A 530,776-nucleotide genomic window follows, 5' to 3' on the forward strand; every position below is an offset into this window, starting at 1 on the left:
AGATGGTGAGGAGAAGGTGATGGATGTGGCAAAATAAACATAAGCCTGTTAATTACTTCTTAAACTGTTGAGCACAGGGTTGACCAGTAGCCGCTGAAATGCAGTTAGAGCTGTGGAAAATCATCCTTTATCTTCTCCCCGTAGCATAAGCACAGATACTTAAGGATCTCTGACATTATTTAACCCTCTAAATTTATCACATATTTATGTGAAGAAGAGTTTAATACATTTTTCTACCTATAACGTTGTACTGTTGTAATGAGATTTATAATAAGAAATATATATTTGGTCTTCATCCCCATTTCTGGCTTGGGAATTCCCAAGCGGTGAGAGTGATGAAGTTGCCTTATTATGCTAATGACGCAACTTTTGGGAAGCACTCAAGTGTGAGGGCTGGTTGCCATTGGAGCCAACCATGTGATTAGAGGGTTGGAACTTTCAGTCCCACCTCCTGACCTCTGGGGTGGAGAGAGGGGGCGGGAGTCTAAACCAGTTAACCAATGGCCAAAGAGTTAATCAATCATGACTGTGTAATCAAGCCTCAATAAAAACCAGGTTGGTGAACACACCGGCAGTGTTGAGAGAATGGTGTGCCTGGAGAGCACATGGAAGCTCCTTGCTCCTTTCTGGGTAACTGGCCTTAGGCATCTCTTCTATCTGGATGTTCGTCTGTATCCTTTCCCATATTCATTCATTCATTCATTCATTTATTTTTTAGAGAGAGAGAGAGCAAGAGCACACGACCAGAGAAGGGGAGAGGGACGGAGAGAGAGAGGGAGAGAAAGAATCTCAAGCAGGCTCTACAATCAGCATGGAGACTGCTACAGGGTTTGTCTCACTGAACACATGAGATCATGACCTGAGCTGAAATCAAGAGTCCAACACTCAACTGACTGAGCCACCCTGGCACCCCTCCCATATGCTTTTATAAATAAGGTAAGTAAAATGTTCTTTTTAGTGCCGTGAGCTGCTCTAGCAAATTAAACCCAAGGAGAGAGTTGTCAAAAGTTCTAATCTACAGCTGGTGGGTCAAAAGCACAGGTGACAACCGGTCTTGCCTTTTGGCATCTCAGGTAGGGGTGGGGCAGTCAGTGTCGATTGAGTTAAATTGTAGGGCACCCCGCCGGTGTGAAGATTTGCTTGATATGGGGGGAAAATCTGCTACACATTTCATGGTCACAAGTGTCAGAAATGAAGTGTTTTGTGTGAATAGTAAAGGAGACACACGGGAAGAAAAACCTAAGAGAAAGATTTGTAGGAGGGAAAGACTGGGATCCCCCACCCCCACACTGTATGCGAGAACTGTCGGTTTTTCTTTTCAAACATGTTAACAAGAAATAATTGTAACAGTGACTATTTATTGAGAGATTACGTGTCCAGTGTGGTCTTAAATACTTTTTGTGCATGGTTTTAATTCCTCTATAACCCCGGTAGTAGGTATTTTATTGCTCCTGTTTCATAGTCGAGAAAACTGGGCCATAGCCAAACACACATACCTAATAAGTGACAGAAGCAGAGCTTGTAATTGCATAGCCCAAGAATTGAAACTTTATGTTCTTTGCCCTCCCTACTCCAGTAGCAAACTGTGGTATGCTCACTTTTAAAGAAAATATTGGAAACCTGTTTTTCTTTTGAGGAAGTGAGTTAATCTGTGACATTTTGCTTTCTTCCATGGGGTTAGAATGGAATTTGATATCGAATCAAGAGCTGAGAGGCCCCATTCTATGCTGATAACTCTGCCTTCAAAGCAACACTCCCTGAATGGTCTTCACCAAATCAGTGGTTAATGAACTATCATGGAATTTAGATGACCTATTACCTGCCACCCCCACCCCGCCTACTCTAAGGGGAGAAGAAAGTTTACAGCAAACGAAAAAGGAAGGCAGAGGCAGGGGGGCTGCGCGGTGTCCCCTGTCCCCCACACAGAGGACAGAATAGACACTGCTGGTACCAGTTCCTGTTGACTGGTCTTCCTAGTTTATGAAGCAGATCTCCTGTGAGGTTAAATAGCAACTGTGGCTGCCATCACGGATCCCACTAAATCTTCTTCTGTCCTTTCTGTTCTGTAACTCAACAAATTGTAAACATTGCTCTAGCAAGTGCCAAACAAGGGAGCAATGAGTACGGAGCAGGCAACTCAGGTCAGCTGGGGACACACCGATTGCTGTGCCTAATGACAAATATCGGAAAGCCCAATTAGGCCCCAGAAAGTTCCCCTGAGCAATCCCTGATACACTGTTGACTTTTTGTGAGGCCTTAGCAATGCTGAGCACCTGCAAAGGGCTCATTAGCTACAGGAAATATCTTTTGCTGTTCAGCTGCCCCTCCAGCTCAGAAACATGAAACTCTTGGCAGGTAGAGCCTGCCAGCGGCTCAGGGAAATTTATTCTTTGGTTTCCATTCACGGGCCTAAGCAACCTCTTCAGTCACCTGAAAAATCCCCAATAAGATGCCCCCAGATGCCCCCATATATAACAGCATGGCCATCCACACTACTTATTGTTGTAGAGTTCCAAACACTGTAAATAAAGCACTTCGGAGAATTAGTCTCTCTGGTACAGAATTCTAAGGGTCAATTCTAGCCACCGCTCCGGAGAGCTCATACTGTCTTTTTTGTAACATCTAAAAATAACCTCTCACACTTATTATTACTATTTGTCTTAGTATGTTTGATTTGCCCTGTGGCGACCTTTTTGGATACATTTTTCCTGGACATATAAATTAATTTCATTTATATCTAAGTGACTTCAGAGAAAACTTGAAGGCAATTTTTTTTTCCAAGGCAAATTTTTAATTGGTTGCTCCTTCCTTCATTCAGTAAGTCCTTATTTACTATGCTTTATGCATCTGCACTTTAGATCCTGGGAATACGACCGCAAATAAGACCCCAGATCTCTTCCCTCATGGCAAAAGGGGAGACCTTCCTAAATAAATTAAATGAATAAAATAAATAACACCAATGGTAAAGGTTCTGTTGAGATGACTACATCAGGGAAGCACAATAGGAACTAGGGTGTAGGGATGGTATTATTGTATTGAGCCAACTAGGCAGGGAAGAGCTCACTAAGGTGACACTTGAGTAAAGACTTCAAAGTGGCAAGAAAATGAGGCCGCTCTGAGCAGGAAAGAGGGAGTGTGGTTTTATATAGACAGATTCCGTTCGGTCCTTGTATTGCAAAGGGAGCAACAATTCTGTGTTGATGGGTTGTATTTATGACTAAAACTTATCGCGATGGACTACATTTCCATGTTCCTCTCAAATTCACATGGTGAAGCTCTAATTCCAGTGTGATGGTACATGGGGATGTGGGCCTTTGAGAGGCAATCCGCTGGTGAGCACAGAGCCCTCAGAAATGGAACTGGTACCCTTATAAGAGGATGTTAAAGAGCTCCCTCGTGCTCTACCCTTGCCATGAGGATACAACAAGAATTTAGCAGTCTGCAACCTGGAAGAGTGCTCCCAACAGGAACTGACCATGTGGGCATCCTCCCTTCGATCTCCAGCTTCCAGAACTGTAAGAAATAAACTTCTATTGTTCATAAGCCACCCAAACTATGGTAATTTGTTAGAGCCTCCCAAATGGATGAAGACACTTAGAAAATTAACTAATGAGTTTGGGAGGATAAAACATTGTGAAGAAATCTCAAAAGACTTGGTCTAAAATGGCTATGTTTATACAAACAGATTTGACGGTTTTATTTCAGTGTTGAATGCAGGCCAAACAAAAGTGTATTTTGTCAAATAACGGTCTTAACTACATTTCATTTTGAAGCAGTTATGTTTATAGCAAGGAACAACAGAAAAAGGCTCTGACAGAGAAAGAGTGAGAGTATTAGGCTGTTACCAGTGAAATTCAGGAAAAAATCTTTCTTCAGGAGCACATTAATCTGGCTTGATCTTCCAGCTTCTGTTTGTCAGTCAGATAAATCTAACAATTTGAAAGTATTTCCTTCAGCAAGGCTGATATGATCTACATCTCTGAATCTTCTCTTAATGACCAAGGATATCCCTAAATGGTTTTTGTGTGTGAAAGCAAAAGTTCTGGTCATCTCCTCCCTATATTGATAACCACAGTGGGGAATCCTTTATTGTCTATGCAATTATTACCATATTTGCCAACATGAGAAACCATAAGGAAGAAAATAAGAGAGCAAGCCTGCTGTAATTCCAGTGGTTTTGTTTAGTGATGACCCTGTCAAAGTTCCAAGAAGAAAAGTATCCATGTCTGTCTTGTGTCAGAGAAGGAGACCCACTCTGCTCTGGGTTTGCTGTGGGCACAACCCACCCTCGAATTCCTTGTAGGTCAGTCCAGCTTCTGAGCTCAACAAGTGTTCAGAAAAATTTTCAATGTGGGTGCAGTGATTCACTTAGTTTGAAGAGTTAAAAAGTTGATTCTGTTATTTTGAGTAAGAGACTGCACAGAGTACAGGAAAGAAAAAAAGAAAAAGAAAAAGAAAAAAAAACAACAACAAAAACCCCAAAGAAATGGGATCAAGGGTCTGTGGCAACGCACAGAAGGTTCCAGATAGGGCTCTGCACTCAGGTCAGGTCTGATGTGTAAGCTCTGCCCTTGCAGAGGCTTCTGTGCATGTAAGGCCAGGAAAGGCTAAGATCCACTAGGCATTTAAAATTTGTCATTTAAATATTGTCACCTTCCAGCTGAGAACCACGTTTTCATTTTCCTAGTTCTTTTTAAACATACTCGGTATCTGTTGCTGATTTGGGACTATAATACTGAAATGGCTCTCTCTTTGTAGAGACCTCAGGAAGCTGCCAGGGTTTTTCAGGGTCTTCATAGTCTTTAGCAGTGGTTTTAACTTTTTGGGTTTTTGTGGGAGTTTTTTGTTTTGTTGGTTTCTTGGGGAGGTAAGTTTGTTCGCTTTTAATCTGAACTGCATTATGCCATTTGTCAGCTAAATGCGTACTCCATCTAGTGTGTTGTTCTTAATGATTCTCTGTGGCATCCTTTCCATTTCTCACTCCCTGATCACCAGACGTTAATAACCGAACTCTAAACAAACGAGCCACTATTTCCAAGGGACCATTTCTGCCAGTATTAGATTTTTTTTTTTGGTATTGTGTGATGTTGTTGCCTAGGAGGCTTTTATTTCCAGTAACCGCTGTTTTTGTTTCTTAATTTCATGGATGGTTAAGAAAAAAAGAAGAAGAAGAAGAAGAAGAAGAAGAAAGCAGTTTTGGAATATGTATAGAAAAATTATCCTTAAAAACTCCAGTTACCATAGCATATAATTTGCTATAAAATTCTTACTGTGAAACCCAGAAAAGCAACCTTTAAATGGAAGTGATTACTATAAGCTTTATATTAAAACACCTGTGAGGGGAGATTTTAGAAGCTAAATCCTGTATCCTAGAGTCCATTTAAGTTCAGTGGGTGAACTAACCAAAACCAATTTCCGCCTGTGGAAAATAATTTTACCCCACTGTTTACCCACTTGAAGAAGTCTCTAACAATGGACAAAGACATTTAACCAATGGGCTGATATTTGGTTGAACCCTATGAAACAGCCCCTTTTTCCCCCATCAAAAATGGGATATCAGCAATTTCAGAGGGTCTGATTTAATAGACTCAAAGTGCTAGAAGAAGTTCAAAAATCCAGCAATCCAGTTCTATACCAAGACCTGGAGAAGTAGGGGAGAAAAGCTCTATAAGGATAGAAGAGACCAACGAGGCAAGCGGGGACCAATTCTCCAAGCTGGGGGCTCTGTTGCCATAGTTCAAAATTTAATGCTGTCTGTTTTGGTGGAACATTTACAATGAGTTAGTCATTAATCTCTCTGTATTATCTATGTATGCCGTCTAGAGATCCCTCATAGATTGACAGCATCATGTATTTTCTTCATTTTTATGTGTCAGGGAATTGTTTCCCAGGATTAACCATCCATGAATTCCCAAGCTGCGCAAGATTCAAGACTCTTCTCATCTGATCCTAAAATTTCTGCTCTGAAACTTTTTTCTACTCTGACTTTTTTTCCTTGTGACTAGAAAGCCAGAGAAAGCCTAGATGCTGGAGTTTTGGGGGGACTCTCTTCCTTATATTATCAAGAGGAGAATCTATACCCAAAAGCCAATTCTGCAGTATTTCCCTTTTGCAGGCTTCTCTTTCGCTCTCTTTTTTTTTTTTTTTAAAGATTTTATTTATTTATTTGACAGAGAGATCACAAGTAGATGGAGAGGCAGGCAGAGAGAGAGAGAGAGAGAGGGAAGCAGGCTCCCTGCTGAGCAGAGAGCCCGATGTGGGACTCGATCCCAGGACCCTGAGATCATGACCTGAGCCGAAGGCAGCGGCTTAACCCACTGAGCCACCCAGGCGCCCATCTTTCGCTCTCTTTTTATATCAGAGATTTAAACCACCAGGTGTCGCAGTCTTGCAGATTTCAAAAGATCCTTTCTTTTCTTGCTATACTTCAAAGATGAGAGTGTTTTATTTACAGTTGGAGTGTGAGTTATAAATGCTGTCTTTTACTTTTCTGCCAAGGATGCATCAGAGGTAGAAAATAGCTCAGCTGCAAGAGCTATGCATGGATAGGAACGGGGCAGGAGGATGCTAGGGAAACAAGAGGGTTTTCTTTCCCCTTCCTTAGTGAGAGTGGAGAAATGTCTTTGTGTTTCATCCTACAGTCCTGATGCACTAAGCATATTTTGGAAGATGGTGAATAGTGAACCTTCCCTATTGCCCTATTTCCTTTCCCCAAATCTGTCTGATTTATATTTAAAAAATAAAAACACAGGTGTATTCTAAGAGATGACATGTAAAAACAAGGAAGGAAAAAGGTGTTTTTAAAAAGTAAGGCCTTGGACAAATCTACATATGTGGTTTACAAGTGTTACTTTAGTTGGGGGGGAGTTAGATCCAGAATCTTTAGGACCTGTGACAATGCCTTTAACATCCTTCACCCCCCAAAAGTACACCACACGTGCTTCCTTCATATTTGTAAGCTTGCCTTTTACCTTGGACATTTCGTATGTGGGAGCTTCCACTGGTATGTGTTTGTTTAAATTTCTCTGCTCCATCAATCTTAGAACTAATATGGTGAAACTGCTGCAGTGCAGGGTTGAGACATGGGGACCTGGCTGGGTAGACAGTGGGAGTTCCACTATGGGACTGACACCACTAGCGATACTAAGAAACTTCTTAGAAGCTTGTGGGAGAAACTAGCTCTACTTTTCCAGGAGGTGAGTTATTGATTCATTCATTATACCGTTTGTTTCTTCATTGCCTACTTTAAGTCAGGCATTTTGCCAAGAGTTGAGGATACACAGATGGTTTGGGCATAATTTTTACCCTTAATGAGCAATGACAATGGGTTCAGCCAAATAAACTGTCAATGACCCAGCACTGTTGGAGGGCTAGAGCATGGCTAGGGGAGCCTAGCACATGCTAGGCTACACTGAAGGGAGTCCGATAAAGTGTCTGCAGAAGTGATAGGGCTGTTCATACTGAAACCTTAACCCTAGTGGGATTTTTCGGCCTACCGTATAAAGATTTATTTAGGGAACAATGCTTGAGGGTCTCTAATTGAGTACTTTCCTTCATGTACAGTATTTTGGTGGTCCATAAAATAAATGCATCTTCCCCAAATGACACCAGACCAATGTGAAGAGAGGTGATAAGCTGATGGACAACAGAAAAAGAGACCTGGGTAGATTTCTTTATGTCCTATGTACGTGGTCAACCATGAAGAGGATAGCTCTTTGTAAGAACTGTTGGTAGTCAGAAGAATTATATGTACCAAAGACAAAGTTTAAGTAACTTGTCTAAGAATTAATCGTCATCTCTACTGCTAAGGAAGAGAATCCATCAGTCCCTTATTCTGTTTTTTTCAGTGGCTAATGAACAACATAAAACACCCTTTCTGTAGAGCAAGTTGGCTATAAGAAGTGCTTAGAATGTAATTATCAACAGCCAGCAACTAGGGTTAGTTAAATATCTGCGGATGTGGGGTTATCTCCACGAATGCTCTAAATCCTTTTAAATAAAATTGGCCCCTACCTTTTTAGTTTGTCTGTTAAGGCGGGATCCGGGGACTAGCTGCATTAGAATCCTATGGTGGCTTGTTACAGATGCAGATATGTGGGTTTCTCTTCCAGATCTATTGATTCAGAATTTCTTTAGGTAAGGACTTGAACATGAATTTTAAAAAGTAACTTTTTCAGTGATTTTTATGTGTGCCATAGTTCAAGAAGGCTTATAACAGAGTGCAATGTGGAATAGATCTACATACAAAGTAAATATATGAGAGATAAAAGAAGTACATTTAATGAATGGATAGAAAGAGAGGGAATAATATTCATGATACTGCAGTCCTGAAAACAACTGAAATACAATCTATATTGAGCAAAAAGGCATGAAGTCAACGAGTTCAGAGTTTTTTCTTGGACCTGCTAAAATTACAAAGAAGAGAAACTTTCAGCTGGACTTCAAAAGAGGCAGCTTAAAAACTCACTCCTTGCCCGATTTGTCAAGTAATAACATAGTCCTTCCATGTGGCCTGCAACTCCTAGACATATTGCGTATATGAATCACAAGAGGCTCACAGGTACCAAGGACAAAGACGTGGGGGGTGATCTGTGAAGAGTTAAAGCACGCACGCATGCACGCCCCTTTCCTCTAGCCTGCCTTTCCAAAAGGAGCACAGAGTGTTCTGTATGCTCCAGGCCTCCCAGCGTTAGAGTCCTTTTTGCTACTAAATGCAAACCACAGGTGCTAACTGCTGACAAGTCACAGATCCCGGAGCTTTAGGTGAAACTTTCTGGTGGGTGTAATCGGCATTTATGCTCTGTGCCTCTTACTAGCCGTAAGTTCAAGGACTGCTTCCTTGCACTAATGGCACCTTGGCAAAAATATAAATTTGAAATCAGAGTCTGTTTTATTCCATGATACTAGCCAGAATCTGGGGTGAGGGGTATCCTATCACAACCAAAAATAATTGTACAAATTTTATCAGCTTTACCATCCACTTTCTGAATTTTTAAAGTCTGGATTAATGGACTTGAACATTCAGGATCTCCCCTTTCCTCGACCACTCATTGCAAATGCTGATTTCTCCCTCTTGGCTTAGCCCCCCCCCTTTTTAAAAAGATTTTTATTTATTTATTAAGATTTTTATTTTATTTTATTTATTTTTATTTATTTATTTATTTATTTTTAAGATACTTATTTATTTGTATCGAGCCCCACATCGGGCTCTCTGCTCTGCAGGGAGCCTGCTTCCTCCTCTCTCTCTGCCTGCCTCTCTGCCTACTTGTGATCTCTGTCTGTCAAATAAATAAAAATTTAAAAAAAAAAAGATTTTTATTTATTTATTTGAACAGACATCACAAGTAGACAGAGAGGCAAGCTGAGAGAGGGGGAAGCACGTTCCCTGCTGAGCAGAGATCCTCCTCTGGGGCTTGATCCCAGGACCCTGAGATCATGACCTGAGCCGAAGGCAGAGGCTTAACCCACTGAGCCACCGAGGCCCCCCAACCCCCTCCCTCTTTACCGGGTTTAAGCACCACATATTCCTAGCGATCTCTGCTAAACTAATAATTCCAGATTATGATCCATGTTAGCAACAGTTAACTTAGATAATTAGAAGAAAGCATAGAAGGCTCAAAAGTCTGCATTGAGTACTTAGGTTTTCTTGTTGTATAGGAAGAAAGAAAGAGTGACAGGTAAAGGGAAATATTGGGAAGAAAATCACACAAACATCAAAAAGCAAGATAATGCTAACAGGAGACATCAGGTGATAGTAATATTTTATAAAGGTTAGTCTTTGAGGGGGAGACACTTTTACCTATTATTTACAATAACATCACTTCTCTTCCATCTTGTTATGGATTGTATTGTGTCCTCCCAAAAGATGTTAAGTCCTAACCTCCAGTATCTGTGAATGTGAACTTATTTGGAAATGATGATCAAAGTAAGATGAGGTCATTAGGGTAGACCCTAGCCAATATGACTGATGTCCTTATAAAAAGAAGAAATTTAGCACAGAAAAAAACAAGGATGGAGGGAAAACCATGCGAAGACTCAGGGAGGAAACCATCTGCAACGAAGGAATGCCTGAGGTTACCGGAAATGGTGGGGGAAGGGAGAGGCAGGAAACAGATTCTTTCTTATAGATGAAGGAACCAGCCCTTTCAATACTTTGTTGACTTCTAGCTTCTAGAACTTTGAAACAATGTCCTTTTGTTGGTTAAGTCACCCAGTTCATGGTGCTTTGCTATGGCAGTCCCAGGAAATACATAAACTTCTTAAAAAATAGTTAAGAATTAAAATGAACAAATTAGAATGCCATCGAGATATAGAACTTTGTTCTGTGGGATGTGAGAATTTTCTAAGCAATTTTCTAGTTCGGTAAATGATAGAAATTGAGAGTGGGCAAATCCTTGAGACCAGACTTTTCTGTGAGCCTTGGTTCCTTTCATTGGAGGATGGTATACTTATTGCTCCTGGGGTATTGTTTCTTACAGGCCTTCTCAGCTCACGGAACAAGAAAATGTATGTGTGTATAATAACCCACACATATATTACAAACATATGTAGCCATCTGTATCTACAGTGGACTAAATAGGAGTTCATACTGATCTCTCCAACTGGAATCCGTTACATGGATCATTCTATTCCCTGTCTCTTATTTATCTTAACCTCCCATTCAAACCATCCATTTCCATGTATGTGTTTGCTTTCAGTGTTTGTGTATAGTGGTATCAAAATTATAAATCCGTACACCCAGAGGAAGCAACTTTCTCAATTAGAGTAGATAATCTTTTGCTTTTAGTCTGACAGATTCCACTCTTTTCTACATAGTAACCCAGGTGAGCACATTTTCCCTCACCCTCTTCAGTGAACTTATTTCACCCATGGGTAATACAGTTAGATTGTATTGTCACATTCTGTGTGCTGTCCTTGGATCCCCCCAATTTCCTGTACACTATTTTAGAAAATTGTATAAAGATTCACTGTTCATACTGCAAAATTTGGTGGGTTTTGACAAATTCGTAGTGTCACGTATTCACCACTGCAATATCACATGGGATTTTTTCACAGCCTTGAAAAAATGACTTGTGTCATTTTGAATGGGAACATTGAATATCCAACGTGTCCCCCACTCCTAAATCTCTGCCACCACTAATTTTTTTTAAACCATCACTGGAATTTAATCTTTCCCAGGATCGCCTCTAACTGGAATCATAGAGTATCTACCTTTTCAGACTGGTTTCTTTCACTTATCAATATGGATTTAAGATTCACACAAGGCTTTTTGTAACTTGATAGCTTTCTTGTATTAATTGCTGAAAAAATATTCCATTGTGCAGATGTACCAGTTAGTTTGCCCATTCCCCTTTTGAAGGGCTTGGTTGCTTCTGGTTTGAGGTCTGAATAAAGTTGCTATAAACATTCTACTACAGATTTTTGAGCAGACCTACATTTTCACTCATTTGGGTAAATGTACAGAGGAGTAAGATTACCGGATTGTATGGTAAATCTGTGTTTAGCTTTGAAAGAAGTTGTCAAATTGGCTTCTAAAGTGGCGGTACCATTTTACATTCTCACCAGCAATGAATGAGAGTTTCTGTTGCTTCATATCCTTGCCAGCACTTTGTGTTATCAAATGTTTTGGATTTCAACCAATCTAATGAGTATGCAGTGCTGTTCTATTGCTGTTTTAATTGGCAATTTCCTAATGACATATAATGTTAAGCATTTTTCTGTATTTAGGCATTTGTATATAGCCTTTGTTGAGTTGTCCATTCAGATTTTTTTCACCTGTTTTTAAAATGTGTTTGTTTTCTTGTCAACTGTTAAGAGTTTTTTTGTATGTTTGGGATCCAAGTCTTTTATCAAACATGTATTTTGCAAATTTTTTTTTTTTTTTTTTTTTTTTTTTGGTCTCACATGTCTTTTCATCATTCTCTTAACAATATCTTCTTCCACAGGAAGGAAGTTCAACATAACATTTTTTTTCTTCCATGAATTACTCTTTTGGTGTTGTATCTAAAAAATTCCCACCAAACCCAAAGTTATATAGATTTTCTTCTTCTATAATTTTATATTTCAAAGAAGCTATAGAAGAACTACTATAGCTTACCATTTAGTATTTAGGTTTGTGATGTATTTTGAGTTAACCTTTGTGAAAAGTATAAGGTCTATTGTTCTTGCTTCATTTGAGTATCTAATTGTTTAGCATCATTTGTTGAAAAAATTAGTCATTCTGCATTGAATTGCATTTGCTCCTTTGTCAGAGATCTGTTGACTATATTTCTTTCTTTTTTTTTTTTTTAGATTTTTTATTTATTTATTTGACAGAGAGAGATCACAAGTAGATGGAGAGGCAGGCAGAGAGAGAGAGAGGGAAGCAGGATCTCCGCCAAGCAGAGAACCCGACGCGGGACCCGATCCCAGGACCCTGAGATCACAACCCGAGCCGAAGGCAGCAGCCCAACCCACTGAGCCACCCAGGCGCCCCTGTTGACTATATTTCTTTGGGTGTATTTTTTGGCTTTCTAGTTCGGTTCAATGATTGGTATGTCTGTTCTTTCACTAATACCACACTGGTACTGATTACTTGGTTACTGGAGTTTTAGAGTATGCACTGAAATTGGATAGTGTAAGTCTTCCAGCTTTGTTTTTCTTTTCCAATATTGTGTTAGCTATGCTAAGTCTTTTGTTTTTTCATATAAGCTATGGAATCATTTTGTCAGTTGTCTACAAAACCGCCTGATTTTGATTGGGATTGCATTGAAGTTATAGAACAAGTTAGGAAGAAAAGACTATCTTAACAATATTGAGTCTCCCAATCAATGACCATACAATATTTCTCCGATAATTTATATCTTTATTTCTTTCATCGCAGTTTGTAGTTTTCTGCATATAGATTCCGCATATATTTTGTTAGTATGTCGTTTTTTAGTGCTATTATAAACAGTATTTTTATTGAAGTATAGCTGATACACAATGTTAACATTAGTTTCATGTGTACAACATAGTGATTCAACGAGTCTCTCTCTCTCTCTCTATATATATATATTGCTATGCTCACCACAAGTATAGCTACCATCACCATAGAGTGCTATCACAATACCATTGACTATATTCCCTGTTCCCTTTTATCCCTGTAAATGATTCATTCTATAACTGTAAGCCTTTATCTCGTACTCCCCTTCTTTCATTTTGCCCATTCCCTTATTCTCCTTTCTTTTTGGCAACCACCAGTTTGTTCTCTGTATTTATGGGTCTCTTCTGTTTTTTGTTTGTTTTTACATTTGTTTTGTTTTTTTAGATTCTACATATTTGTGAAATCATATGGTATTTATCTTTCTCTGACTTTTATCACTTAGCTTAATACCCTCCATGTTGTCACAAATGGCAAGATCTTATTCCTTTTTATGGCTGAGTAGTATTCCATTGTGTGTGTGTGTGTGTGTGTGTGTGTGGGTGTGTGTGTGCGTGTGTGTGTGTGTTTATAGACACATTTTTATCACTTCATCTATTGATGAACATGTGGGTCACTTTCATGTGTTGGCTTTTATAAGTATGCTTCAATAAACATAGGGGTGCATATATCTTTTGAAATTAGTGTTTTTGGTTTTTTTGGATAAATAGGTAGTAGTGGAATTACTGAATATTATGAGTATTTCTCCTTTTAATTTTTTGAGGAAGCCTCCATACTGTTTTTCACAGTTGTTGTACCAATTTACATTCCCACCAACAGAGTATGAGGGTCTCTTTTTTTCCACATTCTCACTAACACTTGTTATTTCTAGTTTTTTTGATTCTAGCCATTCTGACAGATCATCATCATGGTTTTTATTTGCATTTCCCAGAGCATCTTTCCATGTGTCTGTTTACCATCCATTATGTCTCCTTTAGAAAAAGATCTATTCAGATCCTCTGTCCATTTTTTAATTGAAGTATCCATGTTAGGGCTTTTGTTTTTGTTTTTCTGTGTGCGTGTTGAGTTGTATAGTTTCTTTGTATATTTTGGATATTAACCCTTTATTAGATATATCATTTGTAAATATTTTCTCCCATACAGTTGCCTTTTTGTTTTGTTGATAGTTTCTTTGTTGTGCAAAAGCTTTTTATTTTGATAGTCTTGATAGTTTATTTTTGCTTTTCTTTCCCTTGTCTGAGGAGATATATCCATAAATACTTAGACTAGTGCCCAAGAGATTATTATCTATATTTTCTTTTAGGAGTTTCATGGTTGCAGGTCTCAAATTTAGGTCTCTACTCCATTTTGAGTTTATTTTTGTGAATAGTGTCAGAAAGTGGCCCAGTTTCATTCTTTTGCATGTAGCTGTCCAGTTTTCCCAACACCATTTATTGGTGTCTTTTCCCTATTGTATATTTTTGCCTCCTTTGTCATAGATTAATTGACCATATAAGCATAAGTTTATTTCTGGGTTCTCCTTTCTGTGCCATTAATCTGTGTGTCTATTCTGGGGCCAGTACCATATACTGTTTTGATTACTACAACTTTGTAATAGATCTTGAAATCTGGGTTTGTGATACCCTTGGCTTTGTTCTTTTCCAAGATTGATTTGGTTATTCAGGGCCTTTTGTTGTTCCAAACAAATTTTGGTATTATTCTAGTTTATTGTGAAAAATGCTCTTGGTATTTGATAGGAATTACCTTGAATCTCTAGATTGCTTTGGATGGTATGGACATATTAATGACACTAATTCTTCCAATCCATGAGCATGAAATATCTTTTCATTTGTTTGTGTCATCTTCAATTTCTTTCATCAGTATTTTATAGTTCTCAGATTACAAGTCTTTCACTGTCTTGGTTAAGTTTATTCCCTTGACACAATTGTAAATGGAATTGTTTTCTTAATTTCTCTTTATGTTATGTTGTTATTATTGTATAGGAAAGCAACTAATTTCTCTGTATTAATATTGTGTCAACTTCCACTGAATTCATTTATCAATTCTAACAGTTTTTTTGGTGGATTCTTTAGGGTTTTCTATGAATAGGATTATGTCATCTTCAGATAGTGACAGTTTAACTTCTTCCTTAACAATTCCTTACCAAAAGGGATGTCTTTTATTTCTTGTCTGATTGCTGTCACTAGGACTTATAGTACTATGTTGAATAAAAGTGGTGAGAGTGGAATCCTTGTCTTCCTGACCTCAGAGGAAAAGCTCTGGGTTTTTTTTTTCATTGAGTATGATGTTAGATGTGGGTTTTTCACATATGGTCTCTATTATATGGAGGTATGTTACCTCTAATCCCACTTTTTAACATATATGGATGTTGAATTTTGTCAAATGCTTTATCTGCATCTATTGAGAAGACCATATGATTTTTATCCTTTGCTTTATTAATGTGGTGTATCATGTTGATTGATTTGCAAATATTGAACCACCCTTGCATCCCCACAATAAATCCCACTTGATTGTGGGACTGAGCTTCTTAATGTATTGTTAAATGTGGTTAGATGAATTCACTTGTGAGTTTATTTGGTCCTGGACTTTTTTTGGGAGTTTCTTTTTTTTTTTTTTTTTTTTTAAAGATTTTATTTATTTATTTGACAGACAGAGATCACAAGGAGGCAGAGAGAGAGAAGGAGGAAGCAGGCACCCTGTGGAGCAGAGAGCCTGATGCGGGGCTCGATTCCAGGACCCTGGGATCATGACCTGAGCCGAAGGCAGAGGCTTTAACCCACTGAGCCACCCAGGCATCCCATTTTTTGGGAGTTTCTTGATTAGCAGTTTAACTTCTTTGTTAGTACTTGGTCTCTTCAGACTTGCTTCCTGATTCAGTTTTGGAAGGTTTTATGTTTCTAGGAATTTATCGATTTCTCCAGGTTGTCTGATTTCATGGCATAGAAATTCCATAGTAGTCTCTTTAAAGTCTTTATGTTTCTGTGGTGTTGGCTGTTTTTTCTCTTTCATTTCTAATTTTATTTCTTTGGGTCCTATCTCATTTTTTCTGAGTCTGGTTAAAGATTTATCAATTTTATTTATCTTTTCAAAGAGCCAGCTCTTGGTTTTACTAATCTTTTCTATTTTTAAAAAAAAATTTTATTCGCTAGTTCATGTATTTCTGCTCTGATCCTTATTATTTCCTTCTACTGGTGTCACTATAAATTTCCCTCTTCAAACTGCTTTTGCTGCATCCCAGAGATTTTGGACTATTATGTTTTCATTTTAATTTGTTTCCTTATTTTTAAAAAATTCCTCTTTGATTTCTTCACTGACCCATTGTTTTTTTTAGCAGCATGTTGTTTTAGCTTCACATGCTTGTATTTTGTCTAGTTTTTTCCCTTGTGACTGACTTCTAGTTTCATACTATTGTGGTTGAAAAAGATGTGTGCTGTGATAGACATTTTAAATTTATTGAGACTTATTTTGTGGCCTAATATGTGATCTATCCTCAAAAATGTATGTGTGCACTTGAAAAGAATGTGTACTGTGTTATTTTTGGGTGGAATGTTCCATATATATTTGTTAAATCTGTCTGGTCTAATGTGTCATTCAAAGATACTGTTTCCTTATTTACTTTCTGCCTAGGATGACTTGTCCTACTGATGTAAGGGGGATATTAAAAGTCCCCTTTTATTATTGTACTACTGTCAATGTCTCTCATTATGTTTATCAATATTGGCTTTACTTATTTAGGTGCTCCAATGTTGGGTACAGTTGAGTACATAGGTATTAATGATTGTTATATCCCCTTGTTGGATTGACCCCTTTATTACTACTTAATACTACTCTTTGTCTCTGGTTATAAACTTTGATTTAGAGTATATTTTATCTAATTATTACCCTCCCTCCCACCTCTGACTTCAATTTGCTTAGAATCTTTTTCCCAGTCTCTTACTTTCAATCTGTATATGTCTTTATGTCTGAAAGGAGACCCTTCCCTCCACACTTTATTATATATTGCTGTATTTTACATCTTTTTATTCATAATTATCTTCTAATTATGGTCTTTTCAATTACAAAAATCTCTTTAGGATTTCTATAAGGCTGGTTTAGGGGTGATGAACTCCTTTAACTTTTGGTGTCTTGGAAACTCCATCTAGTCCTTCAATTCTTAATGATAACCTTACCATGTACAGTACTCTTGGTTGTAGGGTTTTTTTCTTTCAGCATTTTGAATATATCATGCCTCTTTCTTCTGGTCTGCAAAATTTCTGTTAAAAAAAACCCAGCTGTTTGCCTTTACTTCTCTCTTGATGCTTTTAAAACTCTATCTTTAAGTTTTGGTATTTTAATTATAATGTGTTGTGTGGACCTTATTGGATTTGTCTTGATTGAAATTCTGTGCTTCTTAAACCTGAATGTTTCCTTCTTCAGGTTAGGGAAGTTTTCAGCTATTACTTCTTCAAATAAGTTTTCTGCCCCTTTCTCTCCCTCTTCTGGAATCCCTAGAATTTGAATGTTTGCTTATTTGATGTCCATGGATCCTTTAACTTATCCTTGTTTGTTTGTTTTATTTTTTTTCTTTTTTTCTGTTCAGCTTGAGCACTTTCCATCACCCTGTCTTCCAGATCGCTGATACATTCTTCTGTATCCGCTAATACACTGATGATTCCCTCTAGTGTATTTTTCATTTCAGTTATTGTAATCCTCATTTATGTTTGGTTCTTTTTTTACATTTGCTATCTTTGGTCAAGTTCTCACTGAGTTCTTCTACCTTCCATCTAGTCCAGGGAGCATATTTATGACCATTAATTTAAAGTCTTTATTGGGTATATTGCTTATCTCTGCCTTATTTAGTTTTTTTTTCCTGTGATTTTGTCTTGTTCCTTCATTTGGAGAATTCCTCTGCTTCCTCATTTTGCTTGACTTTCTGTATTTGTTTCTATAAATTAGGCAGAACAGCTACGTATCCTAAAGTTGAAAGAATGGTCTTGTGTGTGATCATCCCCTTTATAGACTGGTGACTTTAACTGGCTGGAACTGTGGCTGGATGGGCTTGGGGTCCTGGAATACTCCATGCTGGAGCTGCCCCAGTGGGATATAGAGCCTGGGGGAGTCCCAGGCTCTTCATATAGAGGGTGCTCTGGCTGGGCAACTGAAAATGAAGTGATTGCAAGCCAGGGGATCCCAGAGCTTTCTTCACAGGGGTGTCCTGGGAGTTCTATTCAGGGGCAATCTGGCAGGGCCGCTGGGGCTGGGACACGTTCTGGGCTGGGAGATTGTGGGCACCACTTAGTGGTGACCTGGTGGGGCATCTGGAACTAAGGTAGGCATGGGCCTGGGGTTCACAGAGTTCTCTGCACAGGGGGTGCCCTGGCAGGATCACTGGAGCTGAAGCAAGAGTGAGGTGAGGAGTCATGGGGTACTTTTGTCTGGGGTACCTCAGCAAGCTGTCTGAAGTCAAAGTGTATGGGCTTGGAGTGTTCAGGGTGCTCTGTACCTGTGTCACCTTGGCAAAATGGCTAGAACTGTAGTGAGTGCTGACCAGGTGTTTCCTGGTGTGCCCACACTGGGGTTGCTTTAGTGGGACAGCTGGGGCCTGGGGCTAACTGAAGTGGTAGGTTAGCTTGGGGACCCAGACTTTTCTCCTGTTCATGTTGTCAAGGTGAAGAGGGATCTTAATCCATGGTGTTTGCTAGCTCCTCCAACCCAAGAGCATTCCAGCACCTCCCCTGCCATTTGGCAGAGTTCTAGGATTAGATCCTTTATCACATAGTTGCTCTTTTAAACTGTGAGATATATATATATATATATATATATATATATATATATCTGTGATATATATATTTTTATTTTATTTTATTTTATTTTATTTTATTTTATTTTATTTTTTATTTTCATACATCTGGGGCTGGTGTGGCCTAAGGGGCTTGGACTTGCTGAGGCAACATGCTAGCTATGACATCCAGACCCTGCTCCTGTCTGCACAATCAGGATGGGCGTGGAACATAAACCATGGCCCTTGCCAGCCTCTCTAACCTGGAGAGATTTCTGCTAGCTTCCCTGCCACTGGGGGAGTTCTAAGCCTGGATCTAATAAATATCACATTTTTAAACCACAGCTTTTTTTTTTCTGTGCCCCAGGGCAGAAAAATCTGTCCATGGTCCCTCAATATTATCCGTCTGCACTGCAGTTCACAGTGTTGGTGAGTGGGAGATCCCTTTGTCACTGTCGCTGTCTGTCTTGCCATTCTATATGTGGTTGCTCTATCTTTTACTGTGCAGAAGCTGTTCAGTTAGCCCTCAGTTCTCCTTCTGGAGGTATTGCTCTATAAATAGGCACAGATGTGGTGTGTCGATGGAGGGAGGAGGTAAATTCAAGGTCTTCCTGTGTCACCATCTTGGAACAAAACTCATCTAAACAGTATTTTTATTTTTAATTGAACATTGAATTGTTCATTCTTGGTATATAGACAAGCAATTGAACTTCTTATATTAACTTTGTATTCTGTAACCTTGTTATATTCAGTTACTCATTCCAGGAGTTTCTTTTCATTTGGAACTTTTGACATAGCAATCTGTAATGACATTTTGTCATCTGCAAACAAATGCAGTTTTATTTCTTCCTTTCCAATCTGTACACTTTTTATTTTCTTATTGTGCTAGCTCAGACTTCTGGTAATATAGGAGGTACAAAAGAGGACATCTTTGTGTTGTGCCTAATTTTGAGGAGAGAGATGTTCAGTTTTTTACTATTAAGTTATTTGCAGTTATTTACTATTAAGTTAGCTGTTGGTATTTTGTAGATGTCAAGAAGGGCCACTTTTTTAAAAAGTCCCAGCTTTATTGAGGTATGGTAAATAAAAGTTGTATGCATGTAAATTGTACAATATGATGTTTTGACATATACACACATCATGAAATGATTACCATAAGCTAATTAACATATCTACCACCTCACATAGTTATCCCCCCACCTTTGTGGTGAGAACACTTTAGATTTACTCTTAGAAAATTTCAAGTATACAATATGTTATTGTTCACAGTAGTCATCAGGCTGTACATTAGGTCTCCAGAACTTAAAGTTTATTGCATCTGACCAACATTTCCCCTTTCCTTCTACTCCCCAACTCTTGCCAACCACAGTTATACTCTGTCACTACGAATGACCTTTTTTCCTAGATTCCAAATATAAGTGATATCAGCAATGTTTATCTTTCTGTGTCTGGCTTGTTTTACTTGGCATAATTGCTTCTAAATTCCTTCATGTTTTCACAAATGGCAGGATTTTTTTTTTCTTTATTAAGGCCTTATAGTAATTTCTATTGTATATGTATGTATATTCTACTCATATATTGTATATATTGTATATATTCTATTACACACACACACACACACACTACATTTTCTTGACTCATTCATCCGGGGATGGACTTAAATTGTTACCATATGTTGGCTTCTGTGAATAATGCTTCAATGAATGTGGGATGTAGATACCTGTTCAAGATAGTGATTTTATTTCCTTTCGAGATATTCCCAGACATTATATTGCAGGTTTGGACAGTAGTTATATTTTTAATCTTTTGAGGATACTCCATACTATTTTCCATAATAACTGTAAAACTTATGTTTTCACAAGTAGCACACAAGGGTTCCTTATTCTCCACATCCTCACCAACACTTGTTATCTTTTGACTTTTTGTTAGGAGACCTCTTAACAAGTGTGAGATGGTATCTCATTGTGGTTTTGATTTTAATTTCCCTGATTATTGGAGATGTTCAGCTTTTTAGTCATGTAACTGTTGGTCATTTGTATGTCTATCCAGTCTTTTGTCCATTTTTAAATGCTATTTTGCTTTCATTATTGAGTTGTTTCCTTTTGTATTTTGGATATTTACCTCTTATTGGATAGATGCTTTCCAAATATTTATTCTCATTCTGTAGGTTGCCTTTTTACTTTGTTGGTTGTTTCCTTTAATGTGCAGTACCTGTATAGTTTGATATAGTTTAACTTGTTTTACTTATTTTGCTTTTGTTGCCTGTATCTTGTTGTCAAATTAAAAAAATCATTGCTAAGACCAATGTCAAGAAAATTTCCTCTATATTTTCTAGGACTTGTACAGTTTCAGATCAGTCTTTCATTCATTTTGAGTTGATTTTTCTGTGGGGTGTAAGATAATGGTCTAGTTTTATTTGGATGTGGATATCCAGTTTTCCCAATACAGTTTATTGAAGACTGTCCCTTTTCTCTTGTGTATTCTTATATCTTTGTCAGTGATTAGTTAATTGTATATGTGTGAGTTTATTTCTGAGCTCTCTATTCTATTCCATCAGTTTGTATCTTTGTACCAAAACCATACTGTTTTGATTATTCTAGCTTTGTAATATAATTTTAAATGAGGAGGTGTGATGTCTCTAGCTTTGTTTTTCTTGCTGAAGATTGCTTTACCTATATGGGGTCTTTTGTAATGCCATATGGATTTTATGATTTTTCAAAATTTCTCTGAAAAATGTCATTGGAATTTTTATAGCTTCTGTTGGTCTGTAGATAACTTTGGATAGTGGGAACATTTTAATAATTCTTCTAATCCATGAACACAAGATGTTCTTTCATTTATTTGTGTCTTCAATTTATTTAATCAGTGTGTTACAGTTTTCAGTGTACAGATCTTTCACCTATTTGATTAAATTTATTCTTAGGTATTTTATTCTTTCTGATCTTGTAAATGAGATTGTGTTCTTCTATGTCTTCAAATAATTTGTTTTCAGTGTATATAAATGTAACTGATTTTTGCACAGACACATGTTGGAAATATTATGTGTCTGGTTTTAGAACTCTGCAACAAAATGAATATTGCAATAAAGTAAGCCAAATGAATTTTTTGCTTTCCCAGTGCATAAAAAAGATGTTTATACTATACTGTAGTTTATTAAGTGTCCAGTAACATTATGTTTATTTTTTTAAAGATTTTATTTATTTATTTGACATGCAGAGATCACAAGTAGGCAGAGCAACAGGCAGAGAGAGAGAGAGGGAGGAAGCAGGCTTCCTGCTGAGCAGAGCCTGATGTGGGGCTTGATCCCAGGACCCTGAGATCATGACCTGAGCTGAAGGCAGAGGCTTTAACCCACCGAGCCACCCACGTGCCCCAGTAACATTATATTTAAAAACCTTTATTTTAAGAATACTTTATGCTAAAAAATGCTAACCATTATCTGAGCTTACAGCAAGTTGTATCTTTTTGCTGGCGGAGGATCTTGCTCTGATGTTGATGACTGCTGAATAATCAGGGTGGTGTTTGCTGAAGGTTGGTGTGGCTGTAGTAATTTCTTAAAATAAGGTGAAAATGAAGTTTGCTGCATTGATTCACTCTTCCTTTCACTTGAACACTTAGAGGCCATTGTAGGGTTCTTAACTGGCTTAATTTCAGTATTATTGTTTCTCAAGGAATAGGGAGGCCCAAGGAGAGATAGAGGGTTGGAGAAGGCTGGTCAGTGGACTAGCAAGAACACACACAACATTGATTGATTAGGTTTGCCATCTTGTACTGCCACAGTTCATAGTGCAGCAAAACAATTATAATAGGAATATCAAAGATCACTCATCAGAGATCACTACAACAAAAATAATAATAAAAAAGTTTGAAATTTTGTAAGAATTATTGAAATGTGACATGGAGACATGAAGTGAGCAGATGCTATTGGAAAATGGCACCAATAGACTTGTTTAGCTGGGTTGCCACAAACCTTTACTTGAAAAAGAAAAGAGGGGTTGGGCGATATCTGAAAAGCACAGGGAAGGTAAGTGAAGTAAAATGTGGTTTGCCTATATATTGATTTCGTATCTTGCAGTTTGACTGAATTTGTTTATGTGTCTTAACAGGTTTTTTTAGTGGAGTCTTTAGATTTTTCTCTACATGAGTTCATGTCATCTGCAAACAGATAATTTTACTTCCTCCTTTCCAATTTAGAGGACTTCCTTTCCAATTAGAGAACTTTTATTTCTTTTTGTTACCTAATTCCTTTAGCTTGGATTTCTAGTACTCTGTTGAATAAAAGTGGTGAAAGGGGACCTGCTTGTCTTATTCCTGATCTTAGAGAAAAAGCTGTCAGCTTTTTAATGTTGAGTATAGTATTAGCTATGGGCTTGTCTAAATAGTCTTTATCATGTTGGGATACATTTCATCTCTACCTAATTTGTTGAGAGTCTTTATCACAAAGCAATGTTATATTCCATCAAAATTTTTTTCTGCATCTATTGAGAGGATTTTTTGTTTTTATCCTTTATATTGTTAATGTGATACATCACATTGATTTCCTTATGTTGATTCATTATTGCATCTGAGGAATAAAGCTCACTTAATTATGCCAATGATACTTTAATGTGTAACAAATCAGCTGAATTTGATTTGTTAGTATTTTGTTAAGAATTTTTTTTTAAAAATCTATGGTTATCAGTAATATTAGGCCTGTAATTTGCTTTTTCCTTAGTCCTTATCTGACTGTGGTGTTAAGGTAATGCTAGACTTGCAAAATTAATTTGGAAGTGTTTCTACTACTTCAGTTTTTGAATGTGTTTTAAAAAGATTGGTATTAACTCTTTAAATGCTGGTAGAATTCACCAGTGAAGTTCTCTAATCATAGACTTTTCTCTGTTTGGAGATTTTGACACTGATTCAATATCCTTACTTAATATATTTAGGTGCCCCAATACTAGGTAAAACTATATTTATAATTGTTATATCCTCTTAATGAATTGAACCCTTTATCATTGTATAATGACTGTCTTGGTCTTATTGGATTTTGAATTTGAAGTCTATTTTGTCTGATAAAATTATTGCTACCATCTCTTTTGGGTTTCCATTTGCATGAATATTTTTCCATCCCTTCACTTTCAGTCTGTGGGTGCCCTTAAAGCTGAAGTGAGTCTCTTGTAGGCAGCACATAATTAGTCGGGTCTTGTTTTTTAATCCATTCAGCTCTTCTGTCATTTGATTGGAGAATTAAATCCATTTATCTTTTTTGCATTTTATTTTATTTTTTATTTTTTTAAATTTCTTTTCAGTGTAACAGTATTCATTGTTTTTACACCACACCCAGTGCTCCATGCAATACGTGCCTTCCATAATACCCACCACCAGGCTCACCCAAGCCCCCACTCCCCTCCCCTCCAAAACCCTCAGTTTGTTTCTCAGAGTCCACAGTTTCGCATGGTTTGTCTCCCCCTCCAATTTCCCCCAATTCACTTCTCCTCTCCATCTCCCAGTGTCCTCCGTGTTATTCCTTATGCTCTGCAAGTAAGTGAAACCATATGATAATTGAATCTCTCTACTTGACTTATTTCACTCAGCATAATCTCTTCCAGTCCTGTCCATGTTGATACAAAAGTTGGTTATTCATCCTTTCTGATCGATGCATAATACTCCATTGTATATATAGGCCATATCTTTATCCATTTGTCCGTTGAAGGACATCTTGGTTCTTTCCACAGTTTTGTGACTGTGGCTATTGCTGCTATGAACACTGGGATGCAGATGGCCCTTCTTTTCACTACATCTGTATCTTTGGGGTAAATACCCAGTAATGCAATTGCAGGGTCATAGCTCTATTTTTAATTTCTTAAGAAATCTCCACACTGTTTTTCAAAGTAGCTTCACCAACTTGGATTCCCACCAACAGTGTAAGAGCGTTCCCTGTTCTCCACATCCCCTCCAGCACATGTTATTTACTGTTGTTTTTTTGTTTTTGTTTTTGTTTTTAATTTTGACCATTCTACCTGGTGTAAGGTGGTATGTCAATGTGGTTTTTTTTTAATCATTTTTTAAAATTTATTTTCAGCATAACAGTATTCATTGTTTTTGTACCACACCCAGTGCTCCATGCAATCCATGCCCTCTCTAATACCCACCACCTGGTTCCCCCAACCTCCCACCCCCCCACCTCTTCAAACCCTTCAGATTGTTTTTCAGAGTCCATAGTCTCTCATGGTTCACCTCCCCTTCCAATTTCCAACTCCCTTCTCCTAACTTGCCATGTCCTCCATGCTATTTGTTATGCTCCACAAATAAGTGAAACCTTATGATAATTGACTCTCTCTGCTTGACTTATTTCACTCAGCATAATCTCTTCCAGTCCTGTCCATGTTGATACAAAAGTTGGGTATTCATCCTTTCTGATGGAGACATCATACTCCATAGTGTATATGGACCACATTCATCCATTGAAGGGCATCTTGGTTCTTTCCACAGTTTGGCAACCGTGGCCATTGCTGCTATAAACATTGGGGTACAGATGGCCCTTCTTTTCACTACATCTTTATCTTTGGGGTAAATACACAGTAGTGCAATTGCAGGGTCATAGGGAAGTTCTATTTTTAATTTCTGGAGGAATATCCACACTGTTCTCCAAAGAGGCTGCACCAACTTGCATTCCCACCAACAGTGTAAGAGGGTTCCCCTTTCTCCACATCCCCTCCAACACATGTTGTTTCCTGTCTTGCTAATTTTGGCCATTCTAACTGGTGTAAGGTGGTATCTCAAGGTGGTTTTAATTTGAATCTCCCTGATGGCTAGTGATGATGAACATTTTTTCATGTGTCTGATAGCCATTTGTATGTCTTCATTGGAGAAGTGTCTGTTCATATCTTCTGCACATTTTTTGATAAGATTATCTGTTTTGTGTGTGTTGAGTTTGAGGAGTTCTTTATAGATCCTGGATATCAATCTTTTGTCTGTAGTGTCATTTGCAAATATCTTCTCCCATTCCGTGGGTTGCCTCTTTGTTTTCTTGACTGTTTCCTTTGCTGTGCAGAAGCTTTTGACTTTAATGAAGTCCCAAAAGTTTATTTTGGCTTTTGTTTCCTTTGCCTTTGGAGACATATCTTGAAAGAAGTGATAGCTGATATCAAAGAGATTACTGCCTATGTCCTCCTCTAGGATTTTGATGGATTCCTGTCTCACGTTGAGGTCTTTTATCCATTTTGAGTTTATCTTTGTGTACGGTGTAAGAGAATGGTCGAGTTTCATTCTTCTACATATAGCTGCCCAGTTTTCCCAGCACCATTTATTGAAGAGACTGTCTTTTTTCCACTTTTTTCCTGTTTTGTCGAAGATTAACTGACCATAGAGTTGAGGGTCCATATCTGGGCTCTCTACTCTGTTCCACTGGTCTATGTCTGTTTTTATGCCAGTACCATGCTGTCTTGGTGATCACAGCTTTGTAGTAAAGCTTGAAATCAGGTAACGTGATGCCCCCAGTTTTATTTTTGTTTATCAACATTTCCTTAGCGATTCGGGGTCTCTTCTGGGTCCATACAAATTTTTTGATTATTTGCTCCAGCTCTTTGAAGAGTACCACTGGAATTTTGATTGGAATGGCATTAAAAGTATAGATTGCTCTAGGCAGTATAGACATTTTAAAAATGTTTATTCTTCCGATCCAAGAGCGTGGAATGGTCTTCCATCTTTTTGTGTCTTCTTCAATTTCTTTCATGAGTGTTCTGTAGTTCCTTGAGTACAGATCCTTTACCTCTTTGGTTAGGTTTATTCCCAGGTATCTTATGGTTCTTGGTGCTATAGTAAATGGAATCAATTCTCTAATTTCCCTTTCTGTATTTTCATTGTTAGTGTATAAGAAAGCCACTGATTTCTGTACATTGACTTTGTATCCTGCCACGTTACTGAATTGCTGTATGAGTTCTAGTAGTTTGGGGGTGGAGTCTTTTGGGTTTTCCATATAAAGAATCATGTCATCTGTGAAGAGAGAGAGTTTGACTTCTTCATTGCCAATTTGGATACCTTTTATTTCTCTTTGTTGTCTGATTGCTGTTGCTAGGACTTCTAATACTATGTTGAACAAGAGTGGTGAGAGTGGGCATCCTTGTCGTGTTCCTGATCTCAACGGGAAGGCTGCAAGCTTTTTCCCATTGAGGATGATATTTGCTGTGGGTTTTTCATAGATTTGATGAAGTTCAGGAATGTTCCCTCTATCCCTATACTTTGATGCATTTTAATCAGGAACGGATGCTGGATTTTGTCAAATGCTTTTTCTGCATCAATTGAGAGGACCATGTGATTCTTCTCTCTTTTCTTATTAATTTGTTCTATCACATTGATTGATTTGTGAATGTTGAACCATCCTTGTAGCCCAAGAATGAATCCCACCTGGTCATGGTGGATAATCTTTTTAATGTGCTGTTAGATCCTATTTGCTAGGATCTTGTTGAGAATCTTAGCATCCATATTCATCAGTGATATTGGTCTGAAATTCTCCTTTTTGATAGGGTCTTTGCCTGGCTTGGGGATCAGGGTAATGCTGGCTTCATAGAAAGAGTCTGGAAGTTTTCCTTCTGCTTCAATTTTTTGAAATAGCTTCAGGAGAATAGGTGTTATTTCTTCTTTGAAAGTTTGGTAGAATGCCCCAGGGAATCCATCAGGTCCTGGGCTCTTGTTTTTTTGGGAGGTTTTTGATCACTGCTTCAATCTCATTACTAGATATTGTTCTATTTAGGTTGTCTATTTCTTCCTGGTTCAATTTTGGGAGTTTATAGTTTTCCAGGAATGCATCCATATCATCTAGGTTGCTTAGCTTATTGACATATAACTGTTGATAATAACTTCTGATGATTGTTTCTACTTCCTTGGTGTTAGTTGTGATCTCTCCCTTTTCATTCATAATTTTATTAATTTGGGCTTTCTCTCTTTTCTTTTGGATTAGTGTGGCCAATTGTTTATCGATCTTATTGATTCTTTCAAAAAACCAGCTTCTAGTTTCATTGATACGTTCTACTGTATCTCTGGTTTCTACCTCACTGATCTCCGCTCTAATCTTGATTATTTCCCTTCTTATGTGTGGAGTTGGTTTGATTTGTTGTTGATTCTCCAGTTCTTTAAGGTGTAGAGACAGCTGCTGTGTTCTGGATTTTTCAATTTTTTTGAGGGAGGCTTGGATGGCTATGTATTTCCTCCTTAGGACCGCCTTTGCTGTATCCCATAGGTTTTGGACCAAAGTGTCTTCTCACTGGTTTCCATGAATTGTTTCAGTTCTTCTTTGATCTCCTGGTTGATCCAAGCCTTCTTAAACAAGGTGGTCTTTAGCTTCCAGATGTTTGAGTTCCTTCTGAACTTTTCCTTGTGATTGAGTTCCAGTTTCAAAGCATTGTGATCTGAGAATATGCAGGGAATACTCTCAGTCTTTTGGTATCGGTTGAGTCCTGATTTGTGACCCAGTATGTGGTCTATTTTTTAGAAGGTTCCATGTGCACTTGAGAAGAATGAGTATTCTGTTGTTTTAGGGTGGAATGTTCTGTATATATCTATGAGGTCCATCTGGTCCAATGTGTCATTCAATGCTCTTGTTTCTTTATTGATTTTCTGCTTTGATGATCTATTTCTGAGAGAGGTGTGTTAAGATCTCCTACTATTAATGTATTCATATCAATATGACTCTTTATCTTGATTAACAGTTTTCTTATGTAATTGGCTGTTCCCATATTGGGGGCATAGATATTTATAATTGTTAGATCATCTTGGTGGATAGTCCCTTTAAGAATTATGTACTGTCCTTCTGTATCTCTGACTACAGTCTTTAGTTTAAAATCTAATTTATCTGATATGAGAATCGCTACCCCAGCCTTCTTTTGAGGCCCATTAGCATGAAAGATGCTTCTCCATCCCTTCACTTTCAGTCTGGGTGTATCTTTAGGTTCAAAATGGGTCTCTTGTAGACAACATATGGATGGGTCCTGTTGTTTTATCCAATCTGCAGCCCTGTGCCATTTTATGGGCACGTTTAGGCCATTCACATTGAGAGTGATTATTGATAGATACGTTTTTATTGACATCGTGTTAACTTTGAAGTCTTTCTTTCTGTAGATTGTCTCTATATTTCTGTTCATTGCTATTCTTAGGATTTTTCCTCTTTTATAGAACCCCCCCCCCCTTAATATTTCCTGCAGTGTTGGCTTGGTGGTTGCATAGTCTTTTAAGCCTTGCCAGTCTTGGAAGCTCTTCATCTCTCCATCCATTTTGAATGTCAGTCTTGCTGGATAAAGTATTCTTGACTGCATGTTCTTCTCATTTAGTGCCCTGAATATATCTTGCCAGCCCTTTCTGGCTTGCCAGGTCTCTGTGGACAGGTCTGACGTTATTCTGATGAGCTTTCCTCTGTAAGTAAGGAGCCTCTTTGTCCTAGCGGCTTTTAAGAGATTATTACCTACAATTATGATTCTTCAATTTGACTATCAGGTGCCTTGATGTTTTTCTGGAATCTATAATCTTGGGTGGAGACCATTCGGCCTCTAGTACATGAACGCTGGTTCCATTCACGAGATTGGGAAAATTTTCATGAAGAACTTGCTCCACTATATCTTCTAGACTTCTTTCTTTCTCCTCCTCTTCAGGGATTCCAATAATTCTGACGTTGGAACGTTTCATGGTGTCATTTATTTCCCTGATTCTGTTTTCATGGTTTCTAAGCTGTTTGTTCCAGGCTGCCTCTTGATCCTTTCTATCTGTTTGTCCTCCAGATCACTAATTCTATCTTCTGTCTCAGTTACCCTAGCTTTGAGAGAATTTAGATTAGATTGGAACTCATTGAGAGCATTGTGAATCTCAGCCCTGGTAGCTTTTAGCTCTGTCCTAACATTGTGAACATCCTGTCTGGTCACTTTCAGCTTGGCCCTAATCAATTCCGTTTGGTCATCCATGGCTTTCTCCAACCTAGCTATTGCCTGGATAATTGTTAGCCTGAATTCTCTTTCTGACATATTGTCTATGTTAATAGCCGTTAGCTCTGTTGCAGAAGGTCCATCCTCTGTATTTTTCTTCTGTTGGCATTCCTCCTCCTAGTCATTTTGGTGAGAGATGACTGAACAGATGTAGCTGGTTGTATCGACCGTGTGCAGTCTGGGTGCACCCTGGAACACTTCTGAGCAATCAGGATTCCCCACCCAAATGAGAGAAAAAAGAAAAGAAAAAGAAAAAAAAATAGAGAGAAAGAGAGAGACAGGAAAGAAAGGGAAGATGAAGGAGAAGGTTCAGCCCAAATGGGACCCAAGGTAAATTTATGAGGTATACCAACAAAAACAGACAAACAAAAAGACTGATAAAAGTATATAACAAGAGAAAAAAAATATGCAAATAAAGGAAGAACCTTGTCGAAAAGAAACCCAAGTGTAAGATTTATATACTATCAAGACAAACACAAAAACACAGAAACACTGGTGGAAGAAAAAGATGGGAGAGTGGTTATAATTTTCAGTGTAGGTGAGGAAGGTTGTTTTGATTCTTCCTGGATGTATCTTGATATCTTTCTTAAAGGACTCAACTTTCCTAGGCTAAAGGGGGATTAAAAATTGGTTTACCTATAGGAGTAGTATTGATTGGGGAAAGGGGATTACTTTGAAGTTTAACTCTATATGAATATTAGAAAATAAAAATTAAAAAGGAATAAACTAGACTAAACTAATCTAAAATTTAAAAAAAATTCAAAAAATAGAAATGCAAAAGAAAAACACAGATGTATGTATCAAAAAGTTCAGGTTAGAATGTTATTATGGAATTTGATGTACTGGACAGCTCGCTGTGATGGTAAATAGGTTAAAAAATTATCTATATAAAAAAATGAGCCAGAATAGTGGGAAAAAATTAAAAATAAAAGTTGTCTTATGAAGTAGTGGTGGTGGTTCTCTTGTAGTCTTTTTTTTTTTTTTTTCCTTCTCTGGTTGGTTTTCTGGGGGAAGGGACTGCCACGTGGTTTTTCAGTCTGTGATGTTCCCTGAGTTAAGTCCTCCAGTGCCCCTCAAGGGGGTGGGCTCTGAGGAAACCAGTTTTTTCAGGCTTTTGTTCTCTGGAGGTTTTTATGTTTGTTCACCTTTTTTTTTTTTTTCCTCTCGCCTTGACCGCTTTTGATGGTTTTTATAGGTTTAGAGGAAAGCAAACTGCACCCTGACCTCCCTCTCAGAGAGAAGCTTCAGTCTGTTCTTCTGTGGGTGTTGCAGAGCCCATATAAATCCCCCCTTGGCTGCTGGCAGAGCAGGTTCTGAGTCGCAGTCCCTGGGGACGCAGGATCTTCTGCTTGTACCCAAAACCAAAGCAGCAGCGGCTCTCTGGGCAGCTCCAGACCACCAGAGAGGTTCCAAGCAGTGATCGCACACTGAGATTTTCCCGCTGGCCCGGGCTGGGAGTGCCTAGTCTTTCTGGGTCTAAGAGCGCCCGGCTTGCGCGCACCTCTCTCAGGGGAGGCTGTGGGTCGCGTGTGCATCTCAGGCTCTGAGAACGGGGCGCAGGTCCGAAAGCACCAGGCTGGGCCTTCGCGCACCTCTCTCAGGGGAGAGTTTGGGGCGCGCGTCTTAGGCTCTGAAACAATGGCGCGTGTCAAAGAGCGCCGGCTGGGCCTAAGTACCTCTCTCAGGGGAGGATGAGGGGCGCGCACATCTCAGGCTCTGTAGCAGGGCTCATGCGTTCTGTGTCCAGCGTGGCTCCTATCCCCTCACAGGGGCCAGAACCCACGCAATCTTGGGCGAGCTGGTGGCTCAGGGACCAAGACCTGGTTTCTCCACCGCACTCTCTCTGGCTCAGCGCCAGGGGAGGCTGTCCTGGGACCTGGGACTTAAGCCCCTGTCCCTAGCCGCCCCGATTCCCACAATTTCTCCCCGCGATCTTTTGCTCTTTTGGAGTGCTTTCAACCAGTCTCCAAGTTAAAGCTGGTCCCCAGACGCAGGGCACTCTTGCTTGTATTAGGGGTATTACTTTCCAACCAGTCACCTCTGGTGGCTCCCTCCCCCTTTTGTTTATCTTCAGATACCAGTCCGCCTTTCCCACTCTGCTTTACCTGCCCACTGGTGTCTTCTGTCCCTGTAGAGATCCAGATGTGTGTAATTCTGATCTCAGGCTGATTTCATGGGTGATCGAGTTCTTTGGTAGGTAATCAGCTCACTTTAGGGTTCAGGTTGAAAAGGCACCTCCTTCTACTTCCCCGCCATCTTGTCCCCCCTGTCAATGTGGTTTTGCCTGTTAGCCATTTGTATGTCTTCTTTGGAGAAGTGTCTGTTCATGTCTTCTGCTCATTTTTTGACATGATTATCTGTTTTGTATGTGTTGAGTTTGAGGAGCTCTTTATAAATCTTGGATATCAGCCCTTTGTTTGTAGTGTCATTTGCGAATATCTTCTCCCATTCCGTGGGTTGCCTCTTTGTTTTGTTGACTGTTTCCTTTGCTGAGCAGAAGATTTTGATCTTGATGAAGTCCCAAAAGTTCATTTTCACTTTTGTCTCCTTTGCCTTTGGAGGCCTATCTTGAAAGAATAGGTGTGGCCGATGTCGAGGAGGTTACTGCCTATGTTCTCCTCTAGGATTCTGATGGATTCCTGCCTCACATTGAGGTCGTTTATCCATTTCAAGTTTATCTTTGTGTATGGTGTAAGAGAATGGTCAAATTTCATTCTTTTAGACATAGCTGTCCAATTTTCCCAGCACCATTTGTGGACGAGACTGTCTTTTTTCCACTGTATATTTTTTCCTGCCTTGTTGAAGATTATTTGACCATAGAGTTGAGGGTCTGTATCTGGGCCCTCTACTCTGTTCCACTGGTATATGTGTCTGTTTTAGTGCCAGTACCATGCTGTCTTGGTGATCACTGTTTTGTAGTAAAGCTTGAAATCTGGCAACGTGATTCCCCAGTTTTGTTTTCCTTTTTCAACATTTCCTTAGCAATTCCGGGCCTCTTTTGGTTTCATACAAATTTTAGGATTGTTTGTTCCAGCTCTTTGAAAAATGCTGATGGAATTTTGATTGGGATGGCATTGAAAGTGTAGATGGTTCTGCAGTTCTTAGAACTGCTTTTGGTGCATATCATAAGTTCTGTTATGCTTTATTTCCATTTCCTTTGTCTCAAGCTTTATTTCCCCTTTAATCTTTTAAAAAATCTATTGTTCAAGAATTGCTTAATTTCCATGTGTTCATAATTTTTTTCCTTTTTCTCTTGTTGATTTCTAGTTTCATGCCATTGTAGTCAAAGAAGATACTTTGTATGATTTCAATCATTTTGAATTTGCTGAAAATTGTTTTGTGACCTAACATGTGGTCTATCCAGAAAATGCTTTTTGTGCTCTTGAGAAGAATGTATATTCTGTTTCTAGGATAGGATGTTTTATATGTATTTATTAGGTCCATTTGGTCTATAACGTTATTTAAGTCTCTGTTTCCTTATTGATTGTCTGGATGATCTGATCTATCCATTGTTGAGAGTGAGGTATTAAAATCCCCAGTTGTCATTGTAATACCGTTTATTTCTCCTTTTAGTTCTGTTAGTTTTTGTTTTGTATATTTAGGTGCCCTAATGTTAGGCACATAAAAACTTATAATTGTTATTCTTCTTGATGTTTTGAGCCCTTTGTCATTATATAATGACCTACTTTGTCTTTTTTGGGGGGGGCCATTTTTAGTGTAAAGTCTATTATGCCTGATATAAATATAGCACCCCCTGCTGTTTTGTTTTATTTGTGTTTTTTTTTTTTTGTTTTTTTTTTTTTTTTTTTGTTTCCACTTGCATGAAATGTTTTTTCCAACCTCTTCTCAATCTACATGTTTCTTTAAGGCTAAAGTGAGTATCTTGTACACAGCATGCTATTGGATCTTGTTTTTTATCCATTTAGCCATTCTGTGACTTTTTTTTTAAAGATTTTATTTATTTATTTCACAGAGATCACAAGTAGTTAGAGAGGCAGGCAGAGAGAGAGAGAGGGAAGCAGGCTCCCTGCTGAGCAGAGAGCCCAATGTAGGGCTCCATCCCAGGACCCTGAGATCATGACCTGAGCCTAAGTCAGAGGCCTAACCCACGGAGCCACCCAGGTGCCCCTCTGTGTCTTTTGATTGGAGAATTGAATCCTTTTACATTTCAAGTAATTATTTTTTTTAAAGATTTTATTTATTTATTTGACAGAGAGATATCACAAGTAGACAGAGAGGCAGGTAGAGAGAGGGAGGGAAGCAGGCTCCCTGCTGAGCAGAGAGCCCGATGTGGGACTCGATCCCAGGACCCTGAGATCACGACCTGAGCTGAAGGCAGCGGCTTAACCCACTGAGCCACCCAGGCACCCATCAAGTAATTATTGATAAGAACTTACAATTGCCATTTTCTTAATTGTTTTCTGATTGTTTTGTACTTCCTTTGTTCCTTGTTTTTTAATCCTCCTGTCTTTTTTGCACTTGTGTTTTGATGTTGTTGGTTTGCAACACACTTAGGGGCTTCTGTGATATAATCTGAAACTGTTCCCCCCACAAAGAGGACAGGGAGAGACCAAGAAATAGGTAGACCACTTTTAGGTTGATAGATGGCAGGGTTTTTTTCTTTTTAAAGATTTTATTTATTTATTTGACAGACAGCTCCCTACTGAGCAGGGAACCTGATGTTGGACTTGCTCCCAGGACCCAAGAATCATGACCTGATTTGAAGGCAGACACTTAACTGACTGAGCTACCCAGGCTCCCAAATAGATGGAATTTTTAATAAGAAAAGGTAACTTACATTTGAGGCTTGTCTGGGGTGTCAGCAAGACAAATGGATCCCTGCTGCTACCTACCAAATCTTAAAACTTTAAAAAGAGGCCTTAACTTGTTTCAGTCATTACATTGGGAAGATGTTCACAACCCCCTATCATAATCTCAAGACGCTGTCTTCGGAAGTCTCTGGGAAGAGGAAAGGTAAGTGGAACCCATATTCAAAGGACAAGAAAGGGGAGTGAGGAGCATTCTAGTGTCTGCATCCAGCTCATAGGTCAATCAGTGGTCATGTCTTTTTGATGATAGTTACAAACAGATGTCTCTGGGTATCAGTATTCATTGACTTCTTTATCATGTTTGTTTAATTATCACAAGATTTTACTTTTTGGTACCACGAGGCTTACACAAAATGCCATAAGCCTTTAATATCCTATTTTAAACTAATAATAATTTAACTTCCATAGAATTCACCTAGTGATATTAAACTCCCTCAGCTTTTGTTTGTTCGGGAAAGAAAATCTATATCCCTTCTTTATTTCTAAAGGACTTCTTTGTTGTGTATAGAATTGTTTGTGGACAGTTATTTTCTTTCAGTATTTTGGGTATGACATCCCGTTCTCTACTGACCTGAAGGGTTTCTGTTGAGAAATCTGCTTATATTGTAATGGGGTTACCTTGTATGTAACTTCCATTTTTCTTGATGCTCTTAAAATTCTTTATCTTTGGTTTCTGTCAATTTATTTATTTTCTTAAATATATTTTTAAAGTAATCTCTACCCCCAATATGGGGCTTGAACTCATGACCCCAAAATCAAGTCACATGCTGATTCTCAGCTCTCTCAGCTGAGCCAGCCAGGGATTTCTTACTTCTGTCAGTTTATAATATGTCTTGGTATAGACCTTTTCAGATTCAACCTATTTTGGATTCAATCTTTTCAGATTCATCCTCATGGATCTAGATGTCCATTTCTCTCTCCAGAGATTTGGAAAGTTTTCAACTACTATTGCTTTAAAAATTCCTTTCTCTTTCTCTTCTTCTGGAATTATGCAAGTAGTGTTTCTTTTCATTGTGTCTCGTAATTCCTGTAGGCTTTCTTCACTCTTCTTTATTCTTTTTTCTTTTTGTTCTTCTGCCTGGATAATTTCCAATTATACCTTCCAGGTTACTGGCTTCTTTTTTCTGCATGGTCATCCTATTTTGAAACTACTGAATTCTTCAGTTATTGTATTTTTCAGCTGTAGAATTTCTGGGTGGTTTTAGTTTGATTTTTTTTTTTTTGATGGTTATTTCCTTGTCAATCTCCTCATTTTATTTGTGCATTATTTTCCTAATTTTATTTAGTTGTATGTGCTCCTATAGTTCACTAAGCTTACAGAAGAGGATTATTCTGAATTCTTTGTTGACAGTTCATAGATCTCTATTTCTTTAGTGTCAGTTATTGGAGCTTTATTAGTGTCATTTAGTGGAGTCTTATTTGACTGATTTTTAATTATACTTTATTCCTTATGTCAGTATCTATTCATTTGAGTCATCAGGCTCCCCTTAAAGATTTTATGAGTTTGCTTTGGCAGAGGAAGTTTCTCACCAGTCAACTCAGTTTGGATTTCTGAGTGTATCTGCTGGTAACATCCTTACACAGGTGGGGCCTGTCATTATGGTATGTTTTTGAGTGAGGTTACCATCTGAGTTCTGAGGACAGGGATGGGTATTGTGCCACTGGCTGAGAAGAGTTGGATATGACTATTGACTTGGTTTCCTATCCAAGTGAAGCTGTATGGTGGGCTCCATGGTTGCCTGGGTTCTCTAGTCAGGCTTACTAGATAGTCAGGACTAGATCCTATGTTCAGTAGTAGTTGGGGTTATGAATTAGCTTCCCTGCCCAAGCAGGGTAACAGGCTATGGCTCATAGCCTGTACAACTTGTTGTTTGGAAGCCTGAATGAGGCCTAAGTATGTACTGAATTATTTGAATAGGAGAGGCCACAGGTTTTGCTCTGCAACTGGGAAAAGACATGAACTGTACTTTCTTTTCAAGTTCCACTGTGCATAGGACTTTTGAATGAGCTATGTAGTTTCCCACAGTCTCTTGTTAGTTTCCCTGGTCAGACAAGCTAAAGACCTTATCCAGTAATAATCAGGGCTACAAATTAGGTTCTCTACTCTCATGCCATGGGAAAAACAGCTCTAAAATTGTTAAAGCTCTTTGTTGTCTTAAATTGAGCAGACCTGGGGCACCTGGTTGGCTCAGTGGGTTAAGCCGCTGCCTTCGGCTCAGGTCATGATCTCAGGGTCCTAGGATCGAGTCCCTCATCGGGCTCTCTGCTCAGCGGGGGGCCTGCTTCCCTCTCTCTCTCTCTCTGCCTGCCTCTCTGTCTACTTGTGATCTCTCTCTGTCAAATAAACAAGTAAAATCTTAAAAAAAAAAAATTGAGCAGACCTCCTCCCAAGTTCCCTGGCTGAATAGTGTCACTGGCTTTAATTTGCAAACTATAGGCTCTGTTTTTCTTGGCTAAAGCAACACTAACCCCACAACTTTCAGGGTTTTTTAATAGTATTTCTGTTCAGATGGGGCCAGAAGACACTCTCCACTGCTGCTTGGCCCCACATTTTCACCCCAGCACAAGACTGCTCCTTTTAATGGAATGATGCTCTGTAGCTTCTCTGAGACGTTACAAGTGGCATGGTGTCACCACCTAAGTCTTCGGCTCAACTTGATTATTGGGCCCGGAATATGTGATCTCGTAATGCCAACCTGTTCCTTTTTTAAAATCAAAAGAACAGTACCTGCTTTCTCTAACCACCTCTCTCCCAACCCTCTCACCCCATTTTTGAATGGTGTTTTATCCTTTGGAAAGAATAAGGCTGTGATGTAGCAATTATTGTCTGTGTCTCCTGTGTGTCTGTTCTTGTCACAAATGTGGGGCTATGTTTCAGCCCCTTTTTCTAGGCTGGAAGAGAAGGGGATGCTCTAGCTACTCTCAATTTTCCAAACAGGTTGTCCAGTTGTGAAGGGCCTTAGTCTTATCACTAAATTAATCCCCCTACCCACGTGTGGCACAGAAGACTCCACACCCGGTACTGACTTTGTTCTGGGGGCAATAAGCTCTGTATACCTCTTGACTCAGTGCAAGTAGGCTGCATAGCTCCTAGGAGTTGTTACCAGCCCTCTGGTCAGATACTGGAAACACTCCGTAGTGGGTGGGGATGTGACTCAGCATGTAGTCTGGGCATAGGAAAATTGGGATCTAGGGCTGGCAAAACTCCTTTTGGGAATCTGATTTAGGCAGTTCTATGCTGTGCCAAGTTCCCTGGTCACAATGTACCCCCAATTTTGTTATGCAGATGGGCAAAACTGTTGGTTGGGATTACTACCTGGGTACAACAATATAAACTCTGTCTGCTAAGATATACCTGTTGTTTGTTGCTCTATTCTCCATCACAGTCAGATTTATGGTGACTAGGCCTCACACATTCTTCTGGAATTCCTGAAGAATGTGTAGGTTTGCAGAGTAAGGATTCCCACAAAATGACTCACGATGCTGGGGGAGGCTTTATTCCCCAAAGTTCTCCATTCCCACTGGAGGGTTTAGAGACTCAGGAGAGACCTTTTCACATGGTGCTGTGCTGTCCTGGGAAAGGGGTGATGTGAGAGAAACATAGGATTTCTCTTATTCTTCTAATGCAATTTTTATTGGTCTCTAAGATGCAGGGGGTGCTTTAGACTTAATCCTTGTATTCTAGAATTCTCTCCATAGTGTCTTGTTCTTGAATAGATGTTAGCTGTTGTTCCTATGAGGGGGAGCAATGTTTGGTATCACCTATGCTGCCATTTTGATGACACTTCCCCATGTTTTTGATATCATAATTTATTTCTTTTCATATTGTGTATTTAACAATTGTTGCTATAGTTATTTTTAATACTTTTGTCTTATACTTTGATACCTGCTCAAATTATCTTAGAGTTAAGTGATTCACACACTGCCATGGCAGTATTAAAATATTCTAAATATTTACCAGTTTTCTACTTTCATCTACTTTATGTTTTTAACCAACATCATTTTTCTTCAGCTTAAAGAACTTCCTTTAGGGTTTCTTACAAGGCAGGTCTTGTGGTGATGAAATCCCTCAGCTTTTGTTTGCCTAAGAAGATTAACTCTTCTTCATTTGGGAAGGACAACTTTGCCAGGTAAGATATTCTTGGTTGGCTTTTTTTTTTTTCTTTTCAGCACTTTGAATATATCATCTCACTGTCTCCTGGCCTGCAAGTTTTCTTCTGAGAAATCAACTGATAGACTTTTGAGGTTCATTGTATGTGAAGAGTTTCTTTTCTCCTGTTCTCTTTGTTTTTGACTTTTGACAATTTTATTATAATGTGTTCTGGTGAAGTCCTCTTTTGATTCAGTTTGGGGACCTATAAGTTTCATATACTTGCATGTACATATCTCTTCCTAAATGTAAGGTGTTATTCAGCCTTTCTGTTGTTGTTGTTGTTGTTAATTATGCTTTCTATCCCTTTCTCTTTCTCTTCTACTTCTTGGAGTTCCATAATCTGTTTTGTTGAATAGTGTTGCATAAATCTCATAGGTTTTCTTCATTCTTTTTTATTCTTTTTTCATTTTTTTCCCTCTAAGTTGGTAATTTAAAATTAATTATCTTAAAATTCTTAGGGTTTTTTCCCCTCTGTTTGATCAGATCTTCTGTTGACACTCTCCATGACACTTTTCACTCCAGTCATTCTACTCTTCAGCTCCAGAATTTATGTTTGGTTCTTTAAAAAAAAATTTTTTTTCTATCTTTTTGTTGAACTTCTTGTTTTGTTCATGTGAACTTTTCCTCATTTTTTTATCTGCACTATCTATAGGTTGCTGAGCTTCCTTTAAAACAATTATCTTGAAATCTTCATCCAGCCTTCCATAGATATCCCTTTCTTTAAAGATTGTTATTGGAAAATTATTCTGTCCTTTAGTGGTGTCATTTTTGCCTTGGTCTTTGCATTAATGTCTGCACATTTGATTGAGCATTCACCTCTTCCAACCATGGACTGGTTTTTGTAGGGGAAGAACTTCACCCACCAGTGAGTGTGAGGTCACTGGTGCAATGGTTCTGACTCTGGGTAGGGAAGAGCACCATAGTTTCCATGCAGCTACCTCATTGAGACCAGGATTCTGGGAATCAGGTTCTCTTGATGCAGAGCTCTTGCTCTGGTGTCCTAGGCATAGGTACTTGTGGAGTGGCTGCTGAGTCACTATCTGAAGCATGAATATATGTAGAGTAGCTGCAGTTTGGGACCTGGGCATAATGTAACAGGAGGGAGAGGTGGCAAGGGTCCTGGGATGACATAACAGTGGCTCCTTCTTCGGGGAAAGGGGATACACAGAAATGTCTCTCTCTCCAGTGGTCTGCTGCCATGATAGCTATTAGTTACCTCAGTGGCAAAAGCTGTGTATGTATTCCATGGAGCAGGCTAATGGGGTCCATGCTAATGAACACTATGGAGCCCTCTGCTGTAAAAGCTGTGGGGAGTTGGCAAATGTCAGCTTTTGTAAGGGTCAATGTGGACCATGGTGGCACCTGACAAATGGCTGATACAGGTATTTTCTACCCTTCTTTGTTCTCAACCATTTCCGGATATCTCAGTTATGCTGGTCTCTCCAGAAATCCTTTGCATTGTTATTCTGTCTCTCTCTCTCTTTTTTTTCCTCTGCTGTAGTGCTACAGATTCTCCTTGGACTGTTGAGCTCTCCCAAGGCTGTTTTCATGCATGCATTTTCAGTTGTACAATTATTGGGTTTTGTTGGGAAACAAAGACTCATATCTTACCCTACTATCTTGCTGACTTCACTCAAGGAAGGCTATTTTTTTCTGTTCCTAGTTTGCTGAGTTATTACCAAGAAGGGGTGTTGAATTTTGTCATTTTTTTTAATGTAACTGATACGATCATAGGATTATTCTATTTCTTTACCTATTAAAGTGATGGATTACATTAATTAATTTTTACATATTGAACCAGACTTGCAAATTTGAAATAAATTGCTCTTGTTCATGATATGTGATTTTTTTAAGTACTGTTGTATTTAATTTTTTTAGAGGATTTTTACATCTAAATTTATGAGGAGTATTGGTCTATAGTTTTTCCTTCTTATAGTGTCTTTATCTCGTTTTTATAATTATGGTTATACTAGCCTCGTGTGTGTACTCTGCTTGTATTTTCACAAAGAGATTATGAAGATTTTGTATTTTTTTTCTTCCTTTAATGTTTGATAGGATTTACCAGTGAAACCATCTGGGCCTGGTACTTTCTTTTTTGGGGGTAGGTTTATAGTTATTTATTTAATTACTTTAGCAGATATAGACCTATTCAAATGACCTTGTGTGAGTTTTGATAGTTTATGCCTTTCAAAGGATTGATCCATTTGGTTTATCAAATTTGTGAGCATGGAGCTTTTTATAGTTTTTCTTTATTATCTTTTTGATGTCCAAGGCATCAGTATTAATGACCCTACTTTCATTCATGATATTGATAATTTGTATCTTTTCTTTTCTTTACTTAGTGAATAACTTTGTAAATCTCTGAATTTGTAAAATTTGCTCCCATCCAAGAAATCATTACTCACCTTATCATCAAAATTTCTCTTATTTTTAAAATAAACTTCCTCAGTGTATATATTGGAATGACTCCCTCCTGATGAGATGCACAATTCTTCAGATACCACTTTGCCCCAGGGCAGGAAGCATTCACCAGAGATGGATTCTAAACTCACATTTTAAAATTCACAGCAGGTTAAAATTCCACCTAACTGAAGAAGAATCACAGATAAATAACCTCAAGGCCCTTAGTAAAGTTGTTAGAACACATTATTTTGAGCCTATACTTCATGAGGTCATATGTTAGCAGTCTTACTTCTTGGCATATTAAATCATAGTGTAAGAAATGTTACCATGCATTGTCTCAAAAAGTTTGCAAATATGTATAAAAAATTACTAGTCTACAATTTGGTACAAATTCAACAATATTTGAATTAAATTTTACCCTCACTCCATTCTCAGTTTCCTTGTCAAGTTCATCATACCCACATGCAAAGAAAGCAGTAATTTTCAAGAGACAACACTGTACCACTGCCTCATTCTCCTTGGATTTCTCTAGATGTCAGTAATTATTTTACTTAAGGGAGTGGTCATCTCCCGACATAGAGAAATAGATGAATATTTATTTAGTTTGATTTGGATTAATTAGGAGATATGATTTAAACTCTCAAACTACATAGAAGATAGATCATATAAAATATAAAATCATCATAGGACAATGCCACTAAATTCACAGATGTATGATTTATTTTTAAAACACAAGTAATACAGTCATTAAATAGGTCTGGAATCAGAAAGAAACTGAATCATAGTTCTACGGTCACTAACTGTAGTCTTAGACTATAAGAGTTACATAATTCTCTCTAAACCTCAATTTTACCTTAAGTAGATTGGGGGTAATAATTACTAGTTGATATAGAAATAATAGATGCTTTTTAGAAAAGTGCCTGGTGTAAGTGTCTATAAATATTAATGATGATAATGATGATCAGTTGAATAATTCAAAGAACAGGAAGTACATTTGCCTACCTTACTTCAGGGTGACCCTTTAAAAAAACATTTGTGTTGAGATCTAATTGACATATTATAAAATCACCAGTTTAAAGTGTATTGGTTTTAAGACACAATTTTAAATTGTATCAGTGGTTTTAGTGTATTTAGAGAGTTGTGCATTATCACCATCTAAGTTGAGAATGTTTTCATCATCCCCAAAAGCCATCCCATATCCATTAGCAATCATTTCCCACTCCAGCTCCACCCTAAGTCCTAAGCTACTGCTAACCTTCTTTCTGTCTTATATAGAGTTACCTATTGTAGATATTTATATAAAAGACATGTTACCATATGTGGTCTCTTATAACTGGCTTTTTCCCCCCACTCAACATTGTTTTTAAGATTTATCCAAGCTGTGGCATCTATCAGCACTTCATCATTTTTTTTTTTTAACTCCCAATAGTCCATTGGATGGATGCACATTGTATTTATTCTCTCATTAGTTGATAGCTCTTTGGGTTTTTCCACTTTCTGGCTATTATAAATAACGCTGCTCTAAATATTCATATATTATAAATGTTTGTGTGGATGTAGAAGTGGTGATTATTTTAAAAAGATTTATTTACTTATTTTAGAGAAAGCATGTGAGCTAGGAGGAGAGGCACAGGGAGAGAATCTCAAGCAGACTCCCTACTGAGCACAGAACCTGACTCAGGGCTCTGTCTCACAACCCTGAGATCATGACCTGAACTGAAATCAAGAGTTGAATGCTTAACCAACTAAGTCACCCAGGTGACCCACAAGTGGTGATTTTTAAGAAGAAATTTGAAAATTTCCTTTGGTAAATAAGAAGAAACCCTGCCCAGACCCCCTCCAAAGAAAGTACGCTGCCCATTTTATGGTGTGTGTGAATGTCAGACAACCTGAACTGTCTGCTCCTTCATAGTCTGCCTCAGCTACAAAGAATCACCTCACTCAAGTTCATGCCCTTCCTAAGGCAGCCCATATAGAGTAACTGATTGGAAAATGAATATAAAGACCAGCTATTTCAATTTGATATGGGACACTCTGATGGGTCCACTTGCTCAAGTTTCCACTGTGTCTGGCCAAGGTGTGTTGGCACTCCATTGTAGTTTGACTTCTTCCTATGTTCAGACTTGCTTCCTTCCCTTTTCTTCAAAGATCTTGATCCTTAATAAGTATCTTGTGCCACTAACTCCATCTCATCATTGCCTTCCTGGTAATTCAACCTGGAACATGTCTGAATGGAAATGATGTTGGGAAAGAATTAATGATAATGATTACATGATGATGATAATCATAAGTCCTTCCTATCTCCAATCCATTGATTCTAGGATTGCTTTGAAATCATAAGACCAAGATATCCAGAATGGTGGCATTTTGTGGCCCTTGGTAAAAAGTAGATATAAGAGATTTCAGAGAAAGAGGTTCCCACATATCTAACGTCAGGGTGACTGAAAGCCCAAAACGAACAAGTGAGCAAAACCATAAACTCTGGAAAGTTCAAAGGATAAATTTGTGAATGGACTGACTTTTTTTTTTTTTTTTTGCCTTTTTAAAAAATTTTTATTTTTTATAAACATATATTTTTATCCCCAGGGGTACAGGTCTGTAAATTGCCAGGTTCACATTTCACAGCACTCACCATAGCACATAGCCTCCCCAATGTCCATAACCCCACCCCCCTTCCCAACCCCCCTCCCCCCATCAACCCTCAGTTTGTTTTGTGAGATTAAGAGTCACTTATGCTTTGTCTCCCTCCCAATCCCTTGTTTCATTTACTCTTCTCCTACCCCCTCAACCCCCCATGTTGCATCTCCTCTCCCTCATATCAGGGAGATCATATGATAGTTGTCTTTCTCCGATTGACTTATTTTGCTAAGCATGATACCCTCCAGTTCCATCCACATTGTCGCAAATGGCAAGATTTCATTTCTTTTGATGGCTGCATAGTATTCCATTGTGTATATACACCACATCTTCTTTATCCATTCACTGTTGATGGACATCTAGGTTCTTTCCATAGTTTGGCTATTGTAGACATTGCTGCTATAAACATTCGGGTGCACGTGCCCCTTCAGATCACTACGTTTGTATCTTTAGGGTAAATACCCAGCAGTGCAATTGCTGGGTCATAGGGTAGTTCTATTTTCAACATTTTGAGGAACCTCCATGCTGTTTTCCAGAGTGGTTGCACCAGCTTGCATTCCCACCAAGAGTGTAGGAGGGTTCCCCTTTCTCCGCATCCTCGCCAGCATCTGTCATTTCCAGACTTGTTAATTTTAGCCATTCTGACTGGTGTGAGGTGATATCTCATGGTGGTTTTGATTTGTATATCCCTGATGCCGAGTGATATGGAGCACTTTTTCATGTGTCTGTTGGCCATCTGGATGTCTTCTTTGCAGAAATGTCTGTTCATGTCCTCTGCCCATTCTTGATTGGATTATTTGTTCTTTGGGTGTTGAGTTTGCTAAGTTCTTTATAGATTTTGGACACTAGCCCTTTACCTGATATGTCATTTGCAAATATCTTCTCCCATTCTGTCAGTTGTCTTTTGGTTTTGTTAACTGTTTCCTTTGCTGTGCAAAAGCTTTAGATCTTGATAAAATCCCAATAGTTCATTTTTCCCCTTGCTTCCCTTGCCTTTGGCAATGTTCCTAGGAAGATGTTGCTGCGGCTGACGTCAAAGAGGTTGCTGCCTGTGTTCTCCTCGAGGATTTTGATGGATTCCTTTCTCACATTGAGGTCCTTCATCCATTTTGAGTCTATTTTCGTGTGTGGTGTAAGGAAATGATCCAATTTCATTTTTCTGCATGTGGCTGTCCAATTTTCCCAACACCATTTATTGAAGAGGCTGTCTTTGTTCCATTGGACATTCTTTCCTGCTTTGTCGAAGATGAGTTGACCATAGAGTTGAGGGTCCATTTCTGGGCTCTCTATTCTGTTCCATTGATCTATGTGTCTGTTTTTGTGCCAGTACCATGCTGTCTTGATGATGACAGCTTTGTAATAGAGCTTGAAGTCCGGAATTGTGATGCCACCAACTTTGGCTTTCTTTTTCAATATTCCTTTGGCTATTCGAGGTCTTTTCTGGTTCCATATAAATTTTAGGATTATTTGTTCCATTTCTTTGAAAAAAAATGGATGGGACTTTGATAGGAATTGCATTAAATGTGTAGATTGCTTTAGATAGCATAGACATTTTCACAATATTTATTCTTCCAATCCAGGAGCATGGAACACTTTTCCATTTCTTTGTGTCTTCCTCCATTTCTTTCATGAGTACTTTATGGTTTTCTGTGTATAGATTCTTAGTCTCTTTGGTTAGGTTTATTCCTAGGTATCTTATAGTTTTGGGTGCAATTGTAAATGGGATGGACTCCTTAATTTCGCTTTCTTCTGTCTTGTTGTTGGTGTAGAGAAATGCAACTGATTTCTGTGCATTGATTTTATATCCTGACACTTGACTGAATTCCTGTACAAGTTCTAGCAGTTTTGGAGTGGAGTCTTTTGGGTTTTCCACATATAGTATCATATCATCTGCAAAGAGTGATAGTTTGACTTCTTCTTTGTCGATTTGGATGCCTTTAATTTCCTTTTGTTGTCTGATTGCTGAGGCTAGGCCTTCTAGTATTATGTTGAATAGCAGTGGTGATAACAGACATCCCTGCCGTGTTCCTGACCTTAGCGGAAAAGCTTTCAGTTTTCTCCATTGAGAATGATATTTGCGGTGGGTTTTTCATGGATGGCTTTGATAATATTGAGGTATGTGCCCTCTATCCCTACCCTTTGAAGAGTTTTGATCACGAAGGGATGCTGTACTTTGTCAAATGCTTTTTCGGCATCTATGGAGAGTATCATATGGTTCTTGTTCTTTCTTTTATTAATGTGTTGTATCACATTGATTGATTTGCGGATGTTGAACGAAACTTGCAGCCCTGGAATAAATCCCACTTGGTCGTGGTGAATAATCCTTTTAATGTACTGTTGAATCCTATTGGCTAGTATTTTGGTGAGAATTTTTGCATCTGTGTTCATCAAGGATATTGGTCTGTAGTTCTCTTTTTTGATGGGATCCTTGTCTGGTTTTGGGATCAAGGTGATGCTGGCCTCATAAAATGAGTTTGGAAGTTTTCCTTCTATTTCTATTTTTTGGAACAGTTTCAGGAGAATAGGAATTAGTTCTTCTGTAAATGTTTGGTAGAATTCCCCCGGGAAGCCGTCTGGCCCTGGGCTTTTGTTTGTTTGGAGATTTTTGATGACTGTTTCAATCTCCTTACTGGTTATGGGTCTGTTCAGGCTTTCTATTTCTTCCTGGTTCAGTTGTGGTAGTTTATATGTCTCTAGGAATGCAACCATTTCTTCCAGATTGTCAAATTTGTTGGCGTAGAGTTGCTCATAGTATGTTCTTATAATTGTCTGTATTTCTTTGGTGTTCATTGTGATCTCTCCTCTTTCATTCATGATTTTATTTATTTGGGTCCTTTCTCTTTTCTTTTTGATAAGTCTGGCCAGGGGTGTATCAATCTTATTAATTCTTTCAAAGAACCAGCTCCTAGTTTCGTTGATTTGTTCTATTGTTTTTTTGGTTTCTATTTCATTGATTTCTGCTCTGATCTTTATGATTTCTCTTTTCCTGCTGGGTTTAGGGTTTCTTTCTTGTTCTTTCTCCAGCTCCTTTAGGTGTAGGGTTAGGTTGTGTACCTGAGACCTTTCTTGTTTCTTGAGAAAGGCTTGTACCGCTATATATTTTCCTCTCAGGACTGTCTTTGTTGTGTCCCACAGATTCTGAACCATTGTGTTTTCATTATCATTTGTTTCCATGAATTTTTTCAGTTCTTCTTTAATTTCCTGGTTGACCCATTCATTCTTTAGAAGGATGCTGTTTAGTCTCCATGGATTTGGGTTCTTTCCAAATTTCCTCTTGATTGAGTTCTAGCTTCAGAGCATTTTGGTCTGAAAATATGCAGGGAATGATCCCAATCTTTTGATACCAGTTGAGATCTGATTTAGGACCGAGGATGTGATCTATTCCATGTTCCATGTGCACTAGAGAAGAATGTGTATTCTGTTACTTTGGGATGGAATGTTCTGAATATATCTGTGATGTCCATTTGGTCCAGTGTGTCATTTAAGGCCTTTATTTCCTTGTGGATCTTTTGCTTGGATGATCTGTCCATTTCAGTGAGGGGAGTGTTAAAATCCCCTACTATTATTGTATTCTTGTTGATGTGTTTCTTTGATTTTGTTATTAATTGGCTTATATAGTTGGCTGCTCCCACGTTAGGGGCATAGATATTTAAAATTGTTAGATCTTCTTGTTGGACAGTTCCTTTGAGTATGATATAGTGTCCTTCCTCATCTCTTATTATAGTCTTTGGTTTAAAATCTAATTGATCTGCTATAAGGATTGCCACTCCTGCTTTCTTCTGATGTCCATTAGCATGGTGAATTCTTTTCCACCCCCTCACTTTAAATCTGGAGGTATCTTCGGGTTTAAAATGAGTTTCTTGTAGGCAACATATAGATGGGTTTTGTTTTTTTATCCATTCTGATACCCTGTGTCTTTTTTTTGGGGCATTTAGCCCATTAACATTCAGGGTAAGTATTGAGAGATATGAATTTAGTGCCATTGTATTGCCTGTAAGGTGACTGTTATTGTATATTATTTCTGTTCCTTTCTGATCTACTACTTTTAGGGTCTCTCTTTGCTTAGAGGACCCCTTTCAATATTTCCTGTAGAGCTGGTTTGTTGTTTGCAAATTCTTTCAGTTTTTGTTTGTCCTGGAAGCTTTTAATCTCTCCTTCTATTTTCAATGATAGCCTAGCTGGATATAGTTCTTGGCTGCATGTTTTTCTCGTTTAGTGCTCTGAATATATCATGCCAGCTCTTTCTGGCCTGCCAGGTCTCTGTGGATAAGTCTGCTGCCAATCTAATATTTTTACCATTGTATGTTACAGACTTCTTTTCCCAGGCTGCTTTCAGGATTTTCTCTTTGTCACTAAGACTTGTAAATTTTACTATTAGGTGACGGGGTGTGGACCTATTCTTATTGATTTTGAGGGGGTTTCTCTGAACCTCCTGGATTTTGATGCTTGTTCCCTTTGCCATATTGGGGAAATTCTCTCCAATAATTCTCTCCAATATACCTTCTGCTCTCCTCTCTCTTTCTTCTTCTTGTGAAATCCCAATTATTCTAATGTTGTTTCGTCTTATGGTGTCACTTATCTCTCGAATTCTCCCCTCATGGTCCAGTAGCTGTTTGTCCCTCTTTTGCTCAGCTTCTTTATTCTCTGTCATTTGGTCTTCTATATCGCTAATTCTTTCTTCTGCCTCATTTATCCTAGCAGTGAGAGCCTCCATTTTTGATTACACCTCATTAATAGCTTTTTTTATTTCAACTTGGTTAGATTTTAGTTCTTTTATTTCTCCAGAAAGGGCTTTTATATCTCGTGATAGGGTTTCTCTAATATCTTCCATGCCTTTTTCGAGCCTGGCTAGAACCTTGAGAATCGTCATTCTGAACTCTAAATCTGACATATTACCCATGTCTGTATTGATTAGGTCCTTCGCCTTTGGTACTGCCTCTTGTTCTTTTTTTTTGTGGTGAATTTTTCCGCCTTGTCATTTTATCCAGATAAGAGTATATGAAGGAGCAAGTAAAATACTAAAAGGGTGGCAACAACCCCAGGAAAATATGCTTTAGCCAAATCAGAAGAGATCCCAAATTGAGAGGGGGGAGAAAGGGGATAAAAAGGTTCAGGAAAAAAAAAAAAGAAAGGAAGAAATAATTAAAAAAAGAAAACCAATAAAGAAAAAATATAAAAAGGAAAAAATATATATATATATATATTAGATAATCTAGTTAAAAAACGTTAAAAAAGAAAAGGGTAAAAGTTAAAAAATTTAGCAGAAGAAGAGAAAAAAAAATTGAGAAAGAAAAAAAATTAAATTAACTGCACAGCTAAAGAATCACGGGGAGAAAGCCATGAGTTCCGTGCTTTGCTTTCTCCTCCTCTGGAATTCCGTTGCTCTCCTTCGTATTGAACCTGCACTCCTTGGTGGGTGAACTTGGTCCTGGCTTGGTTTCTTGTTGGTCTTCTGGGGGAGGGGCCTGTTGTAGTGATTCTCAAGTGTCTTTGCCCCAGGCGGAGTTGCACCACCCTTACCAGGGGCCAGGCTGAGTAATCTGCTCAGGTTTGCTTTCGGGAGCTTTTGTTCCCTGAGCGCTTTTCGTAGAGTTCTGGAGACAGGAATGAAGATGGTGGCCTCCCAGTCTCCAGCCCAAAGGAGCCGATAGCTCGGGGCCCCACTCCTCAGTGCGCCTCAGAGAACAGCGCCCAATTACTCTCGTCACCCTGGCCTCCAGCCGTGCTCCAAGCTGACCGAGCCTGCGACCAGTTCAAGGTAACCCCGAGCTTAGAGCTCACTCCTCGGCTCTGTCTCTGTAGCCGGCTTCCCCGTTCTAATACCTGTAAGCTCTGCGACACTCAGACACCCCCGATCCTTCTGTGACCCTGCGGGACCCGAGGCCATGCTGACCCCGTGTTGGCTTCACCCCGTTTAAGCCTTTGGAGTGGTGTCCCTCAGCAGAACAGACTTTTAAAAGTCCTGATTTTGTGCTCTGTTGCTCCGCCACTTGCCGGGAGCCGGCCCCTCCCCCCGCGGTCTATCTTCCCGTCGCTTTGGATTCACTTCTCCAACAGTCCTACCTTTCAGAAAGTGGTTGACTTTCTGTTTCTAGAATTGCTGTTCTTCTTCTCTTCGATCTCCTGTTGGATTTGTAGGTGTTTGCAATCTTTAGATAAGCTATCTAGCTGATCTCCCGCTACCTGAAGTAGTCTCAGCCTGTTACTTCTCCACCATCTTGACTCCTCCCGAATGGACTGACTTTTGCTCAAACATTTGCTATCCTATGGAGAGATCCTTGACAAAGTAAAAATTCAATACTACTTGATTCCTCAAACCTTCTAATCATTATTCTGTTGATCCAGACTACCCTAACTAGATATTTGCTCAAAAGAAAAAGATATAAAGGTGATCTTAGATTATCTGTACTGTTTCACTTAGGTCTTATAGTTCAATTTATAAAGAAACAAAATTAAAATTTTGGATAATCAGTTATTAATCTGACACTTGAATGTGTCTCAATGATGAAAAGAGATTCCTTTCCTTGATCTTTAAGCATGCTTCCATCTAAGATTGAGTATGAAACAAAGTTCATATCCATGATTTAGTCAGAACATCTGTTCTCTGATGGCCTTATTTAAGGCAACCTTAAAAAGGGAAAAAAAGAGAGGGAGGGGTGAGAAAAGGAAGAGAGAAGGAGAGGAAACACTAATGAGCAATTATGTGTCTGAATTTCCTAGTTAAGGTAGATTTCCCAGGGAACTCAGAAAGAGGTTTGCTAGTAGTCCTTAACATGAATAAAGGACACTGAGATGTTAGTAGATCTTAAGTACCACAGACTTTTAAAGATGATTTTGTAGTCTCTTCAAGTATGTTGCCATCAATCTTGCCTTCCTAATATGCACTCTATAATTGACGACTGTCATGTTCTTTTCTTTTTTTTTTTTTTTTTTTTTTTTTTAAAGATTTCATTTATTTATTTGACAGATCACAAGTAGATGGAGAGGCAGGCAGAGAGAGAGAGAGAGAGAGGGAAGCAGGCTCCCTGCTGAGCAGAGAGCCCGATGCGGGACTCGATCCAGGACCCTGAGATCATGACCTGAGCCGAAGGCAGCGGCTTAACCCACTGAGCCACCCAGGCGCCCTGTCATGTTCTTTTCTGTGGAAAACACGTATCCATCCAACCCAAGCACAATCAGACTGTGTTAGGAAATGTGAAATTCAATTGACTAGCACATTTCAGACCAAGTTTAGTCACTGGCTCTTTATTTCCTCCACTTGTTTAGTTTACAATTCACATTTGGCTGTTTCCTTAGAAATCTCACTTTGTTAGTGGTCTGTGGAGCCTGGATCTATTTTGTTTTCTTTCTTGAACTTATTCTAGTGCTTTGTTCTGAGAAATCATGATCACTTTTTCTCAAAGCACCTGAGAGTAACTTGCTATAATCCATCCACAGTTGCATCTTTGACCTTTGGAGGTTTCTTAAATTGCTATCCAATTACAAGTGTAGCTGTATATTTCAGCTCCCAGTGCCATCCTGCATGGAATCTTTCGCTCAGTTTTGTTGTCTTCTTACTAAATTCTTCTATGTTGTAATGTTTTTAATAATAGATTGTATTCACTTGTATTCTTTAAAAGATCCCTCAAGGTCTTCATAACATATTGACAAATTATTCATCTTTACTTTCATCCTAATGAAGAATTATTCTGCTGTCATTTCAACCCACAAGATGCACTCTTTAGAACCAGAATCTTAGCAAGGGTCTCCACATAAGAATGCTGGCACCATTATTGTATTAAAGATTGTGAAATTTTAGAGTGTCATCTTTCCAGGAAAAAAATGGTGCTTAGATTCCATGTAAGGAAATTTATTTGTGCTGTAGTCTGCCTATATATGTAGGAAAGAAAATGAGGGAAAATTCTAGTTTGAACTCTGTATTTTGTGTGTGTGTGTGTGTGTGTGTGTGTGTGTGTGTGTAAACCTGTGAAAATGTAATCAGAGTCCTTACTTCAACAGTAAATTTGAATTGAACAGCTGAACCGTCTTCATGGCCCTTCTCTTAACAAAACATATTTACAGGTCCAAAAACCACATGGTTGTTTCAGAATGTTCTCAACCACTGAACTGGCTCCTCTCCACACAAAGCCATTTCTGGGGTTTCTATTTCCTGTCCACTCAAGCCTCCCTTTTAGCAGCAGGAGGGCACAGTCTCTCCTCTGGCTCCAGCTGTCTTCTGAAGAGGCATATTCAGTCAGGAACTCTTCACCATCACAACCCTATTTGTATTTCAGGACTAAGTGGAAGATGGTTTTGGCTTTCCATGAACTGTACATACTTTGATATTTTCTTCTGAAAACAAGGTGCTTCTCACTCTTTGAAGAACATGTACATTTAAAGGATTAGTGTAGTTTTCCAATTTTTTTAATCCAATTTTTATTTTTTTGTTCATGTTCTTCTCTCCCATAGCAAAATTGGCCTTTGGAATTACTTGCTGGAATACTCACTGGCTGGCTGCATAATTTAATTCATTTGGTTAACTATTTTTTGTTTTGTTTTGTTTTAAATCTGGTTGTTAGCAGACAGAAGGGCTACACCATGTTAATGAGGCCAAAAGTAATGACTCAGCCTGTCCAGAAGTGCTGATTTACCCTCATGGGATTGAGAGAAGAAACCTCTTTAACCAAGATGAGATGATCAGCCTTGCTGCCATGGTGATAGAATGCGTGTTTCAGAGGTAGTCAGAACTGGATGGCACTCAGAATTCCCCTGGGGAGAAAGACACCAGTGCCAGAAACTCCATTCTGCTCCCAGGCGATTTCAGGAACCAATTGCTTACCATGATGACGGTTCTTAATTATGAGTCACAGCAGTATTAGGTCAGGCATGTCTGGAGAGCTGTTGTTTTAGCTTTACCCTTCTTAAATTTTGCCCGAGTAAAGTTCATTACAGTGTTATTTTCTGGACACTTATTTTTTTTAAACGACTTATTAATAAAGTCGTTTTTAAAAATTTTTTTGTTAACAAAGTCGTTAACAAAATTTTGTTGAGAAAACAGCATCCACAAACTCAAAACTGTTTGGTTTTATTTTGTGTTTGTATTTTTATTGGATTATAGTTGACATACAATGTTACATTAGTTTCAAGTGTATGACATAGTGATTTGACAACTTTATCTATTACGCTATGCTCATCACCAATGTAGCTACTCTCTGTCACTGTACAACACTATTACAATACAATTTACTCTGTCCCCTATGCTGCATCTTTCATTCCTGTGGCTTAGTTATCCCATGACTTGATGCTGGCTCTCCATTCCCATTCCTCTTCCATTTTTCCCATCCCCTCACCCAACTTCCCTCTGGCAACCACCAATTTGTTCTTTGTTTTTATGTACCTGTTTCTGCTTTGTTTGTTTGTTTTGTTTTTTTGATTCCCACATAAATGAAATCATATGGTACTTCTCTCTGACTTACTTCACTTAGCATGACACACACACTTGAGGTCCACTCATGTTGCTGCAAATGGCAATAATTTTTTTTCCATGGTGGTATAATAATTGATTATTTGTATGTATTTGTGTGCATGTATATACACACCATGACTTCTTTATCTATCCTTCTGACAATAGGCACTTATGTTGCTTCCATATCTTGCCTGTTATAAATAATGCTGCTGTAAACATAGGGGTGCATGTATCTTTTCATGTTAGTGTTTTCGTTTTCTTTGGGTAAATACCCTGTAGTGAAATTACTGGACCATATAGTAATTCTATTTTTAATTTTTTGAAGACTCCATACAGTTTTCCACAGTGGCTGCACCAATTTACATTCCCACCAACAGTGTATAAGGGCTCCTTTTCCTCCACATCCTTGCCAACACTTGTTATTTCTTGTCTTTTTGATTCTAGTTATTCTGACAGATGTCATTGTGGTTTTGATTTGCATCTCCCTGATGATGAGTGATGTTAATCATCTTTCCATATGTCTATTTACCATCTGTATGTCTCCTTTGGAAAAATGTCTATTTAGGTCCTCTGTCCATTTTATTTCTGCCCATTTTTTAATTGAATTGTCTGATGTGTGTATGTGTGTGTGTGTGCGTTGAGTTGTATAGTTTCATTGTATATTTTGGATATTAACTCCTTATTGGATATATTATTTGCAAATATCTTCTCCCATTCAAAAGTATAGCCCTAGGGACACCTGGGTGGCTCAGTGGGTTAGGTCTCTGCCTTCAGCTTGGGCCGTGATCCCAGGGTCCTGGGATCTAGCCCTGCATCGGGCTCTCTGCTCGGCGGGGAGCCTGCCTTCCCCTCTCTCTCTGCCTGCCTCTCTGCCTACCTGTGATCTTTGTCAGATAAATAAATAAAATCTTTAAAAAAAAAAAGTATAGCCTACAAAGAGTAGGTTAACTTTTCATTTTGTTGATGGTTTCCTTTGCTGTATAAAAGCTTTTTGTTTTGATGTAGTCCCTATAGTTACTCTTGCTTTTCTTTCCCTTGCCTGAGAAGACATATCTAGAAAAATGTTGGTATGGCTGATGTCAAAGTGATTACTGCCTATGTCTTCCTCTAGGAATTTTTTGGCTTCAGGTATACATTCAGGTCTTTCATCCATTTTGAATTTGTTTTATATGGTGTTAGGAAGTGGTCCAGTGTCATTCTCTTACTATCTAGTTTCCCCCTCACCATTAATTACAGGAACTGTCTTTTCCTGCTTGTATATTTTTGCCTTCATCATAGATTAATTGAGCACAAAGCATGGGTTTATTTCTGGGCTCTCTATTCTTTTTTCCATTGATGTGTCTGTTTTTGAGCCAGTACCACACTGTTTTAACTACTATAGCTTTGTATTATAACTTGAAATCTGGGATTGTAATACCTCCAGCTTTGCCTTTCCTTAATATTTCTTTGGCTATTCAGGGTCTTTTGTTGTTCCATATAAATTTTAGTATTAATTGTTCTAGTTCGGAAAAATGCTGTTGGTATTTTGATAGAGATTGCATTAAATCTGTAGATTGCTTTGAGTAGTATGGACATTTTAATGATATTCCAACTTACATACATGGAATGTCTTTCCATTTGTTTGTGTTTAATTTCTTTCATCAATGTTTTATAGGTTTCAGAATATAGATCTTTCCCTTTAGGTTAAGTTTATTCCTAGATATTTTATTATTTTTGGTGCAATTATAAATGGGATTGTTATCTTAATTTCTTTTTCTGCTACTTCATTATGAGAATATAGAAGTGCAAAAATTTTTTGTATATTAATTTTGTACCTGGCAATCTTAATGAATTTATTTATCAGATCTAATAATTTTTTGGTAGAGTCCATAGGGTTTTCTATATATAGTATCCTGTCATCTGAAAATAGTGACAGTTTTACTTCTGTCTTACCAATTTGGATGTCTTTTCTTTCTTTTTATTGTTTAATTGCTGTGGCTATGACTTCTAGTACTATGTTGAATAAAAGTGGCAAGGTGGACATTCTTTTCTTGTTCCTGATGTTGGAGGAAAAGCACTCAGTTTCCCCTCTTAGGATGATATTTGTTGTGGGGTTTTCATAAAGCCTTTATTATGTCAAGGTATGTTCCTTTTAAAAATTTTGGTGAGAGTTCTTATCATGAATAAATATTATATTTTGTCAAATTCTATTTCTGCATCTATTGAGATAGTCATGTGGTTTTAATTCTTTTTCTTGTTTGATGTGTCACAGTGATATTGGACAACCCTTGCATTCCTGAAATAAATCCTATCTCTTTGAATGATTTTTTAAAAAAAATATTATTGAATTCTCTTTGCTAGTATTTTGCTGAAGATTTTTGTATCTATATTCATTGGAGAAATTGGCCTTCAGTTTTCTTTTTCTTTTTTCTTTCTTTTAGTGTCTTTGATTTTTGTATCAGAGTAATGATGGCTTCATGTAATGTGTTTAGAAACTTTCCTTCCTCTTCTATTTTTTTGGAATAGTTTCAGGAGATAGATATTAACTCTTTTTTATTTTATTTTGTATTTTTTAAATTTATTTATTTGTGAGTGTGTGTGTGTGTGTGTGTGTGTGTGTGTGTGTGTAAGAGAGAGAGTGTATGCATTAACAAGGGGTGGAGCAGAGGAAGAGAAGAGAGAGAGAATCCCAAGAAGATTGTGCCAAGCCCAGAGCCTGTGGTAGCGCTCGATCCCATGATCCCAAGACCATAACCTGAGCTGAAACTAAGAGATGTTTAACCCACTGAGCCATCCACGCACCCCTTAACTCTTCTTTTAATGTTTGGTAGAATTTACCTGTTAATCTATCTGCTCCTGGACTTTTGTTTGTTGGAGGTTTTTAAATTACCAGTTCAGTGTTGTTAACAGTAATTGGATTGTTCAGATTCTCTAGTTCTTCCTGATTCAGTTTTGAAAGATTGTATGTTTCTAGGAATTTGTTCATTTCTTCTAGGTTGTGCAATTTGTTAATGTATAATTCTTCATATTAGGCTCTTAGAATCCATTATATCTCTATGGTGTTAGTTGCTACTTCTTTCATTTTTGATTTAAATATTTGGGTACTCTTTTTTTTCTTGATGAGTATGGTGAAAAGTTTACCATTCTTTTTTTATCCCTTCAAAGAACTAAGTCTTGGTTTAATTGGTATTTTCTATTGCTGGTCTCTATTTCATTTATTTCTGCTTTGATCTTTATTATTTCCTTCCTTCTACTAACTTTGGGTTTTGATTGTTCTTTTTCTAATAACTTTAGGTATAAGGTTAGATTGTTTGAGATTTTTTTTCTTGTTCTTTGAAGTAGGCCTGTATCACCATAAATTTCTGTTTTAGAACTGCTTTTGCTACATCCCAAAGATTTTGAATCATTGTGTTTTTATTTTCATGTGTCTCCATGTATTTTTTTATTTCCTCCTTGGTATTTTTCATTTGCCTATTGGTTATTTAGTAGCATTTTGTTTGGTCTCCACCTGTTTTTGTTTTTTCTAGATTTTTCGTTGAATTGATTTCTAGTTTCATACCATTGTTGTCAGAAAAGATGGTCAATATTATTTCAATCTTCTTATATTTATTGATACTCTGTGGCCTAATATGTGATCTATCCTGGAGAATGTTCCATGTGCACTTGAAAAGAATGTGTATTCTGTTGTCTTTAGATGGAATGTTCTTTATATATCTGTTAAGTCCATCTGGTCTAATGCATCATTCAAAGATACTGTTTATTTATTAATTATCTGCCTGAATGATATATCCATTGATACAGGTAGTGTGTTAAAGTCTCCTACTATTATTATACTACCGTTAGTCTCTCCCTTTATGTGCTAATATTGGCTTTATGCATTAAGGTGCTCCACTGTTGGGTATATAAATACTTCATGTGTTATATCCTTTTGTTGGATTGACCCCTTTATCATTATGCAACGTCCTTCTTTGTCTCTTGTTTTAAAGTCCATTTTATTTGATATAAATATTACATCTCTGGACTTTTTTGGGGGGTTTCCATTGGCATGGAATATATTTTTCCATCCTTTCACTTTCAATCTGTTCATATCTTTAGTCTGAAGTGAGTCTCTTGCAGGCAGCATATAGATGGGTCTTGTTTTTTTATCCATTTTATCACCATGTCTTTTGATTAGAGCATTTAAACCATTTAAATTTGAAATAATTCAGTGTGTACTTACTGTCATTTTGTTAATTGTTTTTTGGTTGTTTTTGTAGTTCTTTGTTCCTTTCTTCTCTTGCTATCTTTCCCTGTGATTGAGAACTTTATTTAGTGTTATGCTTGGCTTTCTTTCTCTTTATTTACATATTAATTTTGTATCTCTTAAAAGTTTTGGGTTTGTAGTTAGTTACCATGAGATTCATATATAACGTGGTGAATATATATAGAAGTATATAATAAGATGACAGTCATTTAGGTTTGAGCACATTCTAAAAGGACTTCATTTTTATTACCCCCTCCACATTTTGTGTATATCTTGTCATACTTACATCTTTTAGTTTTGTTAATCCACTTAACTGATTTTTAAAATATAATTGCATTTGTCTTTTAACCTTAATATTAGCCTTACAAGTGATTGCTCTACTACCTTTGCTGTACATTTTTATTCATGAAATTTTTTCCTTTCATAATTTTCTTCTAATTATGGATTTCTCTTTTCCATTAAAGAAGCCGCTTTAACATTTCTTTTAAGGCTGGTTTAGTGGTGATAAACTACTTGAATTTTTGTTTGCCTGGAAAACTCTTTATCTCTCTTTCAGTTTTGAATAAACTTGTGAGGTTGAGTATTTTTGGTTGTGGGTTTTTTTCCTTTGAGTAATATATAACATGTATAACCTTCTGACCTGCAAAGTTTTTGCTGAAAAATCAGCTGATTGCCTTATGGATCTTCCCTTGTACTTGATGAGTTGTTTTGCTCTTGCTGCTTTTAAATTCTTTCTTTATCTTTAAGCTTTGACATTTTAATTATCATATGTTGTGGTGTGGACCTCCTTGGGTTCATCTTGTTTGGAGATGACTGTGCTTCCTGAACCTGGATGTTTTTCCTTCCCCAGGTTAGGAGAATTTTCAGCTATATTTTCTTCAAATAAATTTTCTGCCCCCTTTATCTCTTTTTTCACCTTCTGATACTCCTATAATCTTAATATTTGCTTGTTTGATGTCATCCAAGGGATCCCTTAATCTGTCCTTTTTAATTTCTTTTTTTTTTTTTTTTTTTCTGTTCAGCTTGGGCCACTTTCCATTACCCTGTCTTCCAGATGGCTGATTCATTCTTCTGTATCCACTATCTGTTGATTCCTTCACATGTGTTTTTCATTTCACTTGTTGTATTCTTCAAATATGATTCCTCTTAAAAATACTTTTTCTTTTCAGAAATGTCTGTTCATGTCCTCTGCCCATTTCTTGATTGGAAAACATCCAGATGGCCAACAGACACATGAAGAAGTGCTTCACATTACTTGGCATCAGGAAAATACAAATCAAAACCACAATGAGATACCACCTCACACCAGTCAGAATGGCTAAAGTTAAGAAGTAAGGAAATGACAGATGCTGGTGAGGATGTGGAGAAAGGGGAACCCTCCTACACTGTTGGTAGGAATGCAAGCTGGTGAATCCATTCTGGAAAACAGTGTGGAGGTTCCTCAAAAAGTTGAAAATAGAGTTACCTTACAACCTAGGAATCGCACTTCTGGGTATTTATTCTAAAGATACAAATGTAGTGATACGAAGGGACACATGCACCCGAATGTTTATAGCAGCAATGTCCACAATAGCCAAACTATGGAAAGAACTAGATGTCCATCAACAGATGAATGGATAAAGATGTGGTATATATATATAATGGAATACTATGCAGTCATCAAAAGAAATGAAATCTTGCCATTTGCCACGATGTGGATGGAACTAGAGGGTATTATGCTTAGTGAAATAAGTCAATCAGAGAAAGACAATTATCATATGATCTCCCTGACATGAGGAAGTTGAGAGGCAACATGGGGGTTTGGGAGTGGGATCTTGGGAAACAAGATGGGATCGGGAGGGAGACAAACCATAAGAGACTCTTAATCTCACAAAATAAACTGGAGGAGGAGGGTAGGGAGAGGGTGTTTGGGTTATGGACATTGGGGAAGGTGTGTGCTATAGTGAGTGCTGTAAAGTGTGTAAACTTGGAGATTAACAGACCTGTACCCCTGGGCTAATAATATGTGTTAATAAAAAAATTATAAAAAAACATTTTTCTTTATTTTAATTCCAAAAAATTAACATACAGTGTTATATTAGTTTCAGGTGTGCAATATATACTTATCAAAATTTCTATACATCACCCTGTACTCATCATGACAGGCTTGCCTCCTTAGTATCCATTGCCCATTTCACCCATCCCCTTACCCACTTCCCTAATAAACATCAGTTCTTTATAGTTACTTGATTTCTTTTCTCTCTCTTTTCTTTTCTGTTTCTTGATTTCTTTCTCTCTCTTTTCCTTTGTGCTTTGTTCATTTGTTTTGTGTCTTAAAAATTCTACATATGAGTGACATCATATGGGATTTGTCTTTCTCTGACCTATTTTCCTTAGCATTATACTCTCTAGCTCCATTCATGTCTTGCAAATGACAAGATTTTATTTTTTTTCTTGACTGAATAACATTCAACTATATCTATATATCTGTATATAGATATACACAACACCTCTTCTCCATCCCTTCATTTATTGATGGACATGGGCTACTTCCATAATTAGACTATTGTAAATAATGCTGCTATAAATGGGTGCATGTATCCTTTTGAATTAGTGTTTTTATATTTTTGGGTATATACCGTATAGTGCAATTAATGCATTGTAGGGTAGTTCTATTTTTAACTTTTTGAGGAACTCCATATTGTTTTCCACAGTGGCTACCCCAGTTTGCTTTCCCAACAGTGTATGAGGGATCATTCTTCTCCACATCTTCACCAACACTTGTTGTTTCTTGTGGTTTTTATTTTAGCTATTCTGATAGGTGTGAAGTGATAATCTCATTTTAGATTTGATTTGCAATTTCATGATGGTGAGTGATGTTGAAAATGTTTTCATGTGTCTGTTGGCCATCTGTATGTCTTCATTGAAAAATGTCTGCTCATGTTTTCTTCCCATTTTTTAATTAGATTGTTTGCTTTCTGGGTGTTAAGTTTTATAAATTCTCTATATATTTTGGATACTAACCCTTTACCAGATATGTCATTTGCAAATATCTTCTCCCTTTCTAGGTTGCCTTTTGATTTGTTGATTGTTTCCTTTGCTATGCAAAAACATTTTATTTTAATGTAATCTCAGTAGTTTATTTTTGCTTTTATTTCCCTTACCTCAGGAGATATCTAGAAAGAAGTTGCTGCAGAATATTTTAAAGAGGTTATTGCCTATGCTCTCTTCTAAGATTTTTGTGGCTTTAGGTCTCACATTTGAGTTTTTAATCCATTTTTTTTAAAAGATTTTTTTAAAGTAATCTCTATACCTAACATGAGGCTCAAACTAACAATCCCAAGATCACTAATCAGATGATCCACTAACTGAGCCATCCAGGTGCCCTGGTTTTTAATCCATTTTGAATTTGTTTTTGTAAATGGTGTAAGAAAGTGGTTCAGTTTCATTTTTTTGGATATTGCTATCTAGTTTTCCCAGCACCATTTGTTGAAGAGATAGTCTTTTTCCCATTGGATCTTTTTTCCTGCTTTTTGAAGGTTAACTGTGTGATTATAGGTCCATTTCTGTGTTTTCTTTCTATTCTGTTCTGTTGATCTGTGTGTCTATTTTTGTGCAGGTACAATACTCTTTTGATTAGTACAGCTCTGTAATATTACTTCAAGTCTGGAAATGTGATACCTCTGATGTCCTTTTTTTTTTCTTTTTTTTTTTTTTTTCCAGTGTTGTTTGGCTAATTGGGGTCTTTTGTGGTTCCATGAAAATTTTAAGATTTTTTTGTTCTAGCTCTGTGAAAAATGCTGTTAGTGTTTTGATAGGAATTGCATTAAATGTATAGATTGCTTTGGGTAGTATAGACATTTTAATAATATTTGTTCTTACAATCCATGAACATGGAATGTTTTTCTATTTCTTTATGTCATTTTCAATTTCTTTCATTACTGTCTTATAGTTTTCAGAGTGCAGGTCTTTCACCTCTTTGGTTAGGTTTATTTCCAACTATCTTATTTTTAATGTTGCAATTGTGAATGGGAATGATTCCGTAATTCCTCTTTCTACTTCTTCATTATTGGCGTATAGAAATGTAGCAGATTTCTGTGTGTTGATTTTGTATCCTGCAACTTTACTGAACTCATTTATCAGTTCTGGCAGTTTTTTGGTGGAGTCTATATAGAGTATCATGTCATCTGCAAATAGTAAAAGTTTTACTTCTTCCTTGCTGATGTGCATACCTTGTATTTCTTTTTGCTTCTGATTTCTGTGACTCAGACTTCTGAGACTATGTTGAATAAAAGGGGTGAGAATGGATATTCCTGCCTTGTTTCTGATCATAGAGGAAAAGCTCTCAGTACTCTCTCCCCACCCTGTTAGGATGATATTAGTTGCAGGTTTTTCATATATGGTCTTTCTTATGTAGAAGTATGTTCCCTCTAAACCTACGTTGTTGAGGTTTTTTTTTTTTTTAATCATGAATAGATGTTGTACTTTGTCAAGTGTTTTTGCTTGAAATGATCATATGGTTCTTATCCTTTTATTAAGGATGCATTTTGTTGACTGATTTGCAAATATTGAACCACCCTTATAGCCTAGCATTAAATTCCATTTGATCGTGGGGAATGATTTTTTTAATATATTGTTGGATTTGGTTTGCTAGTATTTTCTTGAGGATTTTTGCATCTCTGTTCATCAGAGACATTGGCATGTAGTTCTTTTTTTTTGTGTGGTGGCTTTATCTGGTTTTGGAATCAGAGTGATACTGGACTCAATGAATTTGGAAGTTTTCCTTTTATTTTTTCAAGTAGTTTGAGGAGACTAGGTATTAACTCTTCTTAACTGTTTGGTAGAATTCACCTGTGAAACCATCTGGTCCTGGACTTTTGTTTGTTAGGAAGTTTTTGCTTACTGAGTCAATTCCTTTGCTGTTTTTTTGTCTTAAAACAAACTTTCTATTTCTTCCTGTTTAGTTTTGGCAATTTATATGTTTCTAGGAATTTACCAGTTTCTTGTAGGTTGTCCAACTTGTTGGCATATAGTTTTTAATAAAATTCTCTTGCAATTGTTTGTATTTCTGTGGTGTTGGTTATTATTTCTCCTTCCCATTTGTGGTTTTATTTATTTGAGTTCTTTGTCTTTTCTTTTTAACAAGTTTGACAGGAAAGTATCAATTTCATTACTTTTTTCAAAGAACCAGCTCCTGGTTTCAATGATCCATTCTACTGTTTGTTTGTTTAGTTTCTATAATATTTATTTCTTATTTAATATTTATTGTTTCCTTCCTTCTCCTTTAGGCTTCTTTGCTGTTCTTTTTCTAGCTCTTTTAGGTATAAATGTAGGATGTTTATTTGAAAATTTTTTTTTCTTGAGGTAGGCCTGTTTTGCTATAAACTTAGAACCATTTTTGCTGCATCCTAAAGTTTTTAAAATGTTTTGTTTTCATTTTCATTTGTTTCCATGTACTTTTTGATTTCTTTGTTGATTTCTTAGTTGGCCCATTCATTTTTTGGTGACGTGTTATATAACCTTCATGCATTTGTGGTCTTTCCAAGTCTTTTTATTGTGATTGTTTTCTAGTTTCATAATGATGTGGTTAGAAAAGATGCATGGTATGATTTCAATCTTTTTTAATTTGCTGAGACTTGTTTTGTAGCCTAATATATGACCTTTTCTGGAGAATGTTTTGTGTGCATTTAAAACAGAATACACATTCTTTTCAGGATGGAAAGTTCTGAACCTATCTGTCAAAACCATTTGGTCCAATGTGCTATTCAAAGCCACTGGGTTTTTTCTTGTTGCTGTTGTCATTGATTTTCTGTTTGAATGATTTGACTGTTGATGTAAGTGGGATGTTAAAGTCCCCTACTATTATTGTATTACTATAGATTAGTTCCTTTATGTTTGTTAGTCACTATTTTATGTATTGGGTCGTCCCATGTTGGGTGTGTAAAGATTTATAATTGTCATATTTTCTAGTTGGATTGTCCTCTTTATTACATAGCGTTCTCCTTTTTTTTCCCTAAACAGTCTTTATTTTAAAGTCTATTTCGTCTGATAGAAGTATTGCTACCCTGGCTTTTTGTTGACACTCTTTTGCATGATAAATGTTTCTCCATCATTTCACTTTCATTCTGCAGGCATCTCTAGGTCTGGAAATGAGTCTCTTGTAGGCAGAATACAAATGGGTCTTGTTTTGTGTACACTCTGTCACCCTGTCTTTTGATTGGAGCATTTAGCCCATTTACATTTAAAATAGTTATTGATAGGTATCTATTTATTGCCATTTTGTGACTTGTTTTGTTATTGTTTTTGTATGTTTTCTCTGGTCCTTTCTTCACTTTCTCTCTTTTATATTTTTTTGATTTTCTTTAGTGTGATGTACTTGGACTCCTTGCTCTTTATTTTTTGCATATCTATTGCTTTTTTAAATTTTGGTAACCATTTGGTTTATATATATCATTTTTCTGTATATGGCAGTTCTATATTAAGCTGACGGTTTCTTAACTTTGAGCTCATTCTCTACTCCTTTCTCTACCTCATAGCAGATATTTGGTATCATATTTTACATCCTTTATTTTGTGCTTCTCTTGACTGAGTTTTGCAAATATACTTAATTTTGTTTTGCTTTGGGTTTCCTATTCTTACTCTTATGGTTTGTTGTTGTTTTTCCCTACTCAGAGTTTCCTTAACATTTCTTCTAGGGGTGATTTAGTGGTCATGAATTATTTTAACTTTTGTTTGTCTAGGAAACTCTTTACCTCTCCTTCTATTCTGAGTGATAGAGTATTCTTTGTTTCAGATATTTCCCTTTCAGCATTTTGAATATATCATACCACTTTCTTCTGGCCTGCAGTTTCTGCTGAAAAAGCAGCTGATAGCTTTATGGGGTTTCCTTTGTATGTAATAGTCTTTTTTCTCTTGCAATCTTAAAATTCTTTACCATCTTTTTTCTTCTTTTTTTCCATTTTCATTACTATGTATTTTAGTGTGGACCTCCTTTGGTTGATATCATAGGGGGATCTCTGTGCCCCTGATTCTCCATTTCTCTCCCCAGATTTGAGACATTTTCAGCTATTATTTCTTCAAATACATGTTATGCCACCATTTTTCTTCTCCTTCTGGGATCCTTATGGTGTGAATATTGTTACACCTGATGGTGTCACTGAGTTCTCCAAGTCTATTCTCATTATGCAGTGTTTGTTTGTCTCTCATATGTCCAGCTTGATTTCTTTTCATAACTCTATCCTCCAGGTAACTGAGGTTCCTTGCTTCCTGAAGCCTATTGTTCCATCTATTGTATTTCTCACTTCCTTTATTGTGTTCTTCAACTCTGATATGTTATTTTTTATCTCTTTATAAAGGGTCTCACTGACGTCCTCTACCCTTTGCTGAAGTCTCATGAGTATCTTTATGATTATTTCTTTAAATTCTCTATTATGCATATTACTTATTTCTGTTTCACTTAGATCCCCTACTGTGATTTTTGTCCCGTTTTTTTAATTTGGAACATATTCCTCTATTTCCTCATTTTATCTACCTCTATGTGTCTATTTCTGTATGTTAGGAAAGTTAGTACATCTTCTGTCTTGAAAGTAGTGGCTTTATGAAGAAGAGTTCTGTAGTGCCCTGTTCACCAGAACCTGACACTTCAGGGTAGTCTCCTGTATGTGTTGCTGTGTCCTACTGTTGTGTTTGAGTCACTTTTTCTATCAGTCCAAACATCTGCATTGACTCTCTACCTCTGGTGGTGTGTGCTTGATCTCTGAGGTATTAGTGAGACATAGGCATGCTGGCTCTGAGGATGCTTGACCAAAGGAGGGCTGGAGGATGGGGTGGCAATGTTGGCAAAATTTGTACTGAGCCACCAGTCCTGGCTAGTTGAAACAAGGTAGCTGCCAGGGGTGTGGTGCACAGTGGAGGCAGTTGGGGATGTGGTACTCAGTGGAGGTGGTAACCAGGTGTGCAGTGGTTGAGTGGGGGCATGTGTGATGTTACCAAAATTTGCACTAAGCTCCTAGTCCTATGCTGGATCCTGAAAGTGTGGTGGGTGCTGGGTGCATTGCTTGTGGAAGCAGTGGCCAGGGACGTGGTACTTGGTGGCTGGGCATGGTGTGGCAGATGTTAAGAAAATTTATGTTGAGCCCAGAGTTGAGGCTAGCATTCTTGGAGTAGGTGAGTCCTCAGGAGAGCTTCTGGGTGGGAGGCACTGTCAGCAGGTTAGGTAACAACTATCTGTATAATGCTGTCTCCTGCAGCTGGCTCTGTGTTTATGTTGGAGGCAGGGGAGGCAAATGGTGCCTGCCAGCTTCTTTATTCCCAGAGAAGTCCCCCAACACACTTGAAGTCTATATAAACAGATCTCTGTCTTGTTTGCACCGGTCATGCAAACTGTCACTTCTATGTTGATTGTCTGCTGGCTATGGTCTCTTTAAGGGCAGGGACCCAACTATCACCTGCCTTTCTGTCTCACACAATACTGAGTCAGCTGACTTTTAGGGCTTCAGACTCCAAGTCCATCTTGTTATATAAACTCCCAGCATTCAGGTCCTCTGGTTTAAAAGGCCAGAAGTTATGGAGACTTATCTTCTACATGTGGGCCTTATTTTATTTTCCTCTCTGTGCCAGCTGTTCCCTCTATCTTGGAGAAAGCTTCCCACCACCCTTCCTGCCCTTTTTAAACTCTCCAGTGCAGATTCTTCTGTACATTTAGTTGTGGAGTTTGTTCTGCTAGTCTTTGGATTGGTCTCTGGTTATTTACTCAGATGTGAGTGATGTCTAAGTTGTAAACTTGGAATCAAGTGTCTTCCTCTTCCAAAGCTCCCACCTAAAATCTTCTCTATCTCTTTGTTGAAGTTTTCACTGAATTCTTCCACCTTTCTCTTCAGTCCAGTGAGAATCTTTATGATTAATTTACTTTATGCTCTTTATTATGCATATTGCTTGTTTCATTTCATTTAGTTCTTTTTCTGTGATTTTGTCCTGTTATTTTGTTTAAAGCATATTCCTCTTCTCTCATTTTGTTTAACTTCCCTTGTTTCTATGAATTAGATGGAACAACTTCTCTTGAAGTTGAAGAAGTGGTCTTGTGTAAGGGCCTTCGCTGTACAGACTGTGTATGCCTGGTGACTTTGGCTTGTGGCTGAATATGTGACTGCTATAGGCTATGGATTCTGTGGTATTCTGTGTTTATGCTGCGCTGGTGGAATGGCCAGAGCTGAAGTGGGCATAGGGTGGAGAGGTCTTGGAGTTCTCCACACACAGACAACATTGCCAGGACTGCTGAAGCTGAAATCAATGCTACCTAAACTCTCTGTATAGAATATATCTTAGTAGGACAGCTGATGTTGAAGTGGTTGTAAGCAGAAAAGACCAGGTTCATTCTGCTTGAAGTCCACCTCATTGGGCAGCTGGAGCTGAGGTGGGCATGAGCCAGAATTTCTGTGAAGCTCTGTGCTGACATTGCTCTCACAAGTCATCTGAAGCTGAAGTGGTGTGGGCCTGGAGCGTTTTGAGGTTCTTTGTTCCTCCGTCATTTTGGCAGGTGGCTGGAGCTGTAGTGAGTACTGACAACGGATATCCCGGTGTGTGCCATGTTGGGGCCATTTTGGTGAGATGTCTTGGGCTGGTGTAGGCTACAGGCCTAGAGCTCACTGAGGTGATAGGCCAATTAGAGCACACATACTGCTCCTGACCATCTTATCAAGGTGGAGGGGGAACATAAACTGTTGTACTTACTAGGTCCTCTGACCTGGAGAGAGTTCCAGTATCTTTCTCTTTGTTTGGTGGAATTATAGGGCAGAATCTTTTATATTCTGGTAGCTCTTTTAAACCACAGCTTTTTTTTTTTTCTTTTTTCTGTTCCCCTTGGCAGATGAATTTGCTCATGATCTCTCAGTGTATCCACCCTCACTATAGTTCACACCATCAGTGGTGGCCATTCCTGTGTCAACATGTCTCCATCTCTCTTGACTTTGGTTTTTCCATGTGATCTCTCCATCTTTTGTTGTGCAGAAACTGTTCAGTCAGTCCTCAGTTTTTTCTCAGGAGCAACTGTTTGTAGATAGGTGTAGATTTGGTGTGTTCGTGTGTCCATGGAGGAGGTTATTTCTACATTGTTGTCTTGAACTGAAATCCTCTTCAAACCCAAATCGGGAAAAGCACCTGCATTACCCTCCACCTTTGTTGTATCACCAAACCATGAGAAACTAAAGGCTATATGAGAGCTTTCACTATCATCATCATCATCATCATCACCATTAAATGGATATTAGTTGAGTCCTATGTGCCAAGACCCACTAGTAATCGTTTATGTTTTAGAGACATTCACATCTGGTTATTAAGATGTACATCTTTTTTTTTTTTTAAGATTTATTTATTTGATTGAGAGGGACAGAGAGACAATGAGCAGGTGAGGGAGGAACAGAGGAGGAAGGAAAGGGACAAGCAGACTCTGCTGAGTGCAGAGCCTGACTCAAGGCTCAATCCCAGGACCTGATCCATGACCTGAGCCAAAACCAAGAGTTGCTTGGATGCTTAACTGACTCAGCCACCCAGGTGCCCCAAGATGCACTTCATTAAAAAATTCTTTTTCTTTATCTGAAAAGATTTCATTTTAATTATAAGAGGGCATTCTAAGGTGGTGCTGATAGCTGACAGCTGAATTCCCTGGTAAAATTTTTCCTCATCCAGAACCTTCCTGTGATCCACACAAATGGGATCCTCGTTCCACCACTTTTGGTTGTTGACTTGTAGACCAACTCAATTGATCCTCTGAATATGAATTTCTTTACCATAAAATGGGATAAAAATTACTGATAGTATCTTTTCTGCCTATTTCATGGGATTGTTGTAAGTATAAGGAAGACAAAAATGAACGACTCAGAGTTAGTAACAGGCTCTTATATGAGCAAACAGGTCACACATTAAAAAAAAAAAATGAATTTTAGGCCAGAGCCAGAGTTAATACTCATTTGTAGGTTCTGCACAAAAATACATATTTTTGTATATTGAAAATTGAATCAGCGTATTTAAAAATAATATTCGTTATAAGTCCCTTCAATCTAGAATTGAGCCGATATGTTTAGTAATTAATATAGATACAAAGAATAAGTGTATCTTCAACATTCTCAAAAAAGATATAGAGAGCACTTGGAAAACTTGGAAAGCATCAAGAAAAGGGAATTATCAGTATTACCAATATTCAGACACATTTACTAAAAATTTAACGGAAAAATGTCATGAATATTCTTCCTTGATTCTTCTATTTCTATAGGAAGTTGTCACAAAAATGTCATGATTCCATACATTTGTGTTTGCATTGCCTGTGAGTGTGTGTGTGTGTATGTGTGTGTATTTAGGCATCTAGCCTTTTTCCATTTGTGTTTTGCCTTCTAAAGTTCCAAAATGCATTGCTTTCAGTGCCATATGGAGGGGAAAAAAATGGAGAATGCACACCTGTTTCACAGAGTCTAGGTTTGAAAGTGACATGCATCATTTGCACTAACATCATCTTCACATTTCTGGGAACTAGTCACAGGGCTTTACCTAGTCATACAGGAAGCCAGGAAATGTGGTCCCTACCTGGGTAGCTATTTTCCAGTGACAAACGTACAAAAGAAGGGAAACACAAGATTCTGGTGATCAAATATCTCTTACATGGCGCATTCTTCTGGGCAGCCAATATCCACATAACAACTTGCCTCTAAACACAGAATACACCTACCTCCTCCCAAAAGAACCCAAAAGATACCTCCTACCTCAACCACTTTATCTCAGAATCCTAGATCTCTAGATAAAGAGCAGTCCTCTGTATGAGGTTTGGGTGTGACTTCTCATGGTTTGGCAACATTTGGGTTAATATGCATCCATTGGCTCCCATACGTGATAGAGCAGGAACGGGATAGGTAGAATAGGGATAATTGAGACTATGTCAGTGTGATTTAGATATATACTGTGAACCACCACTATGTTGCTTGTTCTAGGAAAACTTAGACCTGAAAATACATGGCTGCAAATCAAGAAATAACTACCTGGTTTGCTTTAGGAAATTCCCACTTAACTGTTTTTTCCCCCTTCAGATACAATGGTTCATTCATCTGGGCTCTATTATCACTAATAGCTTACTTATCAAAGCTTTGCCTCAAGCCTTCTTTTCACTTACACTTACAAATCCTAAAATAATATGCCAAATACTTTTCCTTGTCTCAAATTTTTCCTCACATTGAATGACTTACCTTAAATTATTTGATCCCAGACTCTGAAACCTATTAACTATGCTACTTCTGACTTCTCCCTGTTGAGACACTGCTAAACCTCCATGGATGTGGTAAATTCTCACACTGTGGTAAGTTACAAAAAAAATTTTTGTTTTAACAGACTATTCATGACATTGGGGATTCAACACTTGAGGGGGGAAATGGGAGTCACATAGCGATCACTGGTCCCTGGCAACACTGAAATCATGTGAATTTGTAACATTGTGAAGTTTCCCTGTCTTAATCAGGGCATGGCTGGTGATGGTCTTTGATTAGATACTGAACTCTCTAGTAGGGATTCCGTTGGTAGGAAAGGCCACATCTGAAGTGGGCAATAAAGAATGTCTTTTGGTTCTGCTGAGCATTCTGTTTGTGAAAGTTTTGTGGCTTTGGGATAATGCTTAATATTCAACAGCATTTTTGTTCAGGATTGAGGATTCTTCAGCAATACAATTCCCTCTCAAGTAGAATTCTGTTGTATTTGTTTCTGGGCAGTTCTACATGCCAGAACTTAGAGTTTTATCCCAGTCCTCATTCTTAGGCCTGCTTTATGCCTTGACTGTCTTGCCCATGCCTTTGTCTTAACAGTGCCTATTTAACAGCTAAAAACATCCTTATTTTGATTTTTGTTCTCAGACTGAATTTTCTTTGACTGAAAAAATAAAAGGCTTCTGATGTTAAAATCCTTTTAAAATATTATCTATTAATGTTTAAGTTCTAGAATTATGCAGATTTTTTAATTGTAAGAAACCCCAGAGAGTTGGATTCTCTCTGTTCCCTTTCAATGTTTGTTTGCAAACTGGTCAATTCTTGTCTGAGCTCGTTTTTCTTCTGAGAGCCTGCTAAGAACAGTCAGTAACAAGCTGACATAAGCAACATTCTAATTTCGAGCTACCAGCTTGGCAGCGAAATTGTTTCAAGTCTGTTGCCACTGCATAACACGACATTCCATCTTTCCTACGTCTTACATCGATTTGTCTCATTCACTGAATGATGGCACATGGTTTAGGTTTCTGTTAGGACAGCATTCTAGTTGTACCAATTTTTAAGATCAAAATAAATAGGCCTTAAAATCAGTACCTTAGGGGCGCCTGGGTGGCTCAGTTGTTAAGCGTCTGCCTTTGGCTCAGGTCATGATCCCAGGGTCCTGGGATCGAGCCCCGCATTGGGCTCTCTGCTCAGCAGGAAGCCTGCTTCTCCCTCTTCCACTCCCCCTGCTAGTGTTCCCCCTCTCACTGTGTCTCTCTCTGTCAAATAAATAAAATCTTAAAAAAAAAAAATCAGTTCCTTAAAAAAAAAAGTGTATAGGTAGGTCATCACACAGATGTGTGTCATGTAGGTGTTTCTGATCAGCAGAATACCTTCCATGTGAAGATTTAGGGGCCTTTCGTATTTTGGCTCTCTACTCTCCTGCTCTCCTTGCCACCCAGAGACTCAGAATCCTCATTCAGCCAGAGGATGGGGAAAAAGGAGAGAGTTTACAATGCACACCTAGTTTCTGAGGTCTTTGGCCTTAGAAGCAACACATGTCTCTGTTCCCATTCTATTGATAAGAAGTAATCACAAGGCTGCTGGTTGCAAGATGATTGAGAAATGTAGTCCATCGCTAGGCAGCAGTTTCCAGTAACACTATTGTACACGAAGAAGAAAGATTTGTGGTGACAAATTAGTCAACTTCCATACTTTTTTTTTAGAGAAAATTTTCTTTTGATTTGGAGACCAGAATATTAAGTTTCTATGTTCATAACTCTACTAAATGCCTGGTTTTTAATTCATCCAGTAACTCATCCCCTCTTCTTCACATGCACTGTGACATGCTCAGGAGTCTCCATCATTCACCTGGATTACTGCATTAAATGCCTCGTTGAACACTGTATTCGTGTCCTGTTACAGCTGAAACAAATTACCACAAATTCAGTGGCTTAACACAACTCATATTTACTATCTTACAATTCTGAGACTTGGAACCCTCCCTGGGCTAAAATCAGTGTACACCTTCTGGATACTGTCTGAAAGGTTCTGCTTCCTTGCCTTTCCTAGCTCCTAGAGGCCACTTGCATTCCTTGGCATGTAACCCCTCCTTCCATTTTCAAGGTCAGTAGTGTAGTATAGCATCTTCAGATCTCTCCTTTCTCTGTCTCTGATGTTTTCTTCTGTAATCTTCTCTAACCTTCCTTTCTTTTTTTCCCCTTATAAGGACTCTTGTGATTATGCTAGGCCAATCTAGATAATCCAGGATAAGCTTCCCATCTCAAGATCCTTAACTTATTCACATCTGCACAATCCCTTTTGCCATGTAAATCGACCTATTTCCAGATTCCCTGGGTTAGTCTATGGACATCTTTACAGGTTATTTTTCCTACCACAGAATCCACATCTCTAATCTGACACACTTCAGTATACGCTCCACACTGCTGCCACAATAATCTCCTTAAATACAGAACTAACCAAATCATTATTATGTAACTCTTCTCCCCTCCAAACAATAGTATATTTCATTACTAATCTGGTAAACTTAAAAAATCATTTCTCAAAACAACCTAATGCATGAAGAATCAAATGAGATCACACAATTAAAGAATAGGTATATAGGATTTAGAAGCGTGAGCACTTTTAATTTCCCAGTCAACTTTGTTGTGTTCTATAACATACATAATTTTTTTTTTTAAGTAGGCTCCATGCCCAGCATGGAACCCAATGTGGAGCTTAAACCCATGACCAGGAGATCAGGACCTAAGCTGAGATATGGAGGCAGAGGCTTAACTGACTAAGCCACCCAGATGCCCCATGTGATTTTTTAAATTGAGGTATAATTGACATATAGCATATATTTGTTCCAGGTATACAACATAATGAATTAATACTTGTCTATAATTTAGAAATGATCAGCATAGGTATAGTTAATATCTGGTCCCATAGTTATAATTTTTTTCCTGTTACAAGAACTTCTAAGATTTATTTGCTTAGCAACTTTTAAATATTCAATGCAGTATTAATATAGTTTTAACTATAGGTACCTTGCTCTATACTACGTCTTCATAATTATTTACTTTATAACTACAAGTTTGTACCTTTTGACCCATTTTACCCAATTTGTCAACTCCACCCTCCCACCTGTCAACTACTAGTCTGTTCTCTATATCTATGAACTTGTTTTTTTTTTTTGTTTGTTTGTTTTTGTTATAGATTTCACATATAAGTGAGATCATATGTTATTTGTATTTCTCTGATTTATTTCACTAAGCATAATGCTGTCAAGGTCCATCCATGTGGTTACAAATAGCAAGATTTCCTTCTTTTATTATGGCTAAATAATATTTGTGTGTGTGTGTGTGTGTGTGTGTGTGTGTGTGTGTGTGTGTATTGCCACATCTTCTTTAGCCATGCATCCATTGATGAATACTTATATTCCTCCCATATATTGGCCATTGTTAATAATGCTGCAATGAATATGGCAGTACATATATCTTCTCAGTACATATATCTAGTGCTTTCATTTCCTTTGGTTAACTACCCAAAAGTGGAATTAGTAGATCATATAGTGGTTCCATTTTTTATTTTTTGACGATAGCCATTCTAGCAGGTGTGAGGTGATATCTCATTATGGTTTAATTTGTATTTTCTTGATAATTAGTGATGTGAGCATCTTTTCAAGTACCTGTTGGCCATCTATATGTCTTCTTTGGAAAAATGTCTGTTTAGATTTTCTGCCCATTTTTAAATTGGATTGTTCTTTTGCTCTTGAGTTGTATGAATTCTTTATATGTTGGATGTTAACTCCTTATTAGGTATATAGCTTGCAAATATTTTCTCCTATTCTGTAGGTGGCCTTTTTATTTTGTTGGGTTTGTTTGTTTGTTTGTTTTTGATTTGGGGTTTTTTGCTGTGCAGAAGCCTTTTAGTTTGATATAGTTTCACTTGGTTTTGTTTTTGTTGCCTTTGCTTTCCATGTAAAATCCAAAAATCATTTCCAAGACCAATGTCAGGGAACTTATCACTTATGTTTTCTTTTGGGAGTTTTAATGGTTTCAGAACTTACATTCAAGTCTTTAATCCATTTTTAGTTAATTTTTGTATATGATAGAATATAGTAGTCCAGCTTTTACTCTTTTGCATGTGGCTATCCAGTTTTCTCAACCCCGTTATTGATGAGACTGTCCTATCTCCATCATGTATTCTTGGCATCTTTGTCATACATTGACCATATATATGTGTTGGTTTATTTCTGGGCTGTCTATTCTGTTCTATTTATTTATGTGTCTGTTTTTATGTCAAAATTATACTGTTTTAATTATCAGGCCTCTAGCTTTGTTCTTCTTTCTCAAGATTGCTTTGACTACTTGAGGTCTTTTGTGGTTTCATACAAATTTTAGGCTTGTTTTATTTCTTTGAAAAATGCCACTGGGCAAAATAGAAATTGTATTGAATCTCTAGATTACTTATGGATATTTTAACAATATCCTTTCAATCCATGAGCATAGTATATATTTCCATTTATTTGTGTCTGTAGATTCTTTAATGAATGACTTACAGTTGCTATGTACAGGTCTTTCAACTCCTTGGTTACAATTATTCTTAGGTATAATATTCTTTTTGATGAAATTATAAATCAGATTGTATTCTTAATTTACCTTTTTGATAGTTCATTATATGTGTATAGAAATATAATAGATTTTGTATATAATTTTGTAGCTACTGCTTTATTGAATTTGTGTATTTTAACAGTTTTTTTTTTTGGTGGAATCTTAAGGGCTTTCTATATATTGTGTTATGTTATCTGCAAATAATGACAGTTTTACTTTTTCCTTTCTAATTTTGATGTCTTTTGTTTTCTTGCCTAATTGCCTTGTGTGCGACTTCCAGCTCTGTGTTGAAAACAAGTAGTAAGAGTGGGCATCTTTGTCTTATTCCTGGTCTTTGAGGAAGAGCTTTCAGATTTTCACCATTGAGTGTAATGTTAGCTTTGGGTTTGTCATATATGGCCTTTATTATTTTAAGATACATTCCTTCTATACCTACTTCATTGAGTTTTAATTCTAAATAGTTGTTGTATTTTGTCAAATGCTTTTCCTGCATCTATTGAGATGATCATCTGATTTTTGTCCTTCATTTTGTTAATGTATCACCTTCATTTTCCCTGTGTTGAACCATCCTTGCACCACAGGAATAAATCCCACTTGATCATGTTATATGAGCCTTTTATTTATTATTATTATTTTTAAAAGATTTTATTTATTTATTTGACACAGAGAGAGAGATCACAAGTAGGCAAAGAGGCAGGCAGAGAGGCAGGTGGGAAGCAGGCTCCCCACTGAGCAGAGAGCCCAATGCAGGGCTCAATCCCAGGACCCTGAGATCATGACCTGAGCCAAAGGCAGAGGCTTAACCCACTGAGCCACCCAGGTGCCCCTATACGATCCTTTTAATGTATTGTTTAATTTGGCTTGCTAATATTTTGTTGAGAATATTTGCATCTCTGTTCTTCAGGGATGTAGGCCTGTAATTTTCTTTTCTTCTGATGTCCTTGTCTGTTTTGTTGTTGGTGGTGGTGGTGGCGGTTTTTTTCTTTTCTTTTTTTTTTCTTTCTTTTTTTTTTTTTTTTTTTTTTTTTGGTAGAAAGGTGACTGTGACAGGGGAAAAATATGGCACCAAGCTGACATAGGTATGTAAACACAAACCCTAGTGGATTCTCAGAACTTCTGCTAATCCAGCTACATTTCCCTAGCCTGCTCACTCTTGTCCTCCCTTCCCCAACAGTATTTCCTACCTTCTTTCCTCCTCAAAAGCCCAATATCTCTTTTACATCTTCACATTAAGCTGAGAATTTTGCTTCCTATGTAATATGAAACAGTAGGACCAAGGAGAAGAAAATTTCATACTCCCTTCCAATAACCTACTATCTTATCTGTAGTGAATTACCATCCTCTACTTTCCCTCCTATTGTATAAAAGGTCTATCAGTGTTCCCATCTAAGACAACCCAACCTCTGAGCCACTGGGTCTCATTTCCTCTCCGACATTGCTCCTACAGTTGTTCCTTTTCCCTCCAGTGTCATATAATCCACAGTTTCAGAAGCTCATAAACCCTAAATACAAGAAACAGAAAATACACCAAGGCATCTCACGATCAAATTACGGATATATTTTTCATCAAATTTGGTGAATTTGGGCAATAATTTCTTCAAATATTTTTTCATTTCTTCCTATTTCTGTCCTCTTATAAAGATTTCAATTTTGCATGTATTAGGCTACTTGAAGTTGCCCACAGTACACTGATACAGCAGTCATGCTTTTTCGGTTTTTCCTCTCCATGCTTCATTTTGCCTGATTTCAATTGTTAGTCTTTAACTTCACTGTTTTTTGTTTTTTTTTTTTGGTGGGTTTAATGTGCAAATAATTCCATCTATTCTATTTTAATCTCAGATATTGTAGTTTTCATATTTAGACGTTTTTAAAACTTTTTCTACATATATTAGAATTTTTCTCAACACACTCAAATTGTTTCTTTCCCTTCTTGAACACAAAAAATATATGATAAATTTTAATGCCCTTGTCTACTAATGTTCCATTTGCATTCTCTCTAGATCTGTTTCTTCTATTAATCCATCTACTCGACTTAACAAGCCTACTAAGCAATGCTTAGACCCCTTATTTTATAGGCTGGAAATTTTCTTCAGGCAGTTAACTGGAGTAAACAGTTTAGGGATCACCTTGTTTCTTCCTGTCTTTCAGAGATCATTGTCCTATGGAACTTAATATCCAGTGCCTGAAGACCCTTTTTCATATATTTCTTTTGTTTTTTCTTAAATTGTTTCAGCAGTAGGGTAAATCCAGTCCCTGATACTCCATCTTGGCAGACCTAGAGCAATTTGGATGTTTGGCTCTTCTCCCTTCCTTCCCCATCCTGCAAATATCATATTCATACAGTTGATTACTATGTTTGGCTGCTCTTTTTCTTCCTGTTTCTGTCCAAATTTATTTTCCAGCTTATCCTGCTGATCAATGATAACCTGTAATTTGTTCTCATCCTAGTTTTAATTAACTCTCTATTTAATATCTCTACTTATATCCATCAATAAATGTATTGAGGGAGAGTGGACTCCAAATGGTTTCTTGGTGCTTAAGCCTCCAGAACATTACTACATGTTTGATTAGTTACTCTATGCTTTTTTTCCTACTTCCTCTAGGCCAGAAGTTCTCAGTGTGACCCAAAAACATATGAGGGGTCCCTGTGACATTTTTAAGGATTATATGAGGTCAAAACTATTTTCATAATAATACTAAAGTTTTAACTACCCGTTTTCTTTTTCTCTCATGATTGCACAATGGAATTTTCTAGAGGCTGAGTGATGCATGGTGACGTCATTGCTCTAAGAGCTAATGGATGATGTGCTTGTGTGTTATCATGCTTTAAAGCCTTCTTGGTTTTAGTTCATCATGTGGTAAATGTCAATAAATAGAACCCACATAAATAATAGCTTCATCAAGATGTCAATTATTTTTAAGAGTATAAAATGTCCTATGACTAAATTGTTTGAGAAACATTGTTTCAGGTTTCATAAATACACCATTTTTCATTCCATTTTTAAAATTGGCAATAACCATTCCTTGGGATTTCTTACTCATAAAATGGATATTAGATTAGATGCTATCTACAAGATGTCCATTTATCTGTTCTCAAAAATGAGACAGATTTTTTTCTTTTTGTATTACTGCTAATATTGGTATAATGATTAATTTCCTATGTCAACTTGACTGGGCCAAGTGGTACCTAGATATTTTAGCAACATTCTTCTGGGTGTGTCTGTGAGAATTTTCTGGATGAGATTAAAATTTGAATTGATAGACTGAGTACAGCAGATTGTCCTAATGTGTGTAGGCCTTATCCAATCAGTTGACAGCCTGTGTAGAACAAAAAGGCTGACCCTTCCTCTTGTAAGAGGAAACTCTTCCTGCCTGTTTTTGAGCTGGGGAGTTCATTTGGTCTTTTCCTGCTTTTGGAGTTGAATTGAAACATTAGCTCTTCTTGAGTCTCAAGCTTGCCGGCTTTCAGACTGGACCCATGCAATTGGCTCCTCTGGGTCCCCAGCTTGCTGACTACAGATCTTGGGAATTGTCAGCCTCCATAGTAATGTGAACCAATTCCTTATTATAGTCTCTATTTATGTATATAGAAAACCTTGACTAATATATAACCAATAGAACAAAAATAGTAAGAGAAAGTTACAGTAGATCTTGGATCCTTTTGAGTTCTCATAGTCATTTCCCCCAGTCTATAGTTCCCAAACTGATAATCCAGACAAATTCCACCAGAACTTCCTAAGCTTGTTTAGGGAACTTGCCAGCCCAAAAAATAATTAAGAGCAACCTAAATGATATCTAGGAAAATGTCAATTTTGAAGCCCAAGATGGGGTGAAAAAAAAAAAAAAAAAACGAAAAACAAAAATAGGACACTAATCAGCAAGGTCCATGTACCAAACATCTAGAGGAGAATGTAATCAAGTGGAAAGAACAAGTTGAGAACAGCATTTCAAAACTAAAACAATGAATAGCAACAGTGTTCTGAAATTTCCCTCCTATGTGGTATCTTGTCCTTCTAATGTGGTGACCAGAGTCTAGCATGGTAGCTTGAAGGAGCTGTGGTTGTTTGGACAGTGGAGAATATAGTGGACATGCAATGAGGAAACCTGGTAAAATTTGCCAGTGAATGAGTTTGGATATTTAATTTAATCTCTGTGATAATTTCTGCCATATACATCTGCTTTATCATTGTTTTTGTGAGGCTAAGGTTGAATGCATGACTCAATATTTTCTTCTCTGATAGTTTCCCCAAGGAAATAATCAAATAGCAAAAATTAGGTATATAGATGCTCATTGCTTATTGTTAATACCATAAAAATAAGAACATATGTGTTCAATGGTAGGTAATTGATTAAATAAACGGCATGTCAGTTAAATAGATTCGTATGAGGCCACTAAAAGTAATGCTATAGGGCATAGTTTTGAAATAAAATCTGTTATTATATTGTAGTAAATGAGAAAAGCAAGTTATATAAGAATATATAGCATGATCTTTTTGTTATATGTATGTAATTAGAGCACCAAGCATCCCTATTTCTTTTCTGCAGATGAAGAATGATAAGGAAAAAAGATCCTTAGCATTTCAAAGACTCCCTCTTGAAATAATAAAAGCAATAAGGTTCTTTAATTTTTCTAGTTAGCTTGAAGAGGAAGTAGGAAAGAAATCAAACATGTGAGGAATGAGAAGGTACATTAATCATGAGGTAGCTGGTGAAGTATTTTGTTTCTGTGTCCTGGAAGAATTAATATTTGTTTTTGGGAGGGTGAGTGTATTCCTGCCTTTAACAGATTTTTTTTTTTTTTTTTTTTAATGAGTGAATGTGGAGCACAGAGATGAGATTAACTCAAAAGAGAAACTTGAGGTTTTGTGCTGCTGGGATTCTGGAACTTCAAAATTCCCTTTCTTGCATTCTTTCCTTCCTGTCTGGTGGCATCATACCATCAGAATAGAAATCACACAATACAATACAAGGCCCAGATGCTTCTCTAGCCTCAATGTCTCAGATCCTCTAATGGCTACTAGGGGATGAATAATGACTGTAATTTCTCCCAAAAGTACGGTATGTTTACTTGGGTAAGTTAAAGAAGGAGTTTTGTGTCTTCAGCATGAATCAGAGGGCAGTGGCACCAGGTTAAGAATGAGATAGAAACCCACAGCTGCCATCTGGCAAGGGGCTCTCTCCTTTTGGGAAGATTTTTATCACCATGGCTCTAACCTAGTAGACACTTAGTGGATGCTTCTGTTCTTGTTTCCTGCATATAAGGAAATTTTGTTTTCTTTTCTTCCCTACTCACCATTTCTAATTGCCAGCTTATATCCGTGTTTGTCATCCTAAAGTGCTTCATTTTCTACATCTCTTCATATGTTGATGTGTGTGTATATTAATCTTTCATCTTTTTGCAGACGGAGTCTCAAGATGAACTTGCTCTTTTTTTTTTTTATGAACAGAAAGAGGGGAATGCATGTGTATGAACTCAGTTGTCACTTTAAAGTCCTCCTCTTGGGGGAAGCTGAGTGACTTCAGTCAGTTGAGTGTCCAACTCTTGATTTTGGTTCAGGTCATGATCTCAGGGTCCTGAGATCCAGCCCTGTCTCAGGCTCTGCACTGGGTACAGAGCCTGCTTAAGAATTTCTCTCTCCTTCTATCCACCCTCTTCACATACCTATCCCCTCTCTTTCAAATCATTCTCTTAGTCCCATGACCTCGAGGAAGTCCCTTCCTTATAGTTTGAATAATAGAGAATCTAGTTATTTTGTTTGGGGTGAAAGAGCGATCATGAAAATATTTTAAAAGCAAATATGAGAGGAAGGTTAATTCTGAGAATTAAGACTTTTTTTTTTTAAACAAAGACTGGTAATTAACCAACCTCATCTTCAGTAGAAGATGTCTCTGAGTCACCTATATTTGTAACAAGAGTACTGACAAAAAGGAGCATTGTACACATAAAACCACTTAATCACAAATCAGTTAGCTAAACACTTCTTCCCACACAGCAGGAAACTGTTGCTTCAGACCATGCAGGGACAGGTTCTATAGATGAACTGCTTGTTATTTTGTTCCCTTTGCAAACAGGCAGTATCAAGTGGGTGGACGGTGAGGAAAATCACTGATGTTTACTTAGTTGTTACAATATCCCCCCCACCACCACCATTTTCCTACTTTATTTAAAGTAACAAACAAAAAAAAGAGAGGCAGAACTGAAGAACATTGGTCACTAAATGTAGTTTTGGGCACCAAGTGGTCTTCACTTTGTATTAAAAAACTTTTTCATTGAAGATAGGACAGAGCAAAGATGGTATCTGGAGGGGGCAGGATGTAATTGTGGCTTAATAGGTCCTGCTTGGGACCAGAGTTCCAGGAAGAAATCCAAACCCAGTGAAAAGACTAAACTTCCCTCCTCCCAAAGACTTCTGTGCTGAAAGCACTCTCCAGTGCTTTGAGCTGACTGGGCAAATCAGGAACACACACATGAGAAAATGCATCAGTGGAGATTTGGGGTTTGGAGAAGAGAGTTCATTTCCTCACGTTTTTCAACTCCTCTCATGACATGGCATTGAAGAGCAGCTTTAAAAAGGACAGTAAAAACAAAGATTTATCTGACTTCCTTGAGGTACTTATTATACTGGACAATGTTGGTTCTCAAATCCGTTCTTTAAAAAAAGCAGTATAATCCAGTCTCAGTCTAGATATCCATCCTTTGCTGAACATTCATAATCTAAAGAAGAGTAGTCCACTCATAGCTCTGGTCTAGGTCCTTAAATCAGGCTGAGCTGAACAGGATGTGGCTGCTGAGCCACTTCTGGGCCAACTGGGCTACCAGGAAGTGTTTCTTTGCTGGGGGCTGGGGAGTAGAGGAGAGAGAGCATGAGTCCTTCCACTGAATGCTGGCCTGTCTGGTGGTAACACTAGGAACCAAGTCATGTATTTCGGGACCATTATTAGGTCTCTTAACCTGGACTATAAAGTTTATACTCTAGAAAGGGCAAGCTAAAAAATGGGTAGAACCTGGTTCCTTTTTTATGTTGTTGAGTTACTGAAATAAACAACACTGGAGCTAACTCATCTATATCTTGTTCTGTAAAAAAAAAAAAAAAATGTTTATTTTCCTTATTATTTAAGATGTCTGGAATTAAGTTTTCTGTTCCTTGCAGTCTAAAAAAGTACCAAATTTGTGCATTAATGCTAAACGTTTTTTCTAGTAGTTTTTTTTTTTTTTCCAAGTAATTATGTAGGCAATGCAAAACCCCAGGGATTACTCTGAGGGAACTTCTAAATGGGCAGGGAGCCTCAGGTTTTCTAACTGTAAGAGAAGAGAGCAATTCATTATTTGTTCAATTACAAATATTTATTCAGCAGCTGCTATGTTCTAGACACTGTTCTAAGAGCTGGTAATGTATCAGTGAACAAGAGACAAAAATCCCTGGACGCAGACTATATTTTTTACTGGTGGAGAGGACCGATAAGTAAAATGAAGAAAACAAGATGTTAAACAGTAAGTGCTAAGGAAAAAAAGTCCGGTAAGGAGAATACAAAGTGTCCAGTAAGGGAGTTAAGTTTGAAGTCTTGGATGAGGTGGTCAATGAAAGCTTTACTGAAAATGTCACTTAATTCAGTAAAGGAATAAATAAGAAAGCAAAGGAGATAGCTACTAAGATCTTGAGAAAGAGTATTCCAGGCGCAGTAAATAGGAAGTGTAAAGGCCCTGAGGTAGGACCATTCCTAGCATGTTTATAGAAAAGTGAGTGAGAAGGGTAGAGGGAATCCTTACCCAGTTTAACCTCAGAGGTCACCCAAAGGACCTTGATTTTTACTCTGAGTGATAAGGGAAATTATTGGATGGTTTTGTGCAGAGAAGCGACATGTTTTGGCTTGTATTTTAGCAAGCTCATTCTAGTGGCTGCATTAAGAGTAAAGAGAGACAAGAACAGAAGCTGAGAGACTAGTGAGGGGGATATTCCAGTAGTTTAGAGGACACGATGGTGATCTGGCCTAGGGATGCAGCAGAAGTCATTGTGAGAAGCAGTCATATTCAGGTTACAGTTTGGAGGGAAAAGTGACAGGACTTCAAATAGAGCAGAATTAGAAAAGAAACTAGGATGTCTAACCTGATCAAAGGAATAACTTAGTTGGTAAATACTTGAGATATGGGAAGGAAGGAGGGGAGCTGGTTTTGGTAGACTCTCAAGAGCTCAGTTCTGGGGGCTGCGGAGTAGACTTTGAGATGCTGGTTAGATAGACACTAGATTTCAAATAGGCAGTTGGATCTCGATGTATAGAATTTAGGGCCTTCAGGGTGGACATGTGTACTTGAGAATCATTAATATAATCTAAAGCCACTGAAGTTGGATTAACTATCCTGGGAGCAAGTGAAGACCCCCCCCCCCCCCCCGCAAAAAAAAGTTCCAAGATTAAAAGGCAAGTTGATGAAAAGAGAGCAGTTAGAGATTAGAAAGGGGCATCTAGAATGATAGGAAGAAAATCAGGCAAGTGTATTGTCTGAAAGACAAGAGAAAAACGTGTTTCAAGACTGAGATGGTGAACAGCTTGAGAGATCAAGTAAAATGAGGACTGAAAGTTGATCCTTGGAATTAACAGGGTGGTCACTGAAGACTGAGAAAAACTGTTTGGTTAAGCAGTAAAGGCAACTGGAGTGGGTTTAAGAGGAACTGGGAGGAGAGGAACTGCCAACAGCAAGTGCAGGCAGCCCTTTTAAGGAGTGTGTCTACACAGGGAAGAAGCAGGCATTGGTGGGGATGGAGGAAATGATTTATAATGACGGTAAGTGGGGAGAGTTGCTAGAGCGATACCTATGAGTGGGTGCCACGGGATGGGTGTGGCCTTCGGCAGGCGCACGAGCTATTTACCCATAGCAACTGGAGAGAAGGCAGAGAGAAAGATGCTGAGACTGCTTCATCACTTGCAGTGAAATTGGAAGCAGGGCCCTCTTGCTGAGGATGGGGAAGGACGGGTTGGAGGTAGGAAGCAGAAAGGAAAGTCTGAGCTAGTTGGTGGGAGAGTGGGAGAAAATGGACTAGGGATATAGGAATCCTGGGCAGCCACAAGGATCTGCGAGGGGTGTGAATGGCCATGAATGTGAAGAACACCTGTCAGCAGAGTTGGGGCTTGGCTTCAGCCGCATTCAGCAGCAGGAATATGAGCATGGCCCACACAGATGGGTGGGTGTCACCACGATTGCGGGATTCCAGGGGAGTAAGAAAGAAGCAAAAGAGTTATTAAGTTCAGACCACATTATGTGTTAGTATCTGAGTCTGGGTTTTGGCCTTATGGTAAATTGCCACCCCTGAGCCCCAAAGCAGTTTCTAAACATCTAGTTATAGATAGAACACTGCTAGGACTTATATAAACAGCTCACAGTTATCCTGCACTGCCTATGTGAACCTGGCAGTAAAAGTTTCCTGGTGGTTCTTGGCCATTCAAGACTTGGAGAAAGGGATAAATTATTTTACATGAAAATAGCAGCTGCTCTTCCTTTAAAACATCAAGTAGTAACTCAGAAAAATTGTGTGCTTTGGGTTTATTTTTGTGGATCCCAATTTTCTTGTTTAAAATGAAATCAAAGTAATTCTGGGTACTTTAGCTGGAGAGACCTATGAGGAAGACAGCTGCCTAAGTAGTAGGGTTTAGGAAGACTGGGACCACTCCTTCCAAACCAAATGCCCGTGCCTCTGCTGAAGCCAAGGTGCCCACAGAAGTGCTCTGTGATGTGCAGAAAGGGGTTAACCTTCGGCACCTGCAGAAGCTGGTGGCAAACTCAGAGGAGCAGAGCATCTGGGGGTTGGGAGAGGCAGGGCACTCAGTCGCCTCTAAAAAGGGGCATTGGCTTTTCTGTTACCACTGATGAGCACAGGACCAGTGGGGCAAAATCCTGCAATTTTTCAAATTAACCCAGAAATCATAACTTTTGCATGGAATCTCCAATTCTCAAAGGTTGGCAACATTTTTTCAAAAAGCATTTTTATGGGCAAACCAGAAAATTTTTGTCTTGTGTTGTAAAGCAGTAAGTGCCTTTAAAAATATAAATCCCTTTGGGGTAATAGTAATACTTAATTTCATCCATTTTTCCTACTAGAATCTAGTGGAGAACATTTCAGCCTCTTTTTGAGAATTGGTTTTGTTAGATAGCAAAGTAGGAATACTGTGGCTGCTTCAGCCAAGGTGGCTTATCATGGCTTATTGTTCAGATCTGGATACCCCGTCTAATATGCTGATGTTCATTATAATCTTTTTATATATTCTCACTTCTTAAAACCAGACAAAAGATACCACAAAAACAGTTGAACTGTAGATATCAAGAATTTTATTTAAGGAAATCACTCAAGTGTTGGGCCATCTATGTTTACCCTTACATTATATATGATTACTTATACAAGGATTCAGAATTTCAGTTACTTAAGAGTAGGATTCCTTGAGAGTTTTCCTAGAATATATTGATTTATTTCATGCCATTTCTCTGCTTTCGGCTAGATGACTACCTTATTCAGTATTTCTCCTCTTCCCGTGGAGATATTTGAAATGAGTATCAGCAATATAAACCTACATAAAGAAAGCAGCCCATAAAACAAGAGTGTTCCACTCCCCTGAGCAAGGAACAATGGGAGTATTGGTATCAGTGATTATGACAGTTACAGTAGCTACCATTTAATATTATCTACCAAATATTACTCTAGGTACTTTGTACCCATCATCTCTACTCCTCACAATACCCCTAGAAAATTGGTATGTTTGTTCTTATTTTACAAATACAGAAACTAAAGTTCAGAAAGAAGAGGCACCATGCTCAGAGTGTCAAAGACAACAGCAACAGAGCCGAACATTAAACCCAGGAGTGTCCGATTGTATCCTGACATTCCCATTCACGGTTTGGCCAACAGTCCAAAACTATTAACGGTTTCTCCCTTCCTGGCCCTCTTGGAGTTTAGAGATATAAAGATGAACCCACCGTTCTTACCTCTAGAGCCATTATACTCCATCCAGTAGAGGAGACACAAAGATATATTTTCAAAACTGCATGGCTGGCAGGAGAATTAGATCCAAATTACACCATATGGAGAGGATGAGCAAGCTTAGAGCAGGGTGTAGGAAAGTTTAATCAAATGGATGATTTTCTAAATTGGATTTTTAGGAATGAGTAAGAATTAGGTTGAAGAAGTAGTAAGGGAAAGAATAAAAGCATAAATAGATGCATGATGCTTGCAGTAAATTGAAAGATGTTGTACTTCTGTACATTCAAGTTTAAGTTGAGGAGTAGCAGGAGACAAGGTGCTTGCCTGTATACTGAAGATAACACTGAAGAGTTATACGGTCAGATTTAGATTATACCCTAGCAGCCACTGAAGGATGGACTGGAGGACATATTTAGAAATTTTAGGACTCTTGTTTTTAACTATTTTGTTCTCAGAAAAATTTTCCCAGCAGAGTTTGTTATTTTGTGCATATAGTAAACTGCCTTTATCTTTACATCAAAGGTAAACTGTTATGAACTAATGAGACCATAGCAGGACACGTTGCTGTTGGCACTAGCCAGCATCATGCATGTATATAGTACCTATTCTCAAGAAAAAAAGATGGACACAGTATCAGCAGAAATCACAAATTTATTAACTCTTAAATATATCAATCAGTCATTTACCATTATGGCAAGAAATATATACAGTGTCCCATGGTAAACTGCAGTGTTTCAAAATGATAGAAGATAATAAATGTGTAATTCAGTTGTGGTGGAGAGAACAAATCACAATTTCCTCACATCTTAGTGCGGAAGACAAACTTGATCTACGGTAATACTTCAACACCACATGCTAAGTTAAAAGTGTAAAAAAAGAAAACCACTCTATACCTATTATTTTTAAAATACATGTATGCCACGTATAGCCGGTTCACAAAAAGGTAAAAGAAATCAAAAAGGGAAAAACGAGGCCATTACTTTTCACAGATCTCATTGGCAGGTTAACATGGCTCAATACATTTACTGTATATATTTATTTTAAATATATATTTTTAAATCGTGTAATTATCAGAAAAGCTTCAATCCATCTACCATACATCCACTAGCAACAATATCTAAGGTGATTAGTTAACACAGAAAGGTGAAATGAGAGAAAGAGGGAGGGTTGTTTAGTTTTTTGCTTCTGCTTTAAAAATAGGATTCTGAAGATTGTGAATTACTATTATTAAAATAACGCTGATGAAGATACCATGCACTATAAAGCATTTCAGGGAAGAAAAACAGCCTTCTAGGAGTTGAATAAACAAAGGAGAAATGAGAAGCACAAAGAAAATCTGGGCATTTCCCTTTTCTTTTTAAACTGGAAAATCTGAACTCCTCAGAGGGAGATAATGTTACTGACACAAGAGAGAAGCTAAGAAAGCACAAGCCACAGGGATCAAGTTCTAAACACTTATGAGAATGGAAATCACTCGCTGGCCTCTCTGACTTTAGAAAACTAGCCCTGCTGGTGGAGCAGGAGGGGCCCGTCCCCACCAGGCAGAACTAAGTGTGTGTACAGGAAACCCTGATGCACTACAACCTGGTATTCGTGCCAGTCGCCCCAGATGGTGGGACACTAGGAACCTCACTGTTTTTACCTGAAATTTAAGCAATTCTAATACCGCTGACCTAGGATCCCTATGTCCAAACTAGAGCCGAAGTAGAATAAGAAGTCTTTAAAATCTTGACATTTTTGTGGGTCTGGAAGATGATCAAAAGTGCTAGTTTAGTTACCCCCATGATGCAAATTTCACTTTCCTTTCTGTCTTGTAGTGTGTGAGAAAAGACAGAAGAGGATGGAGAAAAAGCAAACAGCAACGAGTAAGAGCAAATGGAGAAAAGAGAGCACATATTTGAGAAAGGAACATGAAACTCAGTGAATTCACCAAAAGTGTAAATATATCTTAAAGCGATCACTCATAAATTATGTGAATTTTTCCAGTTTACAGTTTGACCAAAAACAACATGACTTTAGATGGTAGCAAACCAACTGATTCTCATTTCCACATTCATGAGTGATTTTACCCACATATTAACCTACTTTGTTAGACAGCAATTTCAACCAGGATCACACCACAAAACCGAAGGGGTATATATATATATATATATATATTTTTTTTTTTTTTTTTGCTTTTTGTTAAATAAGCCCAAAACTGATTAACAGCAAAGAGTTTTAAAAATTTACATTTCTCTTACAAACTGTCATTCAGAGAATAATTTTGAAGTCTGTTGTATCTTGGCATAAACAGAAACTTGATGAGTAGGTTGTACTTGGAATATTGTGGAATTTTTTTTTTTTTTTGTCTGACCTCCCCCTATTGTTTGCCAACAGTAATTGAAATTTGCATGGAACATCCCCATAGTGCAAGTGTAAACAATGAATAGGAAGGAATATATGACAAGATGGTGCATCACATATGCATTACACGTAGGACCTTCACAACTTCATGCACTCAGACACATGCATGAAGAGGAGGAGAGGACGGCCCAGGGTTACCATCCAGGTGCCTTGAGAACAGAGAATGCAGAAGTGGCACTGTTGATATTTAGCTGAAAGAAAGGGGGGGGGAGCGAGAAATAAGTTATATTGTTTTACAAAATATTGTCAAATTGTTTTGCCAAAGATGTGACCAGGCTATAGTTTTGTAACTCAGCTAAATAGATCAAAAATACAACTGTATAAAAGATCTTTGCTTGTGATCATTAAAAGATGAAATACACAATCTTAAACAGAGACAATATTAAAATAGGAAACAATATTAGTTATCTATCAACTTGTCCACACAGAGCTAAGCTGAAAATAGAAACAGGAACCCAGGCTTCAATCACATTATTGAACTTAAATATGCATTGTAAGCATTCATGTTTACTAAACATATCATTTTGTTGAAAGAGTGAGAAGTTTAAATGCATTCTTAGCTTTTGTCATTTTTCTTAGACTCCTTGGGAAGTTAAACCTGGAAGTCCATTTAATGAGGAATACAGCCTCAAAAGTAGGGAAAACATATTATTATTTAATTGGAGGTCTCTTTCGGTTTTTTAATCCAACAGCAGGGAGCACTATTTCTTAAAAGCTCTGACAAGGTTCAGTGCTTTGAGTGGAGGAGATATTCACAATATTAGCATACATATCTGAATCTTAATCCAAGTTAAGAAACAAATCTTAAAAAACAACACAGGCATGAATTTACAGTCAACTTTCAATTACCCTCTGGAATTACCCACTATATAAGTTTTAAATTTCGGCTTGACTTCCTCTTGTGGCCTGTCTTCATAGTCAAATCCCATTATAGTTAGGCATAGCAAATTAATTTATATATTAACCTTAGCCCAGTGTGTAACACAAATGACTACCTCTAGAAAAACAGAGACCAAAAAAATCCTAGAGCTTGACTTATATTAGGTCTGGATAATTGAGAGTTGTCTGAATTGACCCAGTCTGGACTTCTGATGAGGAACTCCAGGATATCCGAAAATGCCAAGATCCATATGCTGAAGGGAGGCTCTTCTCAGCACTTAATACCTTTAAAACAAGGGTTATGCTCTAAAACGAGGCTGAACATTAGACTCAAGAGCTCATGCAAAAATCCTTTAAGTTTTCAAAGACCTTTTATATTTTCCATCAAATATAATGCAAAAGAAAATATCCGTAAAGGCAAGAAAAAACAGCCATGCAGCTTTTTAGTCATTAGCTCCATTCACAACGTATCATGGAGCAGGATGTTACTTACAAGACCCATATGTGAATGGTTTTCAGGCCTTAGATGTTTGGCCACAAAGAGGTGCTTCCTGAGAAGTTTTCTTTCCCATTTGGAATACAGGATGGCCTATTAAGAGAAGCCCCATTTAAGCCACCTGGCATAAAATGAAGTTTTCTTAAATAGGCTCTATCCCATAAACACTTCAGGGAATTGCAGAAAAACCTAATCCTATAGTACTGTATGAATGTAATCCCTTCCATATTAACTGGCAGTTAGTGCTGTACCTCTTTGGGGTAAAAAACACACAAACATGGGTGTCTTCGTTATTATATTCCTTTTGTCATTCTCTTAATATGCTGGAATTCATTCTAAAAATAATAGCTATCTTTTTTCCCTTCATCTACTTTTTACAAATCCAACAGTGATATCTAATTATTAAGGCTATAGAGAAGGCCTTTGAAAACCACTGTGGTATGTTATTAAACTAAGAAATTTTGATAGATTCTTTGGAGTTGAATGGCTGTTTGTATAAATTTGACTTTCCCATCCCACTCCCCGCCAACCCCCCAAATATTACAGGTGATTCTGGTGAGAGAATTTGGAATGAGATCAGCAGTGCGCTGAACCTGAGTCTAAATTCCCCTTCTTGTTTTCATCTCATCCCTTCACTTATGCACCTTTATTTCCCTTTAATATTCCCCTTTACTCCAGTTGGAGCCAGTCTTCCTTACCTATACTCCTCTACCATATGAAACTAACATCCTGACATGGTCATATCTTTCTGATATTCCTTGATTCTCTACCATTTATTTGTTCCAGGTCTCCAAATGCCACTCGGAATGCTGGACAAGGTCTTAAGTGATATCTTCTACACAAGGTATACTTCCAAACTTATTAACAATTTGCTACATTGGTCATTCATTCCATTCTCCTCTGAAATTATGAACCTCATAAATTTTCTCTGGTATCAGTGATAACTTGCTTTCTAAAGTAAAATTTAAGTTTTTTTCTAAACTAGAATATAACTTTTACCTTGTGTTTTATCTGGTACAAGTTAAACACCTAGGAGATGTACAATAAGTATTCATCCAATTACTGACTGAAAGAGCAGACATAACGTCTGAGGTAAAGCGGCATAGGGAGGAAGACCCTGAGGTACCTGCTACTTGTAATTTAAATGTTATGTTTATAAATTTCTTCTAATATCCGTAACTGAGCCCAGTAGATAATCTATAAGGTTCCTGACACTATATTGGCCACTTTAGAAACTCTTCACCTTCCTCTGCCAATTGTGATTGATGAAGTCGGTTTGCCTCATTACATGATTTAACAAAAAGAAACCCACTTGCTAGGGTATCCTCCAGTTTCTACTGTGTGTGTTTCAACACAAAAACAGCTGGTCTGATCTATCTACAGTTACAATCTGTTTTTCCTTGAGCATTCCCACCTATGTAACTGACTGCTAGCATTAAATAACATATATCATGTTATTAACAATGGAATAAGTAAAAAAACGCTGACCATGGGTATATTAACAAAGAAGCTGACAGCCTGGAAATATTTACTTGATGGGTACTGTTGGCGACCCAGAGCGATGAAAATGAACATTCTGCCACTTTCCATCCCGGCGATGCCACACACGAGTCTCTTCTGACTGCATTGTCTTTGGCATTCCGCTGCCATCCATGTACTGTGTGAGCCTAATGTATGCTATGCAGGCAGCATCATCACCTACCAGGTGTACATGGGGGTTCAGGATAATTGTGTGGATTGGTTTATTGCTTTTGGACAAAGCTGAAAGAGAATAACATGAAAAATAGTTTCTGCATAAAGTAAATCAAAACCGGTAACTTCACCTGGGGCTAATGTACACAACGCTATTCATTCATTCATTCATTCATTCATTCAACTGTGAATTGTTTGCACTAATTGAGTCCCTGGCAAAGTATAAAGGAAAAGAGAAAAGGCAAAAGTAGATAGTCATTATTTTCTGTGTTTCCCTTTATAGCGAATTTAAATGTCACTTTGGAGACTTTGGTGGGAGATGTATTTATTTACAATGGGAAGTGGTTAGAAACAGAAGCCATGATACAAAAACAGAGGGAGAAGGCCTGGCCCCGATGCAGGGAGCAGGTGACAGGATATCCTATGGTCTTGTTCGTTTTTGTTAGTTGGTGAAGTACATGGAACAAGGGGAATATAACAAGTATAAAATATGCAGATAACAGTTTCCAAAACAAAACAAGAAAAAACTGGCCATAGGATGAATTTATTTTCCTATTTCATCCTGTGACTCCTTTACTTCATAAAGTCTATTCCATAATAGTCCAGTGTTGGTCATCCACTGAAAATCCAAAATTTGGTTATTGGTCATCTAGCCTGGTTCTGATTCTTTAGTTCAATCTTTGATTAGGCAGCCCTCTGCAGGTTCTAGCCTTAGGTGTTTTGACAATAGCTACACATTCCAATTTTTCAGTGATCAAGAGATGTGAAGATTTAGTGCAAATGATGATTGATGTCATTCTTTTAGATCACTACCACAGCCTAAACTGTTGTTACCTGCTGTCCAAACCAGCTTCCTATTCTCAGAAGAGATCTGAGTAAACTACTCAGTGCCACAATCATATACAGAAGAATACCTCACTACGAAGAATATGTATTTATGGTAAGTAATGATACATAGTTTGTGTGGAAGTAAGTTAAATATTTAATGGGTTAATTATTCTTTTACTAGAGATGAGATGGTGTCAATGGAGAACCAACTGAAAGAAACATTATGAGGATGAGAAAATTTACTGAAGCTTTGTAAGGCCGATTTACCATGTAATTCTTTGTCTCGCAAATGCCCAGTGAATATTAAAAAAAAACCCATGCCAAGGCAGACATTCGTTCTAATGCTTATAATTACTAGAACTGAGCTTGATTATCCTAATCATTAATACACTTAATTTACCAAGATATCACTGAAAAGAGGTGAATTCATTCTTTCCATCATGCAAACGAAACACAATACCTAGTCTTTAGGCATAAGGAAAAGAGGATAAAAGGAATTTCTAGGTTACTTCTTTTTTGATGACCTCAAGGATTTCTGCAGGAGTTTCTTTTGTGTGGCTATTTGCTCTGAGACCACTAAAATTCTTTTAATGGCAACTGAAATATTTACCTGATCCCTCATTTTCATGTATATTTTACTTTGAAAATGAGCGCTAAATATACTTGAAAGCATTCCTTTATGTCAAATATTCTGACATGCTGTGGTGTCTTTTATTTTTTCATATATACACAATGTTCTATGAAAACTTACTTTTTTGGTGATTCATTTTACAGCTTATACATTTACTGGGACTTATATGGGGTATATTCAATCAACATTACCTTTTATAAATCAGATAGTTTTCAAAACACCAAAGCTTTTAAGCTTGTCATTTTTTAGAAATTTCAAATACAGAAAATTTTATGATATAAAATGCTGGACTAAGGTGAAAATTCTCACTGTAGAATACAGCAAAGAAAACTGCAAATCTGGGAGAAATTCAAAGAGAAGTTGGAAAAGGCATGTTATTAAATTTAGAATAAATATACCATTTTCAAAGTAGAATCGGTGGAAGTCCATCCCTTCCACTAAATTACCCAAAGCTTCAGGTTCAAAAGCAGTAAGGCCGGGGTCACAGATTTTCCTGTAGGGACAAATAAACAACAACAACAAAAACCAAAAATATAATTAAAATAACCAATACATGAGTTAATACCTTTTGTTTCCCACATATCCACTCTTATTTATCAAACTGTGAAGGAGTCTCTTTAAAAAAACACTAACAATATAAAATTTCTTTCACAGGCCTGGTAAAAAGGCAGAGAACTCTGATGGGGAAAGATAACATAGCAAGTTACAGGAGATGATAATCTATACTACTTTAGGAATCTCTCTTTTTTAAAAATTTCTGCTTTCTCATATTTACAAGGTGAATTTTCTAGTCTTTCTCCAGTTTTTCTCTTAGTTTTTAAATACTAAGTCCAATACACTCTTCAAGTCATACAAAACCAACTTTGTCTCTGACATTAAATAATTTGGAACAAATTAACCTTCTACATTCCTGTCAAGTATCCATATTATTGAAGGCATGTGTCACATCCTTTACTTCCTGGAAAAGCTGTATTCAAAGTTTATTGAACTTTTAAAATAAAATTAATAAAATGTACAAATTAGTTTTCTTTTTAATCCTAGAAATGTAATTCAATAAAGAGATTCAACATTTTTAAACTTTCTTTGGAGAAATTCATTCAACAAAGAATTGTTAAACACCTACTAAGTAGCAGATATTTTTTGAAACAATTACAATGCAACAATTAAGACTGAAATAGAAATAAATACAAAGTGCTTAAAAACCAGATTACTTACATATGGGACAGAGAAGATTTAAGAGAAAAAAAATGTGAGCTGGGCTTTCAGGAATATGTAGGAATTGTCCGAGTGTGTGGTAGGTGGTAGGAAGAAGGAGGGTAGCAATGACAATAGCATAGTAGTGTGAGCATGTCTGGGGAATAATGGTTAGTCGTTTGATCTGGTGAGCACTGGGTATGCATGTAAGTCCATGGAAACAAAGGGGGAAACAGTTCCTTGGGCTTGTGGTGATCAAGGTAGGCTTCTCAGAGGAAGTGACAGAATATCTGGATTTGACAAATTAGTGGAAGTTTACAAAGTAGATAAGAGGATTTGGGACTATTTGGGGGCTACATCTAAAACATTCCCCTTTGGGGAGGTAAAACATTTTAACTGTTCAACAGAAATACAAGTTTCAAAAGGCCAGCTCACTATGGTTCTTTGCAATATTGTTCATAGAATGTGGAACTGATATTAAGGAAAACTTTAGAAGTAGAAAATACTTTAAAAATCGAACAACAAACCAGTGATTATCCTTTGTGTTAAAAAAAAAAAAAAAGCCTTAAAGGCAGGGGTAGCAGGTGTAGCGGGAAGGCATTTTACATTTTGCCTTAGACTTGCTGGTGGGCAGGTACTACCAAGCTCAAAGTCAAATATATATAATCTCTAAGAAGCAAATGGGAAGAGCACTGTTTCTATGGTAATGGAATTTATTCTGCCAGGGTCTACTACTTCCTCTATAAATATGATTTTTGGTTGTCAACATCGGTGAATCAAAATTTTTTACTACTATATATTGGCACTAAAATCATCTGAGAATCACTGTGCCATGATCGATCTCTTTACCTAACCATCAAAAGAGTCAACAGATCTGAAAACCTGTTAATCTGTTCTTTCTCTCTCTTATGTATGTATGCATTTATCGCCTGTCATAGGCTTTGGATTAATAAAGGATTCACAAAGCTGCCCCTTGATGTATGTGTGTGGCACACATGCTCTGAACAGGTATTCTAAGGACTTCACCAATGTATTCTATCATCCAGAAAGCTCCCAAGTGGAAGGTCCTGTTGGATTATCAGCAACATCAGGCCAGATTACAGGCCTCCATAGGCAAACTGATGCAATTCCAAGGGATTGCATTATTTAAAACACCTTACATTGAACTATTGGAGAAGATAGGAAATATCCCAGTTTTGCCTGGCTACCACCCCCACCAAAACACACTTTTTACTATTCCACAGGAGAATGCTAGTACCAAAAATATATATATATTTTTAAAGAGTATTTTCATGTTTAGAGAATCCTATTGGTCTAACAAAGTTATCAGCAAAAAAGGATAAAAGAGCAGGTTCTATGGCACGGACTTCTCAACTGTTTAAAAGGGAACTCTGGTCTCTGACATAGTTTTCTTTCAAACTTCATATTGTACTATTTCATTTCAGGTATTTATTTTAAATCATGCTAAATAGTTGATACAAATACATATGTATATGCATGTGTTTGCATCTATATGCACATATACAATTTATAAGTAGCAATCTTGGATTTAATTCTTACCCTCAATTACTCTTTTCCATTATTTTATATTTGACTCTTTGTAACTGATGAAAAAAGAAATACCTTACATAAAATTGGGGAAAAAAAGAAAAAAAAACTTCACACATAATTGCATTTCCCAAGGCAATGTTCTTTTATCCTTTTTAAAACCAATTGGGCATATCTCATTCCATTTTTAATGCTTTTTTAAAATTGTAGCTGGAATAATTAATGGACATCATGACTATATCATAAGCATTTTGCCAGAGTGCCAGAAACTGCAAAAACATCTACTGTACCAAATGCACCACATATTACTTACTGGTTACCTTAATGTTGGACAGATGCTTCCAATTTTTCACTATTATGAATGCTGCTTCAAAAAATGTTTGTTTATAATTTTTATCCATGCTTTACATTAAAAATCCACACCATGTTACATTTTTGTTATAAGTAAAATTAGAGGGCTAAAACAATTTGAAACTTCATAAATGCTTTCTGGCATATATGAGCTACATATATCCCCCCAACTCCTGCCACCACAACTAACCTAAAGGTTTGTTTCTATTTATACCCCATCCAGGAAAGTCACCACAGTCCTGCAGGATCTGCACCCCGTTGGTTGTCAGCAGTTCTTATCCCTGCGGAACTGATGGGCAGAAAATGCTCTTGCCTTGAAATTTGCAAATTTTGGCTTTTTAAAATTATTATTTTGGCTTTTTTTTTAAGTATACAAGTTTTATCTATTTGGGTTGCCTAATCATTTTATCTTCTCATTTGTGATTATTTCCTTTGCTTTTAAACTTAGAAAAATTATTCCAATCAGAGATCAAATTCAATCTCTTTTTTGCATTTAACTCTTTCATTCAAGAGGAGCTCACTTGCATGGAGTAAGGGGAAGGCTTAGACTGATTTTTTAATCTTCACCCAAATAGCTAGCTTATTGACCCACATACTTTGTGAAATAAGCCTTCATGCCCTATTTATCTGAATGCTTTATTTTTATTTGGAGTAATTTCCTTTACACACTCTATGATCCAGTAGTTCATAAACTAAGCATTTGGACCTTCCTTCAAATAAATTGTTACCTAAGAAACAAACTCCTAAAAGAGATGGAGATAGAGTTGAGGTATACTGGCTGAAGAGGAAGAAGGCTGCCTGACGTTGCCTCCTGATCTCTCTCTGTCCCAGAACCTCAACAGAGTGTGAGGCAAAACATTTCTGAAAACAAAATGCCTTTTTTTGTGCTTTTCTCTCTCCTAGTTTTGCTCTCATGGATGCTCTGCCTGGAATGCCTTCCCCACACAGAGGTGCTGGTGATTACAAGTCTGTAAATTGCCAGAGAAAGCCCCAGTCCTGCTATGAGAAGTTCTTGTCTTTCCTCTCTCGATCCTACATCTATTTCTCCTCTGGGGACACTTAATTTATACCTTGAAATAAAACTACTGCTAACATCAACCTGGGGTTAAATATACATGAATTCTGGTACACTGAAGAATGCATTCACATAGAAAATATTTTGTCATATGCACGAAAGCAAAGTCAAAGTAAGTGTGCCTCTACTCACGTGTAAGCTTCAAAGTCTCCATTGTTGATGGCTTCAATCAGTTGTTCAGTGACTTTGATAATTTCTTGCTTTCGTGCTAAAGGCAAAGATAGAGCATTTTATGTGGCTTTTGTCCTTTATTCTCACAAAACTCTAACAATATTGCTATTTTCCTTCAATGGGGTTTTACTGTTGAAGACATAGCCTTCCCTGAACCGTGGTGTTATTCTCTCTGTGATCTTGCTGCTCACAGTGCAGAGACCATATCATCTACTTCTTCAGAGAAACTGATGGACACACACATTCTCAGGTTCTACTCCAGACCTACAGATTCAGAATCTGTATTTTTAACAGGACCCTCAGGCGCCTGAAGTTCAAGACTATTTTTTTTTTTAATAAGTTCTCATTACCTTTATCAACTTGAGTTTGTAAATGTTTTTTCTCTTGAGTATTAACAAATGTTTATCTTCAGAGCATAGATGATCTTTTACAATGAGACACTTTGTATATTTTTTACACTTCAGCCCAATCAACTCTACAAAAGGGGGTGCCAACACTGTAACTGCCATCATATTTAGACAAACGGCCTTCAGTAAATTGTAAACTAGAAAACAAACATATGAATCACTATGTGGATGTAGGCAGATAATTAGATAGAAGCTGCCCCACAGAGCTGTCACTCCAACACCAAACACGCTTTGTTTCTATTTCTAGCCCACAATTGGTAAAATTATTAATAGTTGGCTTGGCTCAAATCCCACCTATTCCTGTAATTTCCTCTGATTATATCTGCAAGTGTTCTTTGCCTTTTTTGAATGCCTATAGTGTATCACTCATTTGGTAATTAAGCATATGCTATATACCATGACACCTTTAGTTAAATTACTGGTTTTAAATTCTTTTTAAACTTTATTCACTGTGTAACTACCTTTCTGTTAAATTAAAAGCTCCCCGTGTGGGGAGGTGGTGGTGGGGATGTTATTATTATTATTATTATTTTTTGGTATCCTTTAAGTTTTATTCCAATGTCTTTTTTTTTTTTTTTAAGATTTTATTTATTTGACAGACAGAGATCCAAGTAGGCAGAGAGGCAGGCAGGGGGTGGGGGAGGAAGCAGGCTCCCTGCTGAGCAGGGATGTGGGGCTCGATCCCAGGACCCTGGGATCATGACCTGAGCCGAAGGCAGAGGCTTTAACCCACTGAGCCACCCAGGCGCCTCTATTCCAATGTCTTTAATAAACGAGATGCTCAATAAGTTTGTGAATTTGATCAACTGCTATTAATGATAATCTTTTGACTTCAGAATACTATTCTGTTACTAATGAAATTCATGAAATTTTTAAAAATTAAATTTCCCTGAGTTTTGCTTTAAGAACAATGTGAAATTTCCTTAAATCACTGGAAATAAACTGGGAGAGTCACAAAAAGTTATATCCATTCTATCTTAGTGAAGTTGCTATTCATCATAGAAAAAGCTTGGTTTTAGTTTGTTATTGATTAAAGGCAACCAGTATGTATTTTCAATGAAACAGATCTTCATTAAACAGGTTTTAACCATAAAATTAAATGTTCACATTATCCAGGTTATGATATTCCTTATTTAAAATAAATATCCAGTAAACCAAACTTGACTTCATTTATACTATATGAGACTAAACTATAAAATATGATTTGTCCATAAAATGGTTGCCAATAATGTCAAGGTTGATAGTATCTAAAAATCACTATATAGACTAGATTTGACATTTAGTTACATAATTAGCTTTCATTTATATTAGGGGGGAAAAAGAACATAAGGTTTTTTAGCTCCTGCACACATTTAAAACATTTTTTGCCTTTGTTCATTTGATTTATGAATATAATATATCCAAGCATCCAAAATATACTGACACAAGTAGTAGTAGCAGGGAATAATTCTGTAAGAGAGATGCTGCCAATGGCACATTTTAGCTTAATTTAGTTCGGCAATAAGTGATTCATCTGTCTCTGGCCTCAACAGTATGAATATTTGGCAAAAATGCATGACAGCTGACCCGATGCTGGAATATAAAGGATGTTGGTGAGATGGTGCTCAGGAAATGAGATTAAGAAAGTGTGACTACCAAAACTTCCTCCTCAATATTAAATCCTAATTTAAAACTACTAAATTTCTCAGTTTGCTAAGTAAAAAACCACAGGTTAGAAAACCATGTCAATTTTTAAAAACAAGAAGGGGGAAAACAAACATAAGATCAGTGCCCTTTGTAGAGCTTCATTAGGCAAACACAGTTTATTGAGTTTGAAAAGTTCAAGGTCACTTTCTGAAATTTCCAAAAGTCTCTGCATTCCCTGATAAGCAAAATATGGAATTAAAATATCAAGTATATGTATGGCCATCTCTCACCCTCTGAATCACTGTGGAAATACTTACTAGCTCTTTAATAGTTTACATGCTAAACTGGCTTTACATGCTAATACTGGCTTAATTTTGGCCTACATAATCAAAGCAACACAAATTCCCTTCTCTCTTAGTTCTTAGGCTCAGAAACAATGGTCCTTTAACTGGCAGTAGAGCATGTGGGAATTAGTGAGAATGCTTCTGTGCTGCACCATCATAAAAACAACATGACTATCTTGGCTTCCTGGAGGAGCCTGGAACTCAGGAATCTTGAGAGTGCTTATTTCCCTGGGGCAAAGGAGCTTGAATGAGTCACAGGCAGCACATGACAGCTGACTCTTTAAAGGAAAGCAGAAGTCTGGAAATGAATCATTTGTACACAGTAGTCTATTGTGGTTGAGACTATTGCCACAGTGACCTACAGGAAGAGTGAGGTTTTGGTGCTAGTTAGCTCTACTTTTCAGCAGTGAGGGTAAAGGACAATCACTGTCCTAGGTGACTGGATGTCTAAGATCTGCAGGAAGAGGCCCCTATCATCTGGCCTTCCGTCTTTGAAAAGATTAAGTAATGACCACTCCAGAAGTCAAAGTGGGGACAGCTTGTGATGTGTCACTAATTAACCCTTAAGATGAAGGAAGAGTGTACCAATACAGCATCCTCTGAATACCAAAAGTTTTTCCATCCTTAGCCAGCACTTTAATCACAGAGAACTGATTACCCAGGGGTTTTATTTACAGAATGGAGGCACTCAAGCCTTGACCCACAAGTCCCAAAATAGTTTCTGGGGACTTCCAGGTGTCTAGGGGAACGGCAGGAGAGAAAAGTAAGTGGGAGAGACGCTCCAGATCCTGAATATAATTGCTTCCATGCAACTACGCAAAAGAACTAGGAATATTTTCATGTTCAAATTCCTATCTTTTTGGCTCTTTCATTGTTCTAAAGAGGCCTGGAAGAGTAAGATAAGAGTTTGAATGGTCCCAGTATTAAAAACCAACCAACCAAACAAGAAGCCCTGGGAACTGAGAATGATTACATAATAAAAATGATAGATTTCAATATTTCTCAAACATTAGCAGATCTTATCTGATCAGATCAACAATATCAGATCTGATCAACAATGATCTGAGATATGCAAACATTACCTGTTTAACGGGTAAACAAGCAGATTATAGGCACTGCCCAAAGGCACAGTGTTTGCTGATTACTCCTTCCCTCCTTCCTGAAATACTCACTTTCTTCCTGCTTTTCTTACTAATTATGTGGTCACATGATCTCACTCTCATCTGCTATGTTATCTTTCTTTACCTGGACTTCATATGTTTTAATTCCTTTTAAAGGTTTGATTTGAGGCCCTCCTCTCCACAGACACTGTTATCCCTATGATCCTGTCCACACCAGTGTTTTATATTTCCATTTATGGTCCAATGACTCCTGCCTTGTTGCTTCTTTTTTTCTAGTCCTTTCCTTCAGATCTGTGTGTCAATGCCTATTTTGGAATCTTCACCTGGATATTTCAAATGCTTCTTTAACTCAGCATACCCTAAACTGAGCTTATGAACTCCTACTCCCCCACAAATCTAGTTGCTTTTCCAGGGATCTCCCTCTTGGTAAAATGGCAACATCATCATCCAGTTGTGCAAACCAGAAAAAACCCTGAGATTCGTCTTTGACTCCCACACCCCACCCACACTAATTTTTCAAGTTCTGCTGATTTTATTTTTTAAAATGTCTTACATATTAGTTTACTTCGTTCTTTCTTCACTACCACTCTGGTAGAAGCACCCACCACTTCTTGTCCAGAATAAATATCTGGAGACTTATGAAATCTTCAATAATCTAGACTCTTCCCATCTCACCAGACCCATTCAAAGGCTCTTTTACTTTATCCTCTCCAATCTATCCATATAGCCTACTCTCAGAAATTCAAAATGGCCATGCTTCCTTCTTTTGTCAGCTCTTCATATATGTTATCCTCTCTTCTTGGAAAACTGTCCCCTATTTCTGCTTCCACTTTAATCAAATCTCAACTATTATTTCTTCAAAAAAAGCCTTTCCTAACCCTCATTTTAGGAGAGGTCTTGATCTCTATGTTTTAAATTCACACATATCCTACAACTGCTGTTTAAAATCATTTAGTACACATGTATTTACATATTTATTTGTGTATATTTGATTACATTTTCTCTATTTGTAAGCTCCATGGGGACAGATACCTTACCACTGCAACCCAATATCTAGCATAGTACATGTTTAATAAATATTTGAATGAATAGTGGTCCAGAACAAACTCAAGCACTTTCTGACTCCCAATCCAGTGGCCTTTCCAACATACACATTTTTTAGTGAGGGTCAGATAGCCTTTAAAAAATATATAATTGATAAATGGAAACAATTCAGATATAAAGAAGCATGTCTTGTTGCCTACTGATGATGAAAGAAAAGTCTTCAACTTGTCTAAAACTAAACATCAAATTTCCTTCTCTGATTTCCTCACTTTTGCTAATGAGATCACAATTTTAACCAGTCTTGTCCTCATATTCTGTCCTCCACAAGTCATAATTTTTCATTATCAGCTATGATGATGTTTCCCAACATATATCCTCAGCCTGTTCATCTTTTTGCTTGTCCTTGGCAATCTTACTTATTCTCTGCCTTTGACCACATAATGAAGACTGCCAAATCTCTATCACTAACCTTAAACCTTTCTAGGCTCCAAGTTCGTATTTCTAACTGCACTGTAACATCTCCGGTTATCCTGGCATTTCAGACCTAGTAGGGGTGCCCAAGATTGACCTCAAGTATCTCCCTTGCACAATCCACTGCTTCTCTTGTATCATTCATCTTGGATAATGAGGACATTATCTACTCAGTTGCCCAAACCAAAAGCCCTGACACTTACTTTTTTTTCAATTCTTCAGATAGCTGATCACCAGTCCTCTTCACTCAACCAAATCTTTCTCAGATCCATTTCTTCCTCTTTAGGCTAATGGCCACTATTCAGATTCAGGCTTTTAGTTGTTCCTAACCCCTCCTGCTCCAAGGTCACATCCCACACCCTCCCACCATCCACCCCTCACTGTTGCAAAATCATCTCTACAGAATAGACCTAACCATGCCTCTCCTCCACCGTCTAGAGGCCAAGCCCAAGCTTCTTTGTTCTTGAAAGGTCTCCCTACTTTATTTTTCTAGCTTTGACTCTTGACACTTCTTTTCCCCCAGGAGTCCCACAGAACTTATTCTACAACTTCACCAAAGGCTTCACTCTTTCTCAGCTGGTCCTGGCTCTTGATAATGCTGTGCCTTTCCTCTCCTGAAACCCTCCCTCCTCTGTCTGAAAATCTTCTGCTCCAAAATTATCTCTTATAGCCTTTCCTTAGGCTCCATTTGCAGCTTTTTGGTTGTATTGTGGTCCTCCTAAAGCATCACCACAGGATGTTCATATTTCTGCCCAGGACTTGACCGTTTTTTAGCTTCAGTGCCTAGCACTGAGTAAATGTCTATAAATGCATGCACATATGAATAAATACACAGATAAGGCCTATAAAATATTATGTACATTTTGAAACATTAGATAAATGCCAAGTATATAGGTGATGATGATGATGTCTGATAGCAGTCTGAATGTGAGGGTGCTAAATGAAAAAGCGCTCATGCATCTTGCATATCTCAGAATCAGCAGAGGCCATGGTATTTTAGATGCCAGAGTAATCTGTATAGGCCCAGTAAAAGAAACTAGGCATGTCTAGTCAATGTTTAAACTTGTAATTTCTTTTCAAGGGAACTGAGTACAGAGAAAGGTTCTAGTTATTCAAGCTTGAGCTTTTCAGTAGTTATGGATTTTGGATTAACCAATTTGCTGAAATTAAACTACTTGATAATAAACCTTATTCAGAAGGCTATCTGGCCTACTATGGACTTAGACTAGGAAATGAACTGAATTTATTGATGCAAATTGATCTCTACTAAAATGTTAGCAGAGTATCACACACTGAAATCTTTTAGAGAACTGTGCCTAAAGGTTAATAACTTATTCAATGATCAAAAGTTGCACAATTAAAATTATAGCCTTTTGAGGTATATTAGCTTACTAGCAATTCTCACTTAAAAAAAAAAAAAGATTTATTTCATTATTTGAGAGAGAGAGAGATCAAGGGTGGGGGCAGGCAGAGAGAGAATCTCAAGCAGATTCTGAGCATGGAGCCCTGCATAGGGCTCCATCTCTTTACCCTGAGATCATGTCCTGAACTGAAACCAGGAGTTAGATGCTTAAACTGACTGAGCCACCCAGGTGCTCCACTCATCTACTTTTTGCCAACAGGTACAGTTCTATTTAATTTAACTTCTTTCTACATTTCTCAGAGGTATTGGGCAGAGACTTAAAGGACGGGGAGGTTAAGTGACTTGCTCAAGTCATCCAGCGAAGTCAGAAGCTGTGCCAGGGCTGGAGCTTTATTTGGCTGAGATATCTGTTTAACTCACTAATCTATGTTCCTTTCCAGCCCACAGTGCCTAATTCAATATTTTGAAATCATAAACTTAAACGAACCACCTAAGTGACTTTGAACTTACTCTGGCAAGGTGACTGACTACTGAATTACTGGGCCAAGGTTGTAATTAATTATTATACCAGTTTCACAAAACAAATTGCCCCATGTTTTTACTGTCTTTTTCCATGCTGCCATTAGCAAAAATAACTCTTAGGAATAGTTATTATCTTAGGCAAATCTACAAATTAGGATTATTTTCATGCTCTCGATAGTTTTATAGAAAAAGGTGCCCATCAACTCTGCTGTCTGGCATTTCCTATGCAATTAACAGCCTGTTTCTTAGTGATTTCATTTTTATTTCACTAGTTTGATGTATTAACATTTAGGAGAGTAATTTCCATTATTTTGGCTTTTAAAATCAAGCCCATAGAAAATTTTAGAGTTGACTGGTTTAATCTATAATATTTTATTCAAATTAAAACCTGGAAATTACCAAATTTCTATTCAAGAATTGTTGTAAAGCTCACTTATCCAGAAGCCACCTGTTCAGTAAGTCAACAACTCACCTCTTTAATCACTAGAGGCCCTCAAAATTTAAAAAAAAAAATTCACATCATCTTTGTACTTCGTTCTATAAAAACAGAACAAAGTTTCAAAGTTTCAAAGCATAAAATGTTAATTGGGGGAATAAATACTATTAGTCTTAGTCCTGTTAAGTTGTTATTACCTGACAATAAATGATTAGCAAATATTTAAAAACAGAAAACTCTAGCATTGGGGTCATTTAGTATAAGTGAAAATAGGATTACATTTTTAAAAAAGTTTGTGAGGATATCATTGGGTTATAAAGTATGGTGAGGTCATTCCTAAAATGACTCTAGATCTAAAAAAGAAATAACATATTTACTATTTTTTTAAAAAGTTAAGGGATGTGTATTTAGTTTTTCATTAAAAATGGCTTAAGTAAAAGTTTTAGAGTTTAAAAAACTATACATGGTTATATAGAATATTTGCTTATATGAAAGAATTCAGTCTAGCCACATTAAAAGCAACTGAATAACTGTTCAATCCTCAGCTAACTTAAGCTAGAAATAGCACAACATTGTGAAGACCATTGAGTATTTTAGTATTTTTTTTAAAGGTTTTGTTTATTTGAGAGAGGGAGTGAGAGGGAGGGAGAGCACAGAGTGAGAGGGAGAAGCAGACTCCCCGCTAAGCAAGGAGCCGGATGGATGTGGGACTCATCCCAGGACCCTAAGATCATAACCTAAGCCGAAGGCAGATGCTTAATGGACTGAGCCACCCAGGCACCCTGAGTATTTTAGTATTAAGATGTGTATGATTCAGATAGGTGTGATAGTACTTACAGTTAAGAGATGATGACATGGAAGAAAAAGATTTTAAGAAACCAGTTCAAAGATTCACATCAGCTGCTTGAGGATTAAAACTGTAGTCTCCTCAATAATGTACATTCACCTTGTGGGCATTATGTTAAGTGAAATAAGTCATATAGAGAATGATAAATACAGTATGTTTTCACTTATATATGGGATCTACCAATCAGACAAACAACAAACTTATAGAAAAAGAAATCAGATTTCTGGTTACCAGAGGCAATACCAGAATAGGGAAAGGGGGAATTGAAGGAAAGTGGTCAAAAGGTACAAACTTCCACTTATAAGGTAAATAAGTCCTAGGGATGTAATGAATAACATGATGACTACAGTTAACACTGTTGGATGGTATATGTGAAAGTTGTTAAGGAAGTTGATCCCAAGTGTTCTCATTAGAAGAAAAAAAATTTTAACATTTCTCTACCCTTTTTTTTTTTTTCTATCTATTTTAGATGTTGAACTAAACTTATTATGGTAATCATTTCACAATATATGTAAGTCAAATCATTACACTGTATACCTTAAACTTATATAGTGCTATATATCAATTATATCTTTAAAAAAACTTGTAGTTTCCTGGCATTCAAGTTTATACTGAATGATAAAAGAAATACTAAGCTTTCTCAAGGAGTATCTCTTTCATTGCAGAACTAAGGTGACAAAGTTATTTTCTCAAAAGCAAATAGTAAGACTTGGAAAAGAGACAATGAGACTTAGAATTTTTAAGTATTTGGAAAGTTGTTTTTGTTTTTTTGATAAGAAGGAAATTCAACTTTCCCTAAACCCCCAAATTATAATGAGTCCAATTAACCACTTCAATCAATTTTACATAGTATCAGCCAAAAGAAAAGCATGTGTCTTTCAGGTCAAGGTAATTGTCAAAGTATTAATGCTTTGTCCTTCAGTATGAATAGCCAGAAGTAAAAAAAAAGAAAAAAAAAATACTGTGAAGGGTTAAAAGACTGTGCAGTGATGAGAATAGGCTCCCCCCCGTTTCTATTGTTGTTGTTTAGCTTGATATTTTATTTTTAATAACTTATTCCGTTACTATATAAAAAGTATATAATTTGTATTTAGCAAAGAAATAGAATTCAATATATTCTTGGGTAAGTTTATTGATAACTACACTTTCCTGAATAATTCAACTGGTAGATTTGTGAGTGCTCCCTTGGATCAAGAATGCAAGAAAAGCTTAAGAGCATGTCCTCTATACTACAAAACCATTTTAAATCTTTGTTTTGCAAAAACCAAAAATAAAAAGCAAGCAAGCAAACAAACAAAACCCTACCATAATTAACTGAAGTGTGATATCCTTGGATTTGCTTTTAGAGAAAGAATTAGGCTAACTATAGTAATAAGAGTATAGTAAGAGTATACAATATCATTCTACCTCCACATTTATTGAGCCCCAGCTGACCTAAAGTCTTTTCTCCTTGTCTCCAGGTTCACACAAGCTTAGTCATATTTCAATACTTCTCACAGCAGTGTTATCTCAGTAAGACTGAAGTTAAAGCAGTTTTTTTTCTCACCTACCACTATATGGATATTTTAACTCTAAGAATGTCATTTCACATTTTTGTGTTAAGTACTTCTGCTTGTCCCATTTTGAACCATTCCCTTTGATGAAACTGCTAAGATAACACAACAGATCTTACTACCACCCAAAAATATGCAGCACCATCTCCTGTAATTGTAATTCTACACTTTCTAGCTAATTCTCATTTTCAACAGCTGCAAAAATAGTAGCTTGTGCTTTCATTACAAAGTCTATCATTATCCAATCCATAGCTTCCAGAATCAATAAATGAGAACTGAAAGGGCAGATGAGGTCCAATGAAGTGGGAAGAGAGGCCAATTCACAAAACATATCATAGAATCCAGTTGCACTCATACATTATTCAAGAGTACTAGAGCATGTATAATCAATAGTAAATTAGGGAAGTACTGGAACAATCTTATAAGACAAATAATATAAATAAGCTTTTTTTTAAGTTGGGAAATTATGGAACTTGGTACGTCAGTTATATAATACAGTTGTTTATGACATTGTAGGTACAAAGACCAAAGTTCAATGTAATATTTATGTACCTATATGCTTAACTTTGATGACCATTGTTGCCTTTTGAGATGCCAGACCACTGGATTGAAAAGGCATTGTTCCAGTCAGTCTGGATATAAATTTACAATGGTTTGTCACAACTTGGAAACTTACTTAGATTTAGAGGAAAATTGTTTACACATACCTCCCACTTTTCTCTCTCTCTCTCACACACACACACACACACTTCCTCTCACAAAATGATGTAAATTCCTATAACTCTTCTGTTGTCCCCATGCATCTGACAGGTCACACTGGTAAGACTCGTAGGACCAAGAGTCATTTCTGTGACTAGTTACTACATTTTTCAAAGCTTAATTTGGAAAGGTAAAAATATCCTATCAGACCAGAAGTTTTTAAGTGAGTTCTCAGAGCAAATGCTTTTTATTCAAGTGATACCTCACATTGGCACTATATTAAAAGTTCAGCTCTAGGATATCCTATGCTAAATTCAGCTTAGGAAATTAATGTAAAAGTACTTGTTGGACTATCTTGGCCAAATTTTATAAACCCAGTAAAGTTATTCTTGGTTTAACCAATGTGACCACAGTAATAATTAAATTTATGAACCATACATTTCAGAACATATTACTGTCATCCCCATTTATTCTAGGAAGTATTATAAATGTAAATTATAATAAATTAACAAATTATTACAAAATGTAACTCAGAGTGCATACAGTATTTTTGAGTAGGGAATAATATTGCTTTGCCTTTTTCCACTGAATTCAAATGATGAACATTCATCAAAGACACCATTCAGGTTATCTGATGAGTAACTAACAGTCCACACTTAGAAAATACAAGTCTATATTATGTTAACTGAGATTAAGACAATAATAAGAACCTTCCATAGAGAATAATTTTGAGCTAAAAAGGAGATACTGACTTGGGAGTTCAGCAGGGCAGACCACAGGAAACATCTTTAAAAATTATCTCTTGCACTTCTATGGGCAGATTACACAAAACAAAAGGGTGAGAAGTGAGGTATAACTTAAATAACACTAATAAGGAAATTCTTCAATAACTCACAACACTGCTCATGTTAGAAAATTCTAATATAGACTCTAAGGATACCAACTCTGGTAAAGATCCTCAGACATTTATCTCAAATAGTTTTCTGTTGTTTTATCTTCCATAACAAGTAAACACATTTCATTTTTATTAGCTCTTTAGTTAAATGATACTATTATAAAATCCCATCTTACACTACCCTTCTTTCTACTTGTATAGGTTATGAATGAAGAGCTTCTATTTCTTGAATAAAGATTTAAAAATACACAATCCCATATACTCACACTTTTTCTGTACTGGTAAAATACCTCTAAAAAATTATGGTAGTCTCTTTTAAATAGGCTACCTTTTCTGTCATAAAAGACCATTAACCTTTTCAGAGGTACGTCTCTACCGTTCAGGAATATCTTTACATTTTTGTTCACCTTAATTTTGTATAATGTGATACAATACTTCACTAGAATACTAGAAGTCTGAGTAAAGTAGGCTAGGTATGAAATAAAAATATTCTCTACTCAAAACAGATACCACCACCACAAATTACTTTCCCCAACTGAAAATATGCCCTAGTTCAAATTATAAACGAATGAGAATTTGGAGCAGCATTTTTTCTTCTTTTCTCACATTTTAAATTTGAAAACATATAATAGCAATGGGTTTTCTATTATTCAAACTTCCTAAAAGTTTGAGTAATAGAATCCAAAATTCTCTCCCTAACATTTGTCATCTGTGTTTTGCTATATGGACATATACTAAATAACCACATGTAGTGATGTTAAAGAAATCGGTAATCCTGTGTAATAAATTATTTAACGAACAAATAGGTCTTTCACACTTGATTTGCTAACTTCTATGAAGATGGTTAGTGGCCCTTTGAGGAAACACTGAACTAGAAAATTACAATCTCCAAGAGGGATATTTTATGTTATGGTTCTTAAGACATTTTGCTTGAGAAGTGTGTAAATAATTTTGCATATATATGCTTCTTTTTAATTAAGTGTTTTACTTTTGTGGAAAACAGTCAGTCTACATATTTTTAACCCTCAACAAGAATAATCAAAATAGCCAAAAGTGAGCTAATTTTTCAAAACACTTATAAACATTCAAGGACAAAAGATAAGTTTAGATGAGGGAAGACTGAATCATTACTTAAAGTATTTATGTTTAATTAGAAACAAAGTATGTTTCTGAACTCAAATTTTTAATGTAAAAACCTCATAAATAATTTATGAATTTATTGAATGTCTACCATATGGTACCAGAGAAGGAAAAAAGCAGTGAATTAAAATAATCTAACTTTAAATTCATCAGTTAAAAGAATACTGTTACTTTAATAAAAGCTCTAAAAAACATGAACTTCTATTTTAAGGCAAAAAAATGAAATTTTCTGTACTTGGGCAACTCTTATGTTTATGTATGTAAGTTGGCTGGATTATATATATGGATCTTAACACTTAGAGATATTTAGCCACTTATCTGAAATAAATGGCTTAGAAAGTAGAAACATTGATGCTAAAATAAAAAAAAAACCAGGTCCCTTTAAATTTATAGTTTCTTTTAATTGAACCTTTGTGCTTATATCATCTAATATTAGGAAAGAATGGCCAGAAATAATATAATTTGACTAAGCAACTTTCATGGGCCAGGCATTTAATGAACATTATCAACATGACCATGCTTTATTATTATTATTATTGCATATGACACTGTCACTTTTGAAGGTAAAAAAATGGTTAAGAAGTGAGATACTATTAACCTCAGAGAGGTTTACATGAGCAATTGGATCACATAGCCCATCAGGGATGGGCTGGGATTCAAACCTAGTATTTTTAACATCAAAGCACATGCTCCACCCAAACAGGGAAGAGGATTCTATGTGGGTTACTTTTTAAATTTGCAATTTTATATTTTTAGCTCCTAAGTATGGAGGGGAGGGGGAGAGGACATGTGCATAAAAACCTATAAAGGTAAAAAGTTGTGATGAGATCATAATTTTAGAGAATTTTTATCATTTTACTGGCTGGTAGGAAATGGCATGGTTGATATCTACCATATTTCCTTCCTCCATCAATTAAGTATTTGTTATTCCTATTATTACCAAACACTGGTCTAGATATGGCAGATACAGCAGTGGACAAAATAAAAATCTCTGCTCTGAAGAAATCTACATTCTAGTAGAGGAACAGAGAGACATCAAACAAGTAAATAAATATTTCACATAGTGTAAAGCACTAGGTAAAAAGCAAAGCAGAGAAGGAGAATGGAATTGCTGGATTTGAAGGGACAATTTAATTAGGGTCATCAATGTTTAAGATGGTAACATTTAATCAGAGACATAAAAAGATAAGAAGCAGTAAGCATCATGGAATGTGTATCAGGCAAGGAACAGAAAGTGCAAAGGCTCTAAGGCAGGAACCTGCTTGATACGGTTTCAGGAACTGTGTTCTTGAGGTATGTAACACAAGATGAGGCCAGATGGTAATGGGTGGCATGGCTGGTGGAAGTTCTTGTCATAGAGGGACTTTTAATTCTGAAAAGGCTTTGGTACACTATATTGTACACCCGAAACTAATGTAACACTGTATGTTAACTATATTGGAATAAATGTAAAAAATAAAAAATAACAAAATGGCTTTGGCAGTCACTGGAGAATACAGAGTGGAAACATTATGCAATCTATTTTAAAAGTGTTACTCTGACTACAGCGTTGTGAATCCACTATAATCAGGTAACGCTAAAGCACGGAGAGTGGCTAAGGAAGTCATGTCAATGATATGGGCAACAAAAATGATAGTATCTTGGACCAGGGTGGTAGAAGTGGAGGTTGGTGAGTAGTTGTCAAATGGGGGAAAATGTGCGTATTTTAAAAGGAGAAACATTAGGATTTGCTGATTGATTGATAGACTGGATGTAGGGTGTAAGCAAAACTGAGGAGACAAAGCTCTAAGATGATGACCCAGGAGTATTAAAGGATATAGAATATACCATAGGTATATCAAGTTCAGTTTTCATAGATGCATTTGAACACGGATACACGAAAAAAGTTGAAGATATGAAATACTGGAATAATGCAATTAGATCAAAACATTGCAGACTTGCACGGATAGTATGATGTAGGTGAGGAGAAATAAAGAGGAATGTTTTCTGGAGGTGTCAGTAAGCACTGACATTTTAAAAGCATGACTTAATCTATAACATGAAACAGTCTTATAAAGAATTTTTATGTTTCTTTTTAAAGAACACACAACTGAATAGTTTGGGAATATTCAAACCTAAGTATAGGTTTTTAATTTTCTGTTCTAATCTAAAGAGATCAAATGAACCAACCAAAGATATTTGCATAGTGCAAACTGTTTCCTTTGGGTACTGAAATATATATAAAATGAAGTATACACTTTACATATAATTAGTAGTATAACATGGCTTTAGCAGAGACACTTATTTTACCACAGTTAAACAAATCATAGCAATCCCAATAACTAAATCAGTCCTTTTGTACCAACCATGATGCTTATTTTCATATAATGGATTGGCAAATTCTGCTAAACAACACTGGCCAAGAGAACAATGTTACATTACATATCAAAAAAAGGAAAGGAAAGGAAAGGAAAGGAAAGGAAAGGAAAGGAAAGGAAAGGAAGAAAGAAAGAGAAAGAAAAAGAAAGAAAGAAAGAAAGAAAGAAAGAAAGAAAGAAAGAAAGAAAGAGGCAGGAAGGAAGGAAAAAGAAAGGAAATAGACTAATTCACTAAGTTTTAAGTACAAACATTTTATTCATGTATCCTGGAAGAAATTTTCTTTAACAAAGAACAAAATTGTAATGCAAAAATAGCCATTTACTGGGGAAATGTACCAGCAGGTATAATTTCATTAAAGAGGGTACTTTAAGACTGATAACTCCTTGAGGAAAAAGGTAAGCCTTATTAGCCTCAGCCTAGTCTACCATATCCAGCACACAATGAGTGTTCAATAATTCTTTCTAAAAATCAAAATTGGATCAAACATTTCAAGTAGAGGTCTCTTTGTTAGAAATTACATATGCTACATATGTATACATATGTTACATATGATCCAGCCCTGTCTTGGGCTAGGTACTCAGCTGGGAGTGGGCTTGAAGATTCTCTCCCTCCGAGCCTCCCTCAACTCACAGGTGCCGATGGGCACCTGCACATACATGCACACACTCTCTCAAATAAATCTTTAAAATAAAAAAGGAATTACATGTATTACATGCATCTGAAATTTTCTGTGATGCTCACACATGACTCTGTGCCCTTATATAATTAACATTATTCCTTGTTTTAGAATTATCTGAATACCAGCCAGAAACAAAGAAGGCATATTATCATGCAGAATCATCTCTGTCTTTTCTAGCCTTATTCACGAGGGCCAGAAATGTGGCTAGTGCCTACTTAGTAAACTTACATTAGAGGTGCCCACAGAATATTCATTGACTATTTGAATTGAATAATAAAAATACCACTATTCCAAATGCAAAAAAAAAACAAAAAAAACCCTTTACTTCTACATAATCTCTTCCATCAAGATCCTTCATTCAGTAATGCCTTCTCTGTTTCTTCTTGTAATGTCTTAGTTCTCTACCTAACATGGTCTGAAATTGAATGATCTGCAATCAGGTAAAATAGTAAAAATGCCCAGGAGTCAGATTTATTTGACTACTTTACACCTAATGCCTCCTGCGCAAATCAAAGGGATCTGAGCAGAAGTACATACCACCATCACCACCAACAACAAAGGTCATTTTACTGATTCACTAATGTATAAGAAGAATCACTAAATATTACAGACATAATTTCACATAATTTCTAGATATAGTTATTGATAAAAATAATACAAACTCAGCAAAGGAGATAGTATTTTATTAAAGCATTTTAATCTAATAAATTTCAGAATTATATAATTCATAGCTAATAAAAACATAGTTGTAATTTAACTTCTGCATGGAAATATATGAAGTAAAATAATTTTATATAGTAGATATTTTATATTTTATATATATATATATTTGTAGATATTTTGAAAACATGAAATATAGCCTCATAATAATTCCTACTGGGATGTATTTAAAGTACTAATTTTACAGTCCATTAGTGCCATGATAACATTTTGAATATACAGTTTGGTAGACGAAATTTTTTTCCATTGTAATAATATTCCACAAAACTGCAGCAATTTATTCCTGTATTCAACTTTGAATTAAATGTCTTTTTATAATTGCTTTGGATAATTTATATTATAACTATATTTATTATATATTACTTTATAATGTATAATTGTTCACACATTAAAAACTATAAGACTTCATAACAATCTTAGTAGTACTGCATTAAAGTAGGGTAGATAAAAGCCTTACAACTCTGTATTACTGATTTTAGTATCTAAATTCTGTAACCAGGAAGGCTGAGGCAAAAAGTTATACAACTTGCTCTAAGTAAGTTAGATAAAAGAACTATAAACAAGAGTGTAAACTCTGGATTCCAATTATATCCTTGCTAATATTTTTTATGTCATTAAAAAAAGTAATGAAATTACAATCTAAAAAGGTAAAGGTGGGGTGCCTGGGTGGCTCAGTAGGTTAAAAAGGTAAAGGAGACAGAGAAAGTAATAAAATATGTTAAAACTTGCACATAACTTTAAATTTAGTTGCTTATTCAATTGGACCATTTTTATTAGGTAACAGGAACTAGAGATACATGGAGAAAAAGTTTTACACTCAATATATATGCAACTATAGTATAATGTAAATTAAATCTTGTTGACTACAAAATTTTTGATTATATAAATTGTAAGTCTCATTACCTCTTTTAACTTCCACATAAATATCTAAGAATGTATCTGTTAGATTTTTAAACTCTGAATTATTAAAATGAATTCAAAGTTATAAAAATGGTAGTTTAATCATGATTAGGAAATTAATCAATGAAGAAATCATATTAAGAAATGAAAATGAAAGCAAAATGGTCCAAAACCTTTGGGACACAGAAAAAGTGGTTCTAAGAGGGAAGTTTATAGCAATACAGGACAACCTCAAGAAGCAAGAAAAATCTCAAATAAACAACCTAATATTACACCTAAAGAAGCTAGAAAAAGAACAACTAAAACCTGAAACCAGCAGAATAAAGGAAATAATAAAGATTACAACAGAAATAAAAGATATAGAAACTAAAAAAACAGAGAAACAGATCAATGAAAGCAAGACCTGGTTCTTTGAGAAGAGGAACAAAAGCCAGACTCATCAAAAAGAGAGAGAGAGGGGCGCCTGGGTGGCTCAGTGGTTGAAGCCTCTGCCTTCAGCTCAGGTCATGATCCCAGTGTCCTGGGATCGAGCCCCGCATCGGGCTCTCTGCTCAGCAGGGAGCCTGCTTCCTCCTCTCTCTCTCTGCCTACTTGTGATCTCTGTCAAATAGATAAATAAAAATCTTAAAAAAAAAAAAAAGAGAGAGAGAGGACTCAAAATAAGCAAAATCACCAATGAAAGAAGAGATAACAACCAACACCAATGCAATACAAACAACTATAAGAGAGTATTATGAAAAACTACATGCCAACAAATTAGACAACCAAGAAGAAATGGATACATGCCTAGAAACATTTGACCTCCCAAAGCTAAAGCAGGAAGAAACAGAAAATCTGAAAAGACCAATTATCAGCAAGGAAATTGAATCAGCAATCAAAGAACTCCCAACGAACAAAAATCTAGGACCAGATGGCTTCATAGGTGAATTCTACTAAACATAAAATAGGAGTTAACACCTATTATACTCAAACTATTCCAAAAGTAGAGAAGGAAAATTCCCAAATTAATTCTATGTAGCCTGTATCACCCTGAGATCAAAACTAGATAAAGATACCACAAAAGAAAGATAAAGACACCACAAAAAAAAGAAGAAAAGAAAAGAAAAGATATAAGAAAGAAAAGGAAAAAAAAAACAAAAGGGAGAAAAGAAAAGAAAAGAAAAGGAAAAAAAAAAAAAGGAAGGGCATCTGGGTGGCTCAGTTGGTTAAGCGTCTGCCTTTGGCTCAGGTCATGATCTCCGGGTCCTGGGATCGAGTCCCACATCAGGCTCCCTGCTGAGGAGGAGGAGCCTGCTTCCCCCTCCCGCTTCCCCAGCTTGTGCTCTCTTTCTATATATCTCTCTCTGACAAATAAATAAAATCTTTGGAAAAAAAAAAAAAAAAGAGAAAGAGAGGAAGTACAAGCCAATGTGTGTGATGAACATAGGTGCAAAAATCCTCAACAAAATACTAGCAAACTGAGTCCAACAATACATTAAAATAATCATTAACCACAATCAAATGAGATATATTCCTGGGATGCAAGGGTGGTGGTTCAACACTTGCAAATCAATCAATGTGATATGCCACATCGATAAGAAAAAGGATTAAAAGCATATTTCAGGATTAAAACAATCTTTTCAATAAATGCAGATAAAGCATTTTACAAAGTACAACATCCATTCATGATAAAAACCCTCAACAAATAGGTTTAAAGAGAACACACCTCAACATAAGAAAGAGCATATATGGAAAACCCACACTGAACATCGTACTTAATGGGGAAAAACAGAGCTTCTCCCTTAAGGTCAGGAACAAGACAAGGATGACCACTTCATACTTTTATTCAACATTGTGCTGGAAGTCCTAGCCACAGTGATTAGACAACAAAAAGAAAGAAAAGGCATGCACATTGGTAAGAAAGAAGTAAAACTTTCACTATCTGTAGATGACATGATATTACACACAGAAAACCTTAAAGACTCCACCAAAAAACTAACAGAACCGATCAACGAATTCAGTAAAGTTGCAGGATCAAATTCAACCTACAGAAATCTGTTGCATTTCTATACACTAACAATGAAGCCGCAGAAAGAAAAATTAATAAAACAATCCCATTTACAATTGCACCAAAAATAAGATACCAATGAATAAACCTAACCAGAGAGGTGAAAAACCTATGTTTTGAAAATTATAAAACACTGATGAAAGAAACTGAAGGTAACACAAAGAAATAGAAAGATATTCCATGCTCAGGGATTGGAAGAACAAGTATTGTTGAAATGTCTATACTGCCCAAAGCAATCTACAGATTTAATGCAGTGCCTATCAAAATACCAACAGCATTTTCCACAAAACTGTAACAAAAACCCCCCAAATTTATATTGAACTACAAAAGACCCCAAGTAGCCCAAGCAATTTTGGAAAAGAAAAACAAAGCTAGAGGCATCCCAAATACAGACTTCAAGTTATATTATAAAGCTGTAGTAATCAAAACAGTTTGGTACTAGCACAAAAATAGACACATAGGTCAATGGAACAGAATAGAAAACCTGGAAATGAACCCTATAATTACATGGTTAATTAATCTTTTACAAAGCAGGAAAGAATATCCACTGAGAAAAATATAGTCTTTTCAATAAACAGTGTTGGGAAAACTGGGCAGCAACATGCAAAAGAATGAAACTGGATCATTTTCTTATACCAAACACAAAAATAAACTCAAAATGTATTAAAGACCTAAATTCCGAGTTGAGAGCACAGGTAGCAATTTTCTGACATCAGCTATAGCAACAATTTTCTAGATATGTCTCCTGAGGCAAGGGAAATAAAAGCAAACAAAACAAAACAAAAACTATTAGTACTATATCAAAATAAAACACTTCTGCACAGTGAAGGAAACAATAAAAAAAAACTAAACAACAACCTACAGAACGGGAGAAGATATTTGCAAATGACATATCTGGTAAAGGATTAGTATCCAAAATATATAAAGAACTTATACAACTCAATACCCCAAAAGCAAATAATCCAAATAAAAATGGGCAGAATACATGAACAGACATTCCTCTGGAGAAGACAGAAGGCCAACAGACACCTGAGAAGATGCTCAACATCACTTATCACCAGGGAAATGGAAATCAAAACTGCAATGAGATATCATCTCGTACCTATCAGAATGGTTAAAATTAAAAAAAAAAAAGGCACAAGGAACAAGTATTGACAAGGATGTGGAGAGAAAGGAAACCTCATGCACTGTTGGTGGGAATGTAAACTGGTGCAGACACCATAGAAAACAGTATGGAGGTTCCTCAAAAAGTTAAAAATAGAACTACCTCAAGATCCAGTAATCACACTACTGGGTATTTATTAAGAATACAAAAACACTAATTCAAAGGGATGCATGCACCCCTATGTTTACTGCAGCATTATTCAGAAGAGCCAAATAATGGAAGTGGTCTAAGTGTTCATCAATAGATGAATAGATAGAGAAGATGTGGTGAATGTATATATACATACAAACACAGACAAAGGAATATTATTCAGCTATAAAAAAGAATGAAATTTGCCATTTGCAATGACATGTATGGAGCTGGAGAATATAATGCTAAGCGAAGTAAGTCAGAGAAAGACAAATGCCACATGATTTCACTCATATGTGTGATTTAAGAAACAAAACAAATGAGCAAAGGAACAAATAGGGGTGGGGGGAAAGAAAGAAGAAACAGAGTCTTAACTATAGAGAACAAACTGATGGTTACCAGAGAGGAGGTGGGTGGGGGAGAGGTGACATAGGTAATGGGGATTAAGGAGGGCATTTGTGTTGAGCACCGGGTGATGTATGGAATTGTTAAATCACTGTAGCGTACACCTGAAACTAATAAAACACTATATGTTAACTATACTGGAATAAAAATAAAATAAAATTTTTAAAAATACCAAAAAAAAAAAAAATCCCAAATAAGGAGAAAGTAAAAATAAAATTTAAATAGGAGTTCATCTGTTTTCAAAAAATATATAAAAAAATAAAGCAATTAGCAAATATTTTTATGCTTCAGTTTTGAAAGCCAACTGCTAATTCAATTAACAAGTTCTGCCTTGATCTAGGTCCTTGATCTTGGTCATTTTAAATATAAGTATTGGTAAAGTATGTTAGAACAAATTACATTTTTTTTTATGAGAGAACCAAACCTGACCAAAATACAATACATTAATAGGTTTTCTATGTCACAAGTCTTTGTCAGTAAATATACTAAACCTATAGCCTAGTCTCAATATAAACATTATGAAAAGCATGTTTTATAAATACTAAGATTTTTACCTAATAATAAAAAAGATTGGGAAACTGATGGGAGGAGTTTTAGAGTATACGTGATTTAGAATTTACGAAGTATTTAATAAAATAATGCTCCATTATTCTCTAAAAGTATATAGAATTTTGCAGACTTGCTAAAAAAGAAACTTTGAACTGAGAAAATTTATTAATATAGGATGAACCCACGTCGTCTTAATGATAAAATGAGTAGCTACATGTTTCTGTCAGTTGGTTTTGTTCATTTTGATTTAGGACTTTGTTTTAAGTGAGAGTGGCGGCTGTTTTGACCCTGTATTTTGTCAGCCTGGCCAAAGAAGCCAGAGGCTATCACTGACAAATTTAAGATTTGTCAAACCTAGTAGGAGGCAAAGAATAAATGGAAAAACCTGAGTATGGAGGTAAAATAAAGGAATGTAAAAAAGAAAAATAAAGAGAAATGAAGTTATTTGATATTGGTGGTAGAGCAGAATAAATTCTGCCTCAGTTCTATAAGTTATGGATCCTGATTTAAAAGTTAAAAGATTAACAGGCAGATACATACATGCAGACATGAATTTTTCTAAATAAACCTTTTTAAAAATCAAAATTTGATTAGAAATCTGAAAGAAGTTATTATGCACTGCACTACAGGTCTTCTAAGACAGTTTTAATCTAATGGAATGACATAATTATCAAAGGTTCTTAAATAAAATAACCAGAAGTTTCTTGATATGCAGATTCTCTTGAAGAGAGAAAGGTGTGCAGGACAAATGCTGAGTTACAAACCACAAAGGGATCTGAAGAAGACTGGTAATATGTGATCATCTGCCTTAGGGAATTCTACCCAGCTGTGAAGGTTTTCATTGAACATAGAATGTAAGAATAGTTGAATCTGAGTATTTAGTCATCACACTGTCCACTAATGTACAGATTCACAAAGATATACACAAAAAGCTCATTAACCACATGATTCTGCAGATGAGCCAAGGCCTTTCTATCCAGATGTCATCAAAACAGCCCCATTGAAATGCTAAGGGTGTCAACCCTTGCCCTTAATTGGGTCTTTTGCAAACAATGCAACCTCATTATCATCATCTATTTGTCAGCAAAAGGAAAAGAGGATAAACCAGAATGAAGTCCCCAGACACAGTCCTGCTCAAAGGAACACATTTCTGCTTGTTGCACAGAGCTCCACTGTAAGGAAAAATGAAATGCAGCAAGAGATCCAAGCAGCTACTCAATGGTGTAACAGTGATGACATAAGGGCACAGAGGAGCCCAACTTCGATAGGTGTTGCACAACTCTGGAAGTCTAGGGAAGAGCTGCAGAAGGACCAAACTGATGCGGACCCAATCAGGAAGAAGTAGCTGACTCTGGGCAATGGCGCTGGCAGGTTATGAGGTGGACAGACATTGTGGCATACAGCGACAGGCCCTGCAAACTGTGGCTACAGCCACAAACCAAAGGACAGTCTTCAAATGTATACAGCGCTGAGAGGACCATTGCTATGTATCATTAGCTTCAAGGACACCCGTACTCATAGAGAGCTGCACTGTTAAGTGTTGCCATCTAAAAGTAACTGTTTTACTAGAAATGTACTCAAAATGGAATGACTATTTCAACAATTTTAGACCTAAAAATCTGTATTTTGGAAACACCAGTGAATTCTAATAGGAAAACTTTTGTTTGTTTTTGGGTGCGTAAAGCTGTTTTTACTGCACAGTGCTTCTATGGTCATGGCTATGCCTCATTACGACTCCCATTTATTTTTAAGCCATTACGGTCTTTCCATTACACGGAGTTTCCTGCTGAGTTACAGACATAGAGTTAGAGATAATATTTGGTTTTTGAATATAGGACAAAATTAAGAAATGGCTCAAGAGGTCCACACTAGGAAGTCCACGTTGGCTTGGAAAGAGAAAAGAGTGAACTTAAGAAGCTTTTTAAAAAGAAAAATTGTAAAACAATCCCTTAGGATGACTGTGAGCTCAGGAAGGGAAATGTGGTTATAACTAAATGCTAAAGTTTTTTTAAAAAATGAAAAAGGACTTTTAAAAATAAAACACATTTATCTTGGGTCTCAGTTTTTAAAGTCAATTTTGTTGATATTTATTGAATTAGCTGAGAGAAATAGCATAAATAATAGCATAAAAGCTTCATGTAAAGTGTACAGAAGAACATCTTGACTCTTGAGTTGATGAAAACTCTTGAATAAGACTAGTCATCAAGAAAAGATGTGGAGCTCAAACAGTTAGCCATTCAATAAATATCTGCTGAATGAAAAAACTGAGGTAGCCTACATACAGTTCAAGAATAACACATAGATTGGGGCCTTATGAAAACTAAAGGCCTTTCTGAATGGAAACTAACAGGGAGAGCTCAAAGAAAATGAGTCTTCTACAAATTCTGGCTCTCTAGGTGCTCCAGGTTCCCTGAATGTGAAGGATTACTCATCTACTATGACTAATACTTTCTTCCTCCTTAAGAGTGGTTGGCCTACCTTTTTTGCCCCTGAAAAGGCCAACACAAGGTATTCTGTTGATTTTCATTTCTTCCCTTGTCTAGATCACCCTGATGTATTAATATCCCCCCTGCTGTGTTTCTTTACAGTAGAGAGTGTGTAGAACTGTCATTGCCAGGTTGGTCCTTGGGGATCAGACAGAATGTGTACTACATTGGCATGGAAGCATGTACGATGGGAGCATGTACTACGGTATTCCAGGGATCATACGCTACCATGAAACAACAGAAGTCTAGGTGTAGGTGTTATGTGGGACAGCCAGCAGGAATGGAAGGAGCAGATGACTGAATGCAGGAGCATGCTAGGGGAATATGCATTTAAGAATATATCCCGAAGTCTGGTGTTTCACCCTGATAACAAAGTAGTATACAGAAGGGAAAGGATTGGAAAGTATATATGGAAGAAAGACAGGAAATTTTGTACGTAGGATATGGCTTTGTAGAGATGCTGTGGCTTTGGTCAGGTTATATAACTGATGTCTTTTTGAGTTCCTAGAGCTTAGATAACAGGTAATTTGGCTTCTAACAGAGCAAGTCAAAAAACACTCTCTACCAAGCTACCCAGAGCTATATATAGCAAACTCTGAGGTAAAGAGAAAAGAGCACAGTCAAACAAATGCAGAAATTAATTAGGGTCTTTCTGATGGACTGGGTCCTGGTTAATGAAGAGATTCCTATATAAGCACATCACCAGCACAATAAATACATTAAAAATATTTATGACAGTTTTTTTAAAATGACAGTTTTATTTAATGCTTGTCTTGGAGTCAAAACAATGGCCTGAGTGATTTTTTAAAGTGTCTTCTAGTCTGACAGGTTTCTGACATCATTCAATATTAAAAAAGGTCAGCCACCAAAGAGCTGTGTGGGTCTTAAAGAACACAAATGATGCCTAATGTGTTATATCTGTGATTCTGTGGCCACATTCACGCAAAGAAAATTAAGCAAAAACTTCAATAACTTATTCACTGAGTTCAAAGAAATAAAAACACTTTGGGGTCAGCAATCAACTGGACATTTCTTTCCATCTCAATATTATGCTTTAATTTTGCTAATATTTGGTGTGTGTAGCCTATAATCATAAAGACAAATACTGTCTCAATTTGTGGAACCCCAGAGGCAAAGGAAACCAGTATCATTGTTGCGATATGGAGAGAACTGTTTTCTGAGAGGTGCTAATACAATTTTATTTCATCAAAAAAGATTATAAACTATAAGGTAGGGCTGACAGGGATTGTTTATATGTTGATATTTACATGCATTAATAGCGATCATCCTAAACCAAAACTTAGTAAAGAGTCAAATTCAGGTGAGAAAGACCACTTATTAAAACGCTGCTTTTGATCACCAAGGAATATGTTTATTAGGACTAATTACACATCGTGAGGTCTTGCTATTCTAATACTATTCAGCTGTTTAAAGATTCAGTCTTTCTAGTGGATAATATACAGGTTTATTTCCCCTGATTCTTGCTTAAGAGAAGAATGTATAAAGTCATATAAACATTTTGCTTGGCTGAAAGAGCTAATGAATCCAAAATACTTATAAAGATGATGCTTTCTGAATCACTGAGAAAGCTAAATGGCATATCTGCTTATTTGGTTAAAAAATCTCTTTATCTAATGTGACTGGCATCAATGATTCATAAAATTACTTCTGTTCAAATTTTAGCTCTGGGGCAAGAGCGAGATGAATAGACCTACTAAATAAAATCCTTGACACAGCTATCCACCTTTCCACTCTAAGAGAAAAAAAAATGACTATCTCTAGCAGAGTTAGGTCAGTGCACTAAATTATAAATAGAGAACACACTTTAATATAATAGAGTCAGCTCTTCTATTCAACCAAGGAGGAAAAAGTCAGCATAGGTGACTGGTAACTTGCAGTCTATATGCATTTTTATTTCCTAAATTTCTTATCTGTCTCCTTGACCTGAGAGTTTCCAGGTTCTTTATTCTATAACATGAATATAGTTTTCCAAAACTGTGTCTTACTAATGTCACTACAAAATGAAAGCCCATGTTGACACTATTAAGTAAATAATCTTTCCAAATAATGTTTATCGATGAATCATTTCTCTGAATTTGTTTTATGCTTATTTTCCTTTAATACATCTTTAATACTTTTTAAAAAGATTTTATTTATTTATTTAACACAGAGAAAGAGAGAGACACAAGCAAGGGGAGAAGGAGAGGGAGAAGCAGGCTTCCCGCTGAGCACGGAGCAGGATGCGGGGCTCTATCCCCGGACCCTGGGATCATGACCTGAGCTGAAGGCAGACGTTTAATGACTAAGCCACCCAGGCGCCCCCATCTTTAATACTTTTTAAACATCCTATTCTTACCATTTTTTTTTTTTGGAATGGCTTCTCAACAAATGTCCAGTAGAAATTGTAGTTACATACACAGAATTATGAAAATGAGAACACAAAACTGTGAAAGCAACTGAAGCAAAATTAACCCTTCTAAAATAGCCAGCAGACCAAAAAGAAGTCAAAGTATGTTTAAAGGTACGTGCAGAGGCAGTGAGATGTCCATAGAAATGCTGGCAATGACTCATTTATATTTCTAAAAGAACCTGGGCAACTCAAGTGAACGGAGGTCAAGAATATATTAAGAAAGTGCACAAAACCTAGGATAAAAAGGATGCCAAATGTTCAAACTCACTGAGACCATTAAAGGTTTTAAACAATGGTCCTTTCCATACTCTGTTCTTGAACACAAGCTGTTTTCTAGACATAGATAAACATTTTATATTACCTTCTGATACATTTACAATTTGATATTATGTCCCCAGACTGTCATTACTAGTTTAAAATTACAATGTACCCAAATGTCATATGTTTGTGTATATTTCAAAACAGAGAAAAAATATAATGTGAAAAAATTGACAAAATCTATATATATAATCAAAATAATGTGTACGTATGAAAAGAAAAGTACTTTTGTTTTTTAGAAGAGGCCTAGTTCCCAAACTTGTTATTTGAAACAACTATTTTTCTGATTTATATGGAACTCTAATTAGGATTTTCCACTTCTGATTTAATCATACCTTTCACATCTTCATCCTCAATTGTTGTATTTGAACTCTCAGTTGACTCCTGTCGAGAAGAAAACATGTGTTAAGTTGCAAACAATGGAAAACTTCACTTTTTTTCTTCTTAAAATTGGCAAGTGATATACATATCATGCAAAATTCATCAGCAAGCTGTGTACATATATTGACATGCAGATGGACAAGTACATTATGTGGTTTTAACAGAAATAAAATGCCAAATGCTGCAAACACTTCAAAAAGGGAGTGCTCTGGTGGCCTACTCTGAAGTATGATAAATGTAGGTTATTTGTAGAAGCAGCCAAAGTATGCAACTTATTTTAAGAGCTGTGTAAGGTCATATTTGGTTACAGCGCCCCATAGGGTGTGCTTTTTCTATATATTTATCAGAATTGAATATATTAGCCTAATGAATTTGACCCTAAAATAGAACAATTTCTCTTACCAATTAATTAATGAGTAAATAACCCCATCTTTGTATAAGGAACTATATCAAGCACTGAATTCACAGCCTATTTGTCTTATTCTTGTGTAGAGACAGAAAGCATTTCGTTTTATCAATACGATCAGGAAGCTAGGGGTACTAAGCTGAATTATGCTGAAATTTCCTTTTTTTTTTTTTAGATTTTATTTATTTATTTGAGAGAGAGAGTGAGAGAGTGCATGAGAGGGGAGAAAGTCAGAGACAGAAGCAGACTCGCCATGGAGCTGGGAGCCTCATACAGGACTGGATCCCGGGACTCTGGGTTCATGACCTGAGCCAAAGGCAGTCACTCAACCAACTGAGCCACCCAGGTGCCCTGAAACTGCTTTTAACAAGAATTTCCATGTTTGTGATCAGCGCAATGGAATTATATGAATAATTTACTTTCAAGGAGAATTAGATTTTTTTCATCCATTTCTTAATTAGAAACTGGCTGTTATCAATAAGAAACCTGCTCCCATAATGGAAAGACAAAGCTATTTCTTTGTAAAACTAAAATGAAGTTGAAGATTAATAAGCACACTTAAAAGGATACTGTAACTGCCAGTATTAAGGTACAGTTTCTTAAAATGGTTTGATAAATTTTTTCCACTAATAATGTGCTAACAAAATTTTTTCTAGCAAAGAAATTTAGTAGTATTCATAAGAAAAACACAATTATCTACTTGAAATGATTAAAGGCTAGAGATGAAAGAAGTTGGAAACAAACTTCCAATCCAGAGCTATGTGCTCAGTGATGAAAAACAGATTTTGGAAAATGATGCAGATACCAATCAGTGTCCTTGTAGAGATTCAATAATCAAAAAAGCAATCAATTTATATAAATATTATATATAATATTTAAGCCAAAGGGACAGACTAATTAAATGTGTATCCAGAAGCTCTCCATATACACAAAACAAAAGCAAATAGTCTTCATGCGTTTCTTAATGTGACCTAGTGTTCAAATTTAAACTCAAGATGAAGGTAAGCCCATGCACTGTAAAAGTAAACGAATTCATGTAAGCAAGAAATATCATGCAGCAACTCTTACAAATGATATAGCTAGAACTATTGAAGTATCCACTCCAGCTGTTATGCTTGGTCTTTCATTTGCTTATGATATTTAAAAAAAATTTTTCTCCTATATGATGCTCGTGAGTCCTATAAGTCTTTCAGGGACTTAAAATATTTTGTATTATGACCATAAAATACATCTCATATTAAAGAATACTTGATTTTTTTTTACTTTAATGATTTTAATATTGATCAACTAACTGTTAAACCAGAGGAAATGTGTTCTCTAAGACTTAAATATTGTTGATAAGAGTAAGGAGAAATTAGACCTGTGACTATATTTAGTATTTGAGAAAAATCAATGAAATATTTTTTCCTTCCCTTAGAGATACAATAATATATGAGAGTTAGTAAACTGGAAACATGGAATATGTTCAGAAAATGTCTCCTTTTGTCCTATAGACATGTACACAAGTACTATTATTTAGTTAACATGCTACACAATCTACAACAGACAGAAAACATTACAGTCTTCTTTCAGCCTAAGTGGTTAAATATCTGTTACTGAAATGCATATAACTCAACAAAAACAAACATTTCATAAGAATTGAAACTCCCTGATTATCCTCAATTTCATGCCAAACAACAAAAACAACACCAACAGGGAATTAACAGAAAAAGCACTATGACAACAGAATAAATAAAACTCAAAAGCAACATTAAATTTAAACAAACACTTATGAACTCAAGTTGATTTTTTTGAAGACACTGAAATGAGATAGCAAGAAATTCTAAAATTTCATGCAGAATATAATTAAAGTACAATGCACAAACAGGCATGGAGAAGGGAAAAAAAAAAAAAAAAGACCAGATGCAATTGCTTAAGATACACAGTCATCTTGATATAAAGACTTTGCTTAACCCGACTTTTATTGGCTAATGGTTCCATTCATTTATTTTTCAAGATGTCATTCATTTTTGTTTTGAAAGAAATATGTGTAAAATTCTAGATAAATGAGGTCCCCCCCCAAAAAAGTGTGGTAGAAAAAGGGTAAGAATTTTCTTTCCCGTATTTAGATAATGAATTTTGCTTTGGATATTTGATGAAATGTGTCATCTTGTTAAAGCAAGATGATGTTGATTCTTTCTGAATACCTTGTTTCCATCAGGGTTGTGGATTACAGTAGTTTGGGGCTCCTGAGTGAGAACAAAATAGAGAAAGAAACAGTTCGCATTGGTAAGTACATTCTTACTAGTGTGAGGGACAGAGCAGAGTGAGCCAGCTGACAAAACTAAATAGTGACAAGAGCTTAAGCGATGTTAACTACTGTCAGAGGTAGCAGCTGACAAGATCACTGATGAAAGATCTCCCTGATGAGCCCATGAGATAGGATACCTCAGTACACAGCAGCAGCATGCAAAAGACCTTATTCGTGATCGGTACACAGACAAGGCTTTGAAGTTTGGAGACCTAAAGAGGCACTCACTGTTTCACAAAGTTCTGAAACAGAACTTTCCTTTTTTCTTTAGTGAGTAGGCTGTTAACGTGTGTCCTAATAGAAAACGGACCAAGAACATTGGAGATTAGAACTCTTTAAAATGATCTTGAATCCTTTCTGAGGACTTTTTTCAGGTGCATCTGTGAGAATGGATTATGATGTCATCACTATAGTTAGTAATGTATAGTTAACACACAGATAAATACTCTGAAAACCTAGAACATTGTGCCTTGCTTAAAAAAAAAAAAAAGGCTATCCTAAAGAATGTATTTCCAAAGTCCATTAGCAATTCTATGGAATATTGAAAAGGTTCATTTAAAGGATTCTAGGAGTAATCATATAATCACTATAATCTGAGACATACTGCTATTAAATGCCACGCTAATTTATACCTAAAAAATAAATTTCAGCTTTATGGACTACATATACAGATTTGCTTGTAAAGTCATGCTTTACTAAGAAGAAAATATTATTCCTTTCTGCTTTCTATCAGAGAATTGAAGAAACATTCCCAAGTGGAAAATAACACTCAAATGACTGATGTTTAAAAAGATTCAGTGTCCATATATTATTGGCATGCTTGGCACTTTCATTGCATGATGTCTTGGTAACTGAGAGTTACTGCAGCCCACTGAAAATTTTTCCCACTATAAGCACTCTTCTGTCCTCTAGGATCTCCTCTTCACCATGGTTTATGCCATAACAAAGAACACATTTACGGCTTCTTTTCTTCCTTTCCCTGGCGAGAGGTGTGATTGACATTGTTTTTTACTCATAGATAACACTGTCTTGATATGTCCTTTTTCCTTCAAGTGTTTTTAAACTGAACCTTCTGGTTAACCCAAGTGAAATAATCTTACTATTTTTTATTCATTAAAAATAACAGTACAGAGGATAGTAAAAAAATCAGAACTATTTCAGAAAACCTTTATCAAAATATGTAATAGTTTGAACAAACCATTATGGAACTCAGAGTACTGAATGCCAGTATTCAAATCTTGACTTTTAACATAACGCTATCTCAAAGTATTAAAATGATTTAGTTGTAAATAGTGTGAATTGATTAAAAGGGGCAAAACTCGTTTCCACTGATCATTCAAAGCTCTCTGCTATACACTTCATTCTTTGGATTAAAGTGAAACAGTGATCATTTAAAACACAGCAAACAAGAAGCTCAGAATTACCCAATGCCTCTTTATCTCAAAAAGTGAGGTCTTACAAAGCCCTGCTGTCTTTTAGTAAGAGGGAACGGGAACTCTGAATAAGGTCTACATTACTGTTGTCTAGCAATAATCCCCTTAGCTCTCCTTGATGTCAATATTTCTATCATGAAAGGAGGAAACCGTTTTTTGCATCATCTAGAGCTACCATCAGAAGAAGAGCTAAGAGCAACCAAAGCGCATTCTACTGTATTCTAAAGCAGCATGCAACAGTTTCAACTACAGAGACCACAGCTATCAGAATAATGTTCGACAATGAAATGAGATCATCTCATGTTAGAAACACACTGCTTGGCAACTACCTTAACAACAACAACAAAAAAGAAACAAAATGAACTTTTCTCATTATCTGTGTAAGCAAAACAAAACCCAACAAAATAAAGTACTTATATAATATATGTATCTATAGAGTGAAAGCAAATGAGAGAAACAACAAAAACAATAAAGATTAAGAAGGGTTACAAAGAGTCCAGGTATACCAGCGCCGGGGTAGGAATATTTTCTTTGGGGCTGGTTACCACGTTGGCTTTGTTGTTTATCTGTAGGTATGCAGAAAATAGAAACAGAGATGCCTTAAACCCCTTCGTAGCTAATGTCTCTATATTGCAGAACGTCTATGTGGAGATATAGACTTGAAAATAAAGAGCCACTGAGGATGAACGTGAAAGACACTGTGATGTCTGACAAGAATAATAATCAATTCTATAGTCATACAGGCTAGGACCATGTCTCTGACAGTGGAATGATAAAACAGACTTGGGTGCTTTGGCTGTGGCACATTAGCCACCGAAGAACTGCTTCAGTGGAGCTCGAATCAAGTTTAGAGTATGAAATAAATATAAACATTTTCATACTCTTCAAGGTGGATTCTGTTCCCAGCTTCCAATTGTTCTCTGTTATGAACACTTTTTTTTTTTTTTCATTTTATTCTTGATCCTGAAGTCAAACATAGACTGTCTTTCTCTGAGAAGCCATCATCACTTTGCTTAGTAGGCATCCAATTCAAACCTCTATCTTCTGATGAGATGCAGGCTTTATATTTTTTAAATGGTACGTCTGGGCCTCTTTAAAAAAACACATCTCCAATTATAAATGGGCAAACTGAATTCTTTACTATATTCTGAATGTCAGAAGACCTTTTTCACAATTGTTTGAGAGGAAAACACTGTGTTTCTTGACAAAGTGTTACTCCTTTGCTTTTCTTTCAAAGTGCTACTATTGAAGATCGTGTTTGGTAATATCACTCTTTTGCTTTAACATATTGGGGTTGACCTTAAAGAAAGATCATCTCACAACGGAAGCCACATTGTGGAAGCAGCTCAGGTGTCGATAAGTATTATAATGGGTGCACAGAGAAAAATCAAGGTAGACAAGCGACAACTTGAAATCACAACTGAGTTTGGGCACTAAAGGATCAAAAACTAAACAGTAATAGTCAACATTCTTTTAAACTCATGTATGATAACTTACATTATGGTTACCAAACAGAAGTATAAATTAACATTCATTCTCTTATACTACATTATCTACTACTATTTTCTTTACATATTATTATCTAAAGGAACACATCCCATAATTTTAGTATAAATGTTCTTAAGGGTCTCAAAGAGAAAAACGTACTGTATAAAACAGATGAATACCAAGTGAGTTTATAAGCAATTACACCAATTTAATTGGACCTTCTGGAAGTTTTTTTCTTTTGTATTTTATACCTGAAGACCATACTGAAACCACTAGTGGGAAGAACATAGAAGGTTAAAGAAATTAATTTAGGTATATAATACTTTGCTTTTCTATTTATTCACATTTGTGTGATTGTTTGGTATCAGTATTATTTATTTATTTATTTATTTATTTTTTTTAAAGATTTTATTTATTTGTCAGAGAGAGAGAGAGAGAGAGAGCGAGCACAGGCAGACAGAGTCCAGGCAGAGGCAGAGGGAGAAGCAGGCTCCCCACAGAACAAGAAGCCCGATGTGGGACTCGATCCCAGGACGCTGGGATCATGACCTGAGCCGAAGGCAGCGGCTTAACCCACTGAGCCACCGAGGCCTCCCCGGTATCAGTATTATTTAAATAAGCTATAACATTATGCTCTGTGACATGCAAGAAAAGAGAAAACTTCTGGTGCCCTTTACTGAAAAACTCTTTAAATGTTAAACCATCAATCTCTATTTTGCAGATGGCCTAAAATTTTTCTTTACGTAAAAGTGTACAGAATTTAGTATCAAATTTGTGCAATAGCCAGAAAGAAATAAGAGATAATGGAATCTATTAAGAAGAGATCAAAATTTAGTACTTATGTGAGTATGAAATACATGATAAAAAAGGAGGGATGCACACACAATTTCCTTTCAGGAAGACTGTGTGGCAAAACACAGATGACGTCTTGTCAAATGATCAGAGTACTTATAATTAAAGCACCACATGTATTTATTATGTTATATTCAGTTTATATCAGTGGATACAAAAGTAAGAGAGGAATATATTGAGATACTTTTACTTCTTTTTTTGGTGATACTTTTATTTCTGTTTTGAGAGAAGAGACTTGATAGTTTTCTAGAATGGTTGTGAAGAACTGATTTCTTTCAGTGAAAACGTCACACATGCACACCTATGCACACATACTTCTTTGCAGAAATGTGGGCACACATATAGAACACACACCCGTAGACACATTCACACACAGGTACACAGTGTATACACACTACCAAGTCAACCTTTCCAATCGAGGGCCATTCTTCCTGGATGAGCTATGCTTTATTGTCAGGCATGGCAAATAGGAGTTAAATATGAGCCTTAACCACCACTTTTAATTGTGTTTAAATGTACAAACAAACAAACAAACAAAAAGTTACAAACTTTTTAAGTTAATGTAAAGATAAACAATGATCTTTTATTACTATGGGAAGTCTTTTGAAGGTACTTGTAATTTAAATTAATTAGTTGAAAAATAATAGAATTTCTAAGTAAAAGTAGAAGTAAAAGTTTTCTAAGTAAAAGAACTTCTAAGTAAAAGACTAGGAGGACTTCTTTTTTATTAAAGAGTCAAATACTAAGTAGGAGTTAAACTATAAGCTGTCTTTTAAACATATAAAAACTTCTGTTTATGAAATATAGTTATTTCATGTTATGGAAGCTATTTTCCTTTAACAAAACTAAATCAAACCAGATATTTCAGTAATTCACTGAATTACTGTTATGAGGCATGGGTAAGATATTTTTATTTCTCAGGTGTTAAGGTTATTCAGTTTTGAGGTTAATAAATGTTTCCTCTATAAGATGCTTAACTAGGATGGGTCCATTGTAAGCTTACTTTCACACTATTTATAAACTTCATGGTAGATGCATTATAATGTACCTGACCTAAAAATAACTCCTGTTTTAGTAATCATGATCATCACTTAAAAATAATCCTAGAGTATTCCTTCACTTATCATTAAACAGGCATTAACTACGTCAGGATCTCTTCAGTGTCAAGAGAAAACTGGACCCTGGTCTTATAAAAGATCCTTTAATAGCACATGGATAAAAGTATGAACTTTTTACATATTTTAGAAATTCAATTTCAAAGATAAACAGTATTATGTGAATGTGGGTACTGTGTTTTGATAGTTAAGTGACACTGATGTGTAATGGTCCTACACTTTCTCCACTTAAACTAACTTAGGTAAATAAGATTGTTTTTATTCCTAAGTGTGAATTTTCACAGGAGGAGAAATCTGGCAGATAGAGATCCTCACCATCATCTGAACACTCGAACTGGACTTCCTTTTCTGAATTGACCAGTCAAAGAGAAAGGAAAAGAAAAAAATATGACCGGTTGAATTTTTAAAGTATCAAAGCAAGGAGCACAGAATAAATTTCTCTTTAAAGAGGAGCTATAAGTTGTCTAGAAGGAAAAAAAGCTCTGGAAATGTTTCTTTCTATATAAGGATAGTAGTAAAAATAAATATCTTGATAGGGATTGTGGCCTCTGCATCACTGAAAGGTACAGAAAAACACAAAATGAAACATTTTGAAAATTTAAAATATCACATTTTCACCAGTGTAACATTGGGAAAAAGGTACCATCAACCATCATTAATGAAACTGAAACTGAATAAACTAAGCAGAAGGAAGAGAACATTACAGGTTGAGGAAAGCAATTGGTAAAAGGCAAATGCCATCTGAATGGGAATCACAAGTGCATGGTAACCACAGCTCTGGAAATTCCCAAATCACACATAAACAGGAGGTGAAGAAATGATTGGGCATGAACATAAGATGTGATAAATGATCTTCTCTGTTATATTTTCAAAATAAACCGACCAACTAACTTTAGGTCAAGCTCAAATGTTAGAATATTAACTAATTCCCAAGAATGTTTAAGTGTTCATGAGGAAAGTACACATCTGTCATTGGAAGAGAAAGAAAAGGATTAAAGAAACAAAATACTTAGGTAATACTCCGGAAAGATAACAAACATAATACAAATACAAGGTTACATTCAATCAAAGATAAATTCCCATGAAACAAAATAGAACCAATAGAAAATAAGTTGTATTACTTTCTTTAGAAATCCTAGAAAGCCAAAAGATCCTGTTATCTTTTCTGGAAAATTTTTCTATAATTTTTCAGAATATTCACCTTGAGTATGTCTCAATACCTTATGATAGAAGATCAAGAACAATTAAGACCATTATAAAAACTGCCCAAGTAGAGAAATTTACTCATTTGACATTTAATTTCCCAGACCCTATGATTTGATTTTTTTTTCAGGTTATACATTTCAGCAGACTTCAAGAGCATAGCGTAACTCGTTGCAAAGCATTTGGTTTTCATTGATTTTTCAGGTCACTCTGATAGTTCAGGAGGTAGTAAAGCAGAGAGGATTTAGATATCCAATTTCTACAACAACTCCATATAAAAGTATTATTTTGTCAGATTATTTAATTATAATAAAATAGAAAAATATACTTTTTCTTGCCATACATATTAGTCACCTTTACATATTATTTTATACTTCAACCTGTATCCTTTATAGGAACTATAAAAAATACAAGCTGTGAAAACTCACAAATTATATTTAACATTTAAAAATGATCCAGCATCTGAAAGTCATTAATGATTTTAGGAGCACCTGTTTAAGTTTAACTTACCTTTACTCCATCTGGTTTCTTCAACAAACTCTTGGCTGCTGCAAAATGAGAGAGTAAAATCATTTCAGTGAGTTATCCACAGAAATCCATGCCAGGCAACAAGCCAGATTACTGTTTCCTTCTACCACCTTTACTGAGTTATGGCCAACATATGCCAAATTATCAAAGTCACACTGATGAGCACGAGTTTACAGGACATTGAAATACAGTATCACTTTTCTTGGTTTTGCCATCTCAAATTTAGCACTAAATTCTTATTTAGTTCATTGCATATAATTGAACACTTTGCCAGTTATGTTACTGGACTTTATTTCACTGTTGGTTGCGAAAAGGATACTGGAACTTTAACTGGACTATGCTTTTGTAATCCAGAAAGTTGCTTTCAGTCTTCAGACATTAGCTGACAGATTGTATTACATGTTCATTCATACCACAAGTATGGTGACCATGTCAGTTCTGCCACTTAAGTCCCTCTTTCTAAAGGTTTGAAATTTATTTGTGAAAATTTGCTCTGACTAAATAACACCCTTTTAAAATATATGTATTTGAAATCAGAGCTTTCATTTTTACAAAAATTGATATTAATTGTATTTAAAATAAAAGGGATATTATTGGTCAAGAGCAAATTTTTAAACAGCATAGGACCTTTAAAAAAAAAAGGCATGATGTCTTCCTTTATACCTCAAAATCAGAATATAAGGCTTTCATAAGCAAAAGCCTTTTACATCAAAAATTAAAAATCATAAAATTTGAGGTAAGATATAAAACAAAACACAATCTTCCACTAAATTAAAGAACCGCTGAAGTATATGGTCTCATATGAAACTTCAATTTCTCCAAGCACAGCTTTTAGCATTCTTTCTGTTACTGAGCTTCTTGAGTATATCAGAAGGTGAATATAAATAAAAATATACTTAATGAATGGGTACATTCATACACAGTGAACAGATTATGTAACTGCTAATGACAATTAGTACAAGTGTAGAACACTTATGAATATGCAGGACAAAGTATACACCTGTTTCCATTTAATGTTTTATATCTGTGTGTGTGTGCGTGTGTATATATAAAATATATAAATTATATATATGTATGTTTATAATTACTTAGTGTATCAGTATAGACTTTGGCATCTGAAATGGAAATACCTAGCTATAATAGAACTGCATGAACATGTAATTTCCTGACATCCATTTGATTTGGGATATTATTTTGATATCATTTTGGTATAATTTTAAATTTATTTAAAATACAAAATGTTAATTATATTTAGTCTTTAGCAACAAAGCTATTAATTTATTATTAATTGACATTGTAAGAATAGTTGCCTTAGCTATAATACCCTTTGCCTAGAGTTAAAAAGCAATATTAAGTAAATCCTGTGACAGTTAATAGGTTAGAAAGCAAACTCAGAATAGTTGAAATTGCAATAGCAAGCAAAGAGAAGACAATGATTCAGGGTAAGCAGGGATTTGGCCTGGGAGATGCAGAAATGTCCCTTTTGGTTACTATTCACCTTACCTCACAAGAAATACATTCCACATAAAGGGAGAAAAGAAAAAAAAATAAAAACAACTTTATAACCATATACTTATGGACAAATTACTATAAAGAGCATGTTTCCTAATGAAACAGAATGAATAAAATACTCAAAACTAAAATGCAGTATCAAGTACAAGATGTTGTAACTCTTGTTACAAGTTATTCAGTTGGTTTTAAAGTGATGGATTAAAAAAAAAAGTTTGCCTTTCATGTTAAGACATCAGAAACAATATAAAATTCACACATTAGTCATGAGTTTTTAGTTTACACAATGATGAAAAGGAAAATGTGATGTACACAAAAAGCTTCTATACATGAGTGTTTTATATATTTAAGAAGGCCCAATTGATGCCTAAGAGTGTATTTAAGACTTTAACAAAATACATAATATTAGAGATTTTTTCAAGTTAGTTTATCTTTAACAAAATATGTTAATCATACTATCTTTTATTAATTCACTAATTTTTGGGCCACAATGAAATATTTATTTGAATATAGTATATATTAGTTAATATTCAATGAGATGATACTGAACTCACCCATATAAATGTCAACTATATTAATCAACTGTTCATAAAACAGGTAACTTGACAAAGGCAGTAACAACATTTTATTACACCAAACAAACTGGACAAAATACATATATCTGACTAACACAGTTCCTCAATTTGTAGCATTACTCATTGTATTCTCATCTTTGTTGCTGTTTAACAGGTCACTGGAAGACTTTGGAAAGCCTCCTATAGTTTCACATTATGTATAACTAAATATAATGGGGGACAAAAGCTGACCATTTAATATAGTCAGGAACAGTAATGAAAAATAGGTTGAGAAGGTTAAAGAACACCTGATAAGGTTATGGATTATCACCTGATAGCACTATAATACCCAAGAGTTAAATATGTACAGGGAGAAATCACTGAAGAATAGCTGGATAATTTGATGTCTCAGATCTCTCTTATATAAATAGTAAGCAAAGTAAAGTGGTAGTATTTTTGGCAAATTTTTTGATAATCCTTCCATGTCTCAACAGGCACTTTACCAAATGCAGCTTTCTTGCTGTTTCAGTTCCTCCCCATACATAAGACTAATTAGCATTTACCAAAATATGATTTTTGGAAACATGGTCCTTTGTGATAATTTATTAAAGAAAGGGGTTCCAAAATTCAAGTAATTTCTGGACATATTTATGTCCATTTTAGAAAGTCACTCCTATAATAAAGAAATGGATTAGTTCTTTTATTTAAAAAATTATTTTTAGCATGGAACCATTTATTTATTTATTTAAATTTTATTTCTTTTCAGTGTTCCAGAATTTATTGTTTATGCACCACACCCCGTGCTCCATGCAATACATACCCTCCATAGTACCCACCACCAGGCTCACCCAAGCCCCCACCCCTTCTCCTCCAAAACCCTCAGTTTGTTTCTCAGAGTCCACAGTCTCTCACGGTTTGTCTCCCCCTCCAATTTCCCCCAACTCACTTCTCTACCATGGAATCATTTTGAGGAACATTTATTATCCTGTGATACTACTGTGAGGTAGGGTCCTCTGTCAATTCTTAAATTTAGATACCTTTGAAATATGCAACCATTCTAATAGTGTGCCAAGATACAACTGTACTTTTGAAAGAACTTGGGCCTAAGAGAACTGGGTTCCTCAATAATGGTCTTCTTTTAAAAATCTTGCTTATTGGGATTCCCTATGAGAATGAGACAAACAAAAAAATTTTATTTATAGCTATTAGTTGATGTAATATCAATGAACTAATTCTAGGTTTGAAATGTTGAGCTTTAAAAGGAGGAAGTACATATTTCAACTTGTGTGTACCCCAGCTAGGAGACAGGTGGGTTTCACAGGCTGCATGGCACTGACCAGGGGAGGGACTGCTTGAGAGCTCTCGTGAAGAGTGCAGTCACATGCCTAATGTCTCTGTGGAGATTGTACCCAGGCGGATTCCTAATGACAAGCACTGTGTGGAAAGAATCCATGCCATATATTTGCTATCCCTAAACAACAGTGTTTTTCTATTACTAGGTTTTTCTTTAATTCTAAGATGACTACTAAAAAAGAGAGCAGTGAATAAGGAGAATTCTTAATACATGTACCTGAAAAATTCCTTGTAGCCAGCATAGTTGTCAAGATGGCACCCTGTCAGAAAAATAAAGAATATGAAATTAATGTTACTTAAGCCAATCTTTGTCCTGATAAATAAACAGTCTTTGATAACATATCTTCTCCTAGCCTTACTTTCAGCTGGGAGATTTTTGTCTGTTTTTGGTTTTTGTTTCCTGAGAGCAGCAAATTTATATCTTACATAATGCTGGGGCTGCCCTCATGTGTGTGGCCAGATTCCATTTACCAAGTTGTACAGTTGTTTTCCTCCGAAGGAAGGAACCACAGCACACACTGCGCAGAGATCCTAACTCTTCACTGTAGACTTACTTTCAGTGTGCTATTCCATTTTCTGAAGAGCCAGAAGAAGAGGGACTACTGAAGTCTGCACATTTAAAAGTCTTGCTGAAAAGTTATTTTCTCATAGAGAATCTCATGTCTCACTCTGCCACGTCTACCTCCCCACAAAAATGTAAAATTACTTACCTTTAGCTTTCTTCTAGCATTAAATTTCTTCAAGCAGTCTACAGTCTCCTGTCTGTGCATCATGGAAGCAACAGTAGAACGTTGCTGGAAGAGGAAGAAAGGAAACTTAGGATATTTAAAACATACTAAGTATTACATTATCTCAACTTCATCAAATCTGCATTAAGGGTGCCTGAACCTATATGATGAACTTGTAATTATTTACTTGCAAAAAAAGTTCCCTAATAATGGATGACTAGTTTTGCCAAGACTATTTTTGCAACGTTTATCTATAGAAAGAATAGAAATGAGTATCAATAGTTCCCCAAATCACCTTTATTTCAATGTCTTTAATTATATTTCTATTGTATTGTCTTTCATTTACTTAGGACCATATTTACTGCCCTAACATTTGACACTTAACCCTAGAAATTTACTGAAATCTCTACATTTCTTCCAAATTTCAGTTTTCCTTAGCACATCTAAAGTATATTCAGGCTACTATGGCCATTCTTTCTTGCTAGTATAACTTTACTACAAGCTTCTAAACCTTATTTTTTCCCCACTAAAACTGTTTAATGATAAATAATTGAACTTTGTCCAATATTCTCTACTGGGATATAGTTAATCTTGGTGTCATTTCCTTGACCTTTGTTCATGAGTATTATCAATAACTGGTAGGGGAAATACTCATTCCTTGTATTATTGTAGGCAATATTCATCAATCTATGTAAATTAGATTTTGTTATCCCAAACAGCAACCATCATTACAAATTTATTTTCTTAAACACCTTGAGTGACATATTCATTCATTTTTAGTTTCATCTTGTTCTGCAAAAATTATTTTAAATCCATCAAAACAATTTTAAAGAGGAATTTATTTTTAATTTTTCTCCTAAGGTCTTTACAGAATTGTCACTTACACAGATCCATGGATGTTTCAGTGCCTCGGAGGCTGTGATACGCTTGGCAGGGTTGATAGTAAGCATTTTATTGATTAGGTCTTTGGCTTCAGGAGTCACTGTGTCCCACTCTGGTGATGGAAACTTAAAATATACAAATTTATAAAGAGTTTAAAAAATAGATACACTCAGTCAAAGAGGGAAGAACCAAGCAAACTAATCATTTCCTTAAGTAGTGAATTTCTTCATACATTTACTTTTTGTAGAAGTTAGATCTACAGATAGATAAACTGATATATAGCAGTATATATCCCCTCTGTCTCTATTTACATAAAGAAAAATAACCAATAAGGGCTAAATATCTATTCTAAATTGCATATTATACCTAGTAATACACTTTAAAATTTAGAAAAATAAACTTAAGAATCTTCTAGTCCTCTCAAGGCATCCTTATTTGGTTCGAAAATAAAATTTTATGCAATCTTATAATTATTTGCAAACATCAATAAAGCTGACAGGCTGTCACATGTATTGATGTCATCATGCTATTACACCAAAATTCAAAAGGAGGTATTACAAAAAAAAAAAAAAAAGAGGTATTACATACTTTCATAACTCATGAGCAGGAATAGTAGAGATAATAACACAGCTTCCATTACCTGTACCCAAACTGACCTACTATTTGTGGCTATTTGTAATATAGTACTGGAAGAAATCTCAGCCTGCAAGAACCTTAGCAGGACTCCATTTTAACATCTCAGAAAGGTTAATCTGCTTGATTACAAATTTCATCAAAAAACAAAGTTCTTAAAAGGAACCAGTATTCATAACTTCTCTTAGTAATCCATCTGTGCACGAATAACTATACAATAAACTATTTATTCTAAGTTTCTTCATTTAAAATTTGTGTTGATAAAAATGCAACCTTGTTTTCACATAATTTATTAGTAGAAATACTACTCTTGTTAGGTTCAGAAAAATTTACATCACATTAGTTTCTAAGCAACAGACAGAATATCAGGTCCTTTTCTTAGTTCATGAATTGCTATAGATAATCTTGGAACAAATGCCACTGTCACTGTATCATGGACTTTAGTTCACTTTTAGTAGTTATAAAATGGGTACTTTGTGACCCATTGGCAAAATGAAATAAGAAATGATAGTGACTCTTTAATACTTCAAATTTTACCAGTTTAACAACTGTCATTTTAATTCCAAATGTTATTATGGGCAGCTGTAAAAACTTGTTAATGATTAGGAGCTACTGAAGAAATATTCAAGGCCACTCCTTCATGGTGTACAGATCTTCCGACAGCAAATTGGGAGCTGGTTCAGCCTGAATAAAGGTGCACCTTTTTCTCATTTTTAAAATTTTAACAAAGTCCCTCCTTCACATTGATCAAACAGTGCATCTGCATAGCTGTATCTTCCCAGGGGGTGCCTACTTGTAGTCTGTAAAAATGATGAATGTGCTAGCTTAGGCCACATAAATCATAATTTGGTCCAATTATTAGTCTGACTAGAATGGAATGCTTCAAAATTAAAAGAATATACATTTTAAATTCTTGCATTACACACATCCATATGTAGAACATTTATTTTTTTATTGTGTTATGTTAGTCACCATACAGTACATGTCATTAGTTTTTGATGTAGTGTTCCAAGATTCATTGTTTACATATAACACCCAGTGCTCCATGCAATAAAGAAATGACATGCTGAGTTCATGTGGCCTGATACAATATAATACAGACTTTTTAAAAAACTCCTTTCACTTCCACATTGAGCTTTTTACTTGGGCACAGCAGGATAGACCAATAATGCCTACTTCTTTTAGTAACCCCACTTAATAATAAATGGAAAGCATCTCCAGACTTTGAACTCTAATTTTCAGAGGGCTGACTAAGTGAGGTATATCCAGAGGTAGTGGTAAATTATATTTACAGATATATTTGTCAAAGGAGAGAAAATTATATCAATGAACACAAAGTTAAGCCATAAAGAGAAAATTGATAAGGCCTTACTTTTTAGATTTAGGACTTAATTCATATTCATACTTTCATATATTCTTAACTGCAAATTAAATGTATTAGAACGGTGATTTTCAAACATTTTAAAATTACGAAACCCATTTTTCAAATGAAAACTTGCACAGAAGCCCATTATAGAAACAGGACAAAAAAAGTCAAGCTAACGCAATGGAACAATGTTCTATTTGATACATGGATCACTGCAAAGTACTACTGATATACTATTTAAAATTATGTGATAAACATTTGGGAATATAATTCAATTTAACAAGCAGTAATCATTTCTAAAGCAAAAATCTTTAAATTTTTCTATGTTTTAAAATGCACTCAGATCCCAAAATTTTTACAAGCAAGGTCCTCTTCCTTAGAGACTTCCAACTGTATTTCTTTCCATCCTAGGAGATAATGAACTAAAAGGAAATATAAACTGAATACATATGCTACATTCCTTACTCTTTATTTCCCTTTCCCTAGGAGAGAGAAAAAAAGTAAGAGAAACAGTTGAAAATTATAGTTAAACCTGTAATGAAAAAATCTGGTTCTTGGTCAAAAGACAAAACACACACACTCATCTACAGCCATATGAACATTTATTACATACATCATAAGCTCCAGCCTTAATCTGCTGATACAGTCTGTGTTGATCTTCATCCCAGAAGGGTGGATATCCCACCAGGAGGATATAGAGAATGACACCTGGACAGAATGAGCATATTAACATAATGTTTAATCATTCAGGCAACAATAAGTTAAATGTTGCAGATTCACAATGACTCTAAGCCACACCCATCCAAAGAGAGGAAACAAGGTATTTGGAAAACTTTCCAAAGACATTCTCTGATCTAATCTGAAGCATTCCGTGGAGGGTGAATACTCCTGTTCTTATGCTCAAGAACTCTGATAATATGTGGCAGTTTAAAACATAAACCAAAGAATTCTATGTACACTTGAAAAGAATGTGCTCTTCAGTTGCTTTTGGATGGGAAATTACATATATTTCTGTTATGTGCATCTGGCCTAATGGGTCATACTATCTAATTTCCTTATTAATTTAAGGACCAAAGAATCCTGAAGAGGCATAGCAGGTCAATACCTAAAGATGAAACTCACCTGTCATCGGAATGACATATTCTTTGTGTCCCTGAAGAAGACTTGTTTTGTGGCCTAACATATGATCTTTCCTGGAAAAGGTTACTTGTGCATTCAAGAAGAATGTGTATTCTATTGCTTTTGGATAGAATATTCTGTAATTATCTGTTAAGTTCATCCAGTCTAACGTGTTTAAGGTGAATATTTCCTTACTGATTTTCAGTCTGGATGATCTATCCATTGATGTAAATGGGGTATTAAAAACCTCTACTACTACTGTAATGCTATCTATTTCTCCCTTTAAGGTCTGTTAAAATTTATTTATTTAGATGCTCCTATATTGGGTACATAAATATATACAAATGTTATATCCTCTTGTTGGATTGACCTCTTTATCATTATGTAATGCTTATTTTTGTCTCTTATTACAGCCTTCATTTTAAAGCCTGTTTTGTCTGATACAAGGATAGTTACTCCAGCTTTCTTTAGGTTTCCATTTGCTGAAATAGTTTTTCCCATCCCTTCACTTTAAGTCTATGTGTCCTTAGATCTGAAGTGAGTCTCCTATAGGCAGTGTAAATTTATTTATTTATTTATTTTTTCCCAATCCAAACAACCACTCTACGTCTTTTGATTGGAGAATTTAGTCCATGTGCATTTAAAGTAATTATTGATAGGTATGTATTTTTGTCATTTTGTTAATTGTTTTTGTAGTTCTCTCTGTTCCTTTCTTCTCTTGCTCTCTTCTTTTGTGGTTTGATGACTTTTCTTTGTGGTATACTTATATTCCTTTCTCTCTTCCATATATATTATAGGTTTTCACCTTGTGGTTATCAGGAAGCTTAACATATAACAAGTTCTAATTATAACAGTCTACTTTTAAGTTGATAACTTAAGTTTGGTCTTATTCTAAAGCTTACATTTTTACTCTTCCCTGTCCCACACTTTTTTTTTTTTAATTTTATTTATTTATTTGACACAGAGATCACAAGTAGGCAGAGAGGCAGGCAGAGAGAGAGAGAGAGGAAACAGGCTCCCCACTGAGCAGAGAGCCAGATGCGGGGCTCAATCCCAGGACCCTGAGCTGAAGGCAGAGGCCTTAACCCACTGAGCCACCCAGGTGCCCCCCCCCCACATTTTGTTTTTGATGTCACATTTTACTTCTACATCCTTTAGCTAGTTATCACAATCATAGAATTTTTACTAATTTTGTCTTTTAACCCATATACTTTATAATTGATTAATCCACTACCTCTACCATGTATTTACCTTTCCAGTGAGATTTATTCTTCCATATGTTTTCTTGTCACCAATTAGTAACCTCTCTTTTCAGCTGAAAGAAATCCCTTTAACGTTTCTTGTAAGGCTGGTTTAGTGTGATGAACTCCTTTAGTTTTTGTTATATGGAAAAACTCATGATCTCTCCAATTTTGAATGACTTTGCTGGGTAGAATATTCTTAGTTGGAAGTTTTTTTTCCCTGTCAGCACCTTGAATGTATCATGCCACTCACTCTGGCCTGCAAAGTTTCTGCTGAAACACTTATTTTGGGGGTTCTGTGGTACACAACTATTTGTTTTGTCTTATTGCTTTTACTATTTTCTTATCTTTAACTTCTGACATTTTAATTATAATATGTCTTGATGTGGGTCTCTTTGATTTCATCTTATTTGGAAACCTTTGGGCTTTGTGGATATGAATGTCTGTTTCCTTCCCCACTTCCTTCCTTATCTTCCTTAAGGAAGTTTCTAGCCATTATTTCTTCAAACATGTTTTTTGCCTCTTTCTCTCCTCCTTGTGGGACTCCATAATGTAAATGTTGGTCTGCTTGATGTTGTCTCATAAGCCCTTTAAGTTATTTTCATTTTTTTTCCTTTTTTTTTTTTTTTTTGCTGCTGTGATTGGCTGAGTTCCACCAGCAGCTTGGATTCATGTTAACTGATCCTTCTACTTCATGCAATGTGTTGTTGAGCCTCACTAGTATGTTTTTCAGTTACTGTATTCTTTGGCTCTGTGATTTCTATTTGGTACTTTCTTTTATTTTCCATTTCCTTGCTGAAGTTCTCACTGTGTTCATCCATTATTTTCCCACATTTGATGAACATCTTCATTAGCATTACTTTGAGCTCTTTATTAGTTAAATTACTTATGGGCATTTTATTAAGGTTTTTTTTTGGTGAGGTTTTATTTTATATTTCCATTTGGAATATATGCCTCTTTTTTTTCCTTTTCATTTTACTTCAAATGAAAAGTGTTGTTCACTAGCGTAAATAAAACAACAGCCTCTCCTTGTGTAGAAGATGAACCTTGTCTTTCAACTCTGCTATCTCTCAAACCTTTATTATTATTAGAAAAGCCTACTATATTTTTATGAGCCCTCAGTAGGTGAGGATGTCCCAAGACCTGTCAGTGACTGAAAGAGAAGGAGCTCATTACCTAGATTCAGGCTGTATGGAAGCCAGACCCTCAGGTACCAGCTTTAAAAATTATGCAAATATGTCAGTCCTGTGGAACAAGCATAAGCCCCACTGACCAAGCAATTTGGTGGTCACCTGGGTGACAGTCACAAAAATTGAGGCTCCAGATGAATGTATCATTTCTTTTCTGAGAGATACTGGCAAGCTGGAACAAGGCAGAAGGAGAGTGCCAAGATGGTGTCTACAACCTACATTCCTAGAGAGTAGCTCTTAATCTACTAGATGTGTACCAACCCTGAAGCCTGCTCCTCAGGCCAAAGTTCTAAGACAAGCCAAGAGGCCCCCTTCACAGAAAGACTGGAAGGAGGTATGCCTCAATTTGCTGTCTGTGCAGTATCCTGGGGTGGCAGCCAGCCAAGAATTCTGTCTCCAACTGCCAGTCCTGTGGGACCCAGGCATGCAAGTCTTCCTGACTAGCCAGGCAATCAAGGGGCATACCCTAGGGGGCAGATGCAAAAACAGGGCAGACGTAAAAACCAGGACACCAGCTGCATGCAAAGCTTCCCTCCAGGAGACACTGGCGCTCTGGAGTGTGGCAGAAGGACAGCATGAAGATAGTGGTGCTCTCTAACATCTCTGGAAAGGATTATAGTCATTCCTTAGATGTGTGTTTAACTTGAAACCTGCTGCTCAGGCTGCACAATGGTTTTTAGTTAATAGGCCCCATTCACAGAAAGACCAAGCCCCTAGGCCTGTTGCCTCTTGTTGTGCAGTGGGGGTGGTAGCTATTTAAGAACTATCTCTCCATCAATTACTGTCCTATGGGACCCACAAGCGGAAGCCCCACTGACCAACAGAGCTGGTAATGTGGAGGTGTCGCCTGGCAGCAGGTGCCAGACATGGATATAAGCTCCTCTGGGTGATGCTGATAATTACAGTCTTATGAGATGAAGAACACAAAACTCCTTGGCCTCCAGAGCCAGCCAGTCAGAGGCATCCCCTGGGCAGCAGCCACAAAGATCAGGGCACCAGAAACATGTAAAATCTTCTTTCCTGGTGCTCTGGAGCACAGCAAAGGGAGAGCACGGACACAGCACTTGCCAGAGAATATTCCTAGGTTCCCAGATATGTGTGTTAAGTTAGATGCCTGCCCACAGGCTGATACTGTAACATAAGCAGGTCAACCTCCTTTACTTTATGTCTGGATGCAATCAGGCTGCCTCTGAGCTGGGCCCTAGGGCAGATATGTCCAAGCATCCAGGCCCACTAAGAGCTGTCTTTCAGATCATGATACCCTTGTGCATCTGGGACATGAGTCTTATTGGTTTTCAAAATTAGATGTTTTTGGTGCTCATGTCTCAGGTGCACGTCCTAAAAGTTGAAGTGCTGGCTGTGGGGTATGAACCCTTTACTCCTCAAGGAGAAGGCCTGGGTTTTGAGTTTATTCCTCATTGTTGGTCATGGAACCATGGGCAGGGTTTATCGTGAGATTGTGTCCCAGCCTCTCCTATGCACTTCAGTGTGGTTTTCTTTTGCCCAATGTACTCAGCCAGCTTTTAGTTGTTGTTGTTGTTGTTGTTATTAAAGAGGAAATTTTTCCATATGAAGCAGCAGAGTCAGGATATCCATGGGGGGAGGTGAATTTGGGATCTTCTAACCTTGCCATCTTGAACCAATCCCCTTCTACTTTTGAAAAGTTTATTGGCCTGCAGGAGGTCTTTAGTTTCTGCCACTACTCTGACCTCTACTGCTTTGTTTGTTTTGCTGTTTCCCTTAAACCATGGAAACAAAGGACAGATGGGTAAGACAGGTAAAACTTTGCCTGGCATGGCCCAAGATTCCTTTTTTTAAACCAGTCTTGATCTCTTGGATTTCTTTAGCTTTTCTTTATTAGGGAGCTCTAGCCGTACTCTTGTCCATCAGACTTGACATCTTTATATTGTAGACAGTATGGCAGCTAAAATGGCTTTTAAAAGGTGGTTTAATCACCCTAGACTATGACAGCCTGTTTCAGGAAGTTCCATTTCAAAGCAGATTCTTAAATTTGTGTGAATCACAACCAGAGTAGAACAATTTAAGTAACAATATATTTAAACATTCTTGAATAAAAAACTTACAAAGCTTTAAAATCAAAACTGAAAAGTATTTTATAGTGGAATTAAAAAGGAAAAAAGACCATGAAAAAAAAAATTTCAATATATTGCTACCTCATCTTCACAACATAAAAAATATTTTTTCTATATTTCACCACATTATAAACTTAGTGTACATTAATTGAAATTTATTTTTATATTATTTTTACTATCAGATATAACAGATGCATCTAATGATAAGGATGATGATGAGTGTCTGTGTTTGTGGTCCTAGAACACAGGTAGAAGAAAGGCTATACCTACTTAGTTTTATCCCTCAGCTATGGTTTAAGGGGGTAAAGAAGAAAATTAGCTTTGTAATGGGAATAGCCTACATTAATTTTTTATTAACATAAAATGTACTATTAGCCCCAGTGGTACAGGCCTTTGAATCGCCAGGCTTACACATTTCACAGCACTCACCACAGCATATACCCTCCCCAGTGTCCATAATCCAACAACCACCCTCCTCCTACCCCTCTCCCCCTGGCAACCCTCAGTTTGTTTTGTGAGATTAAGAGTCTCTTATGGTTTGTCTCCCTCCCGATCCCATCTTGTTTCATTTTTTCCTTCCCTACCCCCCCAAACTCCCCACTTTGCCTCTCAAATTCCTCAATCGGGAGGTCATATGAGAATTGTCTTTCTCTGATTGACTTATTTTGCTCAGCATAATACCCTCCAGTTCCATCCATGTCGTGGCAAATGGCCAGTATTCATTTGTTTTGATGGCTGCATAGTATTCCATTGTATATATATATATACACCACATCTTCTTTATCCATTCTTCTGTTGATGGACATCTAGGTTCTTTCCATAGTTTGACTACTGTGGACATTGCTGCTATGAACATTGAGGTGCATGTGTTCCTTTGGATCACTACATTTGTATCTATAGGGTAAATACCCAGTAGTGCAATTGATGGGTCATAGGGTAACTCTATTTTCAACTTTTTGAGGAACCTCCATGCTGTTTTCCAGAGCGGTTGCACCAGCTTGCATTTCCACCAACAGTGCTGGAGGGGTCCCCTTTCTCCGCAACCTCACCAGCATCTGTCATTTCCTGACTTGTTAATTTTAATTAACAAGTTAATGTTAATGTTAATGTTAATGTTAACACCATTCTGACTGGTGTGAGGTGGTATGTCATTGTGGTTTTGATTTGTATTTCCCTGATGCCGAGTGACATGGAGCACTTTTATATGTGTCTGCTGGCCATCTGGATATCTTCTCTACAGAAATGTCTGTTCATGTCCTCTGCCCATTTCTTGATTGGGTTATTTGTTCTCTGGGTGTTGAGTTTGATAAGTTCTTTATAGATGTTGGATATTAGCCCTTTATTTGGTATGTTGTTTGCAAATATCTTCTCCCATTCTGTCAGTTGTCTTTTGGATTTGTTGACTGTTTCCTTTGCTATGCAAAAGCTTTTGATCTTGATGAAGTCCCAATAGTTCATTTTTGCCCTTGCTTCCCTTGCCTTTGGTGAGGTGTCTAGGAAGAAGTTGCTGCAGCTAAGGTAGAAGAGGTTGCTACCTGTGTTCTCCTCAAGGATTTTGATGGATTCCTTTTTCACATTGAGTTCCTTCATCCATTTTTTATTCTATTTTTGTGTGTGGTGTAAGGAAACGGTCCAGTTTCATTTTTCTACATGTGGCTGTCCAGTTTTCCCAATACCATTTGTTGAAGAAGCTGTCTTTTTTCCATTGGACATTCTTTCCTGCTTTGTCAAAGAGCTGAGGGTCTATTAGTGGGCTCTCTATTCTGTTCCATCGATCTTTGTGTCTGTTTTTGTGCCAGTACCATACTGTCTTGATGATGACAGCTTTGTAATAGAGCTTGAAGTCTGGAATTGTGACGCTACCAACTTTGGCTTTCCTTTTCAACATTCCTCTGGCTATTCGAGGTCTTTTCTGGTTCCATATAAATTTTAGGATTATTTGTTCCATTTCTTTGAAAAAAAATTTTGATAGGGATTGCATTAAACATGTAGATTGCTTTCGGTAGCATAGACATTTTCACAATTATTTCTTCTTCCAATCCATGAGCATGGAACATTTTTCCATTTCTTTGTGTCTTCCTCAATTTCTTTCATGAGTACTTTATAGTTTTCTGAGTTCAGATTCTTTGCCTCTTTGGTTAGGTTTATTCCTTGGTGTCTTATGGTTTTGGGTGCAATTGTAAATGGGACTGACTCCTTAATTTCTCTTTCTTCTGTCTTATTGTTGGTGTATAGAAATTTAACTGATTTCTGTGCATTGATTTTATATCCTGACAGTTTAATGAATTCCTGTACAAGTTCTAGCAGTTTTGGAGTGGAGTCTTTTGGCTTTTCCAAATAAAGTATCCTATCATCTGCAAAGAGTGATAGTTTTGACTTCTTCTTTGCTGCTTTGGATGCCTTTAATTTCTTTTTGTTGTCTGATTGCTGAGGCTAGGCCTTCTAGTACTATGTTGAATAGCAGTAGTGATAATGGACATCCCAGCCGTGTTCCTGACCTTAGCGGAAAAGCTCTCAGTTTTTCTCCATTGAGAATGATATTCGCAATGGGTTTTTCATGGATGGCTTTGATGACATTGAGGTATGTACCCTCTATCCCTACACTTTGAAGAGTTTTGATCAGGAAAGGATGCTGTACTTTGTCAAATGTTTTTTCAGCATCTATTGAGAGTATCATATGGTTCTTGTTCTTTCTTTTATTAATGTGTTGTATCACATTGATTGATTTGTGGATGTTGAACCAACCTTGCAGCCCTGGAATAAATCCCACTTGGTTGTGGTGAATAATCCTTTTTATGTACTGTTGGATCCTACTGGCTAGTATTTTGGTGAGAATTTTCACATCTGTGTTCATCAAGGATATTGGTCTGTAATTCTACTTTTTGATGGGGTCTTTGTCTTGTTTTGGGATCAAGGTGATGCTGTCCTCATAAAATGAGTTTGGAAGTTTTCCTTCCATTTCTATTTTTTGGAACAGTTTCAGGAGAATAGGAATTAATTCTTTAAATGCTTGGTAGAATTCCCCTGGGAAGCCATCTGGCCCTGGGCTCTTGTTTGTTGGGAGATTTTTGATGACTGCTTCAATCGCCTTACTGGTTATGGGTCTGTTCAGGTTTTCTATTTCTTCCTGGTTCAGTTTTGGTAGTTTATCTGTCTCTAGGAATGCATCCATTTCTTCCAGATTTTCAAATTTGCTGGTGTATAGTTGCTCATAATATGTTCTCATAATTATATTTCTTTGGTGTTGGTTGTGATCTCTCCTCTTTCATTCATGATTTTATTTATTTGGGTCCTTTCTCTTTTCTTTTTGATAAGTCTGGCCAGGAGTTTATCAATCTTATTAATTCTTTCAAAGAACCAGCTCTTAGTTTAGTTGATTTGTCCTACTACTAGCCTACACTAATTTTTAATTAGACATTGTTCTAATAAACATCTGAGGTATGCTGTTATGTAATTATAAAACAGACTGCCATTGGAGTCATTTAGCATTCTGGTCCTAGGCTGGGTTGCAAGCGTGGCCTGCCTCTGAGGCTTTGTCCTTGTGTGTTACGTCTACAGCCCTGCTGGCCAACACTTGATACAGTCCATCTCTGTGAAGGGGAAGGCCCACTGATGACTGGTTCCTCAAGAACTGTCAGCCACTACACAGATAAATGCCCATAATTTAATTGTTTGATTGAGGAGTTTCTGCCAAAAAAAAAAAATCTACTTTTACTAAAATAATTATACAAATAGAGAAGATTTTAAAATGAGCCAGAAGCTTTAAGACAAAAACTACACAGGTATTATTAAGTAGACTGATGTTTAATTTCAGTGCCTATTTAAATAAACATTATTTTGTAAGCTTACTTTGATTTATCATTAGATTGGAGTCTTAGGTCTTCCTGAATTATATACTTTTGGAGTCCTGTTTACTGAAAGTTTAGAATAATACGAGAGTCATGCTATAATAGTAAGTTTTATTGTAGGTAACATTTTTCTTGGCAGCTACATGTGCTTTAGTGCATTACCTCATTTACTCCATGTACAATGATGTGTGGTAGATAATGTTATTGTCCCCATTTTACAGATGAGGAAATGGAGTATGAGAGTTTGTGTGATTTAACTGTTTCAGCCACAAGTAGGCTTGACAAAATTATGTCTTAAAGGTTCCTTGCAGCTACTTTTTCTTCATCTATGAAATTTAACAGGAATGGTTATTTTAAATTTTAAATTGTTTGTGTTTAATTGAGAGGCCTTGACTCTTACTGGTAAGGTTTCAATTTGGTCCTGCCTTAAATGTTTCCTGCAGCCACTTTTTCCTTTAGCTAGGTACTTTAACTTGATTATTTTAAAGTTTTTATTGTCTGAGCATCTTTGCCCCATTAGAAAGCAATTTACATTTTTTAAAATTTATAACTCTAATATTTTACCTTTTTTTAACCTTTTAATTTATATTTTACCTTTTAATTTTATTTAATTTAATATTTTACCTTTTAATTTATAACTCTAAAATTTATCTTTTTCTCCTAGGTCAGAGAAAAAAATGTAAAAAAAAAAACACCCTTTTTAAAATTTCCCTATAACTAAGGCAGTAAAATTTTAAAAGTCAATCAAAATCTTCACTTTTATTTATTTATTTATTTATTTTTGCAAGAACACTTCAGGGATGATGATGTAACCTCTAAAGGTTGGATGTTTCTCATGACATTAGTGCCTTTGATGATCGCTACCTAGTAGTTCATTAGGGGTTGCAAAATAATGATATTGTAATTCTATTATACCTTCTTTAGTCTGAGAACAACTTATCAATTAATTCATTATCCTGTCTTACAGGTCATACAGGAAAGGTAGAGTAACAGATTTTTTTTTCCCTTTTGCTAATCAGTTTTCAAAATGACACATTGCTTCCTCATTAACTAATCCCCTAATCCAAAGGTTAAGATTGCTATTGTATTTTGATTATCATCATGAATGCAGAGATTTAAATTCATTTGATGTGTTTTAATCCATTACTGTTATTTTTCTCATTTATGCTCTAATTGTCCCATCATTAGCCAGAAGAAACCTCTTCAAGTTGGGTCCTGAGTCCTGTTAATATCTAGGTAGACATCATCAAAGGTCACTAACATCATGAGAAACATCCAACCTTTGGAGGTTATATCGTTCCTGAAATGTTCTTGCCAGGAAAAAAAAAAGGCTGTGGCTTTTAACAGTTTTCTTTGTTGTAACAAGGTACACCTGTATATACTTGTGCTCCTGATCCATCCTCGCAATAAGCCACTTCTACAAGGAATCCTGGTTGCTTATAGTGGCAAACATTATGTAGAGGCCAATATCAGGTACTCTATAGGAGTGCTCTGTGGGAACTGCAGGTTTTTTCAACAAACAGAAATAGGAAGGAAAGTAAGGAGAGGGGGAGAGAGAGAGAAGCAGGAACTACAAATTAAAAGAGACCTAAGAGACGAAAATAATAACAAAACTAAGGGATAAGAGAGCAAATCCCCCCCTCCACTAGAAGATATTTGAAGGTTTTAAGTAGTTATTATATTAAATTTTGAAGTGTTGCTATCATTGTCAGTCTTTTAAAAAAACTCCTTTAGAGGTAAACATTACAGTGTGTATAGATGTATTGATATTATGTTTGGATTTGACTAAAATAATCTGGGGGATGAGGAATGAATAGGATGGTATAGATGAGATAAGATAGCCATCAGTTCATTATATTATTCTATCAACTTTTGTATGCTTCAAAATTTCCAAAACAAAAAGTTTAAAAAACTATTTTGACATAGTCAGCTTCATGTAACATTTAAAAATGGAAGTTAAAATTAGTTTTAACTGTCATATATGCATATTTGTGCTTGGGTGATGCTAGAGATACTTGATTAATAAGAGGTGAGAAGCACTGATTACTGATTAGGTAGAAAGATTACATTATCAAGAACATTCACAAATGATTTTAATAAAAGTTAGAAACATGATTAAACTTATAATCACATTAATGATTAAAGCATTCTAATGACTGCTCTGATGAAAGGAGAAAGAAAGAAGCAATGTTGAGAAACTCAGAGTTCCGTGGGAAGTTAATGGAACAATCTAACAAGACACGCACTTAATGCTCTCAGTCAATAAAGGGCATACTATGAGTGGAGTTTGGAAATGCATAATTAACTATATGAGGAATAGGTATGGGTCTCTTTTATAGTGCAATACCTTATGCAAAAAAAATCATACAATTCAAATAGGAAATGTTTAATTAACTCTGATCTACAGGGCCAATGATCAGTAGAAGAAAGATCTAGACGACCAATGTCAGTAAGATAGAAAGTTATTTTCCAGATGATGGAAACTATGCCATTTAATAGGGGTGGCAAACTGACATTTCTTTCAGCATCAGACAGAAATGAATGCCTGAGCCTGCACTGTGTATGGGGGTCAGGGGCACTGGTAACCAGGGGAGAGCACGTGTGTATTATCTGACAGGTATAGCTGCTATTTAAGGACAAAAGCACTTTGTTATTAGTTCTTTTGATTACTTTAGAGAAGCCAGAAACTGGTAGTTTTACAAAAAATCTCCTGATAATAAATTATAAATATAAATAATAAATGTCAACACTTCCCAAAGTGAAAGGCCCACTAGTCTTGCCAACCTATCTGTAAATCATCTGTTCGCTACCTCTGCTATATTGTGCAAGAATCCTAAAATATGCTGCCCTGAAGAAATCTGCAACTAGTTAGGGTAATGCTGTTCAACGTTGGTGTGCATGAGGATTACCTAGCAAGCCTGATCAAATCGAAATTCTTTGGCATCACCATAGAGAATCTTATTTAAGATTCATGAAAAGTCATGATCGTTCTGTGATAGTTACTAATTCATTATCACTCATAACTGTTCTGAGTGATATCTAATTCAGAGAGAGACATAGTTAAGACAAAGGTGAGTGTGTGTGTGTGTGTGTGTGTGTGTGTGTGTTGGCTATGTTTATGTGGGCTTACATTTATTATTTTTTGAGCTAAGGTGTAGAAGAAAGTTTTGTTAAAATCCAGTGATTCAGTGACATCTATAAAGAACATTTGCTCATTCCACTGGGGAATAATGGAAACAGCTATATATGCAAGAAAGCCATCAAAATCAATTTACTGTTGTTAATTGTACAACACACAGATATGTTCTTGCTTCATCAATGTCTATTATTTGGCCTAGTTGCTTTCAAAGACTGAGTAAAGGTCAGATTACATTCCATGTGAGGTCTCAAAAGCAAGGTAATGCTGCTAAAGTATTTGGAATTTCTTAGGTACCAATATTTGCATATTTCTAATAAAGATAATGTACAGACTTCTTTTAGCCATTATACCAACAGTGTGCTTCACTCTGCTCTATGTCAACTGCTAAAAAGACAATCTGCTGTGGTGAGCGTTCACAGCTTAATTCACAGAAGATGAGCTGCCATTCTGCTAAGTGTCTTATTCTGTATTTCTTTTGTTATCTGGGCATTGTCATTTCCTATCACACTACCCAATGTCTAGACTTGAAAAGAAGTATTCAGTAGGCAAGAGCCGGTGCTGATGAATGGCCAAAAGTTTCTCTCAAGATGTGCCATTACTTAAAACAATCTAATGATGTGTACATTACCTTGGTGGTTCTGTGAAGAAGGGTGGATTGTCTTAGAAATAAAGAGAATTTAATGTAAATACAATAAAATGGTAAAACAATATTCCAAACCCACTGCAGGGATCCAGGAATGTAACAAAAAGTAGAAGACTCTATTATGATGTTCGTGGAAGGCAGACCATTTCCCCCAAATATGTGATACTGGAATATCTAAGGCATTTCTGTAGTTACCTGTGTGATCCCAAATGCATTTCAAGGCACACAATTTTTAAAAAGTCACAATCTCTAAGGAAAATGAGAACTGTTAGGAAATATATACTCTAAATGGAGCATGGTTTGTCACAAAGGGAGTTGGCTATTTGTAGAAAATTTTGGGAAGAAAGCAAAGGTAAGAATAGAACTGAGCAAAGTGAGGGGATTCTGAGTGGCTGTCAGTTAAGCATCCAACTCTTGGCTTTGGTTCCGGTCATGATCTCAGGGTTGTGAGCCCCACATCAGGCTCAATGCAGAGTCTGCTTGAGATTCTCCCTCTCCATCTGCCTCTATCCCTGCTCTCTGTCTCTTTCCCTCTCTCTCTCTGAAATAAATAAATAAAATTTTTGGGGAAAAAAAAAGAACTTAGCAAAGTGAAAGGTGGCTCTTCCCATGGCAAAACTGAGGTTGAAATCTGGGAGATGCCTTATGGCTCTAAGTTTCTAGAGTCATCATGAGACCTGTATGTGTTTGCACATGTGCCTGCGGATATACATGTGCTATGTACTATTTCCTCACAGTTCTTAAGAATGTTCTACAGCTTAGACAATAAGGAGGGAAGAAACTCTTTGCCCATCTTTTTTCCCTCTTCCAGCCAAGAGAGTTAGAGCTTCTACCCTATAAGTTACCTCACATTTTACAGATGTGAAATCCTATTATAAAATATACCATTATTTTAAAATGTTAGCTATACAAACAATGCACTCAAACAAAAAATCCAAAAGCCAAATATACTCAAATTTACCAAAGTAATACAAAATTGAGCATAGTGTGTTTAATGAGTCTAAGGCAGTGAGCTGAAACTCTGATGATATGTCAGTTTTTAAAAATGCAACTGCCTGTACTCAGCTCAGACCCACTAAAGCAGAAAGCCCATGCAGGGGCTGGACATTTTTATATGTATATATAACTGATTCTGCTCCACAGAAGAAACCCTAATATAAAATACCAGTTTTGGAGGGTTTCTTTTAAATAATCTGTTATTCTTCAGTACGAATAAAATTGATATATTATGAAAAAATGTTTCTAATGAAAGAATTAAATGAATGGTTTATTTGGAGTATCTGAATGAATGAAATATGATTCAGGAGCTGTGAAACTGGTCCACAATAACACATTTGGAGAATCAAAGGCATGCAAGAGAAGAACTGACACGAAAAGAAAGCAATGAGAGAGGCAGACAGTTGGTATTCAGGTAACCAAGTCAAGTTCTAATATTCAACTGATGATCCAAACAATAATGCTGGATCATCTAATAAAATGTGTATCTCTCACATGGCTACATATCAGTTATCTAGGAACTTCATTTTTAAAGAAATACTTTCTTACTTTCCATTTCCCACAAGGAAGCTGAGATACCAGGCCTACTTAAAATTGGTGCCAGGTCCTACAGCAAGAGCACTGAAGAGCTGGGTGAGGGTTCTCAACCCCTGCACATACCACCTCCTGCCCCTGAAGCAGGTGGGCAGGAGGAGGAGAAAGAGGAAAAGAAGAAGGGATGAAGAAAAAGGGAGATAGGAGGAGGCTAGAGGTGACCTTTGATGAAGGCAGCAAGGAAAGCCTCTTGAGTGGCCTGCCTCAGCTACTGACCAGTCTCTACCACACGAACCCACTAGTATTCAGGGTCTAAGCACAGCACACCAGCTACACTGCCCTCAGCTGTATGTATCCTCTGGAAAACCCATCTGTGTCTGCCCGCCTCTCAGCATGCTCTTTGCTGCTTTTCAGATTCATCAGCAAAGACAGATCTGTGATGAGATCTGATCTGTTGCAAGTGAAACATGTGAGTTATTTGCCATTAGCATTTAGATTGGAGCAAGGACATTCTGTGACAGTGCTCTAACTCAAAGGCATAGAGTTCATGCTTAGAAGATCTCAGATAGGGAAGAGGAAGTCAGAGCTTGGGGCACACCTACAACCTTACCCTTTAATTTATCCAAACTTTTAGAGTAATAGCTGTTGGCATTTTAAATTTCTTTACAAACTACAAAATGTCTTTGTTTGAACCCCATACAATCAATCCCTATGAGGGTAATATTTTCCTGTTTTACAAGTGAAGAAACCAACTCTAAGATACTAGAGATAAGGTTTGTAGGTGTAAAGCAAAGACTTGAAAGCAGGTGTTGTGACTCCTCCCATAACTGCTTTCCTAGGCACGGAGGTAAGCCTAGAGGCCCAACATGCATCCAGTTTAAGATTGCTAATAAGATAAAGCTGACAAGAAATACAGGGTGGTTAGATATAGGTTAGGGATAACCCATTACTACGAAGTCGAGGTAATGAATTTATTATTATTTTTTCAGTAAAACCAAATCTAAAAAGTTACTTTCAGAATCAAAGTCTTTTCTTTTCTTTCTTTTTCTTTGTGAAACCAACTCATTGCAGGCTTACTGACAGACACCAAAGGCAACAAGGTCTCTCTGCAGCACATTAAAACCAAAACTATTTACAGACTTATAGTGATGATACAGTGTCAGGAACCTAGAGGACTAGTTTGTGTCAATAGTCCCAGTTGAAAAGTCTTTCAGAGCATCCTATAGTATCCCTTTTATTTCAGTTTTTCACCTATTTGCCGTATATGTTAACCCACAGAAATTTCGTTGAAAAACTGTGGTGGGAATCCTCCACATTATTATGTCTTGGAACCTGCACAGGATACTTATTTGATTGGAGTTGGTTGCTAAAGGCCTAAATCAGAGTTCAGTCCAAAGGACAGACCAGTGTCATTCTTTTCCAAGATCCACTTTTTTCTCTTACTTCCTGCCAAACATGTGGTGCAAACATAGCATTTGTGGTAAGGGCTGCTTGAATGAGGTGGGACAACGGCAGTGTAAATGCACAGCCGCCCCTGGGGATGCTCTGTGTCCCTGGTCTCAAAGTGCTCCCTCACCCTGGAAGCACTAATATTGTTTGGGAACTTGAGAAAAAACACAGATGCTCCTACCCTAGACCTACTCAGTCCAAAGTAGTAATCTGTGCTTTAGCCAGCCCTCCACTGTGACTTGTTGTAGGCTGAGGTTTGAGTACTACTGCTCTAAGTTGGTCACAAGAGAGCATTAACTTCATATTTGAAAAATACTCTTTGCAACTATACTGGTTATTGCAAAATTTGCACGCAAATATGATTCCTTACCGCATGCCCACATATCCACTGGCTTTCCATAAGGATCTTTACGTAAAACTTCTGGAGAAAGATATCCAGGTGTGCCAGCAAAACCTAGGGAAAACGGAAGTTAATGAGTCAAAGCTGACTGGACAAAACCAATGTGAAACGGGAAACTAAGGAAGAAAACATTTTTGAGACTTTTAAATAGGATGATTTGTTTGCCAAAATAAAATGAGGCCTAAAATAATATACAATAGTTTCTCTCTATAGCAGTATCAACACTAATCTGCTTTGTAGCTTATTAGGGAAAAAAAATGCATTTTTTCCCCAGATAAGGGGAAGGCTACTCTATATTTGTGCTATATAGTCAGCATGTATACTTAAGTCTATTTGGTTAGCAGTTCTTATTCTCACTTATTTATGCAAGATTTGAAACTAAACCTGTGAAGGGGATCAGAACACACCACCCCAAAATACGCCACCGTGGTATACTGATTATTTTTAGCTGAAGTCAACTGAGAATCAGTAGATGTATGACAGGCTTTTTAATCTCCTTTCTACCTAAAAGTAGGGCATGGATTTCTTGTGGAAAGGTGCCCTCCCTGTACAGGAAGAGGAGAACATTCCTGGGATGGGAGTTGGTGCCAAGATGGATATGTACTAACCAACCTTACTAAAATAACCTTGATCTTCCATTAGTTTCCCTATGTGTTTCCTCATTATTTCCCCCACAATTTAATATCCCGAGTCAAAACCCCTTTTTCCTTAGTCTTATCAAATCTCCACAATTTATCACTTCATTAAAATGGGATATATGTCCCTTGGTCCGGCCTTTCTTTAAGGTCTTCCTTTATTTTCTAGAAAGGCCTCTGTGTGTACGTAAAAGTTAAAATATTAACATCAAAAAAATTGTATGCTTTTCTCCTGTTCATCAGTCTTTTGTCAGTTAGACTCACAACCCTGAGCCACAGACCTAAGAGGGGAGAGAAAAAGTCCTTCCTCCCTTATACCTGACAAGAAATAGGGAGAAATTTGAAGACAGGATTAGAACTCTGCAAGAGATGATAGTTTTCATGATACCGACATAATTTTTTATGAGAAGCATTCACCTACAAAACAAAAGAACCAAAAAGATCCTAAGTAAGTATTTTTGAAAGTCAGGTAGTCTATGTGGTGGGGATGGGGCTGAGAATAACCGAAGAATTCACCAGAAGAAGAAATAAGTCCTAAATATATCAAAGAGATCTCTTTGTACTAATAAATAGTGTGTACTTATTATCACTGTCAACTAAAGAGAAGACTCAGGAACATCTGGATGAATCACTACTGAACAAGTACCAACTAGAATTTAGAGAGAGAGATGTGGTAGGAGAAATTAGATGGCAAAATAAAGTTTCATTATTATATAAATCAGTATAAATTCCAATAAGGTATGCTTAAATAACAATCAATTTAGAGCTAGAACCTAGAGTGACATTTTCCTTATTTCTGAAAATAATAGCTTTCAAATAAAAATAGGTACTTTTAAAAGGACCCGAAATAACCACCTGGAAGTTTTATTTAAAAGCACACCTAAAACCTGGAAACATTTCTTTACAAGGATATGTAATCAGGAATTCCTCCGACCACAAATCACTGAAGAAGCTCATTTTATATTTACTGGGATTCAAAGTGCCCAAGAAAGGAGCCTTTTCTTCCCATTTTCAAACTTATTAAGTACAATGTGCAGACAGATATAAAAATATGTATGTGTATATATATATAGATAGATAGATAGAAAGAAAAAATAGCATGGTTATTCCTCTGAACAAAATTACCTTGGAAAGTAAGACAAAGGATTGTGGATTTTAACCCCTAGGCCCCTTTATTACTATTCCTTTCCTTTGTTATAGCGGAAGATGGAGTGGACAGTAAGAAGGGACCCCAAGAAAAGATGCCTGTATTGTAGTTTAAAGCTTCACATGGACCATAGTGGATCTACCCCTATTCTCAAACCTTACTTAAAGGAAGCATTTACTTGACAGTTGTGAGGTGAAAGAATTCCTAATAATCATGGTGGTTCTATTACCTAAACTTTGAGGATGACATCAAGGAGTGATGTGAAGTCAGCTAATTCCAAGATAAGGATGGGCATGAGAGTTCTAAATAGCTACTGGTATGCCACACCTGCCCTCATTCCAACAGTCCCTTTCCAACTCCTCCCAGGTTGAGACACAGACAAAGGAACTCAATGAGACACCGACAAAGGAACTCAATGAGACACCAATGCCAAACTCCAGATTAAAGACCATGTTTCTAGCCTACACTTTAAGACCCTTTATTTCCTGGTTTCCCCTTCAGTCATTCAGCATGATTTCTTTCTAGTCCTGAGAATTTGACCTGATTAATCTATTTAAGGTCTCTTGAAAACAGACTGTTCATTCTTGCACTTGATGTTACTTTTTCTGTTCCTTGAAGCCTCAATTTCTATCTCTACCTTTTCTTCAACAGAGTGGGCTCTAAATTATTTCCATTTAGAGATCTCCTTAACTAACTACAATTCTCAGTGGTCCTTCCTTACTCTGAATTTTTACCACCTTTTCATATACAATCTATAATCTCCTTTCTAGAATTAGTAAACCTTAATATACGTCTTAAATATCTTAGTAGAATACATTTCCTGGCTGGGGGGGGGATGTTAATGATATTTCATCTAGAGAGAAAAGAAGCCACTGTGTGACTAAGAAATGAAAAGATAATTTTAAACTTAAATTATTACAAACCTTCTCTGGAGACTAAAATGCTAACAGAACACCACAATGTTCATTCTTATTTAATGTAATTATCATTTGAACAGTCAGTGGGGTCCTTACTCCTAAGAGTACTGAGGTATACTCTAAATGGATAAACATTAATGAACTGTGTACCGTACAATGTGTTCTCACGAACACCAAAATACTGAGGGTAAGACAGAGAAAGTCTTTTCTAGCAGGAGATTAAACTCATAAGAATCTCATTTATCATGATAAATGCTATTAACAGGGAAATTAATGAGAGCTTACCTTCTTTACAGATAATGTGTTTCTCACTCTGAAAAACCAATAGGAATATCAGAGCAGACCAAACACAAAAAACATACTTACTGTTGGAAATGTATCCACTGCCTTAAGAAAACTCAAACTTTAAAAAGAGACATAATAGTAATCAAGCAAAACAATTATTCCATAAAGGAAGATGGTGGTAGTTACCTTTTTTCCTAGTAGCAACAAAGAACTAGAAATATACTGCAAACACCACTTCTAATCCCACAGGAAAAATGGGCTGTATTTGGATATTTCTCTTTGGTCAATTTTCTAGCCATCTTAACAAGTGTAGTGACACAGGGTGTTACTCCTAGCATTTCTGGCTAGTAATCAAATAGATCAGTGCTAGGAAGACAAAAGAAATTATCATGAGAAAAAGAAAGATTTAGGCTTAAAAATGAGAAAAAAAAACAATAAATAGCTGCTATAAGCCTTGTGTAGTTTTATTTTTCTCATTTGTAGTAGACCTCTTATATGTATTGAAATAAAACTGGCTCAGGTCATAATCTCAGGGTCCTGGGATTGAGCCCCGCATCAGACTTTCTGCTTAGCAGGGAGCCTGCTCCCCCCCCCCCCCCCCCCCCCCCCCCCGTCTCTGTCTGCCTCTCTGCCTACTTGTGATCTCTCTCTCTGTTGAATAAATAAAATCTTTAAAATAAATAAATTAAAATAAAATGAAATAAAATTGAGCAAAAGCCTGAAATTCTGGCATTACATATAATGAAAGAGTTCTGCTCTTAACATTAAATTTAGTTTATAAAAATAAAACGGTTTGCCTCCCCATCACTGATAATACATTTTAAAAGACAAAATTAATCAGTCACAGATGATGGGCATTAAAGAGGGAATGTGATGTAATGAGCACTGGGTTTTACATGCAACTGATGAATCACCACATTCTACCTTTGAAACAAGTAATACATTATATGTTAACTAACTTTAATTTAGATAAAAAATAATCAAATACATGAGACTATGATGGTAGATAATATTGAATAAATATCATATCAAGTCATTCATACTAAAACATGCTTTTACTTTAAAAATCTATGATATGTCTGGTACTACAACCAAAATATATATAGTATATCACATGCTTCCTTTTCCTCAAGTTGGTTACCATGAGAATTCACTTGCATAGAATAACATGAAAATAAGCTAAAGAAAAAAAATTAAAAAAATTTGTGCATTCTCTTAAGCTTATAAACAATGTTTTTTCTATATTTTTTGAAATGCGGAATTTTCTTGGGACTTAAAATGCACCTCTTTTTAAAATTTTTTTTAAATTTTTTTATTTTTAAAGATTTTATTTATTTATTTAACAGACAGAGATCACAAGTAGGCAGAGAGGCAGGCAGAGAGAGAGGAGGAAGCAGGCTCCCTGCTGAGCAGAGCGACCTGAGCTGAAGGCAGAGGCTTTAACCCACTGAGCCACTCAAGTGCCCCACCTCTTTTTTTAAAATTAGTTTTTATTAACATATAATGTATTATTTGCCCTAGGGGTACAGGTCTGTGAATTGTCAGGCTTACATATTTCACAGCACTCACCATAGCACATACCCTCCCCAATGTCCATAACCCAACCACCCTCTCCATACTCCCCCTCCCCAGAAACCCTCAGTTTGTTTTATGAGATTAAAGGTCTCTTATGGTTTGTCTCCCTCCTGATCCCATCTTGTTCCATTTTTTCCTTCCCTACCCCCAAACTGCCCACCTTGTTTCTCAAATTCCTCATATGACAGAGATCATATGATAATTGTCTTTCTCTGATTGACTTACTTCGCTCAGCATAATACCCTCTAGTTCTATCCATGTCGTGGCAAATGGCAAGATTTCATTTCTTTTGATGGCTGCATAGTATTCCATTGTATATATATATATACCACATCTTCTTTATCCATTCTTCTGTTGATGGACATCTAGGTTATTTCCATAGTTTGGCTATTGTGGACATTGCTGCTATAAACACTCGGGTGCACATGTCCCTTCGGACCACTACATTTGTATCTTTAGGGTAAATACCCAGTAGAGCAACTGATGGGTTGTAGGGTAGCTCTATTCTCAACTTTTTGAGGAAACTCCATGCTGTTTTCCAGAGTGGTTGCACCAGCTTGCATTCCCACCAACAGTGTAGGAGGGTTCCCCTTTCTCCGCATCCTCTCCAACATCTGTGGTTTCCTGACTTGTTAATATTAGCCATTCTGATTGGTGTGAGGTAGTATCTCATTGTTGTTTTGATTTGTATTTCCCTGATGCTGAGTGATGTTGAGCACTTTTTAAAAATCACCTCTTAAAAGTTGTTATTCTAATAGGTATCTTAGCAAAAACAACAGTCATAGTATCATACTGAAGAAGAAATGGGGATTTTATTCCCAATCTGTCTTTCTTTCTCTGGAATAAGATCACTTTTAAACATAAATGATCACAATTTGAAATTTGTGTACTTTCATTTGGATGCTATTGCTTTCACTAACTTGATAATTGGTTTTTCACTCATCGATTTGAACAACAACTTTCACTGAGGAGGCAGAGAACTGTGGCATTGTGTTTCATGCCTAGGTGGTTTTGAAAACTTATTCAACACCTTTCAAAGCCCAGGCGTATTCCTATGGACTTGTAACAGCCTTGCAACGAAATGTTTATTATCACTGCTTACAAAGAAGACATGGACCTCACAGAGTTAAAGTGACTTGCCCAATATCATTATTATGATTATTATTAAGAATCAGACCCAGGACATAAGCTTGGGTATTCTAATTCAAAAACCAGAATTTTTTTCTACTGTACAAAATCCTACCATCAAGCAGCTTGTGATCTAGCACAGGAGATAAAACACAGAGCTCAAAAACAAGGGAGATTTAAGGTGGTCAATTACATCACTCTTTTATGCACTAAGCCAAGTTACTGATGTTAATTTGTAGCTTGGGTCTGATAATGAGTCTTGTCTTGTTCCTAATATCCTATCATCACCTTCTACCCAGTTCTGGCAATTACATCCCTAGCCTATGTCTCTGTTTTGGTGTCCTGCTTCATACCCTGAGTCTTGTGAAGCAAATGGGACTAGATGGGATTAGAGTCCAAACTCTGGAGCATTGATTTCCTCTAAACAGACTTCCTTAGAGTTTAGAGTCACCGACTGTTCTGTATATTATCTAGAATTTGCTTGCTCTTGCATACTCCTTAGTTCAAGCTGTCATCATACATAATTTGAACTCCTGTATTAGCCTACCTGGTCCCCTGCCTTCAGAGTAAGTATCCTTAAGCCACCCTCTGCATTGTTACCTACAACATCATTATATAACATAAACGCCATTATGTCCTTCCCTACTGAAAATTTTTCACTGGGTTCTTGAAACTTCCAGGATAAAAGCCAAATCCTTCAAAAGCACATAAAATCCTTTCCCACCTAATTAACTACCACTCATCCCAGTATACTTTATGCTTTAGCTCTATCAAACTTCTTGCTATTCCATAAATAGAAACAGTAGTTTCATGCCTTGGAGATTTTTGCATGTGCTGATCCCTCAGTCTGGCCTTCATCTCCTTGCACATTAGTCAACAAATTCTCATTCACCCACTAGGGAAGCAGAAGCACTACCCCAATCACCAAAATGTTCCCCAGACACAGAATTTCACCTTTCTCTTATGCTCCAGGGCACCTTCCTGCATGCCCTATTAAATGCTCTTACACTCCATGGGAAACAGAAGTTTCTGATACAGAAGTTTCAGTATCTTGAGGGGCATGCTTAATTTAAGCATCCCCATTAATTTTTCTGCCCACCTCTGTGACAGCCCTCCTACTTTCTATTGGACCTCAATTCCAAGTTACCATATATTCTTTATCTGTGTCAACTGTGTCCTTATACAGTATACAAAGATGCCTCTGAATCAATTTACAGTACTTATTCTAGGTCCTACCTTCTTTCAGTTTGCATTTAAGAGGAATAAGCTTATTCATATGTCAAAATATGACAAGCCAAATGCCAAGTTTGAAGACTGTAAATTCATTTGGTAGGTGAGGAGAGACTTAATGTAAACAGCGGTATTAAGCTTAGGAGGAATCGTGGACAAGGGTAACAGTCAGGTACTACAGAAATAGGATGGGAAGCAAAAAATGAGGTCCTAAATTAAGCTGCCTGCAGAAGAAAGGCTGCCTTGCCACCCACTCCCACTAATTAGCTGGGACAGATTAGAGATAATGATGAACCCTGGGGGCCCTGTTCACACCTTAGATTTAGGAAAACAAAAAAAGTCTTTGCATATAAAATGAAAAAAGTAAGCACTTCTTGAGTGCTGTTTGCTGTTGTTGTTCAGAGGAAAAGCAATTAGAAGTGAAGGGCATTTTAAAAATGATCTAACCTCAATACACTGAAAGTCAGAAAAAAAGAGGCTTGGGGAGAGGTTATATTTTGGGAGATTACATGAAAAAAAATGGGTCAGTACTGGGAAATGGCAAAAACAGAGGCATAAAAAAAGAAACAGTGAATAAAATAATCCAACAGGATAAATACTGAAACAAAACACAAGCCTGGTTAGAAATGCTCTAATTTAGAGTTAATTTCTTTCTTAATTGTAAAGAAACAGACATCTCACCAAAAAGAAATTTCAAAATTATCAAAATTTTACAGCAGAAACTGGCAGTGTGAAGAAATAGAAGATAATTAAGATGAACATACACACACACACACATATGCTATAATATTTTTAAACTTTAATTTGCTAACTACGAAGTATGTGGAAATATTCTGTATTTCCCGAGTCCCTACTATTTACACAGCAGTTTTTGGCATCAAGTAAGGTTCTCTGTGAACAATTTTCTCTCAAAAAGTCCTCTTTTAACAATGCAAACCTCCCGGGGCGCCTGGGTGGCTCAGTGGGTTAAAATAATGCAAACCTTCCTTATTAATTCTTAGTACAAGGATCCATTTTCTCACTCATGTTTTAAGAAGTCTACACATTACTGCTCTCCTATTAATATTTTCTCTTAAATTATTTTTAGATTATATACCTTCTGATGTCAGTAAAATGAAATGCTTATAAAGGTCTAATGTCTTCATTTAAGTCAGGCTGTTGTTAGAAGGAATATTTCTGTTTTACTTTGGCTGGGAAGTGGGTTATGATGAGCCAGAAAAGAATGAGCAACATAAAGTAGAAAGAAGCCCTACTCACCAAACCACGCCTGCTGGTCTCCTTGAACTTCTATGGCTAAGCCAAAGTCTGCCAGTTTCACAGCTGCTCCCTTGGATTTGCTAGCTAAAAGCAAATTCTCAGGCTTTATTTAGAAAGAAAAAAAAAAGAGAAGTGAGAACCTATTTTAAGTGACTACTCAAAACTAACAACATTTTGTAAGATTAGGAGGGGAAAAAAGTCATGCACTGTCCTCTCTCCCGGAGACTGTCATTCCTAAATCCCAGGGAAAATATGGTTAGAAAAATGCTTAAAAATTATCATGTGTGCAGGTTTCAGACAGATGCATAAATGTACTAGAGAGATACTAGGCAGAAAAGAGAATATAGTTGGGGAGAGATCAAATGAATGGAAGCACCTGTCTTGACCTGCTCACATGCTTCCAAGGGCTGCTAAGGTCCGGACTTGGCCATGGACATTGACTTAGAAGCCTAATAGAGTACAGACATTTTCAGCAGAAGGAAACTTGGCAAAATGATAACAAGAGTTGGACCAATCTACAGACATTTGGCAAATGAAACTGTGCAAATTAAATCCTAGTTGACTTCAAGAGTTTGGACCCAAATGTAGTCATTTGATTCCTCAATGTTTCCAAACAATTTCTGTACAAATTTTGGAGTCTTATTCTGAATTACATATTAAATTGCTGTCTTTAAGAATCTGTTTATTCTTAAAGGCAGAAAGAGTATACTATTTGCCAAATGTTAGAGTTAGCATTTTTTTCCCTTATAAGCCAGTTTTTTAAAACATAATTTAGATGTCTACAAAGTGTGATTCAAAGCATTCCTTATATATTTGTTCTCGTACCATGAAATACTATAACAAAGATATATTTTCATTTTCTTGGCTATTAATCATTACTCAAGGACTGATAACTCGGTGTTGGAATAAGGCTGTGTTTATACCACTGTTTCCCAACCAGGGCATCGAGACACATAGGAACTTTGAAAATAGGCATGAGGGCAAAGTCTTGAATTTCCCCCAACCACCTTTGTGGACTTTGGGAATTGAAGAGAGAAGACAGTGAAGGAAAGAAGGCTGGTTAATACATACACTGAAGTCTACCATAGCTAAGTATCTGGATGAACATACAGCTGGACTGGTACATCCACATTTGGAAGATTAGTTCAACATCTTACCTTGGGCTAAAACCTACCAAATTTAGAGGTGTGCCTCGGACTGAAAGAAGCTGGGAAACAATGGAGTTTACAAGTGCCAAAACAATTGTCTGGAAATCTAAATATTCAGGTCATTCAAATTGATTCTGTTTATGTGTTGGCAAACTAATTCAATTTTTTTTTCCATGAAATGGCTACTTTTTTCTTACTGAATTAGGCAATTCTGTTGGCTGTTTTGACCTTGTATAAACACAGCCTAAACCAATATTTAATTTATTAATTAAGCCAGCCATGCAAATTAGCAAAGACTCATAACCAGAACTTGAAAAAATTAGGTTTAGTCTATAAGAAATAAGAGTGTAGGCAAGTAAGTTTTAATCAAGTACCAGACTTCTTCAGGCTATTGCTGTTCACTGCCATCAGATTCATCACTATTATGACAATAGGTAACTGTAAGGAAAACTTTGTAATTTCTTAGGGCTGATAGGGCTTTTTAAATCACCTCAACACTAAATACATGATAATTTAATTTGGACACTGGGATGAAGATGTCTCAAGAATATGAAAGATGTCCATGCTGAAATAACCTTTCGTGAAAAACCTAACATCCAAAATGGGGACTCTGGTTATCTATTAATGTAGTACAGTACCTAACCATATCACATTATTAATATTTGACATTTTATTTTCACAACTAAAATTCATGGCCTACTACATTCATGCATTTTCTAATTTAATCACAAAGTGATTTCCAGCTATTAATTTATTAAATAAATGACTTTGAAAAACCATATCGAACTGTAAGCAATAGTTTAATTCTTTGTAACATTTACATTCAAAAGCAGTGAGATGTCAGAGATCTCTGCTAAGATACATCTGTCCTAATTTGTCAACCATAGACTCATTCAAGGAAAGAGTTTCAATTACTTTAGAAATCACAGTCATTTCAGATCTTTTAATGAAGTAGTACTGAAGTTTGCTGAGCAAATGTCAGTTCCATCAGTAAATAAACTTTTAAAATATTTAATGTGCTTTTATTCTTACCACTAGATCAAAAAGTTCTGGGCAGCGCTATATGCATTACGCCCTTAAACACCAAGTATCTGCCAATTCAGAAGAAATGGAACACCTTAGAGTTTTATCATACATGGCCTCTGAATGACTGGGGCAAATATTCATACCTAGAGATGACCTAGAAGTCCTCGCTATAGGGCCTTGTGAGTCATCCAGGGAAATAATTAATCCATCTGGACCAGTGTTTTACCTTATACCCATTAAGACTGTTCAGCTGCAGTTATGTACAGGAAAAGGCAGGGCTCTTTCAAGGTTACTGTGGAGATTTAAAAATTAATAGAACTAAAATGGCTTCATGTTTATACGTATCTTTTAAGCAAACCTAAAATACAGAATTATGGAATGCAAACTGAAAAATAAAGGTGCTTACTGACTTTACTAAAGGATTACTTTATAAAATATTTCATCACAAGATTGCTTCTAATGGCCAGCTTCAATGAAACATTAGAAATAGCATACAAATGTGATTTATATACAACTCTTTGGAATATATTCAAAATCTGAATAATCCTGTTATCACATTCTGACATTTATATGGCATCCAACTTAAATACGTGTTGTACTACAAAAGTTCACTGGCAAGTAGGTTAGTTCAAATTCTGAACACCTACAGAAAAGAAGATAATTTATGACTGTAATTCACAAAAGCTGAAATGGTAGACTCTTTCAGCTAATTAGTGGCTGCTTCCTTAAAAGGACTACCACCATTATCTGCTACTATTCAGCAATCTGATTTTCTAAAGCAAATGAGAAAGGTGAAATCAGAAACACAGGTCTTCCAATGTATAGCTGAACATGAGAGAAATGGGGAACATGATGATCTAGAAAAAAGATGCAGAGCTAGGTATATGTCCTAGGACTAACTGTTATTAACTGCGTGGACATGGGTAACTCATAGACTATTGGAGCTAATTAGTTCTTTCATCTCTCAAATGAGCATTATAAGGATATTTCTCATAACAGTATATACAAAATTATAAAATCTCACTGGATTTTATCATCAGAGCTCTGTCCTCTGTATGGAGCAATATACACATTGGTGATTAGCTGTTACACTCCAGTGCTGCTGGCCATGTCAATGTGAAGGACCCTATTTGCAGCGAATGTTCATAACTTGGGGGATGTCTATATTCCTAAATTTAATGCAATCTATTATGCTAATCTTTATATATTGAGATTATCTCTAAATTCCTATAATGCAATCACTTTTTAGGTTGGGTTTTAAATAGATTCTATTGATGTTCTCACACACAGGTTCCTTCCCCACCCAATTGCTTCCTAATGATGCAGGATTTTCCATGACATCTGGTCTTAGTGTCAACAACCATTTATAGCATATCAGCTGTAATGAGCAGCAACTGTTGGCAAGTTTTGTTCTGTGCTTCCATATGGAAGCAACAGCAACTTCTTTCATTGTGATTTGAGATTTTCTTGAATCTGTCCAAGTATCTCAAAGTACCTAGGCAGGTTGCTGGTATCACTTTTAGGACTGGAAATGACTTAGGAGATAAAATAATTCAAACCCTTCAGTCTCTAAATGAGGTAGGATCTGTACACATATGTGATTATCTAGCCAACAAAACTCAAATATTAGGAATTTTTATGTGTAGTGAAATCATGTATGTTTTATTTTTTATAGCTTTTTAATGAATATCATAAAGTTATTAGTTTAATCATTCTATATTATTTAATCTTTTCATTTCTGTAGATACTTGTTTTTAAGAATTGAAATGATCTTTTTAGATTTCTTTCCTCTACTGGACAGTATCAATTATTTCAACACGAAGTTAAGCATTCCGTGCTTTGGTGTGTTTTCAGTTACTTTTCCTTTGCCACAGAAGGTGTGAACAACACTCCTGGAGATAAACTAAGTGAAAGTGCATGAATTGGAAAGCTTGAATATCAAGCTCACTCATGCACATGGCAGAAGTTCTTTTGTGCACATGGTACAAGTGACTTTTGCTTTTATTTTTATATGGAATGGATACTTGAATTTATGTACCTAAGCACACGGAGTTCTCAGCTGATGCCATGTGTTGAAAGTCTGTGGTTACAAAGTACTATTTTCATCATCAAGCATACATGAGCAAGTTCCTAAGAATCATCTGTTTTCCTTTCCTGTTTTCTTATTTACTTCTACATTATTAGCAGATACTATCAGCACATAATTCTACACTATTAGCAAATACTTCTCTGAAAGAAGCAGACCAGTGGGACTGTGCCAATTACCTACTGTTTCTCCATGGCCTGACACACATCTGTCAGGTTCAACAAAGAAACACAAGAATGACCAATGAATTATGGAATTTATCACTTACACAGTTTGTATCTAAAACACCTAGACATACTTTATACACAAATGATAAGTTCTTTAAACTTTTATCTGAGTATACTTCTGAGAAAAGAGGAACAATTGCAATTTTATAATTATTCAAAATGTATCTACTACTAAAGAGGATTTACTGAATACATGTCATATTCCCCCAGAAAATTAATTTCTCTCCTTTCTGGTCTTTAATTTTATTTCTATATTTAATTTAGATTTAAAATCCCTTCCCCCATCTCCAAAATTATTATCCTCATTAAAATCTATTCTCTCTCTGCCCTTTCCCTCTCTTTCCTTTCTTCTTCCTCTCTCTCATATCCATCCCCTGATCTGATGATTTTTCCATTAAATAATATTGTTTTTTCAGGAGGTAGGCTAAGAAAAAAAGCACCATTCTCTGCTGAGACAATTCCCAGATGTTGATGTGTTGCTAAAAGATTGTTTTATGTATGAAGCCTTCTATCCAGATGCTGTTCATGAAGTTTGGTAACCATCTCTGATGTACCTTGAACCGAAGAAATCTTACTATTCTGTGTGAAATATACTTATATGATAAAGCAGAGCTATAAAATGGTCTCCTTTGACTTACTTCTGTTCCCTGATTCGCAGAAACTATATTCTTCAGACTGTTAAATGACAGAACACATCTCTCCATTTCTTGTGACCTCAAGAGTTGTCACTTGTTACTACCAGTTTTGTTTGACCTACCTCCTTTTTTCTGGGAGGAATAGCACTGATACATATTTTAAAATGATCTTTAATTCGTGGCCTGTATGTTCTAGCCACACAAGGTTTGTTTTGATTTTGCTCTATAATTTGTGCCCACCAACTCTGATAGTAACCTCAATAAGTGCTTAAGAAATGTTTGATGAACATTTAATCCTCTCTTTTTATACCTAAATTTTCAATTATCAGCTCACAAACACTCAAGACTAAGTTACAGTAATCTACTCTTTATAAACAATCTATTTTTGGGCACTCCAGACTGATTGTCTTGCTGTGGCCTAAATCAAATGTGCCAAATGCATTTCATTCTTCTCTGTGTCTCATTTTCCAAAGGCTGTGACCAACGCCACCTTCTAATTTGCTAAATAAGAATTTTTTTCTTTGGACGTCTATTAACAAATTATGTTGCGCACCCCCCCAACTCCACACTGTATCTTAAACATAACTTAAACATATTCCTTATTTCTAATAATACAGATCTTATACAGCTTTGGAAGATCCATAAGCAGGATCACTTTAATCATTTGATTCACTAAACTTAGACCCATTTCCCAATTCTTCATGTTGCTGGCAAAATTACTTTCCATCATTGTTTGACTTATTATTTGGCCTTTCTAAAGTTTTTGATTTATCCAACTAATGAACTGAGACATGGTAACAATTAAGTATGCAGACCCTGGAACCAAATGCTTGGGCACAATTCACAATTTACTAGCTGAGCAACCATGAATAAGTTCTCTCACTCATGGTTGTTAAGTCTCTCCTTATGCAACATGGGGAAGATCAAAGTGCCTTCCTCATAAAGCTGTTGTGAAGATTCATATGATAACACAGTACAGGGTACATGGTAACTGCTGGATAAATGGTAGCTATTATCATTTTTATTACTAACGTCCCGCCTTGATCCAAATCCTCCCAAAGACGAGAGTTATATTCCTGAACTATAGTACTATAATTATGTCACCACTACACTCCTTAATACTGCTTGGACCTGACAGTGGATTCACCTTAGATGAAAGGTCTATATATCCACTGGATACTGCCTGGTTGTGATTGATGGGCTTCCTTTATGCTAATATCCCACCACATGGAGCCTTCTCCTATTGCTTGTTTCTGGGACATCGTCCAATTTTCTGCTGTGCCTCAGCCTTGTCTCTAGGTTCTTAGAATTTTCCATCTGGTGGATTCCACCGTCTAATAAGCTCCCAAGAGTGGCAGTTATTCAAATAATGATCTTAATGATATCACTGTATTAAAGAGTGATACTTGCCCTCTTTATTCAATATTAATTAACATACACAAAAATCTATTTTATTCAGTGATGCCTTTTATATTATAAATGTGCTTTTGATTGAATTTCATTCATTCCAAAATTGAAAGCATATGCCACAAGTATTTACTAGGTATTAAGTCCTATATTAGATACCATGGAGTAAAACAGTATTCTAGGTAGGTACAGTACAGTAATAAAGCTTTAATAATGAAGAACATAACATTTCCTGTGGTGTTCTCTCAGTGATATGGACAAATTAAAGTGTGCACCAAACATATGTATTCTATATGAATTAACATATAAGTCAGGGTAGGGAAATAAAATATATGACCTAAGATTAATAAGGGCAAATTTTTGTTTAAAGCTTGGTAATAAGAAATTTTACTAATATTTTCATTTTAATATACTGGCAAATATGCTTTCACAAGCTATATACTTATCAGATAAAGTATATGTGTGGGTATAAAAGACATAAAACAAAGGCAAGGATTTAGCACATTCAGGGTGTGTGTAAAATACCTCTAATATACTCTTAGTGTGTTATGAAATGGCCTACTGAAACATGTACCAAAAACTAGACTCAACTGAAGTCTGTTCTAGTCAGCAATTTGACAGAAACCAAAAGAATTACAAAAATTATAACTAGCTCTATAAAAAGTTCACCCCTGTTCTCTCCTAAAATCAGGATAAGAATGGAGAACAAAAACACTTTTATCCCTTGCAAGAAATCTGATGGGTGATTCAGCAGGTTATTTCTTTTGGTAGTTAGCCTCCCTAAAAGTCACCTGCCTCAGTTTTTAATTAGTCGATTTAGCTCATATATCAGAAAATAGACCTTCTTCTCAGTCCACATCCTAGCCCACTGCTATCTCTGATTAAAGTTCCAGTCTTTGAAGAGCTCAGCTGAGTTTGAACACTTACAGAAGTCTAATATCATAACCCCACAAGATATATTTTAAAGGTCATGTAAGAGAATTTACATTTTTCATCCTTGGTTTTTAGAGTATACTTCTAATTATTTAACATAGAGTAAAATGTTTCAAATAACAATTTTATTAAATAGAGTATGTAATAAATATGCATGCCCATATATATTCACTTACAAAGGAAAGTAGTACTGTGAGTTCTGAGAAGTAACAAAAAGGGGCTCTCTCTTTCTACATGGCTGTAAAGAATTCTTGAGGTGATTGCCAAAGACATGAATTTTTAAAGGAACATATTGTTTTCCCTTAATCATGATGAGTACATTTGGTAAAGTGTTAGCAGATGTACACAGTCTTATCTTGGCTCTCCAAAAAAAAAAAAAAAAAAAAAAAAAGCCATTAACCATATCTTTGCTTTTGACATTTAAGGCTCTAAGACTCAAACTGAAATCAAAGGAAAATTCCAGAAACCTAAGGCAATGCTTTGCTTACAAACCACATCTTCAAATAACTTATTATGGATCCTCAGAGATATATTCTTTTAGAGCATACTAAATGAATGGAAACTACAGATTTATCATTATTAGAGAAGTCTGCACATGAGAAACCAGCCCAGGTCTTCCCACTGAACACATACAGCTGAAGACATTGCAACCTTTGTGGCACCTTTGTATATTAACGCCTGAATATGGATGAAGCTTGAAACAAAGAATGACAACTATATAGTACTCACATTTGCTACTTTGCCCACCCAGTGGTTTCATTTAAATTTTTAGGCCTTCACTATATCTCTGAAATTCCATGAGTGAAACTAGACTCTGAGAGAAGGGGACAGAAAAATGAATGAAAGAGTAGTCTCCTTCTGAACTATTTAATTTCTAAATGATCTAAACATTTCTCATCCTCAAAGGTATCAGAAACTGAGTGGAGTCTTAAAAATATTAGTCCATATATATGTTATATAAATATTATTTTATAATAAAATTTGTTTTACTTTCTTCCTTTCTGTTTTAAAAGGCACTGGTATCTTGCTACCTAGGAATGTAAATAAACAAAGAACCAGGAAGTCTCAATGCCCTCAGAATTCCTGGGACTACTATTAAGGAAAAGAGACTTCAGAGCCCCAAATGGAAGTTCTTTAATGCCAAAAACCTATTAATAACTTTGTCTCTATTCTCTTTATAATTTCCATAACTATTTACATAATATTAGGTATACACAGTATGACTCTGAAATAGTATGTTTGATCAATGTCCACAGAACAGGTTTAGAATGAAGAGGAGATCATCAGTCTTACGCAAAGTCACATTAAATGCTATATTCTTAGGAGGAAGGAAATACAGCACCCTATTTATTGATAATGGTAGGACATTATTCCTCTGGATGAAATGGAATTTATGTAAATCTCAAGTGTGGATGAGGGAGATGAAATAAGGCTGTGGTGAGGGAAAGTGTTTTCGTAATGTGTTGGAATGAGTCCACACAACTTTCTTGCTCATATTTTTGCCTTTATAGGCATAATTGCAGCTGAACAGTCATTAGGAATTGTGTGGTGGTTTATCTTCTCCAACAGCATTACTCACCTTCAGGTCCCGATGGACTACGCCCATCTGATGGCAGTGTAGCACAGCCTCCAGGATCTGCTGAATGCAATGACTGCATGCAAACACCAGGGGGCGTGTGTTAGTTCCAAGCTTACACTCACTGTCTGTACACCCTCAGAGAGACCGGGTTAAAGTGCAAAACCAGCAGACAACTGGGGTTGTGTTTTACCACCTTCAGTATTGTAACATATTGCTCAAGTAGAGTGACTACTACCTCAGAGCAATCAGGATCTTGCCAGATGTGCACGAAAATGTGGATCCACTTGATCTAGAAAAAAGCCATCTTAAAAATATTTAATTCAGTAGCTCATTTCCTAGTTATAAATTCTTATAGGAAAAGAACTGGAATGCAAATAAAATTTTTATAGCTGTTGTGGTCCACCTCCACCCCACATAAAAAACTGTTTCCCCATTCCCTCCCATTTTTCTAGTATCATTCCAAAGCTGTCACGTTAGTGGTCAAGGCACTATTAAGGTTAAATTAGGATAAGTAATGAATTTTTGATAAATCATTAACTTCTTGTGCTTTAATTTAGCTGGCAATTATTATCTCTTGCCTGAGGGTTCATCAGACTCAAATGGAGCAATGTGTAACCAGTTGTTTTGCTACAGCAACCCATGGTCTCAGAACAGAAGTGGTGTTTAAATCTACAGGCGGACATACATCACAGGCCACGTTTATCTCCAGGCAAATGCTGGACATTTCAGGAAAGCCTGCCCCCAAACCGCCTCTGGTAGTTTACTGCTTGGAAACTTGACAGGTTGTTTTCTTAATATTATCCTTCCCTTTTTGCTATGATGTATATTTAGCCTGTAGATGAGCAAACTGAAAGAGGCATCATGCATTATCATTTCATCATGTAGTCATTTTAGGGAAAAAGTGGGAAAGGCAAGGGAACCATTTTAAATACCCACCCTCTGCCCTTTCCCCAGATAAAACAAAACAAAACAAAAAAACCTCCTTTGATTCAGATTTATGGACTCCATATACTGACCTTCAGGTCCCTGTGAACTATGCCATTTAGGTGACAATGATTTACACTTTCTAGAATCTGCTGTATACAATGACTGTAAAGATACAAGGGCAGAATGGAAGGGAGAACATTTTAAAGGTACATAATCACATTGAATACAAAATAAAATGAAAGTTAAAACGAAACAAACAAACAAAAATTATATTTTCTCACAACATCTTTTTTAGCTTTACACTGTAATTTAATAATGCTGAATAAAGCTAATTCTGGTTCTAACAAAAATGACATCCAACATAGAGTTTGTGACGTGTTCAGACAAAACAATTTGAGCTGTGTTTTTTTTCCCATTGAAAATGTACAAATTAAATCACTTGTATATAGAAGTAAAAATTTTCATACTCAAGGAGAAAAACTTATAAATATTCCCATAATGTTCTGGGAAAATTCTTCAGCAATATAAAATTTATGGGTATTTCTCATACACATCTAAACTGTTTAAAATCTGAGGTCACAATTAAACATAGGTGTTGAAACAAGAGGGTACACACAGATGAAGTGGTAGGTGAAACAAGGGTTAAAAAAAATGGAGGGACACATTTATCATTTTGACTTAGAAATGGTGCTTCTTGAAGAAAACAGTAAGAGGAAAACTAATGCAAGTCTCCAATAACAGAGGGGAATTTCAAGTAAACCCATGACATAAAATAAACCCCTCTTCAGGAAAGGCATACTCTGGAGAAGGAGTAGGCACTTATGGAAAAAAATTTTTTTTAAATCCCCTGGAACACTGGTAATTGTCAGATATATTTCCATATACTCAGTGAAGGAAAACTTTCCTTACTACTATGTCAAAAAGCACAATTTATACTATTCTTATTAAAGGCTCACTGATGTCAGACAGCTAATTAAATTAGAGCGGATAAATCATTGACACCTGTAAGGTCCCATGAGCTGTCAGCTGACATAAAATAATATAGAACACACTGACACATTTGGTATAAATTTACATTTGTGCAACTCAAATGCATGTTATGTACGGAGCTACATTCATTAGCAAACATTTTAATAAGGACATTTTCAACTATTTAACGTACAAAATAATATTACTTGAAAGTAAATTCTTGAATTATAAAAAGTAATCACCATCTGATTTTTTACAATGTGAATGTAAAAAACTGATCAAGGTTATGATTATCCAGCCCTAACTCTTTATAGAATCCCACCAAAAGAGCTAGCTAAACCTTGGTTGGTTTTTGATAACAGAGCTTATTTGAGTGTTGGTAATTATTTTTTAAATACTGTGACTTTTTTCTCCTTCACTTTGTACTACATTTTAGAAATATTTCACTTTCTCTTCTCAAACCACAGATATAAGTCATTAGGCTTAATGAATAATGCAAAATAAAGTACATAATAATTCATATTAAATAAATTTCGTCATTTTTTACTGGTGAGAAGGGATTCAATTCTTCAGCTCCTGAGGACTAGTAGGGAAAGACTTCTTCTTTATATTTGTTCTTCGGAAGAGAATGTTCCTTCTGCTTCATTTTGTCTGAGACCTATCCTAAAAAATACTCACTTCTAGTGAATTTGAAAACCTAATATAAACATGCATATAAAATGATCCAACCTATAGGGTCTCCCCTATTATCTATAGGGCTCTTCAACAGTGAAAAAAGTTTCTATTTTAATTTCAAACAATACTTTTCAAACACAATAACCTGTTTAACATAACTCCAAAAAACAAAATAAATGTAACACCCTAACTTATTAACTACCTTGATTAAAATTATTACTCTCTCAGGGCAAGTGGGCAAATAGCTACTCACAAGGCTACTCTGAAGCTCCTTTTCAGGGCCCTAACATGGGAACTGGGGTGAACTGAGCAAGTGATGATTCACTCATGATAGTATAAATGAAACAGAAGTTTCTATTTGACTTTGACAATAAAAATTCCATTAAAAATTAGACTATACTCATGTACAGATAAGCTTCACAGAATGTCATAAACTGGCATAAAACCAAGAAGATTAATTAGAGATTTGCAAGTGAGCCTGTGTGTGCATATGCTATTTTTTTTTTTTTTTTTTGCATATGCTATTTTGAAGGGATGGGGAGGGAACCTGCTATCAGCTGACTATCTGCTGAGTGCAGGCTACAGTGGGATTAGCAAACTTTAGGAAGCTCTGAAAGAATTAGGGAATGGGGGCAGACAGTAAATAACTAATTTTCACAACATCTCATTTACATTGTTAATAATGAGTCAATAGCTCAAGGCCAGATCTTTCAAATTAAGTACCAACTACTGAATATGTATAAAGAAATGCCAAGGAAAACTAACATGAAAAAGTCTAACTAATGTCTAGGCAAGTAAATCAATGTCACTTCATTCCAAAAATGTTGGCTTTGTGTAGCCTAGGAAGTTTCAAATGAGAGAAAATGTATAGCCATTGTTAACCTCTGTAAAGATGATGCCAGTTAACGAGGCTAGAAAATCCTTTTGAATCCTCTGAAATATCTGATTAAATATTTTTCACATGAGGTTTCCAAAAGCCATCCTGGAATTTCCAAAGAGTTAAACAGCTAATAATGCTTTAAGGAGACCACTGGATTTTTGTAGTCTGTTTCTTTTTATGGTCTCTGATTAAACATGGGCTATTCAGTGTAGCTTTCTGTGATAATGGAAATGTTCTATATCTGCTATGTCCAATTGGTAGCCACTAGTCATTTATGGCCACTCAGCATTCAAAACATAGCTAGTACAACTGAGAAGCTAAATTTTTTATTTAATTGTAATTAACTGAAATTGAAATAGCCATGTGTTACTAATGGCTGCCATAATGGGCAGCTCAGGACCTAGAGACCAGAAAATCTGAATTTTTGGTCTCTTAACTTCACTAAAAAAGTAAATTTCTTTAGCAGAAATCTTTCCAGGTAGAGTACAGATTTTATTATTTATTTTTAAAAAGACTAACAGTAGAGGCTATTTTAGACCAGATTCTAGTTTTGTTTTCCCCAAACAATTATCCTGGAAATCCTTAAGAGAGAGAAACAGCAATTAAGAGGGACTCATCATGAGAAGTTGTCCAAGATGGTATTATAAGAGTCTCATAAATTCTAAGGGTTATGATGCATTTATAAAGAGATATACTGAACAAATGTCATTTGAATGTTAAGTCTTGTATCTTGCCCCTGGGGCAAGTCACTTACCTGGCATCGGCTTCACTGTAATACTCTCTTGCCACGATGTCTTCAAACAGTTCACCTCCAGTAACTCTGTAAAGACAAACAAGATACTGACATTAGAAAAGAAAACAAAAATATGCATCAATGAAATTATACCATATTCATGTAGATTTTTGTTTTCAGATTACTTTGAAAATTACCAAAACAAGGTGTTGTAAAACATTACAAGACTTAACAGTTCTCATAACAATTTACATTGATCTAAACATGTCCTCTTTTCTACATGTCTTTTTATTGCTAGATCCTGAGGACACAATTTTCTGTATGACATAAATATATTCAGTGATATCTCTTACACAAAATAATCTCTACGAAACTCTTCATTTAAATTCTCTAAATATTAACTAAGATCTGATGAAGTGTGTGAAACAATTTAGAAACATTTTCTGAACAATAAGAGAAGATGATCACTATTAAGCCTGCAGAGTATGTGTTTGTAGGTTTTATCTCTCTGGAAGGGCTTATTTTTTAAAATGCAATAAACATGCCTTTATGGGCTAGACGTGGCCTTTCAAAATACATACCACTTTTGGGCTGAGTGCTACCTAGACTTTCTTTGTTAAGCACCCCAATTTTCTTTATTCTCCATGCATTTGCCAGTGAACACAGACCTAGGGCTTTTGGAAATGTCCCTAGAAGGCAGCACTGATCCCTTGCCAACTAAGAAGCCACATCTATTCTCCATCTTTAAGTGAAGACTTTCCCACAACTCAGCAACTGGATTTAGTTACTCTACAAAGTACATTCAAACCAGGGATTTCAAGGCTCTCTACATAAGTAGATATAACTACCTTTGGGATCCATTTCTGCTGTTCTGGGGCTAGAATTCCCCAATCAGTAATTCTCTGGCTTAAGGTCCTCCTCACCCCAATACATGTTTTTAACATAATTTTTTTGGCAAAATTAAAAAAATATGGACGGGTACCAAGCCCTTATCTCTCAACACCAATTCCACTCTCCAGAATAAACTAATTTTAACTATTCATATCCTTTTAACTTTCTGTGTATCTTTAAACACACTGCTCCCTTGCAAACACACCAAAAACAAACAAACCAACAAACAAAAAACCACATATTTTTTTCTCACATTTTTCCACAAAAGTGAAATCATGCTAATTGTATTTTCATTTCACATTAGGTCATGGGCACCATTTCATGTCAGAACATTTTCTTTATTTAAAATAAGAAATAAAGAGATAGATATTTATGTATACGAGGACAGGGCAAACTGCCTTCCACAATGGTTGCATGTTGCAAAGGTGCCCGGTTTTTTCCAGTTTAAAAAAAAGTTAGAAAAGTTACTGCATGTTAATATTTCTTGATTTTTAGTGAAGTGAACCATTTTCTCATGCATTTATCAGCCATTTTTTTCCTCTTTTATGATATGGCTTGATTTTAAAAGGAAATCTCAGCTTTGGAGCTTAACCTTGTGATAGCTAACATTTGCTTACTATGTGCTACACAGCGTACTACTATATTAACGCAAAAATCCTTGCAATTATTGTCTGAGTTTTACCACTAACTCAGTTTACTGACAAGAACATGGACATATAAAGAGTGACTTGCCCAAGACTTCAGCGGCACAGGTGGAACATCCATTTCACAGCCCCTGCTCTCAATCCACACACAGTGTAACCATTCCAATTACACTGTCAGTCTTCTCAGAAGTTTAGAAGGCATTGGTCATTTGAAAAAGTACTGGACGGGGGCGCCTGGGTGACTCAGTTGTTAAGCATCTGCCTTTGGCTTAGGTCATGGTCCTAGGGTCCTAGGGTTCTGGATTAAGCCCCGCCCTGGGCTCCCTGCTCAGCGGAAAGCCTGCCTCCCCCTCTCCCACTCTCCCTGCTTGTGTTCCCTCTCTTGCTGTGTCTCTTTCTCTGTCAAACATATTTATTTGTAAATAAATAAAATCTTTAAAAATAAGAAATGAAAAAGTACTGGGTGAAGGTATAAAGCTTGGTGAATGTTCATTATGGAATGGCACACAAAATTACTCTTAAGATAGCTTTTCAAAAAACTTTTCATTTGCTTTAGTAAGTTCTAAATCATCAAATAATAATGTTCCAGAGATGACCAGTTATTATTTTCTTCTGTTTTCCTTTCCTAAAGGAAAAGAGGCAATACTAAAAACTTAATGTGTCTGAAAGTTTATGCAACTTTGACTCTTCTTCATGGTATTCTGGATATTTATAAAACCTATAAGACTTGAGTGATTATTTTCATTCTTTACATTTAGGGGCACCTGGGTGGCTCAGTGGGTTAAGCCTCTGCCTTCGGCTCGGGTCATGATCCCAGGGTCCTGGGATTGAGCCCAGCATCAGTCTCTCTACTCAGCGGGGAGCCTGCTTCCTCCTTTCTCTGCCGGCCTCTCCGCCTACTTGTGATCTCTCTGTCAAATAAATAAATAAGATCTTAAAAAAAAAAAAAGACTTAAGTCATTATTTTCATTCTTTACATTTAAAATGTGCCTCTAAAATTATTTAAAACTACATATGGGTTTGTTCTGAAAGCCATGGTTACAGGTACATGTACTCCCGTTTAATAGCTTAGTTTTTATCTCCAGTTAGAGTAACAATAATAATACAATCACATAATGTACCCAAGATAAATTATAATACAAAATAATTAAGTATTAGATAGAAGATACTTCCAACAAATCCATTATCATCCCTATAATAATAGTTTGTGGGATTTCTTTCTTTGAATGTGACTAAGTTGAATATGATATATATCCATATTTATCTTTGTTTTTGATCATAGGTACCTAGAGAGTCTCTATTATACACAAGTGTGGTTTGTAAAGTGTTTAACAGATACTGAATAAAAAGCTCATTGCTAAAACAAAACAAAACAAAACACCTTCTTTTTTTTTTTAAGATTTTATTTATTTATTTGACAGGCAGAGATCACAAGTAGGCAGAGAGGCAGGCAGAGAGAGAGAGAGAGAGAGAGGAGGAAGCAGGCTCCCTGCTGAGCAGAGAGCCCGATGCGGGGCTCGAGCCCAGGACCCTGGGATCATGACCTGAGCCGGAGGCAGAGGCTTTAACCCGCTGAGCCACCCAGGCACCCCAAAACACCTTCTTGCCATTAATGAAATTGCTGCTTATAGTAGCTCCCTAAGTATACTGTATATTCTGTCATGTCTTAAATCACTAGAATCACAACTTACTGCTACCACTTATTGCTACCACAGCATCTAACCCATAATATTTGCTCAATTAAGCAGTACTGAAGTAATGATTAGATGAATTAACCAAGTCAGAAGATCATGCCGTCCATTTACTCTAAGTCTGGACTTTATGTGCACTTAAAAAGGAAAAATAAACCTTAATTTGGCTCTCTATAGCAAAAGGTTTTATTTCTAGGTGTTTGTATTTAAAGACGAATATTAAAAACTCTCGTGGCCTACCATTCTGGTAATTTTCAATGAACTATCCTAGCTGTTAAAGAAATTTAAGGTGTACAGAGTTTTATGTTAAGCATCTCTGATAGCACTGTTTCTCATTTTCTAACATTCATTCTTCCCATTACTTAAAAATATCCTTGTGCAAATGAAGCCATTTTATCATTTCTGTTACATGTATAATAAATGTCTGGGAAGGAAAAAATGGAGTTCTAATAGAACATGCTGCTGTGAAGATAAACTATTACATTTTCTAACTTTCAACACACTTCTATACTAATATTATTGCTTAATGGAGCACAAAATTAAGCAGTAGTTATTACAGATTTTTAAAAAATTTTTAGTGTGCTATGTAAAATTTCATACAAAGTCAAATTAAATCAGTCTCATGAATAAACTGTTAACGAAGTAGAGACTTAGTGAGTAAATGAATGTTGGAATACTGCTATGATATGAGGCATATCAATTATATATCTGAAGCATTAATTATCATTTATGAATCTCTAGAATATTAGGGCTTCCAGGGGAAAAAAATAAGATAATCCTAGAATCATGAAAAGATGAGATTTCACATATCAAAAAGATAAATATTTTTGTTGCTGTTATTATTTATAGGGATGTTGGTTCATTTTGTGTTTTCCAGCAGAATGAATTGTTCCTTTCTTCCTAGTCTAAATATGATTTGTATCAGAAATGGCTGAAAGTAATTTCATACTGAATGAAACATTTATTTTTTTTTAAAGATTTTATTTATTTATTTGTTAGAGAGAGAGAGCATGAGCACAGGCAGACAGAGTGGCAGGCAGAGGCAGAGGGAGAAGCAGGCTCCCCGCTGAGCAAGGAGCCCGATGTGGGACTTGATCCCAGGACGCTCGGATCATGACCTGAGCCGAATGCAGCCGCTTAACCAACTGAGCCACCCAGGCATCCCTGAATGAAACATTTATAAAACTTCAGTAGGATTACAGCCTTGGCTATGAGTCTAAGCAGACAGTATAGTGCAAAACTGGGCTTGGAAGATCAAATGGTACCACATTAACCCAAGAACCAGCAATATTATAGTGATTAGAACTGCCCAAGGTGGTGGGGGGAAACCCAGGAATCTCAGGATGCAGCCAAGTTGGAAAACAGGAACCAAGGGGAAGGCCCAGCTAACTCACAATAGGAGGTAACCTTACCAAAGCAAGGCCAGGAATATCCCCTGGAAAAAGAAGCAATTCCTCCCAAACACTAAGTATAAAGCTGAAGAATAAACTCAGTGAGTTGAACCCACCAGACCTTTAATCCAAGGCTCTGAGCAGAATCTCCAGAATGTTAGGGCTTCCAACATTAGCTGGAGTCATGTTAACAAAGAATCACTACAGTCAGATTTTTGTCAAAAAACATATATGCTGCCTTGCATTTGGGTGATAGGCATGTCTTCTAGTAATCTCCTCCAAGACAGAAGCTACAACGGTGATGTGTTCATCTCTTACCTTCATGATGCCCAGCACACTGCCTTCTATGTGGTTGAACGATAACAGCAAATACCCATTGGGTGCTTACTATGTGCGAAGGCCATGTGTTGTTCTAAGTCTGTATAGGTTACAATACATGCCCATGAAGTAGATACTAGTGCTATTTCCGTTTTTCAATTAAGAAAATGCAAGTAGGGGCGCCTGGGTGGTCAGTGGGTTAAAGCCTCTGCCTTCGGCTCAGGTCATGATCCCAGGGTCCTGGGATCGAGCCCCGCATCGGGCTCTCTGCTCAGCGGGGAGCCTGCTTCCTCCTCCCTCTCTGCCTGTCTCTCTACCTACTTGTGATCTCTATCTGTCAAATGAATAAATAAAAAAATCTTAAAAAAAAAAAAAAGAAAAGAAAATGCAAGTAACGAAAATTAAAGGCTTTTCCCAAGAACACATAGCACAAGAAGGAAAAGGGGTTTGTTTTCATCTGTGCTGCCCTAATAGGACACAATCTGGAGAGCAGAGGAGCAAGTCAAGGGTCTCTAGAGAGCTCAAAGGAGCACGCAGAAAGACTGGAAAGAATACTGATGTAAAGGCATTCCATTTATATCTTTTTTTTAAGATTTACTTATTTTTTTGACAGAGAGAGAGAGAGAATGAGAGCACAAGCAGAGGGAGCAGCAGGCAGAGGAGAGGATCACGACCCGAGCTGAGGGCAGACACTTACCTAACTGAGCCACCCAGGTGCTTCTATATCTCTTTTTTAAAGTCAAACTCCTGGCCAGGGCTGGAGACTGTCACTGGTCAAAGTAAAGCTGACCAGTGTTCATCAGCAGGAGTGTTACCACCTTTTTTGGCCATGTGGGATGGTCCCTTGCATGACGAGACTGTTAGCACCAGGCCCCACACTAGGTGCCAATGGTGTTATCTTGTCAGTGTGGCAATGAGTGTGTCTATTTACACCATTTACAGTCACCCCCCTCGGGCCTTCTGAGACATCCTTGATGAGAACCTCCGAGCTAAGGGAATAAAATCTACAGAAATATAATTAAGAACTTAGGTCTTCTCAGCACCATGTTTTAACATCTATGGTCAATCAAGCTAACCACTGCTGCAAAGGACTTTAGGCAGATATCTACAATGGAACACTTCAGTATCCTTACAGGTCCTTGACATACAGAAGGACCTTAATAAATCTGCTGAGTGAATAAATGATTACATAATTAAATGGGTGAATGAAACCATAAGTATCTGTCCACAGTTCCATGGTTTAACCTGTAAGCTAGAATCTGAGGGTGAAACTTTCCTATCGTTTGTATTATTTATCTACCAATCTCTAACTAAATCCTGCTGATTCTATCTCCGAAATAGATCTTGAATTAAGACTTCTTTCTATCTTCACTACAATGTTACAAGCCCGAAGAGTCACTGTCTGTCACCTGTACCTCTCCAAAAGCTTCTTGATTGGCCGAACTTCCCCTCTGCCATCAGTTCTCCAGATAAAAGCTTTAAATATGTTTCATATTTTGTCTGATGCCTATAGGAAGCCCTTTAAATAGCTGTCCTTTGCTACTGGACATGGGCTTCAAGTATCTCCCTAATTTGTACTCTGCCTGCCTTCTGACCCTCCTTGACACTCCTTCTCCTTCCTTGACACTTCCTGCTCCAATCACAAATGGCCTTCCTCCAGTTATTCAAGCACATTAAACTCCTTCCCATCCCTAGGCCTCCTCACATGCTTATCTTTCTTCCCCGACATTCCCAACCTGTCTGCCACTATTACTTGGTGAGTAAATCCCTCTTATCCTTAAAATTTAGTTTTAATTTTATATCTTTAGACCTCCACTCATCTACATTATCTTACCCCCCAGAACCCTATGTTACTCTTCATAACACCTGTCACCATTATAATTATGTGTTTGCTTATGTACTCATTTGTTTAATGTTTGTCCCTCTACTAGCATGGTAGTTCTGGGAGGGAAGAATGTCCTCTGTGTTCACTATAAAATAACTAGAGTGGAGTCATAGTGCCTTTGACAAGCTCATTAAAATGCTTTCAAGTGAATGATTCCAGAGTTTTATATCTCAAAGAGAGGTATATGTGTGAGAATATCATATGTCAAGGCCATAATGTTGGTTAATTCCTGGTATCATATCACTTACCATTATATTTTGATAAGACGGTAAGGATTTCTCAAGCAGTTTTCCCCCAGAAATCCTTTATCTCAGTTCTGGATCTTGTAGTATCTTTCCCACAAGACAGAGTTTGTCTATGAACTAATCATGTCAGATCACAAACGCAGAATTATTTGAATTCATTATAAGCATATGTTTGGACTAGAGATTGAGAAGGGAATAAAAGCATGGTGTTTTTACAATTTTTGGAAGACAGCTAGCTATATTTCAGTTTTTAAAGAACTGACCCTATGCCTCTTGTCACTATAAATACAGAGAACATCTGTATGTCCAACTTCATTTGACATTATGCCTCTCTCATATGTTTGGATACTTTCAAAGTACATGGTCAATGATCAGTGTTTCAAGATGAATCAAGTGGTATAACCATGACATGAGCAGACTCAGATGTATCTTGCAGTCCCATTAAAGCTACAGTGGTAGGATGCCTGGGTGGCTCAGTGGTTAAGCATCTGCCTTTGGCTCTGGTCGTGATCCCAGGGTTCTGGGATTGAGCCTCACATCAGGCCCCCGGCTCAGTGGGGAGTCTGTTTCTCCCTTTCCCTCTGCTCTTCCTCTCCACTTAAGTTCCCTCTCTCTCAAATAAATAAAATCTTTTTTTAAAAAAAAGCTACAATGGTAGGTATAGGGGGGAGCTGATGCAAATTGGGGATGGAGGGATTCAAAGCACAACCCTGGTTTCATTCTTAATACCATTGTTAGTATCTTATTTAGCTAAGATCAATTTCTTTTCTTTTTAAAAAAGATTTATTTGAGAGAGAGAGAGCATGAGCACAAGACAGAGAAAGAGAGCGAGCACAGGAGCAGGGGGAGAGAGAGAAGCAGACTCTCCATTGAGCAGGGAACCCAACAAGTGGCTCAATCCCAGTACCCCAGGATCATGACCTGAGCCAAAGGCAGGCACTTCACCAACTGGCCACCTAGACACCCCTAAGATCAGTTTCTTATGTAAGTTATTTTCTAGCTGAACACCAAATATTTGATGACACCTCTGAAGTAGTGGACTATCTGAAGTTGTTCAGAAATGATTTTCTGAATGAATTCCAAATTGGATTATGGAAATTTAAAAAGGCTGCAAGTTTGCTTTAATAGAAGGTCCAAAGAGTTTCTTATTGATCATGATGTAAACAGATTTGTGGAGTCAGACAAAGAATCATAATTGAGATGATAAAACCGAGACAGGCCATTGGAACTGTTCCATTCAAAACTGATTCTAGCCAGAAGGAGAGAGGCAACTTACTGGGGGAGGCACAATTTGGGATATTAGAAGCAGGATGGTATATTCACGGGCTCTGTCCAACCTATTTCACTAAGCAGAGTGGGAAAGAGGAGTAGGATGGCATGGTTCAAAAGCCTTCAAAAGAACACTTAATTTACTCCTGTTTTTCTGCCTAATCTCTAATTGCTGAATCTATCCCGTTAGCATCATTCTGGATTTCATTTTCTCTCACCTTACTTTTACACTTGATACCTCTGTACCCTCCCTCAGTCCTAAAACTCATGCCAATTCTACATTACAATTCCTTTCTCATTCCACCTAGCTTTCATGAATGCATATGAAGAATATGAACCACTCTCATAACTCATATTCTTAAACTGTTTTTCCCTATTCAATGACCAAGAAAAAGCATGAATGAAAACAACACTGCTAACCACAGTTAAGGGCACACAGAATAAAGCAAAAGCAGAAATGAAAGGGTTATTTTTTGTTCTGTTTATATCACCAACCTCAAATGAGAAAATCAGCCATTAGGCTTATTATATAATCTGCGTGTGTGTGTGTGTGTGTGCGGTTTAACAAGATGCCTTAATCTAGGATTGTTTGATTAAACACTCAGGCAATGTATTACAAAGATGTGCATAACAAAATGAATGCATCCTGAGGGAAAGGAATAAATTGTAAAGCTATACATTAAGAAAAAAAGTTTGATGCAAATTAAAACCACAATGAGATGCCCACTCATACCCATTAGGATGGCTGACTGACAGAAAGAAAGAAAGAAAAGAAAGAAAAAGAGAAAACAAGTGTTGGTGAAGATACAGAGATTGGAACCTTTGTGCACTGTTGATGGGAATATAAAATGGTACAGCTGATGTGGAAAACAGTACAACAATTCCTGAAGAAATTAAAACTAGAATTACCATATAACCCACCAATTCTGTATTTAGATATATACTCAAAAGAACTAAAAGCAGGGTGTTGAAGAGATATTTGTACCCCCAAGTTCACAACAGCATTATTCACAACAGTTACAACATGGAAGCAATCCAAATGTTCATTAGGAGATAAAGAGATATGCAAAGTGTTGTACCTATAGATAAAGAATATTGTTCAGCCTTAAAAAGGAAGGAAATCCTGTCATATGCTACAATATGGATGAACTTTGAGGACACTATGCTAAGTGAAGTAAGCCAGTCACAAAAAGACAAATACTGTACTGTGGTACTTAGAGTGGTCAAATTTATAGAGACAGAAAGTAGAATGATAGATGCCAGGTACTCAGGGGAGAGAGGAAGGTGGAGTTATTGTTTAATGGGTATAGAGTTTCAGTGTTGCAAAATGAAGAATTTTGTAGATGGTTGGTGATGATGGTTGCACAACAATGTAAATGTACCTTAATGACACTTAACTATACTTAAAAATGGCTAAGAGAACAAACTTTATGCTAGGTGTATTTTACCACAATAAAAAATAAATCAAACCAAAATATCTGATGAAGATGATGACAATAAAGAAATAAATGGTATAATTTTAATGAAGACTACATACTGCTATTTCCTATTTCTCTCTGTGGGTTCAGAGGGCTTTAGAAAATTATCTATACCAAACTCTGGAAAGCTAATAAACAATCCTATGTTAGCCAGTTATGAAAATTAGTAATTTGTTTCATTGTTAGGCAGCATGGTCAGATAGAAATGAAATGGCCTCAACATTCTGGTTTGATATTAGCTAACTGTATGAGGTCAGGTCAGGCCAAAATTTTTCTTTGCTGTATTTTGCTTATTCAAAAATTGCAAAAAGAAAAGACAGCATTTCTCGCAATTCACACCAACCAGGTTGTAAAGGTTGTGCAATTTGTGTTTTACATAAAGGCACAAACCAAGGAGGCAAGGGAGGGCTGTAATCCAGCCTTATTCCATTCTCTGAGCAAAGTGCCCATACCAGGAGCTTTCTCTAATGGCACAGAAAATACCTAACAGGCTTACGGTGGCTCTGTTGATATTTGACAAAGTTCCAAAAGTAATTCAGTTCATGCTATCCCCTACTCACCAAGATTTGACTATTGTAACCCCAGAACCTCTTTGAAATACACACTCATTGAGACACCCAAGATGTTCTCGTCCTGGAAATACCAAATTTGAAAGTAAATGATCTTCCTGTGGTGTCTGTGAGGTATGACACATTTATAGAATCCTTTACTAAGTCCTTTACTAAGTCCGGAAGTTTTAAAATTAATATAAATTTTAAAATTAAATAGTGCTGTGCAAGCTATGTTTGAGAGACCAGCAGAATTGTTTGCCTCTCTCATGTCTTTTTTTTTTTTTTAAGATTTTATTTATTTGACAGAGAGAGATAACAAGTAGTCAGAAAGGCAGGCAGAGAAAGAGAGGGGGAAACAGACTCCCTGCTGAGCAGAGAGCCCGATGTGGGGCTTGATCCCAGGACCCTGAGATCATGACCTGAGCTGAAGGCAGAGGCTTAACCCACTGAGCCACCCAGGCGCCCCACCTCTCTCACATCTTATCATGGTACTTCTCTCTTCCAACTTGAGGCTGGTCAACTAAAGGGCAGCTTACCTCTTTGGCAGTTGATAACTTGAAATTACGTAGCTTTGCACCAGTCTTACCAAAATCCTGCTTATCACATACACTCACATTATGAGGATGGATAAATTAATATAATAATACACTCAACTCTTTTGAAGAAGATATGACAACTGATATCACAGTGCCTGTGTGTGTGAGTATATATATGTATGTGTACACACAGATAAAGTGAGAGAGCTGATATGAACCCTATATCAAAAACCAATGATGTACCAAACAGTGACTAACTGAATATAAAAAAAATAAAATAAAATAAAAAGCTGATAATCCATTCAGGTAGACAATGATGAATGGTCTGTTGAGACATGAGGCCCACCTGCCAAGCATCAGGTCTATTCTTTACATTTCCAGTCCCTATAGTCGAAGCTGGGCTCATATCCAAATACGCAAGACTCTTTTAGAAGTAAGGGATCTAGTTGAAAGAGAGTTATAGCCTGGACCCAAAGTTGGGCAAAAATAATCTTCAGTTGAAAATGTGAGACCAAAGGAGAAATACTACTTAATATACTCAGGGGATTTGCAAGGTAAATAAACCAATACATAAAAATTCCGTTCTTATAATAACCACTTAATTTTCTACATTATCCATATAAACTACTTGCATCTTAGTCAAATTTTTATTTTTTAAAGATTTTTATTTATTTATTTGACAAAGAGAGAGACAGAGAGAGAGGGAACACAAGCAGGGGGAGTGGGAGAGGGAGAAGCAGGCTTCCCGCTGAGCAGGGAGCCCCGTGAATGCTCTATCCCAGGAAGCTGGGATCATGACCTGAGCTCAAGGCAGATACTTAATGACTGAGCCATCTGAGTGCCCCATTAGTCACATTTTTAAAAGATGTTTTTACATGTTTATACCCAGTGCTATCATTTTATATATATATATATATGGCATTTATTTTACTTGTATATCATCTATTTATAAGATCTGACTTGTAAAACAACATAGCTACTTACTTAAGAAATGAAGGGAAAATTTCTAACATACATCAAACATCTTAAGATACCTGATACCCTATGCTTTAATGTATATAAAAAAAATATAAACCCTCAAACAGAAGTAAAAGCAATGCCCATTTAAAGATTTACATATATTACAGGTATTCTAAAGAAATACAAGAGAATATTTACAAGATATGTTTTAAAAAGAGTAGAACAGGGGTGCGTGGGTGGCTCAGTGAGTTAAAGCCTCTGCCTTCGGCTCAGGTCATGATCCCAGGGTCTTGAGATCGAGCCCAGCAGGGAGCCTGCTTCTCCCTCTCTCTCTGCCTGCCTCTCTGCCTGCTTGTGATCTCTGTCTGTCAAATAAATAAAATCTTTAAAAAGGGTAAAACATTTTACCCAATTAGAAATAATTTGAGTACTGCAGAGAAATAACTTATGAACTACACAACTGGAATTCAGTAAATCTATCTGAAGTACTGCTACATAAAAGCTAAACTAAAATTTTGACACCTGTGCTATCTCTTATCATTCACTAGACTTAAGTTTCAAGCAATATGGACATGATTATTTTTAATTTATCTGATATTAAAATCATTGCCACCTTAAAAATCTCTTGTATTACCACAATTTTTGCTCGTATTTTATCATGCCTATGTGATCCTCAGAGAAAAATTATAATCACTTTTAAAAAAATCTGCCATTAGCCCTCTGATGAATGTTACTAAGTGATCATCATCACCTTATAAACAACACATCATTAATATTTTTACTGATTGCTGAACAGCCTTGGAGTCCTGCTGAGGCTATGCTGAATCTTCCTGTGAATATAAGTTTTCATTGTTAGTGTCAAGACAACTGCCTCTGATTGAAAAACAAAAAAAAAAAAAAACAAAAAACAAAACAAAAAAAAAACCACTGCAGTTAAAATTTCACAAGTTAATTTGGCTGAAACACTTTTTGTGTCTCAGTAATTCATCTAAAAGTTGGCTTTAGTCATCAGAGGAATGAGCCCATATTTAGCCACAAAATGTTTAATCATGTTATAAAAGCAGCAAAGTCTGTACAAATGATGAGTGAATTTATACCCAAAGCTGAGACTTTAACATATTTCTGACAAACAGTACTCTAGAAAGAATCCTGGAATAGAGGTGACAGATGAGTCAACCTAGTAATTTGACAATACATCCCCCAAGACATCAGGTTTTCCAGGTTCTGGAACATTAGAGTTTTCTAAGATGACAGACAAGAGGAGACACTAGCATTTATCAGTCTTAAATACTCAGGAGAGCAACAGAGTCTCTGCTGCAGAGGACATACCGTTATTGTTGATCACAGTGAGTGTCTAGCTGTTTACAAAGGAAGGGCTCAAGCTACCTGTGGCTGCGAGCTATTAAATGGTTTTTGTTTTGATAACCAGGGGGAAAACAGAAGTTCCCCTACTAAGTTCTCCAGTTAGAGACACATTTGTTCTCATGGTTTTCATTCTGGTAACACAAATAACATCATGGAGAATTAAGCTTGTCACTTATACATCAGTGTCATTTATACACTAATTCCACAAACATTGAGCTGTGACTCTAGTATATATGAGGTTTGTCCATACTAACAAATATAAGGATATAGATAAGAATACACACAAACACATGAATATAAGGATATAAAATCTATTATATGGTCTTATCGAAAAAGCAGAAACCTAAATCAAAATTAAGTTTCTGTGAAATACACTTTAACAAAAGCATAGGTATGAATATAAAGAAAGGATTCTTAAGACATGGCAAATCCTAATGAACGGGGCATCTTCTCATTCACAGAGGAAGAGTTTCACCCAACACTCATCTTTTTGGTGAGATAGAAGGAAGAAAAATTAGCACAAATGCAACAACATACGTAGACTCTGTAAGAGCTCACTAATGAATAAGCAGTAAGTAACATGCACAGTGGAGCATTTTATCAACTGATGCCCAATGCCAATAAGGCCAGGAGTCCTTTCACATCTTGTCACTTACTGCAGTTTACGATGAATTCCTGCCACCTGTCCCATTTTCTAGGCTTCACAGAGGCTTCCAGACCACTGTTATCTGGATTCAGGAAATTACAATCTACAAAGACTTGCCAAGAAGAGAGGAGGAAATTTAAAAATTCGCAAATAATAAAAGAAAAGAGAGGAATGAATTATAAATTCCTTCTGGGGGTCAGAGAAACTTCACAGATGAGGTGTTGAAGAGGAACACACATAAATGAGGAAGTTAACCAGAAAGAAAAGTGGGACAGGAATGCCCAAGCAGCCTTGGGGCCTAAATGGAGAAAGGAGAGAGAAAGGGAACAAAAGGATAGAAGTGGGAATCTTAGTCTCTTCTTATTTGGTTCCAGTATTGTTTCCTTCCATTCTTCACAACAGGTACTCATGGTATACCTTACCACTATTGGAAATTCCAGAAGCTACATTCTCCCAAATGTTATCAATGTTTCACTTTCTACCAAGATTCTTTTTGGTATGGGATTATGTGATTATGCTTTCACACTGGTAAGTTAATTTCTGGTATCACAACATTTCCCCAAATATCTGAATAAAGAATCATCCAATGAGGATTAAAAAAAAAAAAACAAAAAAAAAACAAAACAAAACAACCAAACACTAGTGGTTTTTCAGAAAGATAATGCTGGATTAATTTTTATACAGGGTTATAGAAACAATGCTTCTTGAAGGGATGCCTGGGACAGTAATTTCATTAAAAAATACTAAGAATTATTCCTGGCTTTATTCCCAGACTTTTGATTTAGTAGACAATAAACAAGTAATTTAGTACTTGTTTCTAGGTTCAGCATTTATGCTCACCGGTTCTTCTCCAACCTTCAGCTTGAGTATCCTACTGCCAATGTAGTACACTTGTTATTGAATAACAGATTTCTTGTTGTGTTTGCACCTTTAGTTGGGTCACTAGAATAGTAATGAATAGTTTACTGCACAAGTGTATGCATACACTTGCAAACATACCCACTTACTTAGTAGGTATAAAAAAATGTAGCGCCATTTACTGTGTAATTTAATCTTACTTTTTATTGGCTATAAAATGTTCAATGAATTTCAAAATAAAAAAATAGCATCACAGTAAAGCTGCAGTAATTCAAATTAATTGGCTGGTCTAAAGAGCCATTTTTTTAATTGAAGTATTACAATTAACATACAATATCCTATTAGTTTCAGGTGTACATCATGGTGACTCACTATTTTCATACATTACAAAATGATCCCCACAATAAGTCTCGTTACCATCTGTCACCATACAAAGTTATTACAATATTATTAATTATATTCCCTGTGCTGTACATTATATCCACATGATTTATTTATTTTATAACTGGAAGTTTGTACCTCTTAATGAAGAGCCATATTTCTGAATTACAGAATATTTTTCTAAGGAAAGGATGCTATATTTTATTTTAAATAAAAGATAATAAACCCTTCTTTGCCTCATTCTGCCAGCGTTCCATTAAGAAATAGCTAAGAACCTTACATCAGCATGCTACATGCAAATTACTGTGTTAAGTACTTATTTTAAATCTTATACTCACTTTCTAAGCATACTGCCTATCTAGAATAGAAAGACACACTTAGATTGAGATCACTCAAATTATTATCAATTTAAAAATTATTCATTTATTCATGTATTTATGTGTTACTTATGCCACCTTCCAAAAGGGATGTGAGATACCTTATCAAATAATCTAAATTATCAAATTTCCTCACGTATGTACCCATGTTTCTTATTCAGGCTAACAAGCAAAAGAAGGAATAACAAATTTATACTTAATTGCTATCTACAAAAATCTTAGATTACCTCCATTTTTTAAAAATCACAACAGCTCAGGAAGATATAATGTACTTGAATTTAATAACTGTTTACTGAATCAAAAAGTATTTATTTGCTGCTTATTATGTGAAAGTCACTCTCTTAAGTGCTTAATGTACTGAAGCTTGGTTTCGTCACTTGGTTTAATGGAAATATTTTTCCATAGACAATTAGGTTATCAGGAATATAAAGCTTAATTTCATTCATTCCTACAGAGCTACAAACTCCTAATTCACAGTTAGTAGTAGTTTTAGCACTATTCGGTGATAAGATAATATGATCTCTAGAATGTGGATTTGGAAATTAAAAAATTATTCTTACACATAATATTCATAGGGATCATTATTGAGAGCAATTCATCCTGGCCAGAAATGTAAATGTTAAGTTAGTATAATACAAATAAGATTTAGCATGATGTCAAAATGTAAAGCATCCTCGGATACCCTGGATCTGGGTGTCTAAAGTATAATGTGTGGGTTTTCTTTCACTGACAGATTTCTTCACTTTATCTCTTATAGAAACCTCACTCTGGTTTTTCTTGTGTATTCTTCCCCTCTCCCTGCCTCCAGCCCCAGAGGAAAGAAGGTATTGGACATTCTAAACCATTGTGAGACCCTAAAAAGGAAACCCTAGGATGTTTCAATGTCTTGTATTTTCAACTCTTAAAAGGGTTGCTTGATGGATAGACTGATGGATGGTGCTATTCTGTATATCTTTAATGTTGGGGAAAGAGAAGGAAAGGTTATTCTTTAGGAGGTACTTCTTGAAAACAATGGAAGAGGGGTGGTAGAAGAATTCTATTTTAGATGACCACTCAGAGCTTGTCTATTTAATCTCATTATTCAAGTCTGGAGTATAACTGTACTCAACTCTTCACTACATACAGATCACAATAAGCAAATTCAGCATAGTATCATATATCCCCCAAATATAATCAATATCAAGATTTGTAGTTTGCTTAAATAAATTTTCACATTAAACAGTCCTTGGGTAAAGAGGGAGGAAAAGAATTTAATGAAGAATATTAGAGATTGTGGTAGTATAAAAGGAAGCCATCCTAGAATTTAAAAATTCTTTAGTGAATCTATGATACAGAGACTCCCCTTGCAGATAACTAAACTCCCACTTGGGTCTATTAAATATCTACTTTCCATTTATAAAATGTTTCCTATATTCTTTATATTGAAACTACTTTACTGCCTGGCAACCAAATTGGAATAGATTAATATAAAATAGGAAGATTAAAAAAAAGGAAAATAAGATTTTCACACATAAATGAATTCTCACCTTCTTAAGTAAAACATCACACCTACACTCTTACACTGTTAGTAGGAATGCAAACTGGTGAAGCCACTCTGGAAAACAGTACGGGGAATCCTCAGAAGTTAAAAATAGAGCTACCCTATGACCCAGCTATTGCACTACTAGGTATTTATCCAAAGGATACAAACATAGTGGTTTGAAGGGGCCCATGTACCCCAATGTTTATAGCAGTAATGACCACAATAGCCAAAAGAGCTCAGAGGTCCATCAACAAAAGAATGCAGAAAGTAGAGGTGAGAGAGAGAGAGAAAATATATTATTATATTATATATATAAGATATAATATCTTATATAATATATAATATCTTATATAATATATAAGATATATTATATGTATAATATATATTATATAATATATATAATATTATTATAAATAAGATATGTTATTACTAATACATATATATGTATATGTATGCATATACATATGCATACATACACCCACCTACAATGGAATATTACTCAGCCATCAAAAAGAATGAAATCTTGCCATTTGCAATGACGTGGGTGGAATTCAAAGGTATTATGCTAAGTCAGTCAGAGAAAGACAAACACCATACGATTTCATTCATATGTGAAACTTAAGAAACAACACCGATGAACATAGGGGAAAGGAAGGAAAAAGAAAATAAGATGAACACAAAGAGGGAGTCAAACACAAGAGAATCTTAACTCTAGGAAACTGAGGATTGCTGGAGGGGAGATAGGTGGGGGATGGGGTAACTGGGTGATGGGCATTAAGAAGAGCACTTGAAGTAATGAGCACTAGGTGTTACATGCAACTCATGAATCAATGAATTCTACCTCTGAAATATGTATATATTTCAGATATATAATATAATATTATATATAATATATATTATTTATATTATATAGATATATTTCTATATAACATATATATGTAACATATATATAACATATATGTTACATATATATGTTATATAGAAATATATCTATATAATATCCATATATGTTCATTAAACTGAATTTAAATTAAAAAATTTTTAAAAGAAAGAAAAACATCACCCCTGATTCTCTGAAAGTAAAACATTCCAATTCCTTACTCTGACATGATTTTTTCTCTGTGCCCTTTACTCTCACTACCATCCTTGGTTCTTTGACTTGAAGTATACTATGCTTAGAGTATCATTTGTTGGATAAAAATGGGACTATTAGATTCACAAAAGGAATCTAAGATTACTTAAAAATTCCTCTTTAGGAATTTGCATTTTATGATGTTTGAAAGCTGCAAAATCACTAAACTTAGGAAGCATCTGAATTAAATTAAGAAATTCAAAGCTATATAATTGGTCCTATTTAATGAAGCATTATCTCTAATAGCAGAAGTAAAGAAAACAACCTAAATGACCACCTTTACAATAATACGTTAATAATTATGATGCAACAATACAATGAGATGCTACACTAAAACTAAAATTACAATAAGGAGGATGATTTATGAACATGAAAAATATGTTTACAGTATAAGTGAAAGTATTAGAATACAAAATAATTCAGTACATGCTTATCACTGCACAAATATAAATACATATGAATTCTCATTTACCTCATTTACCTACAAAACATCCTTCTCCTTCAAAGCTTGTGCCATCTGCCATATTACCACGTATCACCCCCTCATCTCTGTTACCCTTACCATTATGTATGGTCACTTTCAACCCTCTCCTCCACATATCCTGCTATTATTTTCATTGACTTCACTGTGCATTTGGTCAACGCTTCCCACATCTATCCCTTTAGTTCCTTGAAGTAGTTCTGGGTGATGACAAGGTTAGAGGTATGGCCATTGGGAGGAGAAGCTGATATGAATTTAAAGTTTGAATAAATAAATACATATATTAGAATCTGTGACCACAGAATGTGATTTTTCCTCAAAAAGAATCCTAGCCCTTTGACTCCTCCATTTCCTCCAGGCTCCTTCCTAATCTCATTGATGTTCTCATCCAGCCAAGAGAGAGGGAATGATCACCAGAACACACATCAACATTCTCAAAACTCATTTAAGCCACTATTCATCTTATATTGGCTCTACTACTTTTGACATTGACGACTATTCTATATAATCCTTTGTTTCCACAACCCTCTGTTCTTCGGAATTTCCTCCTACTTGTCTTACTTATAGACACTTTCTTTTTATAGTCACCTCCTTAGTGTTTGATATGGAATAAGGTAATTCCCTTGTGAAAATGACACTTATTATATAAGCTGGCATGTGCATGCCAATGAATATGGAACTTGATGTCCCACCAGCATCTTAAATTCAATTAACTTTATTGTCTCCCAAGACCTGCTGCTCCTCCCATATCCCAAATCTCATTTAACAAAACAATTGTCCACAAAGCCAACCAAGCCAAAAACCTGGCTACTCATCCTTGACTAATTTTATCCACTTTTCTCCATCAATTAATAAGCTCTGTTAATTTTGTCTTTTAAATATTTCTTGATTCACAATCCTTTTTTTTTTTTTTTTTCATCCCTTCTACTGCTGTCATGGCCATATAATCTTTCAACCGGAGAAATATATTGATCACCCTCCTTCCAGTTTTATCTCCCTTCACATTGCAACCAGCATGATCTATCTAAAAAGGAAATCTGTCCATGGGAATTCCCTGCTAAAAACTTCTTCCATGCGGGCGCCTGGGTGGCTCAGTGGGTTAAAGCCTCTGCCTTCGGCTCAGGTCATGATCTCAGAGTCCTGGGATCGAGCCCCACATCGGGCTCTCTGCTCAGCAGGGAGCCTGCTTCCTCCTCTCTCTCTGCCTGCCTCTCTGCCTACTTGTAATCTCTGTCTGTCAAATAAATAAATAAATAATCTTAAAAAAAAAAAAACACACAATCATTATAAAAAAAAAAAAACAAACTTCTTCCATGGCTACCCATTCCCTATATCAAGGCTTCCCACTAGGATCATCTTACATACATGCTTTAAGTGCAGTGTCCAGGCATCAGTGACCTTTTCCCAAAAACCCAAGGTTCATTGGCCTGGAGCATATAGTTCCACATCCTTACCATGACATACACAGACTTCCATGGCCTGACTCTCACTTGTAAAGCTCTCTCACTTTTTTACTCTATACCAATTGCCTTGGACTCTAGCTATATGCATTATGTTTTCATGTATTTTAATATTATTCACTGATAATAATGCCGACATAGCCTTGATTTTTGTTTTCCTTGAGCTTATACTTTCTTCAAGAGAGAGGCCTTAGACTTCTCCAAGAAGCCTTCTCTAAAACCCACATACAACACACTGTGCTTAGTTGATTTAAATTTCATAAGACACTGAGACCATCTGCTATACACCTAAATCCCCAACTGTATTTCAAAATCAAAAATAGCAAGAACCATGCCTTATTATTTTTTTGTATCCTCTATGTCTAACACATGAGCCTATCACAATGCCTCAGACATATTAGTAGCTCAATAAACATTATTGTGAAGAAGGTGCAAATATGAAATCAGTGAAATAGGGTAGTAGAATTCTGAATAATTTTTACTAGTTTTTAAAAATTTTTAAAGTTTTCCTTTAAAGGGGCGATTTTAAACTCCTGCCCTTCCAGTCATTTGCACATTTATTCTTTTAGTAAGTATTTACCAAGTGTCAATGTATTAGAGCCCATGTAGTAGAGCCTTAAAAAAAAAAAAAAAACAAACCTAGAAAATACACAATGTATTAGAACATCATCAGGTATAAGTAAATACCCACAATCAATACATAAAGACATCAGCTGAAATGTTCAAAGCATAAATGCTTAGTTATTACCACAAATAAGTCAGTGGGAACATCAAATGAAAGCAGTTAAGACATTTAAAAAGTCTTAAAAAAAATAACATGTAACCACAGGATGTGGTCAGTCCCCAATCAGACCACAAATATCTTGCCACTAGGTCACTAGATGCAGATGAGCCTGTAATTAGAAATGTTTTCTAGCCAGTGCCACACTGCACTGGTTTGTGAATGAGAATAAATGGGGAATGGGGGTCAGTGATTAGACAGGGTTACAATCCTATAAATTTGTTCAATATACTAAATTAAAAAGGGTTCATGCAACACTTCCCCCCCCCCCCAAATGCCTGGAAGAATGCCTTTTTATAGAAATTACACAGTAAAAGAATATATGAATATGTGCATGCAAGACAAGTGCTACTGATCTTTGCATCTTTGCCATGCAAACGACAGATTCACCTTAATATGAGATCTAAATCACTTCTGGGAATGATGAAAGATGTTGAGGAAAGATAGTGAAGTAGAGGAAGATTTTCTGAATTGAATTTAGCTTCTTGCAGAACACACGAATTTAGCAGAGGCTAGTAACGATCCCACATGTATCTCTGGAAGATTTTGTTGTGCTATCTGATATTCTGAAATACCAAACAGAATTTTTACATATTTTCCTCATCATAAAATGTGTTTTAACCTGTATTAGTTATTCTGTGACAATGCCACATTTTTCTTTCAATATTATCTTGAGTTCTGACTATCAATAGGAAAGATTCAATCAGAAGAGGGACCAATGAAGGAAAGGCTCTCTCCAGGGAAAAGTCAAGTCATCATCCTATGAGCCTGAAATCATCTCTAATTCTGACCTAGATTGAGGAGCAGGAATTCCTTTTGCTTAAACCCATACTTTTCCCTAAAGCCCTGAGTGTCTAACATTCTTTATACATTGTATGTATACATACATTCTTTATACATTGAACATTAGATATAATTACTATTATTTCAATATAGTGAGTCCACTTTGACTAATATACAGCAAGCACCTAACTAATCATTACTGTACTGGATATCAAGTTTACAAACTTATAAGTTTATTAATAATAATTTGACACTTAAACCTCAAATTTATAAATAGAAAATATCCATATAGTATGTTTAGATTATCTCTAATAATTTTTTGTGGTAAAGTGATTTTTTTAAATTGTGGTAAAGGATACATAACAGAATTTATTCTTTTACTCATTTCAACTGTAAAATCAATGGCATGAAACACAATTCACAACGTGCAACCATCACCACTATCCATTTACATAAATTTTTATCACCCTAAACAGAACTCTGCACTGATTAAACAGAAACTCATTTCCTTTATGAATCCGCCTATTTTAGATACTTCACAGAAATGGAACTATACAATGTTTGTTTTTTTGTGTGTCTGGCTTACTTCACTTAGCATATTTTCAAGGTTCATCCATGTTATGGCATGTACCAAAACTTCATTCTTTTTTAAGGCTGAATAAATAGTCCACTGTATGTGTATATTTTATTCATCTGTTTATCTGTTCATGAGCATCTGGGCTGTTTCTACTTTTTGGCTATTGTGAATAATGCTAGGAACTTTGGTACATAAGCATCTGAGTCCCTGATTTAATCCTTTTGGGTATATACTGAAAAGTTAAATACTGCAATTCTGTGTTTAACTTTTTGAGGAACTGCCAAATTTTTTCCAAAATGACTGCACTACTTCCCATCCCCACCAGCAATGCACAAGTGTTCCAAATTCTCATATCCTTGATAAAGCTTGTTTTTTATAATTCCCACTCTAATGGGTATAAAGTGGTTTATCACAGTAGTTTTATTTTGTACTTTCCCTAACGATTAGCAATGCTGAGCATACTTTCATGGGCTAATTGGTCATTTGTATATGTTTAAAAAAAAGTCTATTCAAATGCTTTGCCCAATTTTGAATTGTGTTGTTTTGTTATTGAATTTTTGGAGTTTTTATATATTCTAGATTTCTGGACATTAATCCCTTATCAGATATATTATTTACAAATATCTTCCCCCATTCAGTGGGTCATCTTTTTGCTCCCTTAAAGGTGTCATTTGATACACAATTTTTTTTTTCTGCTTGCAATTAGCTATTTATTATAAGGGATACAAATGAAGGAATCAGATGAAGAGATACATAGGGCAAGGTCTGAAAGGGTCCTGAACACAGAAACTCTAGTCTACCTGCAGAGTGTGCCACTCCGTCAGCACATCAACAGATAAAAAAAAAATTTTTTTTATGAAGTCCAATTTATCTTTTTCTTTTCTGGCCTGTACTTCCAGCATCATATCCAGGAAAATATTATCAAATCCAATGTCATGAAGATTTTTTCCCGTTTTCTTCTAAGAGTTCTACAATTTAGTTCTTACATTTAGGTCTTTGATCCATTTTGAGTTAAGCTTCGTATATGGTATAAGGTGAGGGTCCAATTCCATTATTTTACAGATTATTCTGTAATGATTTTGGTATAATGGGAAAATAGCTGAGAGAGCTATCTAAGTTTGTATACATCTATAGAGATTAATTTAAAATGCACTCAAAGTTTCTTTTTATATATAGATTATAAAAAATACAACATCTCTATTACCAGAATTTTAAGCAATTCGCTTCTAAATATCTCATACAGTGTTTTGGGAGAATTTGCTCATATTTAATCCAAGCGATTATAGCACAGGACTCTCTTCACAGGGCAGAATTCACGTAATTCTATCCTCTCTAAGGGTAATATCTCTGGGCAATATTAAATTGGCTTTTACGTTGAAGTTTAGAAAAACCATTTGTAGCAACAACATATATATGTACAAATAGATTCACCTAAATTGTAAATACTTTAAATAGCACCAGTGAAGCAAACTTATTCTTGTTTTTTTTCTTTATAGTGAATATAATCTAATTTGTTAAAAATGCAGCTCTAAACAGATCAGAAAATTCTCTGCTCAGGCATATACATCTCTATTTCTTTCCCACAGCTTCACTAACTGAACCCCAGACTGCAATTCTCCACAATTTCAAAAGAGCTGAAACAACTCGCTGACATAACAAGGTATATATATCAAACCTTGTTGTGAGATGAATCACCCCTATTGCAAACTTAAAGGTATACAACTTAAGAGATCCATAAATTTCCATCCATTTTTCTATAGGGTATAAAATATTACTAAAAAATGAGGCTATAGTGTTTCATTCTTTGTAATCGAATTAATTTTAAGATAACATTATTCTTTATGAAAAGATTTTAATTATTCCAATATGAAAAAACACAAGAATAACAAGTTATTTTGAGATTTTTTAAGAAGCAATGCCCTTTATCAACTAGGACAAGGGCATCCATGTTTAGAGCAGCACAAATAAGTATAAGGAAGAAATGAGTAGAAAATGTAAAGATGAATACAACTTAGGAATAATGCAATAATAAGACTTAGAAACTCTTAGTAGCATTCAGGAAAGTATTTGCCAACCACAAGGTCCTGGTCAGACTCTGAATTAATTTTTGCTGTACCCGTTTACTATTCTTTGGGAAGTTATTAAATTTCTTTTTCCATCACTTATATAGTAACAAGATCAATAGTTGTTTTCAGTTTACATATGATAAAGCTTATACTCAGAAAAATAATTAGCCTATGTTAATAGCTCAACAATGTTACCTATTATTATAGGATAGAAAAGCATAAACTTTTGCTATGTCAACAACTGTTATGTCTTGTTTCTATTCTTTTTTTTTTTTTTAAGATTTTTATTTATTTATTTGACAGAGAGAGATCACAAGTAGACAGAGAGGCAGGCAGAGAGAGAGAGAGAGAGAGAGAGAGAGAGGGAAGCAGGCTCCCTGCCGAGCAGAGAGCCCGACACGGGACTCGATCCCAGGACCCTGAGATCATGACCCGAGCCGAAGGCAGTGGCTTAACCCACTGAGCCACCCAGGCGCCCCTCTTGTTTCTATTCTTGAAGGTAATGTAGCAAGAACAGAGATTTGCAATGAAAAGTCTATGTAGAAACTGAAAAAGAATAAATTTGTGTGAAGGAAAGAAATAAAAAAGAATATTATACACCATTCTAAATAAAAATACAGAGAACCGGGGCGCCTGGGTGGCTCAGTGGGTTAAGCCGCTGCCTTCGGCTCAGGTCATGATCTCAGGGTCCTGGGATCGAGCCCCGCATTGGGCTCTCTGCTCAGCAGGGAGCCTGCTTCCTCCTCTTTCTCTGCCTGCCTCTCTGCCTGCTTGTGATCTCTGTCTGTCAAATAAATAAATAAAATCTTTAAAAAAAAAAACACAGAGAACCATATATTATTGGAGCTTTTTACCTAAGCTATAGGTTATTCTTTCAATTGTCTTGTTTATCCAAGGACACTAAGGCACAGAGAAGTTGGTGCATCCAAAGTCACACAAATAGGCTATACATGTATAATAAGCAAATTATTCAAATTTCAAATTTCAAATATCTGCAGTCTTTTTTTTGTCAGATTAATGCGGTAAAAAAATAAAATGTAAATTTTCACACCCCCTGATTTCTATCAACAAGGAAAAATCATAAATAGATACTCAATCCATAAATGGATACACATACTTCATAGCATAAAAATTCATCTTTCTTAGGTCCCACCATCACAATATTTTTATATCTAGCACTAAACACTTGTTTCCAGATACTTTTTTCTCATTATGTTTTATTCTTTCCTTTGTAAGACCAATTAACTGCTTAAAGACAAGATGCTTTTAAGGGTTCAAAAAGCCAATATACCTGAGACTTGGTCCTTTGAAAGATTAGCCTAGCCCTCCTTCCTTTGTCTTTGGCCTGCCTTCCCTGTCCTTAATGGGAGGGGTACATACTTCTACTCACATAGCTAAGTAACTGAGATGGAGTCCTCAAGGGAGCCAATACCAAGTATGACTTCACACCCTGAGGGTATTTGCCATAATAGCTGATATTTAAAGAAAAAGGTAAGATTTATTAAGCACTTGCTTTGTTGGGGCACACTGTGACTGTCTTCTTTAATCTATTCAAACATCTTATGAATAATATTATGTCAATTTTCGAGATGAAAAACATGAGGCCTGGCAAAGATAAATTGCAGAAAATCACATAGCTAGAAAGCAGCTGATACAGGACACATATATGGATCTGAATTTATATATCATGTTCTCAACCACAATGTTTACTGCATCCTACAATGATAAGGTACCAAAAACAGCACATTTAGATTTTACCATATTTCTAGGCATGAATTTTTATCATAGACTATATTATATCTAACACTTATTTTGCATCAACTATATGGAATTATATTTGATGCTAGAAAAAATATAGAAAATAATAAAAATGAAACTGTAAACTCTAAAATGAACACATAGTACAGTAAATGGCATTTATCTTGAAAGCTTAAGCAAATGCTAAAAATTAAATGTAAATGTCTGAAAAAAGAGAAAGCAAAAAGGAATTATCAATCAAAATTCTACTATAAACAAGACTCATATAGTTTTGCTTATATTTAGGGAGGGAACTTGGTTTTAGGGCAGAGGACATGTAAAAAAGGCTCCTCAGACTTAGCTCCAGGTGATTTGCTTAGAGGGTTAGGTTAACTTTGATAACTATCAGTTCTGCATCCCTCCTCCTCACTGGGAAAGCTTCAGTGTTTCAAATGGGGCCACAGCCCAGTGACACTGTATAGACATTGGATTTTCATTCTCTGTGACCTATCCCATTCACCTCATATTTTCAAAGAAAGACATATTTATAGAAACTTCTAGGTCAGGTTACTTCAAAGTTGCCTTGGAGAAAATGCCAGTTAGACAACCGAGAAGATTTCAGATTAAAATCCTTACAGAAACAAAATATATATATATACATTTGCATGTTAGTATAAATGAACAAAGATCTCTGTTCTGAGATCTAGCCTCTGAATATCAACATAGTGTCAATGTTAAAAAGGCTTATTAGACAAAAAGTAAGTTAATTAGAAGTCTATGATTTACATTAAAATACTTTCATTCAATTTGTTCTTTTAAGTAAGGAGTTCAAAATTGCTAATAGTTCATCATCTAAGTTGACAGATAATTAGAAAACTTAATCTGTATTATTTGTATTAGTTAAAAAAAATCCTGGAGACTACAATGAAGACAGACCAAATTAAATACCATGTTTTCCCCAATAATATTCACAAAAGTAGAAACGCTAAGTGAGAAAAACAAGTTATATAATTTTTAATATTTTAATTATTACTTATGGATAGCTTTCCAATTTCTTTTTATAAAATCTATGTACAGCTGTCTGTTGATCCAGTTATCTACCTATATTAAACTTCTTCTTTGTGAGATGCTAGTTTTATAAATGTTATTAACAGAACAAAGACTGCACTAGAGAGTTGAGAATACCAATTTGGGCACAATATATTCAATTAACTAAAAAAAAAATTCTCAAAACTTCAAAAGCCCACATCAGAATTGTTTATGTGGAGAGATATGTTTATTCTGATTCCTGCAAGATTATTTTACTTCAAGACAGGTAAAAACCAGAACCATAATAACAGTCCTCAAAAAATGAAGCAACAGACTCAGTACCTGTTATTTAAAAAAAGAAAAAAATGGCTATGGTAACTTCAAGAAATGGTCCCTTCTTCCTCTCCATAGTATGGCTTAGTAAACCAGAGAATGAATTGTTTTATTATAAATGTTGGCAGGTAAAGGGAAAAGTGCCTGGAAATAACATCATTAGCTGACAAAGACTGATTGATCTTGAAATCTTATTTTTACATTGAAAGCCCTTTGAAATCATTTAGAAGATTAAAAAAATGGTAAAAGTGGACCTCTCTCATAAATAATAAAAATATTTAGTATTATTAGTAAATAGTAGCAGTTACTAATTAGTAGCAGTTATCAAGCTGGTAGATGGGATTAAACGGTCATTAAAACACACACACACACACACACACACGCATACATGCACCATCTTTTTTTTTTTTTTTTTAAGATTTTATTTATTTGACAGAGACCACAAGGAGGCAGAGAGGCAGGCAGAGAGAGAGGAGGAAGCAGGCTCCTTGCCGAGCAGAGAGCCCGATGTGGGGCTCGATCCCAGGACCTGGAGATCATGACCGGAGCCAAAGGCAGTGGCTTAACCCACTAAGCCACCCAGGCGCCCCTACACGCACCATCTTTAAGGAAGTTGATTTTATTAGCGGGAACTGATCTTTTTGATACTTACCAATTTATTCAGAAACTACAATTATGTTACTGATTTGCCTGGGCATTTTGACTTCAATTCCCTCCTTTTAGGAAAAACACAACATATGAGGGTTTGAAGGAATTACCAACCATTTCCTCAACTAAACATTTCCTCCCACTTGGCCCTACCCTGAATACTACAATAAAACACACTAGGCCCATGGAGAATTTGCAAGTGAAAAGACAGGGAAATAGCAAAGACCCTGGCTCAGCAGTATAATGAATACTGATTCCTAATATAACTTTCAGACTTTGTACAATTAAGCAAACAAAAGCTTCTGGATAACAAGTGGACAGGTTTTATAGAATTATCTCTATACATTTTCATACACCCACATTTGAACTGCTATAAATCCAGACTTACTCTTCTCTCTTACCTCAGAGAAAGACCTCTCCCTCCTTCAAAGATCAAAGGCTTCAGATATGATCTTAGTTTGTTCCTGATTTTTTTCCTTGTGAACTTTAGTCTTTAGTCCCCCCCCCCCAACTTCTTTTTCCTGGGTCTTCAATATCCCCTTCTCCATTGGCTTCTTCTGATTAGCCTAATAATGAATCTCCCGTCACAATCTGTCTACCCTCATTCTCTCTCCTAATATTAACCTCCCATCTTTTACCTAGCTCCAGCCAATGTCTCGTGGACATCCCAAAGGCATCGTGCAAAAATATATCCATTTTAGTCTACCTTCTCATATTACAATGGAGTTACTATTTACATAGCCCTACCTCAGTTAAGCTAAATTCCACTTTCTTCCTTACCACACCATCCAGTGGTTTATCACATTCTGCCAAATTCTAGCTTCAAAACATCTCTGGACTTGTGATCACCTCCTCTCCATCCTCTATCGCAAAGTTAGTGTTTTACCATGTCTCACATTAACTACCAGACTGCCTCTTATGACCAAATTCACTCCTCCCTTCCACAGATATATTCTCCATACTGCTGTTATGTTATTATTCTAAAATGTAGTATGACTATGTTAGATTTCATGAATAGCACCTGAATAAATTATAATGCTTTGGAGCCCAGAAAGGACTGCTGAGATAATTTACTGTAGCACAATACAGTGGGTTAATATTTCCAAGGACATTAATCACTAGGAGATCTAGTGTCAGAATCCAAAAATCCGAAAGTCCTGATTCCTCATCATATACATGTCAAAGCTTATTTCCAAATTTGAGTCTTGGTTTGCAAACGGAGACACTTATTTTTCACTGTCAATACTACACAATCATTAAGTGCTTTCTGAAACACACATCATGAGGAATTTGTAAAGCTAAGTATGTTCTAGAACTAAGAAAAGTTTTAACAAAAGTGTTTTACTGGACAATCCTCACTGAGGACAATATTTCTCTCTGTTGAAGCCAATAGGAAAATGTAGGACTATTTACCAACTCTCAAACTCTGTTAAATGTTAAATATGCATTCAAATATGGCTAGAAAACACTGTACACGAAAACATTAATTCAGTGGACAGCAGAAAGATGCTGTCATTCACCACTACCAGGTTTGAGAACTCCAGAAAGGTTCTTGTAAGGCTAGGACATGTCATCTTTGTAAACAGCCTATGGCGTGATAGGTGGAACAAGTTGAAGAAAAAAATAAATGGAGCATCTGTGCACTCACTTCTTCAAGTTTTAACAACCAATTAGGTTTTCCACACTAATATTTATAGCTCCACAAAACTCAGGCAATAAATGTAATTATTTTCCCCTCTGGAGAATATTTTGCTGTTAAACTACCAAAGTTAAGAGGGCATATTCTATGCACTTGTTGTTTCAAGGAACTTAAAAAGAAGGATAATTATTTATATGAAGACTGCCACCCATTCCTTATATAGAAAGAAAACAGACAGATTAATGCTATGTGCCTATATGTTAATTGTTTTCGTGAAACAAAATGTACAACAATTAGAGAAATGCCTCATTTTCCTGGCATCATTAGGAATGGGATATTTTCTTATTTTTCCAAATAAAAAAATCATTCTTTTAAGTTACAAAACTCAGTGTAACTATTTTGATGGGCACACAAAAATGTACTTTGAATACCTCTGAATTCTTAATATATAAAATGAAATGTTTTAAATGGCTCAGGAGCATGATTATGATTATAGAATTCTGTGTTCTGCACAGTTTTTGGTGCCTAAGAACTAGAGAGGTGAGCAGAAAAATCTGCTCCCACACTAAGCCCTCTCTGGTTCTGCTTTGGTTTTCCCCCTCATTTATAATGCACTTATTTCCTCCCTCAGTCAGGCAGTCAAGCTCTTTCTTCCTTTGTTCCTGCAATCACTGTATCAGCTTCCAGGGACTCTTTGGTCTCTCCTTCCCCCTCTTGAATATCCAGCTTCTAATTGTCAGCAGGTTTGGATAGATCGAAAAACCTGTTAAAACATATGAAGCTGATATATCAGCTGATGGAGGATCTGGGATTCTTTATGGAATGAAGTTCATGAGCTTTAGCAAACTTTTTTTTTTTGGATAAAAAATTTACTTATATAAAGACCTTACTTGCTTACTAAACTCCTTATAAGTGGAGATTTAAAGCATAAACTGCTTTGCTCTTTTTTTTTGAGAACACGTTAATCTCTTATAAGTATCTTCTAGTTAAAGAAGATATGCAAACATCAACTACTAAGTTCTTTTAATACTTTAATTTTTGACATTTCAAGAAAACACAGAAAATAAAAATCTATATTTGCAGCTTCCCCAAATTTAATCCTGTTTACATACTGGTGTATTTGTTTCCAATTTTCACTCCCCTGATTCTTTTTTAAAGAAAAAAAAATCAATTATTTTTAATTTTGCTCAGTACAGAGAATTAAAACAATGCAGAAAAGTGCAAAATAAAAGTGAAAAGAAGGAAAATGTATTCCAAATCCATAAACCAGAAATTGTGTGTGTGCAGGAGTGTGTGTGAAAGATAGATGATAGAAATGTGAAGAAACGTTTTAAAAAAATAGGACTCATTAACCTTAATTTGCAAAATATTAATTAAATTTGAAATAGAAGAAAAAATAAAATGAATTTTATCTTAAAAATTGTTAGCAGGCATATTTTTTAAAAGATTACTCTGAGGCTTTGAAAAAAGAGAAAGGGGAATCCTCTTACCCTGTTGGTGGGAATGCAAGTTGGTGCAGCCACTTTGGAAAACAGTGTAGAGATTCCTTAAGAAATTAAAAGTAGAGCTTCCCTATGACCCGCAATTGCATTACTGGGTATTTACCCCAAAGATACAGATGTAGTGAAAAGAAGAGCCATCTGTACCCCAATGTTCAGAGCACCAATGGCCACAGTAGCCAAACTGTGGAAAAAACCAAGATGCCCTTCAACGGACGAATGGATAAGGAAGATGTGGTCCATGTACACTATGGAGTATTATGCCTCCATCAGAAAGGGTGAATACTCAACTTTTGTATGAATATGAACGGGACTGGAAGAGATTATGCTGAGTGAAATAAGTTAGGAATTATATCAATTATCATATGGTTTCACTTTTGTGGAGCATAAGGAATAATACAGAGGACATTGAGAGATGGAGAGAAGTGAGTTGAGAGAAATCGGAGGGGGAGACAAACCATGAGAAACTGTGGACTCTGAGAAACAAACTGAGGGTTTTGGAGGGGAGTAGGGTGGGGGATTGGGTAAGCGTGGTGGTGGGTATTATGGAGGGCACGTATTGCATGGAGCACTGGGTGTGATGCATAAACAATGAATTCTGGAACACTGAAAAGAAATAAAATAAAATGAAAAAAAAAAAGAATTTTGAACAAAAGTTAAGAAACTAAGAATGCTTTTTTAACTACATGCTTTAATTTAGATGATACCAACAGACTCTCTGCTTTTAATTATAGGTAAGTGTATTAATATTCTCATGTTCAATTTTTAAAAAAAATTTTAAAAAGATTTTATTTATTTACTTAACACAGAGAGAGAATGTCTGCCAGAGCACAAGTGGGGGTGGTGGGGGGGTGGGAAAATAGCAGAGTGAGAGGGAAAAGAAGGCTCCCAACCAAGCAGGGAGGACCTCCCAGGACCCTGGTATCATGATCTGAGCCTAAGGCAGATGTTTAACTGACTGAGAAACCCAGGCGCCCCCATCATGTTCCCTTCTAATACCCCCTCCCTCACCTATTTGGTTAATTATGTTATAAATTCTAAATTGTCTGGATTTAATACATTCACATTCTGTTGGTTGTCAATGAGACCCAGAATGTTTAGTATTCATGTCATCTCAGAGAGGATTAAATGCTCATAGCCAGACCTTTTATCACAGCCCTTTTCATTCATGAATTCTTAATTTTGTTTTATTCTCTGGATTTCAATTTTCAAGTAGTTCCTCAAGCTCTCCCACCCTCAACCCCTACCCTGGGCCTGTAAGAGCCCAGTGAATTTTGTATTTTGGTAGTGTTCTTATCTTTGAGATTTTTTACACTATCTTCTCTTCAATAGCATCTTGCTGCCCAGATGCCTAAAGAATTCTCTCTTCATCCTACAAATGTATCAGTCTAACTAGGACACATTTCAGATTCATGTTCTGATTCAAAATTTCCTGGAACACATTGTACTTTTAATATACAGATTCAATTCTTTCTTCATTTTATAGAAGTTCTCTTGAGTTATATATTCTGTTCCTTATTTTGGGTTTTCTATTCAGAGATACCAATTACTCTTATGTTGAATTAGCTTAGTTCTACTCTATTTCCTAAAATTATGATATTCTCATCTCTTTCATCCACATACACTATAATTATCACAAGTCTTTTTATTATGTCACTAATTAGGTAATCAGTGGTGTTCACTTCATATTTTGTCAGTCATTTACCCGATAATGATGTTCATTTGGTCCTCAATTTGTTTCCTCAGGTATAGAATATCTCTTTTAACTTCTAGGCTTTGGGTTCTTAATTTATTGAGTGTGTTCTTAGTAAGTTGCTCTTGAGTGTGTTATAATTTTTCTTTGGGTTCTTTGGTGCACACTATTTTTTTTTCATTTAACTCTAATAGGTTTGTATAATTATTTGCATTAAGTGCTGTGTCATAGCTCCCTTCACATTCTCCCACATGTTTGGGCATCTCAGTCAAGACCTTGTATTTGCTCTGAAGGAGTATGCCTGATTTGAGTATCTCCTCACCATAAATAAGACCACATGCTTCCTCCCCATCTTCCAAGTTACTGACTAACATCTGTGATGTTTCACACTCCTACCATGTTTCTGTAGCTTGAGAGACTGACAGGGTGGAGAAAGTCACAGAGTCTGGGTCTGTGGTATGTAGTCTTTCTCAGAATACCTGGGGATCTACTCTAAAGTTGAGGTACATTCTTTGTACCAGAGTTCAACCCACCTCATTGGAGAGACACTCTGTTCCTGCTGAAAGAGATCCTTATATCTTGGATCATTTTTTCAACAATGAAATGCCCATTCAATTCTGTCATAATCTGCCCTTTTGTCCAAATTTCCCCTTTTATTATTAGTCCTAGTCCTCTGCTTCAAATACTTCTCAGTCAGAAGAACAAAAGGATAAGGGTCCACTAAGTTTGTTTCTTTAAATACTTGGGTATTTGTGAGAATTGTCAGGATTGGGTCAACTCAGTGGTACAAGTCTAGAAGTATAGAGTGTATTTAAGAACTGAACTATATTATGCCTCTCTGTTCCAATTCAGAAATCATTTGCTTTTTATACTGGAAACAAGGTTTTCAAATATATTGCTTTAATTTATGCCCCACTCCTTATTTGGTTCATATTAATTTTGGGGTTTTTGTTTGTTTTGGTGTGTTTTTTTTTTTTTTTTAAAGATTTTATTTATTTTTTGACAGAGACACAGGGAGAGAGGGAACACAACCAGGGGGAGTGGGAGAGGGAGAACAGACTTCTGGCCAAGCAGGGGGAGCCTGATGCATGACTCCAGGATCATGACCTGAGTGGAGGGCAGATGTTTAACGCCTGAGCCACCCAGGTGCCCCTTGATTTCTTTTTTTTTCAAAGTCTTAGCCAGTTTTGCTTGTGTGGTAGTGATTAGGTGGCAGGGGTGGAGGGGGAAGAGGCAAAATTTTTGATACAGTTTCAATATGACATCTTAAGCCAGAAAGATTACTAAAACCTTTTTAAAGAAAGGATTTTAATAGAGCTAAAAAAAAAGAGAGAGAGAGGATTATTTATTTATTTATTTATTTATTTATTTATTTATTTATTTATCAGGGCCAGAATTTATTTATGCCAATATTTCACAAACATAAGACATGCTAATAGTTAAGTTCCTAAAATTCTCTCTGGGGATAAAGACTAATTAATAATTGTAGCCAAACAGAGAAATTAAAAAGGTAAGATGCACCCAAATATATATATATTTTTTTCTAAATACTTGCCAAAAAAAATTCCTAAGATTTTTAACTGAGAAGTTTAGGAAGAAATAAGAGTTAAAAGCTATTTTCATGTCAACTCACATCTTCTAAAGTAGTAAAGAGCAATTTGGACAGGCTTATTCTTGCCTTTCACAGAAAGCAACATTGAACTATAGTTTGCTACCACTGTTAAATGATAATTACTATTATAAATTCTCAAAAACTGAGTTCCTTTGAAGGATGAAAAATAATTTTAACATAAAGATTAATATGGTATATTATGGTATATTGAGTACTGGTTCTATAAGACTCACCACATTTTCTAAAACCTATATATAATTATCTGTCTAGTTAGATAAGAGATTCAGATTAAAGTCCAAAAATGATCTGACGATTCCTTTGTTAGCTCTAATACTTTGATATATTCTTCATTGCAGGTAAGTGCTCAGACTGAAGGGGCTCCTAACTAGCTCATGGTGGAGCATGTGACTCCTAATCTTGGGATTGTGAATTCAAAGCCCCACACTGGACACAGAGATCGCTTAAAAAAAAAAAAAGCTCAGATTCAAGAGTAGGTCAGAGTAAGTCAGTTTGGGCTCAAATTTAGGTGTTAGAACTTACTACTGTGGAGCTCTGAGTAGTTTACTTAACTTCACTAAGGCTTATTTCCTGTAAACTGAGGATAATAATTACTTCATCAGACTTTTAGGATTAAATAATATATTCAAGGCACTGGGTGCAGCCACTAGCACTTGTTAAGCACTTAATTCAAGTTGGCTATAATTAACTTTTAAAGCTCTACTCCAATCTTTGGAAGTTTTCTTTTATCTTGTTTTATTTTTTAAAATCGATTAGTCATCAAAACTTGGGTTTAAAAGTAAAGGTAAAATGATTTCTTTACAAAAAAAGATAATTTTATGAGTAGAAGGAGCTAAAATCAATCACTATGATTCTATTTAACATTTTTGTATCTAAATAATTTTCTAGGAAGGAAGAAAAATGCCAAGTAAGGCATCAAATTCTTACTCTGATGGTACTTTATTTTAAAAAAAAGAAAGGAAGAAAGAAAGAAATTTCCAGGTGAAAACAGAGCTAACAGAAATGGCTCAGACTTCTGTAAGATTCCATTTTTCTTTCCCCCTACTAGAGCCACGTATTTTAGGAATAAAAAAGGTGATGCTATCAACAATTTGGTATTGGCCCATAATTTGGGATGAAGAACATCAAATGTCATTGGACAATTTTCCTGACCTTTACATAAGAACCAAAACTCACATTGGCTACATTAAGTAAATGATTTATGGAGGAGGAAAGTCAGAGACCCATTTCAAGTTCAGCCAAACCTCTGCAAAATTGAAAATCATTAGGGTATTACGCTCATTTCTCTTCCTATGAAGATACAAGGGCTCTTATTCAGTGCTCCACATACCCACTCAATATTTCTTCTTTGATACTAGCTTATTCTGCATTTTGGGAATTCCCTAGAACTCACTTTTCCACAGATTTGTGGAGCACATAGTTCGACTCTGGCCCCAAATCTATTAACTTACAGTTTCAGTCTGTGTCTTGGTTCCAAACCCAAGTTGACCTAGCTCCAGTTAGGTGTCCATACCTAACCCATAAATTGTGTCTAGAAGGTCAGAATCATGTGATATGCAGGGTGGCTCATTCTGGGGTGTGAGTGGGATCTGCTCTCCATGAACAGAATGAGGGTAAAGCATAAAACAAATAAAGCATTCAGGACACATGACTTCCATTTCATACAGCTATCTCTTTGACCTGCATTTATCAAGGTATAACTTGTATATAATAAAATTCACATTTTAGTGCATAGTTCTATGAGTTTTGACAAAAATATATAGTCATGCAACAACCACAGGAGACTGAGATAGAGAAGGTTTCCATCATCAACTTATATCTAAAACTTCTCAAAATTATATATTTCAAATATTCCTCTTTCCACCTTAAAGAAACAAGCTTATAAGCTACTACAGGAGCTTTCATTAAAAAAATATGTCTTTAAGAAATAACATAAAAATTGTATATATCAATACTTGGACTTGAGTGACTGAATCATATGTAAAACAGAAAACAGAGACTGTTTCTAATAGCCTACCTTTAGGCTTCCCCCCCACCTTAGGCTCTTATTTAAATAAATAAAGAAGGGACTACTCTAATCCTCTAATCTAGGACCTAATGAAACCCAAAAGAGGTCTCCAGTCTCCAGGGATTGACAGAGTGCCTCTCAGTTGACTAGTCTGTACAGTATATACAGTAGACACTTACTGTCATGAGCTTTAGACGAGGTTTGAATTTAGACCACAACTTGCTGATAAATATACACTATCCATGGCATTCCGCCAAGGGAGAGGTAGAAAAGCTTGGGAGATAATCAAAGGTCACAGCTTTATTTAACACCATCACACACTAAATAGGAAGACAGGCACTCCCTACTGGGGCAGAGACAGTCTGTCCTCCCATGATTGCTTCTCTCTTCCACAGAATCAAATCCTGCCTTTAAAAGGTGGGACTCACCTAGAAGGCTAAAACAGGTCTCATCTGTCATCAAGAGCTTTTTTTTTTTTTTTTTAATTTTATTTATTTATTTATTTGACAGGGAGAGAGAGACCACAAGTAGGCAGAGAGGCAGGCAGAGAGAGAGGGGGAAGCAGTCTCCCTGCTGAGCAGAGAGCCCCATGCGGGGCTCGATCCCAGGACCCTGAGATCACGACCAGAGCCGAAGGCAGAGGCCTAACCCACTGAGCCACCCAGGCGCCCCTCATCAAGAGCTTTTAATTTTAAATTACTGCCATGGTGATTTTGATCTTGAGCATCTCCCTGAGTCTCCATCCAGTTTGTTCAGGTATACTATTGGTTTTAAATAAGAATTTTCCAGGGCTGTGAATTTTAATCTGTACCTTTTAATGCACAGCCTGCATGGAGTACAAACAATGTAATTTAATTAAGTTTTAAAAACCTCATGTATTTCTTGAGCATCTCTCTGAGTCTCCACCCAGTTTGTTCAGGTATACCATTGGTTTTAAATAAGAATTTTCCAGGGCTGTGAATTTTAATCTGTACCTTTTAATGCACAGCTTGCATGGAGTACAAACAATGTAATTTAATTAAGTTTTAAAAACCTCATGTATTTGTTTTTCATATATTTCATGTGGGTATACTTAAATTAACATACAAAAATACTTATCTCTATTGGTATCACTCTCTGTGATGATAGAATCCACTAGGGAGAAAACAAAAACAATTGTTTCCTAGAAAAAAAGTTAGAAATCCTATTCAAATACTACTTAGAAATATGCTGTGGTAGCGTTATGGGTGCTACCTGGACTCAATACAAATAGGTATTATCATACATTATGAAATTCAACTCCTCTAAAAAATGAGGCAGCAGGTTTCCTCAGGATAAATGCTCAAAACCAACACTGTCAACACTTATGGTTTAAAATTGAAGCATTTGGGAGAAAATGAAATTTGCAGTTTTACTTGCCACAGTTAAACTTATGTAAGACAAGGGTATAAGCAAAATGTACTTAGAAAGACATAGTTCATATTACCAACTACATGTTAATTTTTTCCATGTATTATACAACATCGATTCCTACACATAGATTCATCTCACCTGAGTGTGCATTTTATTCCCATTGTAAGTAACCTCCCATTGGCTCAGTGTACGGTGCAGATAGAATGAAATGCCTGAAATGCTTTAATCAGGGGCATCATTGCTCTGATGGTACATGCTACCCATGCCTTTATAGACCTGAAAAATCTAAACCATCCTTAGATGAAGCTTAATCATTAGCAGGGATGCAGAGAAACCTCTTTCTTGTATTTGCATTATAAAATGTAATGTAAGAGTTGTGTGTGGATATCTCAAGTATTTCCAGCAATCTCTCTCCATTGTCGGCAGAAAGGAGCTCCTTATCTACAGAATGTGTGTCAAGAGTTGCTAGTCCTTCAGTACTCCCTGGAATGTGTCTTCTGGGATCTCAGGCTGTCAGCATCAGAGTACAGTAAGGCTGTACAAAAGTTTCTGGGGAACAGAATGTAAGAAATGTGGAGTGACCTGAGAATCTGGGGTATCTTGGGGTGACTACCAAAAGCAGGGGTAAAGAAGTACATAATGAATTGAGTTTAAGTGGATTCAAAGCACCAAGGCTGGGTGAGTTGTAAGATGTTGGGGTGGGGACAGGAGGGGGGTTTTCCTGGCCTCCCTCTTCACCCCTGATGATGGGGATAAAAACACAGGAGAGGAAAGTCTTTGTTGGCAGGTCTCTTCTTGACTCCAGGTGAAGAGGGTAAAAGATATCTTCAGCCAAACCAGGTTATTTAATTGTCATTCAGACAAAATACACATCACCTCTCACTTTTGCTCAAACTGATCTCTGACTACAACTCCTAATCTATGTGCAAAAGCTTAAACATACTTAAAGATCAAATATAGGTAATGTTTTTAATTCTTTGTTGGAAAAAAATCTTCTCCAAACTCCCCAAGTACTTTTTCCACATTTCTGACAGCATCTTTCTGACCTGCATTATATCTAATTCCATCAACCATCAAATCGTATTGTGAGCTATTTGATGGCAGAAACTGTGCCTTTGTCTTTGTATTCCCCATAGCACCTAGTACAATAATATCACACACTAGGTGTTCAATAAATTATTACTGACTGACCTAATGAGGTATAAATGAGGTAGACCGAATAGAAACAATTTTTTTCTTTCTATACAGAGCTCATATTCATCATCACAGGCAACACCTGTTAAGTGCTTACTCCAAGCCAAGCCTTGCTCTATAAGTTTTACATCAACCAAATCATTTGATTCTCACAGAAATCCTAGAAGTTATATGGTACGGTTACTTTTGTTTAAAAACAACTGAGGAAAATGAAGCCCTAAGAGATTAAGCAAATTGTTTAAAGTCACAGAGGAAGTAGCTGGCAGAGCTGGGGTCATAACTAAGCAAGTGAGTTTCAGGACTTAAGAGTCACCACCTTACCTTACTCTCGGGCTGATAGAATAAGAGTGGAGCTGGAGTTTTAAAAGTATTATTTCTGGGGAAAAAATGAAAGACAGTTCCTTGAGACTAGACAGGCTGAGGCATGGGTCCTCTTCTCTTTCCTCAATTACTTATTCTCTTCTTTCCCTTTCCTTTCTGTTCTTCTCTCTTTTTTCCCCTTACTTTTTCTTCTGCTTCAACTATGGTTCATTGCCTTGAAGGCCATGGAAACCCACTTGGGCTTATGCACGATGGAAAAGAGTTTATTGGCAGGCATGGGATCGCTTAGAATCAGAGATAAGCCTGAAGTAGCAGGCCCAGAAGTGAAGAACTAGGAAATCTTTCTGCCACCAGGCCATAGCAACTACTGGGGATCTTCTAGGCAACCCCCACCATGAGTCTACTCCTACCATTTTCCATATTTCAGTTACTTGGTTCAGGTTTCAAATTCTGGATGGGAGGAGACCTGACAGGTCTGGCTCAAGTCATGTGTTTCCCCTTTAGATAAGGGAGCACAGGACACTTTCTAGGACAGATCCATGGGGCTTTACATAATGGGGAAGAATAGGTGGTCCCATAGTTAAATTGTGGTGGTTACCAAAGAAGAGCAGAATAGATGCTGGGCAAAAAATTATTCATAATGCTTACTGTTATTATGTTTGTTATGTATAATTGTACTCCATGTCTATCTATTTTTGCCTAATGACCCAATAAAACCAGTAATGGGATCACTCACTATTCACAGATACCTGCTGATACTGAGACCAGAGGCTGAGTCACTCTCCTGCTGTTTATGTGCTTTCCATACTGACTTACTGTCCTTTCTCATCATCTCACTTTTAACCAAACATTAACTAGGAACTTTGCAGTTATTTTTAGTAACTGTTAGTTAAACATTATGTTTTCAATTCCTTAATCAATAGCTTCCATAACTTTTTCAAGTGAGAAGAGGTGATAAAATAAGTTAGATATTTGCTTATTTGTTCATTAAAATATCTATAGATAATATAAGAGCAGGTATTACTTGGATTTGAAACTTAGAAATTGAGTAATAAATTAAAAAATAACAAAAAGATAATGTCTTTGTATAATCAACCTAAGAGATTTCAGTTTTGAAGCTGAAACTCTAAAGTGACTTTTTTCCCCTAAGCTTCACTGAATGTCCCTCCCCAGCCTCATGTGTATATATATGTACATATACAAATATATACATATATGTATGGATGTATACATACATCCATACATATATGGATACTCTTTGTATATGATAAAACGTAACATATGCAGAATAATTCACAGGTATTCTCTAATTTTGTAAAATTTATACTACCTTATGTATCTTTATTATTTTTGACATTCTGAATCAGAGAACCACATGATGAAAGACTCATTAAGCAGAAACAGTCATCTGACTTTATCTGATAATGAGTGAACTAAATATGCAAGATTTTAAATTTCCACTAAAGATAAGTATATAGACCTTTATGTTTAAAAAATAAAAAGTATTTAGCTCCTGTTATGTAGATAACTTTTAAATATTGCCTCCAGTACTAAAGTGGATGTAATTGTGTTTATGAAGAGAATGTTACTAGCATATAGCAAGACTTGCTCCTATTCTCCTAGACTACTGACTTCTGGCCCTTGTTTCCTCTTGTTCAAAGACACTTTTCCTTTGGCTTGACTCCCATCGGCCTCTTTTTTCCTGCCTACAGTGGACCTCTGTTGTTTTTCATCTACCTGGCATTATTTGTCTTCTGAGAGCTGCACTCCTTTTTCTTTTGGTAAATTGTTTTCACCACCATCCTCATCCAGGTCCACAGGCTACTAACCACGTAATTCCCTTGGTCAAGTAATTGGTTCAGGGATGCATAATACAATGCAATTTTGGTACAATTTTCTGGTTAACTGGAAAAGGAGGTTTTCTTTGCAAGGAGACTTATTGTCATAAGAAAAATGTAAGACTAGAACTGTTGGGGGCCACCATAATGGGAGAATGTGTCTAATAATAAACTAGAAAAGAGTACATGGAGTCAACTGAAACTCAACCACTTTTGAGCACATTTGAAACCAGATCTACAACAGACTTTTCATTTATTTGAGGAAATAAACCTTTTGGCTGAAGCTATTTTAGACTTCTGTCCTTTGCAACATAAAGAGTCCTGAAAGAATACATCAACCTTTACATGCTATTGTCACCACTTCCAAGCAAAACTCAAATCTATCTCTTAGGTGATTCTATCTACCAAGTGATTCTAGCTCCATTTCTCTCAACAGAACCACCTAGGATGGGAGGTTCTGCTCAGTCTCCATTTTTCTAAATATGCTGTGATTGTGCACATTTGGATTTAATTCAAATGTGCCAACTCCTATAAATCTAGTTTATTTCTATATTCAACAAATAAGCCATCTCCAATACTACTGACTGAGGGCTGTAACTTTGAAAAGTTTATAGAAAAGCCCCCCTCTTTTCTTATGAAAATGTGATAGTTATGGTAAGAGGGGGATGAATTTGGTATTCTGTTAGCTCCATATTAAGGACATGCAGGTAAGAGTAGACCCACGGAGTAAGGGAAGGGTGCAAAAGGTAGACTGAATGAAAATACACTTGATCTTAGCCAAAAGGCCGAGAAGCGATTAGACTGAATGAAAATAACAGAATTCTGAGAACCCTACATTAACATTTGGACTAAAGGGGGAAAAGATAAAACAAATCATTCAATGTAATTACTTGGAATACCACCATTTAACTTCTGCAAGTATAGAACACTGTCTTCCATGTCAGGAAAATCTAAGTCCTAGCAGAGCCACTTATGCTGTTACCTTGGACAAAACAAGAAACTTCTCTTGCTTCAATCTCCTTATCTGTAAAGAAGAATTAAATAATACTATATGCCTCACAGAGATACTATGCAGCATAAATAAAGAACTATGTAAAAATATGCTTGTCATGGTTTGGGAAGGGAGGTTCATAATACTTAACAAATTTTTAGCTCTGATGACAGACACTCCTTTGCAAAAACCAAATGTTTTTCCAATAATATAAAGTGTCGATAAGAGCAGTTCAATAACATACATCTAAACAAATTTCCTTTGAATATGTTTTCTTTTTATTCTTGGGTTTTATTCACATAGTCAGTAACTTTGTTTCATATACATTTATACTTCTACTCAGAGGAAACCAAGTCAACATCATAGTCCCTAAAACTCTACATTGCAACACTCAAAACAAAGAATATGGTGTTTCTTTTTAATCCCTCTCTGTTTTCTTTAAGTAAAGAGATTGTCTAAATAACCAGACAACTCCAGTTTTGAGGTGGCGAACAAGAGAAATAATTAACACTGAAGTCAAAGTTATAGAAACAAGGCTTTCAGAAGTCTGAGCACATAAAGTGTTTTTCCTTCCCTAAGGTATGAGTAACCATTGCTTGCAAAGTTTTTCCAAACTCCAGGCATAAATCTTAAGGGTCTAAATACCTTAAGTCTTAAGGCACTATGCCTTATCTATTTACCATTTCACCTCTATTCAGTCCCCAGGTGTTCTCGGTTTTAAAACTGCCTGTTAGGCAAGTCCTTAGGAAATGTCCATATTATCACTAATAGCTGGGACAAGAAACCCAATGCTGACCATGTCCTGCACCCAGATCAGTGGTTTTTTTGTTCCAGTAAGAGCAAGTAGAAAGGATTTCGTATTACCCATGAAAATTCCCTAGTTGGGTCAACATAACTGGAAGGGGCTGAATAGTTTTCAAATTCCAAAATAAGAGATTAAAAAGCAAACAAAAGAGTCTTTCTTTCCTGAGGCTCCAATGACAAATATGACTGCTAAAGAAATACATTAGGCCATGTATACATTGCATGTTTCAATGTTGGCACCTTGTGGGTTTGAGAAAGAATGAGAGAAATGACTTCAATTGCCTAAATGATTAGTCATTAGCATCAGGCTTGCAGGGTATCTGAATATCCTACTTTGTTTGCTGGCTAAAAATAAGTAACCAAAATGTCCCTAAGAAAAAGTTAAGATAGATGGTAAATATCAGCTAATTAAGCATTCATAACAATAAAGAAAAATCAGCATTTAAATTTAAATACATCATAATTATCATGCTTGAGAACATTATAATCCATTTTGACCATACAGGCATAGCTACTTCACATTTCTTAAAATGTGTGTTCATAATGTCACATTTTGCTCCAAAATAAATACTTGGCTAAAGTAAATCTCCATTTTTAGTTTTGGCAATTAAAAAAAAAAATCTACTTCTATGATTCTGAGCATGCTAATTAATGAGTAATTAGGCAACTGGACCTTCAAATAGCTGGCACTGTGGCACCATATGTACCCAAAGTAACAAGTAAATAAAAGGAGACCTAAAACATTCATTTTTAAACTCTCTAAACTCTTTACAAAAATAATTGTGTATTCTTTCCAAAAGCTTCCTCATACACTGTTATGTTAAAAAAATATGTTGAATGCCTACTATTCAACATGTTTGTTGAATATTCTAGGAACTGGGGATAAGAAAGTGAACAAAAGAAAAAAAAAAAAAAGTCCCAGCATTCATGGAGCTCACATTCTAGTGGGTAATACAGATAGCTAACCACAGAAGTTAAGTTTATCCTAGATTAATAGTGATAGGTGTTGGGGGGGTAAAAAAGGCAAAGAAAGAGTTGGGAATAGTTGATGAAGAAAGAATGGCAACTTACAGATGGGTACCTGGGAAGGCCTCCTTGAGAAGGTGACTTAAGAGTCAAGCCCTGAGGTGAGCCAGGCAAGTTTCAGGCATAAGAACATTGAGGGCCAAAGAAACGGGCAGAGTAAATGCCTAGCTTGTTTCAAGCTATGAGGAAGGCAGTGTGATTGGAGCTGAGGTAGGCAGGAGGAAGGTAATAAACAATGACACAACAGAGTGCTCGGGGCAGAGGAGTGCCATGCTCTTGGATTTTGATAGGTTATTTCTGTGGATGCTGTATTGGGAGTAGATGCAGAAAGGTGGGGACAGAAACTTGGAGACTAGTCAGAATGCTTTTATGATGATCTAGGCAAGACAGGACAGCATTTGGGGCCAAGGTGATACTACAGACATGGTGGTAAGCTACCAAAATCTGAATATATTTTGAAATTAACAGTTGATCAATCAGATAGAGTATGTAAGAAAAAGAGTCAATAATTATGCCAGTGTTTTTGGCCTGAACAACTGGGATAATGGAGTTGTCATGAACTGATAAGAGCAGGTTTTGCTATAGGGAGATGAATAGGTGAGTTACAGAAATTTTAAATTTGAAACATCAATTAGACATCCAAGTGGAGATGGTGAGTAGGCAACAGAATATCCAAGTCTGGAATTCAGGCAGAGATCTGTGCTGCAATTATAAATTTGGGTGACATTAGTTTACAGATGGAATTTAAAACCATAATACTGGATGAGATACTTAGTAAGAATAAACTGAAAATATAAGACACCCAATGACCAAGACCTTGGATCACTCCTATGTTTAGATGTCTAGGAAATGAGAAAAAACTAGAGGAGATATAGAAGAGTAGAAGTAAATTACTAATATGGTAGAGCTAAATAACCTCTATGGTATTTTGAATATATGCATATTTAATGAATATCTAAAAAAAACTTCAAATGCCTTGAAGAGAGAGACAAAACCAAACTCATCATGGGCCCCAGGAACCAGCACTGTACCAACTATATAATAAATACTAAATGCATTTGTTGCATGAATACATGAATGAATACATGAATTCAGGATCCCGTAGTTGTTTTTGAGCACTTTCTTATTCCAGAAACTGAAGACGACACTGGAAAAATAAATCAGTAGAGACCTAACTGATATAGAAGAGAGCTAAACTTAGTAGTAAATTGATTTAATTTCTTGTCAAGGGCAGCACCAAGCCAGTAAACATAAATATATCAGATATGGGTAAAAATATTAGGTTCTTTAAAAGGAAGAATAAGTCTCCCTTTAAAAAAGTATTAATTAAGGGGTGCCTGGGTGGCTCAGTGGGTTAAAGCCTCTGCCTTCAGCTTGGGTCATGATCCCAGGGTCCTGGGATTGAGCCCCACATTGCTCTCTGCTCAGCAGGGAGCCTGCTTCCTCCTCTCTCTCTGCCGGCTTCTCTGCCTGCTTGTGATCTCCGTCTGTCAAATAAAGAAATAAAATCTTTAAAAAAAATTTATTAATATTTGACTCCCTACTCTCCTTTTAGCAAGATATATAAAAGTTACAGTAAAAGTTAATGGAAAATTCATGATTCAAGTTGGTAAATCTAGTATATAAAAAAAGTTTTCATAAACACATCATCACTACACTAAAAGAGCAAAGCAGAAAAATGGACAATATCATATAACATATAATTTTCTTACAAATTTTATGATAAAACTTTTTTCTTGAGGGTTTAATAAAAGTCCTGATTGACGTCAAGTTACTGATTTGGAATTCAAAACATGAAATTCAATATCATTTATGAAAAATAAGACTTCTGTTTCTTTCTCAAATATTTTTCAAAACAAAAGAAACATATTCCTTTAAAACGACTATTCTTCTCTGCCAAAATCTTGGCGAATTTATAGCCACACCAACACATACACAAAACACATAAATCACACACACATAGGAGGAGTCAAGATGGCGGAGAAGTAGCAGGCTGAGACTACTTCGGGTAGCTGGAGATCAGCTAAATAGCTTATCTAAAGATTGCAAACACCTACAAATCCAACGGGAGATTGAAGAGAAGAAGAACAGCAATTCCAGAAACAGAAAATCAACCACTTTCTGCAAGGTAGGACTGGCGGAGAAGTGAATCCAAAGCGACGGGAAGATAGACCGCGGGGGGAGGGGCCGGCTCCCGGCGAGCGGCGGAGCAACGGAGCAAAATCAGGACTTTTAAAAGTCTGTTCCGCGGAGGGACATCGCTCCAGAGGCTTAACTGGGGTGAAGCCCAGGTGGGGTAAGCGCGGCCTCAGGTCCCGCAGGGTCGCAGAAGGATCGGGGGTGTCTCAGTGTCCAGAGCTTACCGGGATTAGAACGGGGAAGCCGGCTGCAGAGACAGAGCCGAGGAGTGACTCTCAGCTCAGGGTTGCCGTGAACCGGTCGCAGGCTCGGTCAGCTCGGAGCGCAGCCGTAGGCCAGGGTGACGGTAGTCATTTGGCGCTGTTCTCTGAGGGCGCACTGAGGAGTGGGGCCCCGGGCTCTCGGCTCCTCCGGGCCGGACACCGGGAGGCCGCCATCTTCATTCCCGTCCTCTGGACTCTACGGAAAGCGCTCAGGGAACAAAAGCTCCCGAAAGCGAACCCGAGCGGATGACTCAGCGCGGCCCCGGGTAAGGGCGGTGCAACTCCGCCTGGGGCAAAGACGCTTGAGAATCATTACAACGGGCCCCTCCCCCAGAAGATCTACGGGAAACCCAGCCAGGACCAAGTTCACCTACCAAGGAGAACGGCGGAATTCCAGAGGAGAAGAAAGCAAAGCACGGAACTCATGGCTTTCTCCCCATGATTTTTTAGCCTTGCAGTTAATTTAATTTTTTTTTCTTTTTCAATTTTTTTTTCTTTTTCTCTTCTTCTGCTAAATTTTTTTAACTTTTACCGTTTTCTTTTTTTAACGTTTTTTAAATAGTTTATCTAATATATTTTTTCCACTTTTTATATTTTTTCTTTATCGGCTTTCTTTTTTTTAATAGTTTTTTTTTTTTCTTTCTTTCTGAACCCCTTTTTATCCCCTTTCTCCCCCCTCACAATTCAGGATCTCTTCTGATTTGGCTAAAGCATATTTTCCTGGGGTTGTTGCCACCCTTTTAGTATTTTACTTGCTCCTTCATAAACTCTTATCTGGACAAAATGACAAGGCGGAAAAATTCACAACAAAAAAAAGAACAAGAGGCAATACCAAAGGCTAGGGACCTAATCAATACAGACATTGGTAATATGTCAGATATAGAGTTCAGAATGATGATTCTCAAGGTTCTAGCCGGGCTTGAAAAAGGCATGGAAGATATTAAAGCAACCCTCTCGGGAAATATATAAGCCCTTTCTGGAGAAATAAAAGAACTAAAATCTAACCAAGTTGAAATAAAAAAAGCTATTAATGAGGTGCAATCAAAAATGGAGGCTCTCACTGCTAGGATAAATGAGGCAGAAGAAAGAATTAGCGATATAGAAGACCAAATGACAGAGAATAAAGAAGCTGAGCAAAAGAGGGACAAACAGCTACTGGACCACGAGGGGAGAATTCGAGAGATAAGTGACACCATAAGACGAAACAACATTAGAATAATTGGGATTCCAGAAGAAGAGGAAACAGAGAGGGGAGCAGAAGGTATATTGGAGAGAATTATTGGAGAGAATTTCCCCAATATGGCAAAGGGAACAAGCATCAAAATCCAGGAGGTTCAGAGAACCCCCCTCAAAATCAATAAGAATAGGTCTACACCCCGTCACCTAATAGTAAAATTGACAAGTCTTAGTGACAAAGAAAAGATCCTGAAAGCAGCCCGGGAAAAGAAGTCTGTAACGTACAATGGTAAAAATATTAGATTGGCAGCAGACTTATCCACAGAGACCTGGCAGGCCAGAAAGAGCTGGCATGATATATTCAGAGTACTAAATGAGAAAAACATGCAGCCAAGAATACTATATCCAGCTAGGCTATCATTGAAAATAGACGGAGAGATTAAAAGCTTCCAGGACAAACAAAAACTGAAAGAATTTGCAAATACCAAACCAGCTCTACAGGAAATATTGAAAGGGGTCCTCTAAGCAAAGAGAGACCCTCAAAGTAGTAGATCAGAAAGAAACAGAGACAATATACAATAACAGTCACCTTACAGGCAATACAATGGCACTAAATTCATATCTCTCAATACTTACCCTGAATGTGAATGGGCTAAATGCCCCAATCAAAAGACACAGGGTATCAGAATGGATAAAAAAACAAAAACCATCTATATGTTGCCTACAAGAAACTCATTTTACACCCGAAGACACCTCCAGATTTAAAGTGAGGGGGTGGAAAAGAATTTACCATGCTAATGGACATCAGAAGAAAGCAGGAGTGGCAATCCTTATATCAGATCAATTAGATTTTAAGCCAAAGATTATAATAAGAGATGAGGAAGGACACTATATCATACTCAAAGGAACTGTCCAACAAGAAGATCTAACAATTTTAAATATCTATGCCCCTAACGTGGGAGCAGCCAACTATATAAACCAATTAATAACAAAATCAAAGAAACACATCGACAAGAATACAATAATAATAGGGGATTTTAACACTCCCCTCACTGAAATGGACAGATCATCCAAGCAAAAGATCAACAAGGAAATCAAGGCCTTAAATGACACACTGGACCAGATGGACATCACAGATATATTCAGAACATTTCATCCCAAAGCAACAGAATACACATTCTTCTCTAGTGCACATGGAACATTCTCCAGAATAGATCACATTCTTGGTCCTAAATCAAGTCTCAACCGGTATCAAAAGATTGGGATCATTCCCTGCATATTTTCAGACCACAATGCTCTAAAGCTAGAACTCAATAACAAGAGGAAATTTGGAAAGAACCCAAATACATGGAGACTAAACAGCATCCTTCTAAAGAATGAATGGGTCAACCAGGAAATCAAAGAAGAATTGAAAAAATTTATGGAAACAAATGATAATGAAAACACAACGGTTCAGAATCTGTGGGACACAACAAAGGCAGTCCTGAGAGGAAAATATATAGCGGTACAAGCCTTTCTCAAGGAACAAGAAAGGTCTCAGGTACACAACCTAACCCTACACCTAAAGGAGCTGGAGAAAGAACAAGAAAGAAACCCTAAACCCAGCAGGAGAAGAGAAATCATAAAGATCAGAGCAGAAATCAATGAAATAGAAACCAAAAAAAAAAAAACAATAGAACAAATCAACGAAACTAGGAGCTGGTTCTTTGAAAGAATTAATAAGATTGATACACCCCTGGCCAGACTTATCAAAAAGAAAAGAGAGAGGACCCAAATAAATAAAATCATGAATGAAAGAGGAGAGATCACAACGAACACCAAAGAAATACAGACAATTATAAGAACATACTATGAGCAACTCTACACCAACAAATTTGACAATCTGGAAGAAATGGATGCATTCCTAGAGACATATAAACTACCACAACTGAACCAGGAAGAAATAGAAAGCCTGAACAGACCCATAACCAGTAAGGAGATTGAAACAGTCATCAAAAATCTCCAAACAAACAAAAGCCCAGGGCCAGACGGCTTCCCGGGGGAATTCTACCAAACATTTAAAGAAGAACTAATTCCTATTCTCCTGAAACTGTTCCAAAAAATAGCAATAGAAGGAAAACTTCCAAACTCATTTTATGAGGCCAGCATCACCTTGATCCCAAAACCAGACAAGGATCCCAACAAAAAAGAGAACTACAGACCAATATCCTTGATGAACACAGATGCAAAAATTCTCGCCAAAATACTAGCCAATAGGATTCAACAGTACGTTAAAAGGATTATTCACCGACCAAGTGGGATTTATTCCAGGGCTGCAAGGCTGGTTCAACATCCGCAAATCAATGTGATACAACACATTAATAAAAGAGAGAACAAGAACCATATGATACTCTACATAGATGCTGAAAAAGCATTTGACAAAGTACAGCATCCCTTCCTGATCAAAACTCTTCAAAGTGTAGGGATAGATGGCACATACCTCAATATTATCAAAGCCATCTATGAAAAACCCACTGCAAATATCATTCTCAATGGAGAAAAACTGAAAGCTTTTCCGCTAAGGTCAGGAACACGGCAGGGATGTCCGTTATCACCACTGCTATTCAACATAGTACTAGAAGTCCTAGCCTCAGCAATCAGACAACAAAAGGAAATTAAAGGCATCCAAATCGGCAAAGAAGAAGTCAAACTATCACTCTTCGCAGATGATATGATACTCTATGTGGAAAACCCAAAAGACTCCACTCCAAAACTGCTAGAACTTGTACAGGAATTCAGTAAAGTGTCAGGATATAAAATCAATGCACAGAAATCAGTTGCATTTATCTACACCAACAACAAGACAGAAGAAAGAGAAATTAAGGAGTCCATCCCATTTACAATTGCACCCAAAACTATAAGATACCTAGGAATAAACCTAACCAAAGAGACTAAGAATCTATACTCAGAAAACTATAAAGTACTCATGAAAGAAATTGAGGAAGACACAAAGAAATGGAAAAATGTTCCATGCTCCTGGATTGGAAGAATAAATATTGTGAAAATGTCTATGCTACCTAAAGTAATCTACACATTTAATGCAATTCCTATCAAAGTACCATCCATTTTTTTCAAAGAAATGGAACAAATAATCCTAAAATTTATATGGAACCAGAAAAGACCTCGAATAGCCAAAGGAATATTGAAAAAGAAAGCCAAAGTTGGTGGCATCACAATTCCGGACTTCAAGCTCTATTACAAAGCTGTCATCATCAAGACAGCATGGTACTGGCACAAAAACAGACACATAGATCAATGGAACAGAATAGAGAGCCCAGAAATGGACCCTCAACTCTATGGTCAACTCATCTTCGACAAAGCAGGAAAGAATGTTCAATGGAACAAAGACAGCCTCTTCAATAAATGGTGTTGGGAAAATTGGACAGCCACATGCAGAAAAATGAAATTGGATCATTTCCTTACACCACACACGAAAATAGACTCAAAATGGATGAAGGATCTCAATGTGAGAAAGGAATCCATCAAAATCCTTGAGGAGAACACAGGCAGCAACCTCTTCGACGTCAGCCGCAGCAACATCTTCCTAGGAACATCACCAAAGGCAAGGGAAGCAAGGGCAAAAATGAACTTTTGGGATTTTATCAAGATCAAAAGCTTTTGCACAGCAAAGGAAACAGTGAACAAAACCAAAAGACAACTGACAGAATGGGAGAAGATATTTGCAAATGACATATCAGATAAAGGGCTAGTGTCCAAAATCTATAAAGAACTTAGCAAACTCAACACCCAAAGAACAAATAATCCAATCAAGAAATGGGCAGAGGACATGAACAGACATTTCTGCAAAGAAGACATCCAGATGGCCAACAGACACATGAAAAAGTGCTCCATATCACTCGGCATCAGGGAAATACAAATCAAAACCACCATGAGATATCACCTCACACCAGTCAGAATGGCTAAAATTAACAAGTCAGGAAATGACAGATGCTGGCGAGGATGCGGAGAAAGGGGAACCCTCCTACACTGTTGGTGGGAATGCAAGCTGGTGCAACCACTCTGGAAAACAGCATGGAGGTTCCTCAAAATGTTGAAAATAGAACTACCCTATGACCCTGCAATTGCACTGCTGGGTATTTACCCTAAAGATACAAACGTAGTGATCCGAAGGGGCACATGCCCCCGAATGTTTATAGCAGCAATGTCTACAATAGCCAAACTATGGAAAGAACCTAGATGTCCATCAACAGACGAATGGATAAAGAAGATGTGGTATATATACACAATGGAATACTATGCAGCCATCAAAAGAAATGAAATCTTGCCATTTGCGACGACGTGGATGGAACTAGAGGGTATCATGCTTAGCGAAATAAGTCAATCGGAGAAAGACAACTATCATATGATCTCCCTGATATGAGGGAGAGGAGATGCAACATGGGGGGTTGAGGGGGTAGGAGAAGAGTAAATGAAACAAGATGGGACTGGGAGGGAGACAAACCATAAGTGACTCTTAATCTCACAAAACAAACTGAGGGTTGATGGGGGGAGGGGGTTGGGAGAGGGGGTGGGGTTATGGATATTGGGGAGGGTATGTGCTATGGTGAGTGTTGTGAAGTGTGTAAACCTGGCGATTCGCAGACCTGTACCCCTGGGGATAAAAATATATGTTTATAACGCTGTAAAAAAAAAAAAAAAGAAAGAAAGAAAGGATGAATCCCCAAGTTTTGTAGCAACATGGACGGGACTGGAAGAGATTATGCTGAGTGAAATAAGTCAAGCAGAGAGAGTCAATTATCATATGGTTTCACTCATTTGTGGAGCATAACAAATAGCATGGAGGACAAGGGGAGATGGAGAGGAGAAGGGAGTTGAGGGAAATTGGAAGGGGAGGTGAACCATGAGAGACTATGGACTCTGAAAAACGATCTGAGAATTTTGTTAAGGGGTGGGGGGTGGGAGGTTGGGGGCACCAGGTGGTGGGTATTGTAGAGGGCACGGATTGCATGGAGCACTGGGTGTGGTGCAAAAATAATGAATACTGTTATGCTGAAAAAAATAAAAAAATTTAAAAAAACAACAAAAAAAATCACACACACATATACACACACACGGCTTGCTGGATGTCTACAGAGACCGATGGTTAAACAGAGAGGTAAGTAGGCTGAAAGACTGAAAGATAACAGGCATAATAAAAGAAACAATGTTTAAACACTGACTCATACTGAAATTATATTATTAGTCATATATTACCTACAAAATGATTTCTAAATCATAAATCACCATTTTTAATATTTCATATATTTTAGTTTGATTTTTATAAAGCAAATCAATTAGCAAACCAGTAATTTTCACAAGTTTTATCCCGACTACTGGGAAAGAATAACTATTCAATTGGATATGTCCCCTTATCCCTTCACAAAACTGGCACACATCACACAAAAGGAGTTTATATTATGTATACATAGATCAAGAATGAATATGTGCAATTAAAGTTGATGTAAGTAATCTTAATAATTGCTTCTACTTTTCCTGAGTTACTTAAAATGTTAAATAATTCAAGTCGTTTATTCAACAAGTATTTATGAAGTGCCAATTATGTTTTAGTGCTGTTTACATCCTTGCTTTAGGGGATAAAGAGAAGTTTTCTTGTTTGTCAAGCCGCATACTTTTAGATGTTTTACTTGTTTTATTCACATAGTCAAAATTCCAAAACACTGACCTGGTAACTATTTCTGAGTCTGCTAACTGTCTAGTAACAAAAGGTCATTGTTCTAACTGTTCTCAATTGCACAGCTATCATTTAGCTAGTGAAAGCATTAAGGAGATAAAATATTCTTTTCTCTAATCAGATTATTTTAGTTATTTTAAAGATGGAATGTTCTCAAGATACAGAAGGCTTCAACAAAAGAGTTTCAAGTCCAATTAATCATCATCTCTATTACCTTTACCTCTTAAATTACTCTCAAAGCTTTCCATTTTTCTTCATTCCCATTGCACTGTTTAGTTCCAGAAACTTGTATCTCACATTAGGATGTCAATATGTTCCTCAACTTGCAGCTGGAATGATTCTTCTAAACATGTATCTTATTATATCATTTCCATTAACTCTCCTTTTAAAAAACAGGCTTTAGTTCATTTCAGGTTTTAGTTCAAGGAATGATAAACAAGGAAAAAGCTTTGAGAATTAGTTACTTCCTGCTTCTTCAGTCACATAACCTCATAGTTCCCCTGTTTATCCCTCAAAAAACTTGATGGTTCATCCACACTGAGGTACAAATGTCTAGAATTGTCTACAGTCTCTCCTGGGATACTGCATTATGTTGTTCCTCTTGGCATTGCAGGGAGGAATTAGAATCAATGATTGACTAGATTCTTCTTATCTTTTAAATCTCAGAATAGAGTTTCCTCCTCTATATTCTCACCCCTGAACTCATTAGGCACCAATCCTTCCCACAAGCTCTCCCTGTCTTAGGGCTCAGCATAGTTTACTACCCTTTCCCCCCAATCTGTCTATAAGCTCCTAGTGGGCAGGGACTATGTCTTATCCACGGTTTTATCTCTAGTATTTAGCAAAGTGCTTGGCATATAATTAGCACCCAATCAGTATTCTAGTCATTGGATGAATGTATTATAATAGCAAATCTATTTACAGAGAATGTCTAAAGTACCAAAGCTAGGGGGAGAATTAACTGCAAGCTAATAGCAGCACCTGCCAATTTGGGGTGTCTCTAGCAGAAGTGAAAAGTAAGCAGGGATCAAGTGGGACTTGGGCTTCCTGCCTATAAAGTCCAGACTGGGAGATGGAATGGATGAGAGCATTGCAGAAAATATCATCACATACTGAAGAAGTGGACTGCTAAACTTAGTCTAACTACTTTAAAATTGTAACTTTTCCAGATTCTCTTACACAGCAGAATGTCACTGACAGTCCACAGACACTACCTGTCTCTAACATGACAATACCTAAGATAGTAATGTCAGCCTTTCCCAAGGAGTATCATCTGACCCAGGAGGTGAAAGGCATTTATTTAAGAAGTTAGCACATCAATAAACATCCCTTATTTTATATATAACTAACTTCTTGAGAAAATTTTGCTTTTAAAATCTGAACAAATGGGGCACCTGGGTGGCTCAGTGGGTTAAGCCGCTGCCTTCGGCTCAGGTCATGATCCCAGAATCCTGGGATCGAGTCCCTCATAGGGCTCGCTGCTCAGCAGGAAGCCTGCTTCCCTTCCTCTCTCTCTGCCTGCCTCTCTGCCTACTTGTGATCTCTCTCTGTCAAATAAATAAATAAAATCTTTAAAAAAAAAATCTGAACAAAAGAGGTAGTAAATCTCTTTAATGACTCTGGACAGAAAAGTCCAATAGAGTGTAATTAAGTATGGTTTCAGCTGTTTCCTGAGAAATACTCAAACTACTCATTCTATCACTCTTGGTAGCCTACAGTATACGAGAAACACATAGGTCAGACTTCTAATTGTCCTAAAACAGGTCTTAAAAATTTAAATTTCTAGGGGCGCCTGGGTGGCTCAGTGGGTTAAGCCTCTGCCTTCAGCTCAGGTCATGATCCCAGGGTTCTGGGATCAAGCCCCACATTGGGCTCTCTGCTCAGCAGGGAGCCTGCTTCCCCCTTCTCTCTCTGCCTACTTGTGATCGCTCTTTCTGTCAAATAAATAAATAAAATCTTTAAGAAAAAATTTAAATTTCTAGCCTTGATTTCTGACTTCCAGCTAATAGATGACTGCCTTGTCTTTTTAATTCCCAATAATATTTAAAAACTTTTAATTGAATTTTATTAAATTTAAGATTAAAAAAACATTGTGAGGACTTCTGGTTTCTGCCTAAAATATAGGGAGCTTAGAAGTTGTCATTCCCTCCTAATAACAAATACCTGAACAAACTGAAAAATTAACAATTCTTCACAGATCTGTCAAATAAGGTCACAAGGCAGAATGATGCCCCCAGAACTAGAAAGACACAGAAAATAACAATTTAATGGAGCAGAAACCTCTGCAGGAACAAGTATGTGACAGGAAAATCTGAACTATACTTGATAAATTACTGAAGGCTCAGTGGACAAGCCTGGAAGATAAAACTCTAGGGGGACTAGTCAGGAGGTGCCCACAGATTTTTGTACATTTTCCTTCAGGAGCTCTACCAGGCCTTCACAGTGACTATCAAAGAAAAATCTCATGTTTCTAGCAATGAGAGGAGAAAAGGAACCATTCTGAAATACAGAAAAAAGGAAATACAAACAAATGAATGCCACCGATGAGCTCATTAGTAGACTGGACTTGAAGAAAGAATCTCTGAACTTGAGGAAATGACAACAGAAAGTTCAAAAAAAAATTGAAAAAGTATGGAAGATAAAAATATGAATGAAGAACAAGGAAAATAAATAGAAAACAATAAAAATATGGTAGATATTAACCCAACTACATCAATAATCACTTAAACATCAGTGAACTAAATACACCAATAGAGACTGTCAGAAAAACAAGACCCAACTACATGTTCTCAGAAACTTGCTTTAATTATAGACATATATAGATTAAGACTAAACGTATGGAGACATAAACCATGCTAACATTACTCAAAAGAACATGAGAGTAGCTTTATTAATTGCAGACAGAACAGACTTTAGAGAAATGGAAGTTATTAGGAAAAAAGATGGACACTATTTAATAATAAATGAATCATCAAGAAGATCTAATAATCCTTAATATGCATGTGTCTAACAACACAACATTAATATATGCCAGGCAGAAAATGACAGAAATAGAAGAAAAAATAGGTGAATCAAAAATAGACTGATTCAGCAAGCAGAAAATCATTAGCAACATAGCTGAACTCAAGAGCACCATAAATCAACTGGATATAATTGACATCTTTGACTACTTCATCTAACAACAGCAGAATACACATTCTTCCCAAGCTCACATGGAACAATCACCAAGATGGACTACAATATAGGTCATAAAACACCCCTTAACAAGTGTACAAGAATAAAGATCATACAATGTCTTTTGTAGACTATATGGAATTAAACTAGTAGTTAATATTGGAAATATAGCTGAAAAATCTAAAATACTTAGAGATTAAACAACACATGGGTCAAAGAAGAACTCTTGAGAGAAACTTAAAAATATTTTGAATTAAATGAAAATTAAAATACAACTTATCAAAATTTGTGGGATGCAGTACATATAGGGAAATTCATAGCACTGAATGCCTGTATTTGAAAAGAAAGATATAATATCAATAATCTGAGCTTCCATTTAAAAAAACAAGAAAAAGTAGTAAATTAAATCCAAAATAAGCAGAAGAAAAGAAATAATAAAATCAGAGAGGAAATCAATAAAACTGAAAATGGGAAATCAATAGAGAAAATCAACAAAGGCAAAAAAGCTAGTTCTTTGAAAAGATCAATGAAATGCATAAGCCTATAATCAGGCTAACTAAGAAAAAAAGAGAGAAGACACAAATTACTAGTATCAGAAATGAAAGAGAAGACATCATTACAGATACCACAGACAGTAAGAGGATAATAAAGAAATATTATAACTCAATGCCCTCATATTTGTTAACCTAGATGAAGTAGACCAATTCCTTGAAAGACACTATCTGCCAAAATCACACAAGAAGAAATAGATAATACAAATAGGCCTATCTATTACAGAAATCAGATCATTAATAACTTCCCCAAACAGAAAATAGGCTTAGATGGATTCACTGGTAAATTATACCAAACACTTAAGAAATAATACCAGCTCTTTAAATTTTCAGCCAGAAAACAGAAGTAGAGTGAATACATGTTAATAGGTCCTGTGAGGCAAGCATTACTCTACCACCAGAACATGATAAAGACACTACAAGAAAATTATAGACCAACATAGATACAAAATCCTCATCAAAATATTAACAAATTGAACCCAACAGTATATAAAAAGAATTATGTATCATTAAAAAAGGGATTTATTTCAAGTATACTAGGCTGGTTTAACATGTGAAAATCAATAAATGCTATCTATCACATCAACATAAAAACAGAAAAATCATATGATCATATTAGTTGATGCAAAAAAAAAATTTGACAAAATTCAGAACCCATTCATGGTAATAACTATCAGAAAACTAAGAACAGAAATGACCTCCCTCAACTTGATAAAGAACATCTACAAAATATCACAAGCTGACATCAATTTAATAGAAACTTGAAGCTTTCCCACTGACATCAAGAGCAAGATAAAAATGTCTCCTTTTACCAATATCATACTGGAAGTCCTAATTAATGCAATAAGACAAGAAAAAGAAATAAAAGACATACATACAAATTGGGAAGGAAGAAATACACTAGTCTTTGTTCACAGATAACATGATTGTCTATGTTAAAAACCCTGAAGAATCAACAACAAAGTTTTTGGTACTAACAAGCAAATATAGCGAATTGTAGAATACCTGGTTAACATACAAAAGTCTATCACTTTACTATATTAAGAAATGACCTATATATTGGAAATGACCAAGTGAAACTGAAATTAAAAACACTACCATTTGGGGCACTGGGTGGCTCAGTCAGTCAAGCGCCTACCTTCAACTCAGGGTCCTAGGATCAAGCCCCGCATCAGGCTCCCTGATCAGTGGAGAGCCTGCTTCTCCCTCTCCCTCTGCCCCTCCTCTTGCTCATGCTCACTCTTTCTCTCAAATAAATAAATAAAATTTTAAAGAACAAAAACACTTTACCATTTACATTTCACTTACCCAAAATGAAAAACTGAGGTATAAAACTGACAAAATATGTAAATATTTCCTATATAAGAAAAAGTATAAAGCTCTGATAAAAGATCTCAAAGAAGAACTAAATAGATGGAGAGATATTCTATGTCTATGGAGAGGAAGATTCAACATGGTCAAGATGCCAGTTCTTACCAACTTGATCTATGAATTCAACACAATGCCCCTCAAAATCTCAGCAAGTTATTTTGCGGATGTAAACAAACTGATTCTGAAATTTATACAGACAGCCAAAAAACCCAGGATAGCATACAGCACTAAAAGAGAAGAACAAAGATGGAAGACTGATACTATCTGACTTTAATACTTAATATAAAACTATGGTAATCAAGGGGCATGTGTGAGGCTCAGTCAGTTAAGCATCTGACTCTTGATTTCAGCTCAGGTCATGATCTCAGGGTTGTGCGATTAAGCCCCATGCCTACCATGGAAGCCCCATGCCTACCATGGAAGCCCCATGCCTATCATGGAGCCTCCTTAAGATTCTCTCTATCCTTCTCTCTTTGCCCCTCACACTCTCACTCTTTCTCAAAAAAAAAAAAAAAAAAAAAAAAAAAAAGAGAGAGAGAGAGAGAAAGCTACAGTGCTCAAGATAGTATGGTATTAATGAAAGGATAAACAAAGTGATCAATGGTACAAAACAGAAAGCCCAGAAATAGACCCATATATAGTTACTGATCTTTGATGAAAGAGCAAAGGCAATATAATAAGACAGACTGTTCAACAAGTGACACTGGAAACCTGGACAGCCACATGTAAAAAACAAACAAAAACCTAGACACAGACCTCTTACACCTTTCACAAAAAATCAACTCAAAATTGATCTTAGGCCAAAATGCTAAATGCAAAACTATAAAACTCCTGGAAGATACTGTAGGAGAAGATATAGGTAATCTTAGATATGGGGATGACTTTTAGATAGAACATCAAGGCCATGATTCATGAAAGAAAGAACTGATAAGGTAAACTACATTAAAACTAAAAAATTCTGCTCTGCAAAAGACACTGTCAAGAAAATGAAAAGACAAGTCACAGACTGAGAGAAAATATCTGCAAAGACATCTGAAAAAGGACTGTGATCCACAGTATACAAAGACTTCTTAAAACTCAAAAACAAGAAAATGAACAATCCGATTAAAAAATGGGCAAATGGGGCACCTGGGTGGCTCAGTGGGTTAAAGCCTCTGCCTTCAGCTCGGGTCATGATCCTAGGGTCCTGGGATAGAGCCCCACATCGGGCTGTCTGCTCAGCGGGGAGTCTGCTTCCTCCTCTCTCTCTGCCTGCCTCTCTGCCTACTTGTGATTTCTGTCTGTCAAATAAATAAATAAAATCTTAAAAAAAAAAATGGGCAAAAGACCTGAAAAGATATCTCACCAAAGACACATGGATGGAAAATAAGCATATGAAAAGATGCTCCACATCATATGTCATTAAGAAACTGCAAATTAAAACAACAATGATATACTGCTACACATCCATTAGGGTGGCCAAAGTCCAAAACACTAACAAATGCTAAATGCTAACAGGATTTGAAGCAACAGGAACTCTAATTCATTGCTGGTGGGAGTGTAAATAATACACTCACTTTGGAAGACAGTTTGGCAGGTTCTTACAGCACTAAACATACTCTTAAGATATAATCCAGCAATTATGCTCCTTGATATTACCCAAAGGAGCTGAAAACTTACGTCCACATAAAAACCTACACCTGAATATTTATAGCAGCTATATTTGAACTGCCAAAACTTGGAAGCAACCAACAGGTCCTACAGTAGATGAGGAGATAAATAAACAGTGGTTCATTTAGAGAATGGGGTATTATTCAGTGCAAAAAGAGATGAATATCAATCCATTCAAAGACCTGAAGGAAACTTAAATGCATATTGCTAAGTGAAAGAAGCTAATCTGAAAAAGGCTATATTCTGTCTGATTCTAACTATATGGCATTCTGGAAAAGGCAAAACTATGGAATCAGTAAAAAGATTAGTGGTTTCCAGGGTTTAGGGAGGAGGATGAGATGGATAGTGGAATACAGAGGATTTTTACGGGAGTAAAACTATTCTGTATAGTACTTCAGTGCTGGATACATGACATGACATTAGTCAAAACCCATTTGAAGTCCAATTCTAAGAGTAAACCCTAACGTGAACTATGGACTCTAGGCAACAATGATGTGTAAATGTAGATTCATCAGCTGTAACGAATAACAAATTGTGGTGCAGAAAGGCAATAGTGACAAGGTTGGACGTGATTAGGAATGGGCATATGTAGGATTTCTCTGTACTTCATACTCAATTTTTCTTTGAACCTAAAACTGCTCTAACAAATATACTTTATTAAAAGTAGAAAACAATTTTATAAATATTATAAAGTTTCAAAAATCCTGAATTCCTAATTTCTCCAACTTCATAAACATAAATATGGGGCTGATATAATATCAAGAAATTCAGATTTCTATTAAAGAATAAGAACTACAAAATGAACAAATGAGAAAGAAATTGGCCTTTTGGAATTTAAGACAATTGTCCCTGACAAAAATTCTAAAGAAGCCATCAGGTAGTATTCATCACAAAGAGCCTCCTTTCTCCTTTAAGTTATTAACTAATGAATATTCATGAGACAGGTTATATAGTATGTCATACAAACTGAAAGTGTCCATGAACATTAAAGAACCATGATGTGTGGGTAGAAGAGCTGAGTTTGCGACCTTGTAGCAGCACCACAGTACATGACAAAAGCTGAGTATTTACTTTGCTTTCTATTCAGAAAGAAATCAAAAGATATCCCTATAACTTTCTATTAAAAGTATAATATGTCCTGGTCATTGAAAGTGTTTTTCTGGGGGCACCTGGCTCAGTAGGTTAAACATCTGCCTTTAGCTTAGGTCATGATCTCAGGTTCCTAGGGTGGAGCCGTGTGTCAGACTCCCTGCTCCGTGGAGAATTGGCTTGCTTCTCCCTCTCCCTCTGCTCCTCCCTCCTCCCCAGCTCATGCTTGCTCACTCTCTCTCAAATAAATAAATAACACCCCCCCCCAAAAAAAACAAATAAATGTTTTTATGTAAAAAATATAACAGATGCATTACTATTTTATTAATTTTCTTAACTAATAGGACACTGAAATTATTTAGTATAACTTTGTAAAAGCTGTATTTTCCCAGTGACCCTCTATAATTCTAGAATTAGAGAGTTCCACTATAGTGGACATTACATTTATTTTTAAAATAGCCAAAATATTTTCATTCAAACACTTTCCTAAAACCAAATGAGAAAGTCAATGCAATATCTTTACAGCATTAGAGTTTCTTTGTTATTTGAAATATCCTCTACTTTAAGTAGACTGTTTCTTGTGTATAAAGTGCCATCTAAAAACAAAATTCAGAGACTCAACTTGGTTCTAAAAAGTATATTCAGAGGGCTTATACCTTATAACTTCCTTTTTTGTTCCTACCAACATCTTACTTCAGGTACTTACTATCTTCTACCTGGATGTTAGTGTAGTCAACTTCTAACAGGGTTCATACCTCTGATCTGATCTCTTTGCTTCAATTATCCATGCTCACAACAAAATATACTTTGCTATATTATAATTACTGATTCAGTTTTCTTTCTTTTGACAGGAGTTCAACCCAGAGGCCTATTCTCAAGTGCTGTTTACAGTGCACGGATAGATCAAGTAATCTTCAATCTGTGTGTTCCACATTTTGATCAGGGAGTGGAAATTATTTTTGCTATTACTTCCTATATGCACTGTTATAAATCAAATGTGACCAAATAATACTAAAATCAAATATAAGACAAATGAAATATAACAGGTTTTAAGAAGGATAAAATTTGCTGTGACTAACAGCCCAAAGATGTTCAGAAAAATCAGACTAGCCCTCTACCCCTAAAAAGATTTAATAATCATTAGAATATAAATAGAATATATATTCCTTGTGAGACATAGAATATTATCAGCATAAGAGAAGAATTTTACTAAATAACCATAAAGATGACCAAATGATGAGGGCATACACAGGTGTGTTCCCAGACTCTGTGAAACTTATTACACTATATTTGTGTGTTTTATAAAATTGCTGACCTGTGGGTTATGCAATCAAATATTCTAGAAGAATGCTATAACAGTACGAGATTGCTTTTAGTTCTTTTGAAGGGAAAAACTGTCATTCACCTTCCCTTCAATCAGTTTATCCACAGTGCCTGATAGAGAATAGTGCAGACTTAGAGTACATTTGTTGAATGAAGACACAGAGAAAGACATAATTACGTCTGCTTCAACTTTAGTTCTTCCCGTTGCATTTGCACGTATTCCTGACTAAGTGAATGTTGGCTCTTTCTCCCAAACCTCACCTACCTCTTAACAGATTCTATCATATTAGGTTTATACTACAGATTTTTTAAAGCTGTCTAATCCCCTTTCTGAACTATAAAATCTTCAAAAAGGGAATGGTGTCTTTTCTTTAAGTTTTTTAGTCTTGATATTGCCAATATAATAATCAGCTCCTCACCAGTCCAAGTGGCATAGTTTCTGAAAAGTATTTAATACCGATATAACTTCAAATTTGTAAAAATGAAAAATATACATGTCTTCCCAGTAATAACTACAAAGCAGGCAACCTGACCAAGCTTTCTGGCTGGTATAAAAATGATAAAATGAGATACAGGGAGAGAGCACATCAGATTCTCTGAGTATTCAATTTTAAAATTATCAAAATGGGACATTTATTTTAAAATGTTCAGAAACACTACCTTTTTTCCTAAAGCGTTAGGCATAATGTCTTGCATTTAGTAGGCACCCATTACATATTTGATGAACATAATTTCTTATGTGGGAACAAAAACATAAATACTTTAAAATGGGGGGTGGGGGGAGAAGTATTTCATGTTCCAAGATGTGTTTTTGCTAGGGGAAAAGAAAGTTCTTTTTAAAGATGTAATAATAGAATTTTTCTCTAATAACTTAAAAGCATAATAAATTTTCTAATATTTAAAAATGTCACCAGGAGTCCTTATTAATTCTACCAGAAATCTCAAATTAATGAGAACAGCATCCTGGCCTCACAGAATAGGAAAGGACTTGAGAGATGTCTGACAAAATTTTCACCTGGTCCCACAGCCCCATTTCATATGAGAAAAATGATTAGAGAAAATATAATGTTAAATTGTTAGCGTTGGGTAGCTCTGAGACTGAAACTTAAGTCTTTTCATCCTGGATCAGCACTTTTGCCCATAAACCTTAATCTAATCCATCTACTTTATTTCCCTATTGAGATTACAAAATTCAACCCAAGTGTTATTCTCTTATACATTTACTTAGAAAGGACTGTGATATTTCCATACTTCAATATACATTCACCCAACATGCACATAATACAAATCTTTGCTGGCATTCAGTTCCTGAAATATATATGTCACATTCAGATGACTGCCCTTGTCAAGGCTTTATTCTCAAAGAAATGGACTGAATCTGCCTTATGTGCCTAAGGCCAATGGCTCTGACTGCAGGCCTCTCCCTTAGGGATTACAATTCTAGCTCCATCATTTCCCTGGCTGGCCTTCCCCTAGATTTCAGATAAATCCACGTCTTATCTCCCTGAGCTGCTGAGGTGTGCGCGGAGTGGGGCGGCGGAGGGGGGGGGGAACCTGCGGAGTGCAAACCCAGAGCAAGGAATTTCATCATTTGCTGTGAAGAGGTCTTTGCTTTCAGGCAGGTCTTTTCCACTGATTACTGAGCCTATTTGCAAAAGTGATTACTACTGCTGTGTAGTTCGAAAAGGTGTCTAGTACCTGAATGAAAAATGTAAATTTAAAATAACAAAAAGTTTTTTTTTTTTTAAATGAACTCATTGCCTCTTCTGTTTTGGTTTTTAGAAAGGGAAAAGTATTCCATTAGAAGAAAACTCAGGGCACCTATAAAAATAGAACTTCCCATTAGATTGTGAATAGCTGACATTCCACAGGAAGTATGCACAAGTACCACACTGCCAAAACCATCATCAAAAGGACAAACACAGGAACATTCCTTCTTTAGGAATTTAAGTAGTTATTTTATCTTGGAACTGATTGGCTAAATGACTTCCAATCTTCCCATATGAGTATTTCATTGATGTATAAAATATTCATTTTTCTAAAGCCATTTATTTTTCTTTATAGAGTAAGTACCACAATTAGATAATTTAGAGGGATTACATCTGTTGTAATCTCTTTTTAGTCACTGAAAATCTATTCTTTAAACCATTGTTTTCCAACTGTCTCTAAAGCTGGGTGCTTTATTGGACTGTATTTAACTAGTTCATTAATCTCATTTACTGGCAAAGAATTCTGATGAAAACTGCTCATAACTCTTCTTTAAAACTTTAAATATTGGGGGCGCCTGGGTGGCTCAGGGGGTTAAAGCCTCTGCCTTCGGCTCAGGTCATGATCCTGGGGTCCTGGGATGGAGCCCCACATTGGGCTCTCTGCTCAGCAGGGAGCTTGCTTCCTTCTCTCTCTCTGTCTGCCCCTCTGCCTACTTGTGATCTCTGTCAAAAAAAAAAAAAAAATGAAATTGGATCATTTCCTTACACCACACACGAAAATAGACTCAAAATGGATGAAGGATCTCAATGTGAGAAAGGAATCCATCAAAATCCTCGAGGAGAACACAGGCAGCAACCTCTTCGACCTCAGCCGCAGCAACATCTTCCTAGGAACATCACCAAAGGCAAGGGAAGCAAGGGCAAAAATGAACTTTTGGGATTTTATCAAGATCAAAAGCTTTTGCACAGCAAAGGAAACAGTGAACAAAACCAAAAGACAACTGACAGAATGGGAGAAGATATTTGCAAATGACATATCGGATAAAGGGCTAGTGTCCAAAATCTATAAAGAACTTAGCAAACTCAACACCCAAAGAACAAATAATCCAATCAAGAAATGGGCAGAGGACATGAACAGACATTTCTGCAAAGAAGACATCCAGATGGCCAACAGACACATGAAAAAGTGCTCCATATCACTCGGCATCAGGGAAATACAAATCAAAACCACCATGAGATATCACCTCACACCAGTCAGAATGGCTAAAATTAACAAGTCAGGAAATGACAGATGCTGGCGAGGATGCGGAGAAAGGGGAACCCTCCTACACTGTTGGTGGGAATGCAAGCTGGTGCAACCACTCTGGAAAACAGCATGGAGGTTCCTCAAAATGTTGAAAATAGAACTACCCTATGACCCTGCAATTGCACTGCTGGGTATTTACCCTAAAGATACAAACGTAGTGATCCGAAGGGGCACATGCCCCCGAATGTTTATAGCAGCAATGTCTACAATAGCCAAACTATGGAAAGAACCTAGATGTCCATCAACAGACGAATGGATAAAGAAGATGTGGTATATATACACAATGGAATACTATGCAGCCATCAAAAGAAATGAAATCTTGCCATTTGCGACGACGTGGATGGAACTAGAGGGTATCATGCTTAGCGAAATAAGTCAATCGGAGAAAGACAACTATCATATGATCTCCCTGATATGAGGGAGAGGAGATGCAACATGGGGGGTTGAGGGGGTAGGAGAAGAGTAAATGAAACAAGATGGGATTGGGAGGGAGACAAACCATAAGTGACTCTTAATCTCACAAAACAAACTGAGGGTTGATGGGGGGAGGGGGTTGGGAGAGGGGGTGGGGTTATGGATATTGGGGAGGGTATGTGCTATGGTGAGTGTTGTGAAGTGTGTAAACCTGGCGATTCGCAGACCTGTACCCCTGGGGATAAAAATATATGTTTATAACGCTGTAAAAAAAAAAAAAAAAAAAAAGAAAGAAAGGATGAATACCCAAGTTTTGTAGCAACATGGACGGGACTGGAAGAGATTATGCTGAGTGAAATAAGTCAAGCAGAAAGAGTCAATTATCATATGGTTTCACTTATTTGAGGGAAATTGGAAGGGGAGGTGAACCATGAGAGACTATGGACTCTGAAAAACGATCTGAGAATTTTGTTAAGGGGTGGGGGGTGGGAGGTTGGGGGCACCAGGTGGTGGGTATTGTAGAGGGCACGGATTGCATGGAGCACTGGGTGTGGTGCAAAAATAATGAATACTGTTATGCTGAAAAAATAAAAAATTAAAAAAAAAAAAACTTTAAACATTGAAGAACAATTGCAAAGAGTCTGAGCTTTTCAGTCTAGCAAAAGAGGTTCAATTGTCTGATGTAGCATATTTAATGTTACTATGGTTCAAATGTGGGGATGCCTGAGGGGCTCAGTTGGTTAATTATCTGCCTTTGGCTCAGGTCATGATCCCAGGGTCCTGGGATCAAGTCCCACATCAGACTCCTTGCTCAGTGGGGAGCCTGCTTCTCTCTCTGCCTCTGTCTGCCACTCTGCCTGCTTGTGCTCTTTCTCTCTCTCTGACAAATAAATAAATAAACTCTTAAAAAAAAAAAAAGTAAACTTACACTTTGGTTTCAGACATTAATAACACAAATATCATTGTGACAATTACAATCCACTGTAACTGAAAATCTTATTTTGTATTCACATGAACTGCTTTTTTATATGTTCTGTACCAATTATTTAAAATACAATGCATACAAAAATAAACTTTATTCTGAACTCCGTGATTCTTATCATTCTCTCCATTTAATAATATAAAAAACTATACAATTTTAAATGTGAATATAACTCGGTAACTATAGAAAAGTGATATGGTATGGCCTGAGAAGAAGAGTAATGCCCTTTTATATCTGACCCAACGCTGATGTGCTTCTTAAAGCTGAAGCAGATCAGAATACACCACCCTACAATATACCACTTTGGCAAAAAGACTATTTTGAGCTAAAGTCAACTGAGAACAAACAAATACAGGAAGAGTTCTCTACCTTTCCCTTATCTGCCCAAAAGCAGGGCATAAATTTCTCTTTGAGGAAGGTATCTGTTCCATGTACCAGGAGGGAAGAGCAATTTTTATCATCTAAGACAAGAATTTGACACCTTCACTGCTTCTTTCAGTTTCACTTCTTTTCTACAAACTCTCATGCACATGTTAATAAAAACCATGTGCCTTTTATTCCGTTCATCTGCCTTTAGTCTAATTCACATGGCTTCATGCACTGAACATAAGAGGGTATAGGAAAGTATATCCTCTCTGATAGAGCCACTATCAAATCCAATTCTGAATAATGGTACTCAGGTAAATGAGCATTAGCAAAAGTGTTTTTCATTTCAGCATTTATCATAGCATGAAAAACATATCCCAGTTTATAATACTATATCCGTGATTTATATAGCCAAGGATAGCTAACAAATTAAATCTATTAAGAAATAACAACAGGTCTGAAAAAAAAATAGGGTAGATACATTTGTCTAACTAAATGCATTAAAAAAAAAAAATTCCCTGTTCTCCCAAGCCCTGCCCAGCAGTGAGGAGGAATACCCCTGGGGTGCCATGGGAGGCTAAATAGGAAACCTGGACTTCTACTTCCACCTGAAAGTAGTAAGATGGTACCTAATAACTCCTGCCAATGTGTTATCAGAGGAGGCCTGTTAACAAGATTAAAATTAGATCCTCAGTCTCATAAAATAATACCCAAAATGTCTAAGATATAATACAAAATCACTGCTTATATCAAGAACCAAGAAAATTTCTATATGAATGAGAAAAAAACAATGAACAGATGCCAACACCAACACCACCAAGATGACAATCTAGTTGGAATTATCTGACAAGGATTTTTGATCAGCCTAATAAATTGTTTCCATGAGCAATTAAAAACACAGTTGACCAGAAAAAATAGGAAGTCTCAGCAAAGACAGAGAATTTATAGAAAAACCAACAGTCTGTAGTAGAACTGAAAAAAATACAATAACTGAAATGGATGCATTCAACAGCAGAGTGAGGAAAAAATGGATCAACTTGAAGAAAACAGTATAAATTTTCTAATGTGAACAAGAGAAAAAAAGAAGATAAAAATGAACAGAGCCCCAGGAATTTATATGGCTATAACAAAGGATCTAGCATTCATGTTATCAAGTTCCGGAAGGAGAAGAGAAAGAAGGCAAGGGTAAAAAAATTTATTAAAAAAACCAATGTCTAAACATTTCCCAAGTTTGGCAGAAGACATAAACCTGTATATTCAAGCGGTTAAGTGAACACAAAATAAGATAAACTCTTAAGAAATCTAAGCCAAGACACATCATGGTCAAACTTCTAAAAACTACAGGCAATGAAAAAAAATCTTTAAAGCAGCTGGAGAGAAAGAACACCTTACTTTTAGGGGCAAAACAAAATGACAAAAGATTTTTCATCAGAAATCAGAGAATACAGAAGGAATTGATGTAACAGTAAAAGAATATACCTGTTTACTTAGAATTCTTTATCTAGAAAAAAGGAGTTAAGGGGGAAATCAAGACATTCTTAGAAAAAGGAAAGTAATTTGTTGCTAGCATATCTACTCTGAAAAAAATGGCTAAGGAAGTAAGGAAGAAAGGAAATCATTAAAAAATAAAAGGATCTTACAACATGAGAATGGAAGAAAGGATAATGGAGAAAGTAAAAATACGAGTTCTGAGAAAGGACTGAAGAGGAAGGACTAGTGTAATATGGAGTGGTGCCAAACTACAGGCATGTGAACAAGCCATGGAGAGGAGCACTACAGTGGGGCTGTGCATAATCAGAGCTTCAGTCTCCATTCTCCAGCACACACCCATCATGAACATGGTAGACACACATGGCTGCTTACCTAATATGCAAAACTCTCCTATTTTCTTGTTAACGAAGCCATGTTTTAGATCTTACCTGACCATGCACATGGTGAATCAAGAGAAGCCAGTTTCCTCCCAAGACCTACATATTAAATTTATAGTTGGTCAAAGCCAATTGTTGTAGTTCCATTCCCTCATAAATACCTGATTCAGGCAGGGGCATAAGAAGGAACTCTAAACAGGGATTCATTAAAATAAATAAATAAGTGAATAAATAAATAAATAGCAGGGATTCACTAACAGATTATCTCCTGAGGGACTGCTGAGAAAGGATAAAAACATATGCAATGGCATTAATACTATCCATTTTTCTCACTGTGAAAGTCACTAATATCTGAAAATGTGGCAGCCAACCTGAGAATAAACTCACATACTACAGAGCACAAACAAAAAGACAAAAAAAACTTGATTTCTTAACTACATCATTGAAGGGCTGAATCAACCAGATCTAACACTAACCTTCCTTTAGAGTCATACTACAAAAAATATCTTTTTCTTATCTATTTCCCATTTTCATGTAATGCTGGACAGTAGTCCAGCATATGAATTTACCATAATTATGCAACTATTTCTCTATTATTGGATCCTTAAGTTGCCTTTTTTTCTTTTCTTTTTTTCCCATTATAAAAGCTGATGCAATGAACATCTTTTGGTATAAAGTTTTATCTAAATTTAGGATATGATTTCCATGGATTACATTTCTAGAAGTGAAATTACTATGTCAAATGATATATGACCTAATCCTAGCCAGTGAGAGGAAATGAAACATTTACTGGGTAAATTTTTCACTCTTATAAAGAACAAGAGACAATCTCTTTCACTGGACATTTAGCATGTCATATATAATACCTTGAACCATACCAATTTGAGAACAAAGCCAAGTAATTAAAAGATGGACATCTGATACTGTTGTTGAACCCCTGAATTAACCAACTTCAAGGACCCTACTTTTAGTCTTTTTCCATTATTTAAATTATAGTTCACTTTCAATATTTTTTATTTGACACCCAATGTTGCATTAGTATCAAGTATACAACATAGTGATTCAACATCTCCATACATTATGCTATGCTCATAAGTTTACCTACGATGTTACCATACAACGCTATTACAATATCACTGAAAATATTCCCCTACGTCTTTTATTTCTGTGATTTATTCATTCTATAACTGGAATCCTGTATCTTCCACTCTCCTTCATACATTTTACCCTTCCTTTCCACACACCCCCCACCCTATGGCAACCATCAATTTGTTCTCTGAATCTGCTTTTTGTTTGTTTATTCACTTTTGTTTTTTACATTACACATGCAAATAAAATCACATGGTATTCGTCTTTCTCAAGACCTCATCCTTTCTTTGTTGCAGTGTAATGTTCTATTTTGTGTGTGTGTGTACATATATAAACACATCTTATTTATCTATTTATCTACTGATGGACACTTAAGTTTCTTCCATATCTTGGCTACTGTAAATAATGCTGCAATAAACACAGGTGAGCTTATTTTTTTTTTCAAATTAGGGCTGTCACATTCTTTGCATAAATACCCAAGAGTGGAATTATTAGATCTTATGTTACTTTTATTTTTAATTTTTGGAGGAACCTCCATACTGTTTTCCAGAATGGCTGCACCAATTTTTACATTCCCACCAACAGTACACATGGGTTCTTTTTTCTCTACATCCTCATAAACGTTTAATATTTCTTGTGTATTTGGTTTTAGCCATTCTGAAAGGTGAGGTGGTATGTCACTGCAGTTTTAATTTGTGTTTCCGATGATGAGTGCTACTGAGCATCTTTACATGTGACCCTTGACTATGTGGATGTCTTCTTTGGAAAAATGTCTATTCAGATCCTCTATCCATTTTTTAATTGGATTGGGTTTTCTGGGGTTGAATTGTAAAAGCTCTTTATATATTTTGGATATTAACCCATTATTGGATATGCCATTTGAAAATACCTTTTCCCATTCAGTAAGCATCATTTTTTACTTTTGCTAATGGTTTCCTTTGCTGTGCAAAAGCTTTTTATTTTGATGTAGCCTAATAGTTTATTTTTGCCTTTGCTTCCCTTGCCTTAGAGACATATCTAGAAAAACGTTGCTATGACTGATATCAAAGTTACTGGGCTTTAATCCATGTTGAGTTTATTTTTATGTATGTGTTAGGAAGTGGTCCAGTTTCATTCTTTTGCATGTAGCTGTCCAATTTTCTCAGCACCACTTATTGAAGAGACTGGCTTTTTTCCCATTGTATATTCTTGCCTCTTTTGCCATAGATTAATTGACTACATAAATATGGGTTTATTTCTGGGCTCTCTGTTTCACTGATGTATGTGTCTTTTTGTGCCAGGACCATACTGTTTAGATTACTACAGTTTTGTAGCATGTCTTGGAATTTGGGACTGTGATATCTCCACCTTTGTTCTTCTTTCTCAAGACTCTTTTGGCTGTTCAGTTTTTTGTTTTGTTTTGTTATTTTTGTATGTGTGGTTCCATACAAATTTTAGTATTATTTGTTATAGTTCTGTGAAAAATGCTGCTGGTATTTTGATAGGGATTGCACTGAAAGTATGGATAGCTTTGGGTAGTAGTGACATTTAAACAATATTAACTCTTCCAATTCAAGAGCATGGAATATCTTCCTATTTGTGTTGTTTTCAATTTCTTTCATCAGTATTTTATAGTTTTCAGAGTACAGGTCACCATCCTGATTAAGTTTATTACTAGGCATTTTATTCTTTTTGGCGCATTTGTAAATGGAACTGTTTTCTTAATTTCCCTTTTCTGCTACTTTGTTATTAGTGTATAGAAATGCTACCAATTTTTGCATATTAATTTTGTATTCTGCAACTTGACTATTACTTCTAATAGTTTTTTGGTAGAGTCTTTAGGGTTTTCTATGTATGGTATCATGTCATCTACAAATAGTGAAAGTTTTACTTCTTCCTTACCAATATGGATGCCTTTTATTTCTTTTTCTTATCTGATTACTGTGGTGAGGACTTTCAGACTATGTTGAATAAAACTGGTGAAGTGAACATCCTTGTTTCTGATCTTAAGAGAAAAATTCCCTCGTTTTTCGCTACTTAGTATGATGTTAGCTATGGTTCTTTTTATATAAGATAATAAATCATAAAAAGTCCAAAAAATTCAATGGAAAATTAGCTCATATCAGCCATTTGTATGCCCAGAGATAAAACTGAGAACTGCTTATGGTATCACAGTGAACAATTCAAACCGACTCCTGTTTCAGTTATGAAGATTAATGTAAGTTTTAAATAAACACTCCTGAACAGTCACATTTTTTCAAAAAGAATTAGAGTTAATACTATTTGAAAAACATCTAAATAAAATCTAGGGTCATTAATTTAGACTGCAAATTAGAAAAAAAAATCATTTAATTCAAAATGGTCTTCAAATAGCAAAAATAAATGAACACAAAGTATGTTGTACTTACAAATCAAACACCAAATAATGGAAGCCCTCTTCTGATATGCTGTCATGAAGTCGCACTAAAAAAAAGGCGGGGGGAGAAAAAAGTTTATATTATACATATGCCAATGATGAACATTAAACCATACTTCTACTGGGCTTCTGTCTCCTAACTAAAAGTGCTGGCAACATCTATTTTCTATGCCCTGATAACTAGTATCCTTTATAACAAGGCTTGGGTTCAGACAAACCCAAGGTTTAGATTCTGGTTCTGATTATTATTACTGTGTAGAGTTAATCTTTTTTTTTTTTTTTTGTTAAGAGAGAGAGAGGAGAGAGGGCAAGCAGGAGAGGGAGAGAGAAAGAATCTTAATTAAGCAGACTCCACAGTCAGCGCAGAGTCAGAAGGAAAGGGAGAGAGAAAGAATCTTAATTAAGCAGACTCCACACTCAATGCAGAGCCCAGTGTGGGGTTTCATCCCACAACCCTGAAATCATGACCTGAGGCGAAATCAAGAGCCAGATGCCCAACTGACTGAGCCACCCAGGTGCCCTTGTGTGAGCTTAATCAAATTAATTAACTTATAATGACAACAGTACCTATACTTTACAAAATGGTTGAGAAGGTTAAATGAGACAACAAAAGTAAAATAATCCACATGTTGCTGGTATAAATAAATATTAATGACTGTTATAATACTAAATATATCTATTCGAAGTTACCAGGTTCTAGGACTTCTGCTCTCCCTGCCCCCACCTTTTTTTGGTGGAGGTGGAGAGAGTTTCTACATAGCATTCCCTGGCCGACCTGTCAACAGAGTTTTTATTATGCTACTTCTAAACTCAAGTCACCAAAATCCATTTACCAAGTCAGCCAAAAATACATAAGTAGAACTTCTAATAAAAAAATCTACTAGTTCCTCAAATTAATACCACTTCAATTTTTCCAATGAGCTAGACTTTCACTGATAGCTATCCAAAACAAATATTTTGCTCTTCTGAATGGAAAACACTCATTATCTCCTGTAATTCTAAAGTAAACTACACATATATAACTTACATACTGTTTTTCCTGCTATTTATTTTTGCACAAGTCCCCTGCATCCCCCAATGCATCCCCATAGATGGTTAATGCTTCCTATTTATCTAAATCACCTGAAGTGGCTTGGCCTTCACTGGGAGCAACAGAGGGCAGAAAAAGCAACAAACCTGCAGGACACAACTGCTTTTGAAAAGTCACCACAAAAGGATAATGATTTCTACTACCACTGGTCCTTAGCATGTTCCCCATGCAATGACGACCACCCCATAGAAAATGTGGATTCCGAAGAACATTTAGATTGTCACACAAACTCTAATGATCTACAGAAGGAGTCTGCAGTATCCATGAAATTCTCAAGGTCACAGACTTAATGTCCATTCTTTACAATCTAGTTCCATCCCCTTCAGACACCATCCTTGGGCCGCTATTAAAATTTTTTTTGAATCTCTCTTTAGAAACCTTTCTAAGGTAAAGAACGAAAGACTTTTTGTTCCATTATACAGAATTTCTTTCTCATCATTACTACCATTCAGTTATCGTATTTCACAGGTTTTTTAATCCCTCCCAGAGACCTGACAAATGGTAGATGGTCTTTCATATAATTGCTTTGAGCACTTACTATACTATGTGCTAGGCATTCTTCCAAGTCCCCCCACCACCGCCACCAAAGCTCAATATACCTATATACACCTAAAATAAAACAATTAATATCAAACAATTCTTCCATAACTTTAATTGTGTGAAGGGTATTCTTCAGTTTGCCAATATCAAAGATGCCCACTACCTTTGTTTAAACTTACACTGCCAAAGAAAACCGAAAGTTATCTCAGTGATGCATTCTGTTCATAGTCATTCAGCACAGTAAGGAAAGTCAGGTGATAACAGGTAATTCAGTGGCTTTCTTGAATGACATAGTCTCACAGATACCTATCTCACTGAGCAGCTGTAACACAACTTGTGTTTAAATAAGCCCAATGAATGGTATGTCTACTTAAGTCAGACAGTTATTCAATGAAAGAAAGATGATTTCCATCCTATCGAAGTTAAAATGAGAGGTAAAGTCACAATGTGAGCAGGAGTAAATGATTCTTTCTTTCTTCCACTGTCTCAAAATAAAAACCTGAAGTGGAGATGGGGATCTCAGGTTTTCAGATCAAAGGGTTGTAGAGCTAAACAGAAGGGGAAATTTCAGGTACAACTGGAGAAAATATTACTTTCTGGTTCTATTTGGAATAAAATCTTCTTAGTATGATTATCACTTTCTTATTAATAATTGCACATCATCATTTAGAAGTACATTATTTTTTTAAAAAGTTAAGAGTTGCTCGGATGCAAGCCTAATGATCAATGTATATTGGTTTTGGTGAAGACTAGTTTCACAAAAGTATTTAGCCAGCAAACACATAATAATTACTTAAGGATAAACTGTTTGGCCCAAGTTCACTACTTTTGCATCACACAATTCCAAAACAACCTCCACTATTTCTAACCAGCCATTTGACCGGGTGAGATCAATTATAAGTGAGTGAGTTTGTTGATACAGCAGAAAAAACTAACATCATCTTTACTGGGGATAAATATGTACACATTTCCTTCCTTCCTTTATTCCTTCCTTCCTTACGATCTCTCTACCTCTTTCCACTCTTAAAGAACTGGAAAACAAAACTAAATGCGATCATCACAATTTTTCATTTATTAACCAAACTATATAATTTCATCTTTGCATGGATGTTCCACTTTTACAACTACTCTAAGGATGGGTTGGTTTCCTCTAGAGACTTTGAACTCTATCATTTTCAGAATTGATGATATGTTTATGTAGTCTGAAGACAATGTCTTACACACCACAGATATTACCTTTTTATCTTCAGGCCATTTCAGTCAATAAAAAGTATCCATCTTCCATCCTTTCCCTCTTTTTTTAAAAATTAAATTAAATTAAATTTTTTTAGTGTTCCAAGATTCATTGTTTATGCACCACATCCAGTGCTCCATCCAATAAGTGCCTCCCATAATACCCACCACCAGGCTCACCCAACCTCCCACTCCGCTTCCCTCCAAAACCCTCAGTTTGTTTCTCAGAGTCCATAGTCTCTCATGGTTTGTCTTTTTTTAACAGTTTGCCATGAGTTGAATCTGTGTTTACTTTCACAAAAACTCACATTAGTTTCTCTCTATAAGTAACTGTCAATTCATTTCCATGCCGAAGGAAATACAAGATATTCTGTTCACCAGAGATGTTACCCCAAGATTGCAGACATGGCCAGCCTTGAGAGGACTGTGGCTGCTCCATGTTGAAACATACTGCACTATGTTCTTGCTATGACTGCTCTTTGTATTGCCATAAACTGTACATATGTATGGGTAGACACAATTAACTTAATCACAGTCATCATTAAGAGGTTTTCAGACAGAAACAATAAAGAAGATAATGAGAAAAGCATTTGAGAACACAGGTTATGATATATCCTGGTAGTCATTCTTTTCAGAAGTTTGCTTAAAGGTAAAATAAAGTTTATGAATAAATGAGTTTTCATAAATGGCAACCATGTAACAGTTCTTATCCAGGATAAAATTTAAAATTCTAGGGCATTAAGTATTAGACTTATAAGGGGAGAAAAGGTGTTCCTGAGGCTAAAATGTTTCCAAAATTCAGTTGACCCATGGCCTAATTATTTTTCTTTCTCCCCCTCATATGTTATTCATTTGGTCATTTGCATTCAAATTATCATGGGATCACTGCTTTCTCTTCTGGTCCTACATTCCTGTATGATTTCACTGCAGTTTCTAGTTAAGTACTGGTCCCAAAAAGGGGCCAAACAGGACTAAACAGGACATTGTAATTATCTGAGAAATTAATTTTATTTAAGTGCAAAAGAAGCTTCTATTTATTTTAAAATACCTTTTCATTTAGGGGGTTAAAAGATATAATAACTAGTCTTTACTATGTAAACACAATGCAAATAAGTTTTTCAAGAGTTATTTTAGTTAATATATAAGACCTTTTCCCATCATGTTTTGCAAATGAATATGCATAGACCTGAAGAGGTGAAAGAAACTTCCAAGGTTTAACAGCTAGCAATTGGCCAGGCTAGGACTGTAAACCAGAGTTGGAGGATTCCAAAGACCTGGTTCTTGCTCAGAATACTATATAGACTCCCTAAGTACATCTGTCAATGAACTACTTCTCCTCACCCCAAGACATAGAGTACAAATTAGTTTGTCAGGATAAAATAATATTTAAAAAAGAATTAAAGAGGAAGAAATAGTTAATATTAGACTAGAGAATGAAAAGCAGTGTTAAGGGGAAAAAAAGCACTTACACAAAAAGAAAAATATTTTGAGTTCAGAAAGTTTAAAATGTGATGCTGTAGTTTGGGGGATATAGAGACAGCTAGATGATGTCTAAGATACAGAGCCAATACCAGCCACATTTGTCTTTCTATGCAGTCCCTAAATCCCTAGAAAACGGTTAAGCTCCTCTTCAAATTAGGAATGTTAGAATATCCAATGACTCAGCTATTTTACGTGATAGGACATTTAATGCACCAAAAATCCTAATTAGTGTCAAATAAATAAATAAAAAAAAAAATCTTTAAAAAAAGGGGCGCCTGGGTGGCTCAGTGGGTTGAGCCGCTGCCTTCGGCTCAGGTCATGATCCCAGGTCCTGGGTTCGAGCCCTACATCGGGCTTTCTGCTCAGCAGGGAGCCTGCTTCCCCCTCTCTCTCTGCCTGCCTCTCTGCCTACTTGTGATCTCTATCTGTCAAATAAAAAAAAAAAAAAAAATCTTTAAAAATCCTAATTAGTTAAAGAATCTGGAAAACTTGCACAATGTGTAATATACCATAAATTTAACTATTTGTTTCCAAAATTAACATTCCAATGACATGGATACTATGATAACATGGCAAGAGACAGAGGTATGTGTGTGTGCGGGTGTTAGGAAGTGGAGATGGGTATGTAAGGGAGAAAAGAGAAAGACGAGGAGAATTAAATTCTAAATAGAAGCACGTTAAAATTGCTTATTAGGTACATCTTATCTATTTTGATGACACATATTGAGAACATTTCTACCAAAAGAAAGTGAACATATTCTTTTACGAAGATTTATTATCTTTCAAAAAAAGACTAATAGCATACAAAGTCACTTGTTTCAATCGCACATACTTCCCTCCCTGTTTATTTCCTAACAACATCCTCTAAATACAATCAAGGGTGGTAAGTATAATTTTGTGAAATTATTTATACAACATATCATTTGGTTCAAATTATACTACTTCTCATTCTTCCTTTCAACTATACTCACTACCTGCTGTTCTCTACTAGAATTTATTATGGAGATGTGGCAGCCTATTACATTGGTGGTTCCAATAGACCATGTCTATCAATGTCTATTAATATTAATGTCCTTACGTAGTCCTCACGTAGTCCTCTCCCACACTGACTCTGGGTTTGGCCATGTGAGTTGCTTTGCGTGATCAGCATGTGTGATGCAAACAGAGCCTTTATAAACTCTTATACATTGGAGCTGTCCTTTTAGAAACCACATGCTATGCTAAAAAGAAGTTTGGGATAGACTTAGACAAGAGGCCACATGGAGAGAAACCCTGGAGGATGAGGGCCATGTTGACATTCCACTGCTAGCAGAGCTCACTGCTGAAGGGAAATGCAATTATCACCTCAGTTACATCATGTGGAGTAGAACGACTATCCAAATGAATCCAGTCAGTCCGCAGAGCAATTAGAAGTAGTAAACTGATATTGTTTTAAGCCACTAAGTTTGGAGTGGGAGTTGTTAACCAACAATAGATAAATGAATAAGAAAAATAATCTGAAATTTGTGACTGACCCATTATCCTCAAAGAATTCTTTTCCTATCACAAGGAACTTTTTTAGCAGAAAAAGAATGAGTTATACCTCAAAATATCAGTTATTAGAAACCTCTAAAACTAAATGGCAAGGCAATACTGCCAATGTTATCTAACTGCTAATAAAATAATTCATACAGAAAAGATTATATTGCATTCCCATAATCATTATTTGTCAGCTATGAGCAATAGTCCTGGTTATAAACGAGGTAGATTTTGCATTTTGCATTTTGAGCTTTATTATGTTACAAGGATTAAGGTAGTTGGATTTGGATTTGATTCACATATTGGGATGGAAAAAATGGCATCTTTAAGTCAGATGCTTTTTCTATTCCCATCAGTAGTTAATTATATTTCAGAGCTAGAGTAAGCACTAGCCAAGTATGGCCATGCAATGTACCATAGCCTTCTTAAAAGAGGGATGCCAACAATGATTTCATTTGTTAAATTAAAAAAAAAAAAGCACACACACGTCTCAAACATTGTAACATTCAAATGGCACTATTCTAGAGAGAAATTTGATCCCGGCCATTGCTACTGGGTCTTTTGTGACAAAGCTGATCATTTCTAGAGAGGAAAGTTTTCAAACAGACATAAAAACACTGAAAACCAAATTCAAAACCAAACTAACATTTCTAAAACACTGAAGGCAAACCTGCATGTGCATGTTTTCTAAATTTCTACTTCTTATAACATAAGTAATAGTTAATAAAGCAATACCATTTAAAATATATTTAGATTTGCATAGTTGAAAAATATACACACTCAACTTCTTTGAAATATGGATTCATGTACATTGTTCACATTTTGAGTAAAAACACAGTCAGATATAGATATATAAATATTACTTTGTTATTATTATCAAAGTCATAGTTTTGTAGCATTTATTCTTTGATTCTGTTTGTCTTAATATGATACTTTTAAAATTTAGGCATAAAATGTGGAAATTTGACTTGGCTAAGGCAAATAAATAAACTAAACCAGCACAAAAACCATGATCTGTCCTAATCTTAAACACCTGAACTCAAATTCCTAGAGTTGCACGAAGGATATGTATTTTTGACAAATACTTACCAATATGTTCTCATTAATAAATGCCAAATAAACTTTATTATTCAGTATTCAAATATTAAAATAACTTTAACATCAGAGCTACAAAAATTATTTTAATAAAATTTCAAATACTTTTCCGTCATAACAAGAAAATGTTTTAAAAATTAAACTGTATTTAGGTGCATCTGAGTGGCTCAGTCATTAAGCATCTGCCTTTGGCTCAGGTCATGATCCTAGGGTCCTGGGATTGAGCCCCACATCGGGCTCCCCTCTCATGAGGGAAGCAAGCCTCCTTCTCCCTCTCCCACTCCCTCTGCTTGTCTTCCCTCTCTCACTATGTCTCTGTCAAATAAATAAAATCTTAAAAAAAATTAAACTATATTTAAAAGCAATTCAGTGCTTATACTTAAGAAAAAGTAATTAGTAACTCATTTTTGAAAAGCAAATATAATTATTACATGAAAACTCAGTGGGGAATGTCAATCACATTAATTTTAAGACTATTTTAAAAGTACAAAAAAGTCATCGGATCCTAACGTCAGTGCTAAAAATCAAAGCACACCAATTATGCTGACCATAATCTCCATCCTTATTCCCAAATTCTCACCCCATTTGCTGGTTCCAGATTAAAAATAAGAAAGTTTAGATTAGCTTCACTATCTATAAAATCAGATTAGTAACATTCAGGGCTGACTAGAACAAATAATGATGTCTTCTAATAGGCCAGAGCTAGTCATAAACACAGATTATTCAAAGAGGATTCTGACTTGTCAAAATATATATTATTCAGAAAAATTTCAACCTGGGAAGATGACAGAACGTGAAAAAACATGACCAGTGGTTGCTAATTATATGTCTACCTGCTATAGCAATCATGTAACACCATGAATAACATGAAAGAGCAAGCAATCCTTTTGCTTGAAAGAAATAAGTCATAAAGAGCTAAATATAGAATTTAGAGATGATTAATAAAAAAAATTAATGGATCACTCATTTAATACACTTTCCTGCTCATTTTTAATAAAACCGTATATGTGAGGAGAAATTAAATTAGAGGTTTATCACTAAGCCTAGTAGTATCTAGAAATATTGTTTCCTTTAAAAATAATTTGAGATTATCTTGTTGCATATTTTAATTGCATGAATCCATTTTACTTGTTAAAATTTGTTTTGTGTTTTTTTTTTGGAAAAATGATTTCACTTCTTGGAAAAGCTAGTATTTATTTCAAGTTTCCTTCATTTAAAAAAATCTTTCCTTTTACAATTCTGCATCAAAATTATTTATGTATTTCAGTAAGTGGTTCCAGATTTTTCATTTTCTTTTTCCTTGCCTCATCTTTTAGTTATTCCACTTTCTAATACTTATATAAAGCTAATCAGTGATCACTCATGGATATTCTTAAATATTAGGAATATTTAAAGGAAAAACTATTGTTATTATATGACTTGTATATTACAGAAATCTTAAGATGGTCCACTTTCATATGTACTGTAATTATAAGGACTTAACAGAGCATTGCACTAATATCAACTTTTTTTAAAAAAATATTTTATTTATTTATTTGACAGAGAGAGATCACAAGTAGGCTCCCTGCTGAACAGAGAGGCTGATGCAGGGCTCAATCCTAGGACCCTGAGACCATGACCTGAGCTGAAGGTAGACGCTTAACCCATTGAGCCACCCAGGTGCCCTGGGCTAATACTATCTTTATGTTAAATTTATTCAAAATGTACACACCTACCTACTATGTATTAAATGTATAAGACTGTCTGGTTAAGAGGATAAAAGAATGGCCATTAGTAATTTCTCAGCTCTAAGAACCTGAACAGCATTATTATCTTTCTGATTGTGGAATCCAATGCAGGTTCAACCACTCTGCATTCCACAGTCTGGGTCAAAAAGAGAAGCCCCATCAATAATTTCACACCACACTCAGTTGGGTCCATATTTAACAGCAAGACACAAACACATTAAATGTCTTAAAGCAGTACAGTACTTAGCTACTTTTTAAGATTAAACAAGGCTTTGTGATTTATGATAAACTAAGGACATCACACAGGAAGGAGACTGCATCATGCCAAAGGACAGACAAGATAAGGATTTTTTTTTTCAAAGTGAAGATCAAGGCAGCATTTGAAACAAAAAATATTTCCTATCTAAAGTAATCATAACTTTGTGAAACTTTTGCTTGACTTTTATACATATATGTTATATGCTGGGTCATGATATAAAACCTTAATTTTTTTAAACTGTAAATCACACGAAAAATGCTTGATAAGCACTGTATTGCATAATCCTTTAAGAGGATCCTATAAGGTTTTTTCTAACTTTTTTACATTTCTACATTTCTGGATGATTACAGCAAATAAACAGTACACAAAATAAACAATACAGTTATTATCAATACAAGGTTGAATACATCCCCTAAATAAGACTTTTTCCTCAAACATTCAAAGAAATTTAAGTTTAAAACACACTTCATTTTATTTTTTATTTACTTTTAATGAATAACTAGAGGGAAAGCTTAAAATATTTATCTTGCCAAATTAAAAAGAAGGTTTTTTCAAAAATTACTGAGCAGATGAACTGTTTTTCTGACAATAGCCCTTAGAGAACAGAATGAATGGAAAACTTACTAGATCATCCTCTCCTTGCAGGTTACTACCATATTATCTTAACACTTGAAACTAAATTTTCCCTGAAGACACACATGCCCAAATGGTCTCATTTTTCAAATCCCTTTCCAAAAAATCATTCCTTGCATATAGTGTTTTACAAGTTTGATTCATCCCACAAGCAGAAAACACCTGAGTTTAAAATTCTACTGAAATGAGGGGCACCTGGGTGGCTCAGTGGGTTCTCTGCTCCGGTTTGGGGGGGGTCTCTGCTCAGCAGGGAGCTTGCTTCCCCCCCTCTCTCTGCCTGCCTCTCTGCCTACCTGTGATCTCTCTCTCTCTCTCTGTCAAATAAATAAAATCTTTAAAAAAATTCTACTAAAATGATAAGAAATTTACTAAAAAACTAGTGTCCGTATTATACTATCTCATAATGGTTTTCAATTAACTATTTTTATGCTGAAATTACTTAAAAAGATCAGTTTATTTCCTCTGTATAATATACACAAACATGAAACACATGAAAAGGAACTGTGATCTTGGGCTCACAACTGAAGAAAAACATAAAAGTTATGTGTGAATTTATTCACAAATTCAATACTGTGGGAATAATAAAGGATATTAATAAATTTAGTTAGAAGCACCATTATAGCAGTCAGCAGCAATCAGCATCAGGTACCTGGGAATATGGTTCTGGATAAGCATTCAATGAACAGTTAGTTCACCTGGGTCAGTGATTTTTAATTTATTTTTAAGTAAAGACTAAATTTCTCTTATCATGACATCAGGGAAGTTGTAATGAATGTTAGACATCTCAAATACTGGCGGCATCTGCCTGCCTCAAAGATCTCTCAAAACAAGCCCAAAGAACTTATGATCTTGCCTCTAAAACCTGCTTTACCTAGTGTCTTCCATATCTTTCCAGTTGTTCATCTGAAAGCAAATCCCTCAAAAAAAAATATATATATATATATATGTATATATACCCTGTCCCCTCACTGTCTTTACCACAGCAGCCAGAACAATCCTGTTAAAACTTAAATCTGATTATTGCTCAGAACCTTCCAATGGCTCTCCAACTGTGGCCTATAAGATCCCTCAAAGTCCACCCTCCGCCCCCCATCATCTCCCTGGCCTCTCCAACCACCACTCTTCCTCTGGCTTACTGTGCTCCAATGACACTGGACTCCTTGCTGCTTTTTGGAGAACCCCAGGCAAATTTCTGCCTCAGACCTTGCACTTGGCTGTTTCCTCTGCCTAGAACTCTTTTCCCCCAGATATGGCTCCACATCTCCTTCAAATCGTGACTCAGCTTGGTCATTTTAAATTGTTCTCAATAGAAACTACATGACATTAATTCTTCTTTTGATGGAAATTGGTTTGCCATCTTTATTTCTAAGCAAAATTTATGTCAAACCATCCTTTAATACCGAACCCAAAAACATTCACAGGAAATATGTTTCAGATTTGTTTGGTAAATATTTTTATCTCTATAATCTTGACTACAGTCTCCATTCAGATCTAAGCTTATGGCATAAATGTCTTAAGGAGCTTTATAAATGTCGTACCTAAGATTTTTAAGAAACGAAGTTCTTGTTAGAGGTGGGGAGTTCATTCTTTCAGTCACTCAGCCAGTTTACTTAGAGGCCACATGTTGGGGCTGTAACTATGAACAAGTCAGTGGTGATTCCCATCCTCACACAGTGTGCAGTCTTTGGGACAAAACCCCCTTGCTAATTTTATGATTCTGTAGTCCAGAGGATCAGACTCACAGCTTTACAAAGCATATCCTGATAGTTTAATTTTATGGTCTTCTCATTATACACCCCTATGGGAACACAGGAACACAACATGAAGAGGTGACAAACAAATCTACACAAAGCATCAGTGATAACTAAATATACTGTAAAATGTCTTCACCTGCTAGTGGCTACTGAATCAACAGTCTGTATCTACTGACCAACTGATTTCACCAAACAACATAGTCCCCTGACTTTTTTTTTCCTGGATTGACTTGCTATTGAGAAAACTGAACAAGCTGTTTAACCTGAAAGATAAATTTCCTAGTAAAAAGGAATTTCGCATCCTCTGTGGCCTACCCAAATCCATTAACCACAAGGCAGCCATCACTTCAAAATGTGAATCTGATTAGATCACACTTGCCAGCCTTAAAATTCTTTAATGACTTCCTACTGATTTAATCACATAATTTATCATCTAAAGGGGGACATTTTGAGAGTAAAAGAGGGTGATTAATTTTTACACCAGTAAATTAGGACAGCCCTTGGAAAAGGGGTTAGAGTGGTCATCCCACCCACCAGGCTCCACCTCTTCAACTTCCCTCACACTTGCCCTCCAGTTCCCTCTAGCAACAGCAGTCCTCTTTCAGACTCAAGAGACTCCGCTCCCTCATATAGCAAGCCACATCTTCACTGCTAATTCTTTGGCTTGGACTTCTCTTCCCTTCACTCCAACTTAATCCATAGCTATGCTTCAGAATTTAAGCATCACTTCATCAGGAAAGTCCCCTCTGGCCTCTCAACCAAATTCCCATAGCATCACCTGTCTCTCCCTCATAGCAAGGGACACACCTGCAATGATACCTCTGATTGTTCCATCCTTCAACTACCACTGTCCTGCCTGCTTAACTGATTCCCTTGGGTGACTGGATTTGCATGTCCCCAGAAAATACTTTCATAGCATCAGAGACCTCAGTTAAAACAATGTGCATATACCCCAAACCTGCAAATGGGAAAAAGGATGAATACATGTCTCTTGAACACCATAATGGAACACCGCCTGACTCATCCAAGGACTACCCAATTCTCTAAGATAGATCTTTGTTCTGTTTTATTATTTATTATTGATTAGGCCTTAATCAGGAATGTGTAAACTATGGTCCACAGCCCAAATTAGGGCATCAATCTATTTTTGCACAGCCAGTGAGCTAATTTTTTGTTGTTGCCATTTACATTTTTAAGGGACTGCAAAGACAAGTAAAATGAAAAACATACAACATAGGGCAGAGACTTTATATGGCCCACAAACCTAAAATATTTACTACCATACGGAAAAAGTTTGCCAATCTGTGGGTTAGAGTATCTCACTTGTACGAAACCGATAACAGAGCAAATGATTCTTGTCTGATAACAATACAAATGAGTGCTTTGTTACAGAGACATAAATAGATTCTCAAAGGTTATAGTTTTATTGCCTATAGGCAATAACTGCCTATAGCAATCACATTCCAGAATTCTTTCTGTTGTTATAAATATTTCTGTTACTCTTACAGGTTTTTAAACTGGCTTTGACACTCTGTGAGTTCTCTTATTAATTAGTAAATTTTTTGACATTTTAGATAATATATAATACTTTAACTGGTGTATACTATCACACTATATGATACACCAGAGTCTACTTAACCAGTCTCCTCTGAAAGAACATATGAATTGTTTTCGGGCTTTTGTTCTTTAGCTCCATTGCTATCACTTATCCTCAATGAGCTTCTCATTGTTTATTAAATAAATATGCAACAACATAGAAGCCAGGCTTTCAAGGCCTTCTTTGGACTAGAGGTACTAACTGATGATCTATTGCTTATACTTTATACTCCAGACAAGCAGGGCATCTTACTATTCCCTAAGGGACCAGAAAGTTTCCTTTCCTAGAAGGTTGCCTACTCTAGTCTCTACTATGGAAATCTTATCTACTCCTTAAGCTTCAATGTCAGCTGCCCATAGTCCATGGACTTAATAAGGACTTCTCTTCCTTTATTTCCTATAGTCCTTCGAGCTTCACTTCAGGAAAATTTAAAAAGGCAAAGTAAAAATTACCCATTGAAATAAAAATAAAAAACATTATCAATCTTGAATTAGTTTAATCCTTTTGGAAATAACACATTCTAAGGTTTTTGTTGATACATATCAGGTAAAGAAAATCAGAAATTATATCAAATTTCCATTCAGGCCCAAGGTGTATTATGGAAACATGGCCTGAAAGTAACTGATACAACATAAAATCAAAACTGAGTCTTTTCAATAGCCTTGTAACATGCTTGATATAATATTTTTGTAAAATGATTTTAAAAAAGGAAAGAATAAGAATGCTGCTGCCCTTAAGTGCTTTAGTCGTTAAAATGAACATTCCTGCTCACTTGATAGAAAAGCCTTGATTGTATAGAATTAAACAACTTCCTGTTCTTCATGTGCCTTCTAATGCAAACTCTCATACAAATGAGACAATATATTGTACCTTCGACAACACAGTGCTCCACAAAATCTGGTGCTGTATTTCTGGTCTCTGTATTCTCCATAATTAGTATATTCTGGCATATAAAAGAAACTAGGTAAACGCTTATTAAGGAACTAATGGACGCCGGTATTAGCATATCAGTGGGTTGGCTTAGGCTAAGCTGGTCTCCTAAAATGACTCTTGGTGAATGATAAGACCACATTTCTATAATTATAAAATAAAGTTAAACTTTGGACCATGTGGTGACCTATAATCTACATACAGGCATCCTAAGGATTGCTTTTAACTTCATACAAAAAGATCATCTTAGCTACAATAATACTTATCAAACCTTGTCTTGTCCTAGAGTTTTGTTTATGTCCTTGACAGAAGCAAAATCTTTTCTCTCCAACTAAGCACGTGGAATAATGAGGAAGGGACCACCTGCCTAGCTGGCCAGATGTCTGGTGATCAGTGAAGCAAACACAAGAGATTGCAGCCAGGTCAGATTTATCTTCTAGTTATTTATATATGCCTTGCTTAATCCACAAAGTGTTGAAGGCAGGGAGCAAGCATTCAATAAATAGTTGCTGATGATGAATTATTTTTCCAGTGATTATTTCTTGAGTTCCCCTCAGTGTACTACAGTTACTAGGAATGAAGCTGGGAACAATATATTCACAACCCTCACAAAGTTAATGTTCAAATGTGCAAAGACAGATCGACGTCAAACAAATAGACATATATATACGTAAGAGTGTGGTTAAATGCTCTGAAAAAAATATAGAGAAGAGTAAGGGGTAAGTGAGTATCAAAAGGGAGAGAGGGGGATATATGGAAAAAACTTCATTAATAAGGTAAATTTTGAGGGGAAACCAGAAGGAAATGAACAGAGCAAATCACAGAGATGGCTCAGAGAAAATGTGATAGAAAACTACAACTGATACATCTGAGAAACTGTGTTGGGAGCAGAGTCAACAAGAGAGAGGATAGCAAGGGAGGAGGTCAGAGGTGTGAGCATGCTTGTGTTGGGGCGTGGGGTGTCAGGGGTCTATAGGGCTTTAGAAGAGGCCATTAAGGGCTTTGATCTTTCCTCTGAGCTATATGGGAATTCACTACAAGCTTCGGAGGAGGGGAAGACTGTTCTGCTTGTTTTAAAAATAACACTGTAAATGGCGTGCTGAAATAAACTGTAAGGAAGCAAAGACAGAAACAAACTAATATAAAAAGCTAGGTGATGGAAAGACAATGGAATATCAGGCAAGAGTAGTGGCACTGAAAGCACACACATCATCAGATTCTGGATATATTTTGCAAGCAGAGCTGATAGGTACTGCTGATAGATGTGGAATATGAGAGAAGGAAAGGAAGAAGGTATGATTTCAAGGGTTTTGTTCTGAGTAACTGGTATATGAGACTAAGTAAAGATGGAGGAGTGGCAGGCTGGGGTGATGGAAAGAAATTAGAAACACCTAATATACATCTTACTGGAGAAATCAAGAAGGTAGCACATAAAAGCATTCACTCTTTAGTGAATGAAATCCACTCTTGGCCTCCCTGAATATAATATGAAAAGAAGGTATCAGGGGGCATCTGGGTGGTGCAGTCAGTCAAGCTCTTGGTTTTTGCTCAGGTCATGATCTCAGGGTCCTGGGATCATGAAGCCCCACACTGGGCTCCATGCTCATTGTGAAATTTGCTTGGGATTCTCTCTCCCATCTACCTCTGCCCCCCTACCTCCCATACTCTCTCTCTCAAATAAATAAGTAAATCTTAATAAAAGTAGATATCAGAACATTATTGGGTTTAAGAGCAAGAGTTCTTGGGTTAGTATTCTTAGGCTCTAATTTTGATTCTGTCACATATTAACCATGTGATCCTGGACACCTAACCTTTCCATGCCTCAGTTTCTCAGTTGTAAAATGGGGATAATAAGAGAATCACTCTAATAGCCCACTGTGAAAATTAAAGGAAATAATATATGTCAAGAGCTCAAAACAGTTCATTATACATAAAAGCACTAAATGCGATATTATTAAATTAAATGACCATAATTATTATATGAAAATAATTATTAATAAAAGTAAATTTTGGGGGCGCCTGGGTGGCTCAGTGGGTTAAGCCACTGCCTTCGGCTCAGGTCATGATCTCGGGGTCCTGGGATCGAGTCCCGCATCGGGCTCTCTGCTCAGCAGGGAGCCTGCTTCCCTCTCTCTCTCTGCCTGCCTCTCTGTCTACTTGTGATCTCTGTCTGTCAAATAAATAAATAAAATCTTTAAAAAAAAAAAAAGTAAATTTTGGTCTATTCTGGAGAAAGTTCCATGTGCACTCGAGAAGAATGAGTATTCTGTTGTTTTAGGGTGGAATGTTCTATATATATCTATGAGGTCCATCTGGTCTAATGTGTCATTCAATGTTCTTGTTTCTTTATTGATTTTCTACTTGGATGATCTGCCTATTACTGAGAGTGGTGTGATAAGATCCCCTACTATTAATGTATTCATATCAATATGACTCTTTATCTTGATTAACAGTTGTCTTATGTAGTTGGCTGCTCCCATATTGGGGGCATAAATATTTACAACTGTTGGATCTTCTTGGTGGATAGACCCTTTAAGAATGATGTAGTGTCCTTCTTTATCTCTGACTACTGTCATTAGTTTAAAATATAATTTATCTGTTATGAGAATCACTACCCCAGCTTCCTTTAGAGGCCCATTGACATGAAAGATGCTTATTCCTCCCTTCACTTTCACTCTGGATGTATCCTTAATTCCAAATGGGTCTCTTGTAGACAATATATGGACAGATCCTGTCGTTTTATCCAATCTGCAACCCTGTACCATTTTATGGGAGTGTTCAGGCCATTCACATTGACAGTGATTATTGAAAGATACGATTTTATTGACATCATGCTGCCTGTGAAGTTCTTGTATCTATAGATCATTTCTGTAAATTTCTGTTCTACGTCACTCTTGCATTCTTAATTCTTTTACAGAACCACCTTTAATATTTCTTGTAGTACCAGCTTGGTGGTCACATACTCTTTTAAAACTTGCTGGTCTTGGAAGCTCTTTATCCCTCCATCCATTTTGAATGTTAGCCTTGCTGGATAAAGTATTCTTGGCTGCATGTTCTTCCCATTTAGTGCCCTGAATATGTCTTGCCAGCCCTTTCTGGCTTGACAGGTTTCTGTGGACAGGTCTGACCTTATTCTGATGGATCTTCCTCTGTACCTAAGGAATCTCTTCCCCCTACCTGCCCTCAAAAGTTCCTCTAAAATTATGATTCATCAGTCTCACAATCCAGTGCCTCAAGATCCTTCTAGATTCGTTGATCTTGGGAGGTGTTTTTTCTACCTCTAGGATACGAACGCTGGTTCCATTCCCCAGACTGGGAAAATTTCATCCAGAATTTGTTCAACTATGGGGGTATAGCTCAGTGGTAGAGCATTTGACTGCAGAATTTGTTCAACTATATCTTCTAGTCTTCTCTCTTTCTCCACCCCTTCAGGGATGCCAATAATTCTGACATTGGAACGTATCATGGCATCATTTATTTCCCCAATTCTGTTCTCATGGTTTCTAAGCTGTTTCTTCCATGCCTCCTCCTGATCCTTTTTCTCTATCCGTTTGTCCTCTAGATCACTAATTCTATCTTCTGCCTCCAATACCCTAGCTATTAGAGTATTTAGATTAGATTGGATCTCATTGATAGCATTTTTAACTTCTTCCCAGGCACCTTTCACTTCTGCCCTTAGATATTCTATGTTGTCACTTATGGTTCTCTCCAACCTAGCCATTTCCTGGATAACTGTTACCCTGGGTCACATATCAGGGCTCAAACGATACCAAAAGATTGAGATTATTCCCTGCATATTTCTCAGACCACAGTGCTTTGAAACTGGAACTCAACCACAAGAAAAAGTATGAAAGAAATTTAAACACTTGGAAGCTACAGATCACCATGCTTAAGAATGTTTGGATCAACCAGGAAATCAAAGAAGAACGTAAACAACTCATGGAAACCAAAGAGAATGAAGAAACACTTTGGTCTAAAACCTATGGGATACGGCAAAGGCGGTCCTAAGAAGGAAATACATAGCCATCCAAACCTTCCTCAAAAAAAAAAAAAAAATGAAAAATCCAGAATACACCAGCTCTCTTTACACTTAAAGAACTGGAGAATCAACAACAAATTCAGCCAACCCCACACACAGGAAGGGAAAATATAAGATTAGAGCAGAGATCAATGAGATAGAAACTAGAGATACAGTAGAACACAGAAACAAAACTAGAAGCTTGTTTTTTTGAAAGAATCAATAAGATTGATAAACCACTGGCCAAACTAATCCAGAAGAAAAGAGAGAGGACCCAAATTAATAAAATTATGAATGAAAAGGGAGAGATCATGACTAACACCAAGGAAATAGAAAGAATCATCAGAAATTATTATCAACAGTTATATGCCAATAAGTTAAACAACCTAGACAAAATGGATACATTCCCGAAAACCTATAAACTTCCACAACTGAATCAGGAAGAAATTGACAACCTGAATATCTAGTAATGAGATAGAAGCAGTGGTCAAAAACCTCCCAAAAAACAAGAGTCCAGGACCTGATGGATTCCCTGGAGAATTCTGCCAAACATTCAAAGAAAAAATAATACCTAGTCTCCCAAAGCTGTTTCAAGAAATAGAAACAGAAGGAAAACTTCCAGACTCTTTTTACAAAGCCAGCATTACCCTGATCCCCAAACCAGGCAAAGACCCTACCAAAAAGGAGAATTTCAGACCAATATCCCTGATAAATATGGATGCCAAGATTCTCAAGAAGATCCTAGTTAATAGGATCCAACAGTACATTAAAAAGATTATCCAGTATGATCAGGTGGGATTTATCCATGGGATGCAAGGGTGGAGCAACATTCACAAATGAATCAATGTGATCGAACAAATCAATAAGAGAAGAGAGAAGAACCACATGGTCCTCTCAACTGATGCAGAAAAAGCATTTGACAAGATACAGCATCTGTTCCTGATTAAAATGCTCCAAAGTATAGGGATAGAGAGAACATTCCTCAACTTCATAAAATTTGTCTACGAAAAACCCACAGCGAATATCATCCTCAGTAGGGAAAAGCTGACCTTTGGGATCAGGAATACGACAAGGATGTCCACTCTCGCCATTGCTGTTCAACATAGTACTAGAAGTCCTAGCAACAGCAACCAGACAACAAAAAGAAATAAAAGGTATTCAAATTGGCAAAGAAGCTGTCAAACGCTCTCTCTTTGCAGACAACATGATCCTTTATATGGAAAATCCAAAAGACTCCACCCCTAAACTACTAGAATTCATACAGCAATTCAGTAATGTGGCAGGATGCAAAATCAATGTACAGAAATCAGTGGCTTTCTTATACACTAACAATGAAATTATAGAAAGGGAAATTAGAGAATTGATTCCATTTACTATAGCACCAGGAATCACAGGATACCTGGGAATAAACCTAACCAAAGAGGTAAAGGATCTGTTCTCAAGGAATTACAGAACACTCACGAAAGAAATTGAAGAAGACACAAAAAGATGGAAGAGTATTCGATGCTCATGGATTGGAAGAATAGACATCGTTAAAATGTCTATACTGCCTTGAGCAATCTATACTTTCAATGCCATCCCAATCAAAATTCCACCAGTATTTTTCAAAGAGCTGGAAAAAACAATCCTAAAATTTGTATGAAACCAGAAGAGACCCGAATTGCTAAAGAAATGTTGAAAGAGAAAAACAAAACTGGGGGCATCACATTGCCTGATTTCAAGCTTTACTACAAAGCTGTGATCACCAAGACTGCATGGTATGGGCACAAAAACAGACACATAGACCAGTGGAACAGAGTAGAGAGCCCAGATATGGACCCTCAACTCCATGGTCAAATAATCTTCAACAAAACAGGAAAAAATATACAGTGGAAAAAAGACAGTCTCTTCAATAAATGGTGCTGGGAAAACTGGACAGCTATGTGTAGAAGAATGAAACTCGACCATTCTCTTACACCAGACACAAAGAAAAACTCGAAATGGATAAAAGACCTCAATGTGAGGAAGGAATCCATCAAAATCCTAGAGGAGAACATAGGCAGTAACCTCCCCGACACTGACCACAGCAACTTCTTTCAAGATATGTCTCCAAAGGCAAAGGAAACAAAAGTGAAAATGAACTTCTGGGACTTCAGCAAGATGAAAAGCTTCTGCACAGCACAAGAAACAGTCAATAAAACAAAGAGGCAACCCACAGAATGGGAGAAGATATTTGCAAATGACACTACAGACAAAGGGCTGATTTCCAAGATCTATAAAGAACTCCTCAAACTCAACATACACAAAACAGATAATCACATCAAAAAATGGGCATAAGACATGAACAGACACTTCTTCAGAGAAGACATACAAATCGCTAACAGACACATGAAAAAATGTTCATCATTAGCCATCAGGGAGATTCAAATCAAAACCATACTGAGATGCCACCTTATACCAGTTAGAATGGCCAAAATCAACAAGACAGTAAACAACAAGTGTTGGAGAGGATGTGGGAAACCTCTCTGTTGGTGGGAATGCAAAGTGGTGCAGCCACTTTGGAAAACAGTATGGAGATTCCTTAAGAAATTAAAAATAGAGCTTCCCTATGACCCTGCAATTGCACTACTGGGTATGTGCCCCAAAGATACAGATGTAGTGAAAAGAAGGGCCATCTGTACCCCAATGTTCATAGCAGCAATGGCAATGGTTGCCAAACTGTGGAAAGAACCAAGATGCCCTTCAATGGACGAATGGCTAAAAAAGACATGGTCCATATACACAATGGAGTATTACGCCTCCATCAGAAAAGATGAATACTCAACTTTTGCATCAATATGAACGGAACTGGAAGAGATTATGCTGAGTGAAATAAGTCAGGCAGAGAGAGTCAATTATCATATGGTTTCACTTTTGTGGAGCATAAGGAATAATATGGAGGACATTGGGAGATGGAGAGAATTGAGTTGGGGGAAATCGGAGAGGGAGACAAACCATGAGAAACTGTGGACTCAGAAACAAACTGAGGGTTTTGCGGGGGGGTGGAGCATTGGGTGAGCCTGGTGGTGGGTATTATGGAGGGCACGTATTGCATGGAGCACTGGGTGTAGTCCATAAACAATGAATTTTGGAACACTGAAAAAATAAAATAAAATTTTTTTAAAAAAGTAAATTTTTTACCAAAAATTTGACCAATTTATTTGTATAAAAATATTGTGTGAAATAAAATCTTTCACACTTATTGTTGTCACTAAGCATTTATTGGAGGATGTATAACAGTTGGGTTTTCAGCAAATAGACATCCTGAGGAAGAACAGAAATACTTCACTGAATATGGAATCTTTAGTTCAGACCCTAACTACCAATAGCTTGCTCTTCAATCTTGGCAAAGTACAGAATGGATGTGGGCCTCCATTCCTCATATGTAAATTGGGGGGCTGGAGTTAGATGGGTCTTGGCTCTCTGCTTCACCTAAAACAGTGCACCAGCACCAAACTTTAAGCAACATTTCTGATAAAATTGATTATACGAATAAGGAGTAAATATTTTTCACAGGGATTGTTAATTTTTTTTAATAATAGGCTATATTCTACCTATGAATAAGGCAATAAATTATCACTTGGAAGTTATCCAGTATTTCTTTTTGATCACTCATTGCCATATTATGTTCTCTTCAAAGCTAAAGAAGTAGAGAAAAATGTCTTTCCAATAATTATGCTATTAATTCTATGTAGAAATATGTTCCCTTAAAAGCAAAAGTAAATTTGATTCCTCCAATCCAAATCATTTTTTCCCATCATTTTTTCCTTATAACAAATTTCAGACTGCTTAAAACAGTCATTTCTCATTATTTATGGTAGTTATGCTCTAAGAAGTCACAATAGATGCTGCATTAGTAAATACTGAACCAATGCTTCTGGGAAAAATACAGGGTTTAGCTGCCTGCAAACCTCCAGTCACAACATTTTGTCAATTTATCAATGCATAATTTTTCCTTATATGTGTTTCTGGTTAAAGAAACCTTATTTAAATTAATCTATATTGCTGACTCATTAATGATGAACTCACTGCCAACAGTGCTATATCCCTCATGTCTGAAGAAAGCTTTGCTACAAAACATCTAACGTGTGTTTTTCTGCAAAAGGCACATCACAACCCTTCTGAGCTTAGAAAATAAACAGGACTTTGGCACTATGCTTGGGGACCATTCTAAACAGAAAAATTACCAAGAAAAAGCACAAAAATATGGCATTAAATAGTGAAAAAGATACTTGCTTCAAGTATGAGAGCTGACGTAAGACAGCAGACTGTGACCTTGTCAGACCTTAGCTGAGAATGCCATGCACATCAGGTGATTCCAACTTTTTGCTGCTCTGCACATGTCTGTGAATGTCCAAGAATGATTACAAAAGTGCCCCAGGTACTGATGGGATTATAAATAAATTTAAGTAATCAAGTGCATTTGCAAATATGGAAGCTGCAAATAATGAGGAATATTACTCATGAAGTTTCAATTGACCATGGCTCTTAGGTCTTTAATTATATTTAACTGCTCTTTAGCACTACTATCAAGTATCAAGTATTATTAATAAACACAAATACTTAATTGTAGATGAGGAAATCAAACCTACGTGGTTAATCATTTATAAAGTAAAAATATATCAGTTATCAGCTGATCAATATGTTTTATAATCTTACCTTTTTCCAGATACAATCTTTCTAAATACTTAATACTTTATGTATAACCATAAACATTATTTAAAGAATGCCTATATATGATGACACTGTGTTAGACACTACACTAGCAAATCACACTGCAGTTTATAAACTACTATAAGATGGGCTTCCATTCAGGAAAGAAAATAAAAAAGAAAGAAAAAAGGAGTAAGAGATATAGCCTCATTAATTTTAAAAAGCCATCTTTAAAATTAAAATGAACTATGATCAACACTAATGTGAAAATTATACTTAAATATGAGCATTAAATCAGAAGTCTAGGTGACCTTTCTTCTGGATTCCTGCCATGGAACAGTAAAGTGTGAATAGAGTTCGATTTCTATCACCTTCTCTGATTCTCTCAAAGGACTTATCTTTCCTCCTACAAAGCTTCTGGGTGTTCAAATTATTCCTCATTTCAGAAAATATTTGGGGCTCTCTGGCAAGAGCAAGAGTAGAAAAGAGAGGTAATTAAAATGAAAGCAATGGTTTCTATTTGGTAAAAGTGAATTCCTTTTTTAAAAATTATTTTCATTTTTTAAGGGCAATAAAATCTTAGAAAAAGTTCAGTGTCATATTGGGAAATTTAGAATTCTTAATATCTCCTAAACAAAAAAGTTTTGAACTAGATTGAAGGTTTGCCTGAACAATCTTAAGAACTGAAAAAAAGAACAGCTATACCTGTTCCTCTTGCTTTGAGCTGCCAGTAATTCAAAGCAAAACTGCATCCAACAGGGGCACCTGGGTGGCTCAGTGGGTTAAAGCCTCTGCCTTCAGCTCAGGTCATGGTCCCAGGGTCCTGGGATCGAGCCCCGCATCGGGCTCTTTGCTCTGCAGGGAGCCTGCTTCCTCCCCTCTCTCTCTGCCTGCCTCTCTGCTTACTTGCGATCTCTCTCTCTCTCTGTCAAATAAATAAATAATCTTAAAAAAAAAACAAAACTGCATCCAACAATGTCAAGCACAGGTGAAAGAACATTTCCACAAACTTGAAAAATTACTTACTTCTAGAACTGGACAAAACAAAACCTAAGCAGTAAAACAACAACAAAAACCATAAATGAATCACATACTGGATTTAAGGAACTAACCTGTTTTATTTCAAATGTATTCTTTCAACTGCATAATTCATTAAACATACACAAAAATAATGAAGAAGAAACTACGCTAAGTGCCAGACTGAAGAGAACTAGCCAATGGGCTGAACCTCAGAAACCTTTTATAAACTGCTGATGTAACTGAATGATATGAATAAATAAGTTTGCATCAGAAATTCCTAGGGTCACAATTTCTCTGTGACCATTTGTGACATAGTTAATTTTAAAAACCAAAAATGGACTCAAAAGAATTTTAATAATTTGTTTTTTTAAGAAAAGATATATGGCATCAACTGACTAAAAGTAAGCTTTTGGTCTTTTTAACTTTCTCAGTAAGAAATGACTCTCAATAGAAATTATATTCTATATAGCATATATGTGAAAATACATACACATACATAAAACCAAAAAATGTTACACAAAATGATACTTAACCTTACTACATGTAAGGCATATTGATATCTTTTATTAAATATTTATTTCATTACATCTAAAAAATTAAAAAAAATTTATTTCATTACATCTAGCAATAATGGGTCATGCTGTATAGTTCAAACAAACACCTGACAGCAGTGTTTGTCCTATGTCTCCCAGTTCAGGGTCTCAGTGCTAGTAGTGAACTGATTTAATAGTGAAAAAGATTTCACGTCTTCTTAATTTCCTTAGATAATAATATATGCCATATAAGTTTACTCCCATCAATTGGATTATATTCTTAGTAAAACTATAAAGGATAGAAAAATAAATTCTCCATCCTGCCATTTTCCTTTAATAGTTCTCAAATCCAAATTCCCTCAGCAAGACTTATACAAAGGAAATGATGCATAGTTTGCAAAATTAAAAACCTCTTCAGTGGACATTTAGGATATTGACTAAAAAGAACAATTTAATTTAGCAGATGATGAATCAGGTCCATATTATTCATAGACCAGGCAATCTAGACATAAATCCAACACTTTACCTAGGCTCATCTTTATCTTCCTATTCACATCTAATTCAAGTCACTGTACTAAATATCCATTTGTTGGAGAGCCAAAAAATGAATGTTATTTTCAATGTGAGAAATATTTACATAGAGATGCCACTAAATCTGCCACCATTAATATCAATAATGTACAACTGCCAATGCCTCCAGGATAAATGTCAATTCTGTGTCAAGAATTGGATACTATATAACTGCTAATGCCTCAAACCAGAGCAGTATATCAGCATACTCACTAACAAAATAGAACGTCCATGCAAAACCTGATTCCTGACAATGATCAATCCCCAATTTACATATGGTAAAATTTATCAGACTGGACACTCTGAGGTAACATGATTGCATACTAGCTGCAAAGGAGGCTGAAAATTTGATTTCTGATTTCTAAGTAAGATGGGACTCAAAATGTTGTGATTTCCCAACTTTAGAAAGACTACTTAAAAGATCATAGGTTATGGCAATTCCATCACACCTAAGAGGACAGGCATGTGTGCTCAGGGTGGGGGAACAGGGCCTTGGGGACAGGGATAGGGCCAAGACTTGGCCGAAGGAGTAGTCTCAGTTTACCTGGCCGCTGTGTGCAGAACGGAAGCAAAGAGCCCAGTAGAGGAGCCAAAGTCACCTGTGGATCAGTCATAGTGGTGGTGTGGGTCAGGTTGGTGGTGATGCAGCTTAAGTGGGGAGGCATCTTAGGAAGCACAATTTGAGGATGGAGCAGCCAAGACCTGCTAATGGACTGGACTAGGCACCGGGCAGGTAAAGTGATCAGCTGGAGGTAATTGTGAGGTCAGGGCCCAAGCCACTAAATGATTTTCTCTCAGGAACTCTGGCATAGTAAGTTACAGAATAACCATAGCTTATCTCAGATGTATTGTGGGTTCAGTTCCAAACCACCATAATAAAGCAAATATTGCAATAAAGTGAGTCAAATGATTTTTGTTTCCCAGTACATATAAAAATTATGCTTGCACTAAACTGTAGTTTAAGTGTTCAACAGCATTATATCTAAAGATGTACATAACTTAATTAAAAAATGCTTTATTCCTAAAAAATGCTAACCATCATCTGAGCTTTCAGCAACTTGGAGTCACTGATCACAGATCACCATAACAAATAAAATAAAGTGAAGAGGTTTGAAATACTGTGAAAATTACCAAAGTATAACACAGAGACACAAAGTGAGCAAACACTGTTCAAAAAAGGGTACCAAGAGAATTGTTTGAAGCAGGGTTTTCACAAACCTTCAATTTGCAACAAAACAAAACAAAAAATGCAATATCTGAGAAGACCATAATGCAAAGAACAATAAAACGAATTATGTTTGTATGGTAGTAAACATTTATTATCCAATGAAATCTTATATGATGTAAATAGAGAGGTTCCTGAGCAATTGAAAACCTTCCCCAAATTCAAATCTATGAAGTGCTTATCAAGGTTCTTGTAGCTTCCCTTCATTCTTGAGGTTAAAGGTCTTCATGTTTCCCTCTGGTTTTCAAATCTTTACCTCTGCTCAACTTCAGTGTTAACACCAATGGAACCTAAAGCAGGACTCATTTCCAAATAGAGACATAACTCTTAGAGCAAAAAAGAGAATAATCTCTCATCCATTATTCTGTTCTCTGTGTTAGCATGAGCATTCCAGCTCCCTGATTTAATTTGCAATAATAAATTGATTCACACAAGGACAGGTTCTAATCATAAAAGTATAACTTCAAAAAATTTTCAGAAAACTTTTGAAAATAGTCAACCAAATGCATTTCTTCCCCACCAAAAAAAAATTTAAAAAAAAATCAAAGGAGATAGAGCTAATAGAAGTACACCTATGACTTTCAGGTCATCGACTTGCCACAGTGTAACACATGATATGGTCACTAAATGGTACCTGTCCTGCTAGATCTTGGTTTATAAGTCTATAGAGATAGGAGGCAGTCCAATATGGTGACACAAGAAGATTCTAAACTCACCTCCTACCACCTCCTGCCACGATAGCTACAGAAGAAAAAATTCCCTTTTAAAAGATCTGAAAACTAGCTACACAGCTCTTTCCATCAAACGAGAAATGGGCCACATCAAAGCAGGTAGGAGAGGCTGAGATGTAGTCTCACCATAAACCCCACCTCCCACATGTCAATGCATAATTAGGAGGAAACTCACAAATCAAAACTTCCCCCTGAGGAGTGAAGTGCTCATACTCCAAACATCAGACACCCTAGCTCTTACAACCAGCACCTGGAAGAAGAGCCTTCAAAATATCTGGCTTTGAAAACCAACAGGGTTTGGGTCTATGAGACCCAAAGGGCTGTAGCAAACTGAGAGACTCCTCTTAAAGGGCAGACTCATTTTCTCTAGGGCCCAGCACAAAGTTAGCAGTTTAAAAAGCACCCAGAAATTATGTGAAGAAAATTAATTTGCTAATTTTAAAGCATCTTCTGGTAGGGTAGGGGCCCGTTGGCATTCTTTCTGGGCACAGAGGTGCTGATAAGTGGCATTTTTTGCACTCTCCTCTCACCTTGCTAAAGCCAGTGGGAGGTGAGCACATTTTTAAACTCCTTTTCATGAAGGATTCCATATTTAGACTCCAACTGGCAGACACTGTCTTTGCATTCTTCCCCTGCCTTGCTAAAGCCAGTGGGAACCATACTTGCACCTCCCTCTGCCTTCCTACAGCCAATGGACAACATTCTTGTGGTTTATCTCTTCCTTTCACAGGTGGGCCTACCACACTCTGAATGTCAGTCCTCTGGAGGAGAGCTTTTAGACACAACTGATGGGGTTTTTTTGTTGTTTTTTGTGTGTTTTTGTTTTGTTTTATTTTTTATTATTATTATTTTTTTAACTGTGGTGCCTGATTTTTCATATCAGCAGCCTATGGAACACCCCTTGAGCACCTGGCTTGGGAGCTTGGATCTCATAATTCTATAACAACTGGAGACATTCCTTGGCAAACTACTTCCCAGGGTACTGCACAGATAGCATACTAAAACACACCGCAGTCTTTCTGAGAAAAAGGCCTATTTGAGTTCCTAGTAGCTTTGGCCTTGAGGTAAACTCCTGGTCTTATAATCTGAGGGGCTTCCAGAGGCCCTGAAAGTGCTCTCAGGAAACAGAAACCAGTACATGCTGTCTTTGTACTCTCCTTCTACCTCACTATAGCTCACTGGTAACTCCCAGGAAGGAGTTTATATGCTTGTCTAGAGCCCCAACTGTTGTAACTATTGCTTGGTGATGACTCCAGATCACCTGGTCTGGAAGCCATAATGGTTTACAATTGTTTTCTCATAGGACTATATATATTTGCATACTTTGTAAGTTGCTGCCTAAAATCCTAGCTTCTCATCAACCTGAAATTAGGTGCAGACTGAGATCTCCTCCACTGGGACACAGAGAGGTCTTGGCACAACCTCAACAACTGAGAGGTATTAAAAATAAAATAGGCTGCTAAGATAATCACAGAGGTTAAGAATCAACCAAGAGTTAAAGCAAGGTTGAACAGTAAGGTTCATACCCTACACAAGACCCCTCCTACAAGTCAGAGAGAGATAGCTTTTTCACCAAAAACATAAAACAAATGGTCATGAAAAATAAGAAACAAAAAAATATGTTGCAAATGAAAGAACAAGATAAAACCTCAGGAAAAAAACTCAATGAAATGGAGGTAAGTCGTTTATCTGATAAAACATTCAAAGTAATGGTCATAAAAACACTCATCAAATATGGGAGAAAACTGAATAAAAACAGTGATAACTTCAATAGAGAGAGAAAATATAAGAAAGTACCAAATAGAAGCTAAAGTTGAACAATAACAATAATTGTACAGAAAAACTCACTAGAGGGGTTCAGTAACAGATTACACAAATAGAAGAAAGGATCAGTTAACTTGAAGACAAGACAGTGTAACTCACTCCATGAGAGCAGTAAACAATAATAATGATGATGAAAAAGGTGAAAACAACTTAAGGGGCTTATGAAACAACATCAAGCAAATCAACATTCACATTATATGGGTCCCAGAAGGAGAAGAGAAAAAAGGGGCAGAAAACTTGTTTGAAGAAATAATGGCTGAAAATTTCCCAACCTGGGGAAGGAAACAGACATCTAGATCCAGAAAGCCCAGAGAATTCCAAATAACTTACAATCAAAGAAACCCACACTAAGGCACATTAAAACTAAAATATCAAAATTAAAGACAAAGTGAGAATTAAAAGCTGAAAGAGAATAACAACTAGTAGAGAACAAGATAACAAGTCCATCAGAAGATTTTTTTTTGCCAGAAATTTACAGGTCAGAGAAGAGTGCCATGTTATATTCCAAGTGCTCAAGCAAAAAATTCCAACCAAGAATACTCTACCCAGCAATGTTTTCATTCAGAATTGAAGGAGAGCTAGTTTTCTAAATAAGCAAAAGCTAAAGGAATTATACATCACTGCTAAACCAGCTGCTAACAAGAAATGTTAAAGGGACTTCCTTAAGAGGAAAAGAAAGAGTGCTAATTAGTAACATTAAAACATAAACTAGAAATATCACTGCTAAAGGTACATATATAGTTAAGGTAGTACACTAAACACTTATAAAGTAAATCTGAAGGTTAAAAGACAAAAGTAGTAAAAATAATAGCTACAATAATTAGTTAAAGGATATGCAAGATAAAAAGATGTAAAATGTGACACCAAAAAGATGAATTGTGGGTGAGTGGAGGAGTGAACAGAGACCTTTAGAATGCATTCAAATTTAAGTTATTATCAACTTAAAATAGACTGTTATAAATATAGACTGTTAGATATAAGCCTCATGGTCATCAAAAAATGCAAAAACTTATGGTAGGTACGCAAAAAAATGAAAAAATGAAAAAGGGATCTAAGCATACCACTGAAGAAAGTCATCAAACCACAAAGGAAAAGAGCAAGATAGGAAGAAAGACACAGACAAATATCAAAAGTGAAGGGATGAAAGAGATGTTCCATGCAAATGGAAACCAAAGAAAAACCAGGATAGTTTGTTTATATCAGACAAAATAGACCTTAAACCAAAGACTGTAATAAAAGACAAAGAAGGGCATAACAAAATGATAAAGGGGCCAATCCAACAAGAGGACATAACGTTTGTAAATATTTAAGCACCCAACATAGAAGCACCTAAATATGTAAAACAAGTATTAACAGATACAAGGGGAAATAGAGAGTAATACAACAGTAGGGGACTCTAATACCTCACTTACAACAATGGATAGATTATCCAGACAGAAAATCAGTAAGGAAACATTGTCCTTAAATGACACATTAAGCCAGATGGACTTAATAGATATATACAAAACATTTCATCCAAAAACAGCAGAATACACATTATTCTCAAGTGCACATGGAACATTCTTTCAGAGTAGATCATATGTTAGACCACAAGACAAGTCATAACAAAATTAAGACTGAAATTTTATCAAGCATGCTTTTTGACCATAATGGTTTAAACTAAAAATCAATTACAAGAACAAAGGGAAAAATCACAAACATGTGGAGATTAAACACCATGTAACTGAATAACAAATAAGTCAATGAAGAATCAAAGAAGAAAAAAAAATATATTGAGACAAATGAAAATGGAAATACAATATACCAGAATTTATGGGGTACAACAAAAATACTTCCAAGAAGAAAGTTCATAGCAACTCAGGCCTACCTCAAAAAAACAAGAAAATTTTCAAATAAACAATCTAACTTTATACCTCAAAGAAACTAGAAAGTAAGAAACAAATGAAGCCCGAAGTTAGAAGAAAGAAGGAAATAAAGATCAGAGCAGAAAAAAATACAGCACAAACTGAAAAGACAACACAGAAGATCAGTGAAATTAAGAGATGGTTCTTTGAAAAGATAAACCAAATTGACAAGATTTTGGCTAGACTCACCAAGAAAAAAAGAGACCTCAAATACATAAAATCAGAAATGAAAGAGAAGGGGAGACATTATAACTGATACCATAAAAATACAAAGGATCATTAGAGACTACTAAAAACAATCATATACCAACAAGTTATATGGGAAAACTAGAATAAATTGGACAACCTAGAATAAATTCTTAGTAATACACAATCTTTCAAGACTAAATCATGAAGAAAGAGAAAATATGAATAAACTGATTACTAGAAAGTAGAATGAATCAGTAACCAAAAAACTCCCAACAAAAGTTCAGGACCAGATAACTTCACTGATGAAGTATGCCAAAAATTCAAAGAATAAGTAACACCAATCTTTTTCAAACTCTACTTAAAAAAATAAAAAATAGTATGTTTCCAAATTAATTTTACAAGACCAGCATTACCCGATACCAAAACAAGACAAAGATCCCACAAGAAAAGAAAATTATAGGCCAATATCCCTGATGAACAGTGATGAAAAAAATCTTCAACAAAATATTAACCAAATTCAACAACACATTAAAAGGATAATACATGGACACAAAGATAAACTCAAAATGGATAAAAGACCTCAACGTAAGACAGGAATCCATCAAAATCATAGAGGAGAACATAGGCAGTAACCTCTTCGATAACAGCCACAGCAACTTCTTTCAAGATATGTCTCCAAAGGCAAAGGAAACAAAAGTGAAAATGAACTTTTGGGACTTCATCAAGATCAAAAGCTTCTGCACAGCAAAGGAAACAGTCAACAAAACAAAGAGGCAACCTACGGAATGGGAGAAGATATTTGCAAATGACAGTACAGACAAAAGGCTGAAATCCAGGATCTGTAAAGAACTTCCTAAACTCAATAGGCACAAAACAGATAATCATGTCAAAAAATGGGCAGAAGACATGAACAGACACTTCTCCAATGAAGACATACAATGGCTATCAGACACATGAAAAAATGTTCATCATCACTAGCCAGCAAGGAGATTCAAATCAAAACCACACTGAGATACCACTTTACACCAGTTAGAATGGCCAAAATTAGCAAGACAGGAAACAACATGTGTTGCAGAGGATGTGGAGAAAGGGGAACCCTCCTACACTGTTGGTGGGAATGCAAGTTGGTGCAGCCTCTTTGGAGAACAGTGTGGAGATTCCTCAAGAAATTAAAAATAGAGCTTCCCTACGACCCTGCAATTGCACTACTGGGTATTTACCCCAAAGATACAGATGTAGTGAAAAGAAGGGCCATCTGTATCCCAATGTTTATAGCAGCAATGGCCACGGTCGCCAAACTGTGGAAAGAACTAAGATGTCCTTCAACAGACGAATGGATAAGGAAGATGTGGTCCATATACACTATGGAGTATTATGCCTCCATCAGAAAGGATGAATACCCAACTTTTGTAGCAACATGGACGGGACTGGAAGAAATTATGCTGAGTGAAATAAGTCAAGCAGAGAGAGTCAATTATCATATGGTTTCACTTATTTGTGGAGCATAACAAGTAACAAGGAGGATATAGGGAGATGGAGAGGAGAAGGGAGATGAGGGAAAATGGAAGGGGAGGTCAACCATGAGAGACTATGGACTCTGAAAAACAATCTGAGGGTTTTGAAGGGGCAGGTTGTGGAGGTTGGGGGAGCCAGGTGGTGGGTATTATGGAGGGCACGTATGGCATGGAGCACTGGGTGTGGTGCATAAACAATGAATTCTGTTACGCTGATAAGAAATAATTCTGTTACGCTGAAAAGAAATTAATAAAAAAAATACTTAAAAAAAAAGGATAATACATTATAATAAAGTGGTATTTATTCCAGGGATGGAAGGATGATTCAACATTTACACAGAAATCAACATGATGCACCACATTAACAAAATGGAGAATAAAAATCATATGATTATTTCAGTCTATGCAGAAAAGTATTAGGCAAAATTCAAAATCCATTTATGATAAATCTCTCCACAAAGTGGGAATAGAAGAAACACCAATATAATTAGACTATACATGACAAACTGATACCTAATAACATACTCAATGATGAAAAGCTGAAAGTCTTTCCTCTAAGATCAGAAACAAAATAAGAATGCCCACTCTCACCACTTTTATTCAAAATAGTGCTAGAAGTCTTAGCCACAGCAATTAGGCAAGAAAAAAAATAAATAAATAAAAAGCATACAAATTGGAAAGGAAGAAGTAAAAGTATCACTATTTGCAGATGACATGATTTTATATATAGAAAACCTTAAAGATGCCACCAAAAAACTGCTAGAACTAATAAATTCAGTAAAGTAGTAGGATACAAAGTCAATATACAGAAATCTGTTGCATTTCTATATGCTAACAATAAAATATCAGAAAGAGAAATTAAGAAAACAATTTCATTTATAACTGCATTAAAAAGAATAAATACCTAGGAATAAATTTAACCAAGGAGGCGAAATACCTGTACACTGAAAACTATAAGACGTTAAAGAAACTAAAGAAACAAATAAATGGGAAGACATTTCATCTCATGGATTAAAAGAATTAGTATTGTTAAAATAGCCATACTACCCAAAGCAATCTACAGATTCAATGAAATCCCAATCAAAATTCAAATGGGATTTTTCATGGAAATAGAACAATCCTAAAATTTATATGAAACCACAGAAGACCCAGAATAACCAAAGCAATATTAAGAAAGAACAAAGGTAGAGACCTTATACTCCTTGATTTTAGTCTACATTACAAAAGTATAGTAGTTAAGAGAGTATGTTATTAGCATAAAAACAGATATATAGACCAATTTAACAGAACAGAGAGCCCAGAAATAAACCCACACATCCATGGTTCATTACTTTATGACTAATAAAGCAAAGATATAATGAGGAAAAGACAGTTTCTTCAGTAGACAGTGTTGCAAAACTGGGACAGCCACATGTGAAAGAAAGAAACTAAACTACTATCTTATACCATACACAAAAATAAATTCAAAATGGATTAAAAACTTGAATATAAGACCTGAAATCTTAAAACTCCTAGAAAAAAAACATAGGCATCAATCTCCTTGACATTGTTCTTGGTGAGGAACTTTTTGATCTGACTTCAAAAGCAAAGGGAATGAAGGCAAAAATTAACAACTAGGATTACATCAAACTGAAAAGCTTCTGTATAGCAAAGGAAATCATCCACAAAATGAAAAGACAACCTACTGAATGGGAGAAAATATTTTCAAATTATCTCATAAGTGGCTAATATCAAAAATATATTTCTAAAAATGTATATAACTGATTGGTAAAAAAAAAAAAGAAAAAAAAAAAGAAAAAAACAAACAAACCCTGATTAGAAAATTGGCAGAAGATCTGAACATTTTTCTAAAGAGATAAAAATGGCCAACAGTCGCCAAGAAAAGATGTTCAACATCACTTATCATTATGGAAATGAAAATTGAAACAAAAATGAGATATCCCTTCACACGTGTTGTAATGCTGTATTTACAAAAAGACAAAAAATAACAAGTGATATAATGAAACAAGAAGCCTTGTACATTGGTGGTGTAGTGTAAAATGGTGCAACCATAATGGAAAATAGTATGGAGGTTCCTCAAAAATTTAAAAGTAGAACTACCATATGATTTAGCAGTTCCACTTCTGGGTATTTACCTAAAGAAAATGAAAACGCTAATTCAAAAAGATATATGCATACATATACATACATGTTCATATACAAATGTAATTCTATTCAACCAAAAAAAGAATGAGATCTTTCTCTTTGCAATGACATGGATAAACAATGAGGGCATTATGCTAAGTAAAATAATAAGTTAGGCAAAGAGAAACAAATACCTTATGATCCCACTTATATGTTGAATTTAAAAAACAAATGAAATAAAATCAAGTTCATAGATATAGAGAACAGACTGGTGATTGCCAGAAGGGAGGGACTATGGGGTGGGTAAAACGGAAGAAAGGGATCAAAGATACAAACTCCCAGTTTAAGTCATGGGGATGTAACACACAGCATGGTGACTGTGGTTACAAATACTGATTGTACATTTGAACTTGCTAAGAGATTTAATATTAAAAGTCCTCCTAAGAAAAAAATTATAAAAATTAAGTCTATAGACACTGAAAAACGTTTTTAGGAATAAAGAGCAATTCAGGCCCCAAAACTTAAGTTCTTCTCAGCTTCAACTGGAAAGTGGCAAGAATGGCACAGAATCTCCAAGTACTATAGTAGCATGAAGTAATGTTCAGTGCATACATTCCTAGAATATCTATACCTAGGCATAAAAGGTCATTCATATGATAACTTGTTTCCTACAGCCATCTGTTCTAAATGGAGAAATAGTTTCTTTCTCTTCCAAAGATCAAAGTCAGGAAATCTGGCCACAGACTACATAGTAAATTGTATTGAAGACTGTATTAGGAATTTTATAAGCAAATCAATTTAAGGAAACTAAATGTAGACATTAAAAGGTATCCTATGTCAACAGTTTTCATTTATTTTAATAGTGTACATATAAAAAATTGCATTCTTTAAAGGTTATCTATTTATTCATTTGTCTCACTGACAATTTTGGAGCAGAGCAATAATGAGAAGGTAATTCCCACTGCATGTAGGTTTTATTTCCACACAAAGCCTACTTCAGCATAGTCACCACCTTTACTTATTTCTCTTCAGATGGCTACTTTGAAAGGACATGATTAAAATAGCCTAACAGAAAACGCAATCAATGTGTGGAGGGCAAAAACAGGAGCATCGACTGCAACAGGATACCAAGTCCAATACCAGCAAAGCTCCAAACAATGTCATTTATAAATCAATTAAAAGCTGCATTTACAGAAATCAGAAATTCATTCAGTTTACCAAACATAATCAAAATACACTTCCAGGGGGAGTTAATGTCACAGTATATTTGGTCATTACTGCAGCTGTCCCTTCAGCAGGATAAACAAAATAATCCCAGGCCTCCAGAGCCATCATGGAGTGAGAGAGCACAGAGGCAAGTGTGGGCTCTGGACACAGAACACCTGGAATGCAGTCCCAGCTTGGCCACTTGCTGGGTAACTGTGCAAGGTGCTTCATATCCCTTGCCTCTTTACTTCATTTGTAGAAATGAACACAATACTGTATCTAAGCTCAGAGGGTTACTATGACTATTAAAAAAGATAATGTATACAGAGCACTTAGCATCATTCCTGGCATGTGACATACATTCAATAAAATATTAGTAGATGATATAATTTTAAGAATTAGGTTAAAAATGTATAGTCACATAACAGATGGGAGGTATTGTACATGTTTTATTAGAAATATTTCTGGTGAAATTCTTTGCTTTTAAAAATAGGACAAAAAGCACAAGTAAAAAGCATAGTCTGATCTGTGGTAGAGTCCTACAAAACACTGAGAAGCCTTTGCCAGCCTTCCAGACTGCTGTTCACAAAACAACTGCCATCAAGGTTTCTCTGGACTTCTTTCCCTTCTCTGATCCTTCAAAGGTGTCCATATTTTCATTTTCAACTGGGGGGAATCAGCAGTTTGAATCATGGCTGTGTCCACAGCTGGATTCTGACATTTAGCTTACCTAACAAATTAGAAAAAGGATCTACTTTAAAGAGGGCCTGAGATTTTTCCAAGGAGAGAATTCTTTCCAAGAAATGAGAGAACTGGGCAATTAATATTGACCCAGTAATTAAATGTGAACTACAGTATTTTCTCTATCTCTTTGATAGGAAGAGAAAACTTGGTAAGTAAAATCCAAAATTTTAATGAGAGGAAAAAACCAGTAACATTGAGCACAACAGGACATTAAGTCCAATACCAGCAGTCATAGCTAGGTAATGACATTTGCAAATTAGTTACAAGCTACATTAACAAAAATGAGATACTCACTGTTTGTTTCCCTCAAAAATTCTGACACCAAGGTACAACTAGCATTATACTACTTTGTTTCTATGTATTAATTTAACAAACATTTCTTGAGCACCAATTTGTGCCAGCAAACTTTCTAGGCACTGAGGAATCAACAGCAAACAAAACAGTCTCTGAACTCACTTCCACCCATCTGGGAAGACGGCCAAGGCATTCTCCCCACATCTGTCTAGAACAAAGTTGCATTAAGTGACTGGAATGTGTAGGATCTTCTGAAGTTTAGAAGACCACTCTCTCCTCTACCCGACACATATATACCTGGTCCTGTAATTATCTTCACATAATAGTGATAGTGATGAAAAACCAAAGCAAGAAAGAAAAGAATCTGTGTCCTTATAGAAGCTTACCAACTAAGCAGTGGTAAGGGGCTCACCATTGTTTAGTGGATGGTATAACAAGCAAATATTTATATAAAGATATACTGATGGCTTACACAGTATAAGGAAGCATTTTCTGGTAGATTTTCAAAGTCTTACTTGCAAGAAAGAACTAATCAAAAACAAGGTCTTTCCTTTGATAACTACTTATATTTCCTCTTGATATGCATAAATCTAAGCCCAAAGATTTCTCAACCCAATTTAGGTTCCATGAATATTACCATAAGAGTTTGACTATTATTACAAACACAAGAGAGGAGTCCAAGATGGCAGAGGAGTAGGAAACCTTAGTTTCATCTGGTCCTAGGAATTCAGCTAGATAGCTATAAAATCATCCTGAACACAACAGATTCAACCAGAGATCTAAGAAAAAAATAGATGCAACTCTACAAATAGGAAAGCAGCCACTTTCTGAAAGGTAGGAGGTGCAGAGAAGTGAATCCAAGGTGATATACGGGAAGATAAAAGATGGGGGAGGGATCCTCTGTAAGCTGGCTACCAGAAAGTGATATAGCAGTGGAGCACAAATCAGAACTTTTAGAAGTCTGCTCTGGTGAGGGATGTCCCGACCTGAAAGGTGCTCAGGTGGTCAAGCAGAGCAGAATCCTAGGTGAGACAGACTGGTTTCAGGATACTCGGGGTCACTCTAACACTGGGGGTAACTGAGTGCAGCAGAGTTGCATTGCACTCCCAGGCACTGGAGTGAGGAAGCTGGCTGCAGTGAGCCCAGGACTCAGGTTGCCATAAACATCCAACTGTGCCATAGTCAGGTGACTGCTCTCCAATCAGGGGCCCAACAAGTGGCAGAACCAGTGAGACCCTCCTTCCTCCCCCAGAGGAGCGGCATGGGTGTGCCCCATAGGAGTTTGCTGGGTTTGGAGACTCAGAGCAGGGTCTTATGCCAGAGATAGAGTAATGTTTGGTCACAGACTGGAAGGGCACAGACTATGGACAGAGACCAGGGAGACAGGAGTAATTGTCTGCTTTTCTCTGAGGGCTCACTGAGGAGTGAGGCCCAAGCTTTTGGCTCTAGGGCCAGAGACTGGGAGGCTGCCATTATCATTCTCATCCTCTAAAGCTGCTCAGAAAGCCTTCAGGGAACAAAAGCCACATACAGCAAACTAGAACAGATTACTTAGCCTGGCCCCCTGGCAAGGGCGGTGAAATTCCACCAGGGGACAATGCACTCAAGAATCAAAACAACAGGTCCCTTACCCAGAAGATCAGGAAGAACATGCCGCCAAGACCAAGTTTACTGATCAATGAAAACTGCACAACTCTAGCACTAGGGTAATATAGCACATAGAATTCATGGTTTCTTTCTCATGATTCTTTAGTCTTTCAATTTTATTTTATTTTTTCTCTTTCTTTTATCAACCAGTTTCTTATTTTATCAACTCTTCTCTTAAATCTTTTTTACTTTTCATTTTTACAGTTACATTCTATCCTTTTACTGTATTTATTTTATTTTTGTATGTATAGAAGTTTTTTTTCTTTACAATTTTGCAATGCAGCTTCTTCTAACAGGCCAAAATACACCCAAAATCTAGAGTATAGCTTTGTTCTATTCATCTGTTTGATCACATTCTCTTTTTTGCTTGTTTTTGGTTTTTTTTTATTAAAGTCATTTTTAATTTTCATCTTACAGTTACATTCTTTCCTTTCAATGTATTTAATTTTACTTTGGTATATATGTAAGTATTTCTTTCCTTACAATTGTAAAATGTAATTTCTTTTAACAAACAAACCAAAATACACTCAGGATATAGTGAATTGTTCTCACCTGTCTGTTTATACATCTTACATTTTTGTTGTTTTTTATCTTTTAATTTTCATTTTTACAGTTACATTCTATCCTTTCATTGTATTTAATTATATTTTTGTACACATATGAGTTTTTCTTTCTTTATAATTTTGGGATCCAATTTTTTAACAAACAGACCAAAATTTAAACAGGATCCAGTGTATTGCTCTATTCTGTTCAGCTGTCTGATTATATTCTCTCTCTCTCTCTCTTTTTTTTTTTTTTTTTTTTTTTTTTTAATTTTCAGTTTCAGGGCTCTTCTGATTTGTTTAGTGTATATTTCTCTGGATTCACTGTTGCCATTTTAGTATTTTGTTCTTTTGTTCAGCTATCCTCAGGGAAGAATGACAATATGGAAAAATCACCTGGAAAAAAAAAGGGAACAAGAGGCAGTACTGACTGCCAGGGACCTAATCAGTATTCACATAAGTAAGATCTCAGAATTAGAGTTCAGAATAATGATTATAAAGATACTAGTTGGGCTTGAAAAAGCATAGAGGACCCTAGAGAATCCCTTTCTGGAGAACTAGAAGAACTAAAATCTAACCAAGTCAAATAAAAAAATCTATCAATGAGATGAAATTTAAAAATGGAGGCTCTAACTGCTAGGATAAATGAGGCAGAAGAAAGAATTAAAGATATGGAAGACAAAATCATGGGGAATAAAGAAGCTGAGAAAAAGAAATAAACAATTATTGGATCACAAGGATCCAATGTGAGATCACAAGGAGAGAATGTGAGAGATAAGTGATACCATATAGCAAAACAGTATTAGGATAACTGGGATTTCAGAAGAAGAGCAAACAGAGAGAGAGGGGCAGATTTTGGAGCAAATTATAGCATTCATTTCCCTAGTCTGGGGAAAGAAACAGGCATCCAAGTCCTGGAGGCACAGCAAATGCCCCTCAAAAATCAATAAAAATAGGTCAACCCCCAACATAATAGTGAGACTTGCAAATCTCACAGCCAAAGAGAAAATCCTGAAAGCTGCTTGGAACAAAAGGCCTATAACCTACAAGGGCAGAAACATTAGATTGGCAGCAGACCTATCCAGAGAGACAGGGCATACCAGAAAGCTCTGGCATGATATATTCAGGGTGCTAAGTGAGAAAAGTATACAACTAAGACTATTTTTATCGTAGGATGTCATTCAGAATAAAAAGAGTAATAAAAAGCTTCCAGGACAAACAGAAACTAAAAGAATTTGTGATCATCAAACCAATCCTACAAGGGATTACCAATCCTTTTAATAAAGGGATCTTTCAAGCAAGAGAGAGACCAAAAAAGAACAGACATAATATACAGAAACAGTGACTTTACAGGTAATACAATGGTATTAAATTCAATAGTTACTTGGAATATAAATGGGCCAAATGCCCCAATCAAAAGACAAAGGGTATCAGTTTGGATAAAAAAGCAAGACCCATCGATATGTTGTCTGTGGGAGACTCATTTTAGACCCAAAAACACCCCCAGATTTGAAGTGAGGGAGGGGAAAACCACTTATCATGTTAATGGACACCAAAAGAAAGCTGGGGTGGCAATCCTTGTAACAGACAAGTTAGATTTTAAACCAAAGACTATAAGAGATGAGGAATGTAATATATCATTATGATATAGCGATATCATAATTAAAGGGTCTATCCAACAAGAAGATCTAATAATTATAAATATTTATGCCTAACATGGGAGCAGCCAATAATATAAACCAATTAATAAAAAAATTAAAGAGGGGCGCCCGGGTGGCTCAGTGGGTTAAAGCCTCTGCCTTCGGCTCAGGTCATAGTCTCAAGGTCCTGGGATCGAGTCCCGCATTGGGCTCTCTGCTCAGTGGACAGCCTGATTCCTCCTCTCTCTCTGCCTGCCTCTCTGACTACTTATGATCTCGGTCTATCAAATAAATAAATACAATCTTTTAAAAAAAAAGAAAATTAAAGAAACACATTGATAGTAATACAATACTGCAATGGAAAGATCATCTAAGCAGAAGATCAGCAACTAAACAAGGGCTCCGAATGACACACTGGACCATATGGATTTCACAGATGTATGGAGAACACTCTAACCTAAAACAACAGAATACACATTCTTCTTGAGTGCACATGGAACAGTCTTCAGAATAGATCACAACCTGGGTCACAAATCAGGTCTCAATGGGTACCAAAAGACTGGGATCATTCCCTGCATATTTTTGGACTACAATGCTTTAAAACTGGAATTCAATCAGGATACTGGAAAGAATTCAAATATCTGGAGAATAGAGAGCAGCCTATTAAAGAATGAATGGGTCAACCAGAAAACTAAAGAAGAATTTTTTAAAACTCATGGAAACAAATGAAAATGAAAACAACTGCTCAAAACCTTTGGCATACAGCAAGGCAGTCCTATGTGGGGAATATACATCAATATAAGCCTTTCTCAAGAGACAAGAAAGGTCTCAAATATACAATCTAAACTTATACCTAAAGGAGCTGAAGAAAGAACAGCAAATAAAACCTAAACCCAGCAGAAGACAAATAAAAGAGATTACAGCAGAAATCAATGAAATAGAAACCAAAAGGACAGTAGAACAGATCAACAAAAACTAGGAACTGGTTCTTTGAAAGAATTAATAAGATTGAAAATCCCCTGACCAGACTTATCAAAAAGAAAAGAGAAAGAACCCGAATTAATAAAATCATGAAGAGGAGATATCACAAACAACATTGAAGAAATGCAAACCATTATAACAACGTATTAGGAGCAACTATATGCCAACAAATTAGGCAATCTGGAAGAAATGGATGTATTCCTAGAGATGTATAAACTACAAAAACTGAAATAGAAAGAAATAGTAAACCTGAACAGGCCCATAACCAGCAAGGATATTGAAGCACTAATCAAAAACCTCCCAAAAAACAAGAACCCAGGGTCATGGCTTCCCAGGGGAATTCTACGAAACAAAGAAGAATTAATACCTATTCTTCTAAAGCTGTTTCAAAAAAGAGAAATGGAAGAAAAACTTCCAAACTCTTTCTATGAGGCCATCATTACCTTGATCCCAAAACCAGACAAAGACCCCCACCAAGAAGGAAAATTATACGTCAGTATCCCTGACGAACATAGATGCGAAAACTCTCACCAAAATACTAGCCAATAGAACCCAACAGTGCATTGGAAGGATTATTCACCACAACCAAGTGGGTCTTATTCCTGGTCTTCAAGGGTCACTTAACATCTGTAAATCAATCAATGTGATATAATACATAAATAAAAGAAAGGACAAGAACCATATGATCCTTTCAATAGATGCTGAAAAAGCATTTGACAAAGCACAGCATCCTTTCTTGATTGAAACTCTTCACAGTGTAGGGATAGAGGGAACATACCTCAATACCATAAAAGCCATCTATGAATAGCCCACAACGAGTATCATTATCAATGGTGAAAAACTGAGAGCTTTTCCCCTAAGGTCAGAAACATGGCAGGGATGTCCACTATCACCACTGCTATTCAGCACAGTACTAGAAGTCCTAGCCTAAGCAATCAGACAACAAAACGAAATCAAAGGCATCTGAATTGACAAAGAAGTCAAACGTTCACTCTCTGCAGATGACATAATGCTCTATGTTGAAAACCCAAAAGACTCCACCCCAAAACTGCTAGAACTCATACAAGAATTCAGCAAAGTGGCAGGATATAAAAATCAATGCACATAAGTAAGTTGCATTTCTACAAACTAACAACAACACAGAAAAAAGAGAAATTAAGGAGTCAATCCCATTTATAATTGCACCAAAAACCATATGATACCCAGGAATAAAAATAATCAAAGAGGTAAATAATCTCTATTCAGAATACTATAGAACACTCATGAAAGAAATTGAGGAAGACATAAAGAAATGGAAAAACATTCCATGCTTATGGAATGGAAGAACAAATACTGTTAAAATGTCAATGTTACCTAGAGCAATCTACACATTAAATGCAATCCTTATCAAAATACCATCAACTTTCTTCACAGAGCTGGAACAAATAATCCTAAAATTTGTATAAAACCAGAAAAGACCCCAAACAGAGGAATTCCAAATAGAGGAATGCTGAAAAAGAAAACCAACAACTGGTGGTATCACAGTTCTGGACTTCAAGCTTTTTATAACAAAGCTGTAATAATCAAGAGAGTATGGTACTGGCACAAAAACAAGACACATAGATCAGTGGAACAGACTAAAGAACCCAAAAATGGGACTCTCAACTCTATGGTCAACTAATTTTTAACAAGGCAGGAAAGAATATCCAACAGAAAAGAGACTGTCTTCAACAATGGTGTGGGGAAAATTGGACAGCCACATGCAGAAGAATCAAACTGGATCATTTCTTTACACCATACACAAAAATAGATTCAAAATGGATGAAAGACCTAAATGTGAGATAGGAATCCATCAAAATCCTAGAGAACACAGGCAGCAACTTCTTGCTAGACACATCTCCAAAGGCAAGGGAAATAGGCAAAAGTGAACTACTGGGACTTCGTTAAGATAAAAAGCTTTTGCACAGCAAAGGAAAGAGTTGACAAAACCAAAAAATAACCCACAGCCTAGATTCACAAATGATATATCAGATAAAGGGCTAGTATCCAAAATCTATAAAGAACTTATCATACTCAACACCCAAAGAACAAATAATCCAATCAAGAAATTGGCAGAAGATATGAACAAACACATTTCTCCGAAGAAGACATATAGATGGCCAATAGACACATAAAAAAAAGCTTAACATCACTTTTCATGAGGGAAAAATAAATTAAGACCGCAATGAGATACCACCTCATACTAGTCAGAATGGTTAAAATTAACAAGTCAGGAAACAAGATGTTGTCAAGGATAAGGAGAAAGAGGAACCCTCTTAGACTGTTGGTGGGAATGTAAGCTGATGTAGCCACTCTCAAAGGTTCTTGAGGTTCCTCAAGAAGTTGAAAACAGAGCTACCTTATGATCCAGCAATTACAATACTGGGTATTTACCCCAAAGATACAAATGTGGTGATCTGAAGGGGCACCTGCACCTCAATGTTTATATAGAAGCAATGTCCACAATCGCCAAACTCTGGAATGAGCCTGGATGTCGATCCACGGATGAATGATTAAGGAAGATATGGTGAATATATATAATGGAAAACGACTCAGCCATCAAAAAAATGAAATCTTGCCACTTGCAATGACATCAATGAAACTAGAGGGTATTATGCTAAGTGAAATAAGTCGATTAGAGAAAGATAATTATGATATGATCTCAATCATATTTGGAATTTAAGAAACAAAACAGAGAATCATAGGGGAAAAGAGGAAAAAATAAAACAAGATGAAACCAGAGCAAGTAATAAACCATAAAAGACTCTTAATCACAGAAAACAAACTGAAGGTTGCTGGAGGGGAGGTAGGTGGGGAGATGGAATAAGTGGGTGATAGACATTAAGAAGAGCACGTAATGTACTAAGCACTGGTTATTATATAAGACTGATGAATCACTGACCTCTACCTCTGAAACCAATAATAAATTGTATGTTAATTAACTGAATTTAAATTAAAAAAATAGAAATATAGCAGAAAGTAAGGTCCTTTCAATATCTAAAATTTTATGATTTAGATAGGGAATTACACCACAAATAATGGACACTATGATAGGTTTTCTACATATTGAATTTCTAAACCTCATTACACAATGAGGTGGTCTTTTATTCAATTTTATAGATTTTTTCAGGAAAAATAAGGAAAAAAAAACTTGTTTCTATAAATATAAGTGTACAAAGATCCAGGACTCCAAAACAGGTCTGTTGTACTTGAAAGCCAATACTTTTAAACCAGTCTTTAAAAATATGTCAGTATGTTTCACGGGTACAGGTAAGTAAGTAAGTAAGTAAGTAAATAAATAAATAAATAAAGTATGTTACTATGTTAAGTACTTATATTTAACCCCTAAGGGAAAATAGTTTGGACATAATATGAATCAGGAAGTAGAAAAATGAGAACATAATTGTGCTTACACTTTCTAGGTCATATCTTTTTTGATTTTATAGGAACTCTACATTTATGGTTTATCTGTTAAATTTATAGTTTATCTGTAATAAGTGAGAAGGAATGTTCAGCAAATGTGATTTATGTTTTATATTCTGCTAATGCAGAGCCATACAGCCATGTCTGTTGTTAAGGCAGGTACCCATCCTGGCTGGTTTGTACTCAGGCCATACTAGTTGTTAAATTATTTTAAATATCATTCCTGGTTAATCTCAACTCCTGATTTTTCATCTCTAGCCCCAAATTCCCACTGAACTGCAGACTCGTATGCAATGATTTATTTGACATCTCCATTTGAAGATTCATTTGTCATTTTAACTTTATGTGTAATGAATCCTCTACTTTTCCAACATATCCCAACCCTGAGCCATACTCATTTCTACCTGGGGCAACTCTATCCTTAATAGTTTTTCAAAATTTATCTTTGAGTCCCCTCTGTCTGACAACCAAACCACAACATACTCAGTTTCACCTTCAAAATACATCCTGAATCTGACTGTGATGCTCCCTCTCCACTACTGTTGCTCTGACTCAAGACACCATCCCAATAACTGTCCCTAACTGGTCTACCAGGCTCTGCTTTGCCCTTCCAGGCCTCCAGAAACATAGTAGCCATGGTAATTCCCTTAAAACAGAAGTCAGATCAGTTCACTTTTCTCCTCAGAACTTTCCAAAACCTTCACATCTTAGCTTAGGCTGCCATAACAAAATACCCCAGATTTGGGTAGCTTAAGCAATGTGGTAAGCTCTAGAAACTGGGAAATTCTAGATCAAGATGTTGGCATATTTGGTTCCTGGCAAGAATTCTTTTCCTTGCTTGCAGAGGTCAGCCTTCTCAATGTGTCCTCATATGAAGGGCCCTCTAGTCTCTCTTCCTCTTCATATAAGGGCATTAGTCCCATCCTGAGGGTCCACCTCTCATGACCTCATGTTAATCTAATAACCTCACAAAGGCCCTACAAGTACCACCACACTGGAAATTAAGGATTCAACATAGGAATTTGAGGGAGACACGCACATTTAGTTCATAACACCATCTCAGTAGGAAAGAAAGTGAAGGTCTATAGCACAACCTGAAGGCCCCTGTCACCTCTCTGGTGGCGGTGTCACCAACAACTGCCTGACCCCTCACTCCATACCATACCATGCCACATGGGCCTTGTGCTGCTCTCAACCATGCCAAGCAAGCTCCCAGCTCACTAGCTTTGCAAGGCTCATTCCTCCTCAGATATTGCTGTCTGTTCTCTCACTTCCTTCTGGGTTTGGCTCCCTTATCACAATTTGTTTTTCCTAAACCCCTAACCCCAGAGTATAAGCAGAATAAGGCCCAGAAATTTTATCAGCTTTGTTCACTGCCATATCATAGGTAGCTATAAGAGTAAATAACATGACAAATATTCAACAAATATTTGCTAAATGGATGAATAAATGAGTAAGCCTGATTTTGTAAGCCAAGTATAATTCTAAACCTGTAATGATTTTCCTTCAATTTCCAAAATAGTTCTACATCCAAAATGGAGCATGTCCTCAATTTTATTTTTCCAAAATAACATAAAACATATCAAGCAGGACAAGAAAGTTGAGAGAGAATAAAGCATAAAGGGGAGTTATTTTAAATCCTATTAGCAAGTTTCATAAACTTACGAGCCCTTATCTTTCTTTCCTTGGTTTCATTCGTGTTTGGTTTCAGAAATCCTCATTCAAGAAGTTAAATGCATTCTTTTGTTTTGGTTTGGGCACATAATTAACAATCTTTAGCAGCCAACAAACAATAATCCAACTATTCAGTAGGTCCTTTGAAATCTATCATCTATAGATATACTCTGATATAAAACTTAGACACAAATAGCTATAAAATATCTATCAGGTAAGATAAAATCTGAATTTTCTTTCAGAAACTACAAAAGTGTAAGTTTTTTACCTGTAGGTTGGTTTGTAGGCCTTTAGTGTGTAGGCCCTGGCTGATTTGGCAAACAAGAGTTGAAATGTTCTTGAAATAATAATCAATTTTAAAATTTCAGACAAGGACTCTGAGTCTCTGAACTGGTTCCCTAAGGTTTTTTTTTTTGTTTTTTGTTTTTTGTTTTTTTAAAGATTTTATTTATTTATTTGACAGAGAGAGATCACAAGTAGACAGAGAGGCAGGCAGAGAGAGAGAGAGAGGGAAGCAGGCTCCCTGCTGAGCAGAGAGCCCGATGCGGGACTCGATCCCAGGACCCTGAGATCATGACCTGAGCCGAAGGCAGCGGCTTAACCCACTGAGCCACCCAGGCGCCCTGGTTCCCTAAGGTTCTACGCCCACAAGAAAGAATAGCAACCCTGTCCCTGTGTGCCCTTAACTGGATGTACAGCTTGTTATCCTCCCTCTCCCAAATCACTTCTTGGTGCCACCTGATTTGTAGCTGAAAAGCCTGACCCACCAGTCACCCGAAATTCCAAAACCTCCAAGCAGAAGGTATGAGCTAGTAGTGTCAGCAAATAATTCTGTACATTTGCATGGGCACAGTATAAAGAAATTTAGATGAAGAAAAGGGAAACCAGACTGGGAAGATGAGGCTGAAAACTACACAGCTGAACAGAAACACAGAAAACAGCTGCAATTAAACAAGTGTGTTGTGGGGAGGGGAACAGGAGGGGGACACACAGAGAGAGAAACAGAAATAAGAGAGAGTATGAGAGGAAGAGTGAGAGGTGTTTGGAGAAAGTGGCCTGAGGATGAAAGTACCAGACAAGAATCATCCACTTTCCTAAACTGTGGTTCCCACTGCAGTTATCTCCTTAGGGGGAAAGGTTAGATACTTACAAGGAGCAGGATGCAATGTTCTCTCTGTTCTGCAAGGTGTACTTTTAGGAAAACAGAGGTAGGAGGCAACTGGATCAGTTTATGGCCTTAGCAAAGACAGATTTTGAAAAATTAAGAATTTCACCCTCACTAAGTAGATACCCGCTTCTAAAAAGCAAACTCAACAGGGCTATGCTCCTATCCAGCTTTTGTTCAAGCAACTCTACAGAAGGTACTATTTAATCTGGGGCACCTGGGTGGCTCAGTCGGTTAAGCATCCAACTCCTGGTTTCGGATCAGGTCATGATTTCAGGGTCATGAGATGGAGCCCCACGTTGGGCTCTGCACTCAACACAGAGTCTGCTTGAGATTCATTCTCTCCCTGCCCCTCTCCCCACTCCTGTGCTCTCTCTCAAATAAATAAATAAATCTTTCATATGAGTGTGTATGTGTATGTGTGTGTGTATTCCCCAGATCTGCCCCCAATTTGACCTAGCCAACAGGAAAGGAATGACTCAGACAAACATAGGGATAATCCAAAGTGCCCTGTCAGGGGCAAAATGTGGTAAGGGCAGAGCTTCCCATCTGAAGTAAAAGACAACATTTTCAGCTACTTCCTCCCCTTCCCAGGTAGCTAATGACCTAGGCTCACTGTGAATCAGACAAAAATAATAAATATAAAAATTCACACTAAATTGTGAAAGCAACATAAACAGACATGATTATTGTGCGATAGGTTGTGCTGGACTTAATGGCAACTTACGTGCTAGGCCCTGAAGAGAAAATGCAAATGAGGTCCCTAAAGCCAATGAACTAAATCTGGGGGGAGTATGCATATATAAATAGGTAATATATAAGAGTAGCTGTTAGCCTGCCCAGCTCCTCTATGAAATTTTAAAAAGGCAGCCCTTGCAATCAGCCTGACTCATCCCTTCAGCTAGGCACCTTTGTACACTGAAAACCTTCCCGCAGACTACCCATTAGAGGTGTTAAGGATGGCAGAGGGTTGATGGCAGAGATAGGCCTTTAAAAAAAAGGATTAAGGAGGGCACGTATTGCATGGAGAACTGGATGTGGTGCAGAAACAATGAATTCTGTTATGCTGAAAAGAAATTAAAAAAAGAAAAAGGATTATCTATGCTTGGGGGTAGTGGGTGGGGCAGTAACTTCCCACAAAAGTAGTATAAGTAAAAAAGCATCTAGAAAAGATGGAAAACTTAGAGTCTGGGGGTAGAGGGAGGAGGAAGTGTGGTCTATATCGCTGAAGAGAAAAATTAAGGAAACTGAAATGTAAAAGATTTTTGCAAAGTTGGAATTTTAGAATTTAACTTGAGGAGATAGAGAACCATGGAAGGATTTTAAGGGAGGAGTGACAGATCTGATCTGCATTCTTAAAAGCCCCTTTGTTAGAAGCAAAGTGAAGAGTTGAGAAGAGCAAAGGTTTATTAGAACCTATCCTCGGATATGTGGATAAAGATGAGGCAACAGATTTAAAAGTCATTTAGGAACTTAAGTAAGAGGAATTGCTAAGAAATTATATAAGTCGGCAAGGGAAAGAGAGGTGGGCAGGATGGTAAGCAGGTTCCTGGCTTAGGTAAGGCTACAAGGTAAGGCAGGGAACCCAAGCAGAGGAGCAGGTTTGGGGTGGGTGTCAGTTGGGGCAGCAGTGGAAAAGGAGGTCCATTATATGCATGATATTACTATTAAGGTACCAGTATAGCACTCAAGGAAATATTCCACTAGGTATTAGGAAACACATCTGGACAGAAATTAAACCAGTAAAAAATAGGTTTGGGGGTAAATAGCATATGAATGAGATGTTCTGGGTAGATTTAAGAGACAGACAAAGGAAGAACTGAGGATGATTGAAAATAAGTTGTTAGAAACAAAGAAGAAATCTAGAGTACACAATGTGTTACCAAAGCCAAAGCAGATGACTCACACTTGCCACTACAGAGAGATCAAGTAAGACCAGAATCTAAAAGGTTTCACTGAACTTAGTAACAAGGAGGTGACTGCTAACCATGAGGAAAGCAGTTTCACTGTAACATAAGAGAAGAAGCCTGAATGCCTAAGCTGAGGAAATAGAAACAAAGTGCTTCTTTAAAAAAGCAAACAACTATTCAGTGAGAAGGAAATGGGGAAGAATTACTTAAATAACGGATTGTTTAAATAATTTTTTAAATAGAGAAGGATGATTACCCAGCAATATCCCTAGAAAGGACTCCTTTCAACTTCTATGGTTTGGGGAAAGCATTGTTCCCTCAAATCTTGTCCTTAGAGGTGCTCAAATCTGCCCAATATCCTACATAAAACATTCCACAGACAACATGAGACTCTGTCCTCTGTATATCTAATTTGGGCACTTAACTGCATGCACTTTTAAACTGTTGAGTATTTTCATGTGCAAATGGGAACTTCCTGCACAAGGGAAGTTACATGTCAACAATATTTGGTGCCATGTAGGCCATATCCGAGGGCTTTATTTAAATAAAAAGCAATGCAGCTGTACAAAGAGCTCACATAGCTTTGAGCAGAAGAGGAAGTAAGGAACAGAAGGCTTGTATAGTAGAAATGTGAACTTTGGAATCAAACAAATGTATTTGAATCTTGGTTCCACCCTTCATAAACTAAGTCACCTCAGGCAAATTAATTAATCTCTTTGAGACTGAGCTGCTTCATACATACAAGGAAGATAGCAGGTGCTCAATATCTATTGAATTGAATCAAAAAATGGAGAGGATAATATCTAAAGAGTAGTTGTTGGGGAAATTAAACATTAATATTAAATTAGTATTTAATTAAATATTAATATTAAAATAACACTAGGCATAATTATGAAAAGTATTTAGACAATGGATTTCAGTTTGCAAAATAAACATAGGGATAAGGTTAAAAATGTGAATGAGATGGGCACCGGGGTGGCTCAGTGGGTTAAAGCCTCTGCCTTTGGCTCAGGTCATGATCCCAGGGTCCTGGGATGGAGTCCCACATCGGGCTCTCTGCTCAGCAGGGAGCCTGCGCCCCCGCCCCTCTGCCCACCTCTCTGCCTACTTGTGATCTCTGTCTGTCAAATGAATAAATAAAATCTTAAAAAAAAAAAAGATTTAAAAAAATGTGAATGAGAGGGTGGGGGGGTCAGGTGAAATAGGTGATGAGGATCAAGGAGTGCACCTGTGATGAGCACTGGCTGATATACAGAACTGGTGATTCACTAATTTCTACACCTGAAACCAACACTACACTGTATGTTAAGTAGAATTAAATAAAAACTTAAAATGTAAAATAAAAGACATATAATTTTAAAATATGAACAAGAAAAAGAGAACACCCAAGCAGATTACAAAATCACTTATAAACAGATCTATAATCAAATTATATTAGGCACAGCAGGAATTTTCTATAACTCAAGGATTAGAAATTAGACAATCAAATAAATAAATCCTCAGAAGTGAAAATCTTTCTCAAAAGACCAGTTGTATTTCTTCAATCTATATCTATTCAAATATATGTCTAAAAAATATGTGACTTTGAGCGGAATGGGATAATTTTGTCTTCCACGATATTAGAAGTAAGTCAGGTAGCAAGGGCAAGTAGCATTAATGTACAGAGAAGAAAGCAGAGGATGGTGTGGAAAGTTGGAGGATGGAAGGTCAAGGCCAAAGAAAGCTATCACAGCTTCAGGTCACAAGCAGGGCTGTCTGCAAAGTTACACATGGGGGCTCATGAGCCCAGACTTCAAATGTGTAGAACAAATAGTCCCACGCCCAGAAAGAACAAGTCAAAAAACAAGAGCTATGTCAGCAGTATCAATTACCAGCAGTAGGACAGGGTCTGGGACTGTATTAATGGTCTTTTGAAACCAGGGAATTCTGATAAGTTGTCGACACAAAGTAAGAATTGTTCACCATGGCTGGCAGTTCACAGTCGACATTTATACACAAATAAGTAAATGAGAGTGGGTCAGTATTTCCCAGGGTTAGCAGCGGAAACCAGAAGTCTCGCCTTCCACTGACCATCTTGATAACCTACTGAAATGGCTCTGTGCCTAAATGTGGTTTGCTCATTTTCTCCCACCAGGGGAAATTTCTGTTTTATCTGAGGTGCCGATGTTCAAAATGGAGACAAAGGATATTGCCCTGTCTGAGGATTATCAGGCTGCCCATGAGGGCTCACATTTTGGTTAAACTGGGCAGGGTGTTTAAGGAGATCCATGTCAGCTCCAAAAGAGCAAAGAGATTTAAAGAATACAGGGATTTCCTTACGAGATACTTGTAAATGAAGATAAATACAGTATGTCCTCTTCTATACTCTTATAGGAAGGCTCCTCTATTATATCAAAATTAGTTCATACCTATTGTGGTCAGAATGGTTTTGCATTATTAACAAAGGCAAATTCTCAACTGAGGCCATTCATAAGAGGTAGACTGGTAGACTCAGGGTGTTTTGGGAAGGACAGCAGGGGGTGAGGGGGGATGATTAGATGCAAAAAGAAAAAATACCTCAACAATATCAGAATAAGCAGAAAAGATAACACCCTGAGAAAAAGTCAGGGCTCAAAGTTATTTTGGAGATAGCACATGGATATGTAAATTCAGATGTAATCTGAAACAGAAAATCAATTTTCAAGTAAAAAAAAAAAATAACTGGTAAGCTTTGAGTGATATCAGCTCAAGTTGTAAACTGAATTTGACATTTGTAAGTCAGGCATGTGTGGTAGTTGGCTGGTGAGACATAATAGGTGGGCAGCAACTATTTAGAAGCTCATTTATGAAGCGTGTGGCTGCTCTGCGCTACAACGGCAAAGTTGAAAATAAGGACAAGAGATGGCATGGCCTGCAAAACCTAAAATACTTACTCCTGGGTGCTTTACAGGAAAAGTTTGCCAATCCTTGCTGCAGAGCAAGGCCAAAAGAACTAGTGAGGACAGGACAAGCCCATTACAAAAGCAGAAGTTACACTGACAACCAACCTTCTTTCTTTACTCAAAAGTTTGGCAATTTTGTCTAAACAATAGGCATTGGCTTTGAAGTGTGGAACAGTCAAACTAAGGAATATCCCATAAATGTCTAAGAATGAGGTTCACTAACCAAATCTGTAGATGATATGGCAAAAGAAAAAAAATTGGTGACATTTATTGATAGTATAGTTCTGTTTCCTGGGTATCATTAAAATGCTCCCTAAGGTGGGCAAGCAGCTGACAGTTTTAGGTATGGGCCAGATAAAAGTGACAGTGACCCTGACACTCAACAAAGATGAGTCAGATTTGCCAGGTTGTGTGGGAAACCCCAAGTGGGGTCTGGGCCAAGATTCCAGTCAGTAGGATGGGAATTTAGACTAAGTGATAAGGGTTGTTCAGGAAGACCACGCAGTTAAAAAGAGGTATGCTAATTCATATGGTTTGTTGATCTTCCAAACCAGGTAGAAGCTCTGTTTGCTCTCCTGTTTTTGTAGTCTGTTTAAGTATGGGCTTACCCTAGCCCACTGATACTCATTTTAACAAGAGGAAAACCAAAGTTCTATAGACAAACCCTCTGCTTGAATAAAAACAGCTGTGTCATAAGCTAAAATGTATATGTTTTTTTCCAATTACATTAATAGAAGAGTTTGTTCCCCTTCAGATTATCTACATGTAGTAAAAATATGCTTATTGTTTAACATGTATTGTTTAATGGCTGCAACATTTATTTATTGAGCACAGACTCAGTGAAACACTATTTTAGGTACAGGGGATAGAGTTAATAAGCAAAGCCCCTGCCTTCATTGGGGTTTACAGAGCTAATGAGTATAAAATCAATCAACAAGTAAATATTCAGTATCATGATAAAGGCTACAAAGAAAAAAATAAAGGAAGGAAGATAGGGAGTATGGGTGGGTGGTAGGTGGTGGGCAGGTTGGGGAGGAAGGCTGCGTTTTTATGCAGAGGGCTCAGGGAAAGCCTCCTGGATGAAGTAACAGTTGAGCAGTAGCCTGAAGGAAGGGAGCCAGCATCCTTGTTGGGGAGGGGGAGCAGTGCCCTCAGAAGGAACACAGGGTACAGATCAGGAACCTCTCCCTCCCCCGAGCCCGTAGGGGCTGGGGCAGAGCAAGTGAGAAGGAGAGAAGAAGAGTTAAGATCAGGAAGGGAAAGGGGCAGGTGAGCCTTGTCTAAGACCTCAGACCACTGTGAGGGCTCTAGGACTTGTCCCCTGAGTAAAATAGAAAGACACTAACCAGCTTCTGAGCTGAGGAGAGACATGGTCAGACTCACAGTGACCAGAAGAATCCTGTTAAAACTAAGTGGAATTTGCCACTTCACTAAACATTAAAATGTTCCCAAATTAATAACAAGTAACTACAATATAAACATGCCCCTTCACTTACTGTCTCAAAAAATAACATTTTCTAGTTTTTGGAAAAACCTTGGGAGAGTTACATTTTTTCTTTTCATTTTATTGAGAGATGCTTTGCAACTGCTACATTGACATGTCACTGATTTGGATTAACTGAGAAGACCTGCCCAAATTACTTAAAAGATTAAATGATCTATTTTATTTAAATAAATTTTATTATCTTTAGGATGGAAGGAAGAAATCAGGCTTGCCAAAATTGCCTAGTAAAATATGTTTTAAAAACAGATTTCTTTTGGGGGGGGGGGGGTGGAAGGAGGAAAAGGAGAGCAAGAGAATCTTAAGCAGGCTCCACGCCCAGCATTGAGGCCAATGTGGGACTCCATCTTACCACCCTGAGATCATGACCTGAGCCAAAATCAAAAGTCAGATGCTCAACTGACTGAGCCATACAGGCATTCCAATAAACAGATTTTTAAAGGATTTTAATTAGCATATGTCAGCACCAGTCTATGCTAGGTTAACTTCTGCTTACAATGCAATTTCTATGCTTTGCTTTAATTAGATATTTCTAAACTATGTCAAAAGTAGTTTATTCTCTATACTAGATACATATCCAAAATGTTACATTATTCATTTTCTTTTTTTAAAGATTTTATTTATTTATCTGACAGAGAGAGACACAGTGAGAGAGGGAACAGAAGCAGGGGGAGCGGGAGAGGAAGAAGGCTTCCCCTGGAGCAGGGAGCCGATGGGGGGCTGGATCCCAGGACTCCAGGATCATGACCTGAGCTGAAGGCAGACACTTAACGACTGAGCCACCCAGGTGCACTAGATTATTCATTTTCTTAACAAATTCTTTGGATGGGGGGGTATGTTAGTAATCTAGAAGTATAAATAGGCATAAATAAATATAAGACTAGTTTAGTTCAGTTTCTGCCCAGATTTTTTTTTTTTTAGATTTTATTTATTTACTTGAAAGAGGGAGCGGGAACAACAGAAAGAGAGAGAGAACACAAATCGGGGGAGAACAGAGAGAGATGCAGGCTCCCCGCTGAGCAGGGAGCCCAATTTGGGGCTTGATCCTAGGACCCCGGGATCATGACCTGAGCTGATGGACACTTAACCAACTGAGCCACCCAGGTGCCTCAGTCCAACAGTTTAAATACCAAGTGAGCTAGATGGTATTTCTCCCTTCTACAATCAGGCTACCTCCCCAACCCAAAATGCACACTTTAATAAGATAGGAGTGGAAGTGGAGAGAAACTTGTAAATCTTTTTACGTGAATTACAAGGTCATTAAGACTAACGTGAGAATCACATTTAGGATAAAGAGATCACTGAACTATATTTCCTCAAAATGAGGTTTGTTCCATTTTAATTTGGAATCTATGGAGAATGGTTCATATTTGGGCTCTACTAGTCTATGAAATATTTCAAACTACATGAAAAATTTGGTGTTAATATGCAATTTTGTGGATAAGAAGAATCTTTGGTGTTAAAATGCAATTTTGTGGATAAGAAGAATCTATGTTCAGATAAAAAAATTTATCTGAACAAGGTTCAAGATCCAAAAAGAATAAAATCAAAATGATTCATAATGAAGATAAAATTATTTCCCAGAGAATTACTTCTCTTTTTATGATTCTTGGGAAATACTCTCCTCATTTTACTTCAATATTAATTTAAATAGTTTACTAGTTTACTCCTCACTTTAAATTAAAAAAAAAAAACTTTAAAAATATAAATATCCTTTTTCAATGATTAGGAAGAAACACCAATATTCTAATCTGTGACTTCATTTCATTTTTGGCTGACATTTAAACTCGTTCTTTATTTTTCTACTCTTTGGTTAAAAGGGAATATTCTAGAAATCTCTGTTCACAGGATAGTCTATATAAGTGTCATTGCTTACTTGTCCTTCATTTAAGGGGACATATTGACTATTTTCTTCTTAATATATATAAGAAAATTGCCTGGGTCCAGAGCTAAACCAAGTAGTCTAGCTCTTTGCTGTATTGTTGTTATTGTTGTTGTTACCTTAAATCAGGCCTTCCCAATCTCAGCACTATTAATATTTTGGACCAAATAATTCACTCTTGTGAGGTGCTATCTTATCCATTATAGGATATTAGTGGCATCTGTGGCCTCTCTTGGACTGATGCCAGATGGACACCTCCAGTTCAAATGACCTAAACACATAGTGCCAAAATATCCCTAGGAAGAGGAAAGAGTAAATGCTACAAAATCTCCCAAGGTTGAAAACCTACCTTAAATCAATGGTTCTTTGGCTTTTGGGGGTGGGGGAAGGGGAGTGGCCTTATCTCATTTTATGAATGTATTCTTGTCCATATTATGTATGTATTCTTAGAAAGTGACCAGAAGATGTAATTTAATTTTAAAGGGAGGATTTATAAAAGGAATATCAAAAGAAAAGGTCACTGGAATAACCTACAGATATGAGAATACAAATCTGAGACATTTGAAAACCATATTTTCTCAGAGTTCTTCTCTTGTCAAGTTCCAGCAAATAAGTTTAAATATGTATCTGGTACTACCAGTTTCTAAATGAGACATTGGGGGGATGGCAACTGGAAGAAAAAATATGATCTTCAATATAGTAATTTTATTATAGCTTCAACAAAAATTAAGCCTGTTAAGCAAACATAATCTTGGTCCTTTCCTTATAGACATAAGAGCAAAAACTGATATAAGCCTATCTAAAATCAACACATTTAAAATATTATTGCTAAAATGAAACTTAAATTATTATTTTTATACTATTTTGTCCCCAAATGTAACTTCCTTTTTTCATCCAAAATAAAATTTTATATATTTTATGTTTGTTTTAAAGCACATTCAGATTAAAAATAATCTAAGAATATTACTATTGTTATTGTTCTTAAAAAATCATTTTCATGCTCCTCATAACTAGGTATTAGTGATCACCTATCTTTGACCCTCTTCATAATACAATGCTGGGTGCATTTATCCACTTTCACTCTCCTACATGTAAATGTCTCCAAAATACATATTCACACTCTCTCTATGCAGTATCCCACACATAAGTCAAATAGGCTATATCCTAATTAAAGTAATTATCAAGTTACTAAGTCATTTAAAAGATATATGTTTCACTAAAGCACAAGAGATCCATGAAAAGTGAGCCCTACTCTAGTTGATAGAATGTGGGGGAACATTCTAGAAATGTTCAGCCACAGTTAGGCAATAAAGTTGGTACAGTAACTATCTTATTTATTCAAAAGATACTGTGAGCATCCAACTTGACAATCTTTATTTCCTGCATGGAAAAAAAAAAAAAAAAAAAAGGATCCAAAACCAAAATCTAGCTACATTCTCTTCGCCTAGGAGGGATGGTCATAACCATTGCCAACCACTTCCATCCTGAAGAGGAATGCCCAAATGGGGAAAAGCTAAGAGTTTTTAGCAAAAAGTAAATGATCAGGGTCTTATGGATGTTGTTCGCTATTTCTATTGTTCCTTCTTTGTCCCTCTTTGTCCCTGGCCCACCTTATAAGGTACTTCCCAATCTTTAAAAAATATTTTCATTAGGGTGCCTGGGGGGCACAGTTGGGTAAGCCTCCAACCCTTGGTTTCAGGTCAGGTCGTGATCTCAGGGTTGTGAGATTGAGCCCCAGGTTAGAGTCTACTTGGGATTCTCTCTCCCTCTCCCTCTGTCCCTCCTGCTTGTGTTCTCCTCAATTAAATAAATAAATCTTTTTTAAAAAATTAATGTCAGCATGTTCTTAAATCAACTAAGTTTCTAATTTCTCCCAACTACCTTCTCCTACTTTGTTCCTTACTCTTAATAAAATCAATATCTCTCCAGTCACCCAAATTGAAAACCTCTGAGAAACCACTTTCTAGCTTATTCATTTATCACAATTTAACTACTGCCCAAGATCTCATAATTCTACCCTCACAATATGTCTAGTATCTTTTTTTTTTTCAAAGATTTTATTTATTTGACAGAGAGATCACAAGTAGAAAGAGAGAGAGGAGGAAGCAGGCTCCCCGCCTGGCAGAGAGCCTGATGCAGGACTCGATCCCAGGACCCTGAGACCATGCATGACCTGAGCTAAAGGCAGAGGCCCAACCCACTGAGCCACCCAGGCAGCCCCATATGTCTAGTATCTTTACCTTTCTTGCCATCTCTGTTCCCATTATCATGGTTCAGGAATTCATCATTTGCCTTATATTTAAATTAATTGCCTCAATATATAATCATGGTTCAGGAATTCATCATTTGCCTTATATATAAATTAATTATATATAAAAACTTTCAAATACTCTTTTAACACAAATTTCTCCTGACTCCAGAAAGTCATGTGTATTACTGCAAAAACTGTTTTCCTAAGAAACCAATAAAATCATATGAGTCAAATAAATAAGTCTTTAATAATTCCTCATTTCTAAAGATTAGAGATCAAACACTTCAGCACAGAAAAGTCAAAAGACTCTGTTATAATTCAAGATTTATAGCCAGCAAATCCAGTTACTCCAGTCATTCTGATTTTCTATCATTCTTCAAATGTAACATGAACTTTCAAAACTGATTTTTTCCTTTTGTTGTTTTGTCTTTCTTTCACCACTATTGAGTACAATACCTACTTCTTTATGGCAAAAATTCTTTTCATTATCCAATTTATTTCAATTAAAATTCTCAGTTTATTCCTTAGTGCTCTCATGGCACCTTGGTAATAGCATCATTAAAGTACATAACCACATTATACTTTAGTTATACACAGAACTATCTGCCCTCCAAAATCATGAACTTGTGATCAAGGACTATGGCTTATTCATCCTTGTAACGATCTTTCAGTATTTTAACTCCAATAGAGTTAGCAGTATTCAACTCAGTGCTTAATACTAATCACTGGGAATAGAAGTCAACATGCAGATTATATATACTTTCATTTTGCTCATCTTTTTTTCATTTTACCTTTACCCAGGCTGGTATTATTCTTTAATTCTGAAATCAAATGTGGATTTAAAAAAAAGACTAATCCAATGGATTGTTTTAAGAAACTGGAAGAAAAAATAATAGGTAGAAAGAAACTAAATCGGTATATTTTCTTTATTATATTTTTCATAAGCTTTTAAGAAATATTTTCAGAGCTGGGGCACCTGGGTGGCTCAGTCAGTTTAGCAACTGCCTTCAGCTCAGTTCATGATCCCAGAGTCTGGGATTGAGCCCTACATTAGGCTCCATGCTCAGGGGGGAGCCTGCTTCTCCCTCTTCCTTTGCTCCTCCCCACCAGTCATGCTTGCTCTCTCTCTCTAATAAATAAATAAAATCTTTAAAAAATTTTTCAGATCTAATTAAAATATAACACTAGGCTTCGCCACTTTAATTTGAAAGTGAGAGCTCTGCTCTTAGTGAAAAAACAGATTAACAATTAAAGCATAGTTGTGTATGTTTTTTAACAAATATCCAATGTAAACTCATCTATATATGCAAAAATACTGATACCAAAGGAAATCACAATTCAGGATATACTTATGGGAGGGAAGTTTTTACACAATTTGTTTCCAATTTTCATAAGTCAATTCTGAGCAGAACAAATGAAAGACAAGATTTCCTACACTTCAAAATAATAGACTCATAAAAATTATTGCCATCTACTTCAGTGATTAACATTGTAGGCTACAGAAATTTTTCTTATACTAAGCCTTTGGTTGAACTATCTATAAAATAAATTCATGACTAAAAGCTGAAAGTAATATTTAAAGAATAAACTGCAAAAACTACTGAACTTCAATAGTGTGAACAAAATCTTACCAAATAACTTCTATTATTTTAAAGGAAATATATTATAAATTTCTACAGAAGTACAAAATGTGAAAAAATAAGGAAGAATTCAAGTCATATAACTGTATGTACCTAATTTCTTCAACATAAGCCATTAGCTTTTTAAAATAAATAATCATCAAAATGAATCTATCAAACAATAATCTGACATAATCATTACTCTATGGCAAGCTCATTAGATCTGGGGAAGTTTTTGTGAAGCAGATGCAAATCAAATACAAAGAGCAAACACTTCTACCTGTGGAACATTTTAAGAGAGAATGAATTCTTATTTTCAAATTTATAAGTAATAGGAATATAGAGTTACCTCCCCTAAAGTGGCAACTTTAAAACATGGTTTACATTACAAATGCTAGAAATGAATGCTATAACTGGACTCTAAATTATACTTTCAAAAGTTATCTCAAAACTCTAAATTAGTATTCCCTCTGTATTCTATTAAAATACGTTACAAGCAAAACTAAATAAATAAAATAAGCTATAAGCAATGATTGCTTAAAACACCTGCCTCCCCCCATATACATAACATACAACTCCAAGGGCTTATCTGATTTTAGAAATCTACCATCTCACAAGTGTTATATCCTGATCTTTTTTCTACAATTTAAAGAATAGCTTTTTTAAAAATTTGTCATATGTTACACATCAATTACTGTTATTGGCTTGTTTCCTTAACCTTCATTGTTTTCTGACAAATATTTGTCATTCATTTTCCCATCAATAAGAAGAGAGTAAAAAGTAGTCTTTCATGGCAAGTAAATAATTAATTCAGGGCCAGATACAACCACTTAAAAGGTTTCGCACAAAGACGCTGAAAATTATTGTCATTAAAATATAATTAGTTCTAGGGCGCCTGGGTGGCTCAGTGGGTTAAGCTGCTGCCTTCGGCTCAGGTCATGATCTCAGGGTCCTGGGATCGAGTCCTACATCGGGCTCTCTGCTCAGCAGGGAGCCTGCTTCCCTCTCTCTCTCTGCCTGCCTCTCTGTCTACCTGTTATCTCTGTCAAATAAATAAATAAAATCTTTAAAATATATATATATATATAATTAGTTCTATAATATCTGTATTTTCCTTAAGTGTTTCAATAATCTTATGTTATTTCCCCTTAGAGTAAGGACTAGAAATAAACAGTAAAATTACATAATATCTCTAGGAAAACAGTCTGCTGTTATTACAACCAATCTTCATAAAATCTGGATGTTCTTCACTTATTAAATAAGTGTGACTAATTCAGAGTTCTACAACCAAAGGCAACACAGTGTGGTGTTGAAGATTATGGATGGTGATACCAGGCTGTGCAGGCTGGAATCTCAACTCTACTACTTACTAGCTGTCTGATCTTAGTTGACTCTGTAACCTGTTTGGGCTTTCTATTCCTTGTCTGCAAAATGGAGACAAGAATGGCACTTGTTTGTTTTGAAGATTAAAAGTCTGGATGCATGGAAAACATTTAGATTAGTATCTGATAACACAGTTAACAGCTCTGCTATTAATTGTAGTGACAAAGTTCACTAGAATTCCAACCTAATTTTTTTCTTTTATTCAGCTCTTTTTCAAATCTTAACACAATAGCTTATTATATCTAAGTTTATTTTTATTGTCAAAACCATCAAAAGAAAGGGAGAGAGCAATGATTTTTAAGTGATGAAGAGATTCCTCAGCTCCTTTCAGCATTTCCAGGCAACATGAGCTTTTCTTACCCAGGGTGAGGTAAGGGAGTAGAGAGTAGATTCTGTATAGCCCCAGCCACACAAGCAAGTAAAGAAACAAAAAGGTGCTAGTAATGTTGGGAATTATTTTTTTCTTTCAAAGTTTCAGTTTAGGGGACAATTCTGAGCCCAAGAAACTATTATAAGCTTCTAATACTCTGGTAAAAGATTCTACCCTGAACATAGTGAAGACAGGACAAGATAGAAATAATAGGTTTAGTAAAATAAAACAGAGGATATATTTGAGTATTATGCATTGACAGATCAAAATGCTCTATCCAGTAAGTCCAAATCACAAACTGTCCTTCATTTGTAATAGGAGAATCATTTTTTCTCCACAGTTTCATATGAAATCCAACGATTCTAATATAACTCAGGGAAGTGGCTATTTCACTGATATATGGAAAAATAATTTATTTACAAAGGAGTCAATAAAAATGGATTCATATCCAAACTCATCAATTAAAAGAGAATTTAAAATGTTATCTTGTATCAATAATTTTTATATACATATTTTATCTACTAAATAGTCTGTTTACTTAAGGTGATGATGAATTTAACTTTCGACCAGGAATTATGAAGGGTACATCACTGGGACCATATTAAATGAATAAAAGAAAAAAAAAGAAAAAGCTACAGTAGACAATGAGAAATTTTGAGAATAATTATTTGCTGGGAAAAAATATCTCTGTGCTGCTTCTCACATTTGTTAAGAAAGGGTAATCAATTCTGCAGACAGTAAGATATTCTGAGAAGTAATTTAGCCTTCACACCAAATAATCAAGATAAAGAGGTGAGATTTAATCAAACAAAAGTTGAACATAAAACAAGAGTACCTTGCTTTTTCACTACTGAATTATGTTAAATACCCTTTTATCTAATGTTGAAAATTCAGTAGAGCAAGTTGTTTAGCAACAAAAATTACTTATTCTTGTATAATTACAAACTTATGAATATTAGGCATAATTGTCAATAATGGGGGAGGTCACAAAGAAAAACTTTAAGTATCATTTTCTTGCAATGTTGTTCAATTTTTCATAACACTGAAAAAGACTTGAGTGTCATTTGAAATCATTAACTTTGTTCTCTCAGCATATCAATTAACATTTACTCTGCACTAACTCTGTTCTCCTTTCCCATAGGACTCTTTCAAATGATTCAAAACTGAAATATTGTAGCAATAGACATAAAAGGCAATTTAATCATTTGATAACTAACTACTGGGAATATTTAAGATAAGTTTTTACTGAATTTAAGCTTGTCTATATAATATGATTAGAGCGGTTTCTTATAAATTCTAGCAACCTGGAAGAGGACTGCACATAGAGTAGAACAAAAAGGTAAAATGTTAAAAGCAAAAAAACAAACAAAAATCACTGAATTTTGTCTTGTGAAAATTAGAGGTATGATATTTAACTCATAGATTATTTGCAAAAAATAGGGAGATCTAAGATTGAGGTTAAAATATTAATTTTATGGTATGACACCAGGCCTCCTAAGGTCAGGGAAAAGGAAAAACACTGCATGCAAAACAAGTTGTGCATTTTTAATCCCCCTGGAGATCAGCATGTGACCCTGGGCATTACCTTCCTACTTAAACCTCCAAAATTCCATCTGCAGAATCTAGGCTGGATTTAGGTAATTCCTAAGGGTTCTTCCAGTTTCACATTTTAGGAAAAGGAAATTATGTATATCCTAGATGCCATAAATTATGTCCCTCCTGGACATGGAAAACCTGCTTATATAGTAAGTAAAGGCTTTATATATTTTCTAATCTCTACCTGTCAGCATATGGAACTTTATGTATTGTTATAAATGTCAAACCATAAAACCTGTTAGGTATATTTTTATGGAACATGTGGCTCTGTATCAGAATATACAGGTTTTACTTATCCCAAAGTTTTCTTTTCTTCTATTAGTATTGGAAGTTTTTAACTTACTGTGGTTTTTTTTCCTATTTTGGGGGAGGGTTGATTTGAAGCAAAAACAACTTCAAAATTCTCCTCAAAAGGGAAAATGATTACCAATGCCTTTTCAATCTTGCTGCTGCACAGTTTCCCTTCAACATGAGTACCTCTTTATACATCATTAAAGAACTGTGACTTTGGATAAGTCATATAGGTACAGAAAATTTTAGTTTCCTCAATTATAAGAAAAATGTGAGAGTTTGTACTAGATGACTATAAGATCTTTGTTACTGCAATATTGTGATTCTCTGATTATATATATATGTATATATATGGATATATGAATATATAGGACTATATATGTATGTATATATGAATGATACATAAAAGTTTCTGAAATGTTTTTCCACTGTTGAGTATATATCTCTCAGGAAAAAGCTACTAGACATTAAGAAATGATCAATTAGTCAGTATATGGTATAAGTAATGCCCCTTAATAATTTACCCAACTGTTTATTTACATTAAGTATCTTCCAAAGTTTATTAACTCCTCACCAAAAAGATGAACTACCTAGTTCTCCCTAATAATTCTAAGAAAATAAAATGGCAAATATTTTCTCTGCTTTACAAAGAGAGCAACTAGACATTAATAAGCAAATGGAATATGCTTCAGCAGTTCACTGGACAGATCCAGTGTCGGAAGCAGAATAAAGTGGAGTTCACTTAGTCTATAGACTTTTCCATTAATACCATGTCTTTATCTATTATGCCTTACAACAATATATGAGTGTGTTTATGTGTTTTGGTGTAGTGACTGAGAGAGCTGGTAGGAAGGTGATAATCATTAAGATATTATGATGTGATCTCAGAATGGTTAACTCATTGTACTAGAAGCCTAGGGCACTAGAGCAGACTAGATCCTTTTTATTAAAGGCACATAGCCCTTCCTTTAGCTCTCTAGCTACTGGGATTCACTGAGCCATATCACTCACTAAAAGGCTTACCACCTTACAAAGGAGATATTGATCTTCTACAAATATAAATGTTCCCTTACACTTTCAAAAACTGTCTTGCTCTTTCTGAAGTCTACACAAAGTGTAAATTCAGGTCTTTAGAGAATGGGATAGCCTAGCCACAAAATTTATCATCCCACCAACTGAAAAGTTGTTTCAAATATTGATCTCCTTACAAATAAAGAATAAGTGGTTATCTTCTCCCTTGGAACCTCAGATGAATCAGATCAAAGTTCCTGATATTTTCTCTTTTCCTTTCCTGGCCCACTTCTTTTCAGATTTATACAGTTGCATTAAATGAGCGTTTTGCCTGATCTCCCTAGTTTCTCTTGTTTTGAGTTATTTGGATTTTGCCATAGGTTTAAAAAATTCCTCAGTGGGGCGCCTGGGTGGCTCAGTGGGTTAAGCCGCTGCCTTCGGCTCAGGTCATGATCTCGGGGTCCTGGGATCGAGCCCCGCATCGGGCTCTCTGCTCAGCAGGGAGCCTGCTTCCTCCTCTCTCTCTGACTGCCTCTCTGCCTGCTTGTGATCTCTCTCTGTCAAATAAATAAATAAAATCTTTAAAAAAAAAAAATTCCTCAGTAATAATGCTTATCAAAAATCAAGCACAAAAACAGTGGAAATATAAAATAATTTTGAGAACAATTTGGCTATTACCTCAAGTACTTTATTTCACTGCCTTAAAGTTATTTTCCTTCACTTACTGGATATGCTAACATATAGCTCAAATTATTTGATTTATCACATATCTGTTTATAACTCAAGAGAAAATAATCCCATTTTATTAAAATAAAGGATAAACATAATGATAAAAAATAAGTTGATTAATAGAAGCTTGAGGTAAGATCTTTTTGCCAAATTGCTTCAACACCTCAAGATAAGGTTAACTATAATCTTTCTCATTTGGGGCTCAAACAAAATAGTCTGTCTAGCTCCTCTGAAGACAGAGCAAAGATGGAGCTGCTTAGGAAATTGCCTGCACTCCCAAATTTGTTGAGCCAAAAAGTGCATGGTACTTTCCATGGACTATGAGGAGCACACAGAAAAGAGGTCAGTCTGGATCTATTTAAATTCTTACCGAAAAGATGGAGCCAAGGGTGATAAACACTGGATTCTAATGAAACTAATGGGGCACTATTATCTCTGATTGTGCTCATGTGACTACAATCCATTTTACACACACCAGGCAGAACAAATCAGATGATGCAGTCTTGCTTATCATTCTTCTACTGGCTTCCCACTGCACTTAGAATAAAACCTAAATGCTCTAACCTGATTTCCAATGCCCTATGTGATCACGCATCTACCTATCCTTTTGACCCATCTCAGGTCACTCTCTCTCGTTCACTCATGGTAGGCTACACGCCAATCTTCTGACTCTTTCTCTAACAGGAGAAATCTACTCTGCCTGAAACCCTTTTTCCCTGAGCTTTTCCTTGATGGATTCTTATCTTTTAGATATCAATTTAAATATGATGCCTGCAGACATATCTTGCCTGACAAGCCACTCAATGTAGTGACAAAGACTATCCCCAAAATTAGGCAGGCTCCTTTGAGCCCTCTTTTTGACTAGGCCTTTTCTTGGGCCCTATACTCAACCTGCCTAAGTTAGTCTTAGCAAAGAATCCTACAAAGTCATCCTTCCATCTTTGATATGTGATCACCCTTGACATCTGATCAAGTTCTTCATCCCTCACCCTTGATGTCTGACTGAACCTCTGGCCTTCCTTTAACAAGAATCTCGTCAGTAGTTTAGTAAGTTCAGGAAGAATCCCCCTACGTTTGATATCTCCTCTCAACAATTTTCAATTCTCATTCTGCTCCCTGGCTATAAATCCCCAGTTGTCTTTGCTGTATTTGGAATTGAGCTCAGCTCTTCCTCCTAATACAATAATGTTGAATAAAATCTGTCTATTGACTTAAACAGGTATCTGATTCTGATTCTCTTTGATAGTAGTCACCCAATCCCCTGGTGTCAATTTATGCTATTTTACTTCTCTGCAGAGAACTAACCTCTATGACATTATAATGATGGTCATTTGTTTATGGCCTATCTCCTCACACTAGGGTATGACCTTTGGGTAAGCAGAGATATTATTTCTCTTGATTACTACTTCATCACCAGCGTGTTGAGCCTAGAACATGGCCAGCAATAACCACGATACTAAATAAATTTTATTAAGATAATTTTTAAAATTATGTTTTCATGGTTTACCTAAATGGGTATGAAAATATGTAGAAGAGAATACTGAAAGTTATAACATAAGATTTATCAACAAAAGGTAGAAATGAATATAACAAATATTAAAAGTCATTTCCTTTGGTTTCATCTTCAAACATCACTGTATTTTCCAAACTTTCCACTGTGTTTTACTTTGAAAATTAGAAAAACATTAAAAAAACACTAAAGAAAAAAAAAGTGGTTTATGAATTACCAATTTTCATTGGCTTATGTGTTTCTCCAAGAGAAACCTTTTACTTGCAAGTTCCCAGATTATTGATTCTGTGCGAAGAGAAAGGCACATTTAAAAAAAAAAAAAAAGTAACAAGCAAAAGTTTCACCAGAGGAAAAACTGTCCAAAGTAGTATTTCCTTCCTTCAAGTTTTAAAACCTGGCAGATTTTAAGATAACCTACCACATAACAGAATGGAGGAAAGGGAAGAAGAAGTAAGAGTCTCATACTGGATATCACTTTATCTATTTAAGGAGAATCAAGACCAAATGCTGTTTTTCCGAGTAAACTGAACCAGTTTACTGAACCAGCGAGTGACTCGTGTGAAGCTGTTAACCAAGTGTGACAAACAGGAGCAGCAGCACTCTGCTTACTGCACTGTTCGACCCTGCTCTCCAGGATAATCAGATATCCATCATGGCACCTATCTTTAAACCATTCCTTTGTTTACTGCTGCTTATTATTTTTTGACAACTACTATTGGTGTTTAATCATTTCTCTTCATATGAGTAAATACAACATTGCCAAAGTGCATAACATGAAGATTAATTAAGATAATCAATTAAGGTAAGGTAGAATGAAAAATAATTCATCCGCATTTCTCCAATTAGAAAAAAAGTTTTGGTGGAATCAACTAGGCAAACTCTTGCCTCAGGGTTTTTACACAGGCTGTTTGTTTCCTCTATCTGTTGATGCTCCCCGCCCCAGGAAGCCAAATGACTTGTTTCCTCCTGTTCTTTTTTAGGTCTTTATTCCAATTTCATTCTCAATTAAGTCATCCCTACCAAACTATCTGAAATCATAATCCCCCAACAAAACCAATTTCCACTCCCTGTTTGTTCTCCCCCTCAGTACTTATGACAATATAACATCCTATACTTTGCTTACTGTCTGTCTATCCCAAAAATGCAATCTATGTGAGGGCAGGTATAATGGTCTGCTGTATTCCTATTGTATTCCCAGAAAATGACCTTGCTGAGTGAATGAATAATATGAGTAATTTGCCACTGTTATAAGTTTTGAGTGTGTCTTAGTTTAATCTATTGATTCCCATCTTGCAGTACAGAATCACTACAAAATATCTCTTGTGATTAGAAATGGATCTTGGAATTCAGGACCTGAAATTTCTATAGATACTTTGTACTCCCAAAATCTTGAAAGATGGAAGAAAATCTCAAGTGAAGTGACCAAAAAGCCACGGCATTGGAGGCTATGGACCACTGAAAAAAATTATATGTAGTGTCAGAGTGTGTTAATGATGCTGTCTATGTCAAAAATCTTCAGAAATTTCCCCAGTATACAACTTCCCCTTTGTTAGTAAGGTTATTCTGCATGGGGTTTCAAAATGAAAACTGTTCTTGTTTTAGTTTGAGTGTCTTTAGAATGTCTGACTTTGGTCTCCTAGAGGAAATGAGGACAACCAGTTTTATTTTCTCCAAAAGCAGAGTTTCACAGAAAGACCTTGATTAAAAACAAAACAAAAAACAACTCTTCTTCACAAGAATAACAAAGTGAACCAAACAAAAATTCCATTTTATCTTAAACCTGAGCAAGAACAGTGCTCTTTGAACCATAGTGGGTCATACTGTATAATTTCTTATTAGCCAATATTATGGACTGAATATTGTCTCTCCAAAATTGTGTCTCAACCTTGGGATCTCAGAAAGTGACTGCATTTGAAGTCTTTGAAAGGGCATTTAGGTTAAAATGAGGTCATTGGGGTGGACCCCAATACAATATGATGGTGCTGTTATAAGAAGAAAAATTTACAACAGAGACAAGACCACATGAAGACATAGGGAGAAGACATCTATCTTCTATCAACCCAAGGAGAAGAGTCTCAGAAGAAACAAACCCTAACACCTTGATCTCAGACTTCTTGCTTACAGAATTATGAGAAAATAAATTTCTTTGTTAAAGCCATCTAATCTGTTACACTTTGTTATGACAGCCCTTGCAAAATAAGATAGCCAACCAAGAAATGCCAAAGACTATCAGGTAAAACACTGAAAAAGAGGTAGATTTACATTTCAGAGTTGTTCTCTCTCCAATCAGAAGGTTCATATTAGACAGCTGCTGCTTTGTTAATGCTCCAGATTTACTTGGTAGTGTCCATTCATTCACTTAAGAACCTAAGAAACATGCAGGATGCTAGAAACTTCAAGTCAGGAATAGAAATTTAATGGTCCCATTCACAAAAACAGAAGAACTATAAACTTTCTCAGTGAATGATTTTGAAATTCTACTGCATTATCACTCCTTCTCTCACAACTTCTACATGACAAATAATTTGGCTGACAATAAAACTCACAGAACTGGGGCAGTGACATTGATCTAAAATAATCAACACCACTAACACAGAATCATGTTCTTATTCTTTTCGTTGTTTTTCTTTGTATTCTTTTTCTTTCCTTTGTTTCTTCTATTTTTCTTATATTCATCAGTTTTTTTATTTTGAACATTATCTTGCTATTTCATAATTCATGGGGGATAACAGAGTAAAATAATTTTACTAGTTTCTGGAGGAAAATCAATAACTATACGAAAAACTACTTGCAGGATAGGTAAAAAGTAACTTAGCTGACTAAAATAATGACATAAATTCTGTCTCTCCAAACTTCAGCAGCAGCAGCTGAACAATCCTTGAAGACACATAAAAGCACTACTCAATAATATTTTATACTATTTTTAAAGTATTAGTACATTAACTGTTACCTTTTGAAAAACATTTCAAAAACGCTTAAAGAATCAAATGTAACCAAAACCAAAAATTAGGAACTTATTTCTTAAAAGTTGCAAACAGTCTATATCACTAAAGTAATATTACTAAAGCACAGTTGTGGTTAAAAAATACATAACATAAACATTAACATTTAAAATACATTGAAAAGATTTCCTTACCAATATTGGGGTGCTTCAGAAGACGGCAGATTCTAGCTTCTCTTTCCAGTTTCTGATGATCTGTTTAAAAAAACAAATCACAAGTCTTAGGAAAGAAGGTTAAAAGACAATAAAATAGCATACTGAAATGACATAAAACCTTTACATTTATGTATCTTTTGATCTTTTAAAAAGTGATAATTTATCATATTAACAGTTATAGTTATCTGTAAAAGAGAAAAAGTTGAAAAGAATAAAGCCACACTTGTTTTTTTAAAAAAAGTGATAATTTGCAATTAGGTGAACATAATATAGTTTAAAAATCTAATTTCCTTTCTTTTTCATTAGCTTGATGCTTGATAGACTGAGATACAGAATAGAGCTGAATTTAGACAGGGCTGAGAAAACAGGGAAAATGTCACAAAGTAGTAGTATTCTTTCTTTACCTTAAGTATATATTATTATAACAACTTAAATAACCCAATATACACATACACATTTAATCAGAGAATGCCTATCTGGAATTTGAAATACCAAGGAAATCGTGCTAAGTATGGTTCCAGTCTGTCCCCAATGAAGAAGTATTTCCTGTCCAGTCATATTTTCTATCAACTATTCTTCATACAATCGTTGGTCCAACTTCCCAGGTTTATTTATTTTTTTTTAAGATTTTATTTATTTATTTGACAGAGATCACAAGTAGACAGAGAGGCAGGCAGAGAGAGAGGAAAGAAGGGAAGCAGGCTCCCTGCTGAGCAGAGAGCCTGACGTGGGGCCCAATCCCAGGACTCTTGAGATCATGACCTGAGCCGAAGGCAGAGGCCTTAAACCACTGAGCCACCCAGGCACCCCCTTCCCAGGTTTATTATGCTCTTTATTATATCAGAGACTTCCAAAAATCCCAAACTGCTTGCTCATCTTTACCCTTCTATGTTTCCCTAATCATTTCTTTGAAGGGGCATGACCACTGTAAACTTGCAGTTTATGAACTATCTGATACTCTTCTTTGGTTTCTTTGTGGTGGTTCTTATGCATATATTTAGAACCAAAATCACTGGCCAAAGCATAATAATAAATGACAAAAAGAAGCAATAAAGAGCAGGAACACACATTGCCAATAAAGACAGCACTGCAGAATGGTCAATAGTTAAGAGCCTTATATAGACACCTGACTTACACCTTAAAACAGTCCTCTGAGGATATTATATCCCTATTTTAAATATTATATCCCTATTTTAAAATTATAAATATTATATCCCTGTTTTATATATATTATATATAATAATTATTATATCCCTATTTTAATATTACTAATCCCTATTTTATTAGGCAATATTATATCCCTATTTTAAAATTATAAAAACTAAGGCATAAAGAGGTTAACTTACTAGTGGCATCTACCAAATCAGCTCTCATTAACTAGAGTCATAAAATAGCCTTAAAAGGAGGAGAGGAACCCTTACCTAACTACCCACACAGTCTATACCAATGGTTCTCCAACTTTGTGGTCTCAGAACCTCTTAACACTCTTAAAAATTATCAAGGACCCCAAAGAGTTTTATTCATATGGATTAGATCTATTCATGCTTACTCTATGAGAAACAAAACTTAAAAAAAAAAAAGTTAAATATATATTAATTCATTTAAAAAAATAATGAACCCATTACATTAACATAAGTTACTGCATTTAATTTTTAAACTTTTTATTTGGAAGTAACTGAAACTTACAGAAAATATGAAGAACAGTACTAAAAACACTTATATAACAGATTACTCAGATACATCTATTATTAACATTTTACCCATTTAAAAAATCACTTATATTCTATGTATGTATATATGTCTGTGTATGTGTATACGTATTCACATATTTAACACCAAATACATACATATATGTAGGTATACACACACACACACACACACGTTTATATTTATACCTAATTTTTTTCTGAACAATTTGAAGGTAAGTTACAAAGATGAAGGCCCCTTTTGCCCCTAAAATTTCAGAACCAAAGGTATATTTAAGGTATATTACCTTAAAATTGTGATACTCTTAAAATCATTGTAGAGTTATCAACTTCAACAAATGCCACATCAATACAGTATTTTACCAGCCATATGTTAATTTTGTATATTTAACCCAAAGATGCCCTTTATAGGGTTTTTGCCCTCTAATGCAGATCCAGCCTAGGGTCAGATGTAGCATTTAGTTGTCATCTCTCCTTAGTTTCCTTTAGTCTGGAGTATTCCCATAGTTTTTGTCTTCTATGACCTGACAGTTTTGAAGAATACCACGTCTATCTTTTAAAAAGAATGATTCTCGGGGTGCCTGGGTGGCTCAGTGGGTTAAGCCTCTGCCTTTGGCTCAGGTCATGATCTCAGGGTCCTGGGACCAGAGCCCCGCATTGGGCTCTCTGCTTGTCAGGGAGCCTGCTTACCCCTCTCTGCCTGCCTCTCTGCCTACTTGTGATCTCTCTCTCTCTCTCTCTCTGTCAAATAAATAAATAAAATCTTTAAAAAAAAAGAATGATTCTCATTTGGTATTGTCAGATGTTTGCTCATGATTTGATTTAGGCTATGCATTCTCAGCTAGAACACTATCCTCCTCCGGCTGTCACATATGGAAGTACACACTGTCCGACTGCTTCTCAAAAATGGTAACTTTGATTGCCAGGTCAATGTGCTGTTGAATTTCTCTGCTAAATATTCTCTTTTAATTTTTCCTTTGTCACTAATAAAAATGTGGTGAGACTTTTTATGGCCAAGAAAACACCCTGGTCTTCATCAAAATTCCCCTATAGATTGTGCATTCTGTGATGATTCCTGCATGAACCAGTCTTTACTATGATAGTAGCAAAATGTTGATTTTCTAACTCCAGCACAATAACATTTTCATGGAAAAATACTGTTATTTAAAAAAAAAAAGTCAATGACATTATAATAAGAATGTATAAGGATGGGGCGCCTGGGTGGCTCAGTGGGTTAAAGCCTCGGCCTTCGGCTCAGGTCGTGATCCCAGGGTCCTGGGATCGAGCCCCGCATTGGGCTCTCTGCTCAGCAGGGAGCCTGCTTCCCTTCCTCTCTCTGCCTGCCTCTCTGCCTACCTGTGATCTCTGTCAAATAAATAAATAAAATCTTAAAAAAAAGAAAAAAAAAAGAATGTATAAGGACAATTAGTAGCTCACTTAGGGTAAGCACAGCATGTTTACCCAATCATTATGCTGTACACCTGAAACTACTATAACATTGTGTCAATTACACTTAAAAAATGATTTTGAAATGAAAAAATAAGAAAGAGTAACAAGGTTTTACATCTTTGCCAAATCTCTTTGATGTCTGGCTTAACAGAAGACATCTGTATTCTCCATGTTTGCCTCTATATTCAATCTACTGTACTAGGTTGTTTTGGTTGAAGTATACCAATAGAATCTGACCTTAGGTATGTAGTTGGAAGAGAGTACGTCACAGCCTTTTCAAATAATGGTGTATATTGTTCTCAAAAATCATCCCAAAACTAAACAAGTGATAGTTTTTTAAAGGTTAATTGCCCTGTGAAATCTGAAACATTATCAATGCACTTTATGAACCATATCAATAGTCACAAACTTTAATGTTTAAATCAAATTAATTTCCAACATGAATATAATAAACTTTCTAATGTAATAAAATTTTACTCTGCTACATTAAAATTCATTACTCTTTATTTTTTTTTAAAGATTTTATTTATTTATTTGACAGACAGAGATCACAGGCAGGCAGAGAGGCAGGCAGAGAGAGGAAGGGAAGCAGGCTCCCTGCTGAGCAGAGAGCCCAATATGGGGCTCGATCCCAGGACCCTGAGATCATGACCTGAGCCGAAGGCAGAAGCTTTAACCCGCTGAGCCACCCAGGCGCCCCTCATTACTCTTTATTGTACTTCTTTTACACCCAGGCATAATTTTATAACATGATGTACCATTTGGAAAACACTGGTTTAGTATGTTATATGGTTCTTCCAAACATGGACACATTTCATTATGTACTATTATAAAAACAGTATCACCACTAACATCACCAGAACAATCTTTAAATTTGGGAATTCCTCATGTTCTTATGGATAAATTCAAATTTTCCAAAAGTCTAATTTTTTTTTGAAAGCCTGACCTGTGTTATTGCCAATAAATGCAGTCAGTTGTTTTGCATTAAGCAACAGTCTCATTTTGTTCATTTTGAGAAAATGTCTCAACCTCAGTCTGAATAATCATAGCTAGTTTTTCAGTTGTAATTTCAAGTAAAAATGGTATCCCATGAAAGAGTACCTAGTTCAGCTTCCAACTCAAACAACTTCAAGGTATTTTTCCTTGAGACAACCACTACACATCAGTATGGAGCAAAAGTGCTTTACACATTCTTCTCATTTAATCATGTAGAATGTTGCAAAGATATACAATCAAAGGTCAAGATTTAATGATGGTAATAATTTTAACTGTTTCATCATGTGAAATCCTCAGTGAAGAAAGGTTTATTTAGTCTGTAAGTGCATGGAGCTGAAAAATACAGATGAATAGAATAGTTTGATGTCACTGCCTTCATTCATGCAATTACATTCACTATTTCTTTTGTATCATCAGTATAAATGTCAAAACACATACACACTCACACAAAGCATATAGTATCTTAGATTTACTATGAAAGTAGTTTTGAACTTATAGATTCTCTAAGAGGGTTTCAAGGGACTCCTGGATCTACTACACCTTTGAGAACCACTGGTATATTCTACAAAAAAAACCCTGTGTCATATAACTTTTTTTTTTTTTTTTAGCAATTTCAAAAAATATTCTAAACATGTATAGTGTTATTGTTTTAAGTAATCTCTATACTCAGTGAGGGTATATGGTGTTATTAATAACTCAAATAGAGATAGTGTTTTAAAGAATCAGCACAGCATTCTATTGGATCTAACAGTGTATCCATTATATCTGTATTATGAAATATAAAGACAGGTATTCTCCGGCCTTACCATTGCCTAAAACTAGAAGTGCCTCAAGTAAATGTAAAAAGTAAATTCTTCAAATGCCCTATCTCTTTAACAGGTTCTCATTCTTAAGGTAAGCTACTTCTAGAATATTCTCATTTAGAAATATACAAGTAGGGGTGCCTGGGTGGCTCAGTTGGCTAAACATCTGCCTTAAGCTCAGGTCATGATCCCCAAGTCCTAGGATCAAGCCCCATGTCAGGCTCTCCGCTCAGTGACGAGCCTTTTTCTCCCCCTCTCTCTGCCTGATGCTCCCCCGACTTGTGCTATCAAATAAATAAATAAAATCTTTAAAAAAAAAAAAAAAGAAATACACAAGTAAACACAAAAGGTTAAATCCAATTTGAAACAGCATCTAATACTACCTTAAATCCTGCAAAGTATCCTATGTAAAATATATGCTTATAGAAATTATAATTTTGTTGTGGAGACAGGGATATGCAAATACATATGCTATATCATGTGATATGTATTATGTATATATTATTATTTAATATTTATATACATCACCAGAGAACTATATATTAAAGAAAAACAAGATGACAAAAGATCTTTACCAACGGTATGTGGTAATAGAGTTTTAGCTATAAAGATAAACATAATTACAGAATTTTATATAGCTTATTCTTATGGGTTGAACTGTGTCTTGTAAAATTCATATGTTGAGCTTCTAACTCTTACTACCTCAGAATGAGTGTGTATGTGGACCCAGGGTCTTTAAAGGGGTAATTAAGTTAAAATGAGGTCATTAGGGTAAGCCCTACATTAACATAACTGGTGTTCTTGTAAAAAGAGGCATTTAGAACAGACACACCTTGAGGGAAGATCACATGAAGACAGAGGGAGAAGACATCTATAAGCAAGGAGAGAGCCCTCAGGAGAAAACCAACTTGTTGAAACTCTGATCTTGGACTTCTTGCCTCCAGAATTTGCTAAGATAAATTTCTGTTATTTAACCCCTCATATGTGTTACTTTGTTACGGCAGCCCTAGCTGATAAATACACCAAAGTACTAGTTTTACATTGCTATATAACAAATAGCCACAAATACAGAAGCTTAAAATAACACTCATTTATAATCTCACAGTTTCTGTGAGTCAGGAACCTGGGCATAATTTAACTGAGCCCTTTGCTTTAGGATTTCTCAAAAGGCTGCAATGAATATATCAGCTAGGGTTGGGGTCTCATCTACAGACTAGAGAAGGATCTGTTTCCAAGCCCGCATGGTTGGTGCAGCTACTATAGAACCAGATTGATTTATCATTTAATATTTATTAAAATATTCAAACTTCAGTAGTTTGACTTTTTTCTTCCCTTGAAGCTCAAGTCCACACTGTTACATGAATAAAAATACAACCCTTCAGGCTATAATTTGTCAGGTCTGAAAAGATACATGCTGTTAGCAATATGGCTAAAGATCTACCCTACAAACAATGCCATAAAGAAAATATATCATCATTCAGTTTTGTTTTGTTTTCAAGATTATTTATTTATTTATTTGACAGACAGAGATCACAAGTAGGCAGAGAGGCAGGCAGAGAGAGAGGAAGGGAAGCAGGCTCCCTGCTGAGCAGAGATCCTGATGTGGGGCTCAATCCCAGGATGCTGGGATCATGACCTGAGCTAAAGACAGAGGCTTTAACCCACTGAGCCACCCAGGTGCCCCTATTATCATTCAGTTTGACATGGAATCAGTAGGTAACAGTATTTACTCAGGACAAAGACCTCAGCATTTTAAAAGTTTCTAAGAATTTTGAGATAATGTAGTCACTTCTTCTCAGCTTTAAGATTCTTTTTAGATACTTTTTAACCTTAATGAGGTATTTATTTCAAATAAGGTCCTAAATGTGAGTTCAAGCCTAATGAAGTTAATCCTTCACTCCTGTTCCAAATCAAATTTTAATCTTTATGGAAAATAACTCCGGTCACAAATGAAAATTAAAGGGCTAGCCCTTAATCACTTCCACATAGCAACAGGAGTATCACTAAAGCTACATAAAGCAACAACTTCTTTACCCAGCCAACATCAGCCAATGAAATGCCATCAAGTAAATTTCAAAGGTAACTACCTCCCCTACCCCAAATGACAACTTAAAACATTAACCTCTTGGGGGTAAATCTATTGCTTTCTTAAATAAATGACATACAAAATAATTTAAACTTTTTGACACCCTTGGGTCATTATTACGATCATTATTACTCTCCTATAATTCAGTGAAGCCCTCATAGGCTACAGAGGTGTCAAAGCCCACAGGATACTGCCCTGTGTTCAGTCTGCCCCACACCCCTCAATATGGAATCACCTTGTCAGCACAGGCAATGCAAAGGGATGGTTTGGGCAGGGAGAGGTGGGTAGCTATCATAATTGGTCACTTACCCCCTTTCCCTCCACACACACACACGTGAGTATAAACATGAAACCTAAGGAAGACATGGATTTGCCACACCCAAGAGGGTTGAATTCTTCCAGATGCCCCTCCTCACAGACAGATTACCACCCATAAAATTATCTTATATTGCATTTATGCAGGAGTCACCCCTCACGCCCAGAATGTTTACAATCCAATTCCATCATTAATGTTTGTTCTGCTGACCTGGCTTGCCAGCTTAAGCTGCTACCTTCCCTGCTCCTACCTCCTTGGTTGATCCTTGCACCAGTATGAGATCAATGCCTTAGATCTATCAGTTTTTGAGGGCAGGTTAATCCTGCTTTTCTGGCTTCTCCACTACAACCAACCCAACTCGATTCTTAACTTTGTCATATTTGTTTGGTTTCTAAGAAACGACACTCTCAAGCAAGTCACAGCCCTGCTCGCCATCTAGAACCACACCTGCCTGGCTATCCATTTTCAGAAGAGGGACAATTAAACAAAATGGACCTAAACTACTTTAAGTTTTATATTGTCGCATCTGTTTATTATACCTTTTCTATTTCTTCACATGTTTTTCACTATCTGCTCTTAACTGCTGTATCTTAAGTACATAAAACGATTTCAGGTACACATAACAGGCATTAAATAAATCTTTGTTGAATGAATAAATGAATTAATGACAACTGCCTTTTCCTTGTTTCATAACTGCTTTGAACTAAGGACAGATGAAAACGAGGATATGAGAATATAAAATAATTACAAATAATCTAGCAGTGAAAACCTGAAGAGACCTTTTCTGAAAAAAAGGTACAATCTTTAGCACAGGAATTCTAAAGCACTATAATGTGACTATTCAGAGGCCTTATTCCTAAAGATTTTTTGAATTACATTCTGAATACATTTTTCTTGTTAGAGAAATTACTTCAAGCTAAATGAGGCATTCCTTTGGTAGGAATATAGATTCTGTCCATTTAAGTAGGTCAGATTTAAAACCACACTGTAAATTAGAAAGAGCTATTTAAAGGGGTCACTTCATTACAAAGCCTGAGTATGATGTATATGGATTTAAAGCTATTATATTCATTTAACAAAGGTTTTTTTAAAATTCGTAACTAAATATTATCTTTCATTTTATCCTTTTATTTTAAACTAGTTTAATCCATATCATAAATTTAATTTTTTTTTAACTATCTGACCTAGATTCTATTATTTCTGACATTAGGTACTCATCACTTCCCACTACTTTCTGTTGCCCACTAATATCCTGGGTAAATCAGTAAGATTCTATAATTATATAGGATAATGTTTTTCCTTTCATGGTAAAGTAGAATTAGATATATGTGCTAAAAGTTCATATATCTGAACTTAGGAGTGAGACCTTTTGAATAGCTTTTTCTTTTTTTCCCCTGTGTGGGAAGCTCATGCAAATTTTAAATTCTGAATTACGATGTCAGTCAAACCTTCATTCTATATGAACCACAAGCCACGGTTTAGGATTTCTACAGAAAACCCTTTTTCCCTGACCTTTTTAAACATCCATCACATGGGAGATAAACCAGGCCTCTACTTCATTTTACCTTCTTTCTGAAGTTTCACCTGTGGAGGAAGATGGAATTGTCCACAGGGGCCAGAAAAATAAAAGGCTCATCATGAAAGCTCCTGATATTGCAGAACTAGACACAGAGACAACCCAGAGGGATGGAAAGACCTCAGGTTTCAGAGTAGAACACCCAAGAGCTGCTATCTGGTTCTACCACTTACAACTAGCTGGGTATCAAAGTTCCTTGACTTCTCAAAAGAGTCATCTATAAAACGAGCATAAAATATCTAACACCAGGCAGCATATCTGGGACAAAGTGGCACTCAATAAATTATGGTATCACCATCATTATTTCTATTATTACTAGAAACCTGTAACTCTAAAAAAACAAAATTCTTAACAGATGTTATTAGTTCCATCAAACATTAATCATTTTATATGTACTTTAATATACCATGAAAATAACTTATCCATAAAATCATATGATTATGCTATTTAGGCATTCATTGTTAATTGAAACAGTGGGATAACCACTGAGATCTATGGTCAAAAAGAGACAAATATAGTAAAATATGAACAAAAACTCATAGTTATTCAGCATTACAGTATAATCTAAATATCTCAAAAACAAGAATACAGGAAAAAAATGTGCATGTAAAATTTTTAAACAAATTAAACTGACTAGTTTTATATCCAAACTATATATTTTTATTCATTCATTTCACACATCCAAAATGAATGATGTCTGGCAAATAATTTATCGTATCATATTATTTCAGAAAAAGCTATTGGATAATATATTTAGCCTATTTTCTAGGAATGTAAAGGAATAAACAGTGAAATTTGATGGTACCACTCTTAAGCTGTCCTGTAGGAGAAATGTTTTTCTTCTTCCACTACAATGACATTCTATTTTTTTTTTTTTTAAGATTTTATTTATTTGAGAGAGAGAGTGTGAGTGAATGAGCTGGGGGGAGGGGCAAAGGGAGAGGAAGAAGCAGACTCCCCATTGAGCAGGGAGCATGATCCAGGGCTAGATCCCAGGACCCTGAGATCATGACCTGAGCCAAAGGCAGCCACTTATCTGACTGAGCCGCCCAAGTGCCCCACAACAATGACATTCAGTCAGATACATGACATTATATCTTATGAAAACAATGCTTTACACAAAATTATGAAATGCAAGACAAAATATTTTATAAGGCTTTTGTTGAGTAGCAATTTAAGCAAGCACACAATATGTACAGGCCTCTTAGAACTACAAATAGTGAGCATTAATTTATGTAAAATACTTTCATATAAATGTTTAATATATGATTATACAGAATATATAGAATATCTAGATACCTACCAAGAATGTAACAAGGGATGGGAATACTCTGTTCTGACAAACCAGAAATCTTAGGAGAATCTCCTAGTAAGCCTCTCATTAGTTCTAGGTGATATGCTAAAAGAATCTGAATTGAGCTTTTTCCTCTGAGAGGAAGAGGGAGTGTAACTGTATAGAATTTAGGCACAGGGCAGAGAATGCTGTAAAGATTCTTGCTAGAGTGTAGATATCCTCCAGATGATTAAGGGACGAGATGGATAGGAAACCCTGCTTACACCCCTTTAGTACTAGGTGACATCAGCCAGCTTTCCTCTTAGGTTCAAAGCCTCTCATAGGAGGTGCCTCTGCCTGCCTGTGTGACTCTCATTTTAACATGGTGGCATCACTCATTACATGTTTTAAGGCAAGGAACTTGTACTGTGAGGATCACCAAAGGATTTTGTCAGGAGAAACAAATCAGGAAGCAAAAGACCAGGAGAGTGGTATCCGGAAAAGACAGATAGCTAGGACAAGTCTCTGCAGCAAGTCACAGTCAAGGCATGTTCACAGGAGGAGAGCAAACTTCCCTACATGGCATTTAGAATACAAGGTGTCAGACTGAGAATTCACACAGAACAGATAGATGATTCAGTAATATGATTTTAAGCTGTTTTGGCTCAAGTGACTGTTAACATCATAAAAAACAAACTTTTCTTTTTTTTTTTTTTTTTTAAGTAGGCTCCATGCCCAATGTGGGGCTTGAACTCCTGACTCTGAGATCAAGAATCCCATGTTTTACTGACTGAGCCAACAAAACTCCAAAATAAACCTTTATATAAACAAATTATGAGGATATTCATTGATGCATATTAAGAATTACAGATATTTAAATTTATATCTTTATTTTAATTGTATATTAATAATTCATATGGCATTTTTAAGAAGATTTTATTTATTTATTTGACAGAGAGAGATCACAAGTAGGCAGAGAGGCAGGCAGAGAGAGAGAGAGGAGGAAGCAGGCTCCCTGCCAAGCAGACAGCCCGATGGAGGACTTGATCCCAAGACCCTGAGATCGTGACCCGAGCCGAAGGCAGAGGCTTTAACCCACTGAGCCTCATATGGCATTTTAAAAATTATTCTGATCATATTCCTGTAGAAGGGTAATGAGATGAATTTTATATCTTATTTTGTCTTCAGTTTCTAGAATTTGGTCTATATAGTACTCTCCCCTCAGTGTAATTTCACTTATGCTTTTAGAAGAATTTAGCTGCACAATTCCATTCTCATGTTTAGGCATAACAGAGATAAGTCACTTGAGACATTCTGTATTTAAATCTTTTAAACTTACTACCTAGAGACCACAGGGACCCAGAATGGAAAGAAGGCATACTGAAGATAAATACAATCCACGTTTTACCATTCTTTCCACTGGTCCAGATGACTTTTATAGGCAGTTGCATAGTAACACAAGAGAGCATTTATTTTAGGGATTTCACAAAAAATAAATTTTTCTTACTGTGGTGAACATATTTTGCTGTTCTTAAATATGTTTTTTTACTAATCAAATACACACAACTTATTCAAAACGAAAAGGAGAAAACATAGTTTTCACAGGATGTTTTTCTTTATGTAGTTCAATATTAATACATTAAAAACAAAGACAAAAAATAACTTTGGATAACAATTTAAAGATTTTTTAAATTTATTTATTTATTTGAGAGAGAGGAAGAGAGACAATGAGTGAGCAGGAGCAGGATGTGGGGTTTGGGGGAGCGGTAAGCAGAGGGAGAGGGACAAGCAGACTCTATGAGGAATGCAGAGCCCTATGCGGGTCTTGATCCCATGACCCTGAGATCATGACCTGAGCAGAAATCAAGAGTCAGATGTTCAACTGACTGAGCCACCCAGGCGCCCCTGGATAACAATTTAGAAGAATGAAGGAAAGAAAGGAGATACATGGACTTTCATCATTTCTTTAAGCATCTGGAACATTCAGTTATTCACTTTTCTGTTCATGAGTTTCCCTCATGAAGAGGTAACTGTGAAGCTAAGAAATCTTAAACTTCAAGCCCCTAACAGGATCTTAGCTATATGATCATATGTTCTCATAAAACTTGCAAAACAAGGTGTTTCAAGACAATCAATTTTGATCACTCTTTCCTTCCACTACCTCTTCCCTTCAATCATATCTCCCCTTATATTTAGTGATACTATAGTGGCCAAAAACATTTTTGAGATCTAGCCAAGGGGAAGCTAAGTGGAGGATACAATTTAGTTTGGATATAATGAAACATATTTAAACCTGGTTCACAGCCACTTTTGGGTATAGCTGTGTTATGACTGGTCATCCCAAAGGAAGAATGCTTCCTGGAATACACCCACCTCACAGCCTGTGGTGGGATGAGAGGGCAAGGGCACCGCAGTACATGAACTTGCACTACAAATCATCCCACTAGTGTGGGTGTACAGAGGAGAAAGAGCAACTTTTTGCTAATTTTCCAAATTTCATTTTGCCTTGCAATATATGTCAGCTTCTCAAAATTCATAATTTCTTATGACTATTTTCATTCTAAATATATATTTCCTTTTGAGTTTCATCTTGTGTTTGTAATTTTGTTTTCTTTCTTTAGGGAGAATCTCCTAAACTGCATAAACTGCAATCTCTGGATCCATACTCACTATTATAGTTACAAAAAAAGTAGAAGAAGGTAACATTGTTCAAATTCTGAACATAAAAAAACACACACAATAAAGTTCTTCACAAAACTTATATTAATTTTAAGTAAATAGATATTCATTTATATTGTTAAACTATTCATTAAAAAGCTATACATAACTTATATTACATTAGTCATGAGTGACCAACCATAGCAAAAATATCACCAAGTTGAAAATCAGGGAGAAAAAGAATGACTTCCAGTGTAAGATCTGCAAGGAATTAAGGATAAAAAGCAAATCTTATAAAAGTGAAGAACTATAATTCATACATACTCTCTCCCCTGAGAATGTTACATATTTGAGATGATTTATGCTTATATTTAGGGGAAAAAATACCTAGATCAGACATGGTATTTAAACATATCCATTATGAATGTACTTACTAAGCATTTTTATTAAGCAGGCATAAGGACATGGATTGATGTTTTGGAAGATAAAGTAATTTATTATAGTCTAACTACTCATGAACTAATAATTAAATCAGAAATCACAGATTTAATAACAATAATAATAATACCCTTCAAATTGGAGATGGAAAGTGAAACTATCATTTACTGAACTATACTCCCCAAGTTGAAAAATTCAATACACCTCATCTTGTCTCTACATATTTAATCATACATTTCTATTTTACCCATATTTTGTGGATGCTTTTATTTCCTATAGACACTCAAAAAGACACACACACAATAGGAAGTTTAATGTAGCTACCTAAATTAAAAAAAAAACTACTAAAACAAGATATTAAAATAAAATAATTTCATTTTTAATTGAAATTCTGAAGGTTAAAAATTAAACATTGTCAGATACAAGATGCTAAAACCATATATTCAGGACTTGTTAAGTGGTAAGTTGAAGCCATACTGCCATTTTGAGCCCTTTTCTCACTTCCAGCTGTACAAGAGCAGACAATGAGAACATGAGGGAGGACTGTTCTGCGTAGAGTCCTCAGAACACTCTACATCCCCTTTTACCCCACGCTGGAAAGCTTACTCTAGAGTACTAAATTGAGGGAAGAAAGGTGTGTCTGAGAGAAATATTTGAAAAGATTCATCTCCAACAGTTTGAGAAAAACAAGAATGGCTTCCTATTTAAATTGGACTCTACAGGCATGAAATTTTGTCTGGCTAGTGGGATAGATTGTCTTACAATGGACAGTCCCCATGAGAACATGGACAGCCAATGTGACCCAAAAGTGGAGAAGAATGGCAGAAGCCCAGAAGCTGGAAAGGCAGCTAAAAACATGGCCATCCAGATAGGGGAAATATGGCCATCATTAGCAAAATGGTCACCAGTGGTCCCTAAGAGGAACTGCCCAAAAACCCACAAAAATGTCCCATGAGATCAGTAATCACGCATTTCTCAGACAGTAGCAGTCTGGATTAGAACTGTACCAGTGAAATCAAATAAGCACATCTCCTTATAGCTCCTTATAGCTCCTAAAGGGCCACACATAGCAACCAGGGAGTGGGAGAGGAAGTGAGGTGACAAAGTGTTGGGTACTATACCTTTCTCTGGTCCCTGGAGTCTCTCAAGTATGAAACAGACCTGACTTGGCAGAGGAGAGAAGTTTCAAATGATATTACACTGGCCAGAACTTTTTAATTCTGCAATGAGACTGTTTTTGTGACTCAAAGGAAGTACCAAAGTTCTGAGATCTGACCAAGACTTCTTCCAGGGCAGGAGTGAATAGGTTACATGGATTTCTGGGAGCTGAGGAGAGGGTGATCTCAGTGGGGTGCACATGATCTGTTTACAGGACTTTCATATAACAGAGGTTACAAATATTTTCTTTAACGAAGTCTAAAACCATCTAGAATTTGGATTTGCTGAATATTGTTATTTCTTTCACATTGCATTCTTCTGCTTTCAGAGTTCCCATATCCAATTACATTAGAATACCTGCGAAATATGTTTGTGCACTTTACAATCACCTAAAAACTTTCTAGATAACTTACAGTTTAGAGTATATAATCTTATTCCATCAGATCTTGAAGTTATAATGTGTCTAAAATGCAGGACAGAATTCCCTGAACTTAAGAGAGTGTCATTCTTTTTTTTTTTTTTTAAAGATTTTATTTATTTGTCAGAGAGAGAGGGAGAGCGAGCGAGCACAGGCAGACAGAATGGCAGGCAGAGGCAGAGGGAGAAGCAGGCTCCCTGCTGAGCAAGGAGCCCGATGCGGGACTCGATCCCAGGACGCTGGGACCATGACCTGAGCCGAAGGCAGCTGCTAACCAACTGAGCCACCCAGGCGTCCCAAGAGTGTCATTCTTAATTCAACATTCTAGATGTCCCCCTTCATCATTCATTGGTAATGAATATTTATCTTTTACCCAGAATATTCTATCTCAAGTAAGTGCTGTATCATTTAGAAGACATATTTGCCATTGGCATGGCATTACAGACTGGGCCAGCTCTAAAGCAAAAGCTTTTTGTAACCCCACTTGGCTAGATGCTTATCGTTTATAAGGAGGCCTATTAAATGTCACCCAAACTGAAGTTGGTTCTTTCTAAACTCTAAAGAGGAAGATGCTTGCCTCTCTGTGGAAAATTTTAAAGCCATCAGAAAAAAAAAAAAATCTGTCCTGGACTGACACATGAAATTAACTTCTATTCCCATTATAAGGAACAGACCCACGGCCCAGATGCTAAATGTCTACTGTCTGTAGAGTGACACTGAAAAAAAAATCTGATTTATGTCAATCCACAGGTATTATGAGAGTCAAAACAAGACTCCCTAACAGCTGGAAAGAGGGCAAGGGAACCCCTGGGAGTTCAACACTTTTTTGTATCACAGCTGAAAGAAATCAATGGCTACTTCTCCCCTCACCCAGGGAATAAAATGCCATTGGCACGAGGGAGAAACCCATACCATTTGCTCCTTAAAACATGAGACTGTAGGAAGTCTGCCAAGTGACCTGGAAATATGGGACTGTGACCAGAGGTCTTTGAAGAGAGCATCCTGCACTAGCTTTTCACAGCAGAATCAAATATGCAGCTATATCCCCCTGTGTATATTCCATCCTTAACAAGTCATCTATCTCCTACATAATAAATCTTTTTTCCTTTTCACAGTCTTATTCCTGACTTATTTGCCCCCATTCCTATTTACCTTCTCTCACCCTAATATTATTTTTAAAAATCTTGTTGTAAAAATGATAGATTTCAACTAGGAAATGTAGGCATATATGTGACACATTTCAGTTAAAATAAATATTACTTAAAACACCACTATCCAGATATACCGTTATTTACATCTTGATCCATGTCCTGCCAGTTTTTTTTTTTTTTTTTGCATTTTCATAACACACTACTTTGGACTGTAAAATCACAGTTTATATACTTTTGTAAACTACCTGAATCTCTAAAGCAATTGCTTAGTAAAGACAGACTTCTGGATGGATGGCTAAACAACTGAATGATAAAAGCTTACAAACTGGAATTTGGGGAGGCAGGAAGATCCTTCCCAGATGAAACATACCCTAATCATACCAGAGGCCCCTCCATGCAATTTCTGTCAAAAGGATGTGACTAATTTGCTCCTCAAAATATTTGCATAAATGGTAAAGTTCCCATGGAATCAGAGGGAAAATAATTATTCTAGTTAAAAAGTTCACTTTTTGGGAGAAAAAACACGAGACTAATATGTAAATAGTGGACATGCAAACACAATTATAGTCACAGAGGTAAAAAGTCATGTAAAATTGATAAAATTTGCAGGCTTGTATGAAAATAAAAACAACAAAATATTCCATCTAAAATAGTTGCACTGTCTACTTCATTCATAATTTATTATGCTTTATTCATCAACATCTACCATTTGTCTTTGGGTAAGCCAAGATCTACACAGGCTCTACAAAAGTGATTAAGACACAATTCCTATCATCTCGGAATTTGTAACCCAAACACGGAGACTCCGTTAGCTCTGATTTTTATGTCCATATACTGGCCAAAATACAAGGAAAATATGGAAAAGAGATCATTCAAGATCCAGGCTATCTCTATCACACAAACCATTCAAATCTTGGGAAATTTTTATTTGGTTTTAGTGGGTCTTCTTCCCCTATCTGTTCCCTGTACCCCAACCATTCACTCTACTTTGTTTATTAAAGATGTAGTACCTAGCCAGTTTTCATCTGCTGCCTGCCAACATGTTAGGCTACTTCAACAAAGGGATAACTCATTCACACAGGGCTTCTCAGTTCCTTGACCCCTTCGTCTCCAGTGATCTGGAGATTACTTTTGGCCCATTTCAGTTACTTCTCTTGTAGTCATTCCTTGAAACTTGGTCATTCTCCTCCAGAGTCAGGAAGTTAAAAACCCCAACCACCAACTGTTCATTTTCCAAACAGTGTGCTCAAAGCCCTCTAGGTAACTTTTTCACCATCAGGACCACCAATCCACTGACACATCCACTTCTCCCAATCCATAAGTCCTCTCCATTATTCACTTTCCTCCCCATCCCTGTGCACTCTCACCTCCAGCCATATGGCTCCCTCAAATGTGCCATGAGTTCTCCACCTCAGAACCTTTGAGCATGCTATCACCATCGCCGGAATACTCACTCCTTTACTTGCTTAATTTATACCTATTCATTTTTCATATTCTAAAACAAGTTTTTCTCTTCAAGGAAGCCATTTCTAACAGGCTCAAATACTATATTATTGGCTCTCATACATAGTACAAATCCCACTTCATTGTTAATTGCCACATTTGTGATTTTTTTTTTAATTCGGTTGTAGGATCTAAAAAAAAAATTATTATCTCAATAAACTGTAAGGTTTGGACAGCAAGATCTACTGATTTTTTTTGTTCATCATTTTATATTTTATACCTAAGACAATGTCTGACACATAGTAAAGAAACAATAAATACATATTAGTGAATAGGTAAATAAACAGGGAAAATGTGGTACAAATAAGAAAGCAGGAGTGAAAAAAGAATGGAGACTACTCTTGATATAACTTGGTTTACTTCCTTCTTCAGTGGCCACAGGTATATGAGGATAATCTGGTTAATCAATTGAGAGGCTTCTGTAAGAATCAGACAAGACAAAAAGCATCCGAATAAGAAGGCCCTGTGTCAGCATTGGCCACTGGATGAGAAGTGAGCATAGATTCTAAAAAATTCAGTGCTTATTGGGTTGACAAAGATGGGATTACTCATTATATTATCAGAAAGGTAAAAATCAAGTTTATATTATATATATCGTTATATAACATAATATGATAAAGTCTGAACCTTAAGTGAAGTAATCGCTCAAGTAAAAACAGCCCCATGTATACAGTAAAAAAAAGCTGATTTTCCTGGTGGCCAAGTAAGTACAAACCTAAAGGGGATAGCATACCAATGTTATGTAGGAAATCTGCATAAATACACCTAGAAGAATACCTAGTAGCACCTTGACTCAAGTCTCAAAGATCAACCAAAGCCATTTTGTTTTTTTAAAATAGCTGTGAAATAAATTGCCATGAAACTAAAGATTTTTTATTAATTTATTTTTGACAGCAAAGATTTTAAAAGCTAGAGTAAAATTTCAAACAAACAGACTATTTTATACCTTGACCGTTCTGGTCAGATGAAAATCAGGTTACCTGAGGGTTAAATGAAAGAAAATCTTTGTGTATGAATTGTCATTAGAAGTCTTTGTAAGCTATGTTAACTCAAATCCCCTGTTTAATAAAGAATAGTCCTATGAAGAAGCTACTTTTATGTGACAGGCTGAGCCCCACAATAGGAAGAACTCAAGCAAAGGAGCAGCTGGATAAGGGTACTTTTCAGCAGGTGGGACCCCACTGTACATCAGTCTCCTTGGTTGTAAGATGTGAAATCATAGCACCATAGGACACTTGCAAGACTCCAAAGCCTTCTAGGCATCTACACCCCCTCATGACATAGTGGGGTAGACTGAGAAGTTTTCACTTCAGTGATTCTATATTTGATTCTGGAATCCTTAAAATCTAGGTGGACGTGAAGTACATTTAACCCAAAGGCATTTTCCCCATCTGGGATTCTAAAAAAATATGTTTATTTAGGTAAAAAAAAAAACATGAACAAGCAATGGGATTATATATGCCATAAGTATGTTGTGCAATGATCTTTCACAAAATGCACACACCCATATCAGCACCCAGATGAAGAAAAAGAACATGACCAGCTCCCAGAACCCTTCCCAGCCCCAATCTCTCACACCCGAGTAGGCACTATCTTGACTCCTAACAGTATAGTTTAGCTTGTGCCTGTACTTAACAAGAAAGAAATAATACAATGTGTACTTTGCCTTGGTTTTATTTTATCCCTGGAACACATTCCACTCACACAGTACTGCTCTGGGAGTACAGTGTACCAATATCATTAAGAGATGAAAATCTGTTAAAATGAATGCATGGGTAGATGGAAAAAAAATAGTATGAAACATTGTTACTGCTAAAGAGCTAAGTAAACTTACAAAGGCTTATACTAACTGACATATTTACTCAATGACCCCAACATAAACCAAAAAAATGGGTAAAATCAAAAGTAGTTTAAGGTTTAGTAACACCCACATGCCAGAACTTAGTCTCTTATTCTCTTTATTAACATGTGTTATTTTTCAAATGCTTGCTTCTCCCAAGCCCCTTTACTTCTCTTTAACTATTCTCTAGATGCCAGCCATACAAACCAGTCTCTGCTCTTCTGGGTTGAAATAAAATCAACAATAACATGTAAAAAGAAAAGAGAAAAATACTAAGTTATATCCCTAAATCATGGATAAAGAAAAATCAAATGTTCAAAAAGTCACATAATTGAGTTTGTAGAACTGTCATTTCAAAATCTCTATGCCAAATCTCTAAATGCAAATTCAAAATCAAAGCACAAACAAGGAAACATCAGCCCTCCATTACAATATAAAATTTAATTTTTTGGAAACACTCAGCATACATTATTTGTAAGGATACAGCTCATAGTAGCTGTCAAATTTACTAGTATTTTAGAACAAAGACAACCAAATCCAAACCATAAGAAAGGAATAAAGGAAAAAAGAAAGAAGAAAGGGAAGGATGGCTTCTGTTAACACAATGATGTATTTGAGGACCAGCTAAAAAATACTTTATGTATCTCTAATAAATACTGGAAAAAGCTATAACATTTGATGTACTGATGTTTCTTTCCAAAGACTGATAAAAGTCAACTAAACACAAAGATTAAGGTAGATTTATTTAGGGATTAAAATGATAATAAAAATTTTAAAACTTATTATAAATATCACTAATAGAACTAAGAACTTCACCTTTCAAAGGCTCCATGTCCAATGGAAAAATCCTATGTAACTATTCTATATTAAAATTCTATCAAAACCTAATAGTGGCTGAACTCTTCCTTTTTGAGTAAGCTTTGGTTTTTGTTTTTTTTTTTTTAAGATTTTATTTTATTTATTTGACAAAGAGAGAGAGATCACAAGTATGCAGAGAGGTAGGCAGGGATGGGGGGTGCGGGCTCCCCGCTGAGCAGAGAGCCCGATGCAGGGCTCAATCCTGGGACCCTGAGATCATGACCTGAGCCAAAGGCAAACGCTTAACCCACTGAGCCACCCAGGCGCCCCTACGCTCTGTTTTAATATGAAATTATTATCTCCAAATTAATAAACTACAGAACACGACACAAGTCTATTACAGAGAAGTCTGTTCATTTCTGGCTTGAGGAATTCCTTTCTACTAGTCCCGTTTGCTTATTATGTTTAAATTCTTATCACTGTTCAGGTTCTGTGGAGGCAGAAATTAAGACAGTGTGGAGTACAACATATTTAAAGGGATCAATACGTGTAAAAGAATGGGGAGGGAAGAAAGGTCAGGCTGAGTGCGAATGTGAACTATGATGCAATGCCTTAACCAACTGGACCTTGGGAGAGCCAGCTCTCAGCAGCTGAAGCTGACTGACTGTTAGAGGCTCTGTTGACTACTTTCCCCACCTCTGGCCATCAAGGCTTTCCTTAAAGGGGGATCTGAATGGCCTATCTCAGTGTCTGCCACAGTTCTTTAACAGCACATGAGCTAAGAAAATTGTTTAATAGGTCAGAGAAGCTAGGGAGGCCAAGGGAAAAAAAAAATTATAAATTACAGTTACACTAGGGTAAATTCCCATAGGAATTATCTGCTCGGGGCGCCTGGGTGGCTCAGTTGGTTAAGTGTTTGACTCTTGATTTCAGCTCAGGTCATGATCTCAGGGTCATGAGAATGAGTTCCACAGGCCTGGCTTCATGCTGGGCATGGCACCTGCTTAAAATTCAGCTTCAAATCCAATAATGAATAAATTATAGTGCAGTTATGAGTTGTCCAATCTTGTCATCTTGTTTCCTTTTCTACTCCAACAGAGGTGTCTAAAATCCTCAAGTAATCTCCATGTCTTGTCCTCTGTTTTGTTAAAAGCATGACGAGATCTCTAATTTCTCATTTACCTTACTTAAAATTAGAAATTATATCATCTTATCATTTAATAAACACAAGAAAGTGTTTTTCCACTATTATTATTAAAGTAAATGTTTTAATTCAAACACTCTTCAATTAAAGTCAAAATAAACTCACCAAAGTTTTGCTGTACCAAAGAAGGGAAAACACACAGTGCTCTATGACTGTAAAGAATCTGACTGAATTCACTACTTTCCTTGGAGAAATAAAATGCTCTTGGTTTCACCATGTTCTATCATCTGCCAGTTTCCCTAAATACGCTTGCATCAGATGACCTATAATTAAGAAAACAGAATAAAAGAGGGTACTGGGAAATCAGTCAATGCTCATCCGACATCTGGAAACTGAGTTTCTAAATTAAAGTGAATAGAAGAATGGAGGGGCAAAACATTTTAAACACAACTCAGAGGTGTTATTTTACCCCATTCATGACATTTTCTTGGCAATCTCAACTCCAAGAAATAGTCGGTGTACACTAATTTTTTCCCACCTACCTCTTATCATACACAGACAAGAGAAACTATTTTAAGTGGGTGTAATGGTTTAGTTTCAGGCATTTCAAAATCCTCCACCACCTGCACAGGAAACTCTGACTGCAAACCAGGCAGGGCCCCTCACAGCAGCACCCAGAACATGGCAACATGCCCAAGGGTTGAGTGTGGTTATGAGATGGTCACATAAAATCATCAGTGGGAACACAGCACTCCCAGTGAAAGGTACATGACACCTTTTCTTGTCAATTGAGGTTTGCAGCCAGATTCAGTTTGCTTCTACCTTCTTGCAGTCCTAGGATGCAACACTCTGACTCAGTGTTGAATTCAATTTAATATTGACACTATTTCTTGAGTGCCTACTATAAATCATGCACTTGTATTAGCTGTACTGAGGATACAAAACTGAGGGAAACAATCCCTAACCTCAAGAAGTCCCATAGATCAAGAAGAAAAAACATGAATAAACAACACTATATGATGAGACAAGTACCAAAACAGTTACATATTAAGTACAGATGAAAGAGAAAACAGTTTTACCACAATGCATAAAAGAGGTAAAGTTTGAGCTAGGCATTGAAGAATAAGTAGAGGCTTTCCACTTAGACAATGATAGACAAAAGCATATCAAGATTAACAGTATAAAGTAAAATACATATAATATATAATATATAATATATAAAATATATATACATATATATTTGGAATATTTGGAGAAGGACAAATAGTCTAATGTGCTTGACTGGGAACAAGGACCCCAAATGTGAGCCGAGGAGAATCATAAAGAGCTGACAAATCAGTCCTGGGCTAAGAAATTAGCATGTCCTGCTGCAGAAAATGTGTGTTTTAGTTAGAAGGCTGAGGAAACACATTTTTGTTCGGAAGGCAGTATAATATAGTGGTTCAGTGTGCAGATTCTAATGTGAGACTGCCTGGGTTCAAATAGCAACTCTACACTCAGGAGGTTTGCGACCTGGAGCAAGCTCCTTGACCTCTCTGCACTTCAATTTCTTCTTCTATAAAATGAGGATTTTTAATAGTACCTAATTCATGGAGTTGCTGAGAAGTTTATGCATAAAAAAGAAGAGCGCCTGGCATATAATAAGTACTGGCTATTGTTATGTTAGGAAAATAGAGAAATTGTGGAACATGAAACCAGAGAAGATGAAAGGCAAGAATTTTAATTAGGAGACTAACAAAAACTGTATCTGCAAAAATTAAATGGATTAGTGAAGACATTTCTCTGTACAGGTGTCAAATACAATAACTATGAACCATATAAATAACACATAATACAAAATACATATGTATATATATATATATATACACACACACACACACACACACAGAGTTAACTATTTATACATTCCAAATCAGACGTGTGTGTGTGTGGCTGGGTGGGTAGGTGTCTGCCTATCTCCAATCTCTTAGGCAAGCTAAGAAACATGCCAGGTTACAACTTATAAACACAAACGTACTCCCTATAGACAACCTAGTAGATATTATATGTGTAATAGGAATTTAAAATTTAGTAACTTGGAAAGTAGATGACTAAAAAGAATGAACGCTTCTTTCTCCTTCTGTATATTAGGGGACTCACTCAGAATGAGTGACAAGGAAAATTATGTACCCCTTCCATGGCAGTCTTTCAGTCTTTGTGTCCAAGCTCAGCAGATATAGAGGAAGCACACTGCTCCCATCTCTTTCTGCCCAGAAAGCCCTATTTACTGGAAAAGCTTCAGAAATCTTTACCCAAAAATCCATTTAAATTCCCCAAATTCAATTTCTCAGAAAAACAGTATTACTCTTCAGTCTAGAAATAACATCCAGGCCTCAAAGTGCTCTAGTGTCATTATTTCTAAAAATAAACTGAGCAGTTCAAAGGCTTGAGGTCAGTTTTAAATAATGTGCTTCAGCAACTACATAAACAGTGGAACCACTCCACCCCACTGTCAGCAGCAGGTTCCCCGAAAAATTAGGCCTGCTTTTCCTCTTCTCTGATGGGCACATGTGCCTCTAAGAAGAGATGAGCAAAGTTGCTCCTTCTTTACTGACTCAGCCTTTAGTAAGGCACCCGAAGAGAGCAAATGAATGAAGGGGAGATTTTCCAAATCCAACAGCTTCTCCAAATGGCATCTCAATCTATCTCCCAAGACTCTGTAAATGATTCCCTGGGCCCATATCATGTGTAAGGAGCCCCTGATGCCACCTTACATCATCTGAACAGATGTACATAACTTATATTCTAAATTTTAAAAAGGAAACTCATAAACCTAAAGGACAGTAATAGGTCTATAAATTATGAAAACAAAAACAGGTAATAAAGTGTTGAGACATTTTAACTTTATGTCAATATAGTCGTGAAAAATAACCATTTATTAGAATAAAAATAGATATCTTTGGGAACTAGGAGAGATAAATTTTTTCTCATATTTTCCTTGAAAGCTACAATTTAAAAAGATAAATTACATAAAGGAATGATGAATAAATGTCAAATAACTGAAACATACTATACTTGATTCTAAACATCTTTCACAGTAATATTTAAATTAATTTTTACCTTGAAAGTAATGGGAAGAATTTATCAAAATATTTTCAAATAACTGAGTCCAAATAATTGAAATTTATGTATATGAAAAGGTATACTCTGGTACACCTCTGTCGTGTATCTGTAGGTTTTCTCCATTATCTTTAAAAACATCCATAACCAATGGTACTAAAGAGAATAGTTTACTTTTCCTCTTTTGCAAACAGCAAACCAAAATCTTAAATTATTTTTCTAAATGCTGTAATAATTCTAATATTTTGGGGGGATCTCTAACTTTCTTAAAAGAGAATTTTTATTGCCCCTTTGAGAAGTTTACCTTTAAATTTAAGAAGGAAGTACACAACTTACTTCTGGAATCATTTTCTTCCCCAAATAATTAGGAATTTGGGGAATTAAATCTGCAAAAGTTTTGAGCTACAAAACAAGTAATTTAAAAACAATGAATATATTTTTAATATGATCATTGAAAAAAAAGTTTTCAACCCTGATTGATCACTAAAAGAATGATTCTCATCCATCCTGGTCAGTGTGGAATTTTATGCCATAAGTTTTAATGCAAACATGTTAAGCTCCTTTCTTGTTCTTAATATGTGTGCATATACACACACACTGAATTGCTCAAATGATTTTTCCTTAAAATAAATTTCCCTTAAGAAAATAACATAAGTAGAAGGCAAAAAAAAGAAGAGAGTGACAATATAATAGACAATATAGTATCACCTGGGAACTAGCCAGGAGCACCAGTGCTCTCTTCTTTGAATTTGTTTCTATTGTGACCTTTCCTAAACTGAGCACAAGAAATTATTAATAGTTTTTCCCTGTTTCCGGCTTTCCCTCACTTGAAGGAAATAAGTTCATCAGTCCTTACATTAGATTTTCAGCCATTTTTTTTAAAGATTTTATTTATTTATTTGACAGACAGAAATCACAAGTAGGCAGAGAGGCAGGCAGAGAGAGAGGAGGAAGCAGGCTCCCCGCTGAGCAGAGAGCCCGATGCGGGCCTCGATCCCATGACCCTGGGATCATGACCTGAGCCGAAAGCAGAGGCTTTAACCCACTGAGCCACCCAGGCGCCCCTCAGCCATTTTTTAAAGATTTTGTTTATAATTTGTCAGAGAAAGAGAGAGAATAAGTAGGGGGAGTGGCAGGCAGAGGGAGAAGAAGCAGACTCCCCACTGAGCAGGAACACACACACGTCCCCGCCCTGCCCTGACCCCCAACGTGGGGCTCTATGCCAGGACTGATCATGACATGAGTGAAGCTTAACTGACTGAGTCACCCAGGTGCCCCTCAGCCATGTGTTCTCAAAGGGGAGGAAAATTTATTTCAGAGCCAGTAATAACTTTTTATGTTTCCAGCTAATTGGTTACAAATCATTACTTAGCCATGATCAACAATAGTAATAAAACCTCTAACAGTATAATGTTTATACAAATGGGTGATACATAAATGCTTATTGACTAAATAAACATCAATTGTCCTATGGTCATAAATCTTTAAGACTTTATTTATGTGAAAGAGAGAGAGGGAGAATATAGGAAGGGAAGGGGATAGATGAGAAGCAGACTCCCTGCTGAGCAAGGAGCCCAATACAGGACTTGATCCTAGGACCCTGGGATCATGACCTGAGCCAAAGGCAGAAGCCTAATCGACTGAGGCATGCAGGCACATATGAACCATTTCCTTTTTTTTTTTTTTAAGATTTTATTTATTTATTTGACAGAGATCACAAGTAGGCAGAGAGGCAGGCAGAGAGAGGGGGAGGGGAAGCAGGCTCTCTGCTTAGCAGAGCCTCGATCCCAGGACCCTGAGATCATGACCTGAGCCAAAGGCAGAGGCTTAACCCACTGAGCCACCCAGGCACCCTATAAACCTTCTTAAGGGCAAGATAGATCATCAATCAAATCCAATTCAAATGGTTTAACCAACTAGGATGAAAAGAACTGACAGCCTAAAAAATTGTCAGTCCTGTTATTAGGAGCACTAGTAACTGAAACGGACTGATGGACATTGCCTTACAATTCAGAAATAACTACAGTCCCACAGGGGTAATAAAACAGTCTGCCACAGTAAGACCAAGTTTGTCTTGTGCTTAAACAAGGAAATCTTGGGGCACCTGGATGGCTCAGTCAGTTAAGCATCTTCCTCTGGCTCCGGTCATGATTCCAGGGTCCTGGAACCTGCTCAGCTCTCTGCTCATCGGGCTCCCTGCTCAGTGGGAGAGTGTGCTTCTCCCCTTCCTTTTGCCACCCCCCCCCACATGTGTTCTCCCTCTCTCAAATAAATAAAATCTTTAAAAATAATAAACAAAGAAATCTTGTTTCTAAAGCCTTTTATCTGATGTATATGCTTTTTAAGAAGTAAGAAACTCAAGAACTTCTTGAATATCTACCCACCAGCTGAAAATGTGTAGCTCCTGACTGATCTGGTCAATAAAATAAAAGCAGGCAAATACAAATGGGATATTTTTATTCTCCTTTTACTCTTAACATGAAATATTAAATCTTTAGGCACTCTATTTCCTATATCTCTTCTTGGCTCAATCATTACAGAAAATCTCCTACAAACACTGTAATTTTCAGGTGATTTTCTATTACAAAATAATACATGAATTAAAACTTCCAAGGCAGTAGGACAGAGTAACACCTACATTTACAAATTGAAAAACACACAGGAAAAAAAAAAAAAAACAAACACCCTCATTCAATTAAATAGACAGTCATACCTTACCAAATAACACAATGATTAGATAGATCAGACCCAGCAAAGGAAAAAAACAGTCTCTTAATTGTTAAATAACAACTGATTTCTATAGTTGCTAAATTTGAACAAGTCTTTCATAAAATTCTGCACTCCAACATCAACTATCAAAACTAAATCTATTCCAAAGTAATCTGAAACTCCTGCCATCCAAAAGCAGCACAAGGCCAACTAGATGGATCTCTCCTTTACATTATGATCTGCCAAACGTGCGAACTTCACAAGATGTGTATCTTCTCAGAATTTCATCTGGAAAGCAGCCTTATTCAAAAGACCTTAAAACCCCTGGGGGTATGGAGAGTCATTCTCCTTTCTAACCAGGCCCCTATCTTTAAATATGTGAGAATAAAACAATTTTCCACCATTTTCCAGTTAAATGACATGGCTTCTATTACATGTATTTGACTTTAGAAATAGCAGGGTAAACCATCTATTCATACAATTATCCTCTCCACATAAATGTTTCTAAAATCCATGTCTGTAGCCTGACCCCTATTCTGATTTCCAAACATCTCTGGCTGCCAGAGGTCCATCTTCATATAGTCGTCCTATGAGGCACTTTAGAAACATCCTCCATAGAACAGAACTTATCCTCTTCTAGTCCCTGCAGCCTAAACATGCTCCTCCCCCTTTTACTCCTCTCTCCTTCATTCATGTATTCTGACACAGAGTAACAACTCTCCAAACCTGAAATACCTCAAATCTACCTTACCTTTGCCTTCCAACTTCCACTGCCCTAAGCCACATCATTGTTTCCTATCTAAACAGTTAAGATGGATTTATAACACTGTCTTTAGTCTCTTTCAAAATTGGTCCTCTATTAAAAAGTGACCATGGAAGAAAAAATAGCAAAAGAGGTTAACGTATAAAGAGAACTATGAACACATTTGAAAAAAATAGCTAAACAGAGAAATCAGAACAAAATAAAAGATAAAGATGGGAAAAAAATGAGAGAAGACTCTTCCCTAATCCCTACACCTTTTCCTGTCCTCCTTCCCTGAATGAAAACAAAACTGTTTGAGGTGTGTATGTATATAATTGGGTCTGCTGTCACCTCATCCATTTACCAACTATTTAAAAATATAAGTGTAAACAGTGTTCTGAAAAACAAGTTGAACTTTCAAAATTGAATGCTTAGTGTGATAAATGCTGAGGCACCCTTGTTTAGGACCAAAGCACTCATTCCTTAGCTGCTAAGATTGTTGGAGGTGGCTGGCTCTTAGCGGAAGCCTTATCCAGGAGTTGTGAGCTGGATCAACTGAGTCCTCTCAGTGAAGGTCATATCTGCATTTATTAATGACCTATTAATAGGTCATTGTTTTAAAGACCCAGCTCCTTGTCTAAAGATGGGACACTGTTGAAGGGCCAACCCCATTCTATAGCCTACCAAAAGACAGACTGAGGCCTTTGTTGGGATGTACTATATATAGTTCCAACACCTGACTCTGCCCAGTCCATTGTCACTCCCTCACAATTCCCCCATAACTTTCCTTCATGCAAATCTCCACCTCAGAGTGTTTCATGGGGAACACAATTTAAGACTCAAGGCCTATAATAGTAACCTATATAAACCAGTCACTCCCTAACTCTCCAACCTCATTTCATACCACTCTCCCTTTTGTTATATTCCACACAAACTACCACCTTTTCTTTTCCTCTATCATGCCCTTCTTATTCTCGTCTCAGAGACTTTGCACTTCCCCCCCCCCCAGTATAACTACTATTCCCTTAGTTTTTTTCCAGTGGGTAGCTCCTCCTCATTATTCAGGCCTCTGCTCAAATGTTACCAATATACCTCTTCTTACTATTCTTTCAGCCCCACTATCATCTTATTAGTCTGAATCACATTGCTCTACCCTGTCTATTGCCTTCATAGCACTTAACACAATCTGAATCTTAACACAATGTGTTTGATTACTTACTTAAATCTGTTCCCATCTCCTCCCATTCTTTAACTCCCACTAAAATACTGATCTCTTAAAAGCAGAGAACTTGTTGTCATGTTTAACACTGTTTCTCCAAAGACTACGTGCCAAGCACATAATGGGTGCTCAGTAATTATTAGTTGACTAAATGGCAAAGCTACTGCATAGGAATTAACATTAACTTGGTTTGAATACCCAAAGTACCATGGTGGGGAAAGGGGTGATATGGGAGAATATCCATGTAAAAATGACACATGAAACCAGATCAAGAATGGTAAGATGAACCAAATGTAGTTACACCAAAGAAAAGAATGTTCAAAATGTGATGACCAAAGAAAGCAACAGAAGATTCTGGTACAATTCAGCATGATTTATAACTCATCTCCAATGCAACCTCACCCCCATTCTTGAATTCATACTGGTAAATGTGCTGATAAAATATAAGAGAACAAGAGGTCACAGGTCTAACCACCCCAGCCAATAAAATATCTTGTTTGAATTCCTACGGCACGTGGCAAGGAATGTATGGGAGAGGGTTCCAGGAACATTTAAGGAAGTGATCTGTGAAATAATGGAAAGTGAACTCCCAGCTGTGAGAATGTCCTCCTAAGCAGATCTGTGCTTATGCTAAACTCTAGTCCTGTGTCTCCAATTACCTTGGAAAAACTGAAGCAGAAGAGTAACTGGAAATATATTATTATTGAATAACCAGAGTTACATTTTCAGAGTGTCTACTGAATGGTTTCCCCAGGCAACCACCCACATATGAGGATGATTAGACCTCTCCTCTACCTTAAAATAGCTAATTTTTTCTTACTAATGTTGAACTACTTCCAGATCAATCCTAGGCAGCTTTAATTTGACTATATTTGACATATTCATTGTTTTTACCATGTATTGTGCTAAATGTATAAACTACAATGAGACCAAAATTCAAGAACTGCAGTTCTGTATATATTAGTTTCCCTGTAGTCTTGTGACACTTACTCTCTTTGAATTCTCTATTTGATACTGGTAATAGGTTACACAGGAAATAAGAAAGGGACGGTTTGTGAATGCCCTGAGACTCAAAACCCTTAGACATAAAATGAGATTATTTTACTGCACTAAAAAATTATTATTATAAGCACAGAATAATTAGGATACAGGATGTCTTGAGATTTACAACACAAAGTATTTCTTAATAGAGTGATCTCTATGCACGAGAACTCACATGTATCAAGGCAATTCACCATTATATCTGTCACAAAAAAAGATTCTTCTAAAGAATGGAACACTCTCCATGGATTATCCATTACAACACTCTTCCTAAACTCGAAGATTGATAACCCTACATGTTCTGCATAATTTCCTAGGCTTAAGTATCATACCTGCTTTACCAATATTTTAAGACATGAAGATGCATACTGTCTTATAAGATTAAAGCTAATTATACCTTTCAAATTGGAAAACTGGGTGACAAGAAATCTGATGGTGGGAATAAAGGCAATACCATCAGGCTGAATAGACTTTCCTGGGCTACAGCCATTCTGTGGCTACATTTACATTTAAAAAGATTTATAGATGTTCCTAAATGGCTGGGGAAATCCCAATTACATTTGCCACACTATCTAAATGGGTGGTGAAGGAAATTGGCCAAATTACACAATGACTCTTCTGTGAAGTGTGGCCAATAAATATAACTCTGTTTTGTGTTTTAATGAAATTTTCTTCCTACTCCTGAGAAAAGGACAAAGAAAAATAGCAATACATGATAAGAATAAAGTCAACCATGAACCAATTACATAAGCACAACTTAAAATGCTTCTGAGGAAATCACTGAATACTTTAAATTAAGAGTCCTTGCTTAGTGTCTCAGTCTTAACCTCCTCTTATCTAAGAAAAGATTATTTCTACACCCAAAGTTTGTCATTCATTCCAGATGCCTTGTCTCCGCATAAGAATTTCTCTGTTGACCATATTTCTTCCATTTGTACACCAAAACACCAAGGCAACCCTACCAGAAAAGGATGAAAACAAATACCCTTAACCCTCCTAATAAAATATATTTAAAATAAATATCAGACTCCATCAAAATAAAAAGCTTCTGCAGAGCAAAGGAAACAACAAAACAAAAAGGCAACCTACTGAATGGGAGAAGATATCTGCAAATGACATATCTGACAAAGGGTTAGTATCCAAAATATATAGAGAACTTATACAAATCAACACCCAAGAAACAATAATCTAATTAAAAGATGGGCAGAAGACACAAGCAGACATTTCTCCAAAGAAGACATCCAGATGGCCAACAGACACATGAAAAGATGTTCAATATCACTCACCGTCAGGGAAATGCAAATCAAAACTACAATGAGAGATCACCACATAACTTTAGAATGGCTAAAATCAAAAACACGAGAAACAAGTATTGGTGAGGATATGGAAAAATAGGAACCTTGGTGTACTGTTGGTGGGAATGCAAACTGGTGCTGCCACTGTGGAAAACAGTATGGAGGTTTCACAAAAAATTAAAAATAGAACTAACCTATGATCAAGTAATTACAGTACTGGGTATTTACCCAAAATGTACAAAAAACACTAATTCAAATGGATATATGTACCTCTGTGTTACTGCAGCATTATTTATAATAGCCAAGATATGGAAGTAACGCAAGTGTCCATGGATAGATGAATAGATAAGGAAGATGTGATATAATATATATACATACACATCTACACACACACACAATGGAGTATTATTCAGCCATAAAAATAAAATCTTGCCATTTGCTACAACACGGATGGAGCCAGAGTATAATGCTAAGTGAAATAAGTCAGAGAAAGACAAATACCGTATGATCTCATGCATATGAATAATTTAAGAAACAAATAAGCAAAGGAAAAAAAAGAGAGAGAGACAAACAAGAATCAGATTCTTAACTACAGAGAACAAACTGACAGTCACCAGAGGGGAGATGGGGGGTGAATGGGTGAAATAGGTGACAGAGATTAAGGAATACACTTATTGGGATGAACACAGCATGATGTATGGAATTACTATATTGTATATCTGAAACTAATGTAACACTGTATATTAACTATACTGGAATAAAAATAAAAATAAAATCAAGTAATATCAATTTGATAATATCCACTAAATAAAAATGTCTATAATATTCAGAGGGTCAACTTTTTGAGTAATACTAAATTTTGATAATTTACATTTACACAATGTAAATTCCTATTGTGCAAGAAAACACAGAAATAGAAACATGCATCCACAAAACATCAGTGTATACACCTAACACATTTCCTAACACAAGCGTATAAAGTTTATGTTATTCTTAGGAGGATTATCTTTGTTGACTATCATTAAAACAAAGCTATCATTGACATATCAATACAACTCTCAGACTTGCTTATAATGATTTTCATCACGTCCCAGGGTAAAGGAAATGTTATACTTACTTCCTTATTTAGGCAGAAGCCCACAGGAAATCATTTAAATTCCCTCTGACCCACAGGAGATGTGAAAAAAATAAATAAAACAAATCTACAGCAGCTGGCTATAAAGTGGTTCTTGAGCTAACCTTCCTACCAATATCTGGACAAAATAGAACAATGGGCAAGGAAGATTCTGAGTAAGGGGTCAGGATATGAAAGTCAAACCTAAATAATCTCCTTGGGTAGCAGTCCTTCCCAGTGTGGTTCCATTGTGTTGTCAGAAGCAACATTTGTAAAGTTTATGGGCTCCAAAGTTCCCATAAAAAAATTCCTAGGAGACCAGCCTGGAAGTCAGGAGAGCCAAAGACAGACTTAGCTAGTTTGGCTAAATTCCAAAGTGTTAACAGATTTTTTTCCTGAGACTTCACTGATGTGAGGTATTTGGAGATGACCCAATAAAATACTGCCTTTTATTGGTAGCTTCAGTCAAGCCCTTGCAAACGATCAGCTAACTCACTTCTTCATATTTAAATACTCCTCTGTTTCCAATCCTTATAGAGAAAAATGGAAACATCAAGCAAAGGCAACAAGCTGCAGAGGAGAAAAATTAATGCCTTATTTCCTTTCTCCTTGAGTCTAATTGTTACTCATAATCCCTACACTCCAACTGGGATGGGTTTTGAAAGTTAATAGGGTTCTATTGGAAATTTTTGCTCAGAACCTAGGAATTTAAAAGTTTCTCCTATGAATTTTAAGGTTGGATATGGTTATTACAAAATGTAAGTATAAAAATAAAACAATATCTTATTATTGTAAAATGTAAATGTAAAAATGTTTTCACCTGTCTAGATGAAAACTCTTTAGGGATTATTCAAAGGAAATGTTTCAGACTTTCCTACCCTAAGTAAGTAATATTTTAATACCTACTAAAATGAACCCAATTAGAAAGACATTATCTACTATAAAACCATTCTATTAAGCATCTCAAAGCTAAATGAAATTGAGTTTTATTGTATCCACTCTCCCTCACTTTTGTTTACCAAGCAAAAACCAAAATTCTCTTCCTCTAAGTACAAACCTCTTATGTTTTTTAGACTTTAAAAATCTTATACGCAAGTAAAAGATGCATTCATTATCCACATGAAGTAGTTAGTTTACTGAGTTAGTGGATTAATCTAGGGGTGTAAGAATCAGCCAATCTGTCCAGAGAATGGAAATGCCATATGATATCATCCGACCTCAAACTTTAGGAGTTTCCTGACCTCTAAACCACTGGAGCATGGAGATACATTAAGGTCTTCAGGAAAAGGAAGATCTAGTTTCTTACCCACTGGTGATTTATTAATGAAGCATCAATATAACCTTTCATTAATGCTTTCAGCTCTTGTAACGAAGCTGCTCTTCAAGTGCCACCAATATGTTTATATTTTGAGAAGTTAATAATACAGAATAAGAGGCAACCTGCAACCCACTAAAAATACTTTATTTTTCAAAAAGTGAACATTTCCATGAATGAAAACATCAACATCTGGATTTATAAGAGGATCTTACTTTGGGAATGCTGGTCACACGATCATTATCCTCAGTGAGAAGTAGCTAGTGGCATTGATTCTAATACCTCTCGAGGGAATCATCAAGACCTATGGGTTATTGTGCATACGGCAGAGACACCACATCTCACCCACATACGATGAAAATAAGGTAATTTACCAGGACATTACCAAAATATCAAAATGTCAGTTTTAATAAGCTCATCCTTATACTGCTAAACTACACAACCTAAGGCACAATTGCATCTTGTCCTACACTGTGTTTAATTGGTTTGCCAGTGTGTGTCCAGGTTCTCAACTTAGTAAGTTTTCCGAGTCCAAAAACTTCCAGAAAAACACTTCCATAATATCATCTACAGCATAGGTACATAGTGTCTACACATAGTTATAGACTGATTCATGGGTGGGTAGACCTTGATTAGCACACAGCTGATAAAAAATACTGTTGAACATAAAAATAAATTTCCAATTTCCTATTTAGAACAGGGTATATCATAACTAGAGTCATCAAGAAGAATCCTTCATCTCACTAAAATGAATACTTATTTCTGATTATCTCAAAATGAGAAAAATAGAATGCCCCTCCACATCAACCAAGCTGAATGATAACTTAAAATACTGTCATTTTGGATTTTGTGGGATGAGAACATAAATAAGAAGAATGATAGGGGCACCTGGGTGGCTCAGTGGGTTAAGCCTCTGCCTTTGGCTCAGCTCATGATCTCAAGGTCCTGGGATCGAGCCCCATGTCGGGTTCTCTGCTCAGCGGGGAACCTGCTCCCCACAGCCAGGCTCTCCTGCTGCTCTGCCTACTTGTGATCTCTCTCTCTCTCTCTGTCAAATAAATAAGTAAAATCTTTTAAAAAAAAAATAAGAATGATAAAATAAAGACAGAGAAACTAAATGGAAAAAAGGTATGAGAGGGCCAGGAGAAACCTGCAAATTATTCACTATCCAATCTCTATCTTTCTAATACTATCTATATATTGACAAGCCTAGCTCTAGTTCTCCAACCCTGACCTCTCTCCTGAATTCCAAACTATATCTAAGGGTCAGCTCTCTATCTCTACTTGAATGTCTCAAAGGCATGCCAATTTAACATGTCTAAACTTAGCTCTTGTTCTTTCCCTCCAAACCTATGATTCTTCAGTGTTTCCTATCTCAGTAAATAACCCTATCCTTGTAAGTTTCTCAGCCCACATCTCACCCCTCATTCTTCTCTTTGCCTCATACCTCAGATACAATTGTCAGCAGCTCCTATGGGCTCTACTTTCAAATGATAACCAGAATCCAGCCCCTTCTCACCTGCCCTACAATCATCCAGGTCCAAGCCAACATTATGTCTCTCCTTGATCAGTGCAATAGCTTCCAATTTGTCTCCCTGCTCCTGCCCTTGCTCACTTTAGTCTTTGTTCAACACAGCAGCTGGAGTAATCTCACAGCAACTTAATCAGATAATATTATTCACACACACAAAACCTTCCCAAGGCTCTTCACCTTACATAGCATAAAAGATGTAGGTATTGCTATTGTCTACAGTATCATATGTGATCTGTACTTGCCCCAGCTCAACACACATTTTACCTCATTTCCTATTACTTTCTGACTCATCCTGCTCCAAACACACTGGCCCCCTTGTTGTTCCTTGAACAGAGCCTGTATGTTACCAGCTCAGGACCTTCACACTTCTTGATCCCTCTGGTTAGAAAGCTTCCCACAGGTATATATAGTGATTTCTTTACCTTCTTCAGAATTTTTCCTAAATATGCCATATGAAGTGAAATCTTTTCTAACCATCATATTTAAAATTGTAATCCACATCCCTTGACAGACATACACAAATATGCTTCTGTATATTCACAATTTACCCCCTTTCTGCTGCTTCATTTTTTCCATGGCCCTTATTACCATCTCACATACTTATATTTTACCTATGACTAAAAATGTAAGTTCCATGAAGACAGGCATTTCCTTCTATTTTGATTCCTACTGTATCACCAGAACCTAGAATGGTGCCTGCCATATAGTAAGTAACCAATCACTATGTGTTTAACAAATTAGTGGACCCATAAGAAACAACCAAGAGGAATTAAAATCTCTACACAATCACTCATAACAGATTTCTATCAACTCCCTTGTCCTCTTAAGGGTTCTCATCCACCTTACTAACAATCTATTAACAAAAGCTATTAAGTAGCAGTATTTGTGCAGTCCAGAAGCAATCCCTACTTCCTCAACTTCAGAGATAAGAAAAAATACACAGAGAAGCAACTTGTTCATAATAGCTAACATTTAATGAATGTTTACAATATGCCAGGCACTGTGCTAAGCACTTTAATAGATTAGTGAGTCCTTACAACACGCTAAGACACAAGTTTCTAGGACTTTCTTTTTAAAAGGATATTGGGACACAGAGACATTACGAAATTTTAACATGGCTAGGAAGTAAAAGAATCACCATTTGAATTCAGGTCATCTGTTCATAGGCCATGTTTTTTAACTCTTGCATCTAAAAGGAAGATGGTTCCATCATGAGGCACAAAGATAATGTGTAAGTATGTTTTGAAGTAGTCTGAAAAACAGCCTAATAAGAAATAACACCTGGACGTATAAGGAGCACAATGTCCCTAAACTTCAAAGGAGTCTGGATTTGGTATAGGAGGCAGTGGGACTGAGCCAGGCGGTCAGCAATACTAACTAAAGGTCTCTCCGTAAGTACAATGACTCCGGTGCAAAGGTTTTGAAAAGGTTGAGGAGAGAAAGAAAGGGAAAGATCTACATATGGAAATGTGTATGTGAAAGAGCATGAAGACCAAAATGAATGCATTCATTCACTATTTGTTTAAAAGCTGTAAGTCTCCTATGGTACAGGCCCTGTTATGGATGTCAAGGACACTAAAAACCCTGTGCTCCTGGCAAAAGTAGCTCCAGGGGAATGATGAAAACGGCAGACTGAACAGGACAGTTGATGCTGAGGGAGTTTCCTGCCGAACAGTGAAGGAAAAAGTTAATTGACACAAGGGGAAGTGATTGTGGAAGATTTTGAGAGCCACAGGAGTTTCAATTTGGTTGTTAAAATATACAAAATTACAGGTTTATCAAATACACAATAAATATCTATTGAATGAAAGAACCCTATTCTAAAATGCATTCAAAGCCTTTCTGTAGTCGGATAACTATTGCAAAAAAGAAAATCAGTTGTTAGCATCTCTCAATAATCTTGGAAAATATGAAAATGATTTTTTTCTTACTTTATGAGGCCAGTTCTTATGAGACACGGCTCATAATACCTCTGTTTTGAAATACCTACAAAAAGTTCCCAAGCATAGTTGATCTCTCCCCTGGAAACAACTCCCTCAAAGAAGTCTTTGGAATTTATCAAAGAGACATTTTTCTCCTTGAATTAAACTCCTAAGAACTGCTGCAAAAGTCATAGGGTAAAAGAACCTACATTCTCTTTCCTTCCTGCTCACAAAACTAGGAAGCCACAGTGTTTACTCTTGTAGGTCACAAAAAGAGAGATCATTTATAAATGAAAACATTCGTTTTATACCAATGCCATTATGTCTTTACTCATACATTGACATGGACATAAAACTATATTATTTCTTCGTACCTAGACTCACCAACTAAAAAGCAGGGATCACAACAGCTCTACCTGGTAGGGTGTCTGTGATAATTTAGTGAATAAATACATACCACATGTATACAACAGTGCCTGATCCACTATAAGCATTCAACAAATATTAGATACCATTATCATTATTATTATATATGTATATATATATTTTTTATTTTTCTATCAGTGGTTAACATTTAAATTTAAAATATATTACAAATACATTTACTGCCAAAATAATTCAAACAGTACAAAAAGGAAAATGTAAACATGAAAAGCTTATCTTCACCTCTGGCTCCCACTCTCCCAAAATTTCACTGCCTACATGTCCTTCCAGACATATCTGATGACAGGAAACAGTTATATACCCAGGCATTTTCTTTTTTATCTAGCTACATTAGATCACACTACATAAACTATTCTGCAATTTGTTTTTCTTTCATCTAATGATATCTTGTACATCTTTTTATATTTATATCAACTTTTTAACATGGCACTCAATAATTTGGTTTATTTAATTAGTCACCAATTGATAGATATGGATATTGTGTCCAGTTTTTACTATTACCAAACAATGCTTCAAGAAACATTCTATATGTGTATACACACACACATTTGGGATTATGTCATTCTAGAAGTATGTCTATTAGATCAATAGCAGTATCTGTATTTCAATTATATAAGATATTGCCCACATACCTCTAGGCAAGGATATACCTACCTCAGTAATATATTTTTTAAAGTCTTTAATGTTACACTAATCTAGTAAGAATAGAAATATAGGGATTCTACCAACTAAAGAAATATGGTATGATCCCTGGGCTTATCTACCAGTACAGGGAGTTAAAGGAGATTAAGGAACCAGCTTGAACAGATTAAAGGCACAGAGGATGTTTTTTGGAAAACAGTAGAGGTAGAGCTGTATCTCTAATATGCGATGAAATTAAAGTAAAAATCATCATGTAAAATGCTACTTTTATTCTGCTTAGCTGATATCCTTTTCTTATTTTATTTTCCATAAAACCACTCACACACTTGTACTACCAAGATGCTACTTTCCAGACAACCATATTCTCTCAGAAATATACTGACATATTTAAGTACTATAGATGCCTTTTAATATTGTGTCATGAATGCTCAAGCATACAATCTAAAAGGTTTATCAAAAGGTTAACTATGATTGATCAGTCTAAAAGCTCTAGAAGACAAGTGACACTACCACATTCTCCCTCCCATTCTGCCCCACTTTCTAATCTTCCTCCATACCTAAAAAGTGATTGAACCCATTATCATCTTGTTCCCATCCCTAACAAAGATAAGATTTATGGGAAATAAAAAGTTAGCCCTATATAAAATAAAAACAAAACACACTTTGGGAATTCTGATATAGTTATATAGAGAGCATACACAAAATATTCTTAATGTGGAGACCAAATTGTTATGATGCAAAGTTAAATTAAGAAACCCATTCCTATGGATCTGCATTCATTAAAAATATTTCCTGTCTTAATTTGTGTTTTGAATCAGTGACACTAAGTTTTAAGAAAAGTTTTGAGCAAGAGGTAGCATTCTTTTAAGAAAACACTAGGCACTTTTATAATGCAAATGTTGCAACTATGAATCATCTTAAGAAGCTAATTCTATTTGTTTATTTCATTTCAAAGGACTATGTACTTAAGCATCCTACATTCCTACTTGTCCATAATCTCTCCATCTGGTACTTTTTGCATATCAGAATTACAAAATTATTTCATGGAAAGAGACGCATATAATATTCAATGGCCAAATGAAATTGAATTTACTTCAGAGGTTGTGACCAAAGCCAGCAAAGATTGAGGCTACTTTTTATAAAACACCTTAAGAAAATCTGCCAATTTCAAATAGGCAACCATTTCACTGCCTTGTCAAAGCGTTTGTTTGTTTTTTTTTTTTTTAAGATTTTTATTTATTTGACAGACATCATAAATAGGCAGAGAGGCAGGCAGAGAGAGATGGGGGAAGCAGACTCCCCACTGAGCAGAGAGCCTGATGAGGGGCTTGGGGCTGGATCCCAAGACCCTGAGATCATGACCTGAGCTGAAGGCAGAAGCTTAACCCACTGGGCCACCCAGGTGACCCAAAGCATTATTTATAATAAGCTCACAATTGCTTGTTGCCCATCTTTGCTTTTGTCAACAAAATTTAAGTAAAGTAAATTCCAGCAATTTTTATAAAAGCCAAGGGAGGATTAAACCTTTCAGGTTGAGAAAATTACCATATATTTTATATATATACATATATATGTATGTGTGTAAGTATAAATAGTATTTCTTTTTCCTGCTGGTTCTTGGAGCTGCAACCCTGGTAAGAGAATAGACTATTTCAACTCCAGAAGGGTCACTGACACCGGGTCCGTTTGCATAATTCTAAAGCCTATTCTTGTGCCACACTGCCCAACCCTAGTAACAAAGGCTTCTCCTTCTTAGCTCTAAATAGCAATATCAAATAACCAACTCCTTCAGATCAAGAAACAACAAAAAAAATAAAACACTTCCCTCCAAATCAGACAGAACAGTGTAAAACTGTGAAGGAAACACAAGGGGCCACAGATAAACTGTGCCATCTACCTATCTAGGAAGACCACCCAATTCAGTTTTCCCCTCCTGATTCTAGCTGTGGGCAACTCTGTTTTCTCTGTAGAAGAGAAGAAAGTGGTCACAGCAAACTCAACTGGCAAGAGTAGGCTCAGCTGTGTCAGCTGGCATTTGGAAAAACTGGAGTGGGTAAAACGCCAGGCAACCCTTTGGATGAGCCCAGGACACTCTAGAAGGGCACTCTCCCTACCCTCTTTGGAACTAGACTCAAGACAGGGAACCTGATCCAGCCTTCAGAATAATTTCAAGTTCTCAAATCTCAACTAGTAAGATTTTAATTAAACAATGCATTCAATCACCACTTACTGACAACCCTCAGAATGAGACACTGATGAAAAATTAGCATAGAAATGGATATATTTTTAATAATTTTGCTCTTATAATCTGCACTTCTCTTTACTAGAGTAACTCCCCTACAGCACTGTTTTCTTTATGTCACATCCCTGTTCAAAAAGCTTCCTGTTCTCCCAAGAGAAAGCCCTTTTGGCAATCTTCTAGCCTATCTTTTCAAACATAAACACTCTACACTACCCAGGTAATTAATTTCACTGTCCCTAACAGAGCTTTTGTTTGTTTTTGCCTCTGTCCCTTTGTCACCTCAACTCTCAACATGTGGAATACTATTTACTTACTGTTTCTGCCCAATGCAGGTTTGATTCTCTAGGTAGCAGACTGAGATAGACTTTAATAGGTAGAACATTAATTAGAGAATGCCCTGGGGATCAAAACCTGAGGAAAGGGGAGGAAGGATGCAGAATTGGGAAGAGGGAAAAGCTGAGCTATGACAGCCTCAACCAACACTTTCCAGGAGCTCTGTAGCTATAATGGCCCTTCAGAATTATCTAAGGTTTGCTGAAAAGGTGAGACCTGTATATTTATTCAACCTGAACGTTCACTGGAAAAGAGCCACCCTGGAACGGGTATGACCTTGGGTAGGGTGGTGCTCTACAAAGGCAATCCCCCTAAAGGGGTTGATAACATTCGCAGCCAGCTGAGAAAGTAAGCACATACTAAAGGGGAATCTGGAGAGCACAGCAACACATCCACTACTCTGCCTACCCAAGCCACCTCAATGTTCTACCTCTGGTCCACTTGTACCTCTTATAATGCCTGAACACTGAACACTCTCACTTAATAAAACTTCAACTGTGTTATATAACATTTCATAAATGTTATTTCCATTAAATTACATGGCACTGGAGGGTAAGAACCATGACTTATATCCTCCTAATTTCTTTAGAACAGGGATAAGCTTTTTATATTAAAGGCCAGAGAGTAAATATTCTAGGCTTTGTGTATCTCATATGGTCTCTGTTGCATACACTTTGTTAAAAAAAGAAACCCCTTAAAAATATAAAAACCACTTTTAGCTCATCGGCCATATAAAAATAGGCTAGATATGGCCCATGGGCCATCATTTACCAACTTTTGCTTCAGAACAGTATTGCCAAATGGAAATGTAATGGAAATATATGTATATATATTTTAATCCCATTACAAATATATGTAATTTGAAATGGTCTAGCAGCTATTTTTTTTAAAGCAAAAAATGTGCACTCAATACTAATGGGCTTTATTTAATCAAAAAATAGAAAAGATACTTTATTTCAACATGGAATTAAAATAGAAATATTAACGACTACTTTACATTCGTAGTCTTTGAAACCTAGTGTGTATTTTACAGTTACATCAAATTTCAATTCAGACTAGGTACATTTTTTTTTTTTTTTTTTTTGACAGATCACAAGCAGGCAGAGAGGCAGGCAGAGAGAGAGGAGGAAGCAGGCTCCCCGAGAGAGCAGAGAGCCCGATGCGGGGCTCGATCCCAGGACTCGGAGATCATGACCTGAGCCGAAGGCAGCGGCTTAACCCACTGAGCCACCCAGGCGCCCCTAGACTAGGTACATTTCAAGTGTTCATTAGTCACATATAGCTAGTGGCTACCATATTGGGTAGCACAGCTAAAGACTACAAAGGATGGTGTTTTGACAAATGTGAATTTATTCATTTAAATGGCATTTACTGACTTCTACCTATTGAGAAAACAGATTGATTTGTGCTAAATGTGAAAATATAGATTTAATAGGGTTCAATTTTTGCCCTTCAGCAGTCCAGAGTTGAGTGGGGAACACAGATAGGTGATGATAATAAACATTTAGTGGTCTGGAAAAAGTACTACAGTAGAATAAAAAATAAAAAGGAGTTAAGTCTTAATTGGTCACCAAATCTGTGAGAATTTCTTCAATGCACTATAGATTCCTCAAATCATAATTTTTAAAAAGTTAAAATGATTCAGGCTTTTAAAAATATTTTCCTTTTTTTAAATACCCTCTGAATGAAAAAAGTAAATTTGAGATGCAATGAAATAACTATGACAACTAGGTAAGAACTGCATAATCTCTCATGATGAACTGATTTTCTACTTTATAGAAGGCATAAAATATAAGGTATATTTCCTCAAAATATATTTCAAACTTCTGCCACAGGTACAGCTTTCTATTTCTTATAACTTTTTTTTTTTTAAACCAGATGCTTCATGTGGCAAAATCATGCTTTCTGAAATCTCAATAACTCAAAAGCTTTTTTCTTGTTTTTGTGCAAATTTTATGATTCCCCAGAAAATACAACTGACATAAAATAGCCTTAGAAACACAGTATTGTACTTAAAGAGATAAGAGGTACTTACCTGGGAGTCAGAAGGGATACTAAAATGAAATTTGAATGTCTTCCATAAATATATAAGATTAGTATTTCCATTAGTTTTCCCCTGGTAACAGAACAATCTTCCCATACTTTTTGTCCTTAACATTTCTAGTATAAAAGTTAACATAATCTGTAATTTTTTTTTTCTTTGTGCCTACTAAAATTTCGTGGTTATAAGCTATTTAACTATACTTGAGCTATTCTGGCATATTTTACAAATCGTAAAAAATAAATTTTAATGTTGTAAGAAAAATGTTATAGGGCGCCTGGGTGGCTCCGTTGGTTAAGCATCTGCCTTCAGGTCAGGTTATGATCCCAGCGTTCTGGGACTGAGTCCCATATTGGGCTCCCTGCTCAGCGGGCAATCTGTTTCTCCCTCTCCCTGCTGCTGGTGCTCTCTTGCTATCTCTTTCTCTCTCTCTTAAATAAATAAATAAAATCTTTTAAAAAAAATAAAGTTATGTTCTCACAGATTCTGCCCATTAGCAGAAATTTAAAAAAAGAAAAGAAAAATGTTATAATGTTTTAACATTTTTGATGTTATAAGAAAAAGGGAAAATTAATTTTCCTGACTCGAATTTAAATTTTATTACTCTAAAGTAATTTTATTTAGAGTAAGTCAAAACTAAATTTCATTCTGGATAGAAACATGTATTTTTTTTGAGAGGGAGAGAGAGAGACAGAGAAAGACAGAGAGCACACATGTGTGCAAGGTGGAGGCAGAGAAGCAAAGAGTGGGGGAGAGAGAGAATCTTAAGCAAAGCAGGCTCCAGGCCTAACATGGAGCCCAATGCAGGGCTTGATCTCAGGACCCAGAGATCATGACCTAAGCCAAAATCAAGAATCAGATGCTTACCTGACTGGTCCACCCAGAAACATGTACCTTTTTACATGTACTAAAGAAAATATACATTTAAAATCCCACTAGCAATGTGGAATATCAATCTAATTTATCTGACATTTTCTAAGCTATCTTTCTCACACCAGAGCAGACGGTTCACTAATTTGGGGATAAGGAAGAAAGCAGGGAGTGATTACACACACTTCTGAAAAAACTCATAAAATCTATAGAACCCCCTTTTAAAAAAATCCAAATTCCCATACACACTCTAAAGCCCACAATGAATCAACTGAAGTGCATCACCAGCAGATTAAGAACCTTTCTACTAAAAAGTACATCAATCAGTGAAGAACAAAGCAGTGAAATTGAATTACCAAAAAAGTACTATCAATAAGGCTTTTACAGTAGTGCAAGTCACAGGAGAATAAGTTGCTTCAATAAAATAAGAGTGTCTAAAGTTAAAGCAGGGGTCAAACCACAGCGGGAAAAACAAAAGATAACAGCAATTACTTTGACATTCTATGTCAAAGTTGCTGCCACCATTCTATGTTTGATTAGAGACAAGAGAGGTTCCAGAAATACCCCTTCCTTCTTAAAAGTGGTAGATGTAGCTTAGCACTCCCTACTTCAAATAGCTTGTTCAGGGGCATCTGAGTGGCTCAGTCGGTTAAATGCCTGCCTTTGGCTCAGGTCATGATCCCACGATCAGGAGTCCTGGGATCCAGCCCCATGTCCAGCTCCCTGCTCAGCAGGGAATCTTCTTTGCTCCTGGTCTCTCTCTCAAATAAATAAATAAAATCTTTAAAAAAAAAAAAAAGCTTGTTCAGACACTTCAGCAGCTATGTGCTCCACAATACTACCATCTACAGATACTCAACCATCCAAAGGCCTTTGCATATGCCTTTGAAAGGGAGCCAGCACCTGGTTTTTAAACAGGAAACACTGCAAGCTATTCTGTCTTTAAAACTTTTAGCTCTGAACTAAGTGATGTGTATCTGAGAAAATTTTATACTATCTTTGCAACTGTCTCATAAACATAAATTATTTCAAAGAAAAAAATTTCTAACAAAAGCGCACTTATGAGAGACTATTCAGTAGTGATTTTTATTTTTTCCATAGATCTGTTTAGACTGGAGACTGAATTTTCTTAAAAACTGATGATGAATGGAATTTAAAGGGACTATTACATTCATCATGTTAGTAAGCCTCCCCAACATATTAAAAGGAAGTAAAGAATTATGTCTAGAATTCAAAGAAGAAATGCATTCTATTAGGCTTTGAGCAATGGAATAATTGGCAGGAAGAGGTATGTACCCCTGTGTCACAAAATACCACTGCTGAAAGTGGTAGAAGGGAAGACAAGAAGTGACTAGACCCAAGCAGTATGTCTCCTGTCAGGATCAAGGCTAAAGAGAGAATACTGCTACCCTCTAAAAGTTAATGGGTCATTGTTACGTAAAGAAGATGCTAACCAACTGGCAAGAAGAGACTCCAAAATGCTTCTCCAACAGTTATAATCAGCCAAAATATTTTAGGAATACATTTTATAGAGAGAAGCTAATTTTTAGCAAGGATTGATTTGATGTTATTAAACCCAGTGATAAACAGCCTTTCAAGAACTTTATGTAGCACTTACTGAGAGAGCACAAACTTTTAATTAAACTGGAAAGCATGTGTGAAAAACTCCAATTCTGAACTGACAAATTTACAACACTATAATACAATGAAAATGGTAAACACTAATAAAAGCTATCCCACTTAAGTTGGATAAAAACAAGACATTCCCTAGCTAAATAAAAATAACTTTAATCTCCTTACCCCCTTTTTATTTTTTTTTTTTTTAAGATTTTACTTATTTGACAGAGAGAGACACAGTGAGAGAAGGAACACAAGTAGGGGGAGTGGGAGAGAGAGAAGCAGGCTTCCAGCAGAGCAGGGAGCCAGATATGGAGCTTGATCCCAGGGCCCTGGGATCATGACCTGAGCCGAAGGCAGATCCTTAAGGACTGAGCCACCCAGGCGCCCCTTAATCTCCTTACCCTTAACAGAAAAGATAATGTATTGGCATTAAATTGAGTAATAAAATAAGCAAATGAAAAACTGATAAAAAAATACTACAGTAACGACATTTTCCAGGAAACAAAGTGATTTTATAAACTAAAAACGTTCTGAAATGGGAAGGAAACAAATGCTGTCTATTTTAATAAAGAATGTGCATTTTGGAGTAAGTTTTAAAGGATGGAATGGTTAAAACTTGACCTTTCATACTACTTAATATTTCCTCAGGAAAGTAGATCATTATAACAGATAACAAACTTCAGTTCCCCTTAGTAAATAAGCTAGAAACAAGGAAATTTGATGGATTCAAATAGTATTCAAAATGGAGTTGGTATATTAGAAAACCCCTATGTAATTAACTGAATCATTAAGGCAAAGCTGCATTATCAACTATTTAGGTATACATGAACTATTTCAAGATCACACTGTATATAAAAAACAAAGCATTTTTAATGTGTTCCAAGTGATTACATTGTTAAAATCTTCTAAAAGTTTCTTTACCATCAAAATATTCTTTATACTTATGCAGTTCTTATTTGCCATTTTGCAAAATAACATGCTTTGGAATATGAAATACATAGCTTTTACTTAATCTGCTAGGTAAAATAAGTGAAGTACAACAGTGGGGAAAAAATCCTGCACCATAGCAGACCTCTAAGTGAAATGTGAGAGCAAGCCACCATTCTTGTTGTGTTTTAAGCAAGCACATTACTGGGGTTCATAAATAGAAAATTAGTTTAGGAACTCTGAGGTAAGCTTCTTATTTTACTCTTCAGTGCTTGACTCACACTGGATATCCATGCCCAGTTATGATCTCCACATCTGAAAGGGAATGTAGAGAAATAAAAAGGAAGGAAGCCCACACTGATGATGAAAGGGTTGGAAAAAGAAGAAAGATCAAAAGGACACAAGTATTCTGGCTTTAAAGAAAGAGTTGAGGGGATACTTTTTAATGTCCTTGAAATATATGGACTATTATATTGAGAATGGTAACCAGCTGTTCTCTATATAGGACAAACTCGAAGAAAACGGCTTAAATCTAAGCAATGACAGATTTAGGTTATTAAGGGAAATAATGGAATCTTTTCCAGAATTATTTAAAACGACACAGAAATTTGATTTACCTGAGTGGTTAAGGTACAGGAGTGAGAACTACAATCTGATTTACAAGATCCTTTTAAACTCTATTTTTTTTAAAGATTTTATTTATTTGACAGAGAGAGAGAGAGGTCACAAGTAGGGAGAGAGGCAGGCAGAGAGAGAAAGGGGAGGAAGCAGGCTCCCTGCGGATCATGACCTGAGCTGAAGGCAGAGAATTTAACCCACTGAGCCACCCAGGCACCCCTAAACTCTATTTTTTACATGTTCTTTAACAAGACATATTAAATTGCATATAGAGAACTATTTGCTGTTACTAAACATCATCAAATACTCTGAATTATAGGAAGCAATGCAAGGAAAATTGCTTTGGATCAAACCATAATGTGACATTGGGCAAGACTTTGAACCTCAAAATGCTTCAACTCTGTGGAAGCATTCCTCACTGGAAGGGGATTATAGATAGCAACATTCACCTTGTAAAAGTGAGGATGATAAAAAGTGAGATAATCTGTGTGAAGTATCTGGTATAATTTCTTAGACATATTAGATGCTCAAGTAATGTTAGTTCCCTTCCATTCCCTGACAGACACAAACACATGAGGTTTTCAATTTTCCAAAAGGAAGAGAGATATAATAACTTAAAACTTAAAACTGAATTGTTGCTCTCACTATTCACAGAACTATAAAGTAGGAAAGTACTAGTACCAACAATCAAAAAAAGACCTCTCTTCAGTCTATAATTTCCCATCCTCTAATTTTTTCTCCTCTTCTTGTTTCTCTCTTGTTGGGAGTCCAAGGATCTGAGCCTTATTTTGAAGAGCACCGTATTACTGTATCATAGGCAAACTGGGGTAAATCAAAAGGGCTCCGTAATTTCCCTTACAGATTATCACTTTTTAAGTGGTCTATAGCAAGGTCAATGTTGGTATAATCTGAATGCTTCCAAGGTGTTTCACATTCAGAAAACAAAATCTGGGGACAGATTACCCATAAGCAATTAAGTCTACAAACAACTGCCAGGAATTGGGCTGCATGACTAGAGAATCTCTTTACTGACAATTAAATTCAAGAATTGCAGCTCATATCTTTTAGCCTGCTATTTGTTGCCAGGTAACCAGGAGTACTTCTGCACTCTGACCACTTCACAGGCACTACAGTAAAATTATTCTAGCATGCAAATCACCTAGCAATTTTTAAATCAAGAGTGGGGAAAGTTTTCTTCACAGCTTTACAGATAATCTTTTTAAAAGCTAAACCTTCCTAATAGTCTATCCCATAAAACATGTTATCAAACTAAGGCATCTGTTATTCCCTTTGAAATAAGAAGGGGTGTGGGGGTGTGTGTGTGTGCGCACACACATTTTATTGGAACCAAACTACATGAAAAAAACTTTTTAAAGATTTGAGAGAAAGAGAAAGCACAAACAGTGAGGAGGGGCAGAGGGAGAAGGAGAAGCAAATTACCTGCTGAGCAAGGAGGCTGATGTGGGGCTCTATCCCAGGACCCCAAGATCATGACTATGCCAAAGGCAGAACTTAACCAACTGAGCCACCCAGAAGACTATGTATTTTTATTTTAAATGCACTGATATTCACTAAATAATATTAGGTTCCAAATTGAAACAAGTGGTTAAAACACTGGTCTATTACCTTCCAATTCAATTAGAACATAGGACAAGCAAAAAAGCTAGCAGAGAAGAGGAGATTATTTTTAAACAGGAGAATGTGCACCTAAAAGGTAAAAGGAATAGGGTGGAATGATTTAAATACTTTGGGAGCTGATTATCTAAATCTAACAAGAGTGCACTAGATAACTGATATAGTCTGACAGCCTTCCAAATGTCATATATCCCCGTACACAAAGTGTCCATAAAAACCCAAATGTCACAGAGTACCCACATCGATAAACAGTCCGATCTGTTGTGGTTTGCATACACAGTAGAAGGAAAAAAGCTAACTACTACAAGAGATATAGGCTTATATAAGAGAGCTTTCAGAACTAAATATAAATTTCCCAGAAAATAAACAGGAGTTAACTAGGTAGAACTCCATTTTTGTTGTGAGCAGAAACAACCTGGGGTTGGGGATGGCACTTATTTTTACTTTAATGTCATGTGAGGAAAGGGGCAAACCTGCACTTTTATCTTTAACACTATTTTCATTGTCTGATGTTGATATGAGAAGTAAAATATAGAAAGAAATTAAGATATTTGGGAGGCAGAAGTCTAAAGCTCCAACCTTTTTAAATATACCAAATCTCAGAACTACAGACATACATTTCAGGATATTTAAGAACAAAGATACTTTGATAAGACTTAGTTATGTATTTGTGAAAGAGTCAAAAGATTTCCATGACATATATGTCTGCAGCAAGTTAAGCTATATGTATTTTCTAGGCTACACAGGACATAAGCTAGAAACTTATTACTACCTATAGGCCAATGAAAGAGGACAATTTTAGAACATATAGAACATAGTAATTAATAAATCCTTGTCTGGATTTTGATTCCCACCTGGCACAAACTCAAGACATCCAAATAGGTCTTTAAGGTGGGAGGAATAAAAGCCGAGGATCTAAAACTATAAATACAGACACATTCTGAGCTCCCAGGACTATTTGAGGCCATGTGCTTCTATCCACGAAGAAGACAATAAATCCCTTGCTCTTTGGCACCTAACTGAAATTTTTCAACACACACACACACACAAATCAGTCCCAAGTGTCAATCAATTATTCCTTTTCCTTATTTATAGAGGTATTATAATTAAGGGATAAATATTTTGATTGGTAGAATGTTCCTGTATTAACCAAACCTGAAACACATCTTAAAATCTTGTATGTGGCTACAGTCCCCTCCCCGTGGACTACTCCTCCTGACACTGTGCTGCTGTCTCAGCTCTTGCTGCCACCACAACTTCAGCAGCTAGGTGAGGCAATGCCAGAAGTGGAAGGCAAGTTTGTGATATTTTCAGAGAAAATACAGAATCAAAGATCACTGACTGAAGATATACTAAATTCATACTGAGTAATGGGAAACGGCCTTAATAAACCCTTAGATATTGATCAAGTGCACAACTCCTACAGTATGAGATCAAATGTTTCTCTAATACATGTCTTCTTTGGATTAATTCTGAAATGTGTTCTACATAATAAATACCATCTAGCTCACACTCTAAAATCTGAGTCCTGTGGAACTGTTAGAAAGTTTTGTTTATGGTAGTTTTAATTTCTGATACTTATGAATTTACCAAAAATATAATTTTATTAATTGTAAATATATAAAATATTTCTGCATCTAAACATAGTGGTGAATATATAAAACATATACTATCAATTATGCTGTATTATCTATTTTATTATCACATATAAAGTTGAATATATACATAAAATACATTTACAAATTAGAACTTCCCAACTTATTCTTTGCAATACTTTTTCAAAATACTAATACAGCCAAGGATAATGCCATTGGTTCTCCCATTTTTACATAAACTATCTTAATGGAAACTGCAAGAAACCTCAAAAAGAAAATATTTAATACTGAGGAATTTAAATTATTATTAAATATTATATTAAAGCTTTTATCTTTGTTATAGATATCTACTTGCATAGGTGTGAACATATTTCTACTTAGCGATTTATGCCTGTTTAAACTAAAAGAGAAATTTAAATGAGTTGATGAAATCTGGCCTCAAGGCAACTGCTAAACTAAATTGAAATAAAATAATAATATTGGTTTGCAATGAAATAGTTATTCCCCAAAGATTCATATCAGCATGGAACTAGCCTTTATGTTGACCTAAGAAAATAAATGATATAGGAAATTTATATTATTATAGTGACTATGGGGTGAAAATGACCCTACAGTCAACTTACTGGAAGCTTATCACTGGGTCTTCACTAACTCTGCTCTTATGTCATCACCTTAGCCTATACTTCATTCTATGAATTATAAAGAGTATCTGAATACTGAATATTTTTCAGGGTAAAGAGAGTGTATGATTTCTAATTTGTCTCTAATTTGTAATTTTAAAAATAACATTATCCTTTCACTAAATAAACTTTTCCCTCACTTCATTTTCCTTGTTAAAAACAAGTGTTCAGGGGCGCCTGGGTAGCTCAGTTGGTTAAGCCGCTGCCTTTGGCTTGGGTCGTGATCCCAGGGTCCTGGGATCGAGTCCCACATTGGGCTCCTTGCTCAGCGGGGAGCCTGCTTCTCTCTCTGCCTCTGCCTGCCACTCTGCCTGCTTGTGCTCTCTCTCTCCATCTCTGACAAATAAATAAAATCTTAAAAAAAAAAAAAACAAGTGTTCATTTGTCTCCTAAGTATAGCATAGACATATGCTATATGTCTCTATATGCTATATGTCTCTCCATATGCTCTCCTAGAGACAGGAGCATATACTGTCTCTTCAGTATAGGTGAGTCATCACCTCTCAAAGTGATGGATTTGAGAGGCATAGAAAGGCACTTATCAAAACATCTACCCCCAATCTACAGAAGAAAGCCTTAACTTCCACTTTTAGAAATTGATTATTTTGGTGTAAGTCTTTCAAACTACTTAAAATGCAAGTATCATTAGAAAATGAAACTCATTATTCATCCTCACTTATATTTTATTGCATGTAAATTTATCAGCTTATGACATATTTTTGTGGAAAAGGCTGTAGTCACCAATTCCTAATGGACAGAGTCAAGCTTGAGGGAAGCCTGGGGTAGACAACAATTAACTTTGACCTACTTGAAAATGGGTCCAAGAATGACCCAGGAGGACTATGGTTGTTTGTAGTTATTTTAAATTACTCATTATCTTTAGAGTTAGGTTCAAGTTCATAGATGTATAAAGAGTTGTAATTTAAAGCTGATGGGAATTCGTGTTTCCCAAGCGGATGTCTAGATGTTGTACAAGTATACTGCTATTTAAAGACCTTAACTACTCCTGGCTCACTTAAATGTAACTACCAGGAAAAGCTATATGCCATTAGTTCTTTCATCTCAAATTAGACATTTTGGAAGTTTCAAGGTACATTCAAACATCATTAAGGCACAAGCTATCTTTATGGTAACTGCAAAAGTCTCCTCTTCCATGCTTCCCTGACACTAAAACTACAAAAACTCAAATCTCTGTGAATGCATTTTTTCTGTGGTTTTAATTATATAGAATATAATGCAATAAAAAAAGTTTACCAGTCACCATGTTTAAATCCATATTAACATTTCACCATATTTGTTTCCAATCTGTTTTCTTACAAGAAAAGAAAGTCAGGTTTAGGATATATTTCTCAATTTCTATGCAGCACTATCATACTTCCCGATATTACAGGTGGTTTATGTGATCAAGTGGGTTTTGGCAACACCAAGAACCATACATCTCCTTTTTAGAAATTCACAACATATGTCACTACACATTGGCTCTGAGATATCCTACAGTAAATACATATACATATATTTTTGATTAACAAAAGTTTCTCAAACTGATTTGATCAAATAATTATCTTTTCTCAGAAAAACTTACTGGCATTTCCAGGGCATTACTGTATTGCAAAATACTGACAACACCTTGCTTTGGAGTAATTTCAAGAGTCATTAAGCTTTATCACACAAATTAAGAGACATTACCAGCATTACTTCCTCTGAAAAACTCAACACTCTGAAACAGAGAAAAGGCCATATTCCTGTCACATCACCGAAGACTAAGATTGCTAACGAGTTTGTTCCCTGGATTGCCTCAAGGTATAAGGCCTCTAAATATGTACGCACACCACCTTTCTCATGATTACTCCATCTCAGTCATTTGCTCTGACAGTAGTAAAAAATATGGATCACAACTGTTAGACTACTTAAACTTGATCTATATTTTTGATCAAGTGCTCAGCTTTTATCAAACAAAACACAAATTTGAAGAGCTGATTACTGTTCTATTATATGCCACAAGGAAGGATTTGTTGCTTGAATGATACTGTTCTCATCTGATGAATCTTGAACAAATCACATGCCTACAGAATTCACCTCTAAGTCAAAATCTTTCCTTATAATAAAAAAACTACATAAAAATAATGACATCCAGCAAAAGTATACTAGTAACATAAGGAAGAACACTCATTAACAAAGCAGAATGTTTAGTTTTATGTATTTCTAAAAATGAATCCCCACAAATTCATACTTGGTACTGTATGGGATATTTTGCAAACCAAAAGAATAACAATCAATGATACTGTTACAAACACATAAAAGTAAACAGACAAAACCTCTTAATATTCTAATTATTCCTATAAAAGATTAACTTTTTCCAACCTATTTTGCTCTTCCCTAACTTTTAAAAGTGACCAGGTCCAAATAAATCCACAATTTCAAAATTTACATTTTGCTGAATAAACCACTGAGATACATCTTTTCTCTCTCTCTCAGAATGCAACTACTGGGGACGCCTGGGTGGCTCAGTTGGTTAAGCAGCTGCCTTCGGCTCAGGTCATGATCCCAGCGTCCTGGGATCGAGTCCCGCATCAGGCTCCTTGCTCATCAGGGAGCCTGCTTCTCCCTCTGCCTCTGCCTGCCATTCTGTCTGCCTGTGCTCGCTCTCTCTCCCTCTCTCTCTGACAAATAAATAAAATCTTAAAAAAAAAAAAAAAAAAGAATGCAACTACTGTTACAAATTAAGATGGAAAGGTAGATGTCTCAGAAAGCAATACATTTTAATTTGTAGGTAGTTTATATTTTCCAGAATTGTCTTTTATATTAATTTTCAATATCAACTAGAAATAGTATCAATAACTAAAGAAAACGCTTGTAAAAATATTATAAAACATAAGAAAGCAATATATATCTCATCTTGCTGGCAGAAAAACTGTCTTTGATGTTTTTCATTTAATATAAGTTTAAAAATACAAGGACGATAATATAATGGTTTTTAAATTTTATGGAAGCCCCTAGGAGAATCCAATATAATAAATTTTTAGAGCATGCTCATAATTAAATTTTCAAGAAATGCAGAGGCTTGGAACTACCTGACACTTGGGCAATATATATCTCTCTCAAATGTACTGTTGTCATGTGCATGAGCAATAGTAAAACAAAGTATTTACTTCCAAAAGTGAGTGTTGAGGTAAACCAAATACCTTTTTTGTAAATACAACTTTTAAATGATCTACTAAATCTCTATGTTCTAGTTTTAAATTATGAAGGCAGAGGAGGGGAAGGCTGAATTTGCCTTCCTAAAATCTTTGATTATTGAATAGAGAACTATTCATATACTTGTCTTTTATTTCCTTCTGAAATTAATAGTCCCAGTTAAATAACTACACCTACTAATCTTATACACAGGTAACTAATAGATAAACTGTGATTATTTTTGTAAAGTATAAAGAGGGTTTGATGAAGAACCTTTAAAGTTTACACTTTATAACCATGGCCTATTAAATTTTACTCCAAAGAAGAATTAAAACTCTTAACAATATAAAATATATTTTAAAATATGTGTATGCCAACTCTCTGCATCAAATTTACTTTGCCTAGAAGGAGCAAGTCCTTTTTTTTTTTTTTCCCCATTAAGTCCTTCTGTTTTTTAAGCCACTAATGTGAAGTAAAGCTTTCTTGCCCTAAATAGTTCACAAGCAGCTTCTAGTAGCTACTAATAGGTTTAATCTGCTTATAACAAATCACTTTAAAATTTATCTCAACATACGTTTCTGGAGTAGCCAGGAAACACTGGAAACAAGTTGGGCACTTATATTACCAATAACTCAATTCTTTCATATTGTTCTTAAACACTCTTTAAAAACTGAAGGATGATCTCTTTGTATCCTGTAACAAACATTTATACACACACACACACACACACACACACATCTCTAGAGAAGTTATTTTAAAATAATAATGACACAACAGTAACAGTATAGTTAAAATTGACTGGTTGGAGAAAGTATTAACTTCTCTCTTCCTCTCAAAAATGTTCCCATGGGTTCTGTCCTCAAAATATATCAAAATCCAACCATTTCTCTCTACTGAATGACTACCCTATAGAAAATCACCATAACTCTAGCTGGGATTAATAGCTTCCTAACTGTACTGCTTGATTATACCTTTGCCCTGGTACAATTTATCTTCCACAGGACAGGCAGAGTGATCTTTTAAAAATATGTCGGATCATGAGGCACCTGGGTGGCTCAGCCTGTTAAATGTCTGCCTGCAGCTTAGGTCATGATCTCAGGGTCCTGGGATGGAGTACACCCCCCACCCTGGGCTTCCTGCTCAGTGGGGAGTCTCCCTCTCTCTCTCCCTCTGCCCCTCCCCCTGCTCATGCTCTCTCTCTCCCTCTCTCTCTAAAAAAGTCTTAAAAAATATGTCAAAGAAAATTTTCAAGTAATCTACAAAAAAAAAAAAAAAGCAAGGTCACAGGATATAAAATCAGTACAGAAAAATCAATAATATTTCCATATGCTGACAATGAAGATGTGGAAACCAAAATTAAATACCTTTTACAGCTGCTAAACAAACAGAAAAGGGAATTCCACAGTACAAATATAGCAAAACTTGTATAGGATCTGTATACTGAAATTACAAAATAATGATTAGACAAATCAAAAATCTAAATAAGAGACATACTATAGGACATAAGGTCAATAGGATGGAAAGGTCAATAAAGATGTTAATTCTCCCTAAATTAATCCATAAATTTAATATAACTCCTATCAAAATCTCAGCAATACTTTTTGTAGATATTGACAAGATGATTCTAAAATTTATGTGGAAATGCAAAGGAAGTAGAATAGCTGAAAGAACTTTGAAACAAGAAGAATAAAGGAGGAAAAATCACTCTACAGGATAATCTTACTAGATTAATCTAGTCGATGTGGTACTGCAGGAGAGGTAGACATGTAAATCAGTGGAAAAGCACAAACAGCCCAGAAAAAGATCCACATTATATGCTCAAGTGACTTTGACAAAGGTAGAAAAGCAATTCAATAGAAAAAGGACAGCCTCTTCAACAAATGGTGCTTGAGCAACTAGTTATACATGGCCCCAAAAAGTGAACATTAACCGAAATACACCCTTATACAAAAATTAATTCAAAACGTAAAACTTTAAAAATAAATGAGAGAAAACTGTCAGGATCCTGGGCTAGGCAAATAATTTTAAACTCAACACCCAAAGTACAGTTAATAAAAGGAAAAGCTGATTGTGGACCTCATCGGGATTAAAATCTTGCTCTGTAAAGGACCACGTTAAGTAGATGAAAAAACAAGCTATAAAGATGGGGAGGATACTTTTGCAAACCACATATCCAAGAAAAGACTAGTAACTACAATATATAACGAACTCTCAAAATTTAAGAGTAAAAACAAAACAATTCAATTAGAATATGAACAAAAAAACTAAACATTTCACTAAAGAGGAAATACAGATGCCGAATAAGCCCATGAAAAGATGTTTAACATTAGTAGCCATCAAGGGAGTTCAAATTAAAAGCACAATGAGATTATCACTATACATTTATCAGAATGGCTAAAATAAAAGACAGTGACAAATGCTGGTGAAATGCAGAGAACATGGATCACTCACATGTGGCCAGTGGGAATTTAAAATGGCTCAGCCAGTCTGGAAAACAGTCTGGCAGTTTCTTATAAACTAAACATGCAATTACCATACCCGGCAATTGCACTCCTGGGCATTTATCCCAGAGAAATTAAAATTTATGCCCATACACAAACCTATACACAAGTGCTCACAGCAGCTTTACTACTATTAGCCCCAAACTGAAGCCAATAGGGATGTCCTTCAACAGGTGAGTGGTTAAAACAAACTGTGGCTGATCCATACCAAAAAAAAAAAAAAAAGGAACAAAATATTGATCCATGCAACAACTGGATGAATCTTAAGGGAATTACAGAGTTTTTAAAAAATTAATCTCAGGGTGCCTGGGTGGCCCAGTCAGTTAAGTGTCCAACTCTTAGTTTCAGCTCAGCTCATGATGTCATGAGTCATGGGATCAAGCCCCATTTGAGGCTCTATCCTCAGCTGGGAGTCTGCTTGAGATTCTCTCCCTCTGCCCCTACCCTCACTTAGCTTCTCTCTCTCTCTCAAATAAGTCAATATTCAAAAATGTTTTTAAAAAAGCTAATCTCAAAAGGCCATATACTGTATGATTCCATTTATATAATATTTCTCAAATAACAAAATTATAAAGTTGAAAAAAAATTAGTGCTACCAGGGTTAGGCATGAGATATGGGAATTTTGTAGGGTGGGAGGAAGATCATAAAAGGACAATGGAAAATATCTTGCTATTCAGTACATTAACTGTGGTGGGGATACGAGAACCTACACAAGTGATAAAATGACACAGAGCTAAGCATGTGTGTAAATTGTAAAACTTGTAAAGCATGTGTGTAAATTGTAAAAATAAGATTGATTGTATCAGTGTTCATTTTGTGGTTGTGGAGTTATTCTAAAGTTTTGCTAGATGTTGCCACTGGGAGAAAATGAGTAAAGGGTACATGGGCTCTCTTAATATCACTTCTTACCATAGCATATGAATCAATAATTATCTTGAAATAAAGTATAATTTTTAAAAATGTGAGTTTAAAAACTCAATTTTAGAGAGAAATTTCTATCTTTAAGTGCTAATATTAGAAAAGTCTTAAAATCAACAATATATCCTTCTGCCTTAAGAAGCCAGAAAAAGTATAAGCACATTAATCCAAAAGTAAATAGAAAGAGCAAAAGTCAATGAAATAGAAAAATGAAAACAAAAATCAATGAAACCAAAAATCTATTCTTTGATAAGATTAATAAAATTGATAAACCTGCTTGCTAGACTAAGAAAATAACATAACTTAAAGCACCAATGTCAGGTATTGAAAATGACATAATTCTATATCACAAAAATATGTAAAGGATATATAAGGGAATATTATTCCAATAAATTCAATAACATAAATAAAATGGACAAATTCCTTGAAATTACAAAAAAAAAACCACAAAAAAGTAACACTGAAAAGGTCAGAAAATATGAATAGCCCATCATCTATTAAGAAACTTAATTCATGGAGCACCTAGGTGGCTCAGTAGTTAAGTGGCTAGCCGCCTTTGGCTCAGGTCATGATTTCAGAGTCCTGGGATCGAGCCCCACATCAGGCTCCCTGCTAAGCTCCCCTCTTCCACTTCCCCTGCTTGTGTTCCCTTTCTCGCTGTCTCTCTCTCTGTCAAACGAATAAATAAAATCTTTAAAAAAAAAAAAAAAGAAAGAAACTTAATTCATAATCAAAATCTTCACATGTATAAGATTTCAGGCCCAGATGGTTTCACTGGTGAATTATATCAAATATTGACCAAAAAAAAAAAAAAAAAGTCACAAGAAGGATAGGAAGAGGGAGGAGAGATGGGGGAAGGAGGAAGACTCCAGCAAACTAGGCATAGAAAAAACTTTAATCTGATAAAGGATTTAAGAAAGATTAGCTAACATCATATTGAATGGTGAAAGGCTGAATGCTTTTCCTTTAGCATCAGAAACAAGTCAAGAATATCTACTGTCTTCATTCATGTCACTTTTATTTAATACTCAACTGGAGGTCCTAGCTAGTATAATATAGCAAGAAAAAGAAATAAAGGGCTAAAGTTGGGAAAGGAAAAAGTAAAAGGATTTTTATTCATAAACAACTTGATTCTGTGCATAGAAACTATTTAAATATCTACCAAAAAATGAGAGAAGTGAATCTGACAAGTTTGCAGGATAAGGCGGTATATAAAACTCAAATTAGGGATGCCTGGGTGGCTCAGTTGGTTAAGCAGCTGCCTTCGGCTCAGGTCATGATCCCAGCGTCCTGGGATCGAGTCCCAGATCGGGCTCCTTGCTTGGCAGGGAGCCTGCTTCTCCCTCTGCCTCTGCCTGCCACTCTGTCTGCCTGTGCTCACTCTCGCTTCTCTCTCTATGACAAATAAATAAATAAAAATATTAAAAAAAAAAAAACTCAAATTAATTTCTATTTTATATACTAAAAATGAACAATTAGAAAATGAAATTCAAAACACCATATCATTTACATTAAAATAAGTATCTTGGGATACAGTTAATGAAAATGAGCAGAACCTTTATAATGAAAACAACAAATCACTGATTTAAAGAAGACTTTTTAAAAAAGTTATGCTTTCTATTTTATATGTCACATTCATGGACTAGAAAACACAATATTGTTAAGAAGCTGATTTTCGGGGCACCTGGGTGGCTCAGTGGGTTAAGCCCCTGCCTTCAGCTCGGGTCATGATCCCAGGGTCCTGGGATCAACCCCGCATCAGGCTCCTGCTCAGTAGGGAGCTTGCTTCCCCCTGGCCCCCACGTGCCTCACTGCTTACTTGTGATCTCTCTCTCTGTCAAATACATAAATAAAATCTTTAAAAAAAAAAAAAAGCTGATTTTCCCCATATTGCTATGTAGATTATTGTTATGCCAAATATAATCCCAGCAAAATGTGGTAGATATTCACAAACAAATTCTGAAATCTACAATGAAGTACAAAATACCTAGACAAGGGGCGCCTGCCTGGGTGGCTCAGTTGGTTAAACATGGGACCCTTGATTTCAACGCAGGTCATGATCTCAGGGTTATGAGACTGAGCCTACACTAGACATGGAGCCTGCTTAAGATTCTCTCCCTCTGTCCCTCCCTTCCTGCTCATACATGCACGTGGTCTCTAAAATATATATGGTAGGGGGAGAGGGACAAGTTTAAACAATCTTGAAAAGAAAGATTTATTGAACAAACTGATTTCAAGATTTACTATATAGCTACAGTAATAAGGTATTATAGAATTAGCAGAAGGATATATAAAGAAAATACATGTCAGGGTCCAGTAATTGTCCAACAATTAGGTGATTAATTTTCAACAAATATAAAGTAATTCAATGATATAAAAAAAGCCTTTTCAAAATCAGTGGCAGAATAACTGAATACATATATAGTACAAAATGTATCTTTAACTTTACTTCCCACCATAAAAATTACATCTAAAAATAGATGTAGACCTAAACATAAAAGCTGAAACTATAATCTTTCTAGAGAAAAACAGGAGAAAAATCTGTGCTCTTCAAGCAAGCAAGAATTCTCAGGACACAGAAAGTACCAACCATAAGAAAAATTGCTGAATTATTAGACTTTATCAAAATTTAACCCTTTGGGTCATTAAAACACATAGTTAAGAAAATGAAAAAGTAATGCACAGACTGGGGAAAAATATTCTCAATATATTTATCTGATAAAGGATTTGTATCCAGAATATATTAAAAAACTCCTTTAAGTCAAGAACAAAAAGAACTACCCTATTAAAAATAAAATTAAGTGGACGCCTGGGTGGCTCAGTTGGTTAAGCAGCTGCCTTCGGCTCGGGTCATGATCCCAGCGTCCTGGGATCGAGTCCCGCGTCGGGCTCCTTGCTCTGTGGGGAGCCTGCTTCTCCCTCTGCCTCTGCCTGCCACTCTGTCTGCCTGTGCTTGCTCTCTCTCTCTCTCTGACAAATAAATAAATAAAATCTTTAAAAAAATAAAATAAAATAAAGAAAAAATACTTCACCAAAAAAGAGTATAAAAATAGCAATAAGCACAAGAGATGTTTAATATCCTTAGGCATTAGAGAAATGAAAATCAAAACCAGAATGAGATATAATTACACATCCACTAAAATGACTAACATAAAATAACTGGTAACACCAAATGTTATTTAGGATTATAGAGCAACAGGGACTCTGATACACTGATGGTGAGAATATAAAATGGCCTAACTTTAGAGAACTACTTCAAAGTTTTTCATTTTTCTAGAGTGGGGGCAGAAGAGAGAGAGAAAGAGAGGGGATTTTAAGCAGGCTCCACCCCCAGTGTGGAGCCCAAAGCAGGGCTCGATCTCACAACCCTGAGATCACAACCTAAGCCAAAATCAAGAGTTGAATGCTCAACTGATTGAATCACCCAGCTGCCCACTACTTTGAATTTTCTTAACAAAGATATATAACCTAGAATTCAGTAATTCTACTCCTTGAAATTTATCCAAAATAAATTATACAAAACCATTAAATCCACAAAGCCTCATATAAGAATGTTTCTTAGTTATATTCATAATGGCGCTAAACTGGAACTATACATACATATACAAACATGTATACACACACACACACACACACACACACATTATGTATTATATACATTATAAAGTACATATATCAATAGAAGTGGTAATATTCATATGATAAAATACTACTTTTCAATAAAAAGGAACAAATTAATGATAAATGCAAAAACAAAGAATATCAGAAACACTATGTTGAATGAAAGAAGACAGACACAAAAGAGTACTGCATGATTCCCTGACATGAAGTTCTAGAATAGTATAAAATAACCTGTGACTCCATTTTTATAGAATTCCAAAAGAAACAGAAGTAATCTATGGTGACAGAAATCAAAACAGTGATTGGTTGGTGGGATATAGGGCACAGGAGGCCTGGAAAATGGCCCTAGAGAATTTTCTGTAGTGATGAAAATGATCTAAGTCCTGATTATATAGGTGAATGCATTTGACATCCCTCATTAAACTATAAATTTATGATCTGTCCATTTCACTGGAAACTTAAATTAGGCTCCAATAAAAAAATTAAATTTTTTAAATGAGAAAACAAAAAAATTTAATTAAAAATAAATGTCTAATCACTAAAATAAAAAACACAAGAAACAAGTGTTGGCAAGAATGTGGAGAGACAGGAACCCTTGTGCACTGCTTCTGGGAATGCAAACTGGTGTGGCTACTCTAGAAAACAGTATGGAATTTCCTCAAAAAGTTAAAAATAGAATTACTCTATGATCCAGCAATTCTATTGGATATTCACCCAAAGAATACAAAAACACTAATTTGAAAAGATATATGCACCCCTGTTTATTGCAACATTATTTCCAACAGTCAAGTTATGGAAGCAACCCATGTCCATTGACAGATGAATGGATAAAGAAAATGAATAAATGTACACACACATGCACAAACTCGAAAATTACTCAGCCATAAAAAGGAATGAAATCTTGCCATCCATGGATAGATCTAAAGGGTATAATGCCAAGTGGAATAATTCAGTCAGAGAAAGATACCATATAATTTCACTTAGATGTGGAATTTAAGAAACAAAGGAAAAAGAGAGAGAGAAACAAAAAACCAGACTCTTAACTATGGAGAACAAACTAATGGTTACCAGAGGGGAGGTGGATAACTAGATGAGTGAAATAGGTGAAAAGGATTAAGAGTATACCTATCAAAATGAGCACTGAGAAATGTATAGAATTGCTGAGTCACTACACTGCACACCTAAAACTAATATAACACTGTATGTTAATTATACTGGAATTAAAATAAGGAAAAAAATAAAATTAAAAATAAATAAATGCCTAATAAAAACCCTAGCAAGTCATTTTGTGAATATCAACAAACTGATTCTAATATTTATATGGAAAGTCAAAGAATCAGGAGAGTTAACACAATATTGAAAGAGAATAACAAGTTATAGAACTGACACTATATGACTTTAAGACTCACTATTAAACCAGATTAATCAAGACAGTTTGGTACTAGCAAAAAAATAGACAAGGATACCAATGAAACAAAATACACAGCCCAGAAATACACTCATAACTACAATCAACTGATCTGACAAACACAATAGAGAAAAGATAGCCCCTTCAAAAAACAGTGCTACAATAAATGGACATCTACATGTCAAAAAGACTCTAGACACAGACCTAACATGTTTCACAAAAGTTAATTCTAAATTGATAATAACCCTCAATAGAAAAATTCCAAACTATAAAGTTCCTAGAAGAAACAGTGGGAGAAAATCTGGATGAACCTGGGTATGGCAATGACTCTTCAGATATACCACTAGTGGCATGACCCATGAAAGCAATAACCGATAAGTTGGACTTCATTAAAATTAAAAGTTCTGCTCTACAAAGACATTTCAAAAAATTGAGAAGATAAGCCACAGACTGGGAGAAAATATTTACAAAAGATAAATCTAATGAAGGACTATTATCCAAAATGTACCAAAAACCTTTAAAACTCAGCAGTAAGAAAAGTTTGATTTAAAGATGGCCAAAGATCTGAAAAGACATCTCACCAAAGAAAATGTATGGATGGCAAGTAAGCATACAAAAAAATATTCTACATTATATGTCACTAGGGAACTGCAAATTAAAGCAACAATAAAATGCCACTACACCCCTACTAGAATGGTCAAAGCCCAAAGCCCTGACAACATCAAATGCTGGCAAAGATGTAGAACAACAGGAAGTCTTACTGGCAGGAATACAAAATGGTATTGCCACTTTAAAAGACAGTTTGGTGGTTTCTCCCAAAACTAAACATACACTTACCATACAATCCAGTGACTACACAGCTTGGCATTTACCCCAAAGAGTTACAAATGCATGTCCAGACGAAAACCTGCGCAAAGATATTTATAACAGCCTTATATTCATAATTGCTAAAATTTGAAAGCAACTAGGATGTCCTTCAGTAAGTGAATGGATAAATAAATTAGGATTCATCCAACAATGGAGTAATACATGGTTCTGAAAAGAAATGAACCATCAAAAGCCATTAAAAAAATGGAGAAAACTTAAATGCATATTACTAAGTAAAGGAAGCTAATCTGTAAAGGTTACATGCTATATGATTCTAACTATATGACATTCTGGAAAAAGCAAAATTATAGAGACAATAAAATGATCAGTGGGGGGGTGCCTGGGTGGCTCAGTCATTAAGTGTATGCCTTCAGCTCAGGTCATGATCCTAGAGTCCTGAGATCAAGCCCCACATCGGGCTCCATGGCTACCCACCAGAAGCCTGCTTCTCCCTCTCCCACTCTCCCACTGCTTGTGTTCCCTCTCTCACTGTCTCTGTGTCTGTCAAATAAATGAATAAATCTTTAAAAAAAAATGATCAACAGTTTCCACGGCTTAGTGGGGAGGGAGACTAAAGAAAGAGAGCACAGAGGATTTTTAGGGCAGTGAAACTGTTCTGTATGGTACCATAGAGATGAGTACATGTCATTATACATTTATCAAAACCCACAGAGTGTAAATACCATGAGTGAACTCTAAGTTAAACTATGGACTCCAAGTGATTCTGATGTCTCACTGTAAGTTGGTCAATTGTAACAAATGTACAACTCTGAGGAAAGATACTGATAGTTGCCAAGGATGTGCATGTTGGGGCAGGGAGTATTATGGAAAAGCTCTGCACTTTTGCCATGAGCCTAAAAGCTCTAAAAATTAAAAGTCAGTAGATATACAGAAAGAAAGAACAAACATTCATCTTGTGAGGACAGAGAAAGATTTTAAAACCAAAACACTTTTTGTGCCTTTTTGTGTAGCATCATACACTATGCTCCCAGTATTGAGAATATTTTCTCTCAATTTATATTAATAAGGTGAATCCTAACACTAAGGAAGATTTCACTCAGTCCTCTGAATTTTGATAATTCAGTTATCTTTTTTAAAAAATTTATTTATTTTTAGAGAGAGGAAACATGGGCAGGCGAAGGGGCAGAGGGAGAGAGAGAGAGAGAGAGAATCTCAAGTAGAGCCCAATGCCAGGCTCAAGATCACCAACCCAAAATCACAACCTGAGCTGAAACCAAAAATCAGTTGCCCAGACAACTAAGCCATCCAGGCATCCCAATAATTCAGATATATTATTAACAATACATTCTCAGACATCTCACTCCTTTGGTTCTAACAAATTAAAAACAAGCATGTAATTTTTTAGTGATAAAAAGGTATTTTTTTTTAAATTGAGTAATTTATTTTGAAAACTTACTGTATTTCAAAGCAATTTTAATCATATATACAAACATATATAGACCACATCCATATACACATATATAGTTATACATATAGTGTCTTTTTATTTCCTGGCTGGGGGGGGAAATGGTTCAGTTGATCAATACAGCTAATCAATTTTATTTGGTAGAAATGTTGAATTACCATCTTGACAAGAACTTTTTATTCTCAAAGATATGATAATGTGAAAAGCCGAATACTGTTCATTTTTTAAATTCAATTATTTTAATGTCAGGGCATAGCATGCTAAGCTGCTCTTTGTTTAGATAACCTTCCTTAAAAAATACCTGAAGTTACATAGTTCCATGAGTTTGAACCATCACATCTGGCTTCCAATATGTAAATCCTACTGAATCTAATTCTGTTATTGGATTTATTTGTACCAATAACATTTCTTAAAATCTTTATACATAAAACAATTATAAAAATTATAATTAAACTATGCTTAGATAACCAAAACTCAAATAAGAAATAAAGCACCTAGTAAACAGGATAAGTGAGTTTAAGTGGAATGTTAAATATTTTAGTGGTTATGTTTTTTAGGATATCTCATAAAAAACATTTGTTTAAAAGATGTATTGGGGCGCCTGGGTGGCTCAGTGGGTTAAAGCCTCTGCCTTCGGCTCAGGTCATGATCCCAGGGTCCTGGGATCGAGCCCCGCATCGGGCTCTCTGCTCAGCAGGGAGCCTGCTTCCTCCTCTCTCTCTGTCTGCCTCTCTGCCTACTTGTGATCTCTGTCAAATAAATAAATAAAATATTTTAAAAAAAAAAGATGTGTTTATTACACAGAATTTTATCTTATGTTTTTCCAAATTAATACCCATTAAAGACTTTAGAAATCATGAACATTATGTCACTGGCTAACTGATGTTGGCAGACTAAAACTGCCTTGGGGGCGGTGACGGCAGGGAAAAACCATTTATCTCTACAGTGTTGCAAAGTGAAATGCTCCAGCCATAAAACAAAATTCCAGACCAAACAGTATCTCTGGGTTCCTCAATCTCTTTCCAATGTAAAACCATAAACCATTTAACACCTAAACATCAACTCAGTATTTGGAAATAAATATACCCTAGGTTCCCTGGCACACTGCCAAAGAAGGGTAACCCTATTTAATCTGCGTGTTACTTGAATTTGCAAAATAGATTTAGAGATATGGAGATAAATTCACAACACACACAGAGACATACACACACACACACACAGATGTTCACACAGTAGACACGGGAAGAAAAAGGAGTCCTTAAATTTAAGTCCAATAATAATGCATAATATTAATCAAAGTATTTGGAATAAAATTCTATTTTTATTTATATTTAAAATAAATCATCCTCTTACTAATTATTTGTTTTCTTAAATAGGAGACAAAAAGCATTAAACAACATCTACATACATTCCTTCTTCCTTTCAGGCTTCCCTATCTCCATCTCTGACATATTCAGAGCTGCTATCTATATTGAAAGCCCATTATGTTTATGTAATAGTAACAATTTATACCAGTTAGCTGCACATTCCAAGTAACACCATTAAAGATGATGTGATATAACATCTCACATAATGAATATCTTAAAACTCGTTATAAAGTAGGAATCAAAACAATTCATATTTTAGTGTTAAGGTAATAACAAATGCCATGACTTCATAAATTAGCTTCTAACACTGGATAAAAAAAAAAATTATGGAATTTCTTTAAGTTAGCAATATTTTCAAATGCAGTGAAAGAAAAAAAATACTTCAAGTTAAAATGGATAACTAAGGTTTCATCTATCTATCCATCTATCCCTCTATCAATTAAACAGAATGAGTGAGATGTAGGACTCAAAATTAAATTAATATTTGAGAAAAGTAGCATGTTTACAAAAAGTCTGAATACTGAGGTCCACAACAGCATTCTAAAGCAAAAGCACATGAGATTACACAGGTTGAACACCTGTACCCAGAACTTGCCCTGGATCTAGATAAAGATAAAGAGATAGAAGTTTATGGACAGATTACCCTACTGCAAGCAATGTGGTTGGCACCTGACGTAGATTTTCTGCTGTAATCATCACAGTAACCCCATGAGATATGTATTCTGTTACTCCTCCAGTATTATGTATTGAAAGATGAATACTCTGAATCACTATTTTATTACTACTGGCAAACTCAAATCCCAAAAGCTGTTATTTTCATTAGTTCTGTAGTATTTATAAGGCAAACACATTTTCCTAGACTTAGAAAAGGCAGCCACTCTCACAGTTACTTTAAGAGATTTTCTGTCTCCACATTCTACATGCAATATTTTATGAGAATACTAGTCACCACAGACCAGCTTATTAGGTAGTTAATTAGAATATGACAGATGATATACTTTCATCAGTATAAAAATACATTTGTAGTCAAAAGACTACATATTTTTTGGAAAACAGTGTTTCTTAAGAACCATATACAATGGTGAAGTTTTAACTACTCCTCATAAGGTAATGAAGCACACATACCTCACCTGCTTTCACAGGATAACCACTCAACACCAAATGTATATTTTTTGAGAATTGGTGTTTTAACAAACTTAAAAGAGAAAATATCCGTGTTTGCTAAGTGAGCATATATTCTGGACTGTAAAATAAATGTAGAGAAAATACCATATATGTTGATCAGAAGACTCAATATTAATAGGCCCGTTCTTACAATATTGGTCTAAAGATTCAAGGACATTAAAAAAAAATCCTAGCAATTTTTTATGAGAAATTGACAAGCCATTTCTAAAAATTATATAAAAATAGAAGAACTAGAATAGATAACTAGTTTGAAAAAAATAAACATATGCTACCTGATTAAACTATAATAAACAAGACACTGTCATACTGGCACTAAAGACAAATGAATGCAACTGACCCACATATATATGGTCAATCAACTTGACAAAGGCACCAAAGCAATTCAAAGGGAAACGAAAGTCTTTTCAATAAAAGTGCTGGGACAAGATAAACATGGAAAAAAAAAAAAAAGTGAATCTTGCCCTTTACCTAATACCACATACAAAAATCAATTCTAAATGGATCAAAGACTGAGCTCTAAAACTAAAATATATCTTCCAGTAGAAAACACATGAGAAAATCTATGTGGGGCTATGAAGAAGGCAAAGATTTCTTAGGACACAGGAAACAGTAACTATGAAAGACAAAACTGATAAACTGGACTTCCATAAATATACATTTCTGCTCATCAAAAGACACTGATAGGGAAATGAATAAGCAAATACAGTTTTGGAGAAAACATACTGTGTGTGTGTGTGTGTGTGTGTGTGTGTGTGTGTGTGTGTGTGTGTGTGTGTATGATCTGACAAAAATAAATGTACCTAGATCATATCAAGAAACCTTAAAAATCTATAAGAAAAATGCAAATAGGAGCGCCTGGGTGTCTCACTGGGTTAAAGCCTCTGCCTTCAGCTCAGGTCATGACCCCAGGGTCCTGGGATTGAGCACCACATCAGGCTCTCTGCTCAGTGTGGAGCCTGCTTTCTCCTCTCTCTCTCTGCCTGCCTCTCTGCCTACTTGTGATCTGTCAAATAAATTTAAAAAAGAAAAGAAAGAAAAATGCAAATAATCCAAGAATATCTTAAAAGGCAAAGATCCTAAAAAAAAAACAAAAAACTAATGGACAAAATATTAAAACATTAAAAAGCGCCCGACATCATAAGTCACTAGGGAAATGCACATTAAACCCACAGTAAGATACCATGTTGTATCCCCACTAGCACAGCTAAAATAAAAACACTGACAATACCAAATGTCGGTTATATGTCCAGCAACTGAAATTTCCATACACTGCTGCTGGCAAAGTATAATGGTACAAGCACTCCAGGAACTGTCTGGCAATTTCTTAAGAAGGTAAATACATAGCTTACCTTCTAATCCAGAAACTGTACTCCTAAGTATTTACTTAATAGAAATGAAAGCATAATCTTGCACACAAATGCTAATAGCAGTTTTATTCATAAAACAGCAAAGAACTGGAAACAATCTAAGTGTCAGGTAAACAGGTAAATGGATTGATATATTATGCTATATTCATATAATGGAATACTACTCTTTGGGGATAAGAAAGAATAAGAAATAAACAACAAAATAGATGAGTCTCCCAAAATATCATGTTAAGAAGCCAGACACAAGAGAATATATTGTTTGTTTTCATTCATATGAAATCCAAGAAGAGACAAAACCAACATATGGTAATGGAAGCTAGAAAGTACTTGTCTGTAGGGTGGGAGGATGTTGGGGGAGAATTGACTGGAAGGAACTTTCTGCAATTATAGAAATGTTCTATATTTCGTTTGGAGAGGTGGCTACATAGGTGGTTACAATTGCCAAAATTTATACAGTTATACACTTAAGATATGAACATTTTATTACATGGAAATTGTTTCTCAATAAGAGATATGTTAGTTTGTTGTTTTATAAGCATTTTAGCTGTGGTATCACAAAAAACTAGGTTCACATTCTGATGCACCACTTTTTGTGTGTGTGACCTTGGAAAGTTCCTTAACTTCTCAATCCCTTGATTTCTTTATTTTCAAATTGTAGATGATACCAGTGTCTCCATCACAGGATTAGTGTGAAGATTAAATGAGAAAATGGATATGTAGTGCACAAAATAAGAGTCGGTTCAAAAAGCCTTCACTATTATTATTTCATTAGTCAAAGCTTTATAAAGAACATGCCTAATTCAATCATAAGTAAGTGCATATGCAATCTCCCCCTAAAACTAATTTCTTGCCACAGTAGTTTACAACAAAAAGCTTCTTATGGCATTGTTCTGATCAAAAGCAGTGATTATTGTAAAACTGCTTTCCAGTGGACAATGGAAAAACACAGGATTGAAATTTCAGCCATAATAAATGTAGATTACGGGGGGGATCCCCACAAAATTCAAACATACATCCAAATCAGCATCATAACCACCACTGACTATTTTCAGCAGTCTCCTAACTACTCTTATAGCTTCTGCTTTTGCACTTTCCCTCAATCTGTTATCCTAGGAAAGCCAGGGTGATTATTTTATAAACATAATTTAGATCATGTTGTGTGCCTGCTTAAATTATTTCAGTGGCGAAGCAATGTTCTCAAGATAAAAACCACATTTCTTACCATGGCCCACAAGACCCTGCATGACCCAACTTCTTATCTGTCCAGTTTTGATCAGCCCTCCATCCTGACTGCATTTGAACTACATCCGCCCTTTCTGTTGTTCCAGCATGTCAAATCTGTCCTATATTTGCACTGGTCGTCTCTTCAGCCTCATGTGGTCTTGCCCACTTCTCCTCTTCCCTTAAGCCTCAATTCAAATGTTTTATCCTCAGAAACCTTTCCTGGATATCCTATTTAAAGCTGGTCTTCCAGAATCAGTTTCTATTACACATCACCTTGACAGCTCTTTCCAACTCCTGCATACACTTTACATATATGTTTGCTCCACCTCCCATCACTACACTGTAAGCTTCATGAAGACAGAAACTCTGTTCACTCAGCATCCTAAAAGATAGTAAGTGCCTAATACAGATCTGTTATATTAATTATATAATTAATTATATTAATTAATGAACCCACAATGGTGATTATAACTTGTTCTTAACTTCTCAGTTAGTATTAATAGTAATTCATTTCATTTCAGCAACATACTGTCAACTTTTTTTTCCAAGCTCTTCATTATATGGTTCTATTCACTTCTTATTCTCATGACTTCTGCTTGTTTTGTTCTTATTCTCATGACTTTTGTTTTGTCTTATACTTCTTCTAAGTGACATGATAAATTAAAATTATGAGGACAGTAATGAAACAAAGCCCCCCTTATCAAAGTGAAAGAATTTCATACATATGGAAATAAAGTTCTTCCTATTTCTTAGAGATGTTTTACTAAGTACTCATGAATAATATTAGTCATATATACTATATATTAGTCATATATTATAGTCATATTAATCATATATGCTATATTTTAGTCATACATAATATTGGTCATATATACTATATTTTATTTGCTATAAAGACCTTGTCTACCAAACTACAAACAATATTGCAAAAGAACATTTATCTTGAATATAACATTAACAGAATCAATCCTACAGTGAAGGTCCCTTTTCCATTACATGACATTTTCTTACTCCAATTCATGAAATTCTGGACTTTAATGTAATTCCTTCACCTGGCTATAGAAGGATTTAAAGTGTTGCTTTTAAAATCGGTTTCCTCATACCAACTTTCTTCTACTTACTCCCTAGTTCAATTCACTGTCTTAACCCACCTTCTGTAGAGTTGTGTATGTAACTGAGCTTTTTCTACCCTTGTTAATTCTTATAACCCTTGTGTACCATGTGTGTACCATATGTGTACCATGTGTGTATGGTACAGATGTGCACCATACATCTAAGGTATCACATTTTACATCTTCTTTTGTCACCTTACATGACAGTTATAAGACTTACCACTGAATCGAAACACCACAAACAGGAAGTCACTTATTTAGCAGTTACTGTATTACCACATATTTCAAATCACTGACTTTAAAAAGGCAACACATATAACCCTCAGATGTTATTTAAGTCATCAATTTCAGTACATCTGTAAACTGATTTTCTTCATAAGTACTAGGAAAAAGCCAAATCGACTGCCTAGCATTTCAACCTTTCTGGTAAATCTGCCTCCTTGCTAAAGAACATAGAAAAGCAAAGACATGCCATAAAATTACAACATAGGTAATGGGCACAAAATAGAACTGATGGTTAAGAGACCCATATTCAAAGACAGAGAAATCCATGACTACAGGCCATTCATTGAACTTCTTTGTGTATCAACATTCCCAGGTGTTAAAGGGGGGACTCACCAAATCTTTATAAAGATATTCTCAAGGCTTTATAAAGAAATTAAAATATTAAAATTATAATTGTAAAAATGATTTCAAAAAGTTTAAGAGTACTATGAAAATAATGATTGTGCTATTACTGAGGGTCCTAAAAGTAAAAAATTAGTAGTGTAATAAATGAACCCATTTTCATAACCATTATGTAACATTATCTCCATTCATCAAGCCTCTTATTCCCTGTTGAAAAGTCACTTCAAATTAAAACCAATCTAAGAAAGGGTCATTGCTCTTTGTCCCACCCACTCACAAATTCTATTCCCCTTTATGAAGACCATAGCTCTAATGAGAAGTACTATGATTACAAGTCACTGGACACCTGAGTTCTGCTCTAGTCTTAACTCTAACACTCTCTGCATGAGGCCAGATGGGTCATTTAATTTCCTTGGGCCCCATTTTCTCACCTTTAAAATTAGGCAACTGGACTCCAGCAGTAGTGCCTAGACTCTTGGGGTACTGGTACCCTCTCTCAATGTCAAAGCACTTGACTGCCACACGACAGTGATGGGGTTTCTAGTATTAGTGGTCAAGCTTTCACAAATTCAATAAAACTTTTCAGTGAATTTGCCTTTATTAAAAATGGTATTAATTCATAATGGTATTAGTTACATGGTAGTTCACATGCTTTCACATATGTTAATCAGTGTACATGAATACAAAGACCTGGGCCCAAGGTTTGGGAACTTTTAAACGGGAGCTTTCCAAATTCCCCCATCCTGCTCTGTGCCTACTTATTGCAAGACATGATCCTACACAAGCGGAGAGCATAAGCTAAAAGACAAAATATCAATATTCACAGTAGAAATATCAGTAACACCCGAAGAGTAGGTTAATAAGTCAAAGCAAACACTAGTTTTTCTAAAGCTTCCATTTAATAAATCCCATTTAAAAGACTTGAAATTTTTTCATTCTATAGTAACTTTTCTTCAGTGCTCTTTAAGGTGTGACTTTTCACACTTTTTTTTTTTTTAAAAAAAGCTAAATTTGAGTTTTCATTAGCTACTGATGACCTGAATAATTCATGCTTATTGATTTACAACTTACAGAGTATCTCATCAATCTAGTGCATCATATCAAAAAAAATATGTGTTAGGAAGTCATTCTCTACAAGGAGTGCTACACAATACAAATGAAGACATAGGAGTGGCTATCCCGTAACTTCCAAATAATTTCAAATTAATATAGGATAAAAATTAAGTACGTAATGAATATAAAGTAAAAGAGGTCATGTAGGACAAATTGATCAAGAAGCTTCCCACTAAGAAATCTGAGTTCAGTTTGAGAAGGAGGTGAGGGCGACTAGTGGAAAAGAGGGACAAAAGCAATTTGGGTCATGAGAGCTGTATGTGCAAAGAGGCAGAGACTGAAATGGTGAAGCTGAAATGTGCTAATGACTGCTTGCAGTGTCCAGCAAACTAGAATCCAGAAAAGTACCATTATGTGATGCTTCTGAGCAATTAAAAAAAAAAATTCTTTGTGACTCTCCCATGCATCTGAATAGCAGTTGCTTTGTATATATGGAAGGAGTTTTGGTCCTCAACGTCTTTTCTCCTGTGTAAGCATTTTGCCTTTAGTCAGTTTTAAAATGTTGAGGCATGAAATGAACAGATCGAAGACTAATTAAATGCTGGTCTGATTTTAAAAACTGTTCTCAGCAAGTACAAATCCTTTTATAATTGCTTAAATGAACATCTGTTTTTTCCTACTTTTTTTCAGACACATTTAAGTGAATTAAAAATCCCCAAAGAGAAGAAAAGTCAAGTGGACAAGCACAATCAAAAATTCAAATAAAATACTAATAATATTAAAATTGTCAAAAACAATTTGCCACTCTATTGAAAGTTTGGCTATCATTCTAAAAGCAGAGCAATGGAAAAAAAAAAGAGAGAGTTGTTAACCTTGTTTTTACATATAGGTACAAGGCCATTTCATTTTTAAATATAGAAATATAGGCTCTGCTCAAGCATGTAGCTTTTAAAGTATGAAATTATATAAATGTTATTTTCTTCATGAGTAAACTGTGATGCACACATCTAATTGGAATGAGCCTCTTTATAAGGTGATTACTTGACATCTGCCTTTTAAAATACATACATTAAGTAACTTTGTTCATGACTCAACCACTGGTAAGCCAAAGGGTAGGCCAAATATGTACAAATAAGAATAAGTTTCCATTCTGGCTTAAACAGAACTGAGAAGAAAAATGTTTATTAAGGAAAAAAAACTTCAATTTTCAAATATCAAAAAGATTCTCACCTGACTTCTATAATAGAACAAAAGAACAAGAATTTTGTTTGAAATTCTAATGTTTTAACAGTTTTTTTTTAATAAGGGTAATTTAATGTGTTTTAGCTATCATTCGAGGGTATAAAATAAAATCCTTGCACACAAAATCCCTAAAAAACACAAGAAGTTCAAGAGTAATATAAAAAGCCTTATTCTTGACATTGATTATTAGACATTAGTTCAGTTGTTTAAACTTTTTTTTTTTTTTTTAGTTCTTCATAAAATACAACATTACATGGATACAGAGAACCTTGTGGTGATTTTCACTGGATCTACTTCAGAGTTGGTAACTGGAAGGAAAGCTCACAGAACCACTTACTGAATCATCAGCAACAAATTTACAGAACAATATTCTACTATATTCTAAGAGCAGAGTATTTTGTTCTTTTTCATTCCTGTAGTAATCTCCTGGATTTAGTCTTTTCAAAATAATTTTTCCAAATGGATGGCATAAATGCAAATCACTTAACGAGTATGTAAATCAAATAGTTCAAATTGTTCAGTATTATCTATTGACAATAAGAAAGTAGGAGTTTTCACCATTAATGCCAAAGCAGCTTTAGCATTTGAAGAACTAGCTGACAGCCTAGAAAGACTGGTTATTAAAATGACAAGGCTTTCACAATCAACAAGATATAGCGATTTGAAAAGCTGATGGAAAAACACATTTTACTGTGAACACGTATTTCTCTAAATACAATATATTCACTCGTATTAATACCAAGGGAAAACAAGACTAAAAAACAAAAACTTAATCTTTTTAAATGCTTCAGGATGTTTTTAAAACCAATTTTACTCCTAACAGCTTTAGAAAGATGGGGGGGGGAGGAATCAACTTAAGTGAGTCAGGATTTTTAAATTATTTTATATGGTAAACTTCTAGGTTATGATGTAAAATCACCAAACTAATAAAGTGGATTCTGAAAATTATTCAAGAAACATAAGAACTAAACACACTCATATACAAAACAACACAATTTGCCTATCAGAGAAAGTGCAACACCAAGAGCATACAGGAGCCTTGTCAGCATAACATATAGGAAATAGTATATGTGAAATTCTGCCTTTAAAAAACTTCTATAGTATGCAACTGTATCTATATTTTATAGAGATAAATAAAATGTATATGGTCTTTCATAATTTGCAGAGTATTTTCATATCAAATCATTTGATTTTCCCAGTAACCCTGAGATACATAAGACAAAGATTATTTCTATTCTAATAATGAAGATATGAAGCTCAGAAAGATTAAAACAAAGCTGTAGTAACTTAATAAATAGCATTTTTCTAGGAAACAATAAGTTGTCTGAGAAATTTTTACACTTAACCTAAAACAATTAGAAAGAAAGGAAAAACAAAAAAGAAGACTGGCTCGCTCAGTGAACACACAGCTCTTGATCTTGACAAACTGAGTTCAAGCCCCATGTTGGGCATAGAGTTTACCTAATTAAAAAAAATTTTTTTCTTAAAGAAAGGAGACTCAAGTACACAGATAAAAGCCAAATGACATTAAAGAAACTATATTCATATAAATATATTAGCACTCTCACCATTGCAAATGGCAACAGAAAATGAGTTCCCATAACTTTCTACAAAAAAAATAGCCAATATTTTGAATATCAGAAATAATAAAAATTAAAAATATCCTTTTATCTTATTCTTTGTTAGATCATCAGAAAGACTTAAAGAAGCTCTACCAACTTTATATAACTCCTGAGCAAGGACATACAGATGGAGATTATTTAAAAGGAAGTTATCTCCTCATCTACATCCCATACTCAATTAGAAGTCTACCAGATTCATTATCAGAATAAAAAGACCTCTACCTACTAACAGCCCCATAATTGTATAAGAGTATATATGGGGTCTGCCATCTTTGAACAATAAACCCATCACTTATAGGCAGTGGAACTATGATTAGATCACTTGCTCAAATAAATCCTAAAAAAACAAAAACAAAAATTAAGCAAAACACAGCTTTCTTTCCCACTCACGACCATAATTTTACTTTGAAATATTCATATACAACCAGATCTTCCAAGTCATCCAACTTATTCTGAAGGTTTTTAGATGCTGTTCCTCAATGCTAATGTATTCTGAATATAGTTTTATTCTATCCAGTGTTAGGTGTTAAGTGCACAATGAAACATACTAAACCATTAACTCTTCATTTAGATTATCCAGAAACCAAAACAACATGCCATACTTCAATATCTTCTAGCATATAAAAGATACTGATTAGGGGCACCTGGGTAGTGCAGTCAGTTAGGTTTCCCACTCTTGGTTTCAGCTCAGGTCATGATCTCGGGGTCATAAGATCAAGCCGTGAGGCAGAAGGGCTCCACACTCAGGGCAGAGTCTGCTTAAGATTCTCGCTCCCTCTCCCTCTCCTCTTCCAGCTCATGCTTGCTCTCCCTTTCTCAAATAAAGAAATAAATCTTTAAAAAATAAAAGATACTGATTTAGAAAAGTAATTCACTGCAAAAGTTAATCAGCTCAATTTAATTAAACTTTGTTTCAGTTTTGTTGTATTGCTTTAAAACAAGAGAAATGAAGGAAGAAGCAGGTAACGTAAAGGCACATACTCCCTCCCTTTCAATGGCATATACTCCCTAAATAAGTACCTGCAAAAGTTTAGTAAATGTTTGCAGATACCTTATAAGTCTAGGGCACAGACAATACTCCATATCACTTCAATTAGGTACTCAACAAACCAATATTTCTTCGACAACAGTACAGGACATTTTAGATTTGAAAACATAAACACTATGGTCTTTCATTCATATTATCATTAATATGATAAAACTAGTTAAATGAAAAGTAATTATGAAAGCCAGAGCCAAGGCAAAAGAAAAAAATATATACTGCAAAGCTAAGTGTTAGAAAAGGAAGAAATATCTCTCTGGCTCCTCTTGACTTATTAAATCATATTACTACACTAAAAAGTCAAAATACAAATCAGAGTTTAGAACTAGCAAACTGCATCAGAATATTAAATATGTATAGTATAAAGAATTCCATTTTTCTTTTTGGATAAATATGCATCATGACTTTTACTGTAAATATCTCTATTCATGTAGTAGAATATTCAACATAAGCAGCTTACAAAATGAGAAAAGTATCTTGGGGTAAAACAACCACACACATTCCTGTGTATAATCAAGAAATCAAAATTATAAGGTATATAATATATATTCCTTCCTCCTTTCCCTCCTTTATTCCACCCAATTAGAATTCAATTTAATGATCATAAACAGCTTTTTAGATAGCACTCTTAAAAATCCCTACTGTTCATGACTGCCAAAAGGTAGAAGCAACCTAAGTGTCACCAGCAGATGAATGGATATACAAAATGTGGTATATCGATAAACAACATTATTCAGCCTTAAAAAGGAAGAAAATTCTGACACATGCTACAACATGAATGAACCATGAGGATATTACACTAGGTGAAACATGCCAGTCACAAAAGGACAAATAATGCAGGAGTCCACTCATATGAGGTGCCTAGAGTAGTCAAATTCAGAGGCGGAAGGAAGGAAGAATGGCGGTTGCCAGGGGCAAGGGAGAGGAGAGAATTGAGAGCTACTGTTTAATGGGTTTGGAGTTTTCTGTATGAAGATAAACAGATTCTAGAGGTGGATACTCATGATGGTTACACAACAGTGTGAATGTACTTATCACCACTGAATTATATACCTAAAAATGATTAAAATGGTAGATTTCGAGACAATCTTCCTTGCAGGTTCCCTCATTATTTCTCACAAATCCAAATTAGGCTTTCAAATAACAAAACATTAAGCAAATTGCTTAAGGTTATCTCGCTGATGTTAGAAATTAAAGTTTACAACTCTGTATGAGAGAAATGGTAAATTACAGTTTTTATATATTGCACATGCAAAGAATGAGCAAAGAATTGATGTATTTCTTTGAAAATCACTTTGTGAGAAGGAAAAACTAAGGTAGATGAAACAAATTAAATGCCTATTTATGAAATCACTGTACTTTGTTTTCTGATAACTCTCCCCAAATTAGCCCTGATTATTATACAAGATGGTCTGTACATTTTCTCTTCCAATCCATCCTCCATAAATAATGGTTTCATGAGGCTGTTTAAATATACCCATATAAAAACCCACAAGGAAGAAAGAATGTGTGGGAAAGTTAGCCTGTCTCATATTTCCAGCTCACTTGCCAACCTGATTTTTTAAAATGAAAATAGGATATTGCATAATGAGTGAACACACAAAATATTTAAATGTGTTGTAGTCCTACTTGGATTCTGGCAAAAATTAGTACTTTTCATAATTTCTACATGTCCTTCTTAGGCATCGTGTGTGTGTGTCTGTGTATTCAAAAAGACTACATAATAGATGTCTCTATTATGCTTCCATTCGTATACACATGGTCTGAATGAAAAATACAATACTAAAAAACAGAATGAAAAAACATGACCAGATATTCACTATTTCAAATACTAAGGCAAACTTTTCCAGTATAGATTTCTCCATGTCACCAAAAATTTCTTGAGAAAAGTCAATTGTGAAAGACATAAATCTCTCTAGCTATTGATCTAGCTATCAATCTAACCTAGTCTTTAAAATTAATTACAGCATTTTATGAAAGATGTAATGTAGGGAACAATACTTATTAACTCACTTGAAATATATACATCAAATTATTAATATATACAATATAGAACCCACCCAAAAATGTCCTGCCATCAGTGCAAAGCAGGGTTTTAATATTAGGAAAAATAAATACTAATGTAGATTAGAATATCCCTTCTAAAAAGCAACTTCCTTAGTTTTTTTTTTCCCCCCACTCCTAAAACATTTACAGCATTTAAAAGTACAGTACGTGGAAATACTCTGTAGATGGGTTAATCTTGTATTGTCAGGGAGGTCAAGAAAACACAATGCTGCAAAAGAAAACAAATTTGTCATCCAAATTTTATGGGAAAGAAAGGCAGGGTGCTGCATTCTTAGGCCTTCGCTGAATCCTGAATCCACTTTTCAATGTAGAAGATGGAAATGAAACTTCTCACTGATTATCAGCTAATCTGGGGGGTTAGTGAAAGACACCTTCAGCCTGCTTATCTCAGCCTCATGGCCCTTGTTGCCTCCGACACTTCCCAAAACAGTTGCCACCTCAAAAGCAAAAATCCTAGCAAATTTTACACCAATGTCAACAGACTACGAGTATATACGGCAGCCTGGAAAGTAGTGTGCAGAAACGGGCACCTCTCTGACAAAGGAGGAGCAGAAGGCATAGGTCTAGGATAAGAATTTAACCACACTTTCCACTCAATGAACAGAAAAGTACCCATCTGCATCAATATTCTAACAAAAACCCAGGAAACAAATAATGATCCCCACACCAAATTCTTTCTAGTAACAGCGAACATGAGTAAAGAGATCACAAGGAATAGACAGATGGGATTGATGATTCTTTGACATGAAACAGATGTTCAACTGTGGGCATAGCTATTTTAAAATAATGGTTAAATAAAGACCTTCTTATTTGGTGTGATATCTCTACACCTACACATGAAGGGAAAACAGTCATAATTCACTTTTTTACACTGAAATTTTTATCTCACATCAAAATATCTAAATTACAATACTTTGTTACCTATTTGTTACATACACATGTGTCAAAATGCAAATTAATCAGGTTAATAATCAATAATTCTTACACTATAACTATAGGGTACTATCTACGTGGAACTCTTCACTTTGCATTTCTTCAGTGTGTGTGTGTGTGTGTGTGTGTGTCTGTGTGTGTGTGTTTGCATGTATATAGTATTTCCTCCACTCCTAGGTTTATATAAGAGAAATAAAAGCATAGGTCTCTATAAAAGCCTTGGGACACAAATGCTCATAGCAGCATTATTCATAGTGGCTGAAAAGTGGAAACAAACCAAATGTTCATCAGCTAATAGAGAGACAAACAAAATGTGCTATATCCCTAAGATGGAACATTATTCAATAATAAAATGTGCTATAACATGAATGAACCTTGAAAACATGCTAAATGAAAGAAGTCAATCACAGATGACTATATAATGTACTGTTCTACTTAATATGAAATGCCCAGAAAAAAACAAATCTATAGAGAAAGAAAATATTAGTGGTTGCCTGCAGTTGAGGGAGAAGAAGAGAAGCAAGAATGGGGAATGCTAAAGAGTAAGAGGTTTTTTTGGGGGGGGTGTTGATGAGTAACATTTAATATGAAAACCTTAACTCCTGATTTCTCACCACAATCTAATTCGACTCCACTATTCTCCATCTCAGTTAACAGCATCACCATTAGATAGCTGAGTCAGCCATAAGTCCAGTAGTCATACCTCTTCATTTTCCTTCATATCTCACAATCTTTCCAGGAACAAGTCCTATATTTTCTCCTTCCAAAAAATATCTTCTCCCTTATCATCACATCTCCCATAGACTGCAAGACTCTCCTGGTCTTGTTCTCATTCACACACCCTTACAATTTATCTTCCATCTGGCAGCCAGAGAGGTTTTTTAAGCCAAAAGCTGGTCACATCACTTCCCTGCTCACATCCTCAAAATGGCTTATGACTGCTTTTAAAATAAGTTCCAAATTCCCTAACATTGGCCAAAGGGCTCTACTCAATCTGTCCTCTGCCTTCCTCCCAAGATCACTGTGTGCTTCTTTCCTCCTTGCTAATTATACTCCAGCTATGATTACTTTCTTTCTATCCTTGTGCAAGCTCATTGTCACTTTGGTCCTTTGGCCTGGAATTTTCCTCCCTCATATTTTCTCATGGTTTGCTTCTTCTCATCATTAATGCCTCAGCTCAAATGTTACATCCTCAGAGAGGCCTACCTAAAGCTACCTCACTTTAGGTCACTAACTTGTAGCCCTTTTTATTTACTTCATATCCAGATGATTCTTCCAGCCTCTCCTATACCAAATTTGCTCACCTCTGTATCTCCCAAAATCAAGAACTATGTCTACACATAGCAGCTGCTAAGTATTTGTTCATGAGTGAATTATGTGAATAAATGAATTAACGATGACAAATATAATGAGGGTAAGATAAGACACAAGATAGTATGGGAACCAGAGAAACAAAGTCCAGAGCTAAAAAACCATCAGCATAAAAAACATAAAATTTCCAATTACTACACAAAAGTTAAAAACTGATAAAGTTGTAGAGATGCTTTCTTTTTAGAACTTAAAAGTCTGAACTCAAGATAATTTTCTATATGAGAATGTGGGTGGTAGAGAGACCGAAAAGTAGGAATAATTATGTATTAAACATCAATAGTTAATAGCAAAAGGAACCCATGAGAAAATGAGTAAGGGACCAGAAAAATATTTTATGCAAAAAAAAAAAAAAAAAGAAAAAATGACCCACATTCTGATCACATCTACCTTGATAAAAATTGTTGGGTTCATTGCTTTTCTCAGGGAGCAAAGAAAAGTTTGTTTTTTTTAGTGAACTTAGAAAAACCAAATGAAAAATGACAGACTTTTAAGGAAATTATTAAGAATACCAATGCTTTGGGGAAAATTTGTCAAACTATGGTTATCATCATAGTTGATGAACCAAAGATATGGAGATAGGAAAGTAAGGAAGGCACACATGAAATAAAATATTCGCAGTGATAAACCTTACAAACTTTGGTAATAAAACATCTAAAATGAACTAGCTTATGTCTTTACAGTTTTATTTCATATTCCTGATCTACAGTAATTTTTCTACATAAACAGTGCCTTCCTACTGATGAAATTATGTACAACTCTGAACCATTAAAAGCTGCCTGCAGAGGCTTTTGTTTATGCAGAGAAACTGAATGAAATTGAATAGAAATAAGGGAAATTCGGATCCTGAACTGAAGATCCCCCAGGCTTCTCTTTCCAGATAAAAAAAAAGAAATGTGCTACCAAACATTCCTAAATGGAATTATTCTGACTGTCATTCTTGTAGAATAAAATTTTCTTTCCAAGCTTCTGTTTTCTAACTGCCTCCCTACCTCATCTCTCCTGCTGGATATACCCAGAGAACAAAATAGAATGACAATGGCAAGGGCTTTTTCTATTACCTAGGGGTGGGTTTTAAATTCTAGCTGCTCTATTTTTACTAGCTATTCAAACTAAGGAAAATTAATGTGGTGTTGTTTTTTTTTTTTTTAAAGCCTTTTTTTTTTTTTTTAACTTAAATGTTTAAAAAGCACCAGGATCCCTGTTGTCCCACCCTGTCAAGCCCTAGTGGGTTCCTAGACACCTCCCTGGTCATCATGGGGTGAGATTCATGTTAGCTCTGTTAAAGATCCACTGCAGAATGCTTTTGGTGGACTCTTCTCTACAAACCCCAAAGACCATAAGGAATATGTTCCCTCTAAGCTCTCAATCCTACTTCTATTTCTACTAATTTCAGCTGAACCGTAACAGTCTTCTTCTCCATCTCAAAACACCTCAGCATGTGTGCTACCTTCTCACTCTCCTGCTATCCTGCTCTCTCTAGGAAGAAATGTCTTTCTTCCTAAACAAATCTGTTCCCTCTAACACCCAACAGTCCCCATGACTGACCAATATATTTCACACTTTTGCCTTGCATTAACAGTCTTTCTATTCCTTACTGATTTTTTGTTTCTCTTCCTACAAATAAGCTTCAGCTTTATTTATCATCAAAGTTAATTCCCTTGACCTGGCTAATCCCTGGAATTACTCCTGAGTATGTCTGTCTCTTTTTTCCTGTTTTATTAAACAAGCAAGGTTTTTCATGTTGTCTCCATTTATTCTTTAATCCCAAGAAATAATTTTTCTTTATCCATTCACCAAATACTTATTAAATACCTACTATATTTCATGCTACATGCTCAGTCACAAGAATGTAGTGATGAATAACAGATTGGCCCAATACTCATGATCACTTCCTGAACACTACTGAAATTCTGCCAAATGAAAACACAAGGCCTTTTCCCAGCCTTCATTTCTGTCTACTTCTCAATCACACTGCATGCGTTTATTACCATCCCCTCCTTTGCAAAACTTCTTTCCCTCAGAGTCAAAGCACTAAACTCTCCCAGTTTCCTCCTCCTTTTTTGACATACCTTTCCATTTCTCTTACACTAGTCCTACTTCTTCCTTTCACCCATTAAAATGGATGTACACCCCCAGACCAGTGTCATAGACTCTCCAGTCCTTTCTTTCTAATTCTCCCCTTTCCAACCTTTCCCAGTAGTATGGGTTTTACCATAAACTCTGGGCAGACAAATCACAAATAGTAGCTAAACTGATTATTGCTGTTTAATAGGTGAGGAAACCAAGGCTTGGCAAAATCAGGAAGTTTTTCCAATATCACAAGGACTAGGATGTAGTAGGGCCAGGTCTTGAACCCTAGCAATCTGGTTTCAGAGCCAATGCTCTTAACCAATATAATATATTGCCCTGCTTCCTGAGGCCCTTTCTCAAATATCACACCCAATTTTCAATGGTCTTTTAGATCTTTCAATCTGAATATACTGCTTGTACATCAAAGACATGTCAACTCATCATCTTTATCAAGATCAGCTGATTTTCACTTCTTAATTTGTAACATGAACAAACATTCCCCTTTATTCAAACTACAAACTCAGTTATCCTTGTATCCTCTCTCTTCCTTATCCTTTCATATCATAAGGTTTCAGAACTCAGTATCTCACACTCTTTGCCAATCCATCCTGCTTATTCACTGCTGCCAAGTAATGTCCTAGATGCCTTCTTTAATGTGTCTTCTCACTGTATTTAAGACAATAGTCTCGGCTTGGCAATCAAACACATTACATGATTTTAAGCTTTTATTCTTTTAAAAGATTTATTGGGGGGGGAGGCAGAGAGAGAGGGAGAAAGAGTCTTTTTTTTTTTTTAAAGATTTTATTTATTTATTTGACAGACAGAGATCACAAGTAGGCAAAGAGACAGGCAGAGAGAGAGGAAGAAGCAGGCTCCCTGATGCGGGGCTCGATCCCAAGACCCTGAGATCATGACCTGAGCCGAAGGCAGAGCCTTAACCCTCTGAGCCACCCAGGCGCCCTGGGGAGAAAGAGTCTTAAACAGACTTCCCACTGAGTGCAAAACCTGACACTACAAGGGGCTCCAATTCACAACCCTGAGATTACGACCCTGAGATTATGACCTGGGCTAAAACCAAGAGTCAGGTGCTTAACCGACTATGCCACACAGGTACCCCTAAGCCTTTTGCCTTTTTTCCTGATTTCACACAGATCTTTTTTTAGATTTATTTATTTGAGAAAGAGAGAGAACACAAGCGGGAGCAGGAGATGCAGACTTCCTGCTGAGCAGGAGCCAACACAGGGCTCAATCCCAAGACCCTGAGATCATGACCTGAGCTGAAGCCAGATGCTTAACCAACTGAGCCACCCAGATGCCCACAGATTATCTACCTTTTGCCTAAACGGGTATTTTTGGTTCTTCCTTGAATCTTACGTGACTTTCTGCACCCCAGTGTCTTTGTTCTTCTTCCTTCCTTCTATCCACCCACCCTAATTTCTACTTCCTCAATATTACTTTGCTTGTTTCCACAACTAAATGTCATTTTGGTACACTGAATTATCATATTACATTTTTCTGCTACTCATCTTTATCTTTCTAAAATTATGTGTGTCTCCTATTCTCCAAACCAGGCTCTAAGTTCTTTGTGGGAACTGACCATGTCTCATTATTTCCATGTCCCTTACAGCTTGCTTTGCCCAAGAATAATATAAATGATTCTTTTCTACTGTCTTTAAAGAAAATGCTAACCTTGCTTTCTTCCCTCAACAATAGTACATATTAACTATCATATTCCTCACTACCAAATGTTAAACTTCCAAAAGTACACATTCACACAGAGGAAAAGTGAAATAGTTTATTTTCTTGGGGATAAAGCAGCATATCAAATGTTTTAAAGATAGAACATTTTTGTAGGAATGAGACTAATGACACAGAGATTAACCAACTTCCAAATTAGGTAATTAACTCCTTATTACCTAAATCTCTCTGGGTAATACTGCCTCCTCCATTCCCTGGCTCTGGCAGGAATGTGATGTGCACCATGAAACAAATGCAACATGTCACTTGAGGATGGCAGGCCTTACAGCACTGGGCACAAGAATCCCTGAATGTCCTTTACCCACACCCCAGAAGTACTGGGAGGTTCATTAGGGAATGTCTTAAAATCCTTGAATCCTTAAAATCCATGAAAGGTGCTAAATACAAGAATTTTTCAGAAGACTCATTTCACACTCCCCCTCCCCAACACTTTTTTTTCCCCAAAGCTTATTATTGAAGGTCTGAATAAAACATTTTCATGCAGGGTGGGGAGAAATTATCCTTTCAAAGCTAAGCACTATTTTTAAAACTGACCTGTGTGTGTTCACAGAATATTTCTAATGCTGGTCTTTCTAAATTTGGATTTATTCCATTTGGATTATTCAAACATATACCTTAAGGTCTCTACCTAATAAAGTTTACAAACGTTCAACAAATATGAACTCCATTTTTAAGAACCATTACTATTTTAAAAGATAAACTATCCCAATGATCCTTCAGCCATCCCTGTTCATGCCTTAGGACCCTCTCTTTATAATGTCGTTGGCAGGGGCACCTGGATGGCTCAGTGGGTTAAAGCCTCTGCCTTCGGCTCAGGTCATGGTCCCAGGGTCCTGGGATCGAGCCCCGAATCGGGCTCTCTGCTTAGCAGGGAGCCTGCTTCACCTCCTCTCTCTGTCTGCCTCTCTGCCTACTTGTGATCTCTCTGTGTCAAATAAATAAATAAAATCTTAAAAAAAAAAAGATAAGTCATTGGCAGAATACAGACTCTATGATTATCAGGACTAAATGAAGGATACAAAGCTATGGGAAATCCAGTAATTGGTTGTCAATATAAAATATCATTTCTTCTTTCAAATCAACTTAAGGTTAACAATTTTTTTTTGCCCTTTTCCTGAATGTAAAGATGCGTAGGAAGCTGTCAACCCAAAGGTTTTCTCCAAAAATGATTTCCAGATCACATAAACATTAGAGAAAAGTAAGTCTCAATCCTATTTACAGAAGGCAAACTTCTCTTTGACAATTTTTTCTTTGCCCTCTCCAATTCTACTAGAATGAAAAAATGGTCTGAAATCCGGAGACTGATCTACACTCAGGAGAACAGAGTAGACTTTGACCCTGAAATTTCTGCTAGCAGTCTGGAATTAGAATTTTTTCCAACCTACATTCTAATGACTATATCAACCTGGAATCACTGCTTTTGAAGTGAATAGAAGATTTCCTGCTCAACAAAGCTCCTACCTCAACTCCAAAATATTCTACCAAGAATTTTATGTATTAGAGGAGAGAAAGTAAAACAATATTTCCTCCTTTGGCTTATACAGTCCTTAATATTAATAAACTGGGGAAATCTTAAAATTTTTTTTAACAGCTATAAGATCCTTTTAAAGACAGAGAGAATATACTGCATGACTGAACTTAGCCAGGGAGGTTAAATATCTAAATTGAAGTTATCTTCTAAGTAGTAAATGAGTAAATTCCCATTATCTAATGATAGAAATAAATGACTTATTTTCAAAGCACCAGGTTGTGCTAAATTATAGCACAGAATTAATCTGCCTGTGCAATTGTGAGCTTTCCTTAAAAATTTTTTTTGAAAAGGCAACAGTTGGAAATAATGTATACAAATCTTAGTGCTAAAAGTTCTGGGTCCCTAAATGCGTATTCATTAATCCTAAAATGATGCAGTATGGGAGTCATGGAATCGTTCATTTTATTCAATAGATATCTGTGAAGGGTACCAGGTACTAATCCAGACATTGGGAATTCAGGCAGAGAATATTAAACATCTTATTTTTGGTTATGAACAGAAACCTACAAACATTTTTTACAACAGTCATTAATCTAATATCACAACTTCAGAGACTAAATTTCCTTGTTTATAAACACCAATGGGATTCCCTAGGGCACTTTTATAACACTAGTTGATAATAAAAAAAATTTTTTTTAAAAACCTCTAATTATCCTCCTCTCCTTTATCTTCCACTTAGTCACTGAATTTTTTTTTTTTTTTTTTGTATTGCCCCAGAGCTAAATAAAACAAAATGTGAGGTTGACACGAAGTTGCTATTCCTCTCTTATCAGCTGTTCATCCCTAATGACTCAGGGCTATAAACTCCCACAACCCACCTTATTTAATACCTTCCAACAGGTCTTGCTATACTCAATGATTCACTGCAAAAAGAACTTTCCATCACTTTTCACCAGTTTTTTGCATGCTTTTGTGAAAATTTATACTTGATACATCAGTCATTCTGGGTAAAAAAAGTATGCATCTATCTTCTTTTAAGTTCACTCTTTACTGACACTTCCTGAGTACCTCACCTCTCATTTTTTTTTTTAAAGATTTTATTTATTTATTTGACAGAGAGAGATCACAAGTAGACGGAGAGGCAGGCAGAGAGAGAGAGAGAGGGAAGCAGGCTCCCTGCTGAGCAGAGAGCCCGATGCGGGGCTCGATCCCAGGACCCTGAGATCATGACCTGAGCCGAAGGCAGCGCCTTAACCCACTGAGCCACCCAGGCGCCCCTCATAATTTTTTTTTTTAAGATTTTATTTATTTTAGAGAGACAGAGAGAGAACATGAGTGGAGGGAGGGGCAGAAAGAAAGCATCTCAAGCAGACTCTGAACTGAGCATGAAGCCCGACCTCGGGCTCAGTCCCAGGACCCTGTGATCATGACCTGAGCCAAAATCAAGAGTCAGATCCTTAACTGACTGACCCACCCAGGTGCCCCCTCATGAATTTTTAAAATAATTTCCTATTAATTTATTTTTTCTGTCCATCTTTAAAGTCAAACCTGGTTATTTTCAAAACCCAGTTCAATATCAACTGCTCTAGGAAGTCTTCCCTTACCTTTCACCAACCCAACAGTTTTGTCCTTACACCTCAGAAAGAGTCAACATTTCCATTGTGACACTCAACAATCTGTATGGTAATTTCCTTGATTCCACATCTACTTCACTGTGAGATGAAGGACCTTAACTTTGCACCTTTGTTTATCCATACCTAGCAGAGGGTCTGGAAGAAGGTGAGTAAACCCAAATTTAAGATCATGATCCCCCCCAAAGCAGAAATGAACTAAACTTGCAAATGCAACCTGGCAATAATTCATCAAAAATTTTGATATTACATCCTCTAACCCATTAATTCTCCTTGTGAATATCTCCTAAGAATCAAAAATATGAAAAAGTTTCACCAATGTTTAACTCTTTTGTCAGTTATCATACCAAAAGGCAAAATTTTTTTAAAAAGTAATAATACTAAACATATGAATATTTTACTTAGTGAAGTATAATTTAGTTCAGAATTCAAAAGATTTGTAGTAACAGAGAAATTTTAAAATATTATGCAAAAAAGCAGGACACAAAATTGTGTATTTTAGTACAGTATTCTGACCAATTAAAAAAAAAGACAAAACTCCACAGTAACTGGGAAAACTGAACAATGAATATGTTGCCTTCTTTCTGTTTTTCTGTATTTCTCCAGACTGCATAATTAGTATACATATATTTTTATGATACAATTTTTAATGTACTTATACAAATTGGTAATGAATAATTAAAAAGTATTTCAGAGATATGTCCAAAGTGTACAATTCTCTCTGCACCTAGCAAATATTAATGTATATATAATCTTTAATATAAAAGCATATACAACTTGCTTTACTAAAAAATTAATCATGGATAAAATTTCTACAAAATGGCCATAATGTTCAGCTGAACTAATTTCACAAATCACAAATCACTTTTTCCACCATGATTACATACAAATATTTTGCATGTTTTTATGAAAATAACAGCATGTCTTCTTAAAATATGTGTGTGAATATGTTATATATATGTATACATACATATATGATACACCATAAAATTATAGGATTGTGAAACCCCTAATAAAGAAATAAGTGCTTTAAAACATAAATTGTTCTAAGGGAGTTCCAATACTGAAAAGCACACTTTTTAGTCCTTTTACCAAGTTTCTGAATTGACAGACACAGCAGTTCTAACAGCTGGCCTCCAACTGCCTTTACTAAAAAAATCAAATACTCTCTAAAAACAAATAATATCTATGATTTGTGTATCCAAAACTATATAAAGTATCGCCAAAATTCTTTTTTAAATGACTTCATTAAAAAATAAGTCAGGGGCACCTGGGCGGCTCAGTAGGTAAAGCATTTGCCTTCTGCTCAGGTCATGATCCCGGAGTCCTGGGATTGAGCTCAAGTCCACGTCCAGCTTCCTGCTCAATGGGGAGTCTGTTTCTCCCTCTGCCCTTAAACCCTGCTCATGCTTTCTCTCTCTCTCTCATAAATAAATAAAGTTAAAAAAAAAAAGTCAAAAGTAAGCACCTCTGGAGAATGGATAGAAACCTAAAAATCCAAACACTTAAAATAGTTTAATGATAGCATGAATCTGGCATTACCGAAGTGGTACTAATGGACACACAGACCATGAAAATGTTAACCCCTTATTATTAAGCCACTTTACATTACATGATTTAAAAAAACAGCAATAAGAATTTACATAGAGCTGTTCAAAAACTTATTAAATTATATACTCTTTCCAACAAAGCATAATTTGTCATCAAGGAACCAATGAAATAATTTATGGATTAAAAATAATTTTATAGAGTTACTGTATCCCATTTGACATGAAACCCTAACTCAATTTTCACTGACTTTCTCTGTCACAGGTCTCTCTGTGTTAAGCATACGTGTAGTTCTGGAGAAAGAATCTTATTTGCTTACTCATTATTTTGTCCAGCATCCAACAAACATTTACAAGTTATTCAATATTGTTATTACTGTACCAGGCACACATATTCAAAGATAAGCTTAAAAATGTCCACAAGATGTTTGAAATCTACAACATATATAACTAAAATACAAAAGGAGAAATGTGATCAGCTGCTTAAGAAACATGAAAAAGCTATTCAAAGGAGGAGGAAAAGAATCACTTTGGACTAAAGAAGGAAAGGAAGGGTAGAGAATGAGTTAGAGACAGCATCATGGAGGCAGCACCACCTGAACGGAGTCTTTTTTTTTTTTTTTTTGACAGACAGATCATGAGTAGGCAGAGAGGCAGGCAGAGAGAGAGAGAGGAGGAGGAGGCAGGCTCCCTGCTGTGAGCAGAGAGCCCGATGTGGGGCTTGATCCCAGGACCCTGAGATCATGACCTGAGCTGAAGGCAGAGGCTTTAACCACTGAGCCACCCAGGTGCCCCACCTGAACGGAGTCTTAAGAATCTCAACAGCACTAGTTGTACTCACTCTTCTGGAAGGTGGAGCCAGAACGCTCTCCCTTCCTCTGAACAGGTTGCTTACTTTGCCTGGACAACCATTTCTCCCTCCTCTGCCAGACTCAACTGCCATTCAAAAACACAATCTCACACATCTCTTCAAGAAATGTGTGACAACAACCTCCTTCAGCCTGTATCTACATGAAAGCCCTGTGCATAATTCTATTATAGTCCTCAAAAACTATACTGTATTTGCCAAGTGATCATCCACACTAACAGACCACAAAGTACTTGAGGGCAGATTTCTTATCTTTTCACCTCTGTATCCCTACAATTTATCAAGATGCCCAGCACAGTGTGTAATGAAAGATCTAATGATGAACTGAATAAATGAATTTTAAAAACGTGGAAACCCTCAGCTGGAAAACCGGTTTAGGAAGCTGTTTAAAAGAGCTGAAGCAAGAAAAAAAGACCTCAAGTTAGACTGGTGAAAAAGGAAGAGATGGAAAGCATTGAGATACTTTAAGGAAGAGAAAGAAAATCAAGCACGCTTGAAAGTCCAGGAAAATTATGGCACCATTCATAGAAGGAGGAAATTACTGAGTTTATCAGGGAGGAGTAAGTTTGGGCCTGGATTACTAATGAATACACTTCACAGCAGAAATTCAAGTTATCAGAACACAGTTTCCAAAAATCACAAAAATATTTCTTTACCAAGGATATCAAATTTTAATTTAAACACTAATGGCATGATATGACATATCTCAGCTCTACAACTTCTCTATTAGAATAAAAATCTAATTTTCACTAACTATATTTACCTTTAATAAGATAGTTTTGTATAACTTGCTCTTGCTTTATTTCAATGCATAGGCATCATCATTAATGAAATTACTTCAGAAAGACATAGGAAGAAAATAATTTCCTATTACTAACTAAATTCCAAATAATTTATGCCTTCCCTAGCCTTAAGGAATAGGATAAAATTATATACTAATATGAGAATTAATGGTTTATTTCATAAATTTATGCATGTAAATACATATACAAGACAATTAAATATACCTAGATAATGAGAGCATAAATTTTCCACTGGTAATTGATTGGACAAGTGAAATCAACCAATTAATTAAAAAGTTCCAAGGCATGGAGAAATAAAAAGAGATTTCTCTTCTTAAAAAGTAAGAGATAGGGGGGCGCCTGGATGGCTCAGTGGGTTAAAGCCTCTGCCTTCGGCTCAGGTCATGATCCCAGGGTCCTGGGATCAAGCCCCGCATCAGGCTCTCTCCTCAACGGGAAGCCTGCTTCTCCCTCTCTCTCTGCCTGCCTCTCTGCCTACTTGTGATTTCTGTCTGTCAAATAAATAAATAAAATCTTTAAAAAAAAAAATAGTGATTAACTCCTGGAGCAAGGCAAGAGATGGGAATCAGAAAGGGACACACAGGTAGCTTTAAAAGTAGAGGGAATACTCTTGCTATTAAATAGAGGTTTATCGGGTACTCGCTGTTTCATAATATATAAAACATAATTTCATTTTTAAGATTTTATGTAATAAAAATTTTTTAATCCCTATATAATCTAACTAAAAAAAGAGAAGAGACTCTTAGGTAGAATAATTAACGGTACATAAATATTACATGACAACATTATCTATATACCTTTATATGACTTACTGCACTTGTTATTTTTCCAACAAATATAAAACTGTCAAGTTTTATAATTTATAAATTTTATAAAATATTTATAACACTTGACAGTTTTATATTTTTCTCTCACTTGCCACTTTTTTGTATGAATTTGACACATACAACAGTGTTCTCTAAGAAGAAACAACAAAAAACAACAAACATTTGTCTTCCATTCTTCACTGGTTAAACAAGTTGAGCCGGGAGAAAGAGAATGCCTGAGTAACTCTGTGTTTTGGTTAAGGACTGAGTTTCTCTTTTCAGCAAAAACTGAAACATTTAGAAGAAGTAATCCTAGGAACTTACTGTGTATTGAGATATTTTCAATCAGTTAACTGAATTTACCAAAACACTTAATTCTTCTGTAATCATTTTCTTAATGTTTTAGTAAGATTTTTCACCACACTGTTTTCCTTCCAGAAAACAGCATGGAGGGACTGTCAAACTTCAATTTGATTTTATGTTACTGTAGCAATGAAAACACTATCTTCTCTCACAAGTTGGAACTCTATATTTTCCCAAAGAAATACTTGATTCTATATGTTGCACTGAGAAAATAAAAGATGTGTAAGAGACAGTCCTTTTTACGAAAGACCCTGAATAATCTCACTAAATTGTTTATTTAGACTTTAGTACTTGAACCCTAACTGATTATAGTTTTAAAATTTTATTTAAATCCATATTATATAAAAGCCTTTTATTACCTCTTAAGGCAGAAATAATCTTTCCCTCCTTTGAAAATCAACAGCACTTTATTCATGCTAGACTTAAACCATTTATGTCATCTATGATGTCTATTTGTGTAAATAGACTTACTTTTCCTAATACTCTGCCTACTGTATTCATTATTTATAAATAAAAATATATAAAATAAGGCCACAGAAGTGAATGTGTTTAATAATCTATAAAGTAGTATGAAATGTAAATTACTACAAAGGTTTTTTTGTTTAGAATAAAAATATTGCTTAGACTCCACTTAATGTATAGCTACACAATTTACTAAACAATCATTAACTAATTGTCAATAATAAGAAACACTGTGTACACCATACACTAATAAATGCAGAAGGACAGAAGTTAAAAAAAAAGAAAAAAAAAGAAAATGCCAACTCAGTCCTAGAGATACTAAGAGCTGGTCTGCCTCGGTATCAGCCCAAGAAAGACTTTTTTTTTTTTAAGATTTTATTTATTTGACAGAGAGAGATCACAAGTAGAGAGAGAGATTGAGAGAGAGGAGGAGGAAGCAGGCTCCCTGCCTAGCAGAGAGCCCAATGTGGGACTCGATCCCAGGACCCTGAGTTCATGACCTGAGCTGAAGGCAGAGGCTTAACCCACTGAGCCACCCAGGGAGCCCCCAAGAAAGACTTTTAAAAATTAAATAAAATTCTACTTAACAAATTCTACTTAGCACTTAACGAGGTTAAATGCCCAAGACAATCCCAGTGTGTGCTTTATAACAATTCATGATTATTAACCTTAAAAGGGCTCATAAAAATTTACTACTAAATTTTAATTTTTATACTGAGTTGATTCAATATTTCAAGGGAAATGAAAAGTATTAATCTAATTGTATAAACAATGAAGGTTCTTCTCCAGATGTTCAATTCCTACTGCGTGATCAGTTGACACTAGTTATTAATATCACAGTGAGGCATCTGACAACCTACTCTTTATTAAGTTTGCCTATCTGAATAATGCTGGAATACAGAAAAGATTATTATTTCCTAAAAATGCAGATATACATTTTTATCTCCTAACCAGTTGGAATATCAATAATGCTCTCATTCACCAAAAGAGGAAAATAGATATCTAATATTAAAACCTACGTAAGAATGCAAATACGACTAAACATAACTAAAGGACACTAAATGCTAAAAATGATACATGCCACTTTGGGGCCCAGTAATTAAAGAGCTGTAGAAATTCCATATGCAAAAATAAAAATAATTTACTAGTTTTTTCTTAAAACACTGCTCAAACCAAGAAACTTTCAAAAATATTAATTTGCCCAATTAGCTCCAAACTGCCAAATCAATAATGTGTAATCAGAACAATCTGATTCATCTTTAACATCTCAGTTCTGCTTCCAATTTAAAAATAAGTAACCATAAGGCTGAAAAGCTGCAGTAATTTCTTGACTTCCTGGATGCCAAGGAAGAAAAAAAGTAACAAAAGTTAGTTATTGACATCTCTATTATAATGCAAAAAAAGACTATTTGAGGACATATATGCAACTTTCAGATTTCACAGAGGAGACCTAATTTGTTGTATATGGTCAAGTAGTTTTAAAAAGTCCTGATTCATAGTCTACTAAGATCATCAATTTGGGAATTAACAAAACTAGAAAATCAACGAATTCCAAATGATTTAACTGTGTTGTATCTATGAAGTATTACAGAAATATAAAATGAATTTTTTTTTTAACTTTACCAAGGGAGTAGAGTTAAAATATCTTTGTAATAGGGTAAACTATTTCAAAGCTTCTATTGTAGTTTACATTTTACAAATACAATGACTTGTGGCAAATCAGACCCCATGTAATAAAAAGTGCTTTCTTTTTTTTTTTTTTAAAGATTTTATTTATTATTTGACAGACAGAGATCACAAGTAGGCAGAGAGGCAGGCAGAGAGAGAGGAAGAAGCAGGCTCCCTGCCGAGCAGAGAGCCCGATGCGGGACTCGATCCCAGGACCCTGAGATCATGACCCGAGCCGAAGGCAGTGGCTTAACCCACTGAGCCACCCAGGCGCCCCTAAAAACTGCTTTCTAATGATCAAAAATTACATTGGAAAATGAACATCAAGAAGTCATTACTACCATAAAAAATCTTTTACCACAGGAAGCCTTTAAAATGTGAAATAAATCACAAATACTATTTCTAAGGACATCTTCCATCAGAACCAGCAATCCACTGGATTCTGAACTGCAATCACAACCCTTCACTGATTCCACATAACCTGACAAATACATTACAGTTATAAACATGTCAAAATCAACAAAATATCAAAACCGCAGAGCAAATTAGCATTTGTGAGTACCAACCTAATTGTCTGGAACCAAAATGATACGATTTCCACTTCCCATGGTAAAAACAGGAGACAAAATTCTATCATCACTAACCACCAGTTATTAAGTATGCCTTCTAATCCCATCTAATGAAAAACTTAAGACAGAAATTTCATATAAAATATGTTTGAAACTTTTCTACATTATTTTTAAAACAAGCCAAATTATATATCAGTGTACTTGATCTGATCAGTATCATATAATGAATGCTCTGTGCATGCACGTGTTAATGTAAAAGGGAAGAAATTCTTCAACAGACTCTGAGTCTCCCAAATATGGTTTGTGTGACTAACAGCTGAGAGGAAATGCAACTGAAACTGTCTGCTGGAAATCCATTAACATCTAGGCACAGAAAAATGCCTGGGTGACAGTATAGTTGGATGTGCAAATTTGTGCAAGAAGATAGCCAAATTTTTGGCAATCCCTCATGATCTTAAATGTATTGACAATGGTCTTTCCTTTTCAGTTGTAATGCTACATTTAAAGAACATTATTTGAGTTGGAGGACCTACCTGGTCTTTAAAACAAACAGGCTTAAAGCTTAGGTTTACAAAGGCATGGTATTTTAAATAACACAAACAAAAATTTGTACAAAAAAATTACATGCTCTACAAAAACTGCTAAGCGCAGTCAAAAGAAAAAAAAATCAGAATGTTAAGGAAAATAAAGTATGCTAATTTACATATCATTCTAATTTCCCTTTAAATATATTATCTTAAAATTTTTCTGCAAAGATCATTTTAATGATTATTATATTCTGAGAAGGGAGTGTTTTTAAAGGAATGTTCATATTTTAAAGCATATGCTCTTAATATACTACTTTATAGATTACATCTAGTATTTGGTTGTTCCTAGGGATAAACTAAGTATTTAACTTATTCACAAACCACTTAATATGCACATTTGATCCTAGTCACTCTGTACTGAGCCCCTCCTATGTACGCAATGCTGTGAAATGTTACACTAAAAAATGAAAGCTTGTTTTAAGAGTTTATAACTTAATACGGGTATAGTTTAAACAAACGTACACATTTAAAGTATACATATGCTATAAGCAGCTCTAATTATTATGGTGATAAAATAAATTGAACATTTTGCGGGAAAGTACTATAACATTTTACAAGAGAGCAGTAATAGGTAAAAGTGACTCAGTACTTGCAATTAAGAAGTGATTCTCATAAAATTCACTGAATCCTCAAAACAACCCATGCTACCCTATGAGTACTTCTGCCCCATTTAATGAAGAACCTGAGATCAAGAAAAGTGACTAAACCAAATTTACACACGAAGTAGTAAAGCAAAGATTCAAATTGGGTTCTCACAGCTAAATCAAGGCTGCCCCTGGATTTATAATTTTCACATTCCTTCATATAAGTAATCTCATCTGATCTTTACAACAACCCAAGAGATAATAATAGCAGCTAATATGCATTGAAGACATATTATGTACCAGATGCTCTTCTATACCATATTAATTCACTCCTCACACACCCTATAAGAGGAAGGGTTACATTATTACTCCATTCCACAGATGAGAAAATGAAGGCTCATCGAAAATATGTAAATTGCCCAAGATTACACAGCTAATAGGGAGGAGAATCAGAATTTAAACCCAGAGCATTTAGTTCCAACACCTGCTTCTTTACCACCTCACTCCTCAGAAGGGTTAACATAGGCAGGTTAAGAAACTTGCCCAAAATCAGTCACAAGGAAAGAAAACTGGAGAAGGAGAAGAACCATGTCTTCTAGTACTTCACCCTAATTACTTTTCCTAAATGTAATTGGAATCATTGAATCCAGATGAGGCAAGGTGGCTTTGGGTGTAGATGTTCTTTAAAGCAGAGTATAAGCAGGTGAGGAACACTGGCAGGAAGAAGGAATCCCATCAAGTTAGAGAAGACTTATCTTCCATAGACTGGAGGCAGAAGAAAGGAAAATAAAATATGTGTGAGCAGAGACACGTGTATTTGCCTTTCTGATGTAGGGAGTATGAATTAGGGTAGATGAAGAGGGATGACTCTAATTAACAACATCAGTAAAAGTGAAGCACAAGACTGATTTGTTTTGAGAGAAAATCTAAAGCCACTGAGAGATTTCAGATAGGGGTCGTAATGCCTCCAAAAGAACTGATATCCCTACTCTTGACAAAAGTACCTGGCACACAGAAAGAAAACATACAAGCACTGAAAGAATTACACATTTTCATTTTTTTCTTTTTAAAAACTAAAATGTCATTTACAGTTTAGCAACTCCTTTTGACTGGGGAGAAAAGGGAAAGGGGAACATAATCAAGCATAACGTGCTTCTCAATAGTTCTTAAGCTGTGAAGCTATGGTGCTAGTTAGTTCAGCACATAGATTTTCCTCAGAATACTGTTAAAATCGGATGAAGGAAATCACAACAAAATCTCACTCAAATAAATAAACTGAAATGCCAATCTAAACCTCAAGTATTTGCTAAAAGTAGAATTTGTAACAATGGGGATGGGAGGAGGGGATCATGGCACAGATCAAACTCAAGGATACCAAGATACTACGAAGCAGGACTTTTTAGAAGACAAATTAAATGAGGCAATCTAACCCTAATAGGATTTCTTCTCTCATTACTTAAAATAAACCAGGTCACCAAAATGGGCTTATACTGTGGTATTTTGTTCATTTTAATTTCATTTAAATTTCATTAAACCATAAATTCCCATGGAAATACCTCAGACACGTGCTCACAATAATTAGAATGCCTAACATTTCAGTGTAAGTACTTTCACATGAGTTCAACAAAATAGAATGCAGTGAGGTCCCTTCAAGTTTTTTTGCGTATGTCAACAGCTATTTTATGATAAGAATTATCTCTGTGGCTATAAAACATGTGTAAAATACATTACAGGAGTCCATGAGAAGGCTTAATGCGGAAGACCCAGTAAAGGTCTGGACTGCACACAGAAACACGAAAATCAAGCTGAACTTCCTAGAACATAGCAATGATAAATTTTTCCTCCCAAAGCTATTACTGTTAAATATACCTTGATGAATTAAGTTCAAGTGTAACTACAACTGAAATATGATTCAACTGAGCTGTGACCTATTTTTCCCTTAAAAGCAAAAGAGAATAGCGACAGTTTTGAGACTTACATTTTTCCATTCCAGGGTATTTCTGAAAGTTATTTCACAGCACAGCTAAAGGCAAAATGCACTTAGTGACACTTATTTGCTTTAAAATAGAGTTATGTATGGTACTGCTCATAGGACAGTTGTAATTATTTAATAATTTGTTGTTAAAATTCTTCATGTTCACTTACTTTTAAACTATACATACCAAGAGGCATTCAGAAAGGAAATAATCCCAAAACATAAGTCTACAATTCAGTTAGAACTATATATCTACACACAACAGAACATCAACATGACAAATTAACATATACTGTATATGTGGTTGAAAATACCCACCCCTAGCAGAAAGCTTTTTGGTGTTGATAATTTTGGCAGCATATTCTTGTCCAGTAGGGATTTTCATACATCTTCTCACCACTGAGAAAGCCCCCCTGAAAACCAATAATTAGCATGTCATCAATATAATCAGCTCTGATATCCTTTTAAAAAATTATAGCAATCTGAGCGTTTTTATTGCATTTAGTGATTTGTAAAATATCAGTGCACTACAGTAATATCCAGAAAATGAACGATTCTTCCTGGAAACCCAAACCTTCTTTAATGTTGAAGAATAAAAGTAAATTTTATTTAACTGGGAGCACACGTTATTAATCAACAAAATGATAGGAACTGCCAATTACGACGGCTCTTGTTTGCACATGAAATTTGAAAACATTTTACAATTCACACTCACACAGCACCAAATGCTGAGAAAAAAAAAAAAGAAAGAAAGAAAAGAGAAGAAACCCTGCAAAGAGCATGGCTGAGGAGGAGCAGCAAAAATCTGCTGCCTATTTATTTTGTTACCCCCCCCCAAAAAAAATTAATGTGGCTCTGAGTGAGTAAATATGGCGATTGTTTTCATTAAAATATAAATCTTGGGACTATTTGTGTGGTTTAACAAATCCTGATATGGTGATTTCTGTGCCCTGTTTTGAGCTGGGGGAAGGGAGAGATTTGAATTAAGCTGCTCTTCCGACATATTCTCCATGTTTTAACAGCAGACAACATATAAATATATAAGGATATAATTTTCATTACATTTAAAGGATAATTACATTTTCATGAATTCAATTGTATAAAACAACCACATATATATATAAACGCACCCCTTTCATAAGTAATAGTTGGCACCAGCGATAGAGGAATTGGGTTTGGGTTGGATGCTACATAAATCAACATTCACGATTTGGCCCCTAGGTCCCTAAGCACAAGGTCCTCAGGAGGTCTCCGGTCCCCTTCCTTAAATTCTCCGAGGAGTTCTGCCAGTCGAGTATAGGAGGTCGTTTTGTACAACGCTAGGCTATCCTTGGGAAGCTTTCTCTCGGTCTCCAAGTCTTTTCCGCTGCCTGTATAAATAAATCCTCCCAGAGAATGCCAAGAGGTACAAGTAAATCGTAGGAAGGATGATGATGAGCGAATAATCTGGTACAAAGAATAATTGTGGATATGGGGCGGGGGGGTCGAGTTCCTTTGGGTGACCCTTTTCCTGGACAGAACAACTACTGGATGCGAAATAGACTCTACGCCAAGTTGAACTTTCGGCATCAATAAATATGGCACCGTCTGTGGCAGTGAGTTCTCATCCGTACGTGGGTCGTACGGCGGACACGCCGGCTAACCAGGAGGCATCTCTATTTACAGAAAACATGATCTATGTTGCATTTTACATGGGTTCTTGTTTCCTCTACACACACACACACACACACACACACACGCTCGCACACTTCTCAGGATGACATCTACAACTGCAGGGATCGTAAATCCACTAAGTCTCTAGTGCAAGAGGGTGGGGGAGCGGGAGAAGGTGGGTTTAAGATTATCGGAATCGGCCACAGCCGGGGTGGAGGGTCTGTTCCCGTCTCTGTCCCCTCCTCTTGCTAAGCCAGCACCTTTCTCAAAGCTGCCACACCACTGGCCCTCCTCCCTCTCCTCTGGTCTCCCAAACTCCCTCGCCCCACGCGGGAGGCCGGTGGGTCGGGGGTAATGCGACCCGCCCTCTGCTGGAAAGGGGACGTGCAGATGCAGGCTTACTTTCCGAGCTCCTCGAAAAGCTGATACTCGTCCGTGAACCTGGTGCAGGTTGTGGTCGAAGCCATCCTCGGTCCCTGGCTGGGAGCGTGGCAGACAAGACTTGAACAGACGCGCGGCTTCCCCGGGACTGGCCCCGCGGCGCTGTCACCCAGGGCCGCCCTTACTTTCCTCGTCCGAAAGTAGCTCGCCCGGGAGGGAGTGTGCGCAGGGGCGGGGTGGGAGGGGAGATGACCAGAAAGGGTGGTGTGGGGTCGCCTCCCCAAGGTCCGGCGATTCTCTTCTTCCTCCTCCTCCACCGGCCCTTGCTTCCTTCTCCTCTGGATGCTCCCCTCGCCCCCTTTCCAGCCCCTCTCCCCAAATGCGGGGGGCAAACTACTCAGGAAGAAGGGGCCGGGAAATGGAAAACAGCCGGGCACGGGGCGAGAGGCAAGCAGTTGCGAAACTAGCGCACCGGGGCTGGAGGGGTGAGGGCGGAGAGGAGGGAGCCCGAGGGGGCGGAGGCCGAGTAGCTGCGAGCGGACGGCTCGAGCCCAGCTGCAGCTGTCAGCAGGCGCGGGCGCAGGGCGCGCCGGGGCTCGGCCGAGCGTGCGCGCCCGGGGCCGGCCTGCCTCCTGCCGGCACCTCGGCTGCCTGGCGCTCCCCCACAAGTCCGCGCCGCCTCGAGACTGCGCGGCGAGAGAAAGAGCGCTCGGATGGGGCGAAGCCTAGTCCGCCGTCCCCAGCCCTCCGCCTTCTACCCCCTCACCCCCTCCCATTTCTTCCCACTACTCTCTCCGCCTGCCAGCCCCCTTCCCTTACGAAGCCCCCTCCTCGCCGGTCCCACACCTCCCTCTAGCGACTCCCAACCCTGCGCGTTCGCGGATCTCGCTCTCCCGCCCTAGGTCTCACACTCGCGCAAACCCGTCTAGGAAGAGACCAGGTGGGCGGAGGAAGATGTACGAGGGAGAAGCCTGGAGGGGGTTTAGGTGAATGAGGCGAGACGTCAAAATTACCCAGTTAAACTCGTTATTAAGCTGCCGCCTAAATCTGGGGTTGATTTAGCGGAAAGGTGCGGGGTAAATCGTGAGCTGCCAGGACGTACTGCCGGGGCCCGTGGAGGCCCCCGGCCCTGTTGTGGGCGCGGGGCACTAGAAACCGCTCCAAGCTGACCGGCGAGCCGCGGTGCCCCAGGTGGGAGCGTGAGGTGCGCAACCATTTCATCTCGGCGTCGCTAGGTGTTGACACAGTGGGGGCCGGATGTGGGCAATTGACTGCTTCCTTAGAAGGGTCCCAGCCTCCCACAGCCTCCCAGTGACTCTCGCCCTCCTCCTCCCCAGCAGAAGCCGCGCTGCCGGCTCCCAGCCCGTTTAGCGAGGGGCGACGCCCGCCTTGCGCCACGTTTCACTTCTGATATGACTGCCACCTTATTCTCCACTTCCCCCCGCCGTTTTCTAGTTTGGGTTGCTGGGACACCGGCAACCCCCGAAGGCCTTTGCTTCGGCCATGAACGCTAGAATGAAAGCAAAAGCTCCCCCCACGGAGCCACACCTTCTCTTCAGAGTAACTCCCCTGTAACCTCAGTAAGTTCTGATAGTAAGGCGATCTCTCGCGAGATTTCCGGCTTCGGAGGCGGGGGCCGGGTGCTGAGAAGGTTGGGTGTCGGTCACGCGACCGGGTTGGGACTGACGTCACTAGCATCACATGAACACAATCTAGCCCGTTTCGTTTTGCAAAGGAGAAAAGGAAAAGGAGAGGCAGAGTGTGCTCAGCTTGTGTGATCAAAGATCTGGCTAGATAGTGACACATAACTACACACATAACTATACTCTGTAAATTACTGTCTGAAAAGCCACTTAACAGTTCAAGAATACTTCCTATTCATTAGCATACAGTAGATAAGGGAAACAATTATGCATTACATTTAAAATAAATCACTGATTTTAAAACAACCTCTGGGCCTTTCTTATTGTCTTCTGTCTTTTAATAAACTATGTAATTGTAAACTTAAAGGCAGAACAAAAGGGTTATGAACAGTATTTCCTTACTTCGTTTTACAATATGGGACCCTAAAAACCTTGCAGTTCTGATAATTTGTTCACTAGCATTATATCATGGACTCAAAATTCCACAGCTGGAAGATAAAAGATAACTTGAATATACGTTTAGAGAAATCGTTGCTCGCTCCCCGGGGCTGCTGTTGATTAGTAAATTACCTCGCCCAGGGTCACACATAATCGTAATTCCCTCATTTCCTCCTGGGGAATGCCATTCTGGCAATAGTAGAGCTTTTACTGAAGTTTTCAAAATATTTACAAATTTTAACAGTTATTGAAACAAACTTGAATTTTATACATATTTTTCGCACTCATAAAAAAGCAATTAGAACATTGTGTAAAATGTAATAATACAAGATGGTACCAAAAGTTATATAAAGAAAAAAACAGCTGTCTAAATATTAATAATTGAGCTATAAAATTTAAAAAAGAAGATTTGGTCCATGCTTAAGATTTTAACTTATATATTAAATATTTAACAATATGGTTCCAAGTTATAATGCAATCATTTAATATTTTCTGAATCTAAAAACGAAACAAGTAAAATTAAAACAATAAATAAAGATAATATTAAATTTTACAACTCAGGGAAAAAAGTTTTCTTAAGTATTCAAGAAATGAGGCCTACATAATTACAGTATTTATCTCAGTTATTTAAATATCAATAATTGTGAATGGTTATGATTGCATGATACAATGAAGGAAACATAACAATTTTAATATTGATGTATTATTTAAAAATAAATGTGTATTTTTAACACTGCTTGTTCAATATTTGTGCTGTTTCTTCACTTATATCTTAGACTGATTAAAATGTTTATCTTATTTAAACAAATATTAACATTATTTCTGAAGTTGGGCTTTCTTAAGACAATAATCCTAAAGTTACATAGAAATTCCACTTGGATTATCATCTCTTGCCTTCTTCCTGGTCTCCTACTTCTGCCTTTGACTCCCTTCATTCTAGTTTCTTCACGGCAGGCATAATGGTCCCCTTAAAATATCAGTCAGAGTAAATCATGCCTTTGCTCAAAAACTTCTGAAGGCTTAGCATCTCAATTAGACTAAAAACCAAAATTCTAAAAGTGACTTACAAGGCCCTCCAAGATCTGCCCTCTACCCTGACTCCATTAGTCTTCCTACCCTCAATTTGTGCCCTGGATCATTCTACTCCAGCCATATTGGCCTCTGCTGTTCCCGGAGCATGACTTGGCATGCTCCTGATTAAGAACTTCACATTTGCTATTCTCTCTTTCCTGGAATATTCATTTCTCCTATTTCATTTTTTCACCTTATCGATGTAGCTTTCCCTAGCCACTCTATCAATTACTGCACATTTTTCAGACACGATTTCTATTTGCACTGCCTGCTTTATTTTTCCCCTTAATATCTATTACTATCTAGTATAGCTACAAATTTTATTTTTTTCCTTGTTAATTGCTTATACTTCCCAACTAAAATATAAGTTCCCCAAAGGCATTGAGTTATTGTCTACTTTGTTCACTGCTCTATTTCCAGCAACTAGAATAGTAACTTCTGACATTCTTTTCACATTTATGAATTCCTACTTCTTCCATCATAAAATGGATCTTCTTTCCTAGTAGTAGTGGTGTTTAACTAGTTTAGGGATTACAAAAACTCATTTCAAAGCCACATTTTTCATTTCCTCACATTGACTTGTGTCTTCACAGTGAGATCTAATCATTTGAAACTTTGGCATCTGTCTTTTTTTTTTTTTTTAAGATTTATTTATTTGACAGACAGAGATCACAAGTAGGCAGAGAGGCAGGCAGAGAGAGAGGAGGAAGCAGGCTCCCTGCTGAGCAGAGAGCCCGATGCAGGGCTCCATCCCAGCACCTTGGGATCATGACCTGAGCCAAAGGCAGAGGCTTTAACCCACTGAGCCACCCAGGAGCCCCTGGCATCTGTCTTTTATTACAATGTAAAATTTAGTAAGGCTGGTATATCTTTTAAAAAAGAATGGAAATTCCTTCTTCCTTTATGGACCTCAATGGCAAGAAAATTTGTACTAGATCTTTTTCCTTTGATGTAAATTTTTAATGTATTTTTAAAATCCATTTCTCTGAATAAGCACTTTTAATCATGGGATACTGTGACTGTGTTGACTGAAAATGATCACCTTTAGACTGAAGTTTTATTGGTGTATTAATTGCCAACAACTAACTTTTTTTTTTTTTAAGATTTTATTTATTTATTTGAGAGAGAGAGAGTGAGAGAGAGCATGAGCGAGGAGAAGGTCAGAGGGAGAAGCAGACTCCCCATGGAGCTGGGAGCCCGATGTGGGACTCGATCCCGGGACTCCGGGATCATGACCTGAGCCGAAGGCAGTCGTCCAACCAACTGAGCCACCCAGGCGTCCCTGCCAACAACTAACTTTAACAGGCGTGAAAGTATTGGACAGGTACAGAAACCCACATAAAATTCTGACTTACGTTAGAGTGATCCAGAGGCTGAGAAAAGGAGCTTTAGAAAATGTGTGGGAGGGGCGCCTGGGTGGCTCAGTGGGTTACAGCCTCTGCCTTTGGCTCAGGTCATGATCCCAGGGACCTGGAATCGAGCCCTACATCGGGCTCTCTGCTCAGCCTACTTGTGATCTCTGTCTGTCAAATAAATAAATCTTAAAAAAAAAAAAAAAAAAAAGACAGATGCCAAAGTTTCAAATGATTAGATCTCACTGTGAAGACACAAGTCAATGTGAGGAAATGAAAAATGTGGCTTTGAAATGAGTTTTTGTAATCCCTAAACTAGTTAAATACCACTACTACTAGGAAAGACGATCCATTTTATGATGGAAGAAGTAGGAATTCATAAATGTGAAAAGAATGTCAGAAGTTACAGAATGGGAATGAAGGATTACCAGATTAAAGTTAAGACATTTTCGTCTTCTTTTTTTTTTTAAGGTTTTATTTATTTATTTGAGACATAGAATGAGAGGAGAGAGCATGAGAGGGGAGAGGTCAGAGGGAGAAGCAGACCCGCAGCTGAGCAGGGAGGCTGATGTGGGACTAGATCCTGGGACTCTAGGATCATGACCTGAGCCAAAGGCAGTTGCTTAACCAACTGAGCCACCCAGGCGCCCCTAAAGTTAAGACATTTTCTAAAATTTGAAGATCATATACAAAATAAAATACGTTGTTCAAATGTAAATGTAAAAAATTATAAACATGCACATACTTGGTTTCTCAATTGATTTAGGTTAATCACAAAAAAATTGAGATCAGCTAGTGTTATAAACTCTTAATGTTCTATTTGCTAAGGTGGAAGAAAAGCATTCAAATTTAATCTTCTTTTAAAATGTTTTTGTTTTTAGGTTTTATTTATTTATTTGAGAGAGAGAAGAAAGTACCAGAGAGAGGAGGGTCAAAGGGAGAAGCAGACTCCCCACCAAGCAGGGAGAGCCCAATGCAGGACTGGATCCTGAAACTGCAGGATCATGCCCCAAGCTGAAGGCAGATACTAACAGACTGAGCTACCCAGGTGCCCCTAAAATATATTCTTTAATACAGGAAAAGGTAACAGCCAACAAAGGAGGAGGGGTAAAGTATGAGGAGGGGGGCTTGGGGGTAAACTAGTTGTAAGCAGAGCCCTATCATTACCTAAATTGCTAGATTTCAATCAGATGAAATCACATCAGTACCAAGACCACACAATATTTTGCTCTAAATATATTCCATCCCTTTTGTGTGTGTGTGTGTGATAGCATCAACTAACAAAAAGTGGCAAAGAGATAGAAGACAGACTGAAATGATCTCTACATACAAATACAAAAGGAAAACCAAAGATAGAAGATTTCTTTTTTCTCTTTTAGGCCATTTGCAATTAAAAATTGCAAGTGTTCAGTAGATCAGCTAAGAAAGGGCAAGTTACTAATACTTAAGTAAACAAAATGGATATTAACAATCATTGATTTTCCTTGCTACAGAGTTACAAGATAAGAAACAATGAACAGATGATACTATCTCCATAGCTCTCCAGAGTGAAGACTATCAATAATAAGTAGACTGCTTTGAGAATTTTAGCAGGTCTGTATTGTAGCCACTTTTTACTGAAGATTTAGAGGTGAAGAAGAGAAAGCAGCTTGCTGGTGGTGTTTCCAGTTAGCCTTCTCAAGGTATAATAATTTAACCATGGAAAGCCAGACACAAATATAGTCACTAGTGAGTGGATAATCTATTCACCAAACTATCCATTCATGGAAGATGAATTTGCAGGTGAAGAAATGACCTATTCATAAAACAAGAGCTCACAACAGAAAAGGTATTCTTTGTTTCATCATGTCCTGAAAGAATTAATTTTTCCCTACAAATAAACATAAATGTGTAAATGAATGAGGAAATAAGGGATAGCCCCACAATGAAGAAGCAGCTTTTTCCCAATTACTTCCAAGTATATGGGTTAGCATATTTGATCCTCCACCAGGCTACCTAACACATTGCTAAAAAGAACTGTAGTTGGAGATTAAATTAAATACAATGCATAAACCAAAACAACTGTATTATAAAACGGTTGTTAACCATTAACAAAATGGAAACACAAATTGGCTGGTGTTGAGTCTTCCTCTGTGCATGGGTAATGACTCTCACTACTGTTGTAACACTTAACCCCACTGGACTGTGACTATCGGCTCCATGGAGGCAGGAACTATCAGTCTTCTACTGCAGTGCTGGTATAAGGCTTGTGCCATAACAGGTACCTAAAAATACCTTTTATTTAAAAAAATACATATATATGTTATCATCAGTCTTTGTCTCCAAGATATTAAAAATGCCCAATATTTTATAGGGTACAATGAGGTCTTTTTCTGTCTATATATAATAGATCATTTTCAATCTTTCCATTCCTTGACTTCTCTGGATCATTCCATACAAGATTTAGAATGTTCTCCATGGGTTTCCATGTCTACCACCACATTTTCCATTCACAGCACCTCCCCGCCCCCACAACATGCTGTCTAATTTTTCCAGGCTCATTCCTGAGCTCTTTTTTCTCCACCTTTATTGCAAATGGTGTGCTTCAGCCCTCCATTCTAGGCTGCTCTTTTTCTTACTTTACACACCCTTCACAGGCTACTTTAATAACTCATTATTTTGATTATTGCCTGTCTTAAATTTGGCTCTCCAGATGTAGACCCTTAGACAAAAATATCTAGACAAGTGATTTATCAAGGCAGAGCTCTCAGAGAAAAGGATAAGGATGTGGAGGAAGCAGGACAAAAGACAACCAACCAACCAACAACAACCCAGTGTGTGACTTCAGGCGAAGTCCTAGCCTCAGCTTGATCTCCATGCAGTTCTAGAGGAGAGATCACATCTAGATTTTGTTCCCTTCCACACATGGACTTTCCTATTTCTTCACCAATCAGTCTTTCACCCCTAGGTAAGGGGAAGGAGAAAGAAGGGCCATAACTCCCCAAGGAGTCGAATAGGCCCTCTCCCTCACAGGCACACAGCGAATGGGGAAGGAGAAAAATAAGAGTCTGCTAGATATTAAGATGCTAATGACTCTGAAATCTTCATCTCCAACTCCAGTCTCTCCCTGAGCTTCAGAGATGTGTTTCCAGCTCCCTATTGGAAACTTCCTCTTAGATATTCCACCTCTATGTCTGGTTTAACATGTCAAAAATTCATCTCCTATATTCTCTCTTCACTTGCACTTCTTCTGTATCTTGGTGAAACTTGAGGGTCACCTGTAACAGTCCCTCTCCCTTACTCCCCCAGCCAATCACATGTCCCTGTATCTCATGCCATTCCCACTGCAAATGCCTTCCTTTAGGCCACCACCTTTTCTCACTTGGATTAGGACGTTAGGTCATGGTTCTGTAGTGAATTCATACTAAAGAATCTAATATGTCACTCCTCAGCTTATATCCTTAGAAAAGAAGTCCAAAATCTTTAGTTTGCCCTATCAGGCATATCCTGGTCTGGACCCCGCTCAGTTTCATAGATTGATCTCTCTTGTCACCATCCCATACCTTGAGTCCCAGGTATTTCTAGAATTATCTGTTTACTTCGTATTTCTCATCACTGGCATTCTAGACCGAAGTGTTGTCATCTATCAGTTTGCTGAGAAAAGCCTCTCAATTCCATTAACTCTTATGCTAGTTTCCATCTCCTCCATATATCTAAATAAACTTTTGAAAACAAATTGATACCACAATTCCTTTGCTAAAATATTTCAATCACTTTTCTAGTTATCTTGAAATGGAGACCAAAATCTTACATGTATTTTAGAATGCCCTGCATGATCTGTTTTTGTCTGTTTCTTACAACTTGTTTAAGAACATTTCCTATTCACAAGGTTATGTATTTGCCTATATTTTTTCCTAATACAGTTATGATTAGTATTTTAACCTGTCTAAAATTTATTGTTGTGGGGTGCATGGGTGGCTCAATGGGTTAAGCCTCTGCCTTCGGCTCAGGTCATGATCTCAGGGTCCTGGGATCAAGGCCCATATCGGGCTCTCTGCTCAGTGGGGAGCCTGCTTCCCCCTCTCTCTGCCTACTTATGATCTCTCTCTCTGTCAAGTAAATAAATAAAATCTTAAAAAAATAAAATAAAATAAAATTTATTGTTGTGAAAGGTATGAGGCAGTTATCTACTTTCATCTTTTTTTTCCCCTAAAATAACTAGTTTTGCTAATCTTTTCCCACTTCTTTAAAATACCTTTTAAAAAGCCATGTAGTCATTTATACATGGAATTGATTCATTACTTTCTATGTTCTATTAATCTATTTGTTTATTCATTTTTTTAAAAGATTTTATCTATTTATTTGAGAGAGAGCAAGCATGATCAGAGAGAAGGGCTAGAGAGAAGCAGAAAACTCCCTGCTGAGCTAGAAGCCCAATATGGGACTAGATCCTAGGACCCTGGAATCATGACCTGAGCCAAAGGCAGACACTTAACTGAGCCACCCAGGTGCCCTTATTGCCTTATCTGTTCTAAAACTCCTCTCAGTTCAGGTGGCTTTAGAGGAGGGTAGCATTTCCCTCATCTTTCTTCACTTTCAAACTTAACTTAAAAAAAAAAAAATCAATGGTTTAAATTTTCTTTGCCAAAAGTCAAAGATTGTTTTTTCTTCATGAAGGTGCCAATGTCAAGACTTTGGTATATCAACTAGGCAACACAAACTCGAATCAGAACAGATTTTAAAATGTTTTCTTACTCAGTTTATTATCATCAAATCCTATATAATTATTTGCATGACAGATCTAGATAATTTGTTTTTATTTATTATAATTTGTTATTCAAACACTACTTATTAATTTTCTAGATCACTAAGGCCTCTAATATTTCTCACCTCTCTGCTTCTTTACTTCTCAGAAGTTGGTTATAGACATGCCCATTCATTCCTTTAAAACATAGAAAGAGAAGTGGCTTTAAATTTTTATTTGGCCAATGAGATAATACGTGTGGTTAAACCTATCCACCAGGGAACGCCTGGGTGGCTCAGTTGGTTAAGCCGCTGCCTTCGGCTCAGGTCATGATCCCAGGTCCTGGGATGGAGTCCCACATCAGGCTCCTTGTTCTGTGGGGAGCCTGCTTCTCCCTCTGCCTCTGCCTGCCACTCTGTCTGCCTGTGCTCATGCTCTCTCTCTCTCTCTCTCTCTCTCTGACAAAAAAAAAAAAAAAAAAAAACCCTATCCACCAGAATCTGTTCTATCCTTCTAAAAAAAATAGGGCTGGAGATGAGCACATAGGTAGAAAACACCTACCAGACTTTTCTATCTCCAGATTAAATTCTTGGCAAGGAAATATGAACAGAAATGATGTATACCATTTCAGGTTTTGCATTCTCCCCAGCTCCCAGCCCTCCAAAACAACTCCCCATGCATGCTCCTTAATGTCCCTCACATTTCCTGAATGACTGGGATGGCATATCCCAAGACAATCTTCTAAGGGTCGTGTTGAAGATAGCAGACCCACTGTCAGCCCGGGTCCCTGAAAGATTTCATGAGAGCAGAGCTGCTAGGGCTGCCTGGGTGGCTCAGTCAGTTAAGTATCTGCCTTCTGCTCAGGTCATGATCCCAGGGTCCTGGGATCAAGCCTCACATTGGGCTCTTTGCTCAGCAGGGAGTCTGCTTCTCCCTCTCACTCTCCCTCTGTGCTCTCTTGCTCTTTCTCTCTCTCAAATAAAGTCTTTAAAAACAGAAAAGAGAGAGCGGAGCTGCCGCTAACCTGGAACCCCTGCTCTAAACTAAAGAAATAAACCTTTGTTCTAAAAGGAACTGAATTTTAAGGATCCTTTCTGTTTCTGTAGCTTAGCCTGCCCTTATCTAAAACAAAGCATGTAAAACAAACAAGCAAACAAACAAAAACCCTCTTAAAATCGAAAGTCCTATATAAATGTAAAGTATCACTATAACTTAAAGTTTATGAATAAAAGTATAATTAATGAATGAATGGAAATAGGTGGTTTGTGGGGCACCTAGGTGGCTCAGTGAGTTAAAGGCTCTGCCTTTGGCTCAGGTCATGATCCCAGAGTCCTGCGATCAAGCACCGCATGGGGCTCTCTACTCAGTGGGGAGCCTGCTTCCTCCTCTCTTTTTCTGTCTGCCTCTCCCCCATTTGAGATTTCTGTCTATCAAATAAATAAATAAAATCTTTTAAAAAAAAGTATTAAAGGAAAAACGTGGTTTGGGTTATGACCATATTTTACTTTTCCATATTATGCCAGTTTCCATTAGTGAGGTTATCGAGATTTAGCTATGTTGTAAAATGGTCCAACTCCAGTCAGAACAAGGTTCAAGTTAAAAAAATAAATAAAAGAACCAGTTTACCATTTTCACTCACCACCACCACCACTACTATTACTACTACTACTACTACTACTACTACTACTACTACTACTACATACACACATTTCATTCAATAGGGGAAACAGATTTTTAGAGGTCCTAGAAGCTCTAGCAATACCACTGCAAAGGGCCAGGCACATTTTTGTCTAAAACTTTCCCATTTTTCATGTTTTCCTTTTTTTTAAAGATTTTATTATTTATTTATTTATTTATTTATTTACTTATTTATTTGACACAGAGAGAGTGAGAAAGAGACAGCGAGAGACAGAACACAAGCAGGGGAATTGGGAGAGGGAGAAGTAGGCTCCCCACTGAGCAGGATGCCTGATTCGGGGCTCCACTCTAGGACACCAGGATCATGACCTGAGCCAAAGGCAGACACTTAACGACTGAGCCACCCAGGCCTCCCTTTAATGTTTTTCTATTTCATTTCTTACTCCAAGAAAAAAAAATAGCTTCAATTAATGGCTTCTTTGTAACACTTTTTTCCACAACTACTTGGTTCATTTAACAAAGAAGTTCTGCCCTCAAATTAAGAGTTTAAAGGTGTTTTTGGAGGCAGAGGCAATTAAGCTGGGTGGGTTATCGAGGTATGTGGAAAACAAAGAACTTCTTTCTGCAGCCCACATGTGAGTGTTGCCATTAATTTTGAAACATTTATTGTATAAATTGTGTGTTCAAATATTACACCATGTATTCTGAGGACAGAATATAGAGCTAAATAAATAGTGTCACGACTATTTGGGAGGTAAGCATTAAACCAATTATTTAAATATTATAAATATTTAAATATATAAATATATTTAAATTATTAAATATATGAAATTATTAAATATTTAAATAATTACTTATTAATTACATTAAAATGTAAATAGTATAAAGGAAGAATATAGGAAGCTATGAGAATGTATTTGTCTGGTGGAGTAGGCAAAGAAGGTTTTTCTGAGGGTGGATGAGCAAATGAGAGCTGAAAAATAAGTAGGAATTAACTAGATTAAAAAGAAAAAAGTCAGAGAAATGCTGGGCACATGGCTGGCTCAACTGGAAGAGCATGTGACTCTTGATCTCAGGTTGTGAGTTCGAGCTCCATGTTGGGTGTAGAGATTACTTTTAAAAATAAAATCTTAAAAAAAAAAAAGTACAGGTTAGAGCTTTCTAGTAGATAGAACATGGCAAATTCAAGGAACCAAATGAGGTCTTCCTTGGATAGCATGCAGTAAACCAAAGAGGCTGTAGGGATGGGTCTGTGAGTCTCACAAGGAACTTAAAACTACATGAAAAACAGTATCAAAGGGGTGCCTGGGTCGCTCAGTTGGTTAAGTGTCCAACTCTTGATCTTAGCTCAGGTCTTGATCTCAGGGTTGTGAGTGTAAGGCCCACATTGGGATCCACACTAGGTTTAGAACCTACTCAAAAAAAAAAAAGAAAGAAAGAAAGAAAGAAAGAAAGAAAGAAAGAAAGAAAGAAAGAAAGAAAGAAAAAGAGAAAACTGGAAACACTGCAAGGATTTTAAAATGCATGCATCCCATAGTTCAGTCTGGTTGCCTTGTGGAAAATGAATGCTGGCAATGTAAAGCCATCAGCTAGAAGGCAACGTAAGAAAAAGTGATAGCGTGGATTTAGGCAGTAGTGGTGAAAATAGAGATAATTGAATATTTAAAATATATTTGTAAATTTAATATTAAAGTGATTAAAAAAACACATTGAAAATTGAGACCATCTGTGTTAATAGGAATCAGATAAAACTCTAGACTATCTATGTTAGCATGACTTAGATTTTGTTTTTTCTATTGTTGATTTTAGGGAAACTCTGCCCAGGAAGTATAATACTATAAATCAGTAAATAACTTTGCTGTTTGCTTCAGGGTAATTCCTTCAGATCAAGTTATCAGAGAGAGTAATCTGCTCACCTGCTAAATAACATATTCATCAGTTTAGTTATCAAGAGTTACTTTACAGTACCTGCTAATTTTAAGCTCTTACATCATGGACTTTGTCTAATTATCCATTTCTCTTCTTGGAAGACTTCTTTAAATATCTTGAGGCCAGGCCCCAAGTCCTATGAATATCTCATCTCTGACTTTTTTATTCTGAAACATTACTTCGTATTCTCCCTCTTGTAATGAGTTGGGAATGCATTAACAGGTTGTCTGAAGATAATCTGGAGGAGTTCAACAATGGAAACTCAAGAAGCTCTTTCAAATACCAGCAAGTTGTACAATAAAATATATGCAGCTATCATTGCATCAAATCGTGCTTTGCAAAATTCTGGCATGGAAAAATGTCACAATATGTTAACTAAAAATTCAAGTAACTGAAGAGTCTATTTTAATCCCAATTTAGTTTTGTATAGCTTAATCTCAGTTTTCTATTTGGTTTATGTTTGTTATTTGGATGAATGGATGGATGGATGGATGGATAGAGAGAGAGAGCTAAGTGAGAGATGAGAGATAGATAAAATTCTCAAACTTCAAAGAATTTCCTAAATTTTAACTGTGAATATCTTTGGGGGTAGGTGTATGAATTATTTCTTTCCAGTGTTTTTGGATTTTCCTTCACTGAATACCTTTTATGTGTGTACTAAAAGCAATGAATGTTCTAAAGAGATAAAACTTTTAAATTTGCATATATTTGAGAATTAGATTATATATTGCATATATTTGAGAATTAGAATGTACATTCCAGAATCAAAAAGAAGCTTAGAATTTATCAATTCTGTGGTTTCTTCCTGGAGATTTCCTTGTTTGATGTTGGGGAAAAAAGGATGGAGGAATAGTAGTAAGTATTCTTTGCATGTCAGTTTCCAGTAATCATGTAATCAACAGGACACTTTTCATTTTATAGAATGAGAAAACTGGAGCATTTAATGTTTAAATGTAGATATAAGGACCACTTTAAGTTTTATACTCAAGTTTTAGACTAAGATAATAATAATAGGTCATATTTTTTGAGTGTTTGCTTATGATTCACAACCCTCTGAGATAGTTTTCTACTACAGAGCCACAAAAGGTGTACTTTAAATTACTATATATTATCTTCCATATTTTTATTCATTTTAAATGCCACTGCTAGATACTCATAAATACATTTTATTTTTTTCAAATGGGTAAGTCTGAAAATACTTAGCTATGTAAGTTTGGCTGCTCTTTGAGGGGATAATCAGTATGGAGTAAACACATGAACTACGGAAGTCATGTCTTCAGGAGTGAATTTCCTACTTTGATATTTAGCTGCACTAAGGCCTAAGTGGGTAAATAATATTAGCCAATTAGCAACTGCTTTTCTAGAGAGATAGATGACTCATTTTCTAAACATATTGCTTATGTAACTATCACCTCTTGCTACAGAGGTTTAGCTGAATACATCCTTCCTCTCTTTTGTAGGCCTTGTCCAGTTTTTATTTCTTCCTGGCTCTGGTACTTTCGTTCCTCAACTTAGTTTCTTACTTCATCTACAGACTAATCCAGGTTAGGATCTGCAAATGTGACTAAGTGATAAGGGGGAAAGTTATTAATAAACTCCTAAGCCCTCAATGGATATTTCAGTGACTAGAGGCAATCCCTATTCCTTAACGTTCCCAGCACACCTCATTTGCTCAGCATATTTCTATGGTCTACTCCCTGAATTTCAAACCAGGCTCTTCCAACAGGCTGGGAAAACCAGATTCCAAGTGGTCCTCAGAAATGTAAAAGAAGGGAGTGCCTGAGTGGCTCAGCGGTTAAGTGTTTGCTCCCTGCTTCCTCCTTCCCCACTCCCCCTGCTTGTGTGCCTTCTCTTGCTGTGTCTCTCTGTCAAATAAATAGACAAAATCTTAAAAAAGAAAGAAAGAAAGAAAGAAAGAAAGAAAGAAAGGTAAAAGAAGGATCTCATTCAGATGGGTTCTATCAAAATCTACCACTGTCATCTGTTTAAGTCTGTGCATTCTCATTTCCATCCCTCTTGCCAGTCTGAGAATCCTACTACTAACCAGGCCAGGGACTCCCAATGACCGAATCCAGGGAACTTGACTCAAGGCTCATCCTCATGAGAATCTGTGGAAATCTGCATAGCTCATACCACCTTCTCTTGAAATAAGTCTTCCTTTTACTTCAATTCCAGTTCTTCCGGTTTTTCTACTGCTAAGAATTGTTCCTACAGTATTCATATTTCTGCCTTGTTCTACTTCCTTCCCCTTTTCTTTAAATTTAGGCCTTCCCCACTACTTTGGAGTGGATAACGTGCCAAAATCCTTGCCTACTGGCTCCATCTAGATAACTCCCACATCATAACCCCTAGCCTCTATAGCCCTCCAGAGTTGCTCATTCTTCTATTGCACTTCCTGTTTCGGTCCACAGTGTATCCTTTCCAAACTCTCAATCTCTGTTAATGGTACCATTTCCCCACTTGTTCAAATTCAATCCTTAGAGTAATATTTGATCTCTTCCTTATATTCCCTATTTCCTGTAGATTCTATAGGAATCCTGTAGATTCTATATTTAAAAATATCTGCATTAAAACTACCTATTGGGGGAAAAAAGCTATCCATTAGGATTTACTCCTTCCTACTTATATGTCATCATCACAGAGTGATGCTGCAATGGTCTCCTAACTGAGTGTTTCACCTATGGAGCCTTCTCCTCCAAATCACCAGCCTACTTCTCTAGTCTTCTATGATGCCCACTAGTCACCTTCTATATTAAAAATGAAACCAAGTTAAAAATGGAGAACCTAAATTATCAGGCTCATCTGTATTCCCCTCATAGTAACTATTATTTATTTTGCATCTACTATGTGCCAAACACCTTGTTAACCACTTTACATATATTTATATTTTTAATCTTTTCAGGAACTGTGGAAAGTAAGGCTTATTATACCTGTTGTACATTTGAGCAAACAAGATTCAATTAACAGTATGTTTGTTTATGTAAGTTCACATGTACTAGAAGGCAGATAGAGCTATCATTTGATCCAGGTCTCTAGGATCCCAAAGCTTTTTCTAAGAATTTAACATCTGTACAAAGATGCATAAATTAGACAATCACTGGATGAAAGTTTTTATTTTATATGTGACTGTATGTCAGAAAAAAATTATAAATTATTCAGTGAAGTTAAGAAACTTGATCTCAGGATTTTTGTTGATGTAGGGTGAGATTAAGTATAAGTACAAGAAAAAAAATTATTGATACTTTAACCTATTCTAAATTTCTTGGTCAGATTCAAGAAATGGTAATTTCTCTGATGGCCAAGTATGTATTTATACCCAAACTATGATTGTCAAGAAGGAAAACAATGGTAGGGGCATCCTCTGGATGATATTGTGTGAAATGGAAGCTTCAACAGATGATTCTACACAAGATGTCTGTAGTGAACTGTGTGTTAGAGTGAGTTTGCCTCTCATATAAAATGGTAGAAAGACAATGAAAAAACAGCTTCCTATATCTTCACATGGAGGAAGGTAAATGTCTATGAAAATGGCTCTGTGAAGACTTGAGATCCCACAGTTTATGAAAAAAGCAGAGATTCCCCTCCCCCAACAATCATAAAAACAGAACAAAATAGAACAAAACAAAAAGCTTTGGTAAGATGTAAGCCACTGCCCGCAGAGGTCTTAGTAACACTTTAAGTGGTTCCATTCTTGTTCCTGTTTATTCCAGTGTTTCTTTCTTTCATGTCATTAAGCTGTTTTTGTATAAAATCTTCTGATTCGTTCTTTTTACTGCCTCTCTAATTCTATGTTTATAAATTGTTCCCAAAAAAGAAAAGGCATGTATATCAAACAACACAGCTTATGGTCCAGCCTGAGGAGCTCTTTATTCATAGGAAGTGAATGAAAATGAAATTCATTCTGGATGCAGTTAAGGCAAACCTTTTTGTTCACGGAAGGATTTGTCAGCCTCTGAAACCAAGATCAAACCAGAAGTGAAATGAATGCACGTGCTATATTCAAATGTCAATTCAACATAGATTATTGCCAGAATCTTATCAGAATCTGCCAGTGATTCTTAAAACATTACTTTAAAGCCAATATTTATGTAACTAATTACAATATTTTGTTTTCAAGTGTCAGGAATGAACATGATCTACCTTAGGCAAAATGGAGGAAAATGGAGGAATTTCTTATAAATATTCAAGAGAATTTTTACAAAACACAATGATAGAAAGAGACCTTTGTCTCAAGGAGGTTTAGAATTTAGAAACAGAAAAACATCATAGTGCCAGCAGTAGCCTTATATCACCTGCCATTTACACTTCTTTCTGTGCTCTACGTTTTATTTTGCAAGGCATAAAATGGCAAGGCAATTCCATAAGATTGTACAGGTTGTTCACTACACAAGGGTGTCTGGCCAAGAGAGTTAAAATACAGTCTGGTTCTGCTAGCCAAGCTGTGAATCCTCAGGGTCGAGTTGTCCTAGAAAGGGTGACTTTTTCTGGTTTCTAAAAAGCAGCATATGGGCAAAGAGATCCTATCAAATGGCCATGGTTTTGCATATATCAGGTCTAGCCACACAAAGAAATTTAATATTGTTCAAGCTCTGAATCCCTGGAGAAGAGATTTTGATTGGCAGTGGTTCCCACTCCTGGTTCAATTAGCTATGACTCAGAAAGTAGGTATGTTTTTTAAAAATTGTGAATTGGTTAGGCATTGGTAGGTAAGGCATTTATTCACAATTCCTAGAATTTTTGTATTTCAGACTGTCCACTAACCTTTAACTCTTAGAGATCTCCTAAGAGCCAATTACTCAATAAATTTATATTGGAATAGAAATTGTGCCAAGAGCAGCAGAAACTCTCTAGATTTAGAAGGAGAACTAGTTCTTTTTCTCTCTCCATATTCTTAAGATTGTTTATGTACTAACCTTGCATTTCTAGTGGACTGGAAATCCACTTTTTTTTTTTTCAATTAAAATATAAGGGATTATTGTTGAAATATTTATTTTGCATTTTCTTCCAAAATAAGTTTTATCTTCCTATTATGCTTACCAGATTTAGCAAATAAGAATACAAGGTACCCAGTTAAATTTGAATTTCAGATAAATAATGAATAATTATTTAATATATGTTTAACCTATGTAATATTTGGGACTTAGATATTCTTAAAAAATTATTACATGAGACATACACTAAGCATTCATTGCTTATCCAAAACAAATTAGAAGGTAACTATGCTTACCACTATACCACCAACACTGTACTGTTTGAAACAAATTGAACTGGGCATCTTTTATTTTATTTGGCAAACTTGCTTCCTTTTTATTATAAGTTGAACCTTGCAGAACTACTTTTAAACATTTCTAGATCTAAGTTTGGCAGAGGTATGAAATCAAGGAAATAAAAACAGATGTATATCCTTATATATAAAGGACATTAAAGCTTGAGTTTATGATTTTACAGTGAAATATGATACCTAATCACCTGGTCTATATGAGTAAAAGGTTTATGTTTTCTTTTGTAGAAGAAAATGAATGGGGACTATGTTTTATTATTTTCATAGTAATATACACATACTTAATCACACAATGGAACAAGGATATTTTATAAGTAAAACATAACTAGCTAAATAGTACATAGTCTCATCAGAAAGTTAGTTTACTTTTTTAGAGTTGAAAGAAGTAAGATATTCTACATTAATATTGTCACATCTCTTTTTATTTTTCATTTCTATTTTAAATACTTGTAATAGTCCTAAATTGACTCTATGTAATCACTGTCATTATTTATAACTAGTTATTTAAAAAAAAAAACACCTAATGTTGCCTTAGTCCTTGAGATTTAGCCTTACTTAAAAAAAAAAATGGCACACAGTATCTGTGTTAAAGTTAGAAACAAAACCCATACAGTTTTGCACCTTATCAAGCTATATACAACTGAAAAACTTGGAATAATTATTATTTAAGTAGACATAAAATGCACCTGAGTTTAGACTTAATTAGATAATCTCAGTAAGAGTACCATTTTTGTAAGAAATTTGAGAAATATGTTAGGTTTCCTTTATCACTCAAAAGTAGCAGCACCATGATTATTTTGTTGATTTCATGACCGCTTTTCTGTTCCATGCAGTATGCTAATTAAGGTATACATTTTAAGCTTGTTTCCTTTTCATAATTCCTATAAGATTCATAGTTTGATCTAGATTTTTTAAACTAGTAGAACCTGATACCTAGAAATATTTATTAACTCCTCTAAGCCATGCATATAATAAGTAGTCACATTTGCTCCTAAAGCCTATATTATATGACATAATAAAAAATTAAATATATTAAATATTAATAAAAAATTAAATATAGTATAAAAGATATGACCCAAACCCAAGGCAGGAATTATTGACAATTTTATTTTGGTTTCTCAATTTTTTTTTTTTTTTATTAAGAGTAAAGATAGGTACATGATTTTAAGAATTAACACTGGTACTCACAACTCTTTTTTTGATATAATGAATTATTCAGCTTGAACTTGAACATGGTACACTGTTTGGCAGACAAAGGTAATGGTCTGTCATCTTATGGTGGAAATATTTTTGGAAGGTGTAGTATTTTTTTCTTTGAGGAAGTCTTAGAATGGGCAACATAGTATTGACCACTAGAGGGCTTGAAATTTGCAGTCCTTGTTAATAATGTAGTAGTACTGATAGATAATTTTTGTCTTAGTTTGAGTGCATTTTATTTTTAGACAACCTATATGATGTGTTTTTTTCCCCTTAAAACAATGCCTCTGCTCTAAGTAAATCAAGCCCCAAATTAACGAAGAGCTCAAGATGGCTTCAGTCCCATTTGTCTAAGTCCTGGTGTTGTATGGATAAAAAGCAACAGTCATTATGACAACAGGTGATAAATCCAAAGTAACAGCCAAATTGGTTAACATTTTTCCATTTCTAAACTGTCCTTAAGAAAATCGTAGACCGGGTCACACTAGCCTCACAGTAGTCCAGCAGAGCAGCCATGTCATCTGGATTCATTTTACTAGCAATAAAGAATTGGTAGTTTTGGGAATTAGCAAGAATTTACTGGGTTCTTCTTCAGCCCCTGTCATAAAAGGTTTTGCTCTTTTTGGTCTCTGTTCTTCAAGTCTGCCTCTGGTTAAGTTCGTGTAATCTTTGAGGTGCTTGTAGGCTTCTTTTGTGAAGCTGGTTTCCCTCCAGGGATGGTTCATGACAATATCAACAACAGTGACAACTGTGCTTTTGCTACTTTTGCCCTCGGGGTCTTCACGGGTGGCATTTTCACCAATGATCTAGTCATCAGTGTTAACCACTGTTCTACCGACCATCTCCCCCTCCACCTCCAGGCATAGGATCTGGGATCTCTCAGATCTTATGGATGTTGAAGAACATATCATCATGGCTGATGAGGCCCTGGCAGATGACTATGAGGGCACCTGAAAGAAGCAAGGGCAATGCTGGTTTAGCAGGAACCGAGAACTCTCCCCAAGTGTGGTGCAGCAGGAGCAGTGCTCAAGTGGAAGCTAGTAGAGAGCAAAAAACTGGATAGACATTGCACTAAAGGCTTCTGGTAAATTGTGAAAAGGGAAATAGATACACTGACTACAGATCTCCTATGACTAACAAATGTTAAAATTAATTTTAATGTTTGTTGGAATCTTTACTTCTAAACAATTGTACCATTAGGATGGTTATTAAACAGTTATTATTTTATAAATTTCCCAGATAATCTTAGTTGAAATTGGAATATAATGTAATTGAAGTGAAGTATTAGAGTTAACAATAAGGATAGAGAGAGGCCAATAAATACCTACTGGGAAGAGAAACAAATAAAAGACTGGGATAGATTGCCTGGAGAGAAGGAAAGAAAAGATGACAAATGAGCAAGGACAATTAACAAAAAAAAAAAGAAAAAAAATGAGTATTCTTCCCTTGGACTGGCATGCATTTAGCAATGTGAAGCCTGGGATTGAGAGATGGGTCTAGATAATAATCATAATTATAAAAGCAACATTTACTGAATTTTTACTATGTGCTAGGATTCTACTAAAACATTTTTGTATATTAACTCATTAAAACATCACAAAAACCTCATGATATTTGTTCTATTTCTCTTATTATTCTACAAATAAGGGAACAGAGACTTTCTCCATAGTCTTTTGCCCCACCCCCTGTAAAAATTCAATAAAGGATGCAGTAGATATAAAGCAGCTTTCCTAAAGAAGACTTAGAGTTAGGGTTTATTAAATTCAAAATCCAGGACAAAGCAATGATTTCAGATGAGGATGTATCTTTCATGAGCTTTGGAGAACTGAGGTCAGCGCATTTAATAATATCTGATAGTAGGAAGCTAAATGTCATTTAAAAATATCTGACAATTAGAAGTTGGGAAATTGCACCTGGTCCAAAATCTTGTATGGGGGACCAGGGTGAGAGAGAATGTTAGTATAGTGTTAGATGGCTAGATAGTTAAAGGCTGATCTTGCCGTAGATTCTTAATGGCTTTAAGTGGTAAAACAAGGCAAGACACAATAGGAAACAAATGCCTGATACACTAAGTATGCATAGCAATTTCTGGCAATTAAAGTTTTGGTCCAGCTAGTGGTAAGGAAATCCTGCATTTTGGGTACTCTCTGAAAAGCTGAAAAAGAAGTTGTGAAGGGTCATGCCACTGACACATGGAATATTATCTAGAGGGAACACTATGTGAAAGTGTACTTACAATGGTTTTAAACATAAACACGCTCAAAGTTGTAAAACACCATAATAAGTAAATATACCTAGGAAAAAAATTTCACATAGGAAGTGACAGATGAAGACATTAAATAGCCACTGTTTTGGGCAAGATGTTGTTCATGGGTGACTCCAACAAGCATGATTATGTAATATTCTTTAGGAGTATTTAGCCACTTGAATGCAGGATAAATTAATGCATCCAACAGAGAGGTGGATTTGAGCAGCAGAGTTTAGGTTTTGGCAGGAAAGATTGCTTGAGGTAGAAAGGAAAAAGGGAATTAAAGACATTCATTTGAGAAATAATTATAAGGCAGAATCATGAAAAACAAGCCGGATAATATGACATGTTTAGACATGGGGTTATGATGAATAAAGATGGATTATAGGGTCCAAGAATCAGTGGTCGTGATGAGCTGGTGAATTACATGAGTGGAGTCCTAGAGGGAACAGACTGACAGAATAGGAGATGACAATCAAAATGAGATGTTTGAAGGTACGACATATAGGTCATGGAGAAAGAATGGAGACAAAGATTATCCGAGCTAATGAAAGAAAAGAATTTAGAGGCCAAGGTGATAGTTGGATAGTATAGCTGGGTTTTGAAGTAGATAACCATAATGGCAGGAAGAGTATTAATGAGTGAAGAACAGTGACTCAGAGGTCCATATGGGGCCTGACAAGGAAGGATATAGGGTGGTGCAGTATGAGAATGTATGTTTCAAAAGACATGAGAGGTTCAAAGGGAGAAAGGAGTGTTTGGAAGTAAGAACAGGAAGCAGAAAGGACCCTACCTCAAGCTCCAGGCCTGTATAGTACTTAAGCATGAGAGGAAAAAATAAAAACAAGTTCTTCACTTTAAGGGTCCAGGAAAGCAGTGTTTTCAGGAACCAAGTTAAGTATCAGCAAAAATCTTAAGAACATGTTCGTTGAAGACATTAAGGAAGGAGAGGACTTTTCTGCTGTCAGGAAACAAGTTTGAGTGAAAGGGCTTGGATAGCCAAGAGCGTGGGAGATATGGTCAGATCCGTGAAGGCAGGGAACAGGGTGCGGAGGAACATCTGTGTGAAACTGGGTCTTCTGGAAACCTCGGACTTCTCGTGGTGATCCAGGAGAGCTGGTGCTGAGGCATGATGGGATTTGTTTCAGAAGCCACAGGACAGTGATTAAAGGTCATGTGGTGGCTGGTCTTGCCTGCAGCTGGAGGTGGGCTGGTGGTGAGGAAATAGTCTCATCCCCGAGGCTTCAGAGCAAAGGATATCTAGAAATCTTGGGTCTAGTATTTCTGGTGAAAGAGCAGCAATTCAGTGCCCTTTGCTTCCCATTAAGGCCGTCTCTACTAAGCAATTTTATTTATTGGGAAAATTCCTGCCGAATCTCGAAGCCCAAAAGTCCGCTGCTCTGTGAACCCTTTCCAAACCTCCACGTCTCATGGTTAGTCATTTCCTCTGTAACCAAAAGAGATTTTCACAAATAGCTCATTGGACTTGTATGGCATTTCATTGTCATTATTCATGTATCTGTCTCTCTCAGTACACACTGAACTCCTTGACCCACAATTTTTGGCTTACTTTGTATCTGCACCACAAAGTGGATCATATCCATACAACTGGGTACTAGACTTGGGACCCATTAAGTGCTGGGTAGAATTAAAGTGGATTAAAAGACTGCATCAGCAGTGTTACGAGCCCTTGAGAGTTTCCTATGGGTAAGCATTGTGCTGGGTGTCGTGTGTATCCAATCTGGACTTGCGAGTTGTCGGCTGGGGCTGCTCCACGAATACACTTCAGACTGCGTAGCTTGAACAACAGACATTTATTTCTCAGTTCTTGAGACTGAAAGTCTGAGATCAGGGTGCTAGAATGATTGGGTTCCTGGTGAAGTTCACAGCTGGCCCTCTTTTCATTGTATCCTCACCAGAAGATCAGAGAGAGAAAAGAAGCAAGCTCTCTCTTGTGTGCTTCTTACAAAGCCCTAATCCCATTCATGAAAGCTCTATCCTCATGACCTAATTAATCCCCAAAGGCCCTGCCTCCTAATATTACCACATTGAGGGGTATGATTTTAATGTATAAATTTCGGGGAGACACAAACATTCAGATCATAACAATAGATGACATTATTGTAATTTCACAGGTAAGAAAGCTGGGAAGGTTATATAGTCAGGAGGATGTAAAACCAGGACTCAGTCCTAGTTTATCTGATTCTAAAGCCTTTTAATTCTATCAAATTGCTCTCCTGATTCTGCTTATGTTCTCATTCTAAGCTGTAAGAGTTTAACTATTGCCAATGCAGATTTAATACTATAGTAATAAAAATGGAGAAAGTAAAGGTTGTTAATTTTGTTGTGATATTTACTATTTATTAATGTGACTCTTTTCTAAAAAAAACAAAAATATCTTTCTGGAGCATAAATGATATAAAAGAAAAATGGCTTATATAATTCAGATTTGATCAAAACTTACTTAGGACAAAATACGCAAATTATACTCTAAGAATAATCTCAGCTCAGAATATGCAAAGAACTCTAATTCTACCTAGACAGAAAGAAATATGGAAATATCCTAGAATGTCATGAAGTTTCACAGAAATCCTGACGTAGGTAATAAAATATAATACTCTATTTTGCATGTAGCCTCATGCATTATTAACTTCGTAGTACTCTCCGTCCCTAAGCAGAATGCAGTTGACTATCCAGGGCCCATGTTGGGCTTGGGCACGTCCAAATGCCATCGGGTCCCTGCTGTGAATTCTATGCTGGAAATTGTGCAAGAGAATCATACAAATCTCCTTCACTGATAAAAGTTTAGATGTGTAAGGCCAGAATAGGTGTTCTCTGTCATTCTGGAGAGAGGAAGATTTTAGCCCGTCCTCAGATCTCAGAAGTAACAAAGAATCCTATTCCTATCTTCTGGAGCATTTGTAGGAGTATCAAGTTCAATCTGGACAAATGAAAGGATTCCAGCTACTCAGTAATCAAAACATTCAATTATTGATACTATGCATGTGACAGTAACTTGACTGTACGTAGGAGACAAACAATAACATCAGCAGCAGCAGGTATTTTTTTGGAACAAGAAATGGTTGTGAGGATTGGTGTCCATAAACAGATCCTTAATAGATAAAGCATTTCTTTATTCAACTTGATCCAACTGGCCAGCTAAATCAGATGATTCCATAAAAGAACTACAGCCAGTAGAATTCAAGGTCTTGGATTATGTAGTTTGGTGGTTCATATCCAGGTAGGCAGATAATTTGCAAATCATCACTTCATTTGATGCTTAATAGGCTTATCTTAAGATTTGTAGGCAAATGGAGCAGTAGCTGATTCATTATATAATTAAAGGTCTATATAGGGACGAGTCCAGACTGGCAAAATTTGAATTTAACTCTGTGGGTTACAACCTCTGAAAGATTGGCACTTAAGTTTCTTTTCTTTTCTTTTCTTTTTTAAGATTTTATTTATCCATTTGTCAGAGAGAGACAGAGACAGAGAATGAGCTGGGGGAGCAGTAGGCAGAGGGAGAAGTAGACTCCCCGCTCAGCAAGGAGCCCGTTGTGGGACTTGATCCCAGGACCCTGAGATCATGACCCAAGCTGAAGGCAGATGCCAAACTGAATGATCTACCCACGTGTCCTGGCACTTAAGTTTCATTGGTTAATCTGACAAAACTGCTGGACTCTGACCAATCCTTTAGGGGCTTACCCAGGTGTAGCTATTTTAACACTCAACAATTTCTGTCTAGAGTAATTAAGATCAGACAGATTCTCTGACATAACTGCTAGATACATCTCAGTAGCATTTATCCTGTTGAGTATTTAAAAATTTGAACAGGATACAGAACAAACAGGAGTTATTAGCTATTCTCAGCTGATTAAACTTATCAACTATGATCTCAGAAATCCTATCTTTCCCTTTAACTTTTATCTACTGACTCTCTTGCCAGAGATTTAAGTCTTCTCCTAAAATCAACTATACTGATAAGACTTGGATGCTGAGGGTATAGAGTAAATCAGAAGTCAGGATTTGGGGCTGGCCATGTAGGAATTGTACTGGATGATATGGTAAACCAGAAAGGCAAGAGGTTATATTCAGAAGGGTCAGCTAGAACATAGAAAGATAATACAAAATATCAGAGCAATCAATATCCTTCTAAAATTTGTGATTCTATTTGCAATGAAACAAAAAGATTAGTCCTTATTTTCTCACCTAACATGCTCAGAATATATATTTCCTTTTCTTTACATTTTACCATGATGTTGACATAGTAAAGGAAAAGATTCTGGGTGAGAGACACCTTTGGAGTTGGAGCAGAGGAGGAAAGTTTTACGTTGGTACTTACAATGAGTTAAAATTTTATTTTTTAATAATATTAATAGGCATAACAAACAGCTCTAAGAAAGAAAGAAGGTGTGTATAATGGATAAAAAATTGAAGAGGCAATACTAACATGCTGTCAGAAATTTTGAGTTTGACACTTTAAGATTAAAGCATGGCTAGTTAGGATGAGGGTGAATTCAGAGAGGGAGAAGAGCTAAATGTGAGTGATTGACTGCACAAGTCCCACTCCGTTCCCCAACAAGGTTGCTGGCTACTCCCAGAACGTACAAGCATCCATTTTTTCCAGGGGTACTGCCCTTCCATATCATCATAATATTCAGTCTCTATGGGATCATCTAATTCAGCATACACATATACTATAGTATCTTTCACCTAGAAAACAAAAACAAAAACCATTTTTATAACATCTTCTGTCCATGTTATACCACTTTGTAGAAAAACTCAAGGAAGAATTGTCTATACTCTATTTTATTCTCTCTTGAACCCACACCACAAGTCCTTCTTCCCTAGTCAGCTAAAATTACTTTTGTCAAGGCCACTTGTGACCTTTTGTTACTCAATCTAACAGTCTATTTTTAGTCCTCAAATTACTTGACCTCTCATAGAATTTGGCACAGTCAATTAGTACTCTTATTTTGAAGCACTATCTTCTCTTGGATTTTAGGACAACACTCTCTCTCCTATCTCACTCAGCATTTCCCTGTCTGCAGTGGGTTCCTCTTCATTTTCTCAGTCATTAATTCTAGGAACCTTCCAAACTCAGTTTTTGGAACACCACTGTTCCTTAATTACATTCACTTCTCAAGTAATCTCCTTCTAATTTAATGTTGCTAAATGATATCTATACTATTAGATTCCAAAGTTCACGACTCCAGCCTAGGCTTTTCTCCTCAACTTCACTTTCGTACATACAATTACACACTTGACATGTTCACACGAACAAAATAAACATCTCAGACTCTTGTCCCTAACCGCACACCTGATCCCTCGCCCTAAACACGTGAATCTGCTCTTTCAGTAGTCTCTATAAGTCATGGTACAGTTAAAGAAAACTTTTATCTTTGAAGTTGCTTAAGACAAAACTCCAGTCTTTCTTGTTTCTTTTCTTCATCTCACATCCAACCCATCAGCAAATTTTGTTGGTTATACCTCAAAATATATCCTCAATCTGTCATTTCAATATCTCCATTGCTACCATTCTCATTCAAGACACTATTAACCCTTGCCTCAATTACTGCAAGTCACTAACTGGTCTCCCTACTTCTGCTCTAGACACCTACAATCTATTTTTCATCCAGCAGTTGGTATGAATTTTAAAGAACATGTCAGATTATGTCATTTCTTTCTAGACTCCGTAAAATCCAAAGCCTCTTCTCTGACCCTCAAAGCCCTACATGCTCTTCCTCCGGCTACCTCTCTGAGTCCAGCTACTCCCACTCTACACTTTGTTTACTCTGCTCCAGCCATACTAGCCTCCTTGCTGTTTCCTGCCTTTGTACCTGTCATTCCCTCCCCCCAAAGGGGATAGAAAACCAAAGCATGATGTTCTTCCCTCATTTCCTTTTTGTCTCTTTTTAAATGTCCTCTTATTGTGAGGCATATACACCTTTTCCAGATTCTGCCTGTCCTTGAAACTCTGTAGGGTGTTGGACTAGGGTGCTCTCTGGCTTATTGGCTTAGACTCTAGGCCTCAGAAGCTGATCTAGTATCTGCCTTGCAACTTATCTTTCCTGACTCCAGTTAATCTCTACAGCCAGTGGCCAGCCCTAGCCTTGGCCCAGTCTAAGTGTAACATTGATTAAACTAGCCACCCACTGGAGCAGTTTGTCAAGATGGCAGGTCAGTTCCCTAGCCTGTTGCTCCCTATTGCAGTAATTGTTATTGTCCCTTTGGACTCTGATGATGAAAGAGGGACATCTTTACAGGTTGCAGGAAACACAGCAGTGAGGGGTGAGACATGGAATCAAATGTGCCAGCTGACTGGTCTTGGCTTCATAATAGCTCTTGGATATATTCTGATCTCTCCCTAGAATTTCTTTCACAAAATCAAGTAAATCATACTGTGTCCAAGAAATAAACTTTATGGGGGCACCTGGTGGCTGAGTCAGTTAAGCGTCTGCCTTCTGCTCAGGTCATGATCCCAGGGTCGTGGGATGGAGTCCCATGTCAGGCTCCCTGTTCACTGGGGAGTCTGCTTCTCCCTCCACCTCTGTAATCGCTCTCTCTCTCAAATAAATAAATCAATCTTAAAAAAAAAAAAAGGAAATAAACTTTACTTTGATATAATTCAAAAAAATATAACTATTTCTTATAAATGTGATTGAGAGTTTAGGGCATCAGGAATTGGGCAAAAGTAGAAAGTGACTTTATTATTCAAGAAGAGAAAAGTTTAAGCACTTTTTAATAGATTTAAAATTAAAGCAAGATGACTCATATTAGTATTTGCAGATTATATACATTTAGAAATCACATAGGTCTGTCCCTTGAACTGGAAATCTATTGGCATTTCTAGCAATTTTAAGTTTAAAGATAATGAGCTAAATGGAAATTCAGCATGATAAATTTTTTTTTAAATCCTGGCCAGAAAGAAAAGGCTTCAAGAAAATTAGATGAAAGAGATTGAAGTATTTTTAAGACCAAAATACCTTGACCATTGTTATTTGAATAGCAATTTAAATGGACTTTTCTATTGTCATTTTTTCTCTCTCCTCCCTTTCTGTGAGCAAACAATTATTTGTCTGTAACAGGCCACTGACTTGCTTAAAAGCATCTGTTGCCCTCCAACTTCTGAAGAATCAAGCCCCAAATTTATTGCATGGTATGGAAACTCTTAAAATTCATCCCTGACCATCTGTCCATGGCTGTAGTTTTATCTGTAAAACTAGGGTTCCCTAACTATTCAGGCAGCTTTGTTCTTCCAGGCCTTTGCTTGGATCATTTTTCCCACCCAGCAATGCTGTTATCCTTCTTTCCTGGCAGGGAGAATCCAGCATATTCTTTAAGTCCAAATGAAAATTCATGTCCTATGGAAGGTAGTTATTCTCACTGAAGCAGGATTTTAAAAATCTTTTCTCATTGATCAAGGTGAATTACAGTAAAGGTGTTAAAACATATCTGAGGCTAGTATTTATAACATAAGGACATAAGACATGCTTACGTAGAGTTTCTTCATTTAAAACTTAAGTCATTCTATAAATATAAATAATAAATTGTCTTTACCTCCAGAATAGAAAAATAATATGAAATTAAGTGTGATGTTATGATCAAAAATACCCACGTAAAGCCCACTGAATGTTTAACACACCAATAGCCCCTGGGAATACATTAAACTAATTCTAATGTTTGCTAGGGCCAGAAACAAAGGAACACTGAAGGAGTTCCTTGCTTTAGGAAGTGTTCAAAAATATTTGCAAGATACATTTAATTAACAGTGTGAGTGTGTATGTGTGTTTGAAGGATCTTAGACATGGCTAAAGTTTTTTCAGAAGTGTCACAGGTAAAGGACGCATCAGTGGAACTGGACAGTTATGCTATGCTTTTAAAACTGTTAATGTGAACTTATATTGCTTGCTAGTATGGTCAAAAAGTCCTGAGAATTTCTTGAGCAGCTGTGTAGTAAATCCAGCAGCCAACCCAACTTATTTTTTTTTGTCTTGATGATTCTTATTTTATAGCCAGAGTTATGAAAAGCCAAACATTCAAATTATAGGCCTGCTTCCTGTGTGCACTGGCAGGTTCTGTCTGTCTGGCAGACAGGCCTCTGTGGCAAAATTCAGACCTCTCATGTTCTAGAAAAGGAAAATGTTGTTGATGGCTGGCCCACAGGCCCTGATTCAGAAAGAGTCTGAGTCATGATGGATACATTACAAAAAAGAAAAAAAATTATGCCAGCATTGGAGTCATCTAATTCAAAACTATTAAAAAAAAAAAAAAGAAGCACAAAAGCAAAAGATAGTTTTAATGACATTTGTTACTTTGGATATACCAGGTGTTACATATCTGTTGCTTTCCTTGGTCAAAGGGAAAGCCCATTAGACAAAAGCGTGACAAAGGAAAGGAAATCCTGACATGATTTAATGAGCTTATTGCTAGTTTTCATTTAGGTGATATTTTTTCCCCACAGGGTTATGAAAAATGTCAGAAGATACACAGAGCTTTAGGTAGGATTATTCCATTAAATTTAATGGCTCTGTTTTATGATTCAGAATATAAGCATCTTAATCATTGCAATAAATATTTGTAATAATCATTACAATAATCATTGCAATAAATGTTTGTAATAATATCTACCGTAGCTCATTTTCTTATTTATTTTCCCTTCCCAGTTTTATTCATTACCCTTATATTATATCCTTTAGGGACTGTATGTTTATAAATATTCAAAGGAATCTTAATTATCACATGTTTTAAACACTATTATTTATCGATGTTGTTCTAGAAATTTAATTAAAAATGTAAAATATCTTCAAACAGTCTAGAAAAGTGCATACTTATAAACTAAAAAATATATTGTTTAGGGGAGAAAAAAAAACCTAAATAAATAAAGGTGTGATAGGATCAAACTGCTTTTGGTTAGATGTGACAGAAAGAAACTCCAATTAGTGTATCATAAATAAATGGAGTTAAATTTAAATCTAATGATCAATGGTTTAATGGAAAAAATAACTATGGTGCTAGGATTTATAAAGAGAACCATAGCATGAAGGAACTGAATTTCTATTTTTATAATGACTATTAATCAGGTTTTATACCAGAGTCATGATAGATTTGGGTTCTGCAAATTGCTTTGTAATGTGGAGAATTTGCAGTGAGATTCAAAGAAGAATCCATTTACAGCTTAATCTTGAGGAAAAATTTCTTGTGCTAAATACCACAACCAAAATGTGTCTGGTGATGAGATTGGGGTGATCACCAACAGCTGACAGAGGAGCTCACTCTTTTAAAATTAATGATTCCTTCCATCACAAGTATCTCTCACTTCCTCTAGTATTTAAAAATGTAGATGTTGGGAGAGTCACTTCAATGCTTCTGGAGATCACAGATTCTATTACTTGCTCAATTACCTATCATTGTTTTAAATTGAATTCTAAGTGCTGTGCAAAATCAACAAAACTTGTTCATTAACTAGCCAGCAATATCGAAAGCCAGCTGAGGATCGTAAACTCTGTGGTGGCTTACACTGTGTATTAGTTATCTATTGCTGAGTAACAAATAATTCCCAAATTTGGGGGCTTAAGACAACAAACATTATTTCCTAGTCTCTGAGGGCCATGCATCTACGGATGGCTTAGCCATGTGCTTTTGCGACAAGACTGTAATAAAAGTGAAAGCTGTGGCCGTGATCTCTTCCAAAGGCCTGACTGAAGGAGGATACAATTTCAAGTTTGTTTACATGGTTATTGGCAGGATTCAGTTCCTCATAGGCTTTTGGACTCAGGTCTCAGTTCCTTACTGACTGTTGGCTGGTGCCATACGAGCCTCTCCATAGGGCAGCTCGTAACCTAGCAGCTGTTTCCATCAGATTGAGTGAATATGTGAGTAAGAGAGCATCACATCAGCAGCCACAGTCACTTTGTCACCTAACCTTGAAAGTAGTCCATTATTTTTGCCATATTCTATTCATTAGATAAGTGAATCACTAGGTGCAGCCCACGCTCAAGAGGAGGATTTATTATACAAGGGCAAGAATACCAAGGTGTGGGTTTCCTTGTTCACCATATGTCCATTTACAGATGCGGAAACAGAGTTTTCATAACATTTTCAAGCAAAACAGATAGTAAATTTAGGAGCTGGAATAATCAAATTGAGGTATGATTAATTTCAAAGCCCAGAGTGTTTACATTGCAACACACTGCAACCTTGTGGCAATGAAAGAATAAGAAAGAGAGTGAGGTGGGGAATTTTCCCTTGGTATGAAGCTCCCAAAATTGCAGGTGGCGCTGATCCAAGGCTGGGCAATAAATCAAAGGTACAAACTCCCAAACACACCCACACATATATAGTCACTTGGTTTTTAATAATGTTGGCATTTCGGAGCAATAGATTAAGGAGTGTCTTTTCAGCAAATGGTACTGGGTTGATTGGATAACCATATAAAGCAAAATGAATTACACCACACACAAATATTAATTTGTAAGTAAAAATGTGTATAGTAAAACACTACCCTTTTAGAGGAAAGCATAAGAAAATATCTTCATGAATTTGGAATAGGCAAAATCTCTCTAAAGTGACACCAACAGCACTTACATACTAATTGTCTCTGGACTACAATGGAATTAAAACCTTCTATTAATCAAAAGATTAATAAAAAATTTTAAAAAGATTAATACATCAGAAAGACACTTTGTGGACAAGATATTTAAACCCCTTATAACTGACAACATTCTGAATCCAGGATATATAATGAAGGCCTTATAAGTAAGTGTGAATGCAAAAGAGAGCCTGATTTTAAAAGGGGGCAAGAGAATTAAGCAAGCAGAATATGATACCCCTAATGGTGAGTAAATAGATAAAAAGAAGAATTAACCTCCATGGTAATCAGAAAAAGCAAATTAAAACTACAATGAGATGTAACCATACACCCGTAGGAAGACTAAAGTTCAGCAAAATTAAACTTGTAATTACAAGCTTTTGCAAGGATGGAAGCTGGTGGGATCATAAATTAGTCCAATCACTTTTGAAAACCCTTTGGCATTATTCACTAATGGTGAGCATATATTACCCTGTGACATGGAAATCTTGGTTTATACCAAACCAAAATGGGACAAAATACATATTCCAGATTCCCCTTATGGGTATAATTTTAATAGACCCAGAATGGAAACACCCCCAATGTCCGTAAGTAGTAGAATAGGCAATATGGGTGATACAGCAATGAGACAGAATAGAACACGGAGGATTTGACAAGCATCATACTGATGCCTGCTGGGCAAGAATATGTACTATGTGATTCCATTTATATAAAGTTCAGTAAGGGGTGGATATCTAGTAAGATATTTGAGAGGTCAGGTTTCCAAGCATACAGTAGAAGAAAAATTAGTTCCACTAGAAAACGTATTGTTATAGATAACAACAAACCAAATTAATGAATTAAAGAAAATTAAGTTGATATGAATTTTTTTAAAATTTCCTATTCATTTAAGCACTCCATGTATTCTGAGTTTTGTCCCTTGAAATGGTAGTATTTTAAACTGTCTTGACCTCTCTCCTTTGTAGCGGTAAATTTTTTATCCAAATAAGTCTGATGAGTGCACCTGGAGATTTTTTAAATTTTACCTAAAATGTTAGAAAGCAAATTAAATGAAGCAACTCTTCTAAAATAAAATTTAGGACTCACTAGCTTTTAACAGTTATATAGTCCTAAGATTTGAGAGCAAACCTTTTAGTAAATTTCACCAACAGCCTGGTACATAGACAAGGCATAGAAATGGTTGCAGTGATATTGGCCCACAACACCACCTTTTGTACATGTGTAATGGGTGATTATGGGATGGCTATTTGGTTTGGAAAATTTAATTAATTTCTAGACAGAAGACTAGATGCTGGCAATGCTCTACCATGTTTTAAATATTTCTGAAAATACATTTCTTTAATTAGACCCTTAGATAATTTAATTCAGTAACCTGATTTTATAACATCTCTGTAACTCTCTCTTCCTATGTGAAAACTCATACTCTGGCTTAGCAAAAGCACAAAAAGAGATTTAATAGCTAGCAATTTAAAACTCCTATTTGCATATGGCATTTTATCGGAGCAAGGTTGACATGATTGTGTGTATAATTAGTATTTAGGATCCTGTAGAGCATCCTAAAAGTAAGGGCATGCATTTCTTCACTCCTGATGTAGAGTCAGAGATGGCAGCAGGGAAAATACTCTCTGTTATAGTCAGCTTAAGTCTGGCTTATCGTAGAATACAGGAGCCTCTTACCCTTTCTGCATTTTATTTCCGAAGATCAATTTCCTTTTCTTGAAAACACTCACACAATCAAGAGGGGAGCGCATCTCTTTGATGTGTTTTATTTATTATAAGTATACATAATGCATCAGACTAAGCTGTCACGTATAGGACATCTAGATGCACATTGTCTTTAAAGTCTGTGTCAAGAAAACTAACTAGCATTGCACTGATTAGGTGCATGTGTGGAGTGGACTGAGAGTCTGACAGCCGGTCTCCACAGCTAGACCATCATCTAGCTGTCTCCACATAGGAAATCAACGAACATCCCCAAACCTTATTTTTCTCATGTCTAAAATAAGGGTGTCGGGCTCATTTAAACAGGTACAATGTTTCCATCTTGCTTTTTAAAGTGATGTGGCAGCCATGTGATGAACAGTGTTTACAACTCAAAGGGCAAAAATTACATGGATCACAGCATGCTAGACTCCTGTAAGAAAATGGAGAGAATATTAAAGTATTGGATCCGGAGTCGGGAAATAGAGAGAATCCCAGCCCTGTTGTTACTATCTTTGGAGTGTTGAGAAAAAGTCACCACCCTTTTAAAAACTTTAATTTTATTCTCTTTGAAATTTCTACCTCTAGGAGGACTCACTGTACATATCATTTTGGGTTATCCACGTTTCTCCTGGAGCAGCCTCAAGACTGAGACTGCGTGTGATCTGTACACGACTTGTGATATATTCCATGCATAGTTTAGAGATAATAAAGACTCTAACTGAAAGCATCTTAGATAAACCAATGAACCAGCCGAAGCTACAGCAAGCGTGCTGAAACCCAGTGTTGTAGCGAGGGGAGTTGTTGAAAGTGCTGCTTGGTTCAGGATGTTGGTTGCCCACCCTGCAGACAATCACAGTTTCTGCCTTTAAATTTAGGCATTATTTAAATTCTTGTGAGGTCATCTGATTGGTGTCACTCGGCCAGTAGACTGGATGCACTCCAGTCAGAGTCCAATGCTGGAAAAAACAGCTGTGGTCTAAGTGGTGGAGTTAAATAGCAGAACCAGGGCCATCTGAGACACCCAGGAACAATAGGTGGGATGGTGTCCAGCAAAAGAGGCTATGAATGGAAGCATAGTCTCTGAGGAAAGGGTTCATTAATGTGCCTTAATGTGCCCATCGTCATGCAGTGGGACCCAAAGACAAAAGCTGTTTGTGGTGTTTGGGCAAAGCTGAAAAATAAGAATATTAAAACTTGCTAACGTACAATGATCTGTGATCTCCAGATTGCAAATTTTAACTCTAAGATTACATATGTTCTTAGAGTTTAGATAGCAAATTACTTACTACCTCGGGTAATAATTCTGTGCTATGCCATACGGTGCCATTATTGTTTATATTTTTTCTCATTTAAGTCAGTTCATCATAAAAGAGATTGAACGTATATGAATACATTTCTAAGTTAAAGTTTATCTGAGTCTTTAAAATCTTCTGGTTTTTTTCATAGGACTTATACTTTTGAAAAAGTATATTAAGTACTTAGACTTTAAAAAGAAAGAACTAAAACTCAAGAGGATTAAATATATCTCAATCATTCTGAAACCAAAGGCTAATCTAGGGTAATATTTTAAGTGGGAAATATTACTTATTTTGATAATTTTACTGATTTTCATAGATACGCTCTTCTAGCATTGGTTTGATTTTGAAATCTGAGGAAATAAAATGAAGGAGACTCTTTTCCTAGGATAGCTGCATGATAATAAACTATATATGATATCATCAAAATGTTGGCTATATGTGAATTTAGAACTGACCTAAACAACTCAAACCAAAAAGGCTAAAAATTATTTCTCATACTACCAGCATCCAACTATTGCAATATTTCTCCTGATGGCCCTTTAAAGGGGAAGTAAAACAGTCTTAGAGCAAAGGGAAAAAGTTGCTGCAGGATGATGGGAGCGGAGGGAGGAGGGGGTTGGGGGGGATGCTGCTGCTCTTGTCAGCTTGAACAACTGTACTCTTCCCCACCTTGAGTCATGCTCTGAAGCAGGGCCTGTGGTGGAATGTCACATTACCAGGGAAGTGGACTGTGCTTGTCATCGCGTTAGAGCATTTGCCAGTCTAAAGTTGTCATTATCTTAGTGAGGCATTTCTTGGTAGGGAGGGTGCAGTGAGAGCAGGAAGGGGCCGTCTTGTCTGCCACACTAAATTTGCAGCTTCAATCACATCTCCCCATCCCGCTGGTATTGCCCTTTAAAAGAGAATAGTAGTTATAAAAGCCACCAGCAAGCATGATGTTCTAAGGAATATTTTCTTTTCATTAATGTCATTAAACAAAAGTCTTAAAATGGATGCATTTTGAAAAAAAAGTAATTATTAAAATAAATTATTATATAAACCATTCACAGTAGTTCCATTATAATAGCACTGGATAATCACCTCATTAGTAGTAATTATTTGGATATTAATAGAAGTTCCTATCCCACAGATTCCTTTTGCCAATGTTTAGTATGATTTGCAACAATGTGCTACAAAATATAGCTATATATTTTTCACTTGCCTTTGAATTGAAGGGATGAGTCCTATGAAGATTTACGAGATACTGAATGATGTAAAATTTATTGACTGTCTGAGAATTCTTGTCTTAAGAAACAGCACAGCTCTTTTGCTTCTGGAACCATTTTGATGTGTTATAGATAGAAGTGTGTGTGTGTTCATTTATTTTCTTGTGTTGTATTATTACATGATGAATCAAATTACATATTGAACTGGATTCTAATCTTAGGAAAAGCACTGTACTTTAGTAGTTTGTGATTTTGTACCTTATAAATAGTTGGTGGTAACTTACATGGCATTATTGGAGACTTTTCCTGTATCTGAAAATTTAAGGTATCAGATACTGAGAGGCAGAATTTCTTTTCCTCCTATTTTCTATTGCTTTTTTTTTTCCAAAAAACTCACTTTAGTAATTCAAATTCCTCTTGCTCCCTGCCTTGATAGGAAATAATTTGATGAAAAATGTGAACCAACATTTTGTCTACCAGAATCATTTTTCCTTTTTTATGGGCATTTTTCTTAATTTAAAAAGATTAATTTTAAAAAAAATCATTTTTCTTAATTTAAATAATCAAGACATTCAACTGGATACTTTTTTTTCCAACTGGATAGTTTTTTAAGTTGAGAGATAAGAATTAAAGCAGCCATTTGTTAACTAAGAAGACACATTGTTTAATTATTTATCCTCTACTCTTAAAAGATAGTCCTTTTGCTTTGGCCAATATCTTCACATACTTTTTGATGATGCGATTACTCATGGCCTGAATTAAAAGACATTCACAGGAGGAAAACAACTAGGATGTGAAAAAAATCTGGTTGTTGCATTTCTAGTACATTTTTAACATGTTATTTGCTAGAAGCAAAAGCCAAAAATCAAACCTTTCTTCTCTGAAAGAGAAGATGTTTTTATAAATCAAATCAGTACTTCAAAAGGGACCCTGGAATGATTACATCATCCATGAACCCTACATTGGTTGAAATGAGTACTTCTAGTGGGGAAAGTGCTTTGTAACAAATGTGATAAAAAGATGCATTACAGGGAGATACCTGGCAAAGCGCTTAGCATTATGTAATCAAAGCTTCCCCTGAAATGCATTTTTCTTCTGCCAATTCTATCATATAAAATTTTAAATGTCTCTTTTTAAAACCAACTCATTCTATTTCCCCGTATACTTTCTTTGGATAAAAGATGACAAGAATATCAAGTCTCCAAAATGCCCATGAGGGACATCTCTGACACAGCTGTTTAGGTGCTTGTAGTAAAAGGTGCTTTTAGTATTCTGCCATCCTTAGGAGTCAATCTGATTTAGGAAATCATTCCCTGGCAGAGTAGTCTGTCTTTATGATGGCAGGATTCTCTGAGCTCCCTTTCTACACCTTCTGGTTTCTAGATTCTTGTGACATTTTTGGAGAAACTCTAACAAGAATAAAATTCATAGGAAATCTAAATGTTAAGTCTTCTTGAGAGCCTTTTAGAAAGAAACCGTAAGGCTTCCAGAGAAAGACCTTATCCAGGCAGATTGCAATGGAGCCCCCAGGTCATAGGCTGTCTGTATTCTCTTCTCCCCATGATGCAAGAAATAGGAACTAATTCTGGTCTTAATTCAGGAACGATTAGCAAAACATCGAACTGTTATAAGTGTTCTATTTAAACAAGGAAGAGCTTACAATGGAAGGAAGAAGTTCTAATGTCAGAGGAGATTTCCACCAGGATAAATAAACCTTTGTATCTGCTTGGATATTTAACACCCCACTTGCAAAGCCGCTGTAGAACTTCAGGGACTATCTGTTACATACGTTTATAAATGAAACTGAATCATACTTCTATTGATGCAGACAATTTGTCATCATTTAAGAATTAAGACTTTTGGCATACTTGTAATAAAAACACAAGTTGTGCTCCCTGAAGTGGAAAGTTACAACATCTGATCATTGATTTTCTGCCTCTTGTTGAAAAGGGATGAAGTCTGAGCTGCAATGGAAATACCAGTTCTCAGGAATTCCATTTGGTTTCTCCAAGGGACGAGCACTGTTTCACTCCACGTCTGGCTTTTCTCATTTATTGTTTGGGTTTAAATATCCCTTTGTTATTTAAAGACTGGATATGTACTCAAGTATGCAAGTAGGCATGGAAACATTGAGTGGAAACCAGACAGAAATTAAGATTCTCATGATGAAGCCAGAGACCAAGCACAAGGAGCTCCTCATGCATTGATTAGTTACAAGAGTTACAGCGAGATATGCTTTGAATCATGGTTTTCCTTATTATTTTCTAGTCCCCTATCATTTTCTTTGTGTTTTTTTCTGGAAACACTTAAACAAACATAAACAACCGTTTCAGAAAAGCTATCCAAACCCAAACTGGTGAGTTTGACAGTATTCCTTGACTCAGCGTTTTGACCCCTACCCTAATGAATGCAATATTAAATAGTTTTCTTCTATACAGTCCATTTAAATTAGGGATCGGGATTCATAGGCAGCAGTATTATCTTCATGTTGATTATTGGGATATTTCAGAAGATTCTGGTATGCATAATTTCGGAGAAAATTGGTTCTTTTGATCTACGGAAGTCTACATGTAGCCTCTTATGATGCTTAACATGTTGCTGCAATTTAATATTCATAAAATTTTCTAAAAAATTGAAGCATTTGAAAAGAGGGATGAAACTTTAATATGACCTTCCATGTCTTTCATTTTATATATGTAGACAAGTGAGGCCCCTCCAGCCATTTGTCCTTGTCAAGACCAGGGGAGCTGAAGTATCATTCAAATTACACATTCCTAACGCCTGAAGGCAACCAATTGTCTAATCAACCAAACAAAGACCCTTTGTAAAGACATTATAATGATTATTTACTGTCATGTAAACTTTATGCAAGTCATTTCAACTCTTGACCCAAGTTTCTTTGTCTGTAGATGAGAAATAAAAATTATAGTAGAATCTACTTCATTGGATTAAATGAGATAAGTCCTGTAGTGTAAGTTATATAAAAGTGTATTTGCTGTGATGATGGGAAAAGTATCTTGGTACAGATACGAAGGTCCTTGTCGCCTCTTATTCTTGATTCACTGCTTTACTATGCTAATTAATGATACAGTATAGGGCTCTCTGCCCACGAGGTACTTGTTTTATTCACTCTCCTATCTTCTACAAAGTGTAACCCAAGTTTTGCCTACAGTGGATGCTTAAATTATAAAAGAAAATGTGCCTTTGTGCAGGTTTGAAAATTTGACTATGGTAAAAAAAAAAAACAAAAACAAGTTTAACTGAATAAATTTAAAATATTGTTGGTTTTATTCCACAACTCATGGATCAGGCAGCATTCCATCTAACAAACAAAAAAGAGCTTTGAAGAGATATTCAAAAAGGAAGATTTAAAAAATAAGTAAAACAAAAAAATTTGAAAAGAAAGGAAGATTTTTATAAGTACAAGGAGGTGGGACAAGAGAGTTATTCTAGCAAAACACTGGACAGGAGGGGTCTATCAGCCAGACTACCTCATTAGTGCTGACCAGAAAATTCCAGACTGACCAGATAAGATTACATTCCTGGAAAAGGTTGAAATTGCAATTAGGTTTGGTGTTAAGTCTTGGTTTGGTGACATAGGCTTGGCATAGGTGACTCCATTGGAGGCCTGTTGTCACCTTTTTTTTTACAACTACCTTTCTTTGTTTATTGTTTTTTGTTTTGTTTTTGTTTTTTTAAGATTTTATTTATTTATTTGACAGAGAGAGACACAATGCAAGAGAGGGAACACAAGCAGGGGAAGTGGGAGGAAGGAGAAGCAGGCTTCCTGCTGAGCAGGGAGCCTGATGCTGAGCTGGATCCCAGGACCCCAGGGATCATGACCTGAGCCGAGAAAGCAGATGTTTAAGACTGAGCCAGCCAGGCACCTTGTACAACTACCTTTCTTTGGATTGGTGTTTGCACCTATCTAACCATAGACATTCTCCATTTCTACTTTATTATTATCTTAGCCATTTTTTCATACCTACTCTAAATTCTATGTCAAAATCTAAAGAAAAAAAGAGTTGTTCATCATATTTTCTATCTGTGACTATGTGCATTGCATTTTAACCCATTTGGTTGCAAAGAACATGCATGCTTTTTTTTTCCTTTTTTTTTTAAATCAGGGTCAAACGAAAAAAGCAGCAGTTGTCTAGATGAGAATGCATGACAAATGTGGGCCTTGGCTTATAAATGTTTATTCTTTGGATGATTTTGTCTATCTCCAAAGCTAATTAAATTTAAATATTGAAAGCATAAATATTCTAAATATTTCATGAGCTCTTCATTATGCAAATGATTGAAATGAAGAAGCTACAGCCTACCTAAAGCATAGGTATGGTAGTGGTAGCTAAAAATTCAATTAAAATGTGGTTGCTGTTTTTTAAATAACAACTGATCCACCTCACTTTGTGCACACTATGACAATATGTATGAAAAACAATTTTTTTTCTAAATCCCAATATATGGATAAAATTAAATGCCCAGTTGCTCTTGCTCATCCTTTCCTTGTCTCCAATGCTTGCCAAAAGTAACAATATGGTAGACTAAGAAAAGAACACATCAGGGAGGAATTACCCTGTGTTCTCACTAAAGGATTTTCAACAACCATCAGTAGTTTATTAACAACCACAACCACAGGGTAATAGTTACTGGATGTCTTCTGTGACCAAAAGATACTGAAGGGTTGAAGGGTTAAGGAGATAGAAATTTAATTTTTTTTTAAAGATTTTATTTATTTATATGACAGAGAGAGATCACAAGTAGACAGAGAGGCAGGCAGAGAGAGAGAGAGGGAAGCAGGCTCCCTGCCGAGCAGAGAGCCCGATGCGGGACTCGATCCCAGGACCCTGAGATCAAGAAATTTAATTTTTAAAGTTGTTCAATGATATCTTCATTACACATAAGGAAACTTAATATATAGAAAGATTAAGTAGTTTGTTCAAGTTCAAACACACCATAAATTGACTTGAACCGGGGGTGCGTGTTTGTAAATGCAATCCACGAGAAGCAGGCTTTCTAGGAGTTGGGGTAAAATATGTACATAAAAACGTGCCACAGACTGCCCAGGGGAGTCTGTTTAACAGTGTCTGCATTGCTGGAAATACTTCCATCCACGCCACTCAAGACTAGGATGGTTACACTGGACAACGCTCTTCTTTTTTCCTCTTTGCATTTGTGCATAAAATAAGAAAATAATTAAATGGAAAAATATCATATATTTACTAAATATTTGTGAATTCTATGTGAAAATTATGATGCCTTCTGGACCAATCTCAATGCGGAAAGACATTATAGCATAGTGGTTAAAAGCGTTATCTTAGAAGTGTGTCACCTATTAGCTTGGGTAACTTACCTAACCTCTATGGGCATCAGCTTTCTAATCTGTAAAATGGGTTTAATAATAGTACTTGCTCATAGGGTTGTCACACAATTAAATGGGTTAGTAATACTTGTAAAACACTCTGCACAGTGCTTGGAACATAATAAATGCTGAATAAAAATTAGTTGTTTCTGTCGTCGTATTATTATCCTTACATTTAAGTAAATCATAAGAAACAGCCTTGTTTTCCTAAGTGTTTCTCTCCAGGCTGTCAGAAACCATAGTGGATGCTCTTCTTTTAGGCTTCTGGAACCAGTATCTGAGATACAGTCAACCTAGTGACATGGCGCTTGTGCTTTCTTGCGGCTCATTTCCTTTCCTGGTTAACATCATTTTTCCTTTCTCTCCTTTTGCCAATGACCTGTTCTCTTTTCCCTCTTTCTGGGGTTAAAACAGCCAACAACAATGACAACAACTTCTCTCTGCTGCCCTTTCTTGCCCGGGGTCCTGCAGTGGTGGCCTGTGCATCCCTCCTCTTCTCCCTCCTCAGCTCCTCTACATGCCACACAGCGAGGAAAAAGTACCATGGGAAATCCAATAAAGTGCTAAAGGAATTATAAGAAAGATCTATCTGCATGGGGAACTAGATCTGAGCAGAAATGGAAAGAAGAGTATTGTGGAAAGCAAACATAGCAAAAGCAAATGAGCTGAGTGATGCATAACACTCCGGAGAGTTCCTTTGGAAAGAAACTCTTCCAGTGATTGTCCCGTAATCTCACGGATTTTGAATGCTATGTCTCTTCTAAACATTTTTGGAAAAAGATGAGGTATTATTCTATGTAGAAATTATGCCACTTCTAGTCCTTTTGGGTTGGGTTGTGGTAGGTTTAGGGCCATTTACATCATGGAAGTCCCACAAGCAGGAAACAAACACGTGGCTATGGTCCATGAGCCACAGTGTGGCTGCTGCTAAATAGGAAGTTTTGCCAAAGTCAGCTTAGCTACCTGTCCACATTTGGGATGCAAATTGTGCTGCAAAACCCCTAAATATCTCCAGACCCACGTTTGCAAGCAAGAGCAGATTAAAGACCCAGAAATATTTCCTCTTCACTTGTGGCTTCCAAATTTTGCATAGGCCCATCTTATTGTCAACACCTCATTTGCACTCAGAACCCTAACTGCAAAGGACTTAGAGGAAATGTAGCTTTCAGGTTTCCAGCCCACACATGATGACATACCAGTGGGAGGGGATACACTCCCAGCACCCCAGACCTTAGTATTTACCATTCCCTTACATCACGATAGCCTTTGTAGTTCACACTTGGATGTTCACTTGGAAATAGGATCCTTCATATTGATAAGTCTGCACAAGCAGGTTAGTTTAGTTAGATCTTTTGGGGTCTGAGTTACCCCACATTTTTGTCACACAATTAACAGCCTACAAGCCCTTAACAGCAAGGTGCACTTCACAAACAGATACCTATAGACAGAATGGAGAAATGGCTGAACTACTGGGGAGTCAGGAACCTGAGGTTTGTGTGTAGGCTTTCTTCCCTCCAGGCTCCCAATTACTGTGTGTCACCTTCAACAAGATATCTAACCTCTCTGGGTTTTTCTGTGTTTTCTCCACTGTAACAAGAATAATGGTCTTGTCCCTACCCTGCCTCTAGGGGTGTTGTCAGAATTAATGAGACACAAGGGTAAAAAGCTTTCCACTTTTTTTCCCCCTCGGAGAATGCTGGAATGTAAATAACAGTAATATCTCTATTTTGTGAATGCCTTTCCCTCCTGCATCTCTTAATAACATTCAGAAAAGATTTTTTGAAGCAGTAGCAATTACCGTAGGTGTTACATATAATGAAGGAACTGTATCTGCCAGGAAAAACAAAGGAGGAACCAAAAGCTTGAGTCAGAGAGAGAGTCTGCTCCTGGCTTACTCTCTAATGGAGTCAGTAGGAGGGCTGGGGTAGTCGCAAGTAAAACATTACAGTACAGAGAGCATATGAGAGTAGGAGGAGAGACTACTAATTAAAGTTGCCATCCTGCGAGTAGAAAGAGAAAAAGAGATGCTGACTGCTGACATGTTGCTGAAATGTTCTTAGACATGCTGGAGGGAGAAGACGAGGGGTGGAGGTCAAAATGTTTGTGCATTAGGGTTGAGTAGCTCAAAGCAACGAGAATAATACCACTGCTCATTTTCTCCACATGGAAGTTGGGTCTTAATAGAATGAAAATGTTCTCAGCGATTCCCTTGATTGATAAGCCGATGAATTGTCTGTTAAACATGGACACCATGTACTACAGCAATGTTGTGACTTTGGTGGGATACAGTCCTCTGGTTTTGATTGACGTTAGTGATGTCAAAAATACACATCTTAAAAAGATTTTCTCTTTTCCATCTGTAGATGATGGATTTCTAAATAAAGCTTTTCCCAGGGATAGAAAATAGCCACCTTTACTGGGATTATACTAGGGTCCATATTTATAATAAAATTGCTTTCTTTGCTGAGACTCTTTCCTTTCGGCATGCTAAGCAGTTAGAAAAATATCCTGGGGGCATTTATGATGATCATTTCTGATGGATAAGGTGCGACAAAGCAAGGATGGGCCACGTGTCAGTGTGGGCTCTAGTCAGAATGAGAACTCGGGTCTCTCACCCAATGATCACATTCGCTGACTGGCTCCTGAAGAAACACAGCCATCATTTCTTCTTTCCAAGTGACTTTATGAGTACGATATTCCCGGAAGTATTTAATCCAGTTACAGAAAATTTTCTATTTTCTCACCAATTTTCCCTAACTCAGAACAAACCGTATTAGTCCTTTTCAGTAATCACAGAACCTTTTCACATCCATCTTTTACCACATTGATCTAACAAAGCTAAAAAAACTCAGCTTAACAGAATGATATATACTAAGTTCAGAATATGATCTTTTTTTCTAATAGGTCATCCCAGCTTTACTTCAAACTTCTTGCCTTAAATTCAACATTTTCTTTAGGATAATAATAGCTTATTCAGAACCTTTTTTTTTTTTTTTTAGGTAAAAGTATTATAGAAACAAGGACTCCAGGTAGTTTAATAGAGATGTAAGAGAGTATGGAGGCTCATTTGTATCTCAAATATAAACAGGATTATGAGTTAAGACAAGGTCCAAATGGGGTAATTCAAAGTAACATACTTACATCCTTTGCAAAGCCCCTCAAAAAATAATATTCAGAGCAGTCAAAATAATTTACATACTTCTTAGCAAAACAAACAAACAAACAAACAAACACATTTGTTTTTTCAAAGAGCAGGATGCAGAATTACAGAAAATCCAGTAAAAATTTTTTAAGTGTCTGGAGCTAAATTCTCTGAAAGAGTTTGTGATGGAGAAGCAATCTCTTCATGGAAATCCTTATGTTTCAGAGGTGCTGATCTGAATGTCTGTGTAATTTCTTGCAGTGATGATCATTTATGCGGTGGTGGGGGATGATCATGAAACCCTTGGGTTTACCATTTTTGTGATTTAGCTGGGCAGGAGCAGGAGAGAATAGTTGTACAAGAGGATCAACGGTGCAAGTCAGATAAAAATTTAGGTCATCAACCAGGTCCAGGACACATGGGAAAAAGAGCGATACTTGCAGAAGTCTGTAAAGAAGACGTATAGGCATCTGAAAGATCAAGCAACTAGAAGTCTCCAGCTTCCAGCACTTAGAAGTGAAAGAATGGATAGGAAATATGCTTAGAATATCAGATAGCTTAGTTGAAATTTCCAGAGATTTTAGTTCCCAGGGAACAACAAGGTGTCAGGTCGAGCTATGACAGCGGGTACCTGTTTTTTGGAAGAAACACAAAGGGAAATTATTTCCTCAATTATCAATTGCTGTGTAACAAAATACCACGAATTTAGTGGCCTCAAACATTTATTATCCAAGTTTCTGTGGGTCATGAGTTTGAGCACAGCTTAACATGTTCCTCTGCCTAGGGTCTTGCAGGGTTACAATCAAAGTGTTGGCTGAGCTATATTTTTATCTGGAGGTTTGACTGTAGAAGAATTTGCTTCCAGTTTTATTCAGATTGTTGACTGAATTTCTCTGTGGCTGTAGGACTGAGGGTCAGGGCTTTTTGCTGGCCATGGGCCGAAGATAGCCTTTAGCAACTAGAGGTTACTCTCATTTCCTAGAGGCTGCCTGCAGTCCTTCACCACGTGGCCTTTTCTAGGCGGCCCTTACCTCATCAAAGCAGCAAAGAGAGTTGCTAGAGAGACATTCCGTCATCTCTGCCACATTCTGTTGGATGGAAGTAAGTCACAGGCTGCACCCTAGATGAAGGGGTAGGGCTTGTACAGACATGTGAACGCCACGAAGGGGGAATCATAGGAACCTCCTTAAAGTCCTTCCTTATTAGGGAAAAAATCTTATTATGACTTTAAGATTTTCTATGATAGAATGAACCAGGTTCCAAAGACAAATAAATGCAGGAGAATGACTAAGGACCAGAAGAGCACAAGAGGGACAAAAGCTGAGCTAGTTGTATAGTTCTGAATCTTAGAGGCACAGGAATTTTTCTATGTGGCTGGAGGAGGAAAACAGGAAGCTGCATTAACCACAGAAGGAAAAAGCCAGACAGGAAGCTTGGGAGAATTGATAGCTTCCACTTAGAGGTTTCAGGTTTAACTTTGGTTAAAACTATGGAGTGGAAAGATCATTTTCTACTCAGGTGAATATGTTGATATGTGAAAAACATTGCTTATTTATTCACCACTGAAGAAACTTTGAGTTGTTTCCAGCTTTTGGAGCTTGTGAATAAAACCAATATTTAGATTCACATATGGGTTTTTGTGTGACTATTTCTTTTGGGTAACTATTGAACAGTCGAACTGAAATCTCTGAACTGATTTCCAATGTGTTTATACCATTTTGCATTCTTCCAATATTTTTTAATGCATTAACTTTTATTTAGATGGATTTTTAAGTTTACTTAGAAACTAGTTAGATTAATAGGGATATAATTTATTTATAAGTCAAGGATGTTAGTAAAACGTAGCTTATTATTCACTCCAGAAATTATATTTATAGAATCATATTTAATAAGGCCCTTTTTGTTATGAAAAATGTCACCCACTTGTAATTATATAATGATATAAGAAAAGATGGGCAAATGTGGGTGAAATTTCCTGTGATCTCTGGATAATCAGTGTTGTAGTTAAGATTCTTGAAAGTCACAGAAAATTCAATTGAATATGGTGAATATATAATCCACATGAAGTCCAAAAGTAACAGGAACAATTAGGTTTCAAGAACAATTGGGTTTAGGATTCGCAAAATGTCTTCAGGTAGCAGTTTCTCCCATCCTTCTACTCTGTTAATCACTGTTTCAAATTCATTCTTCATCTCCATGTAGTGGTATAATTGTTATAGCAGTTCTACGTTAAAAAAGAGAGAATATCTTTGTCCAAGTATTCCCAGCAAATGTCCCAAAAGTCTCTTTGATTGGACTAGGTCAGTGTATATGTCCACCCCTGATCTAATCCCTATCTTGAGAGGATTGTGTTGCTCTGATTGGCTTCTGTATGAGTCACTTGTTCTATTCATGGGCTGAATGGGGAAGTGTATCTGCACTACACAGATAGAAAGCAAAGAGGGGTGAGATGGGGCCACATGGGGAGATGGGAGATGGATCCCAAAAGAAAACTGGAACTTTTGATGCCAACAGCCCCAATGTTTATAACATTATACCAACCAACCAATGTTTATGCCATTATGTTTATAGGACGAATATGTCTGTGTGTATGAGTGTGTGTATACATACTACACAAGTGTGTATGTGTGTATCAGTACTATATAATTTATACATTATAGTCAATTATATACATTATTATATATAAAATAACCAATAGTTACAGTTATAATAATTATTCATCTGTATTTATACATGCAATATTATATACATATGTACCACTAAATTTCTACATTATATACAATTATACATAAACACACACACACACAGTATTTTCCTTGATTGGCATGTATCACTTTTAATATAAGACAAAGTAAATGTTAACATACAATGTTGTGGCATCAATCAATATTTCATACTCTCGGGGCTAAGAATTTATCAATTTAAAAAGAGTAGTAATAATTATGTGTTTAGATGAAAACTTTATGTCTTCAGGCCTTGAGAAATACCAAGAAAGCATCGAATTCTACCATGAGGTCAGTTATAACTTTATGTACCTAAGTAGATGACACGTGAGTCTAAACACGTAAATTTAAGTGGCTTAACAGTGCTTCAAGTAGGCATACTAAGCATAATTTAGTGGTATTTTGGAACTGTTTTCTTAATTTTCCCCAGGATTTTGAGAATGGAAACTAGCAAATTCTAAATGTTAATCATATTTTACAATATTAATTTGAGAAAAACTGCTTTCCATTCATCATTTAAAAAAATCAAGTCAATTAAAAAGAAACAAATGGAAATTAAACCCATGGTTCCAAATCATAGCATGGAAGGAATTTTGAATCAGGCAGAGATCAGTGACTGAATTTTGAAGAACAACCATTCTCAAAAGCTAGTGATATTTAATGCAAACAGAGCAGAAAAGAGTTTGAGGAACCCTGATGGCTTACATTCTGTCCCCTCCCTGCTAAGCCTGGGCAAACTTTCAAGAGCTCTCATGCCTCTCTCAATAAGACTTCCTGTTTTCTCCTTCCCTGTTCTTTCTCTCTCAGTCTCTCGCTCTGAGTCTGTGTGTCTGTCTCTTTTCCTGAAAGTGCTAAGTAGCTTTAGGTAGATTGAATGTGGAAAAAGTTCAGGTCAAAGGTGGTCAGGAGAATTGTGGTGGAAGAGGGATAAAGTGCAACATTCCAGCTCATTTCTTCCTCCATCTCAAAAAAAAAAAAAAAAAAAAAAAAAGGGGGGCAGAAAAAGCAGCAGGAAAAAAAAGCAAAAAACAAACAAACAAACAAAAAAAAACAGGCTCCTGCGTGGCTCAGTTGGTTAAGCAGCTTCCTTTGGCTCTGGTCATGACCTGGAGTTCCCTTATCAGCAGGCAGTCTGCTTCTGCCTCTGACCCTCCCCTCCACCATGAGCCATGCAAGCGCACCCTCTCTCTCAAATAAGTAAAATCTTTAAGAAAACAAACAAAACAAAACAAAAACCAAAACAAACCCACCATTGAGAGGAAATTACAGAAAGATGGCTGTACAGTACAGCTAATGTGAACGATGGTGCTAGATCCTGCTTTCCAAGAACAAAATAATCACTTTTACGTCCTTTCCTCTCCCTTCTAAATACATATACCAATTCTGAGATTCTAAGAGATCTAGCCTAACATTGAGCCCTTTATTAAACAGAGAAGGGGGAAAAATGATCTGGTTGGCTAGGTTTCAAGGTCAAAGGAGGTCTGTCTAGCTTTCACATAAAGTTCATATGCTAAATAAGTTCTTTTAAAATTACTCCTATTCAAAGAAACAATTCATAATCACTTGATTAAGTGCTTCAAATAACAAAAATTGGAATATAATCAACTTCTTTGATATTTTCACTGCTCTATTACTTTGAATATTCAAACTGGTTGCTGAATAAACAAGCAAACAAATAAATAAATAAATGACAAATCCTTGAGGTAGTCCAAAAGTGAGCGTTGGAGCAGAACCTAGGAATGATGGTCGGGAATAACCCACATTGGCTGAGACTTGCTTCTTATGTAATACTTGGCTTATCTAAGCCTGGAAGAGTCTGTGTTTAGACACCATGTGTGCAGTTCTTCCTGCCAGAATGCCAATGTTGTAGCTGTCTCTTATTGGACTCTATGCTGGTGGCCTCCAGGTGGTTGAATGCTTCTGTCCAGTTCAAATGTGTTTGTTTTACAATGGCTGAATAGGTTATTTAACAAAGGATTATGGAATACCACAGAATAACTAGTTGAGGAAAACTTGAACAACATAACGATAAACTATACATCAGGGTACTCAATAATTAACTTAAACATACACAGGTAGTGGGCACCTGGGCGGCTCAGTGGGTTAAAGCCTCTGCCTTTGGGTCAGGTCATGACCCCAAGGTCCTAGTATTGAGCCCCACATTGGGCTCTCTGCTCTGTGGGGAGCCTGCTTCCTCCCCTCTCTCTGCCTGCCTCTCTACCTACTTATGATCTCTGTCAAATAAATAAATAAAATCTTTAACAACAACAACAACAAAAAACCCAACATACACAGGTAGCTAATTACCTGTTCTTATTTTTCTTTGTAGTATTAAGTAATCTCTCCACCCCACCAGGGACTTGAACTCACAACCTGGAGATCAAGAGTTGTACTCTCCTTCGACTGAAACAGCCAGGTGCCCCAGCTAATGACCTATTCTTGACGAACTTGTAGTCTTTCCACATTAGCATCATTTATTTTTCACACTTTACTTGTTGCAAACCAAAAATCTACTGAATGCTTACTTGTATCAGACAGTATTCTAGGGGCCCAGACACCTGTAAGTGCAATGGGAACCCGCCAGTCCCCAGGGAATATGTGTCAGGTGGGGAGAGGCATACACTGATCAAATAGTGATTAACAAATGTAGAAATCACAATTCTTCAAATACTGCAAAAGAAAGGTGTATGAATAGACTTCTCAGGGCACCAAATATGGATGGCTGTTGGTAATTGTGGGTCCTCTTATGACTACAGCTAAGAAGAAAATTTTTATTCTCTTTAATGAAAGGTTCTTCTTGAACCCATTCCTGACCCATTTCACCCCTCACCACCTTTTGCAGACTACATTCACGCTTTGAAGGCTCAGGTTTCTCCACCACTTACTATCTAGTCTCCACCACTACTATCTGGAGGGGCCTCCTTTTTCATGTCCTCTAAATCATCTTGTTTCTAGAAGAGGAAAAATTCAGGCTTCGAGTGGCTTCAAAACCTTTTCATCTCAAACAGGGCCTAATGGCCCTATCCTTTGGGTCTTTGGATGTGGGTTAGGGGGAAATGTCCTCAGAGTGCTATTTAGAAAGCAGAGGGAGAGACAACACTCAGAAAATGTACAAATCACTACTTTTAGGTAAAGTGCTGCTCTATTAGTAAAGCAGAGATGTAGATATCTGGCACGGAAGAAGGCGTAGTGAGTGGTGGTTAGGCACAAAACAGGATGAAATTCAAAGCAACTAGTCAGAGATGAGCCAGACTGTAGGAATGACAAGGTCAGATAATAGCAAGATGGATCCATAACTATGAACATTAATGAAATTCAATAAATATATGAAGTTCCAATATCACCTCTAAGTAATTTCCTCTGCCAGGAACAAATCATAGCAGACTTGCCTGGATAGAGCAGACAGAGGAGGTGGTTGGAGGTACATAGCACGGTGAAGGAGTAAGGACATTCAGCTGAAAATATTAGGGAAGATTTTCAAAATCATATAATCTCACATCTTGTGAAAGGCTTTTGGAATAATTATATCCTTTAACGCTGGGCTAAAAGTAAGCCCTTATCTCACAACACTTTGTCTGGAAGACAGAAGACATGATAGTTATCTTGAAATAATTAAAAGATTGTAGTATTAAGACACATCAGGCCTATTATTCAGGACTCCAGAGGACAGGGGTAGAATTTTGTCTAATAAAGAATTTCCTGACAGTGGAAGTTCTTTGAAACAGGAGTAGGTAGCCTCATGGAGTACCTCACATGGCAATGTTCTGAGGCAGCATGGCCTTTTGTCAGGGATGAACAGAAATTCATGCATCAACCAGAGATTTGAAATGAACTCTCAGCTTCCCACTTGCTCCACAACTTCTGCAGTGAATATTCCCAACCAAAAAAATCTCCTTAAGAAGACAGTGCTTTTAAAATATTTTCATGTGAAAGAAAATGCTTTACAGGTACTACCACAAAACATGTAAGAAGTAATAACACAACCGCAAATTGCATGTGATACTTTCATTTTGATTTGATTTCATCATAAGTTGCTACAGTAGTTTTTTCTGGCTTTACATTGAACATGTGGGTATGCCTTAGGAGAGGAGGTGGGTATTGGATTGAAAAAAAAAAGAGAGAGAGAGAGAATCATTTATTTTTAACATTTAATGTTTCAGATGTTTTGCTTTGTTGAAATATGCAGAAGCTTAGTGATCAACTCCATTATAAGATATAAATTCAACTTATCATTTCACACAAAATAGTCCTCATGGGTTTGGGGGGGGATTTTTTTGTTGTTTTTGTTTTGTTTCGTTTGGCATGAAGCATGGTTATAGTGGGTAATGTACAAAACTTTGGAAATGATTGCTTCGCTTTTTCTCCAATGTTGACTGTTAGAGATCCAGTAAGTATTCTTTAATTAGATAGGCTCTTCAAAACAAAATTCTTTTCTGCCTGAGTTGTAGCTTCTAGAAGATAAATAATTGAACACAGTCACTGATGACTAATATATATAACTATATATATCAGGCATATCATAAAAAAGTCAATTTAAGATTTGCAAACTGTTCATTTCTATGATTTATATGATAATTTTCTCAAGATATGCTCCATGTCTGAGTTTCTTATTCATATTCATTCATGTAATATTTAGTTGATCTCCTACTACGTGCAAAGCATTGTTTTAGATCCTCTGAGAAATACACAGATGAATAAAAGATGGCATTTTCCTCCCTCGTATTGGAAGAGAAAATAAGACAACTAACCACACAGAACCAGAACTTAAGGTATATTGTATAAGCATATTAATAGTGGTATAAACCAAGTATTCATAAGATCAGAGAGACCTCTTCTAATCGAGGAGACCCAGATGGGCTTCATGGAGGAAGTAGCACTTGACCAGAACTCTAAACAATGAGTAGGATTTTATAAGTAGAGATGGGTTGTTAGATTTTGATGGAATAATGAGAAAAAAAGGCAGAAGAGAGGAATGTTCAAGAAATAGTCATCAGGGCAGCTCAGTTGGTTTTTTTCACAAAGAGGTCATGTCAGATATATCTAGGGTATGTATATATATATATATATATATATATATATATATATATATATCTAGGGTAGATCAAGCATAATCTTGCAGCATCAGGCTAAATGTTTGGACTTGAGCTTGCAAAAATGGAATGATCGAAATAATGCTTTAGGATCACTGGTCTGAGAATAGTGTTGGAAGGAGATATTTAAGATATAATGTGCAGCTGGGAGGCTACTGTAGGAGAACAAGCATGAGGATATTGACAGCAGGAATGGGATGGAAGCTCTGGGTAGGACAGATATTGGGAATAATTAATCTACAGAATTTAGTGTATGTGGTGGGGAGTGGAAGGAAGCAGGGTAAGTTTATAATAATTCCAAGGTTTTGGTCCCAAATGGTTAGCAAAACATTAATAAACTAGTAAAAATACTGTAGAGAGGACAAAATGCAAGTTTTTGATTTTTGAATTTAGATGTCTTGATTTTGAGATGCTGATTGTGTATCCATAAGAAAAATGTTAAGGCATAGGAATTAGGAGATCAGGCTCTGAAGTAAGACACACTGAGGCATGAATGCTTCCCCTATCACATATTTGGATAAATTACTCCATTCCCCTGAGTTTCAGTCTCTTCATCTGTAAAATGGGGATAACTTTTGCACTTAATCATAGTATATAGATCCATTGAAATGATTTATGTAAAATTCTTCTCATGGTGAGTGATATCATGCAGCTTAATAGTAGCCAGCTGTTTTTACTGATAGTCTTATTAGAGACAGGAGGAAATATGAGTCTAGAAATTGTGAGAGAATCCAGGAATAAAAATATAGTTGTGGGGCACCTGGGTGGCTCAGTGGGTTAAGCCTCTGCCTTTGGCTCAGGTCATGGTCTTAAGGTCCTGGGATGGAGCCCCACTTTGGGCTCTGCTCAGCAGGGAGCCTGCTTCCCCCTCTCTCTCTGCCTGTCTCTCTGCCTACTTGTGATCTCTCTCTCTCTTTATCTCTGTCAAATAAATAAACTCTTTAAAAAAAAAATAGTTCTGCATGTCATCCTTGAAGCTTGGCTGGTTGAAGTCATTTTAACGGATGAAAATAGATTTTCAAAACCTGAGGAAGTGTACACATTTAGCATAGGGGAAAGAAAAGGGTTTACCAAAAGTATCAGAAAAAGAGTAACAAGAGATAATAGAGGGAAAGCTCTTAAAGTCCTGGAATTCGAAACATGCACATTTCAATTAGAACTGCTAAGCAGATCAATTTTTGCTAAAATCTTAAGGATAGAAGGCTATTGAATTACTTAGGTCATCAGTACCATTCAAAGGCATTTACCAGAGGATTATGCCTCTGGATTTTGGCCTTTGGCAAGACTTCCTCCAAATTGTACTTGGTAGCTTCATATTCCATACCATTAATTATGCCTGTCACTCACCAGCTTTGGCCTAGTTTTAAACATCCGAGGTGAGCCATATTATAGGTTGAGAATTTCTAATGCCTTCTATGATCCCTCCAAAGCCAGGAGACTCTTTAACCGTCATTCCTATGTTTATTTGAAATAATGTAATAGTATTATTTTGCCATTGAATAGTACTTTCTACTTTTAATATATTTTTAGTTAGACTAATTTTATCCTTACAACTACCTTATTATTTAGGTAGGGGAAGTATTATATTTCCTCATTTTATATGCAAGGAATGTGAACTTTCAAAGTGTTATAAAGTGACCTTAAATTTAATAAATAGTCAAGAATTTGCACCAGAATACACTCTGGTCCATTCTTTTCTATATTTACCCTCTCTTTCCTACTTTGGAATCTTTCTCTGTGTTCTCATTTAGCAAAATTCATTCTTTTTCCTTACATCATTTGTTCTCATTTCCATCCCTCCTTCTACTCTTTATAAATACCTTTAATTGATACCTCATGTAAGTAATCCTATCAGGCCAGAGTAGAAGTCCAGACTTTTTTTTGTTTCATGTGAAGGGGAAATGGTGAACTCTCTATACAAACCTGATTTTGGCTCTGACAGAAAGAGAAAGAAACAACAACCAAAAAAACAACCCATGATTAGGAGTTTAGCAGAAGCACTAGATAGTCTTGGTTGTCATGGAGACCACCAGTGTCACTGCTTTATATGCAGATAACGTACAGGAAGGGTAGGCAGGAAGATTAGATATAGATATGGCTCCCAAATGGTGAAATGGTAGCAGTAAAATATGCTGTCGGCCGGGGGTGGTGGGGAGAGCTAACACAGGTCGGGGCAGAAAGTCAGAACTCGAGGGTGAGGTAGAGGGTTTGACTGGGAAGCCCAGGCAGGCAAGGTCTATGAAAGAGCCTATTTGGTAATCATTAGTACTGCTTCTGGAATATTTCTGGCTCCCTTCCTCCAAAATAAGTGATAGGACTAATACTTTTGGCACCTTTGTGAGTAGGAGGAGCCATATGACTAGTTCTGGCCAATAAGCCGGCAGCAGAAGTAACATGTCATTTCCAGGTCTAATGTCTAACTGCTGGTACAAGGCCCTTCAGAGCTCTATTTGCCTCTAGGCTGGTGATTTGCAGTGTTTATTAGCTTGAGTCCCTGAGTGGCTAGGATGAGATGAACTTCCCTGTTGACCCACAATGGACATGTGGTGTGAGTAAGGAGTGAGCATCTGTTATTTAAAACCACTGAGATTATTGGGTTGTTTTCTGCCTTAGTGTGGCCTGGCCTGGCCAGGCTATTACAGCTGATGAATGATAAGGGTCAAGTTGGCAGGCCATATATGAGAACTTTTTTCATTTATTTACTGCTGTGTAGGAAACCACCCCAAGACTCAGTGGCATAAAATAACAAGTGTTTTATAGTGCTTATGGATTCTGTGGGCCAGGAATTCAGAAAAGACAAAGTGGGGCTGGCTTTTTTCTGCTCCATGATGACTGGGTTGACTAGGATGTCTCCCTAGTCAGAATCATCTGTTGGCTTTTTCACACAATGCTTGGTGCTTGAGCTGGATGGCTAAAGGACAGGTCAAAGTGGACCTGTCCCCAGGAGCCCTCATTTGTGACTTCTCTGGTGGTTTGGGCTTTTCACAACATGGCAGCCAGAATTTGAGAGGAAGCATCCTGTGAATGAGCATTCCAGAAGGTCCTTTTGGAAGAAGCTTCATGGCCTTTCATGACACACAGTGTCACATCTGTGTGTTCAATTAGTTATGAGAGACTGATAAAAACAGCCAAGAATCCAGTGGTTAGGGGTGGAGAGAGGAGGGGGGCATGGAATTGAACTTCGCTGCTCCATGAAAGGAGTCTCTAAGAATTTGCAGCCATTTACAAAGTCATCATGGGAGGGTAAAGAAAAGCTTACACAATCATGGAAGGAAACTCACATGCAATGTGGTCAAATCACAGTTTATTTTGTAAATGTAAGATCCTGTCTCTGTAGAGTGTTCTGCAGCTTATAATACACTTTCATATGCCTGGCCTGTGCGATCCTCCCCAAAATCCCATGCTGTAATGCAGCGCTGTTATGTTTATCTCTAGAATACAAGAGTCAAAGAAATTCTGAGAGAAATCTGAACTAACTAAATGCCATGCCACCTAATGGATAGATATTTAAATCTATCTTCTAATATTTCTAGTGATGCTCTATGTTTTATTATTCTGTATTAAATATAATATCGGATGCTTATTCATTATGAAGCACTCTCTTCAGTACTGTGAGAATACAAAGACAGGCAAACTATCTTCATAAGCTAGTTGAGGAGGCAAACTGGTAACAGAGAATAAAACAAAAGGGCTAACTATAAGAGCCCAGTGACAAGGATGTGTAGAGGAAGGTGCAGGTCGTTCAGACTATAAGGAAGTAGTATTTAAGCTAAAACTTAAAAAACAAGAAACATTTGGATTGGTGGAAAAGGGTTTGCCAGATATATTCTGCATGAGCAAAAGCACAAGATATAACTGAACATAGATGTTCAGAATTTATTCCAGAAGCCGGAATGTGGCTGGAGTCACAGGGAATCTAACACTGTAATTAGTCAATTCACCTCCAATTGTCTCAAGCTATCCTATAATGTCTTTACTGGAGAACTATGCAATGGTATGTATTAAATATTTTTTATGTATAAATCGCTTTCTGTCCCTGGAAGTTGACTCATCATCACTAATCTTTCCTTCTTCTCCTAAGATTCTTCAAAATCGTCTCTCAATTGATGGTTTCGCTCTCATTGAACGCTACTCTCTTTGGTTATAAACTGAGTATCCTTCTGGCAGAGTCTTTATTAGTCATTTACACTCTCATATAGGCTAGAGCAGAAATTAATAATAACTCAGGTGGTCTTAAAATTTTCCAAAAAACATACTCGAAGGCATAAGAAATAATTATTACAGGAACAGGTAGAGAATTATCAGCTAACTTTATAGAATCACCCTTATTATGATCTAACTCTAAAATAACATTGAAAAAATAGAGCATCTTCCTTCTAGGCTAGTTTTCGAAAGGATTTTTTGATTCAGCTGTTAACACTCTTTTCTAGGCTACTCCTTCTTGCCCCACCCTTAGCTTCTACTCTTCTCTCCTCCCCCTAGAATTACTCAAAATCCATTACCTATTTGTCTATTTCCTGTCACCCGCCATTAAATGCCCTTCTGGTTATAACAGCAGGGATTAAATGCTTTGCACTTACAGGAAAATATTATCTCCCCGGGATTTTGTTATGTAACTTTTCACGACCACTAGGAGATAGTGAGCGTGAAATGATTAAATAGGAATGACTTTGAACTACTGTTGCTAAGAGTATTTAATATATTACGTTGAAAGTATAATGGCACTGAGCATATGGATCTGATTTCATTTTATGCTCCAAACAGGAAATTACCATCTTGCCTAAAGACATTCAAACCCTTGCGAAGTTCCCACAGCGTAGAGAAGAATATTGGTCCCGCAGAGAGAATGGAGCAATTAAAACAGAGGAAGCTGATCTTGAACCCCACCCCCAGCACTGCTTCCCAAAAACAAGGCATCGCATCACATGGCCGGCGGGTGAAAGCACACATGACAAAGTGCAAGGCCTTCTGAAGAACTCCACCGACTCTGAGGAAATCAACAGGTACAGTGTCCTGCACATGTAGCAGCTGAATAAATATCTGTTAAGAGAAAGAAAGACCAGTATTAGAAGATTGTATTTTGGGCAAGTACATAAGCATAATTAAAACCTATTAAGAGCCAGAAAGAAACAGATACCCTAGAACCAATTTCGTAGGAGAGTGAACTGGATTCTATTTCTATTTCTGGAAGGCTAGAAATTTTCTAGAAATTTAAAAAACAAGAGTTTTTTTTTTTAATAATCAAATCGTTTGGAAGACTATACTAATAGACTTCTTTTACAGTATAGATAAGGTTATGCCATACATTTGGTGTATCGGTCATCATAGAGTGTAGGTTCAGTTAATTAACATAAATATTTTTGTTATTTTCATAAAGTTCACAATGAAATAACCCTGAAAGCTATTGTTTAATGTAGATTCCTAAATGCAGTGACCCAGGTCTGGCTATTCCAGTTAATATTCTAGTGCCTTGATTGGCAAAACCAGGAAAGAAGTAATGGAATTGGGTCGTTAAGAAACGGATTCCATGCTTCACGGGTAATTCTGTTATTAGGGAATGACTCGAGGCTTAGGAGCACAGGTAACTTGACCAATATTACTATCCATGTGGGAGGAGGAAGAACCAGGACACAGATATTGGATTGTCTGGCTCTCCAAGTCAGGCTGTTTCTGTTATTTGTTCTTCTTCCAGGCATAGAAAACAATTCATGCCCACCCTTGAGCTTATTCAATAGCTACCCCAGTGGGTAGAAGCAGAATTCCTGTATTTCCTCACTGATTATTTTTGCTCTGGACATCGGCCTCTGTTGATCTTTAGTTGTAATGTAAATGCCACCCCTTTTAAGAAAAATGTGTACACCTATGATGAGAGCCCTGGGAGTTTACAGATGGTGCTGCTGAAATTCTTCCCTTTCGTATTTAAAGAAAAATGTGCAACTCGTATCTTTCAGTATTCTCAGAATATTCTTTTCTGGCTAAATTTAAAGTCTTTTGCTAAGTGTATGACTGAAAATGACATTTAATAAAAATATTTAAAACGGTGATAAATGTTACGCATTCTACCTCTGGAAGGTCATTTTGATTCAGAGGAGAGCATTTCAGCTTACGATTACATAATTAGGCCAAAATATATCTGCGGGAATGAATAGGCAACTATTGCTTCCTCTTAAGAGTTATGACTTTGGCAAGATGCATAACTTTAAGGGACTGTCAAGATCTAAAAGAAATGGTTTCCTCAGAACTGCAGACATCAATAATATCTAGTTGGAAAGGTATTTCCAACAGTTAGCACTTTTAGAATTGACATTGCTTTAAATGTTTTTTTTTTTTTTTTAAGATTTATTTATTTATTTATTTGACAGACAGAGTTCACAAGTAGGCAGAGAGGCAGGCAGAGAGAGAGAGGAAGGGAAGCAGGCTCCCCGCCGAGCAGAGAGCCCGATGCGGGGCTTGATCCCAGGACCCTGGGATCATGACCTGAGCCGAAGGCAGCGGCTTTAACCCACTGAGCCACCCAGGCGCCCCGCTTTAAATGTTTTTAAACTGTCCACATAAAAGAAAATATCTGTCAAATGTTCAGAGCAATGATCTTTTTAAACAAAGTCTTGCATTAAGGAGCTAAAAGAGACTAAAATTAAATGCACACAAAGAAAAAACAAATCACTTTAGGGGTATAGCCTCTCTCTTCCACTCTTGGCAGTACCTAATTTTGTGTAGGTATCTTTAATATTATGTCAATCACTCATTCTTTTTTAAAAGTGTGCATGAAAATTACATGGTGAACACTTTTAAAGGCATTTTTGATCTCTTGGGCCTAATTCTTGACAGACAGCTCTTATCATAGTCCCGGGAGCAATAGAAAAAGGTGTCTGCGGTTTTCAAGGGCGATCGGCTCATTAGCAATGGAGCTGATAGGGCAATTTAAAGTATTTCCAAGTCGGCGCTGACTAAAATGGACACAACTGGATTACCTTGCGGAATTTCCCATAGCTATTTCAACACACAATTTAATGACAAGGTTAAAGCATCCCATCCTGCTAAGCAGTGCAGTTGAGCACCCATATGACTTAGGAATAGAATCATTCCAGTGCAGCAAGAGATATGTATACACCTCAGAGGAAAGCACTGAGACGCCATGACGAAGATGAACAAGTAGTTTTTACGACTAAATATGGTTCCGTGTTTCCGTCATAGCATGGGTTTCAGTGAAAGTTTTTTAGATTATTTATTGAAATACGTAAGATAAAGATATAATTTATATATATGTATGCGCATGCATAGTTTAAAACAAAAGTGCTGATAAATAGCATCGCAGTCAACTATTTGAAATTAAGAATATCCTTTGACTGTAAAGACTTGGATAATTTGGACCAGAAGGGATACTGAACGTAAGTGCTCTGGGATAATGGGATGAGAAAGGAAGCTGCGGCCAGGGCTGAGGAAATTAACCTGGCTTTTGTCTGGGTTCCCAACAGAGCAGTGGCCAGCCTCCAACGTACGGTGTCCAAAGGGCGATGAGCGCAGCTTGACAGCGCCACATGACAGCTCAGGGCAGGAAGGGTTCGCAAGAAGTAACAATAGTCGGTATAGGGTAGATGGCCATATCATGGTTCCAGATGGTCTCTCTCTAAGCCAGGATTAGAGAGAGCAAGATGCAACTTCCAGAAGCTGAGCCAGGGCCCCCCGTTTCTAGTCTCAGCAGGAGATGGTGCTGTGAAAGCCAGAAAAGCATTTTTTTTAATATCGTGTGTGTGCTTTGGAATCAGTTAGACCTGGATTATAATCTTGGCTTTCCCACATACTCTTCATGTTTTGTAACCTCTTTAAACATAACCTCTATAAATCTCAGTTTTATCACTAGTAAAGCGGAACAAATACTATTGCAAAAGATTTTGTTGAGGATTAAATGATGTATAGTGGAATCCAGGTATGAAGAATATGGGGATTAAGATGATAAAGATTAGAGGTAGAGTCCTAGAGCTGGACTCCTTGATTTGTATGCCAGCCAGTGACTTGCGGCAATTTACTTAACGCTGTTTGTCCCGGTTTCCTCACCTCCATGAAAGGAGTGCTAATACACCTATTTCTTAGGGTTTGTTCTAAGACCAGTGCCTGATATGGCACTAATCAATCAATCCAGTTAATTATCATTAACTGTAACACTAGCCATGCACAAAGGATTTTTTTTATTGTTACTATTATCCTTGTGAATAGGACCAGTCACATATAGATAGGAGAAAGCTGTGAGAGACCAGGGTTCACTCCAGGTTTTATTTTATTTTATTTTATTTTTTAAAAGATTTATTTATTTGACAGAGACAGAGAGAGAAAGAGAGAGAAAGCACAAGCAGGGGGAGCGGCAGACAGAGGGAGAAGCAGGCTCTCCACTGGGCAGGGAGTCCGATGCAGGACTTGATCCCAGTGCCCCAGGATCATGACCTGAGCTGAAGGCAAGGGCTTAACCAACTGAGCCACCCAGGCATCCCTCACTCCAGGTTTTAAAATCACAAGTTTCATCCCAGAGATGGTGGGGTCTATGTGTTCATGTGCCATTTGCCATCATCAAGAATGATTCTGCATCTGAGTAGTGAGAGCCGCTGCTCAATGAAAGGTCCATAAACCAAGGCTTAACAAGATGGGGGAGGAGTGAGGAAATAGAAGACCATGTGGTCACTATTATAGGTTCTGAGAAGAGAACCATATGTGTCTGCTTAGAATTTTCTTGTATCTTTCTCAGAATTATTGCCTCCTTCCTGGCTTGTTCTGCTCTGCTAAGAAGCTCCTGAAGATGTGTCAAAATAAGTCCTAACGGGGACCATCAGTTTAAATGCATTTTTCGGATTTGCTCTAAAGAACATTACTAGACAGTTTCTCAGTGTTCCCGTTTCCTTAGTTATAAAGTGGTGGAGTTGAATGAGAAATTCTGTAAGAATCTTTCAATTCATAAATTATTTGAAATTATTTGGCTTTTTCTAAGTACCACCTTCACAGACTAGGACATATGATTGTTGTAACCCTATTTTAATAAAGTCCTTATGGAACTTCATATAACTAAAAGAATTTGGATTATGTCCAAGGTCATTAAAACTAAATTCTGTGATGTAGTGGGCTCTACTCTATAGAGATTTTAGTTTATAACATGTGTGCATTAAATAAAGCAATTTATAACGAACTAAAGCCTGAGGGAGATCTGACTATTTCTCAATATGTTCTGTCTCACCAGTCTCACTTAGCTGGTAGGGTTGTCTGTAAAGGAAGTTACCTTGAAAATTCTATTAATGGTTCCTATTAAAAGCTTCTCACTTCAACTTATTGTTTAAGCCTTATAGCCGTTCTGAATTCTGTGTCAGGCCAATTCTGACATACTCTTGGCTTTGCAAATATCATCTATCTCAGTAACCATTATTACTTCTTCAAAAGCATTTGCTGTGTGTTTTTTTCTCCCTCTGAGGTATTATGTCACAATAACAATAACTGACATCTCCCGGGCACATAGCATGCGCCTAGCTTTATGCTCTGTGTATTGCGAGCATTATCTCATTTAATCTTCATGGGAATCTTGTAGGGTGGTGCCATCATTGCTTCCACCTTGTGAAAGAGCAAATGAAGGCTTTGGAAGGTTGAATCCCTTGCTCCAGGTCGCACAAGTGGTAAAGTCAGGACCTCAAATACCAAGTTCACGCTTTTAATCACCCAGCTTTCTAGAAGAGCATGAGGGAGAGGTTGACAATGAGGAAGGCAAAAGCTTCTCAATTTAGATGTGTGACCTTCACTAACAGAACAACGGTAAGATTTTCAAGTGTATTTTATTTGAGCATTGTACATATTTTGTAGAACTTGAGGATGCTTTTTTATGGCAAATATTTTGCTTTCTATAAGTCTGTTCATTGTATTTGTCTCAGATGGAGCTTAAATCTATTTTTATCAAAACTGACAATTCATCCGTGCTTTTAGAAAGTTTGGTAATTGTTTCTATTTAGAAATGGCTTATAAAACTTCCCTGGAGGATCTTTGCCTTTTATGCTCTTGAAAAAGAAATTATTTTGAGTTCCCTCTGTCCTCAAAGAGCTATTATTACTAACCAAATCCTTAGCATCACAAATAGGCCAAAGGGTAAGAGGCTTTTATTGATACTGATCATTAAAATATTCATAACTAGGAATTTAAGATGCGTTCCCTGTTGAGCGTAATCAAGCTATTATTGTGTGTGCGTATCTTTACCTCCTTATTTTTTTTTAAGTAATTTTCCAAAGTATAACAAGTGTTAGACTTTATAAGTGAAATGTGTACTTTCGCTTTGGAATAGGGCGGTAGATTGAGACAGAGTGTATAATAGAAGCTTTTCTCCCCCTAATGTGCCCAGTCAGTTGTTAAACCAATAATCAAGTCATGGTACAAGGGATTGGGCTAGGTATTGTTGTGGATACAGGGAAATAAAATATATGGTGTCTGGAGCAACAGGATATACTTTAAAGGAATAAAGGGTAACTTTTAAAGTCTAAAAAGAATACTGACAATGCTAAATGCTTAAAAAAAAAAGAATTTGTATGGGGTTGTTATGAAAGATTTAACAGAAGAGATAAGAGTAGATCTTGTCCACTGAAGGAAGAATAGGAATTAGATGGAAGGAGAGATAAACTAACCTAAAACAAGAGGCAGAGCCATGACATCAAGAAGCACTCAGGACAATGACTAAGACCTCCAGGCTCAAGAGGAAAGTGTGTATAAGGGCAAAGTTAGAGGAAAAAATAAGTGTAGCTTGTATTCTGGTAATAAAGAAGTTTGAATGCTAATGCAAGAATCTTGGATCTTAGTCATCAAAGAGGCACTGAAAGTTTGAAAGTGGATAAATGACATAATGTTGTTTAAAGATAATTTTTTCTTAAGATTTTTATATGAGAAAGAGAGAGAGAGCACAGAGGGAGAAGCAGATTCCCCGCTGAGGAGAGAGCTCCATGTGGGGCTTGATCAATCCCAAGACCCTGAGATCATGGCCTGAGGACACTTAACTGACGGAGCCACCAAGGCAACCCGCATTTAGAGTAATTCTTAAAGAAAGGTAAAAATCATGATTCTTCAACAAGATAAAAGATAAGCATGTATTAAGGATTTTATTTAACTCACAATAAGGGAATGAGGATTCTCAAAAGAGAATCCAAAGAACAGACACATTTATTGATCAGGAATATTGACATAAATTTGCAAATAGAGGCATAATTATTTTTTTGGATGTGGGGGGACTGTCTCTCCTCTGCCCAGGATTTATTGGCATGTCTATAGGCAAGATTTAGTTTGCATTTTTATTAGCTATCTCCAACATTTAAAATTGTAAAAATCAGAAAAACCTAGAAGAGTGTATAGCATTGTGCAGGTTGAATTGAAAGGAAGACTAGAGGTTTCTATATGAGCAGTTGATAGTTTGTAATGTGAGTAGTATGGGAAGAAGGAGGAAGAAATACAAGATATTTAATTTTAGGATTGTGTCTGCATGGTATTGTTTCTTTGCTAAAAAATAATTATAGTAATGGTAGGAATTGGGGAATAAAACACTACCCAAGAGTTTATAAATATCTCTGCCACTCACTAAGCGGTTTAACCCTGAGCAGTGTGCTCTCCCTGCGCTATAGTTTCTTCAACGGTAAAATGGGGATGATCTCTTTATAGCATCATTGTGCAGAATCAGTGAGTTGAACTGTAGAGCACTTAGAACAATGTCTGGAACTCAGATAAGCATTCAGTGAGTATTCACTGTTATAATTATCACTAATTATATTATTGAGTTAATTCACTTTGCAGAGCATCTGAATACATTGTGGTAATACAAGTCACGGTTCTCCAGAGAAACACAACCATAGATGTGTATATATAAAGATACCTGTTTTAAGGAATTGGCTCCTACCATGGGGAATACTTGGTGAGTCCAAAATCTGGTAAGGAAATATGGCAGGCTGGAGACCCAGAAAGAGCCAATATGGCAGTTGAATTCCAGTTCCTTCTTGTTGGAAGAGGCCAGTCTTTTGTTCTTGTCAGTTTTTTAACTGATTGGATGAGACCCACCCACATTATGAGAGACAATCAAAGTCCACCAATTTAAATGTTAACTTCATTCAATAACACCATCACAGAAATAGGATAATGTTTGGCCAATGTCTTAGTCAGTTCAGACTGCTATAATGAAATACCATAGACCGGTGGCTGAAATAATAAAATTAATTTTTCATAGTTCTGTTGGCTGGGAAATCCAAAATCAAGGTGCTGGCAGCTTCATTGTCTGGTGAAGGCCCTTTTCCTGTTTGCAGATGACTACCTTCTTGCTGTATTCTCTTATTGTGAAGAGGGATGGGGAGAGAGAGACAGAACAAGAGAGAGAGAGCACACTCCAGTCTCTTCGTCTTTTTATAAGTACACCAACCTCATCGTGAAGGCTCAGGACCTCGATAAACCTAATTACTTCCCAAAGATCCCACCTTTTAGTACCATCACATTGGGAGTTAGGGTTTTAATATATGTGATGGGTGAGGGGTTGGGGATACCCAAACATTCAGTTGATAAACACCAAATATCTGAACACTGTGACCTAGCTAAGTTAACACATAAAATTAACCAGTGGTTAATCACCTTAGCCTTTGCATCCCAGGGTCTGCCTACTTGGTCCGCTTATTTAGTGCCATAGAAAAGTGTACTTATCATTGCATGCCATAAGTTAACCATTTCTTGACAGAGTATGTCTTTTAGAGTGTGCTTCTTTCATTCTTTCATCTCATATTTTAAAGGTTTTTTTTCTTCATCTCTTGCATATTTAACTAGTGGAACCAGATGCTTAAGCGGAGGTCTACACTTGGGGGAAGTATTCAAAAGTATCCTCTTTAAAACATACATGCACGTGGTCAATGCCCATTCCTAATTCATAATGAACCCCCCGGGAATAAAAGCAAAGGAGGCTAATGGAAATTTGTTCAGATTAGATGTTTAAGTTTTATAAAATCTTGTGTGAGTTCTTACTATGTGTCTCTTTCAATGAAGTTTGAAGAGCTCCATACCGAGGTTTATGCTGCACGTGATGCTAGCTAGCACTGCTGCAGTTGTTCTGTGAGAGCCTTCATTTTTTTCATCCAGGCTCTTTCTTGAGACTATCTGTTCTCATTCTGTGGCTCAGCCCTTGCTAAATACACCTCTGGAAATGCTGCAGGAGTGGACGTCTGTCTCTTTACCTATTAATCATCCTGAGTCCTTACGGAGTGGCTCATTCCTCATTCAGGGATCTCTGGAGTGTATCTAAGTCACAGCCAGTATGCTAGGTTTGTGGGTATAGTTTCTGGTATTTATTTTACAATGAAGGTCTCAGGTAAGAAATTATTTTTTTACCCAAGGTTCATGAAAAGGCTTATGGTAGACTTTGTCTTTCAACTTAAGTCCAGTTGTAAAGTTATTCGCTTCCTTATCACTTGGTTAGAAGTTCTTTTTCCTGGCATGTTGACTTGATACCAATTTTAGAGATCATTTTTCTTTTCACAATATTTTCAAATGTGAAATTAAGACATGCTGACTGTAGTAAAATAATGAAAAAAAAATTACTAAAGAAAAGCTAACAATTTCCTTTTACCTCCCTGAAGAGACCGATGCCAACTTGAAGGGCACTCTTTGACCTCCCTCCAAGGTTATAGAAACACACATAGTTTAGTGTTACTTGTTTTTATACATGGCATTACACACATTTATCTGCACTTTGTATTTCCTTATTTAACGATACACTATAGATAACCTTCCAGGTCAACAAATGTATTTCTCATTTTATAAAATAGTTACTGTTGTAATCTGAGTTTTCCCCCAAAACAGCCCGAGATAAGGGCTTGCCTGTAGGCAGCTTATTCTGGAAAGTGATCCCAAGGACCAGGAATGGAGGACTAGAAAGAATAAACAGGGGGAAAGGGAAAGTCAGCTAATGGTTCCCTAAGGAGCTGGCCAGAACTGTGGGAAACGAGGACGTCTGAGGAGCCGTGTAGAGTACATCTCAGAATCGTCTGCTTGAAGGATAGGAGAGAAACCACTTATATGCTTGTTTCTACTCTCTAATAGACAGGCTAAGCCCTGTGTTCTTTCCAATTGCAGGTTTGCACCTGTGTTGAAATGGCTATGAGTTCCTGCAAATGCTCCAAATGTTGATGGACCGAGACTCTGGACACAAATCAAGAAATATGTGATGCAGCTGAAGGAGGTTGCTGTCAATTGTACCTATAAGCAGCTGGTTGCTACAGCAACAGCTGGAGTAAAGTGTGGACTGAGAGGATGTGAGATGATACCCGACAGATGTCTAAAACAACTGCATAATGTTCTGTAGTGTGTATGTACCGCATTTATTTAACTATACACAGTTGGAGAGATATTTGTGTTGTTTCCAATTTAATTTTTGCTACCACAATGTGGTAGCAAAAGGCACTGAACATTCTTATACATACATTCTTATTAGCTGATGCTTTTAGGGCTATTTAACATATTCCCCGAAGTGGAATTGCTGGCTTGAAACACTTTTCATCTGTTAACTCACTCAGTCCTCCCCCACAGCCTGGTTATTATTACTGTCCTCATTTTTCACCTGAGAAATCAGGGGCACACAGGCATCTAGGAAATGGAAGCAGTTAGAATTTTTTAATGGATCCTGAAAGATTAGATCTCAAAAATGTGACTCCAAAAACGAAAAGATTTTAATATGAAATCAACATGTTTTTAGTTCTGTAACCTGCAAATCATGTTTCCCTGCAGCTATTAGAACATCCTATCTCCAGGGAAGGGGTGCCGGAGGTTGACCACTCCTAGTAAGAGGAAGTTCTGATCTAGCAGAATTTTTTGTTCACGCTGGCAATTTACCTGGAAGGTCACGCCTGGGGTGGGGTGGGGAGAATGATCTTAGCTGAAGGCTACAAAGTGGATAACTCGAGTTGTAACTTTTGCAGGGGGGAAGCCCTAGGCTCTGACCAAAATAGGAGAAACCACATTCAGGAACCCACCTTGCACATGAGAAGACAGCAGGAGAACCAGCTCTCAGGCAGACACAGGAATGGGCATGTTATAGGGCATGTAATTAGGGCTAGGTTACAGAAATCTTTGATAACAAAATATCTTAAGTTGTTGAAGTAACCCTCAAACAAAATGTCTAGATTCTTTTTTTTTTAAGATTTTATTTATTTATTTGACAGAGAGAGAGAGAGAGAGATCACAAGTAGGCAGAGAGGTAGGCAGAGAGAGAGGAGGAAGCAGGCTCCCCGCTGAGCAGAGAGCCCAATGCGGGCCTCCATCCCAGGACCCTGAGATCATGACCTGAGCCGAAGGCAGAGGCTCAACCCACTGAGCCACCCAGGCGCCCCAAAATGTCTAGATTCTTGAAGCGAACTCAGGATCATGTTGTGACCCCAGTATTAATGAGATGCTCTTCTAAGCCCAAAGATGAAGTGCTTAAGTTCAGATGAAACTAATTAACAACCACGTCACAATCTGAAGGTCCGTTATGAGGCAGAGATGAGGAACCTAAAGATCTTCCAGTAAATTCGGTTGAATCTTGATTGCACTTGCTCTCTGGTCCAGTCATATCCTAAGATGAAGCCTCACTGAGGGGTAATGGGAGGTTCCTAAGTTCAATGAACTGAACTTCTAATGAGTATAATAAGTGTGTAAACACAGCTAATTTGAACATGATCTGGCTGTTAGTTCTCCAATGCTGTTGTAACAAATTACCACAAGCTTAATAGTGACACAATTTATTTTCTCACAATGTCTGTAGGTCAGAAGTCCATGCGAGCCCAGCTGGGTTCTTTGCTTAGGGCTTCAGAAGGCTAAAACAAAGGTTTCGCCTGGGGCTGCATTCCTTGCAACCCAAACTCATTCAAGCTGGTGGATGAATCCACTTAGCTGTAGTTGTAGGACTGAGTTCTATTTCTTTGCGGGCCATTATCCAAGAGCCAGTTTTTGCTCTTTTGGCTGCCTGCATTCTTTTTCATGCTTTCCGTGCTTTGCCCTCCAGCACTAAGTAGTCAAGTCCTTCTCAAGCTATCCATCTCTGACCTGCACTTGGATATTTCAACTAAAATTTATCACCCCCCTCACCTGTTGTTTTTGTGTCTTGACCACTCCCAGCTTATCCACCTTACCCCCACTACCAGCCTCCTAACACCATATCCAAGAGTGATTCATATTCCAGTGTTTCGGGTCTCGGTTCTTGATATCAACATTTTTAGCAATAAAAATAACTGCAAAAAATACATCCCGGAGTGCTGTTTGATTTTTATGCGTTTTGCATGTGCCTTTACTTGGCATGCCCACCCCAAGCTCAGACATCTTCCCATTCTGAAGCCCCTCATATGAGTGGTCACTCCCTATTCTTTGCTGCTCCTGTGGTTGCATCCATTGCACCGTATTGTAAATAGCTGTTAATATATCCAATTCTCCCAGAAGTACACTATGGGCTGCTTAGGAGGCCCTGCCTTTTCCTCTTCCTAGTCATCACACTTAGTAGAGGGTGTGGCTTGTAGTATTAGACGATAATAAAAAAAATCATTATTGAAATGACTTTGAGTTTAACTTACAGACAACAGGGGGTCGCCAAAGTCAGTTTTTAAGTCAATGAAAGATATTATCAGATAAAGTTTTAGCAAAATAATTCTGGCACTGGGCTAGATGGACTGGAGGGAAATGAGAGACAGGTGGCTGAGAATCTGTTTAGGAGATTTTCTTTATAATCAAAATGAGAGATGATAAGGGTCTAGCAGTGACTGTGGAAATGGGAAAGAATAAATAAATTTGAAATTATGACAGGCAGGATTTCTGACTTATTGTGTGATAGGATGGTGGAAATGGGGAGAGAAGAGCACAGGACAATGCTTTTGTTTGGGGCTTTGTTGACCAGATGAAATAAATGTTGAGTTAGGGAACTTAGAAGGAAGACTATTCATGTGGGAAATAAATACTAGAATAAATAAATAATAAGTAATATTAATAATATATAAATTAGAAATAAGAAATAAATAAATAAATACTTGATTTTGAATGTGTTGAGCTGGAGGTGCTCAGAAACATACCAGTAAAAATGTCTAGCAGGTTGGGAGATACAGAGGTCATATATATACATTGTATGTCTTAAAAACATTCTTCCAAATATGTATATTGATTTTAAAAATGTTTAAACAAATTTATAAAGCATTTCTTAGTTCTAAAGTCAAAGGCTTTATCTCATTCTATACTATCTAGACATACTACTCAGTACTGTATGCTAAGAATCAAGAAAAGAAGCATTAAGTTGACGAGGTATTGGCCTTCCTCACCTCTCCTTCATTCCTACCCCCTCAGTGAGGAGGAACACAAACACACACCACATTTCACCGTGGAAACAATGGATACACAGAGGTTAAGAATGGAACTTGATCAAGGTCCTATGGAAAGGAGTAGTGGAACTTAGCTATAGTTCCTGACTCCTCAAATGTAAATGTTTATCTCAAGAGAACTTTTGACATAGAGTTTGAATCTCTCAAAAGATGCTGAACAATCTCTTCTCTCCCAAGATCTAACAACAATGGATCCTTGAAAGACTGTCCTTTTTTTTAGATTCAAAATATTTAATAAAATATTTTTAAAATCTCAGCTGTAAAGTAAACCAGCTCTGCAGAGAAAGGATCACAATATTAGAAGAAGAAGAAGAAGAAGAAGAAGAAGAAGAAGAAGAAGAAGAAGAAGAAGAAGAAGAAGAAGAAAGAAAGAAAAGAAAAGAAAAGAAACTGATAAAGAAATTAGGCTATAGGCAAGTCCAAGGCCATCTTAGAAAGTGGCACATAATTGTAAATAACGATTGAGTTCTATGTTTATCTTTCTATTTTTTCCTTGTTCATTATCCAAATCCATTAGTCAAGTAGCACAGCAACTGAATGCATTTTGCTGAAGCTATAACATACACACACACAAAAGGCAAAACATGGAAAATCACATTAATGAAATGTAATTTGGGGAAATAAGGAAATATTAACTCCAAATATTGTGAACTGTAGCTCCAAGAAACATTTCAATGGGTGTTCTCCCCATCATACTTTAGTATGTGAAAGACCTTTTATTAAAAACTCCAAGGAAAAGATTCCATTATTTCCTGAAGGGCTGTCTTAATAATATTGTTTCCAGAGACTATTATACTCTTAAAAACCTGTGACACTAATCCTTTAGTTTATCTGGATTCTTATGATTCTAGACAGGACATTAAGGCCACCTGTCCTCTGTGACCTCTAATGTGATGGAAGAGGCTAAGTGGCACATGTGTCCCTGAACAGGAAGGGAAAGAGAACCCATGAGGGATATTGAATGAAGCAATCATTTCCCTGAGGAGTGTGATTGCATTGTGCAGGTTCTGTGCCTGGTTAGTGTCTCTAAATATGGATTTAATTGTACTGTGATAGCATGTTCATACTCACCGAGGATATAAGAACAAGTAACAGCTTTCTCACCAGTAAAGCATCTTATTTACCTAGTGCTTTCTGGCTGCATAGAAACCACAGACAATAAATCTCTCTCGAACATTTATGAGATTTCTTTTTAAAATGCAGGAAATGTAGCCCTCCTACAGATTGCAAGCAATTCTAGCAATTCTAAACTCTTTCCTAGGAGATTTCTCCTTAAACTCTTTGTGCCAAAATGCAATTTATTTTGAGTACTCTTGAGTTTCTTAGGACTTTAATGAGTTTAATGAATCTTTGGCTGTCATTTTTACATCAATGCTGTCTATTATGAAGAGCTGCAAGCTTTAGAGGCTAGTTCTCTATTACGGTCTACCAGAGCAGCTCCCTCCCTGGCTGGCAGGTGGACATTAGGCATTTTTAGATTGTTTGATTCTGAATGTCATATGGTACAACAATAAGAAGTATGTAATCTACTATGCTGTGTGATAGATATCCAGAAATAGAAATAAATTCATCAAAGTACTGGCACCTGCTTGTCCTCCCTCATTCTGATCTCCTCAGGGAGGAGGAGCATAAATGTCTATCAGGGGCCACTGTGGACAAAATAGACAAAGTAGAAACAAAGTGTGTTAGATATAAGTGCAGATGGTGGGTTGGGTGCACTCTAAGATAGTGTGTCACTCAGATCACGGGAGTTGGAGACTAAAGCTTTAACAGGAGACGTGAAGGCAGTACATGTGGGATTCCTGGAGGCTGTCTTTCTCCCTTTGTCATACTACTGGTGAGGACTGAGTGTACTTCCGCCCCTCCCCCAGCTTTATTGAGGCGTAATTGACAAAAATTGTGTACATTTATGGTATACAACATGATGCATTGATTTATGCATACATCGTGAAATGGCTACCAAAATCAGATTAACTAACATTAACATTAATAATCAGATTAACACCTCACATAGTTGCCATTTTTTTGTGCTGAGAACACTTAAGATCTACTCTCCTAGCAAATTTTAAGTATACAATGTAGTATTGTTAATTATTGTCTCCACGCTGTACTTTAGATTCCCAGAACATTTTTATCCAGCATAGCTAAAACTTTGAATTCTTCGACCAACATTTCCCCATTTCTCCTACTGCTCAGCCCCTGGCAATCACCATTCTACTCTCTATGAGTTTTACTCTTTTGAATTTCTCACCTAAGTGAAATCACGAAGTATTTGTATTTCTGTGTCTGGCTTATTTCATTTGGCACAATACCCTCAACTTTCATCCATTTATCCATATTGTTGCAAATGACAAAATTTCCTTCTCTTTTAAGACTTAATAATATTCCATTATATATGACCTATTTTCTTTATCCATTCATTCATTCCTGGAGACTCAGGTTGATTCTGTATCTTGGTTATTGTCGATAGTGCTGTAATGAACATGGGAGCGCAAATATCTCTTCAAGATACTGATTTTATTTCCTTTGGCCATGTTCCCAGAAGTGGGATTGCTGGATCATATGGTAGTTCTATTTTTAATTTTTTGAGGAACCTCCATACTGTTTTCATAATGGCTGTACCAATTTACATTCCCACCAACAGAGTACAAGAGTTCCTGAGCTGGGTGTATTTTATGCAAGTAGAGAATCTTGGTTTTAGTGAAAGGAATGCCAGGGTGAGCCATATGGGAAGAGAGGCAGGATCAGACTTCCAGGTTTAGTTTGGCTCCTTTGCATGAAAGAAGTATGACAAGAGAGAGGCCAGGCTGTCCTTGAGGCTCCATTACTGTCTGACTTGGATTCCTAGGTAGGAGAGAAAATACATATTTGAGTCAAAAGCCCTTATGCAAATGAGCAGTGTACACTGGTCATTCTGAAACCAAACAATGTGTACGCATTCAGCTGAGGAGGGAGATGCCCTAGAATTTGACGCAATGACCTCTTGAAACACCAATATCTATAAAATTCTCAGCACAAACTATGAACTGCAAAATGGAAAAACAGAGTTGGTTTTAGAAAAAGAGAATTATGTACTAAGCCATAGATAGCATCCTGATTTAGATATTCTTGTTAAAAAAATAAAAAGGCAATGATGAAGTTTGTCATGTGGTATTAGAGAAAATCTGCCTATCCAGCTCTAGGATTCTTCAAGACAATTTGGTTTCCACCTGGCTGCCCAAAGAGAATTGCTTGGCTGCTATAGCAACTGTAGTCCCTGAATGCATGGCAGTTGACAAAAACACTCTTTATATGCTGATTTTTATGCTTAGCAACATAGACTGGGCTGGTGGGCTGGATAAAATAATAAGCTGGATGATAAAATTGCTGTACAATAGTGTTGTCATGCTCTTTCTTTATCTCACACCTCACTTCCTCCCGGTCATCCCCAAATCCCGTCAGCTCCACTGTCCCCCCCGCCCCCACTGCATCTAGCCACTGTCTTTGCTCAGCTGGATTCTTGCAGTGGCCTCTGAATTACTCTATTTCCACTCATATATTTCTTCCTTCTATTCTCTAAACAGCTGTCAGAGCTGTCCTCTTAAAATATATCAGATTACTGTCTTCCTTTGACTTAAACCCTCCAGTCGTGTATTCGTCAGCTCTTGCTTCAATAAAGCTGCTAAACAAACCACTCTGACTCTCAGTAGTTTACAACATTATTTGCCCACAGGTCAGCTGGAGTGACTATGCCTCTGGCTTCGGGATGGGTTCCGGTGTGCTCCATGAGTCTTATTCTGGGACCCTTGCTGACGGCGCAGTGACAGCCTAGAGCCTACTCTTCCAATGGTAATCAAGGGAGCTCCAGAAGCCAAGACAACCCATGTACGTGTGAGCACACGTAAGCCTGTCTGTGTCACATTAGAGAACATTGCATTGACCAAAGCAAGGCGTGTGTGTCACGGGTGTAAGGAAATACACGTTACACACGTGGGAGGGGACTGCGCAGGACTATGGCCAAGGGTGTGTGTAAGTGTATCATCCTATCACAAGAAAGTGAAAAAAATGGGACCAATCATCAAAGCTCCCGAGAATGGTTTCCAAGGGCACTTGGGGAAAACAGTTCTACTGCCCTTACCACAGTTTACAAGGACCTATGCAATCTGGCCTTTGACTACTTTTAGGAAGTAACTTTCTACCTCTTTTCTCCTTTTTCTTTGTTGTAGATGCTTTGGTTCTTTTTTTATTCATTGAACCCTCCACACATGTTCTTGAATCCAGACTTTTCCATTCATTATTCCTGCCACCTGAAATTCTCCCCACAGTTCTACACAGCTCACTCTTCTTCGTCTCATTCTGGCCTCTGTTAAAATGTCATTTCCAAAGAAAAGCCTTCCCAGGACCCCTATTTCACCTAACAGGACTTGCCATACTCCTTCTCGACCTACCCAAATTTTTTTCTTTTTCTTTTTTCTTTTTAAAACCATTGGCACAGCCTGTCGTGTGTTCTAAACTTCTTTATTTTGTTTTTCTCTGTCATTCCATGAGAAAGTAAGCTCTTTGAAGGCAGAGCTTTGATGCTCCCAACATAGGGAGGGAGCTCAAAATATAATTGTTGCTCTACTCCTTCTCTATTACTCCACGCAACCTTCAAGGTCCTGGGAATGAACTGGCATGTGACCTTGTAAAGACCAAACACTCACAGGCCAAGGGCAAGGTTTTTTTGTTTTTGTTTTCCTCCTCTATGGTTTCTTACAAGCTCTTTCCACCCATGGAATATTGATCTCAGAGTCATTTTTTCTTGTTTTTACCCTTCCAAGTAGTTCGTGTCAGGTTTTTGAAATTGAAGAAGGCCCAAGGATTTTGTTATGAGCTCCTATCAGTCACTTTGGATTGTTTGTGTGTTTGTGCATATCAGGGGTGGGCAAACCATTAATATTGGGTGCCAAGTTTCCAACTTCTGCTTTTTTGTTTTCGTTTTAATTATTTTTGAGGTGTGGAAGCTCCCTGTCACGAATAAGCTGTGTATATATTTGCATGTACAATGGCTCTTATTCTCTTGCTCTGGGGGTTTGACGCAGAGTGAATAATCTAGCACTTGAGAGAAATATTGAAGAAAGCACTTTCAGGAACAGGATCGCTTTAAAAAAAGTTACATAGGGAGGACTGGAGGTGGCAGAAGGCCGGTTTTCCTGGGAAGGTCAGATGATAGCGTGCACACCATGGGACGATAATCCTTTGCATATGTGTGCCAAACCTGTGATGCGTTGTGCCTACCCTGTGGGCCAGGCCTGGCCAAATATCAGCTGTGAGGAGGGTCATAGGTATGTAGAAGGGTTGGAGGCATTTCCACAAGAGCTCCTTATCTTATGTAATTTGAGATGATGTGCAGAAGAAGAACTGTGATTTGGAGCTGTAGGACATGGAGCCAAAACTCTCCAAGTGGGACTGCAGCCAATCAGTGTGTCAGGCAGCACATGAGGGAACAGGTGAAGGTTCGGCACGGAAGAGCAAGGAAAAGCAGCAAGGTGCGAGGGGGCAGTTCTGAAAATCGGTAAATGCCCCATGTGTGCCTCATATATCTTTTAGGTATAGCCTGTAAGTGAGCTGGAGCGGGTGTATAGATGTGTGTGCTCAGGATTTTTAAAGAGATTATAGATCAATTTATTTGTTTGTTTGTCTTTTGGATTTCATTTCTAAGTTATCTGTATACCCAATGTGGGGCTTGAGCTCCCAACCCCAAGATCAAGAGTCATTCTCTATCTACAAACTGTCTAGGTGTCCCTCAATTTATTTGTTTTTAATTGCTGATATTGTTTAGGTAAAAAGGCATAATTCAAGTTAGTTAAGGGCGTATAGGTTCTAGTATTTGAAGGACTGTGAGTTGCAAAAAATAAAATAAAATAAAATAAAATAAAATAAAATAAAATAACATATTTTCTTCTACCTCAAGTCATTTGGTGTGTGAACATTTAGTCCTAATAAGAAGCAGGAGAGATGGCCGTTACTCCAATTAAACGTAAAAAAGAAAGGGTATGAGAGTAGATAATTGGGTCTGTTTTGAAGCCCAAATCTCTTCTGTCAAACTAATGATGTATCTAGACCCTAATCGAGGTGACATTTAATGGAATCTACATTTATAAATTTTTAAAGTACACGGTTTAAGTAAAACATTTTGTATATAACCAATAAATATTGCAATATCTTTAAATTTTAATTTATCATCACCATTATTGTGTCTTTATTTGTGGCTTTAGCTCAATATGCTGAGATAAAGGACAAACCTTTGAAAAATAATACATGATTATATTGGCAACATTAAAGATAATGGTAAGCAAGCTGGCTTTATTCATGTAATTATTTGGGGGTATTAAGTAGTTTTAAATAAACACTGGTTAAAACTGCATTTCATGTATTCACACTCTTTTACTAAATTTTTTTTCTTTGTGGAAAATCACATAGCCCAGGGGAAAAAATCTTCTATTTGAGACACTGATAAGGCACAATTTCTCGGATTATCTTGGGTTCATATAATCACTGTTTCTGCTCTGCCTGAGAGGATTCTATTTCTATCAGTTTCCTTTTCTACATCTTCCCTCTTTCCAAATTAGTTTTAAGCAATGGATACTTGCATATCGATTGTCTCGAATAATATAAGTACTTCTTTGTTTATTCATTTGAACTCTTTATCATGATGTCTCGCACAAAATGGTTATTCTCTAACATTAGTGTTCATATTATCCTCAGACTAACACATTTCCTTGTCATTTTTCATTGCTCCCTTGTCCAACAAACATTTACTGAGTGCCAGTCAGGCTCATAAAAAGTTGTATGATAATGAACTACCCCAATGGGCTTGCATTCTTGCTGTGTGTAGGGTCAAAGCCAAGTTATCAAGTTATATGGCACAATTCTAACAGAACTGTATCTTTTCCTTTTAGTCTTCTATGATTTTGTAAATAAACCTAAAATTCTCCATGCCAAAATATAAAATTATTACTCATTATTTATTTATAGTATTTTTTAATTATATAACATTACTAATTTATACACCAGTGTCATTGTACAAGTTATCTATTGCTTTGTACCAAATTACTCTCAAACCCTAATAGCTTAAAACAAATGTTTATAATCTCATAAAGTTTCTGAAAGTTTGGAGACCAGAAATGACTTAGCTAGGTGGTTGTGGCTCAGGGCATTTTGAGATTACAGTAAAAGTGCCAGCCAGGGCTGTGGCCATTTGAAGGTTTGACTAGGCCAGAGGGTCTGTTTCCAAGATGGCCAGTCATGTGACTTTTGGCCAGAGGCCCCAGTTCCTTGCCATGTAGGCCTCTCCGTAGGGTTGCTTACATGGTATCTAGCTTCTCCCGGAATTAGCAACCCAAAAGAGAGCAAGAAGAACTTACTTTCTGTCAAGTGAAGAGCAATACTCTATCCTCTTTTTTTTTTTTTTTTTAAGATTTTATTTATTTATTTGACAGACAGAGATCACAAGTAGGCAGAGAGGCAGGCAGAGAGAGAGAGAGAGAAGATGAAGCAGGCTCCCTGCGGAGCAGACAGCCCGATGTGGGGCTTGATCCCAGGACCCTGAGATCATGACCTGGGCCGAAGGCAGAGGCTTTAACCCACTGAGCCACCGATGTGCCCCATTACTCTATCCTCTTAAATAAGAGAAATAATCTATTAATAATAATTTTTTAAAAAGAGAGCAAGGGGCACGCAGGCAGTGCCGTTTATGACTTATTCCCAGTCTCTTGCACCATAGTCTGTTCTCAGTAGTTAGGAAGACCAGCCCACACTCAAAGGGAAGAGATTGAAGCTCCACTCTTTGAAGGGAGAATCTAAGAACCTGTGGACATATTTTAAAACTACTAAAGTCATAGCGTCATCAAAGCTTTCTGAGCCATTTTCTTACTTTCCTAAATGAGGAAATAGTCCCAGAGATGTGATGAGACTACAAGCTCTTACCACTCTCCTGCTTCTGTCTTACATGGAATTGAAGGCTTTCAGTTTTTACCCTAGGTCTTGAGTTTTCTGGCTTCTGGGTTTTGTTGAGATTCATTCTGTCCCTTTCACTGCTTTCCATCTTATATATAGTTAACTAAGTAATAATACACATTTATCTATAAGTTCTTCATAAACAAAGAACACTTATTACTTATATTTTTAATCCCAAATACCTGGCATAGAGCCTGACACATAGTAGGAACTCAAGTCTATATTTATTTGAGCTACACTGGTTAATATTTCCTCATCTCTCACTGACATGCCTTTCAAGTTGGTATGCTATTGTTTAAAGTCTCAGATTAAAAACAGCCAGAGGATATCTCTTAAATCTGTCTTACAGCTTATAAGTAAAGGACGTGTACATATGATCATGAAGATATTGAGGCAAATAGCAATAGTTGAAAAAAAAAAAGTGTTTTTTGACTGCTATTATTCTGCTAAAAGAATCGTGTGGTAGGAGGCCAAAAAAGCAGGTTTACGAAAGGAAATAAGAATACTTAATGTGTTCATTAATGGCTATATAATATAAATGGTAACATTAAATAGAATCTGATTGCCTAAAAAATGGAATCAACTACTCCTTAGATGTCAAGATTTACTAACAGCTGATGTAGATAACAGTACAAATTTTATTCGATAGATGAATGTGAATGAATGAATGTGAAGGGAAGACATTCCATTTTATTCTCTATTCCATCTACCAGAGTGGAACAAAATCCCAGAAATCCAACACCGGTGTTGAAATAAGTCTACATGCAGTAGCTAAGTCTCCTTGTTAGCTACTATCTGGTTCTACTTATCCTGTTGCCCTTGGAGAGCACAGCCCATCTCCAAACCAGGTCTCTGGGTCCACTAGGGAACACAGTCTCCAGAGAAGGTCCAGGGATTAGCAGCAAATGGGGACTGGAATCCCACCATAGAACCTCACACTGTTCTCTCTAGTGAGGTAGTTTTTCACTGCTATGAGCTATTCACAAATGTATTAGTTTATCTGCTATTTGTCTAGCACTGTTTACATGATTCACATTTTACTGACCAGTTAAACTTAACCAGTTTAACTCACATTTAACTTAAGCAGTTAAAAACAATAAATAAGGCATTTTTTTATGGTACTAAACGTACAATAATAATATTTACTTGCTTGGTGTTTTCCAATGGACAAGATACTTTATGCATCTAACCTTCATTACTTCACATTGCCAAGGTAGATATTATCCCCATTTTGCAGATGAGGTAAGTAAGTAAAACTTAGAGCATTTAAAGGATGGGTCCTAGATGGCAGGCTAGCAAGTGTCAAGCCTGAGCTCAAATTCAGGTAGTTAACTATAAGTAGAACACATTTTCTGCCTGCAAGACATAGCACCTAGCAATAGCTGGTGCTCAAAAATGTCCATTGATTTGAAAACAAGGACACAATTACGAAAGTTCAAGGACATTTATAGCTGTAAGTGAATGTTAAAAAATAAATGTTTCTCCAGATCCCAACTGTTGTAATGTGAGATCAGTTACCTTTCAAGATAGTCTATCAGGCCTCAGTAGAGGAACATAGGGAAAGTGTCTGTGGGCCAACAGTGCCCTTACAATCTTTGTTTTGAATACTTTAAAAAAAATGCATTTAGTAGGGTTAAAATGTAGGGTTAAAAATTAAAAATTCCTTTTATTCATCATCTTGTTTTGCCTACTTTCCTTGATTATTTTTGGTCTTAGTTCCAAAAGGAAAGAGAACATTAATGTTAAAAAAAAAAAAAATAAGAGAATGTAAGATGTAAAATTTCTTCTGATGCTTCTTACCTCAGTGTCTCTGGTGTCTCCTTCATGTGAGGAAATCAGGTCTGTGGGAAGCCACATTCTTGGGTATTTTTGATTAGATGAGCTATTCATATGACAGACATATGAGAAAATAATAGTGTTAAATGCAACACATATATTTGCATTGCACAAAGTTTAAAATTATAATTTCTCTAGTTTTAGTTTTTTTAAATGTCATTTTTTCCCTAGAGAGATGGAGATGGCATCTTGAGAGGAATCATTTCACAGAAGCTATGTAATTTAATTGGACTTATTTCTAATAATGTGTGACATGAAAAGGTTAATTTGAAATGTTGAGACGCAATGAATTCCTTGAATGATTTACCAAAAATTAGCTTTACTTTACAAATTACTGTGCCATACTGTCTTTCTTGCCTCAGGGTCAGCTGGTACTGAAGCTCAGGCTGCTGGGTATAAAATAATGAGAAAAAATAACATCACATAAAAAAGAACAAAATTTCACATTCAAATGCCTGTTATAACATAAATAAACCACTATTTTACATGTTTTTCATTACTTTCTGGTTTTAGTATATACCCTAAGTTTCAGAGCATTTTCAAAATTCAGTGCCCTGAAACTTACATACTTTAGTTAGTAATCTGATAAAAAGCAGAACAATTCGATTTAACATGCTAAAAACACATTTTACTTGCTTTTTTCATAGTAGTGAATTCCTTTTTGTTTTACCTTTTTGAATTATTCCTAAATGTGGTTTTGAAATAGTTACATTAATATGTTTAGCTATAGGTTTTGGAGCCGATAAAATAAATTGTGAAATGGTTAATACCACTGGTCAGAATTTAGTTATGTTTTAGTAGGATTCCAATAAAGTAAAGTAAAAAAACAAACTACCTTTTATATCAGACAATTCATTAGTTATTGAGCCAGTAATAAATCATCTCATTATCAAAGTAGTTTTAAGGCCAAAACTTCAATATCATTTATTAATTCACTCACCTGTCAAGTGTTAATTAAATATCTCTTGGTTATTTACAAAAGTACACAACCAATCTCATGCTGATTCTCAGTATAAAATGCTACTAATAGCTACAGTGAGTACTAGCATTATCAGATAGGAGACTGCAGACACATGTAGACATAATATTATATACATATAGTCTACAGTATAAGTAGTACCACAAAAGTTAGTGCTTTCTGTATAGGAAGAATTTCCTCCAGAATGTTCACAAATTCAAGAAAACTTCTTTAACAAAATACAACCCTTCACAACTCTCTCATACAGTGAAGAATGTGAGCTCTTGACCCCTGTGAAGCACAAAGGGAAAATAGTTATTGGTTGCAGAGATTCAGATCTTAACTGGAAAAGCCCAGATGGAGGACTGCTTGGGGCGATCACGCGTATGATTAGGTACATCCAGTTATCCTACAGAATGCAAACCCAGGCTTCAACTCTACCATCTGGGCAACCATGGGCAGCTCCGTGAACATATATAAAGGGAGACTGCAACTGTCGTTAACACTGTAATAATTATGTTGAGTGATGCTTTTTAGTTATAGAATGGTCACTGAATACAATAACAGCGTTTACCGCGTGATCAAAAAAGATGGAAACCAGAAACATTGAGATAATGCATAAGAAAAAGATAAAACTGAAATGTGCTCAGAAATACTTTCAGTATTGGCCTTGTAAAACCACAGTATGGTTTACATTCTTTTCAAAACAGTAGCATTTCAGAAAGGGAGTTCTATAGTCATTGGAATCACTTAATATGCAGGTAGGCTCAGAAGGCTGCATCAGCTGATGGAGCCTCTGGCTTTGTTCTCTTTGAGATGTTCTAAAATTTCATTGGTTTGGGTGAACTTTGTCATCTCTTAGCAACTACTTCTCTCCTATTCACATTTGCCTAGATTAAATGAGGCTATAGACTTTAAAAATAGGTGCTTTCTTCTTATCTGGTTTGGATTCACTGTGTAAAGTGAAAAATAATTTAAGCATGCATTATATAAGCATTTGACTATTAATGTGTGAAGCAAAGGTTTCATATTTTATTTATAATTTGTTGTGATGAAAGGCCTGATTCAAAATACAAATATAGCCACAAAGCCACTGTTCAAAAATGATATCTGATTTTTTATGACATTCTGCTTCCCTAAAAGAGGCTTGGTGTCATTTAGGAAATCTTCTTTTTCTTTTTAATACTGAAGCCTAGGGGAAAATCTATTTAGTTTAATGGCCAACCTTAGTTATTATTTATATTCTTTTTGACTGTCTATGCTCCCTCTGTGGATAATATTACATAAGAAAATTTTCCATTTATTTCCCCTTTTTTTCTCCTCTAGGTCCTGTATAGCCAATTTAGTAATACTGTACCCCACTAATCTAAAACTCTGCATCTGAGTGATACATTCTATCATGTTCCTTTTATTCTACAGTACTATGTCAATATAGAACTTCCCCCATGTAATTTTCAAAAGCAAATGTAACCCATTTAACCGTGTGTTAATTGTCCATATTAATGACAATAACAAAAAGTTTTTTATGCTCATGAGACAATTTACATGTCATGGGCACGCCAGAATCTTTCTTTCTTTTTTTTTTTTAATATTTTATTTAGTATTAGACAAAGAGACAGTGACAGAGGGAACACAAGCATTATTTAACACAATTTTTAGTGTTAAATAAAGCAGATTTTAAAAAACTAAACTATTGGATTTGAGCCCTTAAGTTACCCAGAGTATAGTTGTTTAGAATTCCACAATTTCATAAGTAAATGTCACTATTTTTAGAAAATGATGTTTTATTCCTGCCTCCCCTTTACCAACCTTGCAAAAGATTCTTTAAAGAAAATACCTCCAATATAATCCTTCTTTCAGCTTGAATAAAATGAGCGATACCAAGCACAAATCTAGAATTTTTATTCATATTTGGTATAAAATTAATCTACAGCAATAATTTTTATGGGATTTTCAAAGCCCAGTTCATTTAAGCCCTCTCCTCCTGACCTGAACACACACACACCTGATTTGAAAACCAGTGGTATAGACTAAGGATCCATTTTTTTCCTCTCCCCAGATTAATTTATATACAAATTGATAACTACAGTTGTCATATGTATTGTATATATATTGAAAACTATGCACATATATATATATGAAAACTACTATACATAATATGCTTTGTTGTAGAAAGACTTTTAATGATAAATTAAAAACATTTTAGTTCCAAGAGAAAAACTGGAAAGGATGCAGACAATTCAGACCTGAAAATAAACAAATGGCCAATAAATATACATTATAAAATGTCAAACTCACTAATAATAAAAAATGCAAGTAAAAATAAGTTGCCATAAGTTTTTAAAATGCTGAAATGTCCAATGATGCTGAAGATATGCTTAGATTTATATACAGCTGGTCAAAGTCTAAATGGAAATAACATTTCTTGGAAAATAGTTTCTAGGAAAAGAAATTTATATTTATTCAAATACACTTACCTTTGCATGATTTAATGGGGAAAATATAAACACCCTAAATATCTAGTCATAAGGGAATGTGTATATCACCTTTTTGCATCTATATAATGGAATATTAACCATTAAGAAAAAATCAGATTCAGAAAAGAGCATTTATTACTATTTTCTGATACAGAAGTTTCATATTATTATGGAAAATCAGAAAATACTAAAAAAAATAACAAACAAAAAGATTACCTATAGCCCACCTACACACAGAAAACTTTGTGTGTGATTTTTTCCCTAATTTTAGTTAAGATTAAATTGCATATAGTGTATATTTAATTTTTTAGAGAAGTGAGGGAGAGAGAGATATTCTTTTAAAAATTTCTTAAAAAGATTTTCATTTACTTAATTATCAGAGAGAGAGAGACAGAGCACAAGCAGGGGAGCAGCAAGCAGAGGGAAAAGCAGGTTCCCCTGAGCAAGAAGCCCAATACAGGAGTTGATCCCAGAACCCTGGGATCATGACCTGACCCGAAGGCAAATGCTTAACTGAACCATCCAGCATCCAATGGGAGAGAGAATCTTAAGCAGGCTCCATACCCAGTTCAGAGCCCAACTCAGGGCTTGATCTCAAGACCTGAGATCATGACCTGAGCTGAAACCAAGAGTTAGGTGCTTAACTGACTGAGCCACACAGGTGCTGGGTTGTATATTTAATTTTTAATCAATTTTTTAAAATCATTTTATCCTAGGTGATTATGTGTATGTGTGTGTGTTGCAGAGAAAGCAAGATTGAGAGCTAGAGAGAATAAGAAAACTAGAAAGAGAGGGTGCACTGGGACAGAGAGTGAGAGAAAGAATGGGAGTTCCTTAAAAAAAAAAAAGATTTTAACTAAGGCAGACTCATTATTAATTGAATCCTTTTTGATCTACTGCAGATTTTTTTAAGTTTGTTTATTTAAGTAATCTCTACACCCAATGTAGGGTTTGAACTCATAACCCTGAGATCAAGAGTCACATGCTCTTCCAACTGAGCCAGCAAGGCACCCCTACTTCAGTTTTTGTTTTGTTTTGTTTTCAAACAGTAACTGGAATAGGAGTATCTACGTGTGGTGGACTATTTCCAAAAATGGCCACCAACAATTCCTTCCATCCCTCTATATATATGCCTGTCCTTCCATCAAGAGGTGAAAGTTTTCTACCCTTAAATATGGACTAGTCATTGATTTGCTTTGGCCAGTGGACTGTGTGAAAGTGATGTTGGTTGACTTCTGGTCTTAGGTCTCAATAAACTTTGCAGCTTCTGTTTTTTCATGCTCTTGGAAGCCAGCCATCATGTAAAGAATTCCAACTGTCTAACTAGAAAAAGTTTATGGGGAGAGAAAGGATCCTGGAGGAATTATAAAGAGAAAAGAGGTCCATTCAACCCCCAGTCATTCTAGCCACACCAGCTGACTGCCAGATTTCTGGGAGAAGCCATCTTGGATTCTCCAGACCCAGTGGAGTTGCCCTGTTAATGTTACTCAGAGCAGGGACTAGCTCTCTTTAGTAAAACCTATCCATTTGGCAGTTGTCAGCCATTTTGTTGATGTTCTAGCCTTTACGTATTGGGATGGTTTGTTAAGCAGTAGTAAGTTAACTGAAATACTGTATGAACCAGATATGGGTAATGGTGAGATGGACTTCTGAGGCACAACACCTTTGGTCATGTCCCTCTTTCTTTTTCTCTTTTCTGAAACATGGCAGCTACAGATGTGGCAGCCACTGTATGACAGTGAGGTGACAATAGGAGGATGCACTTCTATACACTAAGAACAGCATGGGGAAAGATGGAAAGGGCTCTATTGCTCATGGCATCCTGGAACTACTGCCCTGCTTCACATCTACCTATCCTCAGAATTCTTGTAGGTAGATAAGCACTTGCATGTTTTAAATGCTAAGTTTATCTGTTAGGTTTGCTGTCCCTTCCAGCTGAATGTAATTTAAACTGACTCAGCAGGCTCTTAAATTTTTGGTAAAATTTCAAGACACATGCACACAAAAATTGCTTATGAGATAATTGTATGTGGCAGAATCAAATTTCAAACATGATTGTCCTAACAATAAGAAAAGTATCTGTATCTGCCTATCCATCTATCTATCATCTCTCTATCTACTTATCCACCTACCTATCTATCCGTCTTTATCTTTGTCTATACCTATCCATCCATTATTTATTGCAAATGAATAAAAACTGGAATGTAATACGTCAAATGCCACTTACAACTTTTATAATTAGTGGCTTATTCACTTAATCACTTAATGGAAATCATTAGTGTTGTTTTCTTCAACCATAAAATAGAGCTAAGCAGTATATCTATTTTATAGCATTGTTGGGAGGTAGAGAAAATATATGTAAGATGCTTAGATTTCTGCTTTTACTAAGTAGGTGCTGAAAATATGTTAGCTAAAATTATTTCTATGAAGTTTTCATTTTTATTTCTATGCTTTTCACTTCTCTAATTTTCTACAATAAGAATAGCTACTTTTATAGTCAGAGAACAAAACAAAGCAAAGATAGTCTTGAAGGAAAATCTCTGGATGGTACTTACACAGTATAAAGCTCCAAAACAAATATAAAGTTCTATAGAGCAGAGGTTGAGTTTCCAAGTTTTGTGGTTTAGAAATTGGGTCTGGTAGAGTCATTTCATCTAATAGCTGAAATATTTGCAAGTGTTATTTAAGTATTTTGTTTAATATTAAATGGCAAAATTGAATCTTTATGGCAAAATGAATCTTTCTTTTATGTTCTTCTACATATCCTTGACCATACTGGTGTAGTTTAAAATTGCCATAACTCCTTCCCCCGCCCACCCCCCAAGTAAAGCTTGCAATGTTTCTAGATGGGTGGTTCACAAAACATGAAGTTGAACTTGTCTGAGATTTTTCTGAACATATGGCAAAGAGGTGGGAGCTAACACTTTTAGTTACTTATACTCGCTGGATTTGCCTGGGCTGATATTTCTGGAACTTTAATATTACTCAAAATAAAGTAGAGAAAACAGCACAAAGAATTTGATTATTTCTGACTGGTGGTTGATCCCCAGTGTTGATGGAAAGCTGGCAATTATAACAGGAAGAGTCTGATGGCTTTGGATTCTTGAATTTTAAGTTATTTCATAACTTGAAGGTGGCTGTTCCAATTTCAGTTCTGCTACTGACTGGCTTCCTATTATTATCACATTGTCCTGGTTTTTTAATGTGTAAAATGGGGTTATAATGGTGATCTTTTCTGCTTCTCTCTCTTTCAGAGTATTTCAGATTTCAAAATTCTTTAAGGTGAGGTATAACAATGCATGTAATATATATGGATAAAATAAAAATATGTAACTAAGAAAATCACTGCAGAGGGAATACTGAAATGAGAGAAATATAATGAAACTAGGAGTAGTAAAATATTTGCCAAGAGATACTATGTGCTTGTTGGACAAGAGCCATGATTTTGACTCTGTGCTCTCTAGCAGCCAACAAAAAGGAAAAAAAAATTGGGTTACACAATTCAGAGAATCAATAAGACAGAATTGACCATATCAATAGTCATACAAAACCAAAAACAGAACAGTTGTTCCCAGGACACTATGCTCCTGGGAACTTCTCTACCATAGATATATTAACACTTTCATAGGGCAATTTCTTAAAAATTATTCAAATAGACCAATGAGAGAACACCAAGTCTAGTATGATCAATCTAGATAGTACCAGAATACTATAAACTCAGGTGCAGGCTTTCTGATGATCTGACTTCATCCAGGGATTCACACTGAAGCACTTAGACATAGAAGGATTGCACAACTCTTTCCCAGTCTTTAGTCAGTCATGTTTCTTTCAAATAAGCCTTTGTTAAGAACTGGATTGCAATTGCAACATGTTGCCAGTTACATTTCAAGTTAATTGCCAGTTAAGTTTCAATGGAGCTGGCAAGCAAAACCCACATTCTCCCATGAAAGCAGAGCTTAATAAGGACTTTGCCAGAACAGTCACCTGACCTCATCATGCAGATGGGAGGAAGGGTGGGCACGGCCAGGATTCTCCTCTTGACCACTAGCCATGAAATGAGGTTGTTCAACATAACAGGAAAAAAAAAAATTAAAATATAGTAATAAATGGAAAAACAGACATTTAAAATAGATGAAGTCTAAAAACAAAAGAAGCAGGAATTGAGTATAATTTTAAGGTAAGAGAACTTATCCCAAAGAAAAAATATTAATTTTAAAATATAGAAAAAGCAACTGAGTTGAGAAAATTAAATAGACTTGAAAATAAATAGATTCAGCATAAGAAGTAAGGTCTAAAAAGTAAAAAGTTAAGAAAGAGGTTATTAAAACTAAAAGTAGTTTTTAAGAATATAAAGTTTTTGTATTAAAACTATAGAAATAAAATTTTAAGTTATAAGAAAATAAGAGCCAGAAAAATCTAAGCTATAAAATAAAATAGAAGAAAAATTAAGGACAGAATATAAGTTATTAATAACAAATTTTAGGTGAAAATTGAGGTGATGAACCACAGAAATAAATTTTAGTAAAGGCAGGAAACAACCAGGCAAAAGGCAGGATGATGGGAGAAATCCCTCATAAAGAAAGGTTTTCATTGCAGGTGACTTAAGAGTCAACTCAAGGGTAGGCATGTTTTTCCTCAAAGAGCAGAGTTATGCAGATTCCTTCATCTGATTTTAGAAAAGGACCTTACTCTTGTTGGACACTTTCACAATTACAAACATTTGTTATCTACATCTTTACTACCTCTGTTTTGTTTTGTTTTATTTAGGAAAAATTTCTGAAAGTTGAGTTGAATTAAGAATATACACATTTTAAAAAGTTTTTTTTTTTTTTTAAGATTCCACACATTTATTTGACAGACAGAGATCACAAGTAGGCAGAGAGAGAGGAGGAAGCAGGCTCCCCGCTGAGCAGAGAGCCCGATGTGGGGCTCGATCCCAGGACCCTGGGACCATGACCTGAGCTGAAGGCAGAGGCTTTAACCCAACTGAGCCACCCAGGTGCCCCAAAAAGTTTTTAATGATATATGATGTCAATTCGTCCTGTGGCTGATAGCAATTTCTATATAAACAGGGCAAAAAAAAAAAAATCTATTTTACTTCTGCTTTGTCTAACCATGGTATTTTCACACTGTTTTCTTCACTAATCTGAAAGCCTTTGAAAAATATCTTGTGTTAAATTGTGCATCTTTGATGGTTACTGAGATTGACCCAAATTCTTATGGAAGGAAAATTCGTTTATTCAGTATTCTTCCTCTTTCCTCTGTCTGCTAATCTTGACATAAATGGACTAGAATACTTTAATTCTCACAAGTCAGATAATTTAATTGGCAAATGACTTTGGAATAGACATGAAACACAGAACATGTTTGTTCGTATCCCTTTTGTTAAACCAGCCTTTCTAAACTTCCTGCTTGCTAGTTAGCTGTCAGATCTGGCGTGTCTCCTAAGAAAATGGAAATGATGATTAATTAATGACAATAGTTGCTTGAATTCCCAATTTGGTAACATAAAAGTGCTGAAATGACTCTTAGGAAGTTTCAGGTTATTATTATTTTTTTAATTTTTCTAACCCTTCTCATTTTTTTTTTTAAGATTTTATTTATTTGATAGACAGAGATTACAAGTAGGCAGAGAGGCAGTCAGAGAGAGGAGGAAGCAGGCTCCCTGCTGAGCAGAGAGCCCAATATGGGGCTCAATCCCAGGACCCTGGGATCATGACCTGAACCGAAGGCAGAAGCTTTAACCCACCGAGCCACACAGGCACCCCAGTTTCAGGTTATTTTAATTAAAATAAAATAATGAAACAATAAATTAAACTAAAACTGTTGTGTTGAACAATCAAGCATAGTTGTCTCATGATAATAGAGTTGTAGTATCAACTTTCTGTATTTTTTAGTAGTATCAGAACTTGAAAACGAACTGAGAAAATTAATTTGGTATTTAAATTGCAGCATTTAAATAACATCCTATGTAATTCAAATTTTACTTCCTGATAATAATTTATGGACTACACATTTATATTATTATCTAATATGTACAGCGTCTAATTTGGTTGGCTTTTGAAATGTTTTCTTAGTGCCCATTTTAGAGGATATCGGATATTCAGAAGATAAGATCTATGGCTTCTATGTTCTAAGGTGAGCAAATAGGAAAATTTGATCTGTATGTTAAGAAATATTGATGTCTTTTACAAAAACAGTTTCAATATTGAAAAGGGAAGACAGATGTTCTCAGATTTTAAAATTAAATTTCAGATTGCAAGATATGAAGTCACATGAAAGGTTTTCAATTTTCTAGAGAAAATAAAAATTACAAAACATTTAGCCAAAAATTCAAGTAGCTTCACTTTCATGGCAATCGCTCAAAATGTACAAAACCATTTGAAAGCCTAAAAAAAATCCAAATTGAAATTTAATCAGTTACTATTTTAGAATTATTTTTCTTGCTTTTAATAGAATTTAAGAATAACGTTTATTATGTCTCTTTATAATGTCTCTTTAACAAACAAAGAGACATTAAAGGGTAAATCAAATAATTTTATTTTTTTTAAAGATTTTATTTATTTATTTATTTATTTATTTATGTTGGAGAAAGAGAGAGAGAGAGTGATTGGAGGGGAGAAACGTTGAGCGAGGAAGAGAAAATCTGAAGCAGACTCTGCCCTTAGAGCCCAAAAGTGAGATCAGGAATCATGACCTGAGCCTAAACAAACTGAGCAACCCAGGCACCCCAAAGGCTTTAATTTTAGCAAAATATTTGACTAGTGAAGCAGAGAATGCCTGAAATAATGAATTAAATGTGATAATATTGTAAAAATCATCGCTGATGTGGTAGTAAATTCAGAAAAATCATCAGAAGGCAGAACTAACAACAACAAACCCCACATACCAGATTGTGAGCAGTAGAGTCAGTGTTTGCCAGAGAGCCCCTGCTAATTCTTACTAACCTTGAGCCTGGATTTTTGAGGCCCACGTACCCACAGGGGCTGGAGGCCTGAATTTCATAGAAGTCTGAGTCAGTGATAACTTAAAAATCTGAGAGCCTGGTTCCCAGAGACTAATACCGTCAGTGACTGAACTTGAGGGGGAAACCCTCTTACAGAAGAAGATATGGAGAATACTTGCACATCTACCTTGGGTATTGTATTTGTTTATTAGTTTGTTTTAAAATTGTATAATACTTGGTTATCTTGGTGCCTTGCTCATCTTTGGAAGACTACCCTTCCCAGGGCTGCCTAATTCCTAGAGCTAGCTAAGGACTCGCCTGTGAGCATACCCTCATATGCAAAGCAGGTAATCCTGAGTCCTTAAGCTCAGCTGCCTCTTTTGTGTAACTCTCACACAAGCGGAGATTCTCTTTGCTTTAAATCACCTCAACACCAAGTACCCAATAATTAGGGACCACTTCATAGTCCAGAGCCCCCCCCCCCAATTATTCAAATTATACAATACTAAGCTTGCCCAGCTTGCCCACCCCTCCCTTCTTGCAAAAATCATGATAAAACCTCTGTCCATATTTTTCTCTTGCTCCTTCTGCCTTCTGACCAACCTTGGTGATTCCCCACATGGCTTTGCAGGGCATGCATGGCCCATTCTCCGGGAAATCGTGAGTAAGAAAGTCTTTCTTTGAGGCAATTGCCTCCATATCCGTCATCTTACCATACTTGATTAAAACAAACTCCAAGCACACATTAAAACACATTTGCGGGCACCTGGGTGGCTCAGTGGGTTAAGCCGCTGCCTTCGGCTCAGGTCATGATCCCAGGTCCTGGGTTCGAGCCCCACATCGGGCTTTCTGCTCAGCAGGGAGCCTGCTTCCTCCTCTCTCTCTGCCTGCCTCTCTGCTTACTTGTGATTTCTCTCTGTCAAATAAATAAATAAAATCTTAAAAAAAAAAAAAAAAAAAAAAAAAACACATTTGCTTTGGGTAGAACAGAATATAAAATTAAAAACAAATACAAGAAGAACAAAAATCTTTTAAGAGTTTCTAACCAGAATTTTTCCTAAGGAGTGTCTACACCTAGCATGGAACCCAGTGTGAGGCTTGAGCTCACAATCCTGAGATCAAGACCTGAGCTGAGACCTTGAGTTGGATACTTAACTGGCCAAGCCACCAAGGCAGCTCTCTAACCAGAATATTTTAACATACATGGAAATGTGGCATGAATTCACACTACTGTGTGACTTTAAAACCAAGCCAATAATTAGGTTAAAATGATTCTGGATTGGTAGTGGCCCCAAGAACCTGACAAAAGAAAACATAGATGTGTTATGGAGAAAAGAACTTCAGAAACAACTTTCAAACATTTCTCAGAATTCCAATCAATATCATCTCCCAATAAGATGTCATTAAAAACATGAAGAAATAAGCCATAAGCAAAGTTAGCAGAAATAAAACATGATGAACCTACCTGCAAAGCCTGTAGATGTAATAATCAGAAAAATGAGAATTTTTTAAATCTTTAAGAGTGAATCAAAAATATAAACAAGGACCAAATTACTATTGATAAAGAACTAAACAGAAGTTCTAAAAATTAAAATATAAAATTAGATTTAAACTGATCAATAGATAAAATAACACATTACACAGTCGAAGAAAGAATAACTCAGTGGAAAATTGATGCAAAGAAATTATCCAGGATCACCAAAGAGAGAGAAAGGATGAAAATGTGAAAGAGAGGCTTGAGGGAAGAGTTTCAGGTACCCCTAACGATAGTTCCAGAATAATAAAATAGAAAGAGTGGTGAAAAGGACATATTTGAAGAGATCATTGCCATTTCAGATGTTATAAAAGCACCAATGTACCAGTATCAAATTGAGAAAACTCAATGAATTCCAAGGAGATAAATTAAAACAAATATATACCTACATGTGGTGAAATTAAAACATTAATGAAAAAAGAGGAGTTACTTAAAGCATCAGGGAGTAAAATTGATTAACCACAAAGGAAGAACAATTAGATTAAAATTAGATTTCTCAGTAGTAGAAATGGAAGCAGAAAACAGTGGAATAATATATTCTAAGTACTGACAGGAAATAATTGTTACCATGTAATTACAGATTAAACAGGTCTTTCTTTCACGAATGAGATGTACACAGGCATTTCCCATAAGAAAAAGAATATAAGTTACTGTGGTTATTGATAGAGAGTCCATTTTAGAATGTAAATCTTATAACTAATTTGAGCTCTCCTTTCCTTTCTAAGTCCAGCCTAGTGGTTCGGAACTTGTGTTGGTGGAAGTGGAGCAAACGCTCTTACAATCTTGTCGTTTTTCAAGCTCTTAGTCCTCTGGTGTGGAGACAGAGAGGGAGAAGAGTCAAAACGTGTTTCCATGTACAGCTGCCTATGGATAATTGGCTAATGTTCCCTTTGTTAGTTGAAATGCTCTTCCATTACTTAAATCCACCATGGCAATTTGTTCTGTCAGTTCCAGCTACTTCTCTGTGGTAGGCATCCAAATGCTTGTTTTCTAACGGGCAGAGGTTCCCTGGTTCTGTGAAGAGCCCTAATGGATTCTTACCCTTTACAGCCATGGCTTGGGAGAATCAGCTGAGGCTTAACTACTTACTCCCCATTTCTGCCATGGGGATTTCACTTCATTACATCTTGTGGTTGGGGATTCTTGTTCTAGTTGGTAGCTCTCTTGGAGAGTACGAGCAAAATTACTCAATTTCTTACCTATGCCCATTGTGCTTGTGGGAAACAGGTAATCTTGCCACATCCCACAGTGGGGATACAGGCAATACCCCCTGGTAATTGTCTCTCCTCCTCTCTCTTGTCCCTCTCTTCTCTCATCAGTAGCTTTAAGTTTAGAGCAGCAAGTGCCCTGCTATTCTGTAGATTAAAAAATTTTACATGAAGATGATCAGCTGTCACAACTTAGTGGAAGGGGGCAGTGTTTCTGACGTCCTCACCCATGTAGGATCAGAAAGAATATTTTATTTTATTTTATTATTTTTTCAGAAAGAATATTTTAAATGTTCCTCCTCACCTGTGGGAGGAGTATGGAAAGCTGCTCCACAAACTCTCATTTCCTTTAAGGATGACTTCTAGACTTCCTTCTTTGTATATAGTTCAGGGGAAGTGGAGAAATGGAGAGTTGCTATAATGGATGGTTCCAGCTGTGCTGAAATAGTGCCTTTCAGAAATCTTTTCAAAGTGGTTGGCCCTACTGCTAGTAGTTTTTGATTTTAGAATTTGATATTAGAATGTGGATTCTGGGCATCACTTATGGGAAAACAAGAACACACTGGCATTACTTGGTGTCAGACTATGGACCTTTAGGCATTAATTCTGGGAAAGTATGAAAGTTTTCCATTGGTACTTCACAACATTGTGTTATAATAACATAACTTATTGAAGACACTAAGTTGCCCACTACATAAATAGTATGCAGATATCATTGAAGATCATTGAATTCCCCGGTCTATATTAAAAAACTAATGTTTGTAATAAAATAATCATGTTTTAAAATATGGACAACTGTGGCTGTTGGAGATAACATCAAACTATAAGTAGATTGGAAATAAACAATGAAGGTAAAATATGTGAAATATAGATAAGAAAGCACTCTGGTTTGTGTAATTGTCCAGAATGAATAATATACAGAGCCACTCAACCTGAGAACTTTAGGGTGCTAATTTCCTATATAAATTCAATTTCATAATTTTGAGACTAATTCTGAATCCTAAACTATACTGTACTTGGAAGCAAAATTCATGTTCTATTCTCATTTCTATTCCATTTCTCAGTCATATTAGTAAAATAATTAAAAAATTTTGAGTGACTATGACTGTTAGTCTTCTATAAATTAGTACAAGAAAAAGGCAGGTTCTTGCCACACAAAATATTCAGCCAAAAGTATAAGTTAATGAAAAATCCAGTTCAAGTTCTTGCCTTCTCAAATGTTGGCCAAGTATTAGTAGGATTTGTTTTTATTTAATGTTTAGTTCTTTATGAACTCTTTTTCATAGTAACATTTCTGATTTCATAGTAACAGTTAATTTCAGGTTTTGTCCTTCAATAAGCAAAGAGCAGTTATAATAAATGAAGATCAACCTCGAAGTAATGCTCAGCCTATATCTATGAACGTATTCAGCAAACTTGTAGTTGATGTAATTAAGAAAAACAACAGCTCTTGGAAACACAGCTAAGCTTTATGAAACAACTCTTATCTGATGCAACACCTTAAGCTCTTGAGGGAGATTTGATCGCAAACATATGCATCATATGAATGGCTGCCAGCTGCAGGAAATTTGGCAATAATTAGTCTGTCCCTAGAGGTTCCAAATAATGTTAAAACAAAGGGCAACACTTTTCACAAATCCACAAAGCCACATCCTAAAAAAAAAAGAAATAATTTTTGAAATTTTACTTTATGGAATGTATCTTCAGGATGTATTTCCAGAACTTCATTTTGAAAATGTCTGTTACTTTATATACTATTAAAGTACAAACATATATGAAAATCATTTCAAATTACTTTAAGTTTTCCTGTTTCCACTGGATATTTGGCCAGATAATTGATGTGATGGGGGTCTAGATTTTAACCATTAGGAGGTGGTAAAAACACAAGGGCTTATTTGTCCTTGTTGTGACATATGAATTACAGCCATGAAACGCCAAATTGTCAACTGAGATCTTGGTTCTTTCATTTACCAATGCTGTTTTATTTAAAGTAATGAACTGATTAACATCAGAAGGTATAGGCCTTCTGACTTCTTTCCCAGGTCATCTATTTGAAAGCCCTATCATTCATAGAAAGAAACTAACTCCAGTTTAGTTTTCTCAAGTTGCATTCTTCAGTTTTGAATATATAAGAGGAAAAAGCAGAATTCTTTATAGGCAAACACTATTGTTACTGATGGTCCATTCTCTTCTAGCAAACTCTAGTAGCTGCATATAACTTGTTATATTAAGCTAAGAAAAACCAGTCACAAAATTTCACTTTTGTGAGCTACTTTTGCCCTTTTAAATTTCCATAATTTTGAAAAAGCTACAATATTATACCTTTGTTATTCGTGAATAGACTTTTCTATTCCAGTATTCAGTGTGTGTTAATAACACAATCAGGAACTTCTTGGGTTGGTTCTCTGGTGTCACTCTTCCTACCTCTTGTAATCACATGGAATAGTCTAATGTATGATCTAATGCCTACATATGGCTTCTACTATTCTTCTCCCCTAAAAGTAATGAGGGCAGCTGGGAGTAAAGCAGACTCCACTTAAAATTAGAAAAATAAGGGGGCACCTGGGTGGCTCAGTGGGTTAAGCCGCTGCCTTCGGCTCAGGTCATGATCCCAGGTCCTGGGTTCGAGCCCCGCATTGGGCTTTCTGCTCAGCGGGGAGCCTGCTTCCTCCTCTCTCTCTCTGCCTACTTGTGATTTCTCTCTGTCAAATAAATAAATAAAATCTTTAAAAAAAATTAGAAAAATAAGAATAGACTTGAAATATATTGATGTTATCAAAAACAAGGACGCTCTCAGAAATACCTGAGGTAGTATGAAAAAGAGATAAAGAGGCTAGTTTGTCAGAAAGGTTCCAGGGGCCGAATATATCAATTTTAGCACCAAAAGGAAAAAAAAAAAAGTCAACTTGAACTTTTTTTTAGTATCTTAAAGAAGACATGAATCTATGATGCAACTAAAAATGCACAAGTTAAAAAGTGGTTGTAATGCTCCTGTAGGTTTTTATTTATTTTTAAAGTTATTTTATTTATTTGACTTATTTTATTTTCTTTTTTATTATATATTATATATTATTTTATTTATTTGACTTATTATTATAAGATTTTATTTATTTATTTGACAGAGAGAGACGGTGAGAGAGGGAGCACAAGCAGGGGGAGTGGGAGAGGGAGAAGCAGGCTTCCTGCTCAGCAGGAAGCCCAATGTAGGGCCCAATGTAGCCTGATGAGCAGGAAGCGCAATGTAGGGCTCGAACCAGGACCCTGGGATCATGACCTGAGCTGAAGGCAGACGCTTAATGACTGAGTCACCCAGGCACCCCTAAAATATAGGTTTTTTTAAAATACGTAAGCTGATTTCTCTTTATTTTGCTTAATGGAGATGAAAAATTTGAGAGAAACATGTAAAAGATGCAAACAAAATCTTGTTTTTAATGTGGCAAAATGTATTTGAATTAGTTAATAAAAATAAAATGTCAGTGAATCAAAGGAAAAAGTGCATAGACCAATAAGACCTTGTGAAAAATGCCAAAATAAGAAGAGGGAAACTGCCGAATGCTTACATCTTAATGACACAAAAGTGAGACCAGACAGGAACACAGAGGGAGTTTGACAAGGTAGGTGTAGGTTTTAAGGAAACAATTGTGCTTTTAGGTTGCCCTGGCAACAAGATTGTCCTATTATGCTAAAACATTATAACAAGAAAATCACGTGAATGTGAAGTAAATCATAATTAGAGTGGCCCTATTTTCCTTAGAGATAGGTTTGGAAAAGAATTTGGGACAGGTTTATGCCGTCGACAAAAGATGAAGTCATGAGCGAGAAAATTCGAGTGACATTCTAAAGAAAGAAGTTGAGCCTGCGCGCTCACAAGCTTCTGAATATGGCACAAATCTGTTGTTCTACTGATTTCAGTTAAGTCAGGGAAAACAAATAAATTATATACATATATATTCACATCAATTACTATATATTAGTTAGAATCACCCCTTGGAAGCTATGGGAGCTAGAGAAGCTATGGGAGCCATTTCTCAGGGTGCCTGTGGAAGGTGGTTTTGGACCCCAACTATTATAGCAGTCTGGGCTGTGGACTAGAGAAGCTAGAGAAGCTATGGGAGCCATTTCTCAGGGTGCCTGTGGAAGGTGGTTTTGGACCCCAACTATTATAGCAGTCTGGGCTGTGGACAAGTCTCCTGGCTCTTACTAACACAGAGTCTGGATATGTCCCTCCCATTTAGTGATTCCACTTCTGTTATATTTCCTTCAATAATAGGAAACACAGGTAGACTTCTGGGTCTGCCATATTCCAGTAAAGGCAACATTAATCGTTAGAACATTCTGTTTATGCTGACCTAAAATTTACCTCTCTAATTTTGTCTGTTCATCCTAAGTTTGCTTTAGAGAGCCACCAAAGGCAGTTTAAAAAAAAACATTTTAATCTACTTCTGAGCTTTAATTAACTTAAGCTAATGCCTCTTATAATGAATTTAGCAATGATATATGTTTAAATATGCCCTTAATAACTGTAACTCTATTAGTAACCATAATAAATAATAACATATGTCTATTACTAGCAATAATAATATTATTGTATTATTATGTGCAATTAGGTACACACTACTTTTTATTTTTATAAACAAATAGGAACAGCTACTTTCCCTGGCTGTGTCTCTCCGGGCTAAAAAGGTACTGAGAGAAGATTGGCTGAACTCATCATTTGATTGATTTCAGGCTTTGGATTATTTGTTGCTCTGTTAACCCCCTCTAGCCAAAGGATGATGTGAGGCTCAGGTGAGACCCACGAGTAATGTGTCAAGCTCAAGGGAATCAGTGACGTCTATTTTTAAATATTAGGATTTGTGAAAAATCAATTTTGCCTTTTGTTGTCTTGCTTTGATTTAGCCCAACTTCCTTTTTTATAGAAAAATAAATACAAATAGCTAGTTGAAGAGAATGCAGTTTTCCTACAACTTTCTCATGGTTCTCGTCTTGGAAGCAAGAAGTAAATAAAAGATCAGAATTTAAGTGGTAAAATTCTTGTGTTCTCTGTAGAGGATATATAGCCAGCAATGTGAAGCCTCTCGCTACCTAGTTCTCTTCCACTTATTTAGCAACACTGGTAGTCTGATCCAGAGAAAGGGAGTAAAAAAGAAATGGAATGAAGTTAGTGATGTTTTTATAAAACAGGCATTCTCTCTCTTTTCACACACAGCTATAGGAAGTTCATTCATCAACACTGGTTTAATTTTTGACTCCTGGCGGATTTTAAAAATGACACATGTGAGGTAAGACTTGAGAGAATGAATTTAACCTGGCTAATGCGACTCTATTACTCATTATTTATAAGGGACATATATGAAGTAAATGATACTTCAAGGTTCTCAAAGAGATATTAAATAATAATAATAACAATATTAATAATACATTTTTCTTTAGTATCTTTCCTAAGATAAAGAGATGTTAGTACATTTGAACAATAGTTGAAATCTATGTGTTTAAGTTCCTTCAATCCTTGAGGGTGAGATTAAAAAAATGGACTTTGGAAGTCAGATTTCAGAAATGTGTATTTTGTATGTAAATAATGCACATAATACTTTTTAGTGTAAGAGAAAAGACAAGCCATGACAGGCAAAATGTTCAAAGATCTACTTGGCAGTATTTCATGAGCGTGTACAGCATCCAAATCAGCTAATGAAAGGCTTCAGTTCAGTAACTGGCTTCCTACAAAGAAATTTTAAGATAAATGTCAAAGAGAAAGATGCCTTAAAGGGCAAATAAATTATGGAGTAAATTAGCATTAATAACAAGTTATAAGGAAATTACAGCATTTTCATACTGACAACCCTCCCCACAAGATTTACTTAAGAATTATAAATGAAACAGAATAACTCACAGTAGAAAAAAATGGTCAAATGATGGTTAGAGGGAAAAGGAGGAATATAATGTGTTAATAACCTGAAGTTTATCATAACTATCCCTTTGTTTTGAATTGAAATAAATCAAATTTAGAGATTGAATTACGTACCTCATAAAACACTATTATTTTGTAAATGTATCAGTCAACTTATTTAAGACAATTTAGAATAATTCAAAATATATTTTACTAAAATTATCCTACAATAAGCATGAGTTAGGTAATTTGACAAGTGCATAAATGCTGAATGTTAGTAGAATCTAATTTAAACTTTCTTGCTTGAACGGATTAATGCAGTTTAATAGAATATGGTGAGACATTCTTTGTTCACAAGTATTTAAAATTAAATCCTACATCAATTTTATCTAAAAAAGATCATATGTATAAAAATATTGACATGCAAACAGAAAATAATACAAATACTAATATTTCACAATCCACAAAGTAGAGCCTTGTTTATTGTTTTATTGTGCTGGGTAATAATGTGAATCCATTAAAATTAATTAACATCCTGTCAGTATACATGCCTTTTTCCACCAGGAAATATAACAAGACAAATTTTTGAGCTACAAATACATTTTCTTATTTAATAGCCAATAACAGCTGTAATTACTTCTGAGAACCATAATTCAAGCAAACATATGATTATAATTAAACATACAAATATATTCACAATGATACTTAAGAATCTGATAATAGTAAATAAGAGAGGGAAAGGCAGGTGAGGGGTAGAGTAAGAGGGAGAGAATTTTTATTTTATTTTATTTATTTGGTAGAGAGAGAAAGGGAGCATGAGTGGGGGTAGGGGCAGAGAGAGAGGGAGAAGCAGACTCCCTGCTGAGTAGGGAACCCAATGTGGGGCTCCATCCTAGAACCGTGAGATCAATGACCTGAGCCCAAGGCAGACACTTAACTGACTGAGCCACCCAGGTGCCCGAAGAGGGAATCTTAAGCAGGGGCATTCCTATTTTCTCAGTTGAGTATCATATAACCAGAAAGCTATAAATGCATATAGGTATGGTTCTTTATTTCAAATTTACATTTGTTAGTACTTTTGATTAGAATTTAGTTTGAACTGTGATTATTAAACATGAAACAGTTGTGAATGAAATGCATATACAGATAAAATTGCACTTACCATTTAATATGATTATTCACATTGCCCTAGTTTTTGTTATGCCCGAGTATTCGTGTCCAGGAGACCACCAAGCAGCCAAGCACACGAGGGTTTATTTGACAAGCTTAAGCTTGGGCCCAAGTATACCCAACATAGCGGAGGAGGGACTTGGACCCCGAGCCTGATTACAGTCAGAGTTTTTAAAGGCAGAGTAGGGGTGGACTCGGCGGTGGGTGAGGACAAAGGGGGTTATGGATGATGTAAGTCTCTAAGGAATTCTGGAAGCGAGGTCTCCAGGCCCTTGAGGGGCTAGCTGTTGTCTGAGGAAAAGGTTATTCATTACCAATAATAAAAATCTTCTTGTGAGACCCTTTAGATGTATATCAGTGGGTCATATACTTGGGAATGATTCTCGACACTATCTTGGAGGTTTAGGGATAAAGTTTCCTAAAGGAATTGTTAAAGTAGACTTACAGGATTCTGGTCGGACTTGTCGGGGTAGGGGGTCGGTCAGGCTAGGATTGTCGTTTGCAAAATCTCAAGGTGAGAGCAGTTAAGTCCCCAGGGGAGAGCCACTCTGTCTGTTTCAAGGGCTTGTCAATAGGTGATGAATTTTAATGATTTTCTTCTCCCACTGTTTCCTACATCAGCTAAACTTGAGGTGGGATGGCCTTAATTTTCTCAGCCTCCACATTTCCCCCTGAACAATTTCGACCCTTAAATCTTTAAGGTTGTTGAAGGTGGAAGGTGTCATCTTCTGTCATCTTCTTCCTACTGACGAGGAGTGTGGAGTTGTCTCTACCTACTTGGGTCAACATTGATCATTTAAGGAATGGTAGGGGAGTTACGAAAGACGGAGGCAGCTGAATCCAGGGGTTAAAATCAATCATTAAAGGAGAGAGAGACTGTTTAAAGTGCTAACCTGAGTAGGTCAGAACCCAAGAAATATTTTGTGATAATCTGGAACATCAAGATGGCTGAACTTATGTCAGGGCTAGACTCGGGGTGGGTACAGCCTTGTTTTTCTTGGCCTCCACAGTTTTATGATTTAATTTTAAAGGATTTGGATTTGAATAATTAAAAACAATAAAATTAGTTATAGCATCAATCAGTTGAAAGAAACCTGTTAGCATGATACCTGGTGGCAGTCATCTATAATGTAATGGGGGTGATATTTATTTAGTTCCCACTGATTTCTGCATGCTGGTTAATGTGGTAAAAAACATGATTAAAATATTAGGTGACTCTTTTAGGTCTTTTTTTGTTCTGTGTTCAATGTTAATTGTATACCATTGTGTGTAAAATATTCTGCTAGTTACCTATTAGTTTTATCACCAGGTTTGGGCAAATATCTGGGAGTAGATATTGCTGTGTCATAGGGTAGATACACAGTAGAAATGCCTATTTTATACACCTATTATATATATATATATATATATATATATATATATATATATATGATACACACACATACACACACATGCAGAGTAGAGGTATATTATAGACTCTACATATACAATGAACTCTGGTAGTGGTGCAGTTGGTGTGAAGCATAACAAAAATAAAGTACACAAACCAAAAATGAGTAGCTTAGTAAATCTGTAAAAAATGAACGTTCTCCCATAAGCAGCACCGAGATAATTAACAGAACCCCAAAGCTCCACTTGTGCCGATTCCTGCACACTCCTTTCCCTCTATGAAATAGCGTTCCACAGTATGGATGTGATATTGTGATATAATAAGAAAGGTGTTTTTGTCTTCATCCAAGCTTCTGAATGAAGCTCCTCAAACCATTATGTTTTCCAAAGTGATAAGAGCTGTAGGAACATTGTTATAATATTGGTTCTTGTTCCTGGCTTCTGAAATAGTTCTAGAACCATAAGGTGAAAAGAGCATCATTTTTTGTTCATAATAGGTTCCTTTCAACCACACCTAAATTTAAGTTAATATGTTAATGAGGTAACTTTTGGAAAGTCCCTAGGGATTAGGGCTCGTTGCCAGGGCACCCAATATCATTAGTGGAACTTTCAGCCCCATCTCCTGACCTCTGGGGAGAAGTGAGTGACTCGAAGTTTAGTTAATCACTAATGGCCAATGATTTAATCCACCAAGTTTATGTAATAAAGCCTATATTTAAAAAAAAAACAAACCTAACCTAAGGATTCAGAGAGCTTCTGAGATGCTGAACACATGAAGGTGTTTGGAGATATGGCACACCTGGGGAGAGCTTGCGAGCTTTGTGCTCTTCCCCACACTTTGTCCTATGTATCTTTTCTGTCAGGCTGTTCCTGAGTTGTTTCCTTTTATAGTAAACCAATACTCTAGTAAGTAAACCCTTTTTCTGAGTTCTGTGAGCTAGTCTAGTAACTGATCAAACCTTAAGAGGGAGTCTTGGGAATTCCTGATTTATTGTTTGCCACCAGTCAGAAGTATGGGAGGCATAGACTTCTGATTGGAGTCAGAAGCAGGGGAAGGGCAGTCTTGTTGGACTGAGCACTTAACCTGTGGGGTCTGTGCTAACTCCAGGCAGTTTGTGTCAGAATTGAGTTAAATTGGAGGATACCTCGTTGGCGTCCACCAAGAATTGGGGTACTTCTTGGTCCGGAAAATCCCACACATGTGGTGTCAGAAGTGTTGGTGAGAGTAGAAGAACAGAAGTGTTTTCTTTTGGTGAGTATACCATAAGTTATTTATTCATTCTACTGTTGATGGACCCATGTGGGTGTTTTTCAGTGTTGACCTAGTATGAATCATGCTATATCCTTTTGTATGACTTCTGGTGAAAAAAAAAATACACACACACACACACATTCTCTTGGGTATATAGCCAGGAGTGATATTTCTGGGTCATCGGGATATATATGTTCAACTTTCATTGATAGACCAAAGTTTCTAACACAGTTACACCAATTTATACACCTATGAACAATCTCACCAAGTTGTTCAAGATATTTGCCAGCACTTGGTTTTATCTTTTTCGTTTTAGCCTTTCTGGTGGGGGGTAATGGTATAGTATTATGACTTTAATTTGCATTTCCCTAATGCCTAAAGATTTTGAGCACATTTTCAAATATTTATTGGCCATTTGGGTGTGTCATCTTTTGTGAGGGAACTTTATTTCTTTTTTCTTATTGATTTGTAGGAGTTCCTTATATAACCTGGAAACTGATCTTTTGTTAAGTTATAGTTGTTATAAATAATCTTCCCAATCTATGGCTTATATTTAAAAGCTTTATTGAGAAATAATTTACATACTACACAATTTGCCCATTGTAAGTGTGATGTAGGCAGGTCAGGTCGAAGGACGCAGAGGGGGTCCCACAGGACCAGCCAAGAGGGTCCTTGGCTTCCTGGAGTATAGAAATCGAACGGAAGCCAAGAGGACATGAGAGGAGAGTTTATTGAAGATATAGAGAGAGTGCAGATTCAGACCGAGCGCCCAGGAGACTTGGAAAGGAAAGAGAGAGACTCATCTTTGCTTAGTGCCTGGGGGTTTTATTGAGGATGGCCATCTGGTGTATGTATTGGGATCCTCCCAAGCATCCAGGAACTAGTCAAAACAAGGACAAGTGCTCAGGTGCCCTCCATAAGTCACTTAGCCCTGAAGCCAATAGTCTTGGCATCAAGGTGTCTGGAGTCAGTGGTGACCTCGTCCAGTTACTCCTTAGATGTTATCTATCATGCTGGAAGACTCCAAAGAAATCAGTAACTCCTTGACCTTCACAAGGACATACATTAAGGCATGTGTAAGGTAGAGGTGTAGGCGCTTGTAAGAATAGAGGCAGCAAAAAAGCAGTCCTTCATGGGGTCCCTTCAGTTTCCTACCTCAAGTGTACAGTTCAGTAATTTTTAGTACAGTGTGCAGTTGTGAAATCAACCCCGCAATTCAGCTTATTATTAACATTGTTTTAAATTTAATTTTTTTAAAATTACGATAGACATTTATTTAAAGTAGTACGTTTGCATCCCAAATAATTCTCAGTTGTACACTTCAGATTTACCCAACTTCTTAAAAATATCTGAGGGCAGGGACGCCTGGGTGGCTCAGTTGGTTGGACGACTGCCTTCGGCTCAGGTCATGATCCTGGAGTCCCGGGATCGAGTCCCGCATCGGGCTCCCGGCTCCGCGGGGAGTCCGCTTCTCTCTCTGACCTTCTCCTCGCTCATGCTCTCTCTCACTGTCTCTTTCTCAAATAAATAAATAAAATCTTAAAAAAAAAAAAAAATCTGAGGGCAGCTGCAACCATGGATTTCCACTCCATGATTTCTCCTTGCCCATTCTCTCTGTTCTGTTTCCCAAAGAACTTCTTTTGGATGGGGTTCAAGGTAGAATTTACCCTCCTCGTATTGCGTCCGATGCTCATTAGGCAAAATCTGTTTCCCCATGGTCAGATCCCTGCTCTCTCAATGTGAAACACCCTGTGATGTTATAGGTTCTCAGGAAGCCTCCGGGACTCTTTCAGGTCATCATTCTCACATACTGTATCATGTCGCACTCACTCCAGTTTCTTGAACCCTGTCGTATTGTGTGATACCATTTCTGAACACCCTCCAGCCCCCGGCTTAATGCTGTAACAGCAGGTCGTTCACCATTTTGATCCCGATGGTTCAGTCTTAAAATTCTTCCCTTACCCCAGAAGGTTTTCTCCTACCTGTTTGCTGTCAATCCTGCTCCAACATTCAGCCACGGGCACCCACTGATCTGTGTCAAGAAGTGGATATTTTCATGGTTCTGCAGAGTTAGGACTTTCAGAGAAAATATTACTGGCACCTGGGTGAAAGGACAAGGCTTGGAAGTTAAAGGCTATTAGGTAGACCTTGAACCATCTGCTCTCACTCAAAGGGTCATGAAACTTAACTTCTTCCACAGCCAAATGCTTTGCATTCTGTGGCGCAGTCTTCCCCCTCTCTTCTTGAGAGAATCCATTTACATTCCAAAGGATTGTGAAAGCCTGCAGAGCAGAGGTTTCTCTTTTTTTCTCAGGAGGGTGGGGGGAAGGTATCCTTCTCCTATATAAAACCACAATTCCTAATCTCTGGGTTCCTTTCTTGTGATACAATTCCTGGACATGGAGTCCTAAGCATGGGCTGTTATGAGGTCACCTCTGGGAAATTGATGATGTCATCAATAAGAAACAATAATAATGACTCTGATCTCTAACCCAGCAAGGTCAGGGTTTCTTTCAAGATAACTATGAAGAAATATGAATAGTAAAAATGTATCGGTTTTGCTGAGAAGGATGGGATCCTTTTTGAAACCTGGTTTGCTGGAAGAGACACAGGAGAACCTCATAGGCTGGCTAACAGGATTTGAAAGATGTCAACAGAAACTAGAAGCTGCCATGTTGAAAGGATGGCTGAGGACCAGGAGGTAGGATTGGAACAAGCACTGAAATAGTGCTTTTGGTTTTTGTTTTCTCTTCCAGGCAAGGGAAGAAAAGGCTCAGGAATTCTCCAAATTGGGCTGTGGGTAGGTAGACAAGGTTAGAAGTCTCAGTTGCTTTCTCCTCCAGGCTAGATGAGAAAGCACAGGAATTCCTAAAGATAAGATGGGCTTTGGGTAGACCCAAAGCAGTAGAAAATACTTTGTTTATTGCTGTCTCCTGCAGACAGGAGATGAAAGCACTAATTAGTTACCAAAAGTGCAGTAAGGCTTTGGGCATTGCAGCTGCTAAGCTGCTCAAACGGGAAGGGAAATGTATCTCACTTTATTCCTGTGGAAACCCTTTTCTTCTTCCTTCCCCCAACTCCCCTTCTACCATGATCTCTGCTGCTAAAGGTTTAAGTGTGGGGCTGTCACCAGTGGGGATGAGGGTAGCTCTACACACTCATCTCTTTATGGGAAATTTAAAAGGGGAAGAATCTGTTGGATTCCATAATCTGTTGGACACAGGTGTCTTTGTGCCTAGTTCTGTGGCAGGAAGTGGTGTGGGACTCAGGGATGGATAATGAAGGTACTAAAAGGGTAAAATGTGGAGCCATAGAAGACAAAAAGAAACAGCCCAACCATAGCCCAGATGCTAGAAAGTACACAGGCATGGAGCCAAAGAAAAAAAAATAGGGGAAAAACCTCTCCACTTATCCGCTTACCTAGTCTGTCACTGCAGCCACTTCTCCCAGCTGGGAAATAATAGCTTATCTTAGCAGCTGTCACTATAATCTTTGAAAGGCTAAGTTAACTCTTAGGTCTTTGAGCAAAACCTGAAGACAAGAAAGACAAGTTTAATAAAAAGACTGTATGTTTTATTTTTACATGTACATGGGCACCTTCACTAGAAAATGAAGACACAAAGAAGTAGCTAGAGGTGAATGCTATGTACTAGGTTAGACGAAGGGTAGCAAATTGTGACAACATGACAAAACAAAGGGGTTTGGGGTAGGGTAGTTAACTGTGGAAAAGTGACTAGATTGATGAGGATCAGTTTAACAAGTTTGTACAGATTTCTCTCAGTACCCTTCTCTGGTGACAAGCATGTCTTCTTTCCTCTTGTATAGGGAGGACACTTTTCATGGGAGTTTTATCTCCTCCTTCCAGAAAAAAAGAAAGGTCAGAGGTCCCTTTTTGCATCTGACATTTTTAACTTACCTTTAACTCACTCAAAGTAACCAATATGCCAAGGCAGCATATTTTGGGGTGATAGACTCTGAACCCTTATATTTTGTTGCTAAATTAAGTGTGACTGCAAAGTAGAGATAATGTGGATGCTGTATGCTTGTAATTCCCTATGTCCCAGGTGCTAGAGGGCATTGATACGCCGCCAATCACAAAAAGCTACAAATAGAGAAATGTTAGTGGGTCATGTACAATGCATCTCCATGACTGATGAATTATGCTATCATTTTTTTTTTTTTTTTTTCTGAAAAAGAGCCTCTGGAAAGTCTGGTGATGGTGACATGAGAAAATACAGTTTCAGATGCTACATAAAAATCAAGGCTTTGTTTTTGTTAACCTTAGTTATAAAATTTTTTTTCATGGTTGTTTATGATTTAGAAGTTCAGTTGAAAGTATCCACCAGGCATTCACAACTCTCAAGGCTGAAGGAACATTAATTCTTTAAAGTATGGTTTCCAGAGAGATTACTATGTCCTCTCGAAAATTGTTTTTGGATTTTTATTCTGAAAGACAAATTTTATTTGATTCATAAGATGCTCCTCACTTAAAATTTTCAGCTAGAGAATTTCTGCAAAGAGTGACTATGAGGCATTTCTCATGAGCCTATGTTGTTTTCTTACTCCTTTGTGGTTGTTGGGATTAATTTTACACAAAGCTGCATAAGCTAATAAACAAAGAAGATAAGATTATAGAAAAATTTGAGAGAAAAGAAATTTCTGTCAAGTCATAGATATGAAATGTAAGGTTAAGTAATGTGACTGCCTAACTCACAAGGACATTTTGGTGTCCTGGGTTTAATAATGCCATAGCTAGCCAATAAGTCAACAGACTTCATAGAGATACTACAACCAGCTTGGGGAAAAACCTATCTTCCAAGAAGAATTCTGCTCTGCCAGATTGGAGAGGTTTGTAATTAGACACCCAAGGATAGGAGCAATAGTCCATGTGGCTTCATAATTCTATGAAGACATAGAGGTTTATTTGCTATTTATGTTTTTTTCCTTCTATCACTTGCTACAAAAAATTATTCCCAGTTTAAGCCCCCACCTCTCCTTTCTGGAAACTCTCATTTCAGCTAATGCATTCTGTAATATTCAATGTAGTGTTAGAATAATGGTATTCTGCCCTGATAGGTAATAAAGATTATAGGGATAAATTTGGCTCTCAATTTTGTGTGACTTTTGCTTGGCTTTTGCTATAACACTCTTTTTACAACATACATTATCAGAGTTACTTTTTTTATAGTGCTAGAAATGTCTGTATTTCACATTATTGTTATTATTATGAGGGAAAGTATTAGGGATGATGAGTTCTATTTTCAAAAGTGAAATCCCTATATAAGAAGTGGAAAGCAAACAAAAAATGGAAAATGGAAACTGAAGCAAATATAGCTGAAAATATGGATATATGTGATTATTCTTTCAAAATTATATATTGAATGCTGACTTTGAGGCAGGTGTTGCTTTATATACTGGTGATACGGATGTAAACAGAGCAGACATAAACCACTTTTAAGAAGCTTATACTCTAGAGGGAAGAGTCAGAGAATAAAGAAAATATGTAAGTAAAACATGAAATATATTAAAGGGTGAGAAGTGCCGCAGAGAGAGATCAATTAGGGAAGAAGCGTGGGGGAGATGAGGATGTTTGATTATTCAGTTCGTGTATGTCTCCCAGGAGAGTGTACAAGACCTGAAGGCAGGAACTTTGTCTGATGATACTTGCCACCAGACCCTCGCAGATATCATTGCATATGGCACTTCACAAATGTTGAATGAACAGGTGGATAAAGTTGGCATTGAATGAATCCTCCCCTTTTCCTGATCCTGATCCCCTTTTCCTGATATATAAAGTATTACTTTATATAGTACCTATATACAGTGGTCCCAAGACCTCCAGGAGATGCCTGAAACTGCGGGTAATACCTAACCCCATATATATACTGTGTTTTTTCCTATACATACATACCTGTGATACGGCTTAATCTATAAATTAAGCACATTAAGAGATTAACAGCAATAACTAATAAAAAATAATAATTATAATAACATGCTGTAATAAAAGTTGCACGAATGTGGTCTCTTTCTCAAATATCTTATTGTACTGAACTCAGCCTTCTTGTGATGATGTGAGATGAAAAAAAATCCCAAAACGTTGAAATGAAGCGAGGTGAATGACATAGGCATAGGGACAGCTACTATTGACCTTAGATACAGAAGAAGGAGGGTCATCTACTTCGGGGCTACAGTGGACTTAGAGTAACTGAAACCACGGAGATCAAAACTGTGCCTAAGGTGAGGGACTATGTATATCATTTGCTTATTACTTATGTTCATTATTTATTGTCTGCCTAACTTGGTAAGAGCACAAAGGTAAACATTTTTAATCCCTTTGTTCATTGATCCATCCCAAGCACCTAGAATTTTACCTGACAGATAGTAGGATTTAATAAATATTTGTTGAATGAATGTATAAATTTTGAGAAGTCATTTTCCCTAAGAGGGAACAATGGATTTATTAGCTTATGACATAGGAATTTTGTGTGCTGCTTTTGGCAAGACAGCTTATTTCTACCAGCATATTCTGATCGCTACTGACAAATTCACAATTTGGGTGCTCAAGAATCCTATGAATAAAATGCTTAAGAAGCTAATCCTGATGCCAAATTCATGGACCTTGGAGTAGTAAATGTTAAAGTGTATTTACTGTATACTTATTCAACTGTCAGTGGCACAGTGTTTTCTCTATCCTTAAGATTTTCAAAAACGGCCCAGTCAAGCAAACTAACAGTCACTCAATTTTTTGAAAAGTGAGGTTAGAGTATGTAACTCCAGATGAAACAACTCCTTTAGTAGACTTGACAGACCTGGGGTGGTTGTTTTCACTGGAAAGGCACCAAAAGTGTTTGCTGCCTTGCTATTTGTTGCTTTGTTGCTTTTTTATTTGAATTAACTGTTTTATATCCTTTCTCACCCAAGACACATAGCTATATCCACAAACTGCTTTCTGACAAAACTAGTGGAAAACTCATTTTTCAGTCCAGGACTTTCTTTCAGTCTCCTAGTAAAAGGATCAGAGGTTTTAAAGAATTGCAGTTTATACTTGAAAGAGCCACAGACAGCTCTGGAAATGCAGCCTGAGAATCACAGATCAGGAAAATGACACCCGAGACTAAATGCCCAGTATTAACACAGTTTTAATGATTGGGACGTGAAAGTCAACTGTATAGTATTTTCCTTCCTGGACATCTTGAAATACCTAGAGATTTGCTGTGACAGTATTTTGAAAATATTTTTGTTCAATATTTTTACATGATTATTATATTAGACTTTAGTTTCTTAAGGGCAAGACAGACTTTAAAAAAAAAAAGATTTTATTTATTTATTTGTGAGAGAGAGAGAGAGCCCAGCACCTGAGTATGGGGGAGGGGCAGAAGCATGCTGAGACCCTGCTGAGTAGGGAGCCCAGGATCATGACCTGAGCCAAAGGCAGCTGCTTAACCAACTGAGCCACCCAGGCACCCTGCAAGACAGATTTCTCTTAAATCACAGTCTACCTAGCATCATGTGCAGGTGAGAGGTATTCTTACAAATAGCTAATAACATCTGTGAAGCCATTTCCAGATAGAAGACTGTGAGCTAATTTATTCTCATTGAAAAAAGATATGGAAGGGGATGCCTGGGTGGCTCAGTCGGTTAAGCATCTGCCTTTGGCTCAGGTCATGATCTCAGGGTTCTGGGATCGAGTTCCACACTGGGCTCCTTGCTCAGTGCGGAGTCTGCATCTCCCTCTGTCTGCAGCTCCCCATGCTTGTGTGCTCTCTCTCTCTCTCTCTCTGACAAATAAATAAATAAAATC

At 36.4% G+C, this 530,776-nt stretch overlaps 1 protein-coding gene, 1 long non-coding RNA gene and 1 pseudogene across 21 annotated transcripts; all 3 read right to left on the bottom strand.

Annotated features, from left to right (window-relative positions):
- Positions 1-85,704: 85,704 nt before the first annotated feature.
- Positions 85,705-421,055, bottom strand: CAMK2D (calcium/calmodulin dependent protein kinase II delta). Of its 19 annotated transcripts, none has more exons than XM_047718293.1 (21): positions 420,353-421,055; positions 418,616-418,710; positions 320,037-320,096; positions 250,404-250,458; positions 177,767-177,832; positions 173,562-173,634; positions 164,521-164,623; positions 156,317-156,400; positions 140,308-140,402; positions 137,698-137,820; positions 136,796-136,879; positions 136,303-136,345; positions 132,652-132,689; positions 127,990-128,049; positions 125,947-125,988; positions 123,309-123,357; positions 96,301-96,376; positions 92,399-92,493; positions 90,382-90,610; positions 88,847-88,942; positions 85,705-87,665 (listed from the first exon to the last, which is right to left on the bottom strand). In XM_047718293.1, the coding sequence occupies exons 1-20, from the start codon at positions 420,415-420,417 to the stop codon at positions 88,876-88,878; spliced, it is 1,602 nt and encodes a 533-aa protein (XP_047574249.1). In that variant the 5' UTR covers positions 420,418-421,055; the 3' UTR covers positions 85,705-87,665; positions 88,847-88,875. The 19 variants fall into 19 exon arrangements, with proteins under 19 accessions (XP_047574249.1, XP_047574231.1, XP_047574230.1 ...); XM_047718275.1 differs by lacking the exon at positions 173,562-173,634 and adding an exon at positions 174,578-174,650 and having other exon boundaries at positions 132,652-132,686; positions 420,353-421,054; XM_047718274.1 differs by lacking the exon at positions 173,562-173,634 and adding an exon at positions 174,578-174,650 and having other exon boundaries at positions 420,353-421,054.
- An 18,978-nt stretch (positions 421,056-440,033) lies between these two features.
- LOC125094277 (translationally-controlled tumor protein-like) lies at positions 440,034-440,539 on the bottom strand (annotated as a pseudogene).
- Positions 440,540-521,753: 81,214 nt separating this feature from the next.
- On the bottom strand, positions 521,754-530,353 carry LOC125093307 (uncharacterized). Of its 2 annotated transcripts, XR_007125202.1 has the most exons (4): positions 526,396-530,353; positions 525,165-525,257; positions 524,958-525,076; positions 521,754-522,175 (listed from the first exon to the last, which is right to left on the bottom strand). It is a non-coding gene; the product is annotated as an uncharacterized LOC125093307 (long non-coding RNA). The 2 variants fall into 2 exon arrangements; XR_007125201.1 differs by having other exon boundaries at positions 524,958-525,257.
- Positions 530,354-530,776: the final 423 nt, after the last annotated feature.

Source organism: Lutra lutra, chromosome 2 (genome assembly GCF_902655055.1).
Source record: "Lutra lutra chromosome 2, mLutLut1.2, whole genome shotgun sequence".
Taxonomy (NCBI): domain Eukaryota; kingdom Metazoa; phylum Chordata; class Mammalia; order Carnivora; family Mustelidae; genus Lutra; species Lutra lutra.

Coding starts and splice junctions, on each gene's coding strand:
- CAMK2D (XM_047718293.1), bottom strand. CDS start 420,417: ATGGCTTCGACCACAACCTGCACCAGGTTCACGGACGAGTATCAGCTT. Junction 173,635..177,766: donor TACAGTGAAGCCGATGCCAG/GTAAGTGACTTG, acceptor GTTTGCATGCAG/TCATTGCATTCAGCAGATCC. Junction 132,690..136,302: donor GGCTACAAGGAATTTTTCAG/GTACATGTATTA, acceptor CTCATTTTGCAG/CAGCCAAGAGTTTGTTGAAG.